The sequence below is a fragment of the Panthera leo genome, chromosome B1 (assembly GCF_018350215.1).
Source record: "Panthera leo isolate Ple1 chromosome B1, P.leo_Ple1_pat1.1, whole genome shotgun sequence".
In the NCBI taxonomy this organism is placed as follows: Eukaryota; Metazoa; Chordata; class Mammalia; order Carnivora; family Felidae; genus Panthera; species Panthera leo.
This window is the reverse complement of record NC_056682.1, coordinates 159,021,528-159,498,282: the sequence shown is the minus strand read 5'-3', so window position 1 is coordinate 159,498,282 and position 476,755 is coordinate 159,021,528. Positions and strand designations below refer to the sequence as shown.

General features: G+C 41.1%; 6 protein-coding genes, 3 long non-coding RNA genes, 1 other non-coding gene and 3 pseudogenes across 29 annotated transcripts; 8 read left to right on the top strand and 5 right to left on the bottom strand.

Moving 5' to 3' along the window:
* Positions 1 to 5,564: 5,564 nt before the first annotated feature.
* On the top strand, positions 5,565 to 27,512 carry LOC122218511 (annotated as a pseudogene).
* A 1,346-nt stretch (positions 27,513 to 28,858) lies between these two features.
* On the bottom strand, positions 28,859 to 59,757 carry HOPX (HOP homeobox). Of its 7 annotated transcripts, XM_042936297.1 has the most exons (4): positions 59,399 to 59,757; positions 44,039 to 44,187; positions 36,179 to 36,335; positions 28,859 to 29,647 (listed from the first exon to the last, which is right to left on the bottom strand). In XM_042936297.1, the coding sequence occupies exons 3-4, from the start codon at positions 36,320 to 36,322 to the stop codon at positions 29,570 to 29,572; spliced, it is 222 nt and encodes a 73-aa protein (XP_042792231.1). In that variant the 5' UTR covers positions 36,323 to 36,335; positions 44,039 to 44,187; positions 59,399 to 59,757; the 3' UTR covers positions 28,859 to 29,569. The 7 variants fall into 7 exon arrangements, with proteins under 7 accessions (XP_042792231.1, XP_042792227.1, XP_042792230.1 ...); XM_042936293.1 differs by lacking the exon at positions 44,039 to 44,187 and having other exon boundaries at positions 59,399 to 59,755; XM_042936296.1 differs by lacking the exons at positions 44,039 to 44,187; positions 59,399 to 59,757 and adding an exon at positions 55,251 to 55,455.
* A 278-nt stretch (positions 59,758 to 60,035) lies between these two features.
* Positions 60,036 to 79,719, top strand: LOC122218204. The gene is made up of 3 exons (XR_006201943.1): positions 60,036 to 60,224; positions 72,854 to 72,918; positions 79,001 to 79,719. It is a non-coding gene; the product is annotated as an uncharacterized LOC122218204 (long non-coding RNA).
* Positions 79,720 to 89,632: 9,913 nt separating this feature from the next.
* LOC122217152 lies at positions 89,633 to 110,513 on the top strand. The gene is made up of 2 exons (XR_006201320.1): positions 89,633 to 89,723; positions 110,299 to 110,513. It is a non-coding gene; the product is annotated as an uncharacterized LOC122217152 (long non-coding RNA).
* A 15,726-nt stretch (positions 110,514 to 126,239) lies between these two features.
* Positions 126,240 to 126,689, top strand: LOC122217151 (annotated as a pseudogene).
* Positions 126,690 to 160,180: 33,491 nt separating this feature from the next.
* SPINK2 (serine peptidase inhibitor Kazal type 2) lies at positions 160,181 to 172,875 on the bottom strand. Its single transcript, XM_042934029.1, has 4 exons — positions 172,766 to 172,875; positions 171,395 to 171,447; positions 161,791 to 161,900; positions 160,181 to 160,508 (listed from the first exon to the last, which is right to left on the bottom strand). Exons 1-4 carry the CDS (start codon positions 172,818 to 172,820, stop codon positions 160,463 to 160,465), a joined length of 264 nt encoding a protein of 87 aa, XP_042789963.1. The 5' UTR covers positions 172,821 to 172,875; the 3' UTR covers positions 160,181 to 160,462.
* A 98-nt stretch (positions 172,876 to 172,973) lies between these two features.
* Positions 172,974 to 176,323, top strand: LOC122217150. 2 transcript variants are annotated; one of them, XR_006201318.1, is made up of 3 exons: positions 172,974 to 173,059; positions 173,847 to 174,297; positions 175,795 to 176,323. It is a non-coding gene; the product is annotated as an uncharacterized LOC122217150 (long non-coding RNA). The 2 variants fall into 2 exon arrangements; XR_006201319.1 differs by having other exon boundaries at positions 172,974 to 173,190.
* Positions 176,324 to 193,291: 16,968 nt separating this feature from the next.
* REST (RE1 silencing transcription factor) lies at positions 193,292 to 297,621 on the top strand. 13 transcript variants are annotated; one of them, XR_006201938.1, is made up of 9 exons: positions 254,655 to 254,977; positions 257,338 to 258,241; positions 264,249 to 264,332; positions 271,734 to 275,803; positions 283,858 to 283,966; positions 287,406 to 287,530; positions 291,881 to 292,127; positions 294,387 to 294,468; positions 297,551 to 297,621. XR_006201938.1 is itself a non-coding variant. In XM_042936288.1 (6 exons), exons 2-5 carry the CDS (start codon positions 257,347 to 257,349, stop codon positions 274,332 to 274,334), a joined length of 2,910 nt encoding a protein of 969 aa, XP_042792222.1. In that variant the 5' UTR covers positions 254,655 to 254,977; positions 257,338 to 257,346; the 3' UTR covers positions 274,335 to 274,378; positions 275,632 to 277,201. The 13 variants fall into 13 exon arrangements, 8 of the variants coding, with proteins under 8 accessions (XP_042792216.1, XP_042792222.1, XP_042792223.1 ...); XR_006201939.1 differs by lacking the exon at positions 283,858 to 283,966; XR_006201940.1 differs by lacking the exons at positions 291,881 to 292,127; positions 294,387 to 294,468; positions 297,551 to 297,621 and adding an exon at positions 289,337 to 289,682.
* On the bottom strand, positions 251,643 to 251,758 carry LOC122218729. Its single transcript, XR_006202062.1, has one exon. It is a non-coding gene; the product is annotated as a U5 spliceosomal RNA (small nuclear RNA).
* Positions 292,425 to 306,183, bottom strand: NOA1 (nitric oxide associated 1). The gene is made up of 7 exons (XM_042936290.1): positions 304,505 to 306,183; positions 302,997 to 303,161; positions 301,729 to 301,934; positions 298,775 to 298,906; positions 297,513 to 297,629; positions 293,755 to 293,875; positions 292,425 to 292,740 (listed from the first exon to the last, which is right to left on the bottom strand). Exons 1-7 carry the CDS (start codon positions 305,847 to 305,849, stop codon positions 292,538 to 292,540), a joined length of 2,289 nt encoding a protein of 762 aa, XP_042792224.1. The 5' UTR covers positions 305,850 to 306,183; the 3' UTR covers positions 292,425 to 292,537.
* Positions 306,184 to 306,239: 56 nt separating this feature from the next.
* POLR2B (RNA polymerase II subunit B) lies at positions 306,240 to 347,939 on the top strand. The gene is made up of 25 exons (XM_042936280.1): positions 306,240 to 306,425; positions 312,642 to 312,714; positions 314,854 to 315,004; positions 318,533 to 318,645; positions 318,763 to 318,982; positions 319,165 to 319,323; positions 320,797 to 320,961; positions 323,666 to 323,862; positions 324,040 to 324,159; positions 324,933 to 325,119; positions 325,768 to 325,911; positions 326,141 to 326,280; positions 326,383 to 326,494; positions 328,594 to 328,748; positions 329,897 to 330,095; positions 330,412 to 330,580; positions 338,462 to 338,558; positions 339,546 to 339,640; positions 340,897 to 341,147; positions 341,240 to 341,329; positions 341,567 to 341,674; positions 342,423 to 342,536; positions 342,926 to 343,086; positions 347,033 to 347,228; positions 347,683 to 347,939. Exons 1-25 carry the CDS (start codon positions 306,407 to 306,409, stop codon positions 347,770 to 347,772), a joined length of 3,525 nt encoding a protein of 1,174 aa, XP_042792214.1. The 5' UTR covers positions 306,240 to 306,406; the 3' UTR covers positions 347,773 to 347,939.
* Positions 336,658 to 338,115, top strand: LOC122218201 (annotated as a pseudogene).
* IGFBP7 (insulin like growth factor binding protein 7) lies at positions 347,858 to 420,775 on the bottom strand. Its single transcript, XM_042936292.1, has 5 exons — positions 420,247 to 420,775; positions 358,401 to 358,510; positions 349,981 to 350,097; positions 349,122 to 349,248; positions 347,858 to 348,124 (listed from the first exon to the last, which is right to left on the bottom strand). The coding sequence occupies exons 1-5, from the start codon at positions 420,719 to 420,721 to the stop codon at positions 348,105 to 348,107; spliced, it is 849 nt and encodes a 282-aa protein (XP_042792226.1). The 5' UTR covers positions 420,722 to 420,775; the 3' UTR covers positions 347,858 to 348,104.
* Between the last annotated feature and the right edge of the window lie 55,980 nt (positions 420,776 to 476,755).

The following is a 476,755-nucleotide window of genomic DNA, read 5'->3' as shown; positions in this document are numbered from 1 at the left end:
TCATTTATCATGAATGACAGAAAAAGCAAGGTATTTGGTAAGCATTGTAATTCTCTGTCAAATTTCATCTTCCCAGAGTTTTTAAAATTTAATTGTTTTATTCTCTCCATGGATAAGTATTTTACAAATGAAATTAAATTTTAATATATATCTAGATTTACATGAAAATGAATTTATCTGAAAACCAGTTTTATAGATGCCTGAGTTCTATCTCCAATGCTTTGTGTTAAGGAGATAACTAGTGTTATGGAGAGGCAATACCATATAGTAGTTTTGAACTTGGGTTTTTGAATCAGGCATATCTGGGTTAGTATCCCCCATGGATCATTTACCAGGTATGTGATTTTGTTTTTTTGTTTTTTATTTTAACATTTATTTATTTTTGAGACAGAGAGAGACAGAGCATGAATGGGGGGAGGGTCAGAGAGAGAGGGAGACACAGAATCAGAAGCAGGTTCCAGGTTCTGAGCTGTCAGCACAGAGCCTGACACGGGGCTCGAACCCACGGACTGCCTGGGTTCACGACCTGAGCCGAAGTCAGACGCTTAACCGACTGAGCCACCCAGGCACCCAGGTATGTGATTTTGAACAAATTCCCTAACTCTCTGTATCTGTTTCTTTGTGTAAAATGGGTTCCTGCTGCATTTTTATAAAGATTAAATAAGAAAATTATGTAATAAAGCATGAACTGGAAAAATATTATTTAAAATTTAGCTCCTTTTGCCCTGTAAGGGGGGATGGCATAGTTATGGCTTGATTCATACAGTGAATGAATGTTTGTTGAGTTTCTTTGCTTTGCCAGGCACTGTGCCAGGCATTGGAGGTAATCATACTAACCCAAACAGTTGTGGGCTCTGCTCTCATGGACTGTTTAGCCAACTGAGAGGGATAGAATTCAAAAATTCACAAATAAATGTAAAATTACAGCAGTAGTAGGTATTATGATGAAGAGATGATAATGCAATGAAATAACAGAATAGAGAACTTTGTTTCCCCTTAGGAAGACAAAAGAAGGCTTCTTTAATGAAGGGACAATTGGGCTGGAATCTACAAATTGAGTAGGGTTAACTAACCAAATAGGAGGAGATAGAAAGCCAGTCCAGGTAGTGGGAGCATGTGTTTAGTGGACATTTGTTGATTTGGAGGCCATCCTGCATCGATTTCTCCTCCTTCTGGTAAGAACTCCCAATTTTCTTTTGGAGAATTACTTTGTCTTCATTGTTAAGCTTTACTGGTACTTGTATTAAGGTGTCCTGGCCAAGGGATGAGCATGTGACCTAAACTGGCCAAGCCCACTGAACTGTCCTCTGGGGCTTTGGATCTTGTGCAGAGTGCTGCATGGGGTCAGGGGTATAGTTGGAGCTGATAGTTCCCAGTAGCAGTACCCTGATGAGACTTCATTTTGCTCCTACCACCTGTGTCCCTGGAGCCACCCTGGCCCTTCACCTATTCCTTTGATTCAGGAGCTACCCACAGCCTTCTAGTACATCCCCTGTGGCAGGTGGATAGGTGTGTTGGGGACTGAAAGAAAATTTGGCTCAAACAGAGAGGAAAAACTGGGGTTGTATGATGAAAGAAGAGGCAGAAGGATGGGAGCTAGACCAAGAAGGGCCCTGGAGGTCATGATGACTTTTAGTCTTTATCCTAAAGCCAATGGGAGCTGTTGAAGTAATTTATGCGTAGGGATAATATAATCAGGGTTGCCTTTTAGGAAACTGTCTTTGACAAATAAATTGGGGAGGAGACAGTAGAGGTATGTAGACCAGGTTAGGAAGCTATTTTGTAGATCAGATGGAAGATGAAAATAGTTTGGTGGTACCATAGTGGAGATGGAAAAAAGTGGCAAACTTCAGAGATATTTGAGGATTTGGTGATGGGTTGTATATGGTGAGGGGAAATGGGAATCATTTACAATAATTCCTGGATTTCTAGCTTATGAAACAAGATAGAAGTAAGAGTCTGAATATACAGATGGACAATAGTCTGTCCAAATATGACAATAGAACTCTGACTCACAACCTTTGTAGCAACCAGGTCAGGAATCTAAACCACAACCTTTGTAGTGAACAGAATGACCAGGATCTGGTCAATGGTCCTTACTGGTGCCTATTTTTGCCCCCACTTCCAACATAGGGCCAACCGGAGAAAGACAAATATATTCCCTAAGCCAGTCACATAGGGTGCCCTGTTTCTAGTTAGGTCATCTCCAACTTCCGCGTGCCAGCAGCCTTGAGTCAGAGCATACTTAAATCCTCCTCCACACCTCTCCCTGCTCCCCCCCGCCCCTGCAAAGCTTTAGGACTCCTCTGCCTTTGAGTCTCTGCCAAATGCAAGTGATGATGGCTGACTCCCAATAACAAGCTCTAAATAAATGGCCTGGGTGTGTCCTCATTTGGGTAATCTTTATTTCCATAATGTATACCTTCACTGCGAGAGGGCCAGAAGAAGAGAGTAGAGAAGCATGTGTTCAGTTCTGGACACTTAGATTAGAGGATGGCATTGAGATGCCTCAAAGGAGGTACCAGGTATAGGGGCCATATTATGACCTCCATGGATCCTAGACATTTTTGCCTTTCTGGGTTCTTCCTTAAAATAATAAGAAAAATTACATTTTATGACTGAGTTCATATAAAGATGGACATATTATCATTATATATTGAAAAACATTTTTGCTAACTTTATTTTTTCCTTCTCTCTTAAAACTACAACATTTTGTGATCTTCTGAAAATACCGTGAGCTGTAAGCCTTGAGCCTACTGTGCCCAGTAGGACAGTCAGCCTTGTTCAGGTAGGCAGTCTTTAAATGGGTCTGTGTTGAGGTGAGTAGATCTGTCTGCTGAAGATTAACACATGCATGTCGTCACTGTTAGGTGTGATTGAAGCCCCAGGTGGGAGGTTGTGTGTGAGAGAAGAGGAACTGGGAAGGTGTGAACCTTGACTTGATATTTGCTGCTATTGAGGAATTGCTATTAATTATATTTAGGATGATACTGATATGGGGGTTATGCTTTCAAAAGCAGTTCTGTAGAGAAGCATGCTGAAACATTTGTGCATGAAGGGATATCTGGACTTTGCTTTGAAATAATCCCAACAAAAGAGTGGGTAAGAGTGTGAGTTGATTGTTCAAACTAAGTGATTGGAACAGAGGGTTCATTATAGTGTTCTCATTTCTATTAGATGTGCTTGAAGCTTTACATAATAAAGTGCAAAGTGGAATGGGAGCAAGAATGGACAGTTACAGGTCTTAGCAGAGGCTTTTGGAGCCTGGACAATGCAAAACTTCCCCAGCGCTGTACTTTCAGTCAGGTTTGGTTTGCTCCCAGGTGTTTGGTATTAGGGTTGTTTAAGGGGGAAATCAAGGCAACATGTCTGTACTCCATGTCCAGGGAGAGTGTGAAGCAATAGCATGTACAAAATGGTGAATTAAGGTCTACAAGATAAACTGGTGCTCTCACCCCAAACCCAGGGGTATTGGAAAGACTCAGGACTTTCATCACACTATGGCACAGGAGGGTTTCAAGATAAATCTATTTGAATCTTCAAAGGTCAGCATGCCTCCGTTTGACCTCTAGGTTGCAAATGCTTGACACAGGAGATGTGAAGAATAAGTGGGAAGAAGATATTGAAGACTTGTTAACCTGGATTTGGTTGAAGGAAGGAAAATGGTGACATAAATGTTAAATGGCTTTCTGCAGTCAGGGAGAGAGGGGGTCAAGGAGGCTCGTCCTGGAATGAGGTTTTACCAAATATTAGCTATGCAACCTTGTACAAATTACCTTTTCAATGACAAGGAGCTAATAGTGTTTAAGGTTGGGATTGTATAGTTTCCGATAAATTACACCCCTCCTTTTCTTCCCTGAATTCGGAAACAATTGAGAGACCTAGGCAGTTGGAGTTCAAAATAACTCATTTACAAAGGACAGAGCTGTTTGGAGAATGTGATTTTGGTAAACCAAATGGATTTGCTAATGTACCCATCCTCCTTAGTTGAATTGAGCCCCTGGCAGGACTACTCCACAGGGCACACCTATCCCCAGAGCAGATAGAATGCACTCTGCCTATGGATCTGAGATCTCAAGAAAGAAGAAATGCACTCCTTCTCCCAGATGCATAGGAGAGGAGTCACTGCTCCCATAGGTAGAAAGAAATAGGGGTGGCTGAAGGCTAAAAGCAGGAATTTCTTTCCTGGGGAATTCTTCCTCTCCACATGGAGCAGGAGCACTGCGAAATATTCATCTGTAACATGTATCTCCTTGGGTTCTTGTGAAGTACATATCCAGTACATAGTAAGGAGGTTTTGTTTTCTTAATCATTATTAGTGGGTATTAAGAAACTTCTCATGTCTTTCTGGATAATGGAGTTTACTCCCTCTGGTGATTCCAGTTATAGTCCCAGTGAAACACAACCCTATCCAGAGGTGGAGTTCTACTTGCCCACTCCTTGAGTCTGAGCTGGCCCATGACTTGCTTAGACTGAGAGAATGTGGCAAAAGTGACATTGTATGACTTCTGAGCCCAGGCCTCAAGAAGCCTTGTGTCTTCTGCTCTGCCTTCTTGGAATGCTGCATGGGAAGAAACACAGCCTCTTTAAGAGACCTCATGGAGAAGTTCAGCCTTCTCAGACCTCATCTTTGGGCCCCTCCTCCAGCTCACCCTCTGCTGAGTGCACCCACTAAAGTTGCAGCAAGACCAGCTGAAGAAGTGCCCAGCTAATTTACAGAATTGTCAGGGGGAAAATGGTTAATTTGGGGTAAGTTTTGAGTTGGTTTGTTATTCAGCAATAGTTAACTGAAACAGGCAATAAATAAGCTGGTGGAGCAGCAGATTGATGCCAATAAGGGTTGGGGAGGGGCAAGGGGTTCTGACTGCAGCAGACTGATTTCCATAGGTTCGTGAGCATGTCCTTGGTTTTGGTCTGCTAAATGATCTGGCAGACATTTCTCCCTCAATTAGGTGTTTTAAGCCCCTTTTTTCAACTTGTGTGATAACCCACAGCCATCCCACAGCAGACCTGACCTTTAAACCAGTTGGCCAGTAAGAACCTACATGAATTGAGGCAAAGGAGTATACCGGTTGTTGATAAAGCTGAACCTTCCACCTTACCTAACTCCCCAGTCCCCCTTCCAGAGGGTTTTGCTTCCTAAGGACCCATCTGAGGAAGTCCTGCCCCATGACCTCCCTTGGCAGCAGAGACATACCGCAAGCATAAAGAGAGAGAGCCTGAAGACACATAATCTTTCATAATTTGTGTTGGTTCTTCTTTTCTATCTGGAAGGGGCTGCCAGATGGGAAACTTCCCCACCCAAAGCAGCATGCATCTGCCTGCCTGCTCTCTGTTGCCAAGGCGTGGTCTGCTAGAACTTCTAGGATGTTGAGCATCGTGGGCTGGATTGCAAGACAGGGCAGGCACAAGACTGGGGACAGAGAACGGTGGCTGTGTGAAGGGGCGGGGGGCGCGCAGAAAGAAGCAGTTTGTTTTCAGTGCGAAGCAGGGAACAAAGTCACCCCAGGATACCAGGGACACGATGGTGGTGGTCAGGCAGCCACTGTGTAAAAAGGGCCGGAATGGCTGTGGCTCAGGCAGGTGGACATCAGAGGAAAGCAATAACAGACCCCAGGTAACACACCTCTTTTTTGTAACAATTTAAGCAGGTGGAGGTGGATCAGGGTTTAGATAGTTTGAAGGCACCACATTCCTGGCTTCAGCAAGCTTAAAACATAGCCTAGCTCAGGAAGCCATTTTGAATTCTGGCTTCTCTTGGATCATTACCACATGGCTGACCATGGGTAGAGAAAGAATAAGTGACTGTATTGTATGATTTCAAATATATGGAGAGGAAGTACAGACTTGTAGCTGGGAGTGTATTTTCTAGAAAAAGAATGGCAGGATTTAAACCCTGGAACTACCACTTACTAGCTCTCTGTCTTTGGATAAATTAACTAAACTCTTTGGGCCTCAACTTCCTCTCTTATAAAATGGTAGTAAGAATAGTACTGTCAAATGCTTCTCCTCAAAGTACTACCAAAGAGCTTGTGAACAAAGCAAAGATGAGTTTATAGCTTACTAAGGTAAGGGAGATCTCTACCTTCATAGAATGTTAACTGAATCTAATAAGGAAAGAGCAGTAGCGAGGTATTTATGAGTTTGGAGCTCAATTAGGACTGGGAAAGAGATTGATAGACACAGCAAGGCAAGAATTTCTGAAGGAGCCTTTGAGAATTGATGAGACCAGTGGAATACTTTCAGGTCAATAACAAAAGTTATTTGCAACTTCATCTTTTTGGGCAAGAGTTTCTTAAAACTTTATTATTGAAAGCAGTAGAATAGTAACTGTCATGTTAATATAAAAAGTAAGCTGTGTTGATGTCCAAGCACATCTCAGAGATTTTGCAGGTTTCATTCCACACCACCACAATAAAGTGAATATTGCAATAAAGTGAGACAAATACGTTTTTTAGTTTCCCAGTACTTAGAAAAGTTATGTTTACACTACAGTATATTAACTGTACAATAGCATTTATGTATAAAAAATACTGTACATATCTTAATTAAAATACTTTATTACTAAAAAATACTAAACATCATCTTAACTTTCAATGAGCTGTAATCTTTTTGTTGGTGGAAGGTCTTAACTCCGTGTTGATGGCTGCTGACTGATCAGGATGGTAGTTGCTGAAGGCTGGGGTGGCTGTGGCAGTTTCTTAAAATAAGACAACAATGAAGTTTGCCACACTGATCAACTCTTCCTCTCATGAATAATCTCTCTGTAGCACATGATGCTGTTTGATAGCATTTTACCCACAGTAGAACTTCTCTCAACATTGGAGTCAATCCTCTCAAACCCTACCATTGCTTTATAAGTTTATGTAATATTCTAAATCTGTTGTCATTTCAACAATCTTCACATCATCTTCACCAGGAGTAGCTTTCATCTCAATAAACCACTGTCTTTGCTCATCCATACGAAGTAACTCCTCATCTATTCAGTTATCACGAGATTGCAGTAATTCTGTCACATCTTCAGGCTCCACTTCTCATTCTAGTTCTCTTGTTATTTCCACCACATCTGCAATAACTTCCTCCAATGAAGTCTTGAATCCCTCACAGTCATCCATGAAGGTCAGAATCAACTTCTTTTGAACTTTTGTTAATGTTGATATTTGGACCTCTTTTCATGAATCACAAATGTTCTTAATGGCATCTAGAATGGTGAAACCTTTCCAGAAGGTTTTCCGTTGACTTTGCCCAGATCCATCAGGGGAATCATTACCTGTGGCAGCTATAGCCATATGAGATGTATTTTTTAAATAATAAGACTTGAAATAATACTCAAAATGACTCCTTGATCCATGGGCTGAAGAATGGATGTTGTGTTAGCAGGCATGCAAACAATGTTAATCTCATTGTGCATCTCCATTAGAGCTCTTGGGTGCATTGTCAGTGAACAGTAATAGTTTCAAAGAAATCTCTTTTTCTGATCATTAGGTTTCAAGAGGGGGCTTAAAGTATTCATTAAGCCATGTTGGAAGCAGGTGTGCTGTCATCCAGGCTTTGCTGTTCCATTAAAAGATCATAAGTGGAGTAGATTTAACATAATTCTTAAAGGCCAAACTTGACAGGCCAATGAAGGCTTGTCCTTTGAAGCTTTGAAGCCAGGCATTGACTTCTCCTCTTTGGCTATCAAAGTCCTAGATGGCATCTTCTTCCAATATAAGGCTGTTCATCTACATTAACAACTTGTTGTTTATTCTAGCTACCTTCATTAACTCTCTTAGCTAGATTTTTTGACTAACTAGCTGCAGCTTCTACATCAGCACTTGTGGTTTCACCTTGCACTTTATTTTACAGAGACAGTTTTCTTTCTTAAACCTCGTGAACCAACCTCTGCTAGCTTCAAACTTTTCTTCTGTGGCTTTTTGACTCTTTTAGCCTTGACAGAATTGAAGAGAGTTAGGGCCTTGCTCTGGATTAGGCTTTGATTTAAGGGAATGCTGTGGCTGTTTTGATCTTCTATCCACCTTCTCCATATTTGCAATAAGGCTATTTTGCTTATCAGTTGTGTATTCACTGGAGTAGCACTTTTCATTTCCTTGAAGAACTTTTCTTCTGCATTCACATCTTGACTGGTGCAAGAGACCTAGCTTTCAGCCTATTGGCTTTCAACATGCCTTGCTCACTAAGCTTAATCATTCCTAGCTTTTGATTTAAAGTGAGGGATGTGTGACTCTTCCTCTCTCAAACACTCAGAGGCCATTGTAGGCTATTAGTCTACCTAATTTCATTGTTGTATCTCAGGGAATAAGGACATCTGAGGAGAGGGAGAGAAACTGCGGAATGGATGGTGGGTGGAACAGTCAGAACGCACCAACATTTATTGGTTAAGTTCACTATCTTATGAGGGTTTCTGGTGGCCCAAACAATTATAATAGTGACATCAGAGATCACTGATCATAGATCACCCATAACAAATATAATAATAATGAAAAAGTTTGAAATATTGTAAAAATTACCAAAATGTGACACAGAGACACAAAGTGAGAAAATATTGTTGGAAAAATGGTGCCAGTAGACTTGCTCTACCTACGGTTGCCACAAACCTTCAACTAGTGAAAAATACAGTATCTGCAAAGCTCAAGAAAGTGAAGCTCAATAAAAGGAGGTATCCCTGTATATGGGAACTCTCTACTTGCCACTCAAATTTTCTGAAAACCTAAAACTCCCAAAAATTAAAGTCTATTAATTAATGAGAAAAAGTAAATTGGTGGAAGAGGAGATTGCTACATGGTGGATACATTCCTGGGGGAAATGAATCATCCAACACAAATCAGGCTAAAACATGCTTTTGATTCTTCATTTACTTTGCATAAAGGGGCATTGTTTATTTTGCAAGGGAATAAGAGAACAAAATGAGAGCAATAGAATGTCTCACACCCATTGCCAAAATAAGCTTTCTCATTAGGTTAACAATCATGAACATTCAATCAATTTACTCAGAGAAGTAAATCTCAGCCTTATAGGAGAAATTCCAAATCTCCCTCAGTTTATTCCGTAAATAAAGGCTGTATCTTAGTGATTCTCATTAAAGGATTCACCACATCAATAAACATACATGAAGGTGTTTAACAAAGTGCTTTATTGTTAGTATCTCGTTGATCAGCAATCACTCGTTTAACTTCGTCAGAACACACAGTTTTTGCTCAGGCAAAGAACAAGCTTCTTAACTCCGTCTCTGTGGTGGAAGTTTGGTAATCTAGGAGAATTCAAACTTGCTCTCCACAACCAGACCCCAATCTCCTCTGGCCCTGGGGCCACTCACAGACTTCTCCCTCATGACACTCACCACCTTTTCTGCCTTGAATCGTGGATATAAACTCAGTCTATGTAAAACATGCTTTTCTTTTCTGTAACTCAGCTTACTTTCTAACCTTGAGCTTTGTTCCACAGAGCTGGTGGAAAAACAGCCTCACACCTTTCTGGGGTTCCAGGAACCTCCCAGTGCCAAGATGTTGCATGGTGGGGCTTGAGGGTGGGGTGGGGCAGGGAAGGTCCTCTGGGCTTGGTCCACACAGTTACTGCCAAGACATGTTATCCCTTTTCCATATGTTCCCTACAGGTCCTCCAGCTTTCTGCTGCTTTTCTGCTGTGAATGGGATATGGGAGTCTCTGCCAGGACTGCCTGTGATCCTGCCTGCCTAGACACAGCCATTTTCTCTGGGATTTTCTTTCCTTAGTAAGTGACTGTTTTGCAAAGACAGGCACAGATCCTTTCTGCTCCTGGAATCTGTGACCTCTCATTTTTGTCCCCTTACTCCCATCTATAAACAAACCTTTCTAGTCTGGGGATGACACAGGCTCTCTTTCTTTAATCTCCCCCACAATGCCACACCCTGAGGATTTCCTAAGGGCTTAAGATTTCGGAACAAGGAGCAAAATTACTTTCAAACTGTATCTCTTTTCTTCCTTGCTACATCCGTTCCCCAAGGCAATGAGATCGGAGCCTCCTGGGATGGAAGGAAGAGAAAGGGGCCCTACAGAGGAAAAGGAAGAAATCCACATTTTCAAAATGTTATGTGGCCATATATTTTATTTGCCTTACTTCCCCTAGTATGTTTTAAGCTATCTGATAGTATGTTCTCTTGTGTCCTCCACAATACCTGTGGAGTGAGAAGGTGTGTCCTCTGACAATCTCTTACTGTTCTTCCTTAAGCCTTGGCCAGTTTTGAGGAAAGCTCTCGAGCAATCCTGTAGGGTCATGATGGTCACATCCCTGCTGCTAAATCGTAAGACTTCCCTTCTCAGTCGATGCCAACTATTACATTTTTGGTTCACCTTTGGAGATATTGGGTATATCTGAACATAGTTCATCAGAATGGATGGAATTTTAAAACTGTTTTTCATCAAGTGGAACAGTTTTGGTCCAAATCATTAAATAGGGCGGAAATAGAAATCATCATATTACTACTACTACTGTGCTGGGGGTGGGGGTGGAGAAGAGGCAGAAACCTTAATGCATTGAGGCTGCTACACCAAAATGCCACAGTGCTTATTCAAAATTTTCACACCCAAAAACCCTTTAGGCTGAGGCAACAAAGTCTATCTTAAAATGAAAATGTGCTATTTGGTGATGTCTTAGATTACCTTGGTAGTTACTCAGCAGAGTGCAAACCCTGAAGGAATGAGATACAAGACAGGTAAGTTTTGATGGAAAAAAATGAAAATTGGAAAAGGAAAAGATCATAATCTCCCAAGGGAAATTAGAATTAGAAATGAAGTATAAGAGGTGTCTGTGTGGCTTAGCTGGTTAAGCATCCGACTCTTGGTTTGGCTCACGTCATGATCCTGTTATTTGTGAGATCAAGCCCCACGTCGGGCTTTATGCTGATGGTGTGGAGACTGATTGGGATTCTCTCTCTCTCCTTCTTTCTCTGCCCCTCCCCCACTTGCATGCTCTTTTTCTCTCTCTCTAAAAATAAATAAAGTTAAAAAAATAAAGTATGAAAGGGCCTCAGAAACCAGTACAAAAGTTCATAATTTTGTCCAGGATACATAGGCCCTATTTCTGTGGAAATGGTATTGTATGAGCCTATCAACTTTCTTTTGTTGTGTTTTTTTTTAAGTTTATTTATTTATTGAGAGAGAGAGAGAGAGAGAGAACAAGCAGGGGAGGGACAGAGAGAGGGGGACAGAGGATCTAAAGCAGGCTCTGTGCTGACAGCACAGAGACAGATGTGGGGCTTGAATCCATGAGCCATGAGATCATGACCTAAGCTGAAGTCAGATGCTCAACTGACTGAGCCACCCAGGTGCCTCATATCAACTTTCTTTTATGGGAGTTGTCCAATGAGAGCTTTTTTCATTCTCCACTCAGTCCAGTAGGGGTATCTTCCCCAGTGTTACAGCTGGCTGGGCTGGAGTCCCAGGGCCCCTGGTGGCTGGCTCACCATGGGAAGGTGCCATGCTGATGAAGAAGGGAGAATAAGCTCTTCGCTTCGGCTGTCCACTCTTCCACCAGTTCTCTCCTGCTTCCACCAGCAGGGACTGAAGGTGTTCTCTATCACCCCTTGCAGCCCTAAATCTTGTCAAGGCCATTTACCCGTTCATTCTAAACTTTTCTATTCCTCTAGCATTTTCTCTCTAAAGAGGGGTCCATACTGCCACAGTTGGATCACAACAAGATATTTTGGTAGCCAGCCTTCTGTTGTGTGCTGAAAATGGAGAACTGGGTACTTGGAATGATCACCTTCCCCTCTCCAATTCCCATTTAAGTAGCTCTGGGGTGATCCCTGATCCCAAATGAGCTGCAGAGTAGCCAAGAAGATCTTGCCGGGACATCTCACAATGGGGTGAGCTTGTACACTTTGCACCTCTTAAAATCAAGGAAGGCAAAGACCTTATTGAAACCCTATCTGAGCTTCTGTCTGATCCTGAAGCTGAGTTCGGTTCTGAAGGTGCATGCAGACTTGGGTGGGGGGTGCAATTGTACTGTATGAGGTTTGAGTACATGGCCCTTGGGAGTTCAGCTGCAATGCTGGGGCTGGATGCTGGGCAATCTACCAAGGGAGAGCAGGTCCAGGATCATTCATTCCTGCACCCCAGTTTCCAGCCTTGTGTCTGCCACCTCACAGCCACTCAGTCAATGCTTACTGTGCTGAAACAAAACTGCATTTAGTCCACATTTATGGAACCGGGTTCTACCTTACCAAGCTCTTTAACATCCCCAAATAACGTTCAGGCTCTGAAAAGACAGATTAATTTTAATTGACTCAAGGTTCAAATTCCTGTCTCTCCGTTTCTAATTGCTCTCCACTCCCCACCCCCCACCCCCACCTCCACCTCCACCAAGCATTAAAGAGTGCATGGTACAAAGGAGCAGAAAGTGAAAGGAAAGGCCCCTTCTTATTGCCAGACCAGACACTCATGTGCTTTTTTGGAATAAGTATTTTGCATCAGGACTGGACAACATAGCAGATTCCTTATGAGAGAAGATGAAAGGAACAACAGTTGTCAAGGACAGGAATGCCAAATGTTTTCTCTTCTCTCCAGCCAGCAGCTCAGCTCCTCGAAGGAAAACAACCCATCTGTCTGGGATTTGTGTTAGAAGTGACCCTGCTTTGGCTTTTCCCTCAGACAGTGTAAGGCAAGTTCCTTATTATCCTTATTTAGACTCAGCTAAATCCATACACAGAACCTCTTAAGTTGCTGCTCCTGTTTTGGAACTTTCTGGGCTTTGAAGATGGTCTATGATTTATTTATTAATTACAGCATCTCAAATTCTTGGTAAAGTTTTCACTCAGTAACCCTCACAGCTCCCAATTGTTGGTGCAAATGAAATGACTTAGTTGAAATAGAAGTGAAGTATATAAACCTGTAAGAGATTCCAAATAGTTACTGTTTGACCTCACGGTATATATGTGGTAGCCTTGTTTTCTGAACCCCAAACAGGACACATTCAGACCATGAGAAAGATTTGAAATCAAGACTGCCATGGGAGCGAGTGATATGGTCACTTTATTTATTGTGTATATTATTTAGATAACTAAGTTATTTCTCTAACCTGGTCTTGCTTATGTAGATATAATTACTTGTATTCAGTAACTTCACAGTTTGAAGTAGTGAAAACAGCTGTGAATAAGGGGAAGAAGGGAAGAGAGAAAATGGTTCAGATGTTCTGAATGAGTGTTTCAGAGATACAGGTGTAGGTGTTTACTGAACTAAAATTAGTTACATGTAGTTTATTATATCATTCTATCATGCATATCATACATTATATTAAATATATGTTATATATCTTTTTGGTTGGAAGTCCATTAGTAAATAACACCACTTGTGTAGTGATGGCTCAGTGAATACTATTTGGCTGATCAGCTGAATTCCATTCACTTTAACTCTACAGGCAAGAGTGCTTTGCTGCTAGGTCTTTAGCTTAGTAATTTCCCCCATTTTGCCTTTGCAAAAAGTCATTGTTTGAGGTTTCTATTGCTATGTAACAAATTACCCCAAAACTCAGTGGCTTAAAATAAGTATTTATCATCTCAGCTTCTGGGAGTCTGGAATCGGGGTACAGCTTAGGTGGGTGATTTAGCTCCTGGTGATTTAGCTGTTGGCCAGAGACTTCCCTCAGTCCTTTGGTAGGTGGGCCTCTCCAGAGGGCAGCTCACAACATAGCAGCAGCCTCCCTCAGAGTAAGAGAGTGAGCAAAAGAGAGCAAGACAATCATAGTCTTTTTGTAACCTAATCTTCAAAGTGACATCCCATCACTTTTGTGATAGGGTCCTGTCCACAGTCAAGGGAAGGGGTTTCCACAGCAGCATGAACATCTGGTGACAGGGATCATTGGAGCCATCTTAGATGCTGCCTAAAACAGCTAAAGAAAAAGAAGTGACCATTTTACGTGTTATCAAAATTCATGTGACCTAGATATGACACAAAATACACAAGCAATGAAAGAAAAGGTGGGTGAATTTGACTTATCAAAACTGAAGACTTTTATGCATTAAGAAAGTGAAAACACGGGGCACCTGGGTGGCTCAGTCGGTTGAGTGTCTGACTTTGGCTTAGGTCATGATCTCATGGTTTGTGGGTTAGAGCCCCGCATTGGGCTCTGTGCTGACAGCTCAGAGCCTGAAGCCTGCTTCAGATTCTGTGTCTCCCTCTCTCTCTGCCCCTCCCCCACTCGTGCTCTGTCTTTCTCTCTCTCTCAAAGATAAATAAACATTTAAAAAAATTTTTTTTTTAAAGAAAGTGAAAAGACAACTCATAGAATGGGAGAAAAAAAGTACAAACCATATATATGATAGGGTGTAGAATCCAGAATATGTAGAGTTCTTACAACTCAACAATGGAAAGACAAATAACCTCATATAAAAATATGCAAAGGATTTAAATAGTCATTTCTTTTTTTTAAATAGACATTTGTAAAGAAGGTGTACACCTGGCCAATAAGTCCATGAAAAGGTGCTTGACAGCATTAATCATTAGGAAAACGCAAATCAAAACCGCAATGAATACCACTCCATTCATATTATATTTACAAAAAATGGAAAATAGCAAGTTTTGTCAAGGCTCTGGAAAAATTGGAATCCTTATACACTGCTAGTGTAAAATGGTGTAGCCACTGCGGTGGTTCCTCAAAAAAGTTAAATATAGAACTACCACATGGCACAGCAAAGCTACTCCTGGGTATATACCCAAGAAAAATGAAGCTATACACTTGCAAAAATACTTGTATGTGAATGTCCATAGCCATATTATTCATAATAGCCAAAAAGTAGAAGTAATGCAACTGTCCCTCACCTGATGAATGCAAAAACAAAATGTATTTTACCCGTACAATGGAAAATTATTCAGCCATAAAAAGGAGGGAAGTCCCAGTATGTGCTACAACATGAACTTTGAAAACATTATGATGAGTGAAAAAAGTCTAACAAAAAAGCTACATATTATATGATTCCATTTAGATGAAACATCTAGTATAGGTAAATCCATAAAAACAGAAAATAGATTCATATTTTCCAGGAGAAACACTGAAGGAAGGGGGAATAGGCACTGAATAGATACTGAGGCTCTTTTTGAGCTGATGGGAATGTTCTGAAATTATATAGTGGTGCTGGTTGCTCAACTCTTTATATACGAAGATCCACTGAATTGTATGCCTTTAAGTGGTGAATTTTATAGGTAAATTATATCTCATTGGTTTGTATATGTCTATATATCATTGGTTTTCAACTTCAGCAGCATATTAAAGCCAGGTGGGAGATTTGAAACATCCAGATGCTCAGGTCACACCCCAGAATCTCTGGGGTAGGATCCAGGCCTCAGAGCTTTTCAAAAATCCACACATAATTCCAGTGTGCAGCCAGGGTGGAGAACCAGCAGCCTAGAGGATCATGACTCCTTAGCAAGTTGCCTTCACTCAAAAAGTGACCGTTTGCCCTCTCTATCTTCCTTCCAGTAACGGGAATCGGCAAAGAAAGCTGCCTGCCCTCAAGGACAGGTCTTCTTCCAAATCAAGATGGTTCTTTAATCTCTCCTCTAATTCACTGCTATTTTCCTTTCTGTGGGTGACTCGGAATGTTCAGTACTTTAAAGAGGGCATACTTTAGGCTTAACATATTTTTTTCTCTCTCTAGGTTAGGTTACTGTGATTCAACTGTGGGCAGAGAATCATTTTTCCACTTTGGAACAAAAGTTGGATTCTGTCCAAATGGGTTGGCACTTTTGCCCTGAAAAACCTGGATTTTATAGTTTGTGAAGTTCTGAGCAAAAAATTCAGGTGTAAGGAGCTAGAAATGTGAGGCCTTTTACACTGGGCTTATGCTCTATTTTTTGTGTTTATTCTCTGACTGTAACACTCAGGTTTATTTAACCGGCTTTAATCTTGGCCTTCCGGAGTCCCAGCCTTTGGTATTATAAATCCTCCACTGCTAGTGGATCACCAAGTTCCTCTGGCACCACAATCACTCTGTTTGGCAAACCTATCTGGGCTTGTGTCCCAAATCACAGTGGTCCTGATTAAATTCACCAACCAAAGCATTAGTATTTTTTTTTCATTCACCCCCAAAAGCTATAGGCAATTTGTGAAAAAGATACAAATTGCTGAAGAAATAAAAATTAGAAGATTTAAAAGAACTATTGAAAAAAAAAGATCAGCAACAGCTACTTTAGGCTATAAAGGCCAAGTCTGTGCTGTTCTAGCTGGTAACCTACTCTTGGTGGGGGGGGGGGGGGGCGGGTGATGCCAGTAAACACACAGGACCATCAGCCTTGGCACCATTCATGACAATAGCAATGACAGGCAACTCTAGAAAGGAGACTAAGCAGGGACTGACTACTTCAGGAAGCTTCCAGTAAGTAAGAACACAAAAAATTGCAGAGGCTTGTGGAGTGCAGGAAGGGTAGACAAGAATGGGTAGGGAAGTGGAAAGTGCAGATGTGTGGATCTGCTCCTTGAGAGCCATGGAAACCATCTATCTTTCTGGAATTAAATAAAGTAGAATGCACAAATCTTAAAAAAAATAGCTGAGTGATTTACATATATAAAAATCTGTGAAACCACGGGCAAAATCAATATTTAGAATGTTTCCCTCTTCTCAGAGAAATTCTCTCATAACCCTTCCAGTCAATAGCCCCCTCCCCTCACTCAGAAGTAGCCCTGTTCTTATTTATATTACTGTAGATTAGTTTTGTCTGTTCTTGAACTTTATACGAAAGGGATTATACAGCATTTATTGGTTTGTGTATGGCTTCTTTTGCATAGTGTAATGTTTTGGGGAGCTATGTGTATTGTTATATGTATCTGTAGTTTGTTCTTATGATATTGCTGTGTAGTAGTTCATGATATAAATATGCCATAATGTTTATCCATTGTCCTGTTAATGGACATTTGAGTTGTTTTAGTTTGGGGGCTATTATATATAAAGCTGCTACGAACATTGGTATACATGCCTTTTTGTGGACAAAACATTCCCTTTTCTTGGGATGTGTCTAGGAGTAGAATTGCTGGGAGATAGGTCACTTATATGTTTAACTTTAGCAGACACTGCCGGATGGTTTTTCTGAAGTGGTTGTATCATTTTTCACTCTTACCAACAGTGAGAATTCCAGTGGTCATTTTTGAGATGAAAAAGCAGTCAGCAACTACCTAACCTGAGCCAAACTCTTTGCGGCATGAAATTTGTGAAGATCTGTAAGATAGGGGACCAGCAATGCTTTGCAGCTGAGGGATGAAAGAAAACGAATAAAAACAGAGGCCAGAGAGGGTGCCTGTAACTGTCCCACCCCAACCACTGCCAGTAGGAAGGAAATCCAGTAGCTGGTTTTGGGTCTTTTCCTAGCATGGACATTAGCTAGTTAAAGGGATTTGATGGAATGGGAGATGCTAAATTTTTGTTCCAATTAACATAGTGAAAAACAATAATACAAGAAAGAAAAAGCAGGTTAGGTAGCAATGTTTCTCCTGCTTCTCTGAGCAGGAGAGCTGGTTTAAAAATACAGAATTTACACTTTTATTATTTATTTATTTATTTATTTTCAGAATTTACACTTTTAAAGAGATACTCTAGTTGATATCATTGGTATTTCAAAAGCCACTAAGAAATACTGTTTAGAGGTTCAGCAATGCCAGCACATATGTGTGCCTGGAATAACAGCAGGAATATTCCCTTCTCACTTGACTTTACATTAGGGCACCTTGTCGACACTGTCCGTTTGATCTTTAAATGTTTTGAGTGTCCTTTTCAACACATAAGGGGCACCTGGGTAGCTCAGTCAGTTAAGGTTATGCATCTGACTCTTCATTTCTGCTCAGGTCATGATCCCGGAGTCATGGGATGGAGCCCAAGTTGGGCTCTATGCTGAGCATGGAGCCTGCTTAAGAGTGTCACTCTTTTCCTCTGCCTCTCCCCTGCTCACACTCTTTAAATAAATAAATACATACATACATAAATTTTTTAAAAATTGAGGAAAAGCTTCCACCATTCACTTTATCCCAGGGTCGGGATAGGGGGTGTCTTCTTCCCAGTAATGCAGTTTCAAAAGTTGACAGGCAGCTTTTTCTCTCCCTCTGTTGCTGCCAAGGAGGACGATCACCTCAGGTAACTCCATCCCCTTTTAAAGAGATTTACCATTAAATTTCAATGTTGAGCTAGGAGGAGATACAAAAAATTACCAAGATAACATTACAAAGTTAAAGCAATTTTGGCACATAGTGGCCCCTTGATAACAAGTCAAAAGAATTATATTAATTTCATTTAAAAATGTACTAAGTGCCAATTACATGACAGACGCTATTCTAGGCCAAGGAATACCCATATAAAATGCATACAAAGTCCATACAAAAAGTAGGAGACAAACACCCCTCTACCCCAGCTAGCTGAAACCTGCACAAAGCTATCTTCCTCTTCCCACCTCACGTTGACCTTCTGCCCCCAAGGCCCCTGGAGGCCCTTCTCCAGCCCTCTTCAGCCGCCTGACTTGCTGCCACTAACTCCTCCCTGTGGATCACAGCCCACTTCATCCCACCTCTTTCCCCTCATCTCTCCCCATCCCCCTCCACTTCATCCCACCTCTTGAGCCAAACAAAAAAATCAAGATGGCAAAGGCTTCTATTTTCAAGAAGCTTTCATTCTAATGAGGAATTGTATTAGTCGGGGGTGGGGGGTAAGTGCTGTAACAAAAGCACACACACACTCATGAGCACCTAATTCTTAGTGGCTTTAGCACAGTAATAAACCATACTCTTCAGCATTTCATCTCAGTCTGATTCAGGTTGGAAAGAGGACAGGTATTCCACTCCAGGCAGCTATTCCTTGTCCCACATTCCTCTGTGCCCACAGAGCCCTCTCCCTTCGGCCAGCAGGTGGGAAGGAAAGAACTAGGAGATCAGATGGCTAATTTTTATGGCCAAGCCTGCAAGTGGCTCACACCACATTACGCACATTGCCTGCACCAGACTGAGTCAGGGACCACACCCAACTGCAAAGGAGGTTGGGAAATGTAGCTGGGTGCAAAAGAAAGGAAACAGAGTTTGGTGTACCCATCATAGCTGCTACTGCAGGGGTGAAAAATAAACAGGAAGTATAATCGGTGTGGTAAGTGCTGTACTATGAGGAGGTAAGCAGTACTTGCTAATACACAGGAAGTACACCTAACCTAGCCTGGGTTTGGGTGGGCCAAGAGAGAATATGCTGAAGGAATTGAGGCCTAAGGTGGGGCAAAAAATAGAAAATCAATTTCCCTTTAGAATATGGTAACTTTTCTGCTAATGAGGTACCTCCTTGCATGAATGATTTGTTTAAATCCAAAAACAGTTGTTTTTTTACAAAGTAACCATTAGAAAATAATAAGCCCTTTCCTGGGTTGCTCTTATTCTCTGCTTTAAGAAGAAATGGCCCAATGTGGCATTCGCTATTGGCTTACTGCCCAAGAGTCATTCGTTCCCTCTTCCTTGATAAGAAAATGACACTTTTCTTGAGCCATCAAGTGACAATGTATGCTGCAAAAATGGATTCCAGGAGATGGACTGTAATTAGTCTAAGGCAACCATGGTAATCCAGTTCACCTTTCATTCATTCAACAAATATTTAATAAGCTCCTGCTATGTGTCATTCTGTTCTAAGTGCTGTTTTCACCAATTATAGGCATGAGGTTCATGGAGCATGTGGCCCAATTCTAGATAATGAGGGGAAAGGGGGCTTCTGGGAAAAGGCTTTCCTCTCTGATAAAGTAAAATGAGAGTTGTCTAAGGAGAAAACCAGGGCTTTTCCTTCTTGCGTTTGGATGATATTATGTGGGACGTGATGCCTGGAACTAGATCAGTGTCTTGGGACCATGAGGTGATGGAGAAAAGATCCAAGAGAGGATAACCTAGAGCTCTAGCCTACTTCAGCTATTGAATTAAGCAAACTGGAATCACCTGCCTTTTTAACACGAGACAATAGAAAGCCTATTTCTATTAATTATTATTTCTATTAATAATTCTAATAATAAACCACTTTCAACTGGATATTCAGTCACCTATAGCCAGAAGCATTTAAACAAATACACATGATTTTGTTGGCATTGTTTTGGATTAGAATAGGAAAATGTTTTTTTAAGTTTATTTATTTATTTTTAGAGAGAGAGAGAACATGTGCACATGCAAATGGGGGAGGGGCAGAGAGAGAGAGGGAAAGAGAATCCCAAGTAGGCTCCTTGCTGTCAGCACAGAGCCCAACATGGGGCTCCATCCCATGAACTGTGAGATCATGACTTGAGCTGAAATCAAGAAGAGTTGGTCGCTTAACCGACCGAGCCACCCAGGCGCCCAGGAAAATATTTAATGAATGGATGAAGAATCTGATATTTTTCATTTTCTTCTCAACTGTGTTGTTCAATCATAGAGGAGTTTCTATCCCAGATCTCTTTCTGAATAAAAACCATCTTCCATAATCTTATTGGCTCCTCCTTTGGCCACTGCAGATGCCCCATTGGAAGTAGATGTGTTTGAAAGCAAAGCCACTTTTTCTTCTAGGTCCCCTACCTTTGTGTCCTTGAGATGGGGCACATGAGAGGATTTTTTTGGGGGGGAGGGGTTGGTTTTTTAATTTGGAAGAGGAAGCTCCTTATTTGCTGATGATGAAATTGATAGGCAGATTTCTTCCTTCCTTCTTCTCTTCCTCTTTGTGCCTTTCCTTTCTCTCTCTCTCCCCCTTCCTTCCTTCCTTCCTTCCTTCCTTCCTTCCTTCCTTTCTTCCTTCCTTTTCTTCCTTCCTTCCTTTTTCCCCTCCCTCTTTCTCTTCCTCTCTCCCTCCCTCCCTCCCTCCCTCCCTTTCTCTCTCTCTCTCTCTCTCTCTCTCTCTCTCTCTCTCTGTCTTTATTTTCTTCTCTCACCATGGAATAAGTTGGGCTGCAAGCAGTGTTCTTTGTGGCCTGTGGGATTTTGGAGGCTCCCTGGATCTTGTTGAAACAGAAACCTGGCAAATTCCATGTTCTAATTCAGAGCTTCCTGGCTGAACTCAATGGAACTCCAGCTAAGGAATTAAGTTGGTAAGTCAGTGATATTTGAAATGAATAATGGAGATATTTGGGGATAAGCTTTAATTTTAGAATAAGTATGTCACATAGCTTTTTGCTAGAATGATTTGGGATAGTCACAAATATTTAAGATGCCACTTGGCTTTCACTATGTTGATGATGTCAATAAAGGGGCTATCTTTCCCATGCACTGTAAGATTTGGGTGCTAATGCCTGTTTGCTTTGACTATTATGTTGTTGATCCAAAAGATAATCATCCTTTTGAGACTTTCATGTCTGTCCATTTCTTCTGTCATTGGCTGTTTTGACTAATAGCTATAATTTGAGGGAAAAGTGTATTGTATTGGTTGGGGTACTGGCAGGAAAAAGATGGCAGAAGTTATTGCAGATGATTAATGAAAGGGTTCTACAAAGATGTGAGAGTATCAAGAGAAACCAACAAGGGGCAGTGAAACATTAAGGCTAATAACACTATTTCTAGGCTGAGAATGGGTCAAAGGGAGAGAGACATTATTGGAAACTGGAGAGATTGATAGCTTTGAAGAGAGCCTCCTGCCAGCAGCTGTGGCCTTTGCTAGAAGAACATAGTCACTGTCAAACTGTGACTCTGGATATATAGGGAAAAAATACCCTGACATTACTCTACTCTTATACTCTGATCTTCCTATTAGTGACTATCATTGACTAAACTCAACCAATAGTCAGAGGGAAAGGAGCTTGGCTGAGACAGTCGGTGAATGTCACCCTCCTTGGCCACAGAATAAGGTAGAAAAGGATGGACAGTAGATCTGGAAGAGCAAATAGGGCTACCCATTTGTGTGCCTTCATTTTCCTTGTCAATAACTTTAGAACCAGTTAATATGTAGGCAGGTCCTAGATCCATTCTTTAATAGCTATATGCTTTTATGTTTAGGATATTGCCTAGGCTCTGCAATAAGAGATCCCCAAACACTGCAACTTAACCAAACAAATGTTTATTTCTCTATTAGGCTCCTTCCTGGATAGGAGTCCAGGGCTGATGTGATTGATGGTGTTGAGGGCTTTGGTAGATATTAGTTCTGTTGAAAAAATATTCCCAGCCTCCTTTCTCTGGAAATAAGGGAGGATTGTACTTCTCTGCCCCCTTGGGGTTAGATGGTGTCATGCAACTTGCTTTGGTCAGTGAAATGTAAGTGTGGGATGTGCCAGAATCATTTACTTGCCCATGTTTTCCCTGTCACTGAAATTTGCATGGAAGCATTATTAATATGAAGGACAGCCATCCTGAAAAACTTCTCAGAGCTGTAGCATATTTGTGGGAGTGAGAAATAAAACACTGTTTTTAAGCCACTGAGATTGGAAGTTGGTTGTTAATGCAGCTGTACCAGGTATTTTTGAATAATATGGAGACTCAGGCTCCTTTTGTTTTGTTGCCTTCCAAACTCTAAGGTGCTGCTGCCACCTACACAATCTGAGACAGCTCATTACCATAGTGACATTCTAGTTCAGGGAAGTGGGAAGAGAACAAGAGGGCACACATATTATTTTTAGAGGCATTAACCAGAAATAGTACACATCACTTCCTTTGGCATACCTAGTGCTTTAGTTATCTGTTGCTGCAAAACCAATGATCCAAAATATTAGCATATTAGAACAACAAATAGTTTTCAGGGGCAGCTTAGCTGGGTGGTTATATTTTAAGGGCTGGTGTTATCTGAAGGCTCAAAAGGGGCTGGTGGATGCACTTCCAAGCTCACTCACATAGTTGTTGGCAGACCTCTGTCCTCACTTGCTGTTGTCAGGAGGCCTTAATTGCTTGCCATATGGGCCTCTCCACAGGGCTGCTCCACATGGCAGCTGGCTTCCCCCAGAGCAAATAATCCCAAAGACAGACAGAGACAGAGAGAAGCTGCAGTGTCTTTTAAACTAATCTCGGAAGTGACACATCATCACACAGACCAACACTGGTACAATGTGGGAAGGGACTATGCAAAGGAGTGAATACCAGGAGGCAGAAATTGTTAGAGGCATCTTGGAGGATGGCTAAAAAACCCTAACAGTAAGAGAGGTGAGAAAAGTTCATCTATAGCTGGGCGGCCATCTCCTCAGATGAAACTGGAAGGAGAGAAGGGCAAAGGGGACACACAGAATTCTCCACACTCTCTTCTAGCCACACAAGTATACATGTGCACTTGCCTTCTCATACATGAATATACAGTCTGTATCCTAAAAAAATTCTAGGCTTCTGGATTGTAGTTCCTATGCTCCAGAGGATTCTTATCCTTAGGGTCACTAGCCCCAGAAATTTGCCTTCTTCACTCCCAGACAAGGCCAAATTCCCATGTAAAAAGCTTTTTAAGAAACAAGTGGGGAGAGGGAGCTTCCATCTGGAAGAAAGAATAAGAAAGTCCTTCTGCATTGCTAATCTGGAACTCTAAGAATGAGTCATATGAACTATGAGTCATTTTGCCATTATATGTAAGTAGTTGGAGGAGTTACATAAATTGAGATTCAAATCTAATGTTTCTTATGTTTTTCCAAGTTTAGGTGGTAAACTCATAAAAAGACACAGTGAAATTTAAAAAAGTTTTTTTAACATTTGTATATTGTTGAGAGACAGAGACAGAGAATGAGCAAGAGACGGGCAGAGAGTGAGGGAGACACAGAATCTGAAGCAGGCTGCTCCAGGCTCTGAGCTGTCACCACAGAGCCTGGCACGGGGCTCAAACCCATGAACTGCGAGATTATGACCTAAGCCCTGAGCCAAAGTCAGATGCTCAACCGACTGAGCCACCCCAGGTACCCTGCTACACTGAAATCTTTTTAAAAAATTTTTTTAGTTTATTTATTTATTTTGAGAGAGAGTGGGGGACAGAGAGAGGGAGAGAGAGAGAGAATCCCATGCAGGCAGGCTCTGTGCTGTCAGCACAGAGCCCGACATGGGGCTTGAACCCACGAACTGTGAGACCATGACCTGAGCTGAAATCAAGAGTTGGATGCTTAACCAACTAAGCCACCCAGGTGCCCCCACACTGAAAATTATATTCATAGGAGCACATCCCCAGTGTGGCAGCACTTAAATATCTGTAAGCATACAAATGATGGTGAAGGAGAAGGGAGAAGGTCTCTAGAAACCAATACTTCTTCATGCCTATAATTGTTTATGAAGAGCACAACAACATAGCACCAGGCTTCATAAAACCCCAAATCTTATTCTGCTGCCTTGCCAACATAAGCAGTGGCTGATGTCCCAGATCCTTGCCTGACTTATGTCCACTTCACTACCTCTCAGTATTTCCATCATGGGAAAAGAATGTGAAGTTTCAAATTATTTTTCTTATTGCCATTGTTATGACTAGCTACTTTGGCATTGAATTTGGACAGGGACACATTTGGAACAGTTGGTATCAGGTTTTAAAATGACCGTTTAGTGGACAGTGGAATATGTGGAGCAAAATTTCTATGTGGAGATGGCAAGGGTTAAGAGAGAGTAGCAAATTGTCCCCACGAAGGTGACAAACTCCTATCTAATATACATTTGCACTTAGTTCAAAAAGGTATGTTCTGATGTCCATAAATTATCTACTTGTCATCTTGTCCTTTAATGTGCAAAACTATTTTTTTTCTCAAGTCCCCATCAATTGAGAAGAATCTGGTACTCTGCCCAATTATTTTCAAGGTTTATTGGCCTATATATTCCTGGTTAGTTTTTTTACTTTGATTTCCTGTTTCTCCTGGACTCTTGATTATTCTAGTAGCTGATATTCCTTCTCCTATACACTCCTCTCTCCCTTTCTTCACTCTGGCATTAGTCAGGATTCTTTTTGCTGCAAATGACAGATATACTGCAAGAAGAGAATTTGTTAGTTCACAGAGCCAGGAAGGCTGGGTAGCCCAGGGGAAGAGTGGGAAACCAGGGCCTCAGGACCTGATCTCCCTCTTGCCTTCTCTTTGAAACTCCCATCTCTGCCTGGTTTCATTCTCTTCCACTACAGAGTGCCCTTCTCATATGGTTGGGTAGATGACTGCTTGCAACCCTAGGCCTCTATCCTCATAACTCTCCATGCAAGAGCATAATAGAGAACTACCCCTCCAGATCCAATTGGGAAAACTCTGGTGAAGGACTTTGGCCCTCATGAGGTCAAGAGCCCATACCTTGTTTGGGTCCCGGTGTGCACCGGGATATGGCATTGTGATTGGCCAACCTGGGTCACATGTCTGATTCTGAGTAGAGTGGGGATTCTGTGGTGCTGTGAGTAACTGGTCTACCAGGACCATATGAAGTAGGAGGAGTTCCCCAAATGTAAAGGGGTTCAAGAAGAAGAGAGCAGATAGAAGCAAATGTTTCTTCAGTCCACTATGTGCCAAAAACAGCTCAAGCAGCTCCTTCCTCATCCCCTAAAGGATCACCATTTCAAGGTCGTTTGTGTAATGGAGCTTCCTTGAAGGTTGATGATTTAATCAATCATGCCTACATAGTGAAGCCTCCATAAAATCCCAAAAGTACAGGATTCACAGAGCTTCAGGATTGGTGAGCACGTGGAGGTGCTGGGAAGTATAGTGTGCCCAGAATGGTCATGGAAGCTCAGCACCCCTACCTTCTATATCCTCCATATGGCTGTTCCTGAGATATATTCTTTACAACAGACTGGACATCTAGTGAGTAAACTGTTTTCCTGAGTTCTGTGGACTATTCTAGGAAATTAATCACATCCAAGGAGGTGACCCTGGGAACTTCTGATATAAAACATCAAAAACTTGGGGCGCTGAGGTGGCTCAGTCAGTTAACAGACAACTCTTGGTTTCGGCTCAGGTCATGATCTCATGGTTTGTGAGTCTGAACCCCATGTCAGGCTCTGTGCTGTGAATGAGGAGCCAACTTGGGATTCTCTCCATCTCTGTCTGTCCGTCTGTCTGTCTCTCTGCCCCTCCCCTACTGGTGCTCTTTTTCTCTCTCTCTCTCTCTCTCTCAAAACAAACAAACAATTTTTAAAAAACCACGTTAAAAACATGTCTCCCCTCAATATACCATAATATTGAAGTTAATAAGAGGTTACCTCTGGGTAGAGAAATCATGGGTAAATTTTATGGATTTTGTTGGTTTTATTATATGTTTCTGTTTTTTACTTATCTCTACTTCCACAATTAACAAATAAAATTGGTTCAAGGCAAACAAGGAAAAACAGAGCCTGCTGCCCCTGTGCTCTTTACCAAGAAATGCAAAACTCTTCCCACAAGCTTCCCACCTTCCCAACCCCACCCAAATCTTCATCCTAAGCCTCACTGGCCAGAGGGTATCACATGACCACCACAGCTCCAAGTGAGGTTAGAAAAATGAGTATTTCAATTTTCCAGCCTCTACAGCCTTGCCAGAGAAAGGTGGCAAAAGAGAAAGGTGTTTGGAGTATTACTGGTCTAAGCAGCCAACACTATATGCAATAGCAGAACTGGGACACCAGGTGAAGAAAGAGGGGTTGTGCAGTTTTTCTCAGTCTGGGGTGGGTGTTATCACTTTGGTGTGTGGCCCTGGTTGTCCCTATACAGGGGACACATACAGGTCTGGGTTCTCATACAGGTCTGGGTTCTCATTAAGACTTCTCTCAGGCATCAAAATGATCCTTGCCCCATTCTTGTTAGCACTTTATAGCAATAGTAATTATTATTACTATTTACAAAATGCTTTTTTTGAAGCAGAGTATTTCCATCCTTGTATTACAGTTGAAAGAGTAAACTCAGGAAGGTTAGTATTATTAACAAATCTGTATTTAAAAGGGCACTGACTTTCCCTGTCACTGCTGAGCCTCCAAAGCAGAGGCTCTAGTACATTCAAGATTCACCTCTACCTCTTCCCCACCACCAGGGGCAAGGAAGGCATTGCAGCTGGTGGTATAATAGAGGTTGATACTGCTTTACCAGAAATGCTGAAGACTGGCCTCATCTATGATGGCCTAGCACAGGGAATTCCCAAGCTGCCGAAGCCTTAGACAAGCACCAAGCCCATCTTGTGTGCTTGCATCCGACTGTGATGAGCCAATGTATGTCAAGTTGGTGGAGGCCCTTTGTGCTGAACACCAAATCTACCTAATTAAGGTTGATGACAACACAAAACTAAGGGAATGGGTAGGCCTCTGTAAAACTGTTGGAGAGGGAAAACCAGAAAACGGTTGGTTGCAGTTGTGTGGTAGCTCAGGACTACGGCAAAGACTTTCAAGCCAAGGATACCATTAAAGAGTACTTCAAATGCAAGAAATGAGTAAATAAAAAACTTGGCACTTGTTTAAACAAACTAGTTAATTAGTTAAAAGGACATAGAATTTCATTTTATCCCAGCATGTGCCATTCAAGGACTCTTGACTCTTGGGCCTGGTGAACACAGGAAGTGATCCTTCTGTCACAAATGGTGCTTCTTGGTGCCAAGGTATACTCTCTGCCCAACTGGTTAACACCTCTTGTCTTGGGTGCATTGTTCTTGAATCATGTCTCTGGTGTGCTAGAAAGACTTCTGACGTGGGTCTTAGACATGGTTTAGTGTCTCTTTCGGGACCTGACATGGGTAAATCACTATGCTCTGCATCTGCTTTGCCCAGAGTCATTTTTTTCCTCTCTGTTAGCCACTGTCTGTGAAAGTAAAGAAAGTTCTCTCTATGCAGGTATTTATTATGTGCACACATTCTTGCCTCATCTCCACCTTCTCCTTTTATTCTTTCCAGAAAGTGATGTCAGCATCCAGCCCTGGTGCTGAGAGATGCTGAGGGCACCACTAATTAGGTTGCAGGGGAGCATGCCAGATGAGGCTATTCTTTCAGACCCTGGGTTGCTGTGTGTTGTTTACAGAAGAAATGTCTTAAGGTAAAGGGAGAGGAAGCTTGCCAAGGACGTTTAATGGGATCTTGTAAACATTTGTATATTGAATGACTGTTAGTGTTTCTTATTCTGGGCTCTTTATTTTAAAGATCGAAAAAAATTGTGCCTGCATTGTGGGTAAGAGTTCAGAAGTATAGACTACTGTCACTCCAGGTTGGGTTAGCCGACGCTGCTAGTGGTCTTTCCAATATCTACCCTCTCCTTCTTTCTAACCAACAGAACCCTGTTTTGTTCAAGGCAGCAATATGCCCAGTTAAAAATGTTCACTTTCCTAGCCTCCCTTGCAGTTAGGCATGGCCATGTGACTCAATTCTGGCCAATGAGATGTAGGTGAAAGTTGCTAAGTGGGGGCCTCCAAGAAACCTTTTGTAAAGGGCAGAGACTTAGCTGGCATTTGCCCCTCCCCCTCTTTTTTTTGTTTGAAATGCAGACTCAATGGCCAACCATCCACCTGGTATCCATGAACACAAAAGCTACATGTTAAAGATGACAAAGTAGGAAGAAAGAATGACCATAGGTCCTTGACAACATCAGGGAGTCACTTACCTGCTGCTGTCCCATATAAAAACAATCATGTAATCAATTAAATAAAAAAGCCTATTTGGTTAATACATCGTAATTGAGTTACTGGTCCATGTAATCAAATACACTCTTAACTGATAGACTATTTAGGTATTTAATGTGCTGTAATAGAAAATGGACACAAATTGCCTGTAGAGTCTGTGAGAGAATGTGCTGCTCACCCTCACGTGTGCATATACACCACTTGGGGGACCTTGTTAAAAATGCGGGTCCAAATTCAGTAGGTCTGGATTGAAGTCTGAGATTCTGCATTTCTCAGAAGCTTGCAGCTAATGCTGATGATGCCAGGCCTGGACCACACTTTGAGTAGCAAGGACTTAGAAAATGACAGCTCTTTTGTCAGTCTGCTCCTGTGTTGGAGCTATTCTGTTTCTCTTTGATATGCTTATTTGGTTAAAAATCTGGAGAGGACTCAATGCATTTTCAACAAAAAGGCTTTTATTTAGAATATCATTTCAGAGACAAAAAGCAGTTCATTTTGTTTAGTAAAATACATTTAACAAATGCATTTAAATAAGGTAAATTCAAGACTTTTGTGGATTTTTTTCTTACTTGATCTTCTGCCAGGTGGAGTTTCTGTCTTCCAGCCTAACTGGGTTCTTTCCAAGTTAATGCAGCTATAATCCAAGGAAGTGCTTTATGAAATCCAAATGACTCAAATCTCCCTCTGTATTCTCACTTAATTTCAATGTATTAAATGCAACATAAGGAAAACCACTTAGGAAAGTAGAATTGGAAGGAAATGCTCCCCCTCCTTGGTCATGTTATCTTTTCAACAGAGGCCTTGCCTACTCTGAAATGGATGGCAAAAATAAATTGGTACTGGGAGATGATGGTCGGAAGCAAACCAGATGATTTTCACACCATCCATCATCAACACCCAAAGGGAAATGCAAGCCCCACCACTTTCCAGCCAAGACACTTCTTTACACAGAAGCTACATATAGCTTCCTATTGTTATTTTCTTTTCTAGTTATGTACATTTAAAAAATACAACATTGTGTTAAATAGCAGGACAGCTAACAATGGAACACACAGCACTACACTGAAAAACCAAAAAAGCTTGGTTAAGCTGAGGAGAGAAACAGCGGATGGTCTTCATGGAGGGAAGCTGCTGGTGCCCACCATCTCCTTAGTCTGTCACGGATCTGCACTCTGAGGGTAGGCCTTCCGACCGCCGCCACTGAGCCAGGCGCTGCTTAAACCATTTCTGGAGGAGGGAAATGTATAAAATTACTTGTCACTTACTAAACAAGTGAAACATCCCTTCCCTTTCTACAAGGTAGCCTCTGTGGTCTAGCTGGAAAGGAGGAGCAAGGAATGTGTCCATGGGAATGGTTTTTCTCATTGTGACACTTGTCTTCCCTGCTTTGGGACCTTTGCACATGCTATTTCCTATGCTTAGCATGTTCTATCTTCATGCTTTACGTGATGATCTCCCTCTCATCCTCAGGTCTCTATTTAAATAGAACCTGCTCGACAAAGGCTTCCCTAACCACCTGATCTAAAATGGGTTCTCCACTCATCTCCTTATTCTCTATTTTAATACTTTGTTACCTTCACAGAATTTTTAATATCTGGAATTACTATGTTTATTCACTTGTTTGCAGTCTACATTTCCTTCTAGAAGATCCATGAAAGCAGAGACTGTATTCATCTTATCATCATTGATTGCATACTTAGGCCCTTAGCACAAGGGCTTAACAGAGATTAATTAGTGTTTCTTGAATGAAAGAAAGAAATTGAAGCATCTCCTTGATGCCCCAGATAAATCTCTATAGCCACTATATCTCAGCCATTTGTGGTGATCTCATCAAGGACCCTGGTCATTAGAGGTGCTTAGTAAGTACTTGTTAAATAAAATGAATGGAAAGCAGAGTACTAGGCAACCTCAGGGCACTCCTTGGGGATCCATGGAATAGATTAGCCCAAACTTTCCTGCTGCAGGGCTGCTGAGCAGTGAGAGTAGAGTGGGCCCTCCCAGCTTACTCAGAATCTTCTAGCTCTGTGTGACCCAGATATTCTCATCTCACACAAGAGACCATGGATTTAGGGAAGGCCCCAGATGGGATGCTTCTAGACATGATACCCTGTGAGGGCTAAAACACTTATAAATAAGTTTTTTTAATGTTTATTTTTTGAGAGACAGAGACAGAGTGTGAGTAGGGGAGAGACAGACAGAGAGGGAGACACAGAATCTGAAGCAAGCTCCAGGCTCTGAGCTATCAGCACAGAGCCCGATGCAGGGCTCAAACTCACAAACCGTGAGATCATGACCTAAGGCAAAGTGGGACGTTTAACCGACTGAACCACCCAGGTGCCCCTAAAACACTTTTTTATGTTGGGGGGCTGCCTTTTATTATGCTACTGAGGGGTGGAAGGTTCTGCAAAGAGAAGAAAAGGAGATAAGAGGAGATAAGGGTTGGGAATAGGCTAGGGTATGGATCAGGTTGTCCAGGATGAAACTGGGATTTCTGAAAAAACAATGTTGAAGAGGAACTAGCGAGGAAACAAGCAGCATGTACTGATCCTCATGGGAGAGGATGAGTCAGAGGGCCCTGTGGGAAGTCAGACCACCAGGCTTTATTCTTCTGTTTCCCAGCCTTTCACACATCATGGCATACATTGAGAATGATGATATTTTCATGTCACGCTGGTATAAACAGGCAAGTTGCTTGGGTAGGTGACCACTGAGGGCTCTGTAGTCCCGAGTCCTACCAATAGGAAGCTCTATAGTGATCAACTGGCTATGAGAACTTGAGGAAGCTCCTTAAAAACAGTGCCAGTCAGTTCAACTCGAGAGGTAAGCTTAGAGGGTCTTTACTGTCCCTTCTGGGGTTTTTTAAATTCACCTATTCTAGAGGTAAGCACATGAAGGCACAGAAAAGAAGCAGAAAGAACACAGCTATAAGATGGACACCAGACCTGTGATGTGCTGATGGAGATGGTATGGTAAGAAATATCCAGAGGGCTCAGACTTAGTATGCCCAGATGCAGATTCAACCTCAGGACAAATAGGGTGGGCTCTAGGGTCATGCTGGGGAAGGTCTCATCCCCGCAGAGATCTAGGGAACTGAAAGGCAGTTCAGCATAAGCCCAAGATCAGAAGAAAGGGTGAGAACCACTGGGGAAGGAGTGCTTCTAGGTGTCAAGGCCTGTAGAGCTAGAGGGAGTGGGGCCACAGAACCATTTGGGGCTCTGCACTAAAGCTAAGCTGGCTGAAGAGCATGGGACCATACTTATAACTTGCCCTAACTGTACAACAGAGTTTACACACTAAAATGCCTTACAAGGCTGTCAAGACCAGTTGTCTTATACTTTGTACTGTGGGGTGGCAGCAGGGAAAAGTAATCTAAAACCAGGGGCAGCAGACTACCTCTAGGGGAGACTTCTCTTTGAAGGTTGCTCTCCAGGTGCCATTTTCTGTTCCTGGAGATCACTAACCTTAGGGAGAAGAGAACTCATGTAACTTTGGTGGCTTTAACCAAAGTTCTATTGCTAATGGTAGGTGCATTTTCTTCTGTAATCTGCATGTGTTTAGTTAACTCTGGAATCTGATGTGGGAGCAGCATGGCTCTAGTTTCACTAATGAGGTAGCTCTGTGGGGGTTTGGAGGCTACAAGGTCTGATTCAATAGGATTTCCAGTTACTAGGGCTGAATAAATGGCCACGTTTTCAAGACTGACTAATTAAAACTTGGAGGAGGAAAGTTTCATTTTCTATCAGGATTCATTTAAGACAAAATGATTGAGCTGGCCTTATTCAGAAGAGCCACCCATACCTTTCTACTAGTAATGAATATTAATGTACAGTTACCAAAAATAACTTCAGCAAGGACCACATTCGTCAATTGTAGAGTTGGCATCCAAATGCCTAACAAAGTGAACCCTAGTGTTGGGGGATGGGACGAGGTTCAAGAAAAGCTCAACGCTTTTCTAAAGATTTTATATTTTAAATCAAGTATGTTTATTATAATTTAGCAAGCCAGCTGCTCTCCAACAAAAACCACTAAACACCTTGCTTGCTTCTTTTCCCCTTAAGAGCTGAACCTTATCACATCTCACTCGCATCAATACTAATTTTCCACCTGGCTTTATCCTTCTCTTCCTTGTTTCAGTCATCCCCTGGGAAAGACATTCATCCCTCACTGGCTTATAAATGAATGCCCTCATTACCTCACCCCATTGATGGAGATTTATTTACTCTGAGTGAAGAGATGATAATTAGACACTGTGATTGGGAGGGGTTGAGGCAAAATAATATTGTTCCTGTCCTTTTCTCTAGTAACTAACATTTTCTTCATTTCACGGGGAGACCTTTAGAGGTTTTTATTCCACTGATAAAATGGCCAACAACTAAAACCACTGAGTTCTGGGAATAGTCCCAGGGTATTAAGAGGAGATAAAAAATACTGGAAACCTCTCTAAGAACCAACGCCAACTACACTAGCTTGAATCAGTGATAATAGAAAATGGCAGATCTTCCCGACCTCCCACGGGACTGATAGAAGAGCTTTCCCAGCCCCTTCTCACACTGACTTAAAAAAAATAGAGGCACAGGGGTTGGGATTCTGTAAGGTTTATCTAATTTAAATGTAGGAGATATCTTTTTACTGTCATGAGAAAAACCGATCCTAGGATCCCAGCAAATGCAACTTAAAAAGTTAAACATCAGAGCACCCTTCACCTCACTCCCCATTCCTACAGGTATCTCCCCATAGCAGAGAACATTGTTCTAGGATGGGACAGTTATACAGAAGTCATCAGAGCCCCCAGAGAATGGTTCAAACTTCTAGTCCCTCTTGCCCCTGCCAAAGTATTAGCAATGTGAATCAGCTTTAGTTAACTATCTCACAGAAGCATCTCATGCTTCTTTGTCTTCTACTAAAGTAGTACTTGTTCTATGAAATTGAAGAATATGATTCCAATTCTGGAGGTGGGTGGTGTTAGGGGTGAGGGATCAGGCATGAGAAATAAATATTATTTTGGCTTTGGTGATCTTTCCCTGTGGAAAGGGGCAATACAGATAAAGAATAGAAATAGGGGATGTGCTGATACCAGACACAGCTTATATGTAAGCCCAGTAGACCCTGGCCTTCATGGAGTTATTTAAAGAGTCCCTGCAAAACCTTCCAGAAATAAAAATAATTTTACATGCACCTGGAAGTTCACCATTCGGCATTATATCTCCAGAAGACACTTTTCAAAATATAAGTGTTGTTTGAGAAGATTAAAGAAGAAACCATTCTTACCAACCAGTGCACATGGGGGTGGGGTGAGCTGGAAAAGAGTTTGGGTGGAAAGGATGGGAAGTTGGAAAATGAGACCCAACCAAGGAAGGAGTGACAGAGGGCAGACACCCCGAGGAAGACTCTTCCCCTGAACCTGCTAAATTTTATCTCCCTCTGAGCTCTGGGGTCTCAGATGCTTTGTGCATCTACACAGGAAGGCTGTGGGGGGGGTGGGGGGGTGGGGCAAGCAGAGCTGTGGCAGCCTCAGGGAGGAAGAAGGTGGTGGCCCCATGGCAGGAAAAGGAAGCCAGAGGCCCTGCTCTGAGGTGACTCACCTCACACCCATTCATTTCAGGGTTGCATCTACCATTTGCTCATCTGAGGGCAGAAGAGAGGCAATGGAGAAAAGCTGCCCAAGGGGGCAGGTGAACCTTCCATCACAAGTCTGAATTGACCTCAGTCACAGAAAGAATCAGGTGCCCTTTCTTTCTTCTTGCCCCTCACCTGATTTCATTTCAGTTCTTTCATATAAGGTGACTCTCAAGAAAAGATTGAACATAGCCAGGATGACTGTGGTGTAATGTATGGTTTCCCACACCCCACCCCACCCCCTGGCAAGAAATACAATGTAAATTGAATTTTCAGTCCTCCCCTCCCTCTCCAAGTTGGTTCCTCTCTCTCTCTGTCAAGACAACAAGGTAGTCAGGAGTCTGGATTGTGACTCAGACTGCCACGGTTCAAATTCTAGCTCTGTTACTTCCTAGTTGTGGCCTTGGGCCAGTTTCTTAACCTTTCTGTGCCTTGGTTCTCTTATCTGTCCAACTGAGCTAATACTACCTACCGTATAGCACTGTTGTGACAAGTGATTTAATACTTGGAGGGTGACTGGAACAATACCTGGCAAGTATCAGTCATCACAAAGGGCAACATAATTATTCTGCCTTACAGGTAAGGGTGATCTGTGGTGGAATCAGAGGCTGAGAAGAGCTCAGACCCCTAGTTGGTACAGTGCCCACAATAAATCCACAGCCTTCTTTTTAATAGATGAGTTCTTATCTCTGTGATCACTCTTCTTTTCTACATATAGTGTGGGATTTTAAATGATAAAGCTTCAGCAGGCTGCCTCCTCAGGGGGTTCCAAGAAACATGAACTGTTAGACTTGGGTTACAGTAAGTCACCTTCCATTAAGTTCTGGTTAGTCAGACAGCTATTCCCTTTGCTAAAAACAGATACACTTGACTTTCTATCTGACCTAGGAACGGCAGGATTTTCTATGGGCAATTTCTCCAAAGTGCATCTGGCTTAATTAGTAAAAGTCATTTTAGACTTGGGGTCCAGGGTCTTGGTTTGACGATACACTGAAGCACCCTTTACAAGCTTTAAAGCCTCACCTAAGTATGGTTCAAGATGAGGAGAGGTCAAAGTGCTTGATGCTCTAATCTATAAAATGGGAAGAATGAGAATGTCTCTAGAGTTGAGACTAGGAGTGTGGAAGTGCTTTGGGCTCCCGTGGGAGAGATGCTAGAGTGGTTCCAAGTAGTAGTATCTTCATGCATAACTAATTGTCTTTCCACGACCAAAGGGAAAATAGAAGTCAGATAAACTCTGGACAGGGTTTTAAAAAACAGGCAGCTGAAGGGGTCAACATTGCACCTGAAGGTTAATAATCATGGGCATTGTTGCATTCACCATCTACCCTAAACAAATTTCCCAATAACACAGGTGCTTTTAAAAATAGATACATCAATCTAATGCACTTAAGGGGACATCTGCTTCCACTCCCTTCAGTCGTGATGTCAGATGCTTACCTTCTTGGAAAACTCCAGAAAAAAGACTGGAATTTTTTAAAATGTGAAATCTCCCTCAATATATGCAATGTTAGCTCTGCAGCTAAGGAGAAGCTGCAATGTGACCGGGTAGAAAGAGCAAGCTTAAAGACCCTTGCCATCCTGGCGGTTCTCTCCCTCTTGGCCTTAGTTTCCTGGGTTGCCAAAGCCAGGACTGAGTTTACAGCTGATCGTTTAAGGTCCCTTCCAGCTTTGAGACTCTGGCCGAGAATACTTTTGAGGGCGCTGGGCTCAGAGAGCGCAAGCAGGCACCTCTTCCGAAAGTTGCGCCCACAGCCCAGGGGAGAAGTTGAGTGGCGGTGCCGGGTGGGGGGCGGGGGGGGACGGTGAGAGTGGACCAGGGACGCAGCTCCTAACCTGGAGAGACAAGAGCGCGTTTCTCCCGGGCTGTGGGGAGAGTGGAAACGCACGGAGAAGGAAGGGTGATCGTGAGGTTTCTGAATGGTGCCTGGGGGAGCTGGGACTGGGGGCAGACGGGGCGCCCCCGGAGCCGGGAAGCTGGGATGCGGCGGTGGAGCGCAGCGGCGTTTGAACTCCCGGGGTGCCGGCAGAAGCGACGGAAGATAGGGGGAGGGCGGCGAGGTGGGAGTCGAGCGCGAGGGGGACCCCGCATTCGCGAGACGGCCGCGGCGGGCAAGGGGTCGGGGCGCGTGCGGGGCTCACCTGGGTCTCCTCCTCAGAAAGGCCGGCCTCGGCCGCGATGAGGCACAGCGTGGTTGGGTCCGGGTGCTTGTTGACCTTGTTGAAGTTGTATTCCAGGATCTCCACCTGGTCCTCGGTGGGGCCGCTCGCGGTCTCCGCCGACATGGTCTCGGCGCGCCTGCGGGGAGGGAAGGAGCGGCGGCGGTGAGCGAGGCCGCGGGCGGACGGGTCGTGCGGAGGGACGGAGATCCCGGGCGCGGCCGGCCCGGCACCTCTGCGCGCGGGGCTGTCCCCTCCCGCGGGCGCACGGTCGCGCGGGTCCCCGGGCTCTTGGCCGGGCGCGCCGAAGGGTCCCACCGCAGAGCCGCGCGTCCTCCGGCCTCCGGGCCTGCCCGGCGGTTCTCACGGCAACTTTCCGCGGGGCCCGGGGCCGGGGCGGCGGAGGACGATGACGCGCCCTCCTGGCCCGGAGGCTCCCAGGAACGAGCGGAGGAGGCTCGGCGGCGGTTTTGAAAATAGCCTTCAAAGGGACAGCCCTGACAGATCGCGGGGGTGGGGACACACCTCACCGGAACGCGTCGTTCTGTCTCTAACGTGGTTTAGCCTAGGAGGGCTGTACACCCCACCCCTACTACAAAGAAATGACCCGGACAGCAGTTACTTCTTGAAGGGGGGGGGGGGGGCGCGCCGGGAGCAGCACTTTTCATCTCCCCCTTTCACGTCGTTCCCTCCTGGAGTTCTCAAGGCCGGTAGCTGAGAGCATCAGGAGAAATGCTCACCTGAGGGCTTGTGTGAGTCACTCTGCAGTCTGCAGCCTGCTTCGCCATCCCTCCCACCCCTCCACCCCCGTTTTTCTAACTAAAGCCGAGAATCCACAGCCTCCCCTCAACGCGCGGTTCACTGCCTAGCGCTGTCTGGACATTGTAGCAGGGCGTACGTGGTCGAGAGCCCGCTTCATTACCAACTTCAAAGTCTCTCGTATTTTCCTTACTTCAGAGCCAAACATTGCTTTAGCAAATTCTGGGTACCACGACTTCCTGCTGCACCCTTTCCATACTTAAATAGCCTCTGAGCTGGGGCAAAACGAAACAAAACCAAACAAACAAACAAGGCAGATGTGCACCTCTCCTCCCCCTTCTCACAATTTAAGATGTAGGGAGGTGTAGGAAGTTACAGTCTTGAAGACCTTGGCTGAGGGTTTGGTACAAACAGGTCAGGACTTGACTTTGCTGACAGTAAAAGACATGCACAAGTGTGGGAATCACGTTGGTTTGTTGTTTAAACAAACAATTGCAAAATCATCCAGCATAATCCTGAGTAGGTTTTGATGTGGTTGGTGCCTGGAGAGGAGCCACACTTCACTGATCTACCTGCATAGTGTACCTGATGCTGTTACAACCTTCTCTACTGTGACCTGCAGCTTGTGCTCCCTAATAAATGTCTTTACCTCTCCTCTGGGCCACTTGAAGAGGCTTTCAGGTAGGACAAGAAGCCATTCTACTGTAAGAGAGTCTCGGGCTCAAGGCACTTGTCCTATTACAGTGAAATCTTCCTGTTTTTAGGGTGTTATGTGCCCTCCCATTGAAAAATCTGTACCAATGGCTCCCGTCACAGTGCTCACAGGCTTAAGCCAGGTCAGAAATGCCTCCTCTCCTGTTGACACCTATCTCCCCTTTTCTTTGACCCAGAAGTTCAGAACTGGAGAGAACCTTGGAGACTAACTTCTCTGGTCCTCTCCTGGAACAGCCCAGGATGTTGGCACAGGGAGACTGAGGCACAGGAAGACTCACTATCCCAGCGTTGCCCAGTGAGTGACCAGCACCCTGGAGGGAAAAGCCTTAGCTTCAGTGTCAGTCCTGTGCTCTGCAAGACCCTTCTCAGCAGCCCATTATATCTTTAGTTTGGCAGAAAAAATCAGGAGGGCAACAATTTAAAGGCAGGGGCTTTTGAATGAGCATTGGCTGTCTTCTAGAATACCAATTCCAGCCAAAGCTGCCCACTGGAACCACTCACCACTGTCCATTTTGCCTAAAAGAACACAGGAGAGGGGAAATGACAGCCTCTGATTTCTTACCCCAGAAAGTTTCCAGCTAATTCCATTGACACAATGATACTCCCTCTTCTCTGTGAAATTTTTGCTTCTTTGTAGGATCCTCAGTCCTTCAGAAATATTAACCAAAGGTATGGATTTCTAAACTGGACTCAGGTTCAAGGACTGTTCTGCATGTACTTCCTTCTCTCTGTTACATATTTGCTATTAAATAACTCAAGGGCTGCTACTGTCCTTACATTTAAGCAGGTGCATTTTCTCTTATATTTTTGTGACTTCCTATTACAGGACTTTGTATGAGGTTTCATGGGTAGCTTCCGGTTGACTTTGAAGTACTCCTTGGGTTACTTGGCTGAGGGCCACTGGACTTGCTCGGCTGCTAAGGAGACTCGTGGGCAGTCCTTTTGAAAGTACGTATTTCTCCAAGGTACACCAAACAAACAAGCTTGATTTCTAGAAATTGGGACGAAAGATCTGACCTCTATAGTCAGATCTATCTACTGTTTCTCCACAAAACTCAGTTTCTGTTATCTCAGTCCTCTTTGGTGGACAAGTGTTTGCAGCCGGTACTTGGTTTCTTCTCTCCCTCTCTTTTAAAGGAAATTTAAAAACCAAATCACCCTAGTAACCTTGGCTTTGTAAAACTTCTCAACTCTTTCCAGTGAGGAAACCGTTGAAAAGCTTCTCTGAAGGTAGTCTAAACACTTGCAGATGAAAAGAACTAAAAATATTTTAAAGCTTCTTAAACTTTAATCTCTGCATAAGTTCTATTGTTGCTGTGGTTATAGTTCTATCTTCTGAAACATTCAAGAGTAATTTGTCCTGTGGTTATGTTTTCTTTTGTGGTTGGAAAGGCCATGCATAAATCTTTTCAAGAGGTTAAATGAAAACTGCTGGCTCTTTCCTAAATGAATTCCAACACCTGGTTAGACAGTTTTACTCTTGTCCCCTAAGCCTGTAGTTATTTATTTTAAAGGTATTTATTATATGAACTAGCTCACAGAGAGTGCTACAAACTGGTAACCTTCTAACATTGCTGTGGGCTCATATTTACCATTTTCTCCCTCTCCCAGCCATCTGGTCTCTTTGTAAAGCCATTAATATCAAACCAAATGGTTATCAGTGGTAGATACTCCTCAGAAACAGTCCCATGGTGAGCTGGCCAAAAGAGAAAAAAAGCTGTTGAATCATTTTTTAGGGCCATCTCCCAAATTTCTTTAGCCCAAATCCCCTTTATATTCACTGTGGACTTTCAGGAAGCAATGGGCTCTTGAAGCATTTACTATTTTCGTAAGTGAGAAAAATAATGTGCTGCTCTATCCACAAGAGAAGTGGAGGGTCTTTGGATGGGGTTAGAGTCTCCCATATTCATCAGTTACAGAACTACTCTGGACAGGGTGCAAGGGACATCATCCAAGCTGTCAGTGTCTCCCAGAAGTTGACAGATAGGAGTGGAATATTGATCTGCCTCCCAGGCTAACATGAGGGCTGCTTTCAAAAGAGAATTTTAGTTTGAGTATTTGTTTTTGTTTTTTGTTTGATTAATGTCCTTAAGCATGGAGCAGTAGTGCTCATGTCTGGTGGGGACTCAGAGTCACCTGTAAAAATGTCCAGGGTCATGGGGCGCCTGGGTGGCACAGTTGGTTGAGCAACTGACTTCTGCTCAGGTTATGAGCTCATGGTTTGTGAGTTTGAGCCCCACATTGGGCTCTGTGCTGACAGCTCGGAACCTGGAGCCTGTTTCAGATTCTGTGTCTCCCTCTCTCCCTGCCCCTCCCCCAATCATGCTCTGTCTCTCTCTGTCTCAGAAATAATAAATATTAAAAAAAATTTTTTTTAAATGTCCAGTGTCACCACAGTCCTTCTGAATCAGAACAATTTTAGGAATCCAGGGTGGGAGAGATATAAAGAGTATTTCAGCTCCTATAAGATTTCACAATTTCATCATTAAAATCAATGATAAGTGTTTAGAACTTCTTATACTTTATAGCTGTAAAAATGCATTAAAATATCTTCTACCTCAGATGCTGTCAATCATCTCAACACTTGAGTGTAGGTTGAGGTAGTTTTAAAGGAATAAAGTTTTAAAAATAAAAAATATATACCTTGGGAAAAAAACATTTAGACAACATGCTATTAATCTTTTGTATGTATGGTCAGGAAAGGGGAAAATGCCTTTCAAATTGTGAATTATAATGAGAAATTTTTCCCTGCTTTCAAAACTTTAGAAATAATATAAAACCCTTTTAAAAATCTTTCAGAAAAACATATTTTTACATTGAAATCAGAGTCTAAGACAACAGATCATCGAAAGAAAGATTCCTTCCGTCTTTTCATATAAATATCTGTAATTGATTTAGAAGTTAAAAATCATAGTGGAAAGGACTGGGAAAACTTGACAATGATTATCCTTCTCTAATTTCTTAAAGTTTCCAATCAGAAAAATGCTAAAATTAAGTTATCATTTATATGGATGAATTGTGTACTAGAACTTAAAACCGAATATTAGACTACAAATACACCAAATGTATATTTGTATACACAAAGCATCACTACTGTGTTCAGGGAAACAGGATTCCAAATAGAAATAGGAAAATATATTTTTTAAGTGCTATATCAATTCTAGTTTTACATATTTAAAAAAACTAGAGGAAAATATAACAAAACGTTAGAAGTGATTATGCCTAAATTGTGGTTCTACAGATGGTATACCTTTTTTTCTTTATGTTTCTCTGGTTTTCCCCATTTTCTATAATAAGCATTTAGTATGTTGAAATTAGAAACTTTTTTTTTCCTTAAAAAGACATCCCTGATCAGACTAATGATCCATCTTGCCCAGAGTTTTATCTGTATTGGTACCAAATTACATTTTCAGGGAAAACATGGAAGTTGTTTTCCATCAAGTCTACCCAGAAGATTAGGGAAGTGTACACTTTTATTTTCCACTCAAAGATCATTAGGTATCAAAAGGATATTTGTAATATACATGTGAGTTATGAAGCATAAATTAACCCTAATGAATCCTGCTCAATTTAAGAATTAAATCATTACCAAGACTATGGAAGCTACTTGCATTGCCTTCCCAATCCCACCCTCTGGCTTATTTGCCCCTGGAGGAAATCAAAATTCTGATTTTTGTATTAATCATTCCTTTGACTTTTAAATTAGATTCTATCACTTATGTATGGATCCCTAAAAGAACATATTTGTTTTAGCTTTGTATATTTTTGAGTTGTATAAAAGTAGTATAAACTATACTATATATATATTTTTATATATACTATATTTTATATATACCATATATTTTTATATATAGTGTATATATACTATATGTAATATAGTATATAGTGTATATATATACTATATACTGTATGTAATATAGTATATATATACTATAAAATATACTATATTTTATAGTACATATACTATAAAATATAGTATATTTTATATTATATAACTATATATATTATTTTTTTAAATTTTTTTAGAGAGAGAGAGCAAGTGGGGGAGAGAGGCAAAGAGAGAGAGAGAAGGAGGGAAGGAGGGAGAGAGAGAGAGAGAGAGAGAGAGAGAGTGTGTCTTAAGCAGGCTCCATGCTCAGTATGGAGCCTGATGTGGGGCTCAATACCATGATGCTGGATAGTGACCTGAGCCGAAATCAAGAGTCAGACACTCAACCCACTGAGCCACCTAGGCACCCCTATACTATACATAATTATTCTGTGAATTGCTTTTTTCATCAACATGTTTTCAAGATGCATCCATATTTCTGCATGTAGAGAAGTTCATTCATATTCAGTAGTGTTTCCATCTTGTGAATATACTATATTTAGGCCCTTTCCTGCTGGTGGATATTTGGATTGTTTTCACTTTTTTAATATTATGAACATTGCCTCTCGGAACATTTTTTCATATGCCTTCTGAAGCACATCCAAGAGGTTTCTCTAGGGTATACATGAGTGAAACAGGTCATAAGATACGTGGCTTTTAACTTTTCAACAGGATATCAACTTCTTTTCCAAAGTTGTTGAACAAGATTGTACTCCTACAAACAGTGTCTAGCATTTCCTTTGGTCTACATCCTCATCGATACGCGTGCTGTCAAACTTATTTTTTGCCAAAATTGTTATGTATTCTTTTTATCCATGAGTAATATCTAAACCTCTCACAGCTATTTATGTTTTCATCTTGCATAAGTTCTTGGGGCTAAAAGGTTCCATATGTTTACTATTTACTGTTTAAAAGCATTTCCTGTTCCAGCCCAGCAGGAGATTTGAAGTATTTTTTGAGAGTTTAGACTCTGTCTCCAGGCTAGTTTGTTATTTCCATGGGTCATAAAAAACAATACAGAAGATGTATGGAAAACCAATTATGGTAGATCTTTTGTCTGTCTTATGCTAGAAACGTTCCTATTTTCCCTTCTACAGAGCTCCTGGAAGTCAGGACTTGATTCTGAACTTTGAAACAAAACAAACCAAACCAAAACAAAACAAAACATGCTAACCATATCAATGATCCACTCCCCCACCACCACCCAAAGTGAATATCAAAGTCTCTGAATGGAAACAACAGATATGGATTTTAAATGACTGAGTAGAAGAAGAAGAAAGGATGAAGGGATAGACAGGAAGTGTTAAAAAAGACTACTAGGTGGTGGATTTAAAATAGGTATAAACCTGTAAAACCAAATAATGTGCTCAAGTGTTTGGACTGCCATACCATGAGCATGGAATGCTGAGCTCCAGTTCAAAAGCAATTTGTTCTTTTGGTTTCTCTCACAATCCTCTCCTAGTAATCAGAATGGAATTAGTCCTCTTTTGCTGCTGAGAAAGGTTAACTAACTTGTCTGCAGCATTGGAGGAAGACTCAGAATTCTACTTTTAACTCTGGCTCTAGCAGTAAAGGCAGTTTGTGGGGTTGTGAGTAACAGGATTGATTTATGCCTTTAAAATATATTCTCCTTATGCTCTACTGATGTCACAGATTCTAAGATATCACTGAATCAACTATTTGCATCATTGAGCTCTAATGTGAGTCAGTGTCTGTTATTTACTGAAGAATTGGAGCTGGCAGCAGCCAGTCTTTCCCAGCGTGGGACAGGCACTGCTGACCTGTTGTGGTCTCTCCAGCGTCATCCCCTTTGCTGCTACTGCAGCCTTCATGCAGACCTCCACATGCCTCCTGGGAAAGCCTTAGTGTCTACTTAACACCAAGGTAACTCACCCCCCTCAACTTTTGTTCTGACTCCATTGTTTGAGGTGCAGATAAATTGGGGAGATTTGTTCAAGTTTGTCCATAAGGTCGGAGCTCTTAAATTTTGACTCAGGGTAACAGCTTCGGGCACATGCAGAACCACCTGCCAGCTCACAATGACAAGCACGCTGTTTTCCCAGAACATGCTGCACTTGACTCAATGAGGCAGGAAGACTGAGATGCCAACTTGTACTTGAGTTCCTGCCATTCCAGCTAGTGGCCAGGGGCCACACCATCCCAAGTACCTCTTATCCCCACCAAGGTTTGTCAGGCAAAGGGGTCATCAGTTTGGTTTTCGATGTTTCAGCCCTGCTCTGGGATTGCATCTCTCTTGGGAGCTGGAAACCCAAGGCTTAAAAATATGAAGGGCTGCCTTCTTTTAAGTTCTGCATATCTGATGTGTGCTTTTTTAAAAAAATTTTTTTAACATTTTTATTTATTTTTGAGAGACAGAGAGAGACAGAGCACAAGCAGGGGAGGGACAGAGAGAGAGGGAGACACAGAACCCAAAGCAGGCTTCAAGCTGTCAGCACAGAGCTGGAGGCGGGGCTCGAACCCACAAACTGTGAGACCATTACCTGAGCTGAAGTCGGATGCTCAACCGACTGAGCCACCCAGGTGCCTCTGATGTGTCCTTTTATGTGTGCTTTGTGTAGTTGCTAATTCAGCTTACAACTTTCCAGGCGTTCCTCTTAATTTGCTTTTTTCTTGCCTTAGAAGCCCCTCTCTTCCAGGAAACCCAGCAGAATTAAGGCAGAATGAAATTTGAGTTAATATAGTCCTGAGGACAAGCAGTTAGAAATCCCAAATACTGACTGATGTGGGAAACAAAGGCAAAAGAAAAAATTAAATTTCCTTGCTACTTACAGCCCACTGACAAGTCTTTGAAACAGGCATAGTGACCTTCCTCTAGGAACTCAGCTGCCTGGATGTTAATACTTTGCTCAGGGCCAAAGGCAATATTAGCTTAACATTATCCCGACCTCCAAGATCCTATAAGTCTCCTTTAATATATAAAAATTCCTTTGGAAACTTCCTTTATCTCTACCCCCCAAATATATGTTAGCAATCATCCTCCAAGCATATGGCCCCCTGATATATATCTGAAGGGTCTCATGACTAAGGTTTTTATTTTTATTTATTTTTGAGAGAGACAGAGCATGAGTGGGGGAGGAGCAGAGAGAGAGGGAGACACAGACTCCAAAGCAGGGTCCAGGCTCTGAGCTATCAGCACAGAGCCCGACACAGGGCTCAAACCCACACTGTGAGATCATGACCTGAGCCGAAGTCAGACACCCAACCAACTGAGCCACCCAGGCGCCCCTCATGACTAAGGTTTTATTAAACAGTAATAAATGACCTTTTCTTAACAACAGCTAACTCCCTCAAAGTCCTGGAAAACTTGCTTCCAAAATTTCTTAGAGACCTAATGCTATCCCTATCCCCCTCCCAACTTGAACGTATATTCTTTCTTGGCCATCGGTTCTGAACCCCAACATTTCCACATCACTGATCATTCAAAACATCACTTTGCCGAGCCTCCATTTCTTTCATGTAAAGAAGGGATATAGTAACACACACCTTCACCTAGCTCACAGCTTTGTTGTAAATTTCATATGATATTATTGTAGGGAAGTATTCCTAAACTATAAAGTGCTTGATTATGGAAGATATTGTTCTTTAAATAACTGTGAGCTAGGCGTTCAGTGGAGTGTCTCTTGGGTGGCAAGTTGGTAAGAACAGTTTATAAGTTTCACTCTTTCTGAGTTGCATTTCTTTTTATTTTTTTAAAGTTTATTTTGAGAGAGAGAGTACTCACAAACTGTGAGAACTCACAACTGAGCCAAAGTTGAACACTTAACCTATTGAGCCAATTTCTTTTAAAAATTTTTCTGGAATGGTAAAGCACAAGGGTTGAAATCAGAACCTTAAACACACACACACACACACACACACACACACACACACACAAAGCAAAACCTGTCTATATTGCTCCATCATAAGATGTATCTCTGGATGGAAGTTTTCAAAACTAACGAGGTGGGGATAGAAGGGTGGAGGATGTCATATTTTAAGCATGTTTTCTCATTAGCACTTCTACATTGTGCGTTGATTTGAATTTAGTTGTTGGTATTTTTTTTTTTTTTTGCTCATTTCTCACCACCACTTCTCAATTTGTCCTTTCATCTATTAATGAGGAAGCATTAATAGATCAGAAGATGAGTAGTGAGGAGTTAAATATAAGTAGGAACAAATACTCTATGAGTTGGTGTGTAGATTTTTCTAGGCTGTCTTGGCGTAAGAGAATAATGACTAAATTGAAATCATTTTAAAATAATTTGAGGGCACCTGGGTGGCTCAGTCAGTTAAGTGTCTGACTCTTGATTTCTGCTCACCTCATGATCTCACGGTTCATGAGTTTGGTCCTGCATCGTGCTGTGTGCTGACATCATGGAGCCTGCTTGGGATTTTCTCTCTCTCTGCCCTTTCCTCATGTGCACATGCTCTGTCTCTCTCGAAATAAATAAATAAACTTAAAAAAAAAAAATTTGTTCCTGGGCCTGTCTTCCCCACTAAATTATATGCTCTTCTGTGTGTGTATGTGTGTGGGGGGGTGATGTGTCATCTCTTAAACATTTATATCTCTCCAGCATTCATTAGGAGTATCTGGCACTTAAAAGGGCTCATTATTTGCTGACCTGAACTTAACCAATTGGCATCTGGCATGACTTGATTTAGGACATAAGTTGGAAAAACACTGTTTTGTATTTTCAACAACCAGGACTGACCATGTTCAAAACCAAAACATTACATTGGAAAAAATAACTTTCCAGCCTTCTAATCTTTTGGTCCTTACTGCCTGAAACAGCATGGAGTAGATTCCTATCTTTTGAATTGCATACAGAAATCTCATCCCTGCTACAACAATAACAACATATTTATTGATCAATTACTATGTGCCTGGCATAGTCCTACATCTTAGATGCATTAACTCATATAATCATCAGAGGAAGCAGCATTATGGGATAGGCACTCTTACTGTCTCCATTTTATACATGTAGAAACTGATGTAAATGGAAACTTCTATACCTTTCCCAAGGAGATGTATATAACTTTCCCCAAATACAAATGTAGTGAGTGGTAGAGCAGGGATTCAAACCCAGAATGTCTAGCTTCTGCATCTGTGTTCTTAGCCACTACACTGTATTTCCTCTCTGCATTAAGTAGCCATGTAGACCAAAGAACTTTGATGGTGGTTGTGGAAAGAGGAGCAGTAGAGCCAGGTGGTACCTCCTGGGACAAAAGTAAGGCAGTGCCCTGTGTCTACCCTGGCTTCCCTGTGGGGTGGAGCCAGACTGGCAGCAATGTCTCCCTGCCTGTGACATGTTTCGAAACCTTGGTGACCAACATGGCTCTGACCCAGTTAAATGGATTAGTGATTTCAGTTAATACCAACAGCACCACCAACCAGGCTGGCTTTCTTTTCCACACATGCTCTTCTTTAATTGGTACAGACATAAATTGAAAGATGACATTATGTGAATAATATAGTGTACAAATGAATAGTTTTTGGCATCTGACAGGATGGAATATAAAGGCTGGCTTCAACCAGGCCAGCTGGATCTTAGTGACTATTGCTGCTACTTAATTGCTAGATTTACAGAGTCACATTGAGTTGATTAAGGAATCTCCTGAAGTTGTTGTTGAAACAAGTTCCTCAGTTGTCTAGACTTTCTACAGCTACTTACAGAAAATAGCAAGATATTATAAAGAGATATTGGAGGCAGTAGTGGGGGCGGATGTGGGGAATGTCTGTGAATGACTTCCAGCAGTGAATTAATCATTAACCCTGCACATACAATTCTTTGTGTACACATTGACTTCTTTTCATTGGTAGCCCAACTCATACTCTAAGTCAAAGCTTTGTATGTAGAAACATGGGGAAATAGTTCAAGATAATAATAAAACCTCAGACTTTTTTGTGATATGAAATAAGCAGAATATTGGTCTACCTCCTTCTAAATAGATGGGCAGAGGGCCTGGGTGGCTCAGTCAGTTGAGCATCTGACTCTTGATTTTGGCTCAGGTCATGATCTCATGGTTCATGGGATCAAACCCTGTGACGGGCTCTATGCTGACAGCATGGAGCTTGCTTGGAGTCCTCTCTCTCTCTCCCCCCACCCTAATAAATAAATAAGCTTTAAAAAGAAAGAAAGAAAGAAATGGGCAAATGAAAGAAGGCAACCCCATTTCTGTAATCTCCTTATAGAAGATCTCCATATTGTAAACAGATTGCTTTTCCAAAAGTCAATCTCTACCATGATTGTTACAAATTCAGAAGAAATTTTCTCTAGACAGAACATGATAAATTGTAGGTAGAACTCCAGGCTAACCCACAAGAGGGAGTGTAACTAAAATGCTACATATTTGTTACAGAAGAAAAGTAGAAAATAATCCTGTTGAAATATCTTCAAGAGGTTTCATAAGATATCATTTCACTTTGAAAGCAAATACTTAAGAAAAAGCAGTTTTAATTAAGATTTGGCTTACAGAAATGAGGTTCTGTGCAGATACCGAAGGGGTTTTCAGGAAACTTTGAGGAAGCTAGAGGTTTATAGCACAACCCTGATGTATCTCAAGTATCCAGAATAGTCCCAGACACATTGTTGGATGTGCAGTGAATACATATTGAGTGCATGCTGGTTGAACTTTATTTTCACTTCAGGAACTATGACTTTCCCATCTCTTATAAAGGCACAGTCATTAGAGCTATATTCATGTCATAGATGAAATAAAGAAGGGGAAAGAGGACAAAGGGGAATGTTGAGAAGCACTGATGTGACATGTAGGTTACCTGAGACATAATTAATGATCAATAAAGAAAAACCCAGAGATTACTTTGCATGGTCCTCTCCTCATCCTTTTACCCAAGGCAAAAGAAAGAAGGGGATAGGAAAAGTTTTGTGCCTTGCATTTCCTGGGCCAGCCACCAAGAGGTGCTGTCAGACAAGAACAGTTGAGTTGCTGGCCAGAGCTCTTTGCAGGTGGGAGGAGAAAGAAGCCGAAATAAGATTCTTTTGAGTGTATAGCCTTAGTTAGAGAGGGAGTGTTGTATATCTTTAATGGGTTATATGTAAAGGATATATTTTAAATCTTCATTAATGAATGAAAATATTAAACTGGTATAGGATATTGGAAAGAGCACTGGGCAAAGAGTCAGACCTGCATTTCAACTTTTAGCTCCTCTACTTAATAGTCACATCACCTTGGCTGAGTTTCATTTTTTTAAAACTTACTTCTCTTCTCTGCAAAATGTGGTGAAAAACTTTCTTCCTTTTCTATTTACTGTAATTGTGATTCAGTGAGATTCTGCTCAAGAAACAACTTAGAAGACTGTAAAATGACATTTATATTTCCAAAAGTGTAATGATTTATTCACCCAGGAAAGTGAAGATGTTGGGCTAGATGACCTCTGAGATCATTCCTCCTCTGAAATTCTGATGATCAGCACGGCCTGGGTTTAAATTATCATGTTATTCCTCATCAACAGTTTACTAATGTCACTGACCCAAGAAAGAGGAATGCTGTGGCCCATTACAGGCTATGCCCCTGGTTTGCTGAACAGTTTGTGCCTGGATTCTACTTCAAAGGACAACTGAAGAGCCCATGAAACATTTTGAACCAAGGTGCTTTTTTAATATTCAGCCTATCTGTTAAATTAACATGACCACATAATTTGCCATCTAACCTAGAACACATATGTGTAAAAGGAATGCTGTGAGTAATTACATCAAGGCAACAGCATACCTCAAGTGTCCCAGGCAAACCTGGATACTGGTCCCCTTATATGTAAAATGTTAAACTTCTCACTTAGGTGAGGGATAGTAAAAACATTCCTGTTGAATTTAGGTATCTGTACTGCTGTTACAGATAAGCAAGATGCAGTTCTGTTAGAATCTTAGAAGACAGAAACATACATATCTAACCATGGTAATGAACAGAAGGCTGCGTTTTGCTCTTAAGAAAACCTATTGTTGCAGCTTTGTGGTTAAAAATAAGAGGATACACTACAGTTTCAAATTTCCTGACATTTCCTTTTTATTCCAGTTTGAATGGGTAGGATACAAATTTGTCTGATGGGGTGAATATGCTGGGGCCTCTGCCTGCTTTGGGTATTGTTACTATGGTTGTGCTAATGCTTAGTAAGTGTGAATGTTCATTACATCTCAAACAAAGTTTGGTCCTATGATCAAATATAAACAAAGGAACAAATACGGCTTGCACTAGAGATTTCCACCAGGCACAGCCATGTGCTCAGAGCTTTTCAAACCAGATAATCCAGGAGGGGAGAGACTTGTGAAGTAAATTGAATTATCAAATCTCTTTGAAAATGTCTGATGCCCTAATGCACCAGAAATCAGACAAATAGATTTCTGCTAAGGCAGTGGGCGGGGGGAATCTCAATGTTTTCTAAAGAAAACTATTAAACATAAAGAGAAAGTTACACTACTAAGGTTAGAAGCAAATAACAAAAAGATTAACTTTCTAAATAGTTTGTGGACAGGAAAAATGGCACAAGTAAGTCAAAATGGAAGATAATAAATATGCTTTTTATGTGTTAAGTTATTTTATTCATTTGTGGTAACTTATTTGGCTTCCTAATTCTGTTTGATTTAGAACATTAATTAAATTAATTAGATGAATAGGCTTCAGGGTAGGGAGATGTATGTTTGTTACATAGAAGATGAGGGGTGCTCAAAAATTTAAACACTGATGATAAAAATCATTCTGGTATTTTGTTTATTTATTTTGAGAGAGAGTGAGAGAGCATGCGTGTGTACAAGTGGGGGAGGGACAGGGAGAGAGAATCCCAAGCAGAATTTCACAAACCAGGAGATCATGACCTGAGCTAAAATCAAGAGTCTGACACTTAACCAACTGAGCCACGTAGGTACCCTGAAATCAGTCCGGTATTTAAAATATCTAATACAGTGAAGGGCACCTGGGTGGCTCAGTTGGTTAAGCATTGGACTCTTGATTTCAGCTCAGGTCTTGATCTCAGGGTCATGAGTTCAAGCTCTGTGTTTGACTCTGTGCTGAGTGTTAAGCCTATTTAAAACACACACACACACACACACACACACACACACACACACACACACACACAAAGGTTCATACCGTGAAGCCACACACAGATAACTGAGAATCAAGTAGAATTGTCCTATTGCTCTGTAGCCATTTAGTCACTTTAGATTTTTTTTTTCTGAAGAGGTTCTTATTTCTAGTGCCTGACTCTGAAAAGGGGCTCTCCATTTGTAATTCTGGGGACATTTCACCATGATTAATTTTTTGAAAATGTGTACCAGGTTCTACGATATTTTTGCCTGAGCCCTAATTACATAACAAGGAACAATAATTAGGGAGTTTCATGGTATTGCACATGTAGGCCTCTGTAACCTGTCTAATGCAAGCAGCTATAACTTCCTCAGGTTATTTGTACATTTTGAAATGTCTAGAAAAGACTCTGAAGAATGGAATTACCTCCTTGTGCAAACCTACTGGAATCAATTATTTTTTTAATGGTCCAACCGCCATTCTTATTTTATGACTGTAATTAGGTAATGAATAAAATGACATGCACTTGGTACTTTCTGGAGCTCCAAAGTATGCCAAAGTCCAACCATTCATGCTGCTTGTTGCCATGCAACTCAATTATATAGCCCTTATTTTTTTACCCAGTTGTTTTTATGAACAGGTGTTCAACTAATGGGACAAACAGAGGGTGTGCGGCTACAGCCTTCTCATTAACATCACAAAATAATTGAAAAAAACAGATACTCCAGAAAGTCCATCTCAGGGGATAACTCTGAATCTAAAGTAGATCGTTTCTCTGAGCATTAGACATGATGCTGCAGAAAGGCTGGATGGAACTTCAGAAGACCCACACTCTGCTTCCAGCAATGTCACTTAAATCACCAAGTGACTTTGGATAACTCGATTGCTTTGAACCTCCATTTCTTCGTCTACAATTGAAGCTCTCCCTACCTAGCTATAATAATCCTACCCCTACCTATCTCACAGGTTTTTTTGTAGGATTCAATGAGATGGATTATGTTTATGAATAGCACTATAAATTATAAATACTATATAAATACAATGTATCATTATTAAGGTTCTAATCCCTTTCCTGGTGATTCAGGATCTAATGTCTGGCAACTGTGTTTTGCTGGATCTAATGTCCAGCAACTGAGTGCCATCAGGTTTTGCAATCATTAAAATATCAAGATTGAGCCCTGCAAGGGGCTCCTTACTGACAGCGTGGAGTCTACTCGGGATTCTCTCTCTCCCTCTTTCTCTGTTCCTCCCCTGCTCATGCTCTCTTTCTCTCTCTCTCTCAAAAAAAAATAAACATTTAAAATATCAAACCATTTTAGGGGTGCCTGGGTGGCTTAGTCGGTTGAGCATTCAATTCTTGATCTTGGCTCAGGTCATGATCCCGAAGTTTGTGGGTTTGAGCCCGACATCTGTGCTGTCAGCATGGAGCCTACGTGGGATTCTGTCTCTTCCCCACCCTGCCCCTCCCCTACTTACACATGGTGCCGGCTCTCTCTCTCTCTCAAAATAAATAAATAAACTTTAAAAAATAGCAAAACAGTTTAGAAACTTTACTCAACCTATGACTAATATGATTTCTTAGAACATTGCATTTGCTTTGTCCAGGTAATCAATGACCAATATAGAGAAATAAAATGCTTCCAGAATTGACTAGCCCAAGTTGAAGAAAATGACATTGAGAAGGGGAGATCACTGAAGATCACACTCTTTTAAGTTCCAGAATATTATTTCAGTCTCTTATTAAAGTCTTAGTAAATTACTAAGGAACTCAGAAAAGCTTCTAAATATTTGAAATACTAGATTAGACCTCGTGAGATCATGTGTCTCCATATCTTATGGACAATTCAGTATTCCTCATTGCTTAAAGAAAACATAGGTCATCTAGCCTACCCCTTTCCCTTCCCCTGCTCCCCATCAACCAGATCTAAAGGGTGTTCAACTATACATATGAGTATATTCATTATGGCATGCTTTGTGAGAACTGGAGACAACAGAAATGTCCAGAGGATTCGATAAGCAAAGAGTGCATATAAATAAGAAACCAATAAAAAGCAGTTAGAAACAATGCATTAGAAATATTAGAAATATAATTGGCAACATAGGTAGATCTTAAGAATATGGTGTCAAGAGCAAGAAAGAGGGTGAATGAGAGAAAAAATAGAATGAGATGTAAAACCTAAGAACCTAAGAAGGGTCTTGTGTGTACTACGAATTAAGGAATATGTTAACATGAGCCTCAAAACAAAACAAAGACTTTAAAAATTAAAGGTTATTTGACTGCCTCATCTTTCAGACCTTACCTGTATAATTCTTTCTAAGGTATTTTTTTGCATAATGAGGGACTACTTCCTGACTCACTCAATACCCTTCATGCTGCAGCCCCCACCAATATCTGGGCTTGGTTTGTCTACTCTCAGCTGTCCAGGTGAATGGCTGATGGTTGACCTCCATGACCACCCTCCATGCTTTTCAACACCATCATCAAATCACTTTCTAGTCTTGTCCAAGTTAAATAACATCAGGCCCTTTTGCCCCTCCTTATGGATTTGGTTTTATTATTATTTAGTCATCTAGGAGTTTTTCTGAGCTAGTTCCAAGGACTCTCCTCCTTTTTAAATTGTGGAACCTGAACCGGATATAATGTTAATGAAAGAGGAGAGGACCTCCCACTTTCTCCAGTCCTGCTTCATACACCCCAGTGCCAGCCATCTCCAAAGGATGCTGTTCTACCCCCCAGAAAGGGCACGAAGAATACATAATAAAGGGTTAGACACTTACAGGCATAAGTAAAATTAAATTAAAGTTCTTTTCTAAAATATATTTCACTCCTGGGAACCAGTAGACTAGAAATTTGGAAAGGAGTGAGGGGATATAAGAGCTAGGGACATTGTTTATATACGTTTTCTTAGGGAGAAACCACACAGGAAGGAAATGAAAGTACATCAGTGAAGACTAGACTATCTAAGCAGATCTGTCATTTCCTTAAGAATTCCAGGAAACTTCCATCGTGATCCTCTAGATCTACTGGCTAGAATGACAGCTATTAGTTTCGTGCCCAGTATATACTAAGAGATTAGAACAGATCAGTGTCTGCTTTAGATTGTTTCTGGTTTTGTTTTAACATCAAAGTACAGAGTAGTTCTGAAAAATCTGGCTGGGTTTTCATGTTTGGTCACATTGTATCAAAACTTCAGAAGCAAATTATAATAAATTATATGAGGATGGGTAAAAATTAACTTCTCTATTTTTAAAAGAGCTTCTATCATTATCCAAACATGGCCATAAGCTAACATTAGACCCTGAAGCAAATAGAGTAACTTGACCTTGTGATGAACAATCCCCTGAACCCCTAGCATTCATGTTGAACTTCTCTTTGGCAAGCCAGTATAAATCTACCAGCTCTCCATCTGGGCTGTACAGATACAGTGCTTCCCACAGGGAACCTGAGTCACAGAGGGAGTGAGTGACTTGGCAGAGAGGCCAGAATGAGGTGTGGGGAGGCCTGGGTTCCAGACCCAGCTCAGCCACCAACTAATCCTGAGATGCAGGACAACTCACTTTACTCTTGATCTTTCATGTATTGTATTCACAGGTGACCATATAGTTTATTGCTCAGGCCAAGTCTTTTTTAAAGTGAAAGGGGTGTTATTAATAATCCACTGGGACAACTGATATTTCCGGCTCCCTCTGGCTTTAAAATTCCATTACAGCTGAATTAGAGCTGAAAATAGGACCCAGGTTCCTGAACATGAGACCCGTCTTCTGCTCCCCAGGCCAGGCTGTCCTCCGCAGGACTCGTTTACACAGGGATTCTGTGAAAGAGTGTTCAGCATATCGCTTGAAGATTGATGAAGGGAGTTTCCCAGCAAATAGAAAGGATGGGCTGACTTGTACCTGTTTGGTCATGTATCCACACACCCGAACCCCATGTATGTTCAGAAACAACAGTACTGAGATGCCAAATCCACATCAGGGGCATTGAAAGGTAGGGTGGTCAAGGGAACCAGGGCCAGGAAGAGAGCAGGTACACCACCCCCCCTGCATCAGGAGAAGCCCTCTTTTTGCAGCCTCAAGCCAGGTCTCCACCAGCCTGCCCAAGGCGAGCAGACAGGATGGGGGATGGGTGTGGTCCAGGGGCTGCCTCGGGATCCTCAGGTGCTGGTTTTTAAGTAGACAGGATAGTACTTTATAAATCACTGTGGGCCATATGCCACCCTTCTGCCAACAACTTCATGTTTGCATACTTCTGTTGGCCATCCCCATTCACTTGGCTTTTTAAAAGTTTGAGGAAGCCATCGACAGCATCTAAAAATTAATCTGGGTTAGGTCATGACACAGGGTTAAAAAAAAATGTCCAAGTGAACTAAGCCATTCCACACTAAGAGGATTTGTGAAAACAAAGGTGAAATGTTCAAAGAAAACCCATCCAAAGAAGCCAAAAATTCTGTCACTGTTATACAAAGCTATTTTACCAGTTGTGCAATCATGCCACTCATTTTAAAAAAAAATTATTTTTGGTGAAACTCTGAATGGCAAGAGGAGGAAACATCAGGCTTCCAAACAGCAACATTGGACCAGTGTTGGTGGCCACCCTGATGCCAATAGCCTAATCCTTTCCTCTGAGCTTGAGTGCCCCGTGTCTCCCCATCTCCCAGGAGTCAGGATGGTGCTTACCTTCTCCCTCCTCACCTTTCTGCTTCACTCACAGATGAAGCCAGAGGGCTCTGGACTCCTGGCTGCCTGCAGACTCTGCTTCCCCAGAGGAAGGTTAATTACATACCTGGCCACACCCCTCTTTAGGGACAAGACCTACCACATGCAGCTGCCACTTGCCAGCAAGAGCTTTCTAATTTCAGCTTTCCTAATGGAAGAAAGGGCTATGGAGGACCCAGAGTTACAGGAACTGAGGGCGCCTCTTGCCTCAGGCTGCAGTACTGAGTCCCCAAGGAAGGAGGCCCTTGTCCCTAAGGCTAGGCAAGCTGCTCTGCCAGTGCCAGCCTTCCATGCAGAAGAGGAACTACGTAATAATTATAAAGCCCTGTGAGCAGAATTTCTTGACATTTTATCTCCACTGTAGTGTCTTTAAGGTGGCTCTCTGTTTCCCAGAAAGATAAATGCTGCCATCTCCAATGAGCACAAAATGCAGTGAACAAAGAATAGACAAATTCAGGAAAAGCATTCTGTGAGGCCCCACAGTCTGTAGGGAATTCCCTAAGGGATGTGATTTGAGGAATTCTATGGCAAACCCCCAATCTTGGTATATTTTCCCCCATCAGGTTGCTTGGAAATTTTTAGGGATTATATATTTCGCCTAAAACTTTGATTCTCCTGATTGCCCCAAATGGTAATTATATTTATATAACATTTCAAAGAATTCCCAGATATGTTATCTTGCTAGAATCTAGTTAATATACTGGGGGGTGGGGAGGACATAACTCATTAAAACAATTATTGTGTATTAACATCATAACTTTAATTAGTTTTCCAGAGATGGATAAGCAAAGCCCCGAGGGGATGAGACCCTGGAAATCAGACATGTTTGGATGAGAAGGGAGCTGAGAAACCACCTAAAACCTGGCTAGCTGGCCCAGGCAGAGCAGGTGAGATGTGTGGTCCCATGGGCACCCCTGCACCCACACAGGAGCCAAGGTGAGAGACAGACAGAACAGCAGTAGCCACGAAGACAAACTTCACCCACTCATGCTTCTGCCTGGGGCCAACCTGGAAACCACAATGAAGAGCCCCTGTAGTGCCAGATAGACTCGTCCCAACGCTGAGAACTGTGCCAGTTCCTAAAGTAACAACTTGCCCCTGTCCCCCACAGAGCGCCTGGTGCCATCGGCTGAGATTCTTTCAGTAAGTATTATCTGGCTTATACCAGATATTTTTGAGGGAACAAAAGGAAGCTTTCGTTTTGAAACATCCCTTCTCACGTGTTAGCACAGTCCTTAAATAATGCACCTTTGAGGTTCTGAGTAATTCTTCCTGCTGTCGGCCCTGAGCGTGTCTGGATGCCAAGAATTTGCTTGAAATGCACGGGATGCCCTATCCTAGCTTGAGCTGAAAATGTGGTTTTGAGGACCCACTAGCGTTGAGATCCTGTTGCTGTCCTCCCTGGGTTCTGGGACCCAGTGGCTGTGTGGTCAGGGGCAAACCCACCCTCTCTCTGGGCTTCTCTGTCCTCCTGTGTCAGGGAGGAGTTTGGATTTGACTACTTCTCATTCCTGGCTGCATATTAGAATCACTTTAAAAAACAATGCCAGGGGGCGCCTGGGTGGCGCAGTCGGTTAAGCGTCCGACTTCAGCCAGGTCACGATCTCGCGGTCCGTGAGTTCGAGCCCCGCGTCAGGCTCTGGGCTGATGGCTCGGAGCCTGGAGCCTGTTTCCGATTCTGTGTCTCCCTCTCTCTCTGCCCCTCCCCCGTTCATGCTCTGTCTCTCTCTGTCCCAAAAATAAATAAAAAATGTTGGAAAAAAAAATTTAAAAAAAAAAAAAAAAAAAAAAAAAAACAATGCCAGGACTGCGCACCCAAGAATCCTTACTTAATTGGTTGGGGTGTGGCCAGTCCTGAGTATTTTTAAAAACAGTTTTCCAGGTCTGCAATTGCTGAGTTAAATGATCTCTGGAACCTTCCAGGTCTATAAAAGTCCGCAATCCTGATGGTCTTGTTCTCCATTGTATTTATTGAATTAATTTTTTCCCAGACATATTTTTTTTTAATTTTCAGTATGTTACATGGGCTAATTTTTAGAAATACATTTAATCATATAGAAATGATATATTATTAAAGTATTGTTTGTTGGGGTATAATGGCATATAATACTGCATGTGTCTAAAATATACGATCTGATATATTTTCACATGTAAGTAATGGTTACCACAATCACAATAGTGAACATACCCATCACCCCCAAAGTTTTCCATACCCCTTGGTGATCCTCTTACCCCTTTTCTCTCCCATCCTCTTCCCCAGGTAACCACTGATCTGCTTTCTGTTACTATAGTTTGCATTTTCTATCATTTCATACCAGTGGAATCATACAATATGTACTATTTTTCGCTTGGCTTCTTTTTTAAAAATATATTTTTTTTATATTTTAGATAGAGAGAGACTGAGCACAAATGGGTGAGGGGCAGAGAGAGAAGGAGACACAGAATCCGAAGCAGGCTCCAGGCTCTGAACTGTCAGCACAGAGCCTGACACCGGGCTCAAACTCACAAATTGTGAGATCGTGACCTGAGACGAAGGACGCTCAACCAACAGAGCCACCCAGGCGCCCCTCGCCTGGCTTCTTATTATGTCCTTATACTTCAGATATCAAGCTTTTTGAGAACAGGATCCACCTTTTATTTCTTTTCTCTTCCTCCAGGACCCCACCTTATCTTTGCCCCAAGAAACCCTTTAGCCATTATTTGCTTGATGGGAATCAGACCTTTATGACCTTAGAAGTGAGCTTCAGTTTGGTGTCCAACCCCCTGCTGCTTCTCTGTAGGTTCCTACTCAGCAGCTTCAGCTCAGTGTAAAAATAATGCATTAGCTTAAATGCATTCATTTGGGGTGCGTGGCGTTCTAGGGCTCCAGAAAATGAGTGATGTGTGTCAAGGTATGTGTTGAGGCAGGGGCAACTACCTGGGCAAGGTCCTTGGCTTTCACCGATTCTTAATCACTAGATTTTTTTTTTTTTTTTTTCAGAGAGAGAAGAGAAAGAGAGAGAGAGACGGGGGTGGGGAGGGGCAGAAAGAGAGTGGAGCTTGACTTGGGGCTCGATCTCACTACCCCGAGATCATGATCCCAAGATCACCTGAAATTGGACACCCAACTGACTGTGCCACCCAGGTGCCCCGCCAGATTCTTGACCCAAAAGGAGGAACTATAGAATTTATGTCATGCTTTAGTTCTATTATAATCCTATATATATTTTACAAATATGATGTCTAATCGTAACTCCTCTACTGTCTGTCCCCTCTCCTCCCTAGCCCCTCTCCTTTGTTTTGTTCTCTGCCTGCTCTGATTATACTCTCCCTCCTTTGCTAAAGATCCTATAGGCCTGTTGAGTGGCAGTGTGGCTCCACAGGAACTTTTTGCCTGGCCCTTCTCTTTAAGACCTTCTCACCTAAGTCATGTGGAGTGTTGTGCCTCTTTAGTCAATGATTCTTATTCCCCTTTGTTTAGCACATTCCCCGAATACCTGGATACCCATTGTGCTCAAATATCACAAACCTATATTTCCTCAAAACCCAGAGCATGGGATTCCTTTTTACCTTAAGCAAGATCAGTGTTTGCATTGTTGTAAATTAGTATTATAAGAACCGGACCTAACAAGAAATAGCACTGCAAATTCACAATTGAGCCACCTCTACTTAATCCAGAGATAGCCCCTCTTATCTCACTATATAAAACACACAAAAAAATTTTAATAATACTGTGTCTGATTTTAGACTGAGATGAATAATAGCAACATCAGCTTCTAAATGATAAATCCCTATGTATCTGGCACAGTCACACAAACAGTGGTTTCCAAGTGGCTTCCAGAGATAGGAGAGAGCAAGAAAAACATCTTACCTTCTGGCCAAAAGGCCAAAATGGACTCTACCTTGCTCCAAGTCCACCTCAACCCCTTGCATGTTTGCAAGGGTCTGATACACTACACCCAGCAATGTTCTCTGGCTCCCTGCTTGGGACTAACTCTTAACTTTTATTCTCCCTTTCACCTCTATGCTTCCCCAGCAGAATAGTGACTATGGGAACTATAACATTTCAGTCCAGTTTCTACACAATCTCATTCCTCTGCAATAAAGGCAAACCTCTGAAAGTTACTTACGTGGCAGTGGCAAAGACAAGCCCTGGATTTGGAAGCTGAGTTTGCTGATGCCAGCCCGCTTAAATAGCTGGGTTGGCTGACGCAGGCTGTTGATAGCACGTTTATTTACGCCTGTGAGTGCACGCTCAAGCAAGGACCTGAAAAACCTGCGGTGTGGGCAGGAGGAAGGCAGCTGAAAGTATGCCGAAGTTACATCTCTCCTGGTTATTCAAGTTTGATATGCAGGCGGTGACTTCTGAGTTTTCATGGAACTTTCTCAGCACCACCTTCTTGTGCCTGATCTCTTTCTTAGCCAAGTAAGACTCTTCAACCAAGATTAGATGGGAGATGCTGCTGAGAGAGGAAGGAAGCAACAAAGGACCCTGAACCCCTGCACCAAGTTCCTTATTTTGAATGGGCTTCCAGTTAGATGTTGCCTCATTTTAAACCATAGACTTGGTGAGGTTGATTTCACAGCTCTGTGGGCTGGATGCCAAGCTAAGAGCTTGGACAATTGCCCAATCGATGAAAAGTTGTTTTGTTGTGTTTTGTCTCCAGGCACAGAATGCACAAATAAAGAACAGTTATAGGGGAGGTTCAGCCTGGGATGATACGATTTTAGGTCTCCTTCAGAAACTATTTTGATTTCTTTCTTCTGCATCTGTACTTTCCTCCTGACTTCCCCTCCCCTTCCTTTGTTAATGAAATTCCTATCTAAGAGTTGAAAGATTCCCCATGAGAGCTCAAATAAAAAGCCAGTATGTGAACAAGCCTGTGGGAAGATGCACTCCAAATGGGAGAGAGTGTGCAGTGGTTCGTGTGACCATCAGTGGAAATGTTTCTGAAGGTGAGGGTATGTGTGTGGGTGTGGGGACCTGGTTAGTCGATGTTTACCTGTATTTTTATAGCTAGATATGGCAGTTAATAGTCAATTGCAGCATGCTAAACACATTAGGTGGGTATGATTTTGAGAGGATGAAGGAAAGGAGACAGGGTTTGGTGAGATCATTTATGGGAGTATCTGTGTGTATTTGCTGGTATGTAGCACAGACTATAAGTGCCATCCAGATTTACACAGCCTATCTTCTTCACTTCACTGGAGAAAGAAAAAGCCTACTTGATTCTCTTGGGAACAGCAGCCGAATGTGAAAGAAGAACAGCAATCATTAAGAAAATTTCTTTCTCTCTTGAAAAAGGGGGTAATGGTGATAAAACATGTGTGGGAGAATAGTGGAGACAGGGGGCCTAGCCTATCCTAACCCTGGTTACCGGAAGAATTCTTTTGTTTCCTGCCTAATTCATTGCCTAACTTTTGACTGTTCTATGGCCAAATCTGGATTCTTGCCTCCCAGATTTCTTGAATGCAGTGTTTATCTCTTGTTCATCTTTTGACACCCATAGAGCCTGGCACAAATTATTATGACAGTGACAATGACGATAATGATGATGGTGTCCGGGTTTACACTTGGGGCTGATTTGCATCAATATTTAGAAAGTTGCTTCAGAATGTTTGCAACTACCCTTATTATTTGTTTATCATTAATCTTCCAGAATGTGATTTCCATGACCTCAATGACCTTGCCTGTCTTGCCCACTCTTGAACCCCAACACCCAGCACTGTGTCTGGTACATACTAGGTGCTCAACAGATCTGTGCTGTTTGCTTAGTTTCTAAATTCTTTCGAAGGCTGTGCCACCCAAAAGACAGAAGTTCTGGAATTGGCAGTCTCATCTTGAGCCACACATTTTTCTTTTGCTCTTGCATAATGTGTTGGCTTTAAGCTATTCCTCTTTATCCAGTGTATCATGGAGATGAAACTTAAAGTGGCAGAAACCATACGGCAGTTTTTACATCACTAAGAACTCTGCAGGTATGTGGTTTCAGGTTGCTCAGTGGTGCAGTGAGGTCACCAAGAACCCAGGCTTTTTCTGTACTTCATTTTGTAGTCTTCAGTGTGAGAGCATTGCCTCCCACCATGGTGGCATGGTTGATACAGCAGCTTGGTGTATCACATCATTAAATGAAAAAAAAAATCAAAGACAGGTAGGAAGGGAAATGAGCTTTCTCCTTAGTAGCCCTCTATGTTTGTTAAAGAGAAAAATCTTTCCAGAAGCCATTAGCAGACTTCCAGTTATGTCTCCTTGTGGAGAACTGGGTCAAATGTCCACTACATGGGCTAAATCCATCATCTGCAAAGAGGAAATGAATCAGGCTGACCGTTGTTCATTTTATGGGCCCCAGGGAAGGACCTACCTTTTCCAGAAAAATTCCTGGTATCTGAACAAAATCAGGATTCAGTTAACAGGGTAGAAGTAGAACAGTGCTACGAACAATACTGCCAGTCTAAGAAATCCTTGAAAGTCTGATAAGCTGAACTGCATTGGTGCGTGGGTGCCAGTCCTGGCTGTGGCAATTGTGCTTCATTCTGTTGGTTCTCTATCTCTGTGTGCTTTTTTTTTCTTTAATGAGAAAAGCTAACTTTGACTCTTAGCAAAATTGAAGCTATTTCAACAACCCCAAATAAGGGAAGTAGCTGGTCACAGTGATTTTTTGTCTGCAGGGTTAGATTATCAGTCTGTGTCACCACTGATTTTCTCCATAACCAAGGAATTGCATATAATCTAGCAGCCTCTTCTCCCATGTCAGATGGGATTGATGATGTTGTTGATTTCTTAGAAACATTGAGTCTAATACTGCAACGCATCATAAAAAGGTTGCCACACAGTCTATGAGGGTTTAAGATTCATTTCCTGTTCCTCTTCTTGTCTATTATATTTCTGTGGGATTTCCACACGTTTGCATCTATCTCTGCCTGGGAGCTCCAGCTACTGCTTCAGGTTTGTAAACTAGAAACATATGGCTGATATTGCAATTCTCACATAGTTTTTATTTCTCTCTCTCCTGGTGATTAGCAAACTTCAAATTGACACCTGCATGTGGATAATTTTGTTTTCCTGCTCTTCACTGTTCTAGACGTTTTCCTTGGTGGGCTTCAGGAACTCTTGTGTCCATTGTCACAGATCAAGAGAATTAGGATAGAGGATGCCGTGAGCTAGATGTTAAGCTCCAAGAAAAGAATAATGTATGGGAAATGGTAGGTGCTCCATAAGTGTTTGTTGAGTGACTGGAAGAATGGTGGAAAGGAAAGAGGATGGTCTTCTGAATCACGCAGGCTTAGATTCCAGTCCCACCTCTGCTACTTACCATCTCTATGAGCCAGAGCAAGTTATAAAACTTCTCTCAGACTCAGTTTCCTCATCTATAAAATAGGAATGATGATGCTTAACTCGTAGGTTTGCCATAAGGACTAGAGATATTACATGTAGAGCACTTAGCATAATGCCTAGAACATCGTATATGCTTAATAAATGGTAATGGTTACACTATGAAGCCCAAGTCATTTGTAAGGCCTACACATGGTAGGCACAAAATAGTGAACCTAAACCCCCAAGTGCTACAGCAAACAGGAGTGTTTGGAAGAGCTACATAGAAGGCAGTGATACCTGGACAGTGAGGCAACTACTCTTTCCCTGCTCAAAACCACAGATCACCAAAGTTCACAGAGCCATTTGATGACTGAGGGGCATACAATGGTAGAGGGAGAGAAAAGCGATTCCCTGGGGAATAGAAAACTACCAAAGACATTTAAGAAAATTTGTCATAAGGGATATAAACCTCCCAAGGGCCAAATCTGACTTGTACAGAAACAAGTTAGGAAGAGGGGTAACCAGAGCATAGAAGCATACCTGCTGAAAGTTCTGCCCCCAAGGTGTGAACTTGCAGACAGAGAGACTGAGAATCTCATCCCATGTGCAGATGGTGTGGAAGTGCCGACTCCCAGCCCCTTCCTGGGCCTAGCCTAGCTGGGAGGCAAATAGGGGAAGTAGCAGAGGATCAGCAATGACAGATAACTTGGATGCAGAAAAGGATGTCGGCTAACCTAGGTAGGAGATGTTTCCCTTGGCTGCTCCTGACATGAGGTTTCACAAGTTCCCTGGTGAGGAGGGACTGGGAGTTCTAGCACAACCACACTCTGTAGTCTTTATAGTTTGCTGTAGACTGATCATGATTACGTCACTCTTTCAGTGAGCTGTAGGTATTTCATTCCAAGTGTGGGTTCCATCATCTTACCTAATCCACCTGTTGTCCTTGTGGAGTCCCAAGTCAGTGGATGGCTAGGACTTAGGATGCTGTGGCCCATTCACAGCACCCACTGCAGAAGGTGCCTGGGGAAGGCTGTTTCGACTGGTGTGGTCCATGTCACCTTTGCTCTTTGATTTGAAAATCACAACTTTTTTTCACTCGAATTTGTTTCACCCAGAGTCTAATGAACAGGGAGGTCACAAGCACTGTTTCCCCTAGAAACCCCATTTATGCTATTGGTCAGAGGAGGGGAAGGCCCTTGTAATGGGGAGCATTGACCGTCTATGGAAGGAGGGGGAGGGGGCATCAGTCCTCACCCACCAAAGCTCTGAACGCCTCTACCTCAGCTCCTTTCCCTCAGCATTAGGACTCACTGCTGCCAGCAGGAGCTGTGGGGTGACATTCTCAAGAGGGGTGGGGGTGGGGCCTCACCTAGGAGGCAGCTCTTCCGTGAGTGACAGGAAGGTATTGCAGGTTGGGGCCACCTCAGCCTGATTGTCATCCCCTAACACACAGAGTGAGGAAAGAGAGTCCCCACGCCCATGAAGTTTCAGGGATGGGCCTTGTGCTTTTAGAAAGCAGCGGGTGGGGAGCTAGGGTAAAAAAAAAAAAACAAAATCAGTCGGTAAAAACTTGCCTGACTGGGCATCAAACACAGGCATAGTCCATGCTACCAAGCACCGCACAGCAAGACCTTTGTGGCCACTTCTCAGGGTGAAGCCCTAAGCAGGAGGGGAAGAGTAGGTCTCACCTCCCCATGGGTACCCCCATGCCAAGTTCCATCTATGTGAGATACTTGACTTCTGTGAATGATTTTACCTGGAAACAAAGAGGAGGAAGAAAGGAGAAAGGGGAGGTAACAAAAATATAGAGCTTGAGGACAAACCAAAAAACAACCAAAAATTCATGTTTGACACAGTGGAGTAAGGGTTTGAAAAATACTTTGGGCTAACATTGTGGATTAGCTGAAGAAGGGAGAGAAGAGGTTTGATTAGCAGCTACAGACCTTTTCCTTCCTGCACCCTCCTCTCCACCTCAGAGGTGCCAGAGTGGACTCGGCATGTGACTCCAGAAGCTCTCATCTCCTCTCCATGCCTCAGCCCTTGTCTGTGTGAGGAGGGAGTCGAACTAGATGATCCCTCTGAGGTCCTTTCTGTTTTAATCTTCTGCCCTCCAAGGGGAGACAGTCAGGGGCCACTGGGTGGAGAGGAGGGACCCCTAGCAGCCACAGGGAAGGATGGCTCCCACCACTTAGGGCTGAGAGAAATAAAGGAAAGCATCAGTGGATAGGTAAAACCTGAGAAACTGTTAGGACACTGAAATACTCCACTCACTAACATTCAGAGACTCCCTAGTCCTCCTCCTCAACAACCTGGGCCTCCCCAAACCTGCTGGGATCCAGCAATTAGAGGGTATCATCTGGCACTGTGTGTGTGTGTGTGTGTGTGTGTGTGTGTGTGTGTGTGTGTGTGTATCACGGGAACAACCAGAACTCAGTTCCAGCTACAATGCTTCAAGCATGTGTTTGGTTTTCCAATGCAGTCCAGGGAGTCATTCTCAAAGAGAAAGCCCCGAGGTAGGGGAGATTTGGGAGATGGGGTTAGGCAGGTGGGTGAAGAAGGGAGGGAGGGAGGGAGGAAGGAACTGTATGTATATCATCCCTGAAAAAAAATGTCAAAAGGTGTTGATTTCTGCTTTTGGCAAAATTATGCTATAGTCTGACATTGTTCACGAATTCAGCCCAGTTCTACTCTGCACATTTCAGCAATGCTCCTCCCTCCTCCATGGCCTTCTCTGAGGTTTCCATAATGAGGCCCTGGCAGGGCAGTGGGCAATGATTTAAGGCCACTTGTAAAATGGCTTCTGATGTGGTGAATTACATAAATGGTGATGTGCACTCTTAAATCTGACTTTTACCTCTCTGGAGAGTCAGCTCCTGGACTAGTCTGTCCAGTGGGTTCTGAGTGACCTGCAAGAGGGCCTGGTTTCCTGAGTTGATTTCCCAAAGATGACACTGATGAGGGAGCAAAAGGCAAGCTGAGGGTAAAGCACAAGCTAACATCCTGCAACACCCCTCAGCCTCCCATGGGGGTATGTGTGACATTCCTCAGGCACTCCTGGCTGCCCAAGAAAAAAGGAAAGGGAAAAACAAATGGTCAACCAATAGACATCACAGTCATGTGGGACATGAATCTCTATCAGTTTGCAACTGTCTTAATGACTTAGAAGGAAAAAAAAAGCAATCTTATCAAGAGCCAGACCTCCAGAAACCTATACATTCAATTCCCTGGGGCTCTAACACCATCCCCCCCTTCATAGGATAGCAAACCTTACGTAATCAGTCACTGCTCACAACCCCAGTGCAGCTCTTTCTGCCCACAGGTCCTGTCTCTGTGCTTTAATAAAACCACTTTTTTGTACTGAAGAATTCTTTGACCGTTAGCTCCCAAACCCCAACATTTCACATCAATACCAATGACTTTGTTCTCTGACTCAAAGGGAAATAAACTCTGCATTTTTCATGGTGCTGCCCGTAGATTCCCCATTTGTCCCAAGGCCAAATCTCAGTCTGAGAAGAATTTAGGGTGGTACTAGGGTTCAGAGGGAAGGCTCTGGAGACAGTGTGGGTCTAGCTCAGCCTATGGTGACCAACTTTCCTGTTTTTCCTAGAACTGTTCTGGTTTAGCACTGGAAGTCCCATGTCCCGGAAAACCCCCAGTCCTGGGCAAACAAGGATGGTTTGTCAACCTATCCTAGTTTTCTCACATCGTTGCCAGTAATTTAACCTCTTTAAACCTTAGTTTCCTCATACATGAAATGAAAATAATGATCACAACCTCGTGCAATATTTGAGGAGTAGGATTGATACCCACTCAAAGATTGTTCAGGAAGAAAAGAGAGGATTAGGTGACAAAAGTAATGTGTTTCTGTCTCTGTTCCAAGGAGTAGATGTCTCCTCTCCCCAGTGTGTTTTGACTTTTCCAAGTGAAGGTGTGAGCACAACACTTGAGGATTCTGTAACAATCCAGAAAGCCTTGCAGGCTTTAGCTAATGCAGAAATCCCAGCTAATGCAGAAGGCTGGATTAAGGCCTCTTCTAGCTAGCTCTGTGATTATCTGATTAAGTGTAAATGGCAGAGGCAGCTGCCTACTTGCAGAAGTCACTTTTAGCAGCTACCACTTAGGAGTCACAAATAAGGGATTATGAAGCCTTTTCTTTTCAGCTTCCTTGTTACCCCTAGCTATTGTGTGCAGAGATTCTTAACTAATAGCCATTTTCTGAGTGACTATTTCCCAGTAACTACTCTTTCAGGGCTGAAAAAGGAAAAGAAGTTAATATTTTCAAAAGACTTCCTTGCAAGGCATTTTGCAGCCGAAGAGTGAATTTCACAGGCATCTTATTCCCTGGCAGTAAAGCCTGAAGGCTGTCTTGGAGACCAGAAGCAGCAAGTAAGAACTCTGATAACAAAGAGAGGCAAGGGAATTATTTATTCAAATGCCCTGATAGAAGAAGGCTTTAATCAAAGACACCATAGAAAACAAGCTGCAGGCTGATAGGGAGTGTTTGGAACATGAAGGTGTCAAAAGGATCCAGTATTTTTCTGAACAGAAGGAAATGACTGGGGAAAATGGTCCTTCATAGTTGAGCAGAGCTATGTCAGCACTAAGGACAGGAGGGGGCTCTTATTAGGAAGATGCCAAAAGCTGGAGATTATTCAAAGTGCAAACATCTTTACCATCCCGGCCCTCCCACCCCACTACAAATGAAGTCAGATTCATTTAGAATTAGTGCCAGATTCTGGTTGAAACTAGAAGTTTGCAGAAGTTGGAAAATTCAACATGCCAGACTCTGGCGCCAGTGATAACTAACTAGTTCATGTCCAAGGCAGTTGATGGCACAATTTTGCATAATTAGGACATGTTTGGGAGGAGAGGAAAAAAGGACTCTCCGATCAGGAATTTACTGACTTACATAAACATTAGTGTGATCGCTGGCTTCAAATTCTATGGTACCACCTTCATATTTACATTCTAAATTAATGAGGGGCAGAATGCCAAGGACAGCAATACTGCCGGCTTTCACAAAACTGCCCACCAGACTCTGGGGAAACCTGCCAACTAGATGGTTCTAGGTTACCAAGCTGTCTTTTCTCCTGCGTTTTCTAACCCTTAAAGAAAATTAAATTCTGAAACAGTTAATTCAAAAGTCAAGAAATTTGATTATCTGAATAATGCATTAAGGTATGACTGTTAAACCATTGCTGCATAATAAGTCACTCCAAAGCTTAGTGACTTAAATTAACCATTATCATTTTATTACCTCTTCCAGTTTCCATGGTCAGGAATTCAGGGAGGGCTCAGTGGGGAGATTCTGGCCTGAGGTCCTTTACATGGTTGCAGTCAGACAGTGGCTGGAGCTTGAATAGCAGAGGAGTTGGGAGAAGCTACAATCTTGCTGAGTATCTCTCTCAGTAGTCTCAGGGTCTCTCCATGCAGGCTCTCCACAAGCAGTGGTTAAGCTTCCTCACAACATGGCAGCCTCCGGGCAGCTAAGTTCTTCAGTGCAAGTAGTTCAGCCCCTAAGGCAGCAGCATCAACTTTTATGACATGGCCTTAGAAGTCATGTAGCATCACTCCTACCACATTCTGTTGGTTCCAAATGAGTCACAAACCCACCTAGACTCAAGGGGAATTAGTGGAGAATTCTTAATTCTTAATGGAGAAATGGCAAGGTTCCAGAAGAGCAATGTGGGATGGGGGATATTGTGGCCATCTTTGAAAAATACAACATGCCATAAGATATGAATAACTGATGATCATAATCTTTAAATTTTTATATTTTAAGAAAATAATGTTAACTCAATAAATCTCTTAATTAGTGAAATATATACTGAAGAACATAGTGTTAACTACCTTCAACCCCTTCTTCTCCACATTACTTCTGATTCTATAGGGTCAAACAACTGGGTGTAATGATGTACTAGTTTTCTGGGGGGGTGGGGGGGGCACCATAACAAAATACCATAAACTAGGGAGCTTACACAACAGAAATTTGTTGTCTTCCAGTTCTGGAGGCTAGAAGTTTCAGATAATGGTGTCAGTAGGGTTGATTCTTCCTGAGGACTCTAAGAGAATAACTGTTTCATGCCTCTCCCTTAGCTTCTGGTGGTTTGCTAGAACTCACTGGTGTTCCTTGCCTCATAGAAGCACCTCTCCCATCTCTGCCTTCATCTTCACATGGTATTCTCTCTGATGCATATGTCTCTGTCCAAATTTCCCTTTAAAAAATGTTTATTTATTTGTTTGTTTGTTTGTTTGTTTATTCATTTATTTATTTTCAGAGAGAGAGAGCAAGAGAAACAGTGTGAGTTGGGGAGAGGCAGAGAGAAAGGGAGACCCAGAATCCCAAGAAGGCTCTACATTCAACATGAAGCCTGACATGGGGCTCAATCCCACAACTGTGAGATCATGACCTGAGCTGAAATCAAGAGTCAGATGCTTAACTGACTGAGCCACCCAGGTGCCCCCAAATTTCCTCTTTTTATAAGGACACCAGTCCTATTGGATTAGGGGCTCACCCTACTGTAGTGTGGCTTCATCTTAACTAATTATATCTACAATGACCTTATTTCCAAATAAGGTTACCTGCTGAGGTACTGGGGTTAGGACTTCAACATGAATTTGGGGGAGCAATTCAACCCACAGCATGTCTCTTATTTTTTGAAGGGAGGAGCTTCTTTTGATATGTTTTCTAATAGTATCAATTGGAGAGTAGAACCCAATCACAGGTACAATTTTCAAACTTTATATCTAGCTTCTCCTTTCCATGGCCCTTGCCATTCTCTCCTATCTCCTAAACACCTTCTTCAAATTTTAAGTAAAGGTTTCCATTAAAGCTATTAATGCCATTAGAGTATTTTAGGATTAAATGTGTCTTTTATTAAAATGTCATTAAATAAATAAATAAATAAATTTAAATGTCATGATCAGATGTTGGTTATGAAGTCTCATTCCCTCCCAAATTTTCTCTAATCCTAATGCCACTTGTTATATAACTTCAAATTGCATAGGATTTTTCAAAACTTTATTCTCCTTGGAGCCTGGGCCTCACCTATGCAGCAACTTAGTTCATTTAAGGAGGCTCAAAGAGCAATTTATTGACTTGGGGAATTTGAGATTGTTCTCTGTCAGTATTGTGCAGACATTTAAAAATGTATTTCCTTTGGATGTTTAAAGCAAAAAGAAAGACAGGCACATCCCGCTACCTCATTAGAGAAGCCACATGTCTTTGGCTTTCTTGACCTAGCACTTATCTTGTACTTGATGTTTTCAAAATACCATCCAATCATTAAACAGCCAGTTCCCACAACATCTTTGTGAGATGTGAGGATTGTTTCCATTTTTAGTAAAGGAATTTGAAACAAAAAGAAAAGGTGACCTGTGCAAGGCAGTATAACGAATCAGGACTGGACCCAAATGTCTGCCATTTCATGAACTAAAACTTTGTTTTGTGAAAACCGAGGGACAGATTTTCATGACCACATCCCTTTCACCTCTTCCCAGAAATCAAATGCCCTCTTTCCCCTTTGCTCTGAAGTCACTGGAGGAGCATCAGGTGAGGCAGGAGTTAGCAGACACAAGGATACCCCATGGAGAGTCTCAGAAATCATAAGGGGGACCTTTGGGATATGAAGCCCCAGTCAGCAGGTGGGCATCTCAATGCAATCTCTTTTGTGCCTGCTGGGTGGTGAGATCAGGGAGATTCAGGATATATATCAATAATAAAAATGGTATGGAAGGTGTTCTTTCTAGTCTTAGAAAACTGTAATCTTCTTGATCAGAGGCTCTATTGGAAACAAGCCTCTGAAATTCTTTGGTCTAGTCTTAAGCCAACAAACCATAACAGCAAACTTTGAGGACTTTCCCAAATTCTAGGAAGGTGCTGCAGGACAGAATCCCAGACCTCTTATATGGCTGCCTCCCCAGGAAGACTGGTAACCACCATAATGTCCTCTAGTATTTCCAGAGTTCTCTGACGAAAGAAGATTGCAGATCATCGGCTGGTCCTATATCTGAGTGAAGGGAAATCAATGGCATGCAAATTAGCTTATTTAAGATAATTCAAGACCCCACCCAGACTAGCATTTTGCTCTTAGGCAGGCCATTGAAGCAAAAAGCAAATCCAAATCACATTCTCCTCTCCCAAGGTACCAAGCATACCCTTCCCCCCCCCCTTTTTTTTAAGTCTTTCATTTCAAAGCTGTGATTGCCTGTTTACTTGGTAGAAGTATAGCTACTAAGATATGTTTTGCCTTGATTATGGGATACTCAGGTGGAATAGTATATGACGTGGGCCTCTTCCTAAGCAAGAATAGAAGTTGAGGCTTCCCATCTTCATACCAAATGCCATGCTGGTCCTGCACACCTGAATTCTAAGCACAAGGATCTAAGCATTTAGGTCTATTTTCATAATCAATACTAGGAAATGCATCCTATTTCTCATTTCATCTTAGTTTAGATTTTCAGGTATAAAACTTCTACATTCACAATGTTTATTATTTATACATATTGTAATGATTTTTTAAAGAGTTTTTTACTATGAGGTACTTCAAATCTTTTTTTGAAAATAATGTAAACATGGTAGTAATAACAAATAAAATACATTTAAAAGTCAGTATAATATTCAACACTGAGAATTTCCTTAAAAATCAGTGTGTTTTGGGGTACCTGGGTGGCTTGGCTCAGGTCATAATCTCACAGTTTGTGGGTTTGAGCCTGCTTGGAATTCTCTCTGCCTCTCTCTCTCTTCCCCTCCCCTACATTCTCTCTCTCTCTCTCTCTCTCTCTCTCTCAAAATAAATAAATAAACATTTTTTAAAAATCAGTGTGTTTGGGGACACCTGGGTGGCTCAGTCACTTGCCCACTCCCACTCTGTCTCTCTCTCTTTCTCAAAAATAAACATTTAAAAGAAATCAGTGTGGGGGCACCTGGGTGGTTCAGTCAGTTAAGCGTCCTGACTTTGGCTCAGGTCATGATCTCATGGGTTGGAGCCCCATGTCAGGCTCTGTGCTGACAGCTCGGAGCCTGGAGCCTGCTTCGAACTCTGTGTCTTCCTCTCTCTCTGCTCCTCCCCCACTCACTCTGTCTCTTTGTCTCTCTCAAAAATAAATAAACATTAAAAAAATTTTTTTAAAGAAAAGAAAAGAAATCAGCATGTTTGCCCACAGGTTGACTAGAAAACACTGGTAAAAGATAACCAGTTCTGATATTTTTCTGGGACACACTATACTGCCATACTGGAAATTAAGATACTGAAATCTCTGTATGAATTGTTTAAAGTCACTGCCCTGAACCTCCTGAGGACCTACCGCAGGCACTGAACTCTGCACTTCCCTCTGGGACCTCTCCCTCATTCACCTTCTCCAGGATCTAGCTACCAAAGGGGCTCTAAAGGACCAACTTCAAGCTATGACCAGTAGCCATTCTCTCATATTGGTAGTCTAGCCGTTCTGGCTATGTAGTTTTATATTCCCCTTACAGGGGCTGTTTTTGCTACTCTTGCATCCTTTCAGTGTATGTAATAGCTTTGCATTAATTGTTTGCAAACAATATTCTTTTAAGGGCCAGGTAGTGGTGAAGAATACAGATTCTGAAGCTGGACTGCTTGGGTTCAAGCTCTGGTTTAGCCTTATATTGTCCCTGGGACGTTAGCAAGTTCTGCATCTTCTTCATACCTCATTTCCTCATCCATGAGTTGGAGGTAATCATGGTATCTCTCTCATAGGATTGTTGTGAGGAATGAATAGTGAATGTAACTCAAGCAGTTAGAAGGGTGTCCATAGTAAGCTCAACACATTAGCCATATTACTAAGCACCTACTGTGAGCCAGGCGCAGTACTAAATGCTTTGTGTTTATTATCTTATCCCCCCAGTACCCCCATCAAATAGGTATTTTCATACCTATTTTAAAGAGAACTGAATCTGGGCACCTGGGCGGCTCAATCAGTTAAATGTTTGACTCTTGAATTCGGCTCAGGTCATGATCTCACAGTTTGTAAGTTCGAGCCCTGCATCGGGCTCCGTGCTGCAGGTGTGTATCTTGCTTGGGAATCTCTCTCCCTGGCTCTCTGCCCCTCCCCCACTCATGTGTGTGTACTTTCTCTCTTTCTCTCAAAATAACTAAATAAACTTAAAAAAATTTTTAATTTAAAAAGAGAACTGAATCTCAAAGTACTGAGAAATGTGCTTAATGTTACCATGCTGGTGATGGATACAGCAGATTTAAATTCCTAGCTCTTTGACCCAAAGTCTATGCTTTCTCTTCTGACCTAGAGTCTTCCCTGATGGAAGTAACACTTGGCAGCAAAGAAGAAAAAGAAGATGGCTGTCTGGTCCAGGTAGCTTTGGTGAATACCAACTCCATGGAGATGCTCAGTGGATACAGAGATCTTGCAAAGGATGGATAGCAAATGGAGTCCTCTCTGACTAGAAGTCCCAGAGCTTCGATTTACAGCAATGTTCTCCCATCACCCCAGCTTTGGCAGACATCCCTGACCCCTCCCATTCCCTGGCTCTCAGACCTAGTCACCAAGCCCCTCAATTCTGCTCCAGTGGTATCTCTCACATCCCTGCTGTTCCATCCATGCCTTGTGCTAACACTCCATTTCAAGTTCTCATTACCTCATGTCTAGATCATTTCAAAAGCTTCTTAACTAGAGTCCCAGCCTCCGAGTCTGTAAGTCACCCCTCCCACAATCACCACATTATTCCTAAAGAAACTGCTTCCATCACACGATTTCACCGTTCAGCCCCCTCCTTCCCCACACATCCCCTGTGACTACCCAGTGTCTGCCGACTATAGTTCAGCTATTCAGAAGGAAGTTCAAATTCCTTCTTAACCTAATTCTAATCTTCATTTCCAAAGTGCTTTCTCAGGATTCCTCTGTAAGAATCCTATGATTTAGCCAAGATTGTTTTCTTATTATTCCTTTATCATGCTATTTCCTTTCCCACCTCCAAGCCTTACCCACTCCATTCCTCATGCCTGGCACATCCTCCTCTACTCTTCTAAATCCTGTGTGTCCATCATAACCCAACTTGGACACCCTCTCCAGTGTGACACCTTCTGTGCCCACTCCAGGGAAGTTGATGTTCTCTTTTATCTTACACCTCTCATTTGACACCTAGACCCCATCGCTTTACATTACAAATTTGCTCTTTGGTGATACATGCTCTGTTTTCCCAGCTACCTTGTGACCATCTCACAGTGAAGGGAGTGAAGGAGATGAATGATGGGAGGGTTTTGACAGGGAGGTGATGATGGTAGAGTCTGGTGGTTAGGCCTTTGGGCTGGGTTTGAATCACAGCTCTGCACTAACTACCTAACTAGGCAATCATTGCCAAGACCCCTAATCTCTCAATGTCCCCATCTATGAAATAAGGACAATGACTGTCCCTTCCTCCTAGAACTATTGTGAAAATTAAATGAGTTGATATTTCAAGAGCCCTTATCCAGGGCCTGACACATAGATAAAGCTCAACTAATATTATTTATTATTACTTTCATTATTGAACCAAAAGAGTTATAATGTGCTAGACTCCAAATAAATGGCCTTCTTTAATATGTATGGGCCCCCTATGAGGTAATAGATCATGCCCTAGCTATGGAGCCTGCTGAGCAGCCCTGAACTGTATTTCCATGAGAGAGAAATACACTCCAGTAATGTTTAAGCCATGTTTATTTATTTTTTATTTATTTTTATTTATTTTAAGAGAGAGAGAGAGCGAGAGTGGGGAAGGGGCAGAGAGAGAGGGGGAGAGAGAATCCCAAGCAGGCTCTGCACTGTCAGCACAAAGCAGGGCACAGGACTTGAAATCACAAACCATGAGATCATTATCTAAGCCAAAATTAAGAGTCGGATGCTTAACCATTTGAGCCACACCAGGTGCTCCTAAGCCATGTTTAATGTCCCTGTTGCAACAGAACCTAATTCTAACAGGTACAATTCCTGTTATTCTGGTGCTGGAATTAGAAGTGCTTCTCTCTGGTGGCCCTTAGGAACTTTATTTCTAGTATTCAAAAAATTCTATTAGGAGGGAATGACCCAATTTAAGTCTTTCTCACATTGGTCAGCTTTCTCTTTAGAAGAAGCAGGATATGACACTGAAGAATAAAGAAAGAGAAACAGATACGGATTCTTTCTAAAAAGGTGGGGAGGAGGAAGGCTAGGACTAAACTCAGGGATCCTAGGCTGACACCACCCATAACACCTGGGGGATGCTGGGGCAGGTGCAATTTCACTGTTAGCAAAGTCTCTTCAGAGAATCACATGGATGTTTCGAGCTGTGTAGATCCTGAGTCCAGCCTCAAGCCAGAAACATGTCTGGAGCTGGCTCTGTGTGGTTTTTTTTTTTTTTTTTTTTTTTTGGTTACGATTTAGTAATTTGCTTTAAGTCATGACCTTGATTTGTCCTTTATGCATTTACAGCTAAGAAATGAAGAAAAATAAAACATAAAAAGACTAGGTAGGTTCCCAAATCAGTGGCTCAACACCACCTCATCCCACCTCCCTCTTGCTTGTTGGAAGAGTTTGTCCTTTCAACAGAGCTGTGAGTTCCAGCTACTCACATTCTCAAATTCCCTGTAGCTACAGCATAGATATGAGACCTAATTTAGTCTAATTGACCTGTATAGCCTGCTAAGGGTCTGATAGGAAATTCCTTCTCCACTGAATATAATCTTGTTAACACGGGGTGTCAACTACTACAGCCATCTTATTAGTGTGAGGTAGACAGGGTTAAAATACTAAGGAAGGCAAACTCAAGAGATGGAAAATATCTTGATCCTGATGACATCATTGATCCAACCTTTTAAAATTAGACTGAGTCTGGAGTGCTTGGGGGGCTCAGTCAGTTGAACATCCAAGTCTTGATTTCTGCTAAGTCATGATCTCAGTGTTGTGGGATCAAGCCCAGCATCGGGCTCTGCACTGAGCATGGAGCCTGCTTAGGTTTCTCTCTCTCTCTCTCTCTCTCTCTCTCTCTCTCTGTCTCTCTGTCTCTCTGTCTCTCTGTCTCTCTCTTTCCCCCCCACACACACCTCCCCTACTCATATGCTCTCTCCCTCTCTAAAAAAATAAATCTTAAAAAAATGGACTTAAAAAACAAATCTTAAAAAAAATAAATATAAAAAATCTAAAAAAAAATCTTAAAAAAATGGACTGAATCCAACTTATTGACATATGAAGTAATAAATGTCTTTATTGTTTAATTAATTATGGTTAGATATTCTGTTACTTGTAGCAAAAAGCATCCTTACTGATGCAGTGGCCAAAAACATTTTAACATTCAAAGCTGTAATGCTCTATCTCTATAGGTTATCCTAGTCAAAACAAATATATCTCACCCTTGCTAGCATGTTATTTCCCCATTTTTTAACTGGAGACAGGCTAGGAAAATATACTATCTCCACTTTATGGAAGATTATGAAGTTAGGTAATCTGCATTTGAAACCTGGCTTTACCTCTGTGACCTTTGTCAAATTAACTTTTCCATGCCTCAGTTATGTCATCCATTAAATGGGAAAAATAATCATCCTGCCTCATAGAACTGGATCAAATGAGCTAACACATAGAAAATACTTAGAACAGTGCCTGGCCCACAGCAAGTCATTGATCAGTTTATATTAGCTTTGCTTTCATCCCCCCAGCAATGTGCCCTTCCATAGGTTTCCAAAGCATTTTGCTGTCACACTTTCACCTACATTTTCCTTTGCCAAGCATTTCTGGGAATAGCTGAAATGTGGGACAGCTCAATCCTCTTTTAGCATGCATACCACAAGATCATCAGAAAAGAAGTTTGACTAGCAGAAAGTAACAAATATCTTGTCTGGAAACACTATGGAGAAGCCCAAATTCCCTTCACTCCCCAAATCCCATGCTCTGGATGTACTTGACCACATGCACTGAGACAGAGGTGGCAAGGACTCCTTGGGGTTGATTTTCCCACAGGCCTCTGGGGTGTGCCCTTAGCACTGAACATGTCCCTCATAGATCTATAGCTCTAGTGAATAGAAATAGGAACCCCCCCCCCCACCGATGCTCTTATATCACTATCATTTTTACTTTTTTACCTGCCATTTCTTCCCTTCTTGAGCCTTTTTTTTTTTTTTTTTTTTTTTGCTGGACCAAGAATCTCATTTTGTCTTTTTCTCTTGGGAGACTTTTTCCCCATCAACCCATGATTGTACATCCCTTGTCTGGCTACCACCCACCAGGGACACAGAGTCTGTTTCAGCTTCTTACATCTACATTATGCTTGTCAATGGAGGTCGGCTTTCAGCCAATACTTCTGTATATCTAATCTGTAGAGCCCTTGGCAGCTTCCAAAATACTTGGGCCCAAGTTATTTAATCCTCACAAATATCTTGTGTGGTGCATGTTTTTACTCCAAACCTGACTCCTTGCGCCTTTATCCTCTTCCTGTAGAGATCAAGGGCAGGGGGGAGATGAGACAAAAATATTTCACTTTTTTTGCAGTATAGGTTTGGAGTGATAAGGACTTCACCCAGGTTTACCACAGCCAGGAGTGATTCAGGAGGAGAGAAATCCTGTGAAGTCCACCAGAAACTCGAAAACTTGGCTTTTGAAGGAACAACAAACACCTGATCCTTCTTTGGGGCGAAGGATCAGTTTCTGACATCTAACTGGTGGTCCAATACGGAATTGAAGGAGAAGGAGGAAGAGGCTCTGGAAACTTGTTGGCATACCAAAGTACTTCCTGACATGAAATCTTTTACCTTTTGTAGGAGACTAAAGAAGCACAATGTTTGGCCCCCTTCAGATTCAAGATGTTCTATTGATTTATTTATCAGAGAGCCCCTCAAACATTTATATTGGCAATGACTAGGCTAGAAACTGACCCACCCTGTCTCCTTGGGGTGGTGGTTCAGATTCTCTGTGAACAGTTGATGCCCAGGTGAGGTTTCCCTGAACAGGACTGCAGGCTTGTTGAGCTCTGGTTGCTGCGTTCCAGAAAGTAGGAGGAAATGGAGGCCTCTGTGTGTGGCCTGGTACCACACAGCTCTGCCATCTCAGTATCTGTCTGAGCTGCCAGACTCTTGGAAAAGTTCCTTTGATTTCTTCAATTGTATTCAGTGCCAGGTTGGGAGGCCTAGAGAGGGGCCTGGGGCCCAACCATTGTGCTAACCAGAGCAGTACCAAGTGACAAATCTATGCTGTTCTTTCTTTCTTTTTTTCTTTTTCTTTTCTGCCTTCCAGGAAGATTACTACAAAACAAACAAACAAAAAACAAAAAACAAAAAAACTCATTTTTTTTTATTTTCAAGCACACCCTGTTCCTTCACAAGGAAAAAAGAAGACCACAGAGCAACATTTATTCATAAAGTCTCTATTCAGCTCTCCTTGCTTGTTATTGGCTCAGGGTTCAGCTAACTGGTTCCCACAGAGCACAGACCAGCAGGGGAGGTGGGGTTCAGAGTAGAGAACAGTAAAGAGACCTGCTCTTCCAGAATGCAATGGAAAGCCGCAATATCCTGGATGAGTGGCATGAACACAGTGGTGACTTTATTCTCTATTTCCCCCTTTGGACTGGAGCCTGCCTACCTCAGGGCTGGCCAGACTCACCCACCCATTCCTGCCTGTGTACACCCTGTCTCTGAAAGGGGCTTCCTTGCAGGGGAAACTGAATGTGCTCTTCGAGTGGCTTTCATGGTAGAGCAATTCCCTATCTTAGAAGGAGACAAGTGAGCCATCCTTCTAGCAGCTCAGGAAGAAAACTTTGGAATCATCCCTGATCCCTCTCTTTCTCCCATCCTACTTCCAGTCTGCTGCTACATCCTGTTGGCTTCACGTTCAAAATTTGTTTAATATCTATATCAATCAGTATCTATATCAATAACAATCTAAACTATAAAATTAAGTCAGTATCTATACATATATGTGGTTCAATAAGAGAAACAACCAGTGGCAGATGCTTATTAAGAGATTCATTGCAAAGAATTGGCTTACACAATTGTGCGCTGGTTAGGTGAGTCTGAAGTCCCTAGGGCAGGAAGGGGTCCTTAGGAAAGGCAAGCAGAAATGCTGAGGCAGGAGATGAAGCTGCTATCCACAGGCAGATCTGCTTCCTCATCCGGGAACCCTCAGGTCTGCTCAGAAGGCTTTTAACTGATTGAATCAGGCCCACCTGAATCTACCATAATTTCACTTACTTAAAGTCAACCCTCTAGGGACCTTAATCACATCTACAAAATATCTTTACAGCAACACCCAGATCAGTGTTTGATTGAATAGCTGCTGACAGTAGCCTAGCCAACTTGACCTACAAGACCTACCATCACATTATCCAAGCCACCATCACATCTCCTCTGAATTACTACTGCTTGAGCCGCTTTACCAGTTTCCCTATCTCTTTTCTGATCCTCCCTGTCCCTCCCCCTTCCCCAACTGTTTTCAACAGAGCAACTAGAGGGATCATTACTCCATTAACCAAAGCCTCCGTGATGGCAGAAGGATGGCCCCCCAAAGATGGCCATGTCCTAATCCCCAGAACCTGTGAGTGTGTTATCTTGCTTGGCAAAAGGGACTTGGAAGCTATGCTTAGGGTGTGGGTGTGGAGGTGGTCCTGGATTACCAGGTGGGCCCAATCTAATCACATAAAGCAGAAGAGGCAAGCAGAAGAGTGAGAGATCTGCTGTTGAGGACTTGACCCTCTACTACTGGCTTTGAAAATGCAGGAAGGGGCCACAAGCCCACAGCAAAGAGCAGAGGACCTCAGTCGTACAACTGCATGGAACTGAATTCTGCTGGCAAACCCAGTGAGCAGGGAAACAGATTCTTCCCCCCGGGAGTTTCCGGTAAGGAATACAGCTCTGATGATAGCAGAGCTATATTGTGTTGGGCTTCTGATCTATATAGAACTGTGAGACACAAATTTATGTTTTTTAAGGTACTACATTTGTGGTAATTTGTTTTGGCAGCAACTTCCCACCCCACAGTGTAAAAGCCAAGCTGCTCAGAATCCCCATCTCCCTTTCTCTCTGATGTCATTTCCTACTACTCTCCCCTTGGCTCCCCTCACCCCCTCCATCAACTCCAGGGCCTGGAACGGAGTGAAACTTGTGAGACATGGACCTTGAGATGCCAAAACATTCAGTAATCAAGATAAATAATATTTTAATGACATATCATCATTAATACAAAAGAAAAAGACAAAACTTTGGAAGAAAGGCAGGATCCAACCCTGCGTTTGTACGCCTCGCCTTTGGCTAATCCTAGACCTGATCTTTGTTGCTCTGAACCCTCCAGGCACACTCAACCCCCAGTGCTTTGCCATTTGCTTTTGCCCTAAATATCTGCAAGCCTTTCTCCCTCACCTGCTTCAGTCTTTGCTCAAATTTCCCCCTTCTTAATGAGCCTTCCCTGACCCTCTATATAAAGTTGCAGTGCCTCATGCCAGCACTCCTGGGCCCCCCTTGCTTTCTATTTCCCCAAACATGTTACATGTCTAATATTCTATTTTATTAATTTACTACTGTAGGGAAGATAACATTTCTTCTTTACCCATCGAAGGTTTCTGGCAGGGATGTCTTAACAGGTGAAGAGGAGGAGAGAATACAAATTTCATTTAATAAAAGTTTGCCCATACATAAGAGTCTTCACAGGAAAAGAAAGATCCAAAGAAGCATCTAGGCCCCAGGGCTTATGTACGACATTGAAAGGAGAGTGACGATTGTGGAGAAGTAACTAAAATATATGGGGAGACTAGAAGAAAATAAAAGTTATTTTAATAAGGTCTGTTTGTACAAATTTTCCTCGACCTTGACTCCCCATCTCTGGTGATAAAAATGGTCTTTTCCTCCTGGTGTTAGGAGGGCATCTTTCACATTTGGAGTTTCATCTCCTGTTTTCAGGAAGAAGAGGAAAGGTCAAAGTGCTTTCTTTGCACCTGTTGGTTTTCAAGTGACTTTAGCTCAAAATAATATGTCAAAAGAGCATATTTTGAGGTGGCATGTTCTGAGCCCCTTTATTTCTTATTGTTTGCTGCTGTTTCATCAAGGCCTAACAGTATGTGGTGGGTGTAGGCCTTCAATTGGGAAGGAATGAAGGAGGCAGGGAGAGAGGGGGAGGGCAAGAGAGGAAGGAAGGAGAAGGAAGAACAAAAGTGTGGCTAGTGTTGGTGGGGGAACAGGGCAGGTATATGTATTCAAGGAAGACTTTCCCCTCGGTTTATTGAAACCTAAAATCCCTGAAGAACTGTAGTAAATTTCAATCTGTCTAAGGAAATATTGATTTATAAGCAGGGTTATTTTTTCCTCTCCCAAAGGGGAAAGCCATCCAGAGCCAGTATAGTCTATTAGGTTAATTAGCAAATTTGGATTAGCTGTGTGCTTTCTTTTCTAGGACATTAGCTAAATTCTGTTTCCACTGAAATTCTGGGAAATGTTTGAATCCCATGCAGTTTGCCCCAAGTCCTTTGAGACAGAGTCTCTGCAAGCTATATTTAATGATCCCTAGAGGTTTTATTCTTGTCTAGTTTACTCTCAACAAATGAAAATTCAATTTTGATGATCCCTTTCTCCTATTTTTCAGTGGCTTCTAATGAATCTATTGTCAAAGATTAATGATAACTTGCATTATAAATTGGTCTTTATGCCATAGTAACAAAGAACATTGTAACAAATGTATCACAAGGTTGATTAGGTTGGAAAAGAAACCCGAGCTTTACCACCATTTTCACTGACTGACTACACGCATGAAAGTCAGGGGTTGACTAGAATATCTGAGCTGGGAGTAAAGCGGAGTGAGGTTACAGTTGGTGGCACATGCTGAATTATGAGGATTGTGGGCCGAGGTGGCCAATGTGGGCATTTGTAGGACAATTAAGCTAAGGAACTAGGTTAGGAGAGAGAAGAGAGGTGCAGAAGGAGGCAAAGAAGGGCAGGTGGGGAGTAGAAGGGAGAGACTCAGAGACAAACTGGAAATAACAGACTCCATTCCTGACAGCTCTTCCATTTCCCATCCTAGAGTCTTTACTTCCTGCCCATGAATTCCCATGGGCTCTCCCCACATCTTACTTGAACCAAGTTGAGGGGTTCTTTGTTCCTCATACTTGGACTGTATATTCTTGAGGATGGCCGTTGAAAAAGCAAAAATTTCCTTGAGTGCATTTGGAAACCACAGCCAGATTTGTGCAGTCTTTTCCACTGGAATTAAAGAGTGGGTTTTCATGTTTTTAGTGTATGAAAGAAAAATGAGTTTCAACTAAATGTAGTCTCTTGGATTGGATCCTGGAACAGAAAAAAGGATCTTGGTGGGGGAAACTGGTGAAATCTGAATAAAGTCTGGAGTTTGGTTAATAATCATAGTCACTGTGATATCTTAAATTTGACATGTACCATGGTTATGAAAGATGTTAACATGAAAGCAAACTGGGAAGAGCATACAGTACCTGTACTATCTTTGCAGCTTTCTTATAGGTCCAAACTTATTCTAAAATAAAAAGTATGTTTCAGGGCACCTGGGTGGCTCAGTCGGTTAAGTGTCCAACTTTGGCTCAGGTCATGATCTCACAGTTCTTGGGTTTAAGCCCTGCCTCAGGCTCTGTGCTGACTGCATAGAGCCTGGAGCTCACTTCCAGTTCTGTGTCTCTCTCTCTGCCCCTCCCCTGTTCATGCTCTGTCTCTCTCTGTCTCTCTCTGTCTCTGTCTCTGTCTCTCTCTCAAAAATAAATAAACATTAAAAAAAATTTAATAAAAAAATAAGTATATTCTTAAAAATAGGTTTCAATTCCTAGATAGAGAAGAAAATAGAATGATGGAATGGAAATAGCAACAATAATAGGGGTCAGGAAAACTAGGGTCAAACCTGGAGAAGCTTGGTTTAAGTCCATGTTTGGCTTCTTCCTAGCTTTGCAGCCTTGGCCAAAACACATCAACTCTCTGATCTTCAGTTCCCTCACAAATTCATAGTGCCATTTTCAGAAGCAAACGACGACACTGACAATGACGGCACAGCAGGATGAGCCAGGGCAGTGGTGTAGGAGGGAGAGGGAGCTGGACTGCATATGAATGAGTTCAACCCTTGGCTTGTGGTACTTACTTTATGCACGTTGACAAATAAAAAGATCGCTGTCATCCATGCCATGACTATAACCCCTTCAGGGATACACATTATATACATAGAAAATTACATATCACTGTGTACACACATTTCCTGGCTCACCTTTCAGGTAATATTCTGTCACTGGCACTTTTAGTGTTTGTAATCATCATAAATATTTTAACTGCAAATTAAAACACATATATATGCTTACATTTATGTCTCCAGTGCTTACAGTCGGTTATATATAAATATAAATATATAAATATAAATATATATATTTTTATATATTATATATATATAACATATACATATAAAACATACTATGGTAAATGTGGTGGTTTGGCATATGTAATATATGCCAATATAACATAGTGGTCAAGATGAAGGCTACAGAGTCAGGCTCTGGGTATGAATTCTAACTCCACCACTTACTGTGTGATGCCCTGTGCCTCATTTTTCTCACACAGGGAAAAGATGGAATGTACTTCAAAAGACAATTGAGAGGGGCACCTGCATGGCTCAGTTGGTTAAGCTCCAGCTTTGGCTCAGGTCAAGATCTTAAGGTTCTTGACTTCAAGCCCTGTATCTGGCTCTGTGCTGACAGCTCAGAGCCTGGAGTCTGCTTTAGATTCTGTGTCTCCCTCTCTCTTTGGCCCTCCCCTGCTTGCACTCTATCTCTCTCTCTCAAAAATAAATAAACATTAAAAAAATGTTAAAAGAGACTCTTAAAAACTGAGAACAAACTGAGGGTTGATGAGGGATGGGAGGGAGGGGAGGGTGGGTGATGGGTATTGAGGGCACCTGTTGGGATGAGCATGGGGTGTTATATGGAAACCAATTTGACAATAAATTTCATATTAAAATAATAATAATAATAATAACTATATCAAATAAGTGCAAAAAAAAGGTTAAAAGAAAAAAGATAAAATATTGGCTTTTATTAATCTAATTTTTAGTTTGTAATAATTTAAACATTACAGGAATGTGAAAATCCTCCAGAATTCCACCCAAAATATTCACTATAACAGTTTGGTGCCTATTTCTCCTCTCCCCCTTCCCGTTTGGGGTCTTTGTATTTTTCTAGTCCATTTGTGTGGACTCCTTGTGTTAAAAATAGTAGTCCTTTGTCTTTATATTTGTTGAATATTTCCCCCAATCTATTGCTTATTTTTTGTTTTGACTATTGGCTTGGAACTTGCATGGAGGTTTGATAAACATGATTTCATAGCCTATGTGAGTGAGATTTCTGTCCATTCCCAGCCTGATTTCCTTTTCTTGAGGAAGCTGAGGGGCAGTGTAGATAGTATCAAGACCTCAAGCAAAAGGGCTTGATTTGGGTGCTTAGTGTCCTGTCCATCATGGTGGCACCTTCTGGGATGTCCTTATTCCCATCTGATCTGTAGTTGTGAGTCCATGCAGGTCCCATCCTGAGGCCTCTTCAGATCTGCTCTCTGTCAGTGCCACGACTGGCCATTTCCTGGTCACATCAATGATCCTGTACTGTTCTGGCAGGTGTTTGGACCTGTGGGAAATGCTTAGGCCAGCTTGGGCCTTCTCAACCCGTATAAGCCCCACACTATTTCTCCTCTACTCTCCTGCACTAGGCTAAATTTCAGGAACTCTGGGGTCTTCTTGAGGTTCCTTCCAATTCTTTAGTTTACAGATGCATCTTCCCAGGAAGTACCAGGCCCTGTCTGAACAACCTTTTTAGGTAGATGAATATTTGTATGCAAGAAGCTGGTGGGGGTAGGGAGCCATTCAGAATGACCAACAACTATGATGGAGCAGAGGGAAAGATTGAACCAGTGCTCAAGTGCAGCAGAGGCTTCTACCAGTTCCTAAGGGGGCTCTGAAGCTGGATGGCCCCTCAGAGTCCTTCTAAGGTAAAGCAAGTGGGCCATACCTGTGTTCTTTCACATAGAAGAATTGTTATTATTGGTTGTCTCTAGGGAGGGAGTGTACTCTTGTTCTGGGCAGCCTTTTGCACATCCTGGGGAGGGACTCAGGTGAGAGCTATCAGATGTCAATACTTCAGGAAGCTGGAGGGAATGAGCATTCAGTCCTGGAGGGGGGATGTGGGCAGTGACCACAGTGTTCCCCGTGGTGCCTCACTGGCCTTTGAGCTTTCTTTGTGCCCCTGGCTCCTCTCTCTTCTCACTCCTCAGGCTACAGAATCTTTATCTAGTCTAGAGGGATAGCCTGGCTTTTTTATAGTCTTCCTAATTTATTGTTTGCCCTGAGGCCTTGGATTTTGAAACTCTAAAGCCAAAAATGAGCGTCCTTTGTTATTCACATTCTGCTGTGTCATCCTTTCCTGAGACAACAGAACAAAATGCCTAGCCACCTAAATGTGGGGCTGGGAAAGAGTGACAGGAAATACCAGAACAAAGTTCAATATATTACCCTGCATCATGCGGAACACAATACACAACGTGTATTTAATATTTACATGATGCAAACGACCCAAAATGATGCTCCACAGATTCTTCTTACCTGGTGAGGACATAAGAGAGGGATTCTTAAAAGGGTACCAAAGCACACCTTGCTAGGGAAAACCTTTCAGAATCTTCAGGGGATGGGATGAGAAGGGATGGGTAAGGTCTTTATATTTAGCCAAAGGGAGCACAGATTTATAAATTTTAGAACATTGCAAAAGAGTGAGATCTTTTCAGAGGCCGGAAGACGTGGGATCCAGAGAACAGGATAATTCTTGACAAAAGGAGGGAAGCCTTTTCCATTTGAATTAGAGGGGAGGAGGAGAGTGAGAGGTAGATGGGGGTAATGGCAGGGCATGGTGGAGTCTCCTTCAAATGGTGTCTTTTCACTAAGAAGCTGGAGGCAAGGTTATTCCATGCAAGCAAAGGAGGAAATGCTCTCCTGCAATGAATTTTGACAAGAGAACTTTGAAATAGCTCCAGGAGAGCATAAGAAAGTCCTTCCCTGGGACAGGGAAGGAAGTGTCACTGAGCAACACAAGAGCTAAACATAAAGGCATTACTCACTGAGGTTGGGAGTTTTTCTCAAGCAGCACTGACCAGAACAGATGTGGACCCAGATAAGGAAGAGTGATGATTGATAAGTTAGTGGATTTTTTATTACTTCAAAATTGAAATATTGGGGCGCCTGGGTGGCTCAGTCGGTTAAGCGGCCAACTTCGGCTCAGGTCACGATCTCGTGGTCCGTGAGTTCAAGCCCTGCGTCGGGCTCTGTGCTGACAGCTCGGAGCCTGGAGCCTGTTTCAGATTCTGTGTCTCCCTCTCTCTGACCCTCCCCCATTCGTGCTCTGTCTCTCTCTGTCTCAAAAATAAATAAACGTTAAAAAAAAATTAAAAAATAAACTTAAAATTTTTTTTTTCATTTGAGTTATAATTGACATATTAGTTTCAGGTAGACAACATAATGATTCTATATTTGTATATGTTGCAAAATATTTTTTACTTCAATTGAAGTATAACACTTATGGAAGATTGCATACATCATGTATAGCTTGATGAATTCACACAGTGAAGGCACCTGTGTACCCAGCATCCCAGAACCCCCTATATTTATTTTCTAGGCTGCTTCAACAAATAACCATAAATGGGGTGGCTTCAAACAACAGAAACTTCTCTCAGTTTGGAGGCTAGAAGTCTGAAATCAGGGTATCCGCTCTGGAGGAGAATCCTTCCTTGCCTCTTCCTGGCTTCTGATGATTCCCAGCAGTCCTTGGGGCTCCTTGGCTTATAGTTGCTTTGGTCTTTGCCTCCAACTTCACATGGCCTTCTTGCCTCTGTGTGTTTCTGTGCCTCTATGTCTCCCTGACCTCACATGGCCTTCTTATAGGGCACCAGTCATTGAAGTTAGGACCCATCCTCACCTGGTATGCACTTAACTAATTACATATGCAAAGACTCTATTTCTGAGGTTCTGGTGAGGTTTTGAGTTTGAGGAGGACACTGTGCAACCTAGTATACCCTCTTTGTGTACCTTTCCAGTCACTAGATCCAAATTTATTTTGATTGTTGTGGGTTTTTACCACATGGCATAATGGAAGGCAAATGGAGTGAGAAAATTGGAAGTATAAGCAAAGAATTGTGAAGCATGGACTCTAAGTGAGGTTCAGAATAAAGCAAAGACAAGAGATAAACAGGTAGATGCGGTAAGAAGCAGAGGGGTCAGGATTCAAGGTTTTGAGAAGGTCAAGGAAACAGGCCTACTGGGCTAACAAAAGAAGACACACAGAAGAATAGGGGATTGTGCCAAGTGAATGGCCATTTGAGTTTGACTGTTTTTGCTCTAGATGGCTCCAGTAAACTACCTGTTCCAGAGTTATTTGTACATTGTTTTAATCACTAGAACTTTAAAGTATTTTTACTCTTAAAAATGCCTAGGCCCTTAGGGTTATCTTTTTTCAGAGCTTTCCTTGATATTCTGAAATATCAAAGTTAAACTTCCAGATTAACTTTAAAATTGTGTTATGTTGGGATGCCTGGGTGGCTCAGTCAGTTAGGTGTCTGACTCTTGGTTTCAGCTCAGGTCATGATCTCACAGTTCATGGGTTCAAGCCCGGCATTGGGCTCTGTGCTGGCAGCACAGAGACTGCTTGGGATACTCTCTCCTTCCCTCTCTGCCCCTCCCCTGCTCGCTTGCATGCATGCACACATACATTCTCTCTCTCTCTCTCTCTCTCTCTCTCTCTCTCTCTCTCTCAAAATAAATAAATAAACTTTAAAAAAATATATAAAGATAAGGCTGTGAACATAAAAAGAAATCAAGGCTGATACATGCTACAACATGGATGAACCTTGAGAATATTATGCCAAGTGAGAAAGACCAGATGAGAAAGGCCACATATGTTATGATTCTATTAATGTGAAATGTTTAGAATAGGCAGATCCATAGAGAAAAAGCAGTGGTTGCCAGGAGCTGGAGGAAGAGGGGTATGAAGAGGGACTCCTTAATGGGACTTCCTTTCGGCAAGATGAAAATGTTCTGGAGCTAGATAGTAATGATGGTTGCACAACATTGTAAATATACTAAATGCCACTGAATTGTACACTTAATGGTTAAAATGGTGAATTCTGTTATGTGTATTTGTGTGCAAGTGTACACATACACACATAACACAGCTCAAGGCTGTGAAAACAGGGAAAGCAGGTACAGGGTGTTCATTATAATTGCCACCTGCCCAGGACATAGACCAGGCCCCACACCCTGGCCAGGCTCATTCCTCTGATTCTTTTTTTTTTTTTTAACATTTATCTATTATTGAGAGACAGAGCATGAGCATGGGAGAAGCAGAGAGAGGAAGAGACACAGAATCTGAAGCAGGCTCCAGGCTCTGAGCTGTCAGCACATAACCCGACACAGGGCCCGAACTCACAAACCGTGAGATCATGACCTGAGCCGAAGTCGGATGCCTAACTGACTGAGCCACCCAGGCGCCCCTCATTCCCCTGATTCTTGACCAGCTGTACCTCTGCAGGAGGGACTCATGTGTCCTATCCACAGGTATGGAGTGATGGCCTCTAAGTTTCCTTTGGAATCTGAGATCCTCTGATCTTATGATTCATTTGTGGCACACTCCTTCCCCTCTCCTTCCCAAAGACTCTCCTACTTAGAGACATAACAGTATGATATACAAAAGAAGGAGCAAGAAATATGGAATCAACTGGATCCACAGTCAAGTTTCTGCTTTGTCAATGCACTTGCTGTGTGACTTTGGGCCCGTGATGTCACAGAGGTTCTCTGAGCTTCCTGCTTCCTTGGCTATAGGGAGAAGATTATGACTACTTCCTTGCCAGGGTGCTGCAGGGATTAACAATGTGAGTGGGGCTGGCACAGAATAAAAGCTAAATACATATTTCTAATCACTGACTTTTTTTTAATCAGAGAAATTTAGAAGTCCCTATCAAAAAGTGGCTATTTAACTATTACTGACGTAATGGGATCTAAATTTATAAATCAACTTGGTGAAGTCCAGAATCTTCTCAGCCCTATCAGATACTTATGGGACCAGAATTACCTTTGAGGCATACCTTGGCAAAGTTAGATAACAGCGAGGTAATAATAATTAAACTTTGTATATGTCAACCAGATTTGCCATAGATTAGGGCTGAAATGAGGGCATAATCTTATGTAAATCAAAGCCACACAATCACATCATCTCATCATAAAAGAAAAGCAATGGAATTACAAAATGCCACTGCCATTTACTTGACGGCACTAAGCACTGGGCTGCCCTCTCAGCAAAACTCTGCTTTAACATAAGCCATAAAACAATAAATGGGAATGAAAAATAACTTTGGAGTAAAATCCAAGGTGTATCCAGGAAGGAAGGAAGCAAAGATGTTCTGGGACTCCAACCCATCCCAAGGGCTGTTTGTAAAACCCCTGAGGCCTTAACTTGTAATTCTGTAATAGGTTCTCACACCTTCAAGTCTTTCCTTACCTCATGTTGACAAAGCCCTACAGCCTGCTGTTTGAGAACAATTAGTGTTCCCCAGATTTTCTATGAACTCTTGTCTCAGTTTGAACTCCCCACAAAGCAGAGTCTGCTAAGGAGAGATCACCTGAAGGAGGAGTGAGGAAGCAGGGAGGGTGATGTCAAGAAGGAAAGTGTGTTACCAAGATGAGAAAGGTACAGAAGGCTTCCTACCACTATTCACGTAAAGATTAGAGCCTTTATCAGCCAGCTTCCATCTCACAGTGATTGGAAGTTACAGAGAGGGACATTGACTCCCCTGTACCTTTGGGTATTCTTACCTGTGGACTGAGCAAGTTCTCATGGTATTGGAGAAGGCCCTGGGGGGAGACTGCTAAGGACAAGACCTCACACTTATAGGAGGGATGCTGTCAGTGAGAATTGCATCTGGATTCACATAGGATGACTGTCTGCTGTAGCTGTGACTAAGATCAGAGGTGGCCAAGGCAATGTAATGTGAGCCACCAAATGTGTTTGTTTCAGCACTCCTACATTGCCCAGCTTCTGTTGAGTCATGTAGTCATGTGATCCTTGAGTCTTCATGGAGGCATCTGACAAACCCAAAACCATACTCTTTCTACTCCTATCACTTCACCAGGGAGGCAGCAAACTCCAGGTAAGAGAAGGATGGGCAGAGGAACAGGTTTCTCAAAGTCAGGCAAGAGTTTCTCTATGGGAACTGTGAGGATAGGAGATCTTTTTTCTGTTCTTTTTCCTCTGAGGAGTTTGATCTAACAGCAGGCAGTTGACATGGGCCCATAGAACCTCTCATCTTCTTGTAAATGTACATGTGAGTTTAGGATTTGTTTAAAAAGTTCTGAATTTGAATTTCATTCATTTGGTTAAAATCACATGTCTATCCCTGAACTAATTACTGTGGCCAGAATGTGGACAATTCTGGATCCTATGACATCTATATCAGTCTTGTCTACAGTCCCTGAAGGTGAAGGCCAGTGATAAATCAGGGTGAAATTACTTTAAGGAAAGGAGAAATAAACACTGGATAGCAAAAGCAACAGATATCTACGGCATACTCTTTCTGTTTTTTAACTATTGAGGAATCACTTAAAGATCGGGAAGTATACCAATCTTCACCATAGAGCTTGATAACTTTTTATGTACACACTTGGGTAATGACCACCCAAATCAGTATTGTTTTCAGAACCCTCAAAATCTCCCTCGTGCCCCTTCCCAGTCATAAGTTCCCAAAGATAACCACTATTCTGACCTCTAAGACCATAGATTATTTTGCCTGTTCTTAAACTTCATATAAATAGAATCTTTTGTATTTGGCTTCTTCACTCAACATTATGCCTGTGAATATACAATGGAATATTAGACCAAAAAAAAAAAAAAATGAGATCTTACCATTTGCAACAACATGGATGGACTAGAGGGTATTATGCTAAGTGAATAAATCAGAGAAAGACAAATACCATACAATTTCACTTATACATGGAACCTAAAAAACAAAAACAAATGAACAAATACAAAACAGAAACAGATTCATAAATACAGATAACAAACTGATGGTTGCCAGAGAGGAGGAGCATGAGAAGGATGGGCAAAAAGGGGGTTACGAAGAGTGGCAGATACAGGCTTCCAGTTATGGAATGAATAAGCCACGGATATGAAAGTTACAGCATAGGGAATATAGTCAGTGGTATTGTAATAGCATTGCATGATAACAGATGGTAGCTACACTTCTGAACATTTAGCATAACAAATAGACTTGTCAAATCACTGTTGTATACCTGGAACTAATGTAATGTGTCAACTGTACTTAATTTTAAAAAATGGTTAAGGGTACCTGGCTGGCACAGTTGGTTGAGTGTCCAACTCTTGATTTCAGTTCAGGTCATGATCCCAGGATCATGGGATCACTCCCCACATTGGGCTCCACACTAAGAGTGGAGCCTGCTTGGGATTCTCTCCCCCACCCCCTGCTCTGCACCTCCCCTGCTCTCACCATCTCTCTCTAAAATAAAATAAAAATCTAAGATGAAAATAAATAGAATATGTGCATAATTGGGCCACCTAAAAATAATTACATTTAAAGACAAAAATTATGTCTGTGAGAGTCCTCCATGTTCTTGTGTATAGCAGTAGCTTGTTCTTTTTCATTGCTGTGTAACATTCCATTCTATAGAATATTATCCAATCCACTATTGACAGACATTTTAATTGTTTGCAATTTTTATCTATTAAGAAAGTTGGCATGGACATGCTTGTACATGGCTTTTAGTGGACAGGAGCACTCCTTTCTCTTGGATGTGTATACCCAAGAATGGCATTTCTGGGTCAAAGGATATATAAATATTTAGCTTTAATAGGTATTGCAGAATAGTTTTCACTCCGAGCAGTGTACAAGAGTTTCAGTTGCTGCATAGTCTTGCCAACACTGAGTGTTGTCAGTCCTTGTAATTCTCTTTTCTTCTTGATTTGTCAAATCCCCTTCTTAGATACAGATATTTGCTAATGGACTGTAAGACTCCCAGCCTTGGAAAAGCTTCCATAGGCCAACAGTTAAAGTCTGAACTTCAGGGGTGCCTGGGTGGCTCAGTCAGTTAAGTGTCCAATGTCGGCTCAGGTCATGATCTCACAGTTTGTGAGTTTGAGCCCATGTTGGGCTCTGTGCTGGCAGCTCAGAGCCTGGAGCCTGCTTCAGATTCTGTGTCTCCCTCTCTCTATGCCCCTCTCTCACTCATATCCTGCCTCTCTCTTCCTCTCTCTTTTTCTCTCTCTCAAAAATAAATAAAACATTAAATTTTTTTTAAAAAATCTGAACTTCAATGCTCAGCCCTGACCCTAAGGACACTAGGAACTCAGAAATGGGAGAGATTAGGATGGACACTGGAGAGATAAAACTTGGGAGGGGCTGAAATGTGGGGTTTTGACCTGTTGGTGGGACTTGAATAAAGGAAGGGCAACAAGAAGGGTTCTGTCAGAGTGCACAGCTTGAGCAAAGACAGAAAGATAGGAAAGAGCTTTGAGAGAGATCAGGGAGAAAGGTGACTTCACTTGAACAGAGAGTGCTTCTTGAGAGAAGCAGTTCATGTGGCTGGATCAGTCAGAAGGAGCCAGGATTAGGCAGGGGCTTTGAGGTCAAGAACCACTTCTTGGGACCTGAAGTAGGGATGGTGAGTGGGGTGCTACAAATACATGAAGTCCTGAGTCCAGGCAAGATACATTGAATGAGGGTCAGCTTGTGTCTCATTCAGTCTCCATTTTCTCCTATTTCTCACAGTGAGGAGCATCTCACCATCATGAGTAGGATAATCATTTATCTTTCAACAAGGCCCCTGAATGTGAGCCAACTACTTCATTTGATTCTCAACTAAAGAGAGAGATCTATTCCTGTGCTGGAGAGAAAACCAGATGTACTGGATTGAGAAACAGTATATCTGCACAATGTACTTTAGAAACATTTTTTAAGGGATTCTCAAGGGGCTAATTTTGACTTCATATGCTTCATACCATATGGGCTGAATTCACTAAATTAGAGAAGAATTTGGCAGGTGTATTTGTATAGGGTGATGAACATATGCCTGGGCTAAAGGCCCTGCATATAGAGAGGAATAGCTGCACTTCCTCGGCTCTCCTTCTAGAACTCCCCATGGCTCAGCCCATTTATCTCCCCACCTGCAGACTCAGCTCTGCACTGATCGGTTGATTCATTTGTTCATTCATTCACTTATTCATCAGCAAACTTTCGCTAGATGCCTAGTAGAAACCAGGTACTGGAGTTAAAAGTGAAAATACAGGGTTTCTGCCTTCAAGGAGCTCACAAGCAAGCAGGGAACACTGACATGAAATAATTGAATGCAAATGAGATGTGAAAAGAGCTATAGTAAAGGTAATGCAGAGGATAGTAGGAGACATTAATTCCACCTGAAGAAGTCAAAGAAATGTTTGAATTTGAGTCTCGAAGGATGACTTGGAGTTCATCTGATAAACAAGATCAGAGCATAGCCTCCCAAGCCAAAGAGAGTGAGCCACAGCATGGCAGAAGACTGCAAATTGTGTGGCCAGAACGTAGAGTTTGTGTGCAGAAGTAGCTGGACATGAGGCTGGAAAGTAGCTGCAATCAGACCATGAAGATATGCAAACACCAAGCTAATGAATATGAACTTCACCCTGTGGATAATAGGGAATTGTTGTAGGGTTTGAGTCAGAATTATATAGCCCAGCAATTAGAAGCATCATACAGGCACTAGTGTGAAAGATGAAGCAGAAGGAGTGAGCACAAAGACAAAAATCAGTGTAAAGGTTACTGTATCAGATCTACTAAAAAAAGTTACAAGCTTAAAATGAGCCCATCACACACATGATAGAGAACAGGAAATGACTATTTAGGAGGTAAAATCTATAAGACTTAGTGAGATTGGAGGAGGAAGAAGGAGGCCAGGTAGAAAGAATTTGGATTATTCCCATATTCATTCTGGGTGGATGATGGTACTGTTATTTAGGAAAGGGAATATTGGAGAAAAGGAAGGTTTGGACAGGACAGGAAACATAAGGGGTAAAGGAAATCAATTTAATTTTGGTCATTTGTGAGCCTGAAGTGTCTGTGAGTCTGTGGGATAGAAGTAGCACATACAGCTGGATGTATGGTCTGGCACTCAGAGTTCTGAGCTAGATATGAAGATTTAAGGTCATCAACACACAAGTGATAGAAATCATTCAGGGGACATGTAAGATGGGAAGAAAAGAGACATGAGGACAATGCCATGGATAACACTATACTTTAAGAGGTATGTGATCAGAAGTCGCCCAAGTGAAGGAGACAAAGGTGCAGTTTAAAAGATAGGAATAAAGCTAAAAGAAACTGTAAAGTGTGTGAGGACCATTTCTTCTTGTCCATGGTGTATCTATATCACATAGACATGTCCAGCTCATAATTGTTGCATGAATGAACACACAAATGGAGTGGTGTTATAAGGAGGTCTTTCCAGAAGAGTCCCCACTCAAGTGCTGTGAAGAGGTCATTGATGCAAGATGAGAACTAAGTGTTCCCAGACTGATGTACACTTGAAGCAGGAAAGATAGGACACCGCTAGCCACCCTATCCAGAAGAGCTCAGCCTGAGTCACTCTCCTCCACATGTAACTAGGGTGTGGGTTCTCCAGTGCTGACCATAGGATGCTCCTTCTTTCATGGCAGTCATCCTTAAGATCTCCTGAACTTCCACCCAATGTCCTACAGCTGGATTGCTGCCCTTGACTCAGTTCCCAAGTTTCTACTTTGGCACATTGCTATATTAGTTATCTATTGCTATGTAACAAATTACTCTAAAACTTAATGGTTTAAAACAAATATTTATTATCTCACAGTTTCTGGGAGTATGATTCTGGACATAGCTCAGCTGAGATCTTTGCTTCAGGATCTCTCGAAGACCGCAACCAAGTTTCAACAGATCCATTTCCAACTCACTCAATGGATATTGTCAGTTCCTTACAGACTATTGGATTGACAGCCTTACAGGCTGTTGGCCACAGGCTTCCCTCATTTACTTGCCATATGTGCCATTTGTGCTTGTCCCACAAGGCATCTGACATCATCAAAAGCAGCAAGAGAGAGAGTCTGCTAGCAAGACCCAAATCATAACCCTTTGTAAGCTAATCACAGAAATGGCATCCCATCATTGTTGCCATATTCTGTGAGTTACAGACAAGTCACCAGGTCCAGCCCACCATCAAAGGGAGTGGTTTATGCAAGAGTGTGAATTCCCAGAGATGGGAATCATTGGGGGTCATTTTAGAAATCTGCTTATCACAACCACCTAGAACCTTCATTCTTTCCCAAAACTTAGAATCTGTTTTGCTGAGATAATTCTCTGGTAGTCTTCACCATCTTGGTTGAACTGAAGCAGAAAAATCTCATAACCTTAAATTTCCTGTACTATTAATAGTGAATGCTTATATAGTGCTAACTACATGCCAGGATTTACATGAGCTTTCTACGAGCTTTACAAATATTAACTTGTTTAATCCTCACAACAACCCTCTGAAGTGGACCCTCTTGTTAACACGTTTTTCAAAAAAGCACCTAAGTTACAGAGAAGTAAGTGTCTAGCCAAAGGTCACATAGCTATTAAGTGGTAGAAATGGCATCTGAGATTCAAGAGCTTGGTTCCAGAATTCCTGCTCTTAACCATTCTGCTATTCTACAACCTGAATATAACTGGGATACAATGTTGTCCAGTCGCAGCATGTTATGACATTAAAACAAACATTAAAAACATTGAGCAACCAAAACAGAAATTCCAACATTTATTTAGCAGTAAAAGATTCTGTCGAAACCCTACAGCAACATGTTTTGTGTCTCCAAGTCTTTTATGTGCCAAGTCTTCCCTTCAAATGTTCTCTGAAACCCAGCCCAGACTATTTTTCATTTTCTTTTTCCCTATTTCTCTCTTAGCTCCTTATTATATAGGTTGGCTTGGTCTTCTGGCTTCACTCTTTAGTGTATTTAGCCCATGACCTGAATGTTCCAGAGCAAAGAGTAATCCTGGAATTGGCCAAGCCACCAGGAATTTACCCCCTTTCCTCCTAACTGTCCAGTCTGGTTTCTCTCTCCCTGTTTCTATGTCATAAGGAAAGCATAGAACTCATAGACATAACTCTCCTCCAAGTGATGAGGGGAGAGGAAGAAACTGAGCAATCAAGAGAAAATTCTTGTTAGGTGGTGGGGGGTGTGGAGGGTAGGAACACATAAGCTGATAATTCTTATCTTTGTCACATTCCAAAAGATGCGTGACTGTTGTATAATGTCCTGTCACAGATGAGGCTGCCAAGTGGAGAAGATTCCTTCTCAGATCTTGCTCATCTAGCTCTTTCCTTTGAGGTTGTGAATTGGGGTAAAGCACACGAATAACCAGGGAGAATGAGAGATGCTTCTAGTTCTCCAAGTCCCTCTGCCAACCAACAGACCCAGGGTCCACACTTTGCTTCCAAGCCTGGGGTCTGGAAGGTTGTGAGAGCTGGTCCAGGAAAGATGAAAGAGCCGTGCTTCATTTTCTCTCAAAGTAAAACGACAGAACTGACTGTTAAATCCTGTAGTAGCTACCTCTCTGCAAAGCCCCTCCAATGGTCCCTCTTCTCCGTTCCTGCTGCCAACACCCCCATTCATAATTTCTGCTCTGATCTCTTCAACTGTCCTCCAAGTTATCCCCCACTTCTTTTTTTTTCCACCTCAATCAAGTTCACATACCACTGCTGGTTTAACCTTCCCCAGTGCCTTGCTCAAAATCTCAGTTGCTCCCCTTTCTCTATAAATTCTCATCAAAACCTTCAAAACCCCAAAAGCCCTCTTTCCAGACATATTCTTCCACATGTAATGTATGACCCATCTAAAATAGATGACTCACTGATTGCCAAGAACTCTGCATTTCTTGGCCGCACGCCTCCTACCCCCATTATTCCTCCTGCCTCTGAACCCCCCTCACCATGGTAACAAATTCAAAGACCATCAGAAAAGACCACCTCCACTGAGAAATATATCCAGATAATTACAACCGAGTATGGTTTCTCCCTTCTTTCATTTCCTATATCATTCATTTGATCTATATGGCATTTTCCTTATACTACTATATCCACATGCTACTCAATTATTAGAAAGTACATGCTTTGAGAGAAGAGGTGTTTCTTGCTGAACTTCAAATATCCTACAGTGTCCAGCAAAAAGTCTTAAACACGTACATGTTAAACATTCAGTAAGTCATATCTGAATTGATTATCTAATTTATCATTTTACATCTTTTGCTAGAATAAGCAAGACATATTCCTTTGAAGAAGGAGGGCACAAAGAAAAGCACAGCAGCGGCCCTTGACCTGGGAGGTCATAGTCTTGTATATTACACAGCTTGAATTTCATCAAAGTTCATGAGCATTTAGTCTCTGGGTGTTACCTAGTGAGCAATGCTTTTAACTAACCTGACCTCATGCTTTTCAACCCTGTCACCTACCACTGTCAGAGAGAGAGTGGCACAGGGCATGTCAAGCAGGAAAGACAGTTACATCAATTCAAGTCTGCAAATACCCATTCAATACCTACTATGAGCCAGCATTCTGCTAAGTGCTAGGGACATAGAAATGAACAAGAAAAATGTGGCATGGACATCCCTTAAATATAATTCCAGTAAGAGTAGCTACCATGTACTGATAGCTTATATACCAGGCCCTAGACTCAGTGTCTGACATGCATTGTCTCACTTAATCCTCATGGTAATCCCTAGCATCACCCTCATTTATAGTTGGGAAAATGGAGGCTTAATGAGGTCAAGTATTTTACCCTGGATTATCAGGCAGTGGACCTAGGATTTAAACCTGGGGTTTATGACATGAGTTCATTCTTAGAAGTACTTACTTCACTTCCTCAACATGTTTCTGTTCTGCTCAAAATAGATTCTTGCTCTTTTTATTCTTTGAGTCTTGCAGTGTAGCTTTGGGTGAGGGTATGTATAACATAAACAATTTTGCCTTGCTTTTCCCTTGGAGATTCCACATGTCCATAGAGCAGTCTACCCCTGGATTTCTCTAACATTCCTTCATCTGCAATACTCAGACTGAGAGAGCCTGTGGGCAGAGGCAATGTAGGTTCATACATCTTAAAGATATCCCTCCCACCTTTCTCTGCCCTGATACCCTTGCCTATGTGCTTTATCCTTTTCTATTGTATGAATTTTTGCAAATCTCTTCAAATTCTTTGTGGAACAGGTAGTGTATAAGTAAGTCAAATATGCCTTACACCTGTTCAGTATGTCACATGAATGTAGGCTAATAGATGCTTGATGTGTGAAGAAGCCTGAAAGAATGTCTTACCTAGTTTTTATTTTGTTCCATAGAAATGCTTCCTTGGGGTTATTGGGACCCTCACTCCCCACTGCTTCTGGAGCACTCCCCCATAACTCTTTTGCATATAGAGCTTCCTGAAACATTTCCTCTGAAAAATGGATTCTCTAACCAATGAATGTGTAGTTTCTCATTGGAATCCTGTACATTGCTGATAGAATGTAAAATTGTACAACCACTATGGAAAATGATATGGTGACTTCTCAAGACGTTAAACATAGAATTACCATATGATCCAACAATTTCACTTCTGGGTATATACCCAAAATAAGTGAAAGCAGGGACTCCAATACTTGCATACTCATGTTCATAATAACATTATTCACAATAGCCAAAAGATAGAAGCAACCCAAGTGTCCATCAATGGATAAATGGATAACCAAAATGTATGTGTGTATACATACACACACACACACACACACACACACACACACACACACACACACATATAAAATTCAGGCTTAAAAAGGAAATTCTGACACATGCTACAATAAGGATGAACCTTGAAGATATTATGCTGAGTGAAATGAACCTGACACAAAAGGACAAATATAATGTGACTCCATGTATATGAGATACCTATAATAGTCAAATTCATAGAGTAAGAAAGTAGAATGGTGAGTGTCATGGGCTGAGGAATGAGGAGTTACTGTTTAATAGGTATGTAATTTCAATTTGGGAAAATGAAGAAGTCCTGGAGATGGATGGTGCTGATTGTTGGACAGCAGTGTGAATACATTTAATGCCACTGAATGATATATACTTAAAAGTAGTTAAAGTGGTAAATTTTATATAATGTATATTGTACCACATATTTTTTTAAAGTTCCATTTCTCGGGGCACCTGGGTGGCTCATTTGGTTGAGCTTCCAACTTCGACTCCAGGTCATGATCTCGTGGTTCATGAATTTGAGTCCCACGTCGGGCTCTGTGCTGACAGCTCAGAGCCTGGAGCCTGTTTCAGATTGTGTGTGTGTGTGTGTGTGTGTGTGTGTGCATGTGTGTGCCCCTCCCCCACTCATGCTCTGTCTCTGTCTCTCAAAAATGAATAAATGTTAAAAAAAATTTTTTTTTAAGTTCAATTTCTCATTTAATGGAAGAGGAATCTGAGTTTCAAGGTGAACTGGCTTGTCCAAGTGAATGGCACAGTTGAGAATAGTAGAACTCAGGGCTACGGGCCATCAGACCATGGCTTTCCCTGTTGTGACAGATGTCTCCTCCTGGGAATGAGGTGTCCAGAGGATACTCCTGGGGAACTCCAGAAATCAACATTCTCTAGAGTCAGGAAGTATTTCCACAGCAACCCACTTTCCTCCTCTGTGGCCTTGCTATCTTCATTCCATCTTTTGCTTTGTCCCATTTTTGTCTCCTTTTTCTCTGAACAAAATGCTCTTGATGGTCAAAGCAAGCAAGGTCCTCCTGGCAAGGCCCTGGAGAAACAAATGCAGATGGAATGGCCTCCGGTGGAAAATGTATGTATAGAAAGCAGTTTTTCTGTTTTCCCCAACTCTCTTGGCTCTGAACTGTTGGTATTTTACTCAAAGTGGAATTTTCAGCCCTAGCTAGGCTCCTAATGCAAGAGTTTTGTTTTTCCATGTGCGTCCCTCCTGAGCATGGATGCTCCTGCTGCTCTGCCTGTTAAGCTTGAACAGTGCCTCCATTATTGGAAAAGCATGCCCTGGCAAGCTCTGAGGGCACATCCTATCCAACCTGAGAGAGGGCACACCCTTGGGAAACAGGTTGTTTCACCCACTGAGGACACATCTGCTCCCTTAAGAGTGCTCAGGATACCAGGAGAGAGGCCTCAGTGTGACTCAAGTCAAGATTTTATTTGGTCTTTGGATAGACCAAAGGCTTAACCTAGGGTAGGAAGGCAAAGAAAGGTGTTGAGAGTTTGAAAGCCACTCAGATAGCTAAGGTGAACCTTCCACAAGTAGATCAGCTAGTGCCATGAAGGGAAACAGTTTTTTAACTGTTAGTCAATAAATATTTACTGAGCATCTATCATGGGCTAGACATTATATTAGGAGCTGAGGACATCTGATAGATGACAGAAATAATCCTTTGCCCTCATGGATCTTATAGTGTAGTGGAGGAAGGAGATAAGTAAGGAAACAACTAAATAAGAACATTATAGTGAAGTGCTGAGGAGGAAACAGTGAGTTGATTGGGGGTTAGGAGTTACACTGCTGCTTTAGATGAGGTGATTGGAGAAGGCCACCATGAGAAAGCAAATCAAAGCTGAGGCCTGAAAGATAATAGGTATATATGAAAAGCCAGAACAACATATGCAAAGGCTACAAGAAAGAGTGTGGCATGTGTGAATACTGGAGGGGCCACTGTTGTGGCAGGACGATGGATAGTGAAGGAAATAAGAGACCAGGACTTATGGGTCTTGGTGGAGACCCTAGAGTAAGGAGTTTAGCTTTTTTCAAAGGGCAGCAGGAAGCCTTTGATGGTTTAAACATAGATGGAAATGATTCTTAACAGACCTCACATCCTTGTCTGAGACCTTCCTACTGTGATCATTCAATTCCCCAAATTACTGGGTCCCAGTTTTAAATAAGCCCTTCTCCACTCTCATGCTGAAGAGTAGAAATTGGGCTGTCAAATTCCAGAGACCCACAAGATTCCTGAATGGACTGGCCATGTTAAATCAACTTGCATATGTTTCCATCTCTTCATCTGCTTTCAAGGTGTTGGAATTCAGCATTAAAAGCCTCCTCCTGTCTGAGGCCTGACAAAGCAGAAAGAAGCTCAAGGGCGTATCATTGATCTCACTACATCTGGAGTAAAGATCAGTCCAGCTGATCTTTAAATTAAAAGTACAGATTTCCTTTCATGCCTCCTCGAACTTAACAACTAAAATTAAGCAATAGGCATTGAACTGGTGAACAACACATTCATCAACAATCTATCTGGGCATATTTATTTATCAAAGCTACAATTAACCTTAATGGAGTCTCACCCATCTCATCCCTGTGGCCCCACCCTCACCCCCACCTGTAACCCAGAAAAATAGAAACTGTTTTATGGGAGCATTTGGACCTAGAGCCCTTTTACAGAGTAATCATCTATGTCCTGCTCCCTAAAACACTGGACTGGACTATGGGGCATGGAAAACAGGTTGACATCTGGAAGAAATGTAGGGAAAGTATATGTTCCAGCTGGAAAGGTGGGATTCTGGCCCATTTTTCTTTCCACTGAAGGACTGTCTTAACTTGGTCACTTACAATATTCCTGGCTCCTGCTTGACTTCCTTCTTTTCTTTCATTTGTCCCACAGATATTTTTTGAGCAGTTAATATACGTCATGCAGAAATGTCTTTATGAATCTTTTCTGGAATGATATAGTAGAAGAGCTTGAATTCTGAAGTCAGGAGACCTCAGTTTTGAGTCCAGGAAGATTTTGCTTGTCTGGAGCAAATAATTTTAGGGTTCCCAAAATTTTAGTATCTGTTTTGGCGATCTAAAAGCTATTCTGAGGATCAAGTATAATAATGAGTATGAGAGTTCTGTAAATCATAAAGTGGTCAAAATGATAGTTGGTTTTTGAGGATATTGCATTTGCATCCTTGTGGTCACTCATAACCTCTCCAGAGGAAGCTAACAGAGGTTCAAAGTTTCATTTGTACATGCTCCATCCAAGGTCCACTGAGCATTCCTAACAATGTATTCTGATGGTCATATACATGTCTTTGTAAAGTTTGGGAAATAATGATATTTTAATAGCAACTGGTTAAGATCACTATGTCTTTCCTTTGTGACTTTTCACCATCAATCTTTACCTAGTGAACAGTGATGAATGACAATAGGCATTTTTGGTATCTGGTCAAAGAGAAGTTGAGTTGGGGATGCATGACGTTTGGGCTGTGTGGCACATGTTTCTGTAGTTTGCAGCCACTTCCATGTTTAGGGTTAGGTTAGGTTAGGTTAGGTTATCACCAGGCCTCCTATTGTAGGAATGGTTGCCATGAATATTTCTGACTCTACAAGGTCAACTCATTTGGCACCATAACATAAAGTGCGGGGCCAAGGGCAAAATTGTGATATGAACATGTCCCATGGTATCCAGCACCCAGTAATGGAAGAGCAATAAGGTTTGGAACATATGGGAACAAAAGATAGTCTTCAGAATGTTCTTTGAATCATTAGATATGTACAATTCTAAGTGGAAGTTTCAGTTCTCATTGACACCTGGTTAAAAGTTTGCTGCTATCAGAAATATACTTGAAAAAAAGAAATATAGTTGATAGTATAGTGTACACAATTAGTAAACCATCATATTTTTTTCTTTTTTGATGGGAATCTTGCAAAATATAATTGATCACAATCCCTAGGTTTATAGGTCATGAACTTGTGGCAGTATTACCAATGGAAGGCATATCTGTGTGTGAAGTCTGATTTTATGCATCATCACATCAAATAAGATCACCTCTTAGAATATCTGATACTCCTTGTGCTAACAAAAATCTGTTGGTTGATGAAAATGCATACAACGTTGCCTCAGATACAGCAAAATGGCCTGAAGAAGTAAATGTTCTATGTCAAAACTCCCATACATATTCATTAATATATCAATGTAAGTAATATAAAAATAATTTGATTACATGATTTTGCAGATCAATATAACAAGAAGCAAGTTAAAATTGCTCTTCTGTATGCCTTAATTTCCAGAATAATTTTGTATGTTTTTTAGAATTACTGATCATATAAAAATTACCCCAAAACTTTATAGAGGTATGTTGGGTAGTGAATAAAGAAGATAATGTTACTTTTTTGAATTTGATGTTTGTAACATTTGCCAGCTTTTTTACAGTTGAAAATTACTATGATTTCTTTTCTCATTCTAAATATTTAGTGTTTTTTACACATACTTAATTTTGTACTCTTTTTTTAAAGAGGGCCCCCAAATTGTATAAATTTCAGGCCCATCAAAGTCTGGATCCAACCTGCCTGATTTGGTGAAAAATGTGGTTCCTCCCACCCTGCTGTAAACAGAAGTCTAGTATCCCTGCCCCACTTACAGCTCCATCCTTCATGTAAGAGCTCTAAAGCCAAGAGTGCACACTGCGGATGGCAGGGCCTGCCACCCAGGACAAGAAGCAGAGCCCGAGTCTGCCAATGAAAAGAGTCTAACTAACAGGTTCCTGGAATTTTGGGTTGGGGTAAGATGCCAAGAGAGGGGAAAGAAGGAAGGAAACTGAATTGGTTACCAAGGCAAATGCTCTCAGATAAAAGCCTTACAGAGCCAGCTCACAGTGAGCATATTAAAAGATTGTTTACACATCTCACCCCATACTATTATTTCAGCGACAATAACTAACCGTAAGGAAATACCTCTGTGTGGTGGAGAGTGTTAGTTGTCTGCCAAAACCCATCTCCTTCCTTCCATAGATGTTGATTTTAAGCCAGACACATAGATACTCACATAGAGATTCCATTTCCCCGGGTCCTTTGTGACTGGCTGCAGCCATGTGACTAAGTTCACCAATGGCATGTGAGCAGAAGAGATGTGTGGCCCATGTACCTGGCTTGCTTTTATTTTTTATTTTATTTTTTAAAATTTATTTTGAGAGAAAGAAGATGTGAACAAGGGAGGAGCTGAGAGAGAGGGGTTGGGTGGGGGTGGGAATTCCAAGCACCAAGCAAGCTCCATGCTGCCAGTGCAGAACCTGACTCAGGGCTCGAACTCACGAAATGTGAGATCATGTCCTGAGCCAAAACCAAGAGCCCAACGCTTAACTAACTAAGCCACTCAGGCACCCCCCTGGCTTGCTTTTAATGAGAAATTGTTTCCTTGGACTTTTTCGTCTTCCCTCCCTGCCAGTTGGGAAGTGACAGTCTTATTTTCAAACATGAAGATGAGAACAATGAACTGAGCCAGAAGTTTCCAACTTTTCAGTTCATAGTACCCTTAGTATCTCAGTAATTTTATCACAATGCTCATGAGCCAAAAGAAAGAACTAATAGCTCCGTTTATTAAGTAGCTTTGTCCGAACAACCTAATCAGTACTTACGTCCTAACAACTTAGTGTTAAGAACTGTGAAGGGTCTGAGATTTTATCCTATTTGCAAGCTAATGAGTTAGCCAGTCACATTTCATGGAGGTTGGCAGAAGACATGAGACTCCTGGGTCAGAGAGGCAGGAATGCATTACTCATGGCTGTAGCAATACCAAGAGTGTCAGCATTAGGTCTGGTTTCCCGAGCCTCAATTCCAAGGGACTATGTGAAGACGGCTGTGTGAGACGTGTACCCACAGTGGCTTGTGTTACAGGAGAGGTAACCTGAATCTCAGGTTACCAAGCTTTGGCAATCTGAATCTTTTATATGAGCAATAAGCCAGCCTGATCTTTGCCCTAGAGGGAGATATTATTTCTATTAAACTAGACAGTAAGTAGACCTGCTCTTTGTTCCAGAGAGAGTCATCATTATTTCTATCTTCCAAGGCTATTAGCTATACAAACATCCTTGAAAAATTAGTCTAGACCAAAGGCAATAAGTGCCTCTGCTTACAATATATGTAAAACCATAAGATACATGGAGAATCATCTTCCAACATTTAGAAGCCATTTGCAAATATATATATATATATATATATGCATAAATCAAAAGAAAAATATTTTTACTTTAAAACAACTGTGAACACTTGGTAATGGGATGTGTGCACCTGCTGGGCACTGCACAACTCCTCAAACCTTGGAATCAGATTGGGCAACACCACCCCATTCCCTGTCCCACATTGATTTTCTCATAGTACTTTTTCTCATTGCAATCATAGCCTCACAAAGGTATGATGTCATCAAAAGGAAGTAGTGTATTCCTTTCTCAATGTTGAAACTATAAACCACCTAAAGCTGGTAGCAGATGTGGTGTCTGTCAGATGTTGAGGATCCTATTTTCCTCAAAAGTGGAACACATCCTGTGGTTCTCCTGTGAGTTCACTGAGGCTCTCTGGGACAATCTGGTGCATGGTTTGGGAACTACAGCACTAAACAATGGTGGAAGAAGCTCTTGATTCTGAGTGGCCTTGTAGAGTAGCTCTGTCTTGATAGCCTAGACTAAATGGAATGCTCTATCAAAGAGAAAAAACTTCTATCCTCTTTCAGTCAAAATTTTCAGGCTTTTTGTTGCGGTAGGACAGCTTTTATCCTAACTAATACAATTTCCTACATAATTTTGGCTATGCCTCACAATGTAGTATTTGAGGACATACATTCTCACATTGTAGAAAAAAATTCCTGTGTGCTTCTCTTGTCTTTCCAACCTCAATTATCACCTCAGTCAACATTTATTGAACCTTCTTACTATGCCCTAGCACCGGGCCAAGCATCCTTTCAAAATCCGAATCCACTTCTGTTCCTAAGTCTCCTCAGTCTCAGGCTCAGCTGGTCTTTAGCCACGTCTGAAGCAAGGCCACATCCATCCAGCAAGCAGAGTCTGGAAGTCACACTGATGCCTTACTCCCAGGAGTAGCTGGTATACTTTTGTTGCTGGTCAGGCTTGGGCCTGGAACCCAATGAGTACTCAGGTGAGCCGAACCGAACCACATGGATCAATCTTTTTTTTTTTTTTTTTTGCCAATCTGATTAGGACTAAGACACTTCAGACCAAAACCCAATCTGACACACCCAGCAAGAGACCAAGAAAGAAGCACACTAGCAGCAAGACAGAGAGTGCCGATTTATTCTAGCACTGAGCTGGCCTGTACTATTACTGGAGCAGTGAGCCCTGTGTACCTGTGAAAAAAAGGCACAAGAAAGCAGGCTCAGCTGTCAGCAGCGGAAGGGAAACAGAGAAGAGGAATGGCTGGGCGGGCCTTGGGTAGCACTGGTAGAAGCAGACCCTGTGTCAACTTCTGTAACATGGGTGGGTGTACATGCACACACACACACACACACACACACACACAGCCAGGAGTGAGCCCTGATGCCCTCCAACTCTGCAGCATGGAGAAAGAAGACAACGCTGAAGAGTTCCAATCCTCTCACACCTAAAATGAATGACATTTTAATGCACATTGATCACTAGTAAATTTGACCCAATAAGAATCCTAGAATTTGAACAATCCACGCCAATTTTTCTTCTTTAAAAAAAAATTTTTTTTTTTTTAGTTTATTTTTTGAGAGACGGGGAGAGAGAGAGAGAGAGAGAGAGAGAGAGAAAGGAAGGGGCAGAGGGAGAGGGAGAGAAGGAATCCTAAGCAGGCTCTGCACTGTCAGCGCAGAACCCTATGTGAGGCTGGAACTCATACACCATGAGATCAGGACCAAAGCTAAAATCAAGAATCAGACACAACTGACTGAGCCACTCAAGCACCCCACCAATTTTTCTTCTTGAGCGTAGCACAGAGAGGAAGAAAAAAATGAAGGATAAAGGAGCTTTGGTTCTCCTAAAGCTCATGGTTTTACTACTACAGGAAGAATTTATGTACCTAAATATCTCAGAGGGGTTTAAAATAAAACAAGATTTTTTGTAAATTTTAAATAATCTAGAGAATTTATTATGATCTAAGACCAGATACCTGGTTTCAAAATCAACTTTTATATGTAATTGTTATTTTTAACTTGTAGGTTTGCTTAAACCATTATTTTATTGAAAATAATACCAAGGGGACGCCTGGGTGGCTCAGTCGGTTAAGCGTCCGACTTCAGCTCAGGTCACGATCTCGCGGTCCGTGAGTTCAAGCCCCGCGTCGGGCTCTGGGTTGATGGCTCAGAGCCTGGAGCCTGCTTCCGATTCTGTGTCTCCCTCTCTCTCTGGCCCTCCCCCGTTCATGCTCTGTCTCTCTCTGTCTCAAAAATAAATAAACGTTAAAAAAAAAAAAAAAGAAAATAATACCATCGCTTTACTGAAAAAGAAATATATACATGATAAGAGAATTAGACGGTACAACTCCTAGCCAATATGATGGGTGAAAAAGTGATACTTTGATTTTATTGGCACTTCTTTAACCATGAATGAAGTTGAGCATCTCTCCCAATGTTTAAAAGCTTTATCTGTGGGTTGCCTATTCACATCATTCACCTGTTTTCTTCCTTATTATGTTGTTGGTATTTTTCTTATTGTCTTGTAAGAATTATTCTTATATGAAGGAAATTAACATTTTGCCTATCATAACTGTTTTAAGTATTTTTCTAAGGTTTTTCTACTTTGTTAAAGGCATTTTTCCATGCAGAAATTTTTAATCATTTAATATTCTTTTTTTTATGAATTCAGGTTTTCATATCTTTTTCCATTCTGAGATTCTAAATAATTTGTCCAATGTTTTCTTCTAAAAATTTATGGATCACATTTTTTTAGGTTTGCATCCTTTCCCCACTTCAGATTTGTTTTGCTATACAGAATTAACTAGAGATCCAGCTTTGTTTTTTTCTGGATGGCCAGCCAGTTTTCCCAGCATTATTTATTAACAAACCCCTGTCCTCCTCTGATTTGAAATGCCATCTTTATCATACCCTATATTTTTGGTTTATCAGATGATTTCTGGTTGTTTTTTTTTTTTTTTTTTTACTAAGTCATTGGTTTGACACTCTATTCATGACCCAGTACTGACCTACTTTAATTAGCACCTATATTAAATTAAAAGTATTATCTATCTCCTATCAGATTTGCAAAAATTATAATAATTTACATTTGTTGGTGCTTGCACTGGACCCTATGCAATTGCTGGGTTTTTTTTTTCTGTTTTTGAATCTTAAAAATTGTTGATTTCATGGCTTAACCTGAGGCATTTAGATACTTTGCTAAGCACTTTAAAAATATCAATTCATTGGGGCGCCTGGGTGGCGCAGTCGGTTGGGCGTCCGGCTTCGGCCAGGTCACGATCTCGCTGTCCGTGAGTTCGAGCCCCGTGTCGGGCTCTGGGCTGATGGCTCGGAGCCTGGAGCCCGTTTCCGATTCTGTGTCTCCCTCTCTCTCTGCCCCTCCCCCGTTCATGCTCTGTCTCTCTCTGTCCCAAAAATAAAAATGAAAAACGTTGAAAAAAAAAATTAAAAAAAAAAATCACTGAATCTACACAACAACCTATCAGGTAAATATTATTGATCCCATTTTATCTATTTATTAAATATTTATTTATTTTTGAGAGGGACAGAGCACGAGTGAGGGAGGGGCAGAGAGAGAGGGAGACACAGAATCCGAAGCAGATTCCAGTCTCTGAGCTGTCAGCACAGAGCCGGATGTGGGGCTTGAACCCACGAACTGTGAGATCATGACCTGAGCCGAAGCAGACACTTAACCTAACTGAGCCACCCAGACGCCCCTGTGATCCTATTTTAAAGATGATAGAACTGAAGCACAGAAAGATTAAGTAATTTGCTCAAGGTCACACACAGGTAGAAAGTGCCAGCCTGTGATTTTAATTTAGGTACTCTGATGCCATAGTCTGTGCTCCTAACCACCGTACTTTATAAGCTCTGCCAGAAAAAAAAAGGTGGGGGGAGGGAAGAAGCTGTCAATGAGCAGTATTTGGCAAGGATGTAAGGAAAACACATACACTCTTCTGAAAGGTATATATTGCTACACATTTTCTAGAAAATAATTTGTTAATATGCATCAACACTTTAAACATACATTCTTTTTGACAGCAACTCAACTTCTAAGAATTTATCCTAATAATCTTAGTGTTAAGAAAGAGAAGAGTGTCTATTAAAATGTTCACCACTGCATTGTCTGTAACAGTGAAACACTGGGAGTAATCTAAATGTCCATCAAGAGGGGATTGCTTAAATAAATTGTATTACTTCTATACGGTGCAGCCAACAAACAGGATCATGGGTGTCTAAATTCTCTGACATGAAAGCCACTTGGGTGCATTATGGAACCACTAGGATAAAGCTTTCCTAGTCACAGGGTTGGGCTTTTATGGAGGTAAAGTTGGTGGTTGTCTTGTAATGGCATTTGAGATCAGAGAAGCTCCCTGCCCACTTTCACTTCAAAATACCATTCCACGAATGCCTGATATTCTCCCACACAGTCCTTCAGGTTGATCTTTGCTCCCTGTGCTCTCCACTGCAGTGATAACCAATCATGAGGGAAGCTATAACCAATTATCTCTAACTGCTTGTGGTAAAGGTATTAGATGCTTTCCTTTGACAGGAGTTGAGAGAGGTAGCCTGAGAACATTAAGTACTTTAGTAAGAGTCTAAAACATAAAAACAAACACAAGGAAATAGGGAAAGGGAGCTAAAGTTCGTTGAGCACCTCCTGAGGACAGTAGAACCCCATGTCACATGTGAGTCAGATTCCAAAACAAGCATGTCAGGCAAAAATTGTATGTGATCAAAATGAATATTGAAAATTCCTTAAGTCACTCAGAAAATACTGTATATATAGCCATGTATATATTCTTTTATGGTAATATGTATATACCAATGTGAGATATACATCTTGCATATATGATAATCATTACATATAAAATATTTCAGGTTGTTTTATCACATAAAAGAGGGCAATGTATAAAAAGGGCAAGTGTTGAATTTACACAAGTTACTTGTGTACGTGATCTAGTTCCTACTATACTTTATGTAATTCAATTTAATACTTTCAACAACACTGAAAGGCAATGGCTATTAGCCTCATTTTGTAGAAATGTAACTGGGGCTCAAAAGGTTAACTGATTTTCTCAAAGTCACACAGCTAGTAAGTGCCAGAGATGGGACTTGAACCCAGATCTTCCTAGCTCCAAGGTCAGTTTTATCCACTTCATCACAATGCCATTTTTCTTGATTTCTGCTCCAATAAGGATCAGGAGCCCCCTCAACTTATGAACTTCATGATTTTGCCCTAAATTGGCTCTAGACTTTACCATATGAATGTTTAGTGTCTATATTTAACACGAATGCTTGGATTGTATGTAACAGCTTCATGGTGTCATTTACAGGGAGAGGGAGTAAGAAACAGCCTCTCCAAAAAACCCAAGTTCACATATCACCTCAAAATTGGCATTTAAAAACAAAATAAAGCCCTTTTTAATATTCCTTTTGAGTTCACTATTTCTCATCACTTGCTTTCCATCCATAATCATTCTGGATGGATTTTAGGCTCAAACATGAACTCTAAAGACTAGGCTGGAGGCAGACAATATGATGTTCACCTATGTGGAATGGGAAAACATTAAAGAGTTGCCTTGTTTTAAACCATGACCTAGAAAACTCTTCCCACTGGCCTGGGGAAGCTGGCCTTCTGTCTGAGACTTCGAGTGTTACAAAAATATATCCTTTGTGAAAAATCAAAGCCCAAGACCTGAGCTTTACATGACTTATATGTTATAGGAACCTTAAGCATATAAGGTAATGAATTAATGTAAAAACTAATGAAAACAATTTAAACCTTCAGGGATCTGGCAAAACCACAGGAAACTGCTCAGTAGAGACAATTCCACCGCCCAGGGCCCTTGAGAAATTCACAGCAAAAACCATTTCCACTGAAGATGAGTTCACCACCAAACATCCACTTCACATGATTTGATTTGTAACACTCAGGAAGAGTTGGTGGCCACAACAAGCAGGAGACTCACTATTTCAGAATTGGAAATAATTTCACAAAATGAAGGATGGTAAGAATTTAATTGTTGCTCTTACATAGCCTCATTATGGGACTAATGTATTAGCTAACTGGGTTTCTGTTACTTATGGAGACTCACTGAATTCATGTAAGTGGGGAAATAGATCACAGCTCATATTTCAAAACAAGAGCACAGCAACTATGACTCTGACTAGCCAAGGTAATTGGACTCTCACAATTTGGAAAGTGGAATTCAGGCTTCCTCCATACCCAGGGATTCTCTTAGAGTCAGAAGCATGGATCTCAGCCATTTGCTATATCATACCTTGCTCCAAACGGGTGGGAGTATTGTGATTAGGAAGGAATCATCATGATGCAGGAATGGAAGATTTTTCTCTCCATGTTTCTCTTCATGTGTTCTGTCAAAGGGAGGGTGGAAATGTATTTTCCAAGTTCATTTGTACCATTATTCTATGAACTGGAAAGAGAATCAAGCTATACTTGAACTAATGGCTTATTTTTTTTTAAGTTTTATTTATTTCTGAGAGAGAGAGAGAGAGAGAGAGAGAGAGAACATGTGCACACACGTGGGAGGGGGAGGGGCAGTGAGAGAGGGAGAGAGAGAATCCCAAGAAGGCTCTGCACGAGCCCAATGGGGCTTGAACTCATGACTGTGAGATCATGACCTGAGCCTAAATTAAGAGTCAGACACTTAACTGAGCCATTTAACTGAGGCTTATTTTTACGTATAAAAGACAAATACATGAGAATCACTTGGTTAATAATTTTAGTCAAGCTGTTTATGTATGATCTCACGAAAAAATTTAAAATACATTGTTAATGAATTTGAAGAGTAAGTACTTTGAGAGCAACCAATATTTAAATTTACACGTGAACATTTCATTCCACAATAATTCTTTGTGCTTAAAGCATAACTTGCAGGGCGCCTGGGTGGTTCAGTTGGTTGAGTGTCTGACTTTTGGTTTCAGCTCAGGTCATTATCCCAGGGTTATGGGATCAAGCCCTGCATTGGATTTGGTGCTGAGCGTGGAGCCTTCTTAGCATTGTCTCTCCCTCTGCCCCACTAACCCTGCTCTCCGCCATTGGCACTTTATCTCTCAAGGCAAAACTTGCTATTAAATTACTCAGTTGTTTCCCACTCTGACAGCAAAGAATTAGAATATGTTACCAATGCTACCTGAGACAATTATACTTCTTGTTATTGCTGAAATGCTTATGACCCAAATATAGAAGAATTTCAACTTTTCTTCATTAGCTGAAGAACACTTAAATAAATTTCTCCATTCCTTCTTTTTCAGTGACAGAAACTTAAAAACAATTTGCAGGCAAAGCAAATGGCCTTGGAATTGGTTCAGGATAATTGTTCAGTCATGGGATTAGATGGACTAACTTGTTTTTTAGGGTCTGCACCACCCTCTCCATCCACTGTTCCCCCAGATCATGGGGTCATTCATGCTGCTTCCCTGTCCTCACAACCCCAACATATGAGGCATTTAGAGGTTTACTGAATCTGGTTTCCCTGCAAAAACAAATACATTTATTACTATAAGTAAATATTTTTTAAAGTAAAATATCTTTAAAATTTTTTTCTTGGAAAATATTTTACTAATTTACTGAGAGTACTATAAAATTAGTCCTTGTTTTGTTAGAGGTAAATATTAGTTTTAAATATAGGTTGTGGCTACATGTCCATCTAAGGGGATAAGTAAAAAAAAAAAGTTGTTATTTACATAATGAAATACTATTACTAACACAATGAAAGGACAAGAACACTCTTAATATATGGATACAAAAATCTCTGTGAGATATATTGTAAAATGAAAAAGCAAAACAAGTTGCAAAAACAGTGTGTATGACAATAAAATATTAAGCACCGATGAGAATGAATAAATTACAACCACATTTGTCAATAGGGAAGAATCTCACAAACACAATGTTGAGCTAAAAAAACCAGAAACAACCTTATGGAATAATATCACTTATTTAAGGTATACAGACTACCGCATTTATAGAAAGTATACAGACAGCAGAAGTATGCTGTTAAAAGCCAGAAGAGAAGAGTGAATACCTTTGAGGGATGAAGTGACTGGAAAGGATATTGAGGGGGATGCAAGGGTTCAGATGATATTTCTTTTAAATTCCAGTATCATTAACATACAGTATTGTATTAGTTTCAGGTGTACAATATAGTGATTCAATAATTCTATGTGTTACTCAGTGCTCATCATAAGTGTTCTCTTAATCCCCTTCATCTATTTCACCCATCCCCCCATCCCCCTCCCCTCTGGTAACCATCAGCTTGTTCTCTATAGTTAAGAGTCTGTTTTTTTATATGTCTCCTTTTATCTTTCTTTTGTTTCATAAATTATATATATATATATATATATATATATATATGTGTGTGTGTGTGTGTGTGTGTGTGTGTGTGTGTGTATACACACACACATATAGTACATATATATAAATATCTTCTTTATCCATTCATCTATCAATGGAGACTTGGTCTGCTTCCATACTTTGGCTATTGTAAATAATTCTACAATAAACATATGGATTCATATATCCCTTCAAATTAGTGCTTTTGTATTCTTTGGATAAATATCCAGTGGTGAGATTACTGGATCATACAGTAATTCAATTTTTAATTTTTTGAGGAAACTCCATATTATTTTTCACAGTGGCTGCACCAGATTTCATTTCCACCAACAGTGCATGAGGGTTCCTTTTTCTCTACATCCTCATCAACACGTGTTCGTTTCTTGAATTTTTTATTTTAGCCATTCTGACAGGTGTGAGGTGACATTTCATTGTGGCTTTGATTTGCATTTCCCTGATGATGAGTGATGTTGAGCATCTTTTCATGTGTCTGTTGACCATCTGTATGTTTTCTCTGGAGAAATGCCTATTCATGTTTTCTGCCCATTTTTGATTGGATTATTTGGGGGGTTTTGTGTTGAGTTTTATAAATTCTTTATATATTTTGGATACTAACTCTTTACTGAATATATCAGTTGCAAATATCTTCTCCCATTCAAATGTCTTTTAATTTTGTTGGTTGTTCCCTTGGCTGTGCAGAAGCTTTTTATTTTGATGTAGTCCCAATAGTTTATTTTTGCTTTTGTTTCTCTTGCCTCAGGAGACATATCTAGAAAATTGTTGCTACTGCCAATGTCAGAGAAATTACAGCCTGTGCTCTCTTCTAGGATTTTTATGGTTTCAGGTCTTACATTTAGGTCTCCAATCTATTTTTAGTTTATTTTTGTGTTTGGTGTGAGAAAGTGGCCCAGTTTCATTCTTTTGAATGTACCTGCGCAGTTTTCCCAAAACCATTTGTTGAAGAGACTTTTTCCCTTGGCATATTCTTGATTTCTTTATTGAAAACTAATTTTCCATATAATTATGGGTTTATTTCCAGACTCTGTTTTGTTCTACTGATCTATGTGTCTATTTTTGTGCCTGTACCATACCGTTTTGATTGCTACAGCTTTATAGTATGTCTTGATAACTGGGGTTGTGATAACTCCAGTTTTGTTCTTTTCCAAGATAGCTTTGGCTATCTGGGGCCTTTTGTGATTCCATACAAATTTCAAGATTATTTGTGCTAGTTCTGTGAAAAATGCTGTTGGTATTTTGATATGGATTGCATTAAATATATAGATTGCTTTGGGTAGTATTGACATTTTAACAACATTTGTTCTTCCAATCCATGAACATGGAATGTCTTTCCTTTTCTTTGTGTCATCTTCAGTTGCTTTCATCAGTGTTTTAGTTTTCAGAGTACAAGTCTTTCACCTCCTTGGTTAAGTTTATTCCTAAGTATTTTATTATTTTTGATGCAATTGTAAATAGAATGGTTTTCTTAATTTCTCTTCCTGCTGCTTCATTATTAGTGTATAGAAATGCAACAGATTTCTGTACATTAATTTTTCAGCCTGTGAGCTTACTGAATTCATGTATCAGTTCTAATATGTTTTTTGTCTTTGATGGTTTCTATATATCTGGTTTTGGTATCAGGGTAATGCTGGCCTCATAGAATGAATTTGGACCTTTTTCTTCCTCTTCCATTTTTTGGAATAGTCTGAGAAGAATAGGTATTAACTATTTTTTAAATGTTTGGTAGAGTTCACCTGTGAAGCCATCTGGTCCTGGACTTTTGTTTCTTGGGAGTTTTTTGATTAGTTATTCAGGTTCATGCACTTTATGTATATTATACTTCAATTAAAGAGTTTTTAAAGTATCTGTAGGATGCTACCATTTGTACAGAACACATCTCTGGAAGTACAATAAGAAACAAAATGTCTCTCTGTTTCCTGTGAACAAGCAAACTATATATTAAGGAGAAAGACTGAGCAGCAGGAGGGTAGAAATGAGAGGACATTTTCATGTTATATCCTTTCATACTTTGAATCACTTTAATGTATTCAAAAAGTTAACTTCTTTTCCAGTAGTTTTTTAAAAATTATTTTTTTAAGAGTAAATTTACACTGGGCATGCTGCCCAGAACAATTATGTTTTTGTAAATACAATGTTTTATTTGGGAATTTCCTAGAGCACTCAAAAGTGCATCATCCTAAACTGTGGCTTGGGGCATACCTTTATTTAAAAATTGCTGCACTCTGAGCTAACTTGTTCTCTAGGTGAAGAATATACTACAATACAAATTGTCAATGTAAAAAAAAATTTTCACAACAGAGTCTTAAGCATCTTGAAATTGAGGAAGGAATGGTTCAGGCAATGCAGACTATTTCAAGAAACTGAAAGGCAATTGGGATTCAATTTGTAATGGAATTTTACACTATGCCCTCTAAAAAGAAAAGCTTGGGGCACCTGGGTGGCTCAGTTGGTTAAGCGGCCGACTTTGGCTCAGGTCATGATCTCACGGTACGTGAATTCGAGCCCCGCATTGGGCTCTGTGCTGACAGCTCAGAGCCTGGAGCCTGTTTCAGATTCTGTGTCTCCCTCTCTCTGACCCTCCCCCGTTCATGCTCTGTCTCTCTCTGTCTCAAAAATAAATAAACGTTAAAAAAAAATTTTTTTTAAATAAAAAGAAAAGCTTGCCCTGCTCTCCATATGCATTTGAATCCATTAGAAACCCTGGCAGACAAGTTTTGTACATTGTGTGTACACATGTCTGTGTATCCATGTTATTTCCAATTTGAGTCCAAGCTCCTTCCATCAACAAGATCTTCATGTACCATGTGAGTTGGTGGGGGGAGGGGGAGCCATCTGAAGTCTCCATGACTTCCATGCAGGGCTGAGGAATACTTTGGAGACAACTCTTCCTATAGGAAGAAGAAACAAATGGATCAAGCTTATGCAGAGGAGAGATGTGCTTTCAAGAGGGGTTTGGTGGCTACTACTTGGTTTAGTGTCTCAGCCCAGGATCCCCACATATTTGTGTCTGAGTCTTCTGGGGGAGATAACCTAAAGAGCTTTCAATTAAACAACACTCATCCAATTTAAAAAATAAAACAAAAGTACTTATGTGGGATGGTGGGAGAATATAAGCAACACTATTTGTATTTGTTTCCTAAGACTGCTGTAAAAAATCGATCTCAAACTGGTTGGCTTCATATAACAGAAAGTTATTGTCTCACGGTTCTGAAGGTCAGAAGTCTGAAATTAAGATGTCAGCATGACTGTACTTCCTCCAGAGGCCCTTGGGGACTGCCCTAGCATTTCTGTGCTTGTGGCCGCATCATTCCAAATCTCTCTGTCTTCATGTTGCTTTCTGCTCTATATGTCTGCATCTTCTCTATAGATCTATCTTATAAGGATACAAATGACTGTATTTAGAGCTCACTGTATTTAGTGCAGGATGAGTACTTCCTCTCAATATGTTTAACTTAGTCACATCTACAAGTTGTGTGTAAAGACAGATCCTGCCTTTCTGTGAAAAATGATAATTTGTTCATCCTGGATTTTTTGCATTAATTTTGATTTGGTAAAATACTGCATTATTGTTCATCTTGATCACTGAATTTTTGGACCTCCGCTTACTTGTCTCACCTTAGTCCTTGCCCTGCAGGGACCTCGTTTTATAAAACCATCTGGAAAGGTTCCTTCAGTGACCTTGTCTATCACATTGTGAACAGGAATCCGTTTAGGAATTTTTCACATAACTTTTCAGGAACATAGCTAGCATACAACAAAAAGCACAGCTCCTCTATTTTATTTCTTGGTGTTTGAAAGCCTGTAGATGCGATCTAGTGCCTCCCGTGTCTCAGGGTCCGGTCTCCAACTCCAAGACTACTGCTTCTTCTCTCCCAGTTCTGAAACTCCTTCTCAGCCGATGGGCAGTATTTATTCTGAAGAGAACTTTGTTTAACCCTGAGAGGGAATTAAACTCAAGTTCTATAAAAACAAAACATTTTTTTAAGTCTCCCTATTTTAGTTTCATCCTGGCCTCTGGTATTTACTCAAAGTGCTTTTTTAACAAACTGGTCTGACAGAAACTGATACTGCAGGAAGCGAAAGCCCAAAACAAACAACCATATTAAAAAAAAGAAAAAAAAAAAAAGACGCTTAGGTTCAGCCTGTGAAGAGCTGAACTGGCTTCCAGCAAGTAAAATCCAGTTCTCTGCAGGAAACCCACCCACCTCCCTATCTTATCACAGAACATCAAACCCTGGCAGTTAGCCCCTGCCCCTCCACCCCAGCTTTCCATTGTTAATGCTCTCTCCTACTTCAATGCCAAACCAAGGCTCATGCCAGCCTTCACTCTGTGCCCTGCCCTTGATGGCCTGAGCTGGGGTTTCACACTGACATGCTGAAGGAGACTGGTCAGGGTGACAGGACATTCCCCAGCTACTTGAGTGTTTGGAGTGCTACATTGAATTCTATCAAGCAGCAGATTAGTAAGGCAGGTCAGCGGGGGGGAAAACATGATAATATAATTTGTACTTGTACTTTCTTTTTTTGAGGGCGGGGAGGGTAACCAACAGAGAGAGAAGGGAACAGAAGATCCAAAGCAGACTCTGCACGGACAGCAGCGAGCCTGAAGTGGGGCTTGAACTCACAAACTGTGAGATTATGAACTGAGCTGAAGTTGGATGTTCAATCGATTGAGCCACCCAGACAGACACCCCTTGTACTTGTACTTTCTTAAAAACAAAACAAAATGAAATGAAAAAAAAAAAAAAAAACAACAACCAAAAAACCCAAAGCTCAGGTTCTGCTTAGAGATCTCAGGACTTACCCAAAGATACTCATCCAGGTGTTTAACAATGTCCAAGCCCTGTCCAGCCCTACCTGCATCCCTTTTTCCGCCCATGGCTCTCAGATAGTTTGATATGCTGGTGCTGCCTATAAGGCCTTGGTACAAGGGACCATGCTAAACTATGTCTTAGTATGTACCTATGGAATAAGCCCCCAAAATGCCAGGATTCTGCCTCTGGCCTGTTACACGTTCTGGGTCTTTGGTCATTTACATTCTGTTGAGCCCAAGTTAGGGTGAGATACCATAGGCATGACCTTTGAAGCTGGCCCCAGGCTGGGCCTGGAACATACTGTGTAGATCCAGAACCAGCCTGAAAGATCAAGTTGGCTGGGATTGGGTGGTGAAGTCTTGACAGGCACTAAGCTGGCTGTTCTCCATAAGGCAGAGCACAGTGCACCACAAAAGGCAGGAGTTGGGTACCCTGGAATGGGTTGACGTGTCAGATTATCAGTGAAACTAGAGGGTGTGGGAACCTCTTCCCTGCCTCCTCCAAGCTAGCCACCAGGTCTGTGTACTGGTCTTGTATACAAAGCTGTTCAAATAGCAAGTTCACAGGGTATTTTTGCCCCCTCTTGCTAATGCAGGGTCCCAGCTCCCTGCAAAATCCTCCATGCATGTCATTTTTTTTTAAGGGAGGGAGAACATGTGCATGTGGAGGAGAGGGAGAGGGGGAGGGAGGGAGGGAGGGAGAGAGAAAGAAAATCCCAAGCAGGCTCCACACTCAGCCTGGAGCCCAACACAGGGCTCCATCCCATGACCCTGGGACCGTGACCTAAGCAAAAATCAAGAGTCAGACACTCAACCAACTGAACCACTCAGATACCCCCCCTTTTTCTTAACTTTTAATTTTTTGTATATGTTTGTCATCTTAAATCTGGTCAACCACAGGGAGTTTCTTTTGGGTCCCTATGATCAAATCAATTCAGTTATAGTGTTACGTCCCTGAACTCTGTTGTCAGTGTATTGCACTGTTACCCTGTGCTGCTTAAGTGCAAGGTAAAGTAGGGGAGAGCACCTTGTCCTCCAATTTAGATTTTACTTTGCTATTCACATGTGGCAGTAGTGTGGTAGGCCAAAAAATGGCCCTGTGGATGGAATGGAATCTGTGAATTTACCTTATTGAGAAAAAAGGTTTCAAGCACCTACACCTGCAGTTGTATCAGGTGGAGGTAAGGCCACTTCTCTGACATGATGAGAGATGGAAAGAAATTTGTAGGTAACAGCCCCCATGGTGCCCTCATCAGTCACCACTTTGCTAAAAACTACCCCATCCCTTTGTCCACACATAAACACCTTAATGACTGCCCATGAATTCAATGACTATTGAGAGGTTTTTGTTACATGTTCTTGATATCTCTATCAGTGTGGTCTGGATTAATTTGAAAGCCTCTCTGAGATGGACTTTGAAATGGCATGTATGGTGACCCTTACAAATGGACATATGGGCTGGATGATGGGGATGATGATCAGTGGCATCCTAGAAACCACCAGAAATAGAGTAAAATTGTTTTCATCAAACCTACGTGCAGGACGCTGTGTGATGAGCAGGGCAGGGACCTGGGGAGTACAGTGACAGAAAAGAAAATCGAAGGCTAAATCCACCTTGACCCTATGTGTGAGCTTAGATTGACATTCTCAAGAAGTACCTCTGACAAATTTACTTTCTTCTTTGTTTCCTTTTCCCCAGGGGGTTGGAAGTGCCCCTCCCTGGGTAGACAGTGCTCCCCTGGAGTACCAACTATGCAATGATGAATGAAAGAGTGGCATGCTGAGTATTTTCCATTCTATCCCACTGGATCTGCTTTCCATCCCACTTCGGGCTTTAGTGGGGCTGATCTTTGAACTTGATATAGTTGAACTATATCAACAAGGATCCCTGGTGCCTTGACTTTGAGTTGGGTTAGGAAAGTGGGAGCCAACAGCAGAAGATCAGAAGTGGGAGAAGACAGAAGTTAAAGTATTTAGTCCACTGGTTCCCTTCCTGCTGGGCTTCATTGACTGTGTTCCTCTGCTAACACAGCTGGTGTCAAGCTGGTTGATCCCTCTTCTTTTTTTTTTTTTTTTTTTTAATAATTTATTGTCAAGTTAGCTAACATACAGTATAGTCTTAGCTTCAGGAGTAGATTCCCACTATTCACCACTTACATACAACACCCAGTGTTCATCTCAACAAGTGCCACCCTCAATGCCCATCACCCACTTTCCCTGCCCGCCTCCCAAACTCCCACCCACATCAACCCTCAGTTTGTTCTCTATATTTAAGAGTCTCTTATGGTTTGCCTCCCTCTCTGTTTGTAACTTATTTTTCCTTCCCTTCCCCTATGGTCTTCTATTAAGTTTCTCAAATTCCACATATGAGTGAAAACATATGAAATATGTCTTTTTCTGACTGACTTATTTCACCTAGCATAATATCCTCCAGTTCCATCCACGTTGTTGCAAATAGTCCCTCTTCTTAGCTTCTCTGTCTGAGTTTTGTAAATTTTTTGAATGTTTATTTTTGAAAGAAAGAGAGAGCATGAGCAGGGGAGGGAGAGAGAGAGACATGGAATCCAAAGCAGGCTCCAAGCTCTGAGCTGTCAGCACAGAGCCCATTGTGGGGCTCGAACTCACAAGCCATGAGATCATGACCTGAGCTGAAGTCCGGCATTTAACCGACTAAGTCACCCAGGTGTCCTTCTCTCTGAGCTTTGTAACCACTTTTCTTTAGCCTCTTTAGACCTAGGGGTGAAGTTCTAGGCTTGGGGGCTGGGCGCGGGGGCGGGGGGGTGTTGTCTCAGCATCCCTTGTTGGTTTCCCTTAATGCTACCCACGCCTTTGTAAATAGGCTTGTATTAAATCTGCCTCCATTGCTCTTTGTTGATGTTGCATCTGTCTGTTGCAGGATCCTGAATGATCTAAGTCATAGGGTGCCTATCACCCAGCAAAGCGGGGGCACAGTCCAGGCCTCAGGACCCTTGGCTCTGGCAGTTCCCTTTCCAATTGGAAGATAAAGCAACCCTGCCTGGTTTTTCTTAGCTTTAGATCCTGTGCACAGTCAGGTACACCTGTGAATGAATGAGCTGCAGAAAGTTTTAAAAATGGACTATTGCCATTAGCATCATTAGCAACTCTGTCTCTCTGGATTTCAAATATTTGTTCAAGAATGAGAAGTTTGGCCTCTTTCCCTAAGATACCCAATCACATAACACTGAGAGAGGAAAGCCCATAGTGAGCAGAAATAAATACAGCTTGACCAGTTTTGTTATCATTAAACTTTCTGCCATGTTTTAAAACACTGAAAAGAGCAGAGTTTTCAGGCCCCAGGCAAGGTGCTCTGTACCTCTGCAGTTGAGAGGATGACAGGAGATGATAAAACATCAGAGGTCCCATCTGCATCCACCTATATCTTTAACTTGGTGTCCCATATCTAATGGCTCCTGCAACATGCTCAACACTTATGCACTAGTTCTCTTGCTGGCTGAGGAATGTATACAATCAACTTTTTACACTGGTGCATTAAAAAAAAAAAAAAAAAAAAGGCGGAGTGGTAAGTTTGACATGGCAGGGGGATGGTGGGCACCAGCCAGCACTGAAAAGCAGTGGAATCAGGTGTGTAGGGTCTGGGCCATCAGAGCTCCCTCACCAGTGTTAGCTCAACCTGAATGAAGGCAAGTCTTCTGGAGCAGAAGCCAAGGAGATTCTGATCTCTCTCCAGAAAGAATGCCCTTCTTACGTTGTTTTCGCTCTTTCTCTATCTTTTTTTTTCTTTTTTTAACTTTATTTTTTATTTTTTAAAATTGATGTCCAAATTTGTTAGTATATAGTGAAGCAATGATTTCAGCAGATTCCTTAATGCCCCCCATTTAGCCCATCCCCCCTCCAACAACCCCTCCAGCAACCCTCATTTGTTCTCCATATTTATGAGTCTCTGTTGTTTTGTCCCCCTCCCTGTTTTTATATTATTTTTGTTTCCCTTCCCTTATGTTCATCTGTTCTGTCTCTTAAAGTCCTCATATGAGTGAAGTCATATGATTTTTGTCTTTCTCTGACTGACTAATTTCACTTAGGATAATACCCTCCAGTTCCATTCAAGTAATTGCAAATGGCAAGATTTCATTCTTTTTGATTGCTGAGTAATACTCCATTGTATATATATAAAACACATCTTCTTTATCCATTCATCCATCGATGGACATTTGGGCTCTTTCCATACTTTGGCTATTGTTGATAGTGCATGTGCATGTGTCCCTTCAAAACAGCACACCTGTATTCAGCACACATGTGGTGGTGCATGTGTCCCTTCGAAACAGCACACCTGTATCTCGTGGATAAATGCCTAGTAGTGCAATTGCTGGGTCGTAGTGTAGTTATATTTTTAGTTTTTTGAGAAACCTCCATACTGTTTTCCAGAGTGGCTGCACCAGCTCGCATTCCCACCAACAATGCAAAAGAGATCCTCTTTCTCCGCATCCTCACCAGCATCTGTTGTTGCCTGTCACTCTTTCTATCTTTTTAGCCAGAGTTCTACAAGCAATAATATCAATAGACTTGTTTTCTTTTTCTTTCCTAGAATAGCACTGAAAGTACTATTGAATATAAATAAAAGTGGACTATTTGGCAATATTAATCTAAGTGATAGCAGTCAAAATAGTGAGTACCTTCAGCTGGTAAAGAGTATGTGTGTGTGTAAATTCAAGCAACACTAGATTTTTGCACTTTACTGGATGTAGATTATAACTCAATTTCTTTTTTAAAAAAGGGTCATACAAGACAAGCTACCTGATAACGATACTGTATATAAATAAGTCTTTCCTTCTACTTCTAGATCTACCACAGATCTCCCCTCTATACTGCTGATCATTGACAAAAACTCCAATATGTAATTCGCTTGATATAATTTTTAAAAAATAGTTATGGAGTCACAGGAAATCACAAAAAATTATATAGGGAAGTCCTGTGTGCCTTCCATCTTCCTCCCCCAATGTTAGCATCTTGCATAACTATAAGATAACATTAAAACCATGAAATTTACTTTAGTACAACCCACAAAGCTCACTTAGATTTTATCAGTTATACATGCATTCTTGTGTGTGTGTGTGTGTGTGGTTGTATGCAATTTTATCACATGTGTACATTCATGCAACCACCACCACAATCAAGATACAGAACTGTAACACCACAACACTTGATAGGATTTTATTTTTATTTATTTAAAAAAATTGTTTTTAATGTTTATTTTTGAGAGAGAGATAGAGAGACAGAGCTTGAGTGGGAGAGGGGCAGAGAGCAAGGGAGACACAGAATCCAAAGCAGGCTCCAGGCCCTGAGCTGTCAGCACAGAGCCCAACGTAGGGCTGGAACCCACGAACCATGAGATCATGATCTGAGCTGAAGTTGGACTCTCAACCGACTGAGCCACCAGGTGCCCCAGTTGATAGGATTTTAACAGGAGAAAAGTAGTATTTATAGTCCTCCTCCATCTCCTTCAAAGAAGAACGATCCCTTGGCTTATTTCCTGTTCTGTAATGATGACTGGAGAAAACAGAGACCTCTTGTTTCCCTTGATGACTGTTATTGATCCAGGGGTAAGTGTGCAACCTGACTGGGTATTTGACCCAATCAAGCAGAGCAGAGGAGGAAGAGTATGTGGTTGGGAGAGACATTTTCATACCCCTCTTTAAGGTACACCAGGTAAGCCTCAATAACTGTGTAACTGTGTACAATGCTGTGTAACTCTGATGATCCTGGCAGATAACTTAAAACCCTAAGGAAAGTCTACATTAGGATGAAGCTGAGGACAGCATAGTTGAGGAGTGGAAAGAGCCTGAGTTTTTGAGGACATCATTGAGAAACTGGACCACACCATTACTGGAGCCCATCCTAACTCTAGACTTACCCTCCAGGGACACTGTGAGATCTCTTATTGTTTTAGTCAGTTTAAGTCAGGGTGTTCTGTTATCTTACAGTCAAAAGCAAGACAGGGGCACCTGTCTGGCTCAGTTGGAAGAGCATGCGACTCTTGATCTTGGGGTTGTGAGTTCAAGTCCCATGTTGGGTGTAGAGATTATAAATATATAATCTTTATATATATATATTATATATATATATAATATATATAATATATAGTTTACTATATATATTTATATATAATATATAGTTTACTATATATATATTATATATAGTAAATATATAAACTTTTTTAAAAAAAACAAAAGCAAAATAGGGGCAGTCGGCTAAGTGACTGACTCTTGGTCAGCTCAGTTGGTTAAATGACTGACTCTTGATTTTGGTTCAGGTCATGATCTCCTGGTTCATGGATTTGAGCCCCACATTGGGCTCCACACTGGCAGCATGGGGCCTGTTTGGGATTCTCTTTCTTTCTGCCCCTCCCCTGCTTATGCCCTCTCTCTCTCTCAAAATAAATAAACTTTAAAAAAAAAAGGCAAAGTAATATCTAATAGTGAAAAACTGAATGCTATCACCCTAAGTTTAGGAATAAGACAAGGATGTCTGCTCTTACTACCTCTATTCAACACCACTTAATACTGTTAAGATGGCAGTACTCCCCAAATTGATCTACAGAGAATCCACCCATTCTCTGTCAGAACCCTGGCTCCCTCTTGCAGAAATTGATAAGCTGATCATGTGGAAATTCAAAGGACTCAAAATAGCCAAACAACCTTGAAAAAGAAGATCAAAGAAGACTCACTGATTTAAAAACTTACTACACTTTCTATATATGTCTCCTGAGGAAAGGGGGGGAAAAACAGAAATAAACTTTTGGAACTTCCTCAAAATAAAATCTCTGCACAGCAAAGGAAACAATAAACAAAACTAAAGGACAACCTATGGAATGGGAGAAGATATTTGCAAAGGACATGTCTGATAGGGTTAGAATCCAAAATATATAAAGAAGTTATAAATCTCCACACTCAAAAGTGAATAATCCAGTTTAAAAATGGGCAGAAAACATGAATATACATTTTTCCGAAGACATATAGATAGCCAACAGACACATGAAAAGGGGCTCAACATCACTCATCATCAGTGAAATACAAATCAAAACTACAATGAGATATCACCTCACACCTGTCAAAATAGCTAAAATCAACAACACAAGAAACAACAGGTGCTGGTGAGAATATGGAGAAAGGGGAACCCTCTTGTACTTTGGTGGGAATGCAAACTGGTGCAGTCACTCTGGAAAACAGTATGGAGTTTTCTCAAAAAGTTAAAAATAGAACTAGCCTACAGTCCATCAATTTCATAACTAGGCGTTTACCCAAAGAATACAAATATATATATATTTGTGTGTGTGTGTATATATATATATATATATATATATATATATATATATATATATATATATCAGCATTACCTACAATAGCCAAACCACGGAAACAGACCCAGTGTCCACAGACTGAAGAATGGATAAGGAAGATGTGGTGTATATATATATACAATGGAATTTTACTCAGCCATAAAAAATAATGAAATCTTGCCATTTGCAAGGACGTGGATGGAGCTAGGAAGTATCCTGCTAAGCTAAATAAGTTAGAGAAAGATAAATACCACATGATTTCACTTATATGTGGAATTTAAGAAACAAATGAACAAAGGGGGAAAAAACTTAGGCAAACCAAGAAACAGACTCTTAACTATAGAAAACAAACTGGTGGTTATCAGAGGGGACGTGGGGGTGGGGGGAATGGGTGAAATAGGTGATGGGGATGAAGGAGTACACTTGTTGTGTTGAGCACCAAGTATTGCATGAAAGTGTTGAATCACTGTATTGTACACCTGAAACTGGTATTATACTGTATGTTAACTAACTGAAATTTGAATTAAAAACAAAAAAACCTGCTGCAAACTTCAGTAATCTAGACAGTGCAATACTAACATAAGAATAGATACATAGATCAATGAAATTGAATTGGGAGTCCAGGAAAAAATGCTTATATTTATGGTCAGTTGATTTTTAACAAGGGTGCCAAGACAATTCAATGGTAATAGAACAGTCTTTTCACCAGATAATTCTGAGACAAATGGATATTGACATGCAAAAGAATGAAGTTGAATGCCAACATCATACCATATACAAATATTAACTGAAAATTGATTAAAGACCTGAATGTAAGACCTAAAACTATAAAACTCTTTTGGGACACCTGGATGGCTCAGTCGGTTGAGCATCTGACTTCAACTTAGGTCATGATCTCACGGTTCGTGGGTTCAAGCCCTGCATCGAGCTCTGTGCTGACAGCTCTGAGCCTGCAGCCTTCTTCAGATTCTGTGTCTCCCTCTCTCTCTGTCTCCCCCCACTCATGCTCTGTCTCTGTCTCTCTCAAAAATGAATAAACATTTAAAAAAATAAGAAAAATAAAACTTCTAGAAGAAAACAGGTACATATCTTCATGACCTTGGATTTGGCAATGATTTCTTATATATACAAAAACACAACTACAAAAGAAAAAAATAAATACACTGGCATTCATCAAAATTAAAAACTTTTACCTCCGCTTGAACCAGTTCGAGCCCTGCCAGTTCTGTCATGGCCAACATGGAGCACATCTTCATTTCCATCAAGTCAGTCTGTATGCAGCATAGGCTGGTGGGTAAGATCATCAAGCTCTTCAAGCAGAAGGGATTCCACTTTGTGGCCATGGTGTTCCTTCAAGCCTCTGAGGAAGCAACATTGCAATGACCTGGAAGGTTACCCATTCTTCCCTGGGCTGGTGAAATACATGAACTCAGGACTGGTGGTGACCATGGTCTAGGAGGGCTAAATGTGGTGAAGATGGAGTGAGTGATGCTTAGGGAGACCAATCCAGCATATTCTAAGCCAGGCACCATTCACAGAGACTTCTGCATTCAAGTGGACAGGAACATCACTCATGGCAAGGATTCAGTAAAAAGTGCTGAGAAAGAAATCAGCCTATGGTTTAAGCCTAAAGAATCAGTTGACTACAAGTCTTGTGCTCTTGACTAGATCTATGAATAAGAGGTGGACAAAGCATCAGTTCCCTTTGGTACCACTTGGGAGAGAGCTCACTCCTGAAGTGTGGAGATTACCTCTTCACATTCAGTGCATTAAAACTTCCTATCCAGAAATGTACCACCCGAGTTCCTTCCTGGATTGAAGGACTTAGTCTCCCAGCTGCTGGAAATGTAGCAAGAAGACAGTGCTCAACTATCAGCCCTGTCTAGGGATTGCCTTTGATGATTAAAACTGCCTTGCCCAAAGTCAGCTTCTTTAAAGGACAGCCCACATTCAATGACTAATCAACATGGGGTGTAAAGGCCTGACCCCTCATTCCAACTTGGGACAACTCTGCAGAATCATTTCAGATCCAGATTTCCCTGTGGGGTTGGTTTGAAGCCTTTTTCTGTGTCTGCGTCACAACTCTATTTCTCCCTTTGTTCAATCCTGCTTCCTTTCCTTCCCTTTCCCAGGTGTTGATCCCAAGACTACTGTGATGTCCTACACACACACACACACACACACACACACACACAGGCATTATCATGTGGCCAGTGATGCTTCTTGCCCCTATTGCAAAACATCAAGGGCATTAAGGGATAGGTAGCTGAAGCCTCTAGATTGCAAAGTCAGTGGCACCAAGGTTGTCCTTATAGGATTTTTTTCTTTCAATATTCTACCAGTGTATGCTGCATACACACTGGTTCCTTTACCAGTGAGCACATAAATTAAACCAATAACATCACACCCACACTAGAAAGGCAACATTCCTCTTTCAACAACTCTCTTCATGTAGATCCTTATTATCAGGGAAGGGAACACTTTCTCTATTCTTTGGAAAAGAATTCTTTCCTTGTTTGTAAAAGGGAATAAACTCTGCAAGCAGTTGTAGATTCAATGAGTTAGTGTATGTGAAGGCACAGAGCAGTGACCAGCATGTGGTAAGTACTATGCTTACCAAAATAAGAAATGAGAGTATTTCTGCACAGCAACTTCCTTTCTTATCCCAGAAGGACTCCCAGACTTAATGGTTAAAGTTCTGCAGTTTCCCTCTGTGGGAGGAGAGTTGCCTTTGAGACATCATCCTTTGAGACATTTACCTGCATGTGTGGGGGAGGCTCTCTCCCATAAATGTGTTAGAACACTCTCTGTGCTCTATGATAATGCATATTGCATTCCTCCATGATGGGACCTATTACAACGCCATCATAGAGGTATGTGCTTTGTGATTTTTGAAAGGGGCGGATTTACAGTACATGAAGTTTCTTAGGCTTATTTGTCCATGAAATCCACCCTCTCCTTTTGTTGTTGAGTCATATCTGGGAACTATTTATTGTACAGTGTCCTATTGAACACATTTTTGGAAACCCTGATCTCTTCAAGGTGATTGTTTTAATCTAGGAGAATATTTTACCCAAATAACTGCAGGCTAGAAGTTAAATAGAGCCAGTTTGTGGCCATGATGCTAATAGTCATAACTACTCTTTATTGAGCACCTACTAGGTGCCAGGTATTGTCCTGAGAGCCTTACAAGCATCACCTCATTTTACTCTCTTAACAGTCCTTATAGAGATGGCCATTTTAAAGATGAGGAAATGGAAGAACAAAAAAGTTAAATAGCCTTCCAAGGTCACACAACAAATAGTGGAGCCAAGATTCAAATCCATGACTTGAAAGTCCATGAGTTTCTATTTCTGGCTTGAACATGGTGGTATAAAGGTAGTTTTTCTCTTCTTCTCTTCATTGCAATCAGCCAAAAGCAACAAAGAGTTGGAGAAACAAAGATACAAAATTCTTTTTCTTAGAAAATAGGAGATAGCTAAAACCCCAGGTATCCACTTCATTCAAAGGATTGCCTAAAGCAATAAAGGTTAAGTAAAGGGGCATGTGGGAGCAAGCAGAGAAAAAAACCTACAGCAAGAGAACACAGTGACTGTGTATCTCAGAGCTGGATGCAACTCTTGAAATAGAAGGAAACCTAACTTGCTTGTTCGCAATATTGGGGCAAGCATGCCTCACTGGTACCAAGAATTTCCCTGGGACCCTGTTTGGTATTAAAAGACAAAGATGAGCCTTCCAAGGAACCAGATGCTAGCCATGTTTGTAAGAATTCTGTCTCTGTAGGAGCACAAAAGAATCTTTGGGTTGCTAGAATTTCACTGCTGCTTACCTTCATTGCTTCGGGAGAAGCAAAACTCAACAAATTCACTTAAAACCCCAAATCAAGAATAACTCCCCTACACAAACTTTCAGTAAAGAGTTCATCAAGACAAAACTCATCTCCTGCAATGATGAAAATTAGAAAATAAACCAGTACAAGGAATTCTTCTACAAAGATCCTCTAAGGAAAAAAAAGTGAAAGAAGGCAGGAAACCAAATAGTAGACAAAGAAAATGCACTGGACTAAGTCTCTATGAAGCAAATAATAATGGTGATCAAATATTCCATCATGAATCTGTCACACATAATGAAGCAATTGCCTCTATGGAACCAGAACATAAAGCAAACAACACTAAAACTCAGGAAGGATACCATGAGATGATAGGATGAAATGAAGTGGCCAAGCTCAGATGTCAGTGCCAGCCCAGAGACAAAGCTCATGCATTCATCTGCATACAGTACTGGTAGAAGCCAAAAAAGATGATGATAGCAAATGCAAACGGTAGGCTTTTCTTGTGAGCAGAGCAGGATTAGAAGGTATATTTGGGACTAGGTGAGTTTACCTCTAGAAATCCAAGGTAGTCTGCTCTCTATAGTTTTTGGTCAGCTTAAGGGCTAACTCTAACTACAACTTTCAACAGATATCATGTATTCATAGATTGTGCCAAAGTCCCTCTTGGCTGTCAAATTGTTGCATGGTGAATGTAATCTAAAAGAATCATTACTGAAGGGTGCCTGGGGGGCTCAGTTGGCTAAGCATCTGCCTTAGGCTCAGGTCATGATCTTGTGGTTCGTGAGTTTGAGCCCTGAATCTGGCTCTGCACTGACAGTGTGGAGCCTGCTTGGGATTCTCTTTCTCCTCTCTCTCTCTGCCCCTACCCTGCCTGTGCTCTCTCTCTCTCAGAATAAATAAATGAAAAAAAAAATTTAAAAAAAAAAAAAAAAAAAAAAAAAGAACCCTGCCTGGAGTGCCTGGCTGGCTTAGTCAGTAGAGCATGCAACTCTTGATCTAGATCTTGGGGTCTTGAGTTTAAGCCCCACAATAGGCATAGATTACTTGGGAAAAAAATCATGCCAAGGAATGATCACTATGGGTAAACATAGGAATTCTTAAATCCCTTTACACACACACATGTACGATAGACAGATGGATAGATAGACAGACAGTGAGACATAGATCTTATGTATCCTGAAAACTAAATGCGTGGGCCTACGCCTTTTCCACCAGAGACAACAAATAATGCTACTTTTCCTTCTCATTGCCCTATTATCTTAAGCCCTCATTTAGTTTGTCTTTAGGAAATCCAGTTTTGATACTCACCAAATATCATGGAAATTTCTAGAAAATTTTGACTTGCTTCCAAAGTCCATCCCTTGGTCCCACACCTCCTCAGCAATGGTCAGTCCATCTCTGAACCATCTTGGGCTACCATTTGCTCTGCCAGATCCTTCCCCCCAAGGATCCTAAAATGCCCTCCTTCTGGTTGTTACTACTTTCCCTTGAATTGTTTCATCCCAACCAGGCAGAGTCCCATCATTTCTACAGAGTACTAACTGAAACCAGGCTGTGGTGTTTAACAAAGATTTTCTGGAAGCTGGTGGTTAACTTGAGGGAATTGCAACATAGGCCTAGAATCTTCACAGGCCTTGAGCCTTCCACACAACTCCCTTGTGGAGCACAGCTTTGCTTAAACCCCAGCCTGCAATCACATAGTTAGGCCACTAAACTTTACTTCTCTCCTGACCCCATGAGTGAGTCTTTGGGTACATGTTCTTTGCCAAAAATCCAGGCCCAAGTAGAGGAAGGAACTGCCCCAATTGCACCTGTATAAAGCCCCCTTCCAGCAGCCTTGTCTTATGTTCCAGGACCTACCTTTTCCCCAGACTGATTGACAATATAAATGTCCCATTACCAACTACAGAGCTAAACTTGCCTCATCTGGGTAAATAGCTTCTTAGGAGGTCCAGGTAATTCAGTATTCTGTAGGATCACAATCTAGCTCCAGGTCAGGCATAACAAACCCAATCCATTTGTCTTTTTATAATCTCCTTTCATTCAAGAGAACAATCCTCCATCTATTTTCAGAGTCTTGTGTCCTGATCGCCTGTTTGCACAGCAATGCACATGCATACCTTTGCCAAGCATTAAAAATGATATACTGTCTATCCCATACACATGATCATTCATGGCAGTTTAGCTCCTTGGAGCCACACATATCAAAACCATCCATTCTAGAAGATGTGGTGGCCAGTCTCTAAAGATAGGCCTCAAAGAACCATACCTCCTGATATTAAATACTTGTGTAGTCCTCTCTCACATGAAATCTGAGCTAACCCCATGACCCACATATCCAATAGAATGTGCCAGAAGTGACATTGTGCCAAATCTAGGCCTAAGCATACAGAAGACCTAACAGCTTCTACTTGAACTTTTGGAAGCTCTGAGCCACCACATAAGAAGTTAGGCTACCCTCCTGAAGAGACCACATAGAGAGGTCATGCAGATAGAGGTCCCAGCCTTCCAGTCAAATCTGCCAGGGGCTCCAGACATATGAATAATGCCATCTTGAAGGTTCCAGCCAGGTCACTATCTGACTGCAGATGCTTGAGTGGCACCAAACCATAATTTTTTAGAATGCATTGTTGGGGCGTCTGGGTGGCTCAGTTGGTTAAGGGTCCTACTTCAGCTCAGGTCATGATCTGGCAGTTTGTGAGTTTAAGCCCCATGTCAGGCTCTGTGCAGAACTCTTGGAGCCTGGAGCCTGCTTTGGATTCTGTGTCTCCCTCTCTCTCTACTCCTCCCTGTTGGCACTCTGTCTTTCTCTCTCTCAAAAATAAATAAACATTAAAAAAAAGAGAGAGTGCGTTGTTACACAACTATAAATAATTTAAATACAGCCTGTTGCCCTACATGAAATTCACAGAAAAAAAAAAAAAAAAAAAAAGAATAGTTTGCTCCTAAGGAGAACTTTCTACCCCTCATCCTTTATCTGCTTAAGGTTGTAAAAGTGTGTTTTCCTTTTGCTATTTCAGATGTGTTAGGGACAGTTTATAATTACAGTTCAAGCCCAAAGTACCCATTATTTTCTTACCCTCTTAGCCATCTCGGTGTGGCTCATAACCTTCATAGGACAGTTTAGCCCTGACATTAGGGTACAGGAAGATCTCTCTCCTCCTTCCATCCTTAACTCCAAAGGTCAAGGCCTTTCTCTATTACAGTAAATGAGTTGGTTAAGTTAAACAAACCCACTTATGAAAGAGCATGTATTACATTAAAAGTTTTACAGGTATATCGGAGTACCTGGGTGGCTCAGTTGGTTAAGTGTCCGACCCTTGATTTCAGCTCCGGTCATGATCCCAGGTTGTGAGATCAAGCCCCACATTGGGCTTTGCACTGTCGGTGCAGAGTCTGGTTAGGATTCTCTCTCTCTCCCTTTCTGTCTTCCCCTCCCTTGCTTGCTCACACACACTCTCTCTCTCTCAAAGTAAATAAATAAACATAAAAAAAGTTTTATAAGTATAAAAAAAGAAAAGAAGTACACATATATGAAATTTGAAAATATTAAGCTAGAGATGTAAGCATGAAATGAGATGTAAATGTAGTAGAATAGAATACATAGTACACCTAAGTGCAAGTTAAAACTTTGTTCTAATCTGACCTTACAACATGGCATTTGGTAAAAGCCAAGTGCACCTTGACCACTGCCTAAGGGAATCATTACTGAATCAATGGTTATATCAGGTGGCTGTCTTGCCTAAAATATGTTCTTACAACACAGAGCAAGAGGATAGTATCTTATCACCAATTCCCAATTACCCAAAAGCGATAGCAAGGGTATGCCACAGGTTGCTGACAAATTGTCTTCCACTAGTTAGCTCCCTCTCATCAGTCCTCACTTCACTATTTGGTCTTCATAATGGCCTTCTCCTGTTGGCCCACAATTCACAAGGTCTATAGGAAGACAATCTATATCTCTTCGTTCAGTCATCCATTCATTCAACAAATATTCAGTGAGTACTTACTGTAGGATAGGTAATCTTCAAAACATTGAAAACAGGGTAAAAACGGAATTCTACTACCTTATCACTGCCACAATAATTACAGAACCACTTTGTAGTTCACAAAGTATATTCAAACACATTATCTCCTCTAGTCTGTCAAATTGGTGACCAAACACTTAAACCTCTCAGAGAAGACGAAGCTAATTCCGCCCACTCATCTCTAGGTTGGTAGGATTTGTTTTCAGCACTTCAGCACCATTTAATCAGGGCTATTGTGGCACTGCATTTCCAAATGTAAATGATGACAGTGACATCTCTGCAGAGAGAGGCCTAATAGTGACATCTCTGCAGAGAGAGGCCTAATAGCAATTTCTTATCGACAAGTGGTCATAAATGTAGGTGATGATGCCATTGCAAAATCACTATTTATAAATAATACAATGCACTGAAAAGCTAAATGCACCTCTGAATAACAGAAATGATGCAAGCTGACATACAGAACTAAGTGGACAGTATACTATGATAAGCATTTTATAAATACCTACTTACATCATACTAAAACCCGGGTGGGAAATTGGGGGTGGGGGTGGGGGGTGGGGGAAAGCTATACTCACATGTGTTTCTCTCTGGTTCCTGCGTACTTCTCAGAATTTTCCTCAAAAAGTGGTCAGACAGTTTTATACTACAGGCCTTAGGACAATGTCCAGATTTCTTTAGATGGACCTGCTAAATTATTGAATAAGTTCAGGCAGGTGATATTACTAAATATTTTATTAGCACCAAGAAAAGCATTTTGCACATGTGGCAATATTTTCTAAAAATAGGTAAGTTCTAGAAGCTTCAGGGCTAAAAAACAATGCTATGCAAAGAGTAGTGTGGATTTCTCATATTTAAAATGTGGGCATGAGCATTGTATTTGTTAAAATTTGATTCTTTCAATATGTGAAAAAGAATTTGAACACATTTGATATGGGTGGCTGAATGATAGTGGTCATTTGAAACTTGTTCCTCAGAGGTTATATCTAGAGGTCAAGAAATTTAATATCTAGTTTTATTTTTCAGACCATAGTGAAGTTAACAAATGTTGAAAGCTATTAATTTTACAGATGATGGAAAAATGATGAGAAAGAAAATGAGAATGCCTGTTTCCCTATGACTTCAAAGAATCCGATAGACATAACTTCATTCATCTAAGAAAACAACCCTGCTAATTATATTGTATGTAATTATCTTATTATATATAATAAGATAATCTCATGGTTGCCTGTTTTATAGAAAGAGAATTCAAGCCTTTGGAGAAGAATTGTGCAAAAGTGGAAAAACCAGTAAACCCCTAGATCTTTTCTTTGGCTCAGACTACACCTTCCTTGTAACTTGTGATGCATTTTCCTCCTGATCTAGCTGGTTCAGTGGATTGTGAGTTCCTCAATAGTGGGAATGTATCTCCTTCATGTCCCCATGTGTCTCCTTCATGTCCCCACTGTCCTCCTTCATGTCTCTGCTCACTTCAATTATCTTTCTATCTCTCTGCTCACTTCTCAGTCTTCTGTAGGCTTCTCTGTGAGCATGGAGTGAGGAGAAATAATAGAACCTCCACATTGGTTGGGGTCTCCCAGAGGAGAGGGAACTTGTTCCTAAACACCAGTGTCCTAGGACCTGACTGCACCCAGCATGGAGTGGGCACAGAGTATAAATGGCTTGAGGGTGCTTTGAAACCAAGAGCACCTGAGGCAGCCCCACTGACTTTCCCAGAGCCATAGAGTCAATTGAATAAGAGCCAAATATTTCCCATGCCCTGGAAGAGATGTGAAGGTAACTGAGGGAGCAGATGAGAGAAAGTCTTATGATTACAAAGAAAAAACAGATAATTGCCTGGACCTTCTGATCAACGAACTGATGAGAAAATAAAATCACCTCAGGAAATTCCAGTGGGAAAGGTGAAGAACAACCAAAACCAAGTAGAATATGGCCATTGAGTCCCAGACACTTAGCCCTCAGATTTGAGATGCAGCCCTAGAGAGAAGTAGAAAGAGACAAGGGTCTGACTGACTGGAAAGGCTTGATTAAGATTACATTTCTGGGAGCAACTGGGTGGCTCAGTCAGTTAAGCATCTGACTTCAGCTTATGATGTCATGGTTCATGAGTTCAAGTCCTGCATCGGGCTCTCTGCTGTCAGCACGGAGCCCACTTTGGATCCTCTGTCCCCCTTCCTCTGTGCCCCTCCCCACCTCATGCTTTCTCTCTCTCAAAAATAAATAAACATTTAAGAAAGAGAGAGATTATATTTCTGCAACCCACGAGAATAGAGGCTTAAAGCTAAAAGTTAAGTTTAAAGCAAAAATTAGAAAAGTTTTGTTGCCTGCACACCCTAGAATGTATACAAAAATTTGGGGGATGTGCTATATATTAGTCTGAGTTCTCCAGAGAAACAGAACCAACAGGATATATATATATATATATATATATATATATATATATATATATATATATATATATATATAAAGAAACTGTATATACCTTATGTGATTATGGAGCCTGAGAAATCTAAGATCTGCAGTCCACAAACTGGAGACCCAGGAGAGTCAATGGTAATGGTACAGTTCCTGCCTGAGTCTAAAGGCCTAAGAACCAGAAAAGCTGATGGTGTAAGTTCCAATCCAAGTCCACAGGCAGGAGAAGACCAATGTCCCAGCTCAAGGACAGGCAGAAAGCAAATTCTCCCTTCCTCTCAGCCTTTGTTCTATCTAAACCTTCAGTGATTTGAAGAGGTCCACTATCATTGGGGAGAGCAGTGTGCTTTACTCAGTCTACTAATTCAAATGTTATTTTCTTACAGAAACACCTTCACAGACCCAAAAATAATGTTTAACCAAATATCTGGACACCCTATGGCTCAGTCAAGTTGACACATAACATGAACCATCACAGGCTATCATAGGTTTTACCTGTTCACGTATCTGTCTACCTAGTAGACTATACACTCCTTGTGGTAGGGACCATGTCTTTTCATCTCTGACTCTCCAGCACTTATCCCAGGGCTTGAAATACAGAGCACCTCAGTATATGTTCAGCAGATTCATCATTTTGATGCCTAGCTGAGCTTCATATTCGATGATGACAAACTCCCTTGGGGAAACTAATCCATGAGTCGCATTCATTTATCCAGGACTTCATTTGTATTGGAGATGAAGAGATGATGAAGGTAAGGGGGAGGCAGCCTGTGGAAAACCCCAGTAGACACCTTTGTTTATTAATCACTGGAAATTATAAGGTTACAATTCTAAGGTTCCAATTACTGCAAGAAGTAGCTCTTTAGTAGCTGGGGAATCAGTGCAGGATCTAACCTAAAGCAAAGTCAGGCATTTTTGCCCCAAAGCCTGAAGATAGGGCTGGTTTTAGTGCAGGTGAATTATACCTTTGCCTCCAAGGTGTGATTTTATGACTCAAGCAGCCCTTTGGAAATCCTTCCCATCTGTTTCTGCTGGGTGATGCCTGTTATTCAATTGTCAATACTCCATTCCTTTAACTTGAGACTTTGATCCTTGCTAACATGGAGACACATTTCAGAGAAATAATATTTTGAGTTGCTACCAATGCTTGGAGTGACCAAAAGAGTTAAGGAATTTTTTTTACTTTATTTATTTATTTTGAGAGAGAGAAAGAGAGAGATTCCCAAGCAGGCTCTGGGCTGCCAGTGTGAAACCCAACATGGGGCTCCAACCCACAAACTGTGAGATTATGACCTGAGCCAAAATCAAGAGCTGGACACTCAACTGACTGAACCACCCAGGTGCCCTGAGTTAAGGAATTTTTTAAATAAAAGTTGGTAAAGGTGGAGAAGAAGAGAGTAACAAGTACCTTGAGAAAGAAGCTCCAGGAGTACAGCAAAGAGACAGAATAGAAAAATCTGGGATACAGATTGTTTGCAGACTTTGTAGTTCTGCCTCTGGCCTACTGTACCTCTGCAAGAATAGAATTTGGTTCTGGACCCCGGAAGACTGGAAAAGGAGAATAGAGATGACTGCCCCTTCCCCTCTCCCTTCCTCACCATAGTCATTGGCACTATAGGAATTGCCCTGGCCTGCTTGGCAGTGGTTTTCTGTCTTAGATTAATATGTTCTTTTCTTTTCTTTTTTCTTTTCTTTTCTTTTCTTTTCTTTTCTTATCTTTTCTTTCTTTCTTTCTTTCTTTCTTTCTTTCTTTCTTTCTTTCTTTTAGTTTATTTTTCTAAATAATCTCTACATCCAACGTGGGGCTTGGACTCATGACCCCAAGATCAAGAGTCACACACTCCTCCAACAGAGTCAGCCAGGCACCTCTAGTTGATGCTTTTCTTTAAGCATTTTTTAAGACAGAGAGAGACAGAGCATGAACAGGGGAGGGTCAGAGAGAGAGGGAGACACAGAATCTGAAGCAGGCTCCAGGCTCTGAGCTGTCAGTGCAGAGCCTGACGTGGGGCTTGAACCCACAGACCGTGAGATCATGACCTGAGCCGAAGTCGGACACTCAACCGACAGCCACCCAGGTGCCCCTAGTTGATGCTTTTCTAAGGAAAAGAAGAGAACTGAGTTGGACTACAGTGGAAGTAAACCCTGGGGCATGTGCTAACTCTCTAAATTGTGTCCTGGGCTTGGGATGCAGAGAACTATGTAATTATGAGACTGTGATACATATAAATTGGCTTAAAGAAATTAGACATGTACACCCAATTGCCAAGAGCAATGAGAAAAGACAGATTTGTTGGAGCCCAATGGATTTGGTAGAGGCAAGCAACTTAGAGACTTGGGTTTTCTGATGAGAAGATATTGTTGAATCAAATCCAATTACTGCAAGAAGTAGCTCTCACTCTCCAAGCAAAGAAATACTGATGGCTCTGGAAAAGGCTGTGACAGGCAGGATCTGAAGGTGTATCTCAGAATTTCCTGAAAGGATGGACTGCCAGAGCAGTCCACTGTTGTCCTCATTTAACTGTCTTCTCAAATGAGGTGAAGAGGATCTGTCTCTATGTTCATCTCAGCTGTGCTTCTGTCCAATTACTGAACAAGTTATGTACCTCCTTGGTGTAGCTTAGAAACAAGTATGCAGTCATTGGGTAACTTAAGAGTCTTTGGAAATTTAGCATCTCAAAATGAAATGGAGTCAGGAAGAAGATTTGAGAGATATAACTTCCTACCTCTACTTCCTCTATGATCTTCACCCTTTCTGCCAATGGCTCTATCAACTGCTCAGCCATTTGGTTAGCATGGTAAAGTAGCTCTTGGCAGGAGCCAAGTAAATGCTTTTTGAGTGTCTATCACCACTTTATCTCAATATAGGGTTAGCAGGACTTTGGTGCTAGAGTTTGAAATGCAGCGGGTTAGTGTGCCCCCAAGGATTCCCCTTGGCAGTTTTCACAGGGGGAGAAACCACACCAGGGTGAAATGTCCCTCCACTGTGCCTGAGAGACAACTACAGGTGCAAGAAATAAGTGTGTAAGAATAAGTCCACACTGAGGCATCTGGGTGGCTGTTGAGTGTCCAACTTCGGCTCAGGTCATGAACTCATGTTTCGTGGGTTCGAGCCCCACATGCTTTCAGCACAGAGCCTGCTTTGGATCCTCTGTTCCCCTCTTTCTTTCTGCCCCGCCCCTGCTCATTCTCTGTCTCTCAAATAAATAAATAATAAATCCACACTAATGTCACGACTGAAAAAATATTGAAAAGAAATCAAAAGTCATTTGTAATGTTGGAAATGGTATCTCAGAATCAGGATAATGAAAATATCAGCAGTTTTCCCCAAATATCACTGTATTAAAGTTCTCCAGAGAAACAAAACCAATAAGATAGATATTTATATAGATATAGATTTGTGGAATTTTCTTATGAAGAATTAGCTCACATCATTACAGAGTTGTCTACAAGCTGGAGACTGAAAGCCAGTGGCATCATTTAGTCTGAGTCCAAAGGCCTAGACCCAGGGGAACCAATGACGTAAAATCCAGTCCATGGACAGGAGAAGGTGAAATGAGATGTCCCAGCTTAATCGGTGAGGCAGAAAAAATAAAAAGCAAATTCCTCCTTCCTCAGCCTTTTGTCCTATTCAGGCCCTCAATGGATTGGTTGACATTCACACACACTGGGGAAAGCAATCAATTTACTGAGTTCACGAACTCAAATGCTGATCTCATCCAGAAACACCCAGACACACCCAGAAATATGTTTAATCCCAGCAACCAAAGCCAGTCAAGTGGACACATAAAATGAGCCATCACAATCACAATCTTTAAACGTGTCATACATATGTGGATATTTAATGCATGAGAGATTTTCATATATATGTATTTTTTTTAGTTTAGCACCTTGCAATGTTTAGTTATTTTCTCCTTCACGTGGGCTTACATGGTGAATTTTTTACAAAGTATTCATCAAAAATTTCTTTATTACCTTTAAATTTTGATTTAATTTATAAGCAGTTTCACTTAAACAACATTCAAGGGATATTTTTCAGTGTAGGCAAGAGAAATGTGAAGGGAAATCCCCCCTCTCCTCACTTGTAGTTCATGTTCACAGGGTTGTCCATCCTACCACTTCCCCACTCTTCCCTTGCGTCTAAAATTATCCCAAGATCATCTGGACATGTTCCCTCTAGTGAATGTCTTCTGTGGTCACTTTTTATGATCTCTGCTCCTAAGGAAGTGAATGCAGATGAAATGAGGCCAAGCCAGCATCCTTTCTCCAGCCTTCCTGTTTCCTTGCCTCTGTCCCTGCACAGGGACCCCAGAGACCAGGAAACCTCTGCCAGTCCCTTCTTCCAGGAAACCTCTGCCAGTCCCTTCTTCATTCCTACAGAAGTAGGTACATGTCTACCCAAAGCCTTTTCCCCTTCTTCCTCACTGATAAACTTTTATTTTACTGCAAACGTTGGTATGTTCAGTTCAGTAACTATGGTCAGTTACTTTTCTGAGACTCTCAGGTGAATGGATGGGAGTGGGTGAATGGCAAAGTTTAGACTGGTGAGATGGAAGAGGAAGTTGAGTAGGACATCTGCAAAGCTCAAAAGGGGAAACGGCTCACCTGGCAGACGCCTTAATATTTTCCCCTCCCGCGTCCTTGCTTGTGTATATTAAGCACAAACACACAGCCCTACATATGTTTCAAGGATATATGTGTATTCGGGAGCATATCTACATCACATCAGAGTGGGAGGCCTACAATTAAGCAAAGGAAACGGCTGGTGTGGGTGGGGAAAAGTAAATTTAAAAAAAGAGAAGGGCCCTGTACAGACTACTGATGAGAATGTATTCTGAGATTGGTGTTTGTTTAACTCAACTCTGCACCTGGTATCTTGAAAAAAAGGGGAGGGGGTGGAGGAGGAAGGCAAAAAGAAAAGAGCCAGTGCAAAATGTTATTGTCAATAATCTTATAAAATTCTGCAGTATGACACATGGAAAACATTCACCTGGCATCAACTGACTCAGGAAACCATGAGGAACCAAGAGAAAACTCTTCTAGCCTCAAATCTTGTGCAGTCTGACTTCACACCTGGGAGCTCTCAAATGTCCAGTGGTACAGCAGCCAGGGCTCTGTGGATGACTAAGGCGAATTCTCTGCTTGCGGTACCTTTCCCTGCAGATGTGAACAGGAACCCCATGGTTCAAATCTAAACACTGGATTCCCTTTCCGGATACTCTGTCCTGGTCTTGGGCTCCTACCCAGCTTCAGGGCTTTGATCAGTCTTTACACAGCTGTCCCTTTTAGGACTCAATAGACCTAATTTCCTGTTTAGGTTTTGTCCTCCCTGGGGGAAATTGCTGGCTGCCTTCTTCCTCTAAGCAGAGGTGCATAAACTTAAATGTTAAATAAAACCTCTGTTCTGTGAAAGAGGTTTTTGACTGAAGAGCCTTACAATAGAAGCCTAAGGGGGAGTATGGCAGGCTGTGTGTTGGTAACTGCCCATGAGCCATGTTCCCGGCATTCATACCCTCTCCTTGATTCTTGATGGCTCTGTGACCTGTTTAACGACTAGAATGAGGCAGAAGTGATGTTGAGCCAATCTGAGGCCTAGAACTTAAGAAGGCCTGGAAGCTTTTGCTTTCACACTTCACCCTCTGGGAGAAGCCAGTTGCCATGGGGTAAGAAGGCTGACCACTCTGAGACCACCACACTGTGAGGAAGCTCACAGAAAGTTTTCCAGTGGTTTGATATCCAACACTAGATTACCCAAACAAAGAGCTACTATACTCATACTGTATTTAGGGTTTAAAAATTGACTTAGGGGGAAAGGTAGTATTTCTTCACACAAGGAGAATGGTCTTTTGACAAATGATCTTCTAATTGAAGCTTAAAAGCAGTGCGTGTTACTGCAGAATTTTGTGTGACAACTAACTTCATCCTGCTGCATGTCTCCTCCTCTGTCTCCTCCTGTCCCTTCACTGCCTCCCACCCCCTGGATTTGCCTTATGCTTCTCCACTCCTGTGGGTTTGCCTCTGCCATCTGTGGGTAATGGCTCCCCCTACATCTCTGTGTATCAAAACCCCACCAGTTCTCCTGAAACACTGTGAAGTAGAACCAGACTGTGGAATTTCCCATGAATGCTGCAGCCCCCAAGAGGGTTCCTCTTGTCCTCTCGCCTCCATTCCCAAAGCATTTCTAGAATAGAAAACTCATTTGGCCATTAGCCATTGGGTAACATCATTTCTCTTACTGTCTTGAAGTGATATGTAAATATATTTTGATTTAACTTTATACCAGTTTATTTCCTGTTCCCCGAATCAGACTGTAGCTTATCAGGCACAGGAACACACGTGTGTCTCCTCAATAGAAAGTCAGTAAATGTCTGTTGATTTCTACTGTACTTTCCCATCACCCATCCAAGGGACCCAATAATTATATCTTTTCTTTCTTTCTTTCTTTCTTTCTTTCTTTCTTTCTTTCTTTCTTTCTTTCTTTCTTTCTTTTTCTTCCTGAAGTCTGAAATTGTACTTTGGCAACATGCACTTTTTAATTTATTTTTTTATTGAGATACAATTGACATATAACATTCCATCAGTTTTGTATTTCTTTTTTATTTTTTTAATTTAATTTTATTAAAACATTTTTTTAATGTTTATTCATTTTTGAGAGAAAGAGAGAGACAGAGCATGAACGGGGAAAGGGCAGAGAGAGGGAGACACAGAATCTGAAGCAGGCTCCAGGCTCTGAGCTGTCAGCACAGAGCCCAACGTGGGGCTCGAACTCACAAACCATGAGATCATGACCTGAGCCGAAGTCGGACACTCAACTGACTGAGCCACCCAGGCGCCCTTAATTTTATTTTTGAGAGAGAGAGAAAGAGAGAGAGAGAGAAAGCAAGTGGGGAAGGGGCAGAGAGAGAGGAAGACAGAGGATCTGAAGCAGGCTCTGTGCTGACAACACAGAACCCAATGTGGGGCTCGAACCCATGAACCATGAGATCATGACCTGAGTTGAAGTTGGACACTTAACCAACTGAGCCACACAGGCACCCCTTGTATTTCTTTTTTAAAGCTTTCATTTCCTATCAAAATATTGTAATGATTTGAAATGTTTGTCCAAGACAGAGAGGGTTCTGGGAAGTGGAACCTACTATTTTAAAACTGATGTGAGGGAGCAAGAATTTCTGTCCCATTCAAGAGTCCTTTTTCTAGCTGGACTAAGAATCAAATTGACATGAGACAGATAAAACGGGAGAAAATAAAATTTAATAGTGTGCATTTGGGGAATCTACAAAGACATGGAAATTCCAAAGACAGACATAAAGGTATATATATTATCCTGAACTAAGGAGAAGGAGGTAGGGGTCTGGGACTCCAGAGGAAAGAAATGCACTTCACAGGGCAATTAGAAGAAGAGCCGATGTTTGGTAATTAGATGTTTGCCTGCCTTACAGATGGGTCATGCAGATAAAAATTATCTCTGGTGATAACCCTTATTCTAGGAAAGACCCCCAATTTAGATTCTTCTATGTACTTAAGGGAGGGGCAAAATTTTCTCTTGAGCTCATAGAGTCTCGATTGCTTTCAGCTCAAAATAATCTTCATGCCAAAGTGGCTCATCTTGGGGTGCCTGGCTTCAACCCCTACACTGGGAACGTCGCATGAAAACTGGCATAAGTTGGCCACCTCACTTCTATAGGTTATTGCCACATCTAATTCACATGGTGCCCCACCCAGGGCTCCAACTGCAGAAACTGCAGAACGGTTGCCCAATCCTGTTTTCACATAAACTGCACCTGCACCCAGTAAAGTTCAAGCAGGTGGTCTCCTAAACAAGTTTTACTATCATTTAAATTTGATAGAAAGGTTTTGGAAAACCATTTGTGGTAATTATACATTAGCATAGTGGAGGTTGTATTCATGGTAGCAGCTATAAAAAGGAAGGATAAAAATTTGCTGGATTCTCTCCAGCGTGGTTCTACAGAGAGAAGCTCTATATGTCACATGTCCTCCAGAGCACATGCCCTCCAGACTCCAGAGAGAGACCCCATAGTCTGTCATGTAGCAAAGAAAAGTCAGGCGCTTCACTATATGTCTTCCTAGCATTTATTACATATATTGTAATTTGCTTCTTTACATGTCACTCTTTCCTTCCCACTACTGTGAGCTCGTCAAAGACAAAGACTGGTGTGTTTATTTGACAACATTTATAAAACACATATGAAGTGCCAGATTGTATTCACTGCTTTTTACAAATGTTAACTCATTTAATTCTTACTTCTCTCTTAGTGGATAGATGCAATTTTTATTCCCATTTTACAGATGAGGTAACTGAGGCACAAAGTGATTAAGTAACTTGACAAGCTAATAAGTGACAGAGTTGAAATTTGAATCCAGGCAATCTGGCTCCAGAATATGCTTCAACCTTGACACAGTCCTGCTTAGTCCTTATTTATTGTTACATCCACAGTACCTAGCCCCATCCCTGGCATGAGACTCAATGAATATTTATTAAAAAATAAATAAGTGAATAACTCCCATATGTAAGATAATCATATGTCCAGGATATTCTTGGAGAGTTCTAATTTTAAACATTCTGTTTTCAAAATATGCATTAAACCATGCATCACATGATGCATCTAGATTTGGAGGTCAGAAACTGTGGCAAGGTTTCTGTAAGATTATCAATTTCATTTCCTCTGATTTTTTGTTCAAATTGATCATTCTTATCCAATAAATCTTGATGCCAGGAAAGGGATCCCCTGGATAATGGGCTTCAAATACCAGGAATTGCAAAAATATCAAGTGTTCTTGGTTTTTATATAAGGTGATTGAGTTTGAAGCTGGAACACTCCTAAAAATATCCATTTTATATGGTTCTGTAAGGTTTGAGTCAAACAAAGGATTTGAGGGAAGGTACAAAGAGTCTTCTTAGACCTGTTATTACTAGATGTAAAAACCTTTGGGAAATCTTACAAGGGTTGCCTAGCCAGGAATGCACCTTGTTGAGACAAGCAAGATACTATATTTTGGAAGAGGTCACTATCTCATGTTACAATCTATTTTCCCAAATATTTTCAGCGAAGGACTGCCTGGTTCAGAAGGTTATCTACAGCAGTGAGTCTTAAAGTATGGTCCCTAACCAGCAGCATCAGTATCTCCAAAGAACTTATTAGAAATACAAATTCTTGGGGCACTTAGGGGCTCAGTCAGTTAAGTGTCTGACTTCGCCTCAGGTCACGATCTCTTAGTTCATGAATGCGAGCCCCACATCAGGCCATGTGCTGACAGCTCGAAGCCTGGAGCCTGCTTCAGATTCTGTGTCTCTCTCTCTCTCTCTCTCTGCCCCTCCCCCACTCACACTCTGTCTCTCTCTGTCTCTCAAAAATGAATAAATGTTAAAAAATTTAAAAAAAAATACAAATTCTTGGGCCACTTGGGTGGCCTATTCAGTTAAGTGTCTGACTCTTGATCTCAGCACAGGTTTTGATCTCAGAGTCATGAGTTCAAGCTTCAAGTTGGGCTCTGGGCTAGGTGGGAAGCCTACTTTAAAAAAGAAAAGAAAAGAAAGAAATACAAATTCTTGAGCCCACCTTAGATCTACTGAATCAGAAACTCTGAACATGGGGTCAGAGAATAAGAATAAGGACTAAATGAAACTTTAGTTAGCTGAAGGTAATGTAAATATTCCCACTTCGATCAAGTATGGACCCTCCCCTTCCATGCATTTAATAAGCCTTCCAAGTGATTCTGATGCAGGCTTGACAAATCTATAACTAAGTTTGGTTTGTTTTCAGCTTATTATTTTTTAAAAAAGAGAGATAATTTAAGAATAAGTGAAATGATACTGTGAAATGAACTAAATATAGAATTGTTGAATTAGTAGCTAAGCACATATACACACTTACATGTGACAAGTGTGACCCAAGTTTCAGAAGTCCCCATAGGGTTGAGAGGCTGTTAAGCTCACATTTAATCAGAGGCAGCAAAAGTGTTCCATCTGTTTCAGTGACCCTATTACTTTCTGCTGCCCTCCCAAGGGGGAAAGGGTCATCAAGACAAATCCCATGGCTCCTGGTGAAAAGTTCTTTCTTTTCTTTTCTTGATACCATGACCCTCCTCTCCCCAGGCACATGTGATGTCTCTGAAGGGGCTGGAGGCCAAGGTAGCCAACACCAGCCTCTAGAATACTGCTCTGTTGGGACAGTCTCAAGTCCCCAGGCTCAGTCTAGCTAGTTCTACGAGAAGGTTCTACCACCCCTCCTTTCAGTCTTTCTTTGAGGGTCACAGTCCGAAAGTCCAATTTCTACATGTCTGAACTGGAGTTCTGAACTGGATTCCACTCCCTTTCCATAGGGTTTCTGAACCCTGTGTGAAGCAAGGGGTATGTTTAGACATATGTGTTGGTCAGTATCCCTGAGCATGACAAAATGGTTTAAAATCTCTCAGAATATTTTCCAACAGTCAGGAAACTCACCTGTCTAACCTTCATGGGGGTCTTGTAGATGGTGTAGGGTATAGGGTATAGAGTGGTATTGCCTAATCTCACATGCTAGCCTTAACTAGCCTTAAATGATCTGCCGGACATATTCATTCATTCATCTGTCCATTCATCCATAAACACATGTAGGCACATGCACAGAAAATACCTGTATTTTAAGATATCAGTAAGTATATATCAGAGTATGAAAAAAACCCAAATTCTATAAAATATGACTCAAAAATATGATTTTTATATGCTATAAAATATGGCTACCCATCACTGAGGACTAAATGAAACTTTAGTTAGCTGAAGGTAGTGTAAATATTCCCATTTCGATCAAGTATGGACCCTCCCCTTCCATTTTGTGTAACCTCGGTCTATATTTTTGTTAATACTCTTCAGTGGCTACATGAACTTTTTTTGGAAGGAACAATTCAAGATTTTTATGCTCACCACTGAAAATGTTGTCTCTCTGCAATAGGTCAAATGTCAGACCAAGACCAGAAATGACTATACCTTCCCAGTTTTACCTACTGCTGTTATTATTTATTAAGACCTTCATTCACTTTCAAGGTGCCTTATGTTACGGGCCAGCTGCAGCTGCCACTCTCTTAAAAGGACTCCTCTTTTTCTTTATGATTTTTCCTTTGCTTCTCTAGTCTGGGGGTTGTGTAGACTGACTTTTGTGTAGGAAGAGAACAAATCCAAGGTAGTTCTGCAAGCAACACTGAAGGCCCTGGAAAGTCTCCCTCAATATGCAGGAGACATTTACTCGTTATTTTCTGGGTGACCCTATCAAACTCTCTTTGGCAGTAACTGTTTAACATTTTTCCATTTAACAATTTCAGGCCCACTGTGTGTGGTCTTCACTTGGCTAGAGATAGGTAAATTTTTAAAAGTACGCAAGACTTGATGAATGAACTATTTGGAGATGGATAGTTACTTTACAGATAAGCCTGAAAATATTCCACTATTATAAAGTATGTGTTTCTAAAAGTATTATGTTGTAGATCAGCCAAACTGATTTCTTATTTCTGCTATTAAATGGTCTCAGGCAAAGAGCCTGGGGTGAAGTTGTCATGTAGCACAAGCTTGACCTTAATAGCTGCTCTCATGCCCTTATTATCCACAGTTTCCTGGTTTCTAGATCCCTGACCAAGGGGATATTATATTATCAACTCATTCAGATCACACTGCTAAGACTGGGATACCAAATAGGCTTCAACTCCTGTGCCAACTTTGATTAGCCTGGAGAGGTTGCCAGCAGCACTGTGTTGAGGATTCTAACTCCAGGTTCCAAGAGAAAGCATGCTATGATAGATTAGTAACATCCAGCATAAATTGGGAGCGTACCAAGAAACTTGCCTAGAATTTGCCATCCCTGCGTTAAGAATTTAGCAGATTATGGGGTGCCTGGGTGGCTCAGTTGGTTAAGTGTCCAACTCTTGATTTCGGCTCAGGTCATGATCTCATGTTTCTTGGGTTTGAGCCCTGCATCTGGCTGTGTGCTGACAGCCCAGAGCTTGCTTGGGATTCTCTCTCTCCCTCTTTCTCTGCCCCTCCCCACCCCCACATGCATGTACTCCCACTCTCTCTCTCCCTCAAAATAAATAAATAAACGTTTAAAAAATAATTTAACATATTATGGGATATTTGCACATTAGAAGAGGAATGTGAAAGAGACAACAGTTTATTAAAATGCTGATAACTGGGGCACCTGGGTGGCTCAGTCAGTTGGGCATCCAACTTCGGGTCAGGTCATGATCTCATGACTTGTGGGTTCAGGCCCCATGTCAGGCTGTGTGCTGACAGCTCGGAGCCTGGAGCCTGCTTCAGATTCTGTCTCTCTCTCTGCCTCTCCCCTCCTCACACTCTGTCTCTCTGTCTCTCTCTCTCTGTCTCTCTCTCTCTCTCAAAAATAAATAAACATTAAAAAACATAAAAATAAAATGCTGATGATCAATGGAGATTCAGACATTTGTAGCAAGCCAGAGGGACAAATATTTGGGGGAAGCCCTAGAAGGAGAGTAGGAGAAAATGAAAAGGAGATCTGTTTCAAAAGAGAAACTCAGTTTGAAAGAGTACAGGAATAGTACTAATGCTAGTCTTATAAACTACCATTTTATGGACCTAATATTAAGTCTAAATTTTAGTTAAATGTATAAAATGTGCCCAAGGTGCTGTGCTTTATTTTGCTGCAACCAACTTTGCACCAACTCTTCATGCTTCACATTACACTCCTTGGTCTGTTGTTTATTTTATTCTCTGTGATATGAGCCAAGGAGCTTGAGAAAGTAGCTGACAGAAGGCACAGATGGGCCATATGTTATTTTCCTACTAGATCAAGCACACCCTTGGCATTCAACAAACAACAACCCACCCAAATGCTGCCACTGCCTTGGACACTAACTTTTCCCCCTACAGGGTCTAAGTAACAAGTTCCTCACTCAGCAGCACTGCAAAGACCAAATTCTTTCAGTGCCTTAATTTTGTATGTTCAGATGGAAAACAGCAGCCACCAAATCCACCACAGGCAGATGAAGCAGAGGTGGTCTGGTAAAAGGACTTTCTTAACAGAGTTAGATATCTTGAGAGCACAATGATTTAAAAAAAAAAACAAACTCAAAATTTGGAGTCAGGAGACCTGCTATGCCCTTTAGTTGACCAGAAACACAGTCATTTAACCTATTTTACACTGTTTTCTAAACCATAAAACAGAGACAAAACAACCCCCAACTTACCGGTTGACAATCAAGAGAAGCCATCACGAATTGAACCCTGATTTCCTACAAGCACAATGCTGTTTCCTATCACAAAAATTATGAAATGATCACATACAGTAGAACAAGAAAATTCAAATATATTTACAGGCTTTTATTAAATATGTAAAACCATACAGCCCTAAAAACTTCATAGCAAATGCTCCTTTTGAGAGGTTTTTCTGCATGGCTTAGACTTGTTGCAGCTTATCAAAATATATGGTTTATGAGGACAATTTCCCTAAGAAATCACCCTATGGAAAACAAAGGATTTCTTCACTCCTTCAAAGACTAACATACCACATTGAAAATTAGGGTCATCTGTCTTGCAAATATTCATTGCAGATTTCATGGGCATGGATGCCTCTGAAGGTCTTTGAGTGGAAAATGCTTCTGATAGTGTTGCCTTGTTCCTTTCTTTCAGAGGAGAATCTGTTGCTGAGCTCCATAACCAAGATTCTAACGGTTCCATGTTAGATAGTCTGTATCTGGACTTTAACTTGCAGCTTGGTCCATGTTGCCAGGTCAATGCAAAGTCCTTGCCACTTGGTCCCCAATCTTTCACTGGTATTTTATTTTATTTTATTTTATTTTATTTTATTTTATTTTATTTTATTTTATTTTATTTTATGTTATTTTATTATTTTATTTTATTTTATTTTATTTTATTTTATTTTATTTTATTTTATTTTATGTTTACTTATTTATTTATTTGAGAGAGAGAGTGTGCACATGTGGGAGGAGCAGGCGGGGGGAGAGAAAGAATCCCAACCAGGCTCCATGCCTGGGCTCAGGGTGGAGCCCAACACGGGGCTTGATCCCACAAACTGTGAGATCATGACCTGAGCCAAAATCAAGAATCAGACGCTCAACTGACTGAGCCATCCAGGTGCCCTCACTGGTTTTTTATATTGGCTTTGGTCACTGTGGTGAAGTTATTTCCAGTAATAAAATTCATTAAAGTGAGGATCAAAAGTCAAAACGTTTCAAATTGTGGGTGAAAAGCATACATGAAAGTGCTTAATAAAACATAAAAGACTTTATTTTATTATTATTTTTTTAGGTTTATGAGGTTTACTTGCCTTTTTTTTTTTTTTAACTCTCAAGTTAGTTAACACACAGTCTTGGCTTCAGGAGTAGATTCCAGCAATTCATCACTTACATATAACACCCAGTGCTCTTATTGTTATTTTTAAAAAATCTTTTTAAATGTTTATTACTTTTGAGAGAGAGAGACAGTGAGCAAGTAGGGGAGAGGCAGAGAGAGAGGGAGACGCAGAATCAGAAGCAGGCTCCAGGCTCTGAGCTGCCAGTACAGAGCCTGGCGCGGGGCTCAAACTCACAGACCACGAGATCATGACCTGAACTGAAGTCGACCACTTAACCGACTGAGCCATGCAGGCACCCCTATTTTATTTTTTTATATTTATTTTTTTTAGTCATCTCTACACCTAACATGGGGCTTGAACTCATGACCCTGAGATCAAGAGTCACACACTCTCCTTACTGAGCCAGGCAGGCCCCCCTAAAATATAGAAGACTCTGTAAACTGAAAATAACCAAGCAAATATTGTATAGTGTGCCTTATCTGAAGTAATGCAGAAGCTCACAAGAGCAGAAGTTTTAGTCAAGTTGAAAGACAATGAACCAGAGGGAGACAGTGGACCAGAAAAGCTTGGGAAGAAAGGTTGGAAGCTTAATTGCAAACTTGCCCATTACAGAAGGGGGTCTCCTAATACTCTCTTAGGCCAGTTGCTAGTTCCTGTGTCAGAGCTATTTGCTTGGGTCAGCTAAGCTTGAACCCTTCTCCTCTGGCAGCTTTTCAAATTCCAACTTTTCCAGACAATCTGAGAATGTTTCCCTAAATCCTGCTCTGGAGGAGAAAATTGTTTCTATTTGCCTTTATTTCCCATCTTTTCACTTAGGTCCTTGACCCCATGTTGACCCCAACTGGACCATTCATTCAATTTTTTTCATAGAAATGGTATCTTCAAAGAATCAAAGAAAAAAGAGGCTTTAATAACCAGTTTGCAGTGAAATGTGACTCTCCCAGGTCAGTGGCAATGAATGAGAGACGTCATCACTCAGCCAGTCTCAGGCTGAGCTCCAGATCTGCTGGCAGTTCCCAGGAAGCCACTGCCCCCTTGTGTCTCTGCGCTGGCCAGGAATTACCCCATGATGGGGAAGAACATTTGGCAAAAATCTGTAAAAGATTATCGGTGGGCTATTTCTGGCTCTTAGATTTGTTGGTTCAAATAAGATTTCCTTTCATCTCATGGCTTTTTAAATTATAATCTTCCTGCCTCCCCATGAATTTTTTAGAAGGCATATTTTGTTATAATCATCAAAGGAGTATATACTTCTTAAAGAAAAATTCATGTAAAATTAATTTTGTTAACATTTTGATGTATTTCTTCCATGTTTTTCTTTCTCCATATAAGGAAATCTAATTTTCCATGGGGGTAGGGGAAAAAAAGCCACAGAACTATGAAATCTAATTTTATCATAAATGTTATATAAACATGATCTCTTCTCCACAAGAAAATCAACTTTTGAATTTGCTAGAGTACTAAGAAACAGCTTGTCTTTTTCTCTCAAAAAATATAAGACATATAGGATAACACTTTAGATCATAAAACCTTTTAAAATTTGCCTGTAGCTCCAGTTCTGTGAATTATACATACTATAGTGATTGCAACTATTAAACACATTAAATTGAGTATTATCTTCAAGAAAGAAAAATAAAACTCTACTCTAAAGACAGCCTGTGGAATTAGGAAATTTCACAGTCTAAATGATCCAGTCACTGGCAACTGCTTTTGAGAGCAATGTATCACATTTCTAAATGTTGTTTAGATATGTTACTTCCTCCCCATTTTGGAGAATACAGAAACAAAGGCTTACATCTGGTCATGCTGGGAGGAGCTGAGAAGGTCATTTGTTTCTCCAAGTTCCTTTTCTTCTATATCTTAATGGTCGTCTGTATCATCTAGATATGCATACAATACAATATAAATATGGATATATGATGTCAGAGAGAGAGTCTGTAGCCAAGAATTGGAATGGGCTTAGAACTTTAATGTAGCTTTAGCTGCTTTATCTGATCCTTTATTTTCTTTGGAGACCTTGTGACTAAGAGGATATTTCAAAAGAGTCCTAAAATAGGAGTTCCCCATTAAAAAAAAATTAATGTTAATTTATTTTTGAGAGAGAATGTGAGTGGGGAGGGGCAGAGAGAAAGAGAGACACTGAAGCTGAAGCAGGCTCCAGGCTCTGAGCTGTCAGCACAGAGCCCGACGCGGGGCTCAAACCTACGAACTGTGAGATCATGACCTGGCCAAAGTCGGACGCTTAACCGACTGAGCCACCCAGACGCCCCAGTTCCCCATTTTTTTGACCCACAAATCACCTTAACTCTACGGGAATAGATCACCTACTTCCTGCATATTGTTTTTTTAAAAATGTATATAGACATTTTATCATTTTCAATACAGAAAAACAAAACTTCCTTCTGTAAAGATGACCTGTGGGAATTATGTAATTTGGTCATGTAAATGAGCCTATCATTGGCGATTGCAAATGGCCATTATTAAGCAAACACACAAAATAATAAAGCATAAACTTGAATAATTTTACCGAAAAGACGATTGAATATTAAACTGTTAATTATAATATCCCAAAGTCTCTGATCATTGTTATTACACATTTCTACTTGTCAACATGCTTGTAATCTGTGCCCTGTTTTTTCATGTTCTATTTTTTAAATCCATTTTTTATTCTTCAAAATATATAAGATTCACATCCAGGTCATGGTAAAACATAGATATCCAGTATATTTTAGTGGGATGTGCATTCTAGACTAGTCTATAAAGATGACCTGAAGGATCCAGAGATCTATTTGACTGCTCTTTACAAAAGTAGCAACATAGGGTGCTCTGTTCTAGGGCACATGAGGGCAGTGTAAAAGGCAGACCCACATTTCTCTAGAGACAGCTCAGGAGAGCAGAGGATGCAGGGAGCCAACCAGGCCACAAGTACCTGGATGAGGTTCACTGCTTTAACCATTCTGGCTTGTGGTTTCTCTTACCATTTCAGTTGAGCACCTACACTCTGATAGAGACTGTTAGAAAGAATTCTTTCTGCCCCAAGGAAATGTGGCAAATGTACTTCCCATCTATCTACTCTAGCTCTCTGCCATCTTAGCCTGCTTCCAAAGGGGAGAGGAGAAATTATAAAGCTGAAACCTAATGCCAAGCTAGGATTTGGTGATAATTATCATCTTGATCTCCACCTATCAGACCCAGAGAAGCCATGTCATTTTGAGTACTGCTTCTCAGTTTTTTCATCTATGAAATGAGAACGCTGGACCAGTTACATACCTAAGTCTACCCCAGTTCAAACACTAGGAGTCTGTAAACTATACTTGGGCTTCATAGACAGAAAAAGTGTTTGGTTTAGCCAATGGGGGGAAAACAACCCTTAGTGTGTCAAAATAACTTTCTTTCTTAAAAAAAACAAATAAGAAAAACAAAGAACTGGGTCGCCTAGGTGGCTCAGTTGGTTGAGCATCTGACTCTTGATTTCAGCTCCAGTCATGATCTCATGGTCATGGGATCAAGCCCAGAGTCAGGCTCCACACTGAGGGTGGGCCCTGCTTGGGATTCTCTCTCACTCTCTCTCTGCCCCTCCCCTGCTTGCAGCCCCACACCTCTCTGTCTCAAAATAAATAAATAAAAATTTTAAAGAAAAAGTGCTTTTTAAAAAATAAGTATTATTCAGCAAATGTTCCAATGAACCAGGATGCAGATCCTCTTATTTCAAGGCTCATTGTCTGGGAGACTGTGCCTCCAGAACCTACTGAGAAAGTGGCCTGTTTCTGAAGGTTGAATGAGAATGATTTATGCTTAACTGTTCAACCTGCTTTGCTGTACAAAGTTCATATTCTCCTATTCAAAATACTCTTGCCATCCTAAATCTGGCCGTAGAATGCAAAAGCCAACAGAATGGAACTGACTTTAGCTCGTGAGCCCACAATACTTTTTAAGTACCTGCTGTGTGCCAGGTGGGGACTGTAGTGAAGAACATAACAAATATGGCTCCAGGGGCGCCTGGGTGGCTCAGTCGGTAGAGCGTCCGACTTCAGCTCAGGTCACGATCTCACGGTTTATGAGTTCGAGCCCCGCGTCAGGCTCTGGGCTGATGGCTCGGAGCCTGGAGCCTGTTTCCGATTCTGTGTCTCCCTCTCTCTCTGCCCCTCCCCCGTTCATGCTCTCTCTCTGTCTCAAAAATAAATAAACATTAAAAAAAAAATTAAAAAAAAAACAAAAACAAAACAAAACAAAAAAAACAAGTATGGCTCCAAACCTCATGGAACTTACAGTCTATAGCAAACATCAGATTCTGGGTTTCCAGAAGTGAGACTTGTTCTGCTTTTCAGAGAAATTTAAAAGAGTGATCCTGTAGATTTTGCAGGGCCAGGGGTATGTTTTATTCATTATTATATACCCAGTGCTCAGCCTGTAATAGATATCCACAAATGTTCATGGCAGACATGAGTGAATGATCAGATATAAAGTGGATACTTAATAAAAAAAAAAAAACTTAAATCAAGTGTAAGGTATGCTCCTAGAATTGCTCAAGATCACCTGGGCGTTCAGTGCTGTTCTCTTTTTCAGATGAACATAGGAACACAAATAAAATTCACCATTGGGGCGCACCTGGGTAGCTCAGTTGGTTAAGCATCTCACTCTTGATTTCGGCTCACAATAAAAAAATCAAACCCCGCATCGGGCTTTGTGCTGAGCATGGAACCTGCTCGAGATTCTCTCTCCCTCTGCCCCTCCCCCACTTGCATGCGCTCTCTCTCTCTCTTTCTCTCTCTCTTTTTCAAAATACATACATGCTTGGGGCGCCTGGGTGGCTCTGTCGGTTAAGCGTCCGGCTTTGGCTCAGGTCATGATCTCACGGTTTGTGAGTTCGAGCCCCGCATCGGGCTCTGTGCTGACAGTGCGGAGCCTGGAGCCTGCTTCGGATTCTGTGTCTCCCTCTCTCTCTGCCCCTCCCCTGCTTATGCTCTGCCTCTCTCTGTCTCAAAAATAAATAAAAACATTACAAAAATTTATACAAAATACATACATGAATACATAGTAGAGAGACAGAGAGAAAGAAAGAAAGAAGGAGGAAGGAAGGAAGGAAGGAATTCACTGTTAGGCAAAAGTCAAAACCTGTTTCTCTTGTGGTGTGCAGTTGTGTGTTTGAGTTATCTTGCCTGTTTGGGGGGAAGGAAGGAAATTCAGGTGGCTAGTGATTTTGTTGTCATTATTTTGTGAGGCCTCCTAAGCATCCATTCCTTCCATCAACAACTATGCCCTGTGCTAGGCACTGTCCCAAGCACTGAAGACACCATGATGAGTAAGACTGGCAAGATCTCTATTCTCTGGGAGCTTCCATTCTAGAACTCTCCATAGACTTGTACTATTCTTTTCACCACTTACTTTAGGTGATTATAATTACTACATGTCACTTTTATAATCAGAATATTTTTGGGGCGCCTGGGTGGCGCAGTCGGTTAAGCGTCCGACTTCAGCCAGGTCACGATCTCGCGGTCCGTGAGTTCGAGCCCCGCGTCAGGCTCTGGGCTGATGGCTCGGAGCCTGGAGCCTGTTTCCGATTCTGTGTCTCCCTCTCTCTCTGACCCTCCCCCGTTCATGCTCTGTCTCTCTCTGTCCCAAAAATAAATAAAAAACGTTGAAAAAAAAATTTAAAAAAAAAAAAGAATATTTTTAAGAAGGGGAAAGGGAATTATTTAATACATGGTGGAAAGAACTCTGAATCTGTAATACAACTCTGAGTCTATCTGGTGCAGCACTGCTTCTGTTACACAACAGTGGCAGTGAAAAGAAGACCAGGCACTCATTTACCACAAAAAGTGCATAAATAGGACCAACCTTTTCAGAGAGGAAATTTTGCGGCCTCTTTCAACATTTTTAAAGTAAGCTCTGCACCCAGTGTGGGTCTTGAACTCACAACGCCAAGAACAAGAGTCACACACTCTCCCAACTGAGCCAGCCAGACACGCCTCTTTAAACATTTTAAATGTCTGTCTTCTAATCAAGTAATTCCAGCCTCATGAGTTTATCCTACAAAATGCTTTCACAAATAAAGAAGGATACGTGTGAAGATGGTACCGCAACATTATTTGCGAAGGTAGAAAATGACAACCTAAATGTCCATCACTAGGAAATTGCACAAATAAATTATGGTATGCCCATATAATAGAATGCAATGAAATAGATCTGTATGTAGTGATTTGGGAAAACATACATGATATATTCTTACAGGGCCAGGGAGAAGTCAAAAAAACAGGTTGTTTCTTTTTTTAGGGTATAGTTTTCTATAAAATAGCCAACAGTTCACATGTGCTAAGCAACTTACCATGTATTATTTAATTTACTCCTTACAACAAAACTGTGAAATAGGTACTATTATCGTCCTCACTTTACAGATGGGGAAACAGAGTTTCCATGAATGCATATATGTGACTTTGAGCTCATATGCTTAGTCACTGCTAGATCCAGGAACCAATTCTCCCTTTAATTAGACTAATGTAAGTTGGGAATTTTCCACTTTCAACCAAGAAAATTCTAATAACCCAAATATAACTCAACAGAAACTAAATAACAGCACAATAATATAACAGAATACTATGTAGTTTTTAAAATGAAGAAACTACATATATAACATAAAAATAACCTAATATAAGAGAAAAGCACGTTTATAGAATATATATATATATATATATATATATATATATATATATTTGTTCTATAATACTAGATAAAAGTTTATACATAAAAGCATGGAAGTATTACAGTTCAATGTCACAAAAACAATACTGTAATGAAATTCTTATAATACATGTTGACACTTTTTAATTTATTTTGAAATATTATTAACAGTTCTTACTGACTATAAAAGTCTTTCATTTCATTGTACTAGGAGTGGACAGGAGAGGAGAATGAGACTAAAACAGGGAGACCCTTTTACTTCCCACACTTCCAAATTGCTTACATTTATTAGTTGAGGGGCGCCTGGGTGACTCAGTCTGTTAAACATCTGACTTCGGCTCAAGTCATGATCCACAGTTCATGGGTTCAAAACCTGCATCAGGCTCTGTGCTGACAGCTCAGAGCCTGGAGCCTGCTTCCGATTCTGTGTCTCCCTCTCCCTCTGCCCCTCCCTGGCTCACACTCTGTCTCTTTCTCTCAAAAATAAATAAACATTAAAAAATTTTTTAAGGGGCGCCTGGGTGGCGCAGTCGGTTAAGCGTCCGACTTCAGCCAGGTCACGATCTCGCGGTCCGTGAGTTGGAGCCCCGCGTCAGGCTCTGGGCTGATGGCTCGGAGCCTGGAGCCTGTTTCCGATTCTGTGTCTCCCTCTCTCTCTGACCCTCCCCCGTTCATGCTCTGTCTCTCTCTGTCCCAAAATAAATAAAAAACGTTGAAAAAAAAATTAAAAAAAAAATTTTTTTTTTTAAATTTATTAGTTGAGGAGTTTATGTGGTAACAACCCAATTCAAACTGCTATAAGCAAAAAGAAAAAAAAAAGTGTGTTGGGTAGAATATTGAATTGATAGTGAGCCAGCTCACAGAATCAAAGGAAAAGCTGACCAACTGAGCCTGACCCATGGCAAGACGGGACATGTTTCCCTGGGCATGTTGGCATCATGCTCTCCTACTACAGTCTTTCTCCATAGTGAGGGGTCACGGTTTCCAGCAGCTTCCAGAAGCACAGCCTCTCAATCTCACCACCTAAAAGGAAAAGGGCTCTTTCCTGAGGATGGATTCTGAACAGTCACAAACCCACTGCAGACCAACCCTGTGATTAGGGTAGTGGGAATTATGACAGATCATGACTGGTTTAATTTGGACCAGGTGCTTACCCTTCTGTCTACCTCCAGATTCAGGGATACTGGATCATGTAAGAAGGCAGCAGCTCCATTCAGCCAGAAGTTGGGAGTGAAGTGGAAAAGGATAATGGAAGGCAGAAGCAATAGTACTTTAGGGCAGAAGAAGAGAGAGTTGCTGGCTATACTAAATGACCAGTGTGTACTACATGAGCATAAACTTCTCTTAAAATTTTTTTTAGGGGTATCTGGGTGGCTCAGTCAGTTAAGCGGCTGACTTCAGCTCAGGTCATGATCTCACAGTTCATGAGTTTGAGCCCCACATTGGGCTCTGTGCTGACAGCTCAGAGCCTGGAGCCTGCTTTGGATTCTCTCTCTTTCTCTCTCTCTCTCTCTCTCTCTCTCTCTCCCCCCCGTCCCTCCCCCGCTTGTGCTCTGTCTCTGTCTCTCAAACTGAATAAACATTAAAAAAAAATTTTTTTTTAATTTTTAGGGGACCCTGGGTGGCTCAGTCGGTAAAGCATCTGACTCTTGATCTCAGGATCATGAGTTCAAGCCCCACATTGGGTGTGGAGCCTACTTAAAAAAAAAATTTAAAGCTATTCTCATTTTGTGTATGTGTGTGTGTGTGTGTGTGTGTGTGTGTGTGTGTGTATGTATATACATGTATATATATTTTTTTTTTCAAGTGACAAGGATGTATGTATAAGAATGTTCTCTGAAACATTTTATAATCATTAAAAGTTGTAAACAACCTACAGTTAACATCTATTGATTTTTTTTCCTCTCGGGTTTTCCCTTTTTTCCCTCTGGGAAACAATGGACCCAAGGTCTCATCTCAGCTTAACTAATCCTGTATCACCTTAATTCTTCAGAAGGGTGGATGCATAATCTAACATGAACCAGTCAGGGTCTTTGTCCAGGAAAGAGTCATTTTCTTTTCAGGTAGTAAGATTGTTGGGGCTGTGACTCCAGGATTATTTTCACCTGGAACTGATAGAAAAGAATTACTTCCTGTTAGGTCAGAAAGTTGCTAGGATAGAATCTGGAACTTCCAATTTTGTCTCTCACACAGGAGGTGAAGCTAGTCTATGAATGAAGCTGTTCATGCTAAAATAAAGAGATGAGACACAGAGAGATGGCAATTTCTGGTGCGCTAAGGTCTCTGGTTGCAGGCACCCTCTGAGGCTAACATCAGCCTGCTCTTCTGCAAATAATGACTAAAAAGGACAATGAACTCCCTCTTTAGCTAAGACTAGTGTGAGTTGGGATCCTTCCAATTTCAACAAAGAGAATCCTAATGAACAAGCTGAATATAGATCAGTAGAGCCTGGATAACTTATGGCACAATAATAAAATACTATGTAGCTTTTGAGAAGAACAATCTATATTGTCATTAAAAAAAAAAACAATATAAAGAGAAGAGCCATTTTATGGGACGGGGTGTATACATCTGTGTCTCTGTGTGTCTGTATGATTCGATATACACATATATACTTAGGGAGAACAAAAAGGAGACTATGTTCCAAAAAGTTAATGGTGGTTACCTCTGGAGGCTATATGGGCATAACTTTCACTTTTTAAATACACTTATGTATTTCTTAATTTTCCAAAGAGTATATACTACTTTTATAAAAATTTTAAGCCAAAAACAACTGTAGCCCATTTATGTTATAGAATTTCCCACTTTACTGCCTTTACTCCACATAAACAACAGGACTGGGGATTTAGAGACCCAGGCTTCTATTCCAGACTTTCAACGTGTTCTATAATGTTGGGCAAGTTGATTTGCCTCTGTGGGCCTCAGTATCTTCCTCTCTAAGAGAGGTCCTTGAAATAATGGCAGGTACTATTTCAGCAGTTTCTGTGTCCCAGCACTGTGCTAAGCAGTTTCCTCTCCACGGTTTCATGAGTTGAGCATTAATCCCGTTTTCCATATAAAAAACTGAAGTGTTGGAATCAGAATCCAAGCTCAGGTTTAGCTGACCCGAAAAGCCATATTCTTTCCACTACATGCTCTCTCAGCTACCTCTTGCCTCATGGCTCATGGTTTCCTGGTGCTAGAAAGTCCTTGCACCCAGGACTTGACTCAAAATCCTGTACCTAGAAACATCATTCTAAAGCAACCCCCCGTCGCTTTTATTATTGTTAACATCTATTCTTTATATTGTATCAACCTCTAAAACAGGATGTTTCAATCTCACCACTACTGATATTTTGGACTGAAAAATTCTTCATTGTTGGGAGCTGCCCCGCCCCCTCCACCCCCCACCCTGGGTCACTGCAGGATGTTTGACAACATCCCTGGCGTCTACCCACTAGATGTCAGTAGTGTCCACCCTTCAAATAGTGACACCAAAAATGCCTCCAGACATATTGCCAGATGTCCCCTGGAGGCAAAATCACCCCGGAGTTGAGAACCACTGGTCTAAAAGGAGTAAAAAGCCAAATTCCTACATTAACCCTGATGGGCAACTATTGAAAGGAGACACTGACTCTAGTAAATATTTCTACCTGCATGATTCTTTGACTTATCAGCTCTGCCTAAAATCGGCTCCAAGTGTCTCACAGTTATTTGCTTTGTGCAGAACAATGTCCCAGGCACATATACATTAACTATGTAAGATTTGAGGTAAGGGGGGCGTAGAATAAAGCTCTCCCTCTCAACAATAACTCCACTTCTCCCTTACAAAATTCATCTTTGCCTGTGAGGAAGAGTCACCAGGAGGCTGCAGAGTAAGAATGGGTATTCAACAGAGAACAGCAGTACTTGAATACAATGCTGATTTTATTCCAGGGAAATAAAGCAATGCACAAGTCACCTGGGCAATAAGCTTAACTCAAGGGGCAAAAGCCAAGAAACAAGGATTTTTTTTGTGTTTGTTTTAATTATCAATTGCTCCACATAGCTCTTTTTCACACCTCCTCTCAGAAAATGTGGGCTAACAAATCCCATGCAAAGGAACATAGGAAAGAGAAAAAGGGGAAATGGAATTCATCTAGCATACTGTTGAAGGTGGTTTCTCCAAGTTCTCTTCTATAAACTGCTCCATCAACACGGTCCACTCTGGATTATTTTAATGTCATGACCATCTTCCCTGCAAATTGAACAACCATAAAGACACATTTACTACCTACCTACCACACTGAAACTGTCCCACTCTTTGAACCAAAAAGACCCATGTCATTATACATTAGATTCTAAGGTGATGCTTACTTAAATCATTTTTAAAGTTAAATCTAGTAAACAATAGGGCCCCAATTCTGCCATTTTTCCCTAACCCTAAGGCACAGGGCACTAACCTAAAAAAAATCACTATGAGAAGACCTAGGTAACTCACTGAAGACTGACATCAGAGAAAGGACCCCGAAATACAATGCAGCCTACCTTGTCATGGTGTGATACTTTGTATGTGATTCCTACTCAGAGTAGACAATAAGCTAAGTTACAGCAAGACAAGATGTGAGTCTCAGCAGCCAATGTGAGCGCCCATATTAGTTGTTTGTCAGAGTCTAGGACTTAGAGTCTGGTATAACCATTGCACCCAAATAAATGGACCCTCAAGTTAAGGAGCTTCAAATGTGTAGGAGACATTTGAAGGCCGACTGACCACCCAAGCTATAGGTGCAAAGATACTGTGTCAAGACAGATGCTGCTGGAGGCTCTGTCAGCACAGAAGGTGACCTGACCGAAATCCAGGCCAAAGTTTGTCTCAGGTCCAACGACTGGACAGGTGCCTCACTGCTCACCTTGTGACACCTCCTTCCTGGATCCTCTTCAGAGTGGTTCATTAATTCCCTCCGCTAATTTTCTTCTGTGACTAACTTGTGTGATAAAGTGCGCAATTAACTGAGTAATTCATGAATTTAATATTGGCACTACATGGTTATTTGAAATGTGTCTTAATCCTGTGATTCGCCCTGCTTCATACTTACAGGAGAAGTCACAGTCACCTGTGAGTTACATGAAAGGCATCATGTATAACACTCTACTTAGCATTCTACTAGGTAGAATTATTACCTAGTAATAATTCAACCCAACTAGTTTTGCAGGTTGTACAGGTACCTGCACATGCCCTCTGAATTTAAAAGAATATTTAATATTTCATAGTTTAACTATTAATACACTCTTAATTTGGGGAAATTGCCCATCCATGAAAAGTAACATAACCTGATTATCAAGTGTATAATTGGTTAATCACAAATGTCACTCTCTGACTTTGACCTGGAAAATGAACTGAAGGATTGTCTTTTTAAATGTCAGTCTGAAAACACAACTACTATGTCACATTTGATTCTTACATCCAAGAAAAGAGTCACTACTTCCTAAGTAATCAAAAATCAAGAAAAGGACTAGTCTATACTGTAAAATTATGTTACCGGATTTTCATGCACAGAGTACACTCGTTAGGATAAGTGGACATGTCACTTCCACACACGGGGTTAAAGTCTCTGGGACATCCTGGTAATTTATATTGATTGCAGTTTGGCTAGGAAAGAAAAAGGAAGACAGAAATTACATAACTGAGACATTCTCATCACAAAATAGTTGGTGGGGGGGACAAAGTCCCAAGGCTCCTAAATTTCCTAGAAACACCCTACAAAAATATTTCTATTTTCCACACAAAAAAAGATTTTTCTAATGCAAAAATCAGATGCAGCATTGAAGCAATGGTTCAATACCCACTATGTAAGAAAAGGACCTTAGCCAGGCTGATTTTTTTTTTTAATTTTTTTTTTTTTTAACGTTTTATTTTTGAGACAGGGAGAGACAGAGCATGAACAGGGGAGGGTCAGAGAGAGGGAGACACAGAATCCGAAACAGGCTCCAGGCTCTGAGCTGTCAGCACAGAGTCCGACGCGGGGCTCGAACCCACGGACCGTGAGATCATGACCTGAGCCGAAGTCGGCTGCTCAACCGACTGAGCCACCCAGGCGCCCCTTTTTTTTTTTTTTTTTTTTTTTTTTTTTTTTTTTTTTTGCCAGGCTGATTTTTAAATGAAAGTCCAGGGGCTCCTGGGTGAGTCAGTCAGTTAAGCGCCCAACGTCGGTTCAGGTCATGATCTCACAGTCCATGGGTTCAAGCCCCACTTGGGGCTCTGTGCTGACAGCTCAGAGCCTGGAGCCTGCTTCGGATTCTGTGTCTCCCTCTCTCTCTGCTCCTCCCCTACTCACACTCTCTCTCTCTGTGTCTCTCTCAAAAATAAATAAACATTAAAAAAAATTTAAATGAAAGTCCAAGACAGGCCACCATACCCACTTTCCAACCCTCTAGCTTTATAATTTGTACTTCACTACTGTCTCCACAAGAATGTTGTTACATTCAACCTTAATCCTTTGGCATGATGTCAAGACAAATTCAGGAATCTAATCTTTCAGTCTGGATCTTTAAGGTACTGGCATTCAACCAAGTGCAACAAAGAAAACAGCACTGGCACTTAGGGGTGGTGATGGGTTGAATTGTGCCCACCCAAAAAGTTACGTTATTGGAAATAGAGTCTTTGTACAGGGAATCAATTTAAAATGAGGTCAGTAGATTGGGCCCTAATCCAATAGAACTGGTGTCCTTATAAAAAGGGGAAATTTGGACACAGAGTCATAAACAGAGGGAAGGTCACATAAAGACATAGAATTTACAAGACAGGGAACACCTGGGGCTACCAGCACCTAGGAGGAGAAAGGCATGGAACAGATTCTTCCTCACAGTCCTCAGGAGGAACCAATTCTACCAACATCCTGATTTAGGACTTCTAGCCTCCAGAACAGGGAGACATTCAATTTCTGTTGTTTAACCCCCTCAGTTTGTGGTACTTTATTATAGCAGCCCTAAGAAGCTGATACCAGGTCATGGAACTCAATCCTGTGATTTGATGGAATTGAGGCCAGGCAGGTAATACGTCTTGCTCACAGCTGCCAATCTCCAGCAGGGCCAGTACTAGACCTGGTCAGTGATCAGACTATGATGTGCAGAGTCTCACTTTAACAAAAGTCTAAATATATGGCCCACTGTATTTCTGTTCTATATGCATACATTTAAGGGCACCTGGGTGGCTCAGTTGGTTAACTGAGGGAGGCTTGTTTTGGCTCAGGCTATGATCTCGTGGTTTGTGAATTCAAGCCCCACAATGGGCTCCACACCAATATTATATATATAAATACTTGTTTTAGTAAATGGTGATCGCTTTTCCTCGCTTCAGAGTAAAAGAAGCCGCCCTGTTTTAGCACTCTGAATAAATGCAGCACACATTTCTACTGATACTATCTGGATTTATAAAGACCTAAACAAGGCTGGCCATGAGCCAAACTCTGAAGTAAAAGAGGTTTTGTTGACCCTTTCCATCCTCTGTTCAGCTCTCATTGAGGAGCATGATATGCTGCCCAAGGCTCACTAAGGTGATGCCTTATAGGGCTGCTCTCACAAGCAGAGTAGATGCCCTCTTATCCAATGAGACTGGGAGAAATGGTAGTTGGTCATTTAATTGATAAAGTCAATTAAAGCAAGGAAGCAAGGAAACAAAATATATATCCCAAGCATTTTATCATAAAACATATAGGTGAAAAACAAAATTGTCAATCTTTTGATGTAGGACAATGACAGGGCATGTAGCCACCTGTAATGCTACTATAAGATAACTTTCCTTGTCACTAGGTATGACTGTATGATTAAGGCAAGGCCAATGGGATATACATGGAATTATTGTACAGCAACCTCTGGGAACCTCCTTTAAAAGAAAGCAGGTACTTGTCCTTTGTTTCCCCTCAATTTTTTTCTTAGTCCATTCCTCCATCCTCCTGCAGAGTGCATGGAGCTCTAATCTTTGTTTAGAGCTTTGTTAGACTGGGAAGATAGAGGCCACATTCTCAGACAGCAGCACTGTGTGCTCCTATTTTGAGTTTTTGTTACTTGCAGCTGAATCTAATCCTAACTGATACAAGAGATGAGAACTTTCCTGTGACTATTTCAACTACAGTTGATCTTTGAACAACATGAGTTTAAATATATTTTCTCTTCCTTATGATTTTCTTAATAACATTTTCTTTTCTCTAACTTACATGAATACAGGTAAGATAAGGATGTAACACATAACATACAAAATGTATATTAATCAACTCTTTATGTTATCAGGCTTCTGGCCAACAGTAGGCTATTAATTAAATTTGAGGATCAAAAGTTATGCTCAGATTTTTGACTGTGGGAGGGGGTCAGCATCCCTAACCCCCTGCATTATTCAAGGGTCAAGTGTAATTAAGAGTTTTGTGTGCTATCACTGCAAAAATGATACCCATAATAAGTCACATATTATTTCCTATTTTGGTTTATTTAAAACAGAATTTCTTGGGGCACCTGGGTTGCTCAGTTGGTTAAATGTCTAACTCTTGATTCAGCTCAGGTCACGATCTCACGATTTGTGAGGGTCTGCACTGGCAGCACAGAGCCTGCTTGGGATTCTCTCTCTTCCTTTCTCTCTGCCCCTCTTCTGATTATGCTCTCTCTCTCTGTCTCTCAAAATAAATAAATGAATTTTTAAAAATGTTGCTGCTCTTGTACTGTTGTTTCACACAATTCATATTTTGGACCAAATAATTCTTTGTGATGGGAGACGGTCCTATGCATTGTAGGATGCTCTCTATCCATTAGATGCCAGTATAAACTCCCTAGTCATGATGATCTAAAATAACACTCTAAATGTCTGCTGGAGAGCAAAATTGACCCTAATTAAAAACTAATATTTTAAAATACAGAATTTAAGGGGCGCCTGGGTGGCTCAGTCGGTTAAGCATCCGACTTCGGCTCAGGTCATGATCTCGCGGTCTGTGAGTTCAAGCCCCGCGTCGGGCTCTGTGCTGACAGTTCAGAGCCTGGAGCCTGTTTCAGATTCTGTGTCTTCCTCTCTCTGTGACCCTCCCCCATTCATGCTCTGTCTCTCTCTGTCTCAAAAATAAATAAACGTTAAAAAAAAAATTTTTTTTTTAAAAATACAGAATTTAAGGGGCACCTGGCTCAGTCGGTAGAACATGTGACTCTTGATCTTGGGATTGTAGGTTCAAGCCCCACACTGGGTGTAGAAATTACTTAAAAATAGGGGATGACTGGGTGGCTCGGTCAGTTAAGCATCTGACTTTGGCTCAGGTCATGATCTCAGTTTGTGAGTTCAAGCCCCAGGTGGGGCTCTGTGCTGCAAGCGTGGAGCCTGGAGCCTGCTTAGAGTTCTGTGACTCCCTGTCTCTGTCCCTCTTGAACTCATGCTTTCTGTCTGTCACGCTCTCGCTCTCTCTCTCTCTCTCTCTCTCTGAAAAGTAAATAAACATTTTAAAAAATTACTTAAAAATAAAATCTTAAAAAAAATACAGTCTTCTGGCATACCAAAGACAGTAGGCTATCTACAGCCAGTAAGTGATCAATACACTATGGAAATTGTTCAGAGAGAAGGGAGAGGATCACTTGTGACTTGCTTAAGTGGAAGGTGTTGAGTGAGTGTTTAGTGTTAACTAGCCCTGGTGGACCTACACAGGGTTGCCTGTGCATACAACCTCATAAGCTTGTTAAAAACTGATTTAGTGCCATTGGCAATGACATGTATGGAGCTAGAGAGTATTAAGCTAAGGGAAATAAGCTAGTCAGAGAAAGACAAATGCCATATAATTTTATTCATATGTGGAACTTACGAAACAAAACAAACAAGCAAAAGGGAAGAGAAAACAGAGAGTGAGGCAAACCAAGACACAGACTGTTAACTACAGAGAACAAACTGATGGTTTGGAACTGATGTTTCAGAGAGGAGGTGGGTGGGGAGATAGATAAAATAGGTGATAGGTATTAAGCAGTGCTATGATGAGCACCAGATGTTGTATGGAAGTGTTGAATCACTACATTGTACACCTGAACCTACCCTGTCTGTTAACAAACTGGAATTTAAATAAACACTTAAAAAACAAACAAACAAACAAACAAACACTGATTTGGGGCCTCATTCCAGACCTACTCAATTAGAATTTCCAGGGTTAGAATCCATGTGTCTAGAGGCCCCTCAATTCGGATTCAGCTAGAACTGGGTTTAGAAATGGCTATTCCCAATCATCTTGACATCCAATCCACTTAGACTATGTATGGAAGCTAAGGAGAATGCACCAAGACACACAGTTTGGCACACAATTTCAGGGATCCCCTGCTCTAGACCTTTTTTTCCTCCCTTTGTTTAACCAAAGTACATCTTGCCTATGCCCACTCTCTGATTAAATAGGTAAATAACTAATCAAAATCAATCTATTTAGCCTAAAGATCTTAAGGGTTTTTTTTTTTAATATTCAACAGCAGTTTTCAAATGCTTTCATCTCAAAGGATGACTAGTAAATGAGTTTTGAGGAGCAGTAACAGGCTGGTAAGGAAGTTTTGGTGTTTTGTTTTGTTTTGTTTTGTTTTGTTTTGTTTAAGCAGAAGACTTTTGATGTCTCTCAGATCCCCAAGAGATCTACCCAGCTGGAAGGCAATGTTGATATTTCAGTCTGATTCCAGTCTAATTCTCATGATTTCAAAGCCAGCTTTGGCTAGCCACCATTTAACTTTATTAAGTCCAGGTAACTCATTTCCTGGATTTTCTCTGAGCAGAGACATGAGGCTTTATGAACAAACACTTTTCACTCTTATCAATGAGGTCAATCAATTTCATTAATAAATTACGTTCTCATTAACCCTTAGTTTTATACAGTTACCCAAATTTATGAAAAAGGAAAAGAAATTCAGAACAGGTTCACCATCTAGGGAGGCTCTAAATTACACCCCACAACATGCCAACTAGAGAAAAGAGTTTACCCCTGGCAGACTGCTCCTCAGAGCTTTAGAAGACACTCTCATTCTGGAATAGTGTCACGTGGTATTTTTATTTATTCTTTAGAATCAATTTAATTTTTATAGAAAGATGTCATATGCTTTTAAGTAATTCTCTGAGCTCTATACTCTGAATCTTTTCTTTTGAAAGATTCTTAAATACTTTACCAAATATAGTCCCTCATTTGTTTATTCAATAAATGAAGAAGATTTTAAGATAGATGTTAGAGAACTACAAAGACAAATTGAGTCCTACCTGTAAGAAGTTTGGTGTATCATTAGAAAATCAACAAATATACGTGGTGCTCTTAAAGGATGGACAGAATTTAGATTAGAGAGATTTGGAAGAATGTCCACCTCAAGGAAATAAAACAGACTAACCAAAGGCACAGTAGTGAGGGAAGTGTCTGATCTGAGAGCAAGGCAGTTTAATTTAAAGGAGCATCCAACACTCTTTCATAATAAAAACACTGAACAAACTAGGCAGAAAAGAGAGCTTCCTCCAACCTGATAAAGAATAGAAAAAATATATTTAATGGTAGAAGACTGAACGCTTTTCCTCCAAAATTAGGAATGACAAGGATGTCCATTTTCATTTGTTCTATTCAACATTGTACAGAATATCCTAGAAAAGACAATTAGGCAATAAAATAAATATAAAAGGCATCCAGGTTGGAAAAGAAGAAATAAAACTATCTCTAATCAAAGATGCTATACTCTTTTTATAGAAAGGTCTGAGGAATCCACAAAGAAACTGTTAGAACTAAAAAACAAGTTCAGGGGCGCCTGGGTGGCTCAGTCGGTTGAGCGTCTGGCTTCGGCTCAGGTCATGATCTCGCGGTCTGTGAGTTCGAGCCTCGCGTCGGGCTCTGTGCTGACGGCTCAGAGCCTGGAGCCTGCTTCGGATTCTGTGTCCCCCTCTCTCTCCGTCCCTCCCCCACTCATGTTCTGTCTCTGTCTCAGAAATAAATAAACATTAAAAAAATTTTTTTTAAATAATTAATTAATTAATTAATTAAAATAAAAAAACAAGTTCAATATGATTGGAGGATACAAGATCAATATACAGAAACCAATTGTACTTCTACACACTTGCAGTGAACAATCTGAAAATGAAATTGAGAAAAAAATTCCATTTATAACAGCATCAAAAAGAATAAAATATTTAGGAAAATATTTAGCAAAAGAAGCATAAGAATTGTACAGCAAAACTACAAAACATTGTTGAAATAAATTAAAGGACTAATAAGTGAAAAGGCATCCCATATTCATGGATCAAAAGATTTAACTTTCTTAAGATGGCAACATTCCCCAAACTGATCTACAGGTTCAGTGAAATCCCTATCAAAAATCTCAACTGTCTTTTTGCAGCAGAATTTGGCAAACTGATCTTAAAATGCATATGGAAATGCAAGTGACCCTGAATAGCCAAAACAATCTCAAAGTAGTTGGAGGATTCACACTTCCCCATTTTGAAACTTACTACAAAGCTACAGTAATTAAAACAGTGTGGCACTAACACCTGAAACTAATACAACACTGGATGTTAATTACACTACACTAGCATTAAAATAAAAACAAAACAAAACAAAGAAAAAACTGTGGCCCTAGCATAAGGATAGAAGAACATAAGCTATGGGAAAGCAGTGGAAGGTACAGGTAGAAAGATAGGCTGCAGTAAGGACACTCTGTGAACACTGGGAAGCTCCAGGTTTTGCAGAAAGTGGAGACACTAAAGAGTTAAGGAAAATTACTTAGGGGGTCACTATGCTTGGGGACTCTAAACTGGAACGGTCGCAACAGAACTGGGGAAGAAAGCAAAGATCTCTTGAGTGATTCATTCTTTTAATAATCCTGCACAAACAGACCGAGGTCCTGTAGCATTTGCTTCCTGAGAGAGAGTGCCCTTTAAAATTTTGCACCCTAGACACCCAATTAGCCTTACCCTAATGCCAAACTTGAGATGAAGGTGGGACTATTCCCATTTTCTGAAAGAAAATCAAATTCCCCAAAATTGAGTCTTCTGATTAAAATGTATTATTGGGCACCTGCTAAGTGCTGAAGATTGGACACCAAATAGCAAGACATCATCCTTGACCACAGTAGTATACAGTTTACTGAAGGGAGACAGGCAAACAGGCAATTTACAGTTCAATGCTATGATGGGTTAGTGAAGAGCACTGGATCTGGAGTAAGACTGCTTGGGTTGGAATCATAGTTCCACCCTGTGGCCCATGCCTGGCTAAGGGGATAATAATGATACCTACTTCATAATGCTATAAAAGATTAAATGAGTTATTATGTTTAAAGCATTTAGAACAGTATTTGGCAGGGGTGCCTGGCTGGCTCAGTTGGTAGAGCATGCACTCTTGATCTCTGAGTTGTGAGGTCAAGCCCCACACTGGGTGTAGAGGTTACTTAAAAAAAATCTCAGAATATGTCACCCCAAAACTATGACTCTTTGACATAATTATTTTGAGTTAAAGGCAGCTAAGAAGTAACAAACCCAAGAAAAGTGCTCTGTACCCTCACCCCTTTTCTGCCTAAAGGCAGGATATAAATTCTCCTTTACTGAAGACAACTCTAGACTCAGCCCAGAGATGGCACCAGAGGAACCTGCAAACAAACCTTACTCCATTAGTTTCCTCCCATACATTTACCTTCCCATAGTATGCCACCCTTGGAAGCCTAGAATCATTTTACTTTGTCCTGTCATGTCTCTGCATGTCTACTTATAAGTCTGACTTGTAGTTGGCTGGCTTCCTGGGCTGGTTATTCTAAATAATGAGTTGGTTTCCTGAGTAGGTTGCTTCAGGTTGTGGGTCAGAGTTCTATTTTAACAAATGGTCTGACATTGTCCATTTGTATATTTTCTTTATACAATTTATTGCTCTTGTTAAAGATGCTATATAAGTCAGAGTTCTAAACCACCTCTTTGAGTTACTCATCTCTGAATGCTCCCACATGTATGTGTGATGCACATGTTAATAAACTTTCTCTGTTTTTTTTTCTTGTTAAACTGTCTTTTGTTCAAGAGGCCCCAGCTGAGAACTTAAAAGGGAAGAGGAAAGCTTTTAATCTTCCCCTACACTGTCATGGTGATGATGATGATGATGCAGTATAGGTTGCATGAAACCAAAGAGAAAGTGCATTTACATATTCTTTGGAGTTAGAAAATGGGATGAGAAGGTTTCCTGGAAGAGGTCTACTCTGAGTTGAATACTCAAAGTTACTTAACCCCCTAAGGTAAATATCCCCATATGTAAAATAATATCTATCATACAAGGTCACTATGAGGATTGAGAGACTGAATACACAAATGGACAATGACAGACCATTTATTAGAACAGAACTCTGACCCACAACCTGCAGCAACTTACCCAGAAAACCAACTCATTATATAGAATAACCAGCCCAGGAAGTCAGCCTGCTATAAGTCAGACTTGTAAGACGTCAGACAGCCATCTCTGATGACAGTCCAAGAAGCCAAACAATAACCTCCGTAACAACTGGCCCCAAATAGCCAGGACTTGGTTAATACCTACCAGCTTCTCTGAGGTTTGTCCCCACATCCAACTGAGGATCAACCAAAGAAAGCCAAATATGCACTCCTTACCAATCACACAGGAAGCCTGCTTCTAGTTAGTCTACATACAGCTTCCCCAGGCCAACAGCTCCAATCAGGGCATACCTAAAGCCTTCCCTTGTTCCCGCTGCAAAGCTTCCCTCCTCCTCTGCCTGCCTTTGAGTCTCCACCAAAACACAAGTGATAAGTGTGGCTGACTCCCTTGCTACATCAAGCTATGAATTTTGCTTTTTTGCTTGTTCTCATTTAGTTGGGCTTCATTTGCTTCCACAGACTTCAATTTGATAATGTTCATAAAATTTCTAATACAAGACATAACCATTAGATCAAGGATCTTTTGAATCATTAAAGAAACTATTAAAGGAAACAATGTGCTGATGCCATCAAGGACTGAGCTATTTTCAACCAAAATTTACAATTTTTATCTGTATCAAAAAGCCTGCCTTAGAATCAGATTTCTAAAGAAGTAAACAGTTTCAAAAGTGGCAGGTGAGACCTGAAAACCAGCCCCAGCCCAAACTGTGTGGGCTTCACTATACTAGTGGAAATAATACAAGTGGCTTCCTACTTACTGTTCTGTATTCTGAAGTCTGGCTGAACTCAGAGCGCGAGGAGTCCAAAGAGGCTGTCAGAAAAGAGGCATTTTAAACTATATGATTAAGGTCAATTCTTATTGATAAAGGGCTTTTAAAATCCAGCTTGTGGGACGCCTGGGTGGCTCAGTTGGTTGAGCGGCCGGCTTCGGCTCAGGTCATGATCTCACGGTCTGTGAGTTCGAGCCCCGCGTCGGGCTCTGTGCTGACAGCTTAGAGCCTGGAGCCTGTTTCAGATTCTGTGTCTCCCTCTCTCTGACCCTCCCCCGTTCATGCTCTGTCTCTCTCTGTCTCAAAAATAAATAAACATTAAAAAAAATAATAAATAAAATAAAAAATAAAATCCAGCTTGTGATTTATCCAGGCCATACCCTCTCTCAGATGCCCAACTTCTTTGAACAGCCCCCATTGCCCACCCCTACCCCCAAAGAAGGGTATTTGGTTGTTTTCTGGCACTCTTGTGACAGGCACACAGAAGGAACATTTGGTATGGGTCTGTAACTGACCACCCTAACAGGCTTGCTTGAGAAAGAACATTGGAACTATGGAATAAAAGGCATAGTCGTATGGGACACCTGGGTGGCTCAGTGGGTTAAGCATCCAACTTTGCCTCAGGTCATGATCTGGTGGTTCATGGGTTCCAGCACTGTGTCAGGCTCTGTGCTGACAGCTCAGAGCCTGGAGCCTGTTTCAGATTCTGTCTCCCTCTGACTCTGTTCCTCCCCTGCTCATGTTCTATCTCTCTGTGTCTCTCAAAAATAAATTAAAACATTAAAAAAAAATTTTTTTTTAAGTCAGAGAAGTAACTCTTACTAATTCATGATATTCTTGTCCTCAGTGGCTAGGGTAACAAACACACAACTTAACATTTGGTATTACCACTTTAACTCCACTTTCAAATGGGCGTCAAGACCAGGTGGACTAAAGCCCCTTTCTCACAAGCCTCAGAGTGCCTGATGCATTTGGCATTCACAATCCCTAATTCCTGTTCACCTCTTGCAGACGTAGGGTCACTGTGTCCATAAAAACCCAATTTCTGATCTTGGGTTCCAGAAAATCAGCCTTAAGGGAGAAAGAGCAGACAGCAGTGTGTCACTAAGAAGGAGCTGGGAGCCAAAGCCAAACAAGATCTTAAAGCACGTCCGCTGGCTCCACCGCCACCCCCGCCCTGCACGACCCCACGTTCGCACTCCTACACGACCGCAGGTCGCGGGGAACCGCCAGTAACGTGTGCCTGAAGGGCAGCCAGGGCCGCCAGGATCCAGGGACCGGCTGCCGCGGGCCAGAGCCACTCTCCGCTACTTCTACGCGGCTCATCGGGGCCCACCAGGCCTGCCCGGCCAGCGTTACCTGCCAAGTTCCCGGCCAGGAGCAACAGCACCAAGCGCACCGCCAAGAACGCCATGCTCCCTCTTTGGCCCGCCCGCCGGCCTCGGCCCGCTCCCGTGCCCGCGCGACATGCAGAGCGCGCCCAGGTCGGACAAGCAACAGGCTTGGGGAGAGGGGGCAAGGGGGACAGAAGGCACGAGAGGGGGAGGGGCTGGAGGAGGAGCGGTTGCTGGCCTCCCACTTCCGCGTCCCGCCGAGGATCGGGATGAGCGAAGGGAGTGAGCGAGATCTCTCCCTGCAGCAAGCCAGAACCTCGTAAGAGCCCCCCGGGGAACAACCCTGGGAGTTCTGTCGGCCAACCCCTGTATCTTCAGCATCTACTCTGTCCAAGACAGTGTTTGGGCGCTAAACTAAACAAAGAACCCGCTCTCAGGAGGTTTTCTGGTGTAGGTGTTGGGCGTGGGGTGACACGGGAAACTCCCTAGCGAATCCATGCAATAATTTCAACAATTAAGTGCTAGAGAGTGGTGGGAGAAGGTGAAGACTTTCCACGGAGAGATCAGGAAAGGCCTTTCAGAGGTGGCATTTGAGCTGAAAGTCGAAGGAGGAGAAGGAATCATGGTGAAGACGGTGGGAACAAGTAATCCAGGATCCAGGAAAAGCCAGTGCAGAGATCCAGAGGCAGGAGCCAGCTCAGTGTTTCAGCTGGAGATGCTGGTGAAAGAGGGGGCAGAGCGAGGGAGATGGAACCCAAGGCCAAGGTCAGGTGTGGTGGTGTAGGCTATGATAAGGAATTTGGACTTTTTCTGGTTGCAGTGGGAAGCTAGTGGAAGATTTTGAACTTGGGAATGCCCCTGATCTGACTTATGTTTTAATAGATTGGCTGAAGAATGGACAGGAGATGGGTAAGAGTGGAGGCAGGAAGACAAATTAGGTGGCTTTTGCAGCAATCGAGGCATCATCAACCAGAGATGATGGTGGCTTAAATTCATGTGTAGCAGTGCACTGGTGAGAAGTCAGATTCAGGATTTATTTTGGAAGTGGGACCAGGTGGGGTGAAGAGAATAACCAAGGATGCTCCCTAAGCTTTTGTTCTGAACAGCTGAATGGGTGATGGTGCCATTTCTGTGATGAAGAACATTTGGAGACAACGCCTATCAGACCTCCAAGTGGACATGTGTAACAAGGCAATTGGAATTACAAATTTAGAGCTGGAAATACAAATGAAGGAAACATCAGGGTATGAAAGGTATTGAAAACCATCTCTCTGCAGAGATCCAGATCAGAGCCCTGGTACACTCCTAGATGCAGAGATTTGACACATGTGGAGAAGAAACCTGTGAAAGAGGAGGAAAACCAGTCTAGAGTCTGAGGTTACTGAACCCAGGGGAAGTGCTGCAACCATGTCAGTTGCTCCTGTGAGGCTGAGAATACGGCAGACTGAGCATGAAGATGGGCTTTGGCAAGATGTAGTCATGGATGACCTTAAAAGGGACTGGTTTAGAGACGTGATGGGGTCCAGGGCCCAAATGGCAAGGATTGAAAGGAATGAGGTGAGAAAGTGGAGACAGAAGGGGCGCCTGGGTGGCTTAGTTGGTTTAGCGTCGGACTTCAGCTCAGGTCATGATCTCGCAGTCCGTGAGTTCAAGCCCTGCATCAGGCTCTGTGCTGACAGCTCAGAGCCTGGAGCCTGCTTCAGATTCTGTGTCTCCCTCTCTCTCTGCCCCTCCCCCGCTCACACTCTGTCTCTCCCTCTCAAAAATGAATAAATGTTAAAAAAAATTTTTTTAAAAAGAAAAAAGAAAGTGGAGACAGAGGGTTTAGATAACATTTGTGACTTTGGGGGAGTCTGGGTGGCTCAGTCTGTTAAGCGCCCCACTCTTGATTTTGGCTTAAGTCATGATCTCATGGTTGGTGAGTTCAAGCCCCACATTGGGCTCTGTGATGACCATGCAGAGGCTGCTTGAGATTCTCTCTCCCTCTCTCTCCCTCTCTTTCTGCCCCTCATGCGTGCTCCCTCCCTCTCTCTCTCAAAAATAAAGTGATGACATTTATTTAAAACAAAAGATAACAGCTGTGAGTTTTGCTATAAAAAGGAAGCCAGATATGGGCAGTTGATGGCCTAATGAGACTTCCAAAATTCCGTTTAAGGTTCATGTCAAAACTCTCCAATGTCCCCACCTTGCTAGGAGTAAAATCCAAAGTCCTTACTATGGCCTCTAAGACCTCTGCTGGTCTCTTACTGCTCTTCCCTGACTCACTCTTCCCCAGCCACACTGGCCTGCTTGCTCCCATCCAAGGGCCTTGACACTTGCTATTTCCCTCTACATAGATATCTACACAGCTTCCTCCTTCCATTCCTTTTGTCTCTGCTCAAATGACCCCATATCAGAAATGACTTCCCTGACCATAAATAAAAAATTAGTACTCCCCTCTTCCGGTTCTCCTTACCCTGCTTTTTTCCCCTCTCTCATAGGATTTATCTTTTTTTTAAACTTTGTGACACCAGCCACTTGTGTAAGCTCCAAATGGGGAGTGATTCTTTTTTGGCTTACTGATTCATCTCCAGAACCTAGAAGAATACCTCACATATATTAGCAGGTTGACAAATATTGAACAAATAAATGAGGGATTCCTAGGGAGTCAGGACCTTACCTAAAATGATGGTCAGAATAAAATAAATCACTAACATGCATAAGCAAAATGGCTATTTTGGTTAAGAAGGAGTTAAACCTTAATTCCTGGTTTTGTATGCATTCATTTTTTGCAGCATTACATAGCATGGCTATAAAGAGTTTTGTAGTTGAATACTTGGCTCTATAAGTTACTGAACTAGCTCTGAACCTCAGAGCTTCCACTTTTGCCTTCCCCTCGTAAAATGGGTACTGTAATAATAGAATCTTGAGTATTAAATGAGGTAATGTACATAAATGTGTTGAGACATGGTAGAACTCAATAAATTTTAGTCCCTTTCTATTTTCTCCATGATGACATTTGTAAAAGGGCAGCTGTTCTGTTCCTAGGCAATTGGGTGTCTGCTCTTTTTTCAGGTCACATTGGTCATTGTGTCGTCACAGAGCCCTTACAGCCAGTAGGCAGTAACATTGTCTATTTCTCTTACTTCCATATCCCTAGTACCAAGCACTGTGCCTGACACAAGCTCAGTAAATGTTTGCTGAATAGGTGAATCCTTGAAATGTGAAACTGACATCACAACAAGGAAGTAAACCAAAAAGGAAGACATAGGATCCAGGAAACAAGAATTCGAACCCGAGAGAGGTTTGTTCGGGTGGACCTTAATCCGACATGACTGGTGTCCTTATAAGAAGATGACATTAGGACCCAAACAAAATGTAGGGATAACCTGGTGAGGAACCAGAAGATGGCCATCTGCAGTCCAAGGAGAGGGCCTTAGAAGAAACCGAACCTGCCAACATCTTGGCCTTGGGCCTCCAGCTTCCCAAACTGAGAAAACACATTTCTATTATTTAAGCCACTCAGTCTGTGGTGCTTTGTTATGGCAGCACCAGGAAACCAGTACATGTACGTGATAAAATATATTTAATGAGTGTTTATTTATTTTTATTTATATTCAAATTATATGCATGTGTCATTTTGTATTAAAAAATTTAACTTTAAGAAATTTAACAAAAGGTTATTTTGAATGTCCTCCAACAAAAGCTCAACATAGTATTGGAGAGTAGTATTGATTTACTGATTTTTTTTTTCTCCCTAGATAAGCACCGTTTGAGACATTTACTAATTCTGAACAGAAATTTTGGTAACTATTCAGCAAATCTTAATGAGAAGTGTAAAGAAGAGAAATAATTTTGCCGAAGAGACACAACGAATTAGTAAATTGGCAGATCCATTTCTTTTTCTTTTTTTAATTTTTTTAAATTTTTTATTTATTTTTGAGACAGAGCATGAGCAGGGGAGGGGCAGAGAGAGAGGGAGACACAGAATCTGAAGCAGGCCCCAGGCTCTGAGCTGTCAGCACAGAGCTGGATGCGGGGCTCGCACCCACAAACTGCGAGATCATGACCTGAGCCAAAGTCTGACACTTAACCAACTGAGCCACCCAGGCGCCCCTTGCAGATCCATTTCTTTTCTGCCTCATATGCCTGTGTGTCAAATGTTGATCCTGTGAAATATTCCATGTATCAGTCAGGGTCCAGTCTAGAAAAAACGAGCCTCACTAGGAATTCTCCCAGAAAGAATTTAACATAAGGGATTGACCAGACCACTATTGGAAAACAAAAAAGCAGCAAGGGAATAGTGAGGTAACACTCAGAGATGGTAACTTCACAATGTATTACCCCTAAGTCTGCGGGAAAAGAGAGAAGAGTTCAAAATTATATTGAAATTTGGAGGAGAGGCCCTGGAAAGCTGAGACCCAGACCTCTGAGCAGGGATGTTGTGTGGCTAGTGCTGGTGGGTCTGAGACCTGTGATGAGGCCAAGACTAGAAGCAGCTGCTACAGCCCACAGAGGGATGTTGCGTTGGGGTGGGGTGGGGGGGGTTGGACAGGGATCATATTGGAAATTTCAGGAAGCTAGCTGTCAAAGCAGAAAGGAATTCTAGCACCCCAGAGCCTGGAAGGGTGGTTTTAGAGCTGACATACAATAATCTAGTGACTGGCATAGTCACATACCCCACTGCTTGATTTAGCAAACAAGTCCTGGGATGAGAAGACAATTTGCAGTTTTAAACTTTATCTGGCACCATGCATGGCTGAGTTCTGACTCAAGAGGGTAAATTTGGAATGAGTTGTTAATACATTTCTGAGTCACATAATTTAAGCTCTCTGAATAAAGTCCCTAAAATGAAGATGGGTTGTTTTGCCAAAGACTTTCATCAAGGACTGTATATGTTATGTATATTATACACACACATACACACACACACACACACACACACACAATTTTCTCCACTTTATTAGATTTGTTACCAAATAACAAACACTGGATTATAAACATCTTTGTCTCTGATGCTTCAGGAATACAAACTGAAATCTGAGCAGACTCAGGAACAATGTGTAGAGTTGTTAGTTGGAATTTCAGCTTCAAAAAGAAAGCCATGTACCCCTCAAGATAGATTTGTTATACATTTATGTGGGTGGGCTGCTGCTTCCTGTTATCTTGTTCCAAACAGTTGATATTATACCTTAAAAATATTTTATACCATGGTGGTTTTCATATAGTTGTCTCAGCATTTATCAGCCAGGAATAAAAGTTAACATTTTTTTGTAAAGGGCCAGAGAGTAAATACTTTAGACTTTGTGCATCATACAGTCTGTCACAACTAGTCAGCAATGCCATCATAGTGCAAAAGCAGACGTAGACCATAATTCAAAGAAAGAGCATGGCTGTGTTCCAGTAAAATATGGATTTAGATGTAAAATGTGAAACTCTAAGATTTTGAATAACATCAAAAAGACTGTAAAAAGCATTAAACACATCGGAATAAATTTAACCAAGGAGGTAAAAGACCTGTACTCTGAAAACTATAAAGCATTGATGAAAGAAATTGAAGCTGTCACAAAGAAATGGAAAGATATTCTGTACTCATTGATTGGAAGTTCATATTGTTAAAATGTCCATACCACCCAAGGCAATGTACATATTTAATGAAATCCCTATCAAAATAGTAATGACATTTTTGACAGAACTAGGGTGATAATCCTAAAATTTATATGGAACCACAAAAGCCTGCAAAGCCAAAGCAATCTTGAGAAAGAATAAAGCTGGGAGTATCATAATCCCAAATTTCAAAATATAATACAAAGCGTTAGTAATCAAAACAGTATGGTACTGGTACAAAAACAAACAGATCAATAGATCAGAACAGAGAGCCCAGATATAAACTCACACTCACATGGTCAATCTACAGTAAAGGAGGCAAAAATATACAATGGAAAAAAAAAACAGTCTCTTCAATAAATGGTGTTGGGGAAACTGGACAGCAACATGCAAAAGAACGAAACTGGACTCCTTTCTTACATAAACTCAAAATGGAGTAAAGACTTAAATGTAAGACCTGCAATCATAAAGCTTATGGAAGAAAACATTACCTCAGTCTTAGCAATATTTTTTAGAATCTGACACCTTAGGTTAGGACAATGAAAGCAAAAATAAGCAAATTGGACTATATAAAACTAAAAAGCTTTTGCACAGCAAAGGAAACCATCAATAAAATGAAAAAGTAACTTACTAAATGGAAGAAGACATCCATAAATGATATACCCAATAAAGGTTTAAAATCCACAATATAAAAAATTCATACAACTCAATATAAAAAAAAACAGTCTGATTTAAAAATTAGCAGAGGACCTGAATACACATTTTTCCAAAGAAGACATATAAATGGCCAAAAGGCACATAAAAAGATGTTCAACATCACTAGTCATCAAGGAAATGCAAATCAAAACCACAATGAGCTATCATCTCACAGTAATCAGAATGGCTATTATCAAAAAGACAAGAAATAACAAGTGTTGGCAAAAATGGGGAAAAAAGAGAACTCTTGTGCTTTGTTGCTGGGATGTGAATTGGTGCACCTTCTGTGGAAAGCAGTGTGGAGATTCCCCCTAAAATAGAACTACCGGGGAACCTAGGTGGCTCAGTTGGTTGAACGTCCAAATCTTGATTTCAGATCAGGTCAGGATCCCAGGCTTGTGGGATCAAGCCCTGCATCAGGCTCCATGCTAAGTGCGGAACCTGCTTAAGATTCTCTCTCTCCCTTTACCCCTCTCCCCTGCTCATGCTCTCTCAAAAAAAAAAAAAGAAAAGAAAAGAAAAGAACTACCATATGATCCAGCAATTCCACTTCTAGGTATTTATTTAAAGAAAAAAAAAAAAACACTAACTCAAAAGACATATGCACCCCTATATTCATATCAGCATTATTTATAATAGCCAAAGTTTGTAAGCCACCTAAATGTCCATAGGTAGATGAATGGATAAAGAAGATGTAATGTGTATGTATATAGTTATATACACAACAGAATATGCGTCAGTTATAAAAAGAATGAAATCTTGCCATTTTCAACAACATGGGTGGACCTAGAAGGTATTATGCTAAATGAAGCTAGACAGAGAAAAACAAATATGTATGATTTCACTAATATGTGGAATCTAAAAAACAAAATGAATAAAACAGAAACAGACTCATAAATACAGAGAACAAACTGATGGTTGCCAGAGGGGAGGGGTGTGGGGAGAAGGGTAAAATATGTGAAGGGGATTAAGAGGTTCGATCTTCCAGTTATAAAATAAATAAGACACAGGGATGTAATATACAGAATAGGGAATTTAGTCAATAATATAACAACTTTGTATGATGACAGATGGTAACAAGTCTTATTGTGGTGACCATTTTTAAATGTATATAAATATCAAATCAGTATGTTGTACACCTGAAACTAATACAATATGGTATGCCAATTATTCTTCAAAAAAGAAAAGAATCTTGGGGCACCTAGGTGGCTCAGTCAGTTAAGTGTTCAATGACTCTTGATTTCAGCTCAGGTCATGATGATCTAGTTCATGAATTCAAGCCCCATGTCAGGCTCTGCACTGACAGTGTGGAGTTTGCTTGGGATTCTCTCTCTCTCTCTCTCTCTCTCTCCTTCTCTCTCTGACCCTCCCCTACTCAGTCTTCTTCTCAAAATGCATAATTTTTTTAAAAAACTCAAAAGAAAGACAAATCTTAAAAAAAAAGAAAGAGAGAGGGAGAGAGAGCACATGTGAGTTAGGAAGGGGCCGAGGGGTGGGAGGTGGTAAGAAGATCTGGAACCAGTTCTGCACTGACAGCAGAGAGCCCAATGCAGGGCTTGATATCACACACCATGAGATCATGATCTGAGCTGAAGTTGGACACTTAACCAACCGAACCACCCAGGCTCCCCTTAAAAAACTTTTGAGAAAAACAGGAGAAAATCTTTAGGACCTAGGCAAAGTGTTCTTAGACCTGACACTAAGAGCATGATTTATAAAAAGAAAAATTGGTAAATTGGTCCTCCTCAAGATTAAAAATGTTTGCTCTGTAAAACTCCTTATAATGAGGATGAAAAGACAAATATAGACTGGGAGAAAATATTTGCAAACCATATACCCAACAAAAGACTTGTATCTAGAATAAATAAAGAGATCTCAAAACTCCAGAGTAAAAAAAAAAAAAAACAATTTGATTAGAAAATAGACAAATTTATGAGCAGACATTACATTAGAGAGGATAGATAGATGGCAAATTAATGCATGAAAAGACATTCAACATCATTTACCATTAGGGAAATGCAAATCACAATGAGATATCATTTTAGTCATGATGACTAAAATAAAAAATATTAGTAACATCAAATGCTGTCAAGGTTGTGGAGAAACTGGATCATTCATTGTTGGTGGGAATGTCGAATGGTACAACTATTCTGGGAATACAGTTAGGTAGTTTCTTAAAAAACTAAGCATGCTAATTACCATATGACCCAACAATTGTACCTTTGCGCATTTCTGTCACAGAAATGAAAGCTTATGTTATGCAAAAAACTGAACACAAATGTTCATAGCAGCTTTATTTGTAATAGTCAAAAACTGGAAACAACCTAAATATCTTTCATCAAGCAAACAGTTAAACTGTGGTACATTCATACCATAGAGTATTACTCAACAGTAAAAGTGAATCAACAGTTGATTCCTGCAACACAACTTGGGTGGATCTCAAGGGCATTACGCTGAGTTAAAGGAAAGAAACCAGATCTCAAAACTAGAAAACAGAAATAGTGGTCAAAACTGACAATTTACTGAAAACGTTTTTGCTAGCTCATTACATATGATTCTCAGAATCTTAAGTAATCAATAAATTTAAATTATACTAATTTGGGAAGAATTCTCAGGTATTTATGACTCTTACCACAAAAAAAGTTTTAGGGCCCTCTGAAACATAGGTGAGTAAACTCCAGGCTCACAATTTGGAAGTTAACAGAAAAAAAAAAATTTTTTTTCAGGGCACCTGGGTAGTTCAGTCAGTTAAGCATCGACTTCAGCTCAGGTCATTATCTCACGATTTGTGGGTTTGAGCCCCACATTGGGCTCTGTGCTGACACCTCAGAGCCTGGAGCCTGCTTTGAAGTCTGTGTCTCCCTCTCTCTCTGCTCCTCCCCTGCTCACACTCTGTCTCTCTCTCTCTCTCAAAAATAAACATTAAAAAAATTGTTTTTAAATTTTTTTAGAATTTTATTTATGAGAGAGAGAGAGTGCATGCATGCACCCACATGCGGGGGAAGGGCAGAGGGAGAGAGAGAGAGAGAGAGAGAGAGAGAGAGAACAAGAGAGAATCTCAAGCAGGCTCCATGCCCAGCACCGAGCCCCATCTCACAACCTTGAGATCACGACCTGAGCTGAAATCAAGAGTCAAATGCTTAACCAACTGAGCCACTCAGGCACACCTATTTTTTAAAGATAATTATTTTTGAATGAAACCATACTATCCAGAAGGATATATATGATTCTAGAAATGTCATTTTATTCATCAATTCCACAAATATTTACAAAATGCTATATATGCACTGTCCCAGGAACCAGATTTAGCAGTGAACAAAGCATACTAAAAATCCCTGCCCTTTGGGGAGTGGAGAATCCCTGCCCTCAAGAAGCAGGGATTAATTCTAATATCTAGTACTGTTACTATAATAAAAGGCCCAATTAAAAAAACAACTACAAACTGTTCAAATAATGGTCACAATCAATGATTACACAAGACCTATGGGTCAGAGAATGTTTTATAAAAATGTAATCAGTATAGTAAATCAAACCATATAAATACCAAAAATATACATTGTCACTCATAGGCTGATCTTGGACCAGCATGTTATCAAATCTCACCTAAATGGAAATTAGAGAGGGGTGCCTGGCTGGCTCTGTTGGTAGAGCATGCGACTCTTGATCTCAAGGTTGTGAGTTCAAGCCCCACATTGAGTATAAAGATTACTTAAAAATAAAAGGTTTTGGGGAACGTGGGTGGCTCAGTCAGTTAAGCAGCTGACTCTTGATTTTGCCTCAGGTCATGATCTCTGGGTTTGTGGGTTCGAGTCATGCATGGGCTCTGCGCTGACAGTGTGGAGCCTGCTTGGGGTTCTCTCTCTCTCCCTCCCTGTCCCTGTCCCTCCCCCACTTGCACTGTCTCTCTCTCTTTCTCAAAATAAATAAATAAACTTAAAAAAAATGAAAATAAAAACTTTAAAAAATATAAAGACAATTACTAAAGCACCAAAGGCACTGTGGAAACTTTAACTGGGTCCTCTGAATCAAAGCCAAATCTCTGTGGAATTTTGAAAACATAGTTTCTTTTCATAAAAATTGTTATAAATGTTAACAAATAGTGAATTTATTATTATTTAAATAAGAATATTTTCTAAATTTCTCCATTTTAAATTCTTTTTCTGAGCACTTTATTTTTTTTTCCTTGCAAATCTTTGTTTATTTTTTAAATTTTATTTTAAAGTTTTTTTAAATTTACATCCAAATTACTTAGCATATAGTGCAACAATGATTTCAGGAGTAGATTCCTTAGTGCCCCTTACCCATTTAGCCCATCCCCCCTCCCACAACCCCTCCAATAACCCTCAGTGTGTTCTCCATATTTATGAGTCTCTTCTGTTTTGTCCCCCTCCCTGTTTTTATATTATTTTTGTTTCCCTTCCCTTATGTTCACCTGTTTTGTCTCTTAAAGTCCTCATATGAGTGAAGTCATATGATTTTTGCCTTACTCTGACTAATTTCATTTAGCATAATACCCTCCAGTTCCATTCACGTAGTTGCAAATGGCAAGATTTCATTCTTTTTGATTGCCGAGTAATACTCTCCATTGTGTGTGTGTGTGTATATATATATATATATATATATATATATACACACCACATTTTCTTTATCCATTCATCCATCAATAGACATTTGGGCTCTTTCTATACTTTGGCTATTGTTGATAGGGCTGCTATAAACATGGGGGTGCATATGTCCCTTCGAAACGGCACACCTGTATCCTGTGGATAAATACCTAATAGTGCAATTGCTGGGTAGTAGGGTAGTTCTATTTTTAGTTTTTTGAGGAACCTCCATACTGTTTTCCAGAGTGGCTGCACCATCTTGCATTCCCATCTCCATTTTAAATTCTAATATGATTAAATATTTATAGACATAACAAAAACACTCTTTGAGATATTCACATTTTTAAGAGTATTAATATTTGGGGGGCACCTGGGTAGCTCAGTCAGTTGAACACCTGATTTGATTTCAGCTCAGGTCATGATCTCACAATTCAGGAGACTGAGCCCCAAGTCAGGCTCTGTGCTAACAGTGTGGAGCCTGCTTGGGATTTTGTCTCCCTCTCTCTCTGACCCTCCCCTGCACTCTCTCTATCTCTCTCTCTCTCAAAAATAAATACATATTTTTAAAAAGAGAGCATTAAAATTTGATCTGGGATTCCAAGACTATAATATTTGAGATCAAGTGCTGTATGAAATAGATGTTATGTCCATTTTATGGTTAATGTAGTGGGACTCAAGAAAGGTCAGGAAGAGTTCTTTTATTTATTATTTATTATTTTTTATTTTATTTTTTTTTTTTGAGAGAGGGAGAGACAGAGCACAAGCAGGGGAAGGGCAGAGAGAGAGGGAGACACAGAATTGCAAGCAGGTTCCAGGCTCTGAGCTGTCAGCACAGAGCCTGATGCTGGCCTCAAACTCTCAAGTTGTCAGATCATGACCTGAGCTGAAGTCAGATGCCCAATCAACTGAGCTACCTAGGCACCACAGGAAGAGATTTTTTAAAAGACAAGCCTAATTCTTTTTTTTTTCTTCCAATTTTTTATTTAAATTCTAGTTAGTTAAGATACAGTGTAATATTGGCTTCAGGAGTAGAATAAAAAAAAAAGTAGAATTTAGTGATTGATCACTTAACATACAACACCCAGTGCTCATCATAATAAGTACCCTCCTTAATACCCATCACCCATGTAAACCATCCCTCACCCACCTCCCTCCATCAACCCTCAGTTTGTTCTCTATCATCAAGAGTCTTATGGTTTGCTTCCCTCTCTTTTTTTTTTCCTTCCCAAATGTTCATCTGTTTTGTTTCCTTAATTCCACATATGAAATCATATGGTATTTGTCTTTCTCTGTGACTTATTTCACTTAGCATAACACACTGTAGCTCCATCCACATTGTTGCAAATGGCAAGATTTCATTCTTTTCTTTTAAATTTTTTTAAATAAAAATTTATTTTGAGAGAGAGAGAGAGAGAGAGAGAGGGCACAAGCAGGGGAGGGGCAGAGAGAGAGGGAGGCACAGAATCCAAAGCAGGCTTCAGGCTCTGAGCTGTCAGCACAGAGCCTGATGCAGGGCTTGAACTCACAAGCCGTGAGATCATGACCCAAACTGACGTCAGACTCTTACCTGACTGAGCCACCCAGACCCCCCAAGATTTCATTCTTTTAGATGACTGAATAATATCCTATATTATATATATATAATATAATGTATATAATAATATATTATTATAGTGTATTAATGTTATATACTAATAATATTAATATAATATAATTATTAATATATAATTTATTAATTAATATAATTGATAATCTATTATTGTATATAATATGTATATATATATATATATATATATATACACACTGCAAAACAAACCTATCTTGTTTTCCTTTCCATTCAGCTCTGTGATGTAGATATTCACTTCATCCTCTGAAATGAACATATTCTACTATATTAAGTTGGGCAACCCAACATATATATACCTTATTACCTCTGTCATCAAGTTTAAACTTTTAAGAAAAATTATTAAAAACTTGAAAATAAGGCAAAATATTACTGTGTGCCTTTTCAATGTCATACTAGAGTATTGTCTAAGAAACCCTGCATGGGGATCATCTGGCTCTATGGGCTGTCATCTTATTTGGCTTGTTACTTACTGTTGACAGGGCCTAGAGTCTGTAAAGTTAGATACTAACTCATGGCAGATAAGTGGCAAATGCTTTTGTCAAGTAGAAAAGGTGACTCCAAAGGTTATTGTTTTATTGCTCTGACAATAGAAAGCAGTATTGCATCTGATTTTGCAGTCTTATTACAAAGTTCTTTTTTCCCAGAGACTGTATATTCTATCCTCCTTTGAACTGGGTTTACTGTCCTTGTGGTTCCCTCACTAATGGGTTAAGTAAAAAGAATAAATAAGAGGCCAGTTTGCCCAGCAGATGGGGAAGGAGGTGTTTCTGATTTGGGAAGACCAGCATATACAATGGCCAGCATGACTTCTTTAGAAAAATCCAAGAGTTCAGTTTGCTTCTTCAGTAAATCTGGGGTGAGTTGAGGCCCAGGGTTCTGCACTTCTACAAATGCAGTTGAAACGGATGCTGCTGGTTCATGGACCACACCTGGAGGAACAAGGGGGGTAAGCCAGAGCATAGGTGCATGTGGGAATGTCCAGAGGTGAAAAATGGAGACTGAGGGAGATGAATGTGGAACTAAAACAGGCTCTCTGTAGGGGTAAAAATAACCTTTTTTTCCCCACAATCTACATCAAACAAAACGATTCCTAAGCCCAAGCAGGTAGTTCACTCATTTCAAATACTATATGCACTCGCTACATCCCAGTATAATCACACAAGATGAGGCCTGGTAAGTAATTTCATGAAAACTGTCCTGGATTCGGTCTCCCTTAGGGCGGTAGTTGAGCTAAGCTATATTGCGGTGTCTACTGCCATCTAGTGGAGATAAGTTGACATAACTGGTGCCTCAGAGAGTAGTTTTCAACATGCCCTCACTTTATCTTCACAATAACCTGTGAGGTTATTCCAATTTGTTTACATTTTTAAAATTAATATTGAGCTTACTGTAGGGGTGCCTGGGTGGCTCAGTCGGTTAAGCATCCAACTCTTCGTTTTGGCTCAGGTCATGATCTCATGGTTTTGTGGGTTTGAGCCCTGCTCAGGGTCTGCACTGGCAGTGTGGAGCCTGCTTGAGATTCTCTGTCTCCCTCTCTCTCTCTCTACCCGCCCCCCACACACACACTCACACTGTATCTGTCTCTCTCAAAATAAATTAATAAACTTAAATTTTTTTTTAATTTTTTTTTTTTAACATTTTATTTTTTATTTTTGAGACAGGGAGAGACAGAGCATGAACAGGGGAGGATCAGAGAGAGGGAGACACAGAATCGGAAACAGGCTCCAGGCTCTGAGCTGTCAGCACAGAGCCCAACGCGGGGCTCGAACCCACGGACCGCGAGATCGTGACCTGAGCCGAAGTCGGCCGCTTAACCGACTGAGCCACCCAGGCGCCCCTAAAATTTTTTTTAAAAATATTGAGCTGTGAGCCAAGAACAATACATGAATAATCTTATTTATTTCCCATGTTAATTTTTTTTTTACATTTATTTGTTTTTGATCGACAGAGAGAGACAGAGCACAAGTGGGGGAGAGGCAGAGAGAGGAGACACAGAACCCGAAGCCACCTCCAGGCTCCGAGCTGTCAGCACAGAGCCTGACATGGGGCTGGAACTCACAAACCACGAGATCATGACCTGAGCTGAAGTTGACACTTAACTGACTGAGCCACCCAGGCGCCCCGTTATTCCCCATGTTAAAAACAAAATTCAGGGACACCTGGGTGGCTCAGTTGCTTGGGCAACCCAGTCTTGATTTTGGCTCAGACCGTGATCTCATGATTCATGGGATTGAGCCCCATCTCAGGCTCTGTGCTGGCAGTGTGGAGTCTGCTTGGGATTCTTTCTCCCTCTCTCTCTGCTCCTCCCTTGCTCTCTCTCACACACATAAAATAAACTTTTTAAAAAATTTCGATGGAGTAAACTTGAAGATCTAATTGGCTAATTAAGTGAGTCATAATCCGACAACATCCCATCTAGCAAGAAGAGGGAAGAAGAGTTGTACAAAATGGAAGGTTTGTATAGGAAGGGGATGGTGCAATGAGCTAGTAGCAAAAGAAAAGAAAGGATTTTCCAGGCAAGGGCACCTTCCGGAAGGGTCTTATAATGCTGAATACCTTATCTTCTTTTGCAGAAAGGGGTGGGGGATGGAGAGGGTCCATATGACAGGTCACCTCACTGGTGCTGATCGAAAAACTCCTGGGGTGCCTGGATGCCTCAGTCACTCAGTCTGACTCTTGTTTTCAGCTCAGGTCATGATCTCACAGGTTGTGATGAGCCAGGCTCTGTGCTGATAGTGTTGATCCTGCCTGATATTCTCTCCCGCCTTCTCTCTCTGCCCCTCCCCTGCTCTAAATAAATAAATAAACAAACAAACGAAGGAACAAACAAACTTTAAAAAAAGAAAGAAAATTCCCAACTGACCAGTTGAGACCACATTTCTGGGGGAGGTTGAAACTGCAATTAAATTAGGGATTAACTTTGCTGACTTGGCCTGGCAAAAGTGACTCAGTTTTGGGCCTGTGGTTTTCTTTTTAATACCCATAACAATCTTATGTGATACTATTACCTGTGTTGTTATTCCCATTTACAGATGAGGAAGCTGAGGCTTAGATCTAGAATGTAAGAAACATTCTCATACTTCAGTAGCTAATAAGTGGGAACATCAGGATTCAAACCCAGAGTAGCCACACATCGTTAACACAAACCATCATCATCATTTTCTCCCCCTCCCCCTCCTCCCTCTCCGCTGCTTCTTTTTCTTCTTCTTCTTCTTCTTCTCCTCTTCCTTTTCTTCTCCTTTTCCTCCTCCTCCTCTTTCCCCCTTCCTCCTCCTCCTCCTCCTCCTCCTCCTTCTTCTTCTTCTTCTTCTTCTTCTTCTTCTCCTCCTCTTCCTTTTCTTCTCCTTTTCCTCCTCCTCCTCTTTCCCCCTTCCTCCTCCTCCTCCTCCTCCTCCTTCTTCTTCTTCTTCTTCACAATGCATTGTGATTATATGTCATTTTCCTAAACAGTTTATAGGTATTGTATAACTTAATTCTTACAATTCTTATGAGTTAAGTATAATTATTATTCCTATTTTATAGATGAGGAAATCAGTCAAGGCACAGAGGAGTTAAGCAAGTTATCCAAGGTTGTCAGTAGTGAAAAGCATACCCAGAATTGGAGCCTAGGGAATTTTTTTATTTTAATATTTTATGGAATTAAAATTTGCTTCTCTGACATCTAGGAAATGGACGTTTATCCCCACTTCTTATTTTATTTTTTCAGCTTTATTGAGATATAACTGACACATAACATTGTATAAGTTTAAGGCATACAATGTGATGATCTGATACATGTATATTATGTGTCATATATACATATATATATGATACACACATATATATTCTCAATATATATATTGAGAAATGATTAGCACAATAAAGTTAGCTAACATATCCATCACCTCACGTAATTACAATTTTTTGTGTGTGGTGAGAACATTTAAGATTTACTCTCAACAAATTTTTTTACTTCCAAATTTTTATTCAAATTCCAGCCAGTCAAGATATAGTGTAATATTGGTGTCAGGAACAGAACCTAATGACCCATATCACCTACATATAACACCCAGTGCCCAACACAAGTGCCCTCCTCTCCATACTCATCACCCACCCAGCCTATCCCCCACCCACCTCCCTCCATCAATTTTGTTTGTTCTCTACCATAGAGTCTCTTATGGTTTGTTTCCCTCTCTTTTTTTCCTCTTTCCCATATGTTCATCTGTTTTGTTTCCCAAACTGTACATATGAGTGAAAACATAGGGTATTTGTCTCTCTCTCTGACTGACTTACTTCACTTAGCATGATGCATTCTAGCTCCATCCACATCATTGCAAATGGCAAGATTTCATTCTTTTTGATAACTAATATTCCATTACATGCATATATGTGCATATTAATTTTATTAATATTATTAATAATTAATGTTAACATTAATATATATCACATTTTTAATCCATTCATTAAGTGATGGACATTTGGGCTCTTTCCATAATTTAGCTATTTTGATAATGCTGTTATAAACATGTGCATGTACCCGTTTGAATCTGTATTTTTGTGTCCTTTAGGTAAATACCTAGTAGTGCAATTGCTGAGTCATAAGGTAGTTCTATTTTTAGTTTTTTGAGGAACCTCCACACAGTTCTCCAGAGTGGCTGCATCAGTTTCTTAGCAACTCTCCGGGATATAACACAGTACTGTTCTGTTAACTGTAGTCACCATGATGAATATTAGATCCCACAACTTGTTCATCTTATAACTAGAAATTTGTACTCTTTGACCAACATGTTCCCATTTCCTCCACATCAGAGCCACTAGAAATCAGCATTCTATTCTGTTTCTATGAGTTAGGCTTTTTTTAGATTCCACATGTCGGTGAGATCATACAGTATTTGTCCATTCTGTCTGACTTATTTCACTTAACATAAAGCCCTCAAGGGAATCCAGGGAGTTTTATTCCAGAGCCCATTCTCTCAGCCAATAAACAATTTAGGAAATAAAGTTAATTTGGTTTTCCTTGTTATAAAATTAATGCATATTGTAAAAAGCAGAAAGAAAAAAAATCACTCAAAATTCTATCTACCATACACAACCACAATTAACATTTAGTGTCCCACCCCTAGCCACAATTCTAAGCTACTTTGTTGTTTTTGTTTTTCTAAAATTTTTCTTTAATGTTTAGTTATTCTTGAGAGATAGAGACAGAGCATGAGCAGGGGAGGGGTGGAGACAGATGGAGACACAGAATCCAAAGCAGGCTCCAGGCTCTGAGCTGTCAGCACAGAGCCCAATGTGGGGCTCAAACCCACGGACCATGAGATCATGACCTAAGGTGAAGTTGGACACCGAACTGACTGAGCTATCCAGGCACCCCTGTTTTTGTTTTTTCTAAAGTTTACTTATCTATTTTGAGAGAGAGAGAGAGCACAAGTGGGAAAGGAACAGAAAGGAAAGACAGAATCCAAAGCAGACTTCTCCCCATCAGCACAGAGCCCAATGCGGAGTTCAAACCCACGAACTGTGAGACCATGACCTGAGCTAAGATCAAGAGTTGGACACTTAACCAACTGAGCCACCTGGCATCCCTAAGCTTCTTTGTTTTAAATATAGTTGTGATCATACTGTAAGAACTATTTTGTGTTGTTTCTTTTATTTAACATCATAACAGAGGCATTTCCAATACCCCCAAACTCTTATATATATATATATATATATATATATATATATATATATATATATATATATATATATATATATATAACATTCCCCAGGCACTAGTAACTGCTTAAGAACAAATGAAGGGGAAAAACAAATGGTCAGTTAATGAAGATCACAGTCATGTAGGGCATGAAACTCCACTATAGTTTGAAACTGTCTTAATGATTTACAAGAAAAACACTAATAGACCTTCAGGAACTCTAGACTCAATTTCCTGTAGCACCTTCACCTCCATAGGATAGAAACCCCTATATTATCAGTCACTCCCCACAATCACAATGCAGCTCTTCCTGTCCATGGGTCCTGTCCCTGTGCTGTAATAAAACCATCATTCCTTTTTTTTTTTTTAATGTTTATTTATTTTTGAGAGATAGAGAGACAGAGAGAGAGTGTGTGCACGTGCGTGCACAAATGGGAGAGGGGCAGAGAGAGAGACACACAGAATTCGAAGCAGGCTCCAGGCTCTGAGCTGTCAGCACGGAACCTGACGCGGGGCTCGAACTCGCAGACCGTGAGATCATGACCTGAGCTGAAGTTGGACGTTTGACTGAGCCACCTAGGTGCCCCAAACTACCATTCTGCACCTAAAACATCTCAAGAATTCTTTGACTGGTAGGCTCGACAATCCCACATCACCTCTATGGGTCAGGTACTGGTGTGAGGAATTTCTATGTATTTACTCTTTGCAACAACTCCATAGTATAGAGACTATTAGAAGTCCTATTTTAGATGAGGAAACTGAGGCACAGCTGGTAAGTGACAAAGCTAGGATTTGAACCTAGGAAGTCTGGCTCCAGAGTCTGCCATTATATAACGTTAGAAAGCAAGGATTTAAATAGATTTAAATTGCTTACATTTTGATACATTAACTACCTGGAATTTAAATAAAAACTTAAAAAAATAAATCGTTTACATTTTGAAACAGCTAATAAGAATCATATGAAGCACTAAAACAATCTTTTAATAACCATTACACTTATAAAAAGCCTCTTGCAAATAAAGTTAACATGTTGTCTATCAAGGAGGCAAACCTTGCATATACAGCAAAACCTTGGGTTGTAACTTGTTCTGTGAGTGTTCCATAAGACAAGCAGACATTTCTAATAAAGTTTAACTTGATAAATGAGCAATGTCTTGCAATACGACAAGCAGTACATGATGCCGAATATCACATGAGCCAATGGTTCTTGAAATTCATTTTGATATATGAATGCTTCGGTTTACAAGCATGTTTCCAGAACAAATTATGTTCGTAAACCATGGTTTTACTGTAATGAGATAAATCTCCAAAAAGAAAAGTATAGTCACCATTTATCATGTGCTGCATACATTTATATTCATTATCTCTAATCTTTACTGAGACTCTGTTAGATAGTGAATATTATTCTCTGCTAACATGAGGAAAGGAAATGCAGAGAGGGAAATTTGCACACGATCACAAAGCTAAGAAGTGCTGAAGTTAGATCACACTCAGATTATTTCACTTTAAACCCTAAATTCTTATATTCATGCTAAACGCTACAGCTGCATTGACTAATACTGTAGGCATCAGCCGTGTGACTTAAAATGTGGTAGAGTGGAGGCACCTGGGTGGCTCAGTTGGTTAAACATCCTACTTTGGCTCAGGTCATCAGCTCACAGTTGGTTCGTGAGTTTGAGCCCTTCTTCCAACTCTGCTGACAGCTCAGAGCCTGGAGACTGCTTCGGATTCCTTGTCTCCCTCTCTCTCTGCCCCTCCCTTGCTTGCACTCTGTTCCTCACTCTCTCAAAAAAAATAAACATTTTTAAAAAATTGTGGTGGGGTGAATTGAGGTGTGCTGTAAGTATAAAATATACTCTGAATTTCAAAAACTTACTACAAAAGAAGGAACATAAAATATTTCCATAATTTTTATACGTGTTACATGTTGAAGTTACAACATTGTGGATATATTGAGTTAAATGAACTACATGATCACAATTAATTTCACTTGTATCTCTTCAGCTTTTTAAGTGTAGTTATTAGACATTTTAATTACACATGGGGCCCACTTTGTATTTCTATTGGACAACACTGCTATAGACCAGAATTTCTTCAACTTTAAGGTGCAGATGAGTCACTCAGTAAAAGTGCGGATTCTGATGCAGGAAGCCCAAGGTAGGACCTGTGATTCTGCATTTCTCACAAGCTCTCAATCATGCCAATGTTGCTGGTCCAGGTGGAGCACATTTGGGAGCAATGGTCTAGATGAGCGAAAGGGTGGGGGGGGGGGCTGGAGATCAGCATTAGAATTCTTGGCAACTCCTGTGTTGATGAGGTCATGAGTAAAAATTACAAAAGGCTCTGAAGTGGAGGAGGGGAGAAGTGGCCTGAAAAGGTCCTTAGAGAACTGGAATAGCATGTCGTTGGGGAAGCCATGATGGAAGCATGTCCAGGTAAAACCATCAACAACAGCACACGCTAAAGACTAAACAGGGCCGGACTGGTTTCTCAATGAAGAGGCTACTGACGAATGTAGTGGGTACAGTTTCTGTGAGTAATGGATGCTCAAGGCAGATTTCATAATATTGGGGGATAGTGAGTGAATAGAAGTGGAGCTCTTTTTTCCTACAAAGGGAGCTAAGGAAGCCGGCAGGGGCAAGTGAGGGAGTGGGGTGAGGTGGGGGAGGGGTTATGGAGATACTTGTTTGGTTTGGTTTTGCAGGAGTGAGACCTGAGTTGATGATTTATGCAGAAAGGGTGGGGCATGAGGGAGAAGTCAGCCCAGAGACTACTGGTGGCTTCTCTCCTAAATATACGAATGTGTTTACTGAATGTCAGCTGTGTGTCAGCTTCTGGAATAAATGACACAGCCTCAAGGTTCACAGATCCCACAGTCTTGGCTACTAAGGGACCTGTATGTCTCTCCTGTGAAACTTTGAGAAGGCAGTAAACCAAGCATGGATTAGTGATGAGCAATCTTTTCTACAAGAGGCATGATGTCTATGTATATAAGGTCCTCAATTTTTTTGAAATTATATTTAAACATTTTTTATTCCTCAATCACTGAAGGGCTCCATTTTTCTGCAAAAGTTCCACAATGTCACTAGTAGCAACCACTTCAGTATGAGAGGACAACACCAGTCTTTAAAGAAATGTTGAGTGAAATGACACCATGTGGGGCTGGTGAAGGGATCAAGACACAGACACAGGGAAGAGATTTGGCATCAGGATTCACTCACAGATCAGGAACAACCAGAAATGCTAGCCCCTTGGAAAATTCTACATCTGGTGGCAACTGGAGTGGGGCGCTGCCCTTTTAGTGGCAGCGCGTGGGGGGATGTGGAGAAAAGTGGCAGCACGCAGGGCTGGAGTGAGGGGGAGCTGGGGAGCTGGTACAAGAGAGAAATGTCATCCTCTCCTATCTCCTCTCAGCCTGAAAACAGTTAAAAAAGAATACAAGTTTGGGCCCCACCCAGCCCATCTTCTGAATAAGCTCTTCAGTCCCTTAAATTGCTGTAGAGATTCCCAGAAGAGTTGAAGGTCAACCTTCCTTCAACTCTGTCCAGAGACCAGCCCACCTGGCTGTTTGTGTGACTATTGTTCCATGTGTCTAATTGATATGCAAATAGTCTAAAGCACAGCAATCAAAGAACCAGCCCCAGGGGAATAAACAAGCTTTACACACAAAGACAATACCACTCCCCTTCCAGCTTTAAGAGTGCCTACGGATCACAGAATCAGCCCACTGAAGATTCTGGGGCTTCTCTAGCAACTTGTCTTCTCTGGGGCTTGACTGCCTCCTAGCTCTGACTTCTTCCTCCTACCTTTTTCCTCTCCCTTCCCAGGGGGGCAGTCTGAGCCATCTGAAAGCAGCCTGGCCCAAATAAAGGAAGCATTCCAGTTCTTTCCTTCAGGGATGAGTGGTTTACCAGGCAGAGACGTGCGTTAAGAAGTGGCTCTTTGTAACATGTCTCTAGAGAAGGGCCTCCTAATGGTCCAGTACATCGAAGCCCAACAACTTGCCCCCTGTAATAGTTTTCTGACACCTAAATAATGAAGGCCCACGCACCTCAACAAGGTGATTTTAAAAACCTTTCTGTTTTCTTCAAACTTCCTTCCTGCAGCCATGACTAATAAGCTTCCTCCCCTCAGCCTCCTCCCCAACCTTCTAAGCTCAGCTTGGTCTCCCAAAACCCGCTCCAGCTTGCCAGCCTGGAGAAGCCCTGCCAAGCCTTGGCCCTTCCACGAAGCATGTCTGAAATTTCACATTCTCTGAAAGGCACACCTAGCTCTCATGAATGACTTCTTTCTCTTCACTCCTAGGGTTAGATGTGCGAAACCTCTTCACTTACACTCGTTCATTCAGGAAATGTTTATGAGGGCTTCTTGTGTGCCTGGAGGTTTTGTACAGCACACTAACAATTCCAAGACAAATGAAGTGGGCAGTCCCATTCCCCAAGGAGGAGACCAACCTTGGAAAACCAACCCAGACTTGGGGGTCCTGGTAAGGCTTTCCATAAGAGGAATGGGGAAGGGCATCCTAGGCAGGTGAGTAGGCCGACAAAGGCCTAGAGAAGAGTCCTGGCCTTGTTAAAAAACACCAGCGGGTCAGCTGAACTGGAGGGCAAGGTCAGGCAGAGCAAGGGAAGGGTGGGATGAGGCTGAGTGGGGAGCAGGAACCAAAGCCAGAAGGATCTTTTGAGCTATGCTAAGGAATTTGGTCTTGATCCCTCAGAGATGATGGGCCATTGAAGAAATAACACTGGGGGCACCTGGCTGGCTCAGGTGGTGGAGCACACAACTCTTGGTTTCGGGGTGATGGGTTCAAGCCCCATGTTGGGTGTGGAGATTACTTTTAAAAATTTTTAAAAAAGGAAAGAACTCTGGTGTGGTAAATGCATTGGTTGGGGTGAGGGGGCCCAAGAGTGAAGGAGCCTCACACAGGGTCTGGCTCACAAAGAAACTGGACAAGCATGTCTTTCATGAAAAGGCAGGTGAAGTTTCCCAGGTGAGTGATGACTGAGGCCTAAGCTAAACAAATTGTCTTCAGAGAATTTATTTTTTCATTTGTGTGTGTTTGGTCTCTCTCTTCCATTGGAATGGAAGCTGTGAGGTAACATTTTTGTCTTGTTTACTGCTGATTATAAGCCCAGGACTTCTAGTAGTGCCTAGACCCTAAGAGGCACTCAGTAAATATGTGAATGAAGGAATGGAAGCTGCTGGCATATGATGTGACAGATGACTGATGGGGGGCAGGGACAATGGGGGTAGAATTGCCTGTAATCCCTGCCCTAATGCCGTGACCCCAGAAATGAGGCACCCTTGAAGTTGGTGACTGTATTGGTTTCCTATTGCTGCTGTAACAAATGACCACAAATTTAATGGCTTAAAAAAGCACAAATTTTTTTTCTTACACTTTTTTTTTTTGGTTCAGCATCTCTGCAATATGGTGCTTCTTTTTTTTAAATGTTTATTTATTTTAACGTTTATTTATTTTTGAGACAGAGAGAGACAGAGCATGAACGGGGCAGGGGCAGAGAGAGAGGGAGACACAGAATTAGAAGCAGGCTCCAGGCTCTGAGCCGTCAGCCCAGAGCCGGACGCGGGGCTCGAACTCATGGACCGTGAGATCGTGACCTGAGCTGAAGTCGGACGCTTAACCAACTGAGCCACCCAGGCGCCCCTAATGTTTATTTTTGAGAGAGAGAGAGGGAGGAAGAGAGAGAAGACCTCGAGTGGGGGAGGGGCTGAGAGAGAGACAGACAGACAGACAGACAGAAGATCTGAAGCGAGCCCCCATGCCAGACTTGAACTCACCAACCATGAGACCATGACCTGAGCCAAAGTCGGATGCTTAACTGACTGAGCCATTATGGTGCCCCTTCTTACACTTCCTGAAGTCAGAAGTCTGAAATCAGTTTTCCTGAGCTAAAGGCAAGCTGCAGGCAGAGTGGCTCTTTTTGGTGCTGTATGACAGAATCCATTTTCTTGCCCTTTCTCATTTCTCGAGGCTGCCTTCATCCTTAACTCCTGACTCCTTCCTTGAATCACTCCAACCTCTTGCTTCCACCCTCAGGTCTCCTACTTGCTCTTTTATACTCAAATGCCCTCTGGCTCCCTGTCATAAGGGCACTTGTGATTACAGTTAGTGCCTGCCTGAATAATCTGGGATAATCTCTGTTTAATCACATCTGTAAAATCTTTTTTGCCATACAAGGTAACATTCACAGGTTCTGGACATTAGGATTTGGGTATCTTTGGGCACCAGCACTCAGCCGACCATAGTGACCAGCACATGAGGTAGTTGCTGAGCGCTTGCACGAGACTGCTTAGAGGTTGGGAGGACTGAACCACTTCACCTGAGAGGCAGGGAAACACAGTGGTTAGGAGCATAATCTGGGGCTAAACTGCCCAAATTCAAAGCTCTGCTATTCACTAGCTGTGTGACCTTGGGTAAGTTACTTAACTTCTCTGTGTTTTGGTTCCCTCATCTGTAAAATGGAGATAGTAACTACCCCATAAGGTTTCTGGGATAAGTTAATGCCAAAAAAAAAAAAAAAAAGCATGTGGTAGACTAGTGCCAGTCACACGGTAAGCTCTCAGGAAGTGTTAACTATTTGAGATAGCCCACAGGGAAAACGTGGAGCTGCCCTGATCCCACTACTCAATTCGAGGTTTCTTAGCAGCTCAACCCTGAAGAAGCAAACTACACTGGGAATCTGAACTCTCTCCCATGCAGGGGAGACCAAATGCCTTGGGAGTGGTAAAGCATGACTCCACATTGTTACTCAAAACTCTCCCATTGATTCTCTGTCTTCAGTGTCAGCAACTCTCAATTTTAGAGCATCTTTCTACAAGTTTCCTAAAAGCAAAGGGGTAAGGAGCTCCCATTTTCTTATATCCCCTTCCACTTGTTCAGTATGAGTTCCAATCCTGGCAAATTATTGTTCTGGGCCTTAATTTCCTCACGTATAAAATAATAATAAAAGTCAGGGGCGCCTGGGTGGCGCAGTCGGTTAAGCGTCCGACTTCAGCCAGGTCACGATCTCACGGTCCGTGAGTTCGAGCCCCGCGTCAGGCTCTGGGCTGATGGCTCGGAGCCTGGAGCCTGTTTCCGATTCTGTGTCTCCCTCTCTCTCTGCCCCTCCCCCGTTCATGCTCTGTCTCTCTCTGTCCCAAAAATAAATAAAAAACGTTGAAAAAAAATTAAAATATATATATAAAATAATAATAAAAGTCAACATTAAAATAGCACTTACTAGGGGCCCCTGGGTGGCTCAGTCAGTTAAGCGTCTGACCTCGGCTCAGGTCATGATCTCACAGTTTGTGAGTGTGAGTCTCACATCTGGCTCTGTGTTGACAGCTCAGAGCCTGGAGCCTGCTTAGGATTCTGTGTCTCCCTCTCTCTGCCCCTCCCCCGCTCACTCTCCGTCTCTCTCTCTCCTTCAAAACTAATTAAACATTAAAAAAAATTTTTTTTAATAAAATAAAATAAAATAGCACTTACTGTATGCCAGTATGCTGACCTTAGCACTTCATTTGGATTCATGTAATCTTCACAGCAAACCTACATTAAAGGGACTGTTGTTATCTCCATTTTAAAGATAAGGGAAATTGAGGGCCAGAGTCCTCTGAAGGAACAGTCTTGCTAGGAAGTTGGCATTGGTACCTCTGCTGTGGAACACTTGGTGTAGCTGGGGGTGAGGGGAGGGCATTGTAAAGAATCATTCCTCAGCCATCCCTACTTCTTTAGGGATTTAGGTCGCTAAATCCTAGGCCCTTCCTGGATAGGGTGAGCCTGGGTCATGTGCTCACATGTGCCCAAATTCATCAGGAATTGAGGACAAACCATACCTGGCTCCTTTCAACACCTCTGATAGAGGCTGAGCCACATCTCCAACCAAAGCTCAAACAATGGGTGACTTGCCCCTTTGTTGTGTGACAAATTACCCCAAATCATACCAACTTAAGACAGCAAACATTATCTCACAGTTTCTGTGGGTCAAGAATCCAGACACATCTTTGCTGGGTCCTTCGTTTCAGCTCAGGGTCTCTCACAAGGAAGCAATTATGTTGTCAGCCAGGACAGATCCTCTGTCGTCTCAAGGCTCAACTAGGGGAGGATCCACTTCCAAGCTCAGTTGTGTGGCTGTTGTCAGAGCTCAGGTCTTTGTTGGCTGTTAGCCAGTGTTCGGTTTTCCCTGATACATAGGCCTTTCCATTGGTCTATTTATACCATGACAGCCCTTCCCCCAGAGTGAAGGCTGAGAGAGAGGAATGCCAATATGCCTTCTCAATGCAATATTTAGGAGGAAAGCAGAGAAGAGCAGGAAGAAGGAGTTAAGTTAGGAGGTAAGGGCAACCCAAAGGGCTGGTGAAATGGCTTGATCTTCAGTGTTTTTATTTTGTTTTTCCATATGTTTGGCAGATAGATTCCATATGGAAAACATATATATAACTTAAAACTAAAGGAAAAATAACATAAAATTCAGGAATCCACCATGTAGCAAGAAATGAACAAATTCTCGATATAAAAAACATGCACCCATAATTTTAAAATGGATAAAACTGAAGAAGTCTAACAGTTGCCATGAAATACAAGATCATTGGAACAGATGGAAATCGCCAATGATACTATACAGCAGGTAGAGAAAGCAAAGTTAACCCCTGGAAAAAATGAGTCAGTTTGAAACCTATAAGATTGTGGCATACATTTTAATGGATAAAAGTTGTACCATCCTGTTTCTGTGTTGGGGCTCCCAATTAAAGATACTCTAGGGAGTTATCTTTGTGTATGTAATTACTTTCCACATACCCTGAGACCTACACTAGTGAATCTCAAATGCTTTTGACTTGGACAAAGAGTCAAAAATACACTTTTATACCACAACTAATGTGTACACATTCACACACACGTATCTGAAGTACAAGTTTTATGAAAACAACACTTATCCTTATTATATTTTATTAATAACATGTATTCCACTCTGATTTTTATATTCTATGTTATTTTAAAATTCTGATCAAGATTCACTACACAGATTTCATAACCATTGATAGGTTGTGACATGCAGATTGAAAAATACTGCTTTGTAAGATTTTCACCCAATTTCACCCTCAATTACAGAGAATAGGATAAAGCCACAAAGCCTATATTTATATCATTTGACTTCCCCATAGGGAAAAGGAAGGGACTCATGTATGAAATAAACATTTTCTTTTAGTAATTTTAATAATTTATAAAGTTGAATCAAGTACTTTTCTTTATTCTTTCTTCCTTCCTCCCTCCCTCCTTCTCTCTCTCTCTTCCTTTCTTTTCTTCCTTTTCTTTCTTTCTTTCTTTCTTTCTTTCTTTCTTTCTTTCTTTCTTTCTTTCTTTCTTTCTTTTCCAATCAAGTACTTTTTTCTTTCTTTCTTCTTTCCTTTGCCCAGTAAAGGCAGGCAAGTCTTTATTGAAGCTATTGCTCAAGCTGAAGAGACACAGTACCAACAGAGAGTAGACTGACCTCTCAGCCAAGTCCTTTACAATCTTTTTCTAGGGCCACCTGGGTGGCTCAGTCAGCTAAGTGTCTGACTTCAGCTCAGGCCATGATCTCATGGTTTGTAAGTTCAAGCGTGGCATCAGACTCCCTGCTGTCATTGCAGAGCCCGCTTCCGATCCACAGTCTGCCCCTCCCCTGCTCTCTCTCTCTCTCAAAAATAAACAAAAAATAAAATAAAAATTTTCTGTATCTGTGCTTATTTTCCCATCTTCATTTTTATTTTGTATATTCATGTTTTCTTCTTTTTTATTATTTTTATTAATGCTTATTTATTTTGAGAGAGAGAGTGAGTGCATGTGTGTGCAAGTAGAGAAGGGGCAGAGAGAGAGGGAGAGAAAGAATCCCAAGCAGGCTCCCCACTGTCAGTGCAGAGCCTGACATGGGGCTCAATCTCACTGTGAGATCAAGACCTGAACCAAAATCAAGAGTTGGATGCTTAACTGGCTAAACCACCCAGGTGCCCCTCTTCTTTTTTATTTCTTGGGTAAGTTAGTAGTTTACTGCATTTCAAAGAGTTGGTTCTTGGATTTATTTTTCAGTTCTACAATTTTTTAAATCTCTAATTTGTTGATTTTTGGATTTGATCTTTGCTTTCCTTTTTTTTTTTAATTTTTTTTAATGTTTGTTTATTTTTGAAGGAGAGAGAGAGAGAGAGAGAGAGAGAGAGAGCACTCAAGGGGGAGGGGCAGAGAGGGAGACACAGAATCTGAAGCAGGCTACAGGCTCCGAGCTGTCAGCACAGAGCCGATGTGAGACTCACACTCCCAAACCTGAGATCATGACCTGAGCCGAAGTTGGATGCTTAACCGACTGAGCCACCCAGGCACCCAATCTTTGCTTTCCTTATGTTTATTCTGGTTTTAAAAATGTTTTTATACTCAGTGCTTAATTTGTTTAATTTTTCTTATTGTAGTAGTTGCCTATTACTAATTATTGTTAATAAATTACCTTAAAACTTGGTGATGTAAAACAACATACTTAAAAAAAAATCAAATTATAGTTGACACACAATGGTACATTCATCTCAGGTGTACAACATAGTGATATGACACTCTGTATGTCATGCTGTGTTCACCACAAGTGTAGCTTCCATCTGTGACCATACAACACTTACAATTTCATTGACTGTACGCATTGTTGCTGTACCTTTCATCCCTGTGACTTATTCATTCCATAATTGTAAGCCTATACCTACTACTCCCCTCATTCCTTTTTGCCCATCCTCCCATACCCTCTTTGCCTCTGACAATCATCTGTTTCTTCTCTGTATGTATGGGTCTGTTTCTGCTTTTTGTTTGTTCATGTGTTTTGTTTTTTAGACTCCACATATAAATGAAATCATATAGTATTTGCCTTTCTCTGACTCATTTCACTTAGCATAATACCCTCTCGGTCCACCTATGTTGTCACAAATGGCAAGATTTCATTGTTTTTTATGGCTGAGTAATATCCATTGTTTTTATATATACCACATATTCTTTCTTTTAAAGTAGGCTGCATGCCTAATGTGGGGCTTGAACTCACAGCCCCAGGATTGAGAATCTCATGTTCTACCAATTGAGCCACCCAGGCATCCCTACATACTGCATATTCTTTGTCCATTCATCCTTCAGTGAACACTAAAGTTGTTTCCATGTCTTGGCTATTGTATATAATGCTACAGTGAACATATACCTCTATATACCTTTTCAAGTTAGTATTTTAGTTTCCTTGGGATAAATACCCAGAAGTGGAATTGCTGGTCCTATATTTAATTTTTTGAAGAAACTCCATACTGTTTTCCATAATGGTTGCACCAACTTAAATTCCCACCAACAGTGGGGCACCTGGGGGCTCAGTAGGTTAATTGTCCAACTTCGGCTCAGGTCATATTCTCATGGTTCATGGGTTCGAGCCCTGCATCAGGCTCTGTGCTGACAGCTTGGACCCTGAAGCCTGCTTCAGATTCTGTGTCTCCCTCTCTTTGCCCCTCCCCCACTCACACTCTGCCTCTCTCTCTCTCTCTCTCTCCCCCTCAAAAATAAACATTAAAAAAATTTAAATTCCCACCAACAGTGTACAAGAGTTCTCTTTTCTCCATACCCTCTCCAACACTTGTTATTTGTCTTTTTGATAATAGCCATTCTGACAGGTGTAAGGTGATATGTCATTGTGGTTTTGATTTGCATTTCCCTGAAGATTAGTGATGTTAAGCATCTTCCCATGTGTCTGTAAAACAGAATACATTTATTATCTTATAGTTTCTGTGGGTCAAAAATCCCAGCTTTACTGGGCCCTCTGCTTTAGGATCTATGGTGAGGCTGCGTTCAAGGTATTGGCCAATAACACAGTCATCCCTAGATTCAACTGGGATAGAACGACTTCCAAACTCAGTGGCTCAGTTCCCCTTTGGCTGTTGGTCTGAGGTTGGCTGTTAATTCCTTGACAGCTGGCCTTCACCAACAGAGCAGGCATGAGAGAACAGCAGGGGATAAAAAGGACCAGTAAGATGACAGTAGCAGTATTTTGTAATGAAGGAATATGTCACCTAGGATATGTCACCCCAAAATAGGTCTCTTTGTTGTAAAAATAATTTTGAGGGGCACCTGGGTGGCTCAGTGAGTTAAGCATCTGATTCTTGATTTTGGCTCAGGTCATGATCTCACAGTTTGTGAGATCAAGGCCCACATCAGGCTCTGCACTGACAGTGTAGATCCTGCTTGGGATTCTCTCTCCCTCTCTCTCTGCCCCTCCACCACTTGCATGTATGCACTCTCTTTTTCAAAATGAATAAATAAACTTAAAACAAACAAAAATAAGAATTATTTTGAGCTGAATACAATTGAGAAGCAGATACAAGAAAATCTCCCTGCCCTCCCCCCATTTGCCCAAAAGTAGGACATAAATATTAAAAGGTATCCCTCCTCCCCTTTCTACCAGAGAGGACAAAAGTTAATTACCAGAGACAATTTTAGACCCATAGCATCCTGGAGGTGACACTAGAGGAATCTACATAACAAATTTTACTAAATAGCCTTTTCTTTTTTTTTTTTTTTTTTTAAGATTTTATTTTTAAGTAACATCTACATCCAAGTGGGGCTTGAATTCACAACCCCAAGATCAAGTCACATGCTCTTTGGACTGAGCCAGCCAGGCACTCCCTAACTGGATTTTATTTGCCATTAGTTTCCCATATATTTACTTTCCCACAGTTTGCCACCCTTGGAAGTGTAAAATTACTTTCCTTTGCCCTGACATTTCTCTACAGATTTATTGTTCTTTGTTGAAGATATATATAAGTCAGAGTTCTAAGCCACCTCTTTGAGTTACTCTTTCCAAGTCTCTCCCATGTATATATGAGATATGCATGTTAATAATGTCATTTTGTTTTTCTCTTTTAATATGTCTTTTGTTACAAAGGCCCTAGCTGAGGACTTAGAAGGATAAAAGGCAAAGGATTTTCTTCCTCCCCTACAGTAATCTACTTACAGAAGTTTCAATCCATCACTACTGCTGAATTTTATTTATTAGAAGGAAATCATTAGGTCTAGTCCATGCTCCAGGGGAAGAGAATTCACAAGGGTGTGAATACAGGTATTAGGGATCGCTAGAGCTATGTCAGTATTGCCTACCACACTTACATACAGTCAGTCTTCAGGTGCTTTTGAAGTCATTCTCAGACATGTGCAGAATGGCAAAAAAAAATTAGTTGGTTGTTGTTCTTGTTCCTATCTGAGGTTGAATAAGGTGACACTCTGCCTTCTTATTCCACATTTTTGTGTGGCTGTTTATCTATTTACTTGTGATTTCACTGTTTATACCCTTACATTAAGTGCTGAGGTGCTGCCTAATGTTCCCAAGTGCAAGAATGTTGTGATGTACCTTAAGGAAAAATTACATGTGTTATATTAGCTTTATTTAGACATGAGTTATAGCGCTGTTGAGCATGACTTCAATGTTAATCTATTAACAATATATAATAAACAAGCTGTTTTTAAGCAAAACACCCATAAACAAAGTTATGCATTGATTATTTGACAAAAATATTGTGACCAGAGGGCCACAGGAAGCTAACTCTATATTTTCCATAGGAGCAGTGGTTCAGTATTTGTTAGATTAGTGTTTGGGGTCAGTTTATAGAAGTTACAAATGCTAATACTAATACTACTACTATTAAATAAGATACATTAAATAAATATACATTATTATTAAATAACGTGAATCAATCTATATTAGTCTTTGTATTTAAGACTGTGACTTTTCTTTCAAGGTGGGCTTTATATATGCGTCTCAGAATTCTGATATGTAGAGCATGTCTATTGTTAAGCTATTATCTGTCAAATCCAAATCCAGAAAGAATTGCTTTTCCAAGTACTTTGAGTCTTACATGCTAGTGGTTTTGAATCCTCCATGCTGGACTTTGTGAGGTGGGGCTGGAACTCTGCAAGCTGTATTCCTTCTGTGTCAGCTGGCTGCTTTTAGGTTCTACCAGTAGGGGATACTAGAGGGGGGGCTTGAAGGCAGAAGAAGGAAACTCAAACTTCAGCCATCAATGCCTTTTTACTATGGTGGTAGCAACAGCAGCTGGTTTTAGCCTCCAGATTCTTTTCCCATGCTCCCTGAACCAGCCCCACTGTACCCCCTCAGAGGCCTGAGTCTCAGCTGGGTGGGACCTCTGTCAGAGCATGGCAGCTGCTACCTGCAGGCATTACCTTGAAGTTACCTCAGTGTCCCTTTCCTTCTTTCTGTCCTTTAAGATCTGTCTAAAGTGCTTTAATTTCAAAATTAAATCTTCTCTGTTGAACCACCTATTAGGGTGTCCATTTTCCTGGAAACTAAGTGACACATAGAGATTCTGTAACTTTTTTCTTTAAATTTATTTATTTATTTTGAGAGAGGCAGAGAGACAGTGCAAGCAGGGGAGGGGCAGAGAGAGGCAGACAGAGGATCCGAAGCAGGGTCTGTGCTGACAGCAGAGAGCCCAATACAGGGCTTGAATTCATAAGCTGTGAGATCATGACCTGAGACAAAGTCGGATGCTTAACTGCTTAACTGACTGAGCCACCCAGGCACCCCTCTTCTTCTTCTTTATTTTTTATAATTTCAAATTTATAGAAATATTGCAAGATTAGTACACAGAAATTCTGGATACCCTAATACCCTTTGCTGAAATCCATCAATCTTTTTTCATAGAGGTGAAATTCACATAATATAAAATTAACTACTTCACTTATTTATTTATTAAAGTTTATTATGTTTGGGGGGGACAGAGAGAGAGAGAGAGAGAGAGAGAGAGAGAGAGAGAGAGAATCCCAAGCGGGCTCCATGCTCTCAGCATACAGCTCAGTGTGGGGCTTGAACCCATGAACCACGAGATCATGACCTGAAACAAAATCAAGAGTCAGACCCTTAACTGACTGAGCCACCCAGGAACCCTAAAATTATCCATTTTAAAGTGAACAATTAAGTTGCAATCAGTACATTCACAAAAAATCTATCAATTTTTGACATTTTGCCACATTTGCTTTATAATTCACTGTCTCTATAGATGTATATCGATGCATGCATAATTATGCATAATTTTTTATCAACCATTTGAGAGTAAATTGCATATATGACTCTCCTTTACTACACCTCTTACTACAATTACATGTACTTCTGAAGAACAACATTTCATTTTTTTAAGATTTTTCTTTTTTTAATGTAATCTCTACACCCAACATGGGGCTTGAACTCACAACCCCAAGATCAAGAGTTGCATGCTCTACCTACTAAGCCAGCCAGGCACCCCTGAAGGACAACATTTCATACAAAACTATTGGTACATTACTTTAATCTAATCTATAATCCATAGTCTCATTTTGTGAATTGTTCCAATAATGTTCTTTATAATATTGTTTTTCCTGTTAGTGCAAGACCCAGTCCAGGAAGACATTTAGTTGAATTGGAAGACATTTAGTTGAATTTAGTTGTCATGTCTGTTTAGTCTCTTTTAATGTGAAATAACCCATGTTTCACAGCACTGACATTTTTAAAAGAATACAGGTCAGATGGGCCTCATGTGCGGCTTAGTCATTGAGCGATGGACGCTTGGTCTCAGATCATGATCTCACAGTTCTTGAGTTTGAGCCCTGTGTGGGGCTCTGTACTGGTTGGCATAGAAACTGCTTAGGATTCTGTCTCTCCCTCTCAAAGTAAGTAAATAAACTTAAAAAAAAAAAAAAAAAAAAGAATATAGATCAGTTCTTCAGTTTGGGTTTACTTCTGATTACAACCTGGTTTTACATTCCCATAAGTTATTTGTCACAAGATATCTTTCTGCCTCTATGACGATATTAATTTCAATCATCCAGTCAAGGTGTTGCCCAGTTTCTTCACTGTATACTCTTGTGCTCCTTACAACTAATAAACAATATATGAAGAGACACTTCGAAACCATGAAAATATCTAGAAATTTCATAATATTTGTCTTCTATATAGTTTGCAGTTTAGTCTTGGATATTCTGTTGGATTTTTCTTTGATTCAAAGTTATTGTAGGGGTACCTGGGTGGCTCAGTTGGTAAGTGTCCAACTCTTGGTTTTGATCTCATGGTTTGTGAGTTCAAGCCCTATCTTAGGCTCTGCACTATCAGTGCTTGGGATTCTCTCTCTCTTCCTTTCTTTCTGCCCACCCCCCCCCCCACCCCACTGGCTCACTCTCATTTTCTCTCTCTCTCAAAATAAATAAATAAACTTAAAAAAAAACCACAACAGGACATCTGGATGCCTCAGGTGGTTAAGTGTCCAACTTCAGCTCAGGTCATGATCTTGCTTTTCATGGGTTTGAGCCCCATGTTGGGCTCTGTACTGACAGCTCAGAGCCTGGAGCCTGCTTTAGATTCTGTGTCTCCCTCTCTCTCTGCCCCTCCCCTACTCATACTCTGTTTCTCTCTCTCTCTCAAAAATAAATAAACATTAAAAAATTTTTTTGATAAAAAATAAAATTAAACTAAAAACAAACAAACAAAGTTATTGTAAAGAGAGCTTTCAACTGTCCAGATCTTATGGTACAACATATAACTCCACAATTTCTGTTATTTATTATCTTTTAAAGGAAAAAGAAATATTATTAAAGAAACTGTTAGTTATTCTTATTTTGTGATGTGTTTTAATTCTCAGCCTTTTCAATTAAAACATCATCCTTTCATGTTGTTGATATAGTTCAAAACTTGAAAGATACAAAGAGCATACAAGGAAGTCTTTTTTTCACCAGCTACCCAGTTCTCTCAAATAACCAAAGTTACAAGTTTCTCTGTGTCCTTCCAGAGCTAGTTTCTGCATATAAAGCAAAAACATATGTACACCCTATACAAATTAACTTTTGCCTATACTTGCACCATTGTTATACATTTGGCTTTTTTCATTTACAATATATCCTAGAGGGGTGCCTGGGTGGCTCAGTGGGTTGAGCAGCTTACTCTTGATTTCAGCTCAGGTCATCTCACAGTTCATGAGTTTGAGCCCCTTGTCCAGCTCTGCACTGATAGTGTGGAGCCTGCTTGGGATTGTCTCTCTCTCTCTCCTTCTCTCTCTGCCCCTCCTGCTCTCTCTCTCTCTCAAAATAAATAAATAAACCTTAAAAACAAAAAAACCCCAACCCCCCCGCAAAAAAAAACACAATACAATAAAACCTTGGATTATGAGTAACTTGTTCTGTAAGTGTTCCACAAGACGAGCAAACATTACTAATAAATTTTGACTTGATAAATGAGTGATGTCTTGCAATACGAGTAGTATATGATACTGAATGTCACATGATCACAATTGAGCCAAAAGTTCTTGAAATCCACTTTGATATACAAGTGCTCTGGATTACAAGCATGTTTCCGGAATGAATTATGCTCAGAAGCCAAGGTTTTACTATATATCCTAGAGATTATTAAATATTAGTACATTAAATATTAGCTTCCTTTTTCATCCTGATGGCTGCATATTATTGCATTGTTTATGTGTACTGTGATTTACTCAGCTAGTCCTCTTGACATTTCAGTTGTTTCCATCTTTTTGCCTTTATATAAACTATGGTGCAGAATAACCATGTTCATATATCAGTACATGTGCAAGTATGTATATAATATAAATTCCTGGATGTGGTATTTCTGAGTCAAAAAGTATGTAATTTTGTGCTGCAATTTTGATATATGTTGCCAATGTATGCTTCATCAAGATTCCAAGAAGATTGTACCAGTTTACAGGGAATGAGTCTTAGCACAATTGTTCCTTTATATGCAATAACTGAGAAAGGGTGAAAATAGTATCAATCCAAGAAGATTCTAAAGGAGTGGCTTTTCCAAAAATGATACATATATTCAATATTGCAAAATATAATAATTAGGATTCAAAAAACTTACCTCCTAGGTAAGGCTGGAATTTTAGCTTAATTCTTGTACTTGCAAAGACTGTTGTTTGTCCCAATCTGAAGTCTTGCTATTTGGCTTAATTTTTTACTTTACTGATGTGCATATTTCCAGGCCTGCTTTAAACAACTGAGTACAAACTCAGGAAGGTAGCAAATAGTTCAGCTGTTTAACAGACATGAGCCTGGCAAAGGGGAAGAGGAAAAAGGGCTTTCAGCTAAACCTCTCCTGTAGGCTTTTACTGTCCCTGAGGCATTTTCCTTGCCCAAATAAGAAGGAAAATTATTTTCCAGTCTTAAATCGAATGCCAAAATTATTCTTGGAATTGCTCCCTTAATCTGTCAGTTTCATTTTTCCCATGGAGGCGTGATCAGGGTGGCCAAAACTTCCCAGTCAAAATCAGGAATGGAACTTGATTGCTCCTACAGACAGCTACTTTGGAAAAACTCCTTGCAAGGTGATTTTAATAGTGATTACAAACATCAGAAATCTGGTAGTGGGATCTGAGGCTCTAACTGTAGAGGTGACTTCAGTCTTTCTACAGTGTAGTGGCTAACAGAGATATAAAGGAGTTAATCATTTCCAGCAAAGAGAAGACTAAGGAATCATATTCCAGGGCTCATCAGTGTTGACCTCTAGCTCATTTCTTAAGTTCTTCATTTTCATTCTCTTTCCAAGTCTGGTCAAGTCAAGAGTATGGACTTTGGAGCCAGACCCACCTCAGCTCACATCCAAGCTGTGTCCCTTGCTGTGTTGGGAACACAAGTGAGTTAGTTAGCCTCCCAGAGACAAAGGGTCCTCACCAATAAATATGGGATCCCACTACCTTCTTTGTAGGGTCAGTGTGAGGATTAATGGAAGTCAAGTGCATGGGCACAGTGCCTAGCACAGTCTTGACAAAAAGTGTGGATGTTTATTTCTTTCCTATTATCCCCTTTCTACCCCTCTGACCAATGGCTTGAAACTCATTCTTTCAGAGCTTATAGTCTTGCAAGCATTAAGTTAAAAAAGAAACATTATAGTAAGGGAATCAGTGGAAACACCAGACTTCACCTGGGCCTAAATTAGAATTTGGAAATTAAAAAAATATCCGTTCCTTTCTAGGTGGTAAGATTTCAAGCCTTAGGAAATGTATTTTTCAGTATTGACAGGTACACTGTTAGAAAATCCACACCTGGGGCGCCTGGGTGGCGCAGTCGGTTAGGCGTCCGACTTCAGCCAGGTCACGATCTCGCGGTCCGTGAGTTCGAGCCCCGCGTCAGGCTCTGGGATGATGGCTCGGAGCCTGGAGCCTGTTTCCGATTCTGTGTCTCCCTCTCTCTCTGCCCCTCCCCCGTTCATGCTCTGTCTCTCTCTGTCCCAAAAATAAATAAAAAACGTTGAAAAAAAAATTAAAAAAGAAAAAAAGAAAATCCACACCTTTGGGGGCAAATGTGCCAGATTTTGTAATCAAGTCAAAACTATAGCTTATATTTAAACATTTCACAATCTTGTAAAGCAATTTAGATACAAATGGAGTTTTTACAAAAGTCAAGTTCAAGTTTCTCCTCTCTTTCCTCTCCCTGAGGAATAGAAAACCTCTCAAGAATAGGGAATGGTTTTACCATAGATGGAGACTTTGGAAATTCTCTGAAACAAATGGTTTGCAGATTTTATAAATGCAAATATACAGTAGTGAATTATTTTACTCTAAACTCTTTATTTCCAGATATTTAACAGGGACCAAGTTATTTAACCACAGCAGCAAGATAGGCTAGCTGTTCATCAGACCTGTTTCCTTCTCATACTAGGCATGCAGCTAGACTGTCTTTCCCAGCCTCCCTTACAGTTAAGTACACCAAGTGGAATGTGGTCAAAAGTTATATGGAGCACTTCCAGGCCTGGCCCGTTAAAACTCCCATGCATCACCCTCCATGCCCTTGAACCCTCCCAGCTGACAGGAATGGAGATGACTCCCAAGGCAATCTTGGAAGCCACATTTTTAATACGGAAGGAGCGTGAATCCCTGAATCACTACTTAGAGAAGAACCATGCAACCAAGAACATCTTCATTAGACTATTTTATGGGTAAGAAATAAGCTTTTTTGTATTAAACCATTGAGATTTTAAGGGATTTATCTCTTACAGCAGCTAGTATTGCCAATATAGTCTTAAACACAAAATGTCATCTCAAAGTCCTCAAATGTCTTTATACCAGTCTCCTTCTCTCCTTCCTTCTCATCCTTCCTTCCTTCCTTCCTTCCTTCCTCCCTTCCCTCCTTCCTACTTTCCATTTTTCCTTACCCAGTGTGCATCCAGTACAGTCCTTCTAGGCTCTATTCTAGACACTGGGGATATTGAGTAAACAAATCAAACAATTTTTTGCCCTTGTGAAGCTCACACTATAATGGAGGAGATAGGGGCGCCTGGGTAGCTCCGTCGGTTAAGCGTCCCCCTTCGGATCAGGTCATGGTCTCACAGTCCATGGGTTTGAGCCCTGCATCGGGCTCTGTGCTGACAGCTCAGGGCCCGGAGCCTGCTTCGGATTCTGTGTCTCCCTCTCTCTCTACCCCTCCCCTGCTCATGCTATGCCTCTCTCTCTCAAAAATAAATAAACATTAAAAAAGTTTTATAGGAGGAGACAGGCAATAAACAAATAATTAATAATATGGTTACAAGCATTGATAATTGCCTAGAAAAAAAAAAAAAACTAAAGAATAATAAAACGAGTGAGACAGTGGCCAGGAGGATCTTTTAGACAAGGTTAGGAAAGGCGTTTTGAGGAGGTGGAACTGAGCAGTGATGTGAATGATACAAAGAAGCTAATCATACAAAGATCCAAAGACACAAAGATCTTAATCATTTCTCTAAAAGCAGTGATTTGTAGAAGGGAACAAAACATAAAAACAGTACAAAAAGAAACAGTGAAATGACTCAACTTAGTCAGAGATGAATCAAAGGGAGATGAAACTCAAACCCCAGATTCATGTGTTTCTAACCTGATGTTGCCCTTGACCAAGAATCTTCAGCATCTTCGGTAAGCCCTTTCTTCCACTCTTGGTTGACTAGTTTCATACTTCACAGTCCTTCAATTTTTTGCCCATATATTCAGGCAACTCAGAAAATATAGTAATATGTCAGGCTCCATCCTTAGACATTTCTAACCCATCTAAATTAACTTAACTGTGGGAACTCCAACAGGTTATTTAACTCTCCAGTCCTAAATTGCCTCATCTTTCAAAATGGGGAGAATCCTAGCAACTTAGTTACTTCATAGGCTTGTTCTGATAATAGATGAGACTGTAAATGTAAAATGCTAGCACAGAGTGCCAAAGAAATATTTTTAAGGTGGAGACTCGTTAGCTCAGCCGTTAGAGCATGTGACTCTTGATCTCAGGGTCATGAATTCAAACACCATGTTGGGCCTAGAGCTTGCTAAAAAAGAAAAGAAAAGAAAAGAAAAGAAAAGAAAAGAAAAGAAAAATGTATGTACTTTTAAAGTTTATTTATTTTTGAGATAGAGAAAGAGAGCATGCATGTACACAGGAGGGGCAGAAAGAGAATCCCAAGCAGGCTCCACAATGTCAGTGCAGAACCTGACGAAGGGCTCAATCCCATGCATTGAGAGATCATGACCTGAGTCGAAATCAAGAGTTGGATGCTTGGGGCACCTGGGTGGCTCTGTTGGTTAAGCAACTGACTTCGGCTCAGGTCATGATCTCATGGTTGGTGGGTTCGAGCCCCGCATCAGGCTCTGTGCTGACAGCTCGGAGCCTGGAGCCTGCTTCGGATTCTGTGTCTCCCTCTCTCTGCCCCTCCCTCACTTGTGCTCTGTCTTTCTCTCTCAAAAATAATAAAATGTAAAAAAAAAAAAAAAAAAAAAATTAAAAAAAAAAAAAAAAAGAGTTGGATGCTTAACTGACTGAGCCACCCAGGCACCCCCGAAAAATGAAATATATTTAAGGTTAAATTAACTTACAGCATGCCATTCAAAGACTATCTATCAAATTCCCAAGTCCATGTTCTTAAAACGCCAAGATATTTCTGTCTTCTTTAGGGTCGCACTCCAATTCAATCCTCATCTGAAGGGAAAGGATAATATTTCCCACAGCCTTTGTAGTCAGGAACAGCCAGCAGTTGGCTCTGATAGGCAGGAGGCTTTGTGTTGGGGATGTTTATTTATGAACCTGAGATACCCATTTGGCTGTCTGAGGAAAGATCACCATCGGCCACTATCCCATACAGCTTCCAAAGGGCACCATTTACGTAGAACTGTGAGTTGTACTCTGTTTGTGGGTTAGGAAATCAATTTGTAGGCTATGGCCAGAATCTTTTAAAATTTTTATTGAAGTATAACCTATAAGCATAAAAGTGCACACATCAAAAGTATAGAGCCCAATAAATTTTTATAAAATTTATAAAATTTTATAAAATAGGCACACCATGTAGCCAGCCTGACCTGAAGAAATAGAATATCGCTAACATCTCAGAAACACTTCTCTTCTGCCTTCCTAGCCGCTACTTCCCTCCAAAACTAACCACTAGCCTGATTTCTACACTAGCTATAGTTTTGCCTTAAAAAATAAATTTTTATTTTTAATTAATCTCCACGCCCAACATGGGACTTGAACTCACAACTCCAAGATCAAGAGTCACATGCTCTACTGACTGAACCAGCCAGTTGGCCCAAGTTTTGCCTTTTTGAAGTTTCATACAGATAAAATCATATGGTATGTAATTCTTTTGTATTTGACTTCTTTTGCTCAACATTATATTTATGAAATTCATCAGTGTTGTTGTGTGTATCAATAGTTCTCATTGCCCTAGAATATTCTACTATATGAATATACTGCAATTTATCCATTCTACTCTTAATAGACATTTGGGTTGTTTTCAAGTTTGGGCCATTAAAGATAGTAGTATAAAAAAATGGCCATTTATCAGGGCACCTGGGTGGCTCAGTTGGTTGAGCGTCCGACTTCAGCTCAGGTCATGATTTCACAGTTCGTGAGCTCAAGCCCCGCGTTGTACTCTGTGCTGACAGCTCGGAGCCTGGAGCTTGCTTCAGATTCTGTGTCTCCTTCTCTCTCTGGGCCTCCCCTTCTCATCCTCTGTCTCTCTCTGTCTCAAAAATAAATAAACATTAAAAAAAAAAAAAGGGCATTTATCATGCTCACAGATTCTGTGAATCAGGGATTTGGAAGGGGCACTGTGGGGATGGCTTATCTCTGCTCCAGGGAGGTATGGAGCTCTGGGTGAAAAGACTCAGTGGTTGGAGGTGAATTGACAGGAGCACTGGCATGTGTCTGGCGCCTGGGCTGGGAAGACTCTTAGGACTAAGTAGGTCAATTAGGTCACCTATATGTGGATTCTTCTGGTTGATGGGCTTCCTTATAGCCTGGTAGCCTCAGGACAGTTGGATTTATTACAGGGTAGCTCAGTTCCAAGCATGAGGGTCCCCAAGAGCAAGGTAGAAACTGCATGGATTTTTCTGATAGGAGACGTTAAATGGTCTCCCTCCACCCATCTTAGCTGATTGGCTGGGGCCTTGTAAATTAGATTGACAGAAAACCAGTTTAACGTGAGAAAAACAGTTTATTAATATGTGCATTACACACACACACACACACACACACACACACACACACGGGAACACTCAGTGATGAGTTAACACAAAGGGTGGTTATTCTTGACAAAAGGTGTTATTCTTTTTTTTTTTTTTTTTTTTTAATTTTTTTTCAACGTTTTTTATTTATTTTTGGGACAGAGAGAGACAGAGCATGAACGGGGGAGGGGCAGAGAGAGAGGGAGACACAGAATCGGAAACAGGCTCCAGGCTCCGAGCCATCAGCCCAGAGCCTGACGCGGGGCTCGAACTCACGGACCGCGAGATCGTGACCTGGCTGAAGTCGGACGCTTAACCGACTGCGCCACCCAGGCGCCCCAAAAGGTGTTATTCTTAACAAAAGAATAATAAAGTTTTAGAGAAATGACAAAGCAGATGAAAGGGACTTCAAGTTTTTAGGATGACAAATTGTGGGAAGGGAAATATATGGGAGAACTAATGGGAGGTAAGGCTTGGGTTAGCAAGTTTCTTTTAAATTTTTTTTTAATGTTTATTTATTTTTGAGAGACAGAGGGAGACAGAGCACAGTGGGGGAGGGCAGAGAGAGAGGGAGACTCAGAAGCAGGCTCCCGGCTCTGAGCTGCCAGCACAGAGCCCAACGCAGGGCTCGAACTCACAAACCGTGAGATCATGACCTGAGCCACAGTCAGACGATTAATCGACTGAGTCACCCAGGCGCCCCTAGCAAGGTTTGTATTTATTTATTTATTTATTTATTTATTTATTTATTTATTTATTTATTTATTTTTGAGAGAGAGAGAAAGCACAGGCAAGGTGGGGAGGGGCAGAGTGAGAGAGAGACAGAGACAGAAACAGAGAGAGAATCCCAAGCAGGTTCCATGCTATCAGCGCAAAGCCTGACTCAGGGCTCAATCTCATGAACCATGATATCATGACCTGATCCAAAATCGATAGTCAGATGCTCAGCTGGGTGACTAAGCCACCCAGGCCCTCCTAGCATGGTTTGTTATGTAGATACCTCTATTGCCATCTCTGGGCTGATAAGTTCTACAGTTGTCTCTGGTGATTAACTTCTGTCCTTCCTGGTAGAAAGAAGAGGGGAGACACCTTCACGAACTATGTCCTGCATTTAAGCACATAGAGTGAAGGCAGAGAGCTTTCCTTATATCTATTTTTTCTCAATTGAATTCGGCTCAAAAGGATCCTAATGCCCAAATGGTATATTTTGGGGTGGTATATTCTACTACCCTCCACTGACTTGACTTTGCATTTGACTTAACACAGCATTATTTCTACACCATTTTATTTGTTACAAGTGAGTCACAAGCTTGCTTAGTTTCAAAGGGCAGAAACACAGAACCTACCTCAGCCTAGGGAAGAGTCTCTAGGTTACATTATAGGAAAGCATATGAGATGGGAGACTGTTGCAGCCATTTTGGAATACACAATCTGCCCTAGCTGCTATGACCATTCTTAGAGATTTTTCATGGCCATATGTACATTTCTTTTGAGTATATGCCTTGGAGTGCAATTACTAAGTCAAAATATATATGTATGGTTAGCTTTAGTAGACAATGCTAAATAGTTCTTTTTTTTACCTTGTGCCAATTTATACTTCCATAAATGCTGTATGAAAGTTCCAGTTACTCCATATCCGTGCTAACAATTGGCATTGTTTTTCTCAGTTTAGCCATTTGACTGGGAGTACAGTGGTATTGCATTGTGGTTTAAATTTACATTTCTCTGATGACTAATGAAGTTAAGCACCTTTTCAACTGTTTGTTGGCTATTTGAACGTCTTTTGTGAAGTGTCTGTTCAGAGGGTCAGTATATTTTTTCAGATGGAACAGAATAGAAAATATCAGAGTACATTATACATAGCAAAAGTAGGTATTTTTTCCTGAAACATTTATTTATTTTTATGTATTGTAGTAGATACTGTGGTATACTACCCTGATCACCCCCTACAGGATTGAGACACACACTCCCCAGCTGCCAGGAATGTTGCCTACTGCTGACTGAATGCTCAAAATGAGTCTCTCCCCAGAAATTGCCCTTGGTCTGAGGGAAGTAAGTCATCTAGGGTTAAGATCCCTCCCCAGGGAAAGCCCACTTCCAATGGCTGGTTGATTTGGAAAGTGGGTACAAAGGTCTGGCTCTCCTAGAGGTACCAACTTATCCTGGTTTGCTTGGAACTTTCCTAGCTTTAAAACTGAAAGTCCTGCATCCTGGGAGACCACTCAGTCCTAGACAAAGTAGGATGGTTGGTCACCCTATTCTTGCCACAACTTGGGACATCACTGATGAGCCAACTTCAGAACTCTCTATAGAAGCAAATGAAGCTTCACTTAGGTTGCAAGAGCATCACAACTCAACTTATCCCTCTGTCCAATCCTACAACCCTTGTTCTTTCACAGGTGCTGATCCCAGAGTACTCCCCAATAAATGAGTTGTATGCAGTTCTCCATCCAGAATCTGCCTCTCAGGGAACCCAAAGTACTGTATACATGTAGCAGGTCCTAATGATAAAATTCATTTTCTTTCTGGGCATTAAGGTCAAGAAAGATATGGAAGCTACTGTTAAAATAGACATTACCATTGTCCACCCAATATTCTTCTCTTGCATTAGTGATAGCAATCTGGTTCTTTTAGGGAAATACAACTCCTCTGACTCAAGTCAGGTGTTCTGTTGGCACCTCCAATTCAAGTACCCCATCCTTTGCAAACTCTCAACCACCACTGTGATGGTGGGCCTGTGACTCAATCCAGAATCATTTCCTAGAATTTCTCTATTCAGCCTTAGAGAAAGAGTCCTTTCTTGGGTCAGCCTCTTCCATTACAATACCAAACCAGAGGCCACATAGCCCATACACAGAGGTACATGGAAAATATGGAGAAAGGGATTCCTCTGACATTATAGTCTGGCTCCAGGACAGCCCTGAGACCTAGTTGTACCACTGTATCTCCTCCGGCTGGGCTTCTGCCATTTGCAGCCAAAAAGATCTTGACTAATGCACAGACTTTTAAGAAGAGCAGATTATGATAATTCAGCAGACAAATAATCAACAGCTGTACTGCTATTATTTTTCAATCTTCTATTTATCTGTCTTCCCTTCTTTTGCCTTGTTTTCTCTACTTAATCAAATCAAACCCATCCTTCAAGATTTATTCAAAAGCCCCTTGCCCATAAATAAACATTTAGAGAAAGAAAGAAAGAAAGAAAGAAAGAAAGAAAGAAAGAAAGAAAGAAAGAAAGAAAGAAAGAAAGAAAGAAAGAAAGAAAAACACCTGGGTGGCTTAGTTCGTTAAGCGTCGGACTCTTGATTTTGGCTCAGGTCATGACCTCACGGGTTCGTGAGTTTGAACGCAACATTGGGCTCTCTGCTGTCAGCACAGAGCCTGCTTCAGAACTTCTGTCTCCCGTTCTCTCTGCCCCTCCCCTGCTTGGTCTCTCTCTCACAAAAATAAATAAACATTAAAAAAAAAAAAAAAAGTCCCTTGCCCAGTGAAGTCAAGCTTTCCTGCCACTCCCAGTTTACATGCAGGCAGAACCCAAACATTATTGAGCTCTTGCAACTATTGTGCTGAAAGCTGCTGCCGTGCTAACACTGGACTGCAAAAGTAGAACAGCGCACAGCCCAGGCCTCCAGGTGCTTTAGTATTATAGTGGAAGAGGCTGACCCACAGACAGTTACCATCTTGAGGTGGTAAGGGCAATGATAGGGATCTCAGAGAGTCCCTTGGAGGGAGGCTACCCTCCAGGGTGGTCCCCAGTGATGCCCACCTCCTGGTATACATACTCTGGGTAGCCCCCTCCCACACTGTGTCAGGGTTTATCTCTGTAATCAATAGAATACCATGAAAGTAATGGTGTGTGACTTAACAAGCCTACACCAGGGGTTAGCAAACTTTTCTGCAAAAGGCCAGATAGTCAATATTTATTTTTATTTTTATTTTTTTTAAACGTTTATTTATTTTTGAGACAGAGAGAGACAGAGCATGAACAGGGGAGGGGCAGAGAGAGAGGGAAACACAGAATCTGAAACAGGCTCCAGGCTCTGGGCCATCAGCACAGAGCCCGACGCGGGGCTCGAACTCACGGACCGTGAGATCATGACCTGAGCCGAAGTCGGACGCTTAACCAACCAAGCCACCCAGGCGCCCCCAGATAGTCAATATTTAAAGCTTTGCAGGCTATATGGTTTCTACTGTAACTACTCAACTCTCACTGTAGCATTAAAGCAACCAATAAGTAAATAAATGAGTATATCTGTGTTCTAATAAAACTATTTATAAAAACAAGTGGCAGCTGGCTTTGTTGGCCACTTGTAGCTTGCCGACTCCTGTTCTAGGTCATAAAAGACATTTCAACTTTTGACTTGCTGTCTTGGGTCACTTGCTTTGGGGGAAGTCGATTTCCATGTCATAAGGACATCTGAGTCCTACAGAGAGGTCCACATGATGAGGAACCAAGGCCTCTGCCAAAAGCCAGTGCCAAGTGTGCCAGTCATGTGAGTGGGCCATCTTCCAAGCAGATCCTTTAGCCCCACCAATCCTTTGGCTGAGACTGAAGCCCCAGGTGCATCTTGACCACAACTTCATGAAAGACACTGAGCCAGAAGTGCCCAGCTAAGGTGCTCACAAATTTCTGAAATTATCTGAACTAGTGAGTGTTTATTATTGTTTGAAGCCACTAAGTTTTGGCTTAGTGCAGGAATAGAGAATAGTGAGATTTGTCTCCCTCCTGACTCCTGAGATAAGCATTAAGAAACCATAAGCTATAGCTTAGGTGTTTTGGTAAATCAGTTATTTAAATTACAAATACATAAATACAAACTCATTGTAAAAGATCCAAACAATACAGAAGTACAGAGACCAAATAAGAAAATCTCCCTGTAACAATTCCCTACCCTCCTCAGCCCTACAGCCACAGCCCTTGGAGGTGGTATTGACATTTTTGTGTATAATCTTTTAGCCCCTTTCTTGTAGCAAGAATACCTAATGGCTTCTTCCTTTTTTTTATTTACTCAGCACCTGGTGTATTCTCTAGTGTTTATTTCATTCTCTTTGGTCTTAATGGTTTGTTGTTTTCTTAAGGGACAGCTTCATGGGTGTGTAATATATGCAGGGCCCTGCAATTAGAAAGGCTCTGTGTTTGATTTAATGCTCTGTTGTCACTTTCTTGAAACTCCTAAAAATTTTTTAAGAAGGGAACCCACATTTTCATTTTATACTGGGCCTGGCTTTTGGATTTATCTTCTCTAAGATTATAAAGACAGTGAGGCCCAGGATTGCAGTCCTGTCATAGACATCTTTGAATTTCCCATAGCACCTTGAGAATGCTCATAATAAACATTGTTAATATGAAGGGGAAATTTCTTATCTCTACAGGGCTTTTTTCTTGTTTTTGTTTTGTTTGGCAAAGCCATGCACAGATATCTTTAATCATGATCAACAAACAGAAGAATCCAGAGTTTTTATTATCATAGTTGAGTCTCATTTTCCCTCTGATTTTTGCATGTTACTCTGAGCTTCATTTGTTCCATGAGAGGAACAAAAGAAGAATACTATTCTCTGTTTCTCATTCAGAGAGATCTATAAACACATTCTTAAGAAGCAACAACTTTAGCCCCTTGCAGCCTGCAAGTTCCATGCTTCATAAGTATCCATGCTCAAAGAAGAATTGTGAGCCAGGCATAAAGAAGTGCATGTTTTCAGACAAGCTCAGTAGGAGTGAGTGAATATATAATGGAGCATATAATTATGATATTTAAAATTTTTAATCTGTCCATGCTTCTGTCAGCAATTCTTCTGGTCATTTTGGGGATACAATGTTCCTTGAATTTCAATCATGGAAAGATTTATCATGACTTCTTGTAAAGAATATATCAGATTTCAGGTTATTCTGGTTAACTTTTTCAAACAGGTTATTTAAAATCAAATTCCCTATTTTTCCAAAATTATATTTAGAATTAGTTCAGGCCTTTCTTTAAGCCATTTTCCCCAAATAGTAAAAGAAACATTTCCCCAAATTTTATATTACTACTTAAAGTTTTTTATGCTTTTAAGAGTGAATGTTCAATGATTTTTTTTTTTTTTTAAGTTTTTATTTAAATTCCAGTCAGGGATGCCTGGCTGCCTCAGTCAATGGAGCATGCAACTCTTGATCTCAGAGTTGTGAGTTCAAGCCCCATGTTGAGTGTAGAGATTACTTAAAAATAAAAATCTTTAAAAATAAATTGGGGCGCCTGGGTGACTCAATTGGTTAAGCATCCGACTTCAGCTCAGGTCATGATCTCACGGTCTGTGAGTCTGAGCCCCGTGTGAGGCTCTGTGCTGACAGCTTGGAGCCTGGAGCCTGCTTCAGATTCTGAGTCTCCCTCTCTCTCTGCCCCTCCGCCTCTCACATTCTGTTTCCCTCTCTTTCTCAAAAATAAACATTAAAAATTTGTTAATTAATTAATTAATTCCAGATAGTTATCATACAGTGTAATATTAGTTTCAGGTGTACAATTTAGTGATTGCCATGATTATTTTTAAATGGAGTAAATTAGAAATCCAGAAAAGTAAAATAATAAAAATTTAATAAAATAGTAGTTACATCTTAAAATTTAAAGTAAAATGTTTTTGTTATTCATTTAATCATTTGTTTATCAAATATCTATGAAGTTCCTCCTATATGTACCTGGCATTGTTTCAGGTAGGGAACACAGCAGACAAGTTCTCTGCAGTCTGGAGGTTGCATTTTGGTGTGAGAACATGACAGTCAACAGAAATAATAGAGGATGGATAAGTAATAATAATAAAATGTTTAACTTAAAATTTAAATTTTTTTTTCTTTTTTTTGAAAGAGAGACAGAGCATGAGTGGGAAGGAGACACAGAATCTGAAGCAGGTTCCAGGCTCTGAGCTGTCAGCACAGAGCCCAATGCGGGATTCAAACTCACAGACGGTGAGATCATGACCTGAACTGCAGTCAGACATTTAACCAAGTGGGCCTCCCAGGCACCCAGGAATGTTTAATTTTAGCTGTTAATGTGTAGTAAGAAGGAAAAGACAAAGGGGGGGGGGGCACCTGGCTGGCTCAGTCAGAGGAGCATGTGACTCTTGATCTCAGGGTTGTGAGTTGGGCCCCATGTTGGGTGTGGAACTTACTAAAAAAACAAAACAAAACAAAAAAACTTAAAAAAAATTTGGGTATTGATATGTAAACATCTTTATATTATTAAATAAAAAATGGGAATTGTAAAATAATAAGGTATAGGGATCTCAATTTTAGGGATATGTAGGTATATTACCAAAAAAATACATAAATAATAATAATAATAAAAGTTGAGAAGTATACACACTAAGATATAAGTGTAAAAAATACTTGAAAAAAAGAGAAGGGTGCCTGGCTTGGTCAGAGAGTAGAGCATGGGACTCTTGATCTCAGGGTTATAAGTTCAAGCCCCACATTGCACATGCAGCCTACTTAAAAAAAAAAAAAAAAAAAAAAAAAAAAAACAAACAAACAGAGAGAGACCATTTGAATTTGGGATCTATTTCCCAATATTAAGAACAAGAAAAATATGGGAAGCTTAATTCTCTGGGACCATCAAAAACATTGGCTCTATCAGATTTTATGGCCAACTGGAGAGGAATTTTTCCTGATGGCCTGGAGCCAATACTGACAAAAATAATCAACAGGGTGATAATTATTGTAAGATCTCTGGTTTGCATTAATGTGCTCCCCTGCCCACCTCTATGGCCAGATTTTCATGCTATCCGAAGCAATGCTTTGCACATAGTAGGTGCTGCATGATTATTCACTGCAAGCTGGCAGGAAGGAATGTATGACTGTGCTGTGGAATGGAAAACAGATGTGACTACTTAGGAAATGCAATCAAACAGATTTTGAGGTACTGGGAAGGAGGAGTGTATTTGCAAACCAGGAAACACCCAACCTCAGGAAGCAGATGCTGGTCTGCTTTGGGTCAAAACATCTTTTTCATAGAAAGCTCCTGGGTCTCATTTTTACTTTGGTGACAATCAAAATTTTTAATCTGTCTGGGGAGTTTCATTCCAAAATGAGATTCTGAGTGACTGCCCCCATTCACAGCAAGCTGGGTTTTGCGATAATTGCCTTTGATGTCTGTTCTTTGGCCTTTCTACCTCTCCTAACCCCTGTCGCTGTCAATTACCCTGGGAGGCTGCCTGCAACAATGGAGACTATTGCCTCAGTAACAGTGGCATCAGTAGTGGCAGAGGCTGCAGGCACTGCTAAAGGCTTCATTGAGAGCCAAGGAAACTTCCCAGGGTTTGCTCAACTGGTATCTATGGTTTTCCTTCCCACAGTGTGTGTCTACCATCACAGTGTGGGGTGGCAACTCCATCTCAGAGCTCCAAGAGATCCCCAAGTTGCCTCTGCTGTGGTCACAGTGATTCCTAATAGTGCAAGGCTGCAGCTGAAGAATTTGAGGCCGGGTAGGGAAAAGAGGAGATCCTAGCTAGGGGGAGGGCAATGCCCTAAGGGGCTGTCTTCCATAAGCCATTTTGCCGTCTATGCTCAGCAGTCTTTGTTGAAGGATTAAGATATTTTAGGCAGTGCCAGAGACAGAACTAACATCTATTGAGTAGTGATTAAGGGCCACAGGTTGTACAGATCTGTCTTAATCTTACCACATGTAAGAGTACTATCAGTCCCACTTAACAGATGAGAAAAATGAGGTTCTCTTGGGGTCAAAACTTAGATCTCTTGAATCTAAAATCATGTTCTTTCTACTACAAGGAAGTTTGAGGGAACTGAGAAATAGGAATCAAAATTCCTGGCTTGTTTGGTGCAGTATGCTCAATAATTGTTACCAAAACAAGTTCTTCATAGGGACTGGGTTATATAAAATAGCCTAATTCAACATATTGGTTTAATTAAGTTAGAATAAAATGCTCACCTTCAATGCATCCTGATTTGGGGGAAATAACAGAAATTTTAAGACTATTGAAAGTACTTCATTATGAACTTAAAAAATATTTTTTATATTAAAAAAATATTTTAAGTAATTTCTACACCCAACAAATTTACAACCCCAAGATCATGCCTCCATTATGAACTTTTAAAACAGTTTAATAGGTGTCTTGATTCCCAGACCATCACACTTCGAGGATTAGTCAGGCACCAGAGACTCCTTTTTCAATTCCTTTCTCTCCAGATTTCCACCATTGGCCATTTTTCTGTGAGGTAAACTAAGGATGCCAGCCATACTGGATGAAGTTGTACTTTGGGCTCCCAATATCTTCCATAAGAAATTGCATTTCAAATCTGCTGAAGTAATATTAGTTACCTCATAACCATGAACTTCTCTGTGACTCTCTGAGCCTAGTCCTAATATTATTTAGCAATGACAAATTGGGGGACTGGGTGGCTCAGTGGGTTAAGGGTCTGACTCTTGATTTCAGCTGCGGTCATGATCTCATGGTCTGTTGTGGCATTGAGCCCCACCTTGGGCTCTGCACTGGTTGTAGAGCCTGCTTAAGATTCTCTTTCCCTCTCCTTCTGCCCCTCCCCGCTCACACCCGCAAGCGCCTGCTCTCTCTCTCAAAAAATAAAAAAATAAAATACACAAATTGTTTCCCATTAGTGATATTAAAATGTACCCATAAACCTGGCAAATAGAATTACAGGTAGAAGTGGTTACAAAAAATTCCATGAAGCCAAGAAGTTCACAGAAAGGAAACAGATGGTGTCTCATAACAAAAATTATCAAATTCTTTACTGTGTGGAATAGAACAAGAACAAATTGTCATAGAAAATGCTAGGTTTCTACAAGCAGTGTAAAATGAATTCTTTAGAAATAGAAAAGGAAAAAATTTTTAAGTGTCTACACTCAATTCTGGCAGGGAAAAAAACATATGGCAAGAGAAGTTAGTTCACCTCTTCTGTTTGACACATGTTCGTAGAGATAACCTTGTCCTAGGACTGTGTTTATTTGTTTATTTTTTAAATGTTATTAATTTATTATTGAGAGAGAGAGATCGAGTCTGGGGAGGGGCAGTGAGAGAGGGAGACAGAGAAGCCCAAGCAGGCCCTGCACCGTCAGCACAGATACAGACGCGGAGCTCGAACCCACAAACTGTGAGACCATGACCTGAGCCGAAATCAAGAGCAGGATGCTTAACCGACTAAGTCACCCAGACACACACCCCTGCTCAGGGCTGTGTTCAAAATAAGAAATTTGTATTTTCCATTGTCATTAGATAAGTTCTACTTATCAATATAAAATTCCAGCTCTCTGAAAAAAGTTGAATACTTACAAAGGAGCTTACACTTCATAGCAATTCACCTGAATGCACATACTAAATGTCACAAATTTTATTTTGAACTTGTAAATCTGATTTTGGAAACAATCTGATTTTAGGAAACATTTTCACATTAGATTTAGTTTTATTCTGTCCTACTTCTGTGCAAAAATCTCTTGGTTTCCTGAAGTTTTCCCAAATTCCTTTTACCTATTTTATAACAGTGCTTCTTAAATTTTAATGTGCATGGACAGCTTGTTAGAATGCAATTTCTGATTCAGTAGCTCTGGGATTCTGCATTTTTAACAAGCTCTCAGGTAATGACAGTGTTGCTGGTCCCTAGACTATACTCTGTGTAGCAAGATTTTAGATCACAGAATTCTTAAAACCCAGTGAACCCAGGTCTCAAAGCAGGGATTAAATGGGTTAATAAAGAAAGACTTTTCATAAAGGGACATTTAAGAATGAAAAGAAGAGGCACCTGAGTAGCTCAGTCCGTTAAGTGTCTGACTCTTGATTTTGGCGCAGGTCATGATCTCTGCACTATCAGTATGGAGACTGCTTGGTACTCTCTCTCTCCGTTTTCTCTCTGATCCTCCCTTACTCATGTTCTCTTGCTCTCTCAAAATAAATAAATAAAGTTTAATAAAAAATAAGAATGAAAAAAATATAAGGGGTGCCTGGGTGGCTCAGTTGGTTAAGCATCTGACTCTTAGTTAAGTGTCCTACTCAGGTTATGATCTCATGGTTCATGGGTTTGAGCCCCACATTGGGCTCCACACTAACAGTGAGGGGTCTACTTGGGATTTTCTCTCTCTCTCTCTCTCTCTCTCTCTCTCACTCTCTCTCACTGCCCCTCCCCTGCTCATGCATGTGCACGTTCTCTCTCTCTCTCTCTCTCTCTCTCTCTCAAAATAAATAAATGAACTTAAGAAAAAAAAAAGAATGAAAAGAATATGAATAGAAAGAAACTACCTTAAATCAAGACTTGTTGAGGTCTTGACCATGGAGAAACATGGATAGTTTTAAACAAAAGGGATTTGGTCACATTGGTTTACTATCACTCCTTTCTTGTTAAGTAAGCACTAAATTTTATTTATTTTTTGAATGTTTATTTTTGAGAGAGAGAGAGAGAGAGACTGTGAGTAGGGTAGGAGCAGAGAGAGAGGGAGACAGAAGATCAGGTCCAAAAGGGTTCTGTGGTGAGAGCAGACAGCCGAATTTGGGGCTCAGACTCACAAACTGTGAGATCATGACCTGAGCCAAAGTCAGACCGAGCCACCTAGGCACCCCAAGCACTAAATTTTAGTCCCAGAGTCAATATTAACAACACACAAGTCACCACGGGGGAAAGAAGCCATATAACAGAGCATCAAAACCCTAGCCAAGTCTTTATCTCTCCCTGTCTCCCTCCCTCTCTCATAGCAGTTTAAATGCAAGTTGAGAAATTTCATCAAGCACAGGATCGGAGATATGGTTTTTGTTCAGGATATGTATGATCTCCAAGCTACAGACTTCTAGGCCTTCACAGTTTTGCAGAATAAAAAAAAAAAAAAAAAAAAAAAAAAAAAAAAAAATTTAAGGAAACTGGGTTCCGTAAAAAACTTCATCATCTGTTTTCTGATGCTTTCAAAGCTACAATTTCTTTGTAAAATGCAATATATCCTCCTTATAGGGTCATCATAAGAAAAAACGATATAGTCCAGATGGTTTATATCTCACCTCAACGAGAATCTTTCCTGGGCCCTTATTAGGCCAAGCAACTCCTCGGGGCTTTCATAACCCCAATGCATGCTTCGATCATGACACTGAATACCTTGTATTTATAAGCCTCTTTATTTTCTTACTTAAACTAGCTCCTTGAAAAAGAGCAAGAAAGTAACCTTTATTGAGTACTTACTATGTGCCAGGCGTATTCTAAACACTTTGTATCTCTACAATAGCCTTATGATGTAGGTACTCCCCATTCTACAGATGAAGAAACTGAAGGGCACCTGGGTGGCTCAGTCAGTTAAGTGTACAACTTCGGCCCAAGTCATGATCTCATGGTTCATGAGTTTGAGACCCACATTAGGCTCTCTGCTGTCATCACAGAGCCTGCTTCATATCCTCTGTCTCCCTCTCACTCTGTCCCTCCCCTGCTCACACACACACACACACTCTCTCTCTCTCTCTCTCTCTCTCTCTCCCCCTCTCTCTCTCTCTCTCTGTCTCTCTCTCTTAAAAATAAATAAACATTAAAAAAAAAGAAAAGAAAAGAAATTGAGACTCATATTGTGGTAACTGCTGAAATTCATTGAACTAATTCGTGAAAGGGCTGGGATTTGAGCCCAGGCAGTCGGGCTCTAAAACCCACATTCCACTTGAGTGAAAGCTTCCTCAGATATTCCTCTCAATAATTCTACCATAACACAGTGTGGTGTGTAGCAGGCATCCAATCTTGTTGGATTTCACATTGGTGAAATCATCAGGATCCTGCTAGAAATGTAATAAATGGTTATAAAGTCTGGATCTCTGCAAGAAGTCTCAGGTATATCTGTAATGTAAGTTTTCCACCTGTGCTGTCTCCACATCTTCAACTTCCATTTGCCCATTGGAATCCAGCTAGGCCTGTCTCATTACTCCACCTTCTCAAGTCACTGCTGTCTTCCATGTTACCATATCTAATATATGCACTCTAGTTCCTACTGACACAGTTTCCAGCTTCTCAAGCAGCATTTCACCCAGATCAGCCCTCTGGTTCCTCTGACACTATACTGTTTTTAATCTGGTGTCCTCATTCCCTCTCAGTGTCCTTTCCTACTTCTTCATCCCCCCTGGGTCTGTAAATATTGGAGTTCCACTGTGATGTTGCATCAGGTAAACTGTGCATTTCCTCTCTCATTCTTTTTCTTCCTCCTTCATCCCTGTCCATTTAGCCTTATGACTTTAAATACCTTCCTTGATGATGTTAATGTCTTCCAAATGTATATGGTCAGCCCAGGCTTTTCCCTCAACTCTAAGCTCAGAACTTTCTTGACATCTCCACTGGCATGTTTCATGGACATTTCAAATTTCACATGTTCAAAACTAAACTTGATAGTAAGGTATAAACAGAAAAACTAACCCCAACAAGCTGTGGAGACAGGGTGAATCTCTAGTCAAAGGGAAGGTCTTGTCACATGACATTAACTACAAAGAGGAAATTAAGGGGTAAGGAAAATATTTATTAGTAACCTGCCTGAAATTAAAATATGGCTCCTAGACGGGGTGCCTGGGTGGCTCAGTTGGTTAAATGTCCAACTCTTGATTTTAGCTCAGGTCATGATCTCATGGTCATGGGATAGAGCCCTGCTTCTAGCTCTGCACTGGGTGTGGGACTGGCCTAAGATTCTCTCTCTCCCTCTCCCTCTGCCCCTTCTTACTCACACTCTTTCTCTCTTTCTCTCTCTCTCAAAAAATAAAAATACAAAAAGTCTCCCAGACAAGTGTGTGTGTGTGTGTGTGTGTGTGTGTAAGATTTGTTTATTAGTGAGGGAACTGGCAGATTGTAAAGCTGGTCCAAAAACCATTTGAAGAATAGAGATTTATGAAGTCTGCCAGGAAGACAGGCTGAAATAAATTTGCTAGGTGAGGGATAAAACTAGTTAATGTCCTATAGGGCAATAAGATTGTAGCCATTTGGAGGTATCTTTTCTGCTGGAGAGAAATTATTTGCTTCTCTGTCAGACAAAAAACTGCAAGTTATCTTGTAATTTCGTGTTAACTCTTCACAGAGCCTGGGCCTAATCACTTGTATAGAGCATAGCAAAAGTGGTCATTTCCCTAGAGAATTAAATCATCCTTGGGCAAGCCTGTTAAGACAGAATTCAAGTATGACACTGAAAAGATACACATCCTTCTTTTTGCCTTATTTCCAAATTTTGGATAACTTTTCTTAACAAATGTTAGAATCCTTACATACTTTTTCCCTTGAGCACATAGTTTATAATGGACAGAGCTGGGACATTAACTCCAAAGCTCATATTCCTTCTATCATACCCCATTGACACATAATATCTTTTGTTTGGGAGAAGTGCTATAGAGATTTCCAGGCTCTAGGGCTGACAACTGAATATCCATTACCAGGACCGAGTGTTCTTATAATTTGGAAGATGGAATCTTGTTTCCAGATTTCCTCAAAGCATACTCTGTTAGTCCCATTGAGTTCTGTGTTCCCAGAGACCTAGTAAATACTTCAGGTTTTTTTTTAACTTTTTAAAATATTTTTATTTATTTTTGACAGAGACAGAGCGTGAGTGGGGGAGGAGCAGAGAGAGAGGGAGACAGAATCTGAAGCAGGCTCCAGGCTCTGAGCTGTCAGCATAGAGCCTGATGCAGGGCTCGAACTCGTGAACCATAAGATCATGACCTGAGCTGAAGTCAGACACTCTACCAACTGAGGCACCTAGATGACCCAACTTCAGTTTTATATCATTCATTTGTCAATTTACCCAATGTTTTCTTAGTGTGATTTATCTTTATGTACATGTCCAGTCTCCTTACATAGATTATAAGCCTCTCAAAAGGTCAAAAGGAGGTAAGTTTTCTAAAAAAAATTTAAATTAAATTAAAAAAAGGACGCTTTCTTTCTTAATACATTGCTGTAGTACCAGCTCCTTGGATATGCTCTATAATGCTCAGTAAGGATTAGCAAATAATAAGGTCATATATAGATGGCAAAATGAATGCTAAAAATATTGAGAAAAGGGAGACATACTATAAAGTAAAATAATGTGGAAAAATTTAATGGAAAGAAGGAATCTGGAATTCAACTACAGGGACAAATATAATTTGTACTGATACACTAAGAAGGCCATACTTAGCCCCAAGGAGAATTCCTACGACTGGGAATTTCCAGTGATAAGTTCTACACAAATTGTTTCTTCATGAGCAAATAATTTATTCATCCAGCAATTTACATTGAGGGTCAGCTATGTGTTAATCACTGGGGATATAGCTATGCCTAAATTGGACATGACCCTAACCTTCATGGAGATTATAGTGTACGGGGAAAAATCAATAATAATTGCACCACAGAGAATTAAATTACTACTGGGAAATTATACTTAAATAGAAAGTTTACTTGAAAAAATAACATCAAACAATATTAATAACATACTTGAACTTACTTGAAAACAATATCTCAACAGGATTCCTTAAAACTGTCAAGGTTATCAAAAATCAGGAAAGTCTGGGGCGCCTGGGTGGCTCAGTCAGTTAAGCATCCAACTCGATTTCACCTCAGGTCATGATCTCACGGTTTCGTGAGTTCAAGGCCCATGTCAGGCTTTGCTCTGGCATTGTGGAGCCTGCTTGGGATTCTTTCTCTCTTTCTTTTTGCCCTCCCCCCTGCTCGTACTGTCTCTGTCTCTCTCAAATAAATAATCTTTAAAAAAAATAATAAAAAAAAAATAAGGAAAGCTTGAGAAACTGTCATAGCCTAAGAGGACGTGATACTAAATGTAACGTGATATTCTGCATAGGATGTTGGAAAAGAAGAAGGACATTAGGTAGAATTTCAGAAAAAATGAATAAAGTATGGACTTTAGTTCACAATAATGTATTGAAAGTAAGAAACACATATTGGTTCATTAACTGTAACAAATGTGCCATTTTAATGGAAGATTGTCAAAAGCATGCTGTGAAGGCGCACACATGAGTTGTGTCCATCCGCAATACAGCTTATTCAGTCATGTTTTATGACTAACATAATTGTATAGCAGGTTCAGGATCCAAATTCAAACAACATTTCTCTATGCATTTAACTTGGCTTCATACACATCACAAAAAGCAAAGCACAATAAAAAGTCTCACAACAAACAAGATACAGCAAGGGGCAGGAAGTTAACAAACCAAATGCAAAATCAGTCTGTGAACACACAGTTGAGATGACTCAGTCTGGTCTGGGTCAGCTCTTGGCACATGCTGCTTATTATTTTCAAGCAGTGTAGTATCTGTTATGTTCAGAGATCAATCCAGCAAAGCATCCCATAGCAGTTGCCCTTCTGATGTGGTCATATGTGAAGAGGGTCAGTGTCTGGAGAGTCTGATGGTTTGCTAAAAAGTCCTCCCTTGCATTTATTTATTTTTATAAGTTTATCTATTTTGAGAGAGAGAGAGAATGAGAGAGAATGTTGTGGGGTGTGGAGCCCAACTCGGGGCTTGAGCTCATGAACCATGAAATCATGACCTGAGCTGAAACCAAGAGTCAGATGCTCAACAAACTGAGCCATCCAGACCCCCCAAAAGCCCTCCCTTTTAAAGGAGTTTAATCAGTCTTGGGCCTTTGAAGGCCTTTTCTGGTTCTGCTAATCATAAATTCTGGGTGTCAACAGCCTGTGCTGGTTTTGGCAATATCTGGCCTTAGCTGCACTGTCCTTGACTGTTTGACATATGTGACTCCATCTTGTTCTCTACACAGATGTTAATAATAGGGGAAACTGTGTGTGTGTTGGGGGGTGTTAAAAAACAATATTCAACCAAGTAAACTGGAGGATCTAATTGGCTTTATTAAGGGATTCATGAATTGGGCAGCATCCCATCTGGCAAGTAGAGAGGAGCTCTGAGGAGGTTGTACAAAACGGAAGGTTTTTATAGGAAGGAGGGTGGGGCAAGAAAGTTATTAGTAAAAGAAAAGGAAGGATTATTCCAAGCAAAGTCACCTTTCCTTTAAGGGTGGAGGGAGAAAGCAGGGGTCTTATTAAGTGGATTACTTCATCTTCCTTTGGGGCATGGGAAGGCACCCCCCACCCCTTGACAGATGACCTCATTGGTACTTATCAGAAAATTCCTGATTAACAGGTTAAGACTATATTATTTCTGGGGGGAAGTTGAAACTGCAATTAGGTTTGGGCTTAAGCCTGGTTTGGGCTGGCCTAAGTGATGCCATTTCAGCGTAGAGTTTTCTTTTTCACAGGAGAGAAAGTATATGGGCACTGGGTGCTGTCTGCTCAATCTAAAACAATTCTAAGAAAATAAAGTCTAGAAGTTTAAAAAAATTTTAAAGAAGTTTTCTTCACTGTAAATAAAAACAAAAATTATTTGTGATAAACACTAAGAAGGTGAAAAACTGGGTATTTGTTTTTAGAGTCTATAAAGGTCATAAGAAAATGTTTTCTTGAAGAAATCACATAGAAGCTGAGACTTGAAGTTTGAAAAGGAATTGGCTAAGAAAAGAGGAAGTCAAGATCCTTCTAGGCAGGGACCACAGGGAATTCTAAGACTGTGAGAAAGTTAAAAGCGAGGTCACTGTGGCTACAGCAAAAGCCCTGGACATTAATGATAAGACTGCCCTAGATAGACCTTGGATACCAAGTTAAGAACTTTAAATTTTATTCTAAAGCCAAAGGAGAACAATTCATTTGATAACCAATATTATCAGCACTACTATGTAAAGGTCTGCTAAGCATTGGCCCTAACGCAATGAAGAAAACAAAACCCCTGCCCTCATGAAGCTCCCAGTGGCTTTGGGGGGTGGTGCAAGAGGGAAGATGGGAAAGAAGGCGGAGCACCAAAAAGCTTTTTGTTTTATTCTGTGATGAAGGCTTTTGAGCCAAGGAATGACTTGACCTTTGTACATTATTTATAGAACCTCACTTAGGCTGCTACACATCCCTATAATCCATTCTCTTACACCAGCCAAAGTGACCTTTTGCACACATAATCAGGCCTTCCTCATTCTCCTGCTTTAAACCCCCTTTTGTTTCTGCTTGCACAGAGATAAAAACCCAAACTCCTAAAACACTTAAAGAAACACTTAAAACACTAAAGAAATTTCAGCAAAATATGTCTATCTGAAAAGAAAACATGATTTTTTTCATATAGGTTTTTACCTATTTGTGATTAAGGTGGGGGGGGGGGTGCGGGGTAAGGGGGGAGGAATTCCCTCTCCAGAATAAACCAGGTCCCAGAGGAATTTTAGACATCAGTCTGAAATTACCTGAATATGCAAACCAATGTTCTTTATCCATTCTACCAAACCCTTATCTCTATTTAAAGACCACCCTCCTGTAAATGAGGGAAAAAAGTTTTCATTGTATCCTGAAACCGCATATCACAAATGCACTAAATAAGCAGGTTTGGGAAACATCCTCTTTATTTCTTCCATACTGACTTTTTCTATCCTTCTATTCAACTAGTCCCTACTTTTGGGAGATTTTCTCCAACAAATTCACTTTGATCTTCTTATATATAACCAGATTTGGAGGGTTTTATATCTGAGCAAATTTTGCTATAGTCTTTCTAGGGTACACAATCCAGTGAAAATGATAAGAGTATATTTCATTTGCACAACCTAATGCAGACTTAATTTCAGGATGCAAATATTTAATTTTGTCCTTGGAATGCTTTAAAAATTTTAATTAATGGAATTCTGGGAAGTTATTAAAAAGAACTAGATAGATCTGCATAAAATAATAGGTTCAAGATATATTATTAAAGGAAAAAAGTTTCAGGGCAATACAAAATAATCCTTGTTAAAAATGTTTATCTTGGGGAGCACCTGGGTGGCTCAGTTGGTTAAGCGTCTGACCCTTGATCTTGGCTTGGGTCTTGATCTCAGGGTCATGAGTTCAGGAGCTGTGTTGTGGAGCCTACTTAAGAAAAAAATGGTTATTTTGTATGTATATTTATATACGGTTGGAAAAAAAGCCTATGTAGCTAAGTGCGTAGCTATTGATACTACTTATTCTTGAGCATGAATAATATATAAGATTTCATCTTCCAGATGCACATTTCTGAAATGTTTGATATTTTCTACAACTTTCTTCCTTTCTTCCTTCCTTCCTCCCTCCCTCTCTTTCTTTCTTTTCTTTTTCCTTCTTTCTTTCATTCATCCTTTTTTTCTTCTTTCTTTCTTTCTTTCTTTCTTTCTTTCTTTCTTTCTTTCTTTCTTTCTTTCCTTCTTTTAATAAGCTCTAGGCCCAACATGGGTCTTAAAATCACAACCCTGAGATCAAGAGTCACATGTTCTGCAAACTGAACCAGCCAGGTGCCCCTCTACAACTTTGTTTCTGGTTAGTTGTGAATCACAAAAAATTTAGAGTCTAATATTTATGAAGTATATAATACATTAGTATTTAAATTCATATTTATAGAAACTAATAAAATAGAAGCAAATTATAAGACTATCATAAAATAATGATAGCCAATGATTAGACTAAAATTTCTCTCTGGATGTGAATGACCCTTTTTATTTGGACTTCCAGCTCAAAATGACCTTATACTTGTTGGCACATTATCAGTGATTATTCTAAAAAAAAAAAAAATTGTGCTGTCATTTGCAGCTTAAATTAAGGAAAAGTCTACCTCCTTAATTGTAATTCCCACTCCCTTCTTTGGGAAAAAAAAGAGCTTACCCAGTTCTTACTCGTTTACTAAGCAAGCCCCATTTATTACTGACCAACAGTTGCTCTTCTTCCAACCCATTCTATAAGTGAGAAAGCGTGGACACAGTCTATCACATCTCAGTCTGAGCTCCCCACTAAACTTTGAATTTCTTTTTATCCCTGAAGACTAGCAGGGAACATGTCATTGGTCTACAAATACGTATTTGAATGCCTGTTCTGTACCAGGCCCTGTGCTGGGTGCTGGTATTACCATGGTGACCAAACAGTAAAAACTGACATTATGGAATGTACAGTCTGGTGAAGGAAATTAGTTAAGTAAGTACACAAGTAACTAATTAACTAAAATGGTGCTTAAGGCCACTACATCCAAATACTAACAGAGCATAACAGACTTAGTAGGACTTGGTATAGTTCAGGTGCAGGCTTCCTGGAGGATGTAATCCTTAGGTAGACTCCTGAAGAATGAAAACAAGTTGCCCAAGCAGAATGTGTCTGTGTTGGGATGGAGGTAGGTAGAGTACTGAGGCCCAGAGGAATCCTCTAGGTAGTTGCAGAGGCACATGAAGGGAGACTGAGCTGGAAATGGCCAGTGCCATGGAGTTAGTGAAAGAAGAGGTAGCAGTCCAGGCCTAGGCCAGATCTGGCAGCTCCTCACAGGCCTTGTTGAGCAGCTTGAACTTCACCCTACAAGAAATGTAAAGGTGCTGAGGGGATTGTAGTGGAGGAATGATGTGATAAGGTGATCAGATGTGCACTTTTAAAAGTTGACTTTTTTAGGCCACTAGATGAAAAATGGAATGTAGATGAGTAGGAATGGGCAAAGAGAGATTAGTTAAGACAAAATGTAATGGTGGCTTAATGAGTGTACATTGAATGAATGAACTTTAGAATCAAAGCATAGGATATAAGGTCTGGAAAGTCCCCCAGATCCCATCCAAGTTTTGTATCTCAGTTAATGAGAAAACCGAGTCCCAGAGTGGCACCATGAAGTATTCAATGCTGCACAGTTTATTCATAGCAGAACTAGGACAGCCAACCAGTTATGTATTTTGTCTCTTTCCATGGACCTTCTTATGTGACTCAGCAAGTTTTTAAATGGAAAAACAAAAAAAGCAGTGCTTCACTAAGTGATGGGTATATGGAGTTCATTGTGCTATTCTTTGATGTTTGAAAAAATGGATAATAAGCAGTTTTACAAGACACATGGCTTTTTTAAAATTTTTTTGAATGTTTATTTATTTTTGATAGAGAGAGAGTGAGAGAGACAGAGCATGAGCGGGGGAGGGGCAGAGAGAGAGGGAGACACAGAATCCGAAGCAGGCTCCAGGCTCTGAGCTGTCAGCACAGAGCCCGACATGGGGCTCAAACTCACGAGCCATGAGATCATGACCTGAGCTGATTTCGGACGCTCAACCGACTGAGTCACCCAGGTGCCCCAAGATCCATTGCTTTAAAACTGTTGGGGCATAGGTCAAATTCAAGACCTTTGAAACAATTTGGCAAAGGAAACCAATCCAGGGCTTCCTGGCACTATGATACTTACATAGTACCCTCTGGTTCCTAGCCTGGTAGACTCAGCTGGGTGGTATTAGGATTGACTGCCATGTCATAGATGAAGCCATATTGCTGAACTCCATGGCACTTGTCTAGAAACACTCAACCTCTCTTTGGTTCTTCTGTAAAATTGGGAGTCCATGCTGTCAAATGCAAAAGCAATATAATTTCATAACAAGTTTGATGTCCTTTGTTCAAGGTAAAACAATACACGGACTGGGGAAGTGCAGTGCCTGACAAGCTGTGAGCACTCTTCCTGAGAGATTTTGAGCAAGAGAGAGTCCTACAGAGTGCTAGAAAAGGGAACACAGAAACAGGGCATGATTGGCTAGGCGGTTAGTGGTTTCCTTGTAAGATTAGCAGGTCCCATTTTGCAAGGTAAGCTAGCTGAGTTGGAGGATTGTGATTGGTTTATGTTAGGTTTCCTTGACAGTGAGGCATTTCTCCTAAGAGCAGACTATCAACCTGAGGTAAACTGGGGCAAGTTTGAACTACCTGGTTTAAAAGTTTGAGTTTATTTGGAAATAGAAGAAATGAAATTCAGGAAACACATGCTATAGCAAGCTACAGGAGAGTCTGTTGAGGGTTTGGGACAGGATTATCAATGTGTAGGGAGTATAAAGAGGGGGATATCCAGCCAGAGTCCAAGCAATAAGTTAGGTGGTTGAGGATGAGGAGGGACTCTTGGCAGATGTCCATCAGAAAGGAGATAAGTCTCAGTCTTCCATAAATCAGGCATTTAATGGAAATCAGTCTCTTCGTTCTTAAATTCTTTTCTTCTGAAAGCATGTTCATGAGATTCATTTCATATCCTCTGGTTCCATTTTAGATTGAAATGCTTTCACAAGGTTTACTTAGGTTTAGATTTGTGACCTGGGCTGGGCCACTGGAGCAGCCTCTATTTAGTGGGTCCCCATACACAAAATAACTTTATCAATACTTTTTATAGAGGGGATGTTGTGAAACCAGAGTGAGTCCATGTATGTCCCGTATTTCCTGATCAATGAATGCTATTTTTTTCTTAACTTTTCCTGAACTCTGAGTAATCAATGTCACCAACAGCTGTTTGTATAAACCACCAAGAGCGACCAAATAGTTGTCTACTTATGATTTATACTGCATGTTAAAAATAATCTTGAAGGGGTGCCTGGGTGGCTCAGTTGGTTAAGTGTCTGACTCTCAATTTCGGCTCAGGTCATGATCTCATGGTTTGTGAGTTCAAACCCCACATTGGACTCTGGGCTGACAGTGCAGAGCCTGCTTGGGATCCTCTCTCTCCCTCTCTCTCTGCCCCTCCCCTGCTCACTTGCTCTCTCTCAAAATAAATAAACTTTAAAAAGTTTTAAAAATAAATAAACTTGAAGAAGTTCTTTTTTATTTTTAATTTAAGCTGGGGATTGTTATTAATTCAATAGTTTCAGAATATAGAAAGCAAAGATAATAGTTTGCATCCACTAAGACAATTTTATGGAAGATGGGTGAGGTAATCCTATTTGCTGTCAATTTGAAATCTCTGGGTTTTGGAGGGTGGTGGTTGACAGTTAAAGGAATTAATTAGCTTTAGTTACCAGTTTCTTTTCCAAAGTCATTGGTGAGGTGGGCCTTCCTTAGATGATGTGATCAAGGTACTCTTCAGATAGGACCCTCCATTTTATCTTCTTCCCAGTCTTTCTGTACCACTAGATTCTCTGGTATTCAGAAAACATGCAGTTAATCTTCTCCCTATTTTGTCTCCTTTAAAAAAAATTTTTTTTAATGTGTATTTATTTTTGAGAGAGAGACAGAGCAACAGCAGGGGAGGGTCAGAGAGGGAGGGAGACACAGAATCTGAAGCAGGCTCTAGGCTCTGAGCTGTCAGCACAGACAGATCCCGACGTTGGGGCTCAAACTCATGAACGGTGAGATCATGACCTGAGCCAAAGTCAGACCCTTAATCGACTGAGCCACCCAGGTGCCCCTATTTTGTCCCTTTTAAAATTATTTTTTCACCTGGGGTGCCTGGGTGGCTTGGTTGGTTAAGCGTCTGACTTCGGCTCATGTCATGATCTCGCAGTTCACAAGTTCAAGCCCCACATCAGGCTCTGTGCTGCCAGTTCAGAGCCTGGAGCCTGCTTCAGACTCTGTGACTCTCTCTCTCTGCCCCTCCCCTGCTTATGTTCTGTCCCTCTCTGTCTCTCAAAAAATAAGCTTAAAAAAATTTAAAATTATTTTTTCACCCAATCTTTTCCCAGTGAGGGCAGATTCAAAGGGACAAACCTGGTGGCACATTGTAAGAACAAAATAGTTTTTGAGTGAATGAAGCAATTCATAAGCAAATTTGAACCCTATAATTTAAATATAACATTGAAAGATGCATACTGTAGAAATGCATATTATAGAAAGTGAAAGTACCCTCCCATAAGCCCGTTCCACAATATAATCCTGGCTAATATTTTGACCAGTAACTTTACTAAAAATACTGGATTGAACATTCTTGCAGATCTCTGTGCACTGTGGAAGGTTATATTGGGTCAAAAGCTGTGTCTATGTGTGTGTGTATTTATTTTGGCAGTGCCATCTTATTCTCCAAAAAAGCTGTAGAATTTATACTCCCCAAACATAGTGTTGTGAGATGGTCCATGAACATTTTATTTTAGTTTAAAAACCCTTACTTTCTAGATTATAAAAGTAATGTATTCTTTTGAAAAGAGCTGGAATAATTTGGATGCATACAAAGTAGGAAATTAAATTTTGCTACAAATTTTGGAGATTAACATATAAATGTTAATTATATATATATACATATATAGCAGTATATATATATAAGCCATGTATATATACAAGCACTATATATATATATATATATATATATATATATATTTTTTTTTTTTTTTTTTTTTTTTTTTTTTTTTTAAGTAGGCTTCATGCCCAGCGTGGAGCCCAACTCAGGTGCTGAACTCATGACCCTGAGATTAAGACCTGAGCCAAGATCAAGATCAAGAGCCAGAAGCCCACTAACTGAGCCACCCAGACACCCTGAGATTATCTTAGAATGAGACAACAATATGGTCAATATAGTAAATTTCCCAGACCAATTTTACTTTATCTTTTCTTCTTTTTCCTCCAGCATATGTAACCAACCTATGCCACTGCTAAGAAATTCTGAGAGGCCTGCCTAGACCTTCAGCACTTTTATATTTCCAGGCCCTACTTTACATCCAACAATTGTCTTCAGATGCACAAACATCAAATATTGTGTGTGTGTGTGTGTGTGTGTGTGTGATATAAAAGGGCAATAGTATAATATTTTTTTTCTTAAAAATACTTGGCCATAAGTAATTTATTAGCTATAATTCCTCAATAACTTTCCTGCATGCTCAGGATTTCTCATGAAGTGAGGAAATCTAGCCTATAAGCTTTAAAACGTAAGACATTTTAATAAATGCCAAGTTTATTAAGCTGACATAATGTATATGTAGACATTTAATTAAACCTGATGTTTGTCTTACAATTTGGTTTTCAAATTTTGGAGCATAAACCTTTGTAGACATGGCTGACCTGGCTTAAAAATGATCATATCAGGGGTGCCTGGGTGGCTTTCTGTTGGTTAAGCATCTGACTCATGCTTTCTCTCTCTCTCAAAATAAAAACTTAAAAAAAAAAAATGAAATGAAATTGCTGGGACAAAGAGTAAGTACAATGAACTTTAAAATTTTTTTTAATTTAAAAAAAAATTATTTATTTATTTTTGAGAGAGGGACAGTGTGCCCAAGTGGGGAGGGGCAGAGAGACAGAGGGAAACACAGAATCTGAAGCAGGCTTCAAGCTGTCAGCACAGAGCCCAATGTGGGGCTCAAACCCACAAACTGTGAGATCATGACCTGAGCTGAAGTCGGACACTCAACTGACTGAGCCACCAGGTGTCCCCAATGAAATTTTTTTAAATCTTTATTTATTAATTTTTGAGAGAGAGAGAGAGAGAGAGAGAGAGAGAGAGAGACTGTGTGTGAGTGGGGGAGGGGCAGAGAGACAGTGGCAGAGAGAATCCAAGCACAGAGTCTGACATGGAGCTCAAACTCACAGAACTGTGAGACCACGACCTGAGCTGAAATCAAGAGTCAGATGAGCCACCAGGCCTCCCAAATTGTTGAGCGTTGTAGCCAAATTACCCTCCTACGAAGTGATACCCATTTACACAGCAACTTACAGTGTAAGATACTGCTTAGAGTTTGCTTTTCTTCCTTCCTTCCTTCCTTCCTTCCTTCCTTCCTTCCTTCCTTCCTTCCTTCTGTTCTTTCTTTCCTTCTTTCTTTCTTTCTTTCTTTCTTTCTTTCTTTCTTTCTTTCTTTCTTCCTTTTTTTCTTCCTTCCTTTCTCTTTTGAACAGGGAGGGGAAAACATAGGGAGAGAGAGAATTCCAGCAAACAGCCTGCCATGGGGCTTGAACCCACAAACTGTGAGATTATGACCTACGCCAAAACCAAGAGTTGGACACTTAACCTACTGAGCTACCCAGGTGCCCCCAGAGTTTTCGTTCTGAAAATTATTTATTTATTTACTTTACATTTTCTCCCCACTGGAATTAAAAAAGCAATATAACACCAGCAAGTACATATATTTGAAAGCAAATGAAAACCTCTCATTGTAGCCTTAGATCTATTTCTGCTCTTCTGTGTTCCTCTGCACCTGAAAGGGGAGCTGGTCTTTGCCAGCTATATGTCCTGGGCTTCCTGTAAGCTGGTATCTGACTGGTTTGGGCAAGTGGGAAACATTGGCAAGAGACTGGAGCGGTGAGTAGTGAGAAGTAAGGCATTTTCGGGGTGCCTGGGTGGCTCAGTCAGTTAAGCATCTGACTCTTGGTTTCTGCTCAGGTCATGATCTCACAGTTTTGTGAGCTCGAGCCCCACATGGGGCTCTGTGCTGGCAGGGCAGAGCCTGCTTCAGAGTCTCTTTCTCTCTCCCTCGCTCTCTGCCCCTCACTCATTCTCTGTTTCTGTCTCTCTCAAAATAAATAAATAAACTTAAAAAAAAAAAAAGAAGTCAGGCATTCCCCCCTCTGTCCTGGGAAGTGTCTCAGCAAGGACAGTGATTTCCTTTGCTCTCCCTCCTCCATGGATCCACCTGCTGCTAAACAGGCCCACTGCAGATGTTCTGGCACCTGTGGCATACCCCTAGCTTTTGGTGGCCCTGTTTGGCTTCTCTGCTCTTCCACTGCCTCTGCAAACAACCTCTTGCCTCAAATTCCCTCTGTTTTAAATACTTAGAAATGGAATCTGTTTCCTGGTAGGACCCTAATTGACACACACATCACCCCACCATCCTTGCATTATTTTCTAATTTTTTTTAATGTTTATTTATTTTTGAGAGAGAGAGAGAGAGAGAGAGAGAGAGTGAACAGGGGAGGAGCAGAGAGATAGGGAGACAGAATCAGAAGTAGGCTCCAGGCTCCAAGCTGTCAGCACAGAGCCCGACAGGGAGCTCGAACTCACAAACCACAAGATCATGACCTTAGCCAAAGGTGGATGCTTACCCGACTGAGCCACCCAGACGCCCTCCCTTGCATTATTTTCTTACCACATTTTCTTCCAAATGCTCACATATTTTTACTCTGTCACAACCATGTAAGTTAATATTTTGTCTTCTGTTTCCTTCATTTAACATTATGTCATCAGCATATAATATAAACATATTTTTGAGTACTTTTAATAATTATATTTAAAGGTTGCAGAGTATCTTTTCTTGTTGAGGTACCATGAATCATTCATCATTTAATGTATATGTACTATGAAATTGTTAGCCATGAGAACTGAAACTAACTTACTTTCTTGTCCCTGTGCTAAACAATTCTGGGATCAGACAAAAATAACTTAGCTATTTGCTCTGTGAAATTCTTGTTCTTAAAAGACACCACTATGAACCAATTAAAATAGGTTACTAATCGAAATTAACAACTTGCTCGTTAATACTTGTTTTAATACCCTCATCTTGCTATGCTCTCTAATCCTAAACTATTATATTATAAATTCTGCTTATTCCCAACCAGTTTCCTGCCCTCCCAGACCTGTTTAAGTCATCCAACCTGGGCCTAAAACCCTAGAAATATCCTCCTCTGACTACTAAGATTCTGTCAGGGTACTGTTCCCTCTCTCTGTAGTATTCTAATAAATTTAGCTTTGCTTGACCAACAAGTTTTTCTGGTGGTCTTTTGGGAGGTTAATGATTGACAGCAATAATCTATATCACAGGATTATTATGAACAGTGAATGAAAACAAGTATCTGAAAGCATGTCTAAACAATTATGCACTTTCCTGTGCATGGCACACAGACTCTAAGATGGCCCTAATTATCACTTCCCTCTTCTTCCCTTTTCTGGAAACAAGAAGATCTAATACGACCCGAGAAACTTGGAACAGAAAGGCAATGAACTGACATTTACTGAACACTCAATATGTGTCAGGCACTTCTGAGATTTCACTTTGTCCTCACATGAGTCCTGCCAAAATGGCATTATTATTCTGATTGTCCAGACTAAGTGAGGCAGGGTGAGAGAGTTTAAAGGATTTGCTAGAGGTCTGACTCTAAATGGCAAAGCCAGGATTCCACCCATGTCTGTCTGACTCAGCTTGTACTTTCCCTCCTGTTATGGCTTTACTTCCCAGACTTGTATTGTTTTTACTGCAATTATAGAAGGTGAGGCTAAGATTTCAGAGCAGGAGACTGTTCAGCTCCTTTACAGAACCCCACAGGGGAAAATAACATTCTAGAGCAGCACTGATCAAATAGAAATATAATGCAAACCACCTATGTAATTTAAAGTTTTCTAGTAGCTGCCACCGAAAATACTAGAAAGAAAGAAGTGAAATTAATTCTTTATTCATTTAAAAATAATTACAGATTCACAGGAAGTTCCAAAAATAGTACAGAGGGGTCCTGTGTTCTTTCTTCCACTCTCCTCTAATGAGAACATCTTAGATAATTATAAAAATCAAAACAAGGAAATTGACATTGGTACAATCTACAGACCTTAGTCTGTAGAAATCTTAGTCAGAGTTCATCAGATTTACATGCAGACAGAAGTGTTCCATCTCCATAAAGATCTCCTTTGTGGTATCCCTTTATACTCAGCAAGCCACCATCCCATATCCCATTTTTTTTTTTTTTTTAATATTTACTTATTTATTTTTGAAAGAGAGAGCACAAGTGGGGGAGAGGCAGAGAGCCACAGGGAGACACAGAATCAAAGGCAGGCTCTAGGCTCTGCGCTGTCAGCACAGAGCCCGACATGGGGCTTGAACCCCTGAACCATGAGATGATGACCTGAGCGGAATTCAGTTGCTTAACTGACTGAGCCACCCAGGTGCCCCCCGCATCCCATTCTTAACACTTGGCCACATCTAATCTATTCTCCATGTCTGTAATTTTGTTACTTTGAGATGTTACATAGATGGAATCATGCAGCATAGTAGTTTCCCAGGGCTGCTAAAACAAATGGCTACAAACTGAGCCATTTAAAACAAGAGAAACTTACTCTCTCGCAGTTCTGGAGGCTAGAGGTCCAAAATCAAGGTGTCAGCAGGGCCATGCTGGCTCAGAAAGGCCTCTAAGGAAAGATCCAGTCCAGATCTCTTTTAGCCTCTCGCGGTTGCCAGCTTCTTTGGCTTGCGGCCACATCACTCCAATCTCTGCCTCAGTCTTCACTTTACTTTCCCCTCTGTCTGTGTTCTCCTCTATGTGTCTTTTATAAGGATTTATGTCAATGACTTTAGGACACACCTAGGTAATCTAGGATAATCTCCTTATTTCAAGATCCTCAATTTAATTACATCTGCAAAGGCCCTGAGAAAGGAGTATGCCTGCCATGGGTGGCTGGAGCTCAGTGAGTGAGGGCTAGAAAAGGAGGAGATGTAGTAGGAAATGTTAGAGGAGGATAGTAGGAGAAAATGCAAAAATTAGAATACCAGTTAATAATAACTTAGCTGCCATACACACGCACACACACACACACACACACACACACACACACACACATACACACACACTTTGGAGTCAAATTATGGGGTGTATATTATTAGTATTGTTTTGTGAATATGGACTCAATGTCAGGAGAGATTAAATGATTTGACATCTATTCTAAGCCATGAAAAATCCAAGTAAACTGTCCTTTGTCCTAAACCTAGCATATATGTTTCTAACAGCCACATTCAATGTCTCAATCCTCCCTGGACAGTGTTAGGTAAACAGTGCCAACTTTTCCCCCTTCATTTTCCTCCTTTCTAGATTATATGCAGACTAGTTTCTTATGGCAACACATTCTTTCTTCTGAGTACACTACAGGAACTTACATTTTATTTTCATCCAAATCAATATACTTGATGTTGCTAAGGTTTGATTGTGTGACGGTCACAATTATTATTAGATTGTAGTGCTGATTTTGTTTTTGTTTGTTTGTTTTTCTGAGTGAATTCATCACTGCTTATTTAAGACATTGTTGGTAGAAAGCCAAGCCCATACTTGAAAGAGTGTCAGTCCTAAATTGATGTCATGTACTTCACTTTCAGTTGTGTTTTGCTCCAACCCAGCTGGTTTACTATTCTGGTTTACCTGATTTTTTTTTTTTTAACATTTATTCATTTTTGAGAGACAGAGAGAGACAGAGCATGAGTGGGGGAGGGCAGAGAGAGAGGGAGACACAGAATCCGAAGCAGGCTCTAGGCTCCAACTGTCAGCACAGAGTCTGACATGGGGCTTGAACCCATGAACTGTGAGATCATGACCTGAGCTGAAGTTGGATACTTAACCCACTGAGCCAGCCAGGCGCCACTGGTTTACCTGACTTTCTTTCCCACATCTCTGCTCCTGCCTCTTCATCTTTCAGCAGAGACCCAGACTCTCCTCCTCCTGGAATGATACATTAAGAATGACCTTAAGGTAACCAATCTCTAGACTTTGGACTAGAGGCAGTCCATGGACTGCTTAGTTTCCTATAAGACACACTCTACTGCATTGTTGAAGCTTTGCCTAGCTGGAAGCAATTTCTCTTCCAAACTTGAAAAGCTCTTACTGTCTGTTCTTTTACTAAAGCAGGGTTTTATTTCCCCAGCTAAACTGTAAGCTGGTGAAGGTCAAAACCTAGTTTATATTTCTTTACCTGCCTCCCACCCTGCAACCCCATCCATGTGCCCTAAACAGAGGGAGGTGCTTGGTAAATACCTGTGAAATAAAATAACTTTAGGGATAAGAGGTGACTTTTTTTTTTTCATTTGACAGAGAGAGCATGCACGCATGAGCCAGGGAGAGGGGCAGAGGGAAAGAGAGAATCTTAAGTAGGATCCACTCTCAGTGCAGAGGCCAATGCAGAGCTCTATCCCATCACCATGAGATGATGACCTGAGCTGAAATCAAGAGTTGGATGCTTAACTGACGGAGCCACCCAGGCACACCCAAGAAGTGACTTTTTAGTATAAATTGGTGAGACTCTATTAGGAGAAAAATCATCATTCTCAGATGTAACATATTGTGAAAGAATTTCAAACACTTTCCAAAATAACTCAAACATCCAGACAAAGAAAAACTCATGTCTATTCTCTACGGCTATGTTTTTATTTATTTTTACTCTTCTTATTTTTTTAAATTTTGTAATGTTTATTTAATTTTGAGAGAGAGACAGAGCGTGAGTGGGGGAGGGGCAGAGAGAGGGAGACACAGAATCCAAAGCAGGCTCCAGGCTCTGAGCTGTCAGTACAGAGTCTGATGCGGGTTTTGAACTCATGAACCATGAGATCGTGACCTGAGCTGAAGTAGGACGCTTCACTGACTGATCCACTCAGGAGCCCCTACTACTATTATTTTTTAAAGATTTATTTATTTTTGAGAGAGAGAGAGAGCACAAGTGGGGAAGGGGCAAGGAGAGAGTGGGGACAGAAGGTCTGAAGCAAGCTCTACGCTGACAGCTGTGAGCCCAATGCAGGGCTCAAACTCACAGCCATGATATCATGACCTGAGCCGAAGTTAGAGGCTCAACTAACTGAGTCACCCAGGAACCCCTCTACAGCCATATTTGTTAAAAGTCAGGCTTATTAAAATTCCGTAAAATTTGCCCTTTTAAAAGTTGTTCATTTCTGTGAATTTTGGGAGGTTTATACTGTAGTGTAGCCATCACCATAGCCAAGATACAGATCACTGACATTACCCCCAAAATTCCCTTATACCTGTTTATAGTCAATCCCCTTCCCTAACCACTGGCCCCTGGCAAACACTGATCTGATTTGTGTCTCTATTGACTCGCCTTTCCCAGGATGGCAATGGAACCATAAGGTAAGTGGCCTTTTGTATCTGGCTTCTTTCACTTAGCATAATGCTCTTGACATTCATCTATGCAGCTGCCTCATAGCTAGTTCCTTTTTATTGCTATTGGATGGGTCCAGAATATGCCACTCACTGTGGCATAAACATTTTTAGAAGGCATTTGAGTTCCTGAAACCTCTCACCTTCCTAAAAGCAGAGCGTCTCAAGAGTAGTTTTAAAAAACTTCAATTGTCATAACCCCTTCCCTGGGATCAACTAGGAACATAGACTCTTATCACTTATCCCAGAAGATGAGAGGTCTCCATACTGTATCACACATTGTCACAAAACAATCCTATCTCTCGTCTCTTCTGAGGCCCATTTATCTTTCTAAAAACTCATTTGGTCTTCCCTTAAGTGCCCTTTCTTCCCCCACCTGCCCTTATTAAGAAGTCATTACTTTTCCCATAAGTGTCCTTCTCCTCCTCCCCTGATCCTATTAGGATGGTATATAAGCCCCAGATTCTAACAGCCCCTTTGTGTCATATTTTACTGTGTACCCTTTTACATACTTAATGAAAAGGATGATTGAATTTTATCTTTTGCTAATCTGTCTTTGGCAGTCTAATTCACAGGGCCCTGATCACTTAAAGTAAGAGAGTACAGGGAAAGTTTTAGTTCCCTGACACTATTATTCCATTGTATGGGTGTATTAAAATTTGTTTATCCACTAACCAATTGGACTTTTTTGGGTTGTTCCTAGTTTTTGGACACTTTCCTACAGGGTCTTTGCATGGCAAATATTTTCAATTCCCTTAAGACTGTTAAAAAACAAAAATTCAACCAAGTAAATTTGAAAATCCAATTGACTTTATTAATTAGTTCATGAATTGGGCAGCCTTCCCATCTAGCAGGTAGAGCGGAACTCTGAGGAGTTGTACAAAATGGAATGTTTTATAACGGGGGGAGGGGGGGGTGTTGGAGGGGCAAGGAAGTTATTAGCAAAGGGGAGAAAAGATGGTTTCAGACAAACTCACCTTTCCTTAGTGGGAAGGGCAGGGATATTATCATGCAGATTACCTCATCTTTTTGAGGGGGGTGGTGGGGGATGAAGAGGGCCCATGTGACAAATTACCTCATTGATGCTGATCAGAAAATTCCTAACTGATCAGTTAAGACTACATTTATGGAGGAGGTGGAAACTTGGCTTAAGTGACACCATTTTGGACCTGTGGTTCTTTTTAATAAGAACAACAGGATGCCTGAATTAAATGCTATGTGTCTCTGTAAGAAACTACACAGACCAATTCCAACATTTCCATCAGTAATATATGAGAGTTCCAGTTGCTTAGTGTTCTTTTTTTTTTTTAATAAAGTTTCAAAATTTTATTTCTAAGAGACAGAACAGAGGAGGGGAAGAGAAAGAGGGGGAACAGAGGATCCAAAGCAGGCCCCGTGCTGACCGCAGACAGCCCAATGTGGGGTTCAAACCCATGAACCCTGAGACCATGACCTGAGCTGAAGTTGGGTGCTTAACCAACTGAGCCATCTAAGTGCCCTGCTGAGCATTCTTTTTTTTTTTTAAACGTTTATTTATTTTTGAGACAGAGAGAGACAGAGCATGAATGGGGGAGGGGCAGAGAGAGAGGGAGACACAGAATCCGAAGTGGGCTCCAGGCTCCGAGCCATCAGCCCAGAGCCTGACGCGGGGCTCGAACTCACAGACCGTGAGATCGTGACCTGAGCTGAAGTTGGATGCTCAACCGACTGAGTCACCCAGGTGCCCCTGAGCATTCTTTTCAATACTTCATATTGCCACCTCTTTTATTTTCAGCCATTCTAGTAAATTAAATGATTATTTGAAGACAAATAAGGAAAAGGTGAGGTTTTACTCATCTAAGAAATATTTATTGACAAAACCAGTGTCTGGTTTTAACTTTGGGTGGGTTGATATACTTTGTCAGATGTTTGATTTTCTTGACTATGGAAGGAATATTATCATATTGAGAACACACAAACAGTTTCTTATCTCCAGGCTCTCTCGGTCAGGTGAGAAAGACACGAGAAAGAAAATATGTATGAGTATACTTTGGGAGCACAGACTGGGAGCTTTTTGCTTCTCTATGGAAGGAAGGAAAAGACTGACAGAAGTTGTCTTTTAAGTTAAGTCCCCTTTCCCCTAAATTGATGTTGAGTTTTGTAGGTTAAAATGTTGATGCTGGGTCTTTAGTATTTTAAACGCAATAGAGGACAATAAGGCTTTCCCTAGCCAGAAAGTAATTAATCTTAATATGAAAATAGGCTTGGGTGCCTGGCTGGTTCAGTCAGTATAGCATGTGACTCTTGATCTCAGAGTTGTGAGTTGGAGCCCCACGTTGGGTATAGAGATTACTTAAATAAACAAATACATCTTTAAAAAATACATATATGAAGATAGGCTTAAAAGTTAGGGACATATAGGGACGCTTGGGTGGCTTAGTCTGTTAAGCGTCTGACTTCAGCTCAGGTCATGATCTCATGGTTTGTGGGTTCAAGCCCCATGTCAAGCTCTGTGCTGCGACCTCAGAGCCTGGAGCCTGCTTCAGATTCTGTGTCTTCCTCTCTCTCTCTGCCCCTCCTCCCCCCTCTCTCTCAAAAACAAAATAAACATTAAAAAAAAAAAAGTTAGGGAACTATAGATCTGAAAAGACTTCTTACCTTAGATATACCTTGTCTGTGCAACCATTGAACAAAGTGGCTTATCAGGTCCAGAGGAGTAAAATGTTTTTGGGAAGGGGGCCACTGGGGCCAGGGAAAAATAGAGGGAAGACTGGAGATTTTGAGAAATGTGGAAAGAGCATCTGTCTGGCTGGAAATCTGAGCCCCTGAATCCTAGTTCCAGCTGTACCCTAACTTGAGTGCAAACCTGCATAAGCCAAATGCTTGCAAGTCTATCTTTCATCTATAAAATAAGCGCTTGGATGCCTAAGATCTTTCTCAATTGTGAGATTTTGTGGTCTGCATATTATATGGGGGGAGAACTCTGGGAGGAAGGACAATGACAAAGGCCAAAGTAAATGGGCACCTGGGTGGCTCAGTTGGCTAAGCATCTGACTTCAGCTTAGGTCATGATCTCACGGTTCATGAGTTCCAGCCTTGCATTGGGCTCTCTGCTGTCAGCACAGAGCCTGCTTCGGATCCTCTGTCCCCCTCTCCCTCTGCTCCTCCCCCACTTATGCTCGCTCTCTTTCTCTCTCTCTCTCCCTCAAAAATAAATAAACATTAAAAAAAAAAAAAGGCCAAAGTAAAGAGAATGCAGGGGAGGGGCAGGGCAATACAGATGCAGCTCTCCAGGGAGGGGGTGTGGCTTACATTTAAACACTGGCAAATAGAGGGGCACCAGAGGCTCAACAGACTGTTAGGGGCACCAAGGAAAATCCAACTAGAGATTGGTGTGTGAAACTAGGGCTATGCTAGGAATACAATATGCAGAAGGGCAGAAGGGAGATTTCCAACAGGAAGGTAGACCACAGGAACCAGGGGTCCAGGAGCATTGTTTTATTCATTCAACAAATAGTTATTGAAAAGGGACTATTTTAGGGGAGATTCAAAGAGGCAGGCTAGCATGTAGCATGAGGGAAGTCTGTAATAGGTACTGAACTGAGGGTACTGATATGAGTACAAGATGTCTCCACTTTGAGAGACTGCAAAAACCAAGGTACTATCCCCTAACCATTCATTTCACAAACTCTTATTGAACAACTACCATGTTATAGGCACAGAAAATACCAATTTCATTGTCATTGTCCTTCTAGTGAGGAAAGAAAATAAATAAGATAAATAAAATACATAGCATGTTAGTTAGTGATAACTGCTAATAAGAAGGACAACAGGGATGCCTGGGTGGCTCAGTCAGGTAAGCACCCAATTCTTGATTTGGCTAAGGTCATGATCTCAGGGTGTGTTTGAGCCCTGAATTTGGGATTCTCTCTCTTTCCCTCTCTCTCCCTGCCCCTCCATGGCTCTCTCTTCTCTCCCTCTCTCTCTCTCTCTCTCTCTCTCTCTCAAAATAAATAAAATTTAAAAAGAAAGGACAACATGATTAGATGCAAAAGGGAAGAGGTTGTAATTCTGAAATCGTGGCATCTGAATCAAGGAGAGGTGGGAATGAGCAGCATGGATAGAGGGTACTGGACAGTCTTTCAGAAGAGGAACAGCAAACAGAACAGGGAACCAAAAGGGGGAGAGTAGCCAGGGTTCAAGGAGGCCAGTAAGGCTGAAAGGAAGAGGAACAAGGGAAGAATTGTTCAAAGTGTGGTTGGGGCTTCAGGAGAGGGTAGGATGGAACCCAGCTCATTCTGGAGTTTCTTTGTTCACCTCCCTTCCTTCTCTTAGCACTTAGGGGACATCTCTGTGTCTCAAGCTGCAGATACTATAGTGGATAAGACCCTGTGCTCAATTGTCAGAACCAGAAAAATAGGTCAGGGTCCAAATGGAAGCAAGGATAGATGATCCTGCATTTAGTAGAACTAGACCAGGCCTTAAATCCCTATCTTCAGACAATGCCAATCTTTTTTTTTTTTTAAGATTTTATTTATTTATTTATTTAATGTTTTTTAACTTTATTTTGAATGAGAGTGAGAGAGTGCATGTGTGAGTGGGGGAGAGGGGCAGAAGGAGAGGGAGAGAGAGAATTCCAATGACATGGGACTCTATCTCACAAACCATGAGATCATGACCTGAGCGGAAATCAAGAGTTGGATGCCTAACCCACTGAGCCACTCAGGCGCCCCTTTTAAGATTTTATTTTTAAGTAATCTCCACACCCAATGTGGGGCTCAAACTTACAACCCTGAGATCAAGAGTTAAATGTTCTACTGACTGAGCCAGCCAGGGGCTCCACAGACAACACCTGTCTTGAGGCCAGTTATGTTTCAAGGCTACTGGTATGTCTCCACAGGGGCAAAAGAGAGCCATAGAGAAGAAACTAGGGATGTCACGTATATTGAACTTAAAAATATATAATTGTGGGCACCTGGATGGTGCAGTCGGTTAAGCGCCTGACTCTTGATCTTGGCTTAGGTCATGATCTCACAGTTTGTGAATTCGAGCCCTGAACTGGGCTCTGTGTTGACAGCTTGGAGCCTGCTTGGGATTCTGTCTCTCCCTCTCTCTGTCTCTCCCTATTCCTGTACTGCACGTGCTCTCTCTCTCCCCAAAATAAATACACTTTAAAAAATTAAAAATATATGTATATAATTGTACTAGGAAAAACTACACATGATTTGAAATTTCAAACAGAATAAAAAGTATCCTAGATTTCCAAGCTGCTGACAATTTTATTTTATTTTATTTTTTTTAAACATTTATTCATTTTTTTGAGAGACAGAGAAAGACAGTGCGAGCAAGGGAGGGGCAGAAAGAGAGGGAGACACAGAATCTGAAGCAGGCTCCAAGCTCTGAGCGTCAGCACAGAGCCTAACGCGGGGCTCGAACTCACAAACCGCGAGATCATGACCTGAGCTGAAGTCAGACGCTTAACTGACTGAGCCACCAGGTGCCCCCTGACAATTTTAGACATCACTAGTCCAACCTCTTCATTTTACAGGCAAAATTCAAGAGAAGTGATTTCTCAAAGCAACAGAGGGAAGGAGAAACAATTCTCTAGCCTACCTGCCCTATGCTTGCTGTTCTTTCTCCCTCCCCCCTCCTTCTTTCTTTCTTTTCCCTCTCTCTTTCTTTCTTCCCCCCTTTTCCTTCCTTCTTTCCTTCCTTTCTCTTTCTGTTCTTTTTTTTTTTTCCTTTGTAAACTTGCTGAAACAAGGACTCAAAAAATTGGCTTAAGACTCAAAGTTGTTCCTTTCCACGAAAATCTTCAGTAAAAGGTAAAAGATTTGTATGATTTGAAGAGAAACCAGAGTATCCAGTGCACTTTCCATCCCAACTTTTTTTTACCCTCACTAAAAGTTTCAGAATAAGGTTATAGAGAAAGCAAAGCACTATTTTTTAAGTTGTCTTTTGAGTTCACTGTGAACTAAATGAGGAATAGAAATTGTGCTTACTCACAGAGCACAAACTTCAGAACCAGAGTTCAATTCCTGAAGGATCAGTTGGGGAGGAGATTCCTGGAGGGGTGAGCAGTGACAGGTACCACTAAAAATGCAAAGAGAGTGGCAGGAAAGGCCTGAAACTTTGGTCCTTGACACACAAATGTCTTCCCTTTGGCTGGTGACAGGAAGAGTGGAAGTGAAATCTTTTAACATCAGAATGGAGATGTTGTATCCCAATTTTTATTCACAAACTTGAGTCGTGTAATATGTAAAACAGGTATTTGAATTTCAGTGTAACATTAATGTGGGTTCAGTCAAACTAAGCTCTTTTCTAGAGAAAAAAATGAAACACAGGAATAAAAAGCACGTAGAAGCACAAACACATTTTACCAAACTTTTGAAATAAATCTCCAGAGGAAATGTTATTAAAAACATATAACATTTTAGTTTAGTAAAAAATTGATGAATTAAATACGTAGGAAAGACCCCATATTCTCAAAATAAGAAAACCAGAACTCATTCATGTGTCAAAGTCTTTATCTTGCAGAAGATCTTAAATTTTGGATGCAGCAAAGTAAAATACAGCCTCTTGAGAAACAATTAAGAATTCAAGTTCATAGCACCAGCTCTCCCAAAGGAAATTTTCTATTGATTTGTAACTTGGCCTTGAATTTGACCTGTGGCCTTCATGTCAGGATAATTTGGGTCACTCTGAATATGCCATCTCTTGAACAAGGGGCTCTGCTAATTTTAAATGAATGCAGCTGCCAATTTGCCATTCTTCTTTTTGCATCACAATATGTGGGAATAACTTCGCAATTAATAAAACATCTCCAGCAAGCAGTCAGACTGAGGAAATGAAGGACATTTATCGAGTAAATTTAAAAAGAGATGTCTCATTTTTGCCTTTTTGGACTTAAAAAAAAGGGAAAGAAAATAGTTTATGCCTTTGAGGGCTTTGATAGAGGCCAGAATTGTTCCCTGGGTTATAGCATCTAAAAAAGCCGTGCAGCTCAAATTAGATTTTAGTTAAAAAGAAAAAAAGAAATTAAAAAAAAAAAGTAGAGAAAAGTTTGTAGCAGACCTAAAACTTCTTTCTTCCTTTCCTTTCCTCCCTCCCTTCCTTCTTCCTTCCCTCTTTTCTTTCCCTCCCTCCCTTCCTCTCTCTCCTTTCCTTTCTGCATTTCTTTCCTCTCTTTGGTTCAATGAGAATGAATACTTCCCAAGTTTGAATCACAGGAAGTGCTTGCATTTGATATGAAGTAACCAAACCTTTAGTGGTTAAGCCCCTAAGGCCTTTATTCCATCTTGCATCTAAAGCTGCACTAATTAATAATGTACTGTCCTGGGGCACCTGGTGAGCTTAGTCCTAGGAGCCTGAGACTCCTGATCTCTGGGTTGTGAGTTCAAGCCCCAGGTTGGGTGTGGAGATTGCTTAAATAAATACAAAACTTAAAAATAAAAAAATACTGTCCTAGTATAGGGAGACAAGGGTCCTACTGAGGTGTAGACCAGGAAAGTGAGGAGTATGGAAGTTGTGTCATAAGAGAAGCAAGTGAAGGAACTTGAAAAAGAAGGGGAGCTGGAACAGGAGTTAGGCAAGGCTCAATTGATGGGTTTTTGAGCTGGCTGTTTGCACTGTGTAGAATGTTCCTTCCCCTACTTTCCACCTATTGAAATTCTCCCAAAAATGTAAGGCCAGATTGGATCATCATCTACTTTGAGAAGTTTCTAGATCCTCTTAGCTAGGGACCATCTCCCTACTTTGAACCTCCATAGCATTTGCTGCTACTTCTTTTTTAATAGTAGTCCAACATGTCCAGATCAGGTTAGTCAGGGCCTTGAATGCTACACGGAGAGGTGTAAGGAAGCCATTAAATTTCTGAGGATGGGCATGATCCAAGGTATCAAAGGCAGACTAAGAAGGCGTTTCTGGTGTAAACAGAAGGCAAGGGGTACATGAGACTACATTCTCTCTTTTTTTTTTAAAGCATATTACCATGCTCCAGGTATTATGCATGGTTACCCCACTTTATACGCATGGAAGCCAGGTTACTCTCTGACACATGCTCGCCAGGCAGCCTCATTGTCCTAGGCACCTGCTTTACCCTCTGTAATCTGAGGATAATTGCTCCACTAAAATCGTGTTTTGAAGGCTCAGGAATGACCTGCTTCGTGCCACGTCTATGGATTTGTCCCCTCAGTTCTGAGTCCGTGATCTTCCCGAGACATTTGTTTTTTCACAATTCACGAACGAATTGCTTTTCCTCGCTTATAGTTTAAATTTGGGATGCACTTTTACCGAGTGAGTATAACGAAGCTTAATTAGTTAAGGGTGGCTATGGGTGGAGATTTCAAGAGATTCTAAAGGGTATTTCCGAGCCCTTTAGACTTGAAAGGCGGGTGACAATAGTTCTAAAGAGAACGGTCAAAGCCTGCAGATTTTTTCTTTTAACAGCTCTATTCTCATCCAGGCGCGGCAAGGCTGGGGGGCAACTTCTCTTGTTTGTTTACAAAAGAAATCAAGAAAGGGAGCGGGGCTCGCCTCTTTTTTGACCTAAGGACAAGAGTGAGGGGTCGGGAGGATTAGGTGCGGCTCCCCCTAGGCGCGCCCACAGCCCAGCCACGGCCCAGGGCAACCCCCTTCGCCAAGGGGCGGGGCGCGCCGGGCGGCCACGCGCGCGGGCGGCGGGGTGGGCGTGTCCCGCGGGCGCGCGCGGGCGGTGGAGGGGGCGTGTCTCGCGGGCGGCGGCGGCGGCGGCGGCGCGGGCTGGGTGCGCGGCGCAGCCTCCTGTGCTGGAATGTGCGGCTCCCGCGAGCTCGCGGTGCAGCAGAAGAGCAAGCGCCGCCGAGGCCCCGGGCCACAGACCCCGGCGGCGGCGGCGGCGGCGCCCGGGACGGCGTGGCGAGAGCCGGCGGCTTGAGCACTCTCTGTAGTCCCTCTCTTGGGCCTTTGCGGGCCTCGACGTCCCCAGCGCCCAACTTTTCCATCCTCCCACTCCCCTCCCCCCGAAACTCCAGCAACAAAGAAAAGTAGTCGGAGAAGGAGCGGCGACTCCGGGTCGCCGGCCCCTCCTCCCTTAGGAAGGCCGGTAAGCGCGGCGGAGGGCTGGGGGCTCAGTCGCAGTGGGGGAGGGCCGGCCGGGCGGCGGCGGCGGCGGCAGGGGGAGGGCGCGGAAGGACGCGGAGCGAGGCGCTGTCCAGGGCTGATTTGCAGATACTGTGGCTCCGGCGGCGGCCGCCGCGCCGGGCGGGGGCGGGCGGCCGAGCGGGATCGGGTTACACCGGCGCGGCCTCGGGGCTGGGCCGGGGGCGTCCATGGGGAGCGGCGCGGAGCCAGAACCCCCTCCCCAATCGAGGCCAGGCCGCCGCCTCCGCGCGGGCCCGGGCGCCCCTCGAGTCGAGTCCTGAGGCCAAGGAGCGGAGCTGCTTGAGGCCCTGGTCCTGAAACTTCCTCCCCGTCCTCCTGCTCCCAGGTCCCGCCGCAGCCCCTCGTCGGCCCGCGGCCCTCCCGTCCCCCTCCCTCTCTGGCCTCTCCCTTTCGCCGGAAGGCGCCGTTGAGTGCGGCCGGGCGGGTTGAGTCAGCCCCGCGGCCCGGGCGGTTCCGCCAATGGGGCTGGACAGCGATTTCTGCTCTCGGGCCGCCCCGCCGCCGAGGCCCTCCGCACCCGGCCACCTAGGCGCGCGAGCTGGCGGGGTTGGGGCGCGCGTCCCGCGGGACGCTGTGGCGGAGTGAGTTCGCAAACTTCCGGGGCGCGGGGGAGGCGGCCAGCGCGCGTGGGGCCCCCCTCCGGCGCTTGGGGCCCGACGCCTCCGGAGGGCGCCCGCGGAGCCTCCCGGGCCCTCGGCGGAGGGCGAGTCCAGGGGCCGTGAGAGGAGCCGGGACGCCGGCAACGCGGTAACTTTCTTCCCTCTACCCAAGACTCGGGGCCCGCAGGCCGGGGAGGGGACAATCCCGAATGGGGAAGATTTGGTCTGGCCCAGCGGCGCCCCGAGTTTGACCACCTTGCCTTTCTTAGTGTTGGGGAGCTCAGGAAAAGCTTCAGGACGAGTGTTGGGGCAACTCCCGCGAGTTGGTGTGTAAATGTGTGCAGTGAGCGGGCCCAGCCGAGAGGAAGCGAGAGCGCCCGAGTTTGCAAAGAGCTGCTTTGTGTTTGGTATTTTGAGAAAATGGCCGAATGCCTATTTCAGTCAGGAATGCCGCCGCCGAGGCAGGCGCTGGTGGCAGCCACACATAGGAATTCGTGCAACACGTTGGGTTTTCGGGCTGTGCTTAGACGGCCTTCCTGACGAACGTTAAAATTCCTTTAGGGATGGTAGTTAGGGTTCAGGGGGGTATTAGAAAACTCGATTTTGGGTAAATTGCCAAGTAGCTAGGCTGTTAAGCCCTGGGGCAGCTTTTGCCCTCAGTTTGCTTTCTGTGATGGCATTTGATTCCAACTTTTGGTACGTTGGTTTGTGTTTATGCACCTGGATGAAACGGATTACTTTTTGTATTGGGGTTTGGTTTTATTTTTTGAGTGCTTGTCACTTTACTTTTTTTTAATTTGCAAGGCAGCACTCAATTTGAGAATACCACGTTTTAGATTGGAAAGTAATGTGGTTAAGGCGATTTTAAAAGCCCAACATGTTTTCAAGAAGGTGATCTTGTAATGGCTTCCACTAAGCAAGTAGGCCAAGTCAAGCACAATGCGAGAAAGTCGCTGATTGTCCGGTTGAGTTGTACGATTATTAGCGGGGCCGAAAGTTTCTTTATTTTCATTTGTGAAGTTTTGAATACAGGGAGCTTCCTTTTTTTCATAGGAGAAAAGGTCTGCAGTTGTTTTTGTTTTTGTTTTTTGTTTTTTTTCCCCTTTTAAACAGATCTAGTCATTAAAAATAAACTGTTACTTTTTTACAGTAGTTTATTCTTCTGGAGTTAGTTAAGTTCATCTGAAAGTCAATTCAGTTGACCAATTACTATAGGCTTCTACTTTCCAGACATGTTTGTACTTAATAAATGCATAGTATGGCTTTTTGATTTCTTCCTTTTCTGATTTAGACAAGTAAACTGTTGAAGGGGAAATTGGGAGGACAGCAATTAACTATTCATGTATTGAATTTAAATATAATTTTAGTTAATGTTAAAGATGAAGTTATTTTTTTTCACCAGAAAAATGAAAAGCACTTGAGGGAAGGCATGCCACTGGGTAGGCCAAGTTGATGGATGAGTTATGTCAAACAATTGATAGTATTTTTTGCAGGGATAAGAGAAATTTTTTTGATGACTGCAATAAAGAAAATTTGGAATTACAAAAATATTTTAAAGCCTTAATTTTAGCAATTAATGAACCTCATTGAATTTAAAGATTATATTTGAGAAATTTTTTTTAAGACATGAAGAAGTATAGCGATATTTTGGATGTTGTGTTTAAACTGGTACTTTGTGGTTTTTGTTTTATTTTGAATTCAGAATATAGTCATGGCCACCCAGGTAATGGGGCAGTCTTCTGGAGGAGGAGGGCTGTTCACCAGCAGTGGCAACATTGGCATGGCTTTGCCTAACGACATGTATGACTTGCATGACCTCTCCAAAGCTGAACTGGCTGCGCCTCAGCTTATCATGTTGGCAAATGTGGCCTTAACTGGGGAAGTAAATGGCAGCTGCTGTGATTACCTGGTTGGTGAAGAAAGACAGATGGCAGAATTGATGCCTGTTGGAGATAACAATTTTTCAGATAGTGATGGAGAAGGACTTGAGGAGTCTGCTGAAATAAAAGGTGAACCCAGTGGACTGGAAAACATGGAACTGGAAAGTTTGGAACTGAGTGTTGTAGAACCACAGCCTGTGTTTGAGGTATCAGCTGCCCCAGAAATTTATAGCTCAAATAAAGATCTTCCTCCTGAAACATCTGGAGCAGAGGACAAATGCAAGAACTTGAAGAGCAAACCCTTTCGCTGTAAACCATGCCAGTATGAAGCAGAATCTGAAGAACAGTTTGTGCATCACATCAGAGTTCATAGTGCCAAGAAATTTTTTGTGGAAGAAAGTGCAGAGAAGCAAGCAAAAGCCAGAGAATCTGGGTCTTCTACCACAGAAGAGGGAGATTTCTCCAAGGGCCCCATTCGCTGTGACCGCTGTGGCTACAATACCAATCGATATGATCACTATACTGCTCACCTGAAACACCACACCAGAGCTGGGGATAATGAGCGAGTTTACAAGTGCATCATTTGCACATACACCACAGTAAGCGAATATCACTGGAGGAAACACTTGAGAAACCATTTTCCAAGGAAAGTATACACATGTGGAAAATGCAACTATTTTTCAGACAGAAAAAATAATTACGTTCAACATGTTCGAACTCATACAGGTAAGAGTACCTTTGTGGTCCATAAGTTCAACTCACTTCTGATAGTCAATTCAGTAGGTAGTTAAAAGTAGTACTGAAGAAGGGGGATTCTGTTTTCAGTCCTGGTTCAGTTATTTGCTGTCTTTTTGACCTTGGATAAGTCATTTAACCTTTTTGTGCTTCAGTTTCTCTCTCCATGGGGGTAACTATATGGGACTGGAAGACAAGTGAAGAAACACTTATTTGAAAGAATGGGCAAGATAACTATTATCAGTGTTATTGCTAAAATTCGTATTCTAACAACTTGGGATTGATCATTTAGCTAAATTAGACTACTATTTTTTTAGAAGATGTATTTAGTTGATAGTGAATACATCTAAGATGCAGTATAGTTTCCCCGAAGGAATTGAGGACTTAGACAAAAAGGAAAACTCAATGATTAACCCTTGCATAGATCCGTTTAACAGAAACAAGCTTTTTATTTGTTTATTTTTTTAATATTTATTTTTGAGAGAGACAGAGACAGCATGAGCTAGGGAGAGGCAGAGAGAGAGGGAGACACAGAATCCAAAGCAGGCTCCAGGTTCTGAGCTGTTAGCATAGAGCCCAACGTGGAGCCCAACACGGGGCTCAAACCCACAAACTGCGAAATCATGACCTAGGTTGAAGTAGGACGCTTAACCGACTGAGCCACCCAGGTGCCCTAGCCTTCAACTTTTTAAAAAAATTTGTTTTGTGGTATTCAGTTCCTACATAGAACAACTTAACTTGTCCCCAAAACATAGGAATGTGAGAAGTTAGTTTTTGAAAGATTGGTGGGATTACCACACTTGAATTCATTAGAAGAAAGCAAACACACATGTGGAAAATGCAGCTGTTTTTCAGACAAAAAATAATACTGTTCAGCATGTTTGAACTCATACAGGTAAGAGGACCTTTCTAGTTTGTAAGTGTACTCTATCAAAAAAAAATGGAACAATCTTAAAAATACGAAAATTTTCAAATATCCCAAAGAGAATATGAACTTATACCCATTATTATCTGTATTCAACAGTTACCAGTATTTTATCACAGTTGGCAATTTTTTTTTTTAATATCAGCTTTATTGAGATATAGTTCACTACAATGGAATTCATCTGTTTAAAGTTACAATTCATTGGTTTTAGTATATTCACAAAAGCTGTGTAACTATCACCACAGTTTTTAGGACATCTTCACCCCAAAAAGAAACCCTATTAATGGTTGCTCCCCATTTCTCCCCAACACCCCTTAATCATTCACTTTTGAATTGATTTATAAATCTGTGTAAAGGGTCTTTCTCTCTCTCTCTCTTTTTTTTTTTAAAGGAAGTTGTAGGCCCAGTGTAGATCTGGAACTCATGATCCTGAAATCAAGAATTGCATGCCTCACCAAGTGAGCCAGCTAGGCGCCCTAAGGGGTGTCTCTCTCTCTCTTTTTTATTTTTTTTTTTTTAAATTTTTTTTTTTTTCAACGTTTTTTATTTTTGGGACAGAGAGAGACAGAGCATGAACGGGGGAGGAGCAGAGAGAGAGGGAGACACAGAATCGGAAACAGGCTCCAGGCTCCGAGCCATCAGCCCAGAGCCTGACGCGGGGCTCGAACTCACGGACCGCGAGATCGTGACCTGGCTGAAGTCGGACGCTTAACCGACTGCGCCACCCAGGCGCCCCTCTCTCTCTTTTTTAAAAAAATATTTTAGAGAGAGAGGATGTGTGGGGGGGGGGGTGGGGAGGGAGGAGAGAGGCAGAAAGAAAGAGAAGAATCTTAGGCAGATTCCATGCTGAGCCCAACGTGAGCTATGTCCCACGACCCTGGGATCATAACCTAAGCCGAAATCAAGAGTAGGTTGCCGAGCTGACTGAGGCACCCAGGCTCTCTGAAGTCTCATTTTTTAAGAAAATGTTTGTAAGTTATTGGGACTTAATTTTCTCACGTTACATTTTTTGCTAAGAATTGGTACCTTTGAGGACTGATTGGTGGTCTGAACAAAATGGATGGGATAATCTAGTATGGTACTCTGGATCACAAATGAAAAGGGGTTGGTGGGATGCTGTTTGCATCATGTCCCTTTTGCAAGAGTTATCACTCTGCAGGACTGAATCCCACAGGTAGAGCAGGGCACACAGTAGGGAGAAGGAATCGATAGTGCTTTACTGAAGTGGTAGACTTAATAAAACTTGCAGGTGAAATTCTATTACAAGAAGGATGTCTGCAGCAAGATTTCTAAGCCCCAGGAAATAGCTACTGAATTTAAAGCTTTAAAATCTAGTCAAATAAGAGAATTTGTAGATCTTTTGGAATTTGTTGTAACCTTTGACTATCTCCATACTTTGAAACCATTTTAATTTCAGAATTGAAAAAGTTCAAACATTATAAAATTACATGGCATAGGAAATGAAAGTTACTTGGAACTTCTACCCCATTAAGTACTTAATAGTTTGAATTAAACAGACTAGCCTCATCTACAATGTCTTAAATTCCAGCTAGCATATATACTTCAGCCATAAGTACTTGATATTCATTTAATAATATTTTGAGAACCTTAGGGCTTAATTTAGATTGGCTGTGATCTGTAGAGCTTTAAGGTAGTAAGCATGGCATGACTTTAATCTGTACACTTTGATGAACTGTTTTAATTGAGGTATAACTGATGATGAACTTTTACAAATATGTGTACTCCTGATCACCATATCAGCACCCCAGTGCTTTTGTCTTGATACACTGGGATTTTTTTTGGTCAGTTGTATTTTGCTAATTCATATATTTCCTAAAAAGCTAAAAATGTTTTCAACAATAAATTTAAATTTAAATTTGTCAATTTAAGAATATTTTTAGAACCAAAAAAAAAATGGCAAAAACTGGAAAAGTGTTTCAGTATTCAGTATTTTGTGTGTATTTCCAATTTTTTTGTGAAGTGTTTTAAAAAAAATTTTTTTTTAACATTTATTTATTGTTGAGAGACAGAGAGAGACAGAGCGTGAGCAGGGGAGGGGAAGAGACTGGAGGAGATACAGAATCTGAAGCAGGCTCCAGGCTCTGAGCTGTCAGCACAGAGCCCTATGCCGGGCTTGAACTCACAAACCATGAGATCATGACCTGAGCCCAAGTTGGACGCTTAACCCTACTGAACCACCCAGGTGCCCCATGTAAAGTGTTTTTTTTAAACAATTCTTTGCCATTTCTTAATTTTTTTGTGTAGTGTTTTATTTTAATCTAATTGCAGTCTAGGTGACTAATTTTTTTTTTAATGTTTATTTATTTTGAGAGAGAGCGTGTGCATGTGTGTGTGGCAGTGGCAGAGAGAGAGAATCCCAAGTAGGCTCTGTGCTGGCAGAGGTCATGAGGAGGCTTAACCAACCGAGTGGCCCAGCTGCTCCTTTTTAAGGGTATATTTTGTGTACTGAAGTGTACCACCCACACCTTTTTTTCCACATTAATTTAATGTTGATTATTTCCACAGAAGGCTAACATTGGTTGTATGTATCTCTCATTTCACATTTTAGCGTTAAATTTGTGTGGTCTCAATGCTTTTTGAAAAGATTCTTTTCTCCTTAATGTCACCTTATTTATGATTTTTTTAAAAGCATTTTAAAACAGTTTGGTAGTGTATACATTGGAGGATAATATTTTGATTATATAAAGTGTGAGTATCTGGTGTTAAATGCATGGTTCTGAAGATTGTATGTATTTATGGAAAAATAAATTCATTTAGTGCTGAAGAGTTAAAAAACAATAGAATCACTTCTCACTTAAGTAGTCTAGTTTTCAGATTCACTTAATAGGTTTCTTCTGTTCTTTATTGAGTGCCCAGTATTAGGTACTTATGCTAATCTTCAGAACCGTCTATTGAGGAATACAAGATAAGTTATAATAGTCCATGTTTACTGAGAGGTAACTGTGAAGTAATGTGCCCAAGGTTAGATACAACTAAGAATCAAAGTTTGATTCTCTTTTTATGGTTAATTATCATGGTGGTGGGCTGAGGATTATTTTTATTTGGGTCTTCAATCAGAAGATTTTTAATTTTGTGTGTTTGATATTTAACCAGTTCACAAATTTTACTTTAAAAGATGACATTTTAACCTTTATTTGTGCCTGAAAAATCACTAAGTTTTCTAGAGTAGTTATGTGTATTTTGTAGAATTGAACAGATAGAAGCAATCTATTCTGTTATAAGGAATTTAAAATAAATTATTCTTAATTGATCCTTTATGTTAATCTATAATGGTATTTAATTTTTCTTCCATTAACTTTTTTTGGTAATAGCTTGATGGAGATACATTTTACATTACCATACAGCTAACTATGGATTGGCCCATTCTGGATGGTTCACATAAATAGTTAGTATATGGTCCTTTGTGACTACCTTCTTTCACTTAGCATAATGTTTTCAAGGTCCATCCATGTTGTATACACAGTACTTGTTTTCCTTTTATTGCCAAATAATATTCTCTTGGAGGGATATACAACATTTAGTTTATCCATTCATCAGTTAGAATATTTGGATTGTTGGGGCACCTGGGTGGCTCAGTCGGTTAAGTGTACAACTTAGGCTCAGGTCATGATATCACGGCTTGTGGTATCACATCGGGCTCTGTGCTGACAGCTCAAAGCCTGGAGCCTGTTTCGGATTCTGTGTCTCCCTCTCTCTCTGCCCCTCCCCCGCCCATGCAGTGTCTCTCTGTCTCAAAAATAAACATTAAAAAAAATTAAAAAAAAAATATTTGGATTGTTTCTGTTTTTTTGCTTTTGTGAATAATTCTATGAGCATTCATTTGCAAGTTTTTGTGGACATAAGTTTTTATTTCTCTTGGGTATGTACAGTTAACCCTTGAACAATGCAGGGGTTAGGGGCACCAACCCCGGTGTAGTCAAAAATCTGCATATACCTTTTGACTCCCTCAAAACTTAACCACTAGTAGCCTGCTGTTGACCAGACTCCTTGCCAATAACATAAACAGTCGATTAACACATATTTTGTGTTTGTGTTACATACTGTATTATAATAAAGTAAGCTAGAGAAAACATGTTAAGAAAATCCATGAGGAGGAGAAAATAAATTTACACTACTGTACTGTATTTATTGGGGAAAAAAAAGCACGTATAAGTGGACCTGCACAATTCAAGCCCATGTTGTTCAAGGGTCATCTGTGTATACCTGGTAGTGGAGTTGCTAGGCCATATGGTTTTGAGGAGCTGCCAAACTGTTTTCCAAAGTGGCTGCACTATTTTACAATCTCACCAGCAGTGTATGAGTATTCCAATTTTTCCATATCCTAACCAATACTTGATAACATCTGTCATTTTGATTATAGCCATCCTTGTGGGTATGAAATCTTCCATCTCATTGTGGTTTTGATTTGCATTTCTGTCATTGGTAAAGATAGTGTGCATCTTTTCATATACTTACTTGTCATTTATGCATCTTTACAGGAATACGCTCAACATTTTTTTAAAGGTTTTTTTTTAGTTTATTTATTTTGAGAGAGAGTGTGAACAGGGGAGGGGCAGAGAAGGGATCAGAGGATCTGAAGTGGGCTCTGTGCTGACAGCAGAGAGACTGATGTGGGGCTCAAACTCAGGAACTGTGAGATGTCTGAAGTCGGACACTTACTGACTGAGCCACCCAGGCACCCTTCAGTTTCTTCATGTGTGTAACGGGAAGTACCTACATCATAAGGTTGTTGCAGAGAGAAAAAGTGTTTAGAATATGCCTGGTACATAGTAAGTGCTCAACAAAGGTTACTTTCATTATCTTTTTTCACGGAGCTGGTTTAAGAAAGAAAATAAAGAGACTTATAAATACAAGGTATTAAGTATCATGATCGAAGCATGGACATGGGGTTATGGAGCCCAGTGCAGAGCCTGCTTAGGATTCATCCCCACCCCCCTCAATAAATAAACTTTAAAAAAAAAAAAGCTCAGTACTGTATGTATATTGTCTATATTGTTAGAATTGTATTTGCCTTATTTACCGTATTTAACCCTAATTATTATATTCTTGCAGGAGAACGCCCATATAAATGTGAACTTTGTCCTTACTCAAGTTCTCAGAAGACTCATCTAACTAGACATATGCGTACTCATTCAGGTTGGTGAGAAATGGGAACTCTTCTATGATTTTTAGTAAACAATTTGTCATGATAAGGAAGTTCTAGACCTGGAACTGGGTCGTTGTTTATGATTGATTTATTTTTAAAAGCAGTTTATGATTTCTTTTTAATAATTAGAAATTAGAGTGAAAAATTGGTGTTGTATTCATGTGGAGCTGTATTTAAATGTAGATTCTTAACAAGGAATCCATAGGTGGAACTCTTGAAACTGAATGTAAATGCACGCATGCACCTTTTCTGGGCAGAGGGTCCTTAATATTCACCAGATCTTCAACTTAGTATGACTAATAAAACTTGAACTACTAGCATAGACTAAGGCTATTATACAACCCCTACCTTCTAACCCTCTCTCCCACCCCAACACAATATAACACCATATTTCATAGTGTGTGGTTTTCAGGTTACAAGGATTCCTTCTTAACTTCAGTCCCTGAACTGTGGGTTTGTCCTCTTTTGAGAGCTGATAGGGCTTCTGTGGGCTGATTTACAAAAGCCAAACTTTAAAGAATAATGGATAATCCAGGATCTCAATTAATTTATAATAGATAAAATGCAGGACTAAAATAGATAATCCAGGATCTCAGTTTATTAATCTGTAATAGATAAAATGCAGGACTATAAATGCAGTAGATTTGTCCACTCTGGTGACTGAAATAATCATGATCACCAACCAGAATTGGTCTCCATTATCAAGATAGGTAGATGGCAAAATTAAAAAGTAAATGTTAGCTTAGGTGGTCTTGAATGGTTAATTCATTTTGGCTACAGTTGATCCTTGGTGAACTACCACATCTGATCAGAATACCCTACTTCCAAATTTAGAATATATACCCCTGTGGGGAAACTATGCTAAAATCTTCCTGTTAACAAAAGTATACATAGGCCCATCTCCCTTTAATAATTAATTGCCTTAAATTTGTGCTGTCTGGATAGCCACCAGCCTTATGTGGTTGTTGAGCTTGTGAAATGTAGCTAGTTTGAATTGAAATGTATACAATACATAGATGAATTCAAACTGAATAAAAGCATGTAAAATATCTATTTTGGGGTGCCTGGCTGGCTCAGTTAGAAGAGCATGTGACTCTTGATCTTGGAGTCTTGAGTTTGAGCCCCATGTTGGGTTTAGAGATACTTAAATAAATAAAACTTTAAAATACTGATTACATGTTGACGTGACATTGGTTATATTGGGTTAATTTTATCCGTTTTTTACTTTTGTAATGTGACTACTATAAAATTTAAAATTACATATATTGCTTGTATTTTATTTCTCTTGGATATCACTATTTTAAGTCAGTGAGTAACACTTGATTACAGATTCTGACTTGAGCAGCTGCGAAGGGGTCACATAATATGTGTGCTAGCTTTTCTTCATCCTACAGGTTTGTCATGTTAATATACTTTGAATGTTCCTTTTAAATCTCCTAAGCTATTAGTTGAGTCACTTAACCAGAAACCTGATTTTATTGCTTTGGGGTACGCCCTGGTTTCATTTTCTAAGGGTAGTTTGGATGCTCTCTCAGGCTTCGTTGAGGGTAGGCATCATGTTCTTTTGATAGATGTGACCTAGCCTTTAAAACATTTAAGAATTTTGTATGAGTTAACTCATTTTAGTCTTTTTTAAAAAAACTTTTGAGAGAGAGAGCAAGTAGGGGAGGGGCAGAGAGAGGGAGAGAGAATCCCAAGATCGATGCAAGGCTTGATCTCATAAATGGTGAGAGAGAAATCGAGTCAGACACTGAGCCACCTAGCACCCCTCATTTTAGTCTTTATTACTGTATTATCATGTATAAGTTCTATTACTGTCCCTGTTTTACCATTGGGGAAACTAAACTAACGCTTTGAGGGAATATGGCCATTTTTCCTGTAGAATGTCCCCCTTTCTGGATTTGTCTTATTTGCTTTCTCATGGTGTCATATAGTTTTTCCTTTGACCCTGTGCCTTGTATTAATTGTACACTGGAAATTAAATCTGAATGCTTGAATTCTACTTAATGTGTCTCATTTGAAGTCCTATCTGGTTGACCCATTATTAGTGTTGCTGGGTCGCTGGATTAGAATGATGACAAACTTGTATCTTTTTCATTGAGTCAATAATACTTGTGTCACTGTCTCAGTGTCTGGTGTTTTACACTAGTCAGTGACTTTTGTGTGAATAATTTTTGTGTTTGCTAGCTGTTGTCTTTTGAATCTCTTCACTATGTTAAAAAAGATGATACTCCTTAGTCGCTGTTATAGTACAGCAAGTATTTTAAAAGTCTCTTAATGAGTCGTAGCTACTATTTTTTTTTAATGTTTAAGAGAGAGAGGGAGAGAGAATGCCTTGTTGTTGGCACATAGCCCCATGAGGGCTAGATCCCATGAACTTGTGAGATCACGACCTGAGCTGAAATCAAGTCATGTGCTTACCTGATAAAGCCACCCAGGTGTCCCATTACTATTATTATTATTTTTTAAGATTTTATTTTTCTAAGTAATCTCTACATCCAATGTGGGGCTCAAACTCACAACCCCGAGTTCGAGAGCCGCATGCTCTGCTGGCTGAGGTAGCCAGGCATCCCAGTAGTAGCTATTATTTATTATATGCATGCCAGGCACTGAAAAATTAATCTTAGTACTTCTAAAATACTTAATCCCAGTTTATGGATTAGGACACAGGTGTAAGATAAATGCTTTATCTAAGGTTGTCATTCCTTTAAATCAGAAGAAGAGCTAAGATTTCGCCTTAAACTGCCTACCCTCCCATTTTCAGTTATCAGCAGTGTTAGAACATTATGGCTCAGAAAATGGCTCAAGAAGCTATAGCATAATGAAATTGAAACCACAGTGTATAGAGAGAGCAGATATTGTCTTTTATTGGATGCCAATGGTTTGAGACTCAAATAGGAAATAGTTTGTTTTGTGTATGAGTGTGCAGTTATTTCCAGCAGATCCTATATTTTAATGCTTTTAATAGAAGTTGCCAGTAGCGCTTGTAAGTAAAGTATGGCAATGTTAGATCAAATTGGGTTGGTAGTTTTTTCTTTTTAATGGATTGCATGGAGTGAATATCTTGGGTGCCTCATCTGTGGCCCGGAGTCTGAACTTTAAGGTCCCTATGGGCATGTTTGTTCCTTGTTCATGTGAGTGTATTTTAGGGAAGAAAACTGTGCTCAGTCTCTTATTTTTGGAAGAGATTAGACTCTATGGAGTCGGTACATTTTAGCTTCATCCATAGGGTTTGTCTTTTTAGGGCAAAGTAAGAAAGGATCAAAATGTTGATTAGGTGAAAAATTGTTATACTAAATTAATCTAACCTTATCTGGTGTTATTCTCCATTTTATTGGTGTTTCTCCCTAATGGTATTAAAGTATCCTTCACTTGGCTAGTCTTAATTACACTGACATTATATGTTCTCCCTTTCTTATTCTCAGAAATGGTACCATTTCATCCTGGATGAGATACTTAATTCTGGATGAAATACATCTAGTTTTGTATATGCTGTTAAATATTTGGCTAGTACCCCGTCTTGCTAGCATAGGAGTTCATCTTGAATATTTTTCCATAATGAGTGTAATAGATGTTTGTTAAAGGAGATTAACAACTTACCAAGTTCCACTTCCACGTATTACTCTTTTTAAGGTGGAAAAATATTTTATTCAATAAATTTATTTTCCTTTCACCAAGTATTTGATAATTATTATGGAGGCACTATTTTAATAGCTGGACTTATTTGAAAGGTATTGTGGTTTGACAGTCTTCATGAATTCTAGAATAAGCTTTTTCCCTGTTTGCTATTTTATTTTTCCCCTCATTAAAAAAAAAATATTTATTTAAATTCAAGTTAGTTAACATACAGTGTAGTATTGGTTTCAGAAGTAGAAGTCAGTGATTTATCACTTACATACAACACCCAGTGCTTATCCCAAGTGCCCTCCTTGATGCCCATCACCTATCTAGCCCATCCCCCACCCACCTCCCCACCAGCAATCCTCAGTTTGTTCTCTGTATTTAAGAGTCTTAGGGTTTGCCTCCCTCTCTGCTTTTTATCTTATTTTTCCTTCCCTTCCCCTGTGTTCTTCTGTTGTATTTCTTAAATTCCACATATGAGTGAAATCATACGATATTTGTCTTTTTTCTCATTTTAACATGTCATGTCAAATTCAACTTACTATGCAGTTTGGGGTTTTGTTGTCAGTAAACATTTTTTATTGAAGTATAGTTGATATATAATGTTACGTTAATTTCAGGTGTATAGAATACATTTTTAAACAGTATTGAGGTTCAATTTACACATGTGAAAATGCATACATGTATGTATCTGAAGTGTGCAGGTCAGTGACTTCACATGGTTTCTCCTGTTTGACTGCCACCTGGAGGAAGAACTGAAACATTTCTACACCCTCAGAAAAGTTTTCCCCTTACCCTTTCCAGTCAGTACTCCCTCATAGTCTATCTACCCCCAACTGATACTCTGACTTGTATCAAAAAGATTACTGTAATATTTTTCTATAAAATGTTTTTGACATTCATCCCATGCTGCTTTATCAGAACTTTGTTTTTATTGCTGGGTAGTAATCAATTGTGTGCCTCACTACTCTAAAAAAGGTCCCTTGTGGGGCGCCTGGGTGACTCAGTCGGTTAAGCATCTGACTTTGGCTCAGGTCATGAACTAGTGGTTTGTGGGTTCAAGCCCCACATTGGGCTCTGTGCTGACAGCTCAGAGCCTGGAGCCTGCTTCAGATTCTGTGTCTCCCTCTTTCTCTGTTCCTTCCCCGCTCTTACTCTGTCTCTGTCAAAAATAAATAAAGGTTATAAAGGTCCCTTGCTATTCTTTCCAGATTCTTGATAAAAACATGTAAAGCATATAAAAAAACTTTCTCCTTTTGAATTTGCTGTATACCTTTAAGTTAATTTGGGAAGAAAAAAATAGGCATCTGATACATGTATAAAGATGAAAAACAGATAAATATTATTAGAATTGGAAAGGAATTAAGTTAAAATCATTGATACAAGGCAAAAAATTATATTTACCTAGGTACTAATAAACTATAAAGTTTTGATGACTAAATCTTCTAATACAAGCAAGATTTAATGTCAAGAAAATAAAACTGAGGGGAAGGAATGGAGCAAGTAAACTTTGCCATCAAAATTTAAACAGATTTTTATGAACTCCCTTTCTCTGACCATTTCATATGTAGAGGCTAGCACTTTGATGCTTGCTATGTAAATACCCGTATTAGTTAGGAGTTATACAATGGTGATATTTCTATTAGCACAAATGTTTTCATAAAAAGATAAACTTCATTCATCAGCTATTAGAGGTAGGGTTTAAATGGAAAAGAGGATAGAGGTGTCTGGGTGACTCAGTTAAGCGTCTGACTGTTGATTTTGGCTCAGGTCAATCTCCTGGTCGTGAGATTGAACCTCGAGTTGGGCTCTGCACTCACAGCGCAGGGCCTGCTTGGGATTCTCTCTCTCTCTCTCTCTCTCTCTCTCTCTCTCTGTCTCTCTTTTTCTTACTCTCTCACTCTCTCTCCCTCTCTTTCTCTCTCAAAATAAATAAATAAACTTAAAAAAATGGAAAGGCAGGATAAACACATGAATCTTGCCTTTTGTTTACCCATACTAAATTACCGGTTCTGAAAGTGATGATTTATAGGTAATGTATTTGGACTGCTTGACTCTTTGCTCCAGACTAAGTGCTTTATATAGATTAAATTATTTTATAGCTCACAGCACTTAAAGTATTTTACAGATAAGGACATTGAACCTTACAGTTTTCAGTACGTTGCTTAATATCTCAGTGAGTTGGAAAAGAGCCCATATTTATTTGATCTCCCAGATAGTCTCATTCTAGAAAAAGTTCTTTTTTTTTAATAGTTTATATATTTATTTTGAGAGAGTATGAATGGGGAAGGGGCAGAGAGAGGGAGAAAGAGAATCCCAAGCAGGCTCCACACTGTCAACGCGGTGCCCAGTGTGGGGCATCATCCCATGAACTGTGAGATCATGACCTGAGAAGTCAAAAGTGGACTCTTAACCAACTGAATGACCCAGGTGCCCCTCTAGAAAAAATCCTTAACCATTATGTCACCTATCTTTCCCCATTCTGTGTCTATATATGTTAAGCAAATGTTTATCTCCACTGAGGTCATTTATGGAGAGGACAAGAAAGGGCCAAGTAATGCAGCATGTTGTAGAAACCTCTATTTATGAATCTCTTAGTGGACTAATGTGGAAAATGAGTTGTCCAATTAGCTATATAGCCAATCTGATATACCTGGATAAGTTTTTGTTTTTGTGATTATTTTTATCATCAGACATTTTTTTAATCATGTAAAGCTTACCATGGTTTTACTTAATGTCTGAGAAATTTGCTTTATGAAAAAATTAGATTTGCTATGAATTTGATAATGTTTGAGAGATGAATTTTCATAAATGTCAATTTCCATTTTTCTACTATGCATTCCATTGGACCAGTGGGGTATGGATACCATTTGGTAATATTTACTAGAGTGTGATCTAGATGGGTATGTATTCAGGTAGAATGTGTTAATCTTACACCTTTAATTTGGGGGTGGGGGTGGTTTTGGTTTTGTATGTACCTGTGATCTGTGATCATGACTTTCTTCAATTATTTTACATACCATATCTATTTGTATGCCCTTTCTCATTTATGTAGTTTCTTTGTTCGTTTGTTAGAAGAAGGTAGGGAAAAATTAAGAAAGGGTTTCTGGCTTTACTATATTTTTGCTTTAAAATAACACTTCTGGCTGGAAGAACTTGCTGAGTGAAACTTTACTTTTGCAGGGATGGACAAAAGAGTTAAATTTAAAGAAAAGGCCTTTTGCTCCCTGAGGCCAAAACTTTTGTTTTACAACTTCTACATGGAAGATCTGGGAATATAGCCTGGAGTGTAAGATCTTTCTTTTGAAGTCTCAAGATTTATCTTCAAAATGGATGGGAATTTTACATTCTGCTCCATTATACATTTGTTTTAACTGAACATAAAACATTTAAAATTATCTTTTCTCTTTGAGTGCCCTTGTCCCAAAATTCACATCCAGAACCCAACTAACTTTGCCAATAATTGTTGTGTACTTCTTGATGAATTGCTGTTCTCGTATAGTGTTTGAGAGCTCTAGCTTCATGAACTTTTTAGAAGGTGATGCTTAAATGAGATCATTGTTCCTGCATTTGGTGTGAGAATTAATGTCAAGGGGTAGAGAAAAGATCTACAAATAAATATGGTAAATGTAAAGTGCATGATACAGTCTTTTCAATGAATAGTTTTTGTGTGTGTTTTTTAAACATATATCCAATTCCCTATATTTTAATAAAAACTTGAATTCATTTCTTAATCTCTGTCCTCTCTAACATCTCTTGTTTACCTTCAGGTGAGAAGCCATTTAAATGTGATCAGTGCAGTTATGTGGCCTCTAATCAACATGAAGTAACCCGCCATGCAAGACAGGTTCATAATGGGCCTAAACCTCTTAACTGTCCACATTGTGACTACAAAACAGCAGATAGAAGTAACTTCAAAAAACACGTAGAGCTACATGTGAATCCACGGCAGTTCAATTGTCCTGTATGCGACTATGCAGCTTCTAAGAAGTGTAATCTGCAGTATCATTTCAAATCTAAGCATCCTACTTGTCCTAATAAAACAATGGATGTCTCAAAAGTGAAACTAAAGAAAACCAAAAAGCGAGAGGCTGACTTGCCTGATAACAACATTACCAATGAAAAAACAGAAATAGAACAGACAAAAATAAAGGGGGATGTGGCTGGAAAGAAGAATGAGAAGTCTGTAAAAGTGGAGAAAAAAGATAATGTTTCAAAAGAGAAAAAGTCTTGTAGTAATGCTTCAATCCAAGTGACTACCAGAACTCGCAAATCAGCAATGGAAACTAAAGAAATGGATGTGCACGCAGGAAATAATTCAGAAGCAACCTGTAAAACCAAGAAAGGCAAAAGGAAGATGGAAGCTGAAGCCCATCCCTTACAAGATCCTGTTAACGAGGAGGAACCTGTGACAAAAAAGAAAAAGAAGGCAGAAAGCAAATCCAAAAATAATCAGGAAGTGCCAAAAGGTGACAACAAAGTAGAGGAGAATAAAAAGCAAAATACCTGCATGAAGAAAAGTACAAAGAAGAAAACTCTGAAAAATAAGTCAAGTAAAAAAAGCAGCAAGCCTGCTCAGAAGGAGGTTGCTCAGAAAGGGCCTGCTCAGACGGAGCCCTCTCCCAGGGGGCCTGCACAGACAGAGCCTTCTCCCAGGGGGCCTGCACAGACAGAGCCTTCTCCCAGGGGGCCTGCTCAGAGGGAGTCTTCTCCCAGGGGGCCTGTGCAGATGGAGCCTTCTCCCAGGGGGCCTGCTCACCGGGGGCCTGCTCAGATGGAGCCTTCTCCCAGGGGGCCTGCACAGACAGAGCCTTCTCCCAGGGGGCCTGCTCAGACGGAGCCTCCTCCAAGGGTGCCTGGGCAGACGGAGCCACCTCCTGTCCCAGAGCCTGCTCAGACGGATATGGGTCAGAGGGAGCCGCCTCCTGCCACAGAGCCTGCTCCAACAGAGTCCCCTCCTTCTGTGGGGCCTGCTCAGATGGAGGTAGTTCAGATGGAGCCTCCTCCCACAGAGCCTCCTCTTCACATGGAACCAATTCCCAAAAAGTCTCCTCGAAAAGATAATAAAAAGGAAAAGTCCCACACGCAGAGTGAAATGGCACAGAAGGAGCAAGTCCTTATTGAAGTTGGCTTAGTGCCTGTTAAAGATAGCCAGCTTCTAAAGGAAAGTGTGGGTGCGAGAGATCTCTTACCACCATCAACACCACTGCCAAAGGAAAACTTAACAGAAGAGGAGTCAAAAGACCAAAAATTATTCACCGAAGACGAAGGAAATAAAGAAGCCCCTCTTCAAAAAGAAGTAAAAGAGGCAGATAAAAGTCTAGCTGGTGTTGCTGCTATTATCAATGAATCTGCTAATATTTCATCCTCTGAACAAAACTTGAATATGCCAGAGGGTGAAACTTTAGATGGTGAGTGTCAGGCTGGCGCAGTGCTTTGTGAAATGGAAATGGACACTGATGAGAACAAAACAGAGAATCCCCCTGGCAAAGACTCAGCAGTTGAAGAACAAATGTCACCACTGCTGCTTCCCCTAGCAATAGAAAACCATCAAGCAGTGTCCAAAACTACTGCGACATCACCTCCTGTCACCACGGCAGTAAATGAGTCTCAGGAAATGGATGAAGACGAAGGCATCCATAGTCATGATGGAAGTGATCTAAGTGACAACATGTCAGAGGGTAGTGATGATTCTGGATTGAATGGGGCCCGGCCAGTTCCACAAGAAACCAGCAGGAAAAATGCTAAGGAGGCCTTGGCAGGCAAAGTGGCTGAGGGAGATTTTGTTTGTATCTTCTGTGATCGTTCTTTTCGAAAGGAAAAAGATTATAGCAAGCACCTCAATCGCCATTTGGTTAATGTATACTTCCTTGAAAAAGCAGCTAAAGGGCAGGAGTAATTAAACGTAGGATAAGGCTTCAGTTCTTAGTTTATAAGATCTATTACATTTAATATTCATTTATAGTTATAGACAACGTTTTATTTTTTAAATTGCTTTAATTAGTGTCCAATGTTGATTTTTAAGTGGCACTCTTTTTCTTAGGATTCTGTACACCTATTGATGGGTAAATTTTAGCATATCCAAGGAAGTTAGTGTACTAAACCAGCAGACTCCTAAATCTGTTAGTTTATACATTTAATTGAAATGAGAAGGCCAAGGTGGTATTGTAGCATTCCGTTGCTTTGTCTGGCTGTAATTTGTCACTTTTCTCGCCATGTCTGTCGTCTTGTTTCACTTTAGTGTTTTCTTAGTTCCTGGTTTAGCGCTATAAAAATTGGCATACGTAAATAGCAAATTACTTGAAAAATTTGCCTGCTTTATATAAAGTTAGCACTTTAAAATTTTTTTAGAGATGAGAAGAGACATTTAAATTGAAGAAAAATTCTCCCAACAGTGGACATTGTATCAGTCCAGGTATTTACTTCCTGAATTTTGATCAATATTTCTTATTTGTGTGTGTTAATTGTCATAAAAACAATGATTTTGGTGTGTGTGGTTTTTTGGGTTTTTTTTTTGTTTTTTTTTTGTTTTTGTTTTTTTTTTGGTGCTTTAATGGCTTAAGATGTTGCACATTGTTGTTTTTTTTTAACCTATGCAGTTCAATTTTTTTCTAGAAATAGCATTTGTGTTGAACAGTAACACTTTATACATATATATGCATGTTTATTTTGTCCTCTTTGGAGGGATGCTTTTAGTCTTGTTTGCAAAAGGGCAGTTTTCCTTTTCCTTTGCTGCAATTGTCTTTTTTGCAGAATATGTGTGCAAATTTGTGAGCAAATGAAACATGCAGGTTCAATCCATTGATTTTGAATTTCACATCTTATATCTATGCCAGAATCTGTATTTCACATAAGTTATTTATTTTAAATGGATGTAGTGAATTCACAGCTCTCATTTTGACCTGTACAAGAAACAAACCACTAGGCTCTATATTGAACAGATTTTTATCTCAGAAACCAACCATAAGTGAAAATTTTTGGCTTGTTTTAGTATAGCTACTTCCTAAATGTTCAGTGTTAAGTCATATCTTTGAGGAAAACCTTTTTACATAGATGGTTGGTGTCCATATGGCTACTTGGCTGAATAAAGAACTGAAAGTGATATTTGGAAACTGCAAACCTGGAATTAGGAGACATAATTACTCTTTCAAGTTATACAGAATATCAGTTGTGAGAGTCCAAAGCCATAGCAATTACACAGGAAACCTAGGTGGAGAGAAGTAGTATGAGTGCTGGGAGACCAGCTGCTACTTACTTCCTATGAATACAGTGCAAAAGGCAGGTGAAACTTAAGTACAGTCCAGATTTTAAAAATCACACTTTCTCAGGGATCTCCACAAACTAGTGGGTGTCCTGGCTGTCTCTGACAGCCTCTTTCTACAGGTGAGGCCTCAAATGAATTGCAGCTATCCTGGTGTTCCCATGGGGGCACTTTGTATGAAGAAAGAGTGTACTCCCAAACTTTTTTGGTAGGTTCTTTGGCCAGTTGCCAAAGAATATGAAAGAATCCAACATTGGATTTTTCTTGCTGATAGCAATTATTCATTACAGTAAAAGTGTGATCCCAATAGGGAATCTTGAACAGTGCTGATCCTCCCATGTTCTGTTCTGAAATAACCACTTTCTATGTCATTTATTTTCTTTTATCTGATGATCTCTTTGAGGCAGGTTTCAGAGTTTGGCAATGCAACATGAAAGATTAGGAAAAGCATTGATGAAGTGTGGGTGGAAAACTTGTTAAAAATCTGAGAGTGAAGTTTGAGTTAAAAGACATTTGAACTCGGAATTGACTGGGAGGCCAAAGATTTAAAGAAGAGAAGATTCTCTCAAGACATGAGGAGTAAGTTGTGTGTTAATGGTGTGTGTTTTGTGTGCATGAATGGGAATTTGTAAATGATGTTGAATTCTAGGTGAATTCATGGCTCCGACAATCATTGTCAACAGAAGATCAAGCTGCAAATATTTATGTTTTAAAACTTAAATTATAAAGCTAGTTAAATCTTTCTAACAACTAGTTTTAATGTTCATGGGTACATTTTATGTAAGTTACCTTTTACATTATATATGAAAAGACTCATGTTAAGTACAGATTGGAGATTGGGAATCAGTTTGGGGAAAGTTTTGTGGATTCTTTCATGCTACAAAAGAAAACAATTAGACTTCTAGGGAATTGGACTAATTTTCTTACCTAGTTTTTAAGACTAGAATGGTAAAAACAAAAATATGAAGGAAATTAAAACCCCTTATTATTAAATTGATCTGTGAAAACATTGTTACTGGAAATTGAGTGGGACTTGAGGCCTTTCTTCCAGAAAACAAGGACTTGATTGTCAGGCCTATATTAGGTTCTGAACTTTAATGCCATGTATTTGTACTTGTTAAAAATTGTTTCAATGAAAAATATATTAGTAATATGAACTTCTGGTCTAGTTGGGAGTTCTTCCATTTGAAAAATGTGATATTTGCATGGAACTGTTTGAATCTTTGTTTTCTCAGTTTCCCCTCCACTGGATAGAATTGAAACTAGAATTTTCCCTTTTGTTAAAGGAATAAAAAGTGAACATGTTATTTGTAAATTGATGTTTAGTAACTAGAGATAAACTTGAAATGCTAGAATACATTATAAGCCTAATCCTAGGTAGTCTTATGAAAATGTATCTCTTTTATCTATCTTTTGAACCTATATTCACATTGGTCTTCAAGATATCTTAAGTTATATTTTTTCCTCTTTTCAGAGCTGCTTCTTTGGGGCTACTTTTTTAAATTGAGGTGTAATTCATAAGGGGCTACATTTCTGATAAGGTTTCTTATAACTATGGTTGGATGTTTTGCTCTAGTCTTCCAAGAAGGGCCATTTTATTTTTTAGAGTCACTTCTAAGGTCATGTGGTCTTTAACTTTGGGGACTATTTTGCATATAAGTGCTAATGCAGGTAAATTTAAACCCAAGTAGACCTCATCACATGTCACCCCATGAATGTTGACAATGGAAGGAATACCTTGCCTGTAGTATAATATCAGTTCTGGACTGAAAAGCTGGGGAAGAAACTTAATTTTCTTTTTTGCATAAATCAGAAAAACAGCTAGTGTGCAGTTTCCTTGTTGACCTCAGCAGATGAACTGAGCTGATAGTGTTAATTCAGATTGAAGAAATTATCTGAATCTTGGTTTGTGTAGACTTACAATCTACATGCAATATTAACTAAATCAGATAGCTTTTACATTTTCACGTGTGTGCATAGGCTCTCCCCACCCTTTTCAACATCCACTAGTTAATTGATCGTTTTAAACTGGCATCATTGAAACATTACAACAATGTTTTGTTGCACCAATTTTATAAACTTTTACAGTGCAATACGTGTTATTTTTCCGAGACAAACCAAAGGTTAATTTCTCAAGGTTCTTGCTGCCTGCTTTAGCAGCATTTGATGGGAGGATCTTTTATATACATTTATGATAGATGAAAAAATAAACCAGATTGCAAATCTTTTTTTTTTTTTTTTTTTTTTTTTTTTAATGCTTAAACCATGTACCAAGTTTTTGGTCCAAATTGTGTAGGATAAGTTAAACTTAAATTGCATTCTATTAACCAATATGAGTGTATTTCTGTAAGCATAGTTATGTTGAAATAAAGTTTTAAAAAGCATTTTATGCCTTTGTTCATTATTGGTACATCAAGTATTGAAGAACCAAATTTGTTTTGCTGTAATTGCAAGTATATCAATTCCAAAACTATAGGTCTGATAGCCCGTGGTAGGTAGAAAGGTCATGGCAGTCTGTTTGGGGTAACAATCCAGTGGGTAGTAGTCCAAAGCATATCTTTTCTAAATGGTGCTTTCTCAGAGATGGTCATCAGGAAGAAACAACCTAAAGACAATTCATAGTAGGTTTTACATAATAATTACTTACCAACCCTTAACAGTTTTAACATAAATATCCTTTCTCAGTAGTAGCAGGCCTGGTGTTAGTACGTTTTGACTCATAATTAAAAAGATGCATTGAAGGGAAAATAAGTTGAATTACACTGAGTGTTGACAGCCAGGGTACCATTTTAAGAATTTTACTGTGTTTAGCGGAGTTCTGAGAAGAAAATGAAACTCAAGGGAAAGTGATAAGCCATGTTCTTAATAAGAGTCTGCTTTTTTTGTTAATGGAAAAACATGTGTTTTTAATGTGTTTTTGTTGAGGTGGAAAAAAAGGGGGAGAGGGTGATGGAGAAAACTGTGCAGAACATCAAAACAACTGGATTGCATTCTGTCCTGATATGGCAAGTGACCCGGAGTGTGTTGAGTCCTAAAGAATGGGATGTTTCATACTGATGAGAGATTCACCTTCTGACTTCTTTTGCAAGACTCCTATCAGCAAAAAAGCAAAATGAATTTGCAAGATTTATTTTATTGGCATGGTAGAATCAAGAACAAGGAGCCTGAAAGTTTGCCCGACCAAGGATATGTGGGGAATTTATCTTGAATATAAATGCTATTGATGTCTGACTTGGTTTGTTATCTTTAATGAGTGAAAGAGTGGTTACAAGTGTCTTTCTCTAGTCCCTTTCTACCTCTTTTCCAGAGGCTTACCCTTGTTAGGATGTCTACATACGTGCTACATTTACACTTAACCAGTTGGCCATCTTTTTTTCTCCCCAAGTTCTCAGGGCTTGACTCATTTGTAGGTAGTTACAGTGTAGAAGTATGAGCTTCCAGCCAGGGTACTTCACAGCACTCTCCTCAGCTCCATAAAGGCAGATTGGTGAAGGTGCTAAGAACAATGTGCTAGTGTTTGGTAATAAGGGAAAGTTTCAGTGTTAAGAAATTGCCTTTTCAAAGGATTTTGATGCTCACTGTATCAAGTACTCTGTCAGCCTTTGAGATAGAGCTGGGTTCACAATGGGCCTCTCTTCCTAAGCACTATAAATGGGCAAACCATTTTAACTTTACTGACCTAATTTCTTCATCTATAAAAGGGGATATATGGAATTACTATCCAAAGAGTGGCTTTGAGTGTTAAATGCTTATGAAGCGTTTACGCTGGTGCTTTTATTAGGGCCTCTTTTAGCTACATGAAAAGCCAAGTAAGTATCCTTAAATATATAAAGTCCTTCCTCTATTTGGGCATGATTAAGTTGTACAGTTCACCTGCTTATCTTGCAAAACTGAGCTTTTAATGTTAAAGTAGTACGTGGGCTTTTGTATTAAACTATATTGTAATATCTTAAGAGTCAGAATGCTTTTATTTTTTTTCCAAATGCTTTTATATTCATTGCTTTATTTAAGCGGCTAAAATAGGTCCTGGTCCTTAGTAGGGTAAATGGTTGCCCAGGCCGAGAATTGTGTGTGGTGAGTGTTTTTCCTTGATTTCAGCTAATTGATATATGATGGTAGTTTTACTGTAATTTTAAAATTCTGATAATGCAGAAATCTCTTCATTTATAGGCAAAGGTATTTTTCTGGATGCAAAGAGAGTCAATCCAAGTAGCAAGAAATAGCAAATCTTGAGAAAGAGTTTTTATTAAGAAACTTGATTTTAAGAAAGGTTCAAACTTACAGAGAAGTTGCAAAAAATGTTACCTTGAAATTTTGTGTACCTTTCATGTAGATTCACTCACATTTGCTTTCTGTATATTATGTATGTATGATTTGCTGAACCACCAGAAATTAAGTGGCATACCCCCTTTATCTCTGAAAATTCAGTTTGTGTCTCCTAGGGATAGGGCATTCTCTTGCACAACCACATTATATAGTTATCAAATTCAAAACTTTTAAGATTGGTATAGTATTTATATTACAATCTATATTCAAATTGTGCCAAATGTCTTAACTACTAACCTTTAACAATCCCCCTGTTCTATCACCCATTGCATTTGTTGTCTCATTTCTTCAGTTTCCTCTTAATTTGGAACAGTCCTCTAGCCTGTTCTTCACAACAGTAAGAGTTTGAAAAGTTCATGCCAGCTGTTTAAAAAATGTTAATTTAGATTATTCTAGTTGTTTCCTCATGCCTCAATTCAGGTTATGCATTTTGGAAGGAATACTAAATACTGGTGCATTGTACCAGAAGGCACACATCATGTCAGTTTAACCCATTATTGGTGTTCACTCTTAGTTAAGGTGTTGTCCACCAGATTTCTCCATTGTAAAGTTATTTTTTCCCTGTATAATATTCTGTGGGAGGATATATTGAAACTATCTGAACTTTCAACAAACCCAATGATTTTAGCATATAATTAATATTTTTTTACAGTTTATTATTTTTTTAATTATTTTTTTTTAACGTTTATTTATTTTTGAGACAGAGACAGAGCATGAATGGGGGAGGGTCAGAGAGAGAGGGAGACACAGAATCTGAAACAGGCTCCAGGCTCTGAGCAGTCAGCACAGAGCCCGACGCGGGGCTCGAACTCACATACCGCGAGATCGTGACCTGAGCCGAAGTCGGATGCTTAACCGACTGAGCCACCCAGGCGCCCCTTTACAGTTTATTTTTGAGAGAGAGCATGAGCGGTGGAGGGGCAGAGAGAGAGGGAGGGAAAGAGAATCCCAAACAGGCTCCACCTCACAAACCATGAGATCATAACCTGAGCCAATATCAAGAGTGGAACGCTTAACCAGCTGAGAACTGAACCACCCAGGTGCCCCTAGCATATAATTATTTTTGCTTGAATCAGTTATACCTTCTGTTTGCTGGTACAGGGTCTGTCAAGAGGGGCTTTTTCTTCCCATAGACTCCAGTTCTTGTTTCATGCATTTTACCTCAATTCAGCCAGTGGGGGGTTGCCCTTTCTGACTCCTTTAATAAGGCTAAGTTACATTCTGTTAATACATTGAGGATTCTTATTTATGACCAAATACTTTGAAACATACCAGATTTCTCTCTGCATAAGTCCTAACAGTATTGTAAAATTATGAAAGCTTGCTGGGATGTCTTAAGGGATAAACTGCAGGTGGAAATTTACCTGTGGTCAAGATTCTGTCACCAGAAGGGGCAATTTCAGAGAATCATGTCCTAATTCTACACTGATTTTTGAAATGCTACATACACCTTTTATTTCTTCATGTGTGTGCCCTAATTGCTTTTTTAAAATCACATAATGCAGGGGACCCTGGGTGGCTCAGTTGGTTAAGCACCTAACTATAGCTTATGTCGTGATCTCACAGTTTGTGAGTTCAAGCCCTGCATTGGGCTCTCTGCTGTCAGCACAAAGCCCACTTCAGATCCTCTGTCCCCTTCTTTTTCTGCCCCTTCCCTGCTTGCACTCTCTATGGCTCTCTCAAAAGAAACATAAAAAAAATCACATAATGCAGGGGCGCCTGGGTGGTTCAGTCAGTTAAATGTCTGACTCTTAATTTCAGCTCAGGTCATGATCTCAAGGTTCATGGGATCGAGCCCCACGTTGGGCTTTGTGCTGACAGCACAGCCTGCTTGGGATTCTCCCTCTCCTCTCCCCTGCTTGTGCGCACGCGCTCTCTCTCTCTCTCTCTCTCAAACATTGGAAATAAATTCTGAAGCACAGAAAGATAAAATTTCTTAAAAAATCACAATACGTATGTAAATTCTCAAAATTCAAATAAGTAAATCCATCTTGAATAGCTCTCTTATAAACCTTTCTCTTTCTAGAGTTAACTACTGTCAATGGTTTACTGTTAACTTTTTACCTCTATCTGTATACATATTAAAATGTTTTGTTTCTATGCTTTGACATAAATTGAATTATTGATTTTGCAATTTGCAGAATTTGGAGATCTTTGTCAGTAGTTAAGCATCTTCCTCATTCTTTGTAACTATTGCATAATGTTCCAAAGGGTGGATGTGTCAGGTTTTTATCACTTTAATGCCTATTCTCTGGCCTCCTTATTGCCAAAATTGGTTGACAATCTGGAGGTATTCTGAGAGTGGAAACCATATAAAGTGAGGTTCAGAGAACTCATAATTTCTTACAGTCTTAAAAATTACATTGGTTTATGCTTGTGTTCTTTAAAAAAAATTTCTTTAACATTTATTCATTTTTGAGAGACAGTGAGTTGGGGGGAGGGGCAGAGAGAGCGGGAGACACAATCTGAAGCAGGCTCCAGGCTCTGAGCTGTCAGCACAGAGCCTGACTTGGGACTTGAACTCACAGACCGCTAGATCATGCCCTGAGCTGGTGGTATGCTTAACCAACTGAGCCACCCAGGTGCCCCTATGCTTGTGTTCGTAAGATAGAACTTCTTTCAGGTTTTCTAATACTAATCAAGTCTTGCACTTTTTATGTTAAAGGTTTTTTGGTGTTTTTTTTTTTTACACAGAGGATGTATATATTTGGAATGTTTATTTTCGTGTTGCTTAAAATAGCAGAATGATGAGTAACATGTCCAATATTTAATGTTCAGCATAGATGTGGGTAATAGTACCTCACACTCAGCTAACATTACTGGGATGAATGAATTATCCACATGATGATATAGTAAGGTATTACAATAATTTAAGGAGGTCCCTATTTGAGCATAGATCTAACTAGCTGGGTCATGTCTACTATACTAGTGTGGGGAGAATCTTACTGGCTTGAAACAAAGATCTTTCCGATGAGTTGCTGTTGTGCCCTGTGCACGGAAGTATGAAATTCCATTAAAGGAAGCTGTTGTTAGAAATAAAATGGCTGATTTTGTGTAAAAGTAGATATGACCCATGATCCATGTGAGACAACCTTGGAGACACTCATGTCGTTGGGAAACAGTGCAAGCTGGAGATCCTGCATTAGCATCTAGGAGTAGAAGTACTTGTAAGTACCAAGCAGTATTCTAAGCACATCACATTAACTGAATCCCCTCCTCATCACTGAGAAGTAGGTGGCTAATTCCCACATTGCATCCTACAGACAAGTGAATTGCTAGATGTCACAGTAGGAAGTGGCAGGTCTGTGCCACATTGCCTTTATTAAATGAAGAATATTATGTGGGGAAAATGGATGTTATAAAAGGAGAAATTAGGAATGGGGATCAAAAGGATTTCCATCTAATCTGAATGTCCTCAATTATAATGTTCTATTAACATGATAAGGGCACTTTATTTTGAAGTATGCTTCATGCCCAGTGTGGAGCCCAGTGTGAGGCCTGGACTCAGAGCCCTGAGATCAAGACCAGAGCTGAGATCAAGAGTTGGATGCTCAAAAAAAAAAAAAAAGAGTTGGATGCTCAACTGACAGAGCCACCCAGGTGCCCCAAAAGGACACTCTTTAAATAGGCTTTCCTCTATCATAACTTCTAACCAGTTTATATTCACTAAAGACCATATGAGAAGCTTACCAGCAGTAGTCAGATTAATTTCACCTTTTCGAAATAAACCAGGATAAAACCATTTTGCCCTGATCCTACTTAAGCCTAGTTCTGAGAGCAGAAGCTGGCATTTTTGCTATGTTTTTATATTTAAGCTGGCATTATTAGATAAGCCACTGTATTCATTATGTGCATAGCTATTTGAAAGTATAAGAATGTCATAATTTAATGTGGAAAGAGCTGGATTTATTTGAAAATGCCCTTGGTTCTTGGGCTCTGCGAGCCTGCTGTATTATAGGCCCGGATTCTTTGTCCCATCTGATCCATTGATTAAAATCACAATTTGAAGACTTGGCAGGAGGTGCATGTCTCCTAGTCTCCCAGAATTGATTGGGAGTGGTGGAGACAGTCATAGGCTATCCACCCTCCACAACAGGGAGGAAGGAGAGTGACAGATGTCCCTGACATGGGTTTCTATGTTTTCACTTAATTTTTTAAATTAAAAAAAAAAAAAAAAAAAAAGCTTCTCTTTCTGCTGTCCTCCCACATGTCTCATTTCTTGTTGAACAGTCACAGAAATAATACTGATAGCAGTAATAGTAATAGGCATTTCTCTCCTCGTCTTTTGCCTTTTTGGTGTTTTTCAGTGTGAGCACGCACATACGTAAATGCACGCAAAGACTGCTGAATTCTGCACAAACACTGGCTGGAGTACTGTCTGTGATCAGCAGTTGGCTTACTGGCAAGCAGGCCCAGGTCAGTCCACCCCATGCAGCTTAAGACAGAGGGTGCTATTTCAGGGCCTTTGTTTCAAGTCCATGAACTTCTGAGGAAAGGACCCTTGAGATCCCCTGGGCTGTGCTCACACACATGGGAAATGTGCTCCGTAGCAGAGCCTGAAAAGTTGTAGATGATCTGTCTTGAGACCTTTGCAGATCCCCAATCCTGCCAGAAAATTTGATCAGTTTGAGTAAATATCAATTAAGTGTCCTCTTCAGACTGTTTACAATTCTGTAAATACACAATACAGCTTTAAGAATCTTGGGGCGCCTGGGTGGCTCAGTTGTTGAGCATCAGACTCTTGGATTCTGCCCAGGTCATGATCTCACAGTTTGTGAGTTTGAGCCCTGCGTTGGGCTGATGGTGTGGGGCCAGCTTGGGATTCTCTCTCCTCTCTCTTAAAGAATCTTTCATGGTATAACTTCTTACCTAATTTTTTTTTTAATGTTTATTTTTGAGAGAGAACAAACGTGAGCAGGGGATGGGCAGAGACACACGCACACAGAATCCAAAGCAGCTCCAGGCTCCCAGCTGTCAGCACAGAGCCTGATGTGGGGCTTGACCCATGAACCCAGAGATCACGACCCGAGCCAAAGTCGGATGCTTAACCAACTGAGCCACATAAGCACCCCTCTTACCTAATTTTTTCACTTTGATGATCATTTTCACATTAACTGGTGGGCATAGCTCAAACTGTTTCTTTTGGGTGGCAACCATTTTTAACCTGTGCTGCTTTTTGTTGAACGTAATCCCATTGTACTTCCTTCCACCACCCTCCAAGGCTGAGACGTGTAGTGGGGTCTGCCTCCTTTTCCCCTTGGAGAACACTGGATATTTAGAAGAGAGGTGCCTTTTTTGTTTGTTTGTTTTTTGCACATCTGGTTAGAGTTTTCAAGTTGAGAGATTTTACGGTTTGATGGGATTGAAGCCAGGGAGCTAAAAAAGCCCAAATTCTGCCCTGGCAATTACTCTACCTCAAGAGTTCCTGGGTAAGGTGGGGGGCTCTAGTGGGATAGAAATTAAACTAATACTTTTATCAAATTTCTAGATACCCTAGTATACATTTCTAGTAAAACATTGATTCAAAGACAGTTTTAGGAGCAAGTGGGACCACCTATATGATTCCTTGTGCTTCCCATTCCCTGCTCCAGTCTAAGCCAGGGCCCAGTGTGTTCCCCCAGGACTGTAAAGGGGAGGGGCAGAGATGGAGAAATGCTGGTAGGTGGCCAGGGGTTAAAAAGAGGTTCCAACCCCATGTCACTCCACCCCTCACCCTGGTTGTGGAGCCAGGAAAAGAAGCTAGGGTCTCAGGATCCTCAGCTTGGGTTCTGCCTGAAACCTCTTTTTTCCTTCCTGGGGAGCAGCAGGATACTGTTTTGAGATCTAAAGGTCCTTCACTTCTGTATTCTCATTGCCTTTCCCACCACAGAGACTTTGTAAATAGCTGACTTCCTGAGATAGCTTTCTGGTATGGTAAGTGCTCCATGGGGGTGGAGATAGGCTAGATTTGAATCTGAATGGATTTTTTTTTTTTTCACTTTAAATGTATGAAAGTAACACATGCACAGTTAAAAACACTATTGCTAAAAGATTTATGATGAAATCTACATTCCATAGCCTTTTCCTCTCTCCTTTCCTCAGTCACATAGCTGCTATATGTATCTGACTCCTGAAGTAAATTTAAATTAGTATGAAATTTCTTATTTTGCAGATTTACAGTGGATTCTCTTCATCAGGTCGTTAGATAGCATGTCACACTGCATTTTCCTCAAGGTGGTCAACATGATGAATATTTGTGGTGAATAAAAATTGAGGCTCCTGGGTGGCTCAGTTGGTTAATTGTCCGACTTCGGCTCAGGTCATGATCTCACAGCTGGTGGGTTCGAACCCCGCATCGGGCTCTGTGCTGACAGCTCAGAGCCTGGAGCCTGCTTCAGATTCTGTGTCTCCCTCTCTGCTCCTCCCCGCCCCCTCCCCCCCCCCATGCTCTTTCTCTCTCTCTCTCTCTCTCAAAAATAAGTAAACATTTCAAAAAATGGCCACAGTCCTTTTTTTTTTTTTTTAAGCTTTATTTTGAGAGAGACTGTGAGTGGGGGAGGAGCAGAGAGAGGGAGAGAGAGAGAATCCCAAGCAGGCTCCATGCTGTCAGTGCACAGCCTGGCTGGGGGGCCCCATCCCAAGACTGTGAGATGATTACCTGAGTCAAAATCAAAGATTTGGATACTTAACCGACTGAGCCACCCAGGCGTCCCAGGCCACAGATTCTTTGTAGCCCTTCTGATCAGCTTGACTCTGTGCTGCCATTGTGACTTGCTTTCACCAATAGAATTGCAGCAGAGTGACATTGTGTAACTTATGAGCTTCAGCCTCTGGAGGCCTTGCAGCTTCTTTTGTGCTTTCTAAACATGGTCACTTTGTGAACAAGCTTGAACCAGCCTACTTGAGGATGAGATGCTAGGTAGAGTGAGTGACCACTGGAAAAAGGCCCAGATTTCCCAGCTGTTACAAGCATCTCAGCTGAAGCTGCAGATGTAGAGTGAGTTCTGCAAGTGCAGGCTCGTATGGAGCAGAAAAACCACTGAGCTGAGCCTAGATGACACTGCCAAACTAAGGAATGGGAGCAAATAAGTGCTTGTGTAAGTCACTGAATTTTGGGTTGTCACTTAGTTTGTTACCCAGCAATAGATATGGATACAAACCTAATAATGCCCTCAATCTAGTTAATAAAAAAGCACTTCCAATGAACAAATGTTCATTGTACCTGGAAGTGACTTAACCCATGCCTAATGGGAGAGTGAGTGGGTAGATGGGTCTATTAGGTGTTGTTTTCCTTTGTTAAACAGTCTCATCCAAGTTCCCATGCTGAAAATGTTCACATTTCTCATAATTAGCTTTATATAATAGCTTTATTTGTCCAGTGAAAAAGAGATTTTTCTTCAGCTAGTGTTCCACTAAAAGACATCTTTTACCTGGCATTTTAGAGACAAGTAGTCCCCATTTCTCTAATCGTCCTTCCTGTTAAGTATTTAACCATGGAATTTAAAGTCAAAGACAAGAAAAAAGGTTTTTTAGGCCAGATGTTAAGTGCTGAGAAAAACAAGAGAATAGAAAGTTTTTAGTTGGGCAACCAGGATCCCAATATAGTGAAAGTAAGATGTAAAAATGAACAGGAAATAGGATGAGTGCTATACAAGTAGAAAAGGCAAGTCCATTTAAACAAGTTCAGGACCAAATCAATTTGGTTTTTGAAGCTGTTTGATTTGTGAATAGAGAACACCAGTTCTTCTAATTCTATGTTCCTATTAGAGTCAGAAGTAAAAATCAGTTTCTTTTCTGTGATAGTTTAGTGGTATAATTCTTTGAATGTTTGCATTCCAGATTTCCTGTGTATTTAATGTACTATTTTCTTAATCAGAACTGTAGGTCAGGATCTCCATTCATGCTGTGATCTGTCCGTGGTACTTGGCAAAGCTCACTAGCAATGTGAAAAGATTCCCAGCCAGCCATGAAAGCACAGTTGATTTAAAGCTATCCGAGATGGTAAGAGAGCATGGAGCATGGAAATCACACTGGGACACTTGAGGTTGTTCAGCATTGCTGAAGTAAGACAGCAAGAGTATAGCACATCTCTCTCTCTCTCACTCTCTCACTCTCTCACTCACTCACTCACTCACTCCCCTAGCCCTGAGAAATAGTTTTTCCTCACAGAACTGTGTACAGCTAGATTCAAAGGATGTTCAAAAGAATTACGTGGCAGTTACAGAGTTTCCACGGAAACTGTCATTACCTTTGGAGGTCTTCAAAGTGGGTTACCTTTCTTTTCTGAGATAACATGTTTCCCACCTGAGGTTGAAAATTCTCTCCTTTAGACTTGTGATGGGTTCCCATATAAAGAGGAAGTATTGTGTAGTGGTTAGAAACCTGGGTGCTATCAGATGGGACTGCTCTGTTTCCTGATTATGGTGGTTGTTACACAAACCTATATGTATATTGAAATCCTTACAACTACAATGAATGGGAAAAAAGTAAGTTTTACTGTAAAATTAAACACACCCACAGGGGTGCTGGACATAGACTGCTTGGATTTGTTTGAATCACAGCTCCATCATTCATTAGTTGTGTGACCCTGAGAAGTTACTTATGCCTTAGTTTCCTCATCTGTAAATGTGGGTAAGAATAGTACCTCCTACATGGGGTTGTTGGAAGGATTCAACAAACGTATGTAAAGCACTTAAAACAGTGCCTGACTTATTATTTTTTATTTTTTTGTCTTAGTATGAGCGGGGGAGGGCAGAGGGGGAGAGAGAGAGAGAGAGAGAGAGAGAGAGAGAGAATCAATCTTAGGCAGGCTCCACACTTAGCATGGAGCCTGACACGGGGCTCAAACCCATGGCCCTGGGATCATGACCTGAGCTGAAATTAAGAGTCACACACTCAATCGACTGAGCCACTCAGGTGCTCTAGTGCCTGGCTTATTGTATGTGCTATATAAGGGAGAGCTACTATTATTATTATAATGTAAAGGAATAAAAAGATAATATGGGCTCTCATATGACCACTATGAATAGTTTGAAATACAACTGCTATGAGGTGGTGCCCTTATGCAGTAAAAGGGGGAAACCCTAGATGAATGCAAATGCTATTAAGCAAATTGAAGTCTTCTCTGTTGTTATATTTCAGGGGAGGCAAAAACCAACCAATCAAACAAGAAAATCCCCTCATTCTCCTAATTCATTCAGTTATGCCTGCTATTTTCGAGGGACTTACTGAAAAATTAGAAGGGATCTTGGCAATCTTTCACTTCCCAAATCACCTGATGATATATTCTCTAGCATATGTGGTTCTTTTATTTCTGTGGCCCATTTTTGGCAGATTTACCAAAGCTACTGGCTAGAGGTACTGATAATGTTTGCAATTAAGCATCATAGCTGTTGCGTCTACCGATGAGAATATTAAGACCAAAGAAATTCTTCCTCCAGGTTGATTACCTAGAAGATAAATTCTGAGAATTATTTGGGAGGGAAATGGAAGCTTATGAAAAACAGGAACCTGGGGATCTAAGACATGGGTATTTTAAGGATGCTTTAGACAGACTTAGGAATATTCAGATCATGAAAGTCTTATACTAAATGAAAGAATAACAGTGCTCTTTGACATGAAGGAAAAAATGAGGCATCATTCCCATATGATGTTAAAATATTAATTTTGAGCTGCCCCCTCCCACTACAGGATATGAATGGGGCAGATGACACGACACAGACATTAAGAGCAGGCGGAGGTGCTATCTATTTGATTCACATGAGTGTGAGGTCTTGTTTTTAATGTTTAAGCATTACTCTTTGACAGTTGAGAAAACAATCCCCCTGGGAGGAGGAAAGCAGCCAAGAGAAAATGGAACAGTCTGAGAAAGAATGGAAATGATTCTATTGCTCCACCAGACAGAGCCAAGTGGGAGGGAAGCCAGGGTAAATGATCAGAGGCTGTCTACGAAACAGCTCGCCTCAGCTTGAGCGCTGGGTGCCTACTCAGTGAAGCAATCACAGCTCTGCCACGGCTGGCACAGCTGGAGTTCCAAGTTAGTCATCTGCAGGAAACTGGCCTTGATCTCCATTTTGTAAGAAGTGTCTGTATGCTCAAGAAACACAAGTGTACACGATTGCATCTGTGCTCCACTTCTCCTTGGTTGTCATGGGAAGTGAGTGTTGCAAGTAACATAAACAAATTTAGACTCTGGGGAACTACACAGTAAAGTTCTAATTGCCATTTATGGTGATTAAAAATATGAAATGTGTTAAACTATGTTTCAGTAACTTTGAAGAAAATGCTGTTTCAAGGAGGGGAAAAGGAGAGATAAGGTATAACTTAAAAAAAAACTTTGAGTTTAATGTTACAAAGAAGTCAAAAACTTTTTTTTTTTTTAATGTTTATTATTTTTGAGAGAGAGAGCATGAGCAGAGGAGGGGCAGAGAGAGAGGGAGACACAGAATGTGAAGCAGGCTCCAGGCTCTGAGCTGTCAGCACAGAGCCCCATGCGGGGCTTGAACCCACGAACCGTGGGATCATGATCTGAGCCGAAGTCGGGCTCTCAACTGAACCACCCAGGTGCCCCAGAAGTCAAAAACTTTTTGATGGCACATCTTTTACTTCTTTTAGGTGTCATGAATACAAAAGAGGTGACATGTTAAATACCACAAAGCTGCAGAGCTTGTAAATGATCTAGCATGAACTTGCTCAATTGTTTTCTAGCCACTCAAAACAATCACTGTTCTGTGGAAAAGTGAGCAGGCTGTCCTGACATTTTGCCATTAATTCTCCTCTTTACTTATTCCTGCATGTTGCCATAGTGTAAGTGATTAATGATTCAAGCAAAGTCTCCATACTCAGATTACTGGATTAACAAGTATCAGTAAACTGACTAAAGCTCAGAAAGCAACAGTGACAGAACTTTAAGTAAAATCTACTGCGGAGCAGTTGAATATACCAGCAGTGATCCTGGGCTGCATTAGGTGGCAGAATATGGAGTGAATTAATACAGATCCTAGCAGAAGTCCTCAACTGTCTAGGCATGTGGCTTCCTGTTTGTGGTATTGGAACCACTCTTTCCTGGCTTTCCTGCCTGTTTTTGTTGAGAATTATGAAGGGACTGAGAAAAATCTAATGTTTTCCCCTCGTTCTATGGGTGAGAAAATGAAGACCTGAAGAGGTTAACTAATATAACCAGGGAAACTAAACTTGCTTAGTTAATTTTGCTGTTTGAAACTTCCAGCAAGGTACACTGAACATCTGCTTCAGTCAAGCTTTATGCAGCAAAAGCATAGAATTTTAGAGGTAAAGGAGATCTGAGAGTATAAATTATGAACATTTAAAAACTGAATCTCTGTTAATCAAGAGGCCAAAAACCTAGAGACAACAAGGAGGAATGTTTTGCTTTCTAAAATACATATTCAGAAGTTATCAGAGTAATGACAGCATCAGTTCCTAGGTTCTCTGTTTCTACACAAATGCCAAATTTTTAGCTTGTAAAATTAATCATATTTCATTTCTCCAAAATAAAAATGAGAAATTGATTTTCTCAACTGGGAAGCTACCGCCCTCTAGAGGGTGGGCTTGGAAACGTGAGGGGTACTTTCGTTTGTCTCTATGACTAACGGGTCACGGGGAGAGGTTACTGGCATTTATTTATCTGGGGATGAGGGATGCTGGCATTCTGAAATGCAGTCTTACACATTAAAGAACTCTGTTCCCCAAGATGCCAATAGTAGTTACTCTGAAACATGATGAAAGTGAGATCTATGGTTTTTACAAGTTGAATGTTAAAATGCTAACCATTTATTGTAAGCGGTTTTAGTGAGATGGGGGTTAGGGGATGCTTGTTGACAGAGAACATGGGTATGTCTACTAATTTTATGCTAAACCTTAGCCTACAGGAAGTTCATGGATCGGACTGCATTTCAGGTCAGCCTTTCCCATTAGCATTTCTCTTAACATTGGGATCTGGTACTTGACTTGCCAATTGTTCACTGTACACGGCTATAGCGCTACTTATCGAACTAGGAATAATAAAAGGTAGATTTCTGACTGATGTAATGTTATACAATGTATATAGGCGGATGTTGATAAAATGGTTAAAAGTGCTCTGATAATCGCAGAACAGACTTTGAGTGCCAGAAGGATGTAACCTGAATCTTAAGATTCTCAGGTAGGATTATGTAAAGGTGAATGTTTACTTGTTTCTCCAGTGTTTATTCTCCCTTAATAATAATCCAAAATAGTCTCCATCTCCTCCTACATCTCCCAGCTTTCATGTGAGTAGGTAATGACCATATAACTTGATCAATAGACAGTATGAAATGTGTGCAACTTCTAACCTTTCCCCTTTCCTCGAAATAGGGAAATTGTGCTCTTCACTCACTTTTCCTCTTTCCACTTGCTGGGAAGGGATGACAACCTGAGCAACCATCTTAGACCTAGGAATGAAGCCATGGAGCCTTCCACCAGCTGCATACCTGGATGACTATGTGGAGCAGAGGCACCCATTCATTCCTGTCTTATTTGAGCCCATTTATTTTGGAGAAATCCTCTTTTTGCCATTTTTTCATATGCCAACTGCTTTGTTGCTCTCTCAACTAGACTCCAAGTAAGAAATGACATCTGGTCTTCTTTTTTTTTTTAAGTTTATTTTTTTTTTAGTAATCTCTACACCCATGTGGGGTACGAACTTACGACCCTGAGATCAAGAGTTGCATGCTCCTCTGACTGAGCCAGCCAGGCGCCCCGACATCTGGTCTTAATAAATAGTGAGAGAAACTTGAATGTAGCTGAACTCCTTTTGAGGTATATTTGGATGACAAATACATACATATACACACCCTACAAAAAAAACAACTTGTATTTACAAACTCAATACAGTACAAACAGGCACAGTCCTTAGTGGTTTAAAGGGAGCAAAGAAAGCTTTATTATAGTTATGTTTAATACAATTTAACATATGTAGTTATGTCCAGTATAGTTAATATTTTCAGTGTGAACAGGGTCAACTTCATATTTCTATCTGTTTTTCTTCTTCTGCAGATTGTACACAAGGGAAGGAGGCTTCTTGGTTTTATAGGCCACACTTCTCTTGATGCGCTTGCCTTTGATGTTAACGATATATGGCAAGAGAGGGGGCCGGACCGTCAGAACTGTTCCTTGAGGTGTATAGCCTCGGAGATGCAGTCTGTCCTTAAACTGAGGTGTTACTGCAACCCAACCTATGCAGGCATGTGATAGAACACAAAATGGTGTTAGCAACCATCTTATTAAAAATGTCAACCCCAAGCTCAAAATGGAGCACCAAAGGAGACTACTGGTCTCTTTCACTTTATTTTTTAAGAAAGCATACAATGCATTTATGAAAAGGTACAAATTTATTTTCAGAGTAGGCTGCATTTAATGAATAAATTAGTATATTTTCTTCTTTTTTTTAATGTTTGTTTAAGAGAGAGACACAGCGTGAGTGGAGGAGGGGCAGAGAGAAAGGGAAACACAGAATCTGAAGCAGGCTCCAGGCTCTGAGCTGTCAGTAGAGAGCCCGATGCGGGGCCTGAACCCAGGAGCCGTGAGATCATGACCTGAGTCGAAGATCATGACCTGAGTCGAAGTCGGACGTATAACCGACGGAGCCACTGGTGCCTCTAAATTAGTATATTTCTTAAAATCCTCAGTTTATATCAGATAAGTGCACATTTCTATAAAAATACCAGTAAGGACACTTAATTCACCTTTTAAGTGTATTTATTTTGAGACAGAGAGCATGAGCAAGGCAGAGTGAGAGAGAGAGAGAGAGAGAGAGAGGGGGAGAGAGACAATCCCCAGCAGGCTCTGCGCTATCAGTGCAGAGTTCCATGTGGGGATGGATCTTACAAACTGTGAGATCATGACCTGAGCCGGGATCAAGAGTTGGGTGCTTAACTGACTGAGCCACCGAGGTGCCCCTATTCACCTTTTATTTTTTTTTTATTTTTAATTTTTAAAAATTTTTTTTTTTAACGTTTATTTATTTTTGAGACAGAGAGAAACAGAGCATGAACGGGGGAGGGTCAGAGAGAGGGAGACACAGAATCGGAAACAGGCTCCAGGCTCTGAGCCACCAGCCCAGAGCCTGACGCGGGGCTCGAACTCACGGACCGCGAGATCGTGACCTGAGCCGAAGTCGGACGCTTAACCGACTGAGCCACCCAGGCGCCCCCTATTCACCTTTTAAAAAGTGCTTGGTGTACAATTACCTGCAGAAGAAAACTTGATGTCAGCCACTGCTTCAGATTCCCCAAGTCCTTCATTTAATGTAATGTCTTCACCAACAAGAGGAGGAAATCCTGCCATTCTTTCTTCTCCACCCATTGGAACCTGCCATTGAAATAAAATGAAGACGTTTGGAAGTTCAAATTAAACTGCCCATAACTCTAATATTAAGTAAAGCACCGATACACTAGTTATGTAGAGGGATCAATAATAATCTCAGCTATTGAAAACCCCAAATCACTTCTAGTTCAAATGAAAAGCATGGGAACCCTGTGACGAGATAAAGCCTACAGATCCCAGGACGTAAGAGCTGCAGGTGAGTATGTGTCCAGTGGTAACCTCCTAATAGCAGAATCTTATTTTACTAGTTTACACTGTTTTTATAGCCCTCCATAAAGCTTCACAGAGTAACACTGAGCAATTAAAGTAACATCCTTCAAAATACCTTAGGTCTCATAGGCCTGGCTGACCTCAAAGATTAATCCCTGCCTCATTACAAGTGAAGGGTACATGTGCAATGGGTAAGGTTTAGCTTCTGTTTATAGATGTGTCCATGAATGGGAAGTAACTGGATAATAACTTATTTATTAATAAATCTTTCTCTGTTTAACACTAGGGACACAAAGATAGATGTTACAATATGGTCCCTGTGCCCAAGGAGATCAGAAGGTGGAAATAACATGTAAACAAATTACAAGGTAAGAAATGTCATGGGAAGCATCTATCAAGTACTACAGTTGAGGAGGAAGAAGTAATGAGTATATTTTAGTCAAGGAAAACCTTGACGAAGCAGCAATATCTGAGGAGTATCTTGAGATAAAGTTGAAGTTACTCAGTGGAAAAGTATTCTGGGTTAGCATCATGTACACAAGACAAAGGATGATGAATTCAGGGAACTGTAATTGAACTGTCTAGGGTATGTTAAGTCTGTGTATATGTGCGTGTCAGTGATGAAGCTGTTGGTTTAGACTTCTCAGTAATGTGGAACTACCAAGGAATTATAAGTAGGAAAAAGAACAGAGATAAGAATAAAAAAGAATACTGTGATCTGCTTTGTATTTTGGAAAGATCTCTGTAGTGCAGGGTTTGTTAACCTTGGCACTATTGACATTTTGGGCTGAATAATGCTTTGATGGGGGCTGGAGGGGAAGGCTGTGAGGCTGCAGAAGTGTAAAATTGTAAATGTCCCCTGGGGGCAAAAGTCAATCCTGCATGAGAAGCCACTGCTTTAGGGGCTGTAGAGGTATATTTGGGGTGGGGGTGGGAGGAGGACAATAAAAGCTGGAAGCTAAGAAAATACTTCAGGATCTCAAAAACAGCCTAATGAAAGCAGATTACAGCTTGAACTGGGAGGCTGTATTCAGTGATAATGAGAAGGGAGGGCTGACTTGGATTTGGGAGGTAAGTAAGAAAACCAGGAGGCAAGAATGAGTCTCAGAGCACCCCCCAGAACGTTTCCATTACTGGCAGAGAAGACTGGGATAGTTGCTTTGGAAAGCATCAATGATGTCCACTCTGAAAACTATACAGATGCACAGGGGCAGAGAACGACAGAATTCATTTTTAGGAGAGCCATGTTATACAAACTAAGAAGTTTCCTTCCCTGGAAATTTCAAGCTGTATTTGAACTCATGTATTATTATTGTTTTACCTAAAAAGGAAGCAAATTTAACCGGAGAACTAAAGTCTTTTAAATGCAGAAACACCAACAGATCTATATTGCTGATTGCCTTTATATATTCACCCATCCTACAGGTCTCTGGAATATTAACTTTAGGGCAGTTATGTCAGTGGAGTTTTTTGGTTTTTTAAAAATTTTTTAATGTTTATTTATTTTTGAGAGAGAGAAAGAGAGTGTGAGCAGGGGAGGGGCAGAGAGAGAAGGAGACACAATCCAAAGTAGGCTCTAGGCTCTGAGCTGTCAGGACGGAGCCTGACACAGGGCTCAAACTCACCACCCCTGAGATCATGACCTGAGCCTAAGTCGGACGCTTAATTGACACCACCCAGGTGCCCCTGTCAATGGAGTTTTAATTTCAGTCTGGCTTTCTTAGGAAATACAGATAGAAAGAAACATTTATTTCTCAAGTCAGGTTTATTTTTATCCTCTTTGGAAAGCAGTGTATATTTTGGGTTCTGGCTTACATTTAGTTGCATAAGCACTAATCAATACTAAACCACCTTTGCTGGATGCACCTGGTATTTGTGTAGATGTGTTTCATCATCATCACAAACACTCACATAGCAGTTACAACAGTGCCCTGGAACTTAGTTCTCGCCACAACCTTGTGATGTAGGTACAACACAGTGTTACACAGCTTTGTCAAGTGGTGGAACAGAGCAAGCATTTAAACCCAGTCTGGCTCCAATAATCTAAATATTATACATTATATATTACCAATGTCTATGTCAGGTCTTATTATTAAAGAGCTGAAAACGGTTCCCACTCAGTACTTGGTGAACTTTGTAAGAACAATTTCAATGATACAGGACAAATGGGGACTGCAGAGGATGGACATGAGGAGCAGGAGCAAGCTTGACAGTAAAAAGAAGGAATAAATAAGCAGGACACTGAAGGATACTGAATTTTTTGTTTTTGCTTTTGTAATTCTTTTGAATGTTTATTTTTGAGAAAGCGTGCGTGTGCGGTGCATGAGTAGGGGAGGGGAAGAGAGAGGGAGACATAGGATCCGAAGTAGGCTCTGTGCTGACAGCAGGGAGCCTGATGTGTGGCTTGAACTCATAAACTGTGAGATCATGACCTGAGCTGAAGTCAGACGCTTAACTGACTGAGCCAGCCAGGCACCCCAAGTTTTGTTTTCTTTCTTTCTTTTTTTTTTTTTTTTTTTAAAGATGAGAGAAACTGGATGCGCCTGGGTGGCTCAGCTGGTTGAGTGTCCGACTCTTGATTTTGGCTCAGGTCATGATCTCATGGTTTGTGGGACTGGGCCCCACACTGGGCTCTGTACTGACAGTGCAGAGCCTGCTTGGGATACTCTCTCCCCCTCTCTGGCTTCTGCTGTGTCTCTCAAAACAAATAAACTTTAAAAATAAGATTAAAAAAAAGGTGAGAGAAATTGTAACATACTTACAGGTGCAAGGAAGGAGCTGGTAGGGCAGGAGTAAAGAGGCAGCATAATCTCTAAGTAACTGGGATTAAGAACCTGGGAGGAGAGCTTTTCCACCCAGACCAGGACTTCTCAACCATGCAACTACTGACATTTTGGATCAGAGAATTTTGTTTTGAGCATCTGTTGTGTGCATTGCAGGATGTCCAGCATTATCCTTGGCCTCCACCCACTAGACGCAAGTAGCACCCCCAGTTGTGAGAACATCTGTAACTTCTCTTCCCTCAGCATTATCCAATAAACTTTCTGTGATGATGTGACTGCTGGGCAGTTGAAAAGTGGCTAGTGCAACTGAAGAACTAAATTTTAAAGTTTATTTACTTTTAATTAATTAATTTAAATTTAAATAGCACTTGTGGCTATTGCATTGGTCAGTGTAGTTTAGAGAAAACACAAGTCTGTAGCTATTCTAGGATCAGTCCAAACAACATCCTTTTCTTCTACAACCTATTTTACTTGCTAGTCAAAATCCTCAACCAGAACAGGTGAGGAGACAGCTAGCTGATTGTATAACAAAGATGGTTATGTCCAAGAAAGGCTTTCTTAGCAGGGCTGTGGGACTGTCACAGTGGAGGTTAACCTAACCGTGCAATCTTCAAAGTGTGTTGCCTCACCTTGAGTAATGTATGACCGGCATGTTTCTTATACACAGTATCTGCCTTGTCCAAGGAAGTAATGTGCACAGGAAGGAGGCTGGAAGCCACAACTGTAAACCAAGCTGACTGATTTCCCTTAAGAAAGGAAGAAAAGAAGTTATTTTACAGAATGAAAAACTTGCAAAACCAGCACATTACAATGTACAATCAATAAAAAAAAAATCAAGCTCCTTTTATAAGTAAATGGATATGTAAATAAGTATAAGTAATCTATAAGGAAACATAAGTAAATATAAGTAAATGTTCTAATTGTCCCAGTGTAAAGCTAGGTTTAAAATATTAATGTTCTATGGGTTTTAATGAAACACAAAACCCAAGAAATATGCTATAGCAATAACTTGCAAGTTGCATTTAGTGTTGTTGGATACATCCACATTTCATTTCCCTTTTTCCTCACTTTGGGAAAATAGGGAACAGTTCTATAAATACTCTAAAATCCCCAGAATGAAGCTAAGTAACTGAATACCAAACAAAAAAGTACATACATAAATGTATGCATTTCATGGGATATAAAGGAGTATGACAGGGGTGCAGGGCTGGCTCAGTTGGTGGAACATGTGACTCTTGATCAGGGCACTGTGAGTTTGAGCCCCACATTTGGTATTAATATTACTTAAAAAGAAAATCTTTATTTTTTTAAAAAGAAAATCTTTAAAGTGTGGGATTTATTTAATGCACATTAACCCTACACCTAAGGTTGGACCTATGATTTCCATGTGAAACAATACCACAGGATAGGTACAGTAACTTTTCTCCATGCCAAGTTGTCTGGGGCATTTAATATCCTAATGAAGATCTAGTTTCTGAGACCTACTAGTTGTTTTTCCTCCCCATTTCTTTTTCCCAAGTTTTCATTATGGACATTTTCAAACAAACAAAAAGGATACCAACCTCCTCAACAGTCATGATCTAGTTATCAACATTTGCCAGTCTTGTTCACATATTTGTATCCTTAAACTAGTCATTTTTTTTGTAAAATTTTTTTTAATGTTTATTTTTGAGATAGAAAGTGCAAGCAGGTGAGGGGCAGAGAAAGAGGGACAGAAAGAGGGAGGGAGAGAATCCAAAGCAGGCTCCACACTGTCAGCACAAAAAGCCCCATGTGGGGCCTGAACCCACAAATCTCAAGATCACAACCTGAGCTGAAGCTGGATGCTCAACTGACTGAGCCACCCAGGTGCCCCAGTAGGTCATTTTTTAATGGTGCAGACTTTTCTTACCTGCAGAAAATCAATGCGGCCTATGGCACCCAAAAATAGAACCATTCCTGGTTTAAGCACAAAAGTTCTTGGAACAATGGAATGTGTTGGTAAAACAATATTTACTTCTTTTTCTGTTAGAAGGTTTAAAACCTGTAAAGCAAAGGGTAGATTTTTTAGAGAATTATTACTTTTTAAAAAAATGTTTATTTATTTTTGAAAGTGCAGACAGGAGAGGGTCAAAGAAGCGGGGCAGAGGATCCAAAGCAGGTTCTGTGCTGATGGCAGCGAGCCCGATGTGGGGCTTGAATTCCTGAACTGGGAGATCATGACCTGAGCCAAAGCTGGAGGCTCATCCAACTGATCCACCCAGGTGCCCCAAGAATTACTTTTATTGAAGATATGATATATTTTGATTTACCTCTTAGGTAAAAAAATATTTCGGACTTCACAATAAACCAAAATATGTCAGAATTTGCTGCATATAAAATTACTATATTCATTCTGTCTTAATCAATTTATGGATGGCTCTACTCTTGCTTCACAACTTAATATTGAGTAATGGCAAAACAACTTTATGGGAGTATGAGACTTTCTATGTGAGCAGCATCCCTCAAATGTCAAAACTGGTGTGAACTGAAAACAACTGATGAGTCAGTTCCAAGATGGCATATATATGCTCTCCATCAAGGCTTCTGGGGGGCAGGGGGTTTCAGCTAAAGGTAAGGCAAAATACTTATATCCCAGTGGCAAGTATGCATGCATTAAATGCAAAATGGTCACCTCATTCTAGGAGCAGGTAAAGAGTTCTGAAGAACCTTTTTCTGCATTCTAGTCATTTGCCCCAAATGCTCAGCAAAAAATGAGAAAAAGTTATGAATCCTCTGGCTGCTGCTGCTTCTTTTTTTTAAAACGAATCCTCTGGCTTCTAAGGATGAAGAGTTCCTAAAGAGACTAGAGAAAATGGAAAAGGAAAGCCAAGAAGAACAAGATTTTGGTAAGATTTAAAGAATCAAAATCTGATTAAAAAAGAGCAATATTATGGGGCATCTGGCTGACTCAGTCAATGGAGTCTGTGATTCTTGATCTCAGGGTTGTGAGTTTGAGCCCCATGTTGGGGACAGCGATTACTTAAAAAATTTTTTTTGACGAGAAATATTAGAGAAGGTAAAAAAAAAAATGGATAAAGAACTTTTGTGAACTTGTTTAAGAAAAATAAGGAAATAAAGAATATGTGAAACCTAGAGAGCCTCACAAAAAAATACATAACAAGGGGCTGCAAGTACTTTTCCTCAGCATTTGTTTGAAAAAAGCACATTAAAAGCCACCTGCAGTAAAGAAACCTTTTAACACTTTTTAGCAGAGCCTTTAATACTTTTATTTCAAAACAGAATACCTTGAATCAGTTTGGGAAACACTAGTTTAAGGCATCTAATAAATGTATCAATAAACTGACACAGAAGCAGACTGCCAGAGACCTTTTAGTTCTAAAAATTTGAGGGTCTCATTCTGCTGGCTAGAATATTTAGCAAATTCTTGCTTTTCTATTTGACAAGAGGGTATAAATGATGGAAATAACTGCTACCCCTGAAGAATACATTGGTGAAGTGAAAGTGCTGGAACATTACCAGAAAGCAATCCAGTTGCTCTGAAGTTCTAGATTGTGAAGAGACGGGTGACAAGCAATTACTGTGGGAGTGCAAAAATGTTAAAAAATCTATATGATTCTGTGACACGGGACACTAAATAAGAGTATCATTCTGATAATTAAACTGTTAAGTGATCCACCTAAGGCAAAGAAGGAAAAGAAGCTAAGACACCAATGTTGTTTCACAGGCATATAGACATAATTAGGCGATTCAGGAACTTGGGTCAGTGACCAGATTCAAAGGAAACTGATTAATGGATATGTTGTAAGGCTATATCCTGGATGCATACCAGTCAATCCAGGACTTGGATGATTATCAAAACTGCAAATGAATAAAAAGTTGTGAGATTTAATGAGTGTGTGGAATATAGGCTAACTTTAATGAGATAAAACAAAGTTGCCCAAGAAATCCTGCAATTGGATTAAAAAGATGTATTAAGGGCAGGCACCTGGGTGGTTCAGTCAGTTGAGTGTCTGGTTGAGTGTCCGACTTCAGCTCAGGTCATGATCTTGCAGTTCATGAGTTCAAGCCCCACATTAGGCTCACTGCTGTCAGTGCAGAGCCTGCTTAAGGTCCTCTGTCGTTCTCTCTGCCCCTCCCCCACCTGCATGCTCTCAAAAATAAAACATTAAAAAAAAGATGTAATGAGGGCAAGAGAGAGAGACGATAAGCCTATTCTCTCAGGGAGAAGAGCTGCAAGAAACAGACAAATTATCTGGATTATGTCAGTGCAGTAAATGTTCAATGTTTTGTTGGATGAACTAATGAAGGTGAAGAGTATAGAGTGAGGAAAAGACAGGACATTACACATTAAAGTAGTTCAAAGTCTAGCAAGGGTAACAGGCATTTAGTCCATACAGGTCCATTTGAAGAACAATAGGTACAAGTTACAGGGAGACTGTTCAGCTCAACCCAAAGAGTAGGTCAAGGCCAAATGGGGTTACCTTGGGAGATGAGGGGACACTGCTTCAGCTGGTGGTGAGTCACTCCTTACTTTAGTATGAGCTGGATGGACAGTTTTAGAGGGAATTCAAGCATAGAATAGGTGGCTAGACTGCAGTGATACTTACGCTTTCTTCCAACCTCAAGATCTAGGATTTTATAAATGTCTTCCTAATAACTAAGGTAACAATAACACAAATATGTTGGCAGTGAAGGCTACCAAATGGAATACACATCTTGGTGGCAGATAGATCACCCTGAACTGCTTCTAGGAAGGAACGAGAAGTGAGTCTGAAGTGAAAGAATACCTCCTTTCCTGTGTTCTGACAATTAAGACAATACTTGTGCAATTGAAAGTATTTCTAAAAGACAACAAATACATACACAATTTTCTTTTGTAATTCCAGGGGTGTCATGAAACCAGTGGGCATCTTTCACATCTTGTGGGGTCAATTCTATTCGTTTGGTGGATTTATCTGCAACCATAACAGGTTCATTTCCCATGTCAAAAGCAAGGGAATCAGCATCAAACTGAAAGGCAGCTTCATCCTTCTGTTCTTCTGAATATAGGAATGTTCTTCCAACTCTTCCTAGAACAAGTTATAGTTAAGCTATTAGTCACTCCTTTGAAGGTTTTGACTCCAGACAGATAATTCTTATTCTTCTTACTTGCCTCAAACAAGTTACTTAGACTAAATACGGTGTACAGAAGCAAGACTACAATGATACCCTTGCCCTCTTTTCAAAGGCAGTGGGAGTCAGACTCTTACAATGGTCAAGTATGTGGCTAGCTGTGTACACCAGGTGGGGGGATGGGTGGAAAGTGCTGCAAATCAAAATATTTAAAAGAAAAAAATTTTTTTTTTAACGTTTTATTTTTGAGACAGAGACAGAGCATGAACAGGGGAGGGTCAGAGAGAGAGGGAGACACAGAATCTGAAACAGGCTCCAGGCTCTGAGCTGTCAGCACAGAGCCTGATGCGGGGCTCGAACTCACGGACTGTGAGATCATGACCTGAGCTGAAGTCGGACGCTCAACCGATTGAGCCACCCAGGAGCCCCAAATCAAAATATTTTTAGTAAAGGAGGGACAATCTATTTTTTTGTTTATTTTTGAGAGAGACAGAGCATGAGAGGGGGAGCGGCAGACAGAGAGGGAGACACAGAATCTGAAGCAGGCTCCAAGCTCTAGGCTCTGAGCTGTCAGCACACAGCCTGAAGCAGGGCTCGAACTCACAAACTGTGAGATCATGACCTGAGCTGAAATTGGTCCCTTAACCGATTGAGCCACCCAGGAGCCCCAAGGAGGGAAAATCTAATTTAAAGCTGCTGCATGCAGTCAACAACCTGTGCTGGTGGTCTGCAAGGAGAGGGTGCTGTTTCTTAGTGAAAATGCTTCTACTGCTGACAATGGTTGGTGGGCAGTTACTGCAGGTTTCCTTCCCTGGATTTCTCCAAGTATCAGCACAGTGAACTCTGGGTTTCCAAATAGTAGCTTTGCCTCTAAAGGGGCCTCTTTGTTCCAGAACTGGGAAAGTAGTCTCTTCCCAGTAGCCACAAAAACTGGCTAGCCCCAGACAGCTGTATTCCATGTTGCTCCACAAAAATTTTTAGCATAGCCCCGACAAGAGTTTTCTAAAGAAGATGCTTACCTACTACATAACCGTGCTTTTTCAAAAGATTAAGTTGATGTTGCTCTTGCTGACTAAGATCTTCTTCAGCTTTAGTTGCATCTTTTTTAAGCCTTTTTTGCCTTTCAAACATCCTGTAAGGTGTTGGGTTGCAAATAGGAAACTTCAGAAGGTTTAATGTAGTACCTGAAATACCAAAGAATAAATATATCGTTATAAACATTATAAAAGAACAGAGAATAAGGGGAGAAAAACCTACATTTTTGAGGAGCTACCTTGTCTTGGGTACAGTGATTTACTTCACGGAACCTTCGTGACAACCCTCTACAAAATAATTCTTACTTTTACAGATGAGGAAATAGGCTCAGAGATTGGCTCAAAGGCTCAACCTGGATTTGAATCTCAAATCTGCAGACCTGCTTTTTTTCCCTTCTTTTCATTTTCACTGTACTATCATCAAGTATAAGAGCACTTCTGTGTATAATTTAACTAAAGTCCTGGACAGAGAAATATGGCCCATCAAAGCTAAACACTGGTTTCAAGGCAGTTTTGAAACACTGGTTTGAGGCAGTTTTGCCAACTGTTAAATACAAACAGGGTCACAAAAGGACCTGTTTTGCAATTACAGAAGTTTCTTTTTTCCTTTTTAATTTTTTTTTAATGTGTATTTATTTTTGAGACAGAGAGCATGAACGGGGGAGGGTCAGAGAGAGAGGGAGACACAGAATCGGAAGACACGGAATCGGACTCGGGCTCCAGGCTCTGAGCTGTCAGCACAGAGCCCGACGCGGGGCTCGAACTCACAGACCGTGAGATCATGACCTGAGCCGAAGTCGGACGCTTAACCGACTGAGCCACCCAGGCACCCCTACAGAAGTTTCTTAAAATCACAAACTTGAGGGGTGCCTGGCTGGCTCAGTCAGTGGAGCCTGCGACTCTTGATCTCAGGGTTGTGAGTTCGAGTCCCACACTGAATGTAAAGATTACTTAAAAATAAAATTAAAAAGACAAACAAAAACCGAAACCACAAAGTTGACTTTTTCTCTCAGAGTCACATCATATAGCATTAGTGAATTATTCAAATGTTAAATGTGTATAGTATACTGATCTTATGAATAAACAAGATATGGAGAATAAGACTGAGAGGGTGGAGTGAGTTTTAGAAAGTAAAAGAAGGAAAAAAAAAAAAGTAAACGAAGGACTTTCCAGAGAAACATACAAATAAGTAAAGCTACGGGAGAAACCTCCAAGAGAGCAGGAACTCTTGCTTTGTTCCCCGGTTCATCTACAGTGCCTAGCACAGTGACTGGAACATAGAAGTGCTCCATGAGAAAATTACTCTAACATACAAGTTTCCAAGCACTAGGCTGACACAAAAGAGAGGTGTGACCAAAGTAGGGAGAGAATTTTTAAAGGGAAGACTCCAGACAGCCCCTGGTGGACGGACATTAAGGAAGGATATACTAAGTGCCCGCGATAAGACTCTCAGCATCTCACAAAAGGAAGGGGACGGGCCTCCTAAGGCTCACCAGGCCAAGAGGAGATGGTGGCTCTGTCGATAGCTTCAGCGCCCTTGGCGATGCAGTAATCAGATTCTAGGAGCGTGTTGAAGAGAGTGGACTTCCCAGCGTTGGTGGCGCCAACCAGGTAGACGTCACCGCGGTAACGCCAGGAACGCTGAAGCACTGAGATCAATTCTTCGATTCCGTAGCCAGTCTTGGCGCTAATTAGCCTCACGTCCTTGAGCACCGTACGGACTCTGGCAGAAGGCTTCGAATTCTCCTTCTCGTCTCGCGGCCCGTCCTCCCCAGCGTGCTGTAGCCCTCGGTGGCTAGACAGCTGAAGGAGCCCTGCGCGGGTACAGTCGTCCCACAGTCGCTCCCGGAGCCGCTGCAGGTAGCCGGGCGCGTCCTGGGGCAGCAGGTCCACCTTGTTCCCCAGCACGATCAGTTGCTTGGGGCCCACCAGCGCGGGCAGCTCCGGTAGCAGGGGGTCAGGCAGATCCAGAAGGTCCACCATGTAAAGCACCAGGGCGGGCCCCGGCCGTCGCAGCGCTGCGCTCACCAGCTCTAAATACTGCTCGCGGTTCATCTGTACGCGCAGAGCGCGCCGGTGGTGCACTAGGAGCCAGCAACGCTGGCACACGGTCCGCGCCAGCCCGCCGTCGGTCTGCGCCGCTGCGCTGAGGAACTTCTCGCTGGGAAGGTAGCCGGGCACGCCGGGATCCTGGCAGTGCAGCTCCGCTCCGCAGCCCGAGCAGTTCAGGCCGCTGGGTGGCACCGTCGGGTCCGGGTGTCCCACGACCGGGTGTTGTCGACTCCTGTCCCGTAGCTTTTGCCGCCGCCGCTCTTCCCGCCGCTGCTGTTTCTGTCGCTCCTCCTCCTCTTGCCGCTGTTGCAGCTCTCGCAGCTGCTCTTCGAGGGTCGGTGCGGGCTCGGGCTCCGAGACGTACTCGGGGAACAAAAAATGCTCTTCCATGTCAGTTCTTCCTTCGTAATCCCTAGTTGCCGTTGAGCCACGAGAAAGCCTACGTCCCAGGTTTGATGGGTGCTGGGAGGAAGAGGCAGCCACACATCTCTCGAGAAGCTGCTCCTGAGTGCCATGGCGCGCTACCGTGGGAGCAGATCCCCGTAAGAAGGGCCACAGCCGCCTGCAAGCCAGGCGAGCAGGCAGCATGGGGAACACCACCACGGGTAAGGGCGAGGGTGGAGTCACGCGCGCGCAGGCGCACTGGGGTCCGAGGTGCGTGTTAAATTCGAGACGTAAACCCTGGACTAGCTGAGGGCTGTTGTTTGTCCGACGCATTTCGTCTCTTCCTTTCGTTTCTATTCCTGTGGGTTCTCGAGATGAAGGATCTGAGGCCTGGAAACCCATTCAAAGCTGCGGCAAAAGCACCGGCGACCTAAGCTGAGCTGGGTGGGCAGGAGGCTAGCGAGGGTTTTACTATCGGGCTTATTCTATGCGCCACCGCTGGCGCAACCTTTTAATGAATCACGTTTTTAAAAACTTGTTTTTTGGTCCTTAAAACTGCAAAGAAAAATCGAATGCCGCATACTCATGGTCCCAATTAAAGCCTTTTATCAATACATCTTTTTGTTTCTTTTTTTCCAGGTGTCATCGTGCAAGGATATAAAAAAATAAACTTTAATTGGTATGCGCCGACGGTGAGAGCCTTCCTCGCAATCAGCCAGAGGAGGCGTTGGCCCACGATTTGCGCGTGCGCAATTCTAACCCTTACCTAGGCTCGGCCTACCACTTGCGCAGGCGCAGATCTTACGTTGGCTGCTTTGTGGGTGGCCTCTGGCCTGAAAAGGAGAGCATTCTGGGAACGCCGGAGACGGAAATTACTTCGCCTCACGCTCGGGCGCCGGCGGCCGCTGCTCGGTTTTTTCGGATTTCTAGAGTTAGGAACTTGGAAACCCTTTGCCAATATGTATGACGCGGACGAGGGTAGGTATCTACTCAGAACACTCCGAGGCGACCCATCTAAGGAGGGAAAAGTGGGGAGCTGAATTAATTGAGAATTTGCGGCCTCCTCCCATTCGTCGCTTAAGTATTCCCGGTCATGCCCCCAGAATTCCCCAGGCCGGGTACAAAGCTGGGATTATGAAAGATGGAGGGTGCAGGGAACGTAGCATTGATGTCCCTGGTCAGGGGAGTCTTGTTCTCTCCTCTTTCTGCTCCTGGGTAAGTCTCATACACCGCTTTTCCATATTGAAATGGCGCGCAGAACAGTAAGACAAATTCCGTTGTTTGTACTTTGAAGCAAAGGACTCCGTTTTTGATTTCCCCCAGGGCCACAGTGGATTTATTGAATAGTTGAATTTTTGAGTGTCAGCCTGTGCCAAGTATTGTGCTAGGCTCAGGAAATACAGCAGGGTAAAAGAATATAGCGTGTATGGAGGGTCGGGGAGGGGAGGAGGGGTTGGTCTCTTGAAATTCCTTCATACTGTCAAATGACTAAGTATATTGTACTAAAAGATCTTTAAATTTCTTCTTCCCACAGGATGGTAGTTTTCAGGTGTTAGGTATTTTATTGAGTGGGATCAATATGTATTTTTTCTTTTCACATGTAGAATTCTTAGTCAAATCTAGTGTATTTTCATTATGTATTTTTAGTATTGTTATGATTTTAATGTTTGTTTATATTTGAGAGGGAGAGAGAGAGCACAAGCGCGGGAGGGGCAGAGAGAGGGAGACACAGAATCCCAAGCAGGTTCCAGGCTCTGAGTTGTCAGCACAGAGCCCCACGTGGTGCTGGAATCCACGGACTGGGAGACCATGACCTGCTCAGAGTCCTACGACTAACTGAGCCAGCCACCCAGGTGCCCCTCATTATGTATTTTTAAAGTTCAGTCTTCCATTTTTCACAGCTTCTATTTCAGACTTCACTTTTTTTTCGACTCCCACTCCTGTGGCCACCTCTCATGTTTCTCTTTATTTCCGCAGCCACTTCATGGAGAAAAAGAAGAGCATAAACTCTACTGTTTAAACTTCTCTGTCTCAGATCTTGAGCCTACAAATTTATAAATATCATTAGATTTCTTCTAGCTCAGAAAAAAATTTGAAGTTTTTTTAGTTTGACATTTTGCATAATGTATTCTCATCACTCACAAGGTAGAACATATAAAAATATTAAAGGGTAAGGTCTTAACTCTTGTCCACGATCTAATGTGAGTCCCTTCCACAGTAGGTAATCTCTGTTCTTAGATTCTCTCTTCAGAGAGCTTTATGCATACTAAAGCAAATATAAATGGGATTCTGTTGTCTACCCTTTTACAGACAAAAGGTAACACTCATACTTTTCTGCATTTTTTGAGATATATATATCTCAGTAAATACATATGTTTTATATATAATATATGTTTTGTATATATGGGATATTCTCATGAGCACCCTCAGATTTTTTCACACCTTCCTGGTTTGTGTGGGTATACCGTAAGTAGTGTTTTATTGATGGGTATTTGGGTCATATCCGGTCTTTTTCTGGTTCAAGTAGTGCTGTTGTGAATTATCTTGCACTCGTCATTTTGTCCAATGCAAGTATGTCGTTCGGAGAAATTCCTAGATACAGAATTGTCAGCTTGAATAATACACATGTTTAACATTTTGTTAGCTGGTGCCAAGTAACCACTATAGTGATTGTACTAGTTTATATTCTCATTAGCAATGTATAATAACCCTGTGGAAAGAAAGTTAAAGGTATTTCATTTATCAAGTCTGCTCCAGCATTGAGTCTACATCCCATTTCTGCTTGTGCCCTTTGATATCTTTATTAGATAATGCCTTCATCAGTTTTTAGACACTCCTTTTCACCTGACTTCTTTTTCTATATGAAATACTAGATCTCTTGATCTCAAGAAAACGTTTTTCTGTTCATCCTTAAACTCTTTGTTTACTTTTCTTCTAATATTTTGCCTTTCTCCTTTCATTCACAGCCAGTCTTCTTAAAAAAAAAGTTTCCAATTCCCATTTTTCAAATTCTCAACCTGTTATAATCTAATTGTGCTCAAGCCACTACATTAGAACAACTCTTAGTTAGAATGTCAGTGACTTCTCAAGTGATAAATCAGAGGGATTTTTTTTTTTTTTTTAAAGATTATCCAAACCCAGGGTGCCTGGGTGGTTCAGTTGGTGGAGTGTCCAACTCTTGATTTTGGCTCAGGTCATGATCCCAGGGTTGTGGAATTGAGCCTTGCATCGGGCTCTATGCTGAGCATGGAGCCTGCCTAGGATTTCTGTCTCTCAAAAATAAAAATAAAGGGGGCGCCTGGGTGGCTCAGTCGGTTAAGCGTCCGACTTCGGCTCAGGTCATGATCTCACAGTCCGTGAGTTCGAGCCCCGCGTTGGGCTCTGTGCTGACAGCTCAGAGCCTGGAGCCCGTTTCAGATTCTGTGTCTCCGTCTCTCTCTGCCTTGTCTCTCTCTGTCTCAAAAATAAATAAACGTTAAAAAATAAAAATAAAAACATTTTAAACCTTAAACTCCGTTGTGGTATTTAACATCGTTGACATCCTCCTGGAAACTCAACTCCTTCCTTCTGCCACATCTCTCAATTCTTCCTACCTATCTGACTTTCCTTCTCATTCTCTTATACTATTCATATTCTCTCTGGAGGATTTCATCTATTTTCCATGGCTTCAGTTACCATTTATTTGTGGATGACTTTGAATTTATATTTCCAGTCCATATGTTTTGGATATGTAATGCCAGTGGACAAATTCACTTGGATGTGCCCCTGGCTTCTCAAATTTGTCACTGCCCAAACATCTGTTTTCTTTATCTGTCTTCCTAATCTGCTTTGTCCTGTGTTCTCCATCTCCATGAGTGGTATTACCCTCTTCTGTTGTTGAAGCCAGAAGCCTGGGCGTCATTCTTGATTCCTCTCTTCTGTCCCTATTATCTAATGAGCCACCAAGCCCTGAGAGTTCTGCCTCCTAAATATGTCAAATCTGGCCATTTCTCTGTTCACTCTGCCACAATTTCTAGTTCAGGCCACCACCATCTCTTGCCTAGATTACTTCTCCAGATTCTCAAATGGTTTTGGTGCTCCAGTTTTCTTGCCTTTCCAATTCACTCTCCATACTGTGGCCATAGTGATCTTTCAGAAATGAAATCTGATCTAGCCACACCTTTGTTAAAATCTTAGAATGGTTCTCTATTGGTAAAAAACAGTCTCTTTTACCACTCCAACTTCACACTCCATCCTTCAGCTACATTGGCCTTCTTTCATTCCTTGAATATCTTTCATTTTGGAGTCTTTCACGAAAATTTTTTTCCGTTTGAGATATTACTATCTCTACTCCTCCCGTCTCACCCCTTTTCTTTTGCCTGGTTTACTCCTGTTTATTCTTATGTGAGATTGCTGCTCAGCTCAGCTTTTGGGAAGTCTACCCTAACCTCCTTAGGTCTTGGTTAGGACTGTCCATATCACTTTGTTCTTCCTGTTAATTGAGTTCATCTTGTTTGTATCCCCCACAGTAGGTGATAATCTGAGGATACAGCTGAAGATTTACTATATCTCTGGGATACAGTAAATACATTCAGTAAATGTTTGATGAGCAGGTGAATGAGTAAATGAGTCTCATTCATGGATTCATTTCTTTTCACATGACTCTAATAGGGGTATTCCTTAATTTCCCCCCTTCAGTCTTCTCTACATAAGCTTTCCATATTCTACTGGAATAATTATCACCTGTTTGTAATATTAATACAATTATCACCTTATTAATTATCACTTATTAATAATTATCACCTGTTTGTAATTTAGAACTCTTATTTGAGCTTTATGTTTATATCCAGTTGTTTACTACAAGTGTTTAAAGGGATAAATGATCTACAAGTATACCTAAAGCTGACCTCCTTATTTCTCCCCCTTTCCCACCTTTTTATTTGCTTCTCTGTGGCTGTGATGTTAGCCTCTAATCTTTCATCAAAGCTGGGTATCTCTGAGCTATTTTAGATACCTTTGTCTTACCCCTCCCACCATGTATAGGGGTCAGTCCAGTCCATTGAAGAAGCATTTATTACATAATTTATTTTGAATATATGTGTTAATTTTATTTTATTTTTTAATTAAAAATTTTTTTAATGTATTTATTTTTGAGACAGAGACAGAGCATGAGCAGGGGAGGGGCAGAGAGAGAAGGATACACAGAATCCGAAGCAGGCTCCAGGCTCTGAGCTGTCAGCACAGAGACTGATGCAGGGCTTGAACTCATGGACTGTGAGATCATGACCTGAGCTGAAATCAGACACTTAACCAACTGAGCCACCCAGGCGCCCCATGTGTGTTAATTTTAAAATAGAAAATTCTTAAGTTTTGCAGACTGCATATATGTCAGAATATAAAAATCCAGCACTTTTTTTTTTTTTTTTTTTTTTTTTTTCTGAGAGTGGGTGGTGGAGGGGCAGAGGGAGGGAGAGTGAGAGAGAAAGAGCCTAAGCAGGCTCTATGCCCAGTGAGGTTTGGGATGGGGGGGGGGGGGGAGGGCTTGATCTGAGTACCATGAGATCATGACCTGAACTGAAATCAAGAGTCACACTTAACCAGACTGAGCCACCCAGGCATCCCTCACATACTAATTAAAAAAAATTTTTTTTAATGTTTTATTTGTTTTTGAAGGAGAGAGAGACAGAGTGTGAGTCGGGGAGGGGCAGAGAGAAAGACACACACAGAATCCATCCAAAGCAGGCTCCAGGCTCTGAGCTGTCAGCACAGAGCCTGACACAGGCCTCGAACTCAAACTGCAAGATCATGACCTGAGCTGAAGTTGGACGTTCAACTGACTGAGCCATCCAGGCACCCCCATTTACCTTCTTACATAAGAAGATGAGACTAATATCAGAGGACCAGTGCACTCTGATTTTTCAAATGTCCTATTGTTCATATTACTATTGCTGCATAACCTAATATTTGGCTGCTTGAAAACTAATTTAGTGTGTTCATGGATTCAGTGGGTCAGGAATTTGGACAGAGCATGGTAGGAATGACATGTTTGCTCCATGATGTCAGTGGTTCAGTGCAAAGAAAGGCTGAGTGTTGACAGTTGTGGGCTGTATGATCTAGAGTATTTATTCACATTTCTAGAAGGACTCAAGGACCAGGATTGCTGACCGAACCATCTATAAGTGTTCTCTCCGTATGGTTTGGGCTTCCTCACATTAAACAAGCCTTAGAGTAGTAGAACTTAATTAACGGACACTCAAAGCTCCAGAAGCATGTGTTTCAGCAAACAGGGTGGAGCTGTGTTGCCTTTTCTTACATAGCTTTTAAAGTCATGTAGTGTGGTTTTAGTTGCATTGTCTTAGTTTTGGCACTGTCAAAAACCCTTCAGATTTAAGGGGAGGAAACATAAACCCTGTATCTTGATGCTAGGCATATCAAGATGACATTATAAAAGACCATGTGAAATGGAAGATACAGTTGTGGCCATCTTCAGAAAATACAGTCTGTCACACCTTTACATGTATGAAATGCTGTTGTAATAGACCATTGTACCTTAAGGTATTGCCCAGCTAGCTATTGGAACACTTCTCTGGCTTTACTCCCCTACCCTAATCTGTCCCTCCAGTCTCTGAGGAGCTTATTTTTTTTTAATGTTTATTTATTTTGAGAGAGTACCCAAGTGCATGTGAGCAGGGGTGGGGGGTGGGCAGAGAGAGAGGGAAAGAGAATCCCAAGCAGGCTCTGTGCTGTCAGCACTGAGCCCAACTTGGGGAATGATCTCATGACCACGAGATCATGCCCTGAGTGGAAACCAAGAGTCAGACGCCTTAACCGACTGAGTCACCCAGGTGCCCCTCTGAGGAGCTTATTGACTACAGGACTACATGCTTGCTCCTAGATATTATTACAGTTAGCTATTCATGAGAATTACATGGACTTTCTAGAGAAGATGGAATATTAAACAAATTCACACAACTTACACTGAACCTTTGTAATTGTAGCCTCTGTATATTGGGAGAATACCTATGTGACGTAGACCTTTGTATATGTAGATGTATACCTATGTATATTATACGTTAGTAATAACTCGATTAATTGAGATTTTTGAAGAAGGGTAAAAGGATTGTTTTTTATTTAGCAGAGAGTAAATGTGTTTCTGCTACTTCAAACCATAGGAGTGAGATACGCACATGAATACAATATTTTTGGTTTTTGCAGATATGCAATATGATGAGGATGATGATGAAATCACCCCAGACTTGTGGCAAGAAGCATGCTGGATTGTAATCAGGTAACTTTTTAGACTAAACTAAGCCTTAAGAGGCACAATAAACTATAAAAGGATTTCCTGCTTATTCTGTTCTTGAAAATTAGATGTTTTATATGTATATGCTCCATGAGAGCTGGTTTCTCTATGTATTTAACTTGAACCTTTAAAGTATTTTAAGACTTAAAAAGTTACATGAAGAATTTATGTATACATTTCGCTTAGATTCCCTAGATGTTAACTTTATACAGTTGCTTTGTGTTTTTTTCCCTCTCTCTACATATTTTTTCCCTGAGACATTTGAGAGTCTGTTGCAGACCTAAACATATTCTTTTACATACTTAAAATATAAGTTCTCAAAATCAGGAAATTGATACTAATACAATAATTTAATCTACAAATTTTATCCAAATTTTGCTGGTTGTCTCACTAATGTTGTTTATAGCAAAATAAATTTTTTTCTGATCCTGGATCCAACCTAGGATTACATATTATGTTTAGCTTTCATGACTTTTTTGTCTCTTATAATTTAGAACCGTCCATAAACCTTTCTCTCTCTCTCTTTTTTTTTTTTTTTTTTTTTTTTTTAACTTTGGCATTTTGGAATGCCAGTTACTTTTTAGAATGCCCCTCAGTTTGGGTTTGTCTGATGTTTCCTTAGATTCAGATGATGACATTTGGCAGCAGTGATGTTCTCTTTGCAGTCCTTCAGGAGGCATGTGATGCCTATTTTTTCCATTTCTGGTGTTAATTTGATTCCTTAGTTTTCTTATTATTTTAAATGGATAAAGAGTTATGTTAGGTTGTATTTTAACCCAAATTTCCATCGAATTCTAAATGCAATTAAGATGTAATAAAACTCAGAAGCCTTAACAATAGGTAAGAAAAGTAACTTTTCATTTTTTAATGTTTATTCTTTTGTTTATTTATTGAAGTTTGTTTGTTTATTTATTTATTTATTTATTTATTTATTTATTTATATTGAAAGAGAGTGAGCGAGAGGCAGAAAGAGAAGGAGAGAATCCCAAGCAGGCTCTGCACTGCCAGTGCAGAGCCAATGTGGGGCTTTGAACTATGAACCATGAGATCATGACCTGAGCCAAAACCAAGAGTCAGACATTTAACAGACTGAGCTACCCAGATGCCCCTAGTGTTTGTTTATTTTGGAGAGAGAGAGACAGGAGAGAGAGAATGAATCAGAGGATCTGAAGTAGCTTCTTTGCTGATAGCAGAAAGCCTGATGCAGGGCTCCAACTCACAACATGACCTGAGCTGAAGTCAGATGCTTAACCAACTGAGCCACCCAGGCACCCCAAGAAAAGTAACTTTTTTTTTCTTTTAATATTTATTTTTGAGAGAGAGAGAAAGAGAGAGAGAGAGAGAGACAGAGTCAGGATGTGAGTGGAGGAGGGGCAGAGAGAGAGGGAGGCACAGAATCTGAAGCAGGTTCCAGGCTCTGAGCTGTCAGCATAGAGTCTGATGCGGGGCTTGAACTCATGAACTGTGAGATCATGACCTGAGCCAAAGTCAGACGCTTAACCAACTGAACCACCCAGGTGCCCTGAACCTTGTTTTGTTAAAAATGTATTGAGATTTGGGGATATAAGTGTATATTTTTACAATTAAACATGGCTATAAAAACTTTGTATTGAGATATTGGTATCTTCTGTGATATTTGAGTATTAAAACACCAAGAGGCATCTTGCTAAGAAAAAATAACTAGGTAGATACTCTGTGAGTGTGCACAGGGAGAGGGAGAGAATCTTAAGCAGGCTGCATGTCCAGTGTGGAGCTGGACATAGAGCTTGATCTCACAACTGTGAGATCATGACCTGGGCTGAAATCAAGGGTCAGACACTTAATATTAAGTCACCCAGGTGCCCTTTAAAGACATTTGTAATTAGGGTCTCCTTATAGTTCTTATATTATGGTTTAATTATTTTACCCATAAGTCTTGTTTTCCTAAACTTAATAAGTTCTACAAAGAAAGTGTTCCTAGTCTCATCCCTTTTTTGGATACCTCATAGTATCTGGTATAATGATGGACATAAGGTGGTTGGTATTTAATGATTATTTGTTGGATTTAATTATAATGAAAATGAGGAAGTATGCTAGAAAACGTCACTGAGTTGTAACTGGTTTTAAACCCAAATATTTTCCCAGTTCCTATTTTGATGAGAAAGGCTTGGTCAGACAGCAGCTGGATTCTTTTGATGAGTTTATTCAGATGTCTGTTCAAAGAATTGTGGAAGATGCCCCACCTATAGACCTACAAGCTGAAGCTCAGCATGCTAGTGGAGAAGTTGAAGAACCGGTAAGATGGTTATTCTAATAAAGTAACATATGTAAAAGAAAAGTATTGATTTGAAATTTCAGTCCTTCTGTCAGCTGGCTTAAAGGTTTAAAAAAATTGGTAGGTGTTTTTAGCAGGGTACTTATAGCATTTTTAAGAAGCTCTTGATTTATTCTTCCTAATGGAGAGATGCATTTTGCAAGTAGTCCAAAACTAATCTTTATTCAGATAGTAGAGATTTAATAACTGGGGAGAGGGAACTTAGAAATATAATGAATTACCAAGAGAAACAAGCCACAAATAGTTAAGCCCCCCTTTTTTCTTTTACAGTAAGGAATCATAAAATGTATTTGAAGGACTTTTCCCCTTTTTATTATTATTTTTTAAAGTTTATTTATTTTGAGAGAGTGTGAGAGCACATGAGTGGGGGAGGGGCAGAGAGAGAGGGGTAGAGAGAGTTCCAAGCATGCTCCCGGCTGTCAGCGCTGAGCCTGACTCAGTTCTCGATTTCAGGAACCATAAGATCATGACAGCCAAAATCAAGAGACGGACGCTTAATCAACTGTGCCACCTGGCACCCCTCTTTATTTTTTTTGTAAGAAACACATTATTATAATTATATAAGAGATTATAAAGGGAAATGACCCAAACATACCAGCTGTTTTAGTTTTTCTAAGTTTCCTAGAGTCTTTGTTTACACATATATGTGTTTTTAGCATTGTTAAAATCATAGGAAGAGTCTGATTTTATAATCTGGTTTTACATGAGTGATTGTGAAGCAGTATGTAGTCCAAAATAATGGCTGTCCCTAGTTTTTGAGAAGAGAGGTAGCACTGTGGGATTTGAGAGCAATGGGGAAACTGAAAAACAAAGTGAGTCAGGGAGAGCCCCAGTTCAGTCCTTCTTTTATATCTAACCAGTTCAGTCTTTCTTTTCTGAAGCTAACTAAGCTTCTTTTTTTTTTATGTTTTTTATTTTATTTTTGAGAGAGTGAGACAAAGCACTAGCAGGAGAGGGGCAGAGAGAGAGGGAGACACAGGATCTGAAGCAGGATTCAGTCTCTAAGCTGTCTGAACAGAGCCTGATGCAGGGCTTGAACTCATGGACTGTGAGATCATGACCTGTGTTGAAGTCAGACGTTCAACTGACTGAGCCACCCAGGAACCCCTCTGTAGTTAAGCTTCTGAGGGTTGATCTGTTCTTCTCATTCTAACTGGAGACACTGCATAGACTTGCTGTTAAGAACAAAAATAATTGACTCTTTTGGCACTGTACTGGAAAAATAGGTATACTTTTTTTTTTTTTTTTTTTTTAATACTTACGACATTTTCTCTTCTTGGCATTTGCAAAACGAGAGATAACAATAAACATAACAGATTCAGAGTGCCAGTACCATTGAGGTCTATTGGAGGAAGAGATTTCTTTCTTTCTTTTTTTTTAACATCTATTTATTTTTGAGAGACAGAGAGAGATAGAGCACAAGCAGGGGAGGAGCAGAGAGAGAGGGAGACACAGAATCTGAAGCAGGCCCCAGGCTCTGAGCTGTCAGCACAGAGCCCAATGCGGGGCTCGAACTCACAGACCGTGAGATCATAACCTGAGCTGAAGTCAGCTGCTTAACCAACTGCACCACCTGGGCACCCCTGGAGGAGGAGATTTCTGAAGGGTATCAGAACTCAGTGGAAATTAAGTTGAAATTAAGCTGAAATTAAGCTGACTGTGACGGCAGGGTAGGACTTGTCTTAGTAGAGAAAAAAGATACTTAGGGGCTTCAGCAAGAAAATAAACTTGGTGTTATTTGGCTTTGGGATAGAATGACCACAGCAGTCAGTATATGATTTTTGGCTTGATCTATTTTGTTTTAGTGGCTTGATCTGTTTTTGGTAAGTGTTAGTAGAAGATAAAATAGAACGAGATTGTCAGGCTTTGGATGTCACTGGAAATTATTGAAAGATTGTCACAGTATTTGCATAAAGCATTTTTTAGAAAGGTTACTTTGGAAATGGTGTTTAGTTGTAGTGGGAAGAGGCTGAAGACAGGTAGAAATCTTTGAATAGCGTAGGTTTAAGATAATAATGTTCTAGATTAGGATAGTGGTAGAAATAAGGAGCAGAGGGGAGGGTTCTCTCTGGTTCATGATCACCACCAGTTCTCCTTGCCCTTTACTCCAGTTTGGGAATCTTGGGTGTTAATAATTTACTGTTAATGGTCTGCTTAGTCCCACTGTCTACCTTTCTGAGATTTGGTTTGGAGAGAAATCCACACTATTGGTGTATCTCTGGAAAGTTCTTATGGATCTTGTTTTATTGGGGGAGCAAATAGATATTAATTGGAAAGTTTTTTTTTTTTTCCCCACAGGGTTGGAAGTTATCAGTCCCCCCCCCCCCCCCCCCCCGCTTTTTTAAAAAAATATTTGCTTGGGGCACCTGGGTGGCTCAGTCGGTTGAGCGCCGACTTCGGCTCAGGTCACGATCTCACGGTCCATCCATGAGTTCGAGCCCCGCATTGGGCCCCTGTGCTGACAGCTCAGAGCCCGGAGCCTGTTTCAGATTCTGTGTCTCCCTCTCTCTGACCCTCCCCCATTCATTCTCTGTCTCTCTCTGTCTCAAAAATGAATAAAAACGTTAAAAAAAAAATTAAAAAAAAAATATTTGCTTATTTATTTTTGAGAGAGAGAGAGTGTGTGCGAGCAGGGGAGGGGCAGAGAGAGAGGAAGAGAGAATGTGAAGCAGGCTGCGCACGGTCAGCGTAGAGCCTGATGTAGGGCTCGAACTCATGAACCATGAAATCATGACCTGAGCTGAAGTCAGACCCTTAACCAACTAAGCCACCGAGGTGCCTGGAAGTTGTCAGTCCTTTTTATAGAATAAGTAGGGGGACACCTGGATGGCTCAGTCGGTTAAGCATCCAACTCTTGATTTTTTCTCAGGTCTTGAGCTCACGGTTTGTGGGTTTGAGCTCCGCCTTGGGCTCTGCTCCAACATTGCGGAGCCTGCTTGGGATTCTCTCTCTCCCTGTTTCTCTGCCTCTCCCCTGCTCATGCTCTCTCAAAATAAATAAAGAATAATTAGAATTTTTTGTATATTTAATTGAAGTTAGGCTTTGTGTGTGTGTGTGTGTGTGTGTTCTGTCGATTAGATTAGCATGGTCCTAATTGTCTGAATATCTTTTTGTTTTTTGTTTTTTGGTAACTTTGTACTTCTGACCTTAACCAAGGAGAGTGCACATGAAACTACATAGATCATTAACACAAATCCTTCAACTGTTTGATGTAAACACAGAGCACATGAGATATGTGCATAGTCTTTATTTACTTGGGATATTTTAAGTCGCTTTGTCTTTTGCCTTAAGAAAGCAATTAAGTATAAAACTTGACATCTATGGAATGTGGATGTTGGCTTTGGAGAGTCCTCATGTCAGTAAAGTGGGTTAATTTCAGCAGTTCCTAGAGCTGTTTCTACTCAAGATGTTAGTGTTGATTAAATTGGAATCATTAAAACTTTAATGGACAAAAATTACCCTTCTTCATGTTTTTTGGTTTCATTTTAGCCAAGATATTTGCTGAAGTTTGAACAAATTTACCTCTCCAAGCCTACCCATTGGGAAAGAGATGGTGCTCCTTCACCAATGATGCCAAACGAGGCCAGATTAAGAAATCTCACGTAAGAATTTTTCCAGTAGCTGATAATTGAAATACCATTCAGAAAATGTAATTTTAACCAGTTGAGTGATTTAGTAAACATCTTACTGTTACTTGTGATCTACTTTTGTTTTTAAAGGTATTCTGCTCCCCTTTATGTTGACATAACCAAAACTGTCATTAAAGAAGGTGAAGAACAACTTCAAACTCAGCATCAGAAAACTTTTATAGGAAAAATTCCGATTATGTTGCGTTCAACTTACTGCCTGTTGAATGGCTTAACAGATCGTGATCTTTGTGAGTTAAATGAATGCCCCTTGGATCCAGGTGGATATTTCATTATTAATGGGTCAGAAAAGGTATAGTAAGCATTACTTAAAGAAAATTATAAAATCATAATAAAGATTTAAATTATGAAAGTTGAAATTAAAAAGCTTGTATACAGAATAACCTGGAAGTTTTAAGATGCAGATTTTTTATTCTTCTTTCTACTTCAAGGACCTGTGGGTTTTATGGTGTAACTTTTTTATTGTCCACAAAGGTTCTGATTGCTCAAGAAAAAATGGCAACAAACACAGTCTATGTGTTTGCCAAAAAGGATTCTAAATATGCCTACACAGGAGAGTGTAGATCATGTCTGGAGAATTCTTCCCGACCCACCAGTACTATTTGGGTTAGCATGCTGGCGAGAGGAGGACAGGTATGGACTGGAATATGATGTTGTTTGGGTTTACTTCTTTTTGTCTAGTCTTGTAATTTTTTTTAAGTTTGTTTATTTTGAGAGAGAGCATGAAGAGGGGCAGAGAGAGAGAGAGAGAGAGAGAGAGAGAGAGAATACCAAGCATTTTCCATGCTGTCAGCACAGAGCCTGATACAGGACTTGATCTCATGAACTGTGAGATCATGACCTGAGTCGAGATCAAGAGTCGGATGCTTAACCAACTGAGCAACCCAGGCACCCCCTGTTTAGACTTACGGTTTATCAGGTTGCATTCTTAGAGCTTTTCTGGACTATATTGTCAGTGTTATGTGGTAGGTATTGTATTATTTACTTATTGCTGTGTAGCAAATTCCTCCAATGGCAACATTTATCATCTCATGGATATGTAAGTAGAGAGAACCAAATGGCATTTGGAGATATGAGGGCTGAGGGTACAGGAAAAAGGGCAAGATGAAGATTTGGATATCATTTATTTTAAAGTTTATTGAGAGAGAGGGAGGCAGGGAGGGAAGAGGGAGGGGCAGAGAGAGAGAGGGAGAGCAAGAATCCCAAGTCGGCTCCATGCTGTCAGCAGTGAGCCCAACTCTTGGCTCAAATCCATGAACTGAGAGACCATGACTTGAGCCAAAACCAAGAGTCGGATGCTTAACTGACTGAGCCACCCAGGTGCTCCTAAAAATCGTTTGTGAATTGTTACTGAACAGCCATAAGATGGGAGATAAGGAAGGAGGCCTAAAGTAGGAGGAGAGAGATGACAGAAATTGTTATTAGAAGGACCATGATAATGTAGGGTTATGAGGCCAAGAGAAGAGAGAGCTTAATATTGAAGAAAAAAATATAAAATGGAGAGGTCAGTTGATGGTATGTCATTGTAGGTTAGTAACTTTTTGTATGTGTGTAGAATTAAAGAGAAATTGGAGAAAAGAAACTTGTGTGAAAGGAGCTATTTATTAATTTTGAAATATTTAAGTGAGATACAGATCAGCTCTGAATTTTTCATTCTCTGCTGTGTTTTTCCCCCATGTTTGTCTCTCTGTGTTTTTTTTTTTTTTCCCTTTAGCCCTCATATCTTTCTTTGGGAGTTTTGTGTGTTTTTTTTTAGTTTGTTTTTGTTTTTGTTCTCTATGGGGGGAGAGGGTGTGGGATCAGTGTTCATATTCTTTTGTAGCCTGATGTAATTTCCAAATACAGTATTGGGTAATTCTGAGAGAATTTTGCCAGGCAGATAGTAGAGGATGGAAGTTCTCTCAGTTCTAAATGATCAACCTGTTCATAAAATTAGTAAACCTGTTCCAGTGGTTTTGGAAAGCATCCATGGGATGTTCCTTAGAGTATGAGAGGTATGCGTCTTTTGAAATATATACAATGAACATGTATATGAGTGGTTCTCATGGTGTTTTTATATGGCTGTGATCTCTTTGTATGATACTCTAATGATTTTTATTTTTTCAGGGTGCAAAAAAGAGTGCTATTGGTCAGCGCATTGTGGCAACGCTACCATACATCAAGCAGGAAGTTCCCATCATTATTGTGTTCAGAGCATTAGGTTTTGTGTCTGACAGAGATATTTTAGAGCATATTATTTATGATTTTGAAGATCCAGAGATGATGGAAATGGTAATGTGAAAGCAAAATGTCTTTGTAGTGTTTTCTAAGAGGTTTGAAGTTACTGACTGTTGCTAATCTTAAAACAGTAGAAAGCTGCTCTGAAGAGTAATTTAGCTGTCAGAAATCCCATGCCATTTACTATTTAGCAAAAGCCTTCAGGCTGTCTCAGCTTCTTTCTTGACAATTCTGTGTAAAATGGTCATAAGAACTAGAGGCAGCCAACTAGAGGCAGCCAAAAGTTCACTGACAGCAGCAAGAGGAAACCATAGTAAGGAACATCAGAAAGCATACCAGCTTGGTGCAATTTAAAGAAGGAAAGTGAATAGTTGATACAACTTCTTTTTTAAAACTTTTTATTTTGAAATAATTTCAGATTTATAGAAAAATTACAACTCTTGTATATTCTTCATCCAGATTCACTAGTTTACCTTTGCTACATTGTGACCTTTGCTACATTTGTTTTAGCATTCTCTATCTATAGAAACACATTATTTTTTTTCTGGACCATTTAAGAGTAAGTTTTGGGCATCATTTCCCTTTACTCCGAAATACTTCAGTGTGTATTTCCTAAGAACCAGGACATTAATTACATATTCATAATACATTTACCAAAATCAGAACCTTTAACTTAGGTACAGTGCTGTTAAGCCATAGATCTTATTCAGGTTTTTGCCACTTGTCCTGATAATGTCCTTAATGCTTCCCCCCCCCCCCCGGTTCAGAATCCAGCCCAGGATGGTGCATTGCATGTCATTTTTAAGTGTCTTTAAGTCTCTTTAAATCTTTCCTTGTCTTTTTCTTCAGTGTTCCATAATACTGAAATTTTTGGGGAGGAGGATAGGCCAGTTATTTTGTAGAATTTCCCTCCATTTGGGCTTTTCTGGTATTTCCTCATGATTAGATTCAATTTATGCTTTTTTGGCAGGAAAAATAATAGAAGTAATATTGTGTGCTTCCCAGGGCATTGCATCAGGAGTTTCGTGATGGAATTTTGTCCTGTTATTTGTAAACTCTACAGTGGTGTCTTAGGTTCCTCTACTGTAAAGTTACTAAATTTGTCGGAAGATTCTTTGATCTAGATAAAGAACCATTTCCTTGTCATTGTTTTTCATTGATGATTCTTGTTTCAGTAGTAGTTGATATACTTAAAGTTGTCCTGAATTGTCCGGAGTCTTTAAGACTATAGAGAAAAAAGGTTAAATGGAGGCTACATAAATGTTGGTCACATAGTGAGATGGTGGAGTGAGTACATATTAGTTTTTAGAACGTTGATGCAGTTTCATGAGAAAAATGGATTCTGGCTAGATTTTACTTTAAGCTTTTATCAGTAGTCATATTAGTATAAAGTATAAAAGAAAAATACATGATTTTATCCAAAAGGCATCCCAAGTGATTCAGACTGTATTCAAACTAGAATTTTCTTAGTAAAGTGAAACAGCTGATTGATATATATATATATAATTTTTTTTTTTTTTTTTTGAAAATTACTCTTTGTTCCTTTAGCTCTTTTGAAGCTTAGGCCAATTTTTACAGTCTGTGAGTCCAGCATTTACTGTGCAAAAGTGCTTTAATTCTTTCTTCTGAAAATGATTGTTACTCCTTTTCCAAATCCAGATTAACCTTTTTTTTTTTAAATGTTTATTTATTTTTGAAGGAAAGAGAGACAGAGCATGAGTGGGGGAGGGGCAGAGAGAGAAAGAGAGAGAGACAGAATCCAAAGCAGGCTCCAGGCTCCGAGCTGTCAGCACAGAGCCTGATGTGGGGCTCGAACCCAGGAACTGTGAGATCATGACCCTAGCTGAAGTCGGTCACTTAACCGACTCAGCCACCCAGGCACCTCAAATCCAGATTAACCTTAACAGAACAATTTCAGAACAAGAATGATAATTTAAAAAGATCACTTTCATTTACCATATGCTGACTGCTTTATGTTACCTTTTTCTGATCTTTGGTTCCATGATTGGAATTTGGATGTTTAAACTTGAGGATCAGTGTTAAGTAGACATAGGAAGTCAAAGGCAGGAAAGGCATTTCAGTATATGTGATAGGATTAAGGGTATTTACAGTGGCCAGAGTTACTCAGTGTTACCCTTCATTCCTCATGCTCATTATTGTGTAAAATTGGAATTTTAGAATGTTAGAACTAGAGTGAAACCTAGAGATTATTTTATCTAGCCACTTGTAGATGAGCAAACTGATTACATGGCTGCTCAGAGGCCACGGTTTACCTAATCGCAGGTATGAAATGTAGGTCTTTATAAAATATTCTCCTTTACAAAAAAAAAACTGAGTGGTTTTATTTATAGGTTAATAACCTCTTAAACCAAGGCTGAAAATAGCCTGGCACTTTTATGCATTTGTAATTTAGTAAATTTTAATTTTGACTATTAAAAGTTCTCTAATTTGGTATAAGGTGTTTGGAAGGAATTTTTGTTTTGCCATTTGTTAAAATGTAAAAACCAAAAACACAGTACTCTTTTTATAATGGAATTATTTATATTTTTTAAGGAAGTAGAGTTACCTGTGTTGATGAGATTTTGTCAAGAGATCTCTAGATCTTAAAAGTGTATTCAACTTACAAGATTTTGTGATTCCTTGGTTTTTCAAAAAATATTTGCATATTCTGTTAGTACATAGGGATATTTAACATGTTACAAAGTAAAGTTATAGTTGACTTAAGGTGAAAATGACTCTTATTTGAATTGTCTGATAGGTGAAACCTTCTCTCGATGAAGCTTTTGTCATCCAAGAACAGAATGTTGCACTGAATTTCATTGGCTCAAGAGGGGCAAAGCCTGGTGTCACCAAAGAGAAAAGAATTAAATATGCAAAAGAAGTCTTACAAAAAGAAATGCTCCCTCATGTCGGTGTCAGTGATTTTTGTGAGACCAAAAAAGCTTATTTCTTGGGGTATGTTAAATATCGTTTTAAGTTTTTTGCCAAGATAGTTTTTCTTGAAGTTAAAAATATCACAGGGGTGCCTAGGTGGCTCAAAGAGCATTAAAAAAATGTCAGAATGGTGTTTTTAAATTTTTTAAAAAGCCAAAAGCCGTATGTTTTCTTTTTCACTTCTTCTTTTTTTTAAAGGTACATGGTTCATCGGTTGCTTTTAGCAGCTTTGGGTAGAAGAGAATTAGATGACAGGGATCACTATGGAAACAAAAGATTGGATCTTGCTGGACCACTACTTGCATTCTTATTCAGAGGGTAAGGAATGAGAATGATAACAGTTACAAGTAGAGAGATTTCACTTTAGATTTGTCATTGCACTAGTGGAGGTCCTAAACTGTCTTGGCATCCATATTGGGTATATATGAAGTTGGCTACATTCTGTTTGCCACTCACCCAGATTTTGTTCTACTTCGTGTCTGTGAATTTCACGTTTGTAAGGGCAGGTTATTACTTGTATACGTTTTCTTTATTTCTCTGGTAGCTTTATAAGTCATTTGCTAAGTACTGATGATATTGGAATTTTTATTAGTCCTTCTTTTGCATTTTATAAAAACCCAAAAGCTGGAGGGAAATCTGTCAAAATATTAGCAGCCGTTGTCTCACAGTATTGATGTAATATGATTTTTATTTTATTCTTCCTGTGTTTTTGTATTTTCTATACTTCCTGTAATGAACATATAACACTTTTATATTCAGAAAAGTTATTTTTAAAAGCAAAATCTGTAAACAATACAAAAAAGATAATATTAGCAATATTTCTTTCTTCATATTCTATTATTTAGTGTGTTGTAGAATAGTGATTTTTCAGCCTACTGTTTCACCCTACTAAGGAGTCTGACATTTTTCCCTAGTTGCTCACCTCATGTGTGTTTATGTACTGTGAGTACATTAGTGCTTTTTACATAAAAAGTAGTAACGCTTCCCTCCCCCTACCCGAACTACTTTTCACCCCCTGTGGGCAAAATTGTCCATATTGAGAATGCATGTTGTTGACCTTTACATATTTAAAATACCATTTTATTTGGCAGTATGTTTAAGAATTTGCTTAAAGAGGTGCGGATCTATGCACAGAAGTTTATTGATCGAGGAAAGGATTTTAATTTGGAGTTGGCAATTAAAACAAGGATTATATCTGATGGCCTAAAATATTCATTAGCTACTGGAAACTGGGGTGACCAAAAGAAAGCTCATCAAGCCAGAGCTGGAGTATCTCAGGTAAGGACATCGACTGTAACTACAGGTTTGATAGGAAAATGTTGTGAGACTAATAGATCCCTTCATTCATTAAATGTAAATTATTTTACTTTTTTTTTTTTCTTAGATGTAAAAGCACTGGGGGATATTGAATTATGAAAATGAAATTTTCCTTAAATTAGCTGTTAGCATTACTTAAGAGGTTAAAGTTTTGGCTTGCAGCAAGGTAGTTAATAAGTTAGTGTACCTGCTAAGACATAAGATGGTCCATATTAGTGAAATTTTTATATCTTAAAAGCTCCATATTAGAAGTTAACTAAAGTACAAAGTACAGTACAGTGTTGACCTGTGAACAGTGGGGGGTTAGGGACAGTAACTCTTGTGGGACTAATATCCTAGTGGTTGGAGGTGATCATATATAAAACATTTATGTGGATATGTTAGAACTGTATATCACATATATGCCATCCCTGCTATGAGGGGCACTTAAGTTATGGGATGAATGATATTATCTAGGGAAGGGATGGAGAAAGGAGGGATAGGGAGAGTTTGAGAGTCAGTTGATTATAGGTTAAAATGTGACTTTGCCTCATTCTAGTATTTGCTAAAAATGCGGTAGCATGAGTAACAGAAATGCCCAAACTACAAAGATTTGATATTGTTTTCTAGGTGTTAAACCGCCTGACATTTGCGTCTACTCTTTCTCACCTGCGTCGTTTAAATTCTCCTATTGGTAGAGATGGCAAGCTAGCAAAACCAAGACAATTGCATAATACATTGTGGGGAATGGTGTGTCCTGCTGAGACCCCAGAGGTAATACATTAGAATTTACGTTCAGGACAAAAAGTCTACCAATAATTATGTAGAGTATATAATTACTTTTAGAAGTAAGTAATTTGCTATGCGGTTTTAGAATTAATGTTTTATTTATGATTTTGTTCTTAGAGTAAATCCTGAAATCAAATTGAAGGAAAAATGTTTATGGAAAGGAATTTTGATAGGTATGTTAAATCCATATGAGTAATACTTCGTTTATTCGTAGGGCCATGCTGTAGGACTTGTGAAGAATTTAGCCCTGATGGCTTATATTTCAGTTGGATCTCAGCCTTCTCCAATTCTTGAATTTTTAGAAGAATGGAGTATGGAAAATTTAGAAGAAATATCTCCTGCAGCTATTGCTGAGTGTGTATAGACATGATTTCTTTTTTGAAACTATTGTTAATCTTTGGTTATTGCTTAGTATAGAGTTACTAACTGCAAAATGCTTTTGGTTTCACATTTTAGTGCAACCAAGATTTTTGTTAATGGCTGCTGGGTTGGAATACATAAAGATCCTGAACAACTTATGAACACCCTGAGGAAGTTGCGGCGACAGATGGACATCATTGTGTCTGAAGTGAGCCTTTAATTAAGAGTAGATGATTCTACAGGATTTCTAAACAAGGCATAAGACTAGTGACAATTTTCTTTACATTGGCATTTCTTTAACTGCTTTCTCTTGAATTATAGAGTACATTGTCAGAAGTCTAGGTGATGCTTTTTTAAAGTTTATTTTGAGAGAGAGAGACAGACAGTGTGAGTGGTGGAGGGGCAGAGAGAGAGGGAGAGAGAATCTCAAACAGGTCCCACCCTGTCAGCACAGAGCCTGACGTGGGGCTCAAACCCACGAACTGTGAAACCATGACCCAAGCTGAAATCAAGAGTCGTATGCTTAACTGACTGAGCCACCCAGGTACCGCATAACTATGTTCTTTATTGGGAATTTCCCCCCAATTTTTGTTTTTTGGAGAGGGGCAGGTGGGGAGGGGCGGAGACAGGGAGTGAGAGAATCTTAGGCAGTTTGGAGCCCAATGAGAGGCTTGAGATCATGACCTGAGTCAAAATCGAGAGTCGCATGTTCTACTGACTGAGCCAGAAAGTGCCCTGCCCAAAATATCTTTTATAATTTCTGGGAATAGGGGCGCCTGGGTGGCTCAGTTGGTTAAGCATCCAACTTCTGCCCAGGTCATGGTCTCATGGTTCATGAGTTCGAGCCCTACATTGGACATGCTGCTGTCAGCGTAGAACCTGCCTTGGATCCTTTGTCCCCCTCTTTCTGTCCCTCCCCTACTGTACACTGTCTCTCAAAAATAAGTAGACATTAAAAAAAATAAAGTATGTTTTCTGGGAATATATTTTCTAGTGCTACCCAGTAGAAATATCATGTGAGCTACCCATGGATATAGTAGCCATGTTAAAAAATTAGAAAATGAAAATAATTTTAATATATTTTATTTGACCTGTTCAATCCAAAGTACTATAATTTCAACATCTAATTAGTAGTTATGAGAAATTTTGTATCCTTTATTTTTATGTGGTACTTTTTTTTATTGAAGGGTAGTTGATGTACAGTATTGCATTAGTTTCAGGTGTATAACATATTGATTTGACAGTTCTATACATTATGCTGTGCTCACCAGAAATGTAGCTATATCTGTCATGTATAGTAGCAATACATGTTATTATAATGCTATTGACTGTGTTCTCTGCACTGTACTACTTATTATCTGTTCATTCTATAACTGGAAGCTTGTACTTCCTACTACTCCCCTTTACCCTTTTTTGCCCATCCTCCCAACTCCTTCCTGTCTGGTAACCACTAGTTTTTCTGTGTTTATGGGTCTGTTTCTGCTTTGTTTATGTGGTACTCTTTGAAATCCACTGTGTAATTTATACACATTGTACACTGCAGCGTCTCTCAGTTCAGAATGGCCATATTTCAAGTGCTTAATAATGACATGTGGCTAATGTCTGCTGTATCGGACAGGTAAATTATAAGCCATTTGTCTGATTAGGTCAGTGTCAGAAGGTGGGCTTGTTTCCAAGAAAGTATGATAGATGCAAAATGATAATGGCTGGTTACTGAAAGGTTGCAGAGTGAAGTCTATGTAATTATCAGAGACAAAATAAATTGCTATCTCTAGTGTTTGTGATGACACAAATATATTTTCTTCATTTTGCTTTATCTTGCATGACAGCATTGCCAGATATTCAGCTTTATAATTACCAAGGTTAAATAATTATTCCTTATAAAATTTTAAATTATACTTAGGTTTTTAGTATATCGAACAATGATAAACTAAGATTTGTCCATTTTTTTAAAAGGTTTATTTATTTTGAGAGGGCATGCACATGCATGCAAGCAGGTGACGAGTAGAGAGAGGGGGAGAGAGGATCCCAAGCAGGCTTAGTGCTGACAGCGCAGAGCCCAATGTGGGTCTGGAACTCAGGAACCATGAGATCGTGACTTGAGCCAAAATTAGGAGTTGGATGCTTAACCAACTGAGCCACCCAGCTGCTGCAAGATTTGTCCATTTAAAAAAAAAAAAAGATTTGTCCATTTTATTTGATAATTGTTTGCTCCAGAAATTTACTAGGAACTTTATTATATTTTTAGCTAAGTCTTAGTGATACAGAGAAAAAGTTCATGAGACTGTTTTGTCTTTTTACACGTAGGTTTCTATGATCAGAGATATTCGAGAGCGGGAGATTCGGATCTATACCGATGCAGGACGTATTTGTAGGCCACTTCTGATTGTAGAAAAACAAAAACTACTTCTAAAGAAGAGACATATTGATCAATTGAAAGAGAGAGAATATAACAACTACAGGTAAGGACATGCATGAGGAAAAAATTGAGATATAATTCGTATGCCATATAGTTCAGTGGTTTTTAGTATATTCCTGATTGTGCAACTATCACCACTAATTCCAGAATATTTCGTTGCCCCAAAAAGGCACTTTGTACAGTCACATTTGTTTTTCTTAATTTTTATTATCAAGAACTTGTAGCGTTTTGTTAAAGCATTAAAGTCTTTGTGACATGTTGAAGTCTGATAAGAAATAACTTACATAATAGAAATTGTATAACATTTAATATGAATAATATGATAGCAAATAAATTTAATAAAAAGATGAATCTGCTTTAAAATTTATTTTTAAAAATATTTGAATGTATATTTTTTATTGTAAAAGAAGTCAAACAATGTGTATAATAAAAATACATAAAAGCCCCTAATCCATACTCTCCTCTTAAAAAGTAACCCATACCCATACACCCATGTATTAGAACAAACCAAGACAAACTAATAGTGATATAGGATCATACTTTGTGTGTGTTGTTTATAGTAACTTGCTTTTTTTCACTATTAACAGTAATATACCTATTTTGGAACTCTTTCTGTATCCGTACATGTAGATAAAAGAATACCCTTTTTTTGTTTGTTTATATTTTAGAGCAGGGCAGTAGCCTGGGTGGGGGGGCAAGGAACAGAGGATCTGAAGCTGGCTCTGTGCTGGTAGTAGAGAGCCCACTGCAGGGCTCCAACTCAAACTGTGAGATCATGACTTGGGCCAAAGTCTGATGCTTAAGTAACTGAGCCACCACCTAGGTGCCCTGATATAGGAATACTCTTTTTTATTAAGCAGGAAGCTTAGTTAAAATACTTCAGTAGATAAGGAAATAAAGTGAATACTTCTTTTTCTTTTAAAGTTTATTTTATTTTTATTTTTACACTTGATCTTAGCCAAAAGGCCGAGAAGCGATTATTTTATTTTTATTTTTTTAGAGAGAGTGCGAGCAGGGTAGAGGGGCAAGAGGCAGAGAGAGAATGAATCCTAAGCAGGCTCCACACTTAGCACAGAGCCAGATGCAGGGTTTGATCCCATGACTCTGGGATCATGACCTGAGGTGAAATTGAGTTGGACACTCAACCGACTGAGCCAACCAGGCACTCCAAAGTGAATTCCTCTTTTTTAGTTGGCAGGATCTTGTGGCCAGTGGGGTAGTAGAATATATTGATACTCTGGAAGAAGAAACAGTGATGCTTGCAATGACTCCAGATGATTTACAGGAGAAAGAAGTAGCTTATTGTTCCACATATACACACTGCGAGATTCATCCATCGATGATTCTTGGTGTCTGTGCATCTATTATTCCCTTTCCTGATCATAACCAGGTTGGTAGCAGTTTTTTTAACTTCTGGTTTTTTGAGGTATTGGGGGAAGAAGAATACAACTTAGAGATTAATCTGTAGTTTTTCGTAAAGAAAAGTGTGTTGATGAAAAGGCTGTGAACTCATATGGAATCAGCATTTAATATGCTTTTTTTTGTTTCACTGTTAGCCATAATTATTCCAAATGCTTATGACTTCTCTTTCAGAAAAAAACATGACCTTTACCAGCCATATTTCTGATTTGTGTAGTACCCTGTAGAATCTGTTGCTTTAGAAGCATTACATTTTCATTGATTCTGCTTTTCATTTCTACCTTTAGTCCCCTAGAAACACATACCAGTCTGCTATGGGTAAGCAGGCTATGGGAGTTTATATCACCAACTTCCATGTTCGTATGGATACACTGGCCCATGTTCTGTATTATCCTCAAAAACCACTTGTGACTACACGGTCTATGGAATATCTACGATTTAGAGAGCTGCCAGCAGGTATGTTCAGTTTTGTTTTTCAGTTTTTTTAAAATTTTTTGTATCAAAAAAAATTTTTTTAATGTTTATTTTTGAGAGAGAGTGAGAGAAAGTGCATGAGGGGGAGGGTCAGGGGCAGAGGTGGGGGAGCAGTCACAGAATCTGAAGCAAGCTCCAGGCTCCGAGAGGTCAGCACAGAGCCTGACGTGGGCTGGAACTTACGAGTCATATGAGATCATGACCTGAGCCAAAGTAGGATGTGTAACCTACTGAGCCACCTAGGCGCCACTATTCTTTACCTTTTAAGATCCTGTCATGCTTAAGTACTTTGAATGCTTGGGAGGGTGAATAAAATAACTTATGACACAACCTCTTTTATCTCAAAATTTATAATGTGGTGGGAAACTTGAACACAAATAATAAAAGATAGATATGTGGAAAGTGTTACGACGAGGTACAGAATCCTTTGAAAGCACAGAGTGAAGGAAATGATTGATACCTGTTGGAAATCTAGAGCCAGTTTCATGGGGGAGGTGGCATTTTAGACTAGCGTATAGTTTGACAAAAGGGTATTTGAGAGGTGGGTTGAGGAAGGGCTTAGATGCATGAATGTATGAGATACGGAACAGTTAGTAGTCATGGCACTTTAGTATAACTGAAGTGTAAATGTATGGGAGTGAACTTTGGTCTCATAGTGTAGAGAGCAGGTTGAATTTTGAGAATGAAGACCCATCCAGCCTTTTGGAACAAGGAGGTAATACAATTTGGGATTTATTTTGAGGGTTGGGGGTGGTGTGCCTGGGTGGCTCGGTTAAGCATCTGATTCTTGATCTCAGATCAAGAATCTGAGTTCAAGATTGTGAGTTCAGACCCTGCATTGGCTCCACCGTGGGCATGGAGCTTACTTAAGAAGAAAAAAAAATTTAGGAATATCATTCTGGCAGTTGATACAGATTACAATTAGATATGGTATTGGAAGAAGATAATTTAGAGGTTTTTGCAGTGGTCTGAGAATTGGTAAGGTCCTTAAGAAATGAAGAAGAGTAGGAGATGAGATGCCTAATGGAATACCCTTGATGGGACTTGGAAATATTATTGGACATATTGTTGGTGTTCGTGGCTTGGATGATAAAGAAGAGAGGAGTACTATTAATAAGATTGGAAGCCCATTAGAAGGAAGATGTTTTAGAGGTAAGATAGTAAGTTCAGTTTTCAGCATGTTGATTTTCAGTTGCTGCTATAACGTGTAAGAAAAGATTTTCCAACAGTGAGTCGCAAATATGATTTGAAAGAAGCTCAGATCTGGAGCTGTGAAGTTTTTTATGTATTAGTGGTAATTATAGATTATGATGAAATTGCTAAAGGGAAATTCAGAGTGAAAATAAAGTCAGAGACAGCTTTAGGCACCAGGAAAAGAATCAGAAGAGATTTGAGATGTAGCTGCTGCTAAGGAGAATCAGGAGTTAGCAGGAGGTTTTTTGTTTTGAAGTTTATTAATTTATTTTGAGAGAATGTGAACAGGATAGGGGCAGAGAGAGAGGGAGAGAGAGAATCCCAAGTAGGCTCCGGGCTGTGAGCATGGAGCCTGACATGGGGCTCGATCCTATAAACTGTGAGATGATGACCTGAGCTGAAATCAAGAATTGAGCTACTCAGGTGCCGCTGCAAGAGGAGCGTCCTAAAGAGACTGGACAGCCGGCAAAATGGTGCAGAGAAGTCTAAAGGGCAGAAGAGTGTTGAATATTAAAGGAGACAGCATAATTCTTTGGCATAATTGTTTTCTTACCTTATTATTAACAGGGTTTTGGCTTTAACTGTGGGTAACGTTATTTAGTGGAGTTTGCTTTGCAGGTAGTGGCCTTAAATTATTAACTATACTAGGGGTTTAGCATTTTGATAGCAAATTCTTACAGGTAAGAATGATTTATTTTCAAAGTCTTCCACAAGGGGTTACTCTTGTCTAGGAAAACAATCTGTTAGGTTGTCTGCAAGTATGCTCGTATCTTTGGGGTATGCTTGTAGTGTTGTGCTTTCTTCAACATTTACATGATGATTTCTTTATGGCTAGAGAAGAAAAATAGGTAAAGGATTGGAGTTGAAATGTTCTTTTGGTACTGGTATGAAGTGGTGAAGGCATGGGACTACAAGCCTTTCATTTTTTTTTGTTTTCTTTTAATGTTTATTTTTGAGAGAGAAACAGAGTATGAGCAGGGGAGGGGCAGAGAGAGAAACACAGAGTCCAAAGCAGGCTCCAGGCTCTGAGCTGTCAACACAGAGCCTGATGCAGGGCTTGAGCTCATGAAACACAGCAGCATGACCTAAGCTGAAGTCAGATGGCTAACCTACTGAGCCACCCAGGTGCCCCGGGACTACATGCCTTTCAATTCTGTTATTGCTTCATGCCTTAATCACATCTATTCTAAAAGCTAAATTTCGCCTGATCTCTCAAACTTGCCCATATAGATAAAGGCTGTAGGATGGAGGGAGCTGCCTCTTGGGCTATAGTTGATACAGTGTATGTGGGTGATCCGGGGATTGTTACAGAGGCAGAAAGTCTCACAAGGACCAAGACAGTTGAGAATCATAGACTATATCACCTGGAAAAAGAAAGGGGCATAGGTGGTGCTCACCAAAATGTGAGGACATGCTGAGGAAGTCTTGCCTATTTCATGTTTCACAGATGTCATATATGTCCTACTACTGGCTTCCTCTGTAGTAGGATCATATCACATCTCCCAAGATCCTGAGATTTCTGCAAATTCTCCAGTTTTCAAACCCTCCTCTGCCTTCAGGAACCTGCATCTTTATGTATTTTCCTTATATTATGCTTCTTGATTATGTTTGAGACTTTGAATTCTTCCAGTTCTCCCAAAGAATCCACACAAAAGGATGGTGACCATGTGGGTGCTACTAAAGATTTCATAGGGGAATCATGTAGATTTCAGGAGGATTATTTGACTTTTCTGAAGACCTTGCCTGCTAATGGGGTTTTCTCCACTGTCAACTTCCTTGACACTGCCCTTTCCTTGGAGAATTTCATACTCCTTTCGTCCCAAGCAGAACATTTTAGCTTTTTCTGCTCCAAATTTATTTTTTTATTTTTATTTATATATTTTTAAATGTTTATTATTTTTGAGAGAGAGAGACAAGACAGAGCATGCGCAGGGGAGGGGCAGAGCGAGGGAGACACAGAATCCAAAGCAGGCTCCAGGCTCTGAGCTGTCAGCACAGAGCCTGACACGGGGCTCAAACTCACGAACCTCAAACTCACAAACCGTGAGATCATGACCTTAGCCGGCCAAAATCAACAGATACTTAACTGACTGAGCCCCCCAGGCACCCCTACTCCAAATTTAAATACACAAACCCATTAAGGTTCTCAGAAGAACAAATACCTTCTTATTAGAATGATTCTTTTTCCTTAGAGAGCAAAGTTATATTTAGCACAGTGTTTAGTGTTAACTTTTAAAAAAATTTTATTTTTAATTTTATTTTTTTGTTTAAGTGTTTATTTATTTTTGAGAGAGAGAGAGAGAGTGGGAGACACAGAATCCAAAGCAGGCTCTAGGCTCTGAGCTGTCAGCACAGAGCCCAATTTGGGGCTCGAACTCACAAACTATGAGATCATGATCTGAGCCGAAGTTGGACACCCAAGTGACTCAGCCACCCAGATGCCCCTAAAATTTACTTATTTTTGAGAGAGTGCAAGACAGAGCACGAGTGGGGGTGGGGGGGGCACGCAGAGAGAGAGGGAGATTGAGAATCACAAGCAGGCTCTGCACCACCGGTACAAAGCCCAATATGGGGCTGGATCTCACAAACCATGAAACTGTGACCTGAGCCAAAATCAACTGTTAGATGCTTAAGCAACTGAGCCACCTAGGCGGCCCCAGTGTTAATCTTTTAAACAGGGCTTTATCTTAAAAAAAAAAAAAAATTTTTTTTAATGTTTTATTTATCTTTGAGACAGAGACAGAGCATGAGCAGGGGAGGGGCAGAGAGAGAGAGGGAGACACAGAATCTGAAGCAGGCTCCAGGCTCTGGGCTGTCAGCACAGAGCCCAATGCGGGGCTCGAACTCACAAACTGCAAGATCATGACCTTAGCCGACGTCAGATGCTTAACCAACTGAGCCACCCAGGTGCCCCAGGGCTTTATGTTTTAAACAGGGCTTGCAACCTCAGATTCCTACAGCATTAGGCAGGATTGGTGAGTAAGTAAGTTAAAGGTTTGCCTTTCCACTGGGGTTAGCCCGTAGCTTCAGCTGTGGCCGTGATGTATATAAGTGGACCCAGTGATGCCCGATCTGATATTTCAAAAAACGTTTGAAATCTAAGCTTTTGAATTTACTTTTCAAAGCAATAGGAATGGATTCAAGTTAAAAACAAAACTCCGGAATCTGCTACCTTGGGCCAGGCGTGTTTAAGATAGCCAGCAGAAAGCTTTCTGTGGCATAGAAGCCAGAGCTTTTAAGGGGCAAATGTTGTTATTAGGGAGGAGGGCCTGCCCTTTGCATGCATCTCTCTCTCTAAATCTGTTTGTGCCTTCGGTTGGGAATTACTGGGAATGAGAGACTTGGAGGAGAGGAGTGTGTCTTCAGTGTCCCAGACCCAGACCAGTAGCACCACCACCTCTTACGCTGCATCCTTCTTGTTAAAACTGCACCCCTGGCTGTATGCATAAAGGAGTAAATGAATGGTGTGCCTTCTCATGAGGGGTGGGTTGCTTTTTGAAAGTTGAATTTAGCTTTAGGGAAGCAAATATAAACATTTGATTCAGAATTCAGATAACCAGAACATTCAGTTATCCAGATTTAGTTGCTTTGTATTCTGTAGTCATAGTCTTTTACTCCACATTTGAAATATTTAAATCAAGATATGTTAACTATAGCTTTAGAGTTGAATGTATTTTAATTTTTGGAAAATCTGATTCACATATATGTGCATTATATTCATTGAAACTCCACCCACATTCAGCAGTCATTTCTTAGATTTCAGTCCTACTAGTTCATAGGGTGTTTTAAACTTCTGTCTTTTTAAGTACTTGTTGTTTTCTTTACAGTCTCACCAAATGTAGTTTGGGCAGCAGCAACTAAAAATAAGATTGTGGTGTGGAAGGTGGCCCCACGTTTTTGTTAGTATAGGGAAAGCAGAATGGTACTAGGTTCAAACTGCAAATCAGGAGACAAGGAGCTGGGACTTGAGTCTGTTGTTTACTAACTTTGGGAGCATGGATAAGTCATTTAAATAGTTCTTTCTGATAATGATGAGAATAGTAGTACCTCATTTATGGCACAGGGTTGCTGTGAAAATTGTGAAACTTGGTTTAGGGAAGTACTTTGTAAATTAAATAAATTTAATGTTTATTTTTGAGAGAGAGTGTAAATGGAGGAGGGGCACAGAGAGGGAGACATAGAATCTGAAGCAGGCTCTAGGCTCTGGGCTGTCACCACAGAGCCTGACACAGGGCTTGAACCCACAAATGGAGAGATCATGACCTTAGCCGAAGTTTCACGCTTAACCGACTGAGCTACTCAGGCTTCCCAGGGATGCACTTTATAAATATGAGGTGACTTGTATGTGTAATCACCAATTATAAGATGGGTACATTGAGAATGACTACCTCTTTTTTTTTTTTTTTTTTTTAATTTTTTAATGTTTATTTATTTTTGAGAGAGAGTGCAAGCAGGGGAGGAGCAGAGAGAGAGAGGGAAACACAGAATCTGAAGCAGGCTCCAGGCTCTGAGCTATCAGCACAGAGCCTGATGCGGGGCTCGAACCCACAAACCGTGAGATCACGACCTGAGCCGAAGACAGACGCTTAACTGAATGAGACACCCAGGCGCCCATGACTACCCCTTTTTTAAAGTTTGTTTATTTTGAAAGAGCATGAGCAGGGGAGGGGCACAGAGAGGATTCTAAGGAGTGCTGTCAGCATGGAGCCCAACGTGGGGCTTGAAGCCATGAACTATGAGAGCATTATTTGAGCCGAAATCAAGAGTCTGATGCCTGACTGAGCCACCCAGATGCCCCAGGTTTTGCTTATTTTATTCATTAAGCCTTCAGAGTAGTTGCCTCATTTATTGCTATCCCAGGGGAAGTAGACTTTGACAGGTACTGCGGTGAAAAACATTTGTGGCAAATATGGCTACATAAAATTGCTTTAAAAGAAAGGGTCAGTGACTAGCCTCATCGTTTCCTTCGGTCCCATATCAAACTTGAGTTGGCAGAGGCAAGTCTGGTTTCAAAATGGCGGTAAAACCCCTGCCTGATCGCCTCCAGCCCCACTCTAGCCATCGCTACCAGGGGGAGGAAGGGCATGATTCACAGGAACCAGAGCAGTTGAGAAAACTGTTTATTGGTGGGTTGAGCTTTGATACTACATATGATTGTTGAAGAGAACATTTTGAAAGAATGGGGCACACTTACAGATTATATGGTTTTGGTTTCAGGGGTTTTGGTTTTGTGACTTATTTGTTGAAGAGGTGGATGCAGCAATGTGTGCTTGACCACACAAGGTTGATGGGTGTGTAGTGGAATCAAAGAGAGCTGTTTTTACAGAGGATTCTGTAAAGCTTTTGTATTAAAGAAAATACAGAAGAATACCATGAGAGACTACTTTGAAAAGTAAGATTGGCAAGATTGAAACCACAGAAGTTATGGAAGATGGGTGGAGTGGAAAAAAGGATTTGTTTTTGTAATTTTTGATGATCATGATACAGTTGATAAAATTGTTGTTCAGAAATACTACACTAATGGGCATAATTGTGAAGTGGTAAAGGCCCTTTCTAAACTAGATATACAGTCTGCTGGATTGCAGAGAGGTTCTCATGGAGGTGGATCTGGCAACTTTTTAGGTGGTGGGGGAAACTTTGGAGCTAGTGGTGACTTTGGCCATGGTGGAAACTTTGGTGGAAGAAGAGGTTCTGGTGGTGGAGATGATGGCAGCAGAGTTAGTTATAAAAGAGGTGAGGGTGACAACTATGACGGTGGTCCTGGTTATAGTCGTGGAGGAGGTTCTGGTGTTGGTGGACCAGGATATGGAAACCAAGGAGGTGGATGTGGTGGTGGTGGTGATGATGGTTACGATGAAAGAGGAAATTTCAGAGGTGGTAAATGTGGTGGTGGGAACTATAATGGTTTTGGAAATAGCAGTGGGCCGCCAAAGTAAAATTATGGGCCCACGAAACAGGGCAGTTTCAGTGGAATAAGCTTGGGCAGTCCCTGTGGTGGTGATTATGGATCTAGTGGTGGAAGTAAATGATGTGGTAGCAGAGAGTTATAAAAAAAAAAAAACTCAGAAGAAAAGGGCTACAGTTCGTAGCAGGAGAGAGAGCAAGGAGTTACCAGGAAAGCTACAGGTTACTTTGAGATATTTGTCCCAAATGCATTAGAGGAACTGTAAAAATCTGCCACAGAAGGATCAATGAGTCAGAGTGAGAAAAGTTACTACAGCTTAAACAGGAAACTTTTCTTATTTAGGACTGTCCTAGCCACAGTTTGCAAAAAGTGCAGCTATTGCTTAATGCAGGGTAGTGTCAATTAGATGTGCATTCCCACCCCGACTCCCTCTATTTTTAAAGATTTTATTTTTAAGTAATCTCTACACCCATTGTGGGGCTTGAACTCATGACCCTGAGATCAAGAGTCGCATGCTCTACTGATTGAGCCAGCCAGGCATCCCTGGATGTACATTTCTGAGGTCTTTTATCCATTATAGCTTTGTCTTTTTTGTTGTTGTTTTCTTTTTTTCTTTACATCTGGTATATTGCCCTATAAATTGTGGTAGTGGTACTAGGAATAAAAAATTAAGGAATTTTTAACTTTTCAAAAAAAAATAAAAGGAATAATTTTTCTTTGTTTCCTATATGATACTTTAATGTATGTTTTTACATGCACTACAGGTATCAACTCCATTGTGGCCATTGCATCTTACACTGGATATAATCAAGAAGACTCTGTTATCATGAATCGTTCAGCTGTAGACAGAGGCTTTTTCAGGTCAGCTATTTACAACAGTTGTCAAAACATTAATATTTTAATCAAAGTTTTTTAAAAACAAGTTTGGCTTATGTATCCAAACTTTTTGGTGGTTTTGAAGATCAGGCTAGAAGAGATTTTGATCTGACTTGACAGCAGAGAAATTTTTCTGTTAAGATATTTAATCTTTTGCTTCAATTCATGATGCTTTGTGGATATTTGGCAGACACATACTGTTGTGTGGATGCCTATATATAGTGTGAAATCATTGCCTGACTCCAGAAAACAGGAGGCCTGGTTGATGGTCATGAGTGACTGAAGACACTATTTCTTGTGTCTCAGGATTTTCAGATGTTAATATGTTGAGGCCCCCACCTCCCACACTCTTTTTTGGTAAGCAAAGACATCTTTGCATTTAGATAATGCAGAAACGTCTAAAGAAATAAAAATAAACCTGTAATCTTAGGATCCATAAATAACTATTAAAATTATAGTGTGTTTTTTTCAATCTTTTTTTTTTTATCATGCTTCAGTTATTTTATTGGCAAATAATCTCAAATGCATGGCATATGAAGATTGGTTAAAAACTGGGAATTTAGAAGATGGATTTTTTTCTGTTTAGTTTTAGAGGATAGCACTAGGATCAGAGGGTAGACGGTAGACATGATAGCCGAGTATCATAAACTTCTGATTAGAAATATTGGAGCAGATCCTGTGTGACCATCTCTGAGGGACATTATGGAAGGGATTCTTATTTCAGATAGGTTGGATTTAGTGACCTTTCTCACATATAATCCAGCCATGTTAAGATTATGGGTCAAATGCTACATGTGTGGCCCATGTAACAGCAGTTAGGACTTAACTTTGACCCTTAATACAGTTAACTCTTGTCCTAGATTCATGGTTTAAATTGTCTCCCAAATAACAATTAAGTAAAAATTATTGGTTATGTTCTAAGTCCTTTTATGAAAGGAAAGTAGAAATTACCTTTATAACCATGTGTTTTAGGTCTGTTTTCTATCGATCATATAAAGAACAGGAATCTAAAAAAGGATTTGATCAAGAAGAAGTTTTTGAGAAGCCAACCCGTGAAACATGCCAAGGTAAGTGATACTGATGTTTAAATTATGGAATTTTATTTATTTATTTTTAAAATTTTATTGTTTTTTTTAATGTTTATTTAGTTTTGAGATAGGGAGAGACAGTGGGAGTGGGGGAGGGAACAGAGAGAGGGAGACACAGAATCCGAAGCAGGCTTCAGGGTCTGAGCTGTCAGCACAAAGCCCAGTGTGGGGCTTGAACTCAAAAACTGTGAGATGATGACCTGAGCCAAAGTTGGACACTTAACTGACTGAGCCACCCAGGCGCCCCTAAATTATGGAATTTAAAGTTAGTTAACTTTACCATTGCTTTCCTGAATAATTTTTCTTTTCCCTCCCCCCAACCTCCCACCACATGAGAATATGTTTTCATGTTATTCTTAGAACTCTTATATAAGAAAATATGTGTGTTTGCTAAAAGTCTTTGCATGTAAGAGCTGGCTTGTTTTAGTTCTTCCATCCTGGTAGATCCTGCATTGAAGAGGGTATTTAGGAGATTAGAGAGGTCATATAATTTCATATAATACGCTACAGCCCCATTCTTACTTGTACTGTGAACTGTCCGTCAGTTTATGTGTTTGCATGGGAACTCCCTCTCCTCTCCACATTGTAGTGTGACTACATTTGTGTAATCACAATATTTGTGTACATTTAACAGACAAGTGAGAGGACACCTAGCACTTTTTTTTTTTTGTTTCTTCTAGAAAACTCAAACTTATTTTCTAGTTATTTTCACAGATACTTAAAAACTGTGTATGCAGTGGAATGGATGGCATGTCCCAGGGAAATGGGGCATCTCTGCCACAGTTTTGACTTCTAATGGTATTGTGTGAAGTAAAATGTGTTACATTTTTTAAATCATCTATTATTCCATTCCTGTGGGTGGTTCTGTGTAGTAATGAATTGATGTCCATCGAAGTTAAGATTTCCACAAGATGAAATTAAAAGTTTCTGTGGGAGGATGTGTGTTAGAGGGCATAGTCTTTTCTCCTTGATATTCCTTTTCATGTAAAAAAGAGATCAGAACATGGCAACACCCTTATCCAAAGTCACCCAGCAAATAGTCTGATTTTCCAGTGCTCAGTCCAGTGCTTTTTTTAAAAAAATTCATGGTGTTAAAGATTCCTGTGAACTTCCCTCTGACTTGGAAATGATTTATGTATTTGGTTTTTAATCTTTTAGAGGGATTATGTGACATTGTAAATACTTTTCTATATAGTAGTACCATTTCAGAAAATTCCTTGTCTGTTTCTTCATAGGTATGAGGCATGCCATTTATGACAAGCTGGATGATGATGGTTTGATAGCTCCTGGAGTCCGTGTGTCAGGAGATGATGTTATTATAGGCAAAACAGTCACCTTGCCTGAAAATGAAGATGAATTGGAGGGCACTAATCGACGCTATACCAAGAGAGATTGTAGCACATTTCTTAGAACTAGTGAGACGGGAATTGTGGATCAGGTTATGGTAACTCTCAATCAGGAAGGATATAAGTTTTGTAAAATAAGGGTGAGTATAGCTTTGTCATACTTGTATGTTTATGAAGAGCTGTTTATAAAAAGTAAACCAGTTTGAACTAACCTCTTTTTGTATGAATTCAGGTCCGCTCTGTTAGAATTCCACAGATTGGAGACAAATTTGCTAGTCGACATGGTCAAAAGGGTACTTGTGGTATTCAGTATAGACAAGAGGTGGGTGTCTTTTATCTCCCTCACCCCCACCCAAAGTTCTGTTTAACATTTTATTAAAATTTGCTTTAATTTAAAAGTATAAAGGTGATAAAGCCTTGACTTTTTAGTGTTGAATAAGTATATGAAGATACCATGTTGAGCACAATTGTGGACGTAGAAAACTTCAAGGGTGGGGGCCAGTTCTAGTTTTGTAGCTAAGAGAGTTAAGTTTGTCTCCTTTTAAAAATTCCTTTGTAGGATATGCCTTTCACCTGTGAAGGTATCACCCCTGATATCATCATAAATCCCCATGCCATCCCCTCTCGTATGACTATTGGTCACTTGATTGAATGTCTTCAAGGGAAGGTAAGAGATTTTCTTTAAAAATATATACTCCAAACTAATGTTTCTTCCAAAATGATGATATGTGATTTCTGTCATATTTGAGTTTGGGGTTCTTTGTTGGAAAAAGCTAGTATGATACTTATTTTCCTGCTTTTAAATTGGTTATGATTTTTTTTCCCCCCTGGCAAAAATTTGTGAAGTTTTGGTTACGTCAGAATTTTTGTAAAATTTACTACATCCAACCTCTACATACATACATGGTTATTATCCTTTAGACTGGTTCTTTTCTATAGATGAAGAGTTAATTCATTGGTGGTTAGTTCAGTATGCACTTAATAATTTTATAGCTATATTACTAGCTATAAAGTTTTCTAATTTTAAGTATTTTGTTAAGGTGGAATGGCTAATCCTAACCCTAACCCTAACATGTGTGGCTTGGTTTTAGGGCATTAAAATGTCATTTTCTTGGAGCCATAGGTGGGAGTCTCATTCTTTTTGTGTCTGGTCTCAGGGATAGCTTCCTTTTTGAAGGCTTATAATGGAATTAGTTTAATCTTTTTGGTAGATTAGTTTGTTATAAATACTATTTCATGTAAGATATTAACAAAATGAAACTTACAGTATTACAGCTTTATATAACATAGATTTTTAAGTTCAAAATCTTACCTGTATAGAAAGGATTTAAATTGAATATATTTTTATTAATGAAAGTCTCCTTCTAAGAGGAGACTAAAGGATGCAGCCTTTTAAAGACTTTTTTTTTTTAAAGGTATCAGCTAACAAAGGTGAAATTGGTGATGCCACTCCATTTAATGATGCTGTTAATGTGCAGAAGATTTCTAATCTATTATCTGATTATGGCTACCATCTCAGAGGAAATGAGGTACGTTTGCTCTTTAGTAGTTATGTCTGTTCTGTTTTGTATGTGTGTACTTTCATTCTTAAAAAAGATCAACCCTTTTATTGAAGTATGACACATACTTTATATACACAAATCATTAATGTGCAGCTTGATGAATTTATTTTACACAAAGTGAACACACCTTGTGTGACTGGCACCCAGATCTCAAAAAGAAAATTACCAGTACCCTTTTAGTCCTAGATACCCCCTCATGTCTCCTTCCAGTTTCTACTACCTTCCCACCCAACCCCAAGGTAAACATTCTCTTGACTTTTTATTAGTTTTGTCTTTTGATCTTCGTATAAATGAAATCATACAGTATGTGCATGTATATTTAGTATTTTAAGTCTGTACTTCAAAATTTGTTTCAGGTCCTGTACAATGGGTTCACTGGTCGAAAAATCACATCACAAATTTTTATTGGTCCTACATATTACCAGCGTTTGAAGCATATGGTGGATGATAAGATTCATTCTCGTGCCAGGGGACCTATTCAGATCCTTAATAGACAGCCCATGGAGGGTAGATCTCGGTAAGAGAGCTGCATCACCATCATTGTTATTATTCATTTATTTAAAAAAAATGTTTATTTTTAAGAGTGGGGTTGGGGGGAGAGAGACAGAGAGGGGGGTTGGGACAGAGAGAGAGAGAGACCGTGAACCCAAGCAGGCCTTGTATGAGGGGCTTGAACTGGTGAATGGTGAGATCGTGACCTGATCCAAAATCAAGAGTCAGATGCTTAACCAACTGAGCCACCCAGGCTCTCCCATCGTTATTATTTTTTAAAAAATTATTTTGAGAGAGAGAGTGCAAGTTGGGGAGGGGCAGAGAGAGGGAGAATCTCAAGCAGACTCCGCACTGTCAGGGCAGAGCCCGTGCTGTCAACGCAGAGCCGGATGCAGGGCTTGAGTATTAATTAGCCTTTTTAAATGAAAACTGTCACTTACAAACATAGACACAATGGTATAATGAAACCCCCATGTGCCTGTCCCTCCACTTCCATAATTAACAATGGGACTTGTTACGTTCATCTCCCCATTCCTACCAACTCCTGATTATTTTTAAGCAAAGTCCAGATACCAATTTTTTCTGTAAATGTAGTTTAGCATAGATTTACAAAAGAGTGGTTCTCAAATTTCTTGGTTCCAGGACCTCAAAGAACTTTTAAGTTGTATTTATTGATGTTAATCATGTTAGAAGTTAAACTAAGACTTAGAATATTAATTTATTAAAAAATAACACTTAATAAGCCCACTACATATTAACAGATAACATTTAAAATTTTTTTAATTTTTTAAGTATTTGAGAGAAAGAGCATTCACATTTGCACATGTGCATGTAGGGGAAGGGCAGAGAGAGGCAGAGAGAATCCTAAGCAGGTTTCATGCTGTTAGTGCAGAGCCTGACATGAGGCTCAGTCTCACGAACCGTGAGATCATGACCTGAGCGGATATCAAAGGTCAGATGCTCAACCAATTGAGCCACCCAGGTGCCCCCAACAAATAACGTTTTTGTTTTTGTTTTTTTTAACATTTATTTATTTTTGAGACAGAGAGAGAGCATGAACAGGGGAGGGTCAGAGAAAGAGGGAGACACAGAATCTGAAACAGGCTCCAGGCTCTGAGCCGTCAGCACAGAGCCCGACGCGGGGCTCGAACCCACGGACCGCGAGATCATGACCTGAGCCGAAGTCGGCCGCTTAACCGACTGAGCCACCCAGGCGCCCCACAAATAACGTTTTTAATGGAAAATATATTTTCCAAATAAATTTAGTAATGAGTGACATTGGTTTACCTTTCTGCAAATCTTTTTAATGAGCTGATTTGCTAGAAGACAGCAGGATTCTTCTGTCTGCTTCTGCATTCAGTCCACTGCAGTATTTTATTTTTTATATTTAAGTATACAAGGAAAATCCTACTTCCCATAGATACGTGGTTGGAAAAGGGAGGAATATTTTAATAACATTTTCAGGTGACTTTGTATATTATGTTTTGATGCTACACCAAAATGAAAAGTTGTAGTTTCTTAAAGGCTAGTTGTAATGTAGAAGCCAACTCAGTGAATCTTTTGTATTCATTATATTAAAATCCACTGGCTTGTCTTGCACTTTGAGTGTATCTTTCACACGTGTAATTTTGTAGCACCATAACTGGCTGTTTGGAAAATACTGGCTCATGTTGACATATTTATCCAAAAATAGTTCACATTTGGGGCGCCTGGGTGGCGCAGTCGGTTAAGCGTCCGACTTCAGCCAGGTCACGATCTCACGGTCCGTGAGTTCGAGCCCCGCGTCAGGCTCTGGGCTGATGGCTCAGAGCCTGGAGCCTGTTTCCGATTCTGTGTCTCCCTCTCTCTGTCCCTCCCCCGTTCATGCTCTGTCTCTCTCTGTCCCAAAAATAAATAAACGTTGAAAAAAAAAAAAAAAAAAAATTAAAAAAAAAAAAAAAAACAAAAAAAAAAACAAAAATAGTTCACATTTGTAGTGGCTTCACCAGTGTTATCAGAAGTCTTTTATTGGGACACTATTAAAGCCATAATGTTGAATAGAGGTTTTCTAAAATTCTAATTTTTGACTGAAAGATCAAAAGGTTAATCATTTTGAACAGATATTTAAAATTATTTTCCTTTAAGTGAAAGGCATATTACTTTGTTCATTTTTCTAAAAATGTCTGCCAAATAGTTGGTGTTCTCAGTGTTGAATTAATATAATTGCTGTCAGCTCTTTTTTCAAGATATACTCCCTTGGGAAAAGTGATTAGCTCAGAATCGTGCCAGTATTTTTCTTCAAGCATCCTCCATATAGAAGTGCTTTAGAACTTACCATTAGGTCATAGAATATTAAAAATGTGTATTCTCAGGAGTCAAGGTTTAGTAAAACTCTAGCTTCATTAATGACATTCTTAAGTAAAACTGGCTTTTCCCTCCTCCCTTCACAGTGGAGAGCATGACTACTGCTAGTACGTTTGGTTCCACTGCCTGGACTTGTGTTCAGCAGTTTTACTCTGTTTCTTTTGCAGCCATCTCAGTGCAAATGTCAACACAGTGAAAGAAGTAAATATGCTGTATTATAAAAATAGTTTTCACCCTCACTGGGTCCACAGGCCACACCCAGACAACTTCTACTTGAAAAGATTAGAACACTAACCTAATCGCAGTATTTAGTTGACTCTTGAACAACACAGGTTTGAACTGTGCAGGCCTACTTATGCACGGATTTTGATGCAGTACTATAAATACTTTAACATTTTTTTCTTCTAGGTTTATTATAAGAATACATATGTAAAATATGTGCTAATTGTTATTCGTAAGTCTTTGTCAGCAGGTTATTAGTAAAGTTTTTGGAGAATCAAAAGTTCTATTTGACTATGATTTTTGACTATGGGGGGGAATCAGTGCCCCATACTCAGATGTTGTTCAAGGGTCACCTCTACCTCAATATTCAGTGTCCAGTGTTCAAATTTTCCTGATTGAATAATTTTTAAAAAGGTTTGTTGATTTTAATCAGGAGAGAAGTCCGTGCTTTGCAGTTGATTGATCTAAAAAAAAATTTTTTTTAATGCTTACTTTTGAGAGAGAGAGACACAGAATCCTAAGCAGGCTTCAGTGTCCACGCTGTCAGCCCAGAGCCCGATGTGGGACTCGAACCCACAAACCGTGGGATCATTGACCTGAGCCAAAGTCGGTCACTTAACTGACTGAGCCACCCACGTGCCCCTAAAGCTTTTTTTTTTTTTTTTAAGTCTATAGATTGTCTTCCAGCTTTTTTTCCTTGCAGTTTATTTGTTGAAGCAATTGGATTATTTGTCCTGGAGTGTTTTCTCACACGCTGGATTTTGCTGATTCCATTCTTGGGCTGTATATTCCTGTTTTTCTTGTAAACTGCTAATTAGATCTTGAGCTTTGATGATATGAAGGGTTGCATTCTTGTGCAGTAATACTGTATAGGTGGTATTGTAGATTTCTAGTATCTGGTTGTCTCTTAGTGATTTTAGCAGTTATTAATGATTGAAGCCCTTAATTTTATTTTGTCACTTAATAGTTGGAATAGTTCTGTAGAGAGAAATCTTGTTTCAACTGGTTACCTGGTGACATAGTTCCTAAAGGCATGATAAATACTTCATTCTTTATCAGTTTTCAAAATAATGAGTTGTCTTTCATCCTCCGAAGTTGACCGATAAATTTTTTTTTTGGTAATATTAGAAAATCATTGGTTTTATGTATTTTGTATATTAGGAGTGTTAGGGAAACTGTCACCATCCACTTTTTGGCCATTTGAACAATGTATTTCATTTTACTTCCATATTGGGGAAACCTGTGATCATTCACCTCTTCTTTCCATTAGTTTTGCCAACGTACATTTATCATTTCAGGCTTGATTGCCTGGGAGACTCATTCATGGAGAAACGGATTTGGAAAGTCAAGGTGGTGGTAGTAATAGAAAATAAGTACAAAATAATCTGTTGTTTGTTCCTTAACAGTGATGGTGGCCTGCGTTTTGGAGAAATGGAACGAGATTGTCAGATCGCCCATGGAGCAGCCCAGTTTTTAAGGGAAAGATTGTTTGAGGCATCAGATCCCTATCAGGTTCATGTTTGCAATCTTTGTGGAATAATGGCAATTGCTAACACGAGGACCCATACATATGAATGTCGGGGCTGTCGCAATAAAACTCAGGTGTGTAGACCTTACGGGCAGTTGATACTTTGTCTAGGATATAACCATGTTGGTCTAATCATCCAGGCAGGTTCAGTGTGGTGGAACAGATTGACATTTTCACAATTTTGATTAATACTTCCATAAGTTTTAAGTGAGAAAAAGAGAAAAACCAGTATATCATCTTTGGAAATGACTTGTACAAGGAATTTTAAACATTTTAAATTAAGGAGTTTTTTAAAAAAAAAAAAAACCTTTTGAGAAGGGCAAATATAAATATGTCTGACAGAAAGGCTGAGATACCAAAGCTGCTCAGGAGAAAACCATGAAAAAGCCAAGGCAGCAGGAGGAATGCTACCAGCCTACTCCCTTATTTATCATCTACACTACCAAGTCCTTACAATTTTTTCTGGGGTAGGTAAATGGGGTCACTTCAAATATAGTTTTGCTAATTACCTTTTTTTCTCTCCCCCAGATTTCTTTGGTGAGAATGCCTTATGCGTGCAAACTGCTGTTTCAGGAACTTATGTCTATGAGTATTGCGCCTCGAATGATGAGCGTCTAAGCTGTTTTAAAGAAGCCTCAAGATGCTTGTAAATACTTGTTTTTATAATATGGCCTAAAACAAAAAAAAAACCCAATGTACTGCATTGTGAGAGAAAGCATTTTATTGATTTTAATTACATGCATGCTTTTCTTCTGTAAATAGACAATAAATTTTTGTAGATAGTCTTGATGTGTTACCTTTATTTTGGATTTTCCTCTATGTAAAACCAGTGAATATAACTAAGCGTTAGTGGGTTGAATGAAAAGAAACTGGTTATTAGGCAAGCACTGGTTATTACAGCAAGTATCCAGGACTGCTGTTAGTGATGCAGACTAATATATTCTGCAGGTTTATAGGTCAGCACCTTCACCTATTCGAAAAAAGAAAAAGATGAAAATTAGAAAGTCAACCACATCCATATCTGTAATTTTCAGGTACTTTAGTGTTTTCCATATATGTGAGGATAAAGGATATATAACTATAAATGATACGGTGGCGTGCTCTTTGGAATTTGGGCTGTGATTTTTGTTGTACCGGTCTATGCATAAGAGATGGGCCTTATTACAGAAGTGGAAGAGTTCGTTTCACAAATGAGCAAGTGGAGAGCTAGAGAGGCTTTCATTCAAAATTTCAGTGGAGGATTAGTGGCAGAGCTATCACCTCGCTTTACACATCTTGGCCAAAGAGAATTCTGGCCAAACACATGCTCACTTGATACTTCCTCCTTCCATACCACAGGTGAGTGATCTGCACGGTGGGACAGATGCTGATGAATTTGTTATTTTTGGTTTAAGAGAAAGCCAGTTCGGACATCAGTCCACTAGAACTATAGAAATGTAAAGTAGCACCGCTCTGACGCCACCAGGATATTGATGGTGAAGTGGAGAGAGGCAGCTAGAGCTGGGTACTTGTCAGTATACTTCCTCTTCTGGCTTTTTCTTATAAAAATCTCAAAGTGAAGAACCAGAATTGCCCACAATCGTTTACTTTTAAATGGAAGTTTAACGTAATAGTCACAACACCAAGGAAAAAAATGCCACATGGATAGAAAGTTATGGGAAATAGAAGTGATTCCCTTCAAATTTGAGTTTTAACTCTTCCATGTAAGATAAGGCGAAGCACCTAAGTCCTAACAGTAGTGTTCCATAGGCATCCAGATGTTGTTTTACAGCCATGTGCTCTACATTTTGGTAGCATGCTTTTGTGGATAATGAACATACAAATTTCGGTAAGAGCTGTCTCTGATGTTTTCGTTCTTGGTTCTGTTATTAAACAAAAGCATTAGCCCTTTTTAAAGGGCCTTGGTTCTCTTTTTTTTAAACAAAAGCACGAGTTCTTTTTAAATGGTTGTAAGATTTGTTACTTACCTTTTCTCACTGGTATTTCATGTAAGGCATCAACCACTGTAATTTTTGCCGATGCTGAAGCCTGTCCTTGGGAATTGGATGCATGGCACTCATATTCTCCAGCATCTTCCTTACTGAGAGGAGATACCTGTGAAAGAGAAAGGATGTTTAGTTCCTCTGTGGCAGTCCTCTCTTTTCCCAGTGGCTTCAGCTCATTCTTTCTTAGGATGAATAGTAAAGAGACTGCTAGAAATAGCACCAATACTGTGCTGGGGGACCCAGCTGCTCTTTGTGTTCTGCTAGGAGGATTCACGCTCTGAGGGCACACCGTGGACAACTTCTGATCACCCTGCAGAGGTAAAGAGCTGTCCAACAGGTACACATACTAGTTTGAGGAAGACCTTGACAGAGTATAGAAGTTCTGTCTAGCAGTATCACACGTCAAGTAAAGTTAATAATTGATTAACTAATGCTCGGGCCATTTAGTTTCCTGTGAGGATTTTGCTTTGAATTTCTTTCTTTCTTCTTTTTTTTTTAAAGTAAGCTCTAGCCCACCGTGGGGCTTGAACTCACAACCCGGAGATCAAGAGTCACATACTCTACTGACTCAGCCAGTCAGGCGCCCCTGCTTTGAATTCTTAAGAGAAAAAATTAGTTCTCATTTATTTGTTGGTTATTTCCAAAACATTCAAACAACCTCAACTCTTTTTTTTTTTTTTTTTAGTTACCTCTGAAAGAGGAATAGCAGGCTCCTAGTAGGGCCATTGCAAAGACGGTGGCAGGGCAAATTCTTTCAGCCCGGGCAGGACATCTGGCACCTTTGCCAGGTTTGCAGTGTCTAATCCTAAGAATGAAATCCTTGCCAGTTCTTTGTACTCACCAGCACCCAGCCAGTGACTTCATGCTTTTCTGGGCCACCCCGCGTCTGAATAGCCAGGTTGTCCCGGTCACCAGGCAAGAGTTCTGTCCTTTGAACTCCATAGTTACCCCTTTTTACCTGCAAAAACAAAAGGAAATACTGTTGGGCTTTCTGCATTGATTTATCAGCTTGGAACATGATCAACATTCTTAGAATTGTATAGGGCATACCTCAGACTTTCTAACTGGATTAAACCCAGCAATTTCCATATTACCCTTTCCTTAATACTTACATATAGATCTTCTTTTATTTCCTCCTGTAAGTTTCCCTCTAAGTTTATATGTTATATTTTTTAATGTTTATTTTTGGGGAGAGACAGAGCGTGAGCGGGGGAGGGGCAGAGAGAGAGGGAGACATAGAATCTGAAGCAGGCTCCAGACTCTGAGCTGTCAAGACCAGAGCCCCGATGTAGGGCTAGAATTTGGGAACAGTGAGATCATGACCTGAGCCAAGATGGCCATTTGACTGAGCCATCTGGTGCCCCTTTGTATTTTAAATTATTTTTCTGCATGCTTGGGGGAACACACACCGTCATACTTTCCTGCCACTGGCTACCATCATTCACTCATGCCCTCGTAAACTCTGTTTTTCTTTGCTGAGTTTTTTCTTGCTTGCCACACCATGTTTGACAAACTGTGTCACCAAGTGCTAGGTCTGATTCTTGGGACCTTATACAAGAGCCCAGGTCCTGCAACCACTACAGAAATGGAAAATCAGTCGAGTCCAAAGCCAATATCATTCCTTTTGTTCTGAGGGCCAAGGGTTCACCAAATGGTTTACTAAAGACCTGACAAAAGCTGCCTACCCCCGTGTGTGTCATGGTGAGAACAGGGATGGGTTAAGAAGACATGCACCTTGGTTTGAGGGCAATAATGAACACTGTCCTAATTTTCGCCCTCCTGAACTGTGTTCATTATATAAACTCTGAAAAATACATAAAAATATACGGAAAAGTAAAATTTACTTATAACCCTTCTGTGCATATAGATTTAGCATAAATTTGGAGAAGTGGAATTGCTTGAGTCACAGAATACAAATATTTTAAGGTGTATGATAATGATGGGTTTAAAAAAATCACACAGATACATGAAGTAATGTTTGTTTATTCCATCCCAGGCCACCTTTAAGAGCTAGCTTGATGTTACTACCTCTAATTAGAAAAAAGGATCTACAATTTCACGTAGCTTTCATTTTTTTCTTTTATAATTAAGCAAATTCTAAGCCAAAAAAGACCACCTTACAGTACGAACCCTCCACATTAGTGCCGCTGTTCTGCGTGATCCCACGCTTACCACGTGCTGTCACTCTGGTCTTGACTTCAAACCTACTCTTTTTCTGTGGTGTGACACCAGGGCCAGGGCTCTGAAAACCACGAGGGACCTAGGCCAACTCCTACTCTAAAAAGTATCTAGCATTACTGATTCGGAATGCCTGGATTTTGCTCGTTTGCTTTTCCCCCCCTTGGATTTCCCCATATTGCGACTCTTAGAGAAAACCAGGTAGCTTAGTGTTTTTCGCATATAAGTGCTAGAAAGACAAAACAGATGAACAGGCATCTTTTTTCCTTCCGTTTCTCAACTAGCTGGCAAAACAGTTCATGCTAGTGCAGATTTTTTTGTTTTTGTGCAGATTTTGAAATATTTAAAAATTGCTTTAATAATGGTGTAAGTATTAATTTGATTTAATGGCCAAAGTAATAGATCTCTGGTCTTTACTGAATTTTAGGATTCTTTAAGAGCTTTGTGTGTGACCAAAGCAAAAAAACACTACTGCCTGAATTACTGAATCTCCACAACTAACCTGTTGGTCCTCAAAGTATGTCACTCTTAGGGAGAGTGTTCTGTGAGGAAACCTGGTTCACTATGTACAGAGAAATTGTTCTTGTTAAGTATTGGATTAGAAAATGAATGTTTAACGGAACTCATATTTTAATATATTGTAAAAAGGTACATACCACATAGAAAACCTGTAGAAATGTCAAGAATTACTACATAGTGAATTTTTTATATGGCATACTCCCCTGCTCCCTTATGTAAGGGGAGTTCACTGATAAATGTGTTCTCTAATTTGGGGGGAAAAAATATGCAGGCTGAAAAAAGTGGCTTCTAAAACAATTCTACAGATTTACAATAGGCTGTAAGTGCTTCAGAGTTTGACCCTTAGAAATCTAGGCAGAAAAACCTGGCTAGCAGTCACTGCTCACCATAAAGGGTCAGCTAGGAGAAAATCAGGAAGACCCAGGAAGTCCTTTCAGCGCTCTCTGCTTGGATTTTAGCTGTAACAACGTCTTCCTGAATCCTATTGCAGATAAGCAATTAATAATAAAAAAGTGCCAATGACTTTGGAAGTAGGGTGGATTAGTCTGATTCTTACAGGTTAATACATTTTGAAGCTTCACTGAATGGGAACCATTCAGTGAACCATTAAAGGACATTTATGCAGTACGGAACATATTTGCTGTGCCTTTTTGGTAAAGTTTCTGAAGAGGTTTATGATGAAATAAATACATGTCTGTTGAAACTTTCAGATCTCCAGCCACTGTAACCCATCAAAGACAAAATGTCTAGGAAAAAAATATTTGTAATATGTGAGAAAGTTGGTCATTATCTCTCATGTACAAAAAGCCACAGACTAATAATAACAACCCAACAGAAAAATGGGTAAAGGGGGGGGGGGGGGCGCCTGGATGGCTCAGTTGATTAAGTGATGGACTTCAGCTCAGGCCATGATCTCACAGTTTGTGAGTCTGACCCGCACATCAGGCTCTGTGCTAACAGCATAGAGCATGCTTTGGATCCTCTATCCCCCACTCCCCTGCCCCTCCCCCGCTCACCCTCACACTCTCAAAAATAAAAAAATGGGTAAAGGATATTTGAACAGGCAATTCATATAAAACACAAACATGAAAATATTCTCTTCAAAGTATGTAAAGACCTTATATATAAAATATATAAAGACCAAAAAGCAATGCAATTAAAACTGGGCAGAAGACATGACCAGACATTTCTCTAAAAAAGACATCCAGATGGCCAACAGACACATGAAAATGTGCTCAACATCACTCATAAGGGAGATGCAAATCAAAACCACAATGATACCACTTCACACCTGTCAGAATGGCTAAAATCAAAACAGCAAGAAACAATAAGTGTTGACGAGGATGTGGAGAAAAAGGAATACTCATGCACTGTTGGTGGGAACACAAACTGGTGCAGCCACTATGGAAAACAGGATGGAAGTTCCTCAAAAAGTTAAAAATAGAACTACCCTATGATCCAGTAATTGCACTGATTATTAACCCCAAAAATACAGAATGCTAATTCAAAGGGATACACGCACCTTTATGTTTATAGCAGCAGTATGTGCAACAGCCAAATTATAGAAGCAGCCCAAGTGTCCATTATTAAATGGTTAAAGATGATGGGGTATATATACACAATGGAGTATTATTATTCAGCCATACAAAGAATGCAATCTTGCCATTTGCAACAACATAAAGCTAAAGAGTATAATGCTAAGTGAAATAAGTCAGAGAAAGACAAACACCATACAATTTCACTCATATGTGGAATTTAAGAAACCAAAGGGGGAAAAAAAGACAAATCAACAAACAGACTCTTAACTACAGGGAACAGTTACCAGAGGGGAGGCGGAGGAGGAGATGGTTGAAATAGGTGATGGGGATTAAGGAGTGCACTTGTGAGGAACACTGGGTGATGTGTGGAATTGCTGAATCACTATATTGTGCACCTGAAACTAATAGAACACTGTTAACTATACGGTAATGAAAATAAAACAAATATTTAAAAAAGTTGTAGAACCACAAAAATATTTAAATACTACAATGTGAAAGGGACATCTGGGTGGTTCAGTTGGTTCAGTGTCCAATTCTTGATTTTGGCTCAGGTCATGATCCCAGGGAGTGTCCAGCTCCACACTGAGCATGGAGCCTGCTTGGGATTCTCTCTCTCATTCTCTCTCTCTCTCTCTCTCTATGTCCCTTTCCCCAGCTTTCACTCTCTCTCAAAACAAAAAACAAAGCCCACAAAACTACAGTGTGAAAAAAAATATTCTCAATGTAGTCAAGGAAATCAAAGCAATAATGAAAGGAATTCTTTTACCCATCATTAACAAAAATTAAAAAGTGGGTGCCTGGGTGGCTCGGTTGGGTGAGCGTCCAACTCTTGATTTCAGCTCAGATCATGTCCCAGGGTCATGGGATTGAGCCCCATGTTGGGCTGCATACCAAGATGGAGCCTGCTTGGGATTCTCTCTCTCCCCCTCTCCCCCTCTTGCACTCTTTCTCTCTAAAATAGAAAATAATAATAATAATAAAAAGTAGGGCAATATTCAGTGCTGGTAAGGATGCAGGAAAATGGCACCCATCCCTACTGGGGGAGTGTGAACTACTACAATCTATTTAGAAAGTAATCTGACATTGTCTATTAACACTAGCATTAAATCTCTTGACATACTTAGTCATGTATCTTTTGGGGGGACTCTATCCTGTCGGGGCAGGGGGAAGGACTTAAATATAGGATATATATAGACTCATGTTTAAGGTTGCATTATTTAACGTGGTCAAAAATTGGAAACCACAGAAACAATACAGGAATGATTTAGTAATTATGGAGATCCATACTTGGAATATCATGTAGTTGCTGAGAAGCAGACCTAGAGGGATGCCCACAAAGTATTTATTGAGAAAAGCAAATTTCAGAGTAATATGCTCACTATATTCCTACCTCACTCCATATACTGAGGATATGTGGGTGTATGTATGGGCACAAGTGAGGGTATAGAAAGATAAAACCAGGGCAGTTCACACTGGTTATTTTAGGGAGTGGAAGGAAGAAGGGAGATTTTGAACTCTCTTTTTACATCTTTGGAGAGCTTCTCCTTATTACCATTATCACTTATTATTTAAAAAAATTTTTTTTAATGTTTATTTTTGAGAGAGAGAAAGAGAACATGTGCGAGGCAGAGGAGAGGCAAAGAGAGGGAGACAGAGGATCCAAAGCGAGCTCCACACTGACAGCAGAGAATGAACTGCGAGACCATGCATGACCTGAGCCGAAGTCAGACAGTTAACTGACTGAGCCACCTAGGCGCCCCCTTACTATTTTTAATTAAAAAAAAATATTCTAGGTTTTGCAAGCCCAAATCTGGAGAAATCTCAAGGCAGGAAAAGAAATGAATAGAGAGCCTCAGTCTCAGAAACTCCCAGTGTTTGGAAGGAATTCTAGATGATTTATCTTCTCTGTAAGCACGATCTCTCTGACTTACCTGGGTTAAGGCTATTTCAGTCTGAAATATGGCTATTTCAGTTCATTTCCCCATTTCAAAATATTGCTCCTGGAATGTTTGTTAGGCTGGAGGTTTGTGAAAAAGTATGGGGCTTGTTAATATCATATGATAACTACAGGGCAGAAAAGTACAGACCGTTCACTGGGCTGTGGCAGCCACAAGAGGTACTACTTGAGTGTCTGGAGAGCAGCAGTCTTGTTCTGTCAGCTCTGCTCTTGCTGAGAATTCTTGAGCAAGAAAGACATGCTACCTTCTTTGAACTTCAGCTTAACAACTGAGATTCTAATATTCGTTTATAATAAAAAATCATTTCTATGCTTAAATTGAATTTGAACGTGACCTTTTTTGCTTGTATTCTTAACAGTCTGGTTACAGGGAGAGTGGGGAAAAAACGGCCTATTTAATTTTTTGGGTCGGTGACATGGCCCATAGAAGTATATTCTGCATTGGGATCTGGAATATACAAAAGAAAAGTTGTATGAAATGACACCCCTACTAAAAGTGATCGATGTGCCTTAAGATATTTTCTGTTCTTCTTTTTATTTTTAAAGAATCTGGGGCACCTGGGTGTCTTGGCTGAGTGTCTGACTTTGGCTCAGGTCATGATCTCACAGTTCGTGAGTTTGAGCCCCGCATCGGGCTCTGTGCTGACAGCTCAGAGCCTGGAGCCTGCTTCCGATTCTGTGTCTTCCTCTCTCTCTGCCCATCCCTTTCTTGTGCTCTCTCTCTCTCAAAAAATAAATACACATTAAGAAAGAAAAGAAAAGAAAAAAGAAAAGAAAGAAAGAGAGCAAGCAAGCAAGCAAGCAACCACGCTGAGAGAAAAAAGTTAAAAAAGAATCTCCTGGTTGTGATCCCTAACATTGAACTGAACACTCACTGATGGGTCACGGCCTAAAAAAACATTGCTTTAGGTCATGCATGTGGCAAATTACATTAAGAAGGTACAGAAAATTCAGCAGAGCCTGGCAGCTGGGTTTTTGCTTGTTTCTGGCAAGTCTCCTCTGTCCCCCACCTCCAGCCACAAATCCTCAGGGAAGCCCGTGGGCTCTGCTCCATATTATCCCAAAAGCTTAAAGGAAAAGATTTCAAGGCAGATTTATTCCCCTGGTATGTATGTATGTATGTTAGCTGGGGTGGGGCAGAGCAAGGACTGAGGAAATCATTCCCTGCCAAGATTTGTCAATAAGGTCATAGACTCCAGACACTTGGGTCACCCTGATCCCTAGAGAACTGCAACAGAGCTTTTTATGGATACTCTTTGGAAAAGTTGTTCCTCCGCTTCTCCACCCTCTGAACAAAGCCTCCAAATAAGCAACGAGGAGCAGCAGCAGCTTTGTCAGGAGGCGCACATCCACTGGCTGCATTTTTGCTCTTCACTGCTTGCTCCTTGCTCCCCTTCCAAAAAGAAATTTATGGAGGTATAATTTTATTATTCTCTTCAACAGAAGTTTCAGCTGTAAAAGTTAGTTGTAATGTAGCTGGTGGAGTCTCTGCCCACCCCCACTCCCAGGCACTTTTTGGAATCACCCTTCCCTCCCAACCGGATGGTTCCCTTGGCGGGGGGGGGGGGGGGGGGGGGGGGGGGGGGGGGGGGCGGGGGGGGGCAGTAGGGGGGGTGATGCACCCCTCTGGCCACCTGGGGGAGCCAGAGGGCAGCAGGTGACCCGACCTGGGTCCTTCAATGGGATTTACAATGCAGCAGGGAGAGGGGGAGCCCTTTCTTTCCTCTGGAGTCTTCAAGCTGTGATAATAACATGAGCTTGGAGCTGCCAGTGACAATGTGGCCTAAGGTGCGGAGGAAGCTTCTTGAGGTAAAAGAAAAAAATGAGACCAATACACTGAGATCGAAGAGTCCTGACCACTTGCGTACCTGGATCTAGCTGTCCCAGAGGCTGGAATCACCACTCCTCACCCTCCCTTTTTCTTGCCCAAAGTAGTTTGAAGTGAGTTTCTACAACTTGCAACATAAAGAGTTCTGACCACAGGAGCCACAATCCGCCTGGAATTCTAGAAGTTGATCCTCTGGTCAGATACCAGCAAACAAAATAATCAAGAGAGACCACCTTAGAGCTTGCTGGAGAAGTAAACCAGCCAAAAAAGAGTATCTGGTTACACCTTTTTACTTAAACTAGATTTCCTTTTTGTTGGCACAAGTTTGATGATATTTACTCCATAGTGCTGTCGTGAGCCTTAACCGAGGCAAAATGCACAAAAAAGGACATAATGAAAAATAATGTACAGTATAACTGTTAAGTATTATTTGATCTGGCAAATGAGTATTTTCTTTTGCCTTCTACAGACTTGCTGAGAATATGCTGTCCTTCAAATGTGAAGACAGTTACACAAGATAATGCCACTTGAAGAGATATATTTCCAGGAACAGTAGCTACCATCAACTGAATTCTAGCTATGTATCTGATAACAAGCCAAGTAATTTTACCTGCATTACTCTATGCAACCTTTACAGAAATTATATGCTGCCTTCACCATAAAGGAGGAAACTGAGGTTTAAAGCACTCATTCTCATTCTAGGAGATTTTTCCCCCAGGAGACATTTCCCACAACTTCAGGGAGGGTGCTATTGGCATTTGGTAGATAGGGGGTCAGGGATGATGCACAGGGCAGCCCCCACAACAAAGAATCGTCTGTTTCAAAATGTTAATACCGCTCAGGCTAAGAAAGCCCAGGCTTAGAACTCTAACAATCTGGTTAAGAGACTCACATCCTTACCCACTATGCTATACTGTCTCCGATGGGAACACACACACTCATGCTCACACTCACACATGCACACGCTCAGAGGGTGGGTTAGTGTGTTCAGCGTTATAGTTTTCTAGTTCCTAAGGCTCCCTTCTCAGGCACTGACAACAAAAGCAGAGATTATTTTTGAGGTCAGTAAAATTGTTCAACAGAGCCAGGCGAGGTGTCTGCAAGATGGCCACAAGGCTTCACCACATTTGAGGAGCTGCAGGGAATAGAAGAGGCCAAAGGTTTTAGATTACTGCCATCATTGCACAGTGAGAGGGGAGACTGTCAGTGGAGGATGTCTTCCTGAAATCTGTGTCACTGACCTTGTTCCAGATGAGGACAGGGGTTGGGATTCCGATGACCTCACAGCTCAAGTACACCTGGGCGCCAGTGATATTCCAGATGTCCTTGGGAGGTGTCACAATGGAAGGACCTACACGAGAGGACACAAAGCCAAACCCGTCTTTTTAAACAGTCTTTAACATCAGTCAGCATGCTAGCCAGTAAGTTCTTGATTATGTTTATGAGGCTGTCCCTTCTGTGCATTATCTAGACAAATTTCAAAGATCAGACTGGTTTCCCCCTGTGACCAGCATGATTTTAAGCTCTGCTCTGGAAATGTATACATCTAAATAACAAAAATCATTAGGATGAATGATTGTAAATTTATTATTTACAAAATTTTCTACTCCCTCAAATCATGTTTAATGGTTTAAATTTACCAGTTGTTGATGAATGGATAAAGAAATTGTGGTTTATATACACAATGGAGTACTACGTGGCAATGAGAAAGAATGAAATATGGCCCTTTGTAGCAACGTGGATGGAACTGGAGAGTGTGATGCTAAGTGAAATAAGCCATACAGAGAAAGACAGATACCATATGTTTTCACTCTTATGTGGATCCTGAGAAACTTAACAGAAACCCGTGGGGGAGGGGAAGGAAAAAAAAAGAGGTTAGAGTGGGAGAGAGCCAAAGCATAAGAGACTCTTAAAAACTGAGAACTGAGGGTTGATGGGGGGTGGGAGGGTGGGGAGGGTAGGTGATGGGCATTGAAGAGGGCATCTTTTGGGATGAGCGCTGGGTGTTGTATGGAAACCAATTTGACAATAGATTTTGTATATTAAAGAAAAATAAACACTTTATACTAAAAGATAAAAAATAAATAAATTTACCAGTTGTTTTGCATTATCTAGGATATTCCAAAATAAGGAAGTTCAGTTCCAAAATGTTTAATGTTTTTCCTTTTTGTTTATCAGAATTTCTATATTTTTTTGGTGGAGAGGGCAATACCCAACCCAACCACTCCTTAGGTAATGAAAGAAAAAAATCTAAGAAGATATTTGAAAAGGTGCTGAGCACCCAGAAAAGATGGCAGTCCCTGTTTTAGGAAGCTTAGGGTCTAAGATTGACAAATCAAAGTGATCAGGCAGGAATGGATGACTTTCATCTAAGACAAAAATGTAGAGTGCTGTGTGCCCTGGAGACTGCAAAGGTACTTCTGAACAGAAGCGGCCTGGGTATCCAGGGAGAAGGTAGAAAGGTCTTTCTTCTCAGTTGGGGGATGCAGTGGATAAAACAGCAGCAGTGACAGGTCTCTTGTGTGTGACCAGGACACCCAAGGAGATAGCTCTTTCCCAGAGTTCTAAGTGTCTAGCTCCTGGGCAAGGGGGCATTGGCAAGTGGGGGAACCTGTCAAGGCACTGCCTAAAAGCCTCAACAGGTATGAGACCGTCCACACAGGGAGAGCCTAAGTGATATCTCCCCTTCCCCACCTCCACCAATTCTGAAACACATCTCTAGGGCTTCTGTATCAGATCTATCCCCTCCGGTAATTACACAGGACCACCAACAATGGTATACATCCTTTTTGTTCCTAAAGACATCCTTGGGCCAGCAAAAACTATGGCCCATGGGCCAAGCCTGGCCTGCCACTTGATTTTGCACAGGTCCTAAGAGGTCTTTGTGTTTTTAAATGGTTGGTGGGGGGAAAAATTGTGAAAATTAAAAGAGCTTCACATGTCAGTGTCCATAAATTAAGATTTATTGGAACACAGTCATGCCTAGAGTCTGGCAATTGTGGCCAGGGTTGTATGGCCTAAACATTGACAATCTGGGCCTTTATGGAAGAAGTGCTGATACCTGCTCCAATCAGCCAAGCAATACCTAAGTAAGATGCCATAGGAAAGTCTCAGGACTCCAATCCTTTACACATCACCTGGACCTGATGCAAGTAACCCCACCTGCTGGTCCAGCTCTGAAATGCAACACTTTTGAAACCAACAGACAGAGAGAGCTGGGCTCGCTTACTGCTCCTTGGGGAGTGGGGGGCAGCTCCCCAGCATCCACTGTAGAAGAGGCTCGCACACCTGCTTGTTAGTGGGTTGTACTTAATATTTCACTTCTGCTAATTAAGAATGCCAGGCTGTGGGCACAGGGACCTTCAGAGAGATTAGGGTCAGTCCACAGAACAGGGAGGCAGAGCTGGGAGCCTGCCCTCCCTGCCACCTCAGCCCCCTCCCAGGTATGACAGCACACTTCTCAAGAACCAAAGCCGGCCTGTCCTCAATGCTCACTGCCGGTTCTTGAATGAATGAGTTAATCGTCCCCTCTGAATTTCAGCTCTCCACTTCCTTGGGTCCTCCAGCCAAATAAAATGTCTAACTATAGGGTCATCTTGCATCAGTGTCCTGGGAAAGGGACAACTTCCCCTCTAGGCCTGGAAAATTTTCTGGCATAATCAGCATTCAAAGGACACGAAGTCTCCCCTTTTGCAACAGGCTATTTCCAGCACGCTAATAATTTCTTGAAACAGAAAGGAAATGACTCCAGCACAGAAGATTTTTCCCACTCATCTCAAGTATTAGATGCTGATTTTTTTCTAATCCCTTGGGGTATTTTTATTTTTTTCCCCTTTGTAAGAATGTGCAAAACAATCAAAGTTTTGAAAGCTCTAAATATATTTTGTGCTTCCTCTCCTCTAAATCTTAGGTCTGAAGAGGAAGCATCTATCGTGGCCTGGGGTCTTGGCTTTTCTGTTGCAAATGTGGATGTGGGGAGCATGGCAGTGTGTGTTTATGTATGTTTCTGGCTCTGTCTCCAATGCTTCCTAGTCTGACTGAAACAACACGGGACCCCGCAAAGGGCTGGGCTGGGCCCGATCCCATCTCAGGCTTCCTCCAGGGGCTTGGAGACCAGAGAACCGGATCTGGCTGGAATGTGAACTACTTTCGCTCACCTCTCTGAGGACTTCCATGTGGCTCTGTCCTCCTTCCCACACACAGACTTGTCAGGATGACCTCAAAGCTCAGGGGATCCCAAGAGATTGTTCTGAAAAGAATACTCCAGTGTTCAGCATTGTGGAGGGGCTTGGGAACAAAGCTGCCTCTCATGTATTAAAACCACACAAGGAACAGAAGACATTTTTTATTGTGAGGTCTCAGAGCCTCAGCCTTGCAACAAACCACTTATCTTAACTTGCATCCATCTCCTTAGAGTCACAATGAGTAGCAGGGTCCTCCATCTTTGTCAGGGGGGCACATTCTGGAATGCCTGTGGAAGAATTCCAGCCTGATTTTCTGTCACAGACCTTGAAGACATGCTCTGAAGTCTTCCTATGGCATAATTTTAAAACTAAGATACTCTTAGTTTTCATATAGTCCAATTTATTACATTTTTCTTTTATGATTAGTACTTTATGTGCCATGTTAAAAAGAGATTTTTGCCCAGCCCAAAGTCACAAAGATCTCTCCTGTTTTCCCATTTTCTTCTACAAGCTTTATGGTTTTACCTTTCACATTTAGGTCTGTGGTCTATCCTGAATTAATTTTTGTGGATGTTATAACATAGAGGTCAAAGTTCACACCCCCTCACCCTGCAAGGACATCAACTGCTTTGGCATTATTTCTTGAAAAGGCCATCCTTTTCTTAGTGAATCGTAATGATAAATTCATTCATTGTATATGTGTGGACTACTTCTGGATTCTTTATTCTCTGTTCCTTTGGTCTATGTGTCTATCCGTGTACCAATGACTATGGTATAATTTAGAAAAGTGTTCAAACTATAATACTGAATAGAGGGCAGATCCATTATACCCATCCATTTCCAATCTTCTCCTTATTCCAAGAAGAATAAGGAATTCCATTTCAGGAAGAGCAAGAATTCTTTCCAAACATCTGAAGCCAGGAATACTTTGAATTGGAGCCATTGCTACACAGTTCAAGATTAGGACAAATCATGCTGTGGGTTCCTCTTTCTCTCTCCCAACCCTAAGATACATATTAGGAATGAGGTGAATGGGCTGAGTCAATATTCGGACGGTTCGAAGAACATAAATGATCTCTTCAATTCTGCTACCAGGCTATCTCAAGAATCCTACATATCCTGTATGTATAGAATCCATAAATTCTGTATTACTCACTGAATCTGGCTGAGTTGATGGGGCAGAGGAGCAGAGGGGCCATTAGGACCAGTTTGCTGCACCACATTTACAAAAACCCTTGGCTATTTCATATGTCCTTGAACAAATGACAGATTCAATAACACAATGAAAACTTTAATAAACAATATTTAACCTGGAAAGTGCTGACCTATAGAATGGCCTTTAGAGTTTGATATGTAGTGTCTTGCAAAGCAAAGTCAGATCAATGAACAATTAGACTAACACTCAAGAGATCAACCAACCTCCTGGAGTAGGTGGAGGCAGGCTGGCTTCAATCTGACTTCCCGAGTTGGAAGAATCCATGGTTTCAGATTCTTCCTGTTTACTCTGTTCGGTGCTGATACCCACTGGGTCACCTACTTACTAAACTCCTGATTCTTTGCCACTCACTGGTCTGGAAATTCCCTCAGAGTATGAAGAGACAGTGGACAAACTCGTGATGAAGGCAGAATACAGCAGCATTATAGAAAAATGAGTGATGATGATACATTGTGAAAAACAGTAAGAAAGAGACTTAATGGTGACCCATAGGGACACCAAGTGGACAGGTTTTGTACAGAAGTGAAGGGATGGTGAAAACATTTTGGGCTAATACGATGGCAGATCCAACAACACTTTACTCCCCTCCTCCGATCTAAAGAACCAGAACCATCGTTCCATATATTCTACCGATAAGCAATTTCACTGCCAACAATCCTCTTGAATTGCAGGTCTATCATGCAATTCAATTCCTGAAGGTTCTGTTCTACCTCAGGAGAAAGCTCAGTGAAATGACTCTACCAAATAGCTTCTCTTTCCACTCTGCCTTTTTTCCAAGAGTCCAAAGAAGATCCAGAATTTATTTCTGTTTTTCAGAGTAAAGGAAGTTTTAGTTCACTCTGAGCTTGTTTTCAGGCTTTTGAGCTTTCTGCTCAAAATCAGTTCTCAAGGCTGGGCCAAGGGTAACAACGTTACTGTGTAAATCATGCTCAGTGTTTGGATTCCATTTAAAGCAAGTTGCAGAATATTTAAATGTATAGGGACCAACACCAGGATAGGCTCAATTATTTATTTATCCTTGCCTTTGTTCCAGTAAGCACTTCAGGCTGCTCAAACATCTGTCTAGCAAACATCCTGTACCTAGAATTATTGAATGCCCCCACCTGTCTCCTCCCCTTCCCCGCCCTGGCCAACCCCAGGAGGCAGCCAAGCTGCCCAAAGGGCTGCCCAGTGGCTGGCATGAGGAGTCCACCCCAAGGCTTTCTCACCTCAGAGACACATATCTGTCTCAGATGACTAGGCTCAAACCAGGCTACTCCATTTTCTGTTCTTACCTCTCACATCTCAATTATCATCCAAGCTCTCTTTTTTTAAATGTTTATTTATTTTTGAGAGAGAGGGAGATACAGCGTTGAGTGGGAGAGGGGCAGAGAGAAAGGGAGACACAGAATCCAAAGCAGGCTCCAGGCTCTGAGCTGTGAGCACAGAGCCCGACTCTTGCCTAGTAACCTTATGTGGTCTCTTCTCTTTAATCACTCCTTGAAGGGAAAGAGGGAGGAAGTGGAGGAGGAGAAGAAGAGAGAGAAAATGAAGAAAGACAGATCCTAAATGAAATTATAACCAGGAAGAAGAAAGTACTGAGTTTGGAAAAGAACTAAAATTCAATTTAATGAATCAGTATCACCTTAAAAGCACCTAGAAGGAGTCAGAAGTCTCCCACACAATTTCCACCTAGATTTACATCCTCCTCCTCAGCTTCTTTTAATTTCTAGACAAATTACCCACAAATTATCAGATTATTTTAGGAATACTCAATTATAACCTAGAAAGAGCTGAGTTCTGAGAAATCATGAAAAATACAAAAAAGGAAGAATGGTGGATGGATGGATTTAAATTTGGAATATTTCATTTGAGTCAGAAGAGGCTAAGAATGGCAGTTCTTACCAAACACACAAATGTCCTAAGGAGAAGATCCTGAAACAGAACTTTTAATTTGATCAACAACGCATTTGAGCTGATTTTACATGAAGATGCAGTAGAGAGAAGAGAGTTAAAATTTCTTATCCTATAAAAAGCATGAGGATAATGTAAAAGAAGTCTGTGAACAATTTTGTAGTCTCTTACAGAGCACAAAACACTCCTCCGACACAACCTGAGATGTCCTTACCATGTTCCTATTAAAAAGACACACACACACACACAAAACAAAGCAATCTTGGGGACAGAACACTTGGCTCTGGAGCTCTCATGCCCTGTGAACCAGTTCAGTGTTCTCCTCCCCTACCTTAATGCAATGTATGTGACTCATAACAAGGTTCATTCTCCCAGTGATGAATAAAATAGAGCTTATAAAGGTATCAGATATTACTTAGCCAATTTTTTAATCTGAAAGAGCTACATAGAAGATGTTAGGAGAAGTCATGTGTTGAAGCTGAATATATTCCACTGAGTCTGGAAAACAGTCAAAAGTTAAATTCTCCCCAAAGTCAGTTTCTGTCTTCTTTTATTGATATCACATTCAACCACACATTTTTTTTTTTTGTTTTTTGCTTCATTGCTTTCTCCATTTCTCTCATCTCTTTTGTTTTCACCCTACAAATATGTTCTTTCTTACTTCTACCCAAACTCAATCTCTGCTGTTAGCAATCATGTTCATCCACCATTACATGCTCATTACCACTTCCCGAAATTATACTTGTGATGATGTGCTAGCCTACTTGGGATGCCCTCCCTATCCTTTATTTGAAGCTCCAAGGCTAAAGTGTGACCCCCCCCTTTGGCATTTTTGTATGGGTATAGTTCCCACTTATTTTTTCTCTGAAATCTTGTTGGGTTCACAGTGCCTCACAGCTTGGTGCATCATTGTTCTCTAATGCTTTCCCCAGCAGGGCTAATTGAAGATGCCAGTGCCCTGATGGAGTCAGAACTGAGCCAGAAACTCCAGAATCAGGTGTTCTTTGTGTTCACTGGAAGGAGGGACAGCTCGGATTATATGCAGTGGGTAAAGGGCAGCAGTAAATTCAGAACATAATGTTATCAGTCATATGGAATTGAGTAGATGGTCATGGTCTTGAAAACGTACCAGTGTACACATTGCCAACACAACCTAACCAAACTGATGCCAGAACCACCTATTATTTACCAGCTAGCAGATTATTTATCAAGATTTTCTTTAATCCTCTACTTGACTTTCTCTTGCCCTAAGCCATGTGTCTTGGCTACTGCCCACTCATTAACCTGTTTGTATATGATCAGGGGATGCAAATTAATTTGTGTATATTAGTCACGCAAATCCAAACAAGGAGAGTAGGTCTGCTGTGAGGGAAAGGATCTGCAATCATCCTCATATGAAAAATAGGGTCTCTGTATCATGTTGGGCTATATGATTAACATTATAGCTCTCACTGAGTACTTATCAACATGGCTAAGACAGCTGAGTATAAAGACTTCTCTAAGTTATGGTAGATTTGCAAACCACACTCATCTGGACTCCTAAGGATGCTGAGTCTTGGAATAGTTCATACACAGTATGTGCACTTATACCAAAAAAGGAGGGTTTAAGAAAGAACTGTGATACCACATATGGAGATAAAGAGTTCAGACATCTTGGCAAAATTCCCCAGATGGGATTATGATAACACTCAAAGGGAAAAGCACCAAACAAAAGTACAAACTGGGAAAAGAATAGTAGGAAGGCCCTATGGCCAAGAGGGGGAAGGGGATGAAACACGTGAAAACTTCCTGATATTAAATAAGGGGAAGCAGTAGCTTTATGGCTAATTAAAGAGCAGAGTCATCTGCCAAGGCAAGTCATTTCGGGAACTTCCAGAGGTGGCATGATGTAGCAGCTGAAGCTTGATACAGGAATCTAGCACACAATCTCAAAGGCATCAGAGGAGGACAGCAAGGGCAGGAGGAAAAAGGACTAAATTGCAAACAGCATGAAACAGGTTTAATTTCAGGGTTTTAGTTTAAGGCAAAGTCACCTGGTTATGGTAGCTACTGTTAGTCATTTACTCTTTAGTCTGAATGAAGACCCAATAGTTTATGCTGATGGGGCCCTGTCAAACACTGCCGGGGGCAAAAGTGTAGAAGAATTGCTTCCTTTCCTCCAAACATGATCTATTGGGATACAATGGGGGAAGGTTAACAGTTTAGACTAAGAACAAAATGCTGGAGAGGTAACAGACTATACAGTGAGTTTGGAGCACAGACCCTGGATGCACAATTCTACTACTTCTGAGTAATGTGACACTGCACAAGTTACTTAACTTCTCTCAGTTTGTTCATCTGTGAAATGGGGTAACAATATAGAAATCATGAGAGTATCAGAGAGAGCAATCAAGATACAGTAATTAGCACGGTACCTGAGGCATGGGGTAAACCGTACTAACTCTTGCTTTTGTTTCAAAGTAAATTCCTTATGACTGGAGTTGATAAAAATTGTTTATTCAGAGAATGGAGACAACACACTACTTGGACTTGGGGTGGTTAGGGAAAGGAGATGGTGTCTGAGTAGGCCCTGAAGTTCAGAAATAGGCCTTCTGACAAGGAAGTGTTCACCTTTAGGGACTTGTCTCAGCAGAGGTGTGGAGGCAGGAAAACAGTTGCCTGTGGGCAGAACAGCGAGCACACCAGTCTGGCTCCCTGAGAGCGTTGCATAAAAGGAGAGGATCGGAGATCAGGGGTGGGGCACAGTGGAAGGTACAGGAGGTGGGGCTTTATGGCTGAATGTGTCTCCTGAATGCTGGGCAGCCATGATGCAGGTAGCATTTCAGGACATGATTCTGAAGGCCTTTGCAGCAGGAGTAGGGGGCTAAGTCAAGGCTGTAGCAATGAGAACAGATAGGACAGTGGCAGACTGGAGAGAGTATTCAGGAAAACAAATGCCATCCAGTAACCGCCTGGATGTGGGAAGTGGGCGCTGAGTCCAAAGTTGTGGGGCTGGGTAAGAGGAGGCTGCTACATCATGAGCAGGAACAGGATGCCTGAGGAAGGCACTGAATTGGAGAAGGTGCAAAAAATGGATTTGGGTTTAAATTTGCTGAATGTGAGGTACCATCTGGGCACTGAGGTCTGAACCCTATGGAAAGAGAGGAACAGATACAGACTGCGGGGACCAGTGGTGCCAAGGCAAATATTGTCTAGCTTACGTTTTAGCCCTGGGAAGGTTAGCGGGGGGCCCCTCGTATAGAAGGAAGGCAGCTTTGGCTCTCCGGCCCAGGGGCAGCTTCTCTGAGGGATCTCAGCTCACTGACCACCTGACCATCCCCACCCTGCCCAAGGCAGAGCAGGAGACAGCTAAGGTGCTGCTTCGCCAGCCGTGAGCCATTCATTTGTAGGGGCAGTCGTCCGAAAGCAGACTGTCCAAAGACAGAACCCTGGTGATGGTGTGCTCCAGTCCTGTGAGTTACATTTCCTGACTCCTAGTTACCTCTGGGCTTTAATGAGACACCCCATTTTGACTCCAATATTTGACGCTGAGAATCTTCCTAGAGTGTATTAGTCGATTTTTTCTATTAAAAATAAGTTTTTTAAGTTTATTTATTTTGAGAGAGAGAGAGAGTATGGGCACAAGTGGGGGAGGAGCAGAGACAGAGAATCCGGAGCAGGCTCTGAGCTGTCAGCACAGAGCCCGACTCAGGGCTCGAACCCACAAACCATGAGATCATGACTTGAGCTGAAACCAAAAGTCAGACGCTTGACCAACTGACCCACCCAGATACCCCTTGTCTACTTTTTTTTTAAACTGTAGTAGATATCATAGTATTCACATCTCATCCTATGACTGTGAATCTTGCAGCATCTCAAAATTTTTACAGTAAGTCTGACCATGGAACATAAGCAGAAAGCTTCTTCTTACAATCTCTTGCTTACAAACAAATCTCTTATTTTGACAATATTTTCTTGTTCTTTTCCCCTAACTTGGGTCTAGCACGAGAAGTGGGGTACAGACCAAGAGTCGGACCCCAAGGAGTGACTGCCGCCCACAGGTGATTCTGGCACACGTGGTCTGGGGTCACCTTTGAGTGAACCCTGCGTTAGGCAAAGTAAATCCATGAAAGGTTCAGATGTGTAAGGTGGAGTGATCCCTGTGGCAGCCACGTGGTAGATGAGCTCACCTGGGTCTGTGTCAGCAACAATGCCAAGGGAGGAGTTCATTTATTCAGCAGGGCTCGCATGGAAGTTGAAATACCTAAACTCCCATCACACTACCAGAATGACTGATGTCCATACAAATTAAATTAGCAGGCTAGATCTTTATTTGGTTTGAGTATATGGAAGAACTGACTTTATATGGGATGCCATTATGAAGGGAAACTCCCTAGTCATGTGGGTGTATCTTAACGTACCCTTGGAAATACTTTTTTTTTTTTTTTTTTCTACATTTCATGGGCCTGTCCTGTCTGGACTATGACTCATCTTAAATCCAACATAGAAAAATTTTGGTTACTTGTTCCTATTCCATAAGCACAGAATTGGGTGGGGAAGTTTCCACAGAAGGGCACTTCTTGCCACCTGATTCTGGGATTCCTAGAAACCTAGACAGTTCCCCCAAGATGTTTCATCTTTGAGTCCCTGCCCACTCCCCTTTCTCTTCATATGTACTCAGTGCCTGGCATGGTCAGGCATCAGGAAATGTTTCCTGAACCAAGTTGTAAGGGAAAATCTTTCAAAGCCTGGAGGTTGCTCACCCTCAAAGCTTCGTCTCTGTCAACAGACCCTGTTTGTTAACAAGGGCTACAGTCTGGTCTGTCCCAAAGACACAGATGCTCTTGAACCCAGGCATTAGAGAAGCCCTCAGAGGTTTACACTGTAGAAACCCCAGCAAATGCCTCAGGCCAGGCTGAAAACTCCAGAAGCAGCTTGTGGGAATGGTCAGGCCAGCACAGGGTCAGTCTTTCAGGCTAGGGGTTATCAAAAAGTGTAGACTTGGTCAGTCTCCAGAGGTGACACAGGTTGCAAAAGATCTCACAGAGGGGCATCTACACAAATAAGCAGCAGCCAGACACACAGAGCCAATGGGGTGAGCTCCAGCTGCCGGGGAACCGGCTTCTAAGAAGGATTCCATCTTGCAGCATCTTACCTGGTGGTTGCCAACCCTGGCTGCACACTGCGCGCCCCTGGGAACAGTTCATGCCCACGCCTGGGCCTCACTCCCAGAGTTGCTCGTTGGTCTGGGCGTGGGGTCTGGAACTGGTATTTAAAAAAAGACTCTCGGCAGAACCACTCCATTACAACACAGCTTTAGAGTGTGAGACACTCAGATGATAAGGGAGACAGGAAGGCGGGAAGTAGGAGAGGAGGCGGGGAGGACAGATTTGAGGACGAAATGCTTCCAAGCCTCTTCAAGGCCAAGGACCCCAGGGAGTTGCAAGTGTTCAAGGAGAAGAGGGAAGTCTCTGGGGAGCCGGCTCTGGTGAAGGGCACAGAAACCGGATAGTAGTGACACTGTATTGTTGCTATTACTATTGCTCCAGCCATATGGGTGGGGGTGGGGTGATGCGCAGTGTCTGAAGCTTTAAGCTGTGAGTTGTCCTGAGTCTTAGCAGTTCTCTGTCATTTTCCTAAAATAAAGCAGTTGGTCCTCAGCCCTGCCCTGCACCTCTGCTGCCTCCTAATTCCTACCCTTCCCCGGCAATGCGCAGGCAGGGGGACTCTGTGCCCCAAGTCTGTGTGTCCTACTTAAAAAATCCCAGTAAATCAGGGCCTTTTCCCTTTGCTCATTTCGGGGCAGACTGCCTCTGTTAAGACACATTCACCTTGGTTTGCAGGGGCCAGGAGCAGGGTACAGGGACCTGTGAGAAAATGGCCCCTTCAGGCTGCCGAGGAACAGAGCACAGGGCGTGCTGGGCCTGCGTCTGGCATTTTTACTTGGTGAGGTTTTTGCCCTTCGGGCCCCAGCCTCCTTCTCACTTAGAACTCATGGTTACAGTTGCCTCCTTGGCCGACAACCCCAGACGTTAATCAGCCGCCCACGAAAAGAGCTCCCCCTGTTCTTTCTCAGTGTTATTCCCTTTCACTGTGCCCTCTGGTTATTTTCTGTACTCCTCTGTGATGTCCAGAGACTTGAAAGCTCTCAGCTATTTATCCCAAGCCTCAGCCTTTGTTTATATCTGCTTTGCTGAGTGTTCTCAGATTTCCTCCCAGCTTCCTCATAGGATTTAGCCTTTCTTCTCCCAAGTTCTACATTTTCTAGTGCTGTCCCTAAGGCTTAAACTAGAACAGAAACACCCCTCCTACTCTGTGGGCTAATTCTGATGTGTCCTGGGTACTTGTTAGGTGTGCCACTGTGTACTTGCTTTATAAATCACTGTGAACAGACTGGGTGTTCCAGCACAAGGACAAGACATTCTGAGTGTGGACAGGAAATTCACATCACAGAAGGTGCTAGATGTGGATTGCAGTGGACTATCTGGGTGAGCTAGATTGTTCAATGAGGCTCAGAAGTGCCAAACAACACTACTCTGAAAATCAGAGAAATGGGTGTATCTTGCTTATCTCGTGGTAGGAGGACCTATCTGGTAGGAGCTGGAGAACTTTGAATAAGGATATTGTATTTTTCATTAGTGAAGCAAATCATGCTTGCGCTTATTGGGTGGAGGACAATCTGGAGCCCATCTGGGTGGCTATGAGCTAAGACATACAGGAAGCAGGTAAAGCAAAGCTATGCCAGTGCACAGAGGAATAGTTGCTCCAGAAGAAGGGATTCACGGAACATGAGAATGCTCTTTGCTGCTCTTACCAGTTGTTATAGGATCAGACATCTTTACTTTAGCACTTTTAGGTAGGGATTATTTTTCTGTAATTAGTGGTGCCGTGTTTTGTTTTGTTTTTCATGTTTTATTTTCCCTAACTTCATTCTTTTTATGACTCAGGAAAAAACAAGGGGAGTTTTCGTGGTTTCAATAGTAGGGTGAGTTTTAAAAGTGAGGAGACTGGGAACAACCACATGCAAAGTATCCTAAGGGGAGATGAGCACTGGGGGGAAAGCCTCACCCCCAGAACCATCCTTTTCCTCCCCAGGTGTTCCTTCTAGAGCCACCATCAGCTCCAGCCATGGAGATCTTACTCTTTTGTTTAAGTGAAGGAAAATAATTTCCTCACTGAGCAGCTGGGATCGCAGATCTGGCACCTCTTCAGAGCAACCATACATAAAAGTAGGAAAACTCATTCTTTATACACTTGGGGAAGAAAATGTCCTCGATCTTCCTGAAATTGAAGTAAAAGCTGCAGTTTATGTCCCCTCAGTCCTTGCCTTTTGGATCCATTCTTGGGAAATGTCTCCAGCAAAATGTGTGACCTCTTCAGGAAGCTGGAGTCTTCAAAGATGATGCCTGTTCACAAGGGGGTTCATGCTTGTTCTGCTTGTGAACAACGGGGAAGGGACAGAAAGAAAAGTAATCCAGGCTCATTGAGTCCATGGGAAAAGATTATGGTTTTTGAGCCTGTCAGTCAGTGAAACCGATGCTTGAAGAGAAGAAAACTCAAAGTAGACTCAAATAAATAAGAACAAGACCCCTAGGACAAGTATGATGCTGGCTAAACATGCAACTTGTCTTGATATTTCCACCCACATATCCATCCATGTGAGCTTGGCCTGTGAAAACTGAGGGCCATGATCCCTGGATTGGAGAGAGATTAAATCCACTCCGTTCCAATTTTTTCTTTCTTTCTTTTTTTTTAAATTTAAAAATTTTTAAAAATTTTTTAAAAAATTTAAAAATTAAAAAAAATTTTTTTTTAATTTTTAAAATGCTGAGCAATCAGCATTTTAACCTACACACAAATAATAACAAGTCCACAAATATTCTGTAGTGTCAGCACTACATAGCTTTCCCAATGTCATCTAACACACTTGGAAGATGTTTAAAAGAACAGATCTTTCTGGAATACACTGATCATCAGACGTTAAGATTGGGCTGGCAAGAGGTTTAATTTCTAATAATTAGGTAATATCAAAAGAAAAATGTCATCTAGTCATCAACTTCAATATCCATCCCTGTAATTAGAACACTAACTTCTATTGCTTAGTTGAATTTATTCAATAAGGGAAAATCCCTATGGAAAATGGCATGAAAGGTGAGAACAATCCACAATGATATTAACTAAATCAAATTTCAGCACTGCATGGCACTAAGCAGGTAAAAACATGGAGTGGATTAATTAATTCAGGCCCTCCACGCACTAAATTTTGTGCTGGTGACGTGAGGGATAGAAAGACAGGTTGGGTTGAACTCCTGCCTGATAGGAGTTTACAATACAGAAAGTGTAGACAAGTAGGCAAGTAGATAAGCAATTACAATATGCTTATATTGTAATTTATAGCATAGGACTGGTGTAACTGGTCCTATGATCTAGATGCAAATATAAAAGGTATTGTAACTGAATAGGTCAGAACTGAATTCATGGAAGAGGCAAGGGGCTTTCAAAAGTTAAAGGTGGTGGGTGGGGTGGGTGAGGAGATGGCAGGCAAAGGGATTAGCATGCTCAAAGAAATGAAACGTCACTCGGAGGAAAAATAATAATTGATAATGGTATCGGGCTTTATACCACACAAAGTGCTTTTCTATCTATTAACTTCATTTTGACTTTCCCAACAATCTTGTGAGCTAAGTGAGTCATTTCACAGATACAAAAGTTGAGATTCAGTAAAGTTAAGTGGCTTGTGCAAAGTTGCCCAGATTGAGAGTAGTGTGGCCAGGATGTGAATCCAGTTTTTCTGAGTCCAAACCCAGTGGTTTCCCTAGGCTCTTTCCATAATCCACCATGACCGACATGTTCCATCTTGCTTTCTTTTGTTGTGTGTGCGTGGGGGTGTCAAATGTTTGGAGAGAAGGAAAAGAAACCTTGAGAGGTAAAGGCCAGACTAGATTGCAGAGGTTTTCAATGTCAACCAAGGAGATTAGTTATGTCTACAAGTTATCATGACGAAAAGGCAAACAACAGAATACAAACAATATATTTTGGAGAAAAGGTCACACAATTGCTAGAATCCTAAAGAGAGGCAATGGCTCACCATTCACACTCTGGCCTGAAATGCTTCAGAGGTGTTCTCTGACTGGTTCTGGGTAGTGGACTTACAACTCCAGATAGGTGACAATTATCCTCCTTATGCTGAATGCTGGGCAGATATTAACCCTACTGTGACTATATGATTGGAGTCCTACCCATATCTTGGAGTAAGAGAGTCTGGAAACTCTAGCCATTTTGACTGTATTTTAATGGTTTCAATAAATGTTTAATGTGACAATCAGTATTAGAAAATATACTTCCTGTTTTGTCTTACAAATCATTAAGAAGATGCCATATTCTTAGAAAGTACCTTATATATGCAGAAATCCTATGACAACTTTAAAAGTCAATGTTAACACTTAGTAAACATTCCTGAGCAGAGATAAGCAATCCCTGTCTTAGTGAAAATGTTGTCTCTCTGGGATATGTTTTAGATTTACATCTTCATCTTGAGAAAAACTTTTTAACTACCAGAAGGGGGATAAGGGCCCTAAATGAATACATTTACTAAACTATAAAATCCAGAATAAATCAGATCTGGCCCTGAGTATATTCCCAGCCTCATTTCTTGCCATATCCCTCTGGAACTCTGAGCTCCAGCCATAAAGAACTTCTTGTGTTCCTCAAATGTCCTGCTCTCTGCTAATCTTTGCACGTCATTCCTTTTTCTGGAACACTCTTCCCTCCCCCAACCCCTCATTTCCCACTCCTCCCTACGTTTGCTTGGTTAACTCCTAGATATCCTTTGGGTCTCAGCATTTTAAAAAAAATTTTTTTATGTTTAAGAAAGAGAAAGAGAGAGAGAGAGAGAGAGAGAGAGAGAGAGGGAGGGAGAGAGAAAGAATGAATCCCAAGCAGACTCTGTGCTGACAGCACGGAGCTTGATCCCATGAACCATGAGATCATGGCCTGAGTCAAAAATCGAGAGTCAGATGCTTAACTGACTCCCTCCCAGGCACCACTCAGCTATCTTTCTATTTAACAAATTTTCCTTGACCCTTCCTTTCTCATCTCCCTCAACTCCTCTTCACCCCTCACCCCCGATTTAGAATGAGGCCTCCTTTCTGGTTCTTACATGGCTCTCTATATTTACCCTTATCCTATCATTTTCATAAGGCATTTTAATTATGTCTGCCTAGCCCATCAGATTGTGGGCTCAGTGCTGGTAAGGACCTGCCAATTTACCCTATTTCTTTTCTGTGTCTCACTGTCTAGCACTGAGTAGATGATCAATACACTGCTGAGTAGTTGAGTGAAACAATGCCTCTGCCAAATTACACACCAGGTGTAGTATTTTCATGTGAAGGTTTAAATAGCATGAGTTTAGGGAAAATGGCTTTCTTTGTGCTATTGAATATTAAAAATATTTGGGGGGGGGGGCTAGTCAGGTATAACTACTCCTATTCCAGAGTTTGTACAGGGCATGCTTTAGCATTTGAGAAAGGTTAAAATGCAGAGATTTTGTTAAGCGTGGACTACTTAAAAGTTGGTCCTTAACCGTTCATAGGTACAAACAGGTCAATGTTTAGGTATGCCTTTCTTTTGTTCCTGACTGAGCTACCTAACAGAGCAATCAAATGGCCTAAATTGCTGATTCTGTATTTTTACCCTTACACTAACATAGATCATATGTTAAAAATCTATAAAAAAGTAGCAACCTCATTTAAAAGCTTAGATAAAACCCAGAAGTCAGAAGATAAAGGCTGACTCCATAGCAAAATGCTGCCTTATTAGTCAATTAACAAGATTTAAAAATCAGGGGTCATTGGTTAGACTTTTGATGAGAAACTAGAGTGGAAATGGGATAAATACTTCAAAGTGCAAAAGTGCAATTCCAGGTTGACCAATATTTTTCCATTGGAAAAGACGTATTTAAAAAAAAAAACAAACAAAAAACAGCAAAGCATAAGCCCCAGTTATCCAAGGATGTTTAAGATGTTTATATCAGGTTTGAAGTGAAAAGGTCAACTTAAAAATCTGTTTCCAAACATGGAAGAATTGGTGATTCCACACGAAGAGGAAAAATTCCAGTTGAGAGACACGCCCTTCCCTTTCTAGTGGGATAGGAGTACTAACATTCATCTCTTATAATAAATAAATCCTTTTCTATTAATACTTTCATCCTCTTAAATTATCATATAGGCAGTGGACTGTAGACTTATAAGAACCCAGATCCATCTTGTCCAGATCCTTATTTATTTATTTAAACATTTATTTTTGAGAGACAGAGCAAGAGCAGAGGAGGGGCACAGAGAGAGAGAGAGGGAGGGAGGGAGACACAGAATCCGAAGCTGGCTCCAGGCTCTGAGCTGTCAGCACAGAGCTCGACACAGGGCTCGAACCCACGAACTGCGAGATCATGACCTGAACCGAAGTCGTACACCTAAGAGACTGAGCCACCCAGACGCCCCTGTCCAGATCCTCATTTTACAGGTAAGGTTGGGGGTGGTGGTGTTAGACATTTGCCTAAACTCATTACTGGAAGCTGGCAGCAACAAAACTAGAACTATAGCTTCTTGCACTTTATTATTCACTGAGAAAAACCAGGATCTGTTCTCCATCAGCTGGCCACCATTAAACAGTGTGAAGCTGAGAGATCAGAAAGGTGGTGAGCAAAGCCATTAAGCATCCACAGCTACATTTCTTAGGCAGATGGGCAGCACAGTTTGGTTGTGGGAATACTTCTAATTTGCATGAGTAGAACATGGACAAATAAGATAAGCTGGCTTCAGGAAAGTAACCCCCCCAATTCCCCTGAGCCGTGAGTTTGGAAAACCGCAGGCTGCTCTGGAATTTGGGAACATCACAAATGGTACTACTGGGTAGAACTCCCCATGTGGCCGCAGCTCACGCATGGAGGATCGTCAAGGTCCCAGGTGCTGGCTCACCCCCGAGCTATGACTGAGACAGAAAAACAAAGAAAAAAAATCCTCCCTGAGTGCACACATAAACAAAAGCTTTCTTCCTGTGTCCTCTGCCAAGAGAGCTGGAGCCAAAGACAGGAGTTCGAAACTCTGATTCATCCCTCAAGACAAATAAACTCGGTCAATGGAGGTTAGGAAGGCAATTTAGGCAACTTTTATTTTAAGTAAACAAAAGTTAAGTTTTGGAAAGGGGCTTTGGAAAAAACACAGAGACCACCCCAGAATCTAACTCCCAGTGAAAACAGAAAAGAGCTCACTCTTAAGCGCTGATAATGCCAACAGACGGACATGTACAAAGGGGCAAGTCCAGAGGCAAAGCCCTTGTCTTAGTTCACAGAACTGTGGAGTCTGGGTTCTGAGCCAGCTCCTTGCCGAGCTGAAGAAACATCTTTAGAGCAGCAGAGGGCCTGAAGGCACTGCACTGTTCAGTTTCAGCAACAGCAAACAAAAGCCTGATTGGAATTAAGTACTTCATCCTTCCAGGAGTGCCGAGCTCCTGGGCTGGCCCAGAGCATCCACCTTTGTTCCCTGGTCAAAGCCACTGCCCTTACCTGTATCACTTCTCTAGTCTGGCTAGTCGGTTGTTCCCCTGGTTCTTTCCGCCCCACACCCACCCCATGTCAACCACAGATGTGAGTTTGTGTCCAATTCTGTCTCTCTGTCTTACAGCATCACTAGAGTATCCAGTCCAGGCCCTATTTATCCTTCCTACTGCATGGGTCTTCCCATCTCCGTATCAAATCCTCCCTCCCTTTCTAGGCAGAGCCTAATTCTGCTCCCCTTGACTATGGGCTGGACTTGTAGCAAATACAATGCAGTAGAAGGGACAAAGTGTGACTCCTAAGACTAGGTCATTAAAGGCATAGCAGCTTCCATCATGCTTTTTCTTGGGAGAAGCCAGCTGACATGTTGTTAAGATGCTCAAGTGGTGCAGTGGAGAGGTCCATGTGATAAGGAACCAAGTCCTCGTAACTACAGTCATGAGAATGAGCCAATGTGGAAACACATCCTACCAACCCTAATCTTCAGATGACTGCAGTGCCCACCTGACCTCTTGACTACAACCTCATGAGAGATCCCAAGCCAGAACTACCTGGATAAAGCCAGTCCCAAATCTGTGACCCACAGAAAATGTGTGAGATAATAAATATTCATTGTTGTTTTAGGCTGCTAGGTTTTGCACCGATTTATTATGTAGCAATTAGAAACTAATACAATATCTTTGAACTTTATCATCAACTAGAGTTGTTCCTTAATTAATCATAATCCTTTTTGGAGAATGTGTTTGTTTTGTTTTTGTCATAAAGTCCTCTCACCATGGGCTAGGGGAAAAAAATCCCACCTACAGAGTCCTCATGGATGGACATTTATTGATTTGGGGCCACTACTGCTCAATCCCAAAGATATGACCACAGTGATTATGATATCTATTTCCAAGGACTATTCTTTTTTTTTTTTTTGAGAGAGAGGGAGGGAGGGTGGAAGGGAGAGGGTGCACAAGTGGGGAAGGGGAAGAGAGAAGGAGAGACAGAATCCCAAATAGACTCCATACCATTAGCACAAAGCCTGATGTGGGTGGGGCTTGAGGTAGATAAATTTATCTATCTATCTATCTATCTATCTATCTATCTATCTATCTATAGCGAGCAGGAGGGGCAGAGGGAGAAAGGGAGAATCCCAAACAGCCTATGCATGGTCAATGCAGAGCCTGATGTGGGGCTCAAACTCATGAACTGTGAGATCATGACCTGTATCAAAACCAAGAGTTGGACACTTAACCGACTGAGCCACCCAAGTGCCCCTCCAAGGACTATTTTTTTTTTTCAATATACGAAGTTTATTGTCAAATTGGTTTCCATACAACACCCAGTGCTCATCCCAAAAGGAGCCCTCCTCAATACCCATCACCCACCCTCCCCTCCCTCCCACTCCCCATCAACCCTCAGTTTGTTCTCAGTTTTTAACAGTCTCTTATGCTTTGGCTCCCTTCCACTCTAACCTCTTTTTTTTTTTTTTTCCTTCCCCTCCCCCATGGGTTTCTGTTAAGTTTCTCAGGATCCACATAAGAGTGAAACCATATGGTATCTGTCTTTCTCTGTATGGCTTATTTCACTTAGCATCACACTCTCCAGTTCCATCCATGTTGCTACAAAGGGCCATGTTTCATTCTTTCTCATTGCCATGTAGTACTCCATTGTGTATATAAACCACAATTTCTTTTCCATTCATCAGTTGATGGACATTTAGGCTCTTTCCATAATTTGGCTATTGTTGAGAGTCCTGCTATAAACATTGGGGTACAAGTGCCCCTATGCATCAGTACTCCTGTATCCCCAAGGACTATTTTTAACATGTTATTTGTGCCTGCTATCTTAGAATCTTTTATCTTACTTCATCACTACATAATAAAGAATCAGAACTTCTATCACCCCAGGATCTCTAAAACATAAGCCTTAACTGTGAGCATTTGTAACCTTAAACAGCCCATAGAAGATACAAGGGACTTCCCCCCCCCCCCCCACCTTAAGAGTCTTGTATTTACACTTTAATAGTGAGTGAAATTAACCTGCTACATACTACAACATGGATGAACCTTGAGGACATTATACTAAGTGAAATCAGCCAGTCACAGTACAAATACTGCATGATTTTGCATACATGAGGAGTCATACTCACAGAAGCAGAAAGAATGGCAGTTGCCAGGGGTGAGAGGGAAAGGAAAATGCAGGGTATAGAGTTTCAGTCATGCAACACGAAAGTTCTAAAGATTCGCCGTGAAACAATGTGCTTAGAGTTAATAATATTGTACTATACGCTTAAAATACATTTAAAAATTTGTTAACAGGGTAGATTTCATGTTTTCTACCAAAATAAAAATTTTAAAAAAGGGATCATGAGATTAAAATGACCTTATTCCAAGGTTCATGGCAGTGCTTCCTTTTCTGCAATGTTCCAGAACTTCTCTAGTGTATGTCATTCTGTCTTAAAACCTCAAAATTTAAAAAAAGTTTTGCTTGGGGCACCTGGGTGGCTCAGTCAGTTAAGCATACGACTCTTGATTTTGGCTCAGGTCTTGATCTCCTGGTCATGAGATCAAACCCACATCAGGCTTGGTGCAGAGCATGGAGTCTGCTTGGGATTCTTTCTCTCCCTCTCTCTCTGACACTCGCCTGCCCTGGCTCTCTCTTTCTCAAAATAAATAAATAAAACTTTAAAATATTTTTGCTTGTTTTTACATTAAAAGACACACATGTTGCTCTCTTCTTCTTGGAGGACTGGCAGGGTAGAGAAGGAGGTAGGAGGTCATACAAACCAAAAGGGAAAGAACATTACAATTCCAACAGGTTTGGGAATTACTGATCTGGAGATGTGTTGTGGTTTCAAAATAAGTGGGCTTAAAAAAATATCTGAGCATTTGAAAAGCTCAAGTCCAGTCAAAGGACTGATGTCACCAGTTCACTATCTCATTCTCTCTATGCCAAAGAGCTGTAGACATAATATACCCAAGAGGACAGGGAAAACCAGAAGCCAGATAACAAGAAGTTAATACACAGATAAGAAGAACCAGCATGGTAATACATCAGTAGTGGCAGAGAAGAATAAAGACTGAAATACTTCCTATTCATTAATACATGATTGGGGTACAACATGAAGAACAGATAATAGGTTCTTTCACATCATTTTCCATAGGAAGAAGAAAATATCAGAAGAGAGGAAATGGCACAAGAAGGGTTGAATTTTCACAGAGCAAATACAAAATCATCATCGCCATGCAGTAAACTGGGAATGGGATTAGTGGAAGGCGTGAAGGGAAGTGAAAGGAAACTTCACGTCCTTCAAGGACAAGGAGAAAGGGACAAATCTGATAATCTCTTAGATATCTGATAATGCTCTAAGAGTTGACTGACAGCCAGGGTGTACTTTCTCTTTAGTCACTCCTCAACTTGCTACTTCTTTTTACATTAAAAACTAATTCTGTGAAGCTTTTCAAGTGCCACTCTTGAGTGCAGAACCCTTCTGAAGGGCACAAGAAAAAAGCCATGGAAGGAAGCCTCTTGGGCCGAGACTAGAAAAACGTTCTGAGCCCCTTGCCCAGACACTGGGGAGGGTCAAGGGTGGGTGACTGAATGATGGGCTGGATCCCCCACGGAGCCCACCTCTAGGTGTGCTCCCAGGAGTTGGGAGGAAGGAGACCGTTACACCCTCCTGTTGTACTGTTTCAAGACAGAACATTACCATCAAGACACACTGACTTGCCAGGAAAGAAACTCAAATTGGTGTGGAAACCCAAATACCCATTTGCATCTCTTGGGCCATTTCAGGCTGGAGGGAGCAGAAGAGAAGAATAAATATAGGAAACAAAGAGAGAGAAGCTGGGCTGGAACCACAGGTCAGGGTAGCGGGAACTTTGAACTGCTGAGACTTCTCTCTCTCTACTTGTGCATGGCTCCTCCAATAAAAGACAAATGGAAGTGTTAAGCAGTTAGGCCTGAGCGATGAAGTTAAAGCAGGCGCTGGCCACACCCTCGGTGCCACCCCTAAGGGTTAACAGTTACACCTTCAGAGCCACCTCTACAGGCTAACAGAATAGCAAAGGCCTCGCCATAGAGCTGCCTCAGAAGACACAAGGGGACTGCCAAGTGCATGTGTTGCATGCACACAAAGGGTGCAACTTGCCATTAAGTACCTTTAAGGTCACAACAAAAGTTCATTAGAGGGGTGCCTGGGGGGCTCAGTCGATTGAGCACGCTTGACTTCAGCTCAGGTCATGATTCCAGGGTTGTGGAATTGAACCCCACATTGGGCTCCTGTGTTGAGTGTAGAGCCTGCTTGAGAGTCTCAGTACCTCTTTCTCTCTCTCCCTTCCCTGCCCCTCATTCATGCTCTCTCTCTTAAAAAAAAAAAAAAAAAAAAAAAAGGGCGTTTGCCCCTCACTACCACTTTGCTCTGGCAGTGGCCTGCTTGCATTCTAGAAAATATATTATACTTATCTACTCGATAAACTCTATCTCCCCATTCTGGTCTCGGGTCTCCAATTCTTTGGTGTATCCGGGACAAGAACCAAGTGACCCCATAAGAGAAGTTTCTCCATCAGGAGACCTTCAGCACCAGAGCTCTCTTTACATTTCCTACAGGAATCTTAGGTGAGTCTCTCTTTCTTTCAGAAGTCCTCCCAGAGCGAGACATTTTTCCCCTGAAAATGTTGATTAGACTCACTGTTATAACATCTTAACAAGAAATTAAGTTTATAAAGAGCCTAGTTTAAATGAAAATGAAAACCAAAGAAATACTCCTTTCACATTTGACAGAGGCTTTATCTTTGTTTCCTCTATCCTGCCCTCCTCCCCATTCCCCCACCCCAAAATGTCTGATTGTCTTACTATATTAACCCAGATTCTGTTTATCTATGCATTTCCATTATGGCTAACATCAAAAAAGCACATTTCCTGCTGAAAAATCACATTTAACAAATCCCTTTGGGGACAGAAAAAAGTGCAAACCATTTAAAAAGATTAGTTTGTGGGAAGATGAAGTCAGTCCCAAATCACTCCTCTGCATTATGCTCTAGTTAAATGAGGTGGGTGCCCCAGGACACATTTATAATGATGGAAAGTTCTCAATCTCTTACTGCAGGCCTAAACCTCTCTGAGACCATAACTGTTCTCAAATCAAAACATGCAAACGTTAAAACCAAAAGCTTAAATAAGAACACCTTTGTTTTCTCTTATGGATGCCTGAGACAACTCAGCCCAGCTGATGATTTGGGGGAAGGGTTGAGAAGCAATGAACACTGGTGGGGAGCCTCAGTGCATTTTTCTATTTGATTAAGATTGGTTAATCCTGAAAAACAAATGTGATCAATCTTGTGGACCAAGAACGAATGGTAGAACACACACATTTCAATGTATTAAATAATTGACTGAAATACAACTGCTAATCAAAGAGGCCAATTTATCTGCAGATGGGCTCTCCCGGCATGTGTTCACCTTATAGGACATCCTATTTCTTCTGCTCTAAACACACCTGGATCACCAGGTTAGCAAAGTCCCTCAGGCTCAGGTGCATATGGTGGTGGCAAAGTCAGGTGGAAGGAAGTTTGTGAATCAGTTCAGACTGCAGCACGAGGATCTTATAGCCAAGAGTGATGCTCATCAATGCACGACTCTAGGTCCTACGAAAGACAAGTATTCAGGGCTGTGGAACACCACTGGAATTTACAAAGAACGCTCCTCCCTCTGCTGCGGCCTTTGGAAAGCCTCTTTTAGTCAAACACTACATTCCATGCTGTCACTGAGCGCACACACACGTCTCATCACATCAGGAGAGTTCTGTGTGTGCAGGGAGAAGAGGGTCAGGTTGTAGGAGGCCCATTTGGGACTCTTACATCTAGCATCTCCTTCCTCTGTCTGTGCTAATGTTTGTTTCTGGACACTGTAAATGTCTGGCACTGACCACTCAGGCTTAGACTAAGCAACCTTAGATTGCTAACACCGGGGAGAGTTCCAGCATACAGGGTAAGACAGCCTCACTTTGTTTTCCCTGGCTGGTCACTGAGTGGGTGGGGGGCCCTTAGGCCCCCAGCCCACAGACCCACTGCTCAACACAGCAGAGGGGATTGGTCTTGGTTAGTATCCTAAGAGGTTGGATACTGGTTCAAGGGAACCAGACTGGCATTGCAGCATACTTAGCATGACAGATATCAGGGTAATCAGGAAGGCTGGTCCACAAGGGCTTTCAAAACTTAGGGTCTGTTTATTAGGAGGGCTTGTCTTGAATAGCTGTTCTTGGTAGATTAGGAACGCTGGTTGGGGGAAGGGAGGTGGTAGTAAGAATGTTCCAGAAGTGCCCAAGATTACCAGGGTCTCCGGGTCATGAGGATCAGACTAGGACGGGCCTTTATGGGTAGCCCTGCAAATTTCCATGACTATGCAGTAACTGGCCAGGCTCTAAGCCCAGATAGAACACCACAGTCATCACCACTACCTCCAACTTGCCCCACCATCTGTGGAGAACTTTCTAAAGTGTGTTATCGTAGTTGGCCCTCGGTACAGTCCTGTGGAATGGACTGGGAAACACGGTGACCGCTGTTGCACAGAGGGGAGTAAGTTGCCTGAGGCCAGAGCTCACACAGCCACTATTCTGGTTTGAGTACACAGGTCTCTAAATTGCCTCACCTGCTCTCCTCTTTGCAAATTTCATCTCTAACCCAGAACAAAACCATTTTATTGTTTGACTCTCCCTTTTGTCCTCCTGCCTGCCTCCGAAGGTGTTACAAGGCAAAAGGGAGTTGTAACTGGCACCTGGGTTCTGCTTCTCATTCAGGCAGGTATGAAAGTACCTCAGGCTTCACTCACTTATCTCTCACTATGTGGAATGCTCTCCAGACTTATCTCAGGGGCTTATGTCACTCTTGCCACAACTCTTCATTCTTTCTCTTTTATCTCTTGAAGTTCTGTCACAATACCCCTTTGCTTTCTGGCCTATTCATAATATTCTAATAACTGAGGCCTCTTTTTATTTTTTATTTATTAAAAAAAAATTTAATGTTTACTTCTTTTTGAGAGAGAGTACGAGCAGAGGAGGGACAGAGAGAGAGAGGGAGACACAGAATCTGAAGCAGGCTGAGCCTTCTTTTTAAGAAACACCTTTCCAGACAGCTTCCTTCTCTCAAGCCTTTCAATTAAAAGAAAAAAGATACAGCCCCCCCCCCCAAAAAAAATTGCCAGCACCCAAGTACTGTCATGCTTCAGGAACTTAAATTGTTTACTTTATTTGCTATAATCTGTGTTAAAACAATATAGCATTATCTACTTTGAATGTACTAGAAGCCCTCAGGGTAGAGTTGTGTTTTGTGAGAGATATTAAATCTAGTTGGAACTCAACAAGAAGCAGCGTCATGTGGGGCAATCCGTGCCTACTGGACCCCTGACTGATCACATTTCAAAGCCTAGTGCTTTGCTAAAGGGCATCTGACTTTAAGAATAAGCAATCCTATTACTCAGAGCCTTCTCTGCACACCATAGCTTTGAAGGAATTTGAGAGTTTGCAAATTCAAAGTTGAAAATTAAAAACCCACAAATAAGACTTGAATCCATTTATTCATGGTAAGATGAATATAGCTTTGAAAAGTCTACCCTCATTAGGATCATGAGGAAGGCTGCTTAACTAGCTTCTTCTTGCCCATGGCAAGAGAACCATTTTCCTAAAACAAACTCTGTCTTCAATAGACTCAGGAGATACCACAGAATAATATTCACTTAAGTACATTTCTTTTTCAATGACGTTTCATTGTTTTCTTAATCACTGTGATTTCTATTTTGCCAGAGTTAGAGTACCTCTTCCCCTACTCCCAAAATGCATTAAAATAAATCTGAGGCCCTGCAGGAGTGATCAAAGCTTTCCTGTTCACGGAGGAATGTCCATTCCTACAAGCTTGGGGAGGTTTCCTAACTAATGAACTAGAACACTGTCAGATGTCTGGTTGCCAAGTAATATATTAAAGTGCTTTTCTAATGAGATTTCTGTAAGGTAACTATAAAACCGTAAAAAGCACACTAAGCTTCAGTGAAGCAAAAACAAACAAACAAAAACCCAACCCGACAATAAATGCCTTTAAGGAAAGAAGAGTTCAACATGGCAACTAAAAAGCTAAAGAGAATTTGGCAAGTAGAAAAATAAAGCTCAATAATTTTCAATCTGAGAAAAAGGGTGGGCATAAAGCAAAGCAGTGTAGTAGTTAGGTCATAAAGGAGCCAACTGAGTATCTCTTTTCTTCTTCTTCTTCTTCTTCTTCTTCTTCTTTTTTTTTTTTTTTAAGTGAGCTCTACGCCCAGTGTGGGGCTTGAACTCATGACCCCAAGATCAAGAGTCACATGCTCTAGGGGTGCCTGGGTGGCTCAGTCAGTTAAGTGTCTGACCTCAGCTCAGGTCATGATCTCACGGTTCAAGCCCCACATCAGGCTCTGCACTGACAGCTCAGAGCTTGGAGCCTGCTTGGGATTCTGTGTCTCCCTCTCTCTCTGCCCCTTCCCTGCTTGTATTTTCTCTCTCTTCTTCAAAAATAAACATTTAAAAAATAAATATAAATAAAAACAAACACTAAAAGTCACATGCTCTACTGGCTGAGCCTGTCAGTCACCCCCAAACTGATACTATATATACTACATTTTAGTATCTTAATATCTACATCTTTAAATATCTCCCTTTCCTTATCTATTTGACAAGATCTATTTACACAGATCTCTGATAAACATAGCTACAAATGTCCCCTATCATTAAAAGAAGAAACATTTTTCCATTGTTAGAACTTGTGCCTGAGAATTTAGAAATAGTCTACAAAAATCTTGAATGCCAAGGATCTCTTTGTTAGAGGCAATATAGTGAGGAATTCTCACCTGAAATACAAACAACAGTAATGGTACCAAGACTACTATGGACCACCCTGAAACAGTTTGGGGAAGCTCTTTCCTTGGCTCCCCTTGCCACTCTCCCTTATTTAACCATGGAGCCCACCATGACATCAATGAGGCTAAGAGGCTAGAGGCCAGCCCTCTTGGTGTGCATTCATGTAAGCCTGTGATTCCAGTGTGTTCTACACTAATCCTTACAGTCCTACATCCCTGGGTCCCATTTAAGAGGTTAAGAGTAGAACAGACCCATCAAAGAATGGTGTGGGGTCTGAAAACCAATACAGAAGGTGATGTGGGTGGCTAGTTTAAAGAGGAGAAGACTAGAGTGGGTAAGTCCCTGGTTAAACATCTTCTAACATCTGAAGGAACGCCGTGTCAGGAGATGAGAAGTCTTGATTTTAGTTACCCCAGAAGGAAACACTAAGATCAAACTCATGTTACATATTTAAGGTCAAGGTAACAATAAAGTGTCAGCAGTTAAAGATGTCCAACAATAAACATGCTTTAAATGTAGTCATGTGGATATGAGTGATGGGCTGAGAGTTATCAGGGATAAAGTCTTCATTTTATTCACAATTTCAACCAAATCCAATCAAATGATGGATTGATTCCAAAGGAATTTTTTAAATTACTTAATGGTATCATTTCTTTTAAACAGCTAACCTTATTAATGCTGGGAAATGATTTATTGAAGATTAATAGAAGTATTTTTCAAAATCTGGTGCTCTGCACTTAATATGGGAAGAAACCAGAATAAGGCATGTATTCATGGATATTAACCATTTGCTTCAGTGGGAATGTAGAACACAATAAACCAGGCTTCCCTTTGCAGAAGTTCTTCCAGGTAATCATATAAACAAACAAAGCCAAATAAGTGACAGAACAGTGACCCTGGCACTCCAAACCCAACACAAACACTGGAGTGTAGCTTTCAGTGGATTGCTGTTCTGAAGCTTTAATCTTCAGGAAGGTAATAGAAAATGGAATGCAAAGAGAAAGGAACCGCTCTCTAGTTCACCTCTGGATTCAGACAGACCTAGGTGACGTGGCATAAGATATTTAACATTTTGAGCCTCAGGCTTCTCATCTATAAGATGGGGCTGTAACAGTACCTAGGTCTTTTGGGATTATTGTGATTATTATGCACAGGACCTGCCGTGCTGTCTGGCACACAGTGAGCACTCAATGATCACTGTTATTTGCAATTTCAAAATAATTATTATTTTTTTTTCGTTTTTTTTTTTTTATTTATTTTTGGGACAGAGAGAGACAGAGCATGAACGGGGGAGGGGCAGAGAGATAGGGAGACACAGAATCGGAAACAGGCTCCAGGCTCCGAGCCATCAGCCCAGAGCCTGACGCGGGGCTCGAACTCACGGACCGCGAGATCGTGACCTGGCTGAAGTCGGACGCTTAACCGACTGCGCCACCCAGGCGCCCCTCAAAATAATTATTTTAAAATGGAATAGGAATTGTTTTCCATGTTAAAAGGAGGCTGGACTAAATAGTTCTTTTATACCTCCTTTTATGTACCATATTATCATCCTATTCCACATGACTTTCCCCTCCTCAACTCACTCCTACCACACACCTCCCCACCAATGGCGATAACAAAACAACAGCAAGACCTATTCATTGACTGCTCACTGTGGGCAGACAGGTAACTACTTTAAACCTCTCAACAACCCTGTGAGGTGGGGGCTGTCTCCCATTTTACAGAAGAGAAAACTGAGGCAAAGAAAGGTTGAATAGTTTGCCCTAAGTCACAAGACTTATAAGTAGGTGTACTGGGATTCCAAACTAGGTAATTTGGTTCTAGAACCCAGGTTCCCAACCATTATCCATATGGCCTTATACATGACCCAAAAGTCTGCCTCAACAAATCAATGAACAAATGCACAAACTACTTGTTGCGGTGGATGGAAAAGTGGTAAAAGATCCAGTGTTGGCTTTAAACTCCTTTTCTCCATCTTCAACAGTTCCTCTAGATCTAAATTCTGGAGCTTCATTCGTGATTATCAATTTCTTTCCCTCTCTTCCCACAAAACACTCTTACCCTTGATGGGTCAGGTGGATATAAATATATTTATGTGCATATAAACATGCACTTCCCATTTATCCGTGAGTTTGAGGCTTAAAAAAAAAAAGGCTCTGCCACATTCCCTTGATCTCTGCCTGTAATACTGGTACAGGGGTATGTGGAAGGCTGGCTAATCCTGAGCTTACCAAGCTGTGAACACAGTCAGGCATTTTCAGAAATGCACTCGGATGATGACTAGGAGGTTCTTCTAATAATGGAAAGTTCCCAACAGAACTGTTAGGGCTCAGGAGGACCAGCTCCAACACCCATCCCTGCCAGCCTGGGAGGTGTCACCTGGGCAGATCTGACTCCCGGCCGCCGGGTTGCTAAGTTCTCTGGCTCAACTCCATGCTTCCTGCTGCAGTTGCTCATTTCTTCTTGTCCCACATGTTCTCCAGCCTTGATGATTAATGCCTTCTATGTAGGGTGGGGAAAATGACCCTGCTGTCATATGAGTGGGAAACCTTCATCCCTTCCGTCTACAAGGAAACCCACAGCTCCTCAGCTCAACTCAGAGTAATTCCTCTTTGCTGTCTTCTTGCTGAATACCATCACTTCCTCAAGCAAGGTATACACGGTTTTGTAATTTCCTTTTTTCTTAAAACACAAATTGCAAGTGATTCACTGCATTCTGTGTTGCTAAAATTCATATCCCGGTGTAGTTCATTAGTAAAAGCCCTTTTGCTCCCTCTCTTCCCCCCTCCCCCACTGCAACACTGTCTGATGAGATGCAAATAGAACTATTTCGGTTTTCCAGCTGAGCAGCCATAAAAGAGAGAGAGAGAGAGAGAGAGAGAGAGAGAGAGAGAGAGAGAGCAGCTCCTTGCTTATCTCTGTGTTACACATTAACACGGTTCTCCCTTGCAGAGGTTCAAGGTAAGCACACTCTAAAAAGTTAAATAATTGACAAAACAATTACCCTGGCACTCCAAGGTCAATGCAAAGGCTGGGCTGTGGTCTTCAGCTTAATACTGTACTAAAGATTCAGTCTTCAGGAATGTGATAGAAAGTGAAATGCAAAGGGAAAAGAATTTCCCATTTCTCCATGAAGATGTGATTGAAAAATGTAATAGAGCTCAAGGGAAAGCAAGCCGGCAGGCCAAGTTCTACCCAGAACCTTCCCAGGCAGGCACCTCTTGTCCGGCAGTCTCTCCCCCACTGGCATCTAACAGTGCTTTCCTCTATCACTCTTGTGCTGTTGGTCTCATCAATAATAATAAAAATTGCCACCAGCCTTCCCGCTACCATTAATCCTGCCCCACCATCATTTACTGAGCTTACATGCCAGGCATAGCGCAGTCTCTTCTTCTTTCAGGTAGTTCTTGTAAAAATCCAATGAGGGGTTATGCTTTTTAGCCCAATTTTACCGATGAGAAATCAGAGGCTCTGAGAGGTTCAATGACTTGTACAGAGTCATAGAGCTTATCAGTAGCAGGGCCAAGATTTCAGGGTAGGCTTAACTCCGCAACATTCATCCTAACCATGACTCCTAGTTTTCTGAGTATTGACATGGCCCTTTCCCTCCCAACAGAGCCTATCGTAGGTTTTGGTGGACACTTGCATGAATGAATGAACGGACTACATAAATGAACAAATCAACAAACAAGTGAATGCACCTTCCGAAGACCAGCTTTTTTTTTTTTTTTAATGTTTATTTAGTTTTGAGAGAGAGAGAGAGAGAGAGAGAGAGTGAGCGAGCACAAGTGGGGAAGGGGCAGAGAGTGAAGCAGACATGGAATCTGAAGCAGGCTCCAGGCCCTGAGTTGTCAACGCAGAACCTGACATGGGGATTGAACTCACTAATGGTGAGATCATGACCTGAACCAAAGTTGGATGCTCAACTGACTGAGCCACCCAGGTGCCCCTGAAGAATAGGTTTTTTAAAGAAAGTACTCACTCTCAGAAAAGCAAGAAATGTCTGAAACTGAGTATGGCAATACTTAGGATTTCAAAATGAAATAATTTCTTCACCCACTTAAAATTCAAAGGAGAGGAACTGAGAACTGCATTCTACCTACACTGGTCCTGAGTGCTCCTGGCTGTAGGGATAATGGCTAAAATAACTGAAGCTGACATATTCAAAAGAATCTTGATTTCAGATACATGAAGGGTTTTACTAAAGTTAACATCAATGCCTTTTCTTCCAATATTGAATGTCCCCCTCCCCATTTAGAGGGAGTTTGCTGAATGACATTATTTTTCTTACTTTTTATTTAGAATCAAGCAGAGAAAATGCCATTCTTATTTATTTTTTGAGAGAGAGAGAGAGAAAGAGAGAGTGCGCATGCACGCACAGGGGAGGGGCAGAGAGAGAAACCCAAGCATGCTCCACATATTGTCAGCATGGAGCCCGACTAGGGGCTCAAACTCATGAACCATGAGATCATGACCCTCACTGAAATCAAGAGTTGGCTGTTTAACTGACTGAGCTACCCAGGCACCCCGCCCCCACCCCCAATGGCATTCATACCCACACCCTCTTCCCCCAACACACACTATCCAGGAAATGTGAGGAGACAAACCAAAGAGGTGATGAGGAGAAAGTGCTCAAAGACATTAGCTAGATGAGCACTACCAACGGAAGTGCTTTGCATCCCAAGAACTGTGCTGTTTTCTTTTCCCCTGCCAGCAAGACAACTACGTTGGCTCTCTCTTCTTCAGTCTCTCCTCCCTGCCCTGGACCAGCATCCCCAGAATTCCCTGGGTGGGCTGAGGATGCTGAGAGGTGCCATCTGCTCCACTTCACCTTTCCTCCCCAGAAGTCAACACCCATTTCCCCTATAGAGCTTCCCCCTTTTGTCAGCATAGGAAGTGAGGATCCCAACTAGGGAACTTAAAGTGTGCCTTGAGTGGATACCTTTTGGAGCATTCCCGGACTCGGGGTGGGAACCAGGGAAACCGGCCTCAATGTCCAGTTTATTTTTAATCTTGCTTGATAATCACTTTGGAACTGCCCACTCTTCATAGATCCCATCCCTCTTCTCTTTTGGCCGGCACTCAGCTATTGGTTCTAAGTAGGAAAGCCTGTCAGGGTATTAAAAATGGCTTAAGAATTATGAAAAGAGGAAGCTGATGTTTAGATTTATTCCCTTCTACCCACCCCCACTCACACCATAAACTGCATAGTTTCCCTCCAGAAAGGAAAACATTCTTAACCCCTCTGTCTAAATGTTTATCAGAAGTTGTCTGGACATGCAGAGTCTCTGAAGTCACATTCTTTATTAGTCACATCCTTCTTGGTGTGACCCTCATATCAGGCCAGGAGGAATGCTTGGACCTTGTGCAGAAACCATTTGGTGCTGGAAGCATCTACTACCACTCAGGGATTTTCACTTAGCCCAAACATGAGCAGAAGCTGAGCAAAGAACCTGAGCTTCCTGATGGCAGGAGGACTTCAGATATAAACAGATATGAAAAAAAAAATCCTCTTGGTTCCTAATGCTGTGAGGCTTTGACTTCAAAATAAAGCCTCAGTATGGAGCTTGAACCTAGAACCCCGCTTCCAGGTGCTCAGCCCAAAATGAGTGGTCAGAGCTTTACCCTTGCTCTAAAACACTCCTACTTTGGTGCAAGATGGCAAATACCAACGTCCATAAATTAGTTTATAGTTCTTTTTTTTTTTTCTTCTAAAGTTAGTTAGCTAGTTTGTTTGTTTATTTATTTATTTTGAGAGAGAGATAGGGGGGTGCCAGGGCGGCTCAGTCCATTAAGCACCCGGCTTCAGCTCAGATCATGACCTCAGCGTTGGTGAGTTGAAGGCTGCCATGTGGCTCTGTGCTGACAGCTCAGAGCCTGGAGCCTGCATCAGATTCTGTGTCTCCCTCTCTCTCTGCCCCTCCCCAGCTAGTGCTCAGTCTTTTAAATAAATAAATAAATAAATAAATAAACATTTAAAAAATTAAAAAAAAAAAACAAAACCTTTATTTTGAGAGAGAGGGAGCATGGGAGGGGCAGAGAAAGAGCAAGGGAGGGGCAGAAAGAGGGAAAGACAGAGAATCCTAAGCAGGCTCCACACTTTCAGTGCAGAGCCCGATGTGGGACTCAGACTCACAAACTGTGACATCATGACATGACCTGAAACCAAGAGTTGGACACCTAACCAACTGAGCCACCCAGGTGCCGTTAGTTTATATGTCAAAAGTTATGTAAACAGTATGTATCTAAAAGACCTTGTATCAATAGGTAAAAGGCACTGTTGTAGAACCAATTAGGTGATGCTGGTGTGTGTCTGAGAGAAAGGTATGACTAGCACAACAGAGAGTGCACTCATCTGTCAGGGAGGATAAGGGGGTTTTGGTACCAGTTCTCACCAGAGGCAGGTTATACATTCTACTTGGTCCTTGGCTCTTTATCATCTCTAAGATGGGAAGGTTGAAGCAATCCTCTAGGAGGTCCTACTGAGGCCCAGAATCATACACACACACACACACACACACACACACACACACACACACACCATACATGTATGTATATGTATATGTCATGATATCATGTATATACACACACACATATATACACACGTGTATGTGTGTGTGTATATATATATCTACATATCTATATATACATATGTATTTATATATCTGTATATACATATTCATATATATATACACACACATACATACACACACACATTTTTTTTTTTTTTTTTGAGGTGGAGGGGCAGAGGGAGAAAGGGAGAGAATCCTAAGCAGGCTCCATGCTCAGTGCAGAGCCTGACCAGGACCCAATTCCATGACTGTGAGATCATGACCTGAGCAGAAACCAAGAGTCAATCAACTGAACCACCCAGGTGCCCCAAGGCCTAGAATAATTTCTGATTCTTTGTTTCTAATATCTGAAGTGGATAAAACAAGTGTAAGCTCCAGTCCAAAGGATATCAGTCACAATTAAAAAGACCTTTCTGACAGTAAACCTGAGGATTTGCAAAGGATACTCTGAAATTTTCCTTTCTAGACCAGTGTGGGTGGCAAACTGTGATCTGAGGGAACTCTTCTAATACTGGTGTCTTTGGCACTGTCCTGTTTGAAATCTTCTAGACTGGGATGATATAGGGAAGAGGCAGGGGATGGTTAATGGTAAACTGAAATATCACTTGATAATCATTCTAGATATGAGTCTATACTTTAAATCTATTAATTTTTTTTTGTAACTAAAAGAAGGGAGAAAAACACCTCACAATTTGAGTGACTTTTGTTATGTTACATACGGAATACCAATGCTGTAATGGTACTTTTTTTTTTTAAGTTTATTTATTTACTTTGAGAGAGAGAGTGCAAGTGCACTGGAGGGGGGGGGGGGTGGGGGGAGAGACAGACAGACAGAATCCCAAGCCAACTCCACACTGTCAGCACAGAGCCTGATGCAGGGCTTGAATCCACAAACCATGACCTGAGCAGAAATCAAGAGTCAGACGCTTAACCAACTGAGTCCCTGAGGTGCCCCATGTCACAGAATTTATAGAAGATATTTTGTTGGTATTTAAAAAATATATAAAAGTACATAGTAATATCAATATAGGATAAAAATTCTCAACAAAGTGACTATACAATGTACTTCAACATAATAAGGCCTATGTATGACAACCTGCAACTGAGAATGTGCTCAACAGTGAAAAGCTACAAGTTTTTCCTTGAAGACCAGGAACAAGACAAGACCATCCAGTCTCACGACTTTTACTCAACATAGTATTGGAAGTTATAGCCAGAACAATTAGGCAAGAAAAAGAAATAAAAGGCACCCAAATTAGAAAGGAAGGAGTAAAACTATCATTATTTACAGATGACATGATATTATATATAGAAAACCCTAATGACCCAGTCAAAAAATGGTAGAACTAATCAACAAATTCAGTAAATCTGCAGGACACAAAACCAATAAAGATATGTTTCTATACACTAAGAACCATTAGAGAAATTAAGAAAACAATCCCATTTACAACTGCACCAAAAAGAATAAGATACCCAGGAATAAATTTTTAACAAGTAGGTAAAGACCTGTATAAGAAAAACTGTAAGACACTGATGAAAGAAACTGAAGAAGACACAAAGAAATGGAAATATATTCCATGCTCATGGATTGGGAGAATTAAAAACTTTTAAATGTCCATACTACCCAAAGCAATCTATAGATTCAATGCAATCCCTACTGCAATGGCATTTTTCACAGAAATAAAACCCCTAAAATTTGTATGGAAACACAAAAGACCCCAAATAGCCAAAGCAATCTTGAGAAAGAACAAAGCTAGAAGTAACATGCTCCTTGATTTCAAACTATATTACAAAGCTATAGTAATTAACACACCTTGGGGGTGCCTGGCTCAGTAGGTTAAGTGTCTGACTCTCGATTTTGGCTCAGGTCATGATCTCATGGTTTGTGAGACTGAGCCCTGGGTCAGGCACTATGCTGACACTGCAGAGCTTGCTTGAGATTCTTTCTCTCCCTCTCTCTCTGCCCCTCCCTGCTCATGTGTGCTCTCCCTCTCAAAATAAACAAATATTAAACAAAAACCCACTATGGTATTGGCATAAAAACACACAGATCAATGGAACAGAATGCGGGGCCTAGAAATAAATCCATGCATATATTTATGACAAAGGTACCAAGAATACACAATGGAGAAAGGACAATCTCTCCAATAAATGGTGCTGGGAAAATCAGACCACTATTTTACAGTACCCAGAAAATTCAACTTCAAATGGATTAAGGACTCAAATGTAAGACCTGAAACCACAAAATTCCTAGAAGAAAACATAGTTGATAAGCTCCTTGACATTGGTCTTGGCAATAATTTTTTGGATTCAATACCAAAAGCAAAGGCAATGAAAGCAAAAATAAACAAATGACACTACATCAAACTAAAAAGCTTTTGTACAGAAAAGGAAATCATCAACAAAATGAAAAGGCAATGTACCAAATGGGAGAAAATATTTGCAAATCATATATCTGATAAGAGGTTAATATTCAAAATATATAAAGAACTCTTACAACAGCAAAGAAACAACTAAAAATGGGCAGAGGATCTGAATAGACATTTGTGCAACAATGACACACAGCTGTCCAAAAGGTACATGAAAAGGTACTTAACATTATTAATCATCAGGGAAATGCAAATCAAAATTACAATGAGATCTCACATCCGATAAGTCAGAATGGCTATTATCAAAAAGACAAGAAATAAGTGTTGGCAAAGATAATGAGAAAAGGGAACTCTTACGCACTATTTGTGTGAATTTAAATTGGTGCAGCCACTATGGAAAACAGTATGGAATTTCCTAAAAAAATTAAAACTGGAACTACCATATGATGCAGCAATTCCACTTCTGGGTATTTATCTGAAGGAAACTAAAATGCTAACTCGAAAAGATAAATGCATCCCCATGTTTACTGCAGCATTATATACAATAGTCAAGACATGGAAGTAACCTTACTGCCCACTGATGGATGAATGGATAAAGAATACGTAGAATAAAGAAAGAATATGTGGTTTATAAAGAGCAATGGAATATTACTCAGAAATAAAAAAGAAGGAAATCTTGCCATTTGTGACAACATAGATGGACCTTGAGGACATTATGCAAAGTGAAATAAGTCAGACGAAGAAAGGCAAATATCTTATTTATATGTGAATGTAAAACACACAAGACAATGGAACAGCGAACAGACTGCTGATTGCCAGAGCTGGGGGTGGGTAGTGGGTCCAATGGGTGAAGAAGGTCAAAAGGTACAAACTTCCAGTTAGAAAATAAATAAATCATAGGGATGTAAATGTACAGCATAGTGACTACAGTTAATAATACTGTGTTGTATACTGGAAAACTGCTAAGGGAGTGGGTCTTATTAACAGTTCTCATCACAAGCAGCACCTGGGTGGTTCAGGTGGTTAAGCTTCGACTCTTGGTTTCAGCTCAGGTCATGATCTCATGGTTTGTAGGTTCGAGCCCCATAACAGGGTCTGCGCTGACAGCACGGATCCTGCTTAGGATTCTCTCTTTCTCCCTCTCTCTAGGCCCCTCCCCTGCTCACACATACTCTTTCTCTCAAAATAAATACATAAGCTTAAAAAAATTAAAGAAAAAATTTCTTATCACAAGAAAAAAACATTGTGACTAGGTGTGGTGATGGCGGTTAAGCAGACTTATTGTGAGAATTGTTTCACAATATATACAAACAAGTCATGTTGCACACCTAAAACTAATTTTATAACGTCAATTAAAAACACCTTTAATAACAAAAGATTACAAGTCTTATTGTGTAATATTATTAAACTATTATAAAAACTATCAGGGTTGGAAGGAATCTTGGAGTCCTCTAGTCCAACTCCCAAAACCTGATATAAAAGTCTTCTCTCCAATAGCTTATGGTTTTCTGCCTGAATATTTCCAGAGACCCTCAACTTAAGGTTTCCAAATCCACTGCTGAATCACTGTTGTGGCAAAGTTCTTCTTCTGATGAACTAGAATCAGCCTTCCTGCAACTTCCACCACTGTTTACAGCTCCACCCTCCAAAACATCATGGAGTAAGTTAAACTGATTTAGCATATGACGTTAGAAAACAAAAAAGTACATGTTCATTGTAACAATTCAAACATTATACAAGTATAATGTATAAAGAGGCAGTAAACTACTTTAATCTCCCAAAAATGCTGAATGTCCAATAACATGTATTAACAGTTTATACAACCATATATTTTTCATTTTTTAAAAATTCCGTATCTATTACCCAATAAATTGCCTTTTGTTATTAAACAATATAACCTATAGTGCTCTTGTTAGGTCAATACAATACACATAAACCAAATTCATTCAACAGCTGCAAAATGTTCCACAACATGGGTAAACTTTTTCAAGAATATCCAGGATGTTTCCATTTTTTTCTACATAAAAAACAAACTAGGATACAATAAATATTCTTATACATGTCCTTATGCATTAGTGCTTTTATGTCTGTAGGATAAGTTCCAGGAAATGTGCTTTCTGGGTCAAAGGGTATGAGAATGTTTCATTTTAATAGACGCTCCTAGATTACTTTCAAAAAGGTTAGAAATTCTTGGACATGTGCTCATTTCCTCACACATTTCCCAGCAGTGGGAGTTAGGAATTCACAGAAATTAGGCCAAGCTGAAGGGGAAACACTGTATGCTGTGGCCGTTCTAACTGCATTTTCAGAACTACTTTCAGGCCAAGCAACTCTTCACATGTTTATTGGCCATTTGCAGTTGCTTCTCCTTTTAATTCACTACCTATAACTTTTGCTTATTTGTCTACTGGAGTACTTGTTTATTAACTTACATGAGCTCTTGTTATCATATATTTTGCAAATAATCTCTCCAGGTCATCTTTTTTTTTTTTTTTTTTTTTTTTAATTTTTATGGCCATTTATTTATGGTATCAGTTGCCATATAGCATGGAATATAAGCTCTTTGTGAGCAGTGACAGTGGCTGTTTAGGACACCGCCATATTTTCAGCACCAAGAACAGTACCTGGCACATAGTATGTTCTCAGTAAAAACAATGAATGAATAAAATAGAAGCCTAGAATTTTTATGTAGCCAAGTCAGTCAATCTTTTCCTGTATGGTTTCTGAGCTATTAGAATAACTCTATTAGTGTTACTTTTTTGCAATTAATCCATCTTGAGTTTGTTTTGAACGTGGTATGAAGCAGAGTAAACTGACCCTGAACTTTGTCTACTACTTTGTATAAAAAGTACTACATAAAATGCAAATTTGGGGCACTTGACTAGGTTAGTTGGTAAAGCATGCAACTCTCGATCTTGGGGTCCTGAGTTTGAGCTCCACACTGGCACAGAGATTGCCTAAAAAGTAAACTATTTAAAAATGCAAATTCCCTTTATTGTTTTAAAATTTATTTATTTTGAGAGAAAGAATGTGAGTGGGGGAGGGGGCAGAGATAGAGGGAGAGGGAGAGAATCCCAAGCAGGCTCTGCACTGTTAGCACAGGGCCCAGCATGGGGCTTCATCTCACAAACTGTGAGATTACGATCCGAGCCGAAATCAAGAGTCAGACACTTAACCAACTAAGTCACCCAGGTGCCCCCCACCAAAATGGAAGCTCCTTTTAGATTTTAAGGTATGCTATACGTTAAAATATAAATATACCCTCCCATCCATTTTATGCGCCATTAAAATAAATTAACCAAAAAATAAGGATGGAGAGTACTGACTGGGTGTCAGCCAATCACCGTGTCGCATTCCCCTTGACAGTCACGGGTTCAGACATGGGTGTATGACCCAATTCTGGCTGATGAGACCTACAGATAGATCTACTGGAGCACTTCCTAGAAAAGTTTTCTCTCATAATAATGATGTGGAATGCAGAAGACAGGACCCTTTTCTGTCTCTGGTTGTCATTGAGCTGCCTTGCAATCACAAGGAGATAAATCCCTCCCCACTTCTACCTGGCCTCCTCTTTCCTTCATTTCTGTTGTCTCTTTCCCGTCCAGTTTTGATCCTTCTTCTAGAAGTTCCTCCTTAGTGCGGAACGCTGTCTTGGAAGGGAGCCTTGGCTGGCCAGTTTTGAGAACTCTACTCCAGCTCCTAGACCCTTCCATGGTCTCTTACACTCACCCACTAATGGACTTAGTACACCACACTTTCCAGTGAGTACCCCCTGGGTATGTTGGGATTTGCCAGTAATCAGATCTGTCATCACCTTGTTACTTCCCTTTGCTTCCTACCACAAAGCTGTTGACATCATACAGACCTTGAAGCATAGGTGGTTTAACACACTTGTATTTTGGGATTCTTTTTAGGGGATAGCTTGTCACCTTTTGTGTGGTAAATGTCCATGGGGTTTGGGTTTTGGTATCTAGTGCCTTTATTTTATTTTTTTAATTTATTTATTTAAGAGAGAGCACATTAGTGAGAGGGGGAGGGGCAGAGAGGAGAGGGAGAGAATCCCAAGCAGGCTCTGCACTGTCAGCACAGAGTCTGACACAGGGCTTGAACCCACGAACAGTGAGATCATGACCCGAGCCAAAATCAAGAGTTGGCCGCCCGACTGACTGAGCCACCCAGATGCCCCCCTAGTGCCTTCAATACTAAAAAAGTGTGGTAAAACACACATAAAATTTACCATCTTAACTATTTTTAAGTATATAGTTCAGTATTGTCAAGTATATTCACATTGTTGTGCGTCTCCATAACTTTCTTCCTCTTTCGAAACTAACACTACTCATTAAACAATTCACCATTCTTCCCTTTCCCAGCCTCTGGAAACCATTCTTGTATGAGGTTCTGAAGGGGTTCTGTTTTTATGAGGAGACTGAATTCGGGGTACCAACAAAGTCTGCCACCACAGCCCCATTACTAAACTATAACTCCGGGAGACTGGAGTCTATTCTATGCCCACAGCACCAGCACAGCACCCAACACACAGAAAACACTCACATTATTTAACCAGTGAATGAATCACTCTGAATTTCTGCACCTTCTGGCAGGGTGATAGGATGCATTCTTGTACTCATTAAAGTGATTGATGGTTAACATAAAAGTTGCCATCGTTACCTGGACTAATACCTTTCCAGGTCAATATGCAACATGAGCTTCTGGAAAGAACACTGCCAGCTCTTGATTACCTGACTAATGAGGGGCAGGAGAGGAACAGACTATCTCAAATTGATGCTGATTTTAGAGAACTTTATATGTATTTTTTTATGTATGAATTTGTTGTGGCAGATACCCTTACTAATTATGCTTGGTTCAGGCTAACATTATAACATTAGTAGTCCCTGGGCACTATTTGTGGGTAGTCATTTGAAGGGAAGGAGGTGGTCCAGGTGTACGTGGGGCAATCTATTAAAAAGTAAACATCTGACACAGACGTACACAAAATGGTTAACTAAGTGGGCATATTTGAAAGTTGTTGCCATAACAACTGGTGAAACCAAAGGAATAAGAGGTTGTGTTCATATCAAGCTTTACCATTACAAAGGGCTTTCAAACCCATGACCTCACTTTTTCTCACAACATTAACGCTTTAATACAGGCCCTGCTAGCGCCACTTTACGGGTGAGGAAATGGAGCAGCCCAAGAGACTAAGTAATATGATTGTAACCACACAATGTATAGTCTGGACTGTCTTCTAAGCTTAGTGTTTTTTTGTTTTGTTTTGTTTTGTTTGTTTTTTTGTTTTTTTTGTTTTTTTGTTACAACACTGTTGTTACACCTGAAGAGCGTGGGCACACAAACTACTCACATCCTATGTTGGAAGAAGGCAGGGTATAAATTATACATATATAAAAACAATGACGTTCTGGACTAGTTTGGACAAGAATAACCCTAGTTTTCTCCCTGCAATCCCTAAAACCACTCCTAGCACTCAGTTTCTGCCTCCATCTTCAATCACCACATCTCTAGGTACCCTTACAGAAAAAGACAGAAAAAGAGGGAAGAACAAGGGTAAAAGTACCATGGCATTACATTTTGGGGCTGTTCCAGAAGCATCAGCACTACTACTAACGATGAAGGCAACAACCAGACTGTGAGCCCCTACTGTGCGCCAGGCACTGTGTTTGAAGCCTCAAATCACCAACCCTGCTGGGTAGGCAGTACCGTTCACAGTTTACAGACAGCTTTTCTGAACCTTGGTTTTGTCAAGTCACTTGTCCAAATCATGCATTTAGCAGGGATTTGAACCCTTTGCTCTCCTAAACAAACACCTCTGCAATATGATTTAAATAAGCATAAAAATAGGGGTGCATCGGTAGTTGAGTATCCAACTCTTGATTTCAGCTCAGGTCGTGATCCCAGTGTTGTGGGATCAAACCCTGTGTTGGGCATGGAGCCTGCTTAAATTCTCCCTCCTTCCCTCTCCCCACCCCCCGCCCCCCTGCCCCTAGCACATGCTCTCTAATAAAAAATAAAAAAATAAAACATTTAAAAATATAAATAAACAAGCATAAAATCACAACAATTAGGAATTCACCACACCTAGCCTGAAGATGAACTGAAGGTTATCTTTAGACAATTTATGAAAATCCAAGTATGCTTGTTTTCTAACATATTGACACTAAAAAATGACTTTTCTTGTTTACCTTCAATTTATTTATCCCTTTCTACGTAATAAAAGCAAATTAGGGAGGGATCCTCAAATCTCTTAGCCACCCCTTCTGTAAAGGAAACCATCAAAGAGTGAAATGTCATTTCTTTCAGAATGGTCTTGTGAAGATCTTCAGTACTCTTTTTTTTTTTTTTTTTTAATGTTTTATTTACTTTTAAAAGAGAAAGAGACAGAGGGAGAGCAGGGGAGGAGCAGAGAGGGAGGGAGACACAGAATCTAAAGCAAGCTCCAGGCTCTGAGCTGTCGGCACAGAGCCCGATGCAGAGATTGAACCCACGAACTGCGAGATCATGACCTGAGCCAAAGTCAGATGCTTAACCAACTGAGCCACCCTGGTGCCCCAGTACCTTTGCAGTAGAACTTCTTCCCGTGGAATTTTGGGAATGACCTATTTTGCTACAAAGCTGGTCTCTCTTTTTTTTTCCAGACATGATCTATTTTATCATCTGGTTTTTAAAAATGACTGATCACTGTTCAATGAAGTCTGATGGGGTCCGTGAACTCCAAAACACTAAACTTCCAGTCATTCTTTAAATTTGCCTTCACAACGGTTTCTGGAAAGAGAAACTGCTGCCTAGCTCTGGCAGATACTGGAGGTGGACTCTGCCCCACTCTACCCTCTCTCTTCGCAGTCTTTTGCACTGCTAGGGGTAGCCAAGTGACCTATTTATGGCCAATGAGCTTAGGCAGACATTTGCTGAGAGGAGAGCTTCTGGGAAACTTTGGCTCACCTGATAAAATGGGACATACAACTGGCACTGCTCTTCTCCCTGCTCCTTCTAATCACCCTGAATTAAGACTCAATGGCCAGAGGCACGGTAGCCTTCTTGAAACTATTAAACATGAAGACAAAAGCAAACACAAGGTAAAGGATAATGGAGCAGAAAGAACCTGGGTCCTTCAGTGGCATTGCTGAGCAGTTGAACCCACACCAGAAGCGGTCTACATCTGGACTCCAAGCAAAGAAACCCCATTTTGGGTGAGCCTTGTAGCCAGGTCTGTTACCTGCAGCTGGACACATTCCTTACTGATAGACTAGCTGTTGCCCTTTTTGGTGATCAATCTTCTCTTCCTCTTCCCTAAATCCAGCCATCCGTTTCTTTTTCTTTTCTTTTTCTTACTGTTTTGTTTATTTTTGAGAGAGAGAGAGTAAACAGGGCAGGGGCAGTGAGAGAGGGAGACACAAAATCTGAAGCAGGCTCCAGGCGTCAGCACAGAGCCTGACGTGGGGCTCGAACCCATGAGCCATGAGATCATGACCTGAGCCGAAGTCAGACACTTAACCCACTGAACCACCCAGCATCCCTTTCTATGCTGAAGGAACTCATACAGAATGGCACCTTCTAATCAGGCACAGACTTACATAACCTAAAAGTATTTACAAACTAAAAAAAATAACCTAAAGTACATACAAACTAAATTATAGGACTAAGAAAACTGCTGAGGAATATTCCTTCACCTCTTTGTCTAAGAACTTCTTGAATCTGAGATACATGTCATACTTCCATGAGAAACTTACTATTTCCTGCTTTCTTTGGCAGTGTTTTAAGGTTTGGCTTTCCAGCTGTTATGATACACCCTGTTGGTTTCAAGGACTTTTCAGTGGGTCACATTCTCATTCCATAGAGATGAAATACACACACACACACACACACACACACACACACACACACAAGTGCGCGCACACACCCACATGCCAAAAAAAAAGTCTCCCAGGACTCAATTTTATTCAAATTGACCGAAAACTTAATTTGTTCTTCACAAAGTTCTGCTTTTTAGTGATACAGGTTTTATTTTTAGAAACTACATGTGAGCCACGTCTGGGTGGCTCATTCGGTTAAGCATCCAAGTCTTGATTTCAGCTCAGGTCATGATCTCATGATCGGTCATGGGACTGACCTGCATTGGGCTCTTTGTGGACAGTGCAGAGCCTGCTTGGGATTCTCAATCTTCCCCTCTCTCTCTGCCCCTCCTCCACTTGCATATGCACTCTCTCAAAATAAATAAACTTTAAAAAGTGTTTATAAAAAGATTATATACAAAGTGTATATGTAAAAATTCTTATAAATTGTGCTATTCTACGTTGACTTAGGGTACTGTTACTATTCCTAACTCCTGGTAAAATATGGAAAAAATTCTGCTGGAACAATGATGTGCAGCCACTCCACTTTACAAATATTTCCTCAGCACTCTTGAGTTACTACTGGATTAGCAGGAATAACTGCCTTACAAAGGACTATTGTCCCTCACTGAAGTGAGGGAGATTAAGGATCTGAGGAAAAGGAAACAAGGCCTTGGCAATCTCTAAGGACCTAAGGAAAACTGCAAGGATATGTGCACTAAAATGTTGAAAGCAGATTCTTTTCCATTTTTTTTTTTTAAGTTTATTTATTTTGAGAGCGAGTGAGTGCATGCTTGAGTAGGGGAGGAGCAGAGAGAGAGGGAGAGAATCCCAAGCAGGCTCTGTGATGACCACGCAGGGCTCAAACTCACAAACAGTGAGATCATGACCCAAGCTGAAGTCAGATGTTTGACTAAGCCACCTAGGTGCCCCTCTTTTCCAGTTTTAATAAGTGGAACAGGCCACAGGCTGTCCCCAAGAGGTGGAGAGTAACAGTACATCTCACAAAAGCTGATGAAACAGGTGGTCAAGCCACAGGCTCAGTATTATGCACAGAACTCCTATTTAATGAGACACTGAGAATCAACTGTGTTTGACTGTAGTCAAATAGAGTTGTAAAGGCTATTATTTTTCTTCTATGAAAAAACACTAAAGACAAAACCTCCAAATTTCACCAAGTGTTTATCGTTTGTATCTCATGCCGGTGGCTACAATAGGCATTTTCAAGCTACTCTAGCAGAGATACACATGATTTTAACGAATCCCAGCTCAATGATGCACAAAGGCATATTCTCTCCAGCCACTATTATTTTGAAATGTATGATTGACCAAACTGGACTTTAACAAAAGAAAGGCATTACAGCAAACTCCTGATGGAGGAGATCTAGTTGTTCTCTATCTATTCCCAATGGCTGGCAAGCTTGGATGCAAACTAGATGAATGGCAGGGCTCCTGGGTGTTGGCCAGTCACTACGCATTTCATAAATAGGGACTGGGGTGAGAGTACTACTCTCAATGGTCTCTATGCCATTGGAGAGAGTCACAGTAAAATCCAAGTCTGAAGATAATTCAGAAGTAATTTTGACTGCATATTGAAATGCTTTGCTTTTGGCCTCTTGTTTTTTGGAGAAAATGTGTCCAATTTAGAAGAGGCTAATTTTTAAAATGTAATCATCAATGTCAATAGGCACTGAAAATTTTTTATTTAAAAAAATTTTTTTAACATTTATTTATTTTTTTGAGAGAAAGAAACACAGGACATGAGTGGGAGAGGGAGACACAGAATCAGAAGCAGGTTCCAGGCTCTGAGCTATCAGCACAGAGCCTGACACCGGGCTCGAACTCATAAACAGTGAAACCATGACCTGAGCTGAAGTCGGACACTCAACCAACTGAGCCACCCAGGCACCCCTCAAAAATTTTTTAAATGTTCATACCTTTGAATCATAATTCCAATGTGATGTCTACTCTAAAGATGTAATGAAGAAAGAAGACCTTTATGTCCAAACATGAGAATTTAAAGGTTATTTTTGACAGAGGAAAACTGAAATGAATTATGATTCATTCTAATGACCATATAGCATTATAAATGACATTTATAACATAAACACATGGAGGATAGTTATAAATGAAAAACAAGATGTAAAAAAACATGGATAACACTATTTAAATAATTATATATGTCTAGAAAAACACTAGAATGAAGTACAGTAAAATATGGAACGGGTACAATAAAAAGATTAATAATGATGGTCTTTATTTCAATGAATTCCACAAGTTTCCATGATGTTTGTTTTTCTTGAGTAACAAAAAAGATATTAATTGAAAGCAAAATTAAATTAGCTCACATTCCCAGAACACACATAAACTTCACAACAGCTGAAATTAATTAACAAGGATAAGTAAAGTCTAGAATTTAAAACCTACCGTAGTTTGTCCAAAAAGCTAGACATCTGACAATGGATCGCTAACAGCAAAATAGTATCCTCGTGGTCTCAATGGGTCATTTGCATCTATTTAAAATTTTGCTTTTACACATTTGCCAGGGAACTAGGTAGAAGAGAATTTACTACATTTGGTTTTCTCAGTGTTTACCAAGGTAAACATAATCGTTAAGATTCTTTTGGATCAATATTCTATCCTTAACTCAATTCTGAGCAAACAAACATAAAATTCATTTGTCTCCCACTCCAGAATGTCACTTTGGGCAAAGTCATAACTAAGTCATTTATATACTCCACATCTAGCCATCGTTACATTATTTATAAGCTCATGAAGTCTGTAATTAAATTATAATGTATTTGTAGGCTACAAATGTGAATGTACCTTTGTGCGTTTTTTCCATTCCAGTAGAAATTGCATTGAAAATATACCCTTCTAATTATTAAAAAAAAGAGAGAGAAAGAGAGAGAGATGAGGGGTAGGTGTATATTCTTTGCTCCTATGCATTTTTATTGACCTTTTATTTTAATTTAGTCTAACTGCCTCTTCTGGCTTGCTACACTTCACACACCACCAGACAGACCACAGCTTTGTAGGCTCCTTTGGAAAGGGGCATTATCTTTCTCATCACTGCAAATTTCCTTATTATGGCACTTAGCACACAGCATTTACAAAAAGGTACTTGACATGACTCATAGGGAATCATTACAATATTCTACTTCTAATGACAGTGATGATCCAGGTAACCTTTGCTTCCTGAGTTAAGTGATGGGTGAACCCAGATGAGCCAGGACACAGCCTAATTGCTGAGTGTACATCTAGAGAGGGAGGAGAGGGCTGGTTTGGGGTGAAGAATCGTGCCTGCAAGCCTGGCTCTGTGTGAGGGAAAGGTCATGCAGGAGGCTCTAGCTGGGGGGAGGGCTGGAGAGAGAAATGGGAGGGACTTTCCTGCTGTCCCTATAAAAACATAGTAAAATCTATACTTCTTACTAACACCTGTAGAATGGGAATCCTGCTTGCAGATGCACGAAGGGCAAAAACAGAAGCCTGTCATGGGTATAGTTGACAATACGGATAGCATATGTATTTGTTAAATTGGATGCAGAGTCCAACAATTATCTACTAAGTACCTGCTCTGTGCCCAGAATGGTTATATGCCTTGGGACACACCAAGAAAGAGTGACCCATAGTGTGCTCTGCCTTCAGAAACCTGACAGTTCCCTAATGCTTGTCACTGATCTATTTCCAACAGTTGATCCTTATTATTCATGGATTCCGTACTTGTGAAGCCACCTACTCACTAAAATTTGTAACCCCCAAATCATTTTTGTATGTGCAGACTGGTGAAAAACAAAACAAAACAAAATCTGAGGTCCCAAACTGCTTTGTTTCTACTTTCATACTGTAAACAAGTATCCCCTTCACAGACTTTTTATTTTTTATTTTTATTTTTGTGTTTTATGTTGGTGACCTCGCTGTTTAAAATGGTGCCTGAGTTGATCGGTTGGTTGAGTATCTGACTCTTGGTGTCAGCTCAGGTCATGATCTCATGGTTTGTGAGTTAGAGCCCTGCACTGGGCTCTCTGCTGACGGCATGGAGGCTGCTTGGGATTCTGTCTCTCTCTCTGTCTACCACTCCCTGTCTCAAAAATAAACAAACATTTAAAATGGTCCCCAGGTATAGTGTTAAAGTGCTGTCTAGTGTTCTAAGCAAAAAAGGGTTATGTGTCTTACAGAGAAAAATGTGTGTTAGATAAGCTTCATTCAGGCAGGAGTTATAGGTTGTTGGCCGTGAGTTCAATGCGAACGAATCAATATATATTGAGGTGTCTATAAGCAGAAACATAAAGCAAAGCTATGTACTGATTGGTTAACAAAAATGTGATCAGGAACTTAACTGTGTTGCCCCTAAGAGCAATGGTTCAGTACTTAGTACACTAATTCAGCATTTGTAGGACTTTGTAAGAACTACCATTAATAATGAGAATGAACTGAATTTGTGACTTCCTCTATTGCTATTTAACGGAAGGGGAAAGCAGATGAGAATTAAGCTTTATTAAGGGCCAACTGTGAGCCAAACACTGTGCTAAACATTAACTCATGTAACTCTCATAACCAATTTGTGAGGCAGGTAATATCTTCATTTTACAGATGAGAATACTGATGATCAGAGAGGTTAAGTAAATTTCCCAAGGTCACACAGCCAGTGGTAGAACAGTATTCCCTAATAATGCCTGGGAGATGATTGGGGGAGATGATAAAATTGAACTGAACATTTGTTCTCAGTCTCAGAGTTTTTGTAATAGTAGGACATAAGTATAAGGGGCAATTTTGGAAGATGACAATGAGGAAGAGTTCAGCCAAGTGACAAAAGATTCTCCTCTAGGTTGGGGGACCTAGAAGCTGGACAGTCACCTCTCCCTGTTAGAGATTCTGAGGGGGGTGAGAGAGGGATGGGCTTCCCCCAGTGTAAAGGTTCTCCTTCCCCACAGGGCACATTATAATCTACTTTTATTCTTTCATTTACACAATAAGTATGTACTGAATACCTACTATCTTATCCCAAGGACTGTTTAGACACTAGAGATTCAACAGTGAACAAAACAGATAAAAAGCACCAGGCTCATGGAACTTATGTTCCAGTGACAATTTTTTCTTTCTTTTTTTTTATTTTGAGAGAGAGGAGGAGGGGGAGGGGCAGGAAAAGAGGGAGAGAGAAGCCCAAGGAGGTCCTGAACTGTCATGGAGCCCGACGTAGGGCTTGAACTCACAAACTGTGAGATCATGACCTGAGCTGAAATCAAGAGTCTGACGCTTAACCAACTGGGCCACGCGGGCACCCCTAGTGACAGAATTAAAAGATTGAGTTGTGTGGCTTTAGATTACTATTTTTCTTAAAGTACTGTGGTACTCCAATTTTTATTAATACCAACAAATACTGACAGTTGTAGAAATATTTCCATTCTGTCTGACTCAGATAACAGCACTGAAATGGCCAAGGAGATAAGCAGCAGCCAAACCACCATGCTGCTTGCGCTATCCTGAGTGTTCATGATTTCTAGGGCTTCCATTTCCCACAGTGAACTAGATATTCTGAAAAGTTGTCCTGCTGCGAAACATTACATGCTGGATAAGTGCAGGAAAAATTGGCTCATCATTATTATAATTATCCTAATGAAATGGTGCACACCCAGTCACTTGAAGTCTTTTTAGAACAATGCTTCTGAACCTGGCCTGGACATTAAATCAGCTGGGAGCTTTCAAAAGGCCTGCTGCCCAGGTTACATGCAAACCAATTAAATAAGAATCTTGGAGTAGAAGTCAGGCATCAGAATTTTATAAAACTCCCCAAGAGATTCTGATGTCCTGCCAAGGTCAAGAATCACCGCTTTAGAATGGGATAGAGCACACGATGTACATGGAGAGTTGGTGGTCCCAGTGTTTTGTCAACTTTACTCACAATTGCTGAAGCTGGTAGGTCTGAAAAGTTATCCAGCGTCTTAAATTTCCTCTCCATACCCTCATCTTCTGCTCTCCACCCTATGCTGGGAGGTGGATGGCATCACTTTTCAGGTAGATGCAAAGAACCAACCTAAGTGGGTACCTTCCTGAGTCTAAGTATTCCCGTTTATAGTTAAGTGTTTTGATTTTTTTTAAACTAGTTCCTGCTGAGGTACATGTAAAAGCCAAAGAAGAGACACATGAATTGCAAACAAAGAAGAGACACAAATTCCACAAGTCTCCAAAGTCAAGGATAATACCCAATAGGTACCTAATAAATATTAATCATACTCTCCCTCTGCCAATCTCAGTGATTTTGGTTCATATTCTTTTTTGTAGCCAATTATCTCCAGGTTTTTTGTTTTTTATATGAACCAAACAACAAAACACAAAAACATTTTCGATGTATGCAGGGAAGAGACAGACCAATCATTACTTAAGTGTCCTTTGAATCTAAAATGTCCTCTATACTTGAAAGGTGCTCTCAGGAAAAAAAAAAAAAAAAGAAGGGTGTGACATGAAAGATGGAAATACTCCATGTTGTAAAGCAAAGTGAACCCTCTGGCCAGCACCCTGGGTGGTTACTTGCATTTGACTCTGGGGTCTCAGAGATGGAGCACGGCTCTCTGTCCTGGAATCCTTGAAGAACAATAACAAGAGCTAGATGAAAGTTTCCAGGGATTTGGTTATAAGAACATTACCCTGACATTTTGTTTGCAGAGTTCTAAACACAGGTTTCAGATCTAACTTGGAGATACACAGGGCGGTATTACATTTGGATTGATCAAGTAAGACATAATACATCACAGTCAAGGTGCTTATAAACTAACTCGTACCAGGGCTTATAATGCTAGGAACAACAAAAACTGAAATGAAACAGCATTTAATGAGACTTCTATGTGCCAGGTACTGAAGCTTTTCATGTATTACCTCACTTAAGCTCCCAACAACCCTAAGTGGCAGACATTATTATTACACCAGTTTTGCAAGTAAGAAAAATATGAATCAAGGAGGTTTGGGTCACACAAGTAGTTAAGTGGCAAAGGGGGATTTGACTCATGTGGTCTGATTCCCAAGTTCACATCCTTAACCATTCTGCTGCATTTTCCTCACTTGTATCAAATTTTGGCTGCTGGGTGACCAGAAATCATAAGAGTTGAAGACAACTGGTAGGGTCAGGCCTGGGATCAGCCTTGGAGACCTATCAAGCCCATGGTTATGGGGTTATGGCTGTCTCCCCTTCCTCCTGGACTGGGCCGGAGAGGGGCTCTACTGGGTTTGGGCTGATGCATGGAATAAGTGAGGATCCTAAAGTACCTGAAAAAACTTCAACCCAAAGCAGCATCAAGAAAAGAAGGGACAACCGTCTCCTGGATAACATGGACCTTTCAGAGGTAGCATGCCAATGTTTGGCTTATTTGCTATCTATGGGAGAATGCCACATGTGGTTCTAAGTCTGGGGATGGAATTGGGGAGGCACACTGAGCAGTGTTCACCGTGCATCAAGTTGCTGGCCAAGCTTTGTAACTAACAAAGGGCTGGGACTGGAGAGAAAACCACATTTCTTTGTGCTCAGTCAGGAGAAAGGGGCAGCATGCAATGATAGGCCGGGGCGGGCGGGGTGGGGGGGGGGGGGAGAGAGAGAAGAGGGAGAGGAAGAGGGAGAGGAAGAGGGAGAGAGAGAAAAGAAAGACACCTCCAAGGAAGCAGGAGTGAGGGAGGGGCTGCTCACTTTCCTATATCACAACCAGGTCCAAAAGGCCTGCCCCTGCCCCAACAGTTCTCTTCTAGTGAACCAAAGCCTTGGTGGGGCACAAAGAGCTGAGCTGCATCAGCCTCTCCCGCCTGCTCCACAGCGCAGATCTGAGGCACACCTGTGCACAGTGGGGCCTCTGGCTCCGAAGCTCTGGCCCATCAAAACTTGGCAGCTTCTTGCTCTCCGCCCCAGCCTGCCCTCTCCAGCTGGGCTGGGCATCTCTAATAAGCAGCCTCTCTGCATGGATCGCCTCGCCTCACCTCACCTCCTGTAACTCAGAGTGGCGCTGCTGCCTAAGCATTTCAAGCTCAGTCACATGCTCTACGGCTTCCTGGGGGGGGGGGGGGGGGGGGGGGGGGGAATTCCTTCGGAAGCCAGGGTTGCTGCGTAATTGCTGCAGCTGCTGCTGAAATCCACTTTCGGATTTCTGTTCCCGGAGCAGAAAGTTCTGAAAGCGCCCGTGGAGAAGGAGCAGGCTTTGCATCCCTGCAGGCTCAGGCTACCCAGACAAATTCCTAAAGCCTCATTTCTGTGTGGTCTCTTTCAAAACCTTCTGAATGTTCCCGGAGATCTATTTCTTGATTAATTTTTTCTCCCTTGCTTGGGGTCAGGCCAGAAGAGAGAACAGATGTCAGATCTAAAGCTTTCCCAATTCAACCACTTGACCACTGGCCAGCTAATCTGCCATGATGTAAATGAAATGTCTTTGAGCCTTTCTTGCTGGGGGGTAGGGTGGAGAGACAAGCCTCCAAAAAAGCTGGAGACATCCCTTTTTCAAGAAAAACAACATGAAAGAACAGGGTGATTGAAGTCAGCTGTATTTCTGCCTGTTAGAATATTAAAGTGCTCTCTCTTTTTTCCTCTCAAAAAGTCAAAATGGATTATGCCAGAGTTCTCAAAACCCCCACAAGGATTTTCCTTCTCTTGCACATGATCACCTGACAAAAAATATGCTTCAGTCTGTAAGGGGAGTAATCCCACAACGAATCCCAACTCAGATGTGCAGTAAATATTATTATCCCAGCTGAGAAAACTGATGCCAGAGTGGTGCCGGGGGTGGGTGTGTGCAGGGGTCAGCCAGCACTCAGAACTAAAATTTCAGGTGAAGGGGAACACTGGAGTGTGTTGACAGTTATCTTAACTGTCTTTTCTCCTTCTTCACCTTACGCGGACTTACCAGAAAGCCTGGCAGATGACCAAACACCATAGAAACAAACGTTATGCTCCCAGAGGTCCTGCTTGGGAAAATATTCATGCTAGCTGCTCCCAGCACACCAGCCCTTCAAAAGCCTCTTGGCTGCAATTGAAGAGACTTTCCAATCTGGCCCTGGAAGGACTGCCACTAGACTGAGCTATCTGTACGCAGCGCCCCTTAGATACATTCTTTTAAGAAATATCATTCTGCGCTGCATGTAATAGGACATTGTAAGGTGAACCACAAAAAGCCAAGTAAACTAAGACACTAACTTTGTTATAAAGAATTTCTATTTTATGCTAAAAGAAAGAGCTCTTTTAGAGCTATTTATACAGGGATGTATCATATATCCCCGATCAATTCATCAAAAAGAAACTGTAAGATAAATGTATTAAGGTATTCTACAATGCACTATGTAGAGTTCTTGCCCCCAAAGAATTTAGTCTAGTCAATAAGGACTCTTTACATTTGGTGCTGCACACTTTATAGTGATTTCATATCTGTTTTATACTCTGACATTCACAATAATCCTGTGAAGGAGTACACCAAACTGTGCCTTCATTTATTAAATGCATTACCCTGAAGTTTTGAAGGTGTTGCTTTTTCATAGTAAACTCTACTTTGAACATGTTGGCTTGTCCTTGGCCCTCTTGGTGTAAGTAAGTAACATCATACCACAGGAATGGGGCACTGTCTACACTGAGTTACTAGGTTTGTTTTATCTGGTCTGAACCTACCTACCTACTTTCCTTCCTTCCTTTCTCTCTCTCTCTCTCTTTTTTTTTTTTTTTTTTTCAAGAGAGGGCATAAGTAAGCAAGGGGCAGAGAGAGAAACAGAAGCAGTGCTCGAGCTCACAAACAATGAGATCATGACCTGAACTGAAGTCAGATGCTTAATGGACTGTGCCACCCAGGCGCCCTGGTCTGAACTTTTCTTTTCAGACACAAAAATGCTCTGCAACCTCAACGTGCTTTTGGACGCAGTCCATTTCTGGTTGGTTCCTCTCTCTGGTAACCCACTGCTTGGTGGAGGCATTGAGAGAGGTGGGGCTATTGCTCAATCCAGCTTTTTCTTTTTTGATTTTGGGGGCTTCAAGCCCAGTGCTGAGCCCAATGTGGGGCTTGAACTCACCACCCTGAGATCAAGGCCTGAGCTGAGGGATGCTTAACAGACTGAGCTGCCCAGGCACCCCTCCAGCTGTTTCTAATAACCTCACCTAGCTTTCCTTTGTAGAACGGTAAAGTTGATTCAACAAATTAGCTTTTTCTAAGGCACCAGATCATTTTGCCACTAATCCAACTTGAGAAAAAAAGAGTTCAATTATTTAACTCATCAATTTTAAGTAAAAATAAATAAACAAACATTTCCCCCCTCCCCCACGTTATCAACCCTAGCTTTCTTCTACAGACCTCTTCACTTTCTTGTGTAGGCTTTGTGGGGGTAGTGGGGTGCTGGTCTTAACGGACCTCAAAAACCCACCCAGAACAGCTTTCCTTAGCTATTTCTAGTCCCTCCCACCCACCCTCCTAAAGAATAAAGGTCTCCCTGCAAAATCTTTAAAATTGCCTAATATAAGCTAACATTCATTTACACACTCACGTCTTCTTCCATCTCAAATCTTTCTAACAGTGCTGCCCTGGATCTAAATTACAAAAAAAGGTTACATTCATATGGTCCCTGGCTTAAAAGTTCTTTTGACGATAGTTCAGGGTTCCTTTTTAGTAAAGCTGCCAAAAACAAGATGTTGTCTTACAATTAAAAACACAGATGAGGTGAGATCATTTGTGGGGTAGCTTGAGGTAAAGGAAGCACTATAATCTTATCCACTGTGGGCAGGAATTTAGAGTGAAGGAAGGCTGGCCGGCCTTGGACTCCATCCAGGAGAGTTTTGTCGCTAAACTACCCAAAGAGAGCCTTATAAGGCAGTCTCTTGTAGAAGGCAAGTCTGCAGTAAACCGGAGAGCAGGCTCGTGGGGAAGGATGGAAATCCTATTTAGCGGTGTCAATAAATGCCTGATCAGCTCAATCATTCCATCTCACAGGCCCAGGGTATAAAAGATTTTTAAAGTTATAACAACCTCTTCTACATGTTTCCTCTCCTCACTGAGGTGATCTCTCAGCTCCCCAAAGAGAATCTTTCAAACTGAATTCTCCAGACTCCCATATGAGCATGTTATGGTATTCAACAGTTTTTACCAGCAAGTTCTTCCTACTGTGTATTCTAAATGTGCCTCATGGCTACTTAATTCCAGGCCTTTTAATTCCATCTCCTGAGGAACTGTAGAACAGTAGGTCAGGCACCTTCCACTTAACAACTAATTCCCAACCATGAAGAAACATTAACTTGTTCTTTGGATTATTTTCCTCCAAAAGAATCTTAAGTCCTTTAAGACCCCTTTGGCAAGGCTGCCTATTTTCTTTTCTAAAGCTTCTTCAGGTTTTCAAATCCTTCCTAAAATGCAATGATTAAAACTAGGTAAACTAAAAATGAACCAGTGATTCACTTAACTTTCTAGAAGTTTCTGTGCTCAAGAAGGGCAAATGAGGCCAGAAAAAATTTTAAAGCATTTCTGTTGGTCTGGGGTAGACTTTTTGGGAGGTGACATTTTCTGTTTCTGATCTGAAAGCAGACGGAGGAATGGGAATTGTGGGCGAGAGAGGAAGAGCTTCCTGAAATGAGCAAGTGGGTTATAATTTGGGAGCAGGGCTAGCTAATGAGCAGAGGATGTGTGGGTACTTTGTAAGGAGTCATTTATAAGAAAAAAGCACAGTACAATGGGCTTGTCTCTGCCAAGCAACACACAGCTTGCCATGGCAGGTTAAGAGCCCGGATTTGACCATGCTTCTAAGATCTGAGAAACGTAAGGTCTTGTGAAGAAGTCTAGGCAGCTCTTGCTGGGATTATTCTAACAGCCTCCTAATGGCAGTCTCTGACTGCAGTCTTGCCCCTCTTCCAATCCCATTCTAAGGGTGGCCAACACAGATTTTTAAAAAGCATAAATCCAATGTTATCACCGAATAGGTCCCTCAGCTCTGGTGATCACCTCTAAACTTCAATGCATCTAAACTTCTCCATCCTTGGGGTCAAGTGTTCAGCGGTCACCTCTGCTCTCCAGTTCTGCGAGGCAGCCCTATGGAACCATGTGCTATTCCTTCTGCTGCTAATGCTCTTCTCTCCATTCTAAGTCCGTTCCAACCCCCATGCTAGCTCTTCTCCAGCCAATTCCTTTACATCCCCATCTCAGGACCTTACTCTTCCAGGAAGTCATTCCTGGCCCTTTTTCTACAAGTTTGGGTTAAGGATTCCCCTCATCTGGGCTCTGTGGCCATCTTTATGGTATAACTGTTAGTTTACAAAGCATTGCATGGACTTCCATTCCCCCCACCCCTGGAGATAAACCAGACCATTAGTAATCTCATTTAAGTTTCAAATCCCTATTCCAACTTTCAGTGAAGTTCTACAATTCTGGTACCAGTGGCAATGTGTTTTTTCCACGCCACCAAGCAATTCTTTGATAGCAGCTGTGTGTCCTACTGTTCAACTCTTTTCTGACACTATCTACCTAGAGATAGTGTTAGATCATACAGCTCGGTCCCACAAGACTGCACTCCCACTTCCGATGCCTATCCCAAATCCAGTTGGTCACCTGTGCTTCTGACTGGCCATAACTGGGTTCCAACGACTCCCTCTCCTTGGTTCAATGGATTGCTAGAATGCTCACAGAATTTAGAGAAACACTTTACTTACAAAATTACCAGTTTATTACAAAAGGATGTAACTCAGGAACAGCCAGACAGGAGAGATATACAGGGCAAGGTATGGGGACAGGGGTACAGAGTTCCCATGCCCTCTCCAGGAGGGCCATTCTCCCAGCATTTCCACATGTACACCAGCACGGAAGTTCTCTGAACCCATCCTTTTGGGTATTTGTGGAGGCTTTGTTACATAAGCATGCCTTAATGATTCGATGACAATCATTGGTGATCTCCAGCTCCTCTTCCCTTCCAGGGGGTGAAGAGTAGGCCTGAAAGTTCCAACCCTTTAGTCATGTGGTTGGTTCAACTGGCAACCAGCCCCCAACCACAGTCCCAAAGTAACTCATTAACATACAAAAGACACCCCACCACTCTCCATACCTCGGAAATTCCAAGGGTTTTAGGAGCTTTGCAGCAGAAACAGGGAGGAAGATCACATATTTATTATTATAAATCACGATATCACAAGTTCATAACTCATTGAAGGACAGTAACAGAACATGGACATTTGAATGATTATCAAAATAAAGTGAGCCTAAAATGAGCTTCTCAAAGAACAAATGTTTAAAGTCCATCAAATAAAATGAGTTTCTGAAAACCAAAGTCTTTTACTAAAGCTTCTTCCATTTGCAGAACAGTTTCTGTGGCTCTGAACCTAATTCTTAACCACCAAAGGATGGAGAAATGTTGGGATTTTGGGGGCGGGGGGGGGGGGGGGCGGGGAAGTGACCACCTAATGTTAAGAGTTCAGGATAAGAGAGGAAGAGGAGTCTAAGGTCAGATGTATTCCCGGGCCTAGACTTCAGAAAGGCAGAATATACAAGAAAAGAGAACAGACAAGCAGGAGAGTCCACAGCCTGCATTTCCAAACAGGAAGGCCCTTTCTTACGTGGATTCCTTTGTTTAATCAACAAATATTTATAAAGCGTCCAATAGCCAGCTACTGTGTTTATAAATAATTATAAGACAGCGTCCCTCTTTTAGGATGCTCCTATGAGGAAAACAGACATCCAAAGAGCCCTTTGGTAGGGGTGGGGGGGGCACCTGGGTAGCTCACTTGGTTAAGTGTCCAACTTTGGCTCAGGTCATGATCTCATGGCTCATGAGTTTGAGCCCCATATTGGGCTCTAATGACAGCTCAGACAGAGCCCGAAGCCTGCTTTGGATTCTGTGTCTCCCTCTTTCTATCTGCCCTTCCCCTGCTTGTGCTCTCTCTCAAAAATGAATAAACATTAAAAAAAAAAAATTAAAAAAAAAAAAGAGTCTCTTTGGTTGGTCCCCCCCCCCCTTTTTTCCCTTCCCATATATTCATCTATTTCACAACACTGAACCTTAACAACAACTCTGAGATAGGTATGATTATAATCCTTATATTAAGGGTGAGGAAACCCAGGCCCAAAGAGGTGAAATAACTTGCTTAAGGATCAGTAAGTGACAGTTACAATTCACACCCAGGGAGTTTGGTTCTAGAGCTCAGTGTCTTAACTATTCTGCCAGAATGCCTCTTGCTTATATACACACAGCATATGTGCAATAAATATTGTTGAAAAAGGACTGGAAGCCTACCGAGAACTAAAGGACATCATTAAGGGGGTAGAGGGTGGGTGGAGTCAGGGGAGTCAAGGAGCTTCATGGAGAAAGGGACAGGCGCTGATCTTGAAGGCCTAATGTTCAAAGGGCGGAAAGACAAGTGAGGCCAAGGGGGTGACTGTGAACAACAGCAAATAGCAACACTTACTGCAGCTGGACCATGACTGGGTTGGAGGGAAGAGGCCAAAAGAATACAGTTATGGTAAAGAGCCTCATTCGTCTTGATAGGTGGTTTGAATTTAGTCCTGGAAATGCTAAACACAGAGACTCTTAAAGAATTCTGGGGCACCTGGGTGGCTCAGTCATTAAGCATCTGACTTCAGCTCAGGTCATGATCTGATGGTTCATGAGTTCGTGTCCCACATTGGGTGAGTCCCACTTCTCTCTCTCTCTGCCCCTTGCTCATTTGCGCCCTCTCTCTCAAAAAAATATAACAACAACAACAACAAAAAAAACCAATGAATTCTGATTCCACAATTAAAAACTGTGAGGGAGAAGGAGGGGAGGGGACCCAAAGGGACCAACGTGGTTGAAACGGAATTGCCAAGAAGCTCGGATTTAAAGGACCAGGAACAAAAGGTGTTAATCAAGAACTGGAATAAAGGAGCACCACGTTCTCTTCCAACCGTGAGATATTAATATATATATCTCAGCACCTATATTAACTTTTTATTTTTTTTAAGTTTATTTATTTATTTTGAGAGAGGGAGAGAGAGAGCACACGCACGCACAAGTCGGGATGAGGCAGAGAAAGAGGGAGAGAGAATCCCAAGCAGGCTCCACACTCAGTGCAGAGCCTGTCATGGGGCTCAAACTCACAAACCTCAAGATCATGATCTGAGCTGAAATCAAGAGTCAGACGCTTAGCCAACTGAGCCACCCAGGTGTTCCTATATTAACCCTTTATTAAACTGAATTGTCACATCCCCTCTTCCAGTTATGACTTCAGGGACTTCAATAAGATCTAATGACACTAAATGCATGATGGCAGTTCCAAGCTTTGAGATCATTATCTTTCAGACATACTTTCAAGAAGATGGCTTTGCCTCTTATCACAGGTACAGAAAACAAGCAGACTAAGATCTTTTCCCCAGACAGTGGGTAAGTGGTAATCTCAGAAAAGAAGAGGATGATTGGGAGTGTCTCCAGCGCCCCAAGGAAGGCGCACAGGGAGGGGAGACTGCAACCTGTGTGGATACGTTAATTAGCGGGACCAGATCTGTTCTGTGCATCCCCAGCTGTAGAACATCTAGCATAGTGCTAACACCAGCTATCTGCTCAATAAATGTTGGTTAGTGAGATCAGCAGGAATGTCCCCTTCCTCTCAACACTCGAGGAAGCATAACTTGAAATTCCTCTCAGGGTAGAAATGGCTGGAGGAACCTAGAAAACGCATTTCCTATTCTTTGCAAAGCCCCAGTACTAAATGGCACAGAAATAAATGGCACTCTGTCAGATTTGCCTCTGTAGCTGTCAAAACACATCCACATCAGGAGAAATATATTAGGAGATACAGTTTTAGTCCCATTTGTCTCTGCTGTAGACAAGCACACTGGTAGACCTCATATTCTTTTCTGCTTTCTCTGACATTCTCCTACAAATGGTCCCAGGCACCACACCCCCATCTCTAGATTCAGACTGGGAAGAAAAGGCTAATTTTGTCAAGGTCTCCAGTTTTGGACGCTATTTCACTTAACATCTTCCTAAACAAAAAGAAAAACCAGGTCCACATCTTCAAGGGGTTTGCAGTCTGGAAAGATGCTGGGGAACGGGGTGTACATGGTAATGAGGTGATAGGATTAGTTCTCTACAACTATCACTCTCAAGATTTTATAATCCCACTGTGCATTTAGAGACACAAATAGCAAGAGAGAAAAAGGGATAAAACTAGCTACGGGCTAGAATTGACAACAATGCTTAAACAATCCCCAAGCTAACCTTTGGCTGTGATAAGCAAGTCCCAATGATCTGGAAAGACTGTGGGGAAAAATTCCCCTTAGAATGTTTATAAGAAAATCTCAGTATTTGGAAGGAGTTTTTAAACGATGCACATTTCTCTTTTCAAGATATGACTGATAAATGAGATCCAAAAAAACAAATGACTGTTTCTGTTGGAAAAGTATATGAATTATTTTGGGTTGTGATTTTCCAAGTTCAAGGTAATGATGGTAATATAAATAGTCCACAGTAAGTTACATGATTTAAAGCTTTCAATAGTGAACTCTGAGGTGAGTGACATAGGACCTATCAGAGTATGGGCTTCTGGGAAAAACTCTAAAAAAAGAACTATTTGGAAAGTGTGGAGAAAGTCTGAGCTGTGCTTAAAGAAGCAACTGCTTCTGTCATTTCAGGAGAACTGCCTCCCTCCCTTTTGCTGTGTTGGCTGGGGCTAGGAGAGGGACTGCCAAGGTTGGATCTCTCTAACATTTCCCTATGGAAAATGTTATTTCAGACAGAGTTAAAAATCTCCGAGGTTTTTTTCCCCTTACAAGTCCAGACTCTTATTTATTTTCCCCTTTCATTTATGGCAAGTTTGGATCTGTCTGGAATAAAATAAATGATCAAACATAACCTCAAAGGCATTCCTGCCGAACAGTGCATCCTGGGGACGAATTACACAAAAAAAAGGGACAAGAAAGAAAAACAAAATGGTCATAAGGTTCACAGTATAAACTACATCATAAAAACATTCTTCAAAGAGTTTGCACTTTTTGCCCACAAATAATTAGCTAGTTAGATTATTGTTTGAGAATCTTTAATTTCCAGTAAGTGAATTACTTTCTCTAACATTAAGAGACCATGAAATCCAATTTTTAAAATTCTTACAATCTAGCCAGTTAAACGTGGGACAAATAACTTCTCTGACAGTACTTTACTTTGTATTTCAGCGTCAAACTCTTCCCCCTTCACTCTTGATTTCACTTCTATATCCACACAAGCCAAGAAAGAAGGACGAGAAAATGACATCTCTGGGTTTCCAAAAGAATGGGGGCAGCTTTTGCTTATCGACTTGCCAGCTGTCAGTATGAGCTGGGTCGCGGGAGTCTTGTGGTGCCAGAAAAACTTTTCTATATATACACTCGCCCCGCAAAACCTCACTTCTTGGCGCACGCAACAAGCTTCCAAAATAAAACCCCGAGAGAGAGAGAGAGAGAGAGAGAGAGAGAGAGAGAGAGAGAGAGAGAGAGAGAAGAGGGGGCGTTGCCTATGCCTCCTAGCCTCTCAGAGGCGCCCAAATCCTCCCCTCGGATCCGTCTCCCGGATGTCCAGGGAAGTATCCCGGGGCACAACGGCCGAGTACGCCCCGCCGGGTCTGACCCGCGAGGGGGCGCGCGGCCGATGGGGCAGGGTTGGAAGGGAAAGCGCTCGTGCCCACCTTGCTCGCAGGTGCCCTTGCTGACCTGGGTGATAGCCTTCTCCCCGCGGCTCTCGGCCCTCAGGCTGGCGGCGCGCAGCTGGCACCCGCTGGAGTAGGTGATGCCGTCGCTACCGCACACCGGGTAGCGGCTCTTGCACACGCACACGCCGCTCACCCCCGGGCCGCCGGCTGCTGCCCCGGCTTTACCCTTCCGCCTCTTGCGGCTCTTCACGCACTCCATGCCCGGCGCGCAGTGCCCCCTGCCGGCGCCGCCGCCCCCGCACGGCTCGCCCTCGCCGCGGGCGCACACCGGGCAGCAGCCACAGGCGTCGCGGGTCTCGCCCAGAGGGCAGCCCCGCGGGGGCAGGGGCGGGCAGGCGGCCAGCTCGCAGGGGCCGCAGACGTCCGAAGAGGAGGAAGAGGAGAGGGGCAGGAGCAGGAGCAGCAGCCCGGCCGCGCTGAGGAGCAGGGCGCGCAGCGGCGGCCACTCCATGGCTGGGCGCGGAGGCGGCGGGAGCGCGAGTAAGCCTGATCCCGCAGGCTGACGTTTTAAACCCCGCGCCCCGCCCGGCCGGGCCGCGGGAGCCACACCCCAGGGCGGCGAGAGCGCGGCCGCCCCGCCCGCGCCGCGCCTCCCGGGACCGCCGGGCTCCAGCGCGCCCCTGCCGGCGGGGCGGGGCAGGGCATCCGCGCGGGCCCGGGACGCTGGGTCTCCAGTGCTTCCCGCCCCTTAGCCCGGTGCACCGCTCCCCAGTCCCTCGAGGTCGCCGGCAAGGACGGCGGCTCCCTCAGCTTTTGGTTCCTCGCGTCTCTTAGCCCAGTTATACTTCTTAACGACAACTTTGCGATTACCCTGTGTTTAATCTATTAAATTCTCCGTGGGCCTGGGAGACCTGAGTCCTAAATTACTCTGAAGTTGGGAAAGCTTTTTAAAGAACAAAACGCCACAGGGTGAGGGGGCGCCTGGATGGGTCAGGAGGTTGCACATCTGGCTGGGTTTTGGCTCAGGTCATGATCTGCTGGTCCTTGGGAACCAGCCCTGCATTGAGCATGGAGCCTGCCTGGGATTCTCTCTCTCCCTCTCTTTCTCTCTCTCTCTCTCTCTCTGCTCCTCCCCCACACCGACTCAAAATAAATAAACATTAAAACAAACAAACAACTCCACATGGGGATTTGTGTCCCTGTTGGCCACAGGCCCGGTGTGGCCTTGGGTGCCAGGCTAAGAAGACAAATCATTGCCAACCACTCCTCTTTTGGGAACCTCATCAATTGACTCCTCCTCCAGTGCTTTTCTATGCCAAATCAAGTTTCAAGTGTGAGTACTGAATCCTCGAGAGAGCTGTTTCACCATTTCATTGTCGTAGGTTCCTACTAAATTGTGTTGGAGCTCCATCAAACTTCTCCAGAGAACAGGACACAGCTGGGTGTGCCACTGAGGCACCTGAAGAAATGGTAAACCCATGAAGTTTTTGATATTAAACACCTGACATTTCCTCCTCAGCCTTTCTGTAAAATGCTCTGCAAACTTAACCTTAAAGCCTCTTTTTCCAAGAGTATGCCCTTCAAATCCCTCCTATCCATTTAAATTCTTTACATTTTTATTGAACATACAACATTGCAATGTGCATGATTCTGCATGTCCTTTTAGTTCTCTTTTTTCTTAGCATAAATTCAAGGATTTGTAGGATTGCTAACTCAAAGTGTGTGATTCATGATGCCACCAGCAGCATATGGCTGTCATTCTCACCAGCCTTACTAGCATTATTGTAAACTTTTTTGGAAATTAAATAATCATAAAATTTATTTGGGGAATAAAAAAACAAGCACCTTTCAATCCAGAAAACCTAGCACTGCTTTTTGGCCTCTCCTTAGAAATATTCTGGAAAAGTGGCACTTTTTTTTTTTTTTAAGGTCATATGTTGACATGACCATTGTTTTTTTTTTTTTTTTTCTTTTCTTTTTTTTTTGAGAGGGAGAGAGAGAGAGAGAGAGAGAGAGAGAGAGAGACAGCGTAAGCAGGGGAGTAGCAAAGAGAGAAGGAGACACAGAATCCGAAGCGGGCTTCAGGCTCTGAGCTGTCAGCACAGGGCCTGACTTGGGGCTTGAACTCATGGACAGCGAGATCATGACCTGAGCCAAAGCTGGATGCTTAACCGACTGAGCCACTCAGGCACCCTGACATGACCGTTGTTTATAAAAGGATGAAAAGTCTTTGGAGCAGAGTTTTCCTAAATATTCTTGCCTTTGTCCCACTATAAGAGATATAGTTTACATGACCCAGTGTAAGTCCCAAATTGAAACAAATGTGGAGTGAGCTCTGATATTTCCTGTTATGTTGCAACATTATGAACTCACTGGTAAAGGTCCACTAAGTTGATGATGACCCACTATAACTACCTATCATAGATTTAGGTTGCCTAGAAGTGGACCCTGAGAACAAGGATTCCAGTGCATATAGTTTACCTGAGAGGCCACATGAGGAACACCAGTTGCATGGGGTTTGGGGATGGAGGTGTTGGGAGTGGGCAGAAAGGGAAGACAGACAATAAAGGTGCTTATTAAGTTAGCTCCCAGGTGGGCTATGCAGCCAGATGAAGCCTTCAGGCTCTACAAGTTTGTGGGTGGGTGGGAGGGCACAGGGGTACTCACAGCCACTGTATGCTGTGGTGTTTTGAAATCCTGCGTTGGAGCCAGCAGTAAGGATGCAAGCATATGGGAACCCTCACTGTCCAGCAAGCAGAAGAGTGAACAGCATTCTTGTCACTGAAGAGGGCACCTGGGTTGTGTGATAGTGCCTATGTGGAGCACCTGAAAATAGGAACAGATGTGGTTATTCAGAGGAAGGAGAAAAGGCAGGAAAATAGAGCCTTTACAAAGAAATTTGACAACTTCTTGCTTCTAAGAAAGAAGATACTGCCACCTATTCAGCTTCAGTTCTAGTGAGATGAAAAGCCTAGGTATGGGGAAAGGATTATATCATTTGCAAATAGAGAGAATTTTATACTTCTTCCTGTTTAATCTTGATGCCCTTTATGATTTTTTTTCTTGCCCAATTGCTCTGGTTAGAACCTCCAGTATAATGTGGAGTCGAAGTGGTGAGAATGAGCATCTTTGTCTTGCTCCTGACCTTAACCTTAGAGGGAAAGCTTTCAGTCTTTCACCATTAAGTACAATGTTACCTGGGAGTTTTTCACAGATGGTCTTATCAGGTTGAGGAAATTCTTTTCCATTCCCATTTTGTTGAGTGCTTTTATCATCAAGAATTAGAATTTTGAATTCTGTCAAATGCCTTTTTTTTTTTTTTGCATCTGTTGAGATGATCAATCAAGATGTATTTTCTTCTCTTGATATGGCATATTACATTAATTGATTTTTTGAATGTTAAACCAAACTTGCATTCCTGGGATAAATCCCACTTAGTCATGATGTATAATCCTTTTTTATATGTTTCTGGATTTGGTTTGCTAGTATTTTGTTGCAGATTTTGGCACTTATATTCACTATTAGACTGTAGTTTTCTTTGTCGTCTTTGGTTTTGGTATCAGGGTGATAGTGGCCTCAGAATTAGTTAGAAAGTATTCTCGCATTTTCCGTTTTTGTTTTTGTTTTTTTCCAAGAGTTTCTGAAGAATTTATTTTAATTTTTCTTTAAATGTTTAGATTTCACCAGTGAAGTCATCTGGGAGCAGGCTTTTCTTCATGGACAGTGTTTTGTTATTAATTCAATCTCTTTACTTGTTACAAGTTATTAGTTTGTTAGGGCTACAATAAATATAAATAAATAAAATAGGGCAGATGAGGTGGCTTACACAACAGAAATGTATTTTCTTACAGTTCTGGAGTCTGGAAGTCCAAAATCAAGGTCCTGGGAGGGTTGGTTTCCTCTGAGGGCTATAAGGGCAAGATCCTCTCCCTACTTCTGACAAGGTGCCACCCACAAAAGAGTAAGCACCCCTGCCTCACTAAACAAGACTGTTACTTTAACTAAAAACTTGAAAAAGAAGAAAAAAGATTGCTACTTTAACAATTATTTCTATTACTCATGTCTGCCCTCCCTACAGATAAGATTTATTGAGATAATCATAGAATTGTTCCATCCAGAGTGAACTCCTGCTTCCTTAGACCTTCCCCAAAATTACCCAAGTCCAAAACCTGTAATAGGTTCTTTTTAACACCTTCTTACTGAGACATCACCCAGTTCCATATGGAGTCCATTCTGTCTTGCTACAATGAGGAAAAAAGCCAACTTATTACTTATTTGACTACAGGTGCGTTCTTGGTGGCCTTTGGATAAAGGGCCATGAGAGATTTGCCCTCCAACTCCTTCTCTTCTATTCTCCTTCAGTTCAGCATTCCCCCACCCCAACCCATAGCACATTCCAAATCCCTTTGCCACTGGGTTCATGTATCTGGCAAGCACCCTTCTTGGTGGGGCATCTCCAAGACTTCTCAGTCCAGCAAACTTCAATGACATCTGTGGGAAACTCATGGTTCCATGTAGCCTGCCCTGCTGTGTCCCCCTGGGCCCTGCCTCCTCAGCAGATATCTAACTGGAAAATGGAATGTTTGTTTCCCTTTATTGAAAACACCACAGACATGTTGGCTTTACCCCCTCACTTGGCTTCTTTGGGTGGTAGGGGGCAGGCGTGGGAAGGGAGGGGAACCCTCCTACACCCTCCACTAGGCTCTCACTCATTCCGAACGTGCTTATAGAGAGCAGGGGTTCGTGAGCCAGGTTGGGTTGATTATGGCCATTTAGCACTGAGGAACATTCTGCACCAGTTCTTGGTGGCTCTTTTCTCGAATGTGGGGACACATAGCATCTGTAGTTTTAGGTTGTGGATCCTAGCTCCATTTCCAGGCCCAGGAAAAATTGTTCTATTTAACAGTCCGTTACAATAGTTCTTCATCATCTTTAACATCATTTAATTTTCTCCTCCTCTCTCTCTCCCCCTTCATCACCATCAGTAAGTAGATTGTCAGATGGTGGGATGGGGTGTGGATGATTATCCCAGCCCAGATAAACAGCACATGAGAAGGATGAAGCCAGTGGAAATCATTTTGTCACATTCCAACAACTGAAAGAAGTCCAGCATAGCTGAAGCAAGGTGTGCATGGAGAGAAATGCAGGAAAATGGGGAGAAAAGTCTGGAAAGAGGGCAGATATGAGATGACTGAGGGTTTTGCACATCATGCCCAAGACTTTGAACTGGAGCTTATAGATGGCAGTGAGTTGTTGAAGGAGGCAAGGGAGAGGCAAGATCAGGTTTGCAGCGTAGGAAGGTTAATACAGAAGAGAGGAATGAATTCCAATAGGGACAGACTTGAAGAAGGAGCGAAATTTCCACAAAGTAGGGGCTACCTTTAGCCTTTTTAATGTCCTTAAATAAATTAGAAAAAAAAGCCCCCTACTGGGCAGAAACAGTACAGAGGGTGCATGACTTGGCAAGCAGACTGTGCCTTTGTGCCAAGAGGAAGTTACCTCTTCCTTCTGGGAGGAGGACCTAGCCTGCACCAAAATACGTAGCCTAGCAGGTGAAGGGAAGGCTGAATTCCAGCCTTGCTCGCCTCTTGTGTCCACACTGCACAGCCTTACATCGAAGCCCAACCTGGTGCCAACATTGTGTCTGACACAGAATTTGCATTCAGTTAACACTTTGAAAAAGTAAATGAGAGAGAAGTAAATGAGAGAGAGAAGACAGTTGGGTAATGACTACTGCCCACGACAACCACCATACGGGCAGGAATCAATGAGGGCTTGAAGTGAGGCATGGTGATGGGAAGGAAGGGAATGGACTGTATCATTTGTTGTCCATCTTGGACACTTTTGTGAGCAAAAGGGAGCACTGTTCATAATTATGCTGCAACAACTGACATAAATCAAGATCGACCTGGACAACGGGGACATGTGGTCACCCTAGATAGAGGGGACGGGGTGGATGAGTGGTCTTTAAGATGTAGAACATTCAGGCTTTGGAAAGTGACCATGACAGGAAGTCAAGAGGACCCTCGAAATTTCTTGCATGGAAAACTTGGTGGAAGCTGGTGCTGAGGCAGGTTTGTATTGGTGGAAGATAATGATCTTGATTTTGGACATGCTGATTTTTTTTAAGAGTAGAATTTTTAAAGTTTATTTATTTATTTTGAGAAAGAGAGAGCACAGGAGAAGCAGAAAGAGAGGAAGAGATTCTCAAGCAGACTCTGCACTGTCAACATAGAGCCCTACACAGGGCTCAAACTCACAAACCATGAGATCATGAGCTGAGCTGAAACCAAGAGTTGGATACTTAACCAACTGAGCCACCCCTGGATGTGCTGATTCTTTATAAAACCAGGTCTACTCTTTTTCTTTTTAATTTTTCACCTTTAAAAAAAGTTTTTTTAATGTTTTTATTTATTTTTGAGATAGAGAGAGACACAGCATGAGCAGGGGAGGAGCATAGAGAGAGGGAGACACAGAATCCGAAACAGGCTTCAGGCTCTGAGCTGTCAGCACAGACGTGGGTCTCAAACTCACGGACTGTGAGATCATGACCTGAGCTGAAGTCGATGCCCAACCGACTGAGCCACCCAGGTGCCCCAAAACCAGGTCTATTCTTCATGGACCGTTCTAGAAAGGGAAGTGGGGGGGAAGCCTCCCTAGTGATCATATCACATTGTCATAGAGACATTGCAAGAAATTTGACTTAGAGCCAGCCCTTGATGTTGGTTCTCTCTGTATATGTGAAGTCCCTCAATGATAAAATCTCATTGTTTAATAAAGTACAGAAACCACTTTCTTATCAGCATTCTATATCTGATCTCTTAAAAGAGCTACAGCTATGCAGGGAAATAGCTAATGATATAATTGAAAAGGCATTAAAAGCCTATAAAATTCAATATTAGAGACACAGAACTTGAAGGACTCTCTAGAGGTCATTTAAAGCTAGGTGATGTTGGAGCATGCCATTAACCCTGACCGTAAGTCATCAGGGGCACAGAGACACCTGTAGGACTTTTAGAGATCATCAAGGAAGATGGTCTCTCTCATATTATGCTGTTATGACAGCCTTTCAAGATTTTCAGGTCACTGCGTAATAAGCTAACTTCCAAATACACACAGTTGCAAAGAAAATGTAGGTTTATGCTCTAATCCTCACTATACCAGATATATCACTGAAGCTGTTAAATCCCTAGGAGCTTCATTTTCTGGCTTAAAATCCATTATTTTACACTTTAACTTTGAATTAACACAGACTTTTACATTTGCATCCCCCTATAAAATAAATTAGATAAGCATTGCTTCTTGTGACAACAAGTAGAAAGAAATCTCCTTGGGTTATTCCATAATTAGACTCCATCCTTTTTTGTTATGGGGGAAATGATATGATCATTTGGCGGTAAATGATGCAGTGCCCCCATATTAATCTTCCAGTTGCCTGATTCCATAATTCACCTTGGCAAAGTAGAAAAATAAAAAAATAAAGAATGTCTCCTCATTGTTGTAAGAGGCCTGGGAGAATATCAAATCAGGATGAATAAAATGTTTTCAGGGAATAAGTGGCCCAGTCAGAAACTTAACTTCGAGGAAAACTTTGTGCTTAGGAGGGGGCCCTATGGGTGCCTGAAAGTTTGTGGGGATATTTATCCTGAGTGCTTGATCCCTTCCCTTCTGAACAGATCATCAGCTAGGATGTTAAGATGTGGAGTTTAACAGATTTTCTTTCACTGATGCTGCTTTCTTCTTTTTTTAAAAGCTTGTTAAGGGAGTAGGATAACAACATTCTTTTCACTTTTTTAAAAGCTGATAACCAAATGACATGATAGTTACTTTATCTACTCCTACAATGCAGCTAGCTGGCTGATGTGTCAGCCTCTTGGGTGGATAACAAGCTAATTCCAGTATTGTCACCATCTATAGCTATCAAGTTTCAGATCCAAATCCCTAAAGCCAGGGCACCTCCCTCATTACTGCCTTCTCATAGCATTCATGTTTTATAAAAATGCTTGCTTTTTAAGAGAAGTGTTGATGTGCCAGAACAGTGGGAAAACTGGAAAAATTTGAGTCCCTCTTCTTGTGATTCTTGTTGAGTGGAATTCTTTTGGGTCATTTGAGTGTATGTCTATGCCTTATTGAGAAGTAACATTTTTAAGTTTTCTCCAAGGTTGAGAGGTGAAATTTTTGTTCTCATTGTCACTTAATCTTGGGTTCTGGAAGCCCATGAGATGTCCTGGTGGTTGGCTTGACAGTCAAGGCCTTCAGGGGCAGGGGAGTTCCCCCAGCGATTTTCTTACTGCAGCAGAAATGATTTGAGGATGAGATATTCAAGAGAGGGGAGAGGGGATACAACTCCAAGAGAAAGGAACTAGTGTCTCCTTGGCCTTGGGTGAAATCTCCCATGTTCTGTGTGTGATCCCAGGTCTCAGGCATTCATGGGACAGTCTAGCTCATAGCTGGGGAGTCTCCTGGAGGCTTGAACACCCCCCAGGATGGGAAGTAGACCCAACTGAGGTATCCTGTTACTACACAGTGGGAATATTAGAAGGGGCTTTGACAATGACAATGTGACAATGATGCCTGTCTGGGAAACCTTCCACCTTTTTAGCCATGGCATTGTGGTGATGGATGTTTGTAAGTCCAAGAAATTGGCTTAATGTGGGAAAGCGACACTTTCCAGCTTCATGTGCCTCTCAGAAGACAGCCCAATAAATCTTTTTGGGTTATGTTCTTAATGTAATTCTATACCACAAGCATTTGCAAGCTCACTGGGGACCCAATTAAAGCTATTCTTTGATATAACTGCATCAAACCAATTAGAATATATAACATTTTTAATCTGGGCCTCCTGAGGCAGCTCTGGTCAATCGAAGGTTTATATCTAAATAAATGCTGTTGATTAACCCCCCCCCCCAGGTGATAATAAAAATGCCAGACTTCTCACAACATTTTTAATATTTTAAAACACATCCTCCAGCACATTGCTTGACCCTTGCCCTTTGACCTCGCTGATCTGCCAAACCACAAGACTTCCAGTTCCCTGAATGTGCCATCCTCTCTAGACTTCTCACGTGTTACTTCTTTCTGGAATTCTCTAGAGAAGCTGAGCATTTATCGCATTCCCAAGACGCTATACTCTCTCTCTGGGACTGAACTCCTCCTCCTTTGCCCAGTTCCCTTCTGATGGTGGTGCTTTTGAACCCCAGCCAAGCCCGGACTCCCGCGGTCTGGAGCCAGGTCTGTCTGACTCCCACCTGCGGGTGTAGACCTCTGTGTCATGAGCTGCAGGAGGCTCAGTTCCTTCTTGCCGGGCCTTCCTGGGGTAGCTGCATGTCAGGACTACTTTCACTCAACCGAGTTGTATTCTTCCTGCACATGCCCAATCCAGCTACAGATGCTCCCCCACGGCATCTGTAGCTGGATTTGCCCTCAAGAGCTTCCTTCCTTTCAGTAAGGGCATCACATCCAGGCCTCCAGCCTTTCCAGGTCCATCCACCCTGTCCTGTTCTGCCTTTGCCAAGCCCTTTCTCTCTCCCTAGGGGCTTTCTGGGTAGGAGGAAATGACTGGGTTCTTTTGGAATTTGGCTGCCATAGTCTCTTCCTCTCTTCTTTTTGGGTCTGTTTTTAAAGCATTTAGCGCTGGAGAGGGGAGGGGGAAGCAAAACCCCTTCTCAAAGGGCTAAGGCACTCATACTTCAGGTCTCAGTTAATACATCGCTCTCTGTGGGAAAAGCCTTCTCTAACCCTCAGGTCTGGCAGTGGGGTCCCTCCTGGGCACATTTTCCATTTTAGTTCTACTGCCCTGGATCTAACCACAGGACTGTGCAATCTCAAGGTTAATAAGTGGCTTTAAAAACTGATTTACTATTGCTGTATCTCTAGCTCTCAGCCCAAAAGATGTGTGCATGCATGAATGAATGAATGAATGAATGATTTTTCTGTACATCTCCCACTGGTTAGTCCTCTGTCATCTAAGACATCTCAGCTCAGGGCACCTGGGTGGCTCAGTTGGTTAAGTGTCTGGCTCTTGACTTTGGCTCAGATCATGATCTCATGGTTGGTGGGTTCAAGCCCCACTTCAGGCTCTGCACTGGCAGCTTGGAGCCTGCTTGGGATTCTCTCTCTCCTTCTCTCTTTGCCCCTTTCCCATTTGTATGCTCTTTCTGTCTCTCTCTCTCAAAAAATAAATAAACTTTAAAAAAAGACATTTCAGCACAAAATATATAATTTTTTTGGGATCGCTTTCTTGTATTCCAATTTCCAGCACTTTCTAGCTCTATGAATTTAAGTAAGTAACTTAACCTCTCTGTGCCTCAGTTTCTCATCTGTAACACAAGGGTGAAAATCACAAGGTTGTAGGGACATTAAATGAGCTAATACACATAGAGCACTTGGAACAGTGCTTAGGACATACTTAACCCTCAATAAATTATTTTTCAATTATTTTCTGTGTATTCCTCAGTGTTTTCACAGGATTACTAAACCAGTGAGTTTATCAAAGTTGATGAATAGACTAAAATAGATCATTGTCAGACCTTCCCCTCTCACTAGGTTGGGGGGAATTGCATAAACACAGCTTTATTTTCCTTTTTCTTTACTCCTCTGATTCCTCTCATATTTTTTGGTGGGACTCAGGGTGTGAGGGGGTGGGTGGGTAGATCTTTTGGTGTCCCTGAGGGGCTAAATGACTTTGCGGGCCACACTTAGGGTATTAGAGATATCTAGTGTTTGCCTTAAGTCTGAAAATCTTTCAGTCGTTTTACAACCCCCCCCCCCCACCTGTTTTAAACAACCCAATGTGAACACTGATGAAGTTAAAATGGTGAGTGGGACAAAACGGAAACTGGTTTATATAGTGCTGGTCTGTCTAGCCAAACTGGCAAGACTTACAAGCTGGACCTCTGAGCCATCTGCTGATGGGAAGGTCTATGGGAGAACAGTGCTTAGTTTTGAAAAGAATAGCGTCCCCTGCATCTGTGGAGTTCTTCAGTTACATGGTTGCTGCTTTAGGACCTGCTGAGGTTTGGGGATTTTCATTCCACATTCTTTTAAGATAAGCAATAAGGCAGAGGTTCCAAGGCATCAAAGGGTGTTCCATTGTTCTTTCACTCTCTATCTCAAAGAATAGTAAATGACATTTGAATATTCCCCACGCTGGTTTCAGCCCCCTGCTGGTGAGATGTATTTTTTCAAAAGGCTAAGCAGTTCTAGTGCTTGACTTTCAAGGGCAAAGTGGACACAGAACGTTCTGCTCACAAACAGGAGCTGATTCAAAGGGCTTGAGGTGGGACCCTTTTTATCATCTCCCATGTAGCTGAAATGTTAATATCCAACCTGAATTTAATCACCCCATTTAAAGTAGGTTCACAGTTAAGTCTGCCTCTCTCTTAACCTATGGTAGTAACATTGAATGGCAAACCCACACGACTTTTCTGGAGACAGGTGTCTCCCAGGAACCTCAGAAGCATTACAGGTTTTTGGGGCACCTGGGTGACTCAGTTGGTTAAGCGCCCCACTCTTGGTTTTGGTTCAGGTCATGATCTCACTATTTGTGAGCTCAAGTCCCACGTTGGGCTCCTTGCTGTTAGCATGGAGTCTGTTTGGGATTCTCTCTTTCCCTCTCTCTCTGCCCCTCTCCTGCTCATGCTCTCTCTCCCCCCCCCACCTCAAAATAAATAAATAAAAAGAAAATAAACTTAAAAAGAAAAGCATTACACATTTCACCTGCTACAGTATTTGTCTTTTTGGAAAAGGTGCTTGCAGATCTTGGTGTAACTTGCATGATATTTTAAAGATTCTCAGTTCCATCTTTTCTTTTAGACAGAGGAACTATTATTAATTTCATGGTGAGTGTCAAGGGGATCTTAGGAATTTGATCAAGCAGAGTCTGAATAAGAAAAACCGATAGATGCTTTGGAAATGTCCTGTCATTCTGGGCTTAGTAACAGAGAGGGTGGTGGTGTTAATTTTCTATTGCTGCTTAACAAATTAACACAGGTTTAGCACCTTGCAGGATTGACTGGGCTGAAATGAGAGTGTGGGATGGATTGGGTTCTTATCTTGAGGGTCTGGGGGAAGACTCCACTTCCAAGACCATTTTCATTGTTGGCAAAATTTAGTTTCTGTAGTTGTAGGGCCGAAGTCCTTCTTTTTTTGCTGGCTATTGTCTGGACAGCTCTCTGGTACTTGTATGTGGCCCCCTCCATCTTCAGAGCAGCAATAGAATTACCGAATCTTTCTAGAACTTCAAATCTCTCTGACTTCCTCTTCTGCCACCAGCCAAAGAGGACTGTCTGCTTTTAGACGGTTCATGTGATTAGACTAGGCTCACATGAATAATCTCCCTTCTGATTAACTGCTAGTCAGTTGAGCAGTAATAATTTAATTCTACCTGCAAAATCTCTTTTGCCATGTAATGTAACATAATCATGGGCTTGATATCTCATCATATTTAAGGCCCTGGAGATTAGAGGGGGAAATCTTGGGTGGTCAGTTGAGAATTCCACCTACCAAAATTGGCAAATACTGTTTTCTGGAATGAACTCTTCACTGAAGCCAAGCTCTGTGACTTCCCTTCCTTGCTTTTGGGTGCCTGTGAACCTTGCAGTTGGTTACCTATGCTCTATATCTTATCAGTGGAATTTTTCCTGGGTTTCAAAGAGGGTGCCAATCTCCCAGGCCTCTGATATGTGGGGCTCATCTGTTGGCTTGGACTTTGAGGTTTGGTGTTCCAAGCACCCATCTTTGTTTGGACCACACAGGGAAAGATATGAGAAGCAGAGAGCAGTCAAAGCACCTCGGCTAGCCTCCGAACTCATGTGTTTTAGTGTTATAAGTAAATAAGAAACTGCTGCTGTATTCACAGACCAACAATTATCTCATTAAATAACTCCTTAGACCTTGATTTAGCCATTATGAAAGATGTTTTGGTAAAGAACATCTGGTGGTGTTTTCAATTAAATATTATACCACTAAAGTTTGATTAAAAACTGATTTAAAATTTTAATGGCCCCTTCTTTAGACGATGGCTAAATGCAAAGAAGAAAAATATCACTTATTTAAATTGTTTTTTTCCTCCTTTGTTGCTCTATTTTACCCAGATTCCCATTAATGACTGTTTAAAACCCACACAATTCTGGATGCAGTAAATCTAGATGCATAAATAAGATTACCATACCAATACTGCTGTTCTCACTCTTTTACTATTGATACCTCATTTTATTTTTATGCTTTAATTAAATTGAGTATATTTTATGTTTCAGTTTGCTTTAAAACAACTGCAGTGCATATAATTGACACTATTTCATCCTTGTTAGAAAGTGCTGAGTTGAATTAAACACACCAGCTCCATTTCCTTTTACATTTAATCTGTGGAAAAACTAAGACAGAAATAATATGAACTGTATTTCTTTTTCAAGTTTCCCTGATAGGTGAAAATAACTAAGCATCTAGTAATTATTAATAAAGACTGAAATGAAATCTTTACTGTTGGCATAACTCTTATCTATATAAAAATAGATATTTAGTGGTATAAGGTAATTTTGCTTAGTTTTTCCCAAATGGTATGTAACAAATAATAAACACATTATTGCTATTCCGTGTACTCTTTATAAAGTGTAAATCTTCAAGCATGTATTTTAATATATTTTTACTGAAGCTATCATGGTTAGCCTAAGTATTTTTGGTGGGGAGATGATCTTATTCTGTGTTTTAACCGAGCAGGGTTTGGCAAACTTTTCTGGCAAAGGGTCACATAGGAAATACTTAAAACTTTTTAGGCTATACAATCTCAAAACTGTACAACTCTGTTATTGTAGCATGAAAACAGCCATAGATGTTACATAGATATGTAAACAAGTGAATGTGGCTGTGTACCAATAAAACCTTATTTTAAAAAACAGGTGGTGTGCTGGGTTTGACCCATGGGCCATAGTTTGTTGACCCACTACTAGATGGAGGAAAACAACAAAGCACTGGCTAATGTTCACAGCTGAGAAAAATCAATAGGTTAATTCATGAATTAGGCTCCTGATCAGGATACTTTCGTTATCATAGGTATTTTTTGTTTGTCTTGCAATCATTTGTCTTAATTTAATCTGTAAATTTCCATGTTGGAATTTCCTACCACATTTTATATTTTATTTATTTTTAATTTGTTTTTAACTTTTTAAATTAATTAATTTATTGAGAGACAGAGAGAGAGCAGGAGCAGGGGAAGGGCAGAGAGAGAAGGAGACACAGAATCCGAAGCAGGCTTCAGGCTCTGAGCTGTCAGCACAGAGCCCGATGCGGGGCTTGAACCCACCAACCGTGAGATCGTGACCTGAGCCGAAGTTGGACACTTAACCAGCTGAGCCACCCAGGTGCCCCCACCTTATATTTTAAAGTAGGGAAGCTAGGCTCATCAACATTTTCACAATCGAAATTAAGTCAACAAATAATTATCCTGATTACAATGTGCCATTTTCTCTTCTCTAGTGGTTCAGACTATGACATGTTTATCTTACCTACAAACTTGGTCAAGCCAGACTTCATACCATTGCATTATACATTTAGTTCCAGTTTTGGGTGGGAAGGGGGACAAGTACAGGAAAAAGCCAGGAAGTATTTCTTTAATGGAATTTGGGAACTGGATACTATTATTTTGCTAATAAAAAACAGGAAATGTATTTCTCCTTGTTTTTTGTGTATGGTGCTGGCTTTTCTCTCATATGTAAATGTGGCTGAACAATGTGAAAGATGCTTGGCCCACATTCATGTGATATTCCCATAGTGTCTTTGCTACCCACTGCTTTCTGTAGGCACAGCATTCTTATTCAAGAGCAGTTACTGACTGACTTCTGTGTCAGTTGCTTTGTGACAGAATAGCTGCCTCCTGGTCTGGAGTTGCTGACACAAATGTTACTTATTAAGGGCATAGCGCCTCAATGAAGAATCAGAGTCTGGATGATGTTACCTCTCAGAGAAGAGTATATCCGGCTGCCAAGCAACTTTCCCACATGACGGCTGAGGGGGTCTATGCAGAAGCAAAGCAACCCTCTTTAAAGCAGTAATATTTTGTTGCATAGGCAGCACTGCCTTATATATTTAAACCATATAGTGTTAAATATCACTGTGCAGCAGGTTGTTGGGGGTGGGGGGACATTAATAATGGTGGGACATTATACCCACCATTCCATTGAGGGCCTATTATGTTCTAGGAATTTTAAACATGTTTTCTCCATCCTTACAATAATCATATGAGATAAGAATTACTAGCCGCATTTTACTTGTATGTATGGAAAGGGAGACTCAAGACATTTTAAGTGACTTGCAGAAGATGTGTGAAGATGGTAAAGGATGGGATTGGGATTCATGCTCAGTCCACTTTGGAACCAAAGCCCTTGTCTTTCTCTTATGATATGTGTTTTGTTCCAAGTGGTTCTCAGTGACCATGTCCCACCTCAGAGCAATTAAGTCACCACCTCTAGAGTGAGGGTCTGGACATGGATATTTTTCAAAAGCACCCCAGGTGACCTTAGTACACAGCCAAAGTTGATGCCCATTGGTCTCAGGGGTAAATCTAGAGATATCTTGCATCGGGTAAAGACTGGGCTTGTCTTTGTTGTTAGATAGGCAAAGTGTAACCTTATCAGCCTTACGACTTTTCTCTATGTCATTTTGTACATTCCACAGTACCCTCTAACAACCTTCTTCAGGAACCTGTGTCCTCTGCATGAAGACACTCCTAGCAGTCTCTTGTACCCGGCATGGATGTCACACTTTACTTCTGTAAATTTACATTTTACTATCTGATTCTTACCTTTGTCTTGGAAAGAAGCCTGGAGTAAGTCCCTAACAGAGGTCACAACAAGGCAGATCCTGAGTTTGGGGAAAGGAGAGGCTAATTGAGAATGGCAGAATCTGAGAGAGGGCTAAAATCTGAGTTGATTTCTGAAATAAGGTTATAACATCTGTAGACTGATCATGGAGATTGGGCTAGTTGGGGGTGAAGCTTTCTGGCAGAGAGGGAATAGCTTGAGGCAAGATATGGAAGCAGGGGATACAGGGTGACCTAACGTCAAGTTTGAATGTCTAATCAGAGTTAGGCATCTTCTTGAAGACTGACCCACATGCATAGGGTAGCAAATGGATTGTACACACACTTGTGTACATACATGTGTAGTGGGAGGTAATTCTGCAAGGTGGCAAGTCCCCTCTGAGACAAGTTTCAGTGTCTTCTTCACCCATAGATCCCTTAGAGACCAAGCATTTTTCAGTCCCTTGTAGAGGGCAGTCTATGACCCCTCCCCTATGACCGAGGACAGATGCCCGAACTAAAGGCACAAGTCCATTTGCTGGCTAGAGAACCAATCAGATGTTCTCTCTTGGGAATCTGAACCAAAAATCACAGAAATTCCATAGCAGGGGGTGTGAAAGATCATGCATTTCATGAGTGCTACCTGCCTCCTGCTATTTTAGGATGGTGGTGATGTACAAGTCAAAGTCCTGCTTTCACTGAGGGTGTGTTAAAGTGGGGAAAAGAATAGCAAATAAAAAATTTTGGGGGCAGTTGTATTAGTTCAGGCTTCTATAACAAAGTACCATAAGCTGGGTGCTTGATAAGCAACAGAAATTTATTCCTCACAGTTCTAGAGGCTGGAAGTCCAAGATCAGGGTACCAGCAGTATTGGGTTCTGGGGAGGTCCCGCTTCCTGGTTTGCAGACAGCCAGCTTTTTGTTATATTCTCACATGGCAGAAAGAGGGCTAGGTAGCCCTTTGGCCTCTTCTTAAAGGGCACTAATCCCATTCATGAAGGTTCCACCTAATTATGAACTAATCATGACCTAATTACCTCCCAAAGCCCTCACCTCCAAATAACATCACATTGGGGATCAGATTTCAACATATGCATTTTGGAGACCAACATTCCATCCATTGCAGTGACAAAGGCAATGGAATGATAAAACAGTTATCTGATAGAGAATTGGGAGAGTCAGCAGCAAATGGGGGTCAGGGAAGGACTTTCCAAGAAGGTGGCCGAGGCTAGGGGTCATGGGGGCCATAGCAAACAGGAAAACAGTTGATGAAGGAGGGGTCTGTGATGGACCTAGAGGTGGGAGGGGCTACACAGTCCCTGAGACATCTGATTCCTGGTGGATTTCTAGCTCCTTTGAGCCCTAGAGCTATTTCTTCCCTCATGTCCTTACAATACCACCTCTACACACACACACATACCCTCTTCAGCTAGCTTGAGTGGGTCACTCATTTTACAAGCCAAAAAGCTTCAGCTAAAACCAGGGATAAAGCCAGGATGATTCTGAATGGCAGTCTGCAGTTTCAGACTTTGTTCCATCTCAGAAAGGGCTTTTCAGCAGTGCGGACGTGTGTCTTCACGCTCTGGGGTCAGGGAAAACATTCTTTTTCTGAGGATGGAAAGCTACTGATTGTACCGAAGCATGCATTCCTCTGCCAACTTCTGGAACAAGAAAAACAGCCACCACCACCCTGACTGCCAGCAATCTGGCCAGCCACCACCTGTTCTCAATGCCTGTGCATTGTGTTTAGCTTAGCTCCACAGCTCCAACAGCACCTGGGATGCAAAAACATCCTGAATCTCTCCAAACACTGCAGCAGGGCTGTTTAAACAGCACGATATTCAGGAAATAATCATTATCTCCATACCTCCTGCATCCAGTGGGGGGATTATTGGATGAGCTTCAGAGGGCAGCTCCACCAAGTGCCAAGTCCTGCCGGCCCTGATCTCCCATCCATGTGGGTACACTGCCAGTGGGGCGATGGAGCTGGGCTGCTCCCCAGGATGTTGGAGAGGAATCTCGGCTTGATTCTCTCACTCCGGGTGGGGTCCTCTCTGGAAATCAAGTGAATTGTATCAGCGCAAAAAATGGGTGCAGATTTGTAAGGGGAAAGGGAAGAGATTGCTGCCATTGAATATATTTTCCACAGGGGACATTGGCCAATTATAGGGGGAAAAGGTGGACATAGGCAGAATAGACTCATCTCTCTTCACTCACCTGGGAAAGAGAGAGGGTACACTGTTAGCCATCACTGGGGGTTGTCTTCTTTTCATTTCCCCTTTCCTTCCCACATCTGGCAGTAGTCAAAGCTAATTACTTCAAAGGTAAAGTGATTGTTACTGTTTGGGCCGGATGAAGTGCTCATGAGGGAAATAGGGCGGTAGTCAATAACCATGTGAGACTTTAAAAATATTCTTCAGGGGAGCCTGGGTTGAGCGTCCAACTTCTGCTCAGGTCATGATCTCAGGGTTCCTGAGTTCCAGCCCTGCATCCGGCTCTCTACGGCCCAGAACCTGCTTCCGATCCTCTGTTTCCCTCTCTCTTTGCCCCTCCCTACTCATGCGCTCTCTCTGTCTCAAAAAGAATATACTTTTAAAATCTTAAAAACAAAATAAAAATACTCTTCATTTTACAAGTACCCATTCTAACTCTCTGGTGTACCCTGATGTGTGTGCTTATTCTTTTGCGGTTTTTAAACTTTACTTAAAAGTCAAACCTATTATTCAAGTGAATTTTGTAGGGCTGGATTAAGAAGCAGGTCAGCTGAGCTACCTCCTAGGGAGGCAGCTATATAGGATACTGGAGTACAAGAAATATGGTTCTTTTTAGCTCAGGTTTCAACCTGCCATAATTTGCAAAAGCATTAAAATGAATATTGTTCCTAATCCTAATGAAGTATAAAGGGCCTCATGTGGGAGCAAAAACAAAAACAAAGGCAAACACAAAGCACTCTCTGATGGGGTGGCCAATTCTGTCTGTATGATTCCAGCATGCGTGAAGTTCAGTCAGCCCCAACCAACCCTAGCCAGCCAGCCGACAGCGGCCTGAAGTTGGCAGCTGCAATCAGCTGAAATTCTGAAATCCAACAATGCGTTACTTAGTCCTGCTTACTGAGAACAAGTGATTTATTTTATCATATAAATTTTAAGCCCTTTAATGTCTCCTAAAATGTATCTGGTTTGGCTACATCTAGATTTACATCCTAAATAAGAGACGTTACGTTAAAGTCAGAAAAGGGAATGTTACGTTAACGAGAAAGACAAAGCAAAACAGTATAAAAGCCCGTTGAAAAAGCTACGTAAGCTGCTTCTATTCCCAGTGAGTTTGAGGGGCTGGGCATGTGCACATAGTGCTTTGTAGTTAGGAATAATGACAAAAATCAGTGAAATGAAAAACAATTGCAAGTAAGTTCAAATATTATGTTAATGATTAAGTGTATGTAATTGTATCTTGTTCTGAACATAAAAGGGTATCTAATTTTTACCAACAGAAGTCAAGTTCTTTCTACTCTGACCCAATACATAAAGAATTGGTCATGGGGCACCCGGGTGCCTTAGTTGGTTAAGTCTCTAAGTCTTGATCTCAGCTCAGGTCATGATCTCATGGTTTGTGGGTTCGAGCCCCACATCAAGCTCCACACTGAGAGCACAGAGCCTGCTTGGGATTCTCTCTCTCCCTCTCTCTCTCTGCCCCTCCCCTGCTCATGCTCTCTCTCTTTCTCAAAGCAAATAAATAAAACTTAAAAAAAAAACAAAAAAAGAATTGGTCCAAACTATTAGCCAGTCAGGAGAATCTATGTCTACTCTACTTTTAAAGTTATTAAAATGCTCTCTCTTTTATGAAATGATGCAGTAGCAGCTTTAAGAAATAATCCTCTTGGGGGGGCAAAATATAAAGTTATTAGCTCTGTGTTAATCCCCAGGATTTAATAAATTAAAATTATAAAATTCTAAAATCCAAGCACCACTGTTTTAAGATACATTAAAAATGTTTTTTAAACATTTGTTCACCTTTGAGAGAGAGAGCACAAGCAGGGGAGGGGAAGAGAGAGAGAGAGAGAGGGAGACACAGAATCCGAAGTAGGTTCCAGGCTCTGAGCTGTCAGCACAGAGCCTGAGTTGGGGTTTGAACCCGTGAACTGTGAGATCATGACCTGAGCCAAAGTTTGCCGCTTAAATGGCTGAGCCACCCAGGTGCCCCTTAAAATACATTTTATTCTTTTTTTTTTTCAATTTTTTTAAAGTTTTATTTATCTTTGACAGAGACAGAGTGCAAGCGTGAGCTGGGGAGGGGCAGAGAGAGAGGGAGACACAGAATCCGAAGCAGGCTCCAGCCTCCAAGCTGTCAGCACAGAGCCTGACGTGGGGCTCAAACTCACGAACTGTGAGATCATGACCTGGGCTGAAGTCAGACACTTAACCAGCTGAGCCACCCAGGTGCCCCTAAAATACATTTTAAAGACACTCTATGTTTTATTGACAAAGGGAAATGTGGCTTTTTTTTTCTGATTACAAAGTTATACACGTTCATTAAAAATTTTAGAAATTACAGGTATGATGGAACCAGTGACATTAAAAAGTATTAATATGTAAGTAATCACAGTTTTTCCCATGCCCCTTTGCTAAGGAGGCTAGGATCTAGTGTTTGCTGTGCTAGTTGAGAAACTGTGAGTCCGCAGAGCTGGAAGGAAGAGAGACAAGTCTGACTTGTAGAGGAAAGAGCGCTGAGCTATTGGAAGAACAGAACAGATCTCAGGGCAAGTGATCAGTGTGGAAGGGAGAGGAGGAAGGATGGAGTTTTGCAGGGAGCTGCTAAGGAGAAATAGAAAAAAAAAAAAAGACCTTAAGAGGCTTTCCCTAGCATCATGCCATCTAATACCCTTTCTTTTTTCTTCAGGAGAATTCTATAAAGATTTACTTTTCAGTATCTTCTTTTGGATTCTTTTGTGTGCAAACTGTATTGAGACTGACCACAAAATACAGTATCTGGTTTTATTTGAGTCACAAGAGAAAAAACAAAGAAGAAAATATTAAAAATTCATATTCCTATCTTCAGAATCTATTGTTTTTAAATTATGGTAAAGATAGTATTTCACATTTATTATTGTTTATTCCTCCAAGGAGAGTAAGCACATCAGAAAATATGTCATGTTCTTTTGAAGCAGGTGAAAACTTGCTAGCCACCGGCTTCTCTTGATAATGGCACTCTAGTGTCATCATTAGCTTTGTCTCTGCTATGAATTCTTTCTGATAACAGCCTTCTGGCTGTTGGAACGTGTGACCAATGTTTTAGGTGCAATCTCAGAGGCCTTGAGATACTAAAACCTTCCTTTCTTTCTGTGACAGAGAATTCTCTTCCACATGGAGAGTTGTTGATCAACCATCTTTTGCTTAATGATTGTGTGGAGCTTCGAGTGCCTAATAATATACGGATTCTCTTCTGCAACCCTCTATATACTCTTTCACCAAAACAAATAAATGGTTAAAATTATGGAGTATAAAATGCTACACAATCTTGAAACATCCAAAGCTAAAACAGGGGCAGAGACTAGCTCAAGGATGCCTTTTCAAAAGGGTTGGAAGAGGGGTGCCTGGGTGGCTCAGTTGGTTGAGTGTCCAACTTTGGCTCAGGTCATGATCTTGCAGTTCATGAGTTTGAGCCCTGCATTGGATTCTGTGCTGACAGCTCAAAGCCTGGAGCCTGCTTCAGATTTTATGTCTCTCTCTCAGCTCCTCCCTTGTTCACAGTCTGTCTCTCTCTCTTTCAAAAATAAATAAACATCAAAAGGGTTGGAAGAAACCTTCCCTAGGGAAACTTACACCCTTCTTCAATCTGGACCTAAGATGCCTTTTAGTTTCTGGATGTGCATGCCTGAATATGTTTCCTAGATGTTCATTCAGATAATTAATCCTCCCTCCAATTTCTTCCATCTCTTCTCCCTATACCTGACCCAAATAAGTTTAAAATTCTTGCTGATTGACATAAAAAAACATTTTATGACTAAAAATGCCCATATCAATATTGTAGAGTCATTCAAAAAGTTCTTAATAGAAATCTCCTTTTTAAAGGAGTACTAGAGAACCAAATGTCAGAGTCCCTTGTTCTGGGAATCTTTAGTTTCTTACTTTTTGTTCTGTGGTGATCATGGCACTCCCTGCCTTGCCCTTTTTCCTCTTGCCCATTTCTGGACAGTTGCTCTTGGATTTCCAGGGATTTCTTGGCACTTCTGAAAATCTTGTATTTGTTTCCTCCCATATGTCCATGGTGTCTGATATCTGTTATGTTTGTCATCTCCATTGCATGTTAGCTCAACAAATATGTGATAAGTGGCTTCTATTTGCCAGGTGTGTCTCTTGAGACTGGAGATCAATGCAATGGTCACTGAGATCGTGGGCCCCACCTTTGAAGGTGGGAGAGGGAAAAACCCCACATTGATTCTTTTTTTTTTTAAGGTTTTAAAAAATGTTTATTTATTTTTGAGAGAGAGAGAGGGAGGGAGAACATGAACAGGGAAGGGCTTTGTAAAAGGTTTTTTAAAAAATGTTTATTTATTATTTTTGAAGAAGAGAGAGGGAGAGAGAGAATCCCAAGCAGGCTCCCAGCTGTTAGCACAGAGCCTGACTTGGGGCTTGAACTCACAAACTGTGAGATCATGACCTGAGCTGAAATCAAGAGTCAGACACTTAACCGACTGAGCCACCCAGATGCCCCTCACCTCCAAACATTGATTCTTTATGCACAATCCCACCAAACTGTCAACACCCCACACTATTATTTAGATTTGATGGTAGGTGGGCGATCTGCCTGACTCTGAAAATCTGTCTATGTTCTTTCCATGAGGCCGCACCACTCTGACTTAGCTGGAAGGCTGAGGAACAAATCCATCACAACTGGGTGAAAAAATAACCACATTTGAGTATCCACAGTGTGACTGACATTTTAGAAATATGGCTTAAGGGACATAAATTTTAGTCATTGAGCCAGTCTTTCACTTTCTACATGGAGAGAGAATTGAGGTTTTTTGTTTTTTTTTTCCAAGAGAAAGCGAGCCCAAGGCGGGGGGAGGGGCAGAGAGGGAAACAGAGGATCTGAAGGGGGCTCTGTGCTGACAGCAGAGAGCCCGATGTGGGGCTTGAACTCATGAACTGTGAGATCATGACCTGAGCAAAGTCAGATGCTTAACCAACTGAGCCACCCAGGCATCCCAAGATGTGCTTTTAATTGGGGGAGCCAGGTGCACATTTAGAGTCTGAGAGTGAGAAGGTGGAAGAAAGTATTATGACAAGGGTAGAGGTAGAAAGTTACTATTTGAAGATACAGTAGGAGGCAAAATGGACAAGACCAATTGAAAGTTGAGGACAAGACCTCAGAAGGGAGGTGGTATAGCATTTATCCTGAAATGAGTTTGAAGGAGGATGGCGGATAATGAGGTAAGCACATCCAAAGATTGAGAGGAGAGAGTTCAGAGGAGGTATCCCTGGGCAGGTTTCCTCAGAGGCCAGTGAGTTCTGTGATAGTTACATTGGATAATCTCAGATGAGTTTGGCTATCCTAAAATGCAAGAAGTACATTGTTTCAGTTAGTATTAGAGATCTGGGTGAAACAGATACACATGAAGTATGGCGGATGGGAGTGCGAATATGTTCCGTACCACCTCTATAGCAGTCACTTAAAACAAGCCATAAAAGAAAGTTAGTGAATATGGCAGCTCTGGGCAATATTAGGATCCATACAGAGTAGGAGAACTTCAGTCAGCAAAGACTTTCCTGGAAGGAGATGATAAAGAGGCCATGACTACATGTGCAGCCTGTCTCAATTGAGTAGGGGTAACGACTCTGTTCTAACGGAGAGGAAGGAGAAACATGATTAAGTCATTCATTAGAGAGCAAGAGCCGACAACAATGATAAAATATTGGTGTACCTAGGGGGATTTTTTTTTGTGCTGCTCTAACTGCAGTATTCTATACTTCTAAAAAGAAGGTTAAGTCAACTAATTTGTCTTGCCAACTATATAAAGCATTACAAACCTTTTTAATGACACTCAATTATATTGAAAGGTATGTTTCTCTTCAAATCCTCCTTGTGCCTGCCCGCTGGTCCTGTTTCCTTCATTAGGCACCCGGGAGAAAGCAATGATGTGAGCTATAGGGCTGGAAAGGCAGGAAAAACCTCTTCTGGGACTCACTGAGCAGGTTCCCAAATGTCCTCTGGAACTTTGCTACTTCTATCTTCAGAACCTTTCACTGGGACTGATTTCTCTTATAAACTGGACTGGTGTTTTCCTCGAGCTGATCCTGGGTTAAATTGGAATTCGGGGGTGTCTTTCTGCAATTCCTTTCTCTGACTCTCTTGCTGTCCCCAATGTCTTTCCCCATCTGGGTGTTTCATATTCTCATAAAGCCTTTTGCTTGGTGCCTGTCATCTGAGAAGACATCTCTGCTAGGGTGGAGATAATATGCAATCCTCTTAGTGGTTCTTGAATTTTTACGAGGGCCACTTAGAGACCCTAATTCAATAGAACTCTCATGAAACAGATTTGCAATGGTGAGATTTTAGGTATAGGCTGCTGGGGAAGGGTCCTGGGTTAGGGGAAACTTTTAGGAGCCCTTGAATTCTATCCCATAAGATATTTCCAGCTCACTGGCCTCCAGTGTCTTGGGGTTTTATGTAGCATGAAGCTAATGCTCAGACAGACTGTTCTCTCCCTCTGTTGACCAACAATGACCAGCCAACTACCTTCTGAGCATTTTTGGTAGCCAAGTTAGTCAGAAGAGCCTAATGCTTTTTAAGCATCAGAAAGTGATAGATACAAACATCTACTGCTGCATTTGAGCGGCAAGGATGAAGTTTAGTCTGGCTTAGGGAGAGATGATGTTACCTGGTATCTGTGCTGGTTTCTATTTGGTCCCATTCACAGGCCAGGAGAAAGTAGGGTAGATCATGCCACCAGAGATTTAAGTTGTTAAATGGTGGCTGGGCCTGGGAATATGGGGTGATTTTTAAGAACTCAGTTCTGCAAAAGATTTTAAAGAATAGCAGGGCACCTCCATCTTAGTCAAATGCAGGCAATCAATCTGCTCTTTGCATGCAATAAACTGGGACCTTAGAAGTGAAGATCAAATAATCCAGGATGGAAAATTGGCTGGAGAAGGTCCAGCCTGACCTGGATGTAGACATTTCTCCTGCTTTGTCTTGTCTCTTGCTACAAATCATCCTGCAAGGAATAGGCAACAGCAACTTCAATTCCCACACATTTGAAGGATGGTGACTCCCGCATTAAACATGGTGAAACTCACAGCCAACAATCAATATGTATTTTCAGGCAAAGAACCATCATTCATTTCTGTTATCGGACAATCTCAGGCAGAAATCATATCTTTTGTGACTTGAATGTACAGCATTTTCAACTGCTTTATTTCTGTGGCTGAGAATAGGGCTTTGCTCTGACTGGCATTTATCTGCTGAAGCTTTCTGAATTGCCACTTGCATTGGGGTATCCAGGACAAATGTGAGTTTGGTGGGGGGAAGAGAAGGGGAAGAAAAAGTTGTATGCAGAAAAGAGGTGTTTTTGTTAAGCTTAAAGCAGCTTAATTTGTTATCATTGACACTGAGTATAATGTTGATTTAACTTTTGCTTTGGGATATTGGTTTTACAGTGAAAAGCCAGATACCAGCCATTGTCTAACAATGACCAGCACAGTCAGAATTTCAGACCCAGCATGATGTAGAGGAAGAATGGAAGTCAGAAGATAAAGGATCTTGTCCTGGCTCTTTGAAGAATTAGCTGGGTGACTCTAGCCAAGTCACTTTGCCTCTGTGGACTTAGACTTTGCATCTATCAGGTGACAGATGTCGACAGATGTGCAATACTTGACCTACGTCCCTTCTAGCTCTAAAAGTTTTTGACTCTATGATTAGGGTTGTGCTTTGCTATTCATCAACATCATAAATGCACAAAACGAGGCAGGTTTCTAAAAAAACATAAAAGCAGGGGTGCCTGGGTGGCTCAGTCTGTTAAGCATCTGACTTCAGCTCAAGTCATGACCTCACGGTTAGTGGGTTTGAGCCACACATCGGGCTCTGCGCTGGCAGTGCAGGGCCTGCTTGGGATTCTCTCTCTCTGTCCCTCGCTCATGCACGTGTTATCTCTCTCTCTCTCAAATTAAATAAATAAACTTAAAAAAACATAAATTAACCTCTAATTAAAAAAATAAAAATAAAAAACATAAACAAAAACATACTTTAATGCACGTATTGAAGTGTCTACTTCTCTCCAATCTTTATTTTCAAAATCAGCTATTAAGTTGGGAATATGATAGAGCCATTTTTAAGAAGCTAACCAGTTTCCTGAGCACTAATCACCAAGATTCACATAGCACTCTAAAGTTTACAGATGGTTCCATATACACCATCTCATTTGCTTCTTCCTTAATCTGTAATTCTTAGTCTTCTTGTAGTACCACTCAGAGAAGGGAGGTGAAAATACTGTACCTCACATTAAAAATCTTTAAACATGGTTTGTCTAAAGAACGGGTTATTAATTCAACAATATCCATTGAGCCTCTGTTATGTGTCAGACCCTGTGCTAGAGATGGGGCTATAAGGAGAGGCATGGTCCTACTCTTATGGAGTTAACAGCACAGTGGCAAGAGTGTGAGTAAACACACGATCAGATAGTTAAGAGAGTGTAAATAGTTCATTACTTCATTGAAACTGAGTTGCCCAGGAGTGGGCCTAGAACGGGGTACTAAAACCTCTCCACTGAATGAATCCAGTGCTCTCTGGAAACCACTGCATACTGTCCCTTCACAGCGGGTGTTTGGTGGCCTCTGAGACATGAGTTGATGGTCTCAGGTAAGTTTTCAGGGGTGCATGAGCCCCGCACATAGGAAGCCCTATGGATTTTGGTTTTTGAGATGTTCTTTGTCTCAAAAACTCATTTGCCTATTTCACAGAGTGAAAGCGAATATTGTTTATGGGGTGGCTGGGGGTCAAGTCTATGACAACTATTGGTTTTCCCAGCAATCTCATCATCATTGCCATGAGCTCTGGGTTTTTTTTTTTTTTTTTGGGGGGGGGGGAAGCCCTTGAAAAACTAGTTAGATGTAAAATGCAACCAACACATTTCTTGATAGCACTGAATGGTAACTTGGTGGTAATAACTTTACATGCACCAAAACCCATGGCTTTACTTAAAAATTTTTTTTACTTAATCTTTATTTATTTTTGAGAGAGAGACAGAGCGTGAGCAGGGAAGTAGCAGAGAGAGAGGGAGACACAGAATCCGAAGCAGGCTCCAGGCCCTTAGCTGTCAGCACAGATCCCAACGCAGGGCCTGAACCCAGTAACCGTGAGAAGAGTAACCTGAGCAGAAGGCAGATGCTTAACCCACTGAGCCACCCAGGTACCCACCCATGGCTTTACTTTTAAGAGATGGATTTACTCTGTGATGCATTATGACCAAATCTTCAAAAAAGTAGGTGAGGCACAGTTACTTTATGGCGCAGATACACTCCTTGGTGTTACCTTTACATTGAGGCTCATCTTTGGATATCCAGGGCCTGGCATAGAGCCTAGCATACAGTAGGCACTGCTTGTTTGCTGAAACAAAATATAACTAAATGCATTGCTTTTTAGTGCTTTTCTTTTATTCTTTTTTTGTTTTATTATTTACCAAAGTAGTTTACATTTGAGCTAAACATTTTACAACATAAAATGCTTTAAAATAAATGTCTGCTCATCCCACTCCACAGAAGTAATCATTTGATCCTCGCAGACCTTTTTAATTTCATGTATTCATCCCTACCACCTCCAATATAGTATAAAAATATCATTTGAAACTGTTTATTTTTACTTATCAATAGAAATCTGACTTTCTTTTCCTGTCACTATATTGATCTACCTCACTCATTCTAATGGCATCACAGTATCCCATGATACAGGTGCAACATGATTTATTGGTCCATTCCTCTATCAAATGACACTAGGCTGCTTCCAACTCTTTGCTCGAAAATAATACTTCAATGAACTTCATGAATGTGTGTGTGTGTGTGTGTGTGTGTGTGTGTGTGTATTTCCAAAATTGTGAGAGCATTTCTGAAGACTTTATTTCTGCAAGTAGAATTTCTAGGACAAGAGTTACGCACATGAAAATTTTTTTTATAGATGCTGACAAGTTGCCTACCAAAAGATGTATTAATTTATACTCTGTGCCCATTAAAATGTTTTTAGTGTCAGGGAATAGAAAAGCCAACCCAAAGTGGATAGTGCAAACTTAATGTATCTTGTACCAAAAGGTCCAGAGGGGCGCTCGTTTAAGGCATTGTTGGATACAGGCTCAGAAATGATATCTGGCTCCACCTTCACTCTCCTGGCCTCTCAGTTCTACTTGTTCAGGGGCTCCATCTCAGACAGGTTTTCTGTCATGGGATTAAACCATGTGGAATTCTAGGTGTCATCACTTCAGGTTATTGTCCAGTGAGAAATATCGCATGTGTATATCCCAGAAGATTTAGTCAACATCTCATTGGCTTTGAGGGCTCATGTTCCTACCTTTGAGTCACATAGGTCATATGCCCAGGGCGAGGTAGGCTTTCACTGGCCAACCCAGGAACTGGGTGTGGAATTACCTGCACCAGAAATTCATGGTCTGAGAGTGGGACAGGGTGGCTCACCAATTAGAGTTGGTAGCTATTTCTGGGTCAATGGATAGAGTGTGAGATCAATAATGGTGTGTGGAATACTATTATGGAGACAGATTCTTTCATGTGGATTTAGGAGCTTAGATTGTGTTCCATCTTGAGAGTTGGCTTTTAGGAGAGTTGGCATATAGGATCAATTAAGTGGTATGATTTAAATGACATTCTTTGTTCTGCTGGTTGGGACTGTAATTAGGTACTACTGAAATATTTTTAAGAGCTATCCTTACTTAAGATTGGATTTATAACTGAAAAAGAAACACAGTCCCTTTAAAAGAAGTAGCAGGTATATTAAAGAACAAAAGCATCTTAGTGGTTTTGTTAAGGTTGCTATGGAAATCACTGAATGCAAATTTTATTTTAAGTCCTTTGGAGTTAGTAGTCTGTAGAGAGATGTTTGGAGCAGGTTTTTGTTGTTGTTGTTGTTGTTGTTTTTGTTTTTTGTTTGTTTTGTTTTTATGAGAAAGAGGGAGGGAGAGAGAGAGATATCTTAAAGTTGGGGTGAAAAGGGTTTAAAGGTTTCTAATCTGGAAGAGGCCTGTAAGGATCATTTCTGCCAGTGGTTCTCAAATTTGAGTAAGAATCACCTGAAAGTTTACTAAAAGATTTCTGGGCTGCATCCCAGAGATTCTGATTTAGTAGGTCTTGATGAGGCTCATACATTTGCATTTCTAATAAATTCCCAAATGTTGCTGGGCTGTGGGGGTGGCGTGTGGGTTGTAGTGGTGGAGGAGCACCACACCTGGAGAAACACTGATCTAGTGAACTTCCCTTCCTCTCAGTTTATAGATGGGGAAATTGAAACTTAGAGAGATGAGGGGCTGGGTCAAGGTGACTCTGAGAGTGAGCAGAGGACTGAAGTCAGAGTCAATTCTTCTGCTTCCCTTCCTTTCCCTTCCCTTTCCTCTGTAAGGAAGCTGTCCCCAGATTGGATATTGCAAAGACCATAAAACAGAGTTAGGAAAGAACCCAAACCTCTTGACTTCCAGGTGGCACTTTATCCTTATGTCTCAAGCTTTCCACTTCTAGAGAAAGCCCAGGAGATGGTGAACTTTACCTTTCAGTAGACAGATGATTCAGAAAGTGTTTTTCCTTAAAATAGAGAACAAGGAAAGCTTGCATTGTTAGGTAGAATAAGTCTTGAACCCAGAGAGAGGGAAGCTCAATAGTACTCAAAAGGGCTCTCTGGCTTGAGTAAAAAGATGCCTATAGCTGATATTGGGAGGGGGGGAGGGGGAAGTTTCCCTACCCTCTTAAGTTCTTTATCTGAGGGTCTGTGAATTAAACTAACAAGAGACAGATTGACAAGAGAAAAGAGCACAACATTTTACCAAATTTTATGAGCACAGAAGTTCACAGAAAAGAAATGAAACTGAAAGAAGTGGTTAGACAACCCTCTTGGGAGCTTCTCTTCCAAGGTGTAATCTGAAACTGGCCCCCATAGAGATGGAAGAAAGCAACAGACCACTCCAGCTTGGTAGGTGGTAGGTTTTAACAAGCAAAGGCTGCTCTTGGGTGGCAGTAAGATGGATAGATCCCCACACCCGCCCACCAAATCTTAAAAGTTATAAAGAGACTGTAAGTGGTTTAGTCATGTATTCTAAAGCAGGTCTTCTCAACACATCACTATCCCAAGGCTGTGTCCTTGGAGCAGCCTCTGGGAGTGGGAAACGCAAGCAGAACCTACATTCCAGGGATAGGGGAGAGGATGAGGAGCTTCCAAGTGCTTGGGTCCAGCTCATGGGTCACCTGGCAGTCACATGTTTTCAATGACCTTCCCCAACAGGTTTCAAGGCATGATGAATTGTGGGGAAGTGGCTAGGAAATATATGGAGGAACTGGTGGAACATAAAAATTATTTTAGTAAGATATGTTGATGCAAACTCGTCTCAGTGCGATAAGAATACCCTTCTTAAACATCGTATGCCAACTATACTTCCATAAAAAATAAAGAGAATGCTCTTCTCTTCCTGGTTGGGGCTGGGAGGGGGCGAAGGAAGGGGGTGGTAGATAAGATCACAAGGAGAAATTTATTCCCTCCTTTTAAGCAGGTAGAGGGAGGGCAGAAAACTATTCTTACATCTTTTGGCTCTCAATTGCCTTTAGCTCAAAATAATCCTGTGCCAAAGTGGTATATTTTGGGGTGGCACATTTTGGACCCTCTCACAGGATAGAGGATCCAGAGACTTGCCAACATGAGGGCTGAAGAAACTCAGATGTGTGATAGAGCAGTGTCAGAGGGTGAAAGAGTCAGAGTGACAGTCCAGGCTGAGGGTAGCTCTGCTTAGATTAAGCATTTATTGAAAGGACCAGTAAGATTGGATTTCAAGTGATTTTATTTATTTTTATTGAAAAGACTTCCCTTAATTGTTGTTATATTTAGTGACTGGTATTTAATGATGTTGCTTAACGAAGAATTCTACTTCAGCTTTTAGAAAATATCTGTGTTAACTGTGTCTGTGTAAAAAACAGTTTTTGTTTGTTTGTTTTTTAACCAGTAGATAATTGCTAGAGGACCATTGTCTACCTTATCTCAATTATGGGCAACATAGCCAGGAAGAGATAAACAGCTTTGGGAGTATTGGACTTCCAAACACAAATCTACAAAGTGACAGCAAATGTCATGATCCTCCTGCCTTAAAATATCTTTCCAATCTGGCACCCCATTGCTCAGGTTAAACATTAGCAGCTTCCCGAATTATCTTGCAAAATGTACACACATTGTCATTTGCATGTCACTCTGAAGGAGTGAGTTTATCAGATCGCTTCTCTCATGATGGCAGGGTCTAGGACAACATAGGAACAGGAGGCAAAGCAGGGGATGATAGAAAGGAGCAGAGAGAGGGGGTGGCAGAGGGGGTGGCGGGCGGGGGGCTTGCTGACTTAACCGTGTGAATATATTAAGTGGATACAATTCTCTTCTCAGGATTTATATGTTAATTTTCCTCTCCAATTTTGGAAAGAAAGGGATTGTAGTCAGCACTTGGCCAGGTGGGAGGAATATTTTGGGTGCCGGGTAGATTCCAAAAGTCACTGAAACGTGACTGCAATTTTTCACCCATCTCTGTTCTTTCCTTAAAAGGGCCCACTCTTTCCCTGACCTTCTGGTACACTTCAGGTCATCAGCAATATACTTGGTACTTGGTGGGTCTTTTTTTTTTTTTTTAAAGTTTATTTATTTTGAGAGGGAGAGAGAGGGGGAGACAGGGAGCACACAGGTAGGGGAGGGGCAGAGAGAAGGAAAGACAGAACACCAAGCAGGCTCTGCACCATCAGCACAGAGCCTGATGTGGGGCTCGGACTCACAAACTGAGATCACGACCTGAGCTAAGATAAAGAGTCCGAAGCTTAACCCACGGCACCACCCAGGTGCCCCTTGGAAGGTCTTCTGAAACGCCCTTCTGCCACTGCATGAGCCAAGGGTGGGTTACTAAACCTCTCAGAACTTTGGTTTCCTCAGTTGTAAAAGGGGACTGAAACATATACAATATACTATACATACCATATATAATATTGTATATATAGTATGCTATATGTACACTATAGTATATACATACTATATACAATATGCTGTACACAACACACACACACACACACACACACACACACACACACACACTATACGATAGTGCACATTAAGAGGGCCAACGTATGTAAAATATCCAGTATAATCAAATCCAGGCCATTGCAGTTTGGGTTTTTGGAAGCAGATGCTGAGATGGCATTTGATGCGCAAGGCATTTATGAGGGGTCAGCTCCTGTGCATGACAAGAGGAGGAAGCAGGACTTGGCAGAAGCTGAGAGGCAACGCAAGCCCCACAAAGCCTCAGCCAACCCATGAGCGCTGCAGGGAGTACTGCCCATATAAGGTGCCCTACAAGGGACAATGATGGCAGGCCTTTCATATTTCTGCCTCACTCAGCCACCAGATGTGGCTGACCTGGGAGGGCACACTCTCATGTGAGGGAGCTTCTCCAGCAGAGGCAGGCCCTGCCCTGACATCTGGAGGCTGTCTGCTGGCCATATTCCTGCAGTGAAGCAGCAAGCATGTTCCTGACAGCTGGTTATCTTCAAGTCTTCCACATAGGCATTCAACAAACATGTTTCCTCCCTGCCACCAGAACCATCCTTTTTTTTTTTTAAACCTTTTCTCCACTTTCTTTCCATTCCCCATCCGTCTGCTTCTCTTGTACCTGCTTCCTCAGATCCCACCCTCCCCAGCAGTCCTGAGAGCTTGGGCTACCTAGTAGGGGACCTAGAAATGGTACATACTTCAGCGGCCCTCCTGTATGGCTCCATTTAAACAGGAAGTATCATAAACATTGTTTTATCTCATTCATATAATTTACCAGTTGCTCATGACTCCTCATTTACTTTGGTAGAGATTAAGAAAACAGCCAGGCTTTATTCTGCAGTATAGAACGACCCAGATGCTGGCAAGTGCACTGTCAGCCTGTGGCCTGCCAGCTGGTACTAACAATAGGGGAGAAGGGATTGGATGCCTCACTAACAGATTTCCAAGATCGCTATGGACAGCCAAAAAAGCCATTTGGGCCTGTTCCTTGTTCCTCTGTTACCTTTCTAAGAGATAAAGAGCCTGACAGATCATGAATGGGGATATGAATTTGGCAACATTGGGGAGGAGGTTAATGTCAAGGGCTCTAGGAAACCAATGTATAAATTAGAGAATAGGAGACCATTTAGATTCCTAAATGGCTATGACATTTAGAAGCTGCTCTTACAGAAATTTGAAGGTGTGCAGGCAGTGGGAAATCAGACCACAGGCAGAGGATTGGAAGCAGCTGTGAGGGCCCCAGATGAGTCTGGGATGGTCTTCCTAATATGACTGATCCTGGCATCATTCCCTGGAGATGTCAGCATCCCTAAGTGTTCCAGTCCACATGTCTCTGAGTTTGTGGGATGATGCAAAAATGGCAGACAGAGCAAGAGCATGTATATCGCTTGGCCACATTGTAGAGCATGCCTCTGATTCTGTGTTCTGGCAGTTGATTGGCTCTTTGTGAAATCTCCCACATCTGGACTGGAAAAGACCAGCAGCTCCCTCCAGGGTCTGCAACTCAGAAATTCACTTGACGATGGCCTCTTGTGGGCTAGCTTCCTTCAGGGGCCCCATGAAATCCTAGGGAAGTGGGAACTCCCTTTCAAGATTCAGCCATTTAAGAAAAAAAAAAAACTTATTTTGATGAAAAGTTAAACTTATTCATTAACTGAAACTTTATGCCTGTTGATTATTAATGATCCATTCCCCGCCTCCCCCCCCCCACACCCCACACCCCTTTAGCTCCTGGCAGCTACCATTCCAGTCTTGGATTTTATGACTCTGACAATTTTGGGGACTTCATATAAATGGAATCATGCAGTACTTGTCTTTCTGTATCTGGCTTATGTCACTTAGCATAATATCCTTAAGGCCCATCCATATTGTCACATATTGTAAAATTTCCTTCTTTTTTTTAATGTTTATTTTTGAGAGAGAGAGAGAGAGAGAGAGAGAGAGAGAGAGAAAACGTGGGTGAGGGGCAGAGAGAGGGAGCAGAGGATCCGAAGCAGGCTCTGTGCTGATAGCACAGAGCTTGATGTGGGGCTCGAACTCAGGAACCACGAGATTATGACCTGAGCCAAAGTCAGATGCTTAACTGACTGAGCCACCCAAGTGTCCCAAATTTCCTTCTTTTTTAAGGTCAAGCCTCAGCCATTCTGCGGAAGAAGCCAATAGTAGGAGCCGAAACTAGTTCCACATTCAGGGAGTTCAGGCTGGAGTCCTGAACCTCTTTGTGCAGGGTTCCACAGTCCTCAGACTGGACTCTCCCAGCTGCACTACCTTTCATTTGCCAGGATATTGGCACCCGGAGAGATTGAGTGACTTTCCCCGGTTTTACCAATTGTGAACAGTGGGTCCTGAGTCCTGGCCCCATCTGGCTCCATAGACTCTAGGTACATAGTGATCCTTGTTCCAATTTTTCTCAAATCAGAGAAGACATGGGGACGTGGACATTTAATCCCATGGAGACTCAGGTCAGGCTCACTGAATAAGCAGGGCTTCAGAGGATGCTACCCATCCTTACTTGAAAGTGGTCAGACATCTCGCTGCTGCCTCTAGACTGCCCTGGCTTGAGCCACCTGTGGCTGCTGAGCCCTGGAAATGTGGCTAGTCCCCACTGAGATGAGCAGTAAGTGTGAGTGTCAAAAGCTTAGTATGAAAGAAGGTAAACCACTACACTCATAATTTTTATATGGATTATATGCTGAAATGATATTTTGCATATGTTGGGTAAAATAATTATACTTAAAAACTGTAATTTATATTATTAAAATTAATTTGACCCGCTGCTTCTTAATTTTTAACATTGTTGCTACTAGAACATTAAAAATACCCACATGGTTCATGTTACATTTCTATTGGATTACTCTAGAGTCACCTGCATCCCTAAATGCCTTTACTCTATTTTCAGCTTCTGCTTCTTCATTTGATAGCACTGTTATGGTGGTGACTGGGCAGGTCGTCTGCTTTGGACCTTGACATTTAACAAGTAGTTCACAGCATGAGTGTTATTTCATACTCAGGTAAGTGTGGTCATAATCTAGTGCTCCTAGGGGAGTCAGCAGCTTAATGTCAGTGAAGAAGGTTCCTGGGGTCATGCTCCATTCATTCAACAAACATTTATTGATGACAGACTATTATACCAGGTTCTGACACTGTGTCTGAGAACTGGAAAGAAATAGTCATGATCTCAAAGAACTTACAGTCTGATAGGAGCACTGGACATTTTGATGGTTCATTTTATTTGTCAACTTGATTGGACCACTGGGGTGTCCAGATAGTTTAACATTATTCTGGGTGTGTCTGTGAGGGTACTTTTGGATGAGATCAGCATTTGAATTGGAAGACTGAGTAAAGCAGATTGCCCTTCCCAATGTGGGTGGCCTCATCCAATCCACTGAAAGCCTGAAGGGAACAAAGAGGCTGCATAAGACGGGAGTTCAGGGTTGCCTGGGTGGCTCAGTCAGTTAAGTGTCCAACTCTTCATTTCACCTCAGTTCATGATCTCATGGTTCCTAAGATCCTGCTTGGGATTTCTCTTCTCCCTCTCTCTCTGCCCCCTCCCCCTCTCAAAAATAAATAAATAAACTTAAAAAAGAAAAGAGAGGAGTTCAGTGACTTGACCTCTTAAAGTGGACATTGGCCTTTACCTGCCTTCAGACGTGTACTGGAACTTACATCATCAGCTTTCCTGGGTCTCCAGCTTGCCAGCTACAGATTTTGGGATTTTTCAGCATCCATATGCAATGAGCCAATTCCTTATAATAACTCTCTCTCTCTGGCTATGGAGATACCTATGTATCTATCTATCTTGACAGTTCTATTTCCCTGGAGAACCCTAATACAGACATTAAACAAATGATTTACATACTGAATACTTATAGAACTGCTTGGGGGTATGGCATGTAGTATGTTAATATGGAAATACCTAGGGGCTAACTCTTTTCTAACATCTCAGGGTTATTCTAGATTCTGGCCTTTCCCCAAAGAGTCATGGACCACTGGATCATCTACCACAATTTGGTCACCTCTTTTGTTCACAGGGTAAGAAATGACCTAGCCAGGTCTATACCCCTAAGTCTGGTCCAAAATGAGAAAAGGCTCTCCCTATCCCTTGACCAGTCTTGATTCCAGGGAGGGGAGGCCAGAAAAATGAAATACCTATTTTTCAGTTCCCCTCATTTCCTTTTTAATACTTAAAATTCTTTTGATAAGATGAATTAAGGAAAACAAACACCTTGAACACCTCTGCCACTTGGTGTTCTACATGTTTCATGTAGTTTTGACAGTGGAACTAAAAATGTCACCATTCTTTACATACCTCAATACCTTGCTTGTAGTTTTAGGAATAGTCTTGCATTCACAGTGGACAGTTTGGGATGGTGGGAGGGTGGGTGCTACACTGTGGGGGGGCAGCACGTAGGTTTTGGATGTGGTGGAATATAGTCGGATTAGTGTGGATGTCAATCCTGGCTGTTTACTGTCTATGTGACCCTGGGCAAGTCATTCAAATTTGCCTGATCCCAGCTTCCTTACCTGTAAAATGGGGCTCCTACAACAACTTGGGTGGGTTGCCAGGCAGATTAAAGATAAAGCCTGGAAAGTACCTAACACCACTCTAGCATATAGCAGATGCCCAATTAACCATCTCTAGTGATTTTCATAGGAAGAACCCTGTGTTCTTCTTGTTTCTTGGTCCTATGTTGGTCAGGTTCACAGAGCAAGAGAGTCTGAGCAACAGAGTTAAACAATGTTCTGGTTATCTATGACAGCATAACACACTACCCCAAACTTGGTGTAAAACAATAGCCATTTTGTGCACATGGATCACATGGGTCAGAGATTTGGACAGTGCACACAAGGCTGACTTGTCTGTGCTCCACCTTGTCTGGGGCCTCAGTGGGAAAACTTGAATGCCTGTGGGCTAGGATCCTAGAGGCTTCTTCACAGGCATCTGGTTAGGTGTGAAGTGGTGTCTTATTGTGGTTTTGATTAGCAATTCCCTGAAGGTTAATGATGCTGAAGGTCTTTTAATGTTCTTCTTGGCCATTTGTATATCTTTTTTGGAGAAATGTCTGGCTAAATTCTTTGCCCATTTTCAAATTGGGTTGTCTTTTATATCATTGACTTATATGCATTCTTTATGTATTCTAGACACACTTTTTGGATATTTGATTTGCAAATTTTATTTTTCCCATTCTGTAGGGGGTCTTTACACTTTTGTGGGAGTGGCCCTTGAAGTACAAGTCTTAAAATTAAGTCCAGTTTATCTGTTTTTACTTTTGTTGCTTGTGCTTTTGATGTCATATTTAAGAAGTCTGATTTACTCCTAAATTTTCTTTTATGAGTTTTATAATTTTTGCTGTGATGTTTAAGTGTATAAGCCATATTGGGTTAATTTTTGCATTTAGTGTGACTAAAAGGTCCAACTTTATTCTTTATATTTGGATATTCAGTTTTCCCAGCACCATTTGTTGAAAAGGCTATTTCCCCCCATTAAATTTCTTGGAAATCTGGTCAAAAGTCAATTGACCATAAATGTTAAGGTCTATTTCTGATTCTCAGTTTTATTCTATTTATCTCTATGTCAATCCTTATGCCAGTGCCACACTCATACCATGATTACTGTAGCTTTGCACTAAGTGTTGAAATGAGGAAATGTGAGTCCTCCAACTTCGTTGTTTTCAGTATATGATGTTTTGGCACCAAAAACACATCCAATCATCAAAGCTGAAATTCTGGGTAAAACAGTGAAATAGGCAATTTGGGGCTGACTGCCTCCCTTTTTGTGTTCCTTTTTTTAAAAAAAAAATTCCTGTAAGTATTCAGACCCTCCACATGCTTTTCTTCCATCTCTTTCTTCATCAAAAGCTTCTCTCTGGGGGAAGAATACAATAAACTTTTCCTTATGCAGGTATAAGTGACTAAAGCTTAAAGTTATTGGCGTTCTCAGGAGAATTTGCTTTTCAAAAAAGGGGAACAAAAATGTCTTAAACCTTAAGAATTATTCTCTAATTGGTAACATTTTCTTTATAAGCAGGTAGAGAAAAGTGCTTGTTATCAGGCAGAGAAGTTCTCATATTGCATCTGAAATGACATTATGGATGTGCTGGTATGCTGTCTATGCTCAAGACTGGCTTTACCTAAAGTTTATTGATTTTCTCTCCCCCAATTGTGAGTTTTATTCCCATCACTTACTTGCTCGTTGACTTTGGAAAATTAACCTCTATGAACTTCAGTTTTCTCTTAAGTAATATGGGGAAAATCATCCTCGCTGCAAAAATGTCTAGCATTTGGTCTGTTTTGCTACCCAAAATAAGACTGACACACATGTCAAGTTGACCACCCCCCAAAACAAATGCCCTTGTCATTCTCTCTTCAGGGAGAGGTAAGCTTTTTATTAAAATGATTTAATTTCTTCCTTACAACATCCCTAGTGATGGTATGGGAGAACCATTTAGGAAAGACAGATTTTATTAAAAACAGTATCTGGGAAGGGGTAGTTCAGTTGGTTGAGTGTCTGACTGCTGATTTCGGTTCAGCTCATGATCCCACAATCATGGGATTGAGCCCTGTGTTCCGTGTGGAACCTGCTTGAGATTCTCTCTTTCCCTCCCCACCTCCCCCTCTGCCCATCTCCCTTGCTGGTGCGTTCTCTCTAAAAAATAAAATTAAACAACAACAACAACAACAACAACAACAGTATCTGGGAAAATGGAATGGAGAATCTTAAATTCTTCCCTCAACACCAACAACTTCTGGATGTGTGACATTTTGCTCAGTCACCTCTGATGGGGAACAAGAGTTTGCACTTGATCACATTAGCGATAACATGTAGCTTTCCTCAGGGCATTCCTTTGAGGCCATCACTATTGCCATGTCAGTGATGAAGAAACTGAGCTCACAAAAGCTAACAGACTTAAGACTCAAATGCTCTTTCCATGCACTCCATGGATCTATAAGGATGAGAATGACCTTGGACCCTAAGACTGCCACCCACACCGTTCCAGACCCCAGAGACTGATCTGCTCTTTGTTGTATACACTTCATTGGAGATTTTATTTGGCCAGACCAGTGTTTCTGTTTCTAGCAGCTTCTTTGTTGTTTTATTATTTTTTTAAATTTAATTCCAGTTGGTTAACATACAGTGTTATATTAGTTTTAGGTGTAGGATATTTCTTTGTTGTTTTAAGATGGAAAATACAAGACGGGTGACCGCAAAACATAAAACACCTGCATATTTTTTTGAGTTGCTGTGTGACCCAGGTGAGTGTCAGTCGCTAAGCCTGAAAACAGATAACAGATCCTGATAACAGATCCTGGTGCTACTATAGAGCAGCTATGCATTTAAGTGCCGGGCCACCACCTGGGCCAGAGAGCATTCCTGGACCTGCCCGGTAGATGGCAGCATTGTGCAGCCGATGCGTCCTCTCCCCGCGAGAGCCCCACTTCTCCCCTCCCCCCATTCCCGGGGCTTGGCTTCCAGGCGTAGGTAGCAGCGCCTCTCTGACTCCCCCGTTGTCTTGTGCTGCACCATCTACAGATGGTCTGCGCCTGGCAGGTCACAACAGGTCCGAATCCACAGCACGAGGCTTACTTAGACTTGGGTGTTTTAGTGGCTCCGGGCACAACCGTTGCTCTGGCTAATTAGCCCAGATCGTTATTCCTCCCCCCCCCCCGCCCCCCCCCTCATCTAGGAGAAACATAAGGAAGGCTGATAAATGTCCCCATCTATTTGATTTCCTCCCCCAATCCTTTTGGGTCGTGAGCTTTATCCTTACAGACCACCGAGTCTTCGACCACCCTTCCACCCCCGCCGACGCTCTCGGTGCTGGGTCGCTGCATCTCTTTCAAGTTCTTCCGCCAACAGAGGCTCCGGGTACCCATGCGATGCCAACAATGGCCACTAGAGGACACCATAGTCACGCGGTGCGCAGGATCCCGGCTGGGAAGGTGGCGGGCTAGTCCCGTGCTGTCCTAGACTTGACCTTGGAACCCGCAACTGCTGGTGGAGGAGGCATTCCCTCTTCCTGACTGAGTGGAATCCTTCAGGGAGTGCTCTGAATCCCATACCCTCAGAAATGTCATTCCACCCATCCTCCTCCTCCTCGTTTGTTTCTCAACCTTTTGTAATCGATTGGCTCTTTCCCATCAGCTTTTTTTTTTTTTTTTTTTTTTTTTTTTAAATTTTTTTTTAACGTTTATTTATTTTTGAGACAGAGAGAGACAGAGCATGAACGGGGGAGGGTCACAGAGAGAAGGAGACACAGAATCTGAAACAGGCTCCAGGCTCTGAGCTGTCAGCACAGAGCCCGACGCGGGGCTCGAACCCACGGACCGTGAGATCATGACCTGAGCCGAAGTCGGACGCTTAACCGACTGAGCCACCCAGGCGCCCCCCCATCAGCTTTTAAACATCTTCAAGTAAACCTTACCTTGGAGGAAAAAAAATCTCTATGACACTAAGTTCCTCTCTGCGGCCCACCTCTATCTTTCAGGGTATCTTTCAGCTTCTTTCAGAAGCTCATCCTTATCTTATTTGATCTCCCTAGATTTGGCATTCTCTCCCTTCCTCCAAACTCTATCCCACCTTGGCTAGATCTTGGTTTTAAGACTTTCACTGCCCTGGCTGTTCCTTTCTATTCTTCAGGAATTTTCTTCCTTTGCCAACTCTTTCAATGTTCCTGGTCCCAGCATTATGTCTTTGGTCCCTTCTCACTTTCCTCTACCTATGTGAGAACCCGTTTATGTGCACAGACACAAAACTCACCACCACTTTCTCCACTACCACCATTTATTGCTCAGTAATCCTGATGATGACCACATTTTCATCTCCAACCAAAATTTATCTTTTGAGCTACAGACCCATTTCTTCATTTTGCCAGACTGACAGCGGCTGCTTGGAAATATGCTTAGAAAGCCATCTCTGTGCTATTACACTGAGGATAGTGGGAAAGGATGTCTCCTGTACAGCAATGCTTTGAATAACAATGCTTCACCTCCACACAGCTGGTACTTCTCTTTCACAGCTTGTCTGAGATTGAAAAATGTCCTTACCTAGTGCTTAACTAAAGACGCAGTCAGTTAATCTAACCAAACCATCTCCTTGCACCTCCTGTTCAGGGAACCTGGCCACATGATCTGAATCTCTGTCTTAGCCCTGGCTTGTTGGACTGGGACAGGACACCTGACCCAAAGCTACAAAAATAGGAGTGGCTATGTGATGATCAGAGCCTTCTTTTGAGATTTTTGGGACCAGAACACTGAAAGGAATCATCTAGTTAGAATATGGAGAGCTGAGCTAAAAAGTCACATAAATGGGGGTAGGGGACGTGTGAAGGATGAGCAAACTGAGGCAGCCAGCTGAGTAGAAGCAGGAAGAAAGAGATGAGGGTTAGAGCCCCAGAATGTCTCCATTTCAATTTTTTGATAACCTAGCAGTCTTTTCTGCCCTTGGCTTCTGAAGATTTTTCTTTTGTTTAAAAAAATTTTTTTAAGTTTAATTATTTGGAGAGACAGAGAGAGAAAACAATCAGGGGAGGGGCAGAGAGAGGTGGAGAGAACGAATCCCAAGTAGACTCCATGCTGTCAGCACAGAGCCTGATATGGGGCTCGAAATCAAGGTGAGATCATGACCTGGGCTAAAACCAAGAGTCTGATGCTTAACCTACTGAGCCACCCAGGCATCCACTGAAGGTTCTTCTATATTCTTTCAGTAGACTCTTCACCTTGAGCCAGTCCAGAATTGTAGCTAATTCATGAAGAGGTAGAGGGCAGAAAAGCAAAGAAAGAAAAGACGGGCAGCAGAAGGGACTAGCAGGATTGAGCAGGCACCCCCACTGGACTGACAGAAGTTGCGGAGATTAGTGACTGGCAGTGGTGATGGAGGAAGCAGACTCATGGCCCCCATGTGGAATTTACCACTTCTGTTCCCGACAATCTCCACATCCCACTACCACTGGATCTCAGCGAGTTGGTCAGCAATGGCTCCAAAAGTCTGTTTTCTGAAAGTGCCACAAGACTCGTGGAATGGGTAATACCAAAAGACATAGCAGCAGGAACATTTACTGAGTGCCTATTGTGTGTTTTGGGGGGAAATAGAGGTGAATGAGATAATGGTCCCTGCCTTCCAGGAGCTGAAAATCCTTCAGAGAATGCAAACATCTAAATATAACAGGTTAAAAAACGCTAAAGTAGAATTATGTACAAAATGCTACAAGAATTTAAGAATGGAATCATTAGTTTTGCCTTTGATGGGGGTGGGAAGGAGATAGGGAGAACTTGAAATGGGAGGTGACTTTGACCTGGACCTTGAATGATAAGTAGGTGTTTGTCAGAGTAGAGGGGTTTGCATTCTGGGGACAGAGAGCTAAGGCTCAGAGATAGAAGAACACATCATATATAGGAAGACCTGTGGTATTACACTAGGTGAAGTGTGGGGGGGGTTGGGGTGGTGGTAGAGGCAGCAGAAGATAGGAAAAGGCAGGTGAGGGCCAAAATGTGAAGGGCCTTGAATGTCATGATTAAGAGCTTGGACTTCATCCTGAGGAAACTGTGGACCCAAAAAAGTTTTTAATCAGGGAGTTGTGTAATCAGAGCTGCCTTTGGAAGGTCAACTGGAGGCTATATAGAGGATGTCTGGAGAGAGGAGAGAGTAGAGGAAGTCAATCACAGTATGGCTGGATCTCAGCTGTATTGGACACTCTCTAGCAATATTTTGGGGCTAAGATAGTATGTGGGTAGGTCATAAATTGTAATTGACTTGAGCACTATAATCAAAGAAAGTTGATGAATCCAGGCATGCTACTATCAACACAGGTCAGTGGTTTTATTGCTGTGCCGTGGGGTACTATATTCATTCATTTAGGCATACATTCATTCATTCAGCAAATATTCATTGAATATCACTCCAGACCGAGTACAGCACTAGCTATCATTATGAGAAAGTAGGTATGGCTGTTGCTGTCATAGAATCTTTTGTTGAATGAGGGAGACAGCTATTAATCAGATAATTTAATGACTGGAATTTCCACTTGGAAGTGCATGAATTTCCACTCGGAAGGAAAAGAATATGGTCTCCTCCCAGACATTAGCCTCTCTTGTATTTAATGCTGTGTCCGTTCTCTTGCTGGACAAGAGAGAAATCCACACTGAAAGCCTGTGACAATTTGGCTTTAGTACCAGTGGGGTGAGATGGGCAGCCTTTGTCAAGAAACATATTTCATGACAAAAAAACATTGTTGCCCTTATGATGGGTGCCTCTGCCTTACATTTGCAAAACTAAAAGAAACTGCTCATGTGATTGTTTCCAGAACAAAAACGTGTCCCAAGATGACTTGTTAGACATAGAAGTGGCTGGCAACTTTTAACTTGCAGATTTTCTTGCTAACAAAAAATTTTAAATTCTGTCTCATCAGGGATACTGCTGCATATTCATGAAAAGAAATTGACTGGAAAGAGCTATACCACAGTATTAATCGTGCTTACCTCTGGGTGGTGGGATTCCAATGGACTGTTTTCTTTTTAATATATTTTGTTATATTTTCCAGATTTTTGACAATGAATATGTATTACTTTCACAATTAGAGTCATAGATTCTGCCAATACATTTATTAAAAAAAGACAAAAACAAACATAGTCATTTGAATGGATACCAGATGAGGACATCTGTTTGACTTTTTACCCCTGTCCTAGATCCATCCCAGTTATTTCAAAAGACAATCCCATTTTTTGCAGGGATCCTGCTGTCCCCTAGTAGCACTGAGAGGTCAGTGGGTCTGTTATATAAAAGTTGTGTATGGCAACAAAGAGGGAGGTTACAAATTAGCCTTTGTGTTGGGCTCTACCTCTGAGTTCTGAGCCCCTTAACCACCCCTCTACATATTCTGCCATTGGGAGGTATGTATGTGGTCCCTAAGACTACTGTCAGGTTTGACAATTTGCTTGCAGGACTCACAGAATTAAGAAAAGCTGTTATACTCACAGGTACAGTTTATTACAATGTAAGGATACAGATTTTTTTTTTAATGACTAGTTACTTTTGAGAGAGTGTGCACACATAGGGGAGGGGCAGAGAGAGAGGGGGACAGAGGATCTGAAGCGGGATCCATGATGACAGCAGAGAGCCCTATGTGGGGCTTGAACTCACAAACTGTGCTATCATGACCTCAATCGAAGTTGGCTGCCCAACTGACTGAGCCACCCAGATGCCCCAGGATACAGGTTAAAACCAACAAAGGAAAAAGGTGTATGGGGTGGAGTCCAGGAGAAACTAGGCACAGGCTTCCAGTTGTCCTTATCCAGTGGTGTGGCATGGCAACCACTCAATTCCCCCAGCAATGATGCATGACAACACACATGAAGTATTGCTAACTTGAGCCTTGGTGTCCAGGGTTTGAGGGGTCAGTCATGTAGGCATGGAGTGCTCAGGTAACTGACCTTAGCTACTCAGTCTCCAGCTTCCCCAGAATAGGGCCCAGGGCTCCAGGCAAACAAAAAGGGGTATTTACCATATATCACATTGTTAATATTAGCTATCTGTCATGGCCCCAGCCCCAGGTATACAAAGATTCTTTTCACACATAGGATATTCCAAGGGCTTACAGGTTACCTCTTAGTAGCTGGTTAAGGGCAAGTCCTTTCTTTGAAATGTTTAGAATTTGAGTAGCCCATTCTTTTACTGCACAGGACACCAGGCTCTACAAGCTTGGGCCTAGCTCTCTTTTGTCTAGATCTCTTGGGTACTTAGAGTTTTCCTCTTTTTCACCCCTTTCTAGATTATGGGGCCTGAGCCAGGTGGACAAAGGCCTATTTTATTTTCCTCACGGTTTTAAACACTGTTCTCTGAGGACCTGGTGGAGGCAGAATTCTTTGTAGGACCTTGGGCTAGGTTGACATTCTCATGGTCAATATTTTATATCTCTGAAACTGTGTCCCTGCTCCTATCTTCCCACAGGTCTCTGTGAGACCCCTGCAAATGGGCTGCATTGGCTATGTGTCTGCTTGGATTAGGATTTGGACAATTGATAGCCTGTATTGGTGCCACAGCTCTACCCACATAGCCCTGTACCCCTCCCAAGCTGGGTCCAGCTCCTTTCTCCTCATGTGCCTTGTGATGAATGCCACTGCCTTGCAAGGTAACTTACTCCCTGATGGGTGCAAATCTATAACATATATGAAAGTGTAAGAGGTCTGTGGTTGATCATAAGCTTTAATGCAAGAACTGAGAGGTAGTCATTTAGAAAGTATTGGGCAGTATAGCATTATGGGAAGAATGACAGCTTTGCAGTCAAACAGGACTGAATTTAAATCTTGCTTAGCCATTTCCTAGTTCTATGAACTTGAGCAAGTTATTTGCTTCCTGAATTTTAATTTCTTTTCATCTATAAAATGGGAATATTAACATTGAGGTTCTGATTAAAAATAAAGGATGCTAAGTGGCTAGCCCAGTATCTGGCATATGGAAAGCTACAATGAATAGTAGCTACTACTAATATAATTTGGCTATGTTAACAGAGTGTCTCTAGATCAATGAAAGTAGTTGACACACTGCTCAGTTTCACCTGGGGACACATGTTCAATTTGGGGCACTCCACTCTAATATCTGTGTGTTGTGTGTATGTGTGTGTGTTCATGTGAGTGTGCATGATTGATTGAACATTTATAGTCTTTCTAAAGATGGTGGTCAGGAAGGCAAAGAGTCTGGAAAACATCATCTGAAGGAGATGGGGATATTTAGCTTGGAAAAGAGAAAGCCTAGCTTGCGCTGCCTTTAAATATTTGCTGGTTACCCTTTGAAGCAGAAGTAGACACATGTGCTGTAGATCCAAAGGATCTGTCCAATGGGTAAACTCTAGGAAGGCCAGACTCTGCAAGAAACAGTGTTGGCTCTCTAACAATTAGAGCTGCCCAATAGCAGAGTAGACCGCCTCAGTGTTGTCCTGGCCCTGGAATTATGCATTGGCAGATGTGTGATTTGTGTATACACAGAGATTTCAACTTTGGACAGGAGCCTGGCTGAGAATGAACGCCAAGGCCCCATGTCTTCAGTGGCTGTCTTGCTCATTTTTCTTGTTAAGATCCTGCAGGAGGCACCACTCATAAAAGGCCCTTGATATTAAATACCATTATAATTTTGAAGGAGCTGCGAATACTCATGGAATGTGAAAAGTGAAGTCTTCCTACCTTACACCTACTTGTCTCCCTAGAATGAAATTTCAACTTGGTTTAGGAGAGAGTGTCCCAGCAAGTGTTTCTTTTCAGAATGATTAAAGTCTCTGGGCCTATCTGGACTCATTCATTTTAACTATTCCATTTCCCAAGAATATCATCTCATTACTTTTTCAATGACCCAATATTTTCTGTACAAGTGAATGAGTCCAGAAAGTCATTTCAGCCATTGATTATTTTTGGTGACCTTCTGATCTGTTCTGAATCCCTTTTCTTTTAATTTCCATTTATGTCCTCCTGTCTTGTCATCTGTTCTGAGCTGAAAATAGTAACTTGGCTTGACCTTATTATCTACCATTTAAGATTTTATAGTCTTTGGTTAAATCTCATCTTAATAAGTATTGCTAGGCTGTAGACTGTAGTTTTTTTTTTTTTTTTTTTTTTAAGGCTGTTCTTTGCAGCTCATATCTGTTTTCACAGGACCAACTTTATTGTCTTTCTCTAAGTATGCCAAAATTTCACCTCATCTTTTTGGTAAGAGTTGGCTTCAAAGTCAGCCTTAAGAAGATATACTCATTTGGGATGCCTAGGTGGCTAAGTTGGTTAAATGTCTGAGTTTGGCTCAAGTCATGATCTTGTGGTTTGTGAGTTTGAGCCCCACATCAAACTGGAGCCTGCTTTGGATTCTATGTCTCACCCTCTCTCTCTGCCCATCCCATGCTTGTGCTCTCTCTCTCTTTCCCTTAAAAATAAACCTTAAAAAAGAAGATATATGTATTTGTTAGAAACAAAGAACACTCCTATTTAGCCTTGAACTATCTTGCAAATCTGTTTGTGAAAAAAATGCTACTTATATGAGACTTAAAATGCCACTGCACAGGGCAGCCTACTAAGTGGTATTAGTTAGGTCTTAATGTGGCTGAATTGTTTAGCTGCTTTGGTAGGAGTAAATTTTGATGTGGGAGAAGAGACAGCGCAGGGGGATAACTCTGGGCACATATTTGGCCAAGCAGTATTCTTTTCGGAAATGTTTATGGAATGCCTGGATATGAATTAGCAGTAGGATATGGAAGCACACACCAAAAAGACACACTAGTTGACTTTAGAGACCCCCTTGTGCAGGGATGTGTGCTGTACATTAAGACACATAAGAAAACATAAAGAAGTTTCAGAGCTTAGAAGGCAAACTTCAGGTTTTGAGAACAGGATCTGGGCGGCCAAAGTTGTTTTTATACTCAGAAGTGGGGAAATGAAGACAAAGTGGTAGAAAAGAGTAATTTTCTTCCAGCTCTCTCAGATGATTTTTTTCATCGAGGAATAACAGTTTCTAGAGAGTTTTAATTACCTTTCTATTATGTCCTGTCTGATTGGGCATTACTCAAAACCCATGTAGTCCTTTGAGGTTTGGGCAGGACTTCTGATGTCCTTAGGGCCTTTGTTGGCAAATCCAATTTACGAGGAGGCAGCAAATCAGCAGGAAAGGAAAAGACTCCTCTTTCTTCATGGCTAAAGCCCTCCTCCTTCTCTCTATCACCAAGTCTTCTTCATGTTCCCATGTCCAGTCCACATTCCACCTGCCCTAGCACACCTTCTCTGAAGTTCCAGCTGGACGTGAGCTCTGCTCAGCTGCAGTGTGTTCAGCCATCACTCTCCAGAGCTCTGCTGTTGTGCTTGGCACCCACAGGCTGGCATTGCAAGCTGGCCTTTTCTGTTTATGGCAGAGGTTGGCCATGGTCATGTCGCCATCATCACTCTCAAGTAGTGGGAGAAAAACTACCAGGTGAAGGTGCTAAGGATATCATACAGAACAACATTCAGACTGGCCCTCCTTCAAGGGCTTACAATCCAGTACAGTTTCTCTGCAAATGAAGTTGGCTGGTATTAACTGAGATCTATGAATTCTATGAGAACTTTAAAAAGTTGTGTTTTTCTTTCAATAATAATATTTTTATCATATATGATGATTGAAATTATATTTTGCATGATAATTTGCTATGATATATATTTTAAAGAATAAGAATGAAGTTTCTTAAGACTCTATTATTTATTTATTTAAAATGTTTTTAATGTTTATTTTTGAGAGAGAGAGACAGAGCATGAGTGGGGGAGGGGCAGAGAGCGAGGGAGACACAGAATCCAAAGCAGGCTCCAGGCTCTGAGCTGTCAGCACAGAGCCTGATGCAGGGCTCAAATTCACAGACTGTGAGATCATGACCTGAACCAAAGTCTGATGCTTAACTGACTGAGCCATCCAGGTGCCCCAAGACTCTATTATTTAAATTGAGGTTTTGTAGATAACGTCTTGGGTCAAGAGACTATTATTTCTCCAAAAGAAGTCCTTATATTACTCAAGTTTGAAGGACATTGGTTTAGTTGATTTCATTCATTCATTCATTCATTCATTCATTCATTCAACATTTATTGTATGCCTATGCGTTATGTGCCAGGCACTGTGTCAGGCACATAAGCAAGTAGTTGGGACATACTCTAGGCTCCAGAATCCTAAGTGCTGTTACTGACTTATCAAGTAGCACCTTCCACATGGGTCAAGCCAACAGTTTCGCTATGCTTTGCTTTCTTCATCAATAAAACAAAAGTAAGAGTATCTTATCTATTTCTGTCCTCTCAGAGCCATAGAAAAACATCCTGGGATTTAAAAAAAAAAAAATTACTTGTATCCAAATTTGGTGTCTCCTAGTCAGCTGCGAGAGCTAAATCCACATTTCTTCCTACCTCCTGCTAGTCTCAGTGGGAGGGATCTGGGACCCATGGAAGGTCTCAACCAGCTATAGCAAAAATGGGTTCTACACTGCAGAGCAGATTTTTCACAAGAGCTATTTTCGGATTGTTTATGCTGTCATCGACCTCCAATTTCACATTTCACAAACTCCCAGGGGGCCGAGGAGTTACTCCCTTGGAATCTTCTCTGCTTAGCAGGAACTCAAGGGCAGCATGCTGATGGGTCTGGTGTTTAAAGAACAATCTGTCACAAAGCTAAGGGGCTTATTACTCATTCTAACACTGAACACTAAATAAACAGCAGACTAGATGGAGACATAACCTGGGACCTTTTTACACAGAGCTAATATGAATAGCCATTAAAGTAGCACATTTGCAAACTCACACCCACTGAATCAGTTCTTGTTAAAAATGCCCAACTATCAGCATTCAGTTGCAACGCAGTCAGCAAGAACTACAGCATGATGCTTGAACATGTCAGGGTAAATCTCTAACAGGGCCACTACCCTGCTAGTCCACTACTACTAGAGCAGTAGTGGGATGAGCTTTGCTGTAAAGGTAATAAATGCCTTTTTAAATATTCTAACCGACAGAGGTGGATATAGGATCATTCAATCCAGTCGTGCAAGTTGTTCTGATCCTGAGAGTCATAACCAGCAGTTTCCAAAGCTTCCATGCCTGGAGCCAGATCTCCATGAGCAACTAAAAGACATCATTTGTGGACACCGTAGGAGGCACTGTGTGGTCCTATCAGTGGCTACTCTCTCTGTGTGGAGCAAGGACTGCCAGGGACTTTAGGGGGTTATGGGGGGCACGAACCTTTATTTAGTCAGCCAATATTTACTGAGTGTCTACTTTGTGCCAGACACCACACTATATGCCAGAGATACAGAGGTGGGTAAGACGCAGTCCCTGCCTTACACATGCTTCTAGTCCAGATGGAGGTACTGACAAGCGAAAGAGGCAATTTTAATAAAAAGCAGTCAGAGTGATACAGGTTGCTTGACCCAGTCTTGGAGGGTCTGAAAAGGCTTGTGGGAGCATGGGTGTTCAAACTGAGATCCTGTGGATGTGTAGGAGTTAACAGGTCAATTTGAGGAGATGGTAAAGTGTACAAGTCCCAAGGTGTGGATAGCATGTCAGTGTGGAAACCCATTTTAGATTGGCTGGTCAGAGAGTACGAGGTGGTAGAATAAGAAATGAGACAGGAGAAGTAAAATTCTTGATCACATTGCCTCCTAATTATTTTTCCCTGCATTCCTTCCCCCAAAAAAGAAATGGCAGGTACATCTGTGTGTGTGTATATGTGTGCATGTGCGTGCATGTGTGCGCGTGCTCAATAAAAGAAACAAAACAAAACCTCAAGTAACCTTTTCAATTGAAATGTTTGTTTGCTTGGTTAGAGGCTATTTAGAAGTGAGGTGATGGTCTCTCTGCTTGCTCCAAGGCAGGCTGTGGAAAACATCACACGTGAGGCTAGTTATCATAGGATCTGTGACCTGGCATTTGCCAAGCTTCCAAATTCTCAACTGAAAATTCAGTTTTTAAGGAAGAAAATTACTAGGGACTGTCTGTATAGAAACAAGGAACTGTGCTGGAGGGATGCTAGGAGCAAGCCTCCTGTGTGGATGCAAGAACAATGGGAGGGATAGTGACAGTACAGATGGGCCTGAGTTCCCCCTGGGACCTGAGGCAGAGTATGGGTATGAATGTGGGTTTGGGGGTCTCTTGGCAAAGAAATGATTAGTGGGGAGGCTTCACTGTACAGATACTATAAATAAAAAAATGACATTCTATTTTCCTTTTCTCTGATTAGAAAAGATACGTGTTAAGTATAGATGATTTAGAAAAATGTAAAGGAAACTAAAGGTCACCTGCAACTTTCATCCAGAGGCAACCATGGTTAAAAGGAAATGCAATTATGTTTGGTCACACTTATGTGTAGATAGGTTTTACAAACAAAATTGGGAACCATATATATTACTGTTTTTTGACTTGCTTTTTCACTTAGACTGTATCAGAAGCCTTCCACATACCTTAGCATGTTCTTTGATGACATGATATGTAGTGGATATATGGTACTCTGTTATAAATATATAATTTATATTATAATCTATATTATATATATTATAATCTATTTGGTCAATTAATGATTTTTTGGACTTTCAGGCTATTTGAAAGTTTTTACTCTTATTTATTACCTTGTGATGAATATCATTTTTATTAATCTTTCTGTGCATTTCTCATCCTTTTTTTTTAAGACATAGTACTAGGATTAGAGTTACTGGATCAAAGAATGACGTTTTTAAAAAAATTTTTTTAATGTTTATTTATTTTTGAGAGAGAGAGAGAGAGAGAGAGCGAGCAGGTGTGGGGGGGCAGACAGAGGGGGAAACAGAATATGAAACAGGCTCCAGGCTCCAAGCTGTCAACACAGAGCCCGATGTGGGGCTCGAAGTCACGAACTGGGAGATCATAACCTGAGCTGAAGACGGATCCTTAACCAACTGAGCCACACAGGTGCCCCAAACAATGTCATTTTTAAAAATGTTTATTACTAAGTTATTTTCCAGAAAGTTTATACCACATGGCATATTCAGCCAGGTGTAAGAGAATGCCAATGTCCTTGCATCCTCAGGAACACTGCATATTATTTAAAAAATTTTTTAATGTTTATTTATTTTTGAGAGAGAGAGAGAGACAGAGCGTGAGCGGGGGAGGGGCAGAGAGAGGGAGACACAGAATCTGAAGCAGGCTCCAGGCTCTGAGCTGCCAGCACAGAGCCCAACGTGGGGCTTAAACCCATGAACTGTGAGATCATGATCTGAGCCGAAGTTCGATGCTCAACTGACTGAACCACCCAGGTGCCCCAAAACTGTATATTATTAAAGTCTGTTTGACCAGTTTGTTTCTGTTAGAGATAACATGCGGGGCACCTGGGTGGCTCAGTCCATTAAGTGTCTGACTTCAGCTCAGGTCATGATCTCACGGTTTGTGAGTTCAAGTCCTACGTAGGGCTCTGTGCTGACAGCTCAGAGCCTGCAGCCTGCTTCGGATTCTGTGTCTCCCTCTCTCTCTGCCCCTCCCCAACTCTCACTGTGTGTCTCTCTCTTGAAAGTAAATAAATATTTTAAAAAATTAAAAAAAAAAGAAATAACATGCAATGATGGGTCTATGCACTGAGTATTAGGATCTAGGACTTGAGGTCTAAAGATTCTAGACCCTACTTTTTACAACACACTCTAAATTAAGTGCTAGATATGAAAGTGCTTTGTTAACTCAACGAGTCATACAAGTATAAAGATGTCACTGTGGTTGTCATGCCCAGCGGAGTTGGGTTGAGCTAGGATGCTGCTGAGATGCAGTCCGGTATAGTAGAAAGAGTGCTGACTTTGTACAAGTCCTTGCTCCAGTATTTACTAGGTGTGTAACTATCTAAGTCGGCTTAAAATGCTATTAAAGACTACGTGGCTTAAACAATAGACATTTATATCTTATAATTCTAGAGGCTGGGCGATCCAAGATCAAGGTATTAGACTGATTTAGTTCCTAGTGAGAGCTCTCTTCTTGTTCTGTGGGGGGCTGCCTTCTTGCTGTGTCCTCACGGCCTCACGTGGCTAAGAGAGATCATCTCTCTCCTATCTCTTCTGGTAAAGGTACCAATTCCCTTCATGAGGGCTCCACCCTCATACTAATTCCCTTCTAAAGACCTCACCTCCTACTATTATCACACTGGGGGTAAAGGGCTTCAACATATGAATTTTGGGAGGACACAAACATTTAATCCACAGTGGTAACCTTGGGTGATTTATTTAACAACCAGAGGCTCAGTTTCTTCATTTTTCAACTGGGAGAATAATGCACAGAGGGGTGTTGTAAAACTCCCATTACATAATGTGTGTGCATGGAACAGGTACTCCATCAAAGAGAGTTATTAGCCAGAATTACCAAAAGGTAATCACTTTCTGGATATTACTCAGAGGGATGATCTATTTAGAATCTAGAGTCCACCTCTGCACAAAGTATTTAAAAATTATTGAGAAATGCACACACACACACTTTGCTGATATTAGAACAATAGAGGGAAAAGGGATTTCAGCTTTTGTTGACAGGTGTTCTGTTTTGGGTTCCTGGACCCAATTCCAGTGTGTGTGTGTGTGTGTATGGGGGAGGGGTGGGAAGGGGGCGGGAAGCCTCCCACCGAACACCAAGAAATTCTCAGACACCCTCCTGGTTTCCTTAATTCTGACACTATCTACCTGGAGATAGCATCAGATTCTACAGGTTAAAGGGTCAGTCATGTATGACTGGCTCTCCCCTCTCTCCCCCTCCCCACCCCCCTCCCCATGGGGAGACAGGGGTAGGTGTCTGATGACAGACTAGGTACAGGTTGTTACCAGTACTTCTGACTGACTGGCTATAAATTTGAGGTTCCCATGACCTCCTCTTTGTGTTTGATTAATTTGGTACAGTGGCCCACAGAACTTAGAGAAAGATTTTACTTACTTGATGATTGCTTTTTTTTTTTTTTTTTTTAAATTTTTTGATGTTTATTTTATTTCTGAGAGAGAGAGAGACAGAGTGTGAGTAGGGGAGGGGCAGAGACAGGGGGAGACACAGAATCTGAAGCAGGCTCCAGGCTCCAAGCCTTCAGCACAGAACCCGATGTGGGGCTCGAACTCATGAACTGTGAGATCATGACCTGAGCTGAAGTTGGATGCTTAACTGACTGAGCCACCTAGGCGCCCCTAGATGGTTGTTTCACTATAACAACCATCTAGATTGGGGCTAGATTGGGGCACCTGGGTGGCTCAGTCAGTTGAGCTTGAGCGCCCGAATTTGGCTGACATCATGATCTCACAGTTTGTGGGTTTGAGCCCCGCTTTGGATCCTCTGTGCCCCACTCTGTCTGCCCCTTCCCCCACCCACACACACTCCCTCTCTCTCTCTCTCTCAAAGATAAAAAAATAAACATTAAAAAAAAAAATAAAAGGAACTGCCAGAAGGAAGAGATGCATAGGGCAAGGTATGGGGAAGAGGCCTGGAGCTTCCATGCCCTCTTCAGGGCGTCACTCTTCTCGAATCTCCATGCTTTCACCAACTTGGAAGCTCTCCCAAACCGCATCCTTTTGGATTTTTATGGAGGCTTCATTATACAGGCCTGATTGATTAACTCATTGGCCACTGGAGACTGAGCCAAACTCTAGTACCTCTCCTCTCCCTGGGGGTCAGGAGGGTGGGCCTAAAGATACCAATCCTGTAATCACAAGGTTGGTTCCTCTGCCAACCAGGCCCCAACCTTAGGTGACCTAGGGGAAATCCTAAAGTCACCGCATTAACAAAAGAAACCTTGATCATTCTTAGCACTTAAGAAATTCCTAGGGTTTTAGAAGGTCTGTGTGAGAAACAGGGGGAAGACCAAATATGTATTTCTTATTATAAGTCACAATATCACAAGTACCCTGGGGGCATGGCAAAGGTCCAGTGGTTGATTATCATTGTCATTTCTCCAGCGACTCCTGTTTTTGCTTTATTATTAAAGACAGAAAAGAAACCCAGAACTCTGAGGGTTCAATCCCCATCCTTGACGGACACTGCCCACAGGGACACAAACCCACATGATTTCAATTTCTACATTTGTTTTTGTATTCATTTTAAGTGACCATTATTGAAAAGTTCCTTCCTAGAACTTCATCTGGGCCATACCTCTGACCTAATTCAAAGCTCCTTGTATCGGCTCTCGCCTTCACCCCCCTCCCCCTTTCCCTGTCCACTCATCCTGTTTCTCCTTCCTTTCCAGATTCCTCACCTGCAGCTGACTCCAGAAGCATTTTTCTTCTTTAAGTCTCTGCTCCACAGGCCACCCTCTTCCCCTCATCATTTCTCATTTCTCACCGCGAAAATCTCTCCTTTCTCTCTTTATGGCTTCCTGAGACCTGAAAAGAGGTAATTTAAATTTGGCAATTATGACGACAACGAAACACCTTTTGTGAAAAGTAGAGTTTAAAATTCAGGAGTTTGCTGGTCTGGAAACATAACTCTCTGTGTCTTCCTTATGTGGATACCCCTGCAGGGGTGCTTCTAAGGTCACCTCTGACCTCTTTGCTGAACCAGAACGAGCTAAGAACCAGCTATCACGTGCAGGTGGGTGACTTCTCCACTTGGAGGGGTGAGGGTGCAGTGAACCAGAGATACTAGGTTCAGGTTCAGCCTAGCCTCTTCTACCTAAAATGAGTTTCCTAACCTTCTTCCCCCCCTTCCCGAGGAATCTTTGCCCTCCCACACTCTGTACTCTGCCCCTGGGCTGTTCCATGCTCCAGTCACATGGTGGCATTAGGTAGCTGGAATCATGGAGTGGGGAGGTTGGGGGTACAATTTCTTCTCTGCCAGTGACTAGATGAGTCACCTCCTGTGGGCTGTTCATGGCAACCTTTTCCTCCATCCTTGGAGCAGGGCCTCCTGAAGATTTCTCCCCCTCTGTTATGAAGTGCCTTGAGCGCTCCAAAAGTCAGCAGCAAATGTATTAGTGCATATTAACATCCTTCTTTCCTGGCACGCATCTAGGCTACCACTTAAACAACTGGGCTCCAAACCTGCTAAAATCAGGTTTCAGGAGGAGGACATGGGAAGTATGGAATGTGCAGCCTGTCTCCAGACAGGTGCCATCTGCTCTCATCAGAGAGATCTATCAGCTCTGGCTTGGGAGGGAGGGGCCTCCAGGTGTTTAGAAGGAAGCCTGCTCCTGCATTAAACTTCCAGAGACTTTGCTCTTTTGTTTTGTTTAGTTGTGTTTTTGTCTGGCAGGCTGAAAGAGAGCCTGTCTTACTTTCCAAGAGAACAATTGTTCCAATGTTGTAAGAAATTAAGTCCCTGGGAAAAAAATCTTGTTTGAGAGGGCTTGTAATGGCTCCTTGACCACATGCTGGGCTGCCCAATTTATAAAAGAGAAATATTACAGAAGTTGGGAGCCAAAGTTGGTGTGCACAGCCATTGCTTAAAAAGGAATGGATGTTTCTTGGGGACAGATCCTCCCCCAGGCCCCCCAGCATTTATTTAGTCTGGAGAGAATCTGTCAGCCAGGCTCCCACTCCTACATCCCAGGAAGAGCTAGGCCCATTCATTGTACTCTGCATTCAGAAATGATAATAATTCCTCTGAGCCTAATGGGGCCCAGGAGAATGGGATTGGAACTGCTTCTTATGTGTCTGTGTGGGGTTTTCCATTTTGCAGGTGTTTTCTATTGCCAGCCTGTGGAGTTGCCCACTGAGTCAAAAATACATTACTGTGAAGATAGGCCTTTTGGAGGTATCTTGTATCACATTTTTTATTTCCCTCCCAATAACAAGAGCATTTAGCCAGATTTAAAATGATCCTTTCCTATATTTTATATTAAAGACTTGGCCTGCAAGATTGATCTAAGGACTAAAGCATGACTTTAGGTCTCCTGGATATCTTCCTCCTCTTTGGGGGTCCCCCATCCTGCCTGTCCCCTACACCCTTTACCAAGCTGCTGTTCTGCATCCTATCAAAGTGCTTCGTTTGTGTATCATGTCCTGTCAGCTGATTCCTGTTAAAATGTTAGCCA

Coding starts and splice junctions, on each gene's coding strand:
- HOPX (XM_042936297.1), bottom strand. CDS start 36,322: ATGTCGGCGGAGACCGCGAGCGGCCCCACCGAGGACCAGGTGGAGATC. Junction 29,648..36,178: donor TTTCTGAGGAGGAGACCCAG/GTGAGCCCCGCA, acceptor TCCCTCCTCCAG/AAATGGTTTAAGCAGCGCCT.
- SPINK2 (XM_042934029.1), bottom strand. CDS start 172,820: ATGGCGTTCTTGGCGGTGCGCTTGGTGCTGTTGCTCCTGGCCGGGAAC. Junction 171,448..172,765: donor CCTGGCCGGGAACTTGGCAG/GTAACGCTGGCC, acceptor CTTTTCTGACAG/CCTCTTTGGACTCCTCGCGC. Junction 160,509..161,790: donor ACTCTGTGCATGAAAATCCG/GTAACATAATTT, acceptor TTCAATTTGCAG/GGAAGATGGTCATGACATTA.
- REST (XM_042936282.1), top strand. CDS start 257,347: ATGGCCACCCAGGTAATGGGGCAGTCTTCTGGAGGAGGAGGGCTGTTC. Junction 258,242..264,248: donor ACATGTTCGAACTCATACAG/GTAAGAGTACCT, acceptor ATATTCTTGCAG/GAGAACGCCCATATAAATGT. Junction 264,333..271,733: donor ACATATGCGTACTCATTCAG/GTTGGTGAGAAA, acceptor GTTTACCTTCAG/GTGAGAAGCCATTTAAATGT.
- NOA1 (XM_042936290.1), bottom strand. CDS start 305,849: ATGGGTTTCCAGGCCTCAGATCCTTCATCTCGAGAACCCACAGGAATA. Junction 303,162..304,504: donor CACCATCTCCTCTTGGCCTG/GTGAGCCTTAGG, acceptor TTGGTATTTCAG/GTACTACATTAAACCTTCTG. Junction 293,876..297,512: donor CCGGTCATACATTACTCAAG/GTGAGGCAACAC, acceptor TTTCAATGGCAG/GTTCCAATGGGTGGAGAAGA.
- POLR2B (XM_042936280.1), top strand. Junction 320,962..323,665: donor ATCCAGAGATGATGGAAATG/GTAATGTGAAAG, acceptor ATTGTCTGATAG/GTGAAACCTTCTCTCGATGA. Junction 330,581..338,461: donor ATTTAGAGAGCTGCCAGCAG/GTATGTTCAGTT, acceptor CATGCACTACAG/GTATCAACTCCATTGTGGCC.
- IGFBP7 (XM_042936292.1), bottom strand. CDS start 420,721: ATGGAGTGGCCGCCGCTGCGCGCCCTGCTCCTCAGCGCGGCCGGGCTG. Junction 358,511..420,246: donor CAAGGGCACCTGCGAGCAAG/GTGGGCACGAGC, acceptor CCTCTCGTGTAG/GTCCTTCCATTGTGACACCT. Junction 349,249..349,980: donor AAGTCACTGGCTGGGTGCTG/GTGAGTACAAAG, acceptor TCTCTTTCACAG/GTATCTCCTCTCAGTAAGGA.